Source organism: Dama dama, chromosome 13 (assembly GCF_033118175.1).
Source record: "Dama dama isolate Ldn47 chromosome 13, ASM3311817v1, whole genome shotgun sequence".
NCBI classification, from domain to species: domain Eukaryota; kingdom Metazoa; phylum Chordata; class Mammalia; order Artiodactyla; family Cervidae; genus Dama; species Dama dama.
In genome coordinates, this window is record NC_083693.1 from 64,181,782 (window position 1) to 64,758,497 (window position 576,716).

A 576,716-nucleotide genomic window follows, 5' to 3' on the forward strand; every position below is an offset into this window, starting at 1 on the left:
CTCCTCCAGGGGATCTTCCTGACCCAGGGATCGAACTGCCTCCTGCATCTCCTGCATTACAAGCGGATTCTGTAATGAACCACCTGGAAGCCCTATTTTAATTCCACATTTTAATACCTCTGACATTGGGAGGAGTCTTAAAATTGTTTGCATGTCAACATTTCCCTACTAGGGGGACTTCCCTGGTGGTCCAGTGGCAAAGGCTCTTTGCTCTCAATGCAGGGGGCCCGGTTTGATCCCTGGTTAGGGAACTAGATCCCACATAGCTGCAACTAAGAGTTGTCATGCCACAACTGAAGGTCTTGCATGCTGCAACTAAGATGTGGGGCAGCCCCCAAAATTTTCCTTAGTAGCATTTTCCCTTTCTCTCAGTGGTTTATAAGATAACGGTGTGGCTTAGAGTTGATGAAAAATGGTGTATTTACCTCCGTGGCCCATTGTGTGGGCTGGAAGTCACATGTCTGTGGCTGAAAAAGAATTAATCTGATATTCCAGCCCTCTGCTGCCAACCAGGAGGGAACCAGTAAAGGCCGTGATCTGCTTGAGGTCAATTTTTTTTTTTTTTTTTTTTTTGGTGGGGATCTGTAATGTTTTTTTTATTTTTTCATTTATTTTTATTAGTTGGAGGCTAATTACTTTACATTATTGTAGTGGTTTTTGTCATACATTGACATGAATCAGCCATGGATTTACATGTATTCCCCATCCCAATCCCCCCTCCCACTTCCCTCTCCACCTGATTCCTCTGGGTCTTCCCAGTGCACCAGGCCCGAGCACTTGTCTCATGCATCCAGCCTGGGCTGGTGATCTGTTTCACTATAGATAATATACATGTTTCGATGCTGTTCTCTCGAAACATCCCACCCTCGCCTTCTCCCACAGAGTCCAAAAGTCTGTTCTGTACATCTGTGTCTCTCTTTCTGTTTTGCACATAGGGTTATCATTACCATCTTTCTAAATTCCATATATATGTGTTAGTATGCTGTAATGTTCTTTATCTTTCTGGCTTACTTCACTCTGTATAATGGGCTCCAGTTTCATCCATCTCATTAGAACTGATTCAAATGAATTCTTTTTAATGGCTGAGTAATATTCCATGGTGTATATGCACCACAGCTTCCTTATCCATTCGTCTGCTGATGGGCATCTAGGTTGCTTCCATGTCCTGGCAATTATAAACAGTGCTGCGATGAACATTGGGGTGCACGTGTCTCTTTCAGATTTGGTTTCCTCGGTGTATGCCCAGAAGTGGGATTGCTGGGTCGTATGGCAGTTCTATTTCCAGTTTTTTAAGAAATCTCCACACTGTTCTCCATAGCGGCTGTACTAGTTTGCATTCCCGCCAACAGTGTAAGAGGGTTCCCTTTTCTCCACACCCTGCTTGAGGTCAGTTTTAAGCAGTGAAACTAGCCTGAGAACCTGAGCTCCCCACAAACTCTTTCCCAAACTTCTAGGCCCCTACATTGTACCGGATTTGGGGTCAATGCCATCATCTGGTAGGAAGTCTGGAACCTGTTCCTGGGTCTTCATCTTGAGGAAATGTTCTGCAGGAGGTGGCGTAAGGATCCTTGGTTAAGTCTAGGCCTGCGTGTGGCCCAGGCCAGGAAGGGTCGGGGAAGGGAGGGGGGAGGCCGCCCTGCCCCACAGCCCTGATCCGTTGGTGACTGGGAGGGAGCACCGTGGCCTGGGTTCCAGGCAGCGAGCAGTTGGATTACGAACCTGGTGCCTGGCAGAGCCGGTGCGGGACACGGGGGAACCCGAGGGTTTCTAACTAGACAAGCTGGGGAGTCCAAAGCTTAGCCCTTCTGTCCCACTCAGTGTGGAGAACTCTTGCCCCAGAAGGGGTGACTGGGGCGGGTCTCAGGTAAACAGTACATAGCTCAGGGGTGTGTGGCCAAGGCTTGCTTTGACCTCAAAGCCCTTCTGGCTGCTACGAGGTGAACCTGGGGAATGTTAGCCCATGCGCTCTGAAGCAAGACATCTGGGCTAGCCTTGGACATTTCTGTGCCTCAGTTTCCCCAGCTGTAAATTGGGGGGTTATGATATTATCTACTTTGTATTGTTGGGAGGATTAAATGAGGTTATAGTTGTAACACAGAGAGAGCAATGTCTGGTAATTGCTCACTAAAGGCTACTGTTCATATTTAGTATGTGAATAATTCTGATTGTATTTATTTTACGGGGATAATTGGCCTGCAGAAGCAAATTGAGTCATATCATTTCCACATCCTTCGGAGCAAACAGTTGCCCTTATAGTTGTCCTATATATTAATCACATTTACTGCTTCATTCATTCATCCCTTACTCATTCATTCCATATTGAATTCTGTCTCCCTGTCCGTGTCAGTTTCCCCTTCTCTGCTGTTGTTGCCTTCAAACCCACTGGGAACCCCTAGTTGATTTTTGCTCCTCAAACCTCCTCTCTTCCAATCTGAATGGTTTCTCAAACATTAGAGGCAGGTGGAGACCACCTGTATCAGTTCTGCAGAGGATGGGCAGGCGGCGGCTGAGGATAAGGACAGCTGAGTGGCTGTAGACGCTTCAGTGGTGGGTGACTCTGTGTGACCCCATGGACTGTAGCCCACCAGGCTCCTCCGTCCATGAGATTCTCCAGGCAAGAATAGTGGAGTGGATTGCCATGCCCTCCTCTAGGGGATCTTCCTGACCCAGGGATCGAACCTGCATCTCCTGCGGCTCCTGCATCACAGGCAGATTCTTTACCACTGAGCCAGTGGGGAAGCCCACTCTCATCTTACAGTTGAGGAAACAGAGGCCCAGAAAGGCAAGGTGGCTCACCTGGGTCGCACGCTGAGTGACAGGACAGGCATCTACTCAGTGTCCTTGTTCCCAGCCACCCGCTGCAGAACTGGTGCGGCGGGTCCCCTGTGAGGGGGAGCGGGAGGAGGGCAACACCCCCAAAGGCTGAGGTGCTTCCCCAAGCTGCTTCTCCAGCTCATAGGAGACCCTTCGCCCATCAGTGCCGGCTCTCAGCTAAAGGTGGCACCAGCCCATTGCAGATGGTGGCGATAGATGAGCCGTTGGTCAGAAGTGTGTCCTAATCCTGCTCTCTCCTGCTCTAATTCCCCCCAGATAATCTTCCCAGGCTGGCGTTAGCCTACTTAGCCCAGGCTGGAAAGCACACGAGGTAAGCCACCCGGCTTAACCACGGAGTCGCCGGCTTCAGGAACACAGCATGTCATGAGTCCTGGAAGGCAGGGGGTGCTGGTACCTCGGTTCACAAGCTGGGACGCTGAGGCCCATGAGTGTAGTAGGGGCCTGTCACAGGCCACACAGTGGCCATGGAGGACGAAGAGGACTAAGTGCATACTCAGAGGCCTTCCCAGCACTGAGCTAAGGAGTGAGAGAGCTGCCCCTGAGGGGAGCGTCTGCTTGGGTGTCCTGAAGTGCCAGGACCTCTCACCACCGCTACTGTGTGTGAACAAACACTGTGGAGCCTGGGCCTCTGCAGGTGGGCGAGTGGCTGAACCAGCTGCAGCAGAAGAGCAGCCTTAGAGGCCTGAGATGTCCATTCGTGCAACATATGCTGATAAAGCACCTACTATGTGCCACTGTTTTGCGAGGCTCTCAAGTGTTAGTCCTCACAGCAACTCTAGGAAGCAGGCTCCATTCCTGGCCCTGTTTCCTCAGTTTAGTGATGTGCATGACAGAGGACAGAGAAATTCAGTTATTTGCTGAGGCCACACAGTGAGAAAGTTGGTAGAGGTGAGAGCTGAACCCACAACACCCAGCTCCAAAGCCCCCACATTTTTAACCACCTGCTGCATAGTCACTTTTGAATGTTGCTCCACACACATCCCTCAGAGATGGTTAAGATGGAAACCCTTCACTGTAACAGTAACACCTAGAACCTCCCTGGTGACCCAGTGGCTAATGCTCCACATTCCCAACACAGGGGGCCTGGGTTTGATCCCTACTCAGGGAACTAAGATCCCACATGCCGCAACTAAAGAGTTCACGTGCTGCAGCTAAGACCTGGTGCAGTTGGTTAAACAAATAAATATTAAAAACAAAAGTAACACCTGAAACCCAAGGCACAAAGGCAAGTACAGGGAAAGAGCAAATTAGTCAAGATGGGGTGGTCAGGCTGTCTTGCCCCACGCCCTCTCACCCTCGCCTCAAGTTTTGTGAATAATGATTACATAACAGCTGAGAATATTCAGTTCTGAATATTCATTGGAAGGACTGATGCTGAAGTTGAAGCTCCAATACTTTGGCCACCTGATACGAAGAACTGACTCGTTAGAAAAGACCCTGATGCTGGGAAATATTGAAGGCAGGAGGAGAAGGGGATGACAGAGGATGAGATGGTTGGATGGCATCACTGACTCAATGGACATGAGTTTGACAAAGCTCCAGGAGTTGGTGATGGACAGGGAAGCCTGGCATGCTGCAGTCCATGGGGTTGCAGAGAGTAGGACACAATTGAGTGATGTAACAGCTGAGAATCACTAGCACTGTGTTTGTGTGTCACGAGGTACTTGCTTGGCCACGGGCTACTTTTGTTTTGTAAGCATATATAAACTCCACCTGGAAAGCCCTTGAGAGGAGGTTATGTTAGGTCAGGTCAGGTCAGGTCTGCTGTTGCACCAGCCAGGAGAGAATAAATGCATCTGCAGTTTCTATGGCTCTTTGAGTTTTCTCCCAGCCTCTTAGCTCATGCCTTGCCTACCATGGGTTCAGCGAACAGTATACGCAGTGAGGTGCAATGAGACAGCAAGTGTGCCCAAAGCAAAGGACTGATAAAACTCCTAAGACTTTAGAGAAAGAGGACTATCATTTACTGTATTGATGTAATTAATTTGAATATTTTTTGTTTAGCTTTATTTATTTGATGGCTTGTCTATTGTCTGTGTCCCCACACTAGAAAGTAAGTTTCAGAAGAACAAGAGCTTTGTCTCATCCCTTCTGTATCCCCAGTACTTACTGTAGCACTTGGCTGGAAGTAGGTGCTCAATATATATTTATTGTTTAATAAATGTGGTAAATTAAAAACGGTGGCCATAATTTCTTTGCTAATCCTCCCACTGAAATAGAGTGAGAGGGTCTATTTCTCCTCACTTTGAATCTGGGCTGTGTTTAATGATGTGCTAGAATATGGTAGAGTGATGCCCCGGGAACTTTGTAGCTCAGCTGTAAGAAGCTTTACAGGTTTAACCTGGGGTTTTGGAACTGCTCGTGGAGTGCTTTTTTCGGAGCCTGTTCTTGCTTTGAGAACTCCGAGGCACATGATGAAGCCACGTGTAGGTGCCCTAGTCAGTAGCCCCAGCTGAGCTCCTAGCTGACAGACCGCATCCACTGCAGGCCACAGTGGTGAGCCGGTGTGGACATCCAGCCCAGAGGACCATTCAGATGGCCTCAGCTCCAGTGACCAAATGTGTAATTGCAGCTAGACAAGAGGCCCTGTGAAAGGCGAGAACAGGCCAGCTGAGCCCCGTCAATCCAAGTACCACGAGAGATGGTGAAGAGAAGGGTGGTTCTGGTGGTCTGGAGCACACCCATGCCCATGATAAAATAGCATGTATGTTCTGGTCTTGTTTATGTAGTGTCATGAATAATGGTGGTTTTCTCAGAACAGTGACTTCCATGTCACCTTGATTCTGTATTTGAATGAGTTGCTCAGGTTCTTTACAATGAGTATATGTTATTTATATCACTTCATATAATAAGCAAGGTTATTGAGGGTGGAGTTAGAGAAAAACAATAACTTAATCTCAAGGTTTTTCTACAACACAATAGATAGCCTTGAAGATTATCATGGCTATTTTCTTTAGGAGGTAAAGTTAAAAAGACTTAAGTTTTCATCACCAGGATTTTATTAAAATTCTGGGTCAGATGATGTTAAGGAATTTGCCCAATGTTTCACGGCCAGTATATGTCAGGGCTCCTATTTGTAGCAGAAAGCAATGCAAGCTGATTTAAGCAGAAAAGAAATTTATTAAAAGGTCATTGGGCACCTGTTCTTGATAAAAACTTCAGCGAACTAGGAATAAATGGGACCTTTCTCACCTTAACAAAGAGCATCTACAAAAAACCTACAGCTAACATTATATTTTAATGGTGAGAGACTGAACACTTTCCCCCAAAGTCTAGGGGAAAAGTCAAGGATATCTGCTCTCATCACTCCTAGTCAACATCTTAGTCAGCACAACAAGGCCAGGAAAAGAAATAAAAGGCATAAGGGTAAAGAAGAAATAAAACTGTAGGCAGTATGGCCCACATGAAAAGCCCAAAGAATTTATAAAGACACTGTTAGATCTAGCAAGTGAGTTTAGCAAGAAAGCAGGCTACAAGGTCAATATACTATCAATTATTTGTTTATTTATTGCATCTTTGTATGATAGGAAGGCCCAAAGGGAAATGAAAATTAATTTTTTAAATACAGCAGCACCAAAACCATGAAATACTTAGGGATAAGTAACGTGTAAGGTTTCTAAGCTGAAAACTATAAAATGTTGATGAGAGAAATCTAAGAAAACTTAGACAAACGAGATATATTTTGTTGCTGGATCAAAAGACTCAACATTGTCAAGATTCCAGTTCTCCCTAAATTGATCTCCAGATTCAATGCAATCCCAATCAAGCTCCCAGCAGGCTCCTTTGAGAAACTGACAAGCTGATTCTAATATTTATATGGAAAAATAAAGGACTTAAATTGGTCAAAACAATTTTGATAAAGAATAATACTGTAGGGCTCATACTAACTGATTTCAAGCTTTATTATAGTAATCAATACAGTGTGCTATTGGTGAAAGGATGATAGATAAAGAGGACAGAAAACAGAATGCATATATAGGCCCATACATAAATCAATTGATTTTTTTATACAGATGCCATAGCAATTCATTGGAGAAAGAATTGTCTTTTAAACAAATAGGGTTATTGGATATATATATACAAAAAAAAAAAACCAACCCCCCAAAACCCTCAATCTGTAGCATATACAAAAAGTAATTTGACATGAGTTGTAGCCCTAAATGTAAAAGCTAATATAAAACTTCTAGAAGAAAACAGAAGAGTCTTGGCTACTTTGGGTTAGGCAAATATTTTATAGCACGCAAAAGTATGAATTGTAAAGAAAAAATGATAACATGAACTTCATCCAAGTTAAAAACTTCTGCTTTTTGAAAGACACTTAAGAAAATCAAAAGACAAGTCACAGACTGGGAGAAAATATTTGCAGAACATAAATCTAATAAAGGACAAGAAACCAGACTACATTTTAAAAACTCTCAAAACACCATAAGAAAATAAGCCAAGTTTAAAAATTAGCAAATTATTTGAACACAACACTTTACCAAAGAAATATATGAATGACAAATAATCACATGGAAAGATGTTTAACAGCAGTTATAATTGGCTTCCCAGTGATGCTGACAGTAAAGAACCTGCCTGCCAAGGTAGGAAACATAAGACACATGGATTTGATCCCTGGGTTGGAAAGATATCCCCTGGAGGAGGGCATGGCAACCCACTCCAGTATTCTTGACTGGAGAATCACATGAACAGAGGAGCCTGGCGGGCCATAGTCCATGGGTCACAAAGAGTCGGGCATGACTGAAGTGACTTAGCATGCACTTCAGTTCAGTTCAGCACTCAGTCATGTCTGACTCTTTGTGACCCATGGACTGCAGCACGCCAGGCTTCCCTGTCCATCACCAACTCCCAGAGCTTGCTCAAACTCATGTCCATCGAATCAGTGATGCCATCCAGCCATCTCATCCTCTGTCATCCCCTTCTCCTCCTACCTTCAATCTTCCCCAGAATCAGGGTGTTTTCCAAGGAGTCAGTTCTTTGCCTCAAGTGGCCAAAGTATTGGAGTTTCAGCTTCAGCTTCAATCCTTCCAATGAATATTCAGGACTGATTTCCTTGAGGATTGACTGGTTTGATCGCCTTGCAGTCCAAGGGACTTGCAAGAGTCTTCTCCAACACCATGGTTCAAGAGTATCAATTCTTCAGCGCTCAGCTTTCTTTATAGTCCAACTTTCACATCCATACATGACTACTGGAAAACCATAGCTTTGACTAGACAAACCTTTGTTGGCAAAGTAATGTCTCTGCTATTTAATATGCTGTCTAGGTTGGTCAGCTTTTCTTCCAAGGAGCAAGCGTCTTTTAATTTCATGGGTGCAGTCACCATCTGCAGTGATTTTGGAGACCCTGAAAAGAAAGCTTCTCACTGTTTCCATTGTTTCCCCATCTATGCCATGATCTTAGTTTTTTGAATGTTGAGTTTTAAGCCAAATTTTTCACTCTCCTCTTCACTTTTATCAAGAGGCTCTTTAGTTCTTTACTTTCTGCCAAAAGGGTGGTGTTATCTGCATATCTGAAGTTATTGGTATTTCTCCTGGCAATCTTGATTCCAGCTTGTGTTTCACCCAGCCTGGCACTTTGCATCATGTACTCTGCATATAAGTTAAATAAGCAGGGTGACAATATACAGCCTAGAAGTATTCCTTTCCCAACTTGGAACCGGTCTGTTGTTCCATGTCCAGTTCTAACTGCTGCTTCCTGACCTGCATACAGATTTCTCAGGAGGCAGGTCAGGTGGTCTGGTATTCCCATCTCTAAGTATTTTCCACAGTTCGTTGTGATCCACACAAAGTCTTTGGCATAGTCAATAACCAGAAGTAGGTGTTTTTCTGGAACTCTCTTGCTTTTTCAATGATCTAACAGATGTTGGCAATTTGATCTCTGGTTCCTCTGCCTTTCCTAAATCCAGCTTGAACATCTGGAAGTTCATGGTTCACCTCCTGCTGAAGTCTGGCTTGGAGAATTTTGAGCATTATTTTACTAGTGTGTGAGATGAGTGCAATTGTGCAGTAATTTGAACATTCTTTGGCATTGACCTTCTTTGGGATTGGAATGAAAACTGACCTTTTCCAGCCCTGTGGCCACTGCTGAGTTTTCCAAATTTGCTGGAATATTGAGTGCAGCACTTTCACAGCATTATCTTTTAGGATTTGAAATAGCTCAACTGGAATTCCATCACCTCCACTAGCTTTGTTTGTGGTGATGCTTCCTAAGGCTTACTTGACTCCACACTCCAGGATGTCTGGCTCTAGGTGAGTGATCACAGCATCGTGGTTGTCTGGGTCACTGAGATCTTTTTTGTGCAGTTCTTCTTTGTATTCTTGCCACCTGTTCTTAATATCTTCTGCTTCTGTTAGGTCCATACCATTTCTGTCCTTTATTGTGTCCATCTCTGCATGAAATATTCCCTTGGTATCTCTGATTTTCTTGAAGAGATCTCTAGTCTTTCCCACTCTATTGTTTTCCTCTATTTTTTTTTTTTTTTGCATTGATCATAGAGGAAGGCTTTCTTATCTCTCCTTGCTATTCTTTGGAACTCTGCATTCAGATGGGAATTTCTTTCATTTTCTCCTTTGCCTTTAGCCTCTCTTCTTTTCTCAGCTATTTGTCAGGCCTCCTCAGACAACCATTTTGCCTTTTTGCATTTCTTTTTCTTGGGGATGGCCTTGATCACTGCCTCCTGTGCAATGTCATGAACCTCTGTCCATAGTTCTTCAGGCACTCTATCAGATCTAATGCCTTGAATCTATTTGTCACTTCCACTGTATAATTGTAAGGGATTTAATTTAGATCATACCTGAATGGCCTAGTGGTTTTCCCTACTTTCTTCAATTTAAGTCTGGATTTGGCAATAAGGAGTTCATGATCTGAGCCTCAGTCAGCTCCCGGTCTTGTTTTTGCTGACTGTATGGAGCTTCTCCATCTTTGGCTGCAAAGAATATAATCAGTCTGATTTCAATACTGACCATCTGGTGATGTCCATGTGTATAGTCTTGTGTTGTTGGAAGAGGGTGTTTGCTATGACCAGTGCATTCTCTTGGCAAAACTCTATTAGCCTTTGTCCTGCCTCATTCTGTACTCCAAGGTCAAATTTGCCTGTTACTTCAGGTGTGTCTTGATTTCCTAATTTTGCACTCCAGTCCCCTATAATGAAAAGGACATCTTTTTTGGGTGTCAGTTCTAGAAGGTACTGTAGGTCTTCATAGAACTGTTCAGCTTCCTCAGCATTACTGGTTGGGGCATAGACTCGGATTACTGTGATATTGAGTGGTTTGCCTTGGAAACGAACAGAGATCATTCTGCAGTTTTTGCGATTGCATCCAAGTACTGCATTTCAGACTCTTTTGTTGACTATGATGGCCTCTCCATTTCTTCTAAGGGATTCTTGCCCACAGTAGTAGATATAATGGTCATCTGAGTTAAATTCACCCATTCCAGTCCATTTTAGTTCCCTGATTCCTAAAATGTCGATGGTCACTTTTGCCACCTCCTGTTTGACCACTTCTAATTTACCTTGATTCATGGACCTAACATACCAGATTCTTATGCAGTATTGCTCTTTACAGCATCAGACTTTACTTCTATCAGCAGTACATCCACAACAGGGCATTGTTTTCGCTTTGGCGCCATTTCTTCCTTCTTTCTGGAATTATTTCTCCACTCTTCTCCAGTAGCATACTGGGCACATACCAAACTGGAAAGTTCATCTTTCAGTGTCATATCTTTTTGCCTTTTCATACTGTTCATACTTTTCTTCCACTGGAGAAGGCAATGGTAAACCCCTTCAGTATTCTTGCCTTGAGAACCCCATGAACCGTATGAACAAGCACACACTTATAATTAAACAAATGGAAATTCAAACCACAACTAGATACCACTAAACACTGATTGAAATGTCTCAAGTTTGAAAACCCTGACAATATCAAATGCTGGTGAGGATGTGGAGCAACTAGAACTCTTATACATTGCTGGTGGAAGCTGCTGGTAATGCAAATCGGTACTGTCACTTTGTAGTTTTGGCAGTCTTTTATAAAATGAAACAAATAGGTACCATATGACTTGGCAATTCAGCTCCTCTGTGTTTATCCAAAGGAAATGAAGATATGTCCATACAAAAATCTTTGTGTGAAAGTTTATAGCAGCTTGAATCATAACCACCCCAAACAGAAAACAGCCCAAATGTCTGTTAACTGGTGAATCAGTTAGCAACTTCTGATGTATCCATAAAATAGAATATGATCCTTGTGGCTCAGATGGTAAAGAATCTGCCTGCAATGCAGGAAACCTGGGTTTAATCCCTGGGTCAGGAAGATCCGCTGGAGAAGGGAATGGCAACCCACTCTAGTATTCTTGTCTGGGGAATTTCATGGACAAAAGAGCCTGGCAGGCTAAAGTCCACGGGGTTGAAAGAGTCAGACATGACTGAGTGACTAACACTTTTTTTTTTTTTTTTCACAGCAATAGAAAGCAACAAACTCCTTTATATGCAGCAACATGGATGATTTATGCTCGGTAAAAGAAGCCAGATTTAAAAGGCAGCATACGCTAGGATTCCATTTATATGACATTCTAGAAATGGCCAAACAACAGGGAAAATAAATCAGGTCAGTCACTGCCAGGGTATGAAGGTAGGCAAGGGGACTGGCCAAACAGGGGAGCACATGTGAATTTTGGAGCAAAAAGGAAATATTCTCTATCTTGATTAAGGAAATGGTTATGCAAATGTATACTTTTGCCAAAATTCGTAGAACTGTACACTTAAAAAGGTGAATAAGGTATATGAAATACACCCCAATATAAACTGCCAACAAGCACATGAAAAGGTACAACATTACTAATCATTAAGGAAATGCAAACCAAAACCACAGTGAGATATCACCCCACACACGTTATAGTGGCTATTTTCAAAAAGGTGAGTGAGAACAAATGCTGGCAAGGATGTGGAGAAAAGAGAACCCTTGTACAGAGTTGGTGGGAAGGTAACTTGGTGCAACCACTGTGGAAAACAGTATGGAGGGTCCTCAGAAAATTAAAAATAGAACTACCATATGGTCCATGGTACCCAACCCTCTTCTGGGTATATATCTGAAGAAAATAAAATCACTATCTTCAAGAGAGATCTATACCCTCCTGTTCGCAGCAGCATTATTTATAATAATCAAGACCTGGGAACAACCTAAATGTCCACAGATGGATGACTAAATAAAGAACACACACACACACACACAGTGGTGTATTATTCAGCCATAAAAAGAAAGGAAATTCTGCTATTTATGACAACATGGATGGAACTTGCCTGCATTTTGCTAAGTGGAATTAGAGAAAGACAAATACTGTATGATCTCATTTATATGTGGAATTTTAAAACATCAGCCTATAGAAACAGAGACTAAGAAGGGGGTTGCTGGCCACTGAGGGGAAAATGAGGAGATGTAGGTCACAGGGTACAAACTTCCAGGTGTAAGATCAACAAATTCTGGGGATCTAAAGTGCAGTGTAGTGATTACGTTAATACTATACTGTGTACTTCAAAACTGCTATGAGAGTAAAGCTTTAATGTTCCCACCATAACAACAACAATGGCAAAAAATGGTAATTAAGTGAGGTGAAGGATTAATTAACCTTATTGTGGTAAATGTTTTGCAATATATTTGTGTGCATCAAATTATCACATTGTACACTTGAAGCTTATACACTGATAGACATCAATTGATGTCTCAATAAAGCTGCAAAAAATGTACTGCAATAAATCTGATAAAAGTGGGGGGGGGGGTCATTGGGAGGGCCAGAGGATCTAGTTTGGAGACTACATGCCACGAGGAGTGCCCAGATTCAGACTGGACTCTGAGCTTAGCCCCAGTGAGTGTCCAGTTAAAAAAAAAACAGAAAGCATCTTAGGCTTTCAAGAAAAACAAGGCTTAATCCATAAGCTAAATGGATGGAACACATGGGGCCCAGGTCATGTGCCTGTATCTTAGCAGCAAGGGAGGTGGGGGTGTGTGTCTGGGAATCTCTGGCACGTTCAACATTTCAGGTGACGGATTCACCATCAACTGAGGGAGTCCAGATGCTCGAGGCCAAAAAGAATGACAAATGTCCACTGTACCTAGTAAATATGAAAATAGGGTCTCGAGCCCTGATCAACCAGGGACAAAGTCTTTACCATGACATGGCAGCTCTTGAGGTGGTGCCTGAACGCTGCCCCCAGGATCCAGAGCCAGGCGGTCTGAGGTGGGTCAGTAACTGCACCCCACAACTGTGTTCTCTCCACCATGAGAGTGGGGAGCTCTGGGTCTCCCCTTGGCTCCAGCCATTCCTCTCAGTCCTGCCCACACTGAGATGCCATCTGGGTCCTCGGGCACCATGAGCGACTTCAGCCAGGAATGTCTCTTTTGGCTAAGGAGCAGCCAGGTCCCAGAGAACCGGAGGAGGGGCGTGGGGAACACCCCCGTCCTGGGCACACAGGTGGGAAGGCTGGAGTTTTGAGTAGCATCAGTGTCCTGACAGAACAGGAAGGAGGAGAGGGGGGTCAGGGTGGGTTGAGGAGGAAGAGTAGAGGTCAGGTTGAGGCTTTGAAATGTAAGCCCTTGCTTCTCCTCTCTCCTCTTGCCCTGTTTCCAGAGAAGGTCTGGCTCCAGGCAGCCCTGGCTCTCACCCACCTCTGGTCTCAGGCTTTGCTGACCCTCCCAGGCTGCTCAGCACCTCACCTTCTTCCCCCTTCCAGCGATTTCTGGATATCTTTCTATCTACCTCTTACTTACCCTCAGCACATCCTGGATCTCTGCCTCAAAACAGCCACTCACCTAGAAACACCACCTGCCGGCCATTCTTTTCAAACAGGGGGTAACACAGCTGAGAGAAAGGTATGGCCTCCCTAAATCAAAACCGCCCAAGCCTGGGAGGGCACCTTGGGAAAAGGAACCACCTGCAGAGCCGAGAGGAAAGAGAAGGGAGGGACAGGAGCTCTCTGGGGTGCACTCCAGCCCACTAACCGCTCTCCACCCCTGCCTCCTCTCCTCCCGCAGAGAGGCGGAGATGGCCAGACATGTGAGAGTGGGCAGGAAGTCTGCTCCAGTTCTGGCCAACAGGACCACCAAGAGGAGGAGTTTGTTGGTGTTTTCTAAGGTATTCTTTCCTAATGAAAGGAGATTCATGGATGGGAGTGCCCTTCTCCTCTAGCCAGGTGTTGTCACATTTACATGTGATGTTGGAAGCGTGGCAGCCATGTTGTGACCATAAGGCCAAGCCTAGGGCCAAGCTATATGCTGAGGGAAGATGAAAAAAGGGTCTGGATCCTTGATGACATCAGTGAGAACCAACACTGAACCTTCCCTCAAGTAGGTGAATTATGTGAGATAACGAAACCCCTACTGTTGACAGGCTTCCCCGGTGGCTCAGATGGTAAAGAATCTGCCTGCAGTTCAGGAGACCCGGGTTTGATCCCTGGGTTGGGAAGATCCTGTGGAGAAGGAAATGGCAGTATTCCACTTTCTAGGCAGTATTCTTGCCTGGAAAATCCCTTGGACAGAGGAGCTTTGTGGGCTACAATCCATGGGGTTGCAAAGAGTCAGGTACGACTGAGGGATTAACACTTTTCACTTTCCTTTCCTGCTGTTTACTCCTCTCGTAGTTGGAACTTTTGCTCTGTACCACTGAAAGCATTCTGGTGGAAACAAATATACCAGCATTTTCCAAATTCCCCAGGGTGTAAGCCTGTGTTAGGAGCCTTTTAAAGGTCATTACTATTTTATCTCCACCATACATTTGAGGAAACTGAAGCTTTTTGTTTTTGTTGGTGGTGGTGTTCAGTCACAAAGTCAGACACGACTTAGCATGGACTGCAGCATGCCAGGCTTCCCTGTCGTTCACTATCTCTCAGAGTTTGCTCAGCCTATGCAATATTGTTCTTTACAGCATCAGACTTTCACCACCAGACACATTCACAGCTGAGTGTCATTTCTGCTTTGGCCCAGGCACTTCATTCATTCTGGAGCTATTAGTAATTGCCCTCCCCTCTTCCCCAGTAGCATACCAGACACCTACCAACCTGGGGGCTTATCTTCTGGTGTCATATCTTTTTGCCTTTTCATACTGTTCTTGGGGTTCTCATGGCAAGAATACTGGAATGGTTTGCCATTCCCCACTCCAGCGGCCCATGTTCTGTCAGAACTCTTCACTATGACCCATCCATCTTGGGTGGCCCTGCACGGCATAGCTCATAGCTTCACTGAGTAATGCAAGCCCCTTTGCCATGACAAGGCTGTGATCTATAAAGAGGAACTGAGGCCTAGAAGGTTACGTAACCTGCACAAAGTCACATACTAAGTAGCAGAGGCAGAAGTCTAGTCTGTTGTGACTTCAAAAAATTTGTAGAACATTTGCTACATGTTAGGCTCTCTCCAGGGGCTGGGAAGGCAGTGCAGAGGAGACAGACAAATCTGGGCTTTCATGGAAGTTCCATTCCAGTAGGGGAGGCTGGCTTTAAAGAAGTGAATCAATAAACAAGGTTATTTTATTTTGTAATGTCTATTTCTTTTGTTCGTGGTGAGTCTTAGTTGTGCCTTGTGGGATCTTCACTGTGGCATGTGGACTTCAATGCAGCATTCAGACTCTTAGTTGTAGCACTGGGATCTAGTTCCCCAACCAGGGGTCGGACCCCAGGCTCCCTGCATTGGGAGCAGAGAGTCTTACCTACTGGACCATCAGGGAAGTCCCAAGGAATGTTATTTTGTACTAATGATGATTACTAAAAAGGTCATAAACAGGGTGAAATGGTAGAAAGTAATTGGGTTTTCAGTGTGTGGTGGAGAAGGAGTGAACATTTGAGATATGGTGACTAGGGAGGGCTTTGTAGAGGAGTCGTATTTGAACTAAACCTTGACAGGAAAGAGTTGCCATTGCCATGTGGGGACCCAGGGAAGGGCCTTCCAGGCAGAGGGAGCAACATGTGCAAAGGTCTTGAGGCAGCAAAGAGCTGGGGACATTTGAGAAGCTGAAAGGAGATCACTGTGACTGAAGCTCTGGAAGGAATGGAGGAGGCTAACTTTAGACAGAGGCAGGAGTCAGCTACTGTAGGGTCTTGTAGGGCCTTATAAAAAGTTTGGATATTATTGATTGAGATGGCAAGTCACTGAAAGAGTTTAAGCAAGGGAAAGCGTTAATTGATTTACATTAAAAAATTTTTTTTGGCCACACCCTGAGGCATGCGGGACCCTAGTTTCCTGACCAGCGATCGAACCCATGCCCCCTGTATTGGAAGGCAGAGTCTTAACCACTGGGGGTTCCCTTTGATTTACATTTTTGCTACATCTCTCTGGATGCTGTCTGAGAACTGGATAGTAAGCGGTAGCAGTGAAGGCAGCAAGACAAGTTGGGAGGCCATTGGTGCAGCCTTAGAGCGAGGTAACGGTGGCTTAGAATTAGGGGGTGGCCTGGAGAGGAGTGAACAGATTCCAACCAGGTTCCCAAGCCACAAGCAACAGGACTTACTAATGGATTATTTGTGCAGGGTGTGGAAAAGGGATAAATCAGGGTTGGCCTCAGGGCTGGGGCTTGGGCTACTGGGGGCGTGGTGACATTTGGAGTTCTATTCTGGAGTCCAGAGCTGGTATTCTTTCTATCCTACTCCACCGCCTCCTTAAAGTTAGTAAAATACAAACTTTACCTGAAGATTTATTACTGCCTGTGGGCACATCTGAGTGGTGAGTGATGGGAAGCAGGAAAGGACTCCAGGAGACAGCAGAAGCTCTTAGAGAGCATTTTCTTGCTTCCTCCAAAGTGCTTCTAAAGCACATTTGTTTCCTGGATTATTAACTTAGCACAGTGTCTCCTAAGGCTCCCGCAGAAGCAGATCCTGAGACAAGAATGTGAGGGCATGTAGTTAACTGGAAGGTGATCTCAGGCAGCACTGCACACAGAATTTGGATGGGGGAGAAGAGGGGGAAGGAGACAAGATGAGTTTGTAACCAGCAGGTTACCACCATGGACAACTGGAGTGTAGTCTGGTTGGGGACCTCCGAGAGTACCGGAGCCTGCCGGCAAACGAACTGGTCAAGAACGCAATTACCAGAGTACCTAGGAAAAGTAAGACTCAGAAAGAGAAAGATGGGGTTGAGAGGGATGGAGTCCGCTTGCGTCTGACTCCGCCAACTTTATTGAAGAATATCACGCCTATATATACGCTAACAGGAGTTACTAAGAATAGATCGAGGGTTTGCATACGTGCAGAGCTACAGATGTTTTAAATTCCCACACTTAGGATCAGTAAAGCATTAATTACCCTAGCGCCCAACATGATTAAGATCAATAGAACATTAGATAGAAAACAGGCTTCGAGCATGATGAGCTTATCAGCACCAGAAAAACAGGCAAAAAGGTTACCGGTGTGTTTTTTCCCTGAAGGAGACAAATGCCAGTCTATACTTTAACAAGAAGGGGTGGCAGGACAAAGAGAGACCCTTTGTTCTCTCTTAGGGCCGTAAGGGGCCTGTACATTCAGGCCGGCTCCCTGCACGAGAGTACAGAGCATGCAACAGAATTGTCCTATTCGAGGGACAGAAAGCTGGTTTCTTTTACTCCAAATCCCTTTCACTGACCCAGGGTCGCTCCCAGGGGCATCAGCTCTCAGCACCTGTCTTCCCCTCACACTTTTCCTCAGAGAAAGCCCTCAGGTGGAACATCACAAGTGCTCACAGGAAGGAATCGTCAGCATGGCTTCTGGAATGGCCCTGACGAGGGGATGGGGAGGGACACCCACAGCTCTGCCATCGCTAAACCAGCAGCGTGTTTTCACTGCTGCTTACCTTTTAGAGTGAGTCTTGAAACCACTAGACAGTCGTGTTCAAGGTGTAGCCAATGAATCAGTGTCACAAACCATTACCATTCACAATTAAGAATTTGTAAATCAACCCCCAGCTTCCTTCATTGAGAACGTCTTACTATAAAAAAAGTCAGCTGATCTAGGCAGTGTGCCTAATGATGAAAATCGATTTCCATTAGGGTACAAGCTCTCTCTCTTGCAGACTGGTAACCGTTTGCCATGCATCTTCTGCAGTGGCGTGCTAGACTGTGAGATCCTTGAGGACAGATGCTGTGACATGTTCATCTGTATCCCCAGGGCCCAGCACAATGCTCAGTGTGGAGGAGGACCCAGTGGACCTGCACCGTGCCATTTTACAGATGAGGAAACAGGAATGCAGCGAGGTCGCCTCCCAGTTCTACTCCTTGAACCCTCTAAACCCCAGCACTGCCTCCTGGCCTGACAGATCCACTTGGGATGACCTCTCTCCTAACAGGGTGACACCAAGTGGAATCAAGCCCAGTGTCGTCGTCCCCCTTTAAGAGTTGTGTATTGGCTGTGTCCAGCCCTAGGACCAGCATGCATGCAGCCAAAGCTCTTTCCATCCATGCTTCCGCCTGAACCAGGCTGCTCTCTATTCCTCGGACCATGAGTAACTAGGCGGCCACCACTGAATGCTGTCTTGATGAGGCTAATGGTGACTGTATGATTCCTTGATGAAGTGAGGGCTTTCCCTGGTGGCTCAGATGGTAAAGAATCTGCCTGCAATTCAGGAGACCCGGGTTCGATCCCTGGGTCAGGAAGATCCCCTGGAGAAGGGAATGGCTACCTACCCCAGTATTCTTGCCTGGAGAATCCCATGGACAGAGGTGCCTGGTGGGCAACATAGGCTATGGGGTCACAAAGAGTCAGACACGACTAAATGACTAACACTTTCACTTTCTCTTCAATGATGTGGGAAAACTCAGGCATGGGGAGTTGCTTTTTGGTGGTTCTTCTTTTAACTACATAAGGCTGGCAAAGGACTCAGAAATTCTTGGAATTCTGAGGGGAATTTCAAAATCCCCTTGCTGATGAGGGAGAACTCTTTGGTCATTACCACACCGATTCATGCACAGAAGTGTCTAATGGGTGGGCTAGGTTACGTTGCACTGGAGTAGCACCCCCCAAATCTGAGTGGTTTAACACAGATGAAGTTTATTTCTGCTCATTTGTCAGCAGAGGGTTCTGCTTATATGTCTACTCAGGGACTCAGGCTGGCAGAGGCACCGTCTTGACATGTGCTGACAGGACACTGCAGCCGTGAAGGGAAGAGGGTGGACTGAACAGCTCACCTGTTCTTAAAGCTTCCTCCTGGAAGGACACATGCTCTGTGTGTGGGTTTCATTGGCATGAGCAACCCACACGACTCTCCTGACTCCAGAGGAGGTGGGGACATGAAATCCTACCAAGTGCCTGGAAAGCAGGTCAGCACCAATGGAGAATAACTCTAAGGATGACCACAGATGTGCCCTCTACCCATAGTCATGATCTTCACCTGTCTATCCTCTAACATTTGCAGGTAGATTCTTTACCAGCTGAAGCACCAAGGAAGCCCAAGAATAATGGAGTGAGCAGCCTATCCCTTCTCCAGCAGATCTTCCCAACCCAGGAATCGAACCAGAGTCTCCTACATTGCAGGCAGATTCTTTACCAGCTGAGCTACCAGGGAAGCCCATGCATTTATGTTAATTATGTTCAGTTGCTAAGTTGTGTCTGACTCTTTGCAACCTCATGGACTGCAGCATGCCAGGGCTCCCTGTCCTTCACTATCTTCCAGAATTTGCTGAAACTCATGTCCATTGAGTCAGTGATGCCTAGTCTGTTTCAAAACGCTTTTAATTTTGCTGACCTTTGAGCAGGAGAACTTGAAGCATCCCATGCCCAACTTGGTGAATCCCATTGTGTGTGTGTTAGTCGCTCAGTCTGGTCCAGTTCTTTGTGGCTTCGTGGACTGTAACCCCCCTGGTTTCTCTGTCTATGGAATTCTCCAGGCAAGAATACTGGAGTGGGTTGCTGTTTCCCTCTCCAGGAAACCCACCATACCTTAACTCAATCTCAGCCTTTAGGTATGATCACCAGATTATACCACCCACCCTACCTGTTGGGTTGTTAGCTATTCCCTGCACCTGGATTTCCCCATTAACATCACACTGATCCTTCCACCCTCTCTTTATCTGGACTACTATTGACAGCTAATCACTGTTCCCATCAAGTATCATTGGCTTTGTTGAGTATAAGAGAGTTTTTTTTCTAATAACTCACTACAGAGTCCTTCCCCTAGCCTAGCCCCAGTCTTTGTTCTCACCATCCCACCATGGGCAGGTCTAGACCCAGCCCTTATCCCCGCCCAGTCCATTCATCCAATTAAACTGGACCATGAACATCTCTCCTGAGATGTTTGCATTCCAGAGTACATTAAAGCCTCCCTGTTGCTCAGATGGTAAAGAATCTGCCTGCGGTGTGAGAGACCTGGGTTTAATCCCTGGATTGGGAAGATCCCCTGGAGAAGGGAATGGCAACCCACTCCAGTACTCTTGCCTGGAGAATTCCACGGACAGAGGAGCCTGGCGGGCTACGGTTCATGTAATCGCAGAGTCAGACATGACTGAAGGACTAACACTTACTTACTTACTTATGAACATCTCTCCTGAGACGTTTGCATTCTAGATTACAATAAAGCTACATCCATATAAACCATGCATCCACCCATTTTATTTCCCCCTCCATACCTTTCTGCCCCAGGAGATGTAGCTAAGATTTACATAACACCTGCCTCAGTTCTTCCCCTTCTGCTGAGCCCAGGTTGCCAAGTTTAAGAACATTTTCTTTTCCTACTTGTGGTGCCCGGCCTGAGCACCACCCACAGCAAGTGAAGGGTGGAGGAATTAGAGCGTGTTGGGACCAAGGCTGAGCTGGGAGGGGCATCTGCTGAAGACAGCACACCCGCAGTGTGTTGGGTGGAAGCCAGAAAACCCTCAAGGGGAAGCCAAGGTCAAAGCCAGAAAGGCAGTGCCAAGGACAAGAGACAAAGAGGATGGGAACACAGGACACATACCCCAGGGCCATTAGCCAGGATCAGCAAGGGCAGGCCAGAGTGAGGGTGTAGGCGGACAGGACACAGCCCAAGGCCATGCATAGCCCGAGAGCTCTGGGCCACCTCTCTCACCTCTCAGCTCCCCACACCTTGCAAGCACTGCCAACCCAATGACAGAACGATTGACTTAAGAGACCAAGAAACAAACAGAAGCTGAAAATCTGTGTGCCTGTGGCTGTGGCTAAGCTACCTCTCAGCAAGAGCGGTGAACCAGTGGGCGGAATCAAGAATGACAAATACGAAGCTCTGCAGCTGGAGGAGTTTTTGCACGGGGCTCCTGAGCAGAAAAGGACACAGGGTTGGAGTCTCTCTGAGGGACTCCTTGGCCTCCCCCCACGGGGCTGAGAGCTAGAGGGACCCGCAGAGCGGTACTAGATAGATGCCCGCGTTGAGCCTAGAGGAGGGCGGCACGATGCCCCCTGCTGGTGGATCCCGGCAGGGCTCTGCTCCGCGAGGAAGCCCTGCACTCCTTCCTCCTGCCGTCAGAGGGCGCTGTGGGGCGGCACCCTCCCGCTGCGTGCCGATAAGAATGGTTTCACAGGCCCCAGAGGGAGCTCAGTTCAGTTCAGTTCAGTTCAGTCGCTCAGTCGTGTCCGAGTCTCTGTGACCCCATGGGCTGCAGCACGCCAGGCCTCCCTGTCCATCACCAACTCCCGGAACTTACTCAAACTCATGTCCATAGGGTCAGTGATGCCATCCAACCAACTCATCCTCTGTCGTCCCCTTCTCCTCCCGCCTTCAATCTTTCTCAGCATCAGGGTCTTTTCCAATGAGTCAGTTCTTCGCATCAGGTGGCCAAAGTATTGGAGTTTCAGTTTCAGCAGAGGGACCTGGGAGTGGCCAAACCCTAGAAGAGGGCTCATGAGAGGGCAGGTGCCTTTGAGTGGGGAGAGTGGGGGAGGGCCCTTACTTGAGCTGTATTCTATCTGGCTGAGGAAACCTCAGATACCATTAGTCTGAAGCCTGAAGTTTGCAGCTGACTCCAGACAGGCAAACCTCCACCTGTCAAGGGTCCTTCCACATCATATTTGTGGCAGTTAAAAGTGAGGGGCCTTGGAGAGATTTCTGTCACAAACTATCATGTCGACTGAAAAAAAGATGCACCACTTGAAAGTTGAGGGTTGAGTTTTATTTGGGGGCAAAATGAGGTCATTGGAAGGGCTGATGCTGAAGCTGACTCCAGTACTTTGGCCACCTGATGCGAAGAACTGACTCATTTGAAAAGACCCTGATTCTGGGAAAGATTGAAGGCAGGAGGAGAAGGGGATGACAGAGGATGAGATGGTTGGATGACATCACTGACTCGATGGACATGAGTTTGAGCAAGGTCCGGGAGTTGGTGATGGACAGGGAGGCCTGGTGTGCTGCAGTCCACGCGGTCGCAAAGAGTCGACACGACTGAGCAACTGAACTGTAGCCTGGGAGGCAGAATCTCAGATAACCCTGAGAGAGAGAGTGCTCCAAAGAGGCAGTGAGGGGAGGTCAATATACAAGAGTTTGGTGAAGGGGGAATTCAGTGCAATCAAGCCCTTACTTTACAAGAGATTCCCTCCTAGTCAGGAGGATCTGATGTCACCATGAAGGGATTTAGTGCTTTTCTAGATATGAGGAGATGCAAAGATTTGGATCATAAAATCTGTCCTCCAAAATATCCAACTAGCTCAAGAGCTGTCCCCCAGATTCCCTGGGGCACAACTCCACCCTGAACTCGCTCAGGGATTGTTGAAGGTCAATACCTGCAGCAGCGCGGGGTTTAATCTCCATAGAGACGGACGGCAAAATGCCCTTGTTGTTCAGTTGTTGGCAATGCTCTTGGCAAGTGCCAATTTGTAGTTGACAATAGCAACAGTTGCCTTGCACCCACCATTGGGGGCTGCACTCCCAGATCCCAGCAGCTCCCCCAGGCTCTGTCTCTTGCTCTCTGAGGTCCTATGGAGGACACATCATCAACACGGGGGTGCCTCAGGTGGGGGCCCTCTGTACTCCGAGGGCAGCGGGCGGCACCCCACACCCCCTCATTCTCTCCAGCCACACCTTTCCTTTCCTTTTGTCTTCTTGCCTCCTAACTAAGGAGAACCCCAAACCAGTATGTGCTAATTGAGGCAGTATCTTTCATCCACAGATGCAATGGAGCCTCCTAGAATACCCTGTGCCATTGTACTTCCCTCTGTGTCTTGGAAGCAGAGAAGAGTAAGGATATCATACCTTCGGGGTCTTGTCCCACCCAGAAAGGCACTAGAAATGCCCACAACTCATGATATTTTTAACACCTGTGCTGTACTGACCCACAGGTTTTCCAACTCACTTCAATAAAGCTTCAGATGAGACAAGGCCCAAAACCTATTATCTCAGTCCCCTTTGGGAGTGCTTGCTGCCTTCAGGGGTTTAGCAAACACAAGCCCCGCATCTCCACGAGCAGCTCCCCTGCTTTTAAAAAGTGACAGATGCAACATGCCTGCTAGAACCAGGGTAGTTTACATGCAGAGATTTTTTTTTTCTTTTTGGTTTATGTCCAGCTACATTTCCAGGAGCCCCGAGGGAAAGTTACAGGAGACTCTCTGGTCAACTCCATAACTCATTGTGCCTGAGAGATAATGCAGAGAAACTCTCTCGAAAGTCTGCTGTCATGGCCTCCGTCACGTTCTGATGAAGTGCGTCTCCAAGGTGAGATTTGCCTAAGTTCTTGCTGAACCGAAAGAGGTTGTTGGCTCAGAAGTCGATTTATCAGGGAGAGCTGGAAGGAAGCTGGCTGGAGTAGCTGCCCAGGGCCCCGTGCAGAAGTGCTGAATGTGTAAACCGTATTATTGTTTAAAAAATGTATTGTGTAAAAAAGCCAACCCGCAAACTCTGGCTTCAAAGAGCTCAGCCTCAAACAGCAGCGGGAAGCAGTCAGGAGAGGCTCCTCTGTGATTGTGCCACACGCAAGGGGTTCACCGGCCCTCATTGTCATTCCAGCCACAGTAAAGAGCAGAACTCCCGCCAGGGCTGGAAGGCTGGCACTCTGGGATGGCAGTGCAGGGCGCCCAGAGGCCAGAGGGCTTGGGCAGCTGTGGACCAGAGGCCAGGTAAGGGAGAGGGGAAAAAAGGCAAGGAGTGTGGATGAAGTGTGTGCTATGTCAGTGCCTGACAACATTGTAGACACACAGTACATTTTTGTCGAATGAATGAATGACTAACACTGGTCAGGAACTGTTCTAGGTATGGGGATATATTCATGTGTGTGCCTGCTGTATGCTCAGTCGTGTCTGACTCTTTGTGACCCTATGGACTGGAGCCTGCCAGCCTCCTCTGTCCATGGAATTTTCCAGGCAAGAATACTGGAGTGGGTTGCCACTTCCTACTCCAGGGGGATCTTCCTGACCCAGGGATTGAACCTGTGTCTCTTGCACCTCCTGCATTGGCAGGCGGATTGTTTATCACTGTACCACATGGGAAGCCCTGTATATCCATGAACAAAAAACAAAATAGTCAGACATTCCCTGTGGAATCTCCATTTTACAGGCAGGGGAAGCAGACAATAAAATACCAAATATAGACACCATAGAGCATCCTAGAAGAAGTTATGTACCTGAAAAAAAAAACAAAGCTAAGAGGTTTGGAAGTGCTGGGGGTGGGTGGGTGGGTGTTGGAACTATAAGGAGGAGGATTCAGGGTGGGTCTCCCTTACCATGTCATTGTTGAGCAAAGACTTGAAAAGAGATAAGAGAACCGGTTGAGTAGGTATCTGGGAAAGAGAACTCTAGGTTAAAGGGAAAAAGCCTGTGCATTGAAGACTTAAGTCCACACAAAACCTGTATTCAGAGATTTATGCAGCTTTGTTTATAGTTGCCAAAAGTTAGAAGCAACCAAGATGTCCTTCAGTAGGTAAATGGATGAATAAACTCTGGTACATCCAGACAATGGAATATTATTCAGTGCTGAAAAGAAATGATCTGTCAAGCCATGAAAAAACCTGGAGGATCCTTACATGCATAATTACTGAGTGAAGGAAGCCGACCTGCAAAGGCTACATGCTCTGTGATTCCTGTCATATAACATTCTGGAAAGGCAAAACTATGGAGACAGTAAAAAGTTCAGAGGTTGCCAGAGTCAGGGATAGGAAGGATGAATAGGTGGAGCACAGAGAATTTTTAGGGTAATGAAACTGCTCTGTCTAATACCGTAATGAAGAACAGATGTCATTATGCATTTGTCTAAACCCATAGAATGTACAACACCTAGAGGGGACCCCAGTGAAAACTGCGGACTTTGGGTGATGCATCAAAGATGAGGATGTATCACTGTGTTGTAGAATCTGGAGTCGCAAGACACTCCTCGAAGGACACTCAAGACAGTGGAGTTCAGTTTATTATGCTAGAGGGTCCAAGGGGTGTCAGTTCACAACAGGGACCCTAGTGATTTCTGAGGACTCAGTTTTATACCCCCTCAGGTTTATACATGACTGGTTACACATTAGTAATTAGTTTTACAACATGCAGGTGCGGAAGAATTAATAATTACAACAAGCAGGTGCAGGGGCTATCGTTAGTCTAACTGAGACACCTGACCTTTACTTCCAGTCTTTGTTTGCCATCTGTGAGGAGGGGGTTCCCTGGTTTTTCTTTAACAATGGATAACAGGGTTCAAGCCCAGTTCACATCCTGCCTTAAGGTAACTGACAGTCTTCAAGATGGATTCCCTCTTGCTCTTCTGCCAGCGGCCCCAACAAGAGTAGGTTCAGAACTGTAGCACAGACGCCACGCTGGCGAGAGCTGTTGATAGTAGGGTGAATGCGTGAGTGTGTGCTAAGTCGCTTCAGTCGTGTCCGACTCTTTGTGACCCCGCAGTCTGTAGCCCACCAGGCTTCTCTGTCCGTGGGATCCTCCAGGCAAGAATACTGGAGTGGGTTGCCATGCCCTCCTCCAGGGCATCTTCCGGGCTCAGGGATCGAACCCATGTCTCTTATGTCTCCTGCACTGGCAGATGGGTTCTTTACCTCTAATACCACCTGGGAAACCCCGTTGATAGTGGGGAGATTATGCCTGTTGAAGGGAGGAGATATATGAGAAATGTCCATACCTTCCACTCAATTTTGCTGTGAATCTAGAACTGCTCTAAAAGGATAAAGTAACAGTTTTTAAAAATGCAAAATAGAATTAGAAAGCCTGTGTAACGGTGAGCGTGAGCCTGGGGAGCCTGAGGCACAGTGCGGTGGCCAGCATGGCTCTGTGGGTGGAGCGAGGGGAGAAAGGCAGGCAGATGGGAAGGGGCACATCATCAAGGTCGTGCCTGGAAGCAGAGGGTCTGTGCACACTGGGTGATTGGAGGAGAGTTTAAAGAAAGGACTGCTTGCAGAGTAGACAGGATTCCGGGGCACCCCAAGGGATAGTTCAGTAACCCCTGGGTGCCATGACTAGTTCTGAAGCTGAAGGGGCAGGAAAAGAGAAGCTACTCGAACCTGGGCAGAGAGGAGATGGCTGCGTGCTGGGTGAGTGATACTGGGAGCCATGTAGAACCCTGCAGGGAGGAAGCGGGGGCAGGGGGGAACGAGCACCCCAGCTCTGCTCTCCGCCTTGGCTGCCTGCCCAGGGTCCCCTATTGTCTGAACCCTGCTGGAAGCCAAAGAACCACTGCAGTTTGGCCTTGGGCGCTGAGAGCAGGCTGAAGGGTGGAGAATGGGGGAACGTGGCGAAGGGTGGAGAACCGACGCCCAGGGCAGTCTGTGCAGGACCCTGGGAACACCTAAGGACTTTTTTTGGGAATAAAATTGCTTTACAATGTTGTATTAGTTTCTGCTATACAACAGTGTGAATCAGCCATGTGTCCACATATACCCCTTCCCTCTTAAGTCTCCCTCCCTCCCTCCCCCATCCCACCTCTCTAGGTCATCACAGGGCACCGAGCTGAGCTCCCTGCACCATGCAGCAGCTTCCCACTGGCTGTTTCACACATGGTCGTGTATGTTTGTAAGGACTTTTACTCTGAGCAAGAGGGACTTCCCTGGTGGTCTAGTGGTTAAGACTCCACGCTTCTACTGCAGGGGGCACGGTTTAGATCCCTGGACAGGAGCTAAGATCCTGAGCACCACCAAAAAAGAAAAAAAAAGGAATACTCTGATCGAGACAGAAGCCCTTTGGGCTGTTGGACAGAGGAGCGACATGATCTGTCTTCTGTTGTGAATGAATATATCAATGTCGTAAATAAACACCAAGTACAATCTTCGGTGCTGTCAGTAGTGACCAGGAGCTGACAGGAGAGCAGGAGCCTTGCGGGTCACTGGAGAGATGCACGAAATCAGTAACCATGGTTCGTACATCATCGTACACCGGAGGGAAGCAGGAGGGGAGGGGAGGGCATAAACGCTAGCACCTCCAGACCAGGCAGCCGGGACTTGCTGGGGCTGCTGTATCCTCCTGGCCCCCGAGAGCAGTGTTCCAGATCAGTGGTTCCCTCTAAGATATTCTCCCCGGCCTAGCAAGTGGGGCCCTGGAGGACTGCCTCAGAGACACCAGGCTTGTGGGTGTCGTCCCGAGCCATCCCAGGGGGCTTGATCAAGCCCCAGGTGCCAGCCTGCATTTGCTACACATAGCGCTTTGCTTTTAATTTCATGACTGCAGCCATGAAATTAAAATATGCCTGCTCCTTGGAAGGAAACTTATGATAAATCTAAATAGTGTATTAAAAAGCAGAGACATCCCTTTGCTGACAAAGGTCTGTATAGTCAGAGCTATGGTTTTTCCAGTAGTCATGTGTGAATGTGAGAGTTGGACCATAAAGAAGGCTGAGTTTTGAAGAATTGATGCTTTCGAATTGTGGTGCTGGAGAAGACTCTTGAGAGTCCCTTGGATTGAAGGGGATCAAACCAGTCCATCCTAAAGAAAATCAGTCCTGAATATTCACCAGAGGGACTGATGCTGAAGCTGAAGCTCTAATACTTTGGCCACCTGATATGAAGAGCTGATTCATTAGAGAAGATCCTGATGCTGGGAAAGATTGAAGGCAGGAGAAGGGGACAACAGAGGACAAGATGGTTGGATGGCACCACTGACTCAATGAACATGGGTTTGAGCAAACTCTGGAAGATAGTGAAGGACAGGGAAGCCTGGCATGCTACAGTCCATGGGGTCTCAAAGAGTCAGACACGACTTAGGACTTAACAAGAGCAGCAAATTTTGCTCACTGTTAATGGGCTGAATTGTGTCCCCTCAAAATATATGTCGAAGTCCTAACCCTAGGACCTCAGAATGTGACCTTTTTTTGGAAATAAGGTGGTTGCAGATGCAATTAAGATGAGGTGGTAACTAAGTCAGTCCAGTATGACAAGTGTGCTTATAAGAAGAGGAAGATGACGTGGGGACAGGCACACAAGGAGAAGGTCATGTGACCACAGAGGCAGAGACCAGAATGGTGCTGCTGGGACCTCAAGAATCACAACCAGAAACTAGGAAGAGACGGGAAGATTCTCCATGAGAACAAGAGGGAGCACACACTGCTGACATTCCGATTCCAGTCTTTTAGTCTCCAGAGCTGTGAAAGAATACAATTCTGTTTATTCTGGTTTTAAATACAATTCTAAATTCTGGCTTTAAACCATCCAGTTGGTGGCTGTCAGGGCAGCCCCAGCCAATGAATGCCCTTCAATAACAGATCAAAAGCCTATTTAGGTGCTTCCAGGATGCTGGGCCCACGATCAGTTCACAGCAAGGCTGAGCAGGAAAAAGGGACCCTTTGCTTGTCAGCCCGGGTCCTCCCTGGCTTGCTGGGGACAATGGCTGTCCGGCCAGGTGAAGACTGTGAGATGAGATTGGAAGAGTTCCCTGAGAAACTGCTGGACCACAGGTAGGGAGTGTTGTAAAGGAGACCCCGCTCCACAGAGCCTGGCGTGGAGCTGGCATTCAATAAATCCTTCAAGAGCAAACTTTTCAAGACTTTTAAATTAGTTGGTATAGGGCGTTCAATGGTGACCTTCAAAAAGATAGGTCCTGGGAGCCTGGGAAAGTGACCTTTCTGGGAAAAAGGTATTTGGATCTTAGAGATGACAGGTGAACCATCCTGGATTAACCCTGTGGGACTCCACTTTTAATGACACATGGCCTTACAAAGAAAGGAGAGGAGACACAGACACCCATAGCAGAGATGATGTGAAGATGGAAGTGGAAATTGGAGGGATGTGGCCATGAGCCAGGGAAGCCAGGGAATGCTGGCTTCCTGCTGAGGATGGGAAAGCAAAGGACAGAGCCTTCTCTGGAGCCATCAGAGGGAGCTGGCCCTGCCGACACCCTGTTTTCAGACTTCCAGCCTGTAGAACCGGGAGGTAATAAATTCCTGACATGCTCAGCACCCGGTTGGTGGTTATGGGTTGTGGCAGTCTCCGGAAACTAATAAAGCTGATAAGCTTAACTAAGGAAAAACTGACCCTGATGGGGACAGAAACCACTAACAACTAACGAAAGCCTCTGGGTGGCATCGAGTCATCCGCCAGACTTGGGAGGATTCAGTTCTAAGAAGGGCCAAGGTGAGTTAGATCTGCTGAACACAGAGACGGAACTCAGACGGAGGAGTTATCAGCCAAGGCTGGGTGTTTGCGTGCCTCTTGGTCTGACTTTCGTTTGTCCTCCTATTTTTTTTGTCCCATCCTAGTTAGCATCCCTGATGAAAACTTGCTCTCTTTAATAAATGGGTCCCCGTTGAGACAAATTGCCTAGTTAGATGCCTGCCTTGGGAGATGTTCTTGTTACAGACAATCCTTTATCTTCCTGGGGTCCTGTAGGCAGTGGTGCGGTCTCTCCAGCCCCCAGGAAGGTGGTTTACTTTGGTTTCCTGGACAGCTGGCATGGTGTGGGCGGCGGGAGCTGATTCCTCACCACTTTGCCCAGCGACTCTTCCTGGAGACAGCAGGGCGCAGCACCATCTGGCTTCTGAGATGAAGCCTCACTTGGAACGAGACGGTTCAGACCAAGGCCAGGCCTTCTGCCCCACGGCCACCTTGCCAGCCATCTAAACACTCAGGGCCCAAGTCAGAAGATGAGGATCGAGCTTCCTGCCCCTACCTTCCTCCCTCTCATCTGTTCTTTTGGACGGAGGGTTCTTCCGACCAGATGAAAATACAAGGATGCTAAGAAGAAAAGATGGAGAAATTGAGGGTGTTGATTTAGTCCAGAAAGGAGAAGAAACGAGGGCCTGTGAGCGTGGCCTTGGAAAGGTATGCCACAGAAGATTGACTGGCCCTGGTCTGGAAGGTTCCTGACTGGTAAGGGGCAGATTTAAGAGATGAGTCTTAGCCTCAAAGGAAAACACAAACATAATGAACTACCAGAATGTGGTGCTTGTGTGGGGGGTGTTTTTGCTCTGAGAATGACCCAGCTCAGTCAGCCAGCTGAAGCTGAAGGAGCCAGTCAGGATGCCTTCCCAGACCCTGACCACCCAGCCTTGGATGAGGGGAGGGAGGGCCACCATGTGACCCAATACCAACCAGCCCATTGGCTGGACAGTGACCAATCAGGTGCTCTCCCTTGAGAATTTGCACTGAGACACAGATTCCTCTGCAGGGGTGGGTGCATGCAGAGGAGATGCTTCCAGGCCACCGCCCCCACCCGCCTCAACTACATGTCCCCTCTACCCTCCTGTCTGCTCACCCAGGGCAGCTAGGAGCCACACCTGTGCTCTCCACCTGAGGACTTCTGTCTGGCAGTGGGAGAATGCATAGCACCAGGCCAGACAGAAATGCCAGAGAGTTAATGCCCTGAGAATCAGCCCTCATCCTGATGAGTAGATCCAGGGGATAAATAGCCAGCTTCCTCAGCCCCTAGTTGGGATGACTCTGTTTTCCAGGGTTTCCCAGCAGGACTGAGGTTCATTGCATGTCGTGATAATTTGCTCAGTGAAATCTTTTATATTGACTTCCTTCTTCTGTTACTTCCTCAGTCTCCACAGTGTTTGTGGGGTACCTGCCAGACAAACTTCATCCCTAGATTCCTTTCGCCAGGGTCTGCTCCTAGAACAACCCAAACGAAGATAGGGCTGGGTCTACTGGGTTGTGTAGACTGGAAGCACAAGGCCGTGTGGGGAGGGACATTAGGTGAAGGCAACAGAAATGTGGGTCTGAGAGAAGCAGACTGTGTGGGTCAACGAGGCCTCTTGGAGACAAGAAAATAAAAGTCCCACCCCCACAAAAAAAGAGAGAAAGAAAATAGAAGTCACCTGAGAAATGGAACAGCACTGTGCCCCACCCCCCCACCCCCCACAGTCCCCCTTCTCTGTGCTGAAATGTTTCCCTTGGCCCCAAAGCTTTAACAGCAGCAAAAGTATACACTACTGTGTGTAATACAAACAGCTGATGAGAACTTGCAGCACAAGAAAAAGGAAAAAGAAGGTAGAGTCTGTTTGTAGGACACATATTGTTGTTGTTTAGTCGCTAAGTTGTGTCGAACTCTCTGCAACTCCATGGGATCCTCTGTCCATGAGATTTCCCAGGCAGGAATACTGGAGTGGGTTGCCATGCCCTCCTCCAGGGGATCTTCCCCACCCAGGGATTGAACCCAGGTGTCCTGCATTGCTGGTGGATTCTTTACTGCTAAGCCACCAGGGAAGCCCAGGATATATATTAAGTTAACTTTAAAAATGCATTCCAAAAAAAAATGCATTCCAATATACATTGGACAAATACTGTTTGATTCTCTTTATATGAGATACCTAGAATACTCAAATTCACAGAGTCGGAAAATATCTTAGTAGATGCCAGGGGCCAGGAAGGGGGTGGTGGGTGGTGGGGAGGGAGGATGGGAAGTTAGTGTTTAATGGGGACAGAGTCTCAGCTTAGGGAGATGGATGATAAGAAATCAGTCCTGAATATTCATTGGAAGGACTGATGCTGAAGCTGAAACTAGAATACTTTGGCCACTTGATGCAAAGAACTGACTCCTTGGAGAAGACCCTGATGCTGGAAAGAGTGAAGGCAGGAGGAGAAGAGGATGACAGAGGATGAAATAGTTGGATGGCATCACCGACTCAATGGATGTGAGTTTGAGCAAGCTTCGGGAGTTGGTGAAGGACAGGGAAGCCTGGTGTGCTGCAGTCCATGGGGTTGCAAAGAGTCAGCTGTGACTGAGCGATTGAACTGAATTGAACTGATGGTGAGGGCTGCACAACAATGTGAATGTACTTAGTTCCACTGAAATGTACAGTTAAATATGGTTAAAAAATATATTTTATATCGTGACTTTTACCACAATAAAAACATTATAATAAAACAAAATTAAATAAAACAATAGCTAACTCTATGTAGCTTACTTTATGCCAGGCACTTTCCTAATGGCTACACCAATTCAGATTGTCAGATTTCAGCAATGAAAAATTCAGGCTGCCCTAATACATTTGGAACATACATTTCCAAAACATTTATTTGTTATCTGAAATTCAGAGTTAGTGGGGTATTGCCTTGAATCTGGCAATTCAATGTACCATAGGCGAGTACTCATGATTATTTCATAGATAAGGGACCAGAGTATTAACTGCTCCTGGTCTTTGCCATTAATTCGGGTTCACATAGCAGCCAAGCAGTAGGACCGGGATGTGTACCCGGATGATTTCAAAGCAGTGCATTCTCTGTTGCTTATTCTTTGTGGTCAAGTAGTTGGGGACATAGTGGGTTGGTGTTTGAGTCCTGCCTCAGTTCAGTTCAGTTGCTCAGTTGTGTCCAACTCTTTGCAACCCCATGGACTGCAGCACCCCAGGCCTCCCTGTCCATTACCAACTCTCGGAGTTTGCTCAAACTCATATCCATTGAGTCAGTGATGCCATCCAAACATCTCATCCTCTGTCTCCCCCTTCTCCTCCTGCCTTCAATCTTTCGCAGTATTCGGGTCTTTCAAATGAATCAGTTCTTCACATCAGGTGGCCAAAGTATTGGAGTTTCAGCTTTAGCATCAGTCCTTCCAATGAATATTCAGGACTGATTTCCTTTAGGATAGACTGGTCTCCTTGCAGTCCAGGAGTCTTCTCCAACACCACAGTTCAAAGGCATCAGTTCTTTGGTGCTCAGCTTTCTTTATAGTCCAACGCTCCCATCCATACAGGACTACTGGAAAAACCATAGCTTTGACTAGACTGACCTGTATTGGCAAAGTAATGTCTCTGCTTTTTAATATGCTGTCTAGTTTGGTCATAGCTTTTCTTCCAAGGAGCAAGTGTCTTTTAATTTCATGGCTGCAGTCACCATCTGCAGTGATTTTGGAGCCCCCAGAATAAAGTCTGTCACTGTTTCCATTGTTTCCCCATCTATTTGCCCTAAAGTGATGGGACTGGATGCCATGATCTTAGTTTTCTGAGTCCTGGCTAGGAAGTCTTTAAGACAAGAAAGATGAGCTTGTAAGTTACTTTGTTGGAGAAGCAAAGAGGGGTTGCTGCTGTGTGTGCATCAGAGCTTGTCCAGACAAGAATGTGTGAGGTTTTGCATGGACCTACTGGGGCCATCGATAAACAACCACCTGCCCTAATTTGTGGGGGCAGTTCTAGTTTAGATCAGTTGTCTTGGGGTCTCATTCTGTTCAGTGTGTTGCTCATAAACAAAGTCTGTTTTTTATATTTATTTGATTTGCTCTCCAGACTATGGGTTGCCCACCCAGCAGGTATGGGATTTGATTTTATCATGTTTGCACCCCTCTGACCATCTCGCTGCAGCTTCTTCTTTGTCTCTGGACATAGGGTATCTTTTTTTTTTTTTTGGATGGGTTCCAGTGTCCTCCTATCGATGGTTGTTCAACAGCTAGTTGCAATTTTGGTGCTCTCACAGGAGAAGATGAGCACACATCTTTCTACCAGAAGCCTATATTTATTTTATTTATTATTTATTTATTTGGCTGTGCTGTATCTTAATTGTAGCACATGGGATCTAGTTCCTTAACCAGGGATCGAACCCAAACCCCCTGCCACTGGACCACAGGGACATCCTCACCAAAGTCTGTTATTAATAGTTCCATTCAAATAGACTGCATGGGTTTGGTGGACCTCCCTTGACACTTGTAGCTGCCACTTTGACCTCTAGTTGTATGTGACATGTGTGGCGCAAGCCAGATGTTTCCTAGCAATGTCTGTCTTTTCCAGGTGTACAACTTAACCAACACCTTTCTTTGAAGGATAGCACGCAGGGTGCTCACAGAGCAATAAAGTGCACAGTGACATGGGTGACCAGGGAAAGCCAACTGCTGCCAGTCTCATCTGATAGTAGGAGAAAGTGTTTGATACGGATGATCTGGTGACCATTTGTTGGGCCAGCCAGTCATGCCAATGAGGCTGTGATGCTCAAAGCCACCAGGGTGCCCATTGACGGTGTCAATGGGAGATATGGAGGCTCTCGATCAGGTGTCCGGCACGTGTGTGGGATAGAAGCAGAGCAGTTCTGTCCTGCAGCACAGAGAAGAGTCCACGTGCTCTCAAGTTAGGGGTACCGTCCCTTACCCCGTGGTGGAGCTCTGTTTGTTCATTGCAGCGCTATGTAACACTGTTTGCACTTTCAATAAACCCTTCTGGTCATAATGAAGCTCAAAAACATCCATGTGCATATTTAATGAAAGCTTAAGTACTATTTTTCTGTTTCTCAAGAAAGTCGATGATGAGCATGTATCTAGCACAAAGCAATGTTTATGCAGACACCACAAGAGCTATAGTCACTGACCACAGTGAAACCAGAAGACATGAAGCTACTGAAGAAGCATCAGCATCCACTGCAAAAGGCAGTGATTATTTTTAGGATGTGATGCCCTGAGTGAATGACTTTAACATGAGCAGCTCCAGAAAAGTCCATTGACACATCTCTCTCTGAACCAGGACTTCTCATTCCTATCAAATGATTGCTCCTTAAAATTAATCTTTCTTATCTTGGGGCAAAGAACTTAAACAGACATGTCTCCAAAGAAGATATATAAATAGCTGAAAAGTATGAAAAGATGCTTGATGTCCCTAACCCTTAGAGAAATGGAAATTAACATCACAATGAGAGACCAACTCACTTCCATCAGAATGACTGTTACTAAAAAGCAGAAAATAGCAAGTGTTGCTGATGATGTGGGGAAAGTGGGTCTCATGTGTATTGCTGTTGGGAATGTAAAATGGAACAGTCTCAATGGAAAATGGGATACCAGTTACTCAAAATAGTAAACATAGAACTGCCATTTGATCTAGCAATTCTACTTCTAATAACAAGCCTGAAAAAGTTGAAACGAGGGACTTGAACAGGTCTTTATAGTTCCATGTTCATAGAAGCATTATTCGTGATAGCCAAGAGGTGGAAACAACCAAAATGTCCATCAACAGATGAGTGGATAAACAGAAGGTGATAGATACAGAAAATGGAATATTATTCAGCTTAAAAAAGGATATTTGAATACGTGCTACAATATGGATGAAGCTTGTGGACATTATGCTAAGTGAAATTGTGTGCATGCTAAGTCGCTTCAGTTGTGTCCAACTCTGTGAGACTCTGTGTGCCCCTATAGACTGCAGCTTGCCAGGTTCCTCTGACCATGGGATTCTCCAGGCAGGAATACTGGAGTGGATTGCCATGCCCTCCTCCAGGGGACCTTCCTGGGGACCCAGGGATCAAACCTGTGTCTCTTACGTCTAACCTGCATTGGCAGGTGGTTCTTTACCACTGGCGCCACCTAGATACAAAAAGATGAATATTCTATGCTTCTGCTTGAAGCGTTCAGAATAGTTTAATTCATAGGGAAAGAAAGTAGAATAGTGGTTGCAAGAAGCTAGAGGGAGAGAGAAATGAGCATAATTTTTTACCAGGTACAGAGTTTCAGTGTGGGATGATAAAAAGGTTCAGGGGCTAGTTGCACAACCATGTGAATGTACTAAATGCCACTGAACTATACCCTTAACATGGTAAATTTTGTTATGTATATTCTACTGCAATAAAAATCAATCATATTTACTTTTTATTCCCAATTTCCTTGTACATATACAAAGAGAAGTGATAACTGTTAGTGTGTGGGCTCCACTGGTAAAAAAAAACAACTTTGCAAACAGTTAAATGATGGCAATTTGATATCAGTGTCATCCAGTGTTTTAAGTATATCAGTTGACTCTAGTGAACTGAAGTGAACTGACTCTAGTGGGGATTTGATTTTTTCAATCAATTAGTGAAATCAAAATAAAGCTTTAAGCAGTTCATTCTGCCAAGGATAAAACTTCAGAAATTAATGTAAACATAATTGTAAATCTAGTTAAAATATCCAACACTGAAGATAAAATTGTTTATGTGGTCTCAATACATGTATATACTCTGGTGAATCACAGCTTCATGATAAAAGTGAAGTCTTTACTAAATCAACAATGACTTTGGTTATGATATACATGTAGTTTTTAATTCATTTAAACTAACTGTGATATTCACCAATGGAAATAAAAACTGCAGTTGTTAAACATTACGAATATTTTTATACATACTCAGAGTAACTGATATTGCTGAAGCAGCATTAAAAAATACTTTCTTTTTGTGCTGGCGAGTCATTAATCAAATGTTAGAAATGCTTGAGCTGTGGAAGAACTACTTTGTACATCAGCCTGAGAGTCTTACCCAGCTTTTTCTTTTCTGAAAGGGAGTTGCAACATTTTTGTCAAAAATTAGTTGGAAATATTTAATCAAAGTGCTCAATGAATGGAGCACTAAAATGAAACTTCAGCTTTTTAAGCTTTTTAGCAAAATGCAATGATTGAAGACAAAGCTTGCAAATAGGAAACCATGAAAATGAAAAAGAGGAACTGAAAAATTCTAGGATATGCTTTGGGAAATCTTAACTTGAGGGGAGAATCTTTGGATGGAACTTCTGTTTTTAAATGTATACATTTATATTCAATACCAGATGGAATAACATTAAGAAAGGCCTACAATCCAAGTCTGACAGAACATTCAAGAGTCATAGATGGAGATCTATTAGTTGATGCCTTTTTATCTTATAATGACACTTACTAAGGAAAAGTAATCTCAAAGGAGGCAAAAAAGCAATGTGTAAAAATACCTTGGTTGAGATGTTATACATTTTGATATGAAATAAATTAGAAATGAGAATCTCCTTCATCTAGCAAAATTTCCTTTGAGCTTACCAGGCACCTCAGCACCTGTAAAGAATATTTTCTCAATTAAAAATATCATGGTCTGCCTGTGGCTGCTGCAGGGGCAGGGGATGTGGGAGGGATGGATTGGGAGTTTGGGACTAGCAGATGCAAACTATTATATATAGAATGGATAAGCAACAAGGTCCAACTGTGTAGCATAGGGAACTATATTCAATAACCCGTGATAAACCATAATGGAAAAGAATATGAAAAACAATATATATATATATATATATGTTTAACTGAATTACTTTACTATAACAACATTGTAAATCAACTATACTTCAATAAAATAAATTAAAAAATGAAATAAAATAAATCATGGTCTGCAGAGGAGTCTTTTGAAGATCTCAGTAATTTCAAATTAAATGCAACTTTGAAGATAATTTCAGGTTATGTTATAAAAACCTAAAAATACTGAGCCCAAGTTGAAAAAACAAAACATATTTTTCAGAAGAGTATGTATGATACAATATTAGAATTAGATATAGCTATAAAACAAAGTACTTGATTGTGAATCTAATGATTCTTCTAGTTTTTTTTTAATGTTCATGCAATTAGTATAAATACCTTAAAAAATTTTGTTCAGGCATATACAGATATGTTATTTTTACTTTTAGAATTTTATTTTTAAATATAGTTTTTGAATAAAATTATTTTATGGGTTCACCAATGTCATAAAACCAGTTTGTTGATCAATATATAAATATATTTAATACAACTTTCCAAATGGCACATTCGGTAAAGAACCCACCTGCCAATGCAGCAGATGTAAGAGACACAGATTCAATCCTGGGCCAGAAAGATCCCCTGGAGGAGGGCATGGCAACCCACTCCAGTAGTCTTACCTGGAGGATCCCATGGACAGAGGAGCCTGGCCGGCTACAGTCTGTTGGGTCGCGAAGAGTCGGACACAACTGAAGCGACTTAGCGTAGCACACAATACAACTTAAATGGCTTTTAGTATCTTCTAACCTCATGGAAGAGAGACCAGTCCAAGACTTTAAAATCCTGCTCAGAAGACTATTTGGAAAGGCTGGGATGCCATAGTGACCATGCAAAGTGAGTGGGCCAGAGGAAAAGAAAAGAATGCATTGCCCATGTGAAGGTGTTACAACCGCAGTGCCCCAGCTGGAGCCCCGGAAAGATCCACAGTAATGTAAGCGAGGGGACTCGGGTGAGCCATTTACTGTCGAATCAGTCAGGTGGCAAATCTCGTGCCCCTTTTCCCTGCTTCCCTCCTCTACAGTCCAACCCACAGAAACCAGACCCAAACGAGAAACTGAAGTTAGCCAGAGAGGGAGGGAAAGGGAGCGAAGGACCACAGCCCAGTGCCGGAGCAGGAGGGCTGGAGGTGGGACAGGAGTCTTGGGTGTTGTCTCATCTGAGTCAAGACTTGGGTGTTGATTGGACTGGAGAGTTGAATTTCTGAATTGAGACGATGGTTGCAAAGAAAATTACCCAGAGGGCTTTTCATTTAAAAAAATATTTATTTATTTATTCATCTCTCTTGTTCACGACTGTGCCAGGTAGCAGGCGGGATCTTTGTACCCTGACCAAAGATCAAACCCCTGCATTGGAACCACGGAGCCTTAACCACAAAAGAAAAATTGAGGGGCTAATAAGGAGTGAAACACTGGCGTTACCATGTGGATGGACCTCAAGAACATTATCCACAGCAAAAGAAGTCAGACACAAAGGTCACATATTGTATGATTCCATTTATATGAAACCCCCAGAACAGGTAAATCCATGGAGGAAGAAAGTGGACTGACTCTAGAGGTAGCTGGGCTTGGGGTTTGGGGGCTGTGGGCATGGTTAGGGGGAGAAGGGAATAGGATTGGGAGTGGTACAAGGTCTCGTTTTAGGGGGGAGGAAGATATCTTGGAACTTGATAGAGTTGACAGTTGTACAGTTCTGTGGATGTATTAATACTAAAAGCCATTGCATTGTTCACTTTAAATGGTTAATTTAATGTTATGTGAATTTTATCCTCATTTAAGAAAAAATCAACGGGCTGGCCGGCCCAAATGTTCATCCAGGGACTGGAAAAGGATGCCCCCCACTGGGATGGTTTAAAGGTCAGTGTCAGGAAAAGAAAGTTTTTTGTAAGGACTCTTATCTCTCACATTCTGCACGTAATACTACTAAATAGGGCTGGATGCAACAAACCATGTCAACTGTACTCTGGGGGATTTAAGGAATTTTCGAGGACTTCCCTGGTGGTCCAGTGGTTAAGACTCCAAGCTTCCACTGCAAGGGCATGGGTTTGATCCTGGTCTTGGAGATTAGATCCCACGTGCTGTGTGATATGACCGAAAAAAAAAAAAAAAAGAATTTTTGAGGGTAAATTTGGTCTCTGATGGAATTTCACCTACTTCGCTGACTTTAAAGCATTACCTCCACATATTCTGAGCAGCAGTAAAGCATAAGACAAGTAAAGACAACAGGGATAAACAGCCTGACAGTCTCTCTGGGAGCTGAGTCTCATTAACAGGAACATTCCAGGCAGGGGTGAAATTCTACAACCTTTGCTGCCACCGACTCTGGGTCACCTCGTTCGGACCAGAACCAGCCATCCCCTCCTTGTCATTCTGAGGTTCAGCTCTTTGTCGTGTCCTAAATTCCCCTGCTTCTGGATTCTGACCATAAATCCCCCAATTCCTGAGAAAACAGTTCTGTGCCAAGCCACCAAGGAGCCCAGACAGCTTGGAGTCCAAGAAACCTGCTAATTCGGAAAAAGGCTCTTGCTCCAGAAGAGAAGTGACTGGCAGCTGGCAGGCATCCTGGGTGTTGGCTCTGGCTGTTTCGTGCCCCAGGGAAGGTGGGCAGACCGTTTAAAAAACTAGCAGAACACGACTGAGCTTTGAACTTATAAATGTGCATTAAAATGGGAAATTATTAACCAGAGAAGTAGGGAAGTAATTAAGGCCCAAACAACGTTATTAATTCAAGCAAGCAGATCAAATTGATCTCTCCACATTTCAGTCTTCTCTTCTGCAAAATGGAAATCATTCTGATTTAACCAGACAGTTGTGAGACTAGAATGGTATAGATGTATGTTGAAATGCTTTGAGAAGTACAAAATGTAACACAAAATTCACGGGTTTTACACATAGGAACTTAGTAAAAAACACACCTAGTGGCAAAACCAAGGACTTTCAGTATTTAGGGATGAGGTGGGCCAGTGGATGCATCTTTAGCCAGACTTTGCTGTCTCATGAAGGGTTGGAAGATCTGTTTGAGTTGTGTGCAGTCATCCTGTTCTCAAATTTGTTTTTTATTAGAAAGAAAAAACTGGCCAGAAGGGGTAAACCCAAATGAGAAAAATTAATCATCAACCTCTCATTATAATTGCCTTTGTTTTTCAACATTAATAAATCTTAGGTCATAAAAATAATACAAAGGTTTCAGAGTTTAAAATTGGGAGCATTAATTAGTATAAGGAACAAATTTCAAGTGTTTCTTCTTTGTTTACCTGGCTGGGAAGATGACGGAGATGAAGGATGTGTGTTTAAGTTGGCTTATTTGGAACTTAAAGAGTTTGATCTGGATGTTCCATTCTCTACCACAGAGGAAGACATTCAGTTCAACTCAATAGATATTTGCTGTTTCCATTTTGCTCCCAAGCTGGGGATACTGGGGTGAATAGGATAGCTTCTCCCTCTTTTAATTTGCACATGAGCCTTGGAGATGAGCCCCAGGCTTAGCCCTGGGTTTGAAGGAGACGAGGGGACAAAACCCGTAGACCCACACACTGGACACACTTCAAACTGTACTCTGGCCAGGGATTTCCATGGAGTGAGCACCAGCAGAGGGGGACAACTGGGTTAGAAACCATTCCTTTGAATAGCTACCAGACTCTCTGGTTCCTTAAGCACATCCTGAATTAAGAGTCTGATATTTAAACTGACAGCCACACATCACATTTGAAGGGCAGACATCTGAAATTAGAATGTCCAAAGGTCAGGAAAGTGGAAGATGGTATTTGGCGTGCTTTCACAAGGCGGTATGTTTTAAGATACTACAGTCATCTAATGGTGGTTGAAGGCTTTTTTGTTTGTTTGTTTTTAAGACCACCTCTAAAACTCCAGACCCATTTTCAGCCTGAGTACTTCCTGTAATTTTGCTCCAAATACTGAACAGATAGGCACTGAGTTAAGTTTTCCTGAATCTAAGCACCAGCAGTGTTGCTCAGCTCAGAAATACAATAAGTAAGACTTATCCCAAAGTACATTGATTTTTTTAAAAAAAAGAATTTCATCCTTCCAAGGATCACAAAATATTTACCCTGAGCTGCCTGCAAGTACAAATTTCTTCAGAGGCTTCCAATTTCCCCTCAGTTGTCTAGACCAGCCAAACCCAAAGACTCATCCAGTGTCTGTCTCCCAAACAGGTCTGGGAAGTGCTGAGAAAGGGGCTGAGGATTCGGTTTTGCCCTTTGGTGATGGAAAGGGGGAATCTCCTCTTATGCTCTGTTGGCACCAAGAGACTTAGAATTTCAGAGCTGATGACACCTTAGATTTGGTCCAATGACTGCTCTTCATTTTCCATCTCCAGAACTTTTTATCTTTCCCAAACTGAAACTCAGTACAGTAAGTCTCCTGCATGTGAACGAGTTCTGCTTTGAAAGCGTGTGTGTAAGTCCAACGAAGTCAGCCTAGGTACCCAGTAAACACAGTCGCTATACTGTACTTTACTGGAATAGGTTTATAATACTTTTTGCACAAATAACACATAAAAAACATGAAAAATAAAACAATCTTACAGTGCATGCATGCATGCTAAGTTGTTTCAGTCGTGTCCAGCTTTCTGATACCCTGTGGACTGTAGCCTGCCAGACTCCTCTGTCCATAGGTCTCTCCAGCAAGAATACTGGAGTAGGTAGCTATTTCCTCCTCCAGGAGATCTTCCCAACCCAGGGATCAAACCTGTGTCTCCTGCACTGGCAGGTGGGTTCTTTACCACTAGCACCCCCTGGTACAGGCTTGAAAAGTACAGTAGTACACTGCAAGAGTTGGCATACAGAGGCTGGCCTTGAGTGAACAGGCAAGAAGAGTTAATGACTCAGGAGGGAGAGGAGGAGGGAGATGGTAGAGCTGAAGGATCATCAGTAGTAAGAGATGGAGGGCAAGCTGCAATTTCACTCACGCCTGGCATTTGAATCCATGAAAGTTCGCTACTTGAAGGGTTGTATGTGGGGGATGTACTGTACTCTTTAAACAATAACAAACAATACATTAGACAATAACTTTCCAATCTCCCCTCCCCAAACCCCCAGCAACTACCATTCTACTTTTGTTCTCTATGATTTTGACTACTCTACTCTAGGAGCCTCAGATAAGTGGAATCACACAGTATTTGTCCTTTTATGACTGTTATTTCACTTAGCATAGTGTCTTCAAAGTCATCTATATTGCTGCATGTGATAGGATTTTCTTTCTTTTTAAGGCTATGTAATATTCATTTTTTCATTAATGCCACTTTTTATCCATTCGTCCATCAATGGTTGTTTCTACTTTTTAGCAAATGTTACTATGAACATTAGTGTACAAGTGTATGCTTGACTCTGCTTTCAGTTCTTTTGAGTATATACTCTGAGGCAGGATTGCTGGACCATGTGGTAATTCTATATTTACTTTTTTTGATGGATTATCATAATGTTTTCCACACCAGCTGCACTATTTTACATAACCACTAACAAGGGTTCTGATTTCTCTGTATCTTCACCAACATCTGTTATTGTCAGTTTTTGATTGTGGCCATCCTAATGGGTGTAAGGTGGTATTTCACTGTGGTTTTTTTTTAAGATTCATTTCTGTCTGTGCTGGGTCTTCATTGCCGTACACATGCTTTCTCTAGTTTTAGTGAGTGGGGGCTACTCTTTGTGGTGCGCGGCTTCTCATCGCGGTGGCTCCTCGTGTTGCGGAGCACAGGCACTGGGGCACGTGGGCTTCGGCAGTTGCAGATGTCAGCTCCATAGTTGTGGTACCCGGGCTTAGTTGCCCTGCAGCATGTGGGATCTTCCAGGGTCAGGGAACAAACTGGTGTCCCCTGTATTGGCAGGTGAATTTTTCTTTAAATCTATTTATTTATTTATTTTTGGCAGGTGAATTCTTAACAACTAGACCACCAGAGAAGCCCCTTGCTGTAATTTTAATCTGCATTTCTCTAATGATTAGTGATATTGAGCATCTTTTCATGTACTTGGCTTTCCCAATAGCTCAGTTGGTAAAGAGTCTGCCTGCAATGCAGGAGACCCCATGGTTGGGAAGATCTACTGGAGAAGGGATAGGCTACCCACTCCAGTATTCTTGGGCTTCCCTGGTGGCTCAGCTGGTAAAGAATCTGCCTGCAATGCAGGAGACCTGGGTTGGATTCTTGGGTTTGTAAGATCTGCTGGAGAAGGGAAAGACTACCCGCTCCAGTATTCTGGCCTGGGAAAGTCCATGGATTGTATAGTCTATGGGGTTGCAAAGAGTTGGACATGACTGAGTGACTTTCACTTCACTTCACTTCACTTTCATGTACTTATTGTCCATCAGCATATCTTCTTTGGAGAAATGTCTATTCAAGTCCTTTGCCCACTTTAAAATTGTTTTTTTTTGTGATTGTTGTTAACACCTCATATTATATATGTTATTAAATGGGTCACAGGAAGGTTGCACTCATCCAAAGACCCTCAGTCAGATGGTGGCAGAGCCAGAATCAGAATTTAGGGGTCCCAGTAACACAACAGGGCTTTGTCCCACTTCATTCCTTCAGTTCAGTTCAGTTTAGTTACTCAGTCATGTCTGACTCTTTGTGAACCCATGGATTGTAGCACACTAGGCCTCCCTGTCCACCACCAACTCCTGGAATTTACTCAAACTCATGTCCATTGAGTCAGTGATGTCATCCAAACATCTCATCCTGTGTCGTCCCCTTCTCCTCCTGCCTTCAATCTTTCCCAGCATCAGGGTATTTTCAAATGAGTCAGTTCTTCACATCAGGTGGCCAAAGTATAGGAGTTTCAGCTTCAACATCAGTCCTTCCAATGAACACTCAAGACTGGTCTCCTTTAGGATGGACTGGTTGGATTCATTCCTTATAGACGAGGAAACACTGGTGGAGAGGTGAGGACATGCTCTTCTACTATTTTGGGCTGTGGCCTCCAGGCTCCACTTGCTGCATCTTGCTGAGTGATTGGGGCTCAGATTCTCAACCCTGGTGCTATGGTCTCAATTGTGTCTCCTGTCCCCAAATCCACATGTTGAAGCTTCAAGTCCCAATGTGCCTGCATTTGGAGATAGGGCCTTGAAGGAGGTTCTTACAGTAAAATGAGTTCATGAGGATGGGGCCCTAATCCAATAGGCCTGGTGCACATATAGGAAGAGGAAGAGATGCCAGAGCTCTCTCTTTTTCCTCTCGCTGTATGCACAGAGGAAAGACCACTTGCGGACACGGTAAGAAGGTGACTGTCTGCAAGCCAGGCCACGAGGCCTCACCAGAAATCAACCCTGCCAGCACCTTGTTTTGGTCTTCTAGCCTCCAGAATTGTGAGAAAATGAAATTCTATTGTCGAACCCACCTAATCTATAATGGCAGCCTGAGCTTACTAAAACCCGTGGATTCAGAGTTACCGGTTGGAGAAGAACCTGGAGAGAAGTGCCAGGGTGGGTGTGGGAGTCAAGTTAGCCAACTGGGTCTCACAATGAGTGTGGCCATGTTAAGTTTTTCTGGAATCTTAGAGGCTTCAATCTGATACCCAGTAATCTTCTCCTGGCAGAACACAATTTCCTGATGTTGAAAATAGAGCTTAATAAAGCCTATTAAAGTAATTCCAAAGGCTTCCTGGATATCAAATAGCTCTCACCAGGAAGTATTCTGATGATTTAAAAAGTCTCAGACACGTGCATATTAGGTTTCCCTCAAAATATACATGGTTTCACCACCGGTACTGAATTTCTTCTGTTTTCTTCTCTGTGATCCCTGGTTTGGGTGGATTTTCCTGGCTATTTCTGATGTATTTGTTATCCTTCCTTCCCTCCCCATCCATCAGATTAACTGCCAAATCTCTCCTAGGCTCCTTATTTCTGTAAGATCTAGTTATACTTCAGGTGGTCTGGACTGTAAGGCAAAGAGGATCCAGCAAGCAAGGGCTGATGGGAAGAGGAGGAAGCTAAGAGCATCTGTGGGTGGGGCACTGGTGTGGTGGGAGATGTCAACATCACACAGCCTGCCCTGCATACTTCTTGGGGATGGAGAAGGAAACAGAGGTGCCTCCAAGTGCTACTTCTACCACTTCTGGGCCATGCTGGGAAAATAATTTCACTTTTAGTTAGTTCTTTGGAAATAATCTGCTCATTTGTAAAACAGGAAAAGTAATATCTGTCCTTAGAAACTGTCATTGTGAGTCTGGAATATCCGCTGGGTCCAGAAGCACTTTGGAAATTGTAAATTTGCAAATGCAAAGGATTATCTTAACAACAGAAAAGTTTAGGGCAAAAATTCCTGTGTCAACTTATGAAAAACTAATTTTACCTGGGTTGTGGCCATAGGTACAGTGGGTGAAGGCAGAGCACATGAAGGCAGTAAAATATTTTCCTGTTTTTCCTAACTTAATCCAAGTACAAGTCTTCCAAGCCTTTAGATTTTGACCAACTCCAAAGGAAGCCAATTGGGTATGACTGTTGTTGTTTAGTCGCTAAGTCATGTCTGACTCTGCAACCCCATGGACTGCAGCATGCCAGACTTCCCTGTCCTTCACTATCTCCCAGAGTTTGCTCAGATCCATGTCCAGTGAGTTGGTGATGCTATCTAACTATCTCACCCCACTTCCCCTTTTGCCTTCAATCCTTCCCAGCATCAGGGTCTTTTCCAGTGAGTTGGCGCTTTGCGTCAAGTAGCCAAAGTATTGGAGCCTCAGCTTCAGCGTCAGTCCTTCCAATGAGTATTCAGGGTTGATTTCCTTTAGGCTTGATTGGCTTGACTATCTCTCCATTAAAAGTTGTTTAAATTGTCAAGTGTACATTAGCACAAGCAACAGCTGGAGAGTAATACAAAATAGCACTGACCTCCATTTAGGAGTCAGTAGGGTTTCAAAAGCAAGTGAATTGTTTGGCACTGACTTTATTTCAACATAGCCAATGTTGTGAATATCATTTCTGAGTGAGCCCCAAACACATTAAGACCTCTCAACATAGCTAAAACTTAATAAAACTAGCAGCAATGATGTGTAAAGAGCATTATGATTTTGAAGTATTTGTATATTCACTAATTTTTACTTTCTTTCCCTTTTAAAGCTTTGAAAACCAAGGCCTGGAGAGATTAAGAGAGTAAAGATTATAGAATCAGTCCCAGGCTGAGAGCTTGAATCTGGTCTGCTGATGTCACATTTGTGGTCTTCTAGAGCCAGTCCCAGGGAACAGGGTTTGAAGCAATCTGTCTTGGATCATCCTGTACATACCTATTCCTGTAACCACATTCCTGGACATTCTCCTTCACCTGCCTAGTCTCCCACCTGCTGGTGGGGGATTCAGTAGGCCATGGCCAAAGGCAGAAGTATTAGTCAGGAGAGACAAATGACTTTAGTAGTTTTTGAGGGATATGTTTTGCCCCTTGGGCTCTCAGTTAGACTTTCTTTAATTTTAAGGGGTCTGTCTCATTTCTAATTGGAAGCAAAGTTACTGTCTCTGACTTTAGCAAGAAAATGGGTGCATTGCTTAGAATTTATTCTGGTTGCTAATGACCGAGACTTGAAATAATGTCAGCACATATAATCTGAAGAATTGTTTCTTTTCTCACCTCAAGTCTGAAGATAGGTAAGTATAGGGCTTCCCTCATAGCTCAGTCAATAAAGAATCTGCCTGCAGTGCAGGAGACGTGGGTTCGATTCCTGGGTCTGGAAGATCCCCTGGAGGAAGGCATGGCAACCCACTCCAGTATTCCTGCTTGGAGAATCCCATAGTCAGAGAAGCCTGGGGGGCTACAGTCCATAGGGTCACAAAGACTCAGACACAACTGGAGCAAATTAGCATGCACGCATGGTAGTTTCACAAATTCCTCAGGGACTCAGGCTCTTTCTGCCTTTCTTGTCACCATCCTTTGGGCTGGTTTCCATCCTCAAGTTCACTTTATGGCTGTGCTATATAGTCATTGTAACTCCAGCCATCAGGCTTCCCAGGTGGCGCAGGGTAAAGAATTGTCCTGGCAATGTAAGGAGATGTGGAGAGGCAGGTTCAGTCCCTGGGTGGGGAAGATCCCCTGGAGCAGGAAATGGCAATGTACTCCAGTACTCTTGCCTGGAAAATTCCAAGGACAGAAGAGCTTGCTGGGCTTCAGTCCATGGGGTTGCAAAGAGTTGGACATGACTGAGTAACTGAGCAGACACACAGCACAACTCTAGCCATCACACCAGCACTTCAGAGGAAGAAGGGATAAAAAAAGTGCATCTTCCAAATGAGTTAGTGCTTTTAAAGCTGGGTATATTTACATGCCCAATAAACTCCATGTTTTGTTTTTAGGGGAGAAGGAAGAATAGTTATTGGCACCTATCCTTTGGTCTTTTCTTTTTCTTTCTTCCTTCTTCTTTTTTTGGCCATGTTGTGCAGCTAACTGGATTTTTAGTTCTCTGACCAGGGACTGAACCTGAGCCCCTGTCAGGGACTCAAACATCTCAGGAACCCATGGAAAGTCTCTTTAGAAAGCTGTTGTGGGATTATTTTGCTCTGTTGCCTTCAGCCTCTGTGACCCTACTCAAGGAGAAAGAGAGTCTAAATTTAAGTTTGCCTGAGCTGCTAATTGGGGGATAGGGGAAGTGGACCTGCATAGGACCCCACACTATAAGGACTGGAACAAGATCCTTGCTCAAAAGAAGGGATTCTAGACAGAAAAATGTCACAGGTGTCTCCCAGGCTTCATGTGTTGTACCATCTCATTCTCTCTTCCAGCCCCAGACTCTTCTTAGCAGAGAGAAGGCGTGGTAGGGTGTGGAGTGGAAACAGGGCTTTTGAGATCCGCACACCTGGATTTACTTACGGTTCTGCCATGGCACAGGTGTATGACGGTGGACCCATGTTACTTTACTTCTCTGAGCCTCAGTTTCATCAGCTGTTGGAAAGGGGATAATCCTACATGCCTTAAAGTGGCTGTGAGGATTTCCTACTCATATGATTCCACTTTAAAACAGAAGAGAGACCCTCTTAAATTTGTCATGTTTTAAGGAATAAATAACTTCATTGCCTTAAAAAAGTTGGCTGTGAGGATTAATATAGTGGGATTGTCACAGTCTCACTGGTCTTGAGGATCAATAGTGTCACTTTGACAGTAGTAGCCCAAGTGTCACTGGTTCTCCATGACCTGTGAACCCTGCCTCCCCTGCTTCAAGTATTGGTGAGGACATTTAGAACATGCCCTACCGCTGTGCCAGCTTCCCAGGTGGCGCTAGTGGTGAAGAACTCACCTGCCCAATTCAGGTAGATGTAAGAGAAGCAGGTTCAACCCGTGGGTCAGGAAGATCCCCTGGATGGGGGCATGGCAACCCACTCCAGTATTTTTGTCGGGATAATCCTGTGGACAGAGGAACCCGGCAGGCTATCATACACAGGGTCACAAACAGTTGGACACGGCTGAAGTGACTTAGCACTCACACTACATATGTGCTCACCAACACATCAGATACCCCCATGCATGGGTGCTACCCCATCAGGTACCTTAACCTTTGTCCTTCACTCAGCCCAGGGGAACCTCTATCAAAGATGAGCTATGGTTTGGGAACACTGCTGGAAAAAACTCTTCTATCTTATTTGCTGTTACTCTGAGTGGGAGGGATCCCATTTAGCACTCCTTAGGCCCAAGTCTCAGTTTTCTTGCAGCCTGCCCCCTCTCTGAGACTCAGACTCGCAGCCATGCGGCTTCCTGTCTGGATTCCAATGAATGAAGTTTGTCATTGCCTATACAGAAATCCATCTTCTCCTTTCTCCTTAAGCTGTAAACACTGATTTCCAGCTAAGTCCCTTGCTACCTAAAGTAAAAGACAAGTTTTCTTTGCTTCCCTTGGAACTTATTATGTCCATTTGACTAAGTTCTGGCCAACAGGACATAAGCAGAAGTGTGGTATGTAAGCAAGGCTGATCACAGAATTTCTCAGCTGTCGTTCCATCCCTTTTTGCCCTCTTCCCTCTATCCTCCAGCTGACAGCCTGAGGTGTGATGACTGGAGCTCCAACAGCCATTTTGGAGCCTGAGGAGAGCTTGTAGATGGAAGCTGTGTCCTTAAACAGTGGAACAGAAAGAAAGATTGAAGTCTGTGTCCCTAATGAAACTGTGGAGTCTCCTGGACTATTGGTTCTGGACCTCTTTTCTATCAAAGAAAAATAAGCTCCAATCTTCGTTTTGAGATAGTTATTTTGAGGGTTTCCTTTTGAGGAAATAATCAGCTGAAATTATAAACAGCTGAAACTCATCGTAATGGATGATACCACACTCACTCACACTAGGTAATTTCCTTGGGGTGCATTCTTGCCAGGTGATCTCTCAGTTTTCATGAAAATAGATTTTTGAAGAGATCTTCTCCACTGGTATTCCAGATGTGCCCAGGCACACCAAAATCCCACTTAGAATCAAATGGCATCCCTCATAACCTATGCTAAGTACTTGGCACAGAGTCTGTATTCATCACATTGTAGCTGTTCTTTTATTTAAAAAAATGTTTTTGGAGTAGAGTTGCTCTATATTGTTGTGTTATTTTCTGCTATACAGCTAAGTGAATTAGTCATATGTACACATATATCCTCCCTGTTTTGGATTTCCTTCCCTGTTAGGTGATGGCAGAGTATTGAGTAGAGTTCCCTGGGCTGTACAGTAGATCCTCATTAGTTATCTATTTTATACATAGTCGTGTATATACATCAGCCCCAACCTCCCAATTCACCCCCTTCCTCCTTTCCGCCTTGGTGACCATATGTTTGTTCTCTATGTCTGAGTCTCGATTTCTGCTTTGCAAATTAATAATACATGGTCTGGCACAGTTCTGAGCACAAGGGTTCAATAAAAATTAGTTTGCATTCTCTCCATTCTTTATACATGTAGATGGTTGACTCCTTCCACCTCCTAGTTCTGGGCTGTAACACAGAGGGCTGCACCAGGTAGGGAATCCTACATAAGCAGCTAAAAACTGATTTTCCCCCAGAGGTCCCTTTCCACTTTCCACCCTTGCCTCCATTTCAGGACATTGCTGGGCAAGACCCTGAGCTCAGAGGGGCAGCCACCATCAGTCAATAACATTTCCCACTGAGCCATGGTTGTGGTGGGGGGGGTGGGGTGGTCCCAAAGGGAGAAGATGAAGCTTCTGTCCTCAGAGGTATCTCTACCCAACAGGAATTAATAATGCTGAATGATTTCAGTTGAGACCAGACTCAGGAACACCAGGCCAGCTTGACCCATCTTCTCCAACAATCCATTATGGCCCTCTGTGGTCTGCCTCATCCCAAATACCTGCTGGATTTCCTGGGTTACCTCTTCCCCTCCCCTACCTCACACTGACCTGAATCTAGGCTATTGTGGATGCAGAGATTCTCTTGATTATGAGAGACACAGGTGGTTGAATGACTTTTGTTATTTTTAATGATTTGTCTTGAAGCAGGAAATCAGATCTAAGCCAGTTCTAGAAATTCAGTTTGTTAAATGAATTGAGCTAAAGAAAAGGAGAGTGAAAAACATTCCTAAACAATGGAATGAACAGGCCAAGTCAAGAGACGGTTTCACTCCACATCTCTGTGAAATATGGGAAGCGTGCTTCTCTGGTCCAAGACTGTGGGGGCTGGAGTCATCATCCTCCTGTTCCCCTACCTCACTTTTCCTCCTCAGCCCAGCCTGGGATGAGGAGTCTGGGCTTTATTTTCCACCAAAGACACCCGAGGAATCCAGGGGTCAGGCTGAGTCTGATGACCCAGCGTGTGTCACAGTGTTCAAAACGTGCAGCCCTCCTTCCTTCCTGGAGTCTCCAGTTAAGATCTGGGAGGGTCTTCCCCCTGTGGAGACGCTGAGACAGCAGAAGACCAAGGCTGAGGTGTGGACAGTGAGACCCAGAGGAGGTTTAGGAAAGTTCCTCAAGCCAGCATTCCTAGGAAATTGCTCCTCAGAGTGGAGGTTCCTTCCCTTCACATGGTCCTCACTCAACCATGGATTCCCCTCTGCAGCTCAACAGAAGGAGACTCAGTTCCCCATGTTCTGTAAACCTAGGCTCCTTCCTTTGAGTATGTGGGAAGGAGTTCAAGGCCCTGAGGGAGCAAGTTTTCCTGCCAGTAATCCAAATTTTATGGAGTAAATCCACTCCTCCTCCCTTGGAAAATTCTAGCAAGCTATCATATTTTGCTCTATGCACACATTTTCTATAGAAGCAAAAATTAAATGGTGCTTCGGGAAAAAGGACCTTGGGGTGTCTTGCACAGTGGCCTAGAAGAGCTTAGAGGTTTCCTTTATTATGCCTAGTCCTCATCAAGCAAGATTTATTTTTACCGTGCCTAGCTCTCCACTCAACTGATCAGTACAAATCCAGTTACAAATGGCAATATTCTTTGAAACAGTGACAATGACAGAATCTTAAGTTTCTAGTATGCAAGGGGTGGCAAATGGAATATAATATAAGGTAGTCTTTTTTTTTTTAAACCAAATTATAATATGTAAATTTTGGCCACCAGATGAGAAGAGCCAACTCATTGGAAAAGACCCTGATGCTGGGAAAGACTGAAGTCAGGAGGAGAGGCAGGTGACGGAGGATGAGATGGTTGGATGGCATCATAGACTCAATGGACACGAGTTTGAGTAAAATCTGGGAGATAGTGAAGGAGAGGGAAGCCTGGCGTGCTGTGGTCCATGTGGTTGCAAAGAGTCAGACACGAGTGAGCAACTGAACAACAATGTGTAAACTGTCACTGACAGTCTAATTTGTGTCTTAGTTATCTATTGCTGTATAATACATTACCTGGAAACAGCAGCATAAAGCAGCTATTATCTCATAGCTCCTGTGGGTCAGAAATCAGGAGAGGCTTAGCTCAGGGTTTTGGGCTCAAGATCTCCCAGGAGGCTGCAGTCAAGCTGTCGGCCAGGGCTGCAGACTCATCTGAAGCCCCGACAGAGGTGGAGGATCAGCTTCTGAGCTCATGCCTCTGCTGTTGGCAGTCCTGGGTCCCTTGTCATTTGAGCTTCACCTCAGTGCTTGTGACATGATGAGGGGCTTCCCCAGAGTGAGTAATGTGAGAAAGCATGAAGCCCAAGACAGACACCACAGTCTTTTCATAGCTAATCTTGAAAGCAGGGTCCCATTACTTGTGCCACATTCTGCTTGTTAGAAGCAAGTCATTTGCTCCACCCATACTCAAGGAAAGGGATGAAACAAGGATGTGAAAATAGGAGGTAGTGATCATTGCGGGTGGGGAGGGAGCCCGCATCTCAAAAGCTGACTTCCACAGTTTCTGCCTTTTCTTACAGTCCATGGGGTCCCAAAGGGTTGGACGTGATTGAGCAACTAACACACAAGCATCACAAATACAGGGATTTCTGTGGCTTAATTATTATCCTGGTGTCCCTACTGTGTTTTTCTTTAAGGTTAGGCGTTCTTCAATCATGAACATTCCTGCAAAGGAGTTTTCAGGAATCTAGATCTTGGCACTGGAGAGGAAATTCTATCCTGGGGTTACAAAGTCTTTATCTTCTATGGTTTGAGCATAAATGTTCCACAAAGTGGATTTTCCAGACAACCAAGGTATTTTCCTTTGAACACCCAAGTTCTTTCCACACTGTACAGGAGACCTGTGTAATTCTGGAATCTAATTCCTGAGACCACTGAGAATACCTAGATTACAAAAGAAAAGTTGTGTATGTATGATTGGATTTCTCAGGAATCAAAATTCCATGATGCTTCCTTTCTTGTAAACACATATTATGTTAAATAAATAACTGTAAGTTTTCCTGAAATCTCTCACTTGATTAAAAGCTTTTGTGCAGGTTGAAGCAATTGCTAAAATAGCTTTGAGAATCAATTTTTCTTGTTTCTAGGGGACTTGATTATGTCCTATATATGAGACACCATTGAATTAAACCCTTCATTCTTTCTTTAAAAAATGAGTATTATCTTTTATTCCAAGCTGAGCTGTCATTCAAGTACATAGGAAACTAAGAATTCCTGTATTCTTGAATCACATGATCTATTAGAGGATAAACTTAGATCCCTTGAGAGATGACAGAAAAATCTTCAACAAAAGAACAGGCAGAGGGCATTGAATTTATACCACTGTAGACTAAGACAAAACACATGCAGTGACTATGAGGAAGAATAGAGTCTAAATGATCTAGAAATGATATAACCGACAAACATTCAGATGCAAAGGGCAAACAAAGGTATTTATGGTATAAACATTGTGGTATAGATGAGACACTTTGTTCTGTGTGTTACTCTAAACATCTATTTCCCGCAAAAGAAGCACCGATTTCTTGGTCCTCCTCACTTTCTCTTCACTTCTGTTACAGCTCTAAAATCTGTTTTCTTGTGCTCTTTACTATGCCCCAGCTTCCTCTTTGAGGCAGCGGGGCACCGTGGTTAGGATGGGATGCTCTGTAGCTACACAGTCTTGGCTCCACTGTTTACTGGATGTATGAATTTAGGCAAGTCACTTGACTTCTTTGGCTTTAGTTTACTCATCTGTAAAATGGTTCCTACATAATGGTTTCTACTTATTATGGTTCCTACACATAGGGATATTGTGAGGATCAAATAGGACAATCCACGTAAAGCTCTTAAGAAAGTGTCAGGGACATAGTAGGTGCTCAATAAATGTTAGAGGTGATGGCTGCTGGTCATGGGAATAATAGACAACATCAAGGTCTGAGGGCAGGTGCTGGTCATTGACAGGTGTACTTACATGCCCAAATTCTTGTCCTGTTTCAAGGCAAATCACATCTAACCTTCAGGGTTGCTGGTGAGTAGACCAGATGCCTACTCTACTGGGCCCTTCCCTGTTGCTGCAAAGAGAGACAGAATGCTGAAGTGACCCTTCTCCTCCTCAGCAGCCAGGGCTGATATGCCGGTGAGTCCTCCCATATCTCAAAGGTGTGTGTCTGGGCTATTAGCCCTTGAACAAAATGGCCCAGACACTAGTGTGTTCTAAATGTAAATGTCTGCATCTCACACTTCTCTGCCTCCTCTTTCACTGCCAGCTGCTGCTGTGGGCATTGCCAGTGTACCCACTTCCAGCATCTCCCTTCCTTCTCCTTCTAATTCTTACTTCCATGGGCTGGGAAACTTGAGAGTGAACTTTATTGCAATCTTCTGTGAAAGACTAGGCTTTGAGTGAGGGTCCGAGGACTGTACTGTGAACAAAGCTTGGAGACTATGCAGGCTGCGTACTCTGCTAGAGGCAGCGTGGGCAAGGAGTTGACCTGGTCTCAAATCACCAACTTTTTAAAGTTTTATTTAAAAAATGATCATCCAGTAAAACAATCTTTTTTTCCCTTTTCACTAAGTTTAACACATGTGTAAATGTATGTGACCACCACAACAATTGGGATATAAAATAGTTCTATGACCCCAAAAGACTCCTTTATAGCCATGTTCTCCCTGACCCAGAAACTCTGGCAAATTCTGATGTGCTCTGCATCATAATGGTTTTGTCCTTTCCGGAATATTATGTAGATGAAACCATATGTGATTCTGAGACTGGCCTCTCTCACTCAATGTAAAATCTCGGATATTCATCCAAGTTGTCACCTATCAATAGCTCATTTCTTTTTACGGCTGAGTGATATTCCATTGTATTGCTTATTCACCTCTGATGAGGGACACCTGGGGTTTCCCAGCTTTGGCTATCATAAGGAAAACTACTATTAACATTTGTGTACAGGTTTTGTGTGAATATAAGTTTTCATTTCTCTAAGGTAAATATTCAGGACTGCGACTGTTAGGTTATGTGGAAAGTATATATTTAACTTTATAAGAAGCCACTAAACCATTTCCAGAGTGACTGTACCATTTTTGCATTCCCACCAGAAGTGTTTCAGTAATTCTGTCTCCTTGTCAGCCCTTGGTATTGTCTGTCTTTTGTATTACAGTTATTCCAGTGGGGATGAAGTGATATTTCACTATAGTTTTGACTTGCATTTTCCTAATGGCTAATGATGATGAACATCTTTTCATATGTTTATTTGCTGGTCTTACATCCTCTTTGGTGAAGGTCTATTCAAGACCTTTGTCATTTTTAAAAGTGTGTTGCTGGTTTCCTTACCATTGAGTTTTAAGAGTTCTTTATGTATTTTGGATACAAGTCCTTTGTCAGATGGGAGACAAGATTTAAACAAATACTTAAGTACCTGGGCCTTCCCCTTCATTAAATGAGGATAATGTATGTAGTTTTCTCTGCCTATTTCCAAAGGTTGCTCTGAAGATCAAATGATAAAGGCAAGTAAAACATTGGTAGTTGGGAAGGAACCGCCATTGCTATTTGGGTTACCCAGATTCTTGTGTAAATGGTCTGTGACCAGCAGGTATTTCTTTATTTGCATAATATTATGTTCCTTCTAAGCAGGTACTTGACAAATAAAAAGTTTCAAGACAAAAGGAAATTGTGTGGAGAAATGACAACTGCTGACATCTATACCTCTGTGTCACCACTTGAGCACAATTTCCTCCCCAAGAGCCCAGGAGACTTGGCCAGGAGGGGGTTAGAGGTTGATGGTGGCTGAGTAGCTGATGTCAGGAGTTCCTCGGCACATCACCTGCCCCAGCTTCAGGATGCAACTCTTGCTGGCCCAGGCAGAGCCCAGTACTCTTATTGAGAGAGGATCACATGTCACAACTGAGGGCTGAAGAAAGACATGCTAGAGAGGATGTGTGCCAATCACAAGTGAAGGGAGGACAGTTGGACTCCATCTTCCAGCTCCCATTACTTTGCTGGGTTACATGTGAGTGAGCCAGACTTGAGGGTGGCTAAGAGGAGGCAGCAGTGGCAACATATAGAGGACATGTGTCCTTGTAGTGCTCAGCTGTGTCTTCGTAGTGCTCACCTGTAATCTAGTAGTGTGTGTGTGTGTGTGTGTGTGTGCGCACGCGTGTGTGTGTGTGCGCACGCGTGTGTGTGCATGCACTCAGTCGCTCAGTCATGTCCAACTTTTTGTGACCCCATGGACAGTAGACCACCAGGCTCCTCTGTCCATGCAATTTTCCAAGCAAAAATACTGGAGCAAGTTGCCATTTCCTACTACAGGGGATCTTCCTGACCCAGGGATCAAACCTGCATCTTTTGCATCTTCCGCATTGGCAGGCATATTCTTTACCACTGAGCCACCCAGGATGCCCAGTCTATTAGAGTTCACCTGTAAGCTAGTAGTGCTAACCTGTATTCTGGCAGTGCTCATAATAGTGGGTACAGTGGTGGCCTCCCCACTGTCCATTCCACCCCTCCCATTAAGCGCAGGAAAACTTCAGTTTGAAGAATTAACTTCAGCTCACGGGGTGACCCTGAGGCATTGGAGGACAATCCCATTCATCCTGCTTCTGACTGGTTCTGGAATGCACATAACCTGATTCTGTTAATGGGACAAAAGGAGTGGTTTGCTGAAGGTCTCTGAGAAGTAGTTCTGCCTTCTGTGGGGGGATGAGAAGCCAGATCCATTCGCTGTGTCTCACCCTGTTGGTCTGTGTGTCTCTCTGTCTCTGACTTTCTCCCCCTCTGCTGGGGTGCTGGCAGCTAAGACCACAGGGGCTCAGACTTGGAAGGAGCTGGTGCTGAGGCTGGTTGAGCAGAGATGTGAAAAAGGACCTGCATCCTTGGTTCCTCCCTGAGCCTGAAGTCCATCCGGCCTGGAAGTCTTTGCTGAAGCTGACCATTTTCTCTAGAGTTCAATTCGGCTTGAGTCCATTCTCTTTTTATTTGCAACCCGAACACAGCAGCTGTTATACGCTATCCCCTCATTAAGCTTAGCTCACCAATCGGACTTCAAAGGTACAGAGCGACTCTGGGAGTGAGGACAAAGGAAAAAGGAGGAAAAGACAATGACCTCTTCTCTCTTTAATGGTGCAACATCAAGACAGTTTCACGGGCCTAGTGTCATTTTTTTCTCTTTTATCATGAAAGCATTAAACATCACCTAAACCTTATTAACTTGGATTTAAAGGAGGGGAAGGTCTGAATTACAGCCTCTGTTCAAAGGAAGGCAGTTGGTTTTTACTCCAGTTTGAAGTGCACAGTAACTGGACCAACACAGGGTAGCGGTCCTGCCGGCCTGCTCCCGGGAAGACGCTATTAACATATTGTTGCTATGCCAACGCGAATCGCGTCTTTGGGGGAGTTTCTGCCTCCGGTCTACAGGCAAGGATGGCTGAGTCAGCAGTGTGCACGCCGGAACAGAGGCGGTGGAGGAGCGTTTAACCTATTTCAGGGAACAGACCGCTTGCGAGGAGCCTGTAGCCCCTGGCAGAACAACACGGTGCTAACTACGCATATATTACAGCAGGTACTGCCCAAATGCTCACGGTTTTAACCCGAGGAACCCTGACGAACGAGGCTCCAGGGCACATGCACCGGAAGCTATGCACACGCCTGGACTCACGTTCACAGGCCGTGACAACGCAACGCACACGAGATTGGGCGGAAGAAACTTGCTTGGGCCTCGTGTACTGGCAGAGGATTTCTTCTGGCAAAGTGGCTACGTTTGCGTTTTTTTTTAGTAACCGCTGGTTACCAAGGCAGCGTGTGCGTGCATGTATGTGTGTGTGTGTGTATGCGTGTGAGGGAGAGATTGAGCACCAACTGGCAAGTGCTTCACTTGAATTGTAGAGATTTTTCCACAAGCCCTCAGATCCCGGAGAGAGATGCAAGTCCTTGGTGGAGACCCCAGTTCAGTTCTCCTTGTTGGCCTCCCAGATTGTCACTGAAATCTTAAAGGCTAGAGAAAATCAGACTATTGTTTTCCTAAGCAGATAAAAACTCATTCATTTTAGGAAAAGCAGCCATCTAATACTGGTGTGTATTTGGGAGGCAGTTTGTGACCCTATGGACTGCAGTCCACCAGGCTCCTCTGTCCATGGAGACTCTCCAGGCAAGAATACTGGAGTGGGTTGCCATGCCCTCCTCCAGGGGATCTTCCCAACCCAGGGATTGAACTCAGGTCTCCAGCATTGCAGGCGGATTCTTTACCATCTGAGCCACCAGGAAAGCCACAGCTGGGGGGAAGGCCCCTTTTTAAAATAGGAAGCGCTCATGGACGAGAGGGCATCCCTCGGCACCTGCCAGGTGTTGAGCTACCTGGGAGCCAGGTCGCCCTCCTCCCTTCTCCATCAGGTGTGATTTGAGCACCTGAAAATGTCAGGCACTGTGTGGTGTGGATGCGGAGATGAGTGAAACACAGAACCTGACCTTGAGGGGCTCACAGTATAAGGGGAGGTGAGTGCGTGCACAGACACACAGACACACACACAGACACATAAGCAAACATGCAGCTCTAATGTGTGTGGAGATGTACGAGGAACACCGTGGAGTGTTTAGGCTGGAATTTGAGGTACAAGGAGGCTTTCCAAGTGCAGGAGGGAGAGTCAAAAGCACATGCAGAGGCAGCAGGGAGAGCGGAGAGGTGGCTTGTTGGGGGTCCTGGGTTTCCCCCAGCCTGGCCACATGGTGCAGGGCTGAAGAGTCTGGGCATGGTAGGCAGTTAGGTGGGATGCTATCAATACCACAGGATGAGGGGCCCTTCATCCACTCTCTCGAAGCTGTTCTCTTGTCTGTAAAAGGAGAGTAGTAATCAAGATTGTAGAGGGCGACTGTGATTAAATGAGCTGATGCAGGTAAAGTGCTTAGGACCCTCCAGGCAGGGTGTAAGCTTGTCACCCGTTCAGAGTGTTTCACAGGCATCGCTGTCAGAGGAGTTTGTGCGCTAGTCCTTTCTGAAGCCAGCACTCCCCCAGTTCTTCCAAGGCACTTTGGTCCTGCCAGGTAAGGGATGATCTTGAAAACTATATACTGTTTTCTAAAAGTGGGATTCCACAAGACATTATGTTGGATTGGAACTGTTGATATAAATCCATAGTCTCACAAAGAAATGTTTCCAACTGTGTCATTACCAAGAGTAAACTTCTTGTGGCCAGATTTTGGCTTTTAACATTTGTTCTCCACTAATGGAATCAGGTCTCCTGGGAAGGTAGGTGATCATGTCTTGAATGGGGGAGGGGAGAAGACAAATCAAGCTGGAAAGTTCTGGATCATCTTATTATTGTCAGAAAGGAAAGAATGCTATCAAGGAGGCCAAGGGCATCCTGAAGGTGCTCACATGGACAAGTTTGACAATTTGACCTTCTAAACATGTGGTATATTGAGAGAACTCGTGAAAGGCCATGGGTTTTTTATGACATGCAAATAAGAATGGTTAGTTTGACATCGAACAAAAGGGTAATTGAATGATTTGAGGTGGATGACTAGTAGGGTACAGTATTCACTTTTTATTCCAAGATTAAGGGATTGTTAATATGTGTGCATATTTTATTTCTTCTCTAAGTCATGTGACTGGTTGTAATAACTAGGGATGAGTGTGAGAGCCTTAGGTTCACTCCTGGCCTCTTTCCTCTGCTGCTTATCACATCGGCACTGGCTCCCACAGGCTGTGTTTCCCAGGCTTCTGGCTGGGCATGGTCAATTGGGAGGGAGGCTGGAGAGTGAGAAGGAAGGAGAAGCCAGGCTGTTTCTCCCCATGCTTCTGTCTCCAGCGTCGGCTGCCTCACCTCCCAGCACTGCTTTCCATAGCTCCGGCTGCTGTCCTGTTGGAGGCTCCACACTGCCAGGTTCTTTTGAGGGGCCCCCAGTCCCAGCCCCAGGGCTGTACTAGCACCTTCTCCTTTGTCCCACCAGCCCAAAGGTGCTAGCAATTTCCCTGAATCACTAATCTCACTGTCCTCTGTCTTCCCAGCTGTATAGTCAATTCTCTTCAATGAATCCCTTCCATGTAAATTACTGAAATGACCTGTTTCCCAGTTAGTGTCTAATAGAATATGTCATTATTTCTATCCACACAGGCAGGAAAGAGTAAACAGCAGGAACTGTGAGTAAACCAAATAATCCCAGAATAAACGGACACAGTGGCAAGGGTGAGAAGGGTCAGTGAGCACTTCCATTGGCATAAAATCCAGGCAGGGGACTCAAAGCCGAGAGGCAGTCCATGCAAAAATCGAGGCGGGAGAGGGTTCTGCAGGACGTTCCTGGTGACATATTCAGCACGTTTCCTAAGGAGGGGGCTCACTTTGCACATTCAATCCCAGGAGATGCAATTTTTAGATGGTCTTATATGAATTATAATAAAATGCAAATAAAAGAACAATAAATTTCAAATAATATTGTTGGACCAAGTCAGTACATCCTAATAAGATGATGGGTTAGATGCTCTCAGCCAAGAGACGTCTAAAAGTGAAATCAATTCTGGGAAAACTGCCAAGAGAGGCGGGTGTCATCTGTGTCCTGTCCGGCTCCCTTTGGTAACCATCCTTTCCTTACCTGACACTGGACAGCTTTGGACCACCAGCCCTGCCACTCTTTGCCTGAGGTCTGTCTCTGGCCACTGGAACCTACATGGTCCACATGAGCAGCCTAGAAGTGTCTATCTCCAGGGCAGCCCTCAACCAATATCTGAGGAGAAGGGTGAATAAATATTCCAGCACCCCTGCCTACCACTTGGGGTAACTGAGGTGCCGATCTACCCCATCTCCCATGTTTCTGGGCAGGACTGCCCCTGGTCACCCACAGTGGTCACCTGCTTGCTGACACAGCCTCTCTGGATTCCTCCTTTCCCGGTCTCACGTCCCTGAGTCCTGCTGGGTGATTCCAAGAATCGCCTTCTAAAAAAACAACTTCCACTTATATTCTTGTCTCAGTGTCTGCTTCTGGGGGAGAGGAGACTAAGGCACCATTTAAAAGATAAAACTCATTTGGAATAATTTTAGATTTGGAGAAAAGTTGCAAAGATAATACAGAGACTTCTCACTCAGTTCCAACTGCACTCAGCTGCAACTAAGAGATTGAATGCCACAACTAAAGATCACACATGCCTCACACACTCCAACTTTATTGAGGTGTAATCTATATACCAAGAACTGCACATATTTAACCTGTACAATTGGATGTGTTTGGAAATATGCACACATCAGAATACCATCACCTCAGTCAAGGTAATAGACATACTCAACACCTCCCAAAGTATCTTTGTATCCTGTTCCTTTTTTGGGGGGGGGGGGCGATAAGGACACTTAACATAAGATTTGCCCTCTTAACAAATTTTGAAGTTCACCATACATAGTGGTAATCATATGTACTATGTTATGCAGCAGATCTCTAGAACTTATCCATCTTGCATAACTGAAACTTCATACCCACACATTATCATTTGCCATTTGTTAAACCTAAGAGGTTAACCCTGAGCATTACTGTTGACTAAACTCCAGGATTTCATCAGATTTTATCAATTGCTAATGTCCTCTTCCTGGTCAGGATCCCATAGGATCTGTGAGAGTGTCTCAGTCTTTCCTTATTTTTCATGACCTTGACAGTTCTGAGGAGTACTGCTCAGGCATTTTGTAGAATGTCCTTTGATTTGGGTTGATATTTTTCTGATATTTTTCTCAAGGTTAGACAAAAATGATGGGTTTAGAGGAAAAGTATTTCACAACTTAAGTGCCCCTCTCAGTGGATCATCTCAGGGAAGACACCAAATTTAAAAACTTAAAAAAAAAAAATACTTAATAGAGACTTCCCTGGTGGTCCAGTGGCTAAGACTTTATGCTCCCAATGCAGCAGGCATGAGCCTGATCTCTGGTCAGAGAATTAGATGCTGCAACTAAGAGACTGAATGCCACAACTAAAGATCACACATGCCTCAACTAATAGCCGGCACAGCTAAATAATTTTTTTTTAAAAATCCATGATAAAAACCAGATGCTTAAAATTCTCAAGTCATCACAAGTAAAAAAAAATTTTTTTTATAAAACAGGATCCAGCTTGGAGTCCAGGGACTCATGTTTGCATCACCTTACATTGGACATCCCGGTCCTATGTCCCGGCCAAGAACCAATTAGCCAATTGCCCAATTCTATGTCCTCAGCTTGTTTGAGAAATTGTCCTCTGTCTTTTGGCTCTAGTAGGACTTCTCAGGAAGGAGTAAATATTACTGAAACCCTAGGATGATAGAAGAAATGCAGTAAAGAATAAATGTAGCAATAATCCTGGGAAGGTAATATATCAGGTGCAGAATAATGAATTAAGGCCATGGTGTGTATGTGTTCCAGGCTGGACATAAGTAGGTTCAGTAATAAGTTGTGTAACCATTGCATTTCTGAATGTTTTGTCTGCCATTTGAGATCTTTGAAAGAATTCTTTTGATCTTCAAAAGAATCAAATGGAGTGTTTGTAACTGCATTTCAAATTAAGAACGTATCATTCGTTATATTTGTAACTGAGAAAAATAGGCTGAGTTCTCTTAATTAAAGGTAATTGTAACAAATTAAGAATTAAGAAAAGCTTCTTTTCCTCCATAAAAAAGCCCCTTAGGCATTAAAAAATCTACCAGTGGGTTACAATAGGACTAATAGTCCCTCCCCATTACCATCTGTAAAGCTGTTAGATTTCAGGCCACTGAAATACTAAGCCTCTCATGGATGTTTTAGGCATTTTCTCATCTTTCATCTCATTTTATCCTCATAAGAACCCGGTGGTATTATCTTCATTTGAGAAATGAAGAAAACTAAATGTGTAATTTAGGATGCATTTGATCCTGAGAAACAGAACACTGGACCAAAATGACTTAGAAAGCAATAGGTTTATTATTTCCTTGAGAAGTAGTCCTGGTAGCCGCAGGGCTGGTTAATTCAGGGACGCGGTGACACCAATTCCCAGCTAGAGAAGCTAGCGTCTCTTGACAGCTCTTCATGGTCACAAGCCGGCTGCAGCAGTTCTAAGCACTCACACAGCCCTCGAGGAAAGCAGACTCTCCCAGGGCTCTTGTGCCCTTAAGGAGGGAATCCTCTCCCAGCGGTGCCTTGGTGACTTCTCCTCATTGGTCAGGATTGAGTCCGGTATTTAGGTCTAAGCCAATCACCAACTGAGGGGCGGAGTTATGACTGACTTGGACCAGTCAACCTTGATCCCCTGAGGCTGGGAGCGGAAATGGGCACCAGCACCAGCAGGGGAGATGGTAGGCATGGCTTGCCTCAGTTCACCCTTTCAAACCAGGACTGGGTTCTTCAGTTCCAACCTACAGTTTGGCCTTTCCTAGTAGTCCTTGGAATTCCCTCCAAGTCCTTGGAATGAGCTCATAACTTTAAATGGTCTTCAACTTGGAAGGAGCCTCCAGGGACTTTTGGCCAGTCTCTTTCTGACCAGTTGGCATAGATGGGTTTAAACTCTGCAGAACAGAGTTGTCTTGCTTCTTCCCAAAGACTGTCACAGCTTCTGAGGCTCAGGGTCCATGTAGTGCTTTTTATAGCACAAATAGGAGCACTGGGGTGGGTGTGGGGTGGGGAGAAGGGGCTTATGGTCACAACATGAAGGGACTGGAATCTGCGCCTTCAACTCCTCATTCTCTTTTTTTTCTTTAAATTCTTTTTTTTTTTTTTTTTTAGCTGTACTGTGCATCATGAGCTTTCCAGGTGGCTCAGTAGTAAAGAATACACCTGCCAATGCAGGAGCTGCAGGAGACATGAGTTTGATCGCTGGGTGGGGAAGATCCCCTAGAGGAGGAAATGGCAACCCACTCCAGTATTCTTGCCAGGATAGTCCCGTGGACAGAGGAACCTGGCAGTCTACCATCCGTGGGGTCACAAAGAGTCAGGCATGAGTGAGCATGCACTAGTGCACGTGCAGCATGTGGGACCTTAGTTTCTCAACCAGGGATCAAACTTGCACCCCCTGCATTGGAAGCATGGAGTCTTAACCACTGGACCAATAGGGAAGTCCCTCAGCTCCTGCTTCTTGCTGTGTTGCCCTTTCTTCTCCACCTGGCTGTTTTGTAGGTGAATACTAGTAAAAGTCAGCGGGTGTTGAAGCCACTTTAGAGCAGCATTTGAAATCATGGACAGTGGAGCTTGACTTCTGGCTTTGTATCCTTAGGTAAGTTTTATAATCTTTCTGTTCCTAAGTTTCCTCATCTGAAAAAGTGGGTATAATAACTGGACTGCTTCTTCCAGTTATTGTGAGGAATAAATGAGTGAAGACATGTAAGTTTAAAAGTAAGCTTTTACAATTATTATTTAAAAAGTAAAATTATTATAGTGCTCCTGCTATGTGCCCAGCACCATGCTCTGTGTTTGCACTTATCTAGTCCTTGTGTGCTGTGTACTAAGTCACTTTAGTCGTGTCCGACTCTGCGAACCTATGGACTGTAGCCCGCCAGGCTCCTCTGCCCAAGGGATTCTCCAGGCAAGAATACTGGGGTGGGTTGCCATGCCCTCCTTCAGGGGATCTTCCTGACCCGGGGATTGAACCCGAATCTCCTGCCCTGCAGGCGGGGTCTTTACTGCTGAGCCACCAGGGAAGCCCTCCGTAGTCCTTATACCACCTTTATTGTTAGCAGATTTGTCTTACAGATGAAGAAATTAAAGCCCAGAAGTGTCAGGTGACTCAGAGGGTCCCGTAGCTGAGGCCACACTGAATGTCAGACCACATCTGGCTCCTGTTAATCACTTTGCTCTCCTGCCTTCTTTCCCTGGTGTTTGGCCTCTTGGGTACTCTACTGCAGATAAAAGAACTGAGGCCAGTCAGGTGAAGCCCCCTCGTTCACGGTCACCTCGTTAGTCAATAAAAGAGCTAGGATACAGGGACCTTTCACCAGCCCACCCTCCCCTGTAGGGATAGAGGCTCCTCAGATTGTCAGCAAGATTTGTCTCAGCAGCTACTTCATCAGGCGTTCTTCCTCATGTCAGACCCAAATCTTTCCTGCTTTAATTTATGCTCATCTTTTGCTGCATCTCTACAGAGGCCTTTTTCTAGTCTATTTGGATTGTTAGTTTATGAGTCAGTGAGCCCTCCCACCTGCCACTCAGCCCTGCCGTGTGAGTCCCACGTCCACTTCAGCGCCTCTCCCTGAGGGTGTGGCCCAGGCCTTCTCATGCCACCTTCAGGGACAAGAGGACCAGGGGTCTCTAGGTAATGTCCACTCCTGCCGCGGTCTCAGCTCAGCCTCAGCGGGATCCTGTTTCTCCCCAGGCCTGGCAATGAACCATCTCTTTCTGAACATCTCATGTCCTTGTACTTCTCCTGACTTCCCACCTTCCGCCTGGTTAGGGAGTTATTATTTCTAATATGTGAAGTAGGGGTGGGAGACACTGTCCTCTAGACCTGCACTGTCAACTGCTTGTCACACCTGGATATTTAAATTGATGAAAAGTCAATAAAATTTAAAAATCCAGTTCCTCCACTGCACTAGCCATGTGTCAAATGCTTAACAGCCACACATGACTGGTGGCATCTATACTGGACAGGGCAGACATAAACACTTGCACCACTGCGGAATGTTTTATTGCATGGCAATAGAGCTGTGGTTCTCAAGCTCAGAATCATCTGGAGGAATTATTAAAACATCTAATACTGCCCATGCTCTCCCCCAGCCAACCCCAGAGTTTCTATCTCAGTGGGTCTGGGACAGGTTGGAGGATTTTCACCTCTGGTGATTTTCCTAGGTGATGCTATAGTGGTTCCTCCAGGGCCCCTAATTTGAGAACCGCTGCTCTGTTCACCAGCCACTGGAGAGCCTGGTTGGAAGGCCCTGTGTGCTGATCCTGAGTTGATGGTGCCAAAGAAGAACTGGTGGACACAGCTCCCTGAACCAAGCTTCCAGATGGAAACTGGGACCAGTTTTCTAAAAGCAAACATTGGTGGGACAGTGGGATGTGTTTTTGAATTTGCCCAAGAAACCCCCACCCCAACCCAACAGAACATTCCTGCACCCCATAGACTGGCTGGGCTTCATTTCCACTTGTCTGTATGTTCTCAGAAGGAGCCACTTCGTTCCAACCCTGATCACTGTTCTCCAAATTCATCAAAAAAAAAAAAAAAAAAAAAAATGAAGACCACAAAACAAGGACTCAGGGCTTCCCTGGTGGCTCAGTGGATAAGAATCAGCCTGCCAGTGCAGGAGTCATGGGTTAGATCCCTGATCTGGGAAGATCCCACATGCTGCGGAGGAACATGCACCACAACGCTTGAACCTGTGCTCGAGAGCCCAGGAGCCACGACTGCTGGAGTCCAAGCACCCTCGGCCTGTGCTCCACAACCAGAGAAACCACCACGATGAAAACACACTCATCACAACCAGAGAAAATCCAGTGCAGCAGCGCAGACCCAGGACAACCAAAAATAAATAAGTAAATAAAAATGTTAAAAGATTAACAACAAAAAACGAGGAGCCACTCCAATGTCCCCGAGGATACTGGCCTTGGTTGCAGTTTTCTTTTTACCTTGATCTTTTCAAGACTCACAGGTACTTGTTAGCTTCTCTTTCTGAGAGGCCATTGAGGGACAGGAAAGCACTGGATTTGGAGTTGAAAGGTTTGGATTCAAGTTGCTGTATTATCTTGGGCATTGCTCCTCTGAGTTCAATAATGGGGTAACATGGTCATGTTACTTACTTTGCAAAGCAGTTTTATGCTCAAGTGATACAGGATGTGATTTTAAGTCACAGAGTACTGTCCAGACCTCAGGTCCTATGGCTTGGTGTGTAACTATCAGAGCACAGACTCTATATGATTTAGAGTTATTTGTTTATATGCACATCTCTCGACAGCCTGAGAGCTCCTTGAGGCAGGGCTCTGTCTTAGTCATCTATTAATCTTTGAGCCCCCTAGTGCTTGACTTGAGGTCCAGTGAACAGTTATACTTCTAGTGATCATTATACTAAAACATACATCCATGTATCATGTGTCAGACTCCGAACTAATATATTAATTCATTTCAGTCTTCCTGCTTCCCAACCAGGTATGTGTTACTGTTATGAGATTATACATAATAGATGCCAAGTAAATATCTACTGAAGCATCTAGGGCCGCCCTTCTCCAACTTTAACACAAACAGGAATCATCTGGGGATCTTGATCTTGTTAAAGTACATCCTGATTCAGTGGGGCTGGGGTGGGGCCTGGGATCCTGAATTTCCAAGAGGCTCTCAGCTGCCAGGTGATGCTGCCAGTCCACAGGCCACACTGTGGGTTCAAAGATCTAGATCATTTAGCAAGTCATCAGCTAGAAAACATCCAGTTCCTTGCAGGGTGGATGCAGAGGTGGAAAACAGTCAGAAAAAAATAACTCATGTCTTACTTTGTTGGTAAGAGGATTACAGATCCTCAGGACAGACATTCTTTGAGGGGATGATGAAGTGAGTCAATCAAAGGCCACTTTTTAAAGTCTCATTGGAACAGTGTATTCTCACAGTTTCCAGGAAAGGTGCAGGGTAAATACTTTCCAACATTAGGAACAGAGCTTAGGTCTGGGGCTACATATCTGAACTTAGCAGGGAGCCCAGCACTTGCTGCCAAATTTCCTGGAGTCTACTCTCCAGGGAGGGCTGTGAGACCTTCTCATGGCAGCCATGGTACAGGTGGGACCCAGGCCAGTTCCCCCAGCAGGCGGAAGGATGTTCGAGGGCAGTGGGAGGAAGGGCGTGGCAGAGTCAGACAGAGCCAGATTCCAATCCATTGCCACTTGCAGGCTGTTCAACCCATGGCAAATACCTTATCCCTGTGGTTCTGTTTCTTCAGGATAGCATACAGATGATGCCAGGTTTGACCCAAAAAAAAAAAAAAAAAAAACTCCTGGAGGATTTAAAATAGAGTGATGTAATGTAGGGAATTGGTTACAGAGGAGAAGACAGACTTGGGAAGCCATGTGGGGGAATGAGTGGCAATCAGAGATTAGAAGGGAGACAGCTGTGGGCCGGAGGCCCGGGGAGGAGGCGGTGTTTCTGCAGCCCAGGGGTCAGGTCATGGAGGGGGAGCTGGAGCCACAGAGAACACAGCCTTGCCAGGATGCTACCTGAACCAGGACTAAGCAGGAGGAATATCCCTGTTTTCCCCTCCACCACCCTCCAGTCTCTGCCGTTGCTTCCCTTGGCTGAAAGGAGCTGGACGATGGGAAACATGGCCTGCTGGTGTCAGCCGTGCTGCAACCCCAGGGCAGAGCAAGAAAGGGGAGGACCGGCTCCAAGGATGAACGCGCTCAGGACCTGAATCACAGGGTCAATGACTGGGCGGGGAAGCCTGTGTAAACGTCCCGGCACAGTGCCAGCCACATCAATGAAGCGCATGTCCTTCCTGCCCCTGGCAACAGCCAGCCAGGTTAAACAGGGGTTAACCATGTCTTCTGGGATGCCATCTTGACTGTCAGTGGTTTCCCTTGTCACCCCTGTCTATGTGGGACTGCAGGCTCTGTAACTCAAGAGAATCCATCTCTACTGGCCTCTCCTGATCCTAGGACAGGTGGGGAAGGGTTCTTCAGACCAAAGGACCAGGGAAGTACCTAAGGATGGATGTGGGGACACTGGCCAGGGTGGGAGGGCCTGGGCAGGCCTGTCGTTGTGCTGTCTATTCATTCATTCATCTGTTCTTCTCTTGCTCTTGTTTAGTTGCTAAGAACTGTCTGACTCTTTGAGAACCCATGGACTATTGCCCACCAGGCTCCTCTGTCCATGGAATTTCCAGGCAAGAATACTAGAGTGGATAGCCATTTCCTTCTCCAAGGGGATCTTCCTGACCCAGGGACTGAACCCATGTCTCCTGAATTGGCAGGCGGATTCTTTACCACTGAGCCGCCAGGGATGCCCATTCTTCTTTTAACAGGCAGTTATTTAGTCAGAATCACATCAGGTGCTAGAAATGCAGACAGTGTCTGGTGGGCAGTACAGGCCTGCAAATTAATGTTTCAGTCAAGGCTGTCTTGCTTGTAAGAAACAGAAACCCATTAAAAAAAAACTCAAGGAGTCTTATTGAAAGGGATAAGGGAATGTGATGGAATCAAAGTTCAGGAAGTACAACTAGATCTCAGGGATCTGGCCTCATCTTGCTCTCTGCCTCTCTGAGCATCTGCAAACCACATCACATGTGGTTCCTGCTCCCCCAGAACATCTGCCTGTGGGGCAACGCTGGCTTCCCTGCAGTCCGCCGACTCAGGCCCTGACTTCCTGAGATTGTACAAGTCCAGCACAGTCTCACCAACCAAGATCACTGGTCTCTCTGATTACATTATGGAGAGTGAGCCTGGCCTTGCCCAGCTCTCTAGAGTCAGACCGCACGTCCCATCAGGATGGCCTGGACAGGACAGACAGTGGGGAGGCAGGAGAAGGGCTGTGTGGGCTGTTCTTGGGAGGGGCAGGTTCTGACAAGCGGGTTGAGGGTGGGCAATGAAACATGCTTCCTACAAGAAATAATTACAAATCTGGCTTAAGAAGTATACTAAATACAGAAGAGCATTTAAAGTGATAATAGTGACCATTTATCAATTTATCAAGCTTTTATGTGTCAGACATTATATAAGTGCTTTTTATACGTTCACCTCTTTTAAGTCTCACTGTCAGTCTCAGAAGTTGGCTTGATTACTTCCCCGCTTTGACATATGAGGAAACAGGCAAGAATACTAGAGTGGATAGCTATTCCCTTCTCCAGGGGATCTTCCCGACCCAGGGACTGAACCCATGGCTCCTGGATTGGCAGGTGGATTCTTTACCACTGAGCCACCAGGGATGCCCATTCTTGGGCATGTAGGAGGGATGTAGGAGGTTAAATACATTGCCTGAGATCAGGTGGTAACAGCAGACTTGTTCCATGTAGCTGGAGCCACATGCCTGCGTCTTGTGTTTCTCTGCTTCCACTGCGCACAATCTCCCAGAATGCTGCCTCTAAACCAAAACTTTCTTTTGTTAAGGAATTTCAGATGCACAGACTTGGGACATTAATGTCCCATTTTATGATTCACCATCACCATCCACCTGTGCCCAGATCCTCTTTTATCTTGATCATCTTTTCTTCTTCACAAAGGTGCCCATCCTAGGCCCTTCCCCCTAGAGCTGTCCACTCTGCAGTCAGTAAGATGATAAGTCACTTCAGTCGTGTCTGACTCTTTGCAGCCCTAGAGACAATAGCCCACCAGGTTCCTCTGTTCATGGAATTCTCCAGGCAAGAATACTGGAGTGGGTTGCCATGTCCTCCTCAGTGGATAACACATACATGCTTCCAATTTACCTCTTGTAGGTTTAATTGATATATGTTATCCTTTGAAAGTGTGTATGTGTTTGGGGGCTTATTTTTCAGGGAGTGTTTATTTTTTATTTCTTTTTAAAGATCATAATAAATAAATTTCCCTCTAAGCCCTGTTTTTGCTGCATTCCACAAATTTGTTGTGTTCTTATTTTCATGCAGTTCAAAATATTTTTAAATTTCTTTTGAGATTTATTCCTGGACCCATGTATTATTTAGAAATAGGTTGTTTAATCTCCAGATATGTGGGGATGGAAGTAGTCCATAGACGTCCTTTATATACAGCTGAATGATGGTGTTGATTTCATTCACGTCCTTACTGATTTTCTGCCTGCTGAATCTGTCAATTTCTGATAGAGGAGGACTGAAGTTTCTGATAGTGGATTCATGTATTTCTCCCTGCAGTTCTATCAGTTCTGTCCTATGTATTCTGTTGCTCTGTTGTTAGGCACATACACATTTAGAATAATTTTGTCTTCATGGAAATTGACCCCTTAACATTATGGAATGCCCTTATTCATCCTTGAGAGCTTTCCTTGCTCCGAAGTCTGCTCTAATATTATTATAGCTACTCCTCCTTTCTTTTGATGTCTTGGCAATGTATGTCTTTCTCTATCCATTTTCCTTTAATACATATGTGTCTTTATATTTAAATTACATTTCTTGTAGACAATATATCATCGTATTCTGTTTTTTGGATCTCTTCTGATAGCCTCTTTTAATTGGGTGTTTAGACCACTGATTTAGTCAAAGTGATCACTGATACAGTTTGTGATACCACACTTATTTTTTTCTGTAAGTTATCCTTGTTCTTTGCTTATATTTTTTTTCTTTTTCTTTTTTTGTGGTTTTAACTGAGCATTAAAAAAATTTTTTTTAGTGGTTTTCCCTCAGTGGTAAAAAAACCGCCTGCCAATGCAGGATCAGCCAGAGATGCAGGTTTGATCCCTGGGTCGGGAAAATCCTCTGGAGGAGGAAATGGCAACCCACTCCAGTATTCTTGCCAGGATAATCCCATGGACTGAGGAGCCTGGTGGGCTACAGCCCATGGGGTCACAAAGATTCGGACACAATTGAGCAACTTAGCATATACACACACACTAGAGTTTGCAATATACATTTACAACCAATCTAGGTCCACTTTCAAATAATACTATACTGCTTCACGGGTAGCGCAAGTACAAAACAATAACAATAATACTAATTTTGCCGGTTTGTCCCTCTTATCATTGCTGTCATTTATTTCATTTATACCTAAGCCATATATATAGGTAACAAATATATTGTTGCTGTTATTACTTTGCACATACCACTGTCTGTTAGATCAATTGAGTTTTTTAAAAAGTTTTTATTTTACTTTCAATTATTCTTTCTCCAGTGCTCTTTATTTCTTTATGTATATCTGAGTTTCTTTCCTATATAATTTTCTTTCTCTCTAAGGAACTTTTAACATTACTTCCATAGAAGCCTACTGGCAACAAATTCTCTTAATTTTTGTTTGTCTGAGAAAGTCTTTATTTCTCCTTTATTTCTGATAGATTATTTTGCAGAGTACAGAATTCTAGTTTGGTGCTTTTTTCTGTCAGCACTTTAAATATTTCACTTTACTCTCTTCTTGCTTGCACGGTTTCTGAGGAGCATTTGGATGTAATTTTTATCTTTGTTCCTCTGCAGGTAATATTTTTTCTCTCTCTTTTTTTCAGGATTTTTTCTTTACCTTTGATTTTCTTTCTTTTTATTTTTTTATTTTTTTATTAGTTGGAGGCTAATTACTTCACAACATTTCAGTGGGTTTTGTCATACATTGATATGAATCAGCCATAGAGTTACACGTATTCCCTATCCCGATCCCCCCTTCCACCTCCCTCTCCACCCGATTCCTCTGGGTCTTCCCAGTGCACCAGGCCGGAGCACTTGTCTCATGCATCCCACCTGGGCTGGTGATCTGTTTCACCATAGATAATATACATGCTGTTCTTTCGAAACATCCCACCCTCACCTTCTCCCACAGAGTGCAAAAGTCTGTTCTGTACTTCTGTGTCTCTTTTTCTGTTTTGCATATAGGGTTATTGTTACCATCTTTCTAAATTCCATATATATGTGTTAGTATGCTGTAATGTTCTTTATCTTTCTGGCTTACTTCACTCTGTATAATGGGCTCCAGTTTTGGCTTGAAAATGATATGCCTAAGTGTCAGGGTTTTTTTTTGTTTGTTTGTTTTCTATGTGTGTGTTTAATTTATCTGGCATGTTCTAAGAGCTTCCTGGATCTGTGGTTTGGTGTCTGGCATTAATGCAGGGGAAATTCTCAATCATTTTTTTATTCATTTCTTCTGTCCCTTTCATCTCTTTCCTCTCCTTCTGATATTCCCATGATGTGTATCTTACAACTTTTGTAGCTGTCTCACAATCTGGATATTCTGTTCTGATTCTCAGTCTTTGTTCTCTTTGCTTTTCAGTTTTGGAAGTTTCTATTGCTGTATCCTCAAGCTTAGAGATTCTTTCCTCAACTGAGTCTGGTCTACTAATAAGCCCATTACAGGCATTCTTCACTTCTGTTACTGTTTTTTATTTCCAGCATTTCTTTTGGTTCGTTCTTAGAATTTTCATTTCTCATCTGTTTCATTTCCCATCTGTTCTTGCTTACTGTCTACATTATCAGTTAGCACCCTTAGCATATTTGGAGAAGGCAATGGCAACCCACTCCACTGTTCTTGCCTGGAGAATCCCAGGGATGGAGAGGCCTGGTGGGCTGCTGTCTATGAGGTCGCACAGAGTCGGACACGACTGAAGGGACTTAGCAGCAGCAGCAGCAGCCCTTAGCATGTTAATACTAGTTGTTTTAAATTCCTGGTCTGATAATTCCAACATGACTGCCATATCTGAATCTGGTTTTGATGTTTGCTCTGTCTCTACAGACTATGGTTTTTTTTTTGTTTTTGTTATTGCCTTTTAGCATGTCTGATAATGTTTTCTTGATAACTGGACATGATATACTGGGTGAAATGAGCTGCTGTAGACAGACCTTTAGTGATGTAATGATGAAGTGTGTGTTTGTGGTTGGGGAAGCATTCTGTAGTCCTGTGACGAGGTATTGGCCTTTCCATGAGACTGTACCTCTGGATTGTGAACTTTACTATGCTTTTTAGTTTTTTTTCTTCCCCTTAGGTGATACAGGATGGCTGGAAGTTGAGCATTTCCCTTTTTCCATTTGGAAGGCTAGCGCTGCACAAAAGTCTAGGGGCCTCCTGATGATGGGGTCACCCTGGAGTGTTTTATTCCCAGACTTGATCACACTGAGCCTCCAGCCATTTGTTAATTACAGGTCATGTTTAGAGGTTTTAGCTTGTGGGTTTCTGCTCCAATAAGTTGTGATTCTCTACATTTATCTATTGGCCTCTACAATTTGGGGGGCAGTGGTTTGTTTGCTGCGTGACCTCACTTCTTTTATAGATCTAAGGAGAGGTGTTGATTTTCCTGTTTATTTGACATTTTGCTTGTTGTTAGGATACTTTGGTGACTTCCAAGAGCTTCTTATATGGTGAAACAGAAACCAGAAGTCTCCTATCTCTAGTTATAATTGAACATTTTCTATTATTTCATTTAATCTCTCCTCTTATCAATTATAACTCCTTTGTTTTGGTGGTAGCTTACAAAACACGTTTTTAACCGATGTTAGTCTACTTTTTTTTTTTTTTTTAAGTTTATTTATTTATTTGGCTGCTCTGGGTCTTAGTTGCAGCATCTGGGATCTTTGATCTTTTTATCTGAGGAATGCAAGATCTTTAGTTGTGGCATGTGAACTCTTAGTTTCAGCATGTGGGATATAGTTCCCTGACCAGGGATTGAATCCCACCCCCTGCATTGGGAGCATGGAATCTTAGCCACAGATCCACCGGGGAAGTCCCAACGTAGGTCTACTTTCAAATAACACTATACCACTTCACGTGTGGTGCAGGTACTTTCCCCCCAATTTCTCCTTCTATTCCTTTTGACATTGCTGTTATGCATTTCATTTACCATATGCTGTAATAATATATTTTATTCTTGTTGCTTTAAACAAATTTATTTTTTAGATCAATTAAGAATAAGAAAAGTAAAATATTTTCCCTCTCTGATGCTTTCCTTTTCTTTATATCATTTTCTTGCTGCCTACAGAACTTCTTATATCTTTTTTTTTTTGCAGGGCAGGTATGCTGGTGTTACATTCTCTCAATGTTTGTTTGCCTGATAATTTCTTTATATCTCCTTTACTGTGGAAGAGTAATTTCTATGGGTATAGAATTCTAGGTTAGTGGGCTTTTTCTTCCAACATTTAAAATATTCCATGCCATTCTCTTCTTGTTGGGAAGTCTACTGTAACTATTCTCTTTATTTCTCCTCTATAGATATGTCCCCCCTCCCCCCCAGCTTCTTTGAAGATTTTCTCTTCGACTTGGGTTTTCTGTCATTTAAATATGATGTGTCTAGGTGTAAAGTTATTTTGCTTGTTTGCTTGCTTGTTTGTTTTGGTGTTTATTCTGCATAGTGTTCTTTGATCTTCCTAGATCTGTGATTTGGAAAGGTTTTGGCCATTATTACTTCAAATGTTTCTTCTGCTCTATTTTCTCTTTCTTGTCCTTCCAGCATTCCAACTATGCATATGCTATACCTTTTGATAGTGTCCCACAATTTCTGGATTTTCTGTTTTTATTCATGTTTTTTTCTCTTTGTATTTCAGTTCAGGAAATTTCTATTGACCTGTCTCCCAGTTTCACTGATTCTTTCCTTGGCTGTGTTTAGTCTCCTGATGAGCTCATCCAAGGTATTCTTCATTCTCTCATGGTGTTTTTGACTTCCAGTATTTCTCTTTTGATTCTTTCTTAGAGCTTCCATCTTTCTGGTTATATTATTCATATGTTCTTCTATGTTGTCTACTCTTCCCACCAGAGCCCTCAACACATTAACCACATTTATTTCAGTACTCTCTGATATCCAACAGGTGTAGCATGTCTGAGTCTGGCTCTTATGACCGCTTTGTTTCTTTGGACTGTTCTCTCTTGCCTTTTGTCAGACTTTGTTATTTCTTCTTGAAAGCCAGGCATGCATTGGGCAATAAGGCATGGGGTAAATGGCCTTTAGTGTGAGAGTCTATGTTCATCTGTCTAGGAGGTGGACTGTGTTTAATGTTTGCTGCAGCCCTGTGTTCCAGAGGCTTCAACTTCCTCTAGTTTCCTTGTTTTTGTTCCTGTTTGAATCTGGGCATTCAGTAGAAGATATCAAGAAAAGATGGCAAGAATATACAGAAGAATTATACAAAAAAGATCTCAGTGACCCAGATAGCTGTGATGGTGTGATCATTCAGCTGGAGCCAGACATCCTGGAGTGCGAGGTCAGGTGGGCCTTGGGAAGCATCACTATGAACAAAGCTAGTGGAGGTGATGAAATTCCAGTTGAGCTATTTCAAATCCTAAAAGACAATGCTGTGAAAGTGCTGTACTCAATATGCCAGCAAATTTGGAAAACTCAGTAGTGGCCACAGGACTGGAAAAGGTCAGTTTTCATTCCAATCCCAAAGAAAGGCAATGTCAAAGAATGTTCAAACTACCACACAATTGCACTCATCTCACACGCTAGTAAAGTAATGCTCAAAATTCTCCAAGCTGGGCTTTGACAGTACGTGAACTGAGAACTTCCAGATGTTCAAGCTGGTTTTAGAAAAGGCAGAGGAACCAGAGATCAAATTGCCAACATCCGTTGGGTCATAGGAAAAGAAAGAGAATTCCAGAAAAACATCTACTTCTGCTTCATTGACTATGCTAAAGCCTTTGACTGTGTGGATCACAACAAACTATGGAAAATTCTTTAAGAGATGGGAATACCAGATCACCTTACCTGCCTCCTGATAAACTAGTATGCAGGTCAAGAAGCAATAGTTAAAACTGGACATGGAACAAAGGACTGGTTCCAAGTTGGAAAAGGAGTACATCAAGGCTGTATGTTGTCACCCTGCTTATTTAACTTTTATGCAGAGTGCTGCTGCTGCTAAGCCACTTCAGTCGTGCCCAACTCTGTGCGACCCCATAGACGGCAGCCCACCAGGCTCCTCTGTCCCTTGGATTCTCCAGGCAAGAATATTGGAGTGAGTTGCCCTTTCCTTCTCCAATACATGAAAGGGAAAGGTGAAAGTGAAGTCACGCTGTTGTGTCTGACTCTTTACGACCCCATGGACTGTAGCCTACCAGGCTCCTCCGTCCATGGGATTTTCCAGGCAAGAGTACTGGAGTGGGTTGCCTTTTCCTTCTCCTTCATGCAGAGTACATCATGCGAAATGCTGGGCTGGATGAAGCACAAGCTGGAATCAAGATTGTAGGGAGAAATATCAGTAACCTCAGATATGCAGATGACACCACTCTTATGGCAGAAAGCAAAGAGGAACTGAAGAGCCTCTTGATGAAAGTGAAAGAGGAGAGTGAAAAAGATGGTTTAAAACTCAACACGCGAAAAACGAAAATCATGGCATCTGGCCCCATCACTTCATGGCAAAATAGATGGGGAAACAGTGGAAACAGTGACAGATTTTATTTTATGAGGCTCCAAAATCACTGCAGATGGTGACTGCAACCATGATATTAAAAGACACTGCTCCTTGGAAGAAAAGCTATGACCAACCTAGACAGCATATTAAAAAGCAGAGACATTACTTTGCTGACAAAGGTCCATCTAGTCAAAGCTATGGTTTTTTCCAGTGGTCGTGTATGGATGTGAGAGTTGGACCATAAAGAAATCTGAGTGCTGAAGAATCGATGCTTTGAACAGTGGCGTTGAAGAAGACTCTTGAGAATCCCTTGGACAGCAAGGAGATCCAACCAGTCAATCTTAAAGGAAATCAGTCTTGAATTTCATTGAAAGAAATGATGCTGAAGTGACACTCCTATACTTGGCCACCTGATGTGAAGAACTTATTCACTGGAAAAGATCCTGATGCTGGGCAAGATTGAAGGCAAGAGGGGATGACAGAGGATGAGATGGTTGGATAGCATCACTGATTTGATGGAAATGAGTTTGAGCAAGCTCTGGGAATTGGTGAAGGACAGGGAAGCCTGGCATGCTGCAGTCCATGGGGTCAAAAAGAGTTGGACACAACCAAGCAACTGAACTGACTGAACTACTCTTCCTTAGAAAGAGTCTGTGTCTGGCATCCCTTTCAGCTATAATCCAGTATTATCATATTGGGGCACCATTGGTGTGGCTTTGTGATTCATTAACTTTGGGCATGTTTCTTCACTGAGCTCATGTCCTAACCTCTAAAATAAGAATAGTGATATACCAAGATATGGAAGCAACCTAAGTGTCTATCAACAGATGAATAGATAAAGAGGATGTGGTATATATACAATGGAATACTACTTGGAATACTACTCAGTCATAAAAAGAACAAAATTTTGCCATTTTCAGCAACATGGACTTGGAGAGCATTATGCTAAATGAAATAAGTCAGGCAGAGAAAGACAAATACTATATGATATCACTTCTATGTAGAATTTTAAAATTACAACAAACAAGCAAATATAACAAAAAAAAAAGTAGACTCACCGATATAGAGAACAAACTAGTAGTTACTAGTTGGGGAGTAGTTTAGGGGTAGGATGGTAGAAGGTACATACTATTGAGTATATGATGTATTTTCAGGGGTGTATTGTATAACATGGGGGACATAGCCAATATTTTGTAGTAACTGTAAAGGGAATGTAAACTCTAAAGATTGTATCAATATTTTTTTTTGGTCATGCCAAATGGCTTATGGGGTCTCAGTTCCCCAACCAGGGATTGAACCTGTGTCCTTGGCAGTGAAATCATGGAGTCTTCCACTGGACCACCAGGGAATTTCCTAAATTTTTTTAAGTGGAAAAAATTCAATGTGGAGTGTTCTTCCCTGAAAAAGAAGAAGAGCTCCTTGTAGGGTTGTGCTGAGGATCAAATGAATTTGTAAATGAAGCACTGAGCACCATAGCCAGTATAGATTTGATTCTTGGCTGAATCAATGGGCCTATTTAGTTTTACATCATTCATTGCTACTGGTTTAGTTGAATGGTAACCCCAGAGTATGGCTTTGCCTCCCTCAACTGCATAGTTAGAACCATCATCTGTCTCTCCTCATCCCAGTGGCTCAGCAGTATGAATGTTGCAATAGGTGAGTTTTTTAAAAATAAATGAAGGGTAACTTCCAGGTACCCCAGATGCTTTAAGCATCTAATGACATATTTAAGTACAGAAGCTGCCGGAACCACCTCTCTCTCCTGAGAAAATAATAGCCTCCTTAATTGCACACTGATCCAAGATACATTCTCCCAAGTAAATAGTACTCTGTTCAGAAGCATCCTAATTAGGTATTTATCTAAGAGATTGCAATGGCTTCACCTAACTCCCCAGGGAAGTATTAAGCATCATATCAGGGCTGAAAAACAAGCCAGCATCAAGAAAATAAACTCTGGCATTGATTTTCCATGAGAAGCCAGAGGGTTGGTGCTCTGGGAAGAGGAGTCATTGTCCAGCTGTGGGTGGGGCACCCTGCTGCATGAATGGCGGCAGCTCCCTTCAAAGATGGTCACAGGCCAGGCTGAGAGGCAGCCCCTTCTTGTGTTGCCTCCTCAGAACTAGCAGTTGAGTTTCTGCAGGGGAATGCCTTTGGTGCAACTGTTGATTGCTGAAACAACAGATGTGGGAGACGCTGAGACTCCACATTTGATGTGAAGGGGAGGGGACCTCTCTGTGTTCTCCTGGTGCTCATTGGCCTTGGGTCATGGAAGTTCCTGGAGAAGCCAGAGAGCCTTGGACGGCCTTCCCTGAAGGCAGAATTAACTGCTCACACCCACTCCCCTTTTCTTTTTTTTTTTTTTTTTTTCAGGAAATGAAAATGGCTTCATAATTTATTTATAATTTAAAACATATTTGTATGCATTCTACCAGTATACCTTCAATTATAAGGAAAACACTTTTAACTTATCTTCCTCATTAATAATTGGTTAATCCAAAGTTTTTTTTTTTTTTTTTTTTAGTTATCTCTGCAACATTTATTTATTTATTTATTTTTTTTTGGAGAAAATATTTTTTTTTTTTTTTAATTTTTATTATTATTATTTTTTTTTTTCCAGTGGGTTTTGTCATACATTGATATGAATCAGCCATGGATTTACATGTATTCCCAATCCCGATCCCCCCTCCCACCTCCCTCTCCACCCGATTCCTCTGGGTCTTCCCAGTGCACCAGGCCGGAGCACTTGTCTCGTGCATCCCACCTGGGCTGGTGATCTGTTTCACCATAGATAGTATACATGCTGTTCTTTTGAAATATCCCACCCTCACATTCTCCCACAAAGTTCAAAAGTCTGTTCTGTATTTCTGTGTCTCTTTTTCTGTTCTGCATATAGGGTTATCGTTATCACCTTTCTAAATTCCATATACATGTGTCAGTATGCTGTAATGTTCTTTATCTTTCTGGCTTACTTCACTCTGTATAAGGGGCTCCAGCTTCATCCATCTCATTAGGACTGGTTCAAATGAATTCTTTTTAATGGCTGAGTAATATTCCATGGTGTATATGTACCACAGCTTCCTTATCCATTCATCTGCTGATGGGCATCTAGGTTGCTTCCATGTCCTGGCTATTATAAACAGTGCTGTGATGAACATTGGGGTGCACGTCCCTTTTCTTTCTTCTCTTTCTTCCTCCATTTCTCTCCTGTCTCCCATGTCTAACTATCTCATTCTCCTTCCATCTCCTTTCTTTTACCTTCTTCCTTTCTGCTCAACAATCCCCTTCTCCTTTGTCTTCACCTTCTCTCCCTGCTGGGCTTCCTGCCCCTCTTCTCGGCCCCCAACTCTCTTCCTCTTTCTGGCTCCTTGTCATGAGCTCCAGGGTGTCCAGACCCATCCTCCCCATGCCCACAGCTCATGCCTCCTGGCTGGGTGTGGTACCCCTGTGGCAGGCCCTTGGTGCTGGGAAAGTGATGAAAGCTCAGGAAAAATGAACATCAGATTCTCACCAGGAACTGGCAGGTGATACTCCTCAAACCTCGCTCTTTTCCTGGCAGGCACCATCCACAGTGCCCTGGGATCAAGGTCATAAACCCACCTAGGCCAAAGATTTCTGCAGATACACTGTGAGGTGCACAGGGGCTGCCCTCAAGAGCTTGCAGATCGTGCACACTCTCAGAGGTGAGAGTATGTGGGTGGTGAGATTCCTAGCAAGCTGGGGACCACCAGCCATCACATTAAATGAAGGGGGCCTGGAGCATGTGGGAACCCTTCTCCTTCTGTCCTGTGACCTGAAGAACATGTCCTTTCACCTTCATTCTCAGAGCCCTTCTTTTACCACTTTGAGAGCTTTGTTAGCATGGGCAGAGTCAAAGAAACTTGGGGACTGTTCTGATCTGGAATTCTTTAAAAAAATTTTTTTTTAAAGTTCTATTGAAGTATAGTTGATTTACAATGTGTTAGTTCCTGGTGATTCAGTTATACATATATGTTCTTTTCCATTATGGTTTACTGTAGGATACTGAGTATATTTCCCTGTGCTATATAGTAGGTCCTTGTTGTTTGTGATCTGGAATTCTTCAACTGGGTCTATGGCTTGGAGGGTTATATCAGTCTGCTTGTGCTGCCATAACAAAGCACCACAGACTGGGCAGCTTAGACAACAGACGTTTATTCTCTCAGAGTTCTAGAAGCTGGAAGTCCAAGATCAAGGTGTCCGCAGGTTTGATTTCCCCCCGCGGCCTCTCTTGTTGACTTGCAGACGGCCGCCTTCTCCTGTGTCTTCACACACTCTTCCCACTGTGTGTGCCTGTCCTGATCTCCTCTTTTCATAAGGACCCCAGTCCTGTTGGATTAGAGCCCAGCCTAGTGATCTCATTTTAACGACCTCTTTAAGGACCATATTTCCAAATATAACCCCATTCTGAGGTCCTGGCAGTTAAGACTTCAACATAACCTATCTAAGGGTGAGGGACCACTCAGCTCCCAATAGGGTTTGTGGATAAAACTAGAGGAAAGTAGAAAGGAAAAAAAGTGACATTTTTATTTTCACAAACCTCTAACTGAAATGTGACATTTCCTTCCTACATTACAAATGTGGGCAATAAACCATGGTTGCACTGGCAGCACCTGTGACATTATTACCAATAAAAGTCACAAATATTTTCACATCAAATTATAGTTGTCGCAGATATCCTAAAATATTGTTTATATTTAAAACTACTTTGAAATTACAGTTGTTAAGCCCACTGCTGCTGCTTCTTCGTTGCATTTATTAGGAAGCCTATATGTTACTATATAACATGGTTTTCTCAGTATGTTGATAACTTTATGATAATTGGTTTCCCTTGCAAATTCAGTTTTATTTTTTGCACTTAAAAACATTATTCTTAGAAGGGGTCCAGAAGCCTCACCAAACTGCCAAAGGGATCCATGGCACATAAAAACCCTGGACCTAGTTGAAACCTTCATTTTTACAAGGAAGGAAAAGGGAGCCCAGAGAGGGAAATTGACTTATCTGTGGTCCCACAGCTTGGTTGGTGGAAGGGCTGGGCAAGAACTGAAATCTTCTGATTCCTAGCCCACTGCTGGGTCCACTCCATCACATTTGCTGGCTATTCTCCCCTGGTGAAAATTAGTATAAAATCATTAGCTATGATACAAATTTTGAAAATACCTTCAGATTATAGTGGTATATCCTGCATGTCCCCCCAGATGGGCAGCCTTCAAGGTTACCCATCCCTTTACTAGCCAACTAGCCCAGTCCCCTTTCTGAGAGATGGAAAGAAGGCCGGCTTTTAACTGCTCCTCCTCCTGACAGGTTAGGGAGATCTTGGAGGAGTGTTTACAGGTTTCATGGGCACTGGTTTTCTCTGATCACTCCATCTAGTTGGTTTCTCAACTTATCCTGGTTCGTCTGGAACTTCCCCAGTGTTTGCATTGAAAATCCTATCACCTGGGAAGCTCCTCCTTCCAGGGCAAGCAGGGGTAGTCAGCTATCCTCCGAAATCAACTTCTTACCTGAACAGCTGTTCCAGGCCCCTGGGGTCATCCCTTACTCTCTCATTACTCACCTATCCAAGCTGATCCTTCTTTGCCTACCTTTCGTGCTTCTCCAAAGCCCAGCCTAAACTAAGCTGTCTCTTGCTTTGCAATTTCTCCGAAGACCTGGGAATTATATTATGGGTAAGAGAACAGCCTAATATCTTATTGTAGATCTCAAGGCCCCTGGCCAGCCAGGACGCTTGCCCAGACTGGTTCTCTCTCCTTGGTCACCAGCCTGCTGCTGCTTGGTGTGGATCACTATGGCCTCTGCTGAGGGTGTTCAGCCCCAACTCTTCTGAAGAGAGGACCCTGACCTCTTGGGCCCCAGATTACTAATATTCATGTCCTTCTTCCCAATCACTATTCCAATCTTTCTTAGAGGTGCTTCTCTAGAGAACACTGGCTCTGACATTAATACCATAGCACAGTTCAACCTCTGATTTTCACGCCCCCAGCTTGGCTTCACTTCTGCCAGTGAGAAGATTCATAGATGTGGTTTTTTCAAAACAATCAGAGCTTCCTTCCCTCCAATGTGACTTCTTCAGTCATTCCTAGAGCAAGGCAATGTTAAATAGCAGCCTGCTCCTGACCCCTGGGACAGTAAAAAATAAATCATTGTTGCAGGCATTCATGTATGCACTCAAGACATTTACTGAGACCTACTGTGTACTGGGCACTGAGCTGGGATGTGTTTGTCAGAAGCATTTAAAGGTGAATGTTCTACTTGCAGCTACCTAAAGTAGGTAATGGGGTTTCCCAGTGGCTCAGATGGTAAAAAATATACCTGCCAATGCAGGAAACACAGGTTTGATCTCTGGGTCAAAGACCCCTAGAGAAGGAAATGGCAACCCACTCCAGTATCCTTGCATGGAAAATCCCAAGGACAGAGGAGCCTGGTGGGCTACATACAGTCCCTGGGGTCACAAAAGAGTTGGACACAACTTAGTGCCTAAACAACAAAAAACAAGGAAGATAGATCATCATATGAGGCAGCCGTGGTTGTATGGTGCAATCTACCAGGTATTGGGTGAAACAAGTGAGGCTGTGGTTATTTCCACTCTGGTGACAGAATAGAGAGAGGGGAAGGGAAGAGAAGGTGACTCTCAAAGAATGAATCTGGACCAGCTGCATCAGCATCACCTGGGAACTTGTTAGAAATGCAATTTTTCAGTCCAACCCAGACCTCCCGAATCAGAATCTCTAGGACTGGGGCCCAGTGGTCTGTGTGCTAAGAAGCCTTGCAGAGACTTTTACAGACACTCAGGTCTGAGACCCATCGGCACAGTGGATGTTGCTGGTGCCCCTCCCCCAGTGAACTTAACAGATTAGTGCAGGCATCGCCCAGCTACTGCAAGTGCTGGCTGCTAACCCCTCACTGATGCCCATTTCCCTGCAGCGGTGCCCTCTGGCAGGAAGGAGTTTCCCCTGGGAGGTTACCTCCATCTCTACCGTTACAGTTCATGGGCAAAGACGGACATGGGCTACAACCCAGCTGCTATCTTTGCCACAGTTCTGTGTGGGGGTAACTCTGGGGTACAGCTACGATTTAGAGCTCCCGTAAGCTCCAAATGAAGCTGGTCCCAGCTGAGTCCACATTCCTGCTTAGTTGGTTTCCCACCTCCATCCTGCTTCCCTCACACCTTTCTCCTGAGACCACCCTCAGAAGTCAACCTCATGCACCCCAACTTTAACTGACCTTCCAGAGCAGAGGGTGACAACACAGGGAAGCTTATACACAGACACACATATATAACACATCCCAAAATCTAGACTCCATACCTTGGGTGGGTATTAGCGGATTGATTTGCACATATCTGGACAGAAGGGTGATCATTTAATACAGCTGACGTTATTCAAACATGCATTTTTCACCGGTGAAAATGCAAGGATGCTGGCCGAGGCAGTTTTTGGCAACGCTTTAAAGCAAAGAACTAATCAATCACTTCTGATTCGCTGGCTGTTTATTGGCGCCATCAGTCATGCTGAACTCTCTTGGCATTAATGGCAGTGTCATCAGTGCTTTTACAGGATTCTCCCTGTGCCTCTGCTTTAAATAACAAGATTATTATTTTTGACATGTTATTCAAGCTGGGATTTCCTCCCCCACCATTGCTTCAAGTCTGGGAGACCCTCACCTTGGAAGTGCTTCTCCTTTTGGCCCATTGGAGGAAAGTCAATTTGCCTCGGATTTGAGGAAGAAACTAAGCCAAGATGCCCTCACACAGACTAGTCAGGGTTGACTTTTAATTACAGGTGTTCTAACATCTTTGCAAAGGCTGCCACATGACTCTCCTGATGTTGGATGCTTTTTCCCCGAGGCTGGGAGAGGCCACGTGCTTGGACTTCCCCAGGGGTCTGACAAGTCTCTGGGGCTCCTGGTGAACTTTATGTGGTTGTAGTGATGTAGTCTGGGCCCTGAGACCTGGGACCCTTTGCTACAGAGCTTGCACCTGGACAACCAACTCCTCGAGCAACAGGCTACCAAAAAACCCTAAGGGACTACGCATAATTGCACACATGCACAATTGGGGCTAATTATGAACAACACGATACAGAAAGGCCAAAACCTAACTGCCACTTCTGAGTGCCCGGAGCAAAAGCAAGGAACGGCACATGATTCCTACACACAGCATCACCAAGGGGGTGGGCAGAACACCGAAGCCACTGATCTGCCCCTGCCCCTCACCCCAATTAAGGAACCAGCTCACCTACCCCCCCCCCCACCTCAGGGAACAAACAAGGGTACCTGTTACTTGTTTTTGCTCCCCCATGTTGCAGCACTAACCCCAATAATGCCTTGCCTGAATTTCTCATCTGGCCTCTTCTCAATTGCTGCTGATTAAAAGGAGTCCAGGAACCCAGGTTGGTAACAGTGGTGATGGTAATCTTGGTGATCTGTGAAGTGGGCTTTCTTCAATCACAAAAGCTGATATAAAAATAGCACCCAGCTGTTACTTGTCTGTGATTATTCTCTTTGACCAAGAAAAATCTGTGAATCAGAAGAACAAATGCATGGATCCCCAAGCTAGTCCCCCAAAGTGAGCATTTCCTGGGGACTTGTGAGATTAAAGGACTCAACAGCTGGGTGAGGAACTGAGTGAGTAGAGGGGGGTTGAGGTGATCTGGGGTGGAGCAGAGAAGAGTAGGGGAGCATGCGAGGCCAGGGCTGGGGTGCAGAACTGAGGCCCGCTGAGCAGTGCAGAATGGGGTCTGGTTTCAGTCTCCACCATGGTTTTGTCTCATCAACCTTGACTCTGACCTTGGGTCCAAAAATGCCTCCTTGACAATCATCCTTGTCAGCCCTTGGTTATTGCTGTCCATCTGTCCAGTTCAGGGGTTACTGGACCCCTGTTATATTTCTACTTTTGGCTCCTTCTCTCCAGGAGTGGTTGGTGAAGCACAGCTGTGCTGGGCACAGGAAAAATGCAGCCCAGGTTTCACTCCCCAGGCAGTCTTGGAGAAGCCATGATGTGGACAAGATGGTTTGGAATGGCATTATCTGCTGAGGTTTTCCCATTTGCACCTTCTCCTACCCTCACTGCCATTTCCAAGGGAAGAGAGTATGGGTTGAGTGAGTGGATGAATGAATGAATCAAGTTGATCTGCACCTTGCTTATTCTCCCCACCAGACCCTCATACTCCTTCTTAGCTTGGAATATTCTTCACATACTCCATTTTCCAGCCCCTCCTATACCACCCTCGACTCAGCTCAAATATTGCTTGTACATGTCACTCTCTTGATCTTTCTGAAAGACAAACATGATGCTGTCACCTCTGTGTTTAAAACTTTTAAATGACTTCCCATTGTTATGAATTTATTCAACAAATACACGTGGAACTCCTTCTGCAAAGATTGCCTTGTGGCTCCCTATGCCTGGGATTGATGCTGGTTACAGGCAAAACTGCAGAGGAAGTCTGTCTTCTAGTGGGACTGAACAAGTGAAAACAAACCAGAACATTCCAGACTGTAGCCTTCAGAGCACGTAATCTTGGACAGACTGGCAGATGGAAGGCCCATATTTAGTGCTTCTTCGTGAACCGCACTCTCACCCCATTCACCTCTGTTGTCTGTGTTTCTATCTCTGAATCACTTTCCTTCTTTTTGACATACACAGCTCCAGTTTCCTCGAATGTCACAGGAAGCTAGAAGAAGCATCTGGATTGGCACCTTTTGCCAACATGAAATGGCCTTCCCAAGGGGGGCCTGCCAGAGATATTGGTTTAGGCATGAGGAAAGGCCTTGATCAAGTGACCTCAGAAAGGGACTATTTGTCTCGGGGGCCACACCCCTACCTTCCAGCCTCTGTCTTCCCCTCCACTCCTTTCAGACTAGGGTCTGTTCATGGATGGCAGTGGGTGAGCCATGGAGAAAATTCTGTTTTTGGTCCTAGGAGAGCTGGGATCCAATCCTGCCCCCGAGGTGACCTCAGGGAAACCTCCCGTGGGCCCCGGTTCTCGACCCTGAGAAGACAGGGCTGTATTAGATGACATCGGTGCTCCCTTTCAGATGTGGGTGAGACCCGCGTCTGGCCTTCCTTGAAGCTTGATGAGTCACTGTGCTTCAGCACCTCCTTGGGGACAGCTCTGCTTTGAGGGTTAGTTTCCTGATATGAAAAACACAGCGGCAGGAGCGTTCATTCAGTGACGACTTTCTGGTGATCTGTCACACCTTGCAACACCTGCCCTCTCCTTCCACTCTCTGCTACTGGAGATCAAGAGGAAAGTGGAATTCCAGAATAAGGAAAGCACTGGCAGAACAGAGGGACGGGTCTCTGCTGAGGTGGTCAACTGCTAGTGCCAGGGTGTTCCTGCTCTCTGCCTCCTGGATAAGCAGTAGGGTTGCACTTCCTAACCGCTATGTGTTTAGATGGGACCATGTGATTAATTCTGGCCATAAGTTGTGAGGGGAAGTTTGCACATGACTTCCCGGCCAGAGCATGGAGGTGAGAGTGGCCACCCTTCAGTGCTCTTCACAGTGTTTGAGAAGCAGTCTGGTCAGTCAGTCTGGGCCTCTGGGTGACTGGGTTAAGCAGGGCATCCAGCTGACCCTAGATAGACATGTAACAGAAGAGAGAAATACCCTTTTTCCCTTAGGTCCCTGAAACTTGGGGGCTATTTGTTACTGCAGCATAACCCAGTATGTCCTGACTATTACACAAACCTAGATTTTGTCAAGAGAAGTAGCGAACATGGCTAATTTCCTCTGAGCAACTTTCACTTAAACCTTCATTGGTGAGAGCAAAAAACACAATATGCCCATGTGGAAGCTTAACTGAGTCTTTCCTTCCCATATTCCAGGGTGCAATTTTGAAGGATAAAGAGGCCTCGGAAATCCTGCATGAAAGTGAAGATCTGTGCAAATTCCTGCTGCATCCGTTCAGACCTTAGGATGTGGGGTCTGCCTGTCCTCTGCCTCTTCTCCCCAGCCTGACTCTGTACCGCAACACAAGGAGTTTCCTTTTCCTCTGAAGCTCTCTCTGAGTCAGATGGATGAGAAAGCAGTTGAGGAGGGGAAAACAAGACAGTTTGATCTTTCAGGAATGAGTCTACTGACATTTCCTGACTTAGTACTTTACCTGTCAGGGGTAAAAAAAGAAAATATTCATTAGGAAATTATCTTTAAGAGTCATGTGATGGGTAAGAACTTTCCTCATTGTTTTCAGTAATGTTGGTAGATTACATGATTTACTACGAATAATATAGAGAGGGATTATTACTGCTGTCCATCTCACTGTTTGCCTCAGGCATTTATTACCAGGGAAAGCCGATTACATGTGGAAGAATTTTCATGTCTAACCAAATAGTAGTTGATTTCAGCAAAGCGAATGTATGGACTTAAGAAAGAAATTTTAGCAGAAAATTTCCTGTTGAGAAAATTCTACAAATATAAAGTTTTTAAGTCCTATCATATTGGTTCCTTATCCCTGAAGTAGAACTTAGTGTGTTTCTAGTATGGGACCAACTAATGGGATTCCCAGTGCGTCAGTGGTAAAGATTCCGCATGCAAATGCAGGAGATGCAGGTTTAATCCCCAGGAGAAGAAAATGGCAACCCACTCCAGTATTCTTACCTGGGAAATCCCATGGGCAGAGGAAGCTGGCAGGCTATAGTCTATGGAGTTGCAAAAGAGTCAGGCATGACTTAGCGACTAAACAACAACAAAATATTTTGTTTGACAAAGATGTCTGTGCCATCATGATTATCAATGATAGAATGTATATAAAACCCTTGGGCTTGCCCCAGGGTCCCTGACTGGCTCCCAGATTTGGTGTTCAAAGGCTCAGATTCAAGACCCACCTCAGCTACTGATTAGCTCAGAAACCTTAAATGAATCAGTTCATTTCTCCAAGACCTGATTTCCTCATCAACAAAGTGAAGATAAACACAGCCACTTCCTAAGGTAGTTTGGAGACTCTGCTGCTCCTACTGCCCAGTTCTGGTCAGGTTCTCTCACCGAAAACTTTCTATTCCCATTACTGTGTCGTCCAGTATGGCGGCTGCAAGCGGCTATTTCAATTTCAATTTATATTAATTAACATGAACTATAACTGGATATTGGGTTCCTCAGTTGCACTAGTTACATTTCAAATGTTTAACACCCACCTGGGGTGGGGAGTAGAGGTTACCGTATTGAACAGCACAGAAAGTTCTATCAGGCAGCACTCGATAAGCAGTACCAAATTCTTGGTTAAAAATGAAATCTTGTGAGAAGGTCCCCTGTGTTAAACAGATCAAAAGAGATATTCTGATTGAAACCAGGTGGGGAGCTCAGAGTCCTGCTCTGCCCTCCACCTCTCCTGTCCACCTTTTGAGAGGCTGTAAGGAAGTAACCCCACAGGGGCCCTTGGAAAAGAGTTTGAGGACCCCTAGACCGGGGAGCCTGGTGGGCTGCTGTCTCTGGGGTCGCACAGAGTCAGACATGACTGAAGCGACTTAGCAGCAGCAGCAGCCGCAGTTCATAGGTAAGGTTCAGACTGCTTTGCTTTACGACCTGGCCTTGGCCTATTGTGTTTTCCTCCTCCATCTCCAAGTCGCCACCCCATCCCCAGCTTGAGTTTCCCCTCCCTAACATGCCCAACCCCCTCCTCTGCTTGTATCATGTAAATCATCTTCCAGGATCCAGTTTGAATGCCCTGAAGTAGACCGCACTCAACTAGAAGGGTTAGTCACTGTCCGCATCCTTTCCTGGTGCCTTAACTGCCTTGGATTGGACCTGTCTCCCTAAATAGCCTGTGAGCTCCTGGAGGGCAGGGGCCATGCCCTTTATCTCTGTTTGCCTGGTACACGGGCAGCACTTAGGGAATGTTAGTGAGGGGCATGGATGGAAGTTGGGTGGGGCCTTGCGATGGGCCTGTCTCCCCAAGTATACTTATGGAACTGGGGTGCTGTTCTACTCTCTCAAGACAGCAAACTCACACTGGCCCCTGCATACACACAATCCAGCCCCGATTCTGGACTCCACGGCTGCCTGCAATTCTCCGGCCTGTCCCCAGTGCTGGCGGGAAAGGACTTTGTGGCCAGGCCAGGCCTGGAGCGCCCCGCTCCTCATTCTTCCCTCCCACAAACATTTGTCAGGCACCTACTGCAGGGATGGCAGTAACCGGGGGAAGGGGAGTGGCGCCCTGGCAAAGCAACACCATCCCCTGCCCTCAGGAAGTTCACATTCTAAGTAAACTAAACAATAAATAAGTAAAACATTTATTTTGTCAGATGGTACAATGGAGAAAATGAAGCCTGGAAGGGGGAGAGGGAGGGTGGTTGTGGGGTAGGAGAGCCAGGCTGAGGGGGTCACAGTGTGAAGAAGGGTGGGCAGGTGGGTTTCACGGAAGGTGAGTGATATCAAGGTCATGTGGATGTCTGGGCGAAGGATGGTCTGGACAGAGGGGACCACAAGGACAAAGGCCCTGCGGTGGAAGGGTGCTAGGTGTGCTTGAGGTCAGATCAGGCAAAGCCATGTAGGTCTCTTACTGTGGACTGAGCCGCGTCCCCTCCAAATTCCCATGTTGAAGGCCTAACGCTCAAGGTGGCTGTGTTTGGAGGTAGGACTTTAGAAGACAAAGTTAAATGACAGGGGGATGGGGGGTGTCCTAATCTGACAAGTGAAAGTCACTCAGTTGTGTCCAACTCTTTGTGACCCTGTGGACTGTATGTAGCCTGCCAGGCTCCTCTGTCCCTGGAATTCTTCAGGCCAGAATACTGGAGTGGGTAGCCATTCTCTTCTCCAGGGGATCTTCCCAACCCAGGGATCAAGCCCAGGTTGCCCACATTGCAGGCAGATTCTTTACCGTCTGAGCCACCAGGGAAGCCCCAAATCTGAGAAGATTCTATAAGCAAAGGGAGAGAGGTATCACATCAGTGAGCACACAGTGAAGCCAAGCAGAAGGTCTCACCAGTACCTGACCATGCTGGCCTCCTGATCTTGGCCTTCCAGCCCCAACTATTAGAAATAGATGTCTATTGTTTAAGCCCCCCAGTCTGTAGAATTTTTTGTGGCCACTGGAGCCAACTAAGCCACCTCTGTAGGGACTTTGGCTTTTACTCTGAGTTGGGAGCCCTGGGAGGGTTTGAATTTGAGTTGCATGTACTGACCTATGGTTAAAAAAACTTGTCTGGCTTCTTGCCCAGAACAGAGGGGACAAGGGGACAGGGAGACCCAAGAGAAGTCTGTTGCAAACATTAGTCAAAGTCCACACAAAGGGATATACTTCTCAGCAATAAAAAGGAACAAAGTGAAACCTGCTGCAACATGGAAGAACCTCAAGGACACACTGCTAAATGAAAGAAACCAGACACAAAGACCACAGACTGCATGATTCCACTTACATGAAATGTCCAGAAAAGACGTGATGGAATGTTCTAAAACGAGACAGCGGTGATGGTTACGTAACTATAAATTTACTCAAAATCACTGGGTTGAACCAGAGTGATAAGAGGGGAAGTGGTGAGAAACAGTCAGGCACTATTTTGTGGGGGCAACAAATAGGATTTGCTGACGGATTAGATGTGAGATGTGAGAGAAAGAAAGAAGAGGCAATTAGTGTGCTCATTCAATCAGTCATGTCCGTGCTCATACTAACAGAACTTACTATGCTGCAGACCCTGGTCTCAATCCTTCACAAACCCATTTAATCCTCATAAAAATTCTATGAGATAAAGAGTATGAACCCCATTTTACAAATGAGAAAACTGAGGCACCGCAAGGTGAAGCAACTTACTGATGGTCATGTATTTAGCCTGAGTCCAAAGAACTAGATGAGTGGAGTGGATGCGTATTGAGATGAGGCAAGCCTGTGACAGGAGCTGGTTTGTAGGGACAGAAGATCAGAAGTGCTGTGTGGACATGTCAAGTCTGAGAAGCCTGGTGGACACAAGTTTCAAGGAGGTTGCTTTGCTGTGGGACCCTCTTGCCTAAGTTTAAACCGAAGGTGTTTTTATTTGGAAATGCAACTTGGAGCTGTCCTAGCATGGTTAGATTGAGATGGGGGGGCCTGAGCCCTAAACAGCTGGGAATGGGATGTCAGAGGTAGTAGTGGATTGGATCAGGGGAATCTGGCCATCATGGGTGGGGCACTTGATTTTTTGCCCCACCCTCAGGACAAGCCAAATGTGAGGACAAAAATTCTGATTTCCAGACATGAGTCAGCATACCTGGTGATTCTAAGAACCTCAGGCACCGAGTAAGTTTCTCTTTAGCCGAGCAGACAGAGCCTCAACACAGAGATTTGGGTAATTAAAATCATTTGGGGAATTAATTGACCTGATTTGGTCTCATCTGGGTTATACAGGTCTCGTCAACATTTGCTTTAAATTAGAGGTTGTTCCCTGTTGACCCGCTGGTGGGAGACTCTTTCTGAGTTCACCTGGGGGGATGTGAATGACTTCACCTGGATACAGAATTAAGTGCAGCGTTTATACTTTCAGCCCTGTGGTGTGTGAACAGTAGGTGGGAACCCATCAGACTGGCTGCGGATAATCCACAGACCACTTACACAGAGGGCAGGCAGTCAGGCTAGGTGATCTTCAAATCCCACCTGTATTAATCAGCTAGGGCCACTGTAACAGAGAACCACAGACTGAGTGGCTTAAACTGAAATGTATTAGCTCACAGTTCTGGAGGCTAGAAGTCCAAGACCATGTTATTGACAGGTTTTATTGTTTCTGAGGTCTCTCCTCTTGGCTTGTAGATGGCCGCCTTCTCCCCGTGTCCTCACGTGGTCTCCTTTCCACGCCTGTGTCCTAATCGATTCTTATAAGAACACCAGTTATATTGGATTAGGGTCCATGCTAATAACTTCATTTTAACCTAATTACCTCTCTAAAGACCCTCTCTCCATATACATTTGCATTCTGAGCTACTAGGAATTAGGACTTCAACATATGGATTTGTAGGGACACAGTTCAGTCCCCAGCTCCATCCACGGTTCAGGAATTCAGGGTCTCCTCTCTGTTGCTAACTCCCCATGAACCTAGGTGTGACATCCTCCCTTGGGCCTCAGTTTCCCCATCTGCTCTGCCTCCCTCACCTGGGAGGCTCAAACTAGTTACTGTTCAAGAAAGTACTTGGTCATCTTCAAAGAGGTGGTCCTGGGAGGGACAGCAGCACCCCCCAGGGAATATTTTTAAAAATTTATTTATTTTTAGTTGAAGGGTAATTGCTTTGCATTATTGGGTTGGTTTCTGCCATACATCAACATGAATCAGCCGTAGGTACACACATGTCCCCTCCCTCCCATCTCCCAGCCCTCTAGGTTGTCACAGGGCCGCAGTTTGAGCTCGCCGAGTCATAACCGCAAGTTCCCACCGGCCATCTACTTTACACGTGGTGACGTCTTTGTTTTCATGTTGCTCTCTCCATTCCTCACACCCTCTCCTCCCGCCGTGTGTCCACAAGTCTGTTCTCTATGTCTTCGTCTTCATTGCTGCCCTGCAAATGGGAACATTTTTTTAAGTCTACAGCTTCATGCTTTGGGTTGTCACCATCGATGGAAGACCTCAGGACCTTCTGAGGGCAGGAGCCAGGAGCTGTCCTGCTTTGTGGGGGACATTTCCACACCAAGAAGGGTCCTCTGTCACTCACGACTTTCTAATATCCTCTGTGTGTCCATGGAGGTGAAAAAGACAACCGATAATCATCTGAACCGAGCACCTGATTCTATTTTACATGTAAACAAAAAGGATTTTGTTTTGCAAAGTTTAAATGTATACTTTTTATAGGGAGGCACTGCCAGGAAATCAGGGGAAGATAGTGCCTTGTTTTGTTTGGAACTATATCAAAAATTATTCATCACTTTAGAAAACGCACATTTTTAACAACATACGTTCAGAAAACCGCAGTGCTGTGCGTTGGTGCTTGCATCACTGTTAAGACATATTTGTACCAGGTTGCTTGTGTGGCTGCCTCGTCCATTCCAGCTAGAGATGCAGGTGTCTCCTCAGGCTGTCTCCTAGCCTAACTGTGAAATGAAAAGTGAAACTATTAGTTACTCTGCTGTGTCCAACAACCCTGTGGACTGGAGCCCGCTTGGCTTCTCTACCCATGGGATTTGCCAGGCAAGAATACTGGAGTGGGTTGCTATTTCCTCCTCCAGGGGATCTTCCCAGCCCAGGGATGGAACCCGAGTCTCCTGCATTGCAGGCAGATTCTTTATCTGTCTAAAGCCCTGTCTAAGCCACCAGGGATGTCTGTGAAATATATTGTCCTAATTTACTTTCCTTCCATCCCTTTTACTTTTTTTTTTCCCATCCCAGGGCATCATATATTTTCTTGAAATTATGATTTGGGTAGTTATATTATCTATGAATTTTACTTAAAGATTGTAAAGTGAAAGCTAAATATTTCTAAATGGTGCCTCTGATATAGGGGTTGAGAAATTCTGCTCAAAGGCACCACGTGGGTACCGACCTGTGCCTGGCTGGTCAGTGCAGCTCTCTGGGGATTTTGCATTTCTTCAGCGCCAGGGCACAGGTGCCCTGACATCCCGGTGATCTGGTTGCAATGGTGCTCCCTCAGAGAGGACGGAACTTCTTTGCTCTTGTCATTTCTCCTGCCTCTTACCCGGTGAGGTGCTGGCATCTGTGTTGGCCACTACTTATCACTTTAGATGATAGAGTCGGTCATGGCTGAGGTCTCTGGGCTTCTGTGGGTGAGGGCATGGCTGAAAGCACAGCTCCCCCGAGCCCGGCTACCTGTGCCAAGCAGCTGGCAACAGCCCGAGAAGCCGGGTCACCCAGAGGCTCGGCTGGGACAGAATCCTGGGGACAAGGTCGTCACCGCAACGTCACTGGGCAGGGCGGGGTGTGTGTGCAGCCTGCACCCTGGGGCCGGCCACCCTGCCGCCCTGACACTTGTTTGTGCTCCAGCCTCGCTCCCAGCCTGGGTGCCAGCCCCTCCCCAGCCCTGGGGCCTCAGGCTTCATTAGCTGCACAGCACAGAAATGAAGTCTGGCTCCCCTGGGACGGCCACCCTCCCTGGGGTGCTGCAGATCTTCCCCCAACCTCTCTCCCTGGCCCGGATTGGCCTTACTGCTCCAGGTGACAGAGAAGGTCCACCAAGGGAGGCCTCTTTGGCAGCAAGCCAGAGATGGCCCTGCAGTTTCCCTCGGGGCACCTGCTCTGCGTTTCCTGTCTCTCTGTGATGATCTCTCTCCACTGCCTCTTCCTCCAGGTTATTTTCTCTGAACTTCCAGTTGAGAATTCCCAAACACAATGCCCTGCCCCTTCCTTGAAACTCCACAGCAGTTCCTGGGCTTCTACGAGAGATTCTTCAACATGTGGATTGCCTGCCTCACTGCTTATCAACATGCAGATTCCCAGGTTGCCCCTTGGACCCGCAGAATCACAGTTTCTGGGGATGTGGCCCTGGAATCCACACTTTATCTATTATATGAGCTCCCTGGGTGATTCCGGTTTTTTGTCTAAATTTGGGGCATCCTGACCTACAGAATAAAGTCCAGTTGTCTTTGCGGCACTAGTATCTTTGACAGCTAGGCTCTGGTCTAATTATCCAGCCTTATTTGTCACAACAGGACTCACAGTGAACTTGTCATTCTTCCTTGCAAGTGTGGGCCCTACCCTTTCCACATTCCTCTGCACATATTCATCCTTCCGTCTGGAAGAACGGTCCCTCCATTCCCCCTTGCAAACTCCTACACACCTTTTAAGACAAGACCCAACAGCAGCTCCTCTGGAAGCCTTCCCTGATTGCCTCCTGATAAGTCCTTGTGGCTACAGTGCAAGGTCATACTGCTTATAACACTTTCTAGCCTGTTCTGTCCTCATCCTTCAACCCCACCTGGCAATGCCCCCGCTCCCTGTCAGCCCCAGGCGACAGGAGGACTGTCTTCTTTCTCTTTGAAACCCCAGCGACTAACATACTTTCTGGTATATCCTCGGTGCTTGGTAAATATTTGTGTAACTTTAAGGGGTCTCTTGGATATTAATTTCCCATCTCTTCTTAATTGGGATTCTGCCTTAGGGTGCTGGGCTTCATTTAAACCCTTGGTCATTAAAGAGCAGTTCCTTTGTTTCTTCTGCGTGGTTCATATTTAGCCAAAGAGATTTATTTCTCCAATAAACCCTGCTCTCCAGAGAGCCACATTCATCTGCTCCTCCTACTGAGAAATGGAGGGACAGGATGCACCTAGGTCTCTGGTGCTGGGGAATGCAGAAGAAAGGGACCAGGAAAACTTGGTTCAGTCTCACCCCCAGCCAGCTGCTGATCAAGGCTGCTTCCCTGGCATTTGTTTCCTGTGGTTGCAGGGTTAAATGAGATTCTTTATGGGGGAAAAAAAAAAATCTCAGAACTCTTTTCCTTGTTCTATTGACTGCTCTAATTTTTAATATGGAAAAAAGAGAATCTCAGATTCGAGTTCTGAGAGGGTGGCTAAGGTGTCGGGGAAAGCAGAGCTGACGGGTGTGTTGCTAGCAAACCCAACTGACTCCAAATACTAAGCTATAGAAGAAATGCAGGCTGGGGATATTTCATACCTCCTGGTGACCCAAGATTGCTGGAGAATTTCTGCCTGACATTGTGAATTCACGTACAAATTTGGTTTTAAGAGTTGGCCTTGGGACATCCCTGGTGGTCTCGTGATTGAGAATCTGCCTTCCAATGCAGGGGATGTGGGTTCAGTCCTCGGTTGGGGAACTAAGATCCCACATGCCTTGAAGCAACTAAACCTGCATGCCACAACTAGAGAGAAGCCCACTCACTGCAACTGAGACCTGATGCAGCCAAAAAATAAAAAATAAATATGTTTTGAAAAAAAGAGAAAGAAGAGTTGGGGTTGATACTCATCTGATTTCTTCTGCATGGATCTCTTCCTTTCTGTTTTTCCTGTGTGAGAATTTGATATCTTGAAGGCTTCCTGCTGCTAAACTGTTTTCATAGATGCAAACCAATTGTTCTGGTGGCGAGGCTATTGTATTCCCTGCTAACTTATCTCCAGGAGAATTAAGGGGTTTGGGGAAAGGGGAGGATGGCAAGCACTAAATGGACTGGCCAGGTTCTGAATTGGACACAAACAATACGGTCTTGCTCCTAGAATTCTGGAAGTTCAGGGTGAGAAGGAACTTTGGAGGTCACCTTGTCTAGCCCCTCTTTCCACGCTTGACCTCCCTTTGTGACATTCCCAGCAAATGTTGATTATCTAATCCCCATGCAATCACTTCCCATGCCAGAGAACTCATTACTCTCCTAGGCAGCCCGTTCCATTTTCTGATTGCTCTGCTTGCCAGTTTTCTTATAGGGTTCAATTCAGTTCAGTCACTCAGTCATGTCCGACTCTTTGTGACCCCATGGACTGCAGCACCCCAGCCTTCCCTGTCCATCACCAACTCCCAGAGTTTGCTCAAACTCATGTCCACTGAGTCAGTGATGCCATCCAACCATCCCATCCTCTGTTGTCCCTTTCTCCTCTCACCTTCCATCTTTCCCAGCATCAGGGTTTTTTCCAAGGAGTCAGTTCTTCACGTCAGGTGGCCAGAGGACTGGAGTTTCAACTTCAGCATCAGTCCTTCCAGTGAATATACAGGACTGATTTCTTTTAGGATTGACTGGTTTGATCTTACAGTCCAAGGGATTCCCAAGAGTCTTCTCCAACACCACAGTTGAAAAGCATCAATTCTCTGGTGCTCAGCTTTCTTTATAGCCCAACTCTCACATCCGTACATGACTACTGGAAAAAACCATGGCTTTGATTGGATGGACATTTGTTGGAAAAGTAATGTCTCTGCTTTTCAATATGCTGTCTAGGTTGGTCATAGCTTTTCTTCCAAGAAGCAAGCATCTTTTAATTTCATGGCTGCAGTCACCATCTGCAGTTATTTTGGAGCCCCAAAAAATAAAGTCTGCTACTGTTTCCATTGTTTCCCATCTATTTGCCACGAAGTGATGGGACCAGATGCCATGATTGGGTAAGCTGATACTTCTAGAGGAGGGCCTTGCTTGGCCTGCTTGTGTCATGTAGAGAGAAGCTTAAGGACTGGAGGTTTTCTCTTGCTCAAACTAACCATCCCTGGTTCTGTATACTACCTCTGTGGGGGCTGGGAACCCACATCATTGTTACAGTTTTCCCACTTAAAGAGGTGTTGTGACAGGAGCCCTTTGCGGAGAGCTCCCCACTGGCACAGTTCACTTACTTCCCAGGACAGGCATGTGAATTCCATCCACAATTTTTCACATCCAAGTGGCGGCTGTCACTACCTCAGTACTTAGTGCCTTAATGCTGGGCACATACAGGGTACTCAGTAAATATTTACCGGATGAATACAAGGTTAGACAGATGAACAGTTAGATGAACAGGTGACTGGTTGAATAAATAAATAGATTAATGGATGAGTAAATAAAATTATGACTGACTAAAGTGGAGAAGGCCAACCTGGATGTGTTTGGATCAATCAATAAATATCTATGGAACCTCTGCTATACCTATATCCTGCTGGGTAGAGGGAAGGAATGCTGGGGAGAAAAATGAGTGGTTTACAAAGAAGTATAGATATGATCTTTGTCCTAATGAAGGAAAGAAGCTGGACCCAAACCTGTGAAAACAGCTTCCTCCCTCTCTAGATCTGACTGCTGTTGTTGACATCTGTCTGTAGCAAGTTACCACCAATGTAACCTTGGCTCTTTGGAATTCCATCCTGTGATTTGGGATTAAAAGAAGTTAGAGCTGTAAGGGGCTTCCCAGGTGGTGCTAATGGTTAAGAACCTGCCTGCTAATGCAGGAGATGTAAGAAATGTGCGTTCAATCCCTAGGTTGGGAAGACTCCAAGGAGGAGTCCACTGGCATGACAATCCACTCCAATATTCTTGCCTGGAGAATCCTATGAACAGAGGAGTCTGGTGGACTGCAGTCCATAGTGTTGCAAAGAGTCTGACATGACTAAGCGGCTATAAGAACTAGAAGGGATATTAGTGATCAGTCAGTCACGCCTTCTCTTTACAGTGAGCATCTGGAGATGGGAGCCAGTTGCCCAAAGTCACGTAAGTCGTTAGTGACAGAGCTACTCCTAGAATTCCTGTTTCTCAACTCCCAGTATAGCACCTCTTTCCAGCATGCTTTCTTTGCTCAGAGAATATCTGTTTCAATCCACATTCATTGTGAACTTGCTCCAAAATGTCTGCTTTGCAATGACTTTGCAGACCTAGCTGGCTTTGGATTCCATAGATTTCATTCATTCGTTCATTCTCTATCCAGTCACACTTGGGGCAATATTTGTTATTTCACTTAGACCATTAGTATTAAGGATAAATGATGCTCTGTGTATTTATTTTAAATAACTTGGAAAATAGTCTCCTTGGTTTTTATGTAAGGTTTGCAACAATCTCCCTTGGAAGCTAGTGTGGAGATGAAGAAGGCTACATATGATTTAAATTTAAAGATGGGCCAGACATGACCTGTGATCAATTTTCAGTGGCTGTTGCGCACTTGGGTTGCAGAGACATTAAGGAAAGCTTGTAAAATACCTAACAGAGCACTTAAAAATCTAATAAATAAGAAATACAATGCCACTGTCAGAAGCCTTGATGGAGGTTGGAGGGAGCCAGGGAAGTAATTTGTGCAATAAATCCTGTGAATTCCTATTATTTTTTTCCTCTTCAGACAGGCTAAAAATAGAAGTCCCAAATAAATAAATATATATCAGAGGAAGAAAAGAGAAAATGGTGATTTGGAATGAATTGCTTGATGGTTTAAGCTGACAATCTAGAAACTGGAATGAGAGATTCTAAGTATGGGGTATGTATGATACCACCATGCTTTTTAGGGAGCCATATTTGATTTGGCAAAATACCTATTAATTAAGGGTTAGTTGGCGTGAAATGTTGCCATGTACCTTAGAAACAGATCAAGGCAAACAAGGTAAAGACCCAGGAAAGTCTGAATTTAGTCCTTACTTGGCTGATGTCTTCTGAACATTCCAGGGTCTGAGTTCTTCTTTACGGTCACTAATGACCATGATTGAAGATGTTTCAGCTCTGATGTCTCAAACCATCTGGCTTCCCTTCCTATCGGACAACTACTCTTCTGATGACCATCAGTGACCTCTTTTTCATTGAGGCCAATGGACGCTTATCATATTTTACCCCTTGCTTCCTGTGGCACTGATATTGACTCCCTGAAATGTGCCTTTCTTAGCTCTCATGATACCTGCATCTTGTGCTTTTCTTCCTATTTCTCATCCCTGTGTTCTTAGTATCCTTTGCCGGCTCCTTATTACCACTTGTATTTGAATATTAACATCCCAAGGGCTATCCTTCACTCTCCTCTCACCCCACACATTCTGAGCAGCTTTGAGACTCTCAACTTTCTGTCTTCACCCGTTATATGTCTTAGCTCCATGTTTTCAAATTCTTTCTTGGTCTGTGCTGTTTAATATAGTTGCTGCTAGTAACATGTGGCCTTTTAAATTAAAAATCTCAAAATAAAATAAAATTTAACAGTTGGATCTTCATTCGCATAAACCACATTTTAAAAATTGAAGTATAGCTGATTTACAATGCTGTATTAGTTTCAAGTGTACAGTAAAGAGCTTTAGTTATACATGTGTAACTAAAGCTCTTTCTATATAACTAAAGCTCATATATATATATATATATATATATATATATATATATATATATACACTCTTTTTCAGATTCTTTTCCATTATAGGTTATTACAAGATATTATATATAGTTCCCTGTGATATTCTGTAGGTCTTTGTTGTTTATCCACTTTATACATAATAGTATGCTTCTGTTAATCCCAAACTCCTAATTTATTCCTCTCTGCCCCTTCTGCCCATTTGGTAACCGTAAGTTTGTTTTCTATGTCTGTGAGTCTGTTTCTGCTTTGTAAATAAGCTCATTTGTAGCATTTTTTAAGATTCCACAGATAAAGGATATCATATGATATTGTCTTTGTCTGGCTTACTTCATTTAGTATAGTAATCTCTAGGTCCATCCATGTTGCTGCAAATGGCATCATTTCATTCTTTTTTTAATGGCTGAATAGTATTTCATTACATATACATGCACCACATCTTTGTGCATTTATCTATAGATGGACATTTAGGTTGTTTCCATGTCTTGGCTATTGTAAATGGTCACACAAACCACATTTTAAGGGCTTGATGGCTGTGTGTGGCTTTCATGTTGGACAGTGCAGCTACAGAACACTGCCATCACTGCAAAAAGTTGTCTTTTTTTGTCCATCCCTGTGGCCTGTGGGGTCTTAGCTCCCCAACCACAGATTGAACCCGGGCCCTTGGCAGTGAAAGCACAGAGTCCAAACCATTGGACCACCAGGGAATTCCCTGCAGAAAGTTCTGTTGGACATGCTGTTCTAGTTATTGCTGCCTGAATAGTTGGAGAAGACTCTTGAGAGTCCCTTGGACTGCAAGGAGATCCAACCAGTCCATCCTAAAGGAGATCAGTCCTGGGTGTTCATTGGAAGGACTGATGTTAAAGCTGAAACTCCAATTTTTTGGCCACCTGATGTGAAGAGCTGACTCATTTGAAAAGACCCTGATGCTGGGAAGGATGGATGGCAGGAGGAAAAGGGGACGACAGAGGATGAGATGATTGGATGGCATCACCAACTCAATGGACATGGGCTTGGGTGGACTCCGGGAGTTGGTGATGGACAGGGAGGCCTGACATGCTGCGGTTCATGGGGTCGCAAAGAGTCAGACACGACTGAGTGACTGAACTGAACTGTACTGAACTGAACTGAATATCCCACAAACACCTCAAATTCATCCTGAATCGAGTGTATTATCAGATTAACTTTGGTGTGCATGGAAAAGGCTGACAAAAAGACATAAGAGAGAGAGAAAAAAAAACCTTTCAGTTGTAAGTAATGTAAAACCCATCTCAATGGTCTTAAATCATAAGGGGAGTTTTTTGAGCCACATTACTAAATGGTCTAAAAGAAGGGCGAGTTCTAGCAATTCAGCAACTTTATCAAGGACTACTATCTCTCTACTGTATCTGTAGTGTTGACTTCATCCAAAGGCCAGCACCGATTATAGACACAAGGTGGCTTCCAGAAACTTCCAGAGCAACAAACTTCCTCACTCTTGTTCAAGGAGGACAGGGTTAGTTTCAGGTATAGAACAAAGTGGGGTTTTTTGTTCTTTTTGCAGATTATATTCCATTGTACCTTATTACAAGATATTGGTATAGTTTCCTGAGCTATACAATAGATCCTCAATGCTTATCTACTTTATGTATAATAGTTTGTATCTCTGGGCTTCCCTGATAGCTCAGATGATGAAGAATCTGCCTGCAATGTGGGAGACCAGGGTTCAATCCCTGAGTCAGGAAGATTCCCTGGAGTAGCGAATGGCAACCCACTCCAGTATTCTTCCCTGGAGAATCCCAGGGACAGAGGAACCTGGCAGGCTACAGCCCATGGGGTCACAAAGAGTCAGACATGACTAAGTGACTAACACTTTCACTTTCAGTTTGTATCTGTTAATTCCTTACTCTGAACTTGGCCCTTCCTCTCTCCCTTTCCCTTTTAGTAACCTTAAATTTGTGTCATATGTCTGTGAGTCTGTTTCTGTTTTGTATATAGATTCATTTGTATTAATATTATTTTTTAGATTCCACGTTAAGTGATATAGTATTTGTCTTTCCCTGACTTATTTCACTAAGCATTATAGTCTCTTAGATCCATCCATGTTGTTGCAAGTGGCAATATTTCATTTTTTATGGCTGAGTAATTTTCCATTGTATACATGTACTATATCTTCTTAAGCCAGCCATCTGTTGATCGGCACTTGGGTTGCTGCCATGTCATGGTTATTGTAAACAGTGCTTTTGTCTTGGCATTATCAATCAAAATCTTGAGATTCACTTTGGTTGGACCAGTGTATGCTGACTGCCTATGCCTGAACCAATCACTGTGGCCAGGGGCGTGGAAAGTATTGACTGGCTCAGTGCAATGGTCCATCCCCAGATCTGGAATCACTTGGAATGAGCTTTTCCTGATGCACGAGCGTTCTCAGACAGAAACTGGGGGCTGCAGGGAAGACATGACAGAAACATGAATCAGAGGTCTTACCCACAGATGTCTCATAGGAGGGGATAGCATGATTTTAAAAGGAGATTGATCAGTGGAGTTTATTTTGAGTCTGCTTTATTTTCTGGACAAGGCAATGGCAACCCACTCCAGTGCTCTTTCCTGGAGAATCCCAGGGACGGCGGAGCCTGGTGGGCTGCCATCTATGGGGTTGCACAGAGTCAGACACGACTGAAGCGACTTAGCAGCAGCAGCAGCAGCTTTATTTTCAAGCTTTAGAATCAGAACTTGGGTACTTTGGGTTGAACTTGAAGAAAGCCAAGCAGCAGCTGCTGCAGGACCATGCTTCTCTGTTGTAACCCACTGTTGACGCCAAGCAGGACTGGGCTCCTTCCATCCTGTGTGTTTCCTGAGAAAAGCTTTTGCTTCTCAGCCACAGAAATGATGGAGTTTTCTGTGGGATCCAGAGGACCAGCAAATAGGGTTACTTTTTTAAAACAAAAACAAAGTGGGGGAAAATGTGTATTGCCCGTTTACTGTGATATATTCTTCTGTTATTATCCATTTATGTGATCTATTCTTTCTCAGGGGCTTCCCAGGTGGGGCTAGTGGTAAAGAACCCACCTGCCAATGCAGGAGACATAAGAGTTGCAGGTTCGATCCCTGGGTTGGAAGATTCCCCTGGAGGAGAGCTTCACAACCCACTCTAGTATTCTAGCCTGGAGAATCCCCATGGACCAAGGATCCTGGCAGGCTACAGTCCATAGGATCACAAGTAGTTGGACAGGACTGAAGCAACTTAGCACGCACACACACATTCTTTCTCAAGTTGGGGAAATAAATGCAAAGAATCAGGAAAGGGAATGAAAGCAGATATAAATGAGCACAGTACCATACTTACTGGTTCAGACTGGCAAAAAGTAAAACTGCTTCTCCAATGGCACAACCAATTGTGATAGATGCCAAAATTAGAACAGAAAGCTACTCTATAATTTTTATACTGCTTTATTTGTTTGCCAATACTCCATATCATTAGTAAGAAAATCAAAAAGTCTTCTTAAAATTTCTGGCAAAAATTCACTTCATTGCATGGGACCAGAAGACAGTAAGTTCACGTCTTTTCAGCAAGTATTCAAGTGGATCAGACTGAAACTGCTTTCTTTTTGCATCAATGAGCATCTTAAATGCAGAGAGAGAGAGAGCAGCCTCACAAACTCCATTAACAAATAATACTTTATTTAGAGAGCCTTAAAAACGTCTTTTAGCTTTAAGTATTTGTCCCATCTAGAGGGTATCCAATGGAGGGGCTTCAGTTTTCTTTAAGTAATTTAGTGCTGGGGAAAATTGGCCAGAACTTGTTGAAATTCTCTTTTTTGCATAACTGCAGGTAAAGATTTTTCTCTGAAGTTGCTTAAGGTTATCTTTTTCAAAGTCAAAACTTCTGAAATGTGTTCACTGTGGCAAGCCATCTGGATAATTGTCTACGAAGCTCTGGAAAGTGGTGGAATAGAAGGCATTCAGTGTTCTGGGTTCAACTGTATTCTTCAGAAAGATATGCTGATGTGCAAACCTCCAGAACTTGTAAATAAGATTTTATTTGCAAATGAGGTCTTTGCAGATGTAATCAATTAAAGATGAGGTCACACCAAATTGGGGTGGGCCCCAATCCAAAGACTAGTGTCATCTGGATACAGAAATAGAAGCAGAGGCAAGAAGTGAGGAAAAAGGCAGAGGTGGGATTGGTACAGCTGCCGGCCAAAGAACAATGAACATTGTTCGAAGCCACCTGAAAGCTGGAAAGAGGCAACGTAGACTTTGTCCCTAGACCCTTCAGATGGTGTATGACCCTGCCAACACCTTGATCTTGGACTTCTGGGTCCAAAAGCATGAAAGAAAGAATTTCCGTTGTTTGAAGATCCCCTCTGTGTGGTAGTTTGTTATGGCAGCCTAAGCAAACTCTTACAGCCACTGTGGGTTCCCGGGTCCTCTCCCAGTTAGAACAAGACCCAGTCTCTGCCATCCCTGGCTCTTCAGAGAAATTCAGGTCCTAAACTGTCAGACTGACTCAGAGTGACCTTGCAAATACCCCATTCTACTGCTATGGCCGCCTGCTGGAGTTGCTGTGTCATTTTTTTGCTTCCCAATCTTTTTTTAAAAAATATTTATTTATTTACTTGGCTGTTCTGGGTCTTATTGCAGCATTCGTGACCTTTGTTGTGACATGTGGAATCTTTAGCCGCGGCATACAGGATCTAGTTCCCTGACGAATTATTGAACCTGGGCTCCCTGCATTGGGAGGGTGGAATCTCAGCCACTGGACACCATGGTAGTCCACTGTGTCCCAATTTTGAAGAATCCCTCGACCTTCTGAGTTAAGTCTCAACAGCCAGGTAACACTATTTAGTTACAACAGGGGAGATTTGGAGAGAGAAGCCATACATGATCCAGTTTTCGGGGTATGAATTCACTTCTGAGCCCAAGAAATTTTGCACCTTCTGGTAGAAGGCCATTGACTACAAGACCTACTTCTGAAATCTAATGACTGGAGCCTTGAATAAGATGCTTAAGATCTGTAAGCCTCCAGTTCCTCATCTGTAAACTGGATCTATAATTCCTGCCCTGCCAATTTCTTGGGGGTTTTTTGGGATCAAATGAGAGTGAATATGAGTGAACCAGTTTGAAATGGAAATTGCATACAAATCTAAGGTATTGATTTTATCAGGATGGCCACAAAACCCAATTTCTAAGGAGGGAGGGAGAAAGTGTTAGAGTGGGAGGCTGCGGGAATTTAATACCAGCATGTTTCTAAAGCGGAACTCAGAATGGAGATCCGCTCAAGGTCAACCAGCAGAACCAGAGATCTTTAACCAGAGTTTGGCTCTCTAAAATTCACCATTCTGCCCCATTCCTCACTCCAACAGCCTCTCAGTTCAGTTCAGTTCAGTTCAGTTGCTCAGTTGTGTCCAACTCTTTGGGACCCCATGGACTACAGCACACCAGGCTTCCCTGTCCATCACCAACTCAAGTTTGGAGCTTGCTCAAACTCATGTCCATCAAGTCAGTGATGCCATTCAACCACTTCATCCTCTGTTGAGCCCTTCTCCTCCCTCCTTCAACCTTTCCCAACATCAGGGTCTTTTCAAACGAGTCAGTTCTTCGCATCAAGTAGCCAAAGTATTGGAGTTTCAGCTTCAGCATCACTCCTTCCAATGAATATTCACGACTGATTTCCTTTAGGATTGACTTTAGGATTGACAACAGCCTCTACACATTTGTTTTTTGTTTGTTTTATTTATTTATTTACTTATAATTTTTATTTAGCAGGCAGGTCCCTGGTGACTCAGATCCCCTGGAGAAAGAAATGGCAACCCACACCAGTATTCTTGCCTGGAGAATCCCATGGACTGAGGAGCCTGGCAGGCTACAGTCCATGGGGTTGCAAAGGGTCGGACATGACTGAGTGACTTCACTTTCACTTTTTATTTTATATTGGGGTATAGTTTATTTATGATGTGTTAGTTTCAGGTGTTCAACAAGGTAGTTCAGTTATGCATATACATATATCCATTCTTTTTCAGATTCTTTTCCAGATTGTTGTTGTTCAGTTGCTCAGTTATGACTCTTTGCAACCCCATGGACTGCAGCAGGCCAGGCTTCTTTGTCCTTCACTATCTCCTGGCATTTGCTCAGATTCATGTCCGTTGAGTCGATGATGCCATTCAACCATCTCATCCTCTGTCTCCACCACCCGCTACCCTTTTCCTCCTGCCCTCAATCTTTCCCAGCATCAAGGTCTTTTCCAATGAGTCGGCTCTTTGAATCTAGGGAAATACTAGAATATTGAGTAGAGTTCCCTGTGCTATACAATGAGTCCTTGTTGTTTACCTGTTTTATATATAATAGTGTATCTATGTTAATCCCAAACTCCTAATTTATCACTTCCCTCCCGACCTTTCCCTTTTGGTGACCATAGGTTTGTTTTCAAAGTCTGTGAATCTGTTTCTATTTTGTAAATTCATTTGTATCTTTTTAGATCTCACATGTAAGTGTTATTATATGGTATTTGTCTTTTTCTACCTGTCTTACTTTGCTTAGTACAATAAAGACTATACTTTCAGGGATCATTTCTAAAAGTTCGTTACACGTTTTCTTCTTTAAATTATTTTTTATAATTTAGGAAATGTCTGCCTCTGCTTCTCCCCCTCTCAATTCCTATCCTCTCTCTGTCCTCTATTCCTCATCCTCTTTCTCTCCCTCTCAAACCTCATCTTTCTTCTGAAAGGTTTCAAGTAGAATGAATTCAGTGTTCTCAGCCAAGTCTCTGCATAAAGAGCTCACTATGTACTTTAACAGAAATTATCTTCTTTGAAGAATCCCTACTTTAATCTCTCCCAAGGCAGGTTTTTGTGGTGTTAGAACAAAATGACATAATTCTCTTCAAACTAAAAGCCTTATTAAGTAGCATTCAGAAAATCTTGCTGCTTCCTCTTCTTATCTTCCTTGTAATTGGAGACTTAATTAATTGGATGAGTTTCAATGATTTTTTAATAGCATGTGGTTATTAGGACTAATCAAATACTCCAGAATAATTGTCTCAACTTTTAGAGGGGGGTGATGAACATCTCTAACATTGTTAAGATTTAAGAAATACAGCTTGACTGAGTTAAAACTTTTTTCTGTATCATGCATGTCTCAGTGGGGCTGAAACCAACACACACCTGAGCCAACAGCCTTTCCTGGTAGATGTGGACCCAGCAGGTGACCCCGACCAGGAGAACATCTCTTTCATGTGAGGTCTCTTGTTGGGCAATGAAAAGCTTGGTTGTTTCAGGGAGACCTATTTGAAGATCTGATTACAGATATGCGGGAGAAACCTTTCGATTATATCATGTGGTGTCATCTCACCAGGGAGATAATAACCACCACCCCAGGCTGGAAACACCTCCATCCCTACTATGGGACTTCAGAAAAGTGTAGGGGTTATGAGGTTCTCAGCAGGGGAGTGGAGCTTAATGATTCCTGCCCTTACCTGCCCTATCCGCAGGAGATACTGAGTGTCAGCAACCTTGACATCAAACTGCAAAACTGTGTAAGTGGGAAGTGCTATCCTCCCTGTAGTAAATGATCTGAGCGACCACAGAGAGACCGGAATGGGGTTGGTAGATGTCCCCTGTACTATGACTTTCTTTGACTTAAACATCAAGTGAGCTTCCAGCCTAGCCCCTTCTCGGGAGTTGGCCTTGACACCCTGATTCAAAGAGGACGACTCTTCAGGATTCCCTGACATGTCCTTCCCCATTGATTTTGCACTACCCACAAAGAAAGTGTTGTACCCAGAGATCTCCCACAGCAAACTTAGTCCTTCCCCCGTGGTCCTGCGGCTCCCGTGGCTGCTCCCCTGTGGTTGCTGAAGGCAAAGCCTTAGAGCACCAGCGAGGGGGAGGCTGCCCTCAGCTTGGTACCTCCGGCCACCTACTGCCAGTCCAGCCAAGAGTGGAGATGCCCCTGCAGGTCCAGACACTGCCGCCTGCAGCTCTTAGGTTTCGGGGACAGTGGGCCACACCATGCCTCCATTTCCACCATTCATCAGAAAGATCAAAACAAAGCAAAGCCTGGCCCCAGGACACACACCTTACTCTTGTCAAATTTCCCCTCTTTTCCAAGGCCCGGGGCACAAGGTGGGGCTGGACCTGTTTCTGGCAGGGACGGTGCTCTGGGAGGTCTCAGAGAACTGGTCCCCAGCAACTGTGAGGTCCTTGGTTGGGGGCTTTGATGCAACCTTCCCTACCGGGGAAGGTGGTGGTGGTGGTGAGACCATTCCTCAAAGAGGCTCTGCCACTGGCTGGAGCTCACTCTCCTTCTTTGGCACCCTGATCTATGCAGTGGGTTGGCAGAGAAGCAGCAGGGACACAGTGGTCCTGGGAAACTTGGGGGTGGCCATTCTGCAGGCAGTCCTTCAGAAGGAGAATGAGGCTTCTTCACTCTTGTCAGCGCCTGCCTCACCGTACCCCTCAGTGCCACCTTCCAGCACAAAGGAGGATCCCTTCCCCTCCATGGGCAGCTCTGGGACTGCCTCCAGTGGCACATGAAGGTCATCTCTGGTTATCCCCTACTTCCCTGCAGTTCTAGACCATGTAGTTTAGTTCCATTACTAAATTCATAAAATTGAGACAAAGTTTAGCGGTCTGATTGGAACCTGTTTAAGGGGACGAGAACTGAACCTGGGCTTAAGAACCCAGGAAATGTAAGGTTTCCTGTGAACCTCTCTTCCGAGCCCATATCTGGTTCTTCCAGATTCCCAAGACAGGAGCCTGGAGTCATCCTCCCGACTCCTCCCCCCACCCCACTGATCTTCAATCAGTCAGCAACTGCAGTCCATTCATCTCCTAACTTTCTTCCAGGTCCTAACCCTGGTGTCTGCCCATTCACCCCGTCAGGCCTAGTCCACACTTGGCTTCCTCCATCTGATTTCCTTTGGTCCCTCTTCAAACCATCTTTTCTTACAGGCTGCATAGTGATTTCTTTCAAAGTCAAATCTGACCATGTCACTCACTCACTCGTGCAGAATCTCCAAGGAGCTGGTACTGTCTCCAGGACATTAACCCAGCCCTGTGGCCTGACACCCAAGGTCCTTGAGGCAGTGGCTATGGCTGTCTTCCCCAGGAATGCTTCAGCCACTGCCTGGCACATCCTCTTTCTCCCTGTTACTGTTGAGCCTCTATTCAGGGGTGTGCCTGATTTTTTTTTAAGTGTAATTTTTCTGAAATTCATACATGTCTAAAACCGACACACATACTTTCACCCCCCTCCCCACCCCTGCCCCTAGAAACTTAATAAATCAATGGTGCTTCACAGAATCAGAAGCGTTTTGGATCAGAGGAGACAGCGTGGTAAGTGGCAGAAGTGACCATCACTTTGGCAAGTGAGGCAGGAAATGGGGAGAGCTGTTGTATTCTGGACTTGATCTAGTGGAGCTGCCTGAAGGGGGATGGGAAGGGTCAAATTGGTCTTTTGACAAGATCTGTCTAGAAGTCCAGTGAAGAATGGATTGGGATAGGGGTTCCCAACCCCCTGGACCACGGATCAGTACCAGTCCATGACCTGTTAGGAACCCAGCCACACAGTAGGAGGTGAGTGGAAGGTGAGCTAGTGAAGCTTCATCTGTATTTACAGCTGCTCCCCATCTCTTATATCACCTCCTGAGCTCCACCTTCGGTCAGAGCAGCGGCAATAGATTCTCACAAGCGCTCGAAACTTACTGTGACCTGCACATGTGAGGGGTCGATGAGAGTCTCTCTAATCCTGATGAGAGTCAGGGGCAGCCAATATTTTTCCAAATGAATGAAGGAAAAAAGGCATTTATGTTGTAATGGAAAGAATACTGGAAATCTGGGTTTGAATCCTGGAATCTGAGTGTGAGCAAGCCAGTTTCTTTATCTATAAAAATGATTAAGTAGCTGAAGCTTTGATCCTAATAATATTGAATACCTATAATTCTACATCATGTCCCCGTATATCTTCCTGCATGGGAGAAACCAATCTAACAAAATACTGTAATCGTCATGGGTTCTAAAATGTCATCATCTACTCTCTGGGTCCCAGATAATATCAACTGATACTAAAAACAGGGGAAACCAAGGCTCCAAAAGAATAGAGAGAAAAATACAGAATGAGTAACTGCTGCTTTTCTTTGTCGGCATGGTGTTTAAGAGCCAGAGGAAGGACAGAAGCCCCACCCCAGATGTGAGGCGTGAGTTGATGAACTTTCTCTAGCCCCCTCGTTACACAATCAGCAAAGTGACGTGATCAGCAGAGAGCAGGGTGCTCCGCCCCCACTCCCCTCTGCTTTTTGGTCAAGTGAGTCGCGATGGTCAGCAAGCCCGCCCTTCCTGGGTAGTTATAACAGTTTGGATAATAGACCCACAGGCGTCAGCCCTGCATTTATCCTCTCACAATGGCTCAGTTCTGCACCGCAGCATTATTCCAAGCCCACTTTGAAACAAACGCGCCTTGAAACACACATAGATGCATCCCCCTGCCCCCACGTCTGCTGGAAACTTGAAAAGACACCTCAGCGAAACCAAGCTGGGCTATAATGAGAAGGGGCTGTTCCTGAGCACGAGCTCTGGGGCCGGCAGAACCTTAATCAATAAACTCAAATTCCAGGTGAGCTTGAGATGCAGGGGCAGAGTGAGATGCCAGAGCCTGCCTGGCTTGCAGAGTTCCAGCTGATATAGGGCTTCTCCCAGACTTGGTCACAAACAGATGCGGAGGACATGGGCGACCTAAGATGTTTCATGATGTCCTATTTAGATGAAAATGCCATCTTCTGCCTCTCTGACTATCTCCTTTCATGCCTGAAGTGTCCAATGGCAGGCCAGTCTTTTACATTATTGGAGGCACTGGGTCCCTAAAGCTTCTCTCTAAATAATGGAAGTAGGAGATGCACTTATCGTCACCACCATCCACATCACTGTCCCCATGGTCATAAGCTGTGCTCTGATTCGCGTTCACAGTTACAAGGGGCTCCTGTTGGTTTGCCATTTAACCCTCGCAATACTCCGATTGAGGTATGTGAGGCAGAGACTCCCACATTTATAGATGAAGAAATGAGACTCATATAGGTTCAGTGACTTACTCAGGGTCACCAGCAAATACACAGTAAAAACAAGGACTCTCATGTTTGGGATGGACTCAGAGCTCATCTAGTCCCAGGCATCTCTTCTCAGATGCCTCTTAGCCTCCTCGGCAGGCAGTCGCTTCACTTCCACTTGGATGCTTCAGGCAGTGAATTTACTTCTGCACAAGACAAGTGCTCGGTTCCACTGTTTCTCAAGCCTCCTCCTCATTCTGTTCTTCTTTATATTATGGAGCCCACATCTGTCTGCCTTTATTTGATAACCCTCTTCAGCTACATGGAGTAGGTTGAGCCCTTCTCCATGACAATCTTTTTTGTCTTTGAGGATACTTATGCCTTCCATTCCCAGGTGTTCTTTAAGCCAAACAATTCCCCAAAGTTTCAAGAAACCCTCACACTCATTGTCAACCTTTCTTGAATGTGTTAAATTGTCAATATTTCTTTAAAGATGGAACCTATCTGAAATTGACATGATAGTCTACCTGTGGCCTGAGAAACAGTTGAACTGTTACTATCCCCTTCTTGGATTAGGACCCTGGGCTTGTATTAATACCACCAGAGTCTGCATAGAATCTACCCTTCACCTAGAATAATGATATGTAGGGAAGGTAAGATTTGATAAATAAGTCATAGAATAATGAGACAAAGGTAAGGTAAGATTTACCAAAAGATCCTGGAACAGCAAGTGAGACACAGGAAAGGTGAAATTTGATAGGAAGAAAGCATGGAATGCAACAGTAGAGAGGTTACCCTGGGGAAAGGATGGTGGGGATCTTGTGGGTGCTGGAGCTGCTAGAGAGGACAGGCAAAAAGTCTAAGAAAAGGGGCCCTTGGGTCAGCCATACACCCACCTTCTCTGCCCTCCCCTGCAAGGTCCCAAGGGCTGCTTCCATCCCCCATCTTGTGATGGCCATGGTGACCGAAGACATGTACAGCAGAAATGGCTCATGGTCCACAAAGTCTGTGCTTTCCTGCCATTAGTTAGAGAACAATAGGATCAGAGCTGGAGAGGCGGCCACCAGTTGAGATGACATTTCCCAGCCCTCCTTACGGGTGGGCGTGGCCATGTAACATCCTCACCCATGGACTGTGAGCCGCTTGCTGGTCCAGGTCTGAGAAAAATTGGCAGAGCTTCTCTAGGACCTTCTCTCTCTCCCCCTACGTCCACCAGCTGGGATACAGGATGCGGCAGGGACCCAACTTCAACCATCCCCAAGAAGATAAAATCTGTGGCAGTGGTTCTCAAACCCAAGCTCGTCAGAATCACCCAGAAGGCTTGTTAAAACACAGATTGCTGGGCCCACCCCCAGCGTTTCTTGGGTGGGGTCTAATAATCAATTCTAACAAGTGATTTCTTTTTTTTAAATAATTGATTAATTTTAATTGGAGGCTAATTACTTTGCAATATTGTGGTGGCTTTTGCCATACCTCAACAAGAATCAGCCACAGGTGCACAAGTGTTCCCCATCCTGAACCCCCCTCCCACCTCCCACCTCCCTCCCCATCCCCCCGGCTTTGACTGCCCTTCTTCATGCATTGAACTTACACTGGTCATCTATTTTATGTATGGTAATATACATGTTTCAATACTATTCTCTCATATTGTCCCACCCTTGCCTTCTCCCACATAGTCCAAAAGTCTTTTCTTTACATCTGTGTCTCTTTTGCTGTCTTGCATATAGGGTGGTCGTTACCATTTTTCTAAATTCCATTTATATGCATTAATATACTGTATTGGTATTTCTCTTTCTGGCTTACTTCACTCTGTATAATGGGCTCCAGTTTCATCCACCTCATTAGAACTGACTCAAATGTGTTCTTTTTTATAGCTGAGTAATATTCCATCGTGTATATGTACTACAGCTTCCTTATCCACTCGTCTGCCAATGGCTATCTAGGTTGCTTCCATGTCCTAGCTATTGTAAACAGTGCCTCAATGAACATTGGGGTACATGTGTCTCTTTCAATTCTGGTTTCCTCAGTGTGTATGCCCAGTAGTGGGATTGCTGGGTCATATGTCAGTTCTATTTCCAGTTTTTTACGGGATCTCCACACCGTTCTCCATAGTGGCTGTACTAGTTTGCATTCCCACCAACAGTGTAAGCGGGTTCCCTTTTCTCTGCACCCTCTCCAGCATTTATTATTTGTAGACTTTTTGATGGTAGCCATTCTGACCAGTGTGAGATGGTACCTCACTGTAGTTTTGATTTGCATTTCTCTGATAATGAGTGATGCTGAACATCTTTTCATGTGTTTGTTAGCCATCTGTGTATCTTCTTTGGAGAAATGTCTGTTTAGTTCTAACAAGTGATTTCTAACAGGAGATACTGCTGCTGATAATGAGGGGGCAGTCTGCAAATGATACCTTAAGAATTTCTGCCTCAAGGGGTTGCCTGAGTTTAAGGACCCAGTGAAGATATCAGAGACTAGACCTCAGTGAACCTGGGTACACAGAGGCACCTCTGAGCGATTCCTGAACCATACTGGGTGGAGGGCCCAGGACCAAAGTCTGGGCGTCTCTGGTCAAGTTGGCATGCAGAAGGGTGAGCGATGCTCTGGCCTCTGCTGTGTGGTGATACAGTTTGCAGCTCTGAACCCACGAAGCAGGATGTACCAATGACTCAAGATTTTGTTCCTTTCAGTTCTCTGAAACTGGGCTCTACTCATCTGAAGAGATTTTAGGAAATGTCACCTTGGATGTGGGGTGCCAGCCCCACCCCCGGCCTGGGACAGGGAGACACTGTTCTCCTGCCATCCAGCAGACCCTCTGCTGTCAGCCACGACTGTCCTCCTGGGATGGGGGCTGTTTGGCTGCAGGTTCCCCATCCTGACCTGCTGGGGGACCTGTCAGGACCAGCCGGGAGCAGCCCTTTGAACGCCCCCTCTGCCCTCAGGCACTGTGCCAACTCTTCTCCATGCTTTCTCCCGTTTTGATCCACTCATCTGGTTTATTCATATCCTGAAGGCTGGATTCGCCTCAAAAGGATTTTAAGGTGAATTTGTTTTCTGGCCCTCACAAAAGCCTGTGAGGTAAGGATTATTATTTCCATGTTAAAGTCCTTGAACTGCTGCTTAGAGCGGGGACATAGCATAGCTAGTGGCCATAGCTAATGGCAGAACTGGGATTGGGACATTGATCTTTTTGACTCCAAATCATGTTCTCTCTTCTTCCCCAATAGGTTTGTTTGTTTGTTTGTTTTTAAAAAATATATGAAGAATTGATACATATAAAAGAATATACGTAAACTTATGTAGATTATGTTCTATGCTTAGTTGCCCAATTGTGTCCGACTCTGTGACCCCATGGACTGTAGCCCGCCAGGCTCCTCTGTCCATGGGGATTCTCTAGGCAAGAATACTGGAGTAGGTTGCCATGCCCTCCTCCAGGATGTAGGTTATAACCCATAACCAAAAAAAAAAAAAAAATGCCCCTTGTGAACCTGCCCTTGGGCTCTCCGTGGGACATGCTGCCTCCACACAGATATTGCCAAGGACCCTCCAGGAGCCAAGCTGAACCGAGGGCCTACTGGTTTTTTCCTTTGTTCTGTCACTCTCACCTCCCCTGGGAGTCAGGCAGGCCATGCTCAGCTTGGAGTCAGAGAAACCAAGGTGCTGAACCTCTCCCACCCAGACCAGGATCCCAGGCATGGTCCCAAGGTGACCTGAGGTTCACAGAGCCCAGGGCTTCCTCACCTGGCTGTTTGTCACAACCTCTGGGCCCATTTTTGAACATGTGGACCCCTGGTCTCTATCCCTGATCTCCAGGGCTGCGGTCCAGGGCAGTATGTTTTTAGAAGTCCATAGATGATGACCTTGGTGCAGCTGGCCCACAGTCCAGGTTGGGGGACAAGGTTCTTGGGCCCCAGGCTACACCGAGCTACCAGGGGAGCTGGGGATGGAGCTGCAGAGCCAAGGCAAACACACCTACTTGGCTTTGCCCCATCCCAGTTCTGTGACCTGCGGCCATGGGAGGGTGGGGGTGGGATGGGCTCCTGATTCAAACATGTAAACCTTTTCCTCAGCACTCCCCCCCCCCCCAAAGGCTGTCATTTCACATAAGACCAAGGTTAATGAACGAGTGTCAAGGGTTTCTAATATTTGTTGTTTATAAGGTAAAATGAGCCTATTGCAAGAGCTGACTGGGGACTCTTTAATTCAGTATTCTACTGAGAAGCCTGGCTGTCACCCAGCCCTTGGCATCAGAAATGGCTGGGAATCCTGCAACTTTGGGAAGGAATACACACTGCCAGAGTCCCACTGGTGCTGCCTTGCGCTGCCTGTGTTTCCAGCTTCACCAGTGGCGTTGGTGGCGAGCTGTTTGGTTAACCCTACAGTGTGCAGTGATGTCCATTTGCATCAGCCGTTTGGGGAGTCTATAATTTTCCAATAACTAGATGCTAATATTATATTTGGGCTTCCCTGGTGACTCAGTGGTAAAGAATTCACCTGCTCATGCAGGAGACATGGGTATGATCCCTGATTCACAAAGATCCCCTAGAGAAGGAAATGGCAACCTACTGCCATATTCTTGCCTGGAAATGCCCATGGACAGAAGAGCCAGGCAGGCTGCAGTCCATGGGGTCATAAAGAGTCGGACACAACTTAGTGACTGAACAACATCAATAACATTAAATTTACATGCAAACTATCCACATGTCTGCTGCAAAGGCAGATGTGAACATGCACTTTGGTACCCTCAAATTTGCTTGGATGGTGGCATTGCATGTTACCACACAGTTCCTTTTCTACTGAAAATTGGGACAGGTGGGGGCATCTTTTATCCAATCAGATTGCCAGGCGACAAAGTTTGAGATGCCTGAGCCTCTAGGCATCACCTCCTAGAGTTGGGAGGGACTTCTGCCCCGAAGTCAGGGAACCTCAGAATCTGCTATGGTTTCTTTCATAAACTAGACCCAAGAGGTAGTGTCTTCTAATTTCTAAGGCCAGGCATATGTACAGTGGCCGCCTGCCCAATAACGTGTGCTATTTCATTTACAGCAGCCCAAGAGCGTGGCTTGTGCGTGTTAATATTGGATTATTTCTCTTCCTAGTTAGCTGCCTCCTCACTTCTCTGTCTCCATGGCAACACTTCTCAAACACCACTTCATACTCTGAATACACAATGTAAACAATCTGCAGTTGAACATTTCCCAATTTAGGGGTTTGGAGCCACAGCCAGCAGGCCTGCCGTTAGAAATAAAGGCGAGACTCCAATCCTGGGAAGCCGCTCAGAAGCAGCGCGCTGTGGGAACACACGACAAAAGATGCCCGAGCCAGATTCTTGATGGACAAGGAGCCCAAAAGTCACTCTCCAATACTCTGTTCTTTCTTAGTATATGAGGGACTCAAGGTGACTCACTGAACTGGCAGGGACTCCTCTGTCATTTAGAGACAGAGGCTTGAGAGAGAGAGAGAGAGAAGGCAAGTGACTTTCCTATTGTCACACAGGTTGTGATGGAGCGAAGACCAGAACCAGGGGGAGTCCAGGGAACTGCACATGCTCACCTCACTTGCAGTCCCCCAGAACCCCTGTGCTCACGACAGACATTGTTGGTCCATCCTGGAATTCTTTCCTGTTGAGCCTAGACTTATGCTTCTCAATTCTAGCATTAACACTCTGGGAAGTCATTGCCAGTTGTTTGGAAATGGCGTGTGAGATGGTGATGGGTTGCCATCCAGCATGACCAGTACTAGATCCAGTACCACAAAGAGAATGGCATCAGTGTGGGTCACTCGTATGTTCCAGAAGCCTGGAGATCCAAGAAATAGGAAGAAAAGGCAGAAAGAAAGTAACTCAATTGAGCATTTTCTGGGAGCCAGATGCTGACCAAGGTTGGTGCTCCCCGATACATATAACCCAAAAGATGCCCATTCAAGGGGCATCAAGGGTTAGCTCAGTCCACGCAACAATCAACAGAGGGGCAGAGCCAGGTGGAGAATGTCAGAGAGGAACTAAGCGTGGACATAACAAGAAGTATAAGACAAAGCGAGTCCATGAATGGGCTCCAAGGAATAGATGGGGGAAGCCAAGATAGAAGAACAACTCCAAAGGAGGATGGTGGAGCCAAAAACAGGAGACCAAGCCCAGTGCTGGTGGGTGTGGGGCCTGGGGGGAAGCACAGCTGATAGGCAGAAGTGGGCAGGAGTGTGGCAGACTAGAGAAACCTTAGGCAGGAAACTGGTGAGGTTGCCCCCTTTCCTCCAGGGGCCTGGTACAGGGGAAATGCTGGTTGTCCAGAGCCGCCTGACTTGGGGCTTCCTCAGTAGCTAGGGGCCACTCCACCTGTGTCTCTTGTCTTGAGAATTGCCTCCTCTGGGCTTGCTGGCTGCAGGAATGTTCCCCGAGACAACCCAGATTGGCACCCCACCTGTGCTTCAGGGAAAGGCCTTGATCCATCCAGGCAGGGGCGCCTGGAGGAAAGTCGCATGTCCTTTTCCCCCCCAGCCCAGAAGAACACCCCTGGGTGCTAGGAGGGCCTCAGTGGGCTCCAGGTGCAGGCAGCTCCACTGTAAGAACTTCCTCCACTAAAGAAAATAGGTACTCAGCCTGCTAGGTGGGGAACAGCTTAGGACCCCAGTAAAGGGATTGTTTTTTTCTCTTCATCAAAGGAGATCTTTTTCTTTCTAGTCTCTACCCACGTATAGTAATGCACACATTTTCCACATAGTTATAAGCATTGCAAGGATGATTGTTGGGTTTTTTAAAATAGAAAAATCTCAGACCTTTTACTTTCAAAGTCTTAGCAACCCTTAGCATCCTTTGATTTCTGAGCAAATGATCACATGATTGCTGTATCTTTAGCAAAGAACCAAAGTACACCCCTAGACTTAGAAAGTTGAAGAGAGACTCAGACAGTGGGTCCAGGAAAATGCCACCAGTGGTGTCTTATGGGAGGAGGACCCTTTGCCATTCCAAAGGGTCAAGACTCTGGGAAGTGGATGAGGAGGGGGGATTCCCCCGTTTAGCTGCCAAACAGGCTTTGGAGCAGTGGGAGGATGGAGTCCAGGATTTCCAGGTTTTAAACAAGCAAACAGAAGGGGAGGCTCATCCCCAATATAGTTGATGCACAGTTTCTGCCTTGTCATCCACCTCCCGAGGGCCCTGATCCTGCCCCCTCAGCCATCAGAGTGCTGAAGACAAAGGAGTGCATGGCCAGTGGGGTTTTGCCAGTTGTCTGTACTCCCAGGGATGGCACATTGGGTTTCCCCGGTGAGACCAGGGGTGGGGGTCCCAGATCTATAAATGTCCCTGAGAGTCAGGCCTGGGCTTCAGGTCCCCATTCAGTAACCTGTTCTGGGCTGGTCTTGCCTGGCGCCCTCTTAATGAGGAAGCAACGTCCTCAGGGCATTGTCATGGAAGGAAATTCACATTCACATCAAGGTTCTAGGCTGTGATGACCTGGGGATCTCATCTGAGCATTAGACCTGGGACGCTGAGAATGCCCTCCGCCCTCAGTGCCTCGGATATTGTTTCTGCTTTCTGTTCATTCTCCTGCCTCCTCCCTGAGGAAAGACAAGGCTGATTACAGCATCCCCTGCCAGAGAAGACCTCTTTGCTGGGGCAGTTTGCTGAATGGAAAGAATTCCAAGCCAGGACACAATGGTCTGGCTTCAACTCTGACTCACTATGACCTTGGGAAAGTCTTGTCCCTTTTCTGGGCCCCAGTTTCCCCATCTGTAAAGTGCAGGGATTATATAGCAGAATTCCTCAAAACACCAGTTCTGTGGGATTATTAACTGGAGATAAGAGAAGAAAGGAAAGTGGGGCCAAATTAGTTTGGGAAATGTAGAATTCAGCAACATAAAAATGCCCCATTGCTGTGGATGTTCTCAGCGTCTTTAATACACTTTGCAGATTTCCCAAAGATTATAGCGTAAGGTATTTCCAAAATTTAGGCTTCCTTTGTGGCTCAGTGGTAAAGAATCCATCTGCCAATGCAGGAGACACAAGAGATGCAGGTTCTATCCCTGTGTCGGGAATCCCCTGAAGGAGGGCATGACAACTCACTCCAGTATTCTTGCCTGGAGAATCCCATGGACAGAGGAGCCTGGCAGGCTACAGTCCACGGGGTCACAAAAGAGTCAGACACAACTTAGTGATGACAGCACATTTGCAAAATTTATTTAAACACAGACCTTCTAAACTCTTTCAAGGTCAGTATTAGAATTCTTTTTCTCTCCTTGGAGAGTCTGCAAAGTCATTGATCTTCACTTCTTTGAGCGTCTCAGGCTGTTTGGTTTTTCAGTTTGTTTCTAAAATATAAATAGTCCTTGCGAGGTCTTGGGAGTGGGGTGAGGATTCATCTTAAACCAGAGGCTCTTGAAAGTCCTCAGAAGATGGTTTTGGTAGGGAAGGGTTTGGTAGGGAAGTTTCTGCCTCTCCGGCAGAAACTGTATTCCAAAGCAGGTGTGTCTACTTTGTACACTTTTCCAGGGGGACCAGAGTAAAGCATTTGTCAAATTTTCAAAGGCATTTATACCCCAAAGATGGTGAAGCATTGTGTTCCGGCTCTTGGCAGAAATGGTTTGATTCTGTTGGAATTTGAATGAGACTTTGAAACCTTTAAAAAGTATTTCTTTATTCATTTTTGGCTGTGTTGGGTCTTAGTTGCGGCACGCAAGATCTTTGTTGAAGTGCACAGGCTTCTTTCTAGTTGCGGCTCGTCGGCTCTCTAGTTGTGGCATGCGGGCTTAGCTGTCCCGCAGCACGTGGGGTCTTAGTTCTCTGACCAGGTATCAAACCCGAGTTTCCTGCATTGGAAGGCGGATTCTTAACCACTGGATCACCAGAGAAGTGTCAAGACTTTGATATCTTGATTGGAATCAGGGCAGTGAGGAACAGGGAGCAGAAGTGACTGCAAAGTGGACAGAGATGGGGAAAACAAGAGGGTCCAGCAGTGACTGCATATGGGGCAGTGCACAGCATTCCTGGGGTTCTTCCCTCTTTCCCCTGTGAGTGCCTCTAAAAATCATCATGTGATTCTTAGCGATGGAACTCAGCTACTGAATATTAATGCTCCAAGGCAGGGAGAAAATTACCACTGCCCCAGAAAGTCTACATCTCTTACAGGTCGCCAGGGCTCCATTTATTAAATTCTTGCTCAAGGGCACAAATGTCCAGAAAGTATCTGTCTCCTCAAGGCCAGATACTTTCTCTTCCTCAAAGACACTGGGGCCCCCACCTTGGATTCTGTACATGAAAACCAGTGAGGTTGCTGAAAAGCTGAGAAACGGTGGCAGCAAACTGCCCTGGTTCCATAGCAGAGTCCAAACAGACCAATGTGTCTGGAGGCACTGGGGCATTCACTGGGGTGGCTCAAAGCAGATTCTGGTGGAACCAAAATCAGAAGACCACATCCACAGAAGAAGACTTTGAAGTGTTAATTCAGCAGAGTTCTGAAGTTTACCACTCTGACCATCCTTTGATCACTGGCCTTTGCAACAGAATACTAATCATAAGTTTATCCATTATTATTTATCAGCAGCTCGGGGGATTAGAATTCTCTCTGCTTGAACGGCCTCATGACTGTTCACACACATGACCCCAGGAAGCATGGGGTTAGCAGCAGTCAGAGGGGAGAGCGTCACTTACTGTGTGTGCTCTCACAAAAGCTCTTTCTTTATATCTTCGGAAATATCTCCGCCCTGCAGGTAAGAATTGACGTTCAGAACCTGGGTCAAATGGGGGAAGACAGGAAGGTCAGACCCCAAAGCTGACTGACAGCATTCATCCAAAATCCTTTAAATTAATTTAAAATGATGAGTCATACCCACCCATCCACATTGCATAACAGTCATGAAAGTATTAGTGTTACTTTGGGGGGCTCTTTATTATGCAACCCAGTGATGAATCTCCTCTGGGCCTTCAATTCCCACAAAGAGTTGCAGTTTGCTAATTTACTTTCCAGTGGGTTGAGTCTGGGTTGATCCCAGCCTTCTATTTAGCTTTTTGTCTCAGCTTAAGAATCGTGGACCATGTGAAAGCTGGTGTCTGGCCTAAAAACCTTGCTTGATGTTTTAAAAAGACTTTAAATCATCTACCAAAGGAAAATCACCCATCCATTCACTTAGCAGGTATTTACCAATGGCTTAGACGTGCAGGTGTGGGGGGAAACACGGACTGAAACCACCCACCCTGGCCAGGCACCACAGTGACTATTTGCATGAGTTATTTTATGACGAGAGGTCCTGATAAGGAATATGGAACTGACAAGCCACCATCAACCAGAAGAATTCGGGGACAGGTCAAAAGGAGACACCAGTCCATAATGTCCTACAAACCTCCCAGAATCCTCCTTGCTGGAATCCACCTTGACTGAGCGATGTGTGCACCATCAGGAAGGAGGCTGAGTAAGAATGATCGTCCAGAGACAATCTGGAAACTAACTGTATCATCATCATGCTTCCCAGGTGGCGCTAGAGGTAAAGAACCTGCCTGAAATGCAGCACACATCAAGAGACATGGGTTCAATCCCTGGGTCAGAAAGATCCCCTGGAGAAGGGAATGGTAATCCATTCTAGTATTATTGCCTGGAGAATCCCATGGACAGAGGAGCCTGGCGGGCTGTAGCCCATAGGGTCGGAAAAAGTCGGACAACACTGAAGCACTACCACCATTAAAGATGAGTCTGGGAGCCGTGTGTCAGAGCAGTTTTGCTCTCCACCCGGGCACCCGATCCCAAAAAAGTCCCTTGCTTTGTCAGCGTGTGTGCCTCCTTGGACAATTCATTTCTGAGTGTTAGACAAGAACCTGCTCCTGGGCCCTGGAAGGGATTCCCCTCCGAGCAACACAAACGGGTGAGCTCTGAGCTTTCATCTTGCTCTGGCTTTTCTGGGTCTCAGTTTCCCTACCTGTCAAAGGAAGGCTTGGATAGGAAGCCACCTTCTTGGGGCAGGACAATGAAGAACAGAGATCCTGGATCCAGACTGCCTGGCTTTGAATCCCAGCTTTTTCATTTACCAGTTGGGTGACTTTAGGCAAATTACTTAACCACTCAGAGCCTTGGACTCCTTCATCTATAAACTGATGATTATAGCTACAATTATCAGTAAACTGCTGATCACAGAGTAGTTGGGAGGATGAAGAGGGTCGATAGATATAAAGTGCTTTGAACACTGCTTGGCCCCTGAGCAAGGATTGATAAATGGGCTATACTGTTATGATTGTTCTTGTTGAGGCCCTGGCGAGATGACTCCGTGTGCAGGGCACAGACCCCTCACCATATCCGGGGCTCCCCAGCTGTTCAGCTGGACTGCATTTCCAGCCTCCCTTGCAGCCCTGGCACGTGGCTGAGTTCTAACCTCCCAGTGTGGGTGGAAGTGAAATCGCCACGTCCAGGTCTGACTCATAAAAACCTCCCCTGGAGGTTGGATTTTTCCTGTTTCTCCCTCTCTCCTGCTTCAGTGAAGGTGAGCCTGGCACCCCTAGAAACCCAGTGCTGAAGATGGTGTGGCCACGAGAGGGAAGGGACTGGGAACTCCGTCTCACCACTTGGAGAACTGCTGCCTGCCTCGACATCCAGTTCAGACTAAGCCAGTGAGATCTGTGGCCAGGCACCAGGCTAGGGTGGACATTCATGGCAACTCAAACATCTTTCCGGAGGGGCCGGACCTGCTTGTGGGTGTTCAATGTCTTGTCTCCAAGTTTCTGATGTTATCTGGGTGACTGAGCCAAAGGACACGCAGTTCTCTGGCTGGGGACAAGAGCTTGTATGTCCAGCAAGCCCTGGACTTCTCTCTGGCAAGCTCCCTACAGACAACTGCCCGAGTCTGGCCACTTGGGCTGGCTGCCCTCACTTTCTGGACAATGGGGCTGTATTTCTGCCCAGATGCCACAAAAAGCTACTCAGGTTCCCCAGCAGCAGCCGATGTTCAAAGTATTCCATCTCAGTCATCAGGTCTTGGTCCTCGCTTGTCTTCCCCATGGTGGTCCCTTGAGTGGGAATTAGCAGGAGGGTCGTGGAGAAGCCTCCAAAGTGGGCAACGTGAAACTTTTCCTCATTAGAACTCAAACTGTAACACCCTCCCTGATGAAGCCAGGGCTAGAAGGATGCTCACCATGTGAAATTGGTTTCTGGTGGGGAGTGGTTTGCTGACAGTGCACCTGAGTTGGAGACACATGTGTCCCCATGGTCCAGAGGCACTTATTAATTCCCCTTGGAATTAATAAGAGAGTGGAGAGTCCCTCTCCCTTTGGTGAAAATCTCTTCCAACACTTCCACTGTCCCTCTCTCCCCACCCTTGTCATTTTCCTCTTGGCATGACTGACATTTCTCCCCGTGTATTCAGGCCCTTCTGGAGATGAAGAGAAGTCAGGGCTTTTGAGGTCTGAGCCATTAGAAAGAAAGAAAAGTGAAAACAAAATAGAGCACTTCCACAGAAAAACAAGAACCCAAGCTGCCCTAGCCTTTGGCTGAGCGGTACACCAATTATAAAGGAAAACCCAGCTTTTGTGCAATGTCCTGTTATATACTGAGGTGGAGAGGTCAATCCAAAAGCAGAAAATTAGCAAGGGTCTAAATTGGAGGGACCTTTAGCTGCGTCCCTTGCCAAAGAGCCCTTCCAACTGTCCCTTGGGGTCAGCCCTACCTGCCTCATTTCTACTCTCAGACTGACAAGCGCCAGGTGGTCAGAGAGGCAGTGGGCAGAGGGCACTTGGGAGTCTGCACCTTTGAATGGAGACTTGAACTGTGGCTGGTTACCCTGGGGATTTGGGCCAAGTCACTTAGTCTCCTTAAGTCACAATTGGACATCTGTGTGGAGGCTGATAGTTGCCCACCTAAATCCCTCCTCCTCTGTTTCCACAAGAACAGGATCCTCCTGGGCACAGGCTGCTCAGGTAGGCGTTTTCAGCCTTCCTTGGGGAGGCTGATCATGTGACTAAGTTTTCACCAGTGGACTGTGAGAAGTGACACAGACTGGGCTGGGACTTCTGACACCGGGTGTTTCTGTTTTGTGCTAGCCTCCTCTGTCCTGTGGATTGCAACCCAGGCATGCTGTTGAATCAGCTTTGACCTTGAAGATGCTGAGAATGCCCTGGAGGATGGCAGAACCACAGCGTGGCAGGAATCTGCGTCCCTGAGTGATGAGGAGGAGCAGAGCTACCCTACAAACCTGGATGGCCCTATGGGGACTCTTGCATAACAGACACTACTTGTTCTCAAAGACACTCTTGTTTAGTCACCAAGTCATGTCCGACTGTCTGTGACCCCATGGACTATAGCCTGCCAGGCTTCTCTGTCTGTAGGATTTCCTAGGCAAGGATATTGGAGGGGGTTGCCATTTTCTTCTCCAAGGGATCTTCCTGACCCATAGCTCCTGCAGCTCCTGCATCGTAGGCAGATTCTTTACCACTGAGCCACTAGCGACATTCTTCAGTTCAATTCAGTCGCTCAGTCGTGTCCGACTCTTTGCAACCCCATGGACTGCTGCATGCCAGGCTTCCCTGTCCATCACCAACTCCTGGAGCTTGCTCAAACTCATGTCCATCGAGTTGGTGATGCCATCCAATCACCTCATCCAGCTTTGACTAGGTGGACCTGTTTAAACATCTTTCCTCTCCTAGTTGGCCTTGACTGAGGTTTCCCATCATAGTCAGTAACCAGGAGCTGACCCAGGCAGTAAACAAAGACGTAATGTATAGCCTTCTAACTCTGCCCAGTGAACTAGTTAGCACACCTATGAGACCTATTAGAAGGAGGAGCTGTGGCATGGTGGGGTGGGTGACAGGTACGGCTAATGGGCAGAATATGTGTGTACTTAGTCACTCTGTGGTATCTGACTCTTTGTGACCCTACGGACTGTAACCCACTGGCTCCACTTCTCCTCCTGCCTTCAATCTTTCCCAGCCATCAGGGTCTTTTCCAGTGAGTCAGTTCTTCACATCAGGTGGCCAAAGTATTGGAGCTTCAGCTTCAGCATGTCTTTCCAATGAATATTCAGGACTGATCTCCTTTAGGATGGACTGGTTAGATCTCCTTGCAGTCCAAGGGACTCTCAAGAGTCTTCTCCAACACCACAGTTCAAAAGCATCAATTCTTCAGCGATAGACTTTCTTTGCGGTCCAACTCTCACATCCACACATGATGACTAGAAAAACCATAGCTTTGACTTGACAGATTTTGTCAGCAAACAATCTAGTGCTGGATTTCTTTGCCATGGTTTTTTGTTTACTATTTAAGCTTCTTTCCTCTACTAGTTGGCCTTGGCTAGGAGTTCCCATCATAGTTAGAAACCAGGAGCTGACCCAGGCAGTGAACAAGGACATTGTGCATGGCCTTCTATGTCTGCCCAGTGAAGCAGCTCGCACACCTATGAGACCTATCAGAAGGAGGAGCTGTGGCTTGGTGTAGTAGGTGACGGGTATGGCTGTGGGCAGAGTATGTGTATACTTAGTCACTCAGTGGTGTCTGACTCTTTGCAACCCTATGGACTGTAGCCCACCAGGCTCCTTTTACCATGGGATTTTCCAGCAAGAAACTGGAGTGGGTTGCCATTTCCTGCTCCAGGGGAACCTTCCAACTCAGGGATCAAACCCATTTCTCCTGCATTGGCAGGCAGATTCTTTACCACTGAGCCATCTGGGAATGGGCAGAAGACTGGCTTCAAATCCTAGTCGTACCTCTAACTCCTTCTGCAACCTTAAGCACGGCACTTAATTGTGAGGATCCTGAGCTTCCTGAAGCATCCATAAAATGGGGATCCTAATTCTGGCTATGCCTGTTCCCCAGGGCTATTATGGAGGTCAAAACACAAGATGGTGAAAATACCACATACGGCAGTTGCCAATGGGAGAAACAGATCAAGTCATATTTGCTGAATATGGAACATTGTCTCTTCCTTCCATCTGTATTTGCTGAGCATCTACCAAGTCTGGTGAATGTGCAGGGGAGATGTGGTTCCTGTCCTCACAAAGCTTGGAGTATGTTCCAAGGAACTGGCCAATTACAATACAGCATGATGAAATCTTTGACAGAAGTACAAGGCACCAGAAAAACATAGAAGAGGATGTTCTCAACTCAGACTTCAGTGGTCCTGGGAGGATTCTCAGAGGAAATGATATATCCTTTAAGATTGGAAGCAACAGAAAGAGTTAGCCAGGTGCCTTAGTCCAGGCTGCTTTAAGAGAAGTACACATAGCAAGTATAAATAACAGAAAGTTATTTCTCAGAGTTCTGAAGGCAGGAAAGTCCAACATCATGGTGCCAGCAGATTCAGGGACTGATGAGATCCACTTCTGATTCATAGATGGGTATCTTCTTGCTGTGTCCCTTCAAGGGGAGAGGGAGTCCTCAGGGGTGCTATTGTGTGTGTGTGTGTGTGTGTGTGTTAGTTGCTCAGTCATGTCTGACTCTTTGCAACCCCATGAACTGTATCCTGCCAGGCTCCTCTGTCCATGGAATTCTCAGGCAAGAATACTGGAGTGTGTTGCCATTTCCTTCTCCAGGGGTGCTATTATAAGGGCACTAATCCCATCTATCAAGACCCAACCTTCAAGACCTAATCACCTCCTAAAGGCCCCACCTCCTAACACCATCATATTTGACAATAGGTTTCAACATGTGGCTTTTGTAGGGACGCAAATATTCAGTCCATACCACCAGGAAACTTGAGCTTTGGAGGTGGCAAGGCATGGTCATGGAAAATGAAACAAGGGTCACCTTTGAAGAGCAAGAAAGAGCCTGAAAGAGGTTTGAACAGCTGAAGCCTGGAGTGAAAGTAAGGGAATAATGAAAGATTGAACTGGAGGGGCCAGGAGGTTCTGGAGCAGGTTGGGTAAAACAATCTTGTCTGCAGCTTGTATGAAATACCATTGCCCAGCTCCAACCCCCAGGTGGTTAAAAAAAAAAAAAACCCAGGTGAATTGAATGCAGCCAGTGTTGAAAGTACTGATTAGATCAAGCAGTATCTTATTTGTTTAGTTCAGGAGCTGGAGGTCTAGCTTGAAAGCAGCAGGGTGTCTCTGAGGATTCTGTGGGAGGAAAGGACATAACTGGATTTTTCCTTTACCCTAGCTGCTGGGTAGTCATTTCCAGTAGTCATGTGCAGATATGAGAGTTGGACCACAAAGAAGGCTGAACACTAAAGAATTGATGCTTTTGAATTGTGGTGCTGGAGAAGACTCTTGAGAGTCCCTTGGACTGTAAGGAGATCAAACCAGTCATTCCTAAAGGAAACCAACCCTGAATATTCATTGGAAGGACTAATATTAAAGTTGAAGCTCCAATACTTTGGCCACACAATAGGAAAAGTCAACTCACTGGAAAAGATCCTGATGCTGGGAAAGATTGAAGGCAAGAGGAGAAGGCGGTGGTAGAGGATGAGATGGTTAGATAACATCATTGACTCAATAGACATGAATCTGAGCAAACTCTGGGAGATACGAAAGGACAGAGGAGCCTGGTGTGCTATAGTCTATGGGGTCACAGTCACACATGATTTAGTGACTGAACAACAAGAATAGCTGCTGGATGGAGGAAGGAATGTGATATAAAGACTGGTTAAGAAGGCTGCTCTGGGGTGCAGGTGAGAAATGGAGCCAGAGCTGATATGGGGGTGACAAGAAGGGGACAAACCTGAGGCCTAAGTGACAACAGACTGGAGGGAAGTGGGGAAGAGGCAGGAAGACAAGATAAGAATGAGCCCCAGATTCCCGACACAGGGCTCAGAATTCCTGAAAAGACTCCAGATATAGACATATGAGTCAGGAGCAGAGAGTGAATAACTTCAGCCAGAGAATTGATGAGCTTTTCTGGGAAGAGGGGTGTAAAAGGAGAAGAGAAGAGAGCCTAGGACAGAGGCACAGAGGACCAAGGGAAGAGCTGGTTGGAGAAGGAAGAGAAAAACTATAAGCACACACTGTTAAGGTCTTAAGTTAAGGATGTGACTATTGTAAGAAGGGTGTGTTCGGAGTGTCCAGTTGTGTTGAGATGTATCCACAGGTCACTGGTGGCCTTGACAGTGAAGACAAATGGGAACTTGGGGTGGCATTGAAGTGATGGGGAGAGCGGGCTCCACCTAACAGAGGCAAGTATTCTTTATCTTTTTCACATTCTAACCAAGACATGTTCATTTATTCATTCCATAAATACTTCATTTATTAAGCACCTAATGTGCTGGGCGCTGTGTTCGGAGCTGTGGATAAGACTTCAGGTCCTTGAAGTCCTCACTGGCCAGGAGGAGACAGATAACTCTCATCCATTTCACGAAACCACGTGATGGAAGTGCTATACTGGAGATGCGCGCCAGGGGCTTTGGAACAAGCTGGACCAACTCTATCAGGGAGGGGGAAGGGGCAGGCAAGAAAGATTCCAGAAAGCAAGGAAGCCGATTGAGGTTTGCACTGGTACGGCTCTCATTGGGGTTGCCCACTGCAGAATGCAGAGCTCACCCAGCAGGGGAGGAAGGGCACTTCCGGCCCCTCCCACGATGCTGGGGCCATGTGACTAACTTTAGCCAATGAGTGGTGAGTAGTGGTGTGCGGAGCCCAGCGTCCTCGACTGCCCCCTGAAGTTCCTCTAGAGGGCTTTCTACCCTCGGGCATGACAAGCAGCCGTCTTTGAGATAGTGGCTGCTCCCAAGTACCCGAGTAACTGCCCTCAAGACACACACCTCTTTATAGACAAGAAACGCAGGGGAGTAAAAATTATTTTCCATCCACCTGTCTTAGGTTCATTGGCTGGGCCCTTGTAAATTAGACCAACAAAAGACAGACTAACAAGAGGAAAACAAACAAGTTTATTAACATGTGCATCATGCATACACATGGGATTACCCAGTAATGAGTAATTCAAAGGGGTGGTAAGAACTTGGGCTTACATAACATTTTAATGTACATTTCATACATACAATAGAATATAAATAAAGGTAATTTCATATACACAATAGAATATTACTCAGCCATTAAAAAGAATGAAAGAATGCCCTCTGCAGCAACATGGTGGCCCTAGAGAATGTCATGCTGAGTGAAGTAAGTCAGACAGAGAAGGAAAAATATGACATCCTTTAAATGTGGAATCTAAAAGGAAATGATACAAATGAGCATATTTATGAAACAGAAACAGATTTATATTGCCAGGGGGAAAAATAGGGGGAAGGGATAGTCAGGGATGTGCACACTGCTATGTTTTAAATGGATAAGTAACACGGTCCTACTGTATAGCAGAGGGAACTCTGCCCAGTGTTATATGGCAGCCTGGAAGGGAGGGGAGTTTGGGGGAGAATGGGTACATGTATACCTATGGCTGAGACCCTTTGCTGTCCACTTGAAACTCTCACAACATTCTTAATCAGCTGTACTCCAATATAAAATAAAAAGTTATAAAAGGTACATTTTCAGAGAAGTAAGAAGACAAAAGAAAAAGACTTTGTGTTTCTAGGGGTGGCAAATTGTGGGAAGGCAAATGTAAGGGCTTCCCTGGTGGCTCAGTGGTAAAGAATCTGCCTGCCAATGCAGGAGATGCAGGTTTGATCCCTGGGTTGGGACAATCTCCTGGAGTAGGAAATGGTAACCCACTCCAGTATTCTTGCCTGGGAAATCCCATGGACAAAGGAGCCTGGCGGATTATAGTCCATGGGCTCACGAAGAGCTGGACACGACTTAGTGACTGAACAACAACAACAACAAAAATATAAGGGGAGATCAATGGTGGATAAAGGTGAGTTTTAGCAAAGTTTGTAGCTAGATTCCTCTGGTGCTGTCCCTAGGTTGAAAAGAATCTAGAGTTGTTCCAGTGATTAACTTCTGTCCTTCCTGGTAGAAAGGAGGGGGGAACATCTCTACAAATATACTTCCTACATTTAGGCAAATAGGGGAAAGGCAGGTAGAGGAAGCTTTTCTTGTATTTGCTTCTTCTTATTTACCTTCAACTCAAAATAATCCTTATGCCAAAGTGGCATGTTTTGGGGTCAAATATCCTGCTATCCTGAAGCAAACTTTTGTTGTTTTACCGTTTGTTATGGTTATCAGGGTATAACCTAGCCCAGTGGTTCTCAAAATATGGTTTCTGGACTAGCAGCATCAGCTTCACCTGGGAACTTGTTAGAAATACAAATTCTCAAGCCCCACCCCAGACTTCAGTTCAGTTCAGTGGCTCAGTTATGTCCAACTCTTTGTGACCCCATGGACTGCAGCACACCAGGCTTCCCTGTCCATCATCAACTCCTGAAACTTGCTCAAACTCATGTCCATCAAGTCGGTAATGTCATTCAACCATCTTATCTTCTGTCGTCCCCTTCTCCTCCTGCCTTCAATCTTTCCCAGCATCAGGGTCTTTTCCAGTGAGTCAGTTCTTCACATCAGGTGGCCAAAGTATTGGAGCTTCAGCTTTAGCATCAGTCCTTCCAATGAATATTCAGGACCGATTTCATTTAGGATGGACTGGTTGGATCTCCTTGCAGTCCAAGGGACTCTCAAGAGTCTTCTCCAACACCACAGTTCAAAAGCATCAATTCTTTGGCACTCAGCTTTCTTTATAGTCCAACTCTAACATCCATACATGACTTACTGAAGCTGAAACCCTGGGGTGGGGCTCAGCAGTTGGATTCTGAAGCATGAAAACTGCTGTCCTAGGTGTTCCCAACTGATACTGCCATTTGGAAGACACAGCAGGAGGAGTTACAATTCATAGAAAAGTTATTCTGGTAAACTTGCAAAAACTAAGAAGAATTAAATGGTGAGGCTCTTCTTATCATAGGAATGAATTTTTAAGAAAAAATATATTTTACCTATCTCCACCAACTGAGCCTTCCTAACAGAATGGTGAAAACTGGTCACTTGGACTGTCTCCTACTGTGTCACATGACAGAAAACACTCTTGCAAAGGGAATACTCGGAATACAACGTCATTGAAGCCAGAACTAGGCTAACGAAGACAAACCCAGAAATGTGCTTTCCATTTGTCTCCATGGCCCTGCTTAGAGAATGCGCCTGGATGCTTTGAATTGAAAAGAACGTAAGACCCAATTCTCTCTTCTGCAGGGTGAGTCATTAGAACTGCAGCAAAGGCTATATGGTAATGGGCACTATTTAAATGAAGCAAAAAGTACAGTTTCAAACGAATTGCTTTTTAAACTGTCAAATAAAAGGAATCCATTTGTGCATGTGAAATTATTTCAAGGGTTCTATTAACTGAGAGCAGGTGAAAGATGTCAAAGAAACGTTCTATTAAAGAACAGGTTAAATGTTTAAAGGCAGACATTGATGACTCCTTTGGCCTGTTTTCTATTCAGAAATGTCTCTTTTCGCCAGCCCTACATGAGCTCCATGGACAACAGTTTTAAGAAAATATTGCATGCTCGGTGTCTAAGTCACATCCAACTCTATGCGAATCTGTGGACTATATAGCCTGCCAGCCTCCTCTATCCATGGGATTTTCCAGGCAAGAATACTGGAGCGAGTTGCCATTTTCTGCTTTAGGGAATCTTCCCAACCCAGGGATTGAACCCAAGTCTCTTTACCACTGAACCACCTGGGAATCCTAGTAATAAGATTCTGTTTTTAAAGCTTCAGTAAGTTTTTTAAAATTGAAATATAGTTGATTTACAATGTTGTATTAGTTTAAACTGTACAGCAAAATGATTCAATTATACGTATATATGTGTGTATATGTGTGTGTGTTTTCAGATTCTTTTCCCTTAAGGGTTGTTACAATATACTGAGTATATCTTCCCGTGCTATGCAGTAGGTCCTTATTGGTTATCTCTCTTACATACAGTAGTGTTATATGTTTATCCCAAACTCCTAATTTGTCCTCCCCATTCCCCCCCCACACACACTTTCTCCTTTGGTAACCATAATTTTATTTTCTATGTCTTCAGGTCTAATTCTATTTTCTAATACAAGTGAATAAGCTCACTTGTATTATTTTTTAGATTCTACAATAAGTGATATATAATATTTGTCTTTTGCTTATTTCACTTAGTAATCTATAGGTCCATCCATGTTGCTGCAAATCACATTATTTCATTCTTTTTAATGGCTAAGTAATATTCCATTGTGCAAAAATACCACATCTTCTTTACATGTTCATTTGTCAATGGGCATTTAGGTGGCTTCCATGTCTTGGCTATTGTATTATAAATGTGCTGCAATAAACACTGAGGTGCATGTATAATATGCCATTTTGTTCATTAGAGTTGCCTTAACCAATGTGACCTGAATGCTCTCTTGTGGATGGGATGAAAGCATATTATCACTTTAACTCTTTTTCCTTTGGCGAAAATAGGATGCCATCGGCTCTTTGATAGCTTTCCAAATGCCACATTTAACACTGTTTATGGCTTTTTATTTGCTATTGCTAAATAGCAATCTTTGTACAGCCTGGTCATTAAGAAAACTCTTCAAACATATGAAAAGTGGTTTTTTGGTCACCGGCAGGGATGCTTGGTAGAGGTCACCCATATAGAGGGAGGTCCTCAATGGTAAGGCTGCTCTACAGGCAAAACAGAACTCTGAGCTGTTCTATACAAGGCCTACCCAGCTGTTTCCATCTCATTTACTCTAGGGGTTTCCACTGCAATTAGTCTTGTGTTCATGCCTCCAGTATCCGTGGGTACTGAAAAGGGACATCGGAAAATAATTAGTGAAACTTCTCCCTCCCCTGGCCCTCCAGCTACCTCTCACTTGTGTCACTATGCCAGGCCAACACAAGCAAGGCTTAGTCGGAAAGGAACTGTGCAGAACCCTAGAATCAGTGGGACAGATTTGAAAGGGTCACGCTCCTGACACTTCAATGTGCACACAAACCTCTTAGGAGGTCTGGTTAAAAATTCACAATTCTCAATAGGTCTGGGCTGGAACCCTAGAGCCTGAATTTCTTGCAAGCTCCCAGGCAATGCTTATGCTGCTGCGGACCACATTTTGAGTAATGATAAATAAAATAACACACGTTCTGCTAAAACAGTGACTTTTGTAACTGACTCTGTTAAACCGGCATTTATCCAAGGGTCTGGCTCCCCTTTGATTTGGGGTTCCTTGAAAGCAGGAACTGGATCGTACACATATTTTGGTGGTTTTGTTCTCTGACTGGCACTTGGCACTGATCCTGCGCTCGGTGGGTGTGTATTTATTTAATTAAACAGACCTGGCCTTGTTCCAGAAAGAATTTTAAATGGACTTAACCCCTAGCACGCTCTAACTAGGTGCTCGATGGCCAGGGAAAGAAGTCATTCCCAGGGGTTGAGGCCCTCACGCTCAAGGTCCCCACCACCTGCGTGCACCTGGATTACAACTCAGCGGCAGCTCTTCTGAAATTCTGCCTCCTGCCCCATTTTTAAAGCGGTTTACACTACAGGGCCGATCAGAGAGAAGGAGGAAAAACAAAACCAAACCCAGAAAGCCCCGTGAAGCGGTACGGCTCCAGAACATCAAAAGCTCAACTCTCCGCAGCGGGGCGGCAGAACTCTCGGGTTTCTCTCCAGCGGGTCTCCTGCGTTTTGCAGGTCAGCGTTGCGCCCCCGCCGCCGGCTCCCCCGCCCGCCCCGAGAGCCCTGCAGGAGCCGGTCCCCGCGGGCGCGGGCGCCTGTTGGCTTGGTGCAAGCGTGTTTGTTAGCTCAGCTCGAGCAATTAATCTTCTCCTGCATCTCCCGCCCCGCGGGGGTGTGGGGGCCTCGGGTCGCCTCGGGGGTCGTGCAGAGCCCGGACTAGAGCGACTGCTCTACAGAAACCCTCGTTTCTGAGTCCCCGCGGTGCCATAACCTGTTCCTCTCTGCAGCAGCCCCGCAGGGTTAGAGAAGGGCTAGTTTCGGCTCTGTAGGGGCGGGGGGAGAGAAAAAGAGAAGGAGGGCGCTTGTGCGGGTCAGTAGTTGAGCCTCGCGGGGGAAGGGAGGAGCGCACCGGCGAGTGCGCCCTAGGGGAGGAGTACACGTGCTGGGGAGGAGGGGCGGGAGGGGAGGAGAAGGGAGGCGAGAGCTGCGGGCGGGAGGCGCCACGGCCTCGCAGACGCAGGCGCCGGCAGCCGGAGACAAAGTTCCCGGGGAGAGCTCGCCCCCGGAGGGCCGGCGTCTAGGCGGCTCGCGGCGAGGGTCGCAGGTCCCGCGCGTCCAGTCTGCTTCCCCACTTGAGCGCACTGGGCCGGCCCGGCTCGGCTCGCCGGGAAGCAGGGGAGCATCGCTGGCCGGCGACAGCCGCCAAACTTGGAGGGGGGAGGATGCTACGAGTGGGAGCGGCGGCGCGGCGCGTGGGGGCGCCCTGAGTGCTCCCGCGGGCGCCCCGGGGCACTCTCCCAGGGCTGCGGCCGGGCGAGGGCGCCGAGGCTGAGCGGGCAGGTAGCGGCATCAGCGCCGGGACTGCGCCAGCCCTGCGATCCAGGGCCGCCAGCGCCACCGTGCCGGCGTCGCCTCCTTGCCACCGAGCCATGGTGCGCGGAGCGCGCACACCGCGCGCGGGACTCTGAGCTCCGGCCGCGCCGCGCGCCCCCCACCTCCTCTCCCGGCTTCACTGCCGAGCTCGCCAGCGGGCCATGAACCTTTGGCCTGGAGCCCCTGGCCTCTGAGCCTCGCGTCGCCCGCTCCAGTCCACGCCGCTCGGCCCCAAATAGCACTCCAGCCGCTGGGGCTCCCCATCCTCTTGTCAGAGGCGGCATCCAGGCGCTGCGGGATGGCGCTCCGCGGGCCCCCCGGGCCGCGCAAAGTTCGTAGGAGGCGAGAGATGCTGCCGCAGCAAGTTGGCTTCGTGTGCGCGATTTTGGCCCTGGTGTGCTGTGCGTCTGGCCTCTTTGGCAGCTGGGGTAGGTAATGGTGCGGGCCTGCCCGGGGAGTTGGGGGGTCTGGGCTGGAAAACCGCGGGGCAGTTCTGGGAGGTCTTCCCTCTCTTCCCAGCCAGGTTAGCTCCAAGGGTTCATCCAGTCCCCTCCCCATCGGACTGGTAGAGCGCACCCAGGAGGGCTGATGGCTACGCTCTGAGCGCTGGTGCCTGTTCCCCTGAGCTGCGCGCGGCCCCTGGGGGCTCAAAACGCGGCTGCAGGTCTGTGTTACTAAGGCGAAAGCCTGAACCACTGGCTCCTCGGCGCCAGAGTTCTGTCCCTGGGGGTGCCCAGGGAGTGTGGGCAGCGCAGCGGCGAGGTCCATGTGTGGATTCTTTTGGCCTGGGGCGGGCGAGACTGAATGGACCGCCTTCCAGTTTTGCAGAGCAGGGAAGATTGTTCTACGCGTCCCTCAAAAACCCAGGTTTTGAGGCTGGGAACTGAGTCTCAGCTCTCGCCCCCGCCCCTGCCGAAGGGGCGCCCGGGATGTCCTGACGCGTCCTCTCCAAACCCTAAAAATGGTGGGGCAGTCTGTCCCCTGGGGAGGTTGCTGCTGTGCTTCAAAATCACTTTTCAACTCCTCTTAATCCCCGCGGAATTAGTGTTGGTGCCTGGAACCACTATCCACACGCCTTCCATCCGAGAAGAGACAAGGAAATTTGGAAGTTGCTTAGGATATCCAAATTTAAGATGGAGAGAAAAAGAAACTTACAAAAACTGTTAGGGATGGAGTAGGGGATGTGAGCCCAGGTGGAACCTTCAGAAGACAGTCAGGGTGGCTAACGTTCCCATTTTTATGGATGCTAGGGACCCTTTAGTATTGTTTTTAATATTCTATTTTAATTTTTAATGTTCTCTGGCAACTTTATTTCAACTTTTAAATTGAAGTATCCTTGATTGATAATGTGTTAGTTTCAGGTGTATAGCAAAGTGATTCGGTTATACATATATGTGCGTATGTATATATGTGTGTATTTTCAAACATTTAAGAAAATGGAAGAAATGCTGTGATTTATCAATCAGGATATGGGGAATAAAGCAGATGCTACCTTCTTGAGTAGTTAGGGAAAATTTAGAGAGGCTCATGTTGATTGATAAAAATCAGGAACTTCATTAGACTTTATTAAACTTCATTAAACTTTATACAGCCTTTCAAAACTCAAACTTTGTGATTTGAGGATGAAAGATTAAACAAAACTGGCCCTTTCCAAAAGTAATCCAGAAAGGTTATTTGAACACCATAGTACCTGGTGCTTTGCAATTGGGCAAGTTGGTGTGTTTTCTCCCTCAGTTACACACTAGAAATAACAAAATACCTAGAGGCTCTTAGATGTCAGCATTATAGAAGAGGTATTATTACCCAGCTGAAGCAGTGTGCACCTCAGGAGAGGTAAATGAATACTTTAAAGGTCTTAAAGTGAGAATTATTTTTTATTTGCTGGATCAGGAAGACCTTTAGGAGTTAAGCTGCACTTGGTCACCACCGTCCACACCAGTGATCTTCCTTGTTACTCAGTATGGCCCTTGGACCATCGAAATCAGTGTCACCTGGGAGCTTGTTAGTGCAGAATTCCAGGTCCTGGCCCAGACCTACTGAATCAGAATGTGCATTGTAATAAGGTTCCCAGGTGATCTGTATGCACATTCAAGGGTGCAAAGTCCCGGGCCAGACCCCATCACCTTTCTCCACCTGTTTGCTGACTTTATCCTTCAGGGCAGGGATACCTGAGCATGTTTACTGGCTAAGAACTTAATGGTCACCTGTCTAAACCTTGTATTGCACTTGTGAGGGGCTGAGACTGAAGCAATCTTGGCCAGGGTCGGAGCACATGCTGACCTATCTGGGACTAGAAACAATGAACTAGACCTAGGAAACAGATTACTGAAGGTGAGCAGGTGATAATGTGCTTCCAGTCACTGTATCACTCCCTGCAGATGGCTTTAAATAGTCAAACAGGGCTGTTGCTGACAGAGCTAGAGGTACGCTGTAAGGCCATTGTGAGGATATAGGTGCCATGTTGATCTCATGGTGTTTGTGATTTATTTTCCAATCCAGGGCACAGAACAGCTTCTGTGAGCAAATATGTTCTCCCAGATACATGGAGAAATAGAAGGCTGATGGCACCAGTGAATGGGACTGAAGCAGCTAAGAACTGCACAGATCCTGGTAAGAGATTCTTCCCAAGGCATTTGACTTGGCCTCAAGATGGTATGGATGTGGACAGTCATAACCAGAGCTGAGAAAAGATGGTTTTGTGACCCTGAATGGGAAAGGGTAGCAATAAGGAGTTGAAAGGTAACGTATAGGCATTAATCAGCTGTGCTGCTGAGCAACTCACATTCTTTATCCAACAACCAAAAAGGTCACATTTGAGAGTTTTCAATTTTCAATTTTTGTTCTCACAATGCTCCTAAAGGGCCAGGGTTCTGCCCCCGCCTCCCATTTTGTTTGTCTGGATGTCTTTGTTTTCTTTCTCTTTGGTTGCTGAGTCCATCTGATGGAACTCCAGGGGCAGCGCACCCAGCTGCTCTGGGAGAGGACACTTTGGGATGACCCACCATGTTATACCACCCAGGGTCGCTGCAGGGGTAGGACACGCTGGGGTGCTGGGGCCCCTTCTTTGGGAGAGGAATTCCAGGTATTATTGCAACCTGAGAGATGGTTCTGCTCACCCTGGGAGGTGGTTTGATGTTCCTCTTCTGACTTCTCCAGGGTGTCAGAGGCTGTAGGGACCCCTTCTTGTCTGTTCTCCTTGCCAGATTCAGGCTTTGCTTAAATGGGTGGAGATTTCTTCCTAGGCATTGTACTGGCCAGCGAATGGAAGCTCAGACAGGCCAGTCCTAGGTTTTAGCTTTGGCTTCCAAACTTGGGGCTCCTTGTGAGAAGGACTCAATGGGATGATGCATTTGAAAGCTCTTTGGGAACCATGAAGTTTTATCTTCTTACTTAAAAAAATTGATCTATAGTTCATTTCTAGTGTTGTGTTTGTTTCAAATGTACAGCAAGGTAATTCAGTTATATGTATATGCCTATTCTCTTTCAGATTCTTTTCCATTTAGGGTATTACAGAATGTTGAGTATAATTCCCCGTACTATACAGCACATCCTTGCTGTTTACCTGTTTTATGTATAGTAGTGTGTATATGTTAGTCCCAAGCACCTAAGTACCCCCACCTCCCCACTATCCTCTTTGGTAACTGTAAATTGTTTTCTAAGTCTGTGAGTCTATTTCTGTTTTATAAGTAAGTTCATTTGTATCATTTTTTTAAGCTTCCACATATAAGTGATATGATATTTGTCTTTGTTGCTTGATATGATAATCCCTAGGTCCATCCACATTGCTGCAAATGGCATTATTTCTTTCTTTCTTTTTTTTTATAGCCAAGCAATATTCCCTTGTTTGTATATCTTCTTTATCCATTTATCTGTTGATAACATTTAGGTTGCTTCTGTGTATGGGTTGTTGTAAATAGCACTGCTATGAACATTGGGGAACATGGGGTGCATATCTTTTCAAATTCTAGTTTTCTCTGAATATATGCCCAGCAGTGGGAGTGCAGGATCACGTGGTAACTCTATGTTTAGTTTTTTAAGGAACCTCCATACTGTTCTCCATGGTGGTTTCACCAATTTACATTCCCACCGAGGGTGTAGGAGGGTTCCTTTTTCTCCACACCCTATGGAGGTTTTATTTTAGATGGATACCACTCAGCTTTTCCACCAAGTTGCCAAGCAAGTCAGTCTTTTTAGGTGTCTGTTTTCTTACCTGTAAAATGGGAAGAATAGAACTTGGCCTCCTACTCTAGGGTTGTTGGAAGAACCGGGTGGGGCTCTGCATAGGGCTGTGTGAAAAAGGAACTGGAAACCCAGGCCAAAGGAGCGGGTTAGGAGGCCGTCTTCCCGTGACTTATTCTCATGGGAGTGCCAGCAAAGCAGTGCTGGGCTCAGTTACATCCAATACTTTGCGCCCCCATGGGCTATAGCCCACCAGGCCCCTCTGTCCATGGGATTCTCCAGGCAAGAATACTGGAGTGGGTAGCCTTTTCCTTCTCCAGGGGATCTTCCTGACCCAGGGACTGAACCCGCATCTCTTGTGTCTCCTGCATTGGCAGGCAGATTCTTTACCACTAATGCCACCTGGGAAGCCCTTATTTTCATAGGCAAGTCTTATTCACATTTTACAGGTGGGTAAATACCTAGGGAGGAAACTGGAGTCACTCAAAGTCATGAAACTTTTAAGTGGGGAAGCTGGTCGTGGAACCTAGGCCTGTGGGTCTGAAATGTTTGGCTAGTTCCATGCACTTATGAAGGTCAGGCCCTTCCCTCAAAGCCTATTTTTGACACCATCAACTTCCCTTCCCTCAAAATACTGTTTGAGGAATCCATTTGGAACACAGAGGTTTGGCTAAATCTCTAAATTGTTCACCTTCTGCTTGATGGGAATGGAACCGGGTGAACTTGCAGAGAAGCAGCTGGGATTCCCTTTGAACTCGCATCTGTCCTGGTGACCCAGTGGGCAGTGGTGCTGTCCTGTCATTTCACCTCCCTCAGCACATTCTTCCAGCAGCGGGAAGTGGCTGACGCATGTGTGGGACTAACCCGTGAACATGTGTACAGCCAGAAACTGTGGCGGGGGCCCATCCTCTCATTCCAGTCTCCTGAGATGCTAAAATCAGTACCATCCATGTGGGGAACGCTTTTTCACTCTGGGTAAAGAGGGGGAGTGGGTTTTGGACTGATTTCTAGCTCACCAAGTTCTCATCTTGGGCTGGCTATTCCTCCTGTAGTTCCTGTCACGTGTAGTCTGGATACATTGGCTTAGTCAGGACCCCATTTCTTAGGTTAGAGTCTCCTGTGCCCTTCTGTCGCTCCCATCTCTTCAGTGTACTGTCTGATCAAAAATTATCCCACTAACTATGAAGCAGTCAGCCCTATTTTGGGATGTCTGGTTTTGTCCCCCTTCAAAGAGGGAAGCAGGGAAACTGGCAAAATGTTTAGCAACAAGTCACTTGGATTGGGCTTCCCCAGTGGCACAAGTGGTGAAGAGCCCGCCTGCCAATGCAGGAGGCATAAGAGACACGGGTTCGATCCCTGGGTTGGGAAGACCCCCTGGAGAAGGAGATGGCAACCAACTCCAGTGTTCTTGCCTGGAGAATCCCATGAACAGAGGAGCCGGGTGGGGGGGCTACAGCCCATGGGGTTCCAAAGAGTTCACTTTGTATCAACTGTTTCTGGGATAGTGTCCTGCACATTAAAAAGGACTCAGTAAATATTGGTCAGGTGATGCAATGAAAGTGCCCTTTCCAATAATAAACACCTCAGTGTTTTTGCAAAGATGAGGAACACAGGCTCAAAAGTTTAGTGACTTCCCAGGATCTCTTGGCTGGCATGAGCATCCTGGGGTCACCTGGCTCTGCTTGCATGCCCTCCCCATTGCACTTGCCCCTGCTCTCTGCCCAGCCCAGAGGGGGTCGAAGCCTGAGTTCCCTTCCAGCCTCCTCATCTGAGGACCATGAGAATACCTAGCCCCTTTTCCATTTCACAAGTGGGCACTTGGTGGAGGTAGAAGCAAGTATAAGAGGCAGCCCATGTCATCAAGCAGATCATAATCGAGTAGAGAAGACAGAAACCCAACCCAGGGCACTCAGTGACATGGGAGGCCTGCAGAGGTCCTCCAGGCAGCAGCCTCACGGGACCGCATCAGGGGCTCAGAGAATGGTGAGTTGAGTCCAAGGCAGTTTTGCAGAGTCTGGGGGTCTAGGTGAAGCAGGCCTCTGCTGCAGTGACAGAAAACCTCCCCAAACTGGGTTTAGCTAAAAAGGGGATTTATTGGCTGAGATCAAAGGTGAACTGTGATGCTCGCTTTCTGCCTCTGAGCTCAGATATCATCCAGCGTGCGGTGACCCACACCTCTGGCTTTAGGTCCTCCCAGACCCCAAAGTGCTGGACAGAATGCTGCTGGCTGAGGTGTTTCTGCAGAAGCCCTGAGGTTCTGGTGGGTTGGTGTGACTTGAGTCACATGACTTCCTTAAGCCAGCTGCTTGGCCAGGGGAGTGTTGGGCCTGGACGCGCTTAGAGTTAGGTCACAGGCTCTGCCTCTGGAGGGATGGGACTGAAGCTTCCTCCTCCAACCTGAACTCCCCCTGGGAGCCAGCAGGGGTAGGCACTTTCAGGAGGTGGCTTTGTAACAGTCCTCTTCTGGGAATGCTGTGATGAAGGTAGACCAGAGCTTCCTACCAGTTAGTGTCAAGGTGCAGGGGGGAGTGATGACAAGGTGGCATTTGCTGGCTGCCTTCTTTTCTACACAGTTACAGGAGCTGCCCATAAAGAACCACAAGTTTCTTGCATCCTCTGAGACATCCACTGTGCATCCCTCTCCACCAGCTAGACTGCCCCTTTCATGATCTACCAGATGGGGTCTTTTAGGGATGTGGTCTCCCCATGCGGTCTCTCCACATGTTTCTTCACGTGGAGCTTGAAGAATGGCCTGCTATGTCAGTTCCCAGACCGGAAGCATTGCCCACAGTAGGTGTTCAGCAAACATTAGTTCATGTTTTCATAAGAACCTCCAGGAAGGAAATGTGTCTTATTTTCTCTCCCCTCGGAGTGCAACCTGTGCGCCTGTCAGAGAGACAGCGTTGTGTTCTAAAGACACAAATGGGACCCTGCTCTTGTGATCCCTTAAGACTTGAGGTGGAAAGTGGGCTCTTTTCTCAGCCTGGGGTCATTTCTTCAGATCTTGGTGGTGTTTCTGTCTTGTTATTTGTGCTTCAGTGTAATTCCCGCTTGCCCCCTTCCTCCGACCCCCCGCTGACCTCATCACCTTATCCCATGTTGTTTTTATGACATATGTCTCTGCTGTCTAAAATAATTTAGTTATTTCTCATCTGTCTCCCCCTGAGGGCTACCTAGCTCACTGCTCTGTGTTCAGAAGAGTGATTCTTAACCCTGGCCGCACGTTCAGATCACTGAGCACTTTATTTATTTTTGGTTGTACCGAGTCTTCATTGCTGCACGTGGGCTTTCTTTAGTTGTGGAGAGTGGGGACTACTCTGCGTTGTGGTGCCTGGACCTCTCTTGTGGGGCTCTAGTGTGCACGGGCTTTAGGAGTTGCAGCACGCAGGCTCAGTAGTTGAGGTCCATGGGCTTAGTGACTTCAAGGCATGTGGAATCTTCCTGGACCAGGTATCAAACCTGTGCTGCTTGCATTGGCATGTGGATTCTTATCCATTGTGCCACCAGGGAAGTCCCCACTGAGCACTTTTGAAATGCCTGGGCCCCACCCTGGAGTGTCTGATTGCCTTTGTCTAGAGTAGAGCCCAGAAATCAGGGCTTGTTCAGACCTCTCCAGCTTATTCCAAGTTGAAGCCAGAGTTGGTGCATTTGCTAGGCTGGAGTCCTGCTGCTCAGGGTGGTTGGCATCACCTGGGATTGTTAGGGATGCAGAGTTTCAGGCCCACCCCAGACCTACTGCAGGTTTGCATCCTAACGGAATCCCCCGGGGGGCTCCCATGCCCACTGAAGGCCGGGCAGCACTGAGTTAGAACACTGTCTGCCACATTTAGGCTTTCAGTAAGTGTCTGAATGTTAAATGAAGGTCAGACTTGGTCTGACATAGTGAAACACAGTTTGGTTTCTTTTTAAATGTAGGGAAGCTAAAAAAAAGCAAAATCAAAAAAACAAAACAAGCTTCGTTTTGACCACTGAAGTCTATGGAAAAGTCATTTATTTTGCTTCCCCCAGAGGCATTGGGTCCCTCCTTACAAAATGCATGAAATAGGAATGAAGGGCAGTGGCGCTGAATCCTGTGGGAACTGCCTTCATTTGGGCTGACAGAACAAAGCATTACAGGCTGGGTGGCAGACATTTATTTTTTCAAACTTTTTTTGGAGGAAAATTGCATTGCAATATTGTGCTGGTTTCTGCCATACATCAACATGAATCAGCCACAGGTATACATATGTCCTCTCCCTCTTGAAGCTCCCTCTTGTCTCCCACATCATCCCACCCCTCTAGGGTATCACAGAGCTCTGGGTTGAGCTCCCTGTGTCCCACAGCAAATTCCTACTAGCTCCGTATTTGACATATGGTGATGTATATGTTTCCACGCTACTCTCTCAGTTCATCCCACCCTCTCCTTCCCCACCGTGTCCATAAGTCTATTCTCTATGTCTGCATCTCCATCACTACCCTGCAAGTAGGTTTATCAGCAATATCTTTCTAGATTCCATATGCACGCATTAATGTATGATATTTGTTCTTTCTCTTTCAAGAGCAGACATTTATTTCTCACAGTTCTGGAGGCTGGGAAGTCCAAGATCAAGGTGTTGGCTAGTTCCATTCCTAGCTTGCAGATGGCTTTCTTCTTGCTGTGTGCCCATATGGTGGAGAGAGAACTGGAGGTCTGGCCTCCCTTCCCTTTCTTAGACAGGCACTAATCCTCTCATGGGGACTCCACCCTCATGACCTCAAATGAATCTAATCGTTTCCCAAAGGCTGCACCTCCAAACACCATCCCATTCGGGGGTTAGGGATTCAACATAAGAATTTCAGGGAGACAGAGACCTTCAGTCTGCATCAGGACCCAAAGGGTCTCCACACATCTCTCGGTGGTGACACCTGGAGTGTTTGAAGACAGTTGAGAGTGGGACCTGTGACTCTGGGAGGTTCTGAGAGCTACAGATGCCTGAGCCTGGCGCTGACCTGTGAGATCCAGAGATGGGCACATTCTGTAGCTGACTTTTGGAGCTTCTGGGGACCACTTACTCCTCTACCCCCAGTCTTCCAAGATGGGGTCTTTTGTGTGATTGCCAGCTCCCACTGGTCTTTCCTGATCACCCAACCCAAAGTAGTCTTCTATGTCATTGATTCTCTTGGTTGAGCTTTTAACAGACTCTATATCTATTGTTACATTATTTGCCTCTCTCAACTAGGATATAAAAGACAAGGCTCATTTGCTCTTTAAAACTGTAATAGGTACTTCAGTGTTTCCTTTTGTAAAATGATGGTGGTAAGGGGGTGATAATTGCATTCATTTCATAGGGCTGTTAGAATTAAATGAGTTAATACCCATCAAGCATTTATACACACATGTTCACACATCAGCTTCCATTTTCAAGATTATTTTTTTAATCTACTTACCCTGGAGATGACACAGTGCCTGTGTATTATAGGGGCTGGAAAACTATCTGTCAATTGAATTTTATGAGGACAAGTTAAGAAGTAAACATCTTACCACACACTGTTTATTTTCTCTTCTGGAAATACATTTATGTTTCTTATTTGTTTTTAACCTTTTGGAGGTTTGGGATGCTGGAGGATGGTGTACCTTGCAGAACTTGCCTCTGGATAGAGAAACTGGTTTTTTCTCTTGGCATTTAGGTGACGTTTTATCCTTTAGCTTCTCAGCTGGGGTGGGAATGCCTTCCCCCATTCTTATACTGCCTTTTTCTACACATTTGAGATGGAACCAGTGGCCCTGCCTCGGCGATGTCACTCCTGTTTATTTGGGCTCCCAACATCCTACGCCTTGTGCTTGAAAAGGAAGAGAGGAGCTTGGTTCCCACCATTGATGCTGGAGGAATTTTCTTCATCATGTTTGATTTTCCTGCTTTTCACATATGTCTTTTGAAAGGGCTCATGGTTCTGTGTCTTTGCTTGGGTGGCCATAACAAAAATACTGTAGATTGGGTGGCTTAAACAACAGAGATGTATTTCCTCACAATTCTGGAGGCTCGAAGTCCAAAATCAGGATACCAGCATGGTCAGGCTCCTGTAAGAACGCTCTTCCTGGCCTGTGTGTCTCCTCACGTGGCAGGAGAGAGCGAGTGAGAACAGCCCTGCTGGCTCTTCCTGTGAGGCCACTAATCCCATCAGGTCCAAAGCCATCCTTCATGACTTGTGTCACCCTGTGACCTCCCAGAGGCCCCATCTCTAACACCACTACCTTGGGAGGGGGGTGGTTAGTGCTTCAACAAAGGAATTTTGTGGAGACACCTTCAGTCCATATGGAGTAGGAAATGGCAACCCACTCCAATATTCTTGCTTGGAAAATTCCATGGACAGAGGCGTCTGGCGGGCTGCAGTTCACGGGGTCACAAAAAGTCAGACATGAGTGAGCATGCATGCATTCAGCCCATAAGAGTGTCCATAGAGGGAAGGCTGGGGGGAAGAGATGGCAGACAGGTTCTTGAGAGGCATGTGAAGATGAAGGGAGGCTCTAGATTTTCAGGAAAGCAGAGGCGTTGGATCACATTCTAGGTGGAGGATCTTTTGCGGTCAGCCTGCCTCTGATCTACTTTCCCTTTCTGTTCTGGGTCAGGGCTGATGTACAGACCAGGGGGACAGGAGAGGGGGTGGGTGGAGGGTGTGATGACCTGCACGCAGGAGCTGGCGTTGAGCTGGGTTAGGAGGACACGTGATCACGGAGCAGGAACCCACTGCTGTGGGTCCCTGTAGGCGCTCCCGGTGTAGGGAGCAGAGGTGCAGAAAGCACGAGAAGGCAAGAGTAGGAGGAGGGGACCCAGAGCTGCAAAAAGTACATCAGGCCGCGTGGGTGTGGAGGTGAGGTGGTACCGGAGACGAGATGAAGTGTCTGGATTCTGAACGAACGTCTGTTCAGAGGCTGCTCCAGCAGGCTTGGGAGACAAGTCACACATCCCAAGTTTGAAAGTTGTTATGTAAAAGCAAACGCTGCTTTGGAAAAGCAAGAATTGAACTTATCCCTGTGGGCAGGGAGATCACGGTTCAGTTACTGTCGCAGGCGGCAGAGCAGGCGGTTCAGCCTGGGCAGGGGCTTTCCTGCAAGGAGCAACCTCCAGAGGAGCCGGGTGACTTCTTGGGGCCGTTGTCACCGTCTGCCTTGGAACAGCGATAGGCTGGCAGAGCCACCACCCGGATCACAAGTGGAGGCCAAGGAAGAGAGCAGTCTGTCGTCACAGCCAAGGGTGATCAACCAAGGGTGATCACTCTTGGCTTTTCTGTGTGGGTGGAGTGGATATGTTAATGCAGCAGATCAAGTGGTTTGGGAGCCAAAGTCTGGGTTCTAGTACTGGCTCTGCCAAGATCCTACTTGGCCTTTGGAGTTGGTCTCTCCCCTTCTACCCCGCCTCCCTCTCAAACACCCCTGTCCCTCTCTCACAACCCCCACCCTCCAAAGCGAGATTACATAGGATAAGTGCAAAACCTCCCAGCAGCCAGACAGTGGCCCTGTCCAGGGAGCACCAGACCTTTCCTTCTTGGACATGGCAGCTTGTGATGGGGAAGGCAGTCGTGTGGGTTTGAGTCCCAGCTCACCCTCACTGACCAGCCATGTGACCCTCAGCGAGTTATATAATCTCTCTAAGCTTCAGGTTTTCTCTGTTGTAAAATGAGGATAGCAGCATTTCCTACCTGCCTCATAGGGCTGCTGCAAACCTTAAATCCCATGATGGATGATTGAAGTATCTCAGGATCACTGGCACACGGTGTCTGTGGCCATCATTGTAATCATGGCTAATACCAGCGTACTATGGGCAGGAGCTATTCCTTCTGTGTATTAACTTACTTACTCCTCATAAAAACCCTTTGGGTCAGCTCTATTAGCTTCTTCATTTTGAAGATAAGGAAAAGGCCACTCAGGTTAAGTGACCAGGTCAAGGTCCGCCAGCCAGCAAGAAGAGCCAGGTGTGTGCGTGAGAGAGAGAATCCACAGACTTTGTTTTAGAGTCATTTTAGGTTTTTAGAATATTCGAGAGGAAAATAGAGTTCCTCTATTATTCCTCTTTTTCCCAGCTTCCCCGTTAATCCTTGGCATTACTGCGGTACATTTGTTGCAATTGATGAGCCAATATTTGTACATTATTGTTAACCACATCCACAGTTTACATCAGGATTCACCCTTTGTGTGTGCATTCTCTGAGTTGTGATATAGACCTGTGATGACGTTGTATCCACCAGGACAATATCCTGCAGGACGCTTTCACTGCCCTAAACGTCCTCTGTGGGGCCAAGCTTTTTAATTTGGATGGTCTGAATTGTGTGCCTATATCCTTATCCATAATTATGAATAAACCAAGTGGAAAAAAGATAATTTAGAGATGAGGACTTGCGTTGCAATCCCAGCCTCCGTCACTGACTGGGTGCCCCCCCAAAGGAACAGGGAATGCCTGCCCATCGCAACAGCAAACATCTGTGTGGGCCTCTCTTCTTGGTATGCTTCTAATGCCAATTTGTTTGCAATCAAAAGTTTTTTTTTTCTTTTTGCCTTATCCAAACTATGGGGGCCATCTGCTAGCAATCTCGCCTCCTTGCTGGGCCATCTGCTCCCCCCGTTGACTTCCAGATTCTCCGCTCCTGACGCCATGCGGGCCTCCCGCAATCCAGAGCGCCCACTCGGCTTCCTCTTGAACTCTGAGGAACGTTCCTCCTTGAGTTAAAAATGGAAATCATTAAGCATTGCCATGTGTTGCCTTGGGTGGAAGAGATCCAGCCGTTCAACTCAATAGCAAAGTCAAATACTTGAAAAGGGTTTTTAAAAAAAAAAAAAAAAACAAGCAAACATCATCCATTATGAAGAGGCCATTGGAGCATAGCATTTGACCAAAAAAGAAGGAAGATAAATGTGCTGGAATAATTTACAGTTTCTTATGAAAGGGCAGTGCATGTCCCCTTTGGGAAAGGAACAGGAAGGTCACTATGTGGCTGAGAAGCAGAGAAGCTCGCTGCCCAGTGGCTTGTCCCCTTGCACATGGGAAGGTGCCCCCAGATTCTGAGTCCATGGCAACCTTTGCTAATCAGCACAGGAGGGGGCTGCAGCTCTGGGTCTCAAGACATTGCCTGAAGACATAATGGCAATGTGCATTTCTCAACTGTCTACAAAGCCTGAGATGTACTAGGCTGTGAAGCTGGGGGGATCTAGTCTCCGCTGTCAGGGAATAGGCTTTGCATGGAGGAGTCGGGGTCTTAAATAACAGAGTCACCTATGGCAAATACCTCTGGAGGAATGAGTATGGTGGATCAGGGCAGGGGTCCCCTCCTTGGAGAAAGTGATGCCTGATCGAGCACTGGAACGGTAGGAGGTGGCGGTTGAAGGGTGTTCTGAAGTGGAGGGCTTGGTCCATAGAAAGTGCTGCGCAAGAAATCACAGCTTTATCTCCTACCTGAGCAATGCTCACTAGCAACCACCACCTCATGCTCATTGGCTGTCCAAGGGGAGAGAGAAAACAAACACCTCCTAAGATTACCATGCACAATAGTTAAGTAATTAGGCTTTGGGGATTTAGCAGGGAGTCAGTGCTCAACCAGGGCTAGGCTGAATCAGATTACTTTGATTTTTTTTTTTTAAAGCAGAAGGAGGTAGGGTCGGACAATATGCTGGGGCTGCTCAGGATGAAGTTGGTAAGCGGTTTCACGTTGCCCCCACCCCAAGTCACAATTCAGGCAGTTCACCCCAGTTCACAGGTGGTGCTGGGCCCAGCACAGATGGTAAACTAATAAAAATATTTGCTAGTCTTCCCACACTAGCCTGGGAGCTTCTTAAGGGCACGGCTGTGTCCCCTGCATCCTTGGCTCTAGAACTGAGGCCAGAGTCAGGCATGAGCTCAGTTTGCGGCAAATAGTGATTGGACAACAGAGGTCCCCGTTCTGCCTGGCAGGGAGCTGCAGCCCACGAAAGCACTGTCCCCACTTGCCTGTTGATGCTTTGGGATGGATCAGGACACCCAGCCAAGAGGAATTAAGAGTTAAGAGCTCAGAGGTTAAGAACATGGACTCTGGAGTCAAAGTGCCTGGTTTCCAATCCTGCCGCTGCCCTTACTGCTTACCTGACCTTGAACTAGTTACTTTTATCTTCTAACCTCACAGAAGGGGCAGGGTTTGTTTTGTTCACTGATAGAGCCCAAACTCTAGAACAGCACTGTATGTGTATGTGTATGTGTGTGCATGTAGAAGCCCATACAGTACCTTCCTCATGGGGTTGCATGTGCTTAGCGTGTTAATCTATGTAACGTACTTACAGGAGAGCTTGGCACAGAACAAGTACTGAACAGATTTTTGCTGCTGAAATTTCCTCCAAAAGATAACTCAAATGGAACATAATTTTACAGGATGAATTTTTTAGAACCAAAGGAATAAGGGGGAATTTTGTAAAGGCAGCACTTGCTTCATTTCGAGTAGAAAGGTTAAGAAATCGATATCTGGGCCTATGTGTGCTGTTGGCCTTTTGCATGGTTGATGCTGAGATGGCCTGGATTGTGCAGGATGAAGGAGGCCGCGGAGTGTTCCACATCTGGTCCTTTCTGTTGGTGGAGGGGGACTTGATGAATGCGATCTGGAATTTGGAGATCAGAGTCTGCATTCTGGTCCTGATACAACCTGCACAAATGAGTCATTTTGGCTCTTACAGCCTTGGTTTTCTGCCTGTGAGATGGGCATCATGATGACACTGTTTATTCTAAGGCTTTTAAGGATCAAGTGCCAGGTGCTGCACAAGTATTATTACTACTCTTTGCATAGCTATGTTGTTGTTTAGTCCCCAAGGCATGTCCGACTCTTTTGTGACCCCGTGAACTGTGGTCCGTCAGGCTCCTCTGTCCCTGGAATTTTCCAGGCAAGAATACTGGAGTGGGTTGCCATTTCCTTCTGCAGGGGATCTTTCTGACCCAGAGATTGAACCAGTCTCTCCTGCTTGGAAGGTGGATTCTTTATCACTGAGCCACCAGGGAAGCCCTTTGTGTAACTATAATATATGCTTAACCTTTTGAAGAACATTCCTTCATTGTGAAATGGAGAAAATCAATTATTTGGGACTTTTCAGAACTGCCTCATTAAACCACAAGTAGGATTTGGTGCAAGTGCTGCACATGGCCCATATGCAGGAAAGGCTCCCTTTATGGAATATCTGGCTAGAAAAAAAAGATGCAGGAGGTCTTTTAGAACATCATTCCAAATACCAGCTTTTATGACCCCCCTCATTGGTTTATCTCATTTCACTTTATAAATGTCTGACTGTTGATTCCATTATACATGCCTAGTTCAGGGACTAGCCTTTTAGCTGGTTCAATCCCATACCAGCTGGTTCAACTCTGTACTTAAGATTTATGAAAGATTTAAGATTTATTAAAATAATCACATGGATGAAAAAATTTCTTAGAAGGCCTCCTGAGGGCAGTTTCTTTGAGCTCAGGTAGGAAACCATCTTTGAGTTTAGTACTTGGCAGCCAGATGAGTGTTGATCGAACAACACTATCTTCTAGGCCCGTGGGGAAGTGAAAACTGACCTAGATGTGACCCTGCCTCCAGGGAGCTCTCATTCCAGTTGAGAGGCTCAAATACAAAATCGAGTATAATACAAGTAGGAATATGAAGTGTTCCAATCCTGCAGGTTAGAACCCAAGAATGACAGGTAGGTCGTAAATATCAGGATCCAAGAGCATCCTGTCAAAAGAGGGCCCTGAATGTGGGCCTACACATTCCCTTGCTGAGCATTGTAGCAATTCTAGGAAGGTAGGTGGTAGGTGGGTATTACTATTGTTTTTATTATATTCAGTTTACAGAAGATACGAGGAAGACACAGAGAGCTTAAATAGTTGGCCCAGGTTCTCCTAACTTGGAATTGGCAGAGCAGGAATTGGAACTCAGGCCACCTGGTCCCAAAGCTTGTATTCTTTGGGGAAGATGAGGAAGGGTCCCCTGGGTGAGGGACAGTTAGGTCTTGGGGTAAGCTTGGAGCACAGTGTGTATGGGCGGGTGTGGGAGGCTAGTCATCGTGTAACAAGCATGTTGGACCAAGAGACTCAAACATCTGAAGGCCTTTTGACCCCTACCCTGTAAGCAGTGAGGGCCACAGATGGTTTCTGAGCAGCTGTGTGTTTTAGGAGGATGACTTGCTGACAACATGGGGGATAACTTTAAGGTAATAACTTTAGGGTAATAAGGTGAACATTCTTAGCATCATGCCTAGGAAAAAAAGTGAAGACAGGGAGAACAGTTATGAGCTATTGGAAAGAAATTAGGCAAAAGTGGTCATCTTGTGCCGGATGTGGAGGACTAGATGAAGAAAGGCATCTTCTGCAGGTCTCAGCAGATGTTGGAGGTAGGAGATGTCATTTCTGACCACAGTTGCAGATAAAGGGTCCAGACAAGCCACCATTTTCCAAGATGGGGGCCTGGGAAGCATCCCTTCCTTCTTTAGACTTGGACCCCTCTGCAGGGACCCTCGCCCCAAACCTTGTATTGAGCACCATGGCTGGTTTCTGTCCTCTGTTTTGTGTTCTGAAGTACACAGACACTCATTGGCCCTCCGTGTGTGAGGCCCTTGGTCAGTGCTGAGTGCTGAGGGTAGGGAGAGAAGGCCCTGTTCTCGGTGAGCCCATAGGTGTGACTGCCACGTGTGACCTGGAATGACACTCTAATGCCCGACGTGGCTGGAAGACATCGTGCACCATGCAGGGTTGAGATGTGCTTTGACATCTCATGTGGTATTTGCTGGACAGATGGAAGCGTGCAACATTCCTGGTGGTGAGTACAGTGGTTGCAGAAATAGGGTGGTAAGAGAGGACCCGGCTGGATCAGGGGCGAGCGTGGCTTTTTTCAGCTGGCTTTGCTCGGGTGGGCGTGGTGGGACCTGTGGCTGCATTGTGCTGAGCCCAAGGGGGCACTGCTCCTCCATCTGGCTCATACAGGGTGACAGATGCAGTTCTTAGCCTCGGGGAGCACAGCTGACAGTCAAGGGAGCACGGATCCTTCTGCACTCTGCCCCCCGTGTTGGGACGCCCGGGTTATGACACTTTCTCTATCAGCCAGGCTTAAGCCCCACGGGATTTTCCAGAGGCTTCAATTGCAGAGGTTTTTGCTGTAAGTGACACATAGGCGTTTAAACAAAACCAGATTTAGCAGAGAGAGAATTCTGTGGCCCTTATTCTGGGTGATAGCCAACACTCAGAGCCCCACAGAGTCCCGCTTCTGCAGCTCTTTGCCCACTCTGAGTATGCAGAGGGGCAGCTGAGTGCCTGTCCTGGAAGGATTTGTGTCATCACAAGGACCCCTGGCAGAGTGTCAGCACTCCAGCCTCCCTTTGTGGGCTGGTGGCCTTTTGGTCCTACCTTATTTGGAGGTGAACATCAGGACAGGGACCATTCACATGCCATGTGAAATGCTGTCTCTGCTGAATGGGCTGCCACAGAATGGCTGATGACCTTGCCTGACCCTCCCCTCCCCCAGGGTGTGGACGAGCATTGGGTGGGGGCTCCCGGGATGCAGGACTGGCCTTACAGGGCATGGATGAGAGCCAGAGATGGGAGTCCTGACGTTGAAAGGCTAGTCTGCAGTCTGGAGAAGCCCATTACCAGAGTGAAGTGGAACTTCCCTGGAGACCTGGAGGAGTGTCGATAGAGGTGATTAATGGAGTAGATAGAATGACTTAGAAGCAGAGATTAGAGCAGCTAAGTCACTCTGGTTTATTAAGCCTCTGTCAAAGCGGACTGTGTTGAGAAGGGGCACTTGACATGGTTTGGCAGTGATTGCACCAGGTTGCAGGAGGCTGTACCTGGGGAATCCTCAGACCAGGAGGGGAAGAGCCTCTTAAAGGAAACCTTGGCTTGTCAAACAGCCTCCCCAGGAAAATGGAAGCCCCATCACCTGGGCTTTTTAAATTAGATGGGCCAGCGTGCTGGAGGGTTTATAAGGGAACTGGTAGCAGAATGAACTGGCTGTGCTGTTGCATCTTTTCTCTAATTTCTGCGTAATTCTTCTATGGGCCTCAGAGGGGGCAAACTCTTGAAAGAATTGCTTTGAAATCTTTTTGGTCACTTAAAAACCTTGCTTGTTTTTCCTTCGCTGGCAAAAAATCCTAATGTAGAGTGGTATGACAAGTATCCAAATGACTTGAGGGCTTTGGGTGGCCCATATGTGTTTGGAGGAAGAAAGAAAGAAGTGGAGGAGATTGGTGTCTAATTTGCAGACCACAGGCACCGGGCAGACACTGCTGCTGCTTCCACAGCCTCCAAGCTCACAGTGAATATTTAGACGCACTCAATGAAGTCAGAAGGGCCCCAAGAGGTCACGGCGGTGCACGTGTTAGAGCACACAGCCATGCATCTCCATCGTTAATGTGCCCACAGTCAACTGGGGACTTGGTTAAAATGCAGACGCAGGAGGTCTGAGGGAGGCCTGAGGCTCTGCCTTTCTGACAAGCTCAGGGGAGATATCAGCGCTGCTGCTTTGGAGTACAGTAAGTCCCCTGCCTACGAAACTTCAAGTTGCGAACTTTCAAAGATGCAAACGTGCGTTCCATTAACATTAGGCACGAGTAACATTGCAGCTTGCCCTCTGTCTCCTATTGCTGACGTCCCTTCAGTTCTGCCATCTTCCACCTCCTCTCCCTCCTGCCGTCAGAACCTCTTCTTGCCTGTTCACTCGGTGCCAGCCCCTGTATGCTAGCTGTTGTACTCGTGTACTTTTCAAGGTACTGTGCTTTAAGATTAAAAATGTTTTCTTTATTTTTTTGTGGTGGTTTTGTATGTGCTTGCCTGAAAGGCATAAACCTATTCCAGTACAGTACTGTATAGCTGATCGTGTTAGTTGGGTACCTAGGCTAACTTTATTGGACTTAAAAAACACATTGGATTTACAAACGTGCTCTTAGATGGAGCTTGTTCAAATGGAGGGAACTTAACTGTAGTGGGAGTAGAGTCCACCTGTCCGAGATATGAGTCCCAGCCCTGCCAGGGAGCTGAGCAGCCTTGGGCCAGTTACTTGGCCTCTCTGAGCCTGTTTCCCCAGCAATGAAATGAGGGCTATATTGCTTACCCAGCAGGGGTCTTGGTAGAATTCAGTGAGATCCTTCGTTAGCCGCTTTGCTTAATGCTCCAGCAGCCACAGAGCCAGGGTTCGGATATGGAAAGCTGGTACCTAGTGCTTGGTTCAGCATTCTCCCAGTTGCTTCGAGGAGCACGGGTCCTGAAGGTGATCTGCCCCACTCCCCATTTCTTGTTCAAAACAACATTTGTGATCAGATAACTTTGGGGAAGACTTGTGAAGTCTGCCTCTCGTGGAAACAGATTGGGTCACAATAGCATGTTCAAGTTTCTGAAATATTCTGCAGTCAGAAAACATTTAAACTTAAAAATCAGTATCATGGAAAAAGACATGAAAGTTAGCATTTAAACCATTTTAAAGTACAAAGTGTAGTGGCATTAGGTGCAGTTCGCCTAAGTATGCAGCCCTTACCTCCATCCCTCTCCAGAACTTTCTGGTCATCCCCAACTGAAACTCTGGCTGAAACCAGAGCTGACTCCTTTCCCCTCCTCCAGCCTCTAGCGGCCCCCATTCTCCTTTCTGAGTTTGACTACTGTGGATACTTTGTATAAGTGGAATCATACAGTCTTTTCCTTTTTGTGACTGGCTTGTTTCACTTAGCATAATGTCCTCAAGGTTCATCCACACTGTAACATGTGTCAGAATTCCCTTCCTTTTTCAAGACTGAGTAATCTGTTGTTGTGTACAGACCACCTTTTGTTTATCTATTCATCCATCATTGGATATGTGGTTCTTTCTACCTTTTGACTGTGGTGAAAATGTTGCTGTGAATATAGGTCTACAAGTATCTGAGCTTTAAACTTTATTCAACTTACTATTTCCCAAATATTACGGGAGTTGGGGAGGAGTTTGGATGGAGAAATGCTGTACAGTCTAGCCCACTCTCTCCAACCCTGTATATTACAGGCCTGGTGGGACGCTCAAGTCTGTAAGCTGAAGTTCTTAACCTGCCTGTATTTTAGACTCACCCAGGGAGCTTTAGAAAAAATTATCCATGCCTGGGTTTCACCCTGGACCAATTAAATGAGGACCTTGAAGGTTGGGACCTGGAGAGAGGTACTCTTAAAGCTCCCAGGTGACATTAACAAGGAGCTGGGGGTGGGAGGACTTACAGAGGTTCACACACAGTGGCGGTGCAGGGCTGGGGTGAGAGCGGAGGCCCGTTGAGTCCCAGGATGTTGCGTGCTGCAGTCCCTGCATGAGTCTCCATCACCCAGATCGAGCTCCTGCCCTGGCATTCCTGCCATGGGTGCCCAAGAGCAAGAGGATGACCTTGTGCTTCGCAGCCCCTCGGGTTCCCATAAACCCAGGCCATATTGACAAGTGTATTTTGTCCCCCTCTGCTGGGGAGGTCCTGCCAGGGGCAGGCCTGCGCATGCATGAAGTCACGTTTGGTGCCCAGACGTGGACTTGCCTCAGCGTGGCATGCCTCAGAGCTGAATATAGAGGAGACAAAGCCTTCCTGGCTTGGGAGGCTTTTTGTTTACAGAGGGTCGTAGGAGCACCACAGTTCAAGTACTTCTCATCCAGGAAGATGGCCGTGGATTCTCCTTGTCACTTTGAGAGATTGAGTTTCTGGCTTTCATGCCGTCGGCCAGATGGCCTGGGCTGGTAAACGCTGCCCCTCCCTGAGACAGGGACTTACCTCAGCAGGATTTGACCTTGGGAGCCATTGTTTAGTGGTCTGATGTCCATGTTTAACTTCCAGGAACTGGTGATCTTGATTGCCCAATTACACTTTGGTCTGATGTGTCATAGTGTGGAGGAAAAACTTAAAGGCATTTAAATTGGTTTTTTTTTTTTTTTTGTCTTTTTTTTTTTAATAGCATGCCATGGGCCCAGGAAATATGCCAAAGGGCTGTTTTTCCTCCAAGTTAAGCCATCCAGCTTGGTCCTCTCTTCTTGAGAGTGCCTGGACCTGGGGTTTTCTGTAAGGAGACCTTCAACCCTGAAGAGATCATGGAACATTTGCTCTGTCCTGCTGGGTAATACACCGGAAGGCTGGGGTGAGATAAGCACCAGGGGGTCTGCTCCTTTCCTGGGCCCAGGAGCGCAATTTGCAGGAGCAGAGCTGGTGAACCCATGGAAACCAAGCCCACACATTCACTTCAAACTTGTAACCAGTCCCTTCAGTAGGCAAGCTGGCGAGCCCAGGGACAGGAAAGTCCCTTTCTGATTTGGTACCTCTGACCGTGGTGTAATGGTGGTGACCTTCCTCTTCACCCTTTCCAGTTGGAGAGAGTGGCACACGTGGTTTAAACAAACTGGCAGAAATATCTTCAAGCTGTTTTACTGCATAGAGGTATGTGATAGCAAAGGAATGATTTTTCAAAAACCCTCACGACCACAAGAAATGATTTCAGTTCTTCACCACATCGTTCTCGTAGGGAGTCTTTATGACTTTTTATACCCGGGTCTCTATCCATGGTGCAGAAGGAGAATAAGGGCTGTTTCTTCCTTTTTATGCATCAGGCTCCTCCATGCCCATCGTCTCCTCCTTGCCCAAAGTGGGTGCATCTCCTCCAAGCCCAAAGGAGCAGGCGCTCCTTTGAACTGGCTGTGAAAATCTATCACGAAGAGTAGACCATGAAGCCCATTTGCATTTTAGGTTTGAAGAGTCAGGCTAGGAGCCTGTGTGGGTGAGTCAGTCTGGAGCTTACTCTGAGCTGCAGGCATTCGACATTGATCATCTAGCAACCAGCTTTGCTGGCTGTTGAAGGCACATCACTACTCAGCTCATGCCATTCATGGTGTAGCTGCCTGTTCAGTTCACCTGTCTTAAAAGTCCACCATGTCCCTTTCTGCTGCGTTCCTGGTTTCATATAACCCAGTGTCAATATAGCAACAAGGGACAGAGGTGACCCTGAAACTATGTAGTAGACTCAGTCTCTCATGGTTTGTTTGCTATGGTTTGTTCTGGCTCGTCTGTTTGGTCACCTCTTTTCCTCTCCTGTAATTGCATCTTGTAGTTGTCTTTTGGACACAATCTGTGTCTTAAATGGTAGTACCCTGTTGTCTCTTTCTAGGAGTAGTTGGCAGAGTAAGATGCAGTTTGCAGACTTATCAGAAATTCACTGTCATTCTCCATTCAATTTGAATAATCATTATTTTGAGTTTAGCTAATCCTCGAAGCCAGATTTTTCCAGTTAGCTTCTCCCTGCCTCTCAGATTGACTGGGTCCCCCCCCCACCTCACACCTCTCCTGCTGCCTCTGGGGTTGAAGTCTGCTCAGACGATCTGCTCATTCATTTATTTACTCATTTGCTCATTTACCCAAGAAATTCAAGAGCCTCTGATGTGGGAAGCACTTTGCCAAGTATAGATGAATCGAACAGGGCTCACCCTAACATACAGTGTGGAAGGAAAGAGGAAACATGAATCCAGTTATTAGCACATCATGATGAAGAAAGCAACTGCTTTTGCAAAAAAAAAAAAAAAAAAAAAAAAAAAAAAAAATCCCAAAAGTCAAATGGAAATCTAACTCTTTATTCTGAAAACTCATTCTCACATGAAATAAACATTGCTTGAATGCCCACCCTGTGCAAATACCATAGGCAGAAAGACCAACTCCAATTTCAAGGATCCTAAATTATAATTTGGCATCCCTGGTGGCTCAGTGGTAAAGAATCCTGCAATGCAGGAGACATGGGTTCAATTCCTGGGTTGGGATGATCCCCAGAGAAGGAAATGGCAACCCACTCCAGTATTCTTGCCTGGGAAATCCCATGGACAGAGGACCCTGGTGGGCTACAGTCCATGGAGTCTCCAAAGAGTCTGACATGACTAAACAACAAAGTTAAAATCTGACAGGAAGGTGAACTGTGAAGGACCAACAACTGAAACACTCTCTGGGGATACAGGGGCTTTCAGATCTACATACCTTCAGAGGCAGATAAAGCTGTGTCAAGGCTCAGAGAAGTAAGAGATTTTCCTTTGTGGTTGATCATGGAGGAGCTGGCCTTAAAGATGGCATGTACAACTTAGACCCCACAGATGGAGGGAACTCCATGAACCTAGGCCCTAATCCACCTCTTTAAGACCCCATGGACTATTGCCTCTCAGGCTCCTCTTCCCATGGGATTCTCTAGGCAAGAATACTGGAGTGGGTTGCCATTCCCTTCTTCAGGGGATCTTCCCAACCCAGGGATCAAACCCAGCTCTCCAGGCCCTAAGGTAGAACTTTATGTGATTATTTGTTTCATGTCTGCACTTCCTTATCTCCAGCTCTCCCCATCTAGGTAGAAATGTGACTTGCATTATAGAATATTCAATCCATTGATGTTGGACAGGGACATGAAGCTTGCTTTGGCCAGGGGTACATGAGCAGATGTGACTTATACTGTGTCTGAACAGAAGCATTAAAAGCCGCTGTGTGTCTCTGCCAGCCCTTTCTCTTTCCCCTTTCCCATGAGGATGGCATGTCCTGGATGAGCCTTATCCTTCTGCCTGGATTCTAGAATGGGAAGACAAGAGAAACTAACTCATGATTGCCAGTATACAATGCAAATATGAAATAAATGTGTGTTGTATGCCCCTGATAATTGGGGCTTGTTTGTTACTACATCATAACAGTCATCTAGTGAAAGCTGACTGATGACAGTCTCAGAATGGTGTGTTTGGCTCACATGTAAAGTGAGGGGAGATTTGTGGAAGAGAGATTGCCTTAGAAGCAGATGGACAACAGGCTTCTGTGGTCCCGCTAAGGAGTTTGGATTTCTTACTGAGACAGTGGGAGTTGAGGGAGGCTTCTGAGGGTTGATGGGATGAGGATCATGCTTTAGGAAGATGATTCCAACCTCAGGACAGAGGATGGAACTGGTCCTAGGGAGATGTTTGAGGCTGTTTGGGTTCCAGGCAGAAGAAGAGGAAGGCAAGAACAGTGGAGTAGAGACAGGGTCCAATTTCAGAGACTAGGTCATGGTCAGATTGACATAGACCTGGCAGCTGCCTGAAGGTGGGGGAGAGAGAGGCACAGGGACCAGGTTCTTCCTGGGAGGGGGGACGCTTTGTCTTGTTAGACCCTCCATAAGCAGGGAGAGCTGGCACCATCTGGCCAGCTCACCACGTGCCTCAGTACCTCCTGTTTCCAAGATGCTTCATTTTGCTGTGTCAAGACGAGAGATCTGGGGAGACATGCCAGGCATGGGGTGGACTTCAAGTTCACTCCCAGCTTTGAAACTGACTAAAATTCTGCTGCTGCACAAACTGTTTTGCTAACAGGGTAAAAGTGTGTCAGGGCCTGACTGAGGAGGCAGATGGAATGCCCGGGGGATGGGGTCCAGTCGGGGTGCAGTGTACCCCAGAGCAGAATACAAGGGGACCCCATGAGGGACTTGGGATTTGACTTGCCCCCATTCATTGATCAGCGTGCAGTTGTCCCCTGTGTCCACGGGGGATTGCTTCCAGGGACACCTGCATCCCAGGATGCTCAAGTCCTTTATATAAAATGGAGCAGTAGAGTCAGCCCTCCTTGTCCACAGGCTGAGGTGTGAATTTTGATCAGTGGTTGGCTGAATCTGGGGATTCAGAGCCTGCAGAGATGGTGTACCAATTATAGTAGCATCACTCCTTCATTAATCATTCAGCAAAGTGGTTAAAGTACCAACTCTGAAGCTGGATTGCATAGGTTTGAATCCTGGCTCTGCCATTCACTAACAATGATGTTGGGCAGGTTATTCATTAACCCTTCTGTGCCTTAGTTTCCCCATGTGTAGGATGGTGATGACATCCCTGAGGTGAGTTGTCTTAGGGTTCAAAGCATTAACATGAGTGTAGCAGTTAGAATAGGACTTGATACACAGTAAGGACTGTGTATAGTGGCGGGGTGGGGGACAGGGCAGTATTTATTGAGCACCTACAAGGTGCCAAGTACTGTTCTAGGCACTGGGGATACAGCAGTGACCAGAGTCCCTGCCCTCATGAAGTTTATTTTAGTGAAGGGGGCAGCACATAAATTTGCAAATAAGTATATGTCTAAGATCAGATGGTAAATAGCACAAGGAGACATAAACTGGGATAAGGAGATAGTGACCAGGGTGGGTTTGTGGGCTTTCAGGGGGGTTTTGGTGGTCTAGTGGTGAAGATTTTGCTGTCCAATGCTGAGGGTGCAGGTTCGACTCCAGGTCAAGGAACTAAGATCCCACATGCCTTGGGGCCAAAAAAACCCAAAACAAAACAGAAGCAGTATTATAACAAATTCAGTAGACTTTAAAAATAGTCCACATCAAAAAAAATCTTTAAAAAATAGAGTTTTCAGAAAGGCTTCTTTGTGGATGGGCCCTCAGTATGGTGAGGGAGGGCTGTCTAGCTGTCTGCCAAAAGAAAGGGAAGTTGTGTTTTTGGCTAAGGAAATAGAAAGTGTAAAGGCCCTGAGGAGACTTTTTCCAGAACAGCAAGGCTATGTGGCTAGAACATAGTTTACTCATTGAAATACATCCACTTCTTTTTTAAGGAAATTAAAGTTTTCTGCTGCTTTTGCAGGGTCAGTTTGTATGGCAGATGGATACACAATGGTGCTGGAATATATTGTTCTCAAATCTAATGTTGTTTCTGGAGCCTCAGTAAAATGGGAATGGTCATCAACAAATGGTCCCATCAGCAAAACGGGAATGGTCTTCCTTACTCCCTTGGGATGGTTGTGGCGAATACATGAGGTCATGTGTCCTCAATCTCAGCCCCGAGGACGTGTTCAGTAAACATTAATTATTAGAAGCCTTGGGAGAGAGTGATCTGAGGGAAGGAATGGAAATGTCTCCCCAATATAACATGTTGGGTTCAAATCTGAGGTCATAAGGGAGTGATGGATCATTACTGTAACCATCTAATTAAAAAGGTCTTATATCCAAGCTGTTATCTATATTGCAGTAATAGCTATTTGTGGTGGTGATTTACTTGCAAAAGGGGGAAATGACCATGGCAACTGTGAAACGGCATTGAACAAGGGCTGTGGTTCTCAAGTTTGGTTGCTCATTAGACTCACCCGGGGGATTTAAAAAATCCTGATGCTGAGGCCACGTCTCAGACAAAGTAAGTCAGAATCCCTGGGTGTGGATCAGTCTGCAGTAGTTTTTAAAAGTTCTCCTGGTGATTCAGATGTGCAGCCATGATTAAAAACCACGGAGCTGGGTTGGGGGTGGGGTGTGACCTCTTGTTCTGGAAGATTCTACAAGGACACTTGGGGGCTTGTGTGCCAGACGCATGATCCTTCCCCCTGTGATACGGGACTGTGGCAGGGGGTGGTGCTGGGGTAAGAATGACCTCAAGAGTCAGGACTTCACTAAGCTACTTCCTCTATAGTGGTATAAGCTACTTCCATTGCCACTATGGTTCATTTATGCAGTGGGACATAGCTTGATTTTTAATCTTCTAAGAAAAGTGTCATAAGAATGAGGGCTTTACAGTGGCCTCCCTTTGTATCACAAAAAAGAGTGCAGGCTCTCCGGTAGGTTCTGATGTCGATCTCCTAGTTCTTCCTTCTGGGGAGTTGGTGATAACCCTTAGCCAGTGTGGTGATGGGAATTAATATGATAATTCTTGAACCCGTCCAACGTCCTACCACAGATTCATTCCACCTGGTTTGTGTTGGGATGCATCAAACCTTTCAAGGATCCAAAGACACCAGCTGCCTGGTATGTCTCTCTGTGGGTTAAGACCACACTAATGGCGCACACAGAGTCAGAAACACTGGAGCTTCAAGGTAAAGTAGCAGTCAGGAAAGGAAGAGGCGTCTCGTTAGGCAGTGAGCTTCCAGTTCTTTGTATTATTTCCCTTCTTGCTTGGGCTGCCAGGGAGCTCTTATGCTCATTTGCCTTAGACTCAATTGAAAAAAAAAACACTAATTCTCAAGTCCTTCTTTACCATTACTTCTCCACATAGCTACTCGGCTTTCACCTGTTTTCCAAGTATTTGGGCTATAAAAATACTTATAAAGAAAATTTAAAAAAATACTTATAAAGAAAATAAATGCTAGGTATTTTGGATATTATCCTGTGCCTCAGTAGTTGACTGCAAAAGAGCTGCTCTTATCATGTTCAAAGAAGTTGTTGGGATATTAGAGCTTCTTTTGTGACCCTGACACCCAGACCCAAGGAGCAGAAAGACTTACTCAAGAGATAAGATGATGCAATGGAGTGAGCCAGGCACTCCGTATCAGCTGGACAGGAGTCTGAATCCTGGCTTCTTCATTTACTAGACATGGGAACTCAGGCAGGTTTTAACCTCCTTATAAATTCCTTATTTATGAAATGGAGACCATCCTAGCTTTGCAGGTTTGTTGTGGGGATTGGATGAGTTAAGGCGTATAAAGCACTTGGCAGGGTGCCTGGCACTTGAAAACAGACACAGTAGCATTTTTATCATGATTATTGCCAAGTCTGGGGTCAGCAAAAATCTTTCTGTAACGGGCCAGATAGTAAATATTTTAGGTTTTTCAAGCTGTACGGTGTCTATGGCAATCGTTCAACTCTGCCATTGTACGACAAATTTGTGTGTATGGACGTGTTGCAATAAAACTTTATTAACTCTGAGCTGTAGTTGGTGACCTGCCCTGAGTCACACAACCAGTTAGCAGTTTCCTGATTCCCAAGTCTCTGGGAATCAGTTCCTCTGGACTCCCCACTGCACACCACCATAAACGGAGACTGCACAGTAATTAGTCTCCTGGTGTCCAAGCTATTAGTTTTCTGGGTTAATGTCTTTTTCCTAAGGTTCATATGAAGACAGAGTTTCATCTTGAGAAATTGGAAACAGGATCAGCATGCCCATGCACTTCTTCTGGGCTTCATCATCGTCTTCTTTTTTAAATTTATTTTTGGCTGCACTAGGTCTTTGTTGCTGCACACAGACTTTTTTTCTCTAGTTGCAGTGAGTGGAGGCTACTCTCTAGTTGCAGTGCTCAGGCTTTCCACTGCAGTGGCTTCTCTTGTGGAGCACAGGCTCTAGGGTGCTCGGGCTCAGTAGTTGTGGTACACAAGCTTAATTGCCCCGTGGCATGTGGAATCTTCCCAGACCAGGGATCGAACCCGTGTCCCCTGCAACTGGCAGGTGGATTCTTTACCACTCTACCACGAGGGAAGTCCTGGGATTCAGCTTCTGATGTGCGTGGGGAAATGTTTCTGAAGCACGTGGTTCTGAGTGCTCTCTTTGGGGAAGGCTTGTTGACACCCAGGGCTGCCAAGGGATGGAGCCAGGTTCTTATGAATATGGGAGCACCATCACTGAGAATGTTACACAGGAGTGAGAGTCTAAACTCAGGAAGGAAAGCAGGCTCTGCCTAAGGTTTAGCCACTGACCTTGGCTGATGATTTGAAGTTACCAGCTCGTAGGGGAGGCAGCAGTGCATGCAGTAACCTCAGGAAGGCTCATAACGAACCATCATGGAAGAGCAGGCAAAAATGGGGACACTCCCCATTCCAGGTAGGAAGGCTGATGTAAGGATTATTGTGAATCACAGCCCTTCCTGCCCACCTCCCAATTTTCAGTGTTCTAAATAATAAGTGACTGGATGATATTTCTTGAGCGTATAATGCATATTCTTTTTTTTTTTTTAAACATCAGCCCCCACCTTTTAGGGCTTCCCTAATAGCTAGCTGGTAAAGAATATGCCTGCAATGCAGGAAACCCTGGTTCAATTCCTGGGTCTGGAAGATCCTCTGGAGAAGGGATAGGCTACCCACTCCAGTATTCCTGGGCTTCCCTGATGACTCAATCCATCTGCAATGCAGGAGACCTGGGTTTGATCCCTGGAGAAGGGAGCAGCTACCCACTCCAGTATTCTGGCCTAGAGAATTCCATGAACTGTATAGCCCCATGGGTCGCAAAGAGTCGGACACAAGTGAGCCACTTCCACTTCACCCACCTTTTCAATGATTTATGTATTTGTTTACGATTTGTAAATACATTGGTTTATGTATTTATGTTTACGTTTATGACTGTGTTGGCCCTTGGTTGCTGTGTGCATGCTTTCCCTAGTTGCAGTGAGTGGGCTTCTCATTGTGATGGTTTCTTTTGTTGCAGAGCATGGGCTTTAGAGAGTGTCGGCTTCAGTTGTTGCAGCTCTTGGGCTTAGTTGTGCCACGGCATGTGGAATCTTCCTAGACCAGGGATTGAACCCCTGTCCTCTGCACTGGTGGGTGGATTCTTAATCACTGGACTACAAGGGAAGTCTCTTTCTAAGTTTTTTTTTTTTAATTAAACTTTTAATTTTGAGAGCTGTAGATTCACACATAGTTGCAAGAAATAGTACAGGGAGATTCCGTATACTTTTGTTTTCCCTAGTGGAAATATTTTGAAAAACTATTGTGCAGGATCACTGTCAGGATATTCCATGGATGCAGTCGAGATACAGAACATTCCCATCATCCCAGGGATCCCTCCTGTTGTCGTACAGCATTTTAAAATATAAGCTTTTATTGAATTTTGGGGCAGTCAAATAGGATAGCATGCCAGCAGAATGGTTCAATCATTTGAATGACTTTCTTTTTCAAATACTGTCTGTGGCTGAGAGTCTTGTTTCCAACAGCAGAATGTCTTTCTGAATTAAGAATAAAGGAGCTTTGTAATTGTCTTCCCAAGAGGCCGTTCTTGTGGGTTTGAGGATGCTCCGTGGCACTGATCCCACAGGACAGACACTTGCCACTCAACCTGGTGGACACTTGGTCACAAGGAATCCTTTTATGGATGATTGTAGAGGGGAAACTTGCCTGAGCTCAGAATAGTGCGTTTATAAATGATGGCTGCAGGCTTACAAATGTATTGCTCTTGCTATTTAGTTGCTCAGTCGTGTCCAACTCTTTGCAACTCATGGACTGTAGCCCACCAGGCTTCTCTGTCCATGGGATTCTCCAGGCAAGAATACTGGAGTGGACTGCCATTTCCTTCTCCAGGGGATCTTTCTGACCCAGGGATCGAACCCACGTCTCCTGTGTCTCCTGCATTGCAGGCGGATTCTTTACCACTGAGCCACCAGACCCTATTAAAGTCTCTATCTAGAAAGACGGTGGAGAGTATTAACTGGTGAAATGACTCTGCTATTTGATCATGGGCAACTAAGTACTTTGTGGGGAATTGCTAACACTGGAGGGTGGAGGAGCCTGAGGAGTCAGTTGCTCCTCAGCATAACCTTGCTGCCAGCTTATAAAGAGAGGAAGCCAACAGTCAGATTCCGCCACGTGTGAATGTACAACTGCTAGTAAGATAAATGAGGCTCTAACACACTATCCTTTTAGGTATGCTGAGCACAACTTGTAGGGAAGTTCAAGGTAGAATTGATCATATATTCATGTGTCAGGATTCAGTTAACCTTATAGTCGGGATCAGATAATCAGAACCCACCCTGAGCCAACAGTCAGGTTCAGACCATTTGGCGATGAGGCAGCATCCTTAACGATGCAAGTTTCACTTCCTAGTTGCCCTGGGTGGGGGTGACCTCCAAAATATCTCAGCCTGTCCACCCATCTCCAAGGTCACTGATTTAATCAACCAGAGTCCATTTCTAACACCCAGTATGTAGATCATCAAATTAGGATTCTGGTTACCAGTATACCCAAGTCATTATGCAGACTAGCAGAGTCCCTGAATTGATGGGGAATAGAGGCAGCTGAAGGACCTGGGGTTTGGCCATTCATCATGCTAACTCACTACCCCGGGGGTGGGAATTCTAGATTAGGGCACCGGCATCCTCTAGGGCAGGGGTCCCCAACTTCCGGGATCTAATGCCTGATGATCTGAGGTGGAGCTGATGTAATAATAACAGGAAAAAAAGTACACAATAAATGTAAGGCACTTGAATCATCCTAAAACCATCCCTGCCCCTCTTTCCTGGTCTGTGGAAAAATCGTCTTCCACAACACACACACACACACACACACACACACACACACACACACATGCACTCTCTATACTGAAAGCTCAGAGTAAATTACAGATATCTTTTAAAAGTGGTTGCAGGACAGACTGAAATACAGAATGCCACCTTTAACACTTATAGACTGTGGGACTCAGATTTTTTTAACTGCTGTTTCCCCATCCATGAAGTAAAGATAAGACCTATCTTAAGGGTTGCTGGTAGAGCTTAAGAAATGTTAGCTGCTGTTGTTAAGTGGAAAGAAATGCTTCTGAGCTTTTCTTCTGTCTCCACTGATATGAACAAGACACGTGCCCTTTAGAATCATTCTTTAGTGCTCCTTCTCTGATGGAAAAGCTACAGGCTTCATTATTGCTGGAGAGATGGGAACAAGACTGGCAGGGGCTGGGGGAGTAATAAGAGGAAAGGAAACGGCATTTCAGCACCTGCTCTTTGATCAGCACCATTGTGGATGACAGTGAACAAGAGTCCTGACCCCCAGGGAGAAGTGGGGGCTCTCCTGGGGAGGAAAGGCCTTGAACAAGAATTCAAGAGTGAGATAAACTGTGAACAGGTGCAAGAGGCAGTCAGAGCATAAAAGGGGCTTGATCTCATAAGAGAAAGCTCCCCCAAAGCAGGGATATTTGACTTGAGGTATCATAATAGACAAGGTAGGAGTTACCTCAGTGGAGAAAGATGGAAGATGAAAATGACAGGTGCAAAGGCCCTGGGGCAGGGAAGGATGTGGTATATGATAGCAATACAGCCAAGTCTGGAGTGTGTAGAGTGATAGAGGAAGAATGTAGGAGGTGAAGGTGTAAGGGTGTTGTTGTTGTTCTAAAGGTTCTAAAGGTCGCTCAGTCATGTCTGACTCTCTCTGATCCCATGGACTGCAGCACGCCAGGCTTCCCTGTCCTTTACCATCTCCCAGAGTTTGCTCAAATTCATGGCCATCGAGTCTCTGATGCCATCCAACCATTTCATCTTCTGTCATCCCTTTCTCCTTCTGCCTTCAGTCTTTCCCTGCATCAGAGTCTTTTCCAATAAGTCGGTTCTTCTTTGCATCAGGTGGCCAAAGTATTAGAGCTTCAGCATCAGTTCTTCCAATAAATATTCAGGACTGATTTCCTTTAGGATTGACTGGTCTCCTTGCAGTCCAAGGGACTCTCAAGAGTCTTCTCCAACACCATGCTTCAAGAGCATCAATTCTTCGGTGCTCAGCTTTCTTCACAGTCCAACTTTCACATCCATCCATGACCACTGGAAAAACCATAGCCTTGACTAGACGGGCCTTTGTTGACAAAGTAATGTCTCTGCTTTTCAGTATGCTGTTTAGGTTGGTCATAGCTTTTCTTCCAAGAAGCAAGCGTCTTTTAATTTCATGGCTACAGTCACCATCTGCAGTGATTCTGGAGCCTAAGAAAATAAAGTCTGTCACTGTTTCCATTGTTTCCCCATCTATTTGCCATGAAGTGATGAGACCGGATGCCATGATCTTAGTTTTCTGAATGTTGAGCTTTAAGCCCGCCTTTTCGCTCTCCTCTTTCACTTTCATCGAGAGGCTCTTTAGTTCTTCTTCACTTTCTGCCATAAGGGTGGTGTCATCTGCATATCTGAGGTTATTGATATTGACAATCTTGATTCCAGCTTGTGTTTCATCTACCCTGGCATTTAGCATGATGTACTCTGCATATAAGTTAAGTAAGCAAGGTGACAATATACAGCCTTGCCGTACTCCTTTTCCAATTTTAAATTAGTCTGTTGTTCCATGTCCAGTTCTAACTGTTGCTTCTTGACCTACATACAGATTTCTCAGGAGGCAGGTAAGGTGATCTGGTTGGTATTCCCATCTCTTTCAGAATTTTCCACAGTTTATTGTGATCCACACAGTCAAAGGCTTTGGCATAGTCAATAAAGCAGAAATAGATGTTTTTCTGGAACTCTCTTGCTTTTTCGATGATCCAGTGAATGTTGGCAATTTGATCTCTGGTTCGTCTGCCTTTCCTAAAACCAGTTTGAACATCTGAAAGTTCATGGTTCACATATTGCTGAAGCCTGGCTTGGAGAATTTTGAACATTACTTTACTAGCGTGTGCTGCTGCTGCTGAGTCGCTTCAGTCGTGTCCAACTCTGTGCGACCCCATAGACAGCAGCCCGCCAGGCTCCCCCATCCCTGGGATTCTCCAGGCAAGAACACTAGAGTGGGTTGCCATTTCCTTCTCCATTGCATGAAAGTGAAAAGTGAAAATGAAGTCACTCAGTCATGGCCAACTCATAGCGACCCCGTGGATTGCAGCCTACCAGGCTCCTCCGTCCATGGGATTTTCGAGGCAACACTGGAGTGGGTTGCCATTGCCTTCTCCGACTAGTGTATGAGATGAGTACAATTGTGCAGTAGTTTGAACGTTCTTTGGGATTGCCTTTCTTTGGGATTGGAATGAAAACTGACCTTTTCCAGTCCTGTGGCCACTGCTGAGTTTTCCAAATTTGATGGCGTATTGAGTGCAGCACTTTCACGGCATCATCTTTTAGGATTTGAAATAGCTTAACTGGAATTCCATCACCTCCACTAGCTTTGTTAGTAGCGATGCTTCCTAAGGCCCACTTGATTTCACATTCCAGGATGTCTGGCTCTAGGTAGTGGTCACACCATCATGATTATCTGGGTCATGAAGATCTTTTTGTATAGCTCTTCTGTGTATTCTTACCACCTCTTCTTAATATCTTCTGCTTCTGTTAGGTCATACCATTTCTGTCCTTTATTGAGCCCATCTTTGCATGAAATGTTCCCTTGGTATCTCTAATTTTCTTGAAGAGGTTGCTAGTCTTTCCTATTCTATTGTTTCCCTCTATCTCTTTGCATTGATCACTGAGGAAGGCTTTCTTATCTCTCCTTGCTATTCTTTGGAACTCTGCATTCAAATGGGTATATCTTTCCTTTTCTCCTTTACTTTTTGCTTCTCTTCGTTTCACAGCTATTTGTAAGGCCTCCTCAGTCAGCCATGTTGCTTTTTTGCATTTCTTTTCCATGGGGATGGTCTTGATCCCTGTCTCCTGTACAATGTCACGAACCTTTGTCCATAGTTCTATCATTCAGTACAGGGAATTTTTTAAAAATTTAGTCTTTGAGTAAGTAATGTATTCGTGTGATTCAAAATTTCAAGAGGACAAAAGGTAATACCTAGAAATTCTCCGCAGCCGTCACCCCCATCCCCCCTCAGTTGTGTCTGACATTTTGCAACCCAATGGACTGTAGCCCACCAGGCTCCTCTATCCATGGAATTCTCCAGGCAAGAATTCTGGAGTGGGTTGCCATTCCTTCCTCCAGGGGATCTTCCTGACACAGGGATCGAACCTAAGTCTCTTGAATTGCAGGCAGATTCCTTACCACTTGAGCCACCAGGGAAGTCCTGCGGTCTGGCAGTTACCCATATCCATTTCGCAAGGCAACCCTTCCCCAATTTTGGCATGCAGCTATACATAGAGCATGGGGCTGTGTGATGGTTCATATATTTCACACAGTTAGTATAGCAGACACATTGTTCTGAACCTTTCCTTGCTGTTGAAAGCTATCACAGATCATTAGTAAATTAAATGTGAGTTTCTTCCTCTTTAGCCTGCATAGTATTCTGTTGTAGGATAGGGCTGTGATCTATTGAGCCGGGTCCCTCCTGACCCACCTGTGTAGACAGGTAAAGCAAAAGAGAGCAAGGAACAGAGCATTCCCTGCTGATCCAGTGGTTGAGACTTTGCCTTCCAGAGCAGGGAGTGCAGGTTCAATCCCTGGTTGGGGAGCTAAGATCCCATATGCCTCATGGCCAAAAAAACTAATACATAAAACAGTCAGTGTTATAACAAATCCAATAAAGACTTAAAGGATCCACATCAAAAAAACTTAGAAAAAGAGAGAGCAGGAACAGTGTTGTGATGAGTAACTTAGAAGGGGGACTACTGGCCAGAGAGTATGTGAATTCGGGATTTTGACAGCTGGTACCAAATGACCCCCCCCATCGAGTTTGGATCAATTTCCAACCTCTGTCCCATGAAGCCAGGGATGAAGACCCCACGGTGTCATCAGACTTGTCGAGGCTGCCAATCTGGTGGCTGGTTTGGGGGTGGGTGGAGTTTTTGCTTCTCACTCATGAGCGAGGTTGAACATCTTTTCCTGTTTGAACCGTTTTGTGTCCCTTTCTGTTTACTATCATTTACATTCTTTTCTATGCGGACACTTAATCAATTGCACATGATGGCTGTCTTGTCAGAAAGGGGAATTGCCCCCCTTGAGGGATCCTGAAGATGAGTTTAGAGAGCCCTGATGTGGAGGGCCTGGCCCAGCAGGCTAGGGGAGGGGCAGGGGGTGCTCAGCTCCCGAGGCTGTTGTAACCCTCCAGGGGCTGGGGCTTCCACCCACTTGTGCTGCCTACATCTACTGCGGTCCTCTCCCCAGCTTCCGGCGTAGCTGGCCTGGACCTGCCTGCCTCTACTGCGGACTTCTCTCCAGCTCCCTGCATAGCTGGCCTGGACAGAGGGACAGGGACTGTCACCCACAGTCACAAATTATGAGAACTTGAACTGAATCACCTCCTGGTTTTCCAGGCTTTCCTAGTGAGCTAGGCAATAGGGCTCTCCTATTGGAACCCAAGGCCATATCTTAGACCCTCCCCTGCTCCCTGGTTGGGTGTCCTTAGCCCCTGGCCACTCCGGCCAGGGGATCGTGGCCCTCACTGTCCTGACCTTGACTGCTTTTCAGTTCATTCATTTGTTCATTATCTATTGGTCTGCCTACAATGTGGCCAGGACCTTTGTAGTTTGGGGGCCACAGTAGAGATGAAAATGGATGAAGGCCCAGAACTTACAGCCCAGGTGGGAGAGGAAACAGACAAGATACACAGGCAAAGTATATACCTGCTGTAATAGACCCTCTCTTGTACACACAGATGCCCTGGGGCACCTTGTGAAAATGCAGATTTTAATTCAGGCGAAGCCCGAGATTTTGCATTTCTAACAAGCTCCTAGGAGATGCTACTGATATTGGTCTCCAGACCAGACCACGCTCTCGGAAACAAGGCGCAAGAAGGTGTTAAAAGCAACAGGGAAGGTTAAGAATCCACCTTCCAACGCAGGCGACATGGGTTTGATCCCTGGTCAGCGAACTTAGATCACAGATAGTGCTGGGGCAGTTGGGGCCCAAGTACTGAGCCTGCACACCACAACTAGAGATGCTGGGTGCCACACCTAGAGAGATGCTTGAGTGCCGCAGTGAAGGCCCCATGCACCGCAACTAAAAAGCCGGATGCAGCCAAAACATTTTTTTTCTAAGTTAAAGGCGGGGAAAAACCAACAGGGGAAAACATAGAGCAGGGAAAAAGGGCCCTGGGTGTTCTTGGGGGTGGGCCAGCGGAAATATCTCATGGGCTCCCTACCCCAGGCCTCGCTGAGAAAGTGATGTGTGAACAGCAATAGGAAGGAGGTGAGGGACAGGTTTGCAGACACTGAGGGGCCAGCCAGTGCTCGGGCCTGATGGCAGCAGGAGAAGGCTGGGTCATCAGGGGGACAGCAAGGAGGTGCATGTGACTAGAGTCTTGTTTAGTCACCAAGTCGTGTCCAACTCTTTTGTGACCCTGTGGGCTGTAGCCCTCATGCTCCGCTGTCTATAAGATTTTGCAGGCAAGAACACTGGAGTGAGTTGCCATTTCCTTCTGCAGGGTATCTTCCCAACCCAGGGATCGAACCCGAGTTTCCTGCTCGGCAGATGGATTCTTTACCACTGAATCACCAGGGAAGCCTGGCTAGTCTGGTGGGGGTCATCAGGAGAGTAGATTGTAGATGTGGGGCAGAAGTTCTCGTAGGCTGTGGAAACACAAATGCTGCCTTCATTTAGATAATGACAATGGCCCAGTGGGTCTCACATTCAGGTCGAAGCCAAGGTCAGAGAAATTTGATGGTTTGTCTGAAGACAGCCCCTGAGCCCAAGTCCTCAGCCTGCAGATTTTTCTACTTGGAGATGCAAACCTGCAAAGTGTGGGACCTTTGTCAGTTCATGCAGAAATTGGCCTAGTGTTTCAAAATGCCTTTTTGCCCAAATATTGGAAGCAGGACTTGCTGGGGAAGGGCAGAGGGGAAGCTCAGGGCAGCTGGGCCTGGGAGTGCCATCTGCCCAGGCTGGGGGTGTCCACTGGGGCTGGGCCCCCAGGCTTTGGAGGATCCCTCTGTACTCTCAAGCTGGGGTCGCATGCAGTGGCCTTTAGTGATGCTGGCCCCATGAGCTGGTGGGTAAATGGCCCTGAGTGTGGTCTCGGCAGGAAAGTCTTTCCATGGGCGGGCACTCACCCTTCCTCATAGTCCCCTTGTTCCCTGAAAACTGGGTTCGCCTCTTGGTGGGTGTCAAACCAAAAGACCCAGCCATGCCAAAGAGCCAGAGGAGGAGGGACTTATTACTTGCAGCAATAAGTAGAACAGCAAGGATCTTTCCCAAAGGAGTGTGTCCCTGAACAGCACAATTGGGGGGCATTTTAAGTTAAGGGAGCACGCATCTTCATGAGGGCACTTGTACAGAGAGGAACTGAGCATAGACTTGAGACAAGAGTCACGCTAGGTTGGAGGAGTCCAGGTCCTAGTTGCTGGAAGTCATGAGAGGCAGCTGCGTGGTCAGCACCATCAGTTTTCTGGCACCATTTAGTCTGGAGGCCTATTGTCCGGGGGGGTCTGGACCCTGTAAAACAGCTTGAGAATGTGCGTCAGGCTATTCTTCACCTTTGAAACAGAACTGGGAGTCTTTGTGATTGATTTATTGTCTCCGTTATGGTTATTTCCCCCAGCCAGGCAATAGCTGCTTGTTCCCTCATTCTTTTGCTCCCTTAAAATCATTAACTACTAAGAGCTGTTGTTCTGCACAGGCAAGCATGGAGGCCAGGCTTAGACCACAGAATGGCCTCAGCCTACAATGGCTGCTCTTAAGTCAAGAAAGCCAGGCCTGGTTCTCTTCCCTGGGGACCCCAGCCTTACCTGCCTACAACCCTGACTGGCTGACGCATGTTTATTTCCTTGTGGGTATGTGCATGTTACAGAAAGTATGAGGTATACACTTGCCTCACGTACACCCAGTCTAAACAGGAAGCACAGAACTCTGATGACATTAATGTGACATTTGCCATGTTTTTCTCTCTTGCAAACCAGCATGAGCGTGCCACCCTGCGGACTGTTGCAGGTAGGAAAGCTGAGTCTCTGAAACCAGAACTCCTGAATTGGAACCCCAGATCCTCCACTCACTAGCTGTGTGAAACATTTGGCCTTTCGGTGCCTTAGTTTCTCTGACTGTAAAGTGGGGACAGCAATGGCAGTGCTTTGGTTGTCGTAAGGATTAGAGGAATTAGTGGATTTCATCGTATGGCATGGTGCCTGGCACATAGAACAAGCTTAGTGAACTGCACCATGTCCTCCTCGATGAAGCTTCAGTGGGTCCCGTGGATACAGGATGAAGTCCAGTCTCTGCAGTGGGATGCTGTTCAGTTCTCTCTGGCTCCTCTCATCTCATGCCCCTCGCTTACCTGATAACCCAGGTATACAGATAACCCACTGTCACACTACATTACAGCTTCATGTCCCCGAGCATCTAATGCTAAGCTGAAAATCTTTACAGCTCTCAGAGTACAGAAAAAGCACTTTAAATGCCAAAGGAATCTTACAGAGATGTTGGCTGCTGATATCCAGGTTTCCCAGGTAACTGGACATGGGACATTTGCATCTGTTGGGCCTGAGTGGAGTTGTTCTCTTTGTATTTTACTCAGTTGTATTTCTAGCTTTGATGAGTAGTCTTTGGATAATTACATCTCCTTTCAGTATTAGAACCACATTTTTCAGTTTCTTGAGACTTATACTTGGGCTATTTCATCAAAAAAGGTCAAGTCAATGCTACAGCCTTCCTTGAAAGGGTAAGATTAGGATCGTCTCTGCCGGAAGGACTTGGCACAATTAGGACCTAGGGAGAAGTTCTTCTAAAGTCAGTAAAGATCCAGACAGAAAGCTTGGTTGCAAAAAGGAATTGGATATCCTGGTGTAAAACCAGAAATTGGTCAGCTGAATTAAATTTCATTTAGGAAGCTTAGCTATGTAGAATACACGTTGCATTTTGGGACTTGAAGAGACATTTGTACACTCACATTCATAGCATTATTCATAGTTGTCAAAAGGTGGAAGCAGCCCAAGTATCCATCAATGGATGAATAGATAAAATGTGGTGTATACATACAGTGGAATGTTATCCAGCTTTAAAAAGGACCTCCCTAGTAGCTCAGCTGGTAAAGAATCCACTTGCAATGCAGGAGACCCTGGTTCGATTCCTGGGTCGGGAAGATCTGCTGGAGAAGGAATAGGCTACCCACTCCAGTATTCTTGGGCTTCCCTGGTGGCTCAGCTGATAAAGAATCCACCTGCAATGTGGGAGACCTGGGTTTGACCCCTGGGTTGGGAAGATCCCCTAGAGAAGGGAAAGGCTACCCACTCCAGTATTCTGGCCTGGAGAATTCCATGGACTGTATAATCTATGGGGTCACAAAGAGTTGGACACACACTTTAAAAAGGAAGGAGATTCTGATATGTGCTACAACCTGGATGAAACTTGAAGACATTGTGTTAAATGAAATAAGCCCCTCACAAAAATATAATCCTGTGTGATTCCACTTATATCAGTTACCTAGAGCAGTCAAGTGATACAGAAGTAAAATGGTAGTTACCAGGGGCTGGCGGGAGGAAGGAAAGTTATCGCTTAAAGGGTCCAGAGTTAGGTTTTTACAACATGAAAAGAATTCTAGAGATGGACGGTGATATGGTTGTATAACAATGTGGATGTACTTAATGCCACTGAACTGTGTACTTTAAAAATGATTAAGATGGTAGAGTTTATGTGTATTTTACCACAATTTAAAATTTTTAAAGAATATATGTTATGTTTCAGAAATGTGACAAGTAAAGGAAGATCGTCTCAACCTGTTTTGGGCTGTTTTTAGTGGAGTGAAATCAATGAAGTCTCTCAGATCTCCCTAAAACACAAAACTAAATGTGAACAAATGTTTGTTTTTGGTTAAGTTACCTTCTGAGGATGTTCCTGGAAGGCCTGCTATTTAAGGCTGCTTTGGCAGAGAGTGTGGAGTGGAGAGAGAAATTAAAGTTGGTTCTTTTCTCCTGAATTCTCCTCTTCCAAAAATTGCTTGTTTCAGTTCTGCCTAGAGGGGACATAAGGTAGAAATATTGGGTAGGAAACTGGAAAAGAAAAGGAGAGTATGCTCAGAGAGGCCATTTAAATGCATTCAACTGGTATAGGTCTTTCTTTTTCTCCATCTAAAGAGCAAACAGTGGTGACCCATTTTGAAACATGTTTATATTTAATTAAGTTGACCCTTAGAAATGATAGACTTCTCTGGTGTCTCAGATGGTAAAGAATCTGCCTGCAATGCAGGAGACCTTGGTTCGATCCCTCGGTCGGGAAGATTCCCCTAGAGAAGAGAATGGCTGCTGCTGCTGCTGCTAAGTCACTTCAGTCGTGTCCAGCTCTGTGCAACCCCATAGATGACAGCCCGCCAGGCTCCCCCATCCCTGGGATTCTCTAGGCAAGAACACTGGAGTGGGTTGCCATTTCCTTCTCCAATTCATGACAGTGAAAAGTGAAAGTGAAGTTGCTCAATCGCATCCAACTCTTAGTGACCGCATGGGCTGCAGCCTCCCAGGCTCCTCCATCCATGGGATTTTCCAGGCAAGAATACTGGAGTGGGTTGCCATTGCCGAGAATGGCTACCCACTCCAGTATTCTTGCCTGAAGAATCCCATGGACAGAGGAGCCTGGCGGGGCTACAGTCCGTGGGGTCACAAAGAGTCAGACACAACTGACTGACTTTCACTTCATTTAGCAATGATAATAATGCTTGTGGGTTCTGCTGTTTGCAAGCACAGGTTGAAATCCTATGACATAGGAGAAGATATTATTTGCTGATCTACCGGTGTTCTGTACGTGCCAGGAGTGGTGGGTGGCTTGACTGGGCTGCCCAGTGACCACTGCTCAGCAGTCTTCACTCATTCTACAACGGAGAGCTCCCATATCCAGTGGCCTCCTGGACACCTCCTCTGGGATGTCCACCAGACACCTCCAAGTTCACACGATCAGTGCAGATTCTTGATGTCCTCCTTCATCCCTCCCATGCTGGCCCCAGCTCCTCACCATCTCAGTGACATCACCTGTCCAGGTGCACGAGCTAGAAGCTATCAGATGTCCTTCCTTCTCACACCCCACTGACAGCCCCATCAGGCTCCAAAGCACACCCTGAATCTGTCATTTTCTTCCATCTGTGTTATTACCTCTCCAGTCCTGGTTCCTGTCCTCTCTAATGTAGCCTGGGGTGAGAATCTAACCCATGGGGCTTGTCCTATCTAGTCTAGCCTAGGGAGCTAGTCTCTTCTAGTCTAGCCTAGCCTAGGGAGCTGTCTACCCTTATCTCGCCAAGCCTCTGGGGGGAGCAGCTTACTGAGCCCCCGGCTGTCCCCCTCCCCCATAATCCACTTTTCAAACAGCCATGGTGATTGTTAAATCCTTTCTAAAATTATCAGATACTATACCACACGTGCAAATATATGCATAAAACACAAATAGAAGTATGAAAGTGAAAAAAGTGAAAGAGTCACTCAGTTGTGTCCAACTCTTTGTGACCTCATGGACTGTACTGTCTGCCAGGCTCCTCTGTCCATGGGGTTCTCCAAGCAAGAATACTGGAGTGGGTTGCCATGCCCTTCTCCAGAGGATCTTCCTGACCCAGGGATTGAACCCGGGTCTCCTGCATTGGCGGGTGGATTCTTTACCATCTAAGCCATCAGGGAACACAGCATTATAAAGTGAAAACTTATAGAAAGGTCACTCAGGTCAAGAAATGGAGCATTGTCACAAACCCCAGGGGCTCCCTAGCGTGTCCTCTGCCAACCACAGCCCTTTACTCCAGTAACCACCTTAGATGTAGTCTAAGATGTAGTCACTGCCTTGCGTCTCCTAAACTAGGTAACACTAGTTTTATTTTGCTTTAAAAGCCTTTATATTAATGGAGTTATATGATTATGTCTTTTTCTTTTATTCTGTTTTTGTCCATGGGTTCCTTGTAGTTCATTGCCATTGTGTTTATTTCAGACATTACTGTACATTATTTTATACACTACTATGCATTTTATTGAATACAATTTATTTATCCACTTGCAGTTGTTAGATGTTTAGTGCTAATACCAGTCATGATCCTATATCTATTCTTGTCCATGTCACCTGGTCCATGGGCTAACCCTACTTCTAGGGCAAGCCCTAGAAATGGAATTGCTTCCAAACAGCTTCCATGGTTTTTGTATCAATTTACATTCCCTCTAGTTGCATTTGTGAGTTCTAGGGCACCATACTGTCATCAACATATAGTATGGTGGCCTTTGTAACTATCACTCTCTGCATGGGGCTGTGTAAGTGATATCTTATTGGAATTGCACTTGCCCAGTGTCTTAAGAGCTGGAACACATTTTCATCAGTCTAATGGCCATCTTTTACTCATTTCATCTTTTACTCATTTTTCTATAAGTTGTCTTATTGACTTGTAAAAGTTGTTTGTGTTTTAGATATGGGTTCATTGGCTTTTGCTCCAATTACCTCCCAGTCTGTGACTTGCTTTTTTTTTTTTCTCTTAAGGGTGTCTTTTGATAAAGAGAGGTCTAACTTTAATAGAGTTAAATGCATCAGTCTTCCTAGTTAGTATGCCCTGTGTTTTGATATAGATTGATTTCCCTACCTTAAAGTCACTAGGATATCCTCTTGCCTTGTCTTCTGAGAACTCTGTTTTTAATTTTCACCTTCAATTCTGTAATTTGCCTGAGAATGTGTAAGAAAGAAGTCCAGTGACACTATTTCTGGTGGATAAGCCCAGTGTTCTATTAATGAAGGGTGACCTTTTAAAAATGCAAATCATGGAGTGTCACCTGCTCCTTTGAATCAGCTGTATTTAACCTCAAATAGCTTCTAAACCCCTTACCTCTTTTTTACCCTCCTGTTTAACCATTTTGGCTCTTGGTCTGTTTCTCAATTGGATAGTATAGCTGAGAGGTCTAAGGCGATGAAGTAAGGCTCCAGTCTCTTTGGAGTTGTGGGTTTGAATCCCACTGCTGCCAAGAAGCACTTTGGGCTTCCCTGGTGGCTCAGATGGTAAAGAATCTGCCTGCAGTACTGGAGACCTGGGTTTGATCCCTGGGTTGGGAAGATCCCCTGGAGAAGGGAATGGCTACCCACTCCAGTACTCTTGCCTGGAGAATTCCATGGACAGAGGAGCCTGGCAGGCTTCAGTCCATGGGATCATAAACAGTCAGACATGACTAAGCAACTTTCACTTTTGTTTCTCAAACAGACCAAGCTCATTTCTGCCTCAGGGCCTTTGCACTTGCTGGTCTCTTTCCCTGGAATATTCTTCTCTCAGAGTTTTGCCTGGATGTCTCTTGTATCTTTAATATCAGTACCCCCTCTCAGAGAACCTTCTCGGTTTACCCACTAGATCTCTCCCCTCATTGTTCTTTCTCCTCTATTAAAATGATTGGTCATGTCTTAAACTATTTTTCTTTCATTTCTCTCTCCCTGGTCAAAAATCACATCTTTGAAAGCAGAGATTATTTGGCTTGTCTTCTGCTGTGTTTCTGGTCCCCAAACATAGCCTAGTTAGTAGTAGAAGCTCATTCACTGTTGAATAAATCAATCACAGTTCTGTGAAATAAATTCTGTGAAAAATAGCCACCAGGTGCCATAAAGGACTTTTGAAAAAATTTGAAAGGTGGTTGATGTATGTTGTGATGATTTTCATTATTGAACTCTTATGTAGTGCTTACATGTACTTGGCACTGTTTTAAATTGCTTCCTCAGATGAGGAAAATGAGGAAGAGACACAATAAATACTTAAGGTCACCAAATTGGAATGTTGAAGAGCTGGGATTCAAACCTAGGCAGGATTCATGTGAGCTGTAAAATTCAATGAATGAGAAAGGGAAAAAGTGTGAGAGAGCGTCAGTGTCTCTCTGGAAATTTGCAGGTTTCCCCGGGGAGCAGCAGAGCTTACCGAAGCATCTCCCACTGTGTTGCATAGAGTTCTAAACCCTGAGAATGATCCATTGATAAAAGATGCTGGGAAATGTGTATTTTGTGTCCTTTGGAGAGTCCCAGCCCAAGTTCAACATGATAAAGGGAAATCCTTTATCATGCAGCAGGAACTCTGTCCTTGTGAGCCCAGCATTTCCCAGTTTGTGTGAGCACAGCCTCCTTTCAGTATAACTATCAATACTCCATCAGTTAGTGTTCTAGGAACACATTTTGAAGATACAAATAACAGTGTGCTGTAATAAATAAAACAGCATGTGTGTGTGTTAGTCACTCGTAGCCCAGTGTCCGACTCTCTGCGACCTCGTGGACTGTAGCCCACCAGGCTCCTCTGTCCATGGGGATTCTCCAGGCAAGAACACTGGAGTGGGTTGCCATGCCCTCTTCCAGGTAAAACAGCATATATATACACACACATATATGTATCTTGCTTCTATATCTTTACTCTGGGTTTTTTTGCTACAATAATTATTCATAGGTATATACTTATTTGCCATGTTATTGATTGTTTTCTGGTTATTTTTGTAGTTTTTTTCCTGCTCTTTTCCCCTTGTGATTGGATGACTGTCTCAGTGTTGTGTTGGAATTGCTTCCTCTTGTGTATGTGTATCTGTTGTAGGCTTTTGATTTGTGGTTATCATAAGGTTCATAGATAACAATGTCTCCATCTTTCTCTCTCTCCTGTGTGTGTTTGTGTGTGTGTATGAAATGTATACATATGTGTGTATATAGAATGTGTATATACACACATATTATTTTAAGATGAACTCTTAGGTTCAAACAGATTCTAACAATCTTGTGATTTTACCACTCCCCACACATTTAATGTCTTTGACATCATGTATTCTTCTTTATGTGTGCTCAGTCATGTCCAACTTTTTGTGACCCATGCACTGTAGCCCACCAGGCTCCTCTGTCCATGGAATTTCCCAGGCAAGAATACTAGAGTGGGTTGCCATCTCCTTCTCCAGGGGATCTTCCAGACCCAGGAATCGATCCCACATCTCTTGCGTCTCTTGCATTGGCAGGCAGATTCTTTACCACTGTTGCCACCTCAGAAGCATATTTTATTTTATTTTTTTGTTTTGAGTATTCCTTAACTGGGCCTTCCCAGGTAGCTCAGTAGTAAAGAATCCACCTGCAATCCAGGAGACGTGGTTTTTATATGAGTTAGCAATTAAATAACAACAACATTCCTTTACTACTAATTGTGGGTATAGATGATTTTATTCCTTTTGTCTTTTAATTTGCCTATGATCTTTGTAAGTGATTGATTTACTATATGTTTGCTTTTACCAATGGGGTATTTTCTTCGATAACTTTCAGATATCTAGTCACAGTCTTTTATTTTCCACTTGAAAAAGTCCCTTTAGCATTCCTTGTAAATCTGGTTTAATTGTGCTGAAATCTTTTGGCTTTTGCTTGTCTGTAAAACTCTTTATCTCTTCTTCAAATCTAAATGATATCTCTGCTGGGTAGAGTACTCCTGGTTATAGGTTTTTTCCATGTCACTTTGTATATATTGGGCCATGCTCTTCTGGTCTGCAAAGTTTTTGCTGAAAAGTCACTTGATACTCTTACTACGGTCCCTTTGCACACAACTCATTGCTTTTCACTTGTCGCTTTAATATTGTCTTTATGTTTAATTTTTGCCATTTTAATTATAGTGTTTCTCGGTTGGGACCTCTTTAGGTTCATGGGGTTTGGACTCTCTGTTTCTTGCATCTGGATGTCTGTTTCCTTTCCCAGGTTAGGGAAGTTTTTCAGCTATTATTTCTTCAAATAAGTTCTCTGCCCCTTTCCCTCTCTCTCCTCATTCTGGGACCCTGTAATGTGAATGTTAATGTGCTTGATGTTGTCCCAGAGGTCTCATAAACTCATTTTAAAAAATTCTTTTTCTTTTTTTCTGTTTGGATTGGGTGGTTTCCATTACCATCTTCCAGTTTGCAGATCTGTTCCTCTGTATCATTTAATCTATCTCATTTACTGTATTCTTCAGCTCTGTTTGGTTCTTCTTTATGTTTTCTAACTCTTTGTTAATCTTTTCGTTGTGTTCACCCATTCTTCTCCCATGTCTGAATATTTTCATGGTCATTATCTTGATCTCCACTGGGTAGTTCGCCTATCTCCACTTCACTTAGTTCTTCTGGGGTTTCCTGTTGTTCCTTTGCTTGGAACAGTTCCTCTGTCTCCTCATTTTGCCTAATTCTGTGTGTGTATTTTTGTGTATGAGGTAGGTCAGTTACGTTTCCTGATCTGGAGAAGTGACCTCATGTAGTAGACATCCTATGGAGCCTTGCAGCAGATGCCCCTCTGGTCACAGAGCTATATGCGCTAGTTGTTGTTGTTCAGCCACTAAGTCTTGTCTAACTCCATGTGACCCATGGATTGTAGCATGCCGGGATTCCTTGCTCTTCACTATCTCCCGGAGTTTGCTCAAACTCATGTCCATTGATCCGGTGATGTCATCTAACCGTCTCATCCTCTGTTGCCCCCTTCTCCTCCTGCCCTCCTATATGCTCTAGGGGTGCCCCCTATGTGGGCTCTATGGGGGTGGGGCTGACTACAGTGGGTGAGCTGGGAGGTGCAGCTGGCTCTGAGCCCAGTTGGCTGCCAGGCCCTGCCTTATGTGGTAACTCTGGCCCCACTATCAGACGGGGCTGGATCCCAGGGTGGGAAGCAGGAGTCCAGCTGCTGCTGGACCACTGGAGGACCCCAAAATAGCAGTCCCAGTTGCTCTTACCCCTCAGTGAGGCTCTCTAACACGGCCAATAGGTTTTCTCTACCCAGGCTCCTTTAAAATTACCACCTCTGTGCTGGGACTTAGCATCCAAGAGCTTTCGTGTGTGCTTTTTAAGAGCAAAGTCTGTTTCCTACAGCCTTCTGGCTCTCCATACACAAGCCCCACTGGTGTTTGAAGCCAAATGTTTCAGGGGCTCCTCTTCCTGTTGTAGGACTCCTGGGCTGGGAAGCCATTGTGGGACTTGGACCCCTCATTCCTGGGGAAGGACCTTTGCAATCGTAATTATCCTCTCATTTATGAGCTGCCTATCTGATGATGTTGGTCTTGACTATCCCTCCTCTCCATCCCTCCTCTCTTGTTCCTTCTTTATATCTTTGGGCTTCCCTGATGGCTCAGCGGGTAAAGAATCTGCCTGCAATGCAGGAGATGTAGGAAACGTGGGTTTGATCCCTGGGTTGGAAAGATCCTCTAGAGAAGGGCATGGCAACCCACTGCAGTATTCTTGCCTGGAGAATCCCGTGGACAGAGGAGCCTGGTGGGCTACAGTCCATAGGATCGCCAAGAGTCAGACACGGCTGAAGTGACTGAGCACACACACATATCTCCTCTCCATCCCTCCTGTCTTACTGTGGTTCCTTCTTTACATCTTTAGTTATGGAAAATCTTTTTTGCTAGTCCATAGGTTGTTCTCATAGATAGTGACTCTGCAAATGGTTATAATTTTTGATATGCTCAGGGAAGAGATGAGCTCAAGGTCTTCCTTCTCTGTCATCTCAGTCATACTTCTCTATGTATTCAGTTCAGTTATGCACAACTCTTATTAAAATCTTTGTCTATTTCCTTCCTGTAGTGTTGTTATGAGTTTTAAAACATATCTGACTATACTGAAATCTTTATAAAGATTTCGATAAAAGAAAACTTTCTATTAAATTTTTCTTCCATTTAACATTTGATTAATAAATATGATTTTATAATTTTTGAAAAGATTATTTAAAATTAAAACAATTTGATCCTCTCCTTTATGATTTTATGCCCCCTTCATCCAACCATTGATCTGTTCTTTGTATATATGAGCTTGTTTTGTTTTGCATTGATTTAATTTTTTTAATTCTGTATATAGGTGAGATCATATGGTATTTGTCTTTCTCTGACTTATTTCACTTAGCATAAATGTACTCAAGGTCCTTTCATACTGTGGTGAATGGTGAGCTTTCAATCTTTTTTATGTATGAATAATATTCCATTGTATATATACCACATCTTTCTTTATCCATTTATCTATGGATGGACACTTAGGTTGTATCGAGAGTTTGGCTATTGTGAATAATGCTATAGTGAACTTAGAGGTGAATATATCTTTTTGAATTACTGTTTTCATTTTCTTCAGATAAATATCCAAAAGTGAAACTGCTGGATCATATGGTAGTTCTGTTTTTACTGTTTAGGGGAGTCTCCATACTGTTTTCCATAGTGGTTGTACCAATGTACATTCCCACCAGTAGTAAGCCAGGGTTCATTTTTCTCCACATCCTTGCTGACACTTGCTATTTTGTTGTCTCAGATAATACCCATTCTGACAGGTATGAGATGATATCTCACTGTAATTTTGATTAGCATTTCCCTGATGACTAGTGATGTTTGGGCCTCTTTTCATGTGCCTGTTGGCCATCAGTAGGTCTTTGGAAAGGTCAGTTCAGATCCTGTCCTCAGGTTGTTTGGGCGGGGGTTTGCTTTTGAGTTTGTGTAAGTTTTTAAAATATATTTTTGGTATTAATCTCTTATCAGATACATGATTTGCAAATATTCTCTCCCATTCAGTAGGCAGCCTTTTCATTTTGTCGATGGTTTCCTTTGTTGTACAGAAGATTTTTATTTTGCTATAGTTCCACTTGTTTATTACTGTTTTTGTTGCCTTTGCTTTTGGAGTCGGATCCAAAAAATCAACACCCAGACTTGATTACCAGGAACTCTTCTAGGAGTTTTATGGTTTCAGATCTTAACATTGAAGTCTTTAATCCATTTTGAATTTTTGTATATGGTGTGAGATAGGAGTTGAGTTTCATTTTTTTGGATATGGCTGTCTGTTTTCCCCAACACCTTTTTTGCTTTTTAATGTATTTGGCTGCATCGGGTCTTCAGTTGCAGCACATGGGATCCTCATTGTATCACGCGCGTGCTCTTTAGTTGCAGTGGACAGACTCTCTAGTTATGGCATGTAGCTGCTCTACTTGTGGCATGTGGCTTAGTTACTCCAAGCATGTGGGATCTTAGTTCCCTGACCAAGGATTGAATCCATGTCGTGATCATTGTAGATTCTCAACCACTGGACCACCAGGCAAGTCCCCTCCAACACCTTTTATTGAAGAGACTGTCGTTCTCCCACTGTGTATTCTTGGCTCCTGTGCTATAACTTAATGAACTATATATATGTAGGTTAATTTCTGGGCTCTCTAATTTATTCCATTTAGCTATGTGTTTGTTTTTATGTCAAAGATTACTTGTTATAATTACATCCTGAGAAGTGGCTACACCATTAAATTTAAAAAAGACTTTAGTTGTTAGATTTCTAGGTGGTTTCTAACTTCTGCCATCATAAATAAATAATGTTGGGATAAATGCCTTCTGTGATAAAGCTTTTTAAAAGACACTTAAAATTGTTACCTTAAGATAATTTCCTGAAAATGGAATTACTTGGGCAGAGCATACACATTTTTAAGGCTTTGATCTATTAAACTGCTTTTTAAAAAAGAATCATGCAAGTTTGCTCTCTGCAGAGTATAAAATTCTTGGTTTTTTAAATAGATGCTGGTGACCTGTTTTTAATCAGAAAATTCTACTATGAGGTGGATAATGGGTGCCATGAATTTTTGTATTCTTACAATTAAACTTGTTTCCTATGTGTTGAAGTAAGACTGTTGTTCAGGAATCATTCTCCCACATTTCACGGTTTGTATCTTTTCTGTAAATAGCTAAAAAGTCTATTCCTTATCTGTCTGGGGATTTTGTGGCTTTACAACAAATGTGGATTTAAACAGACTAGAGGAAGGCCTGTGAAGATACTAAGATTCAGCATGGTTGCACAGGGCTTGGGGATAAATAAGAGCTGGGCCCTTGGTGTGGGGGTAATCCCTTCTAGGTCAAGCCCAGTCTAGCATTTGAGACCCTCAAAGGGTCTGTATGCGGTTCCTTTGGCTCACAGTGGAGCTAACAGAGAATATGAATTTACTTCTTCCAGGTTATTTACATTTTAACAGCGTCTTGAAAACACCCCTCTGTGCAAACCTTCGAAGTCTGTAAATGAATGGATTCCAGGTGCTTTAACTGGTTAGTGGAGAAGATGTTTTGGTCTGAGATGCCTGCCCAGTATTGACAATAATACAGCTTATATTCCTGTTTAATTCCCAACACCCCTGCATATTTCCTCCTCTCACTTGATCCTCACGGAGGTGCTGTGAGGGAGGGAAGATGCTCATTGTCTGTTTTTAGATAAAGTGATGCCCCCCTGGACAGGTACAGGAGCGGCTCCTGGAGGAGTCAGCGCTCACTTACTGGACCATCCATCACCACACTAGATCTGTAAACGTTTTGAGGACGAGTGTCCTTTTATCTGTGTTGGTGGTACCTGCACATTGCCTGTCCTCCAGAGTCATTTATCAGGGTGATGGATAACCTTGATCCTAGGACTCTAGTCTTCCTTCTGCATACTCGCCAGGCTTCCAGGTTACCATGAGGTCTGAGTTCCTACAGCACAAAGATCTCCAATGCCCAGCTTGGCTACACAATATCATCTTGTTATTTCAAAGGACAGGCCATTCTGTGTGTGTAAGTAATTAGAATAAAACTGTCCAGCCTCTTAAGTACACAATTGAAGTGAAACGGAACATTTTAATCTTATAAAAAGACATGGCGTTGCCATGCTCCCAGCAAGCTTTCAGGTAGGAGGCATCAGGATGGAAAAAGCCACAAGTGTTCACGGCCAAAATCTGCCCGTGGCTGGTGAATGTTTCAGGTTGGCCCACAGTTGGCATCGCTCCCCACACGTTTCTCATCTCGAGGATGTTGACGGATTATGTAATAGAACATTTTTTGCTGAAGATAGCATTTGAAACTGCAAAAATGTTCCCAGCACTAGCTAAAAAATATCTGGGGAGAAAAAAAGTCTTAGGCTTCAGGATTTCTTCTTGGAAAATGCCAACAGGGGTGGAGAAGAAGAGTAGTTAGGGAGAAAGGGGTCCTTGTGAAGGTATGAGGTGGGGCTCAACTGATTTCCCTAAAGCTAAGCTCTCAGCTGCTAGAGTTTCTGGTTGCTAAGTCGCTTTGTAAAGATAAAGCAAACGAAGGTTGAGATGGAAAGGAAGTGAGTGAATGGAGGACGTTTCAGAGGCAAGGGCAGCATGCCAGGAGTCGTTCAGTCAACACATTCAGTAAATCTGATGCTTGCTGGGTGCTGGGACAGCAATTAACTAAAAGTTCTTGTCCTCATGATGCTGTGGTCTAGTGTGTGGGCAAGGAGAAATAGTAAACAAACACTGTATTTGGTAGAAAAACCCAAGTGACAATTACAGAGACGAAAAGACTCTGCTTGAGTTGGGGGTATGTGGGGTGGGGGTGGGGTAAGACGATGAGCTTAGCTTTAGTGTTGTTGAATTTGTGGTCTCCGTGGGTCCTCAGCTTGGTGGTTGGAGTTGGAGCCTGGAGAGATGCAGGCTGGATATGGGATCTTCCAGGGTTGGGAGGGGCAAGGAGAGCCTTGCGAAGCATCCCATTCTGGGGCTGGGAGGAGAACCCGTGCTTTGCCTGGCTCGCGGTGCTCAGGGAGGCTCCATCATAGTGTTCCATGGCCTGGAACAACACGGGGAAGTTAGAGCAGACGTGGTCCCCGGACCAGGTAACTTGGGCATGCAGCCTAGGACTTTCCTATCTTTGCTTGGCTGGAGTGAAACAGAAACCCCAGGCCTTGGCCTCCCTGTGGGATTCCAGCCTGATTCAGGTGGCCCTGGGGGCTGACCTCAGGGGCCCTGGGGCCTGACTTCAGGGGCCTAGACCCTTGGCGGCTCAGGCCTAACCTTTTCTGTGTTGCTTCCCCCGGTCTCTGGAGAGAGAACTTCCTTTTCCAAGATGCCTGGATGGCAGCATCTTAGGACCGCATCCCTCCAGGCTGGAGGGCTGCCTGACTTCCGGCCCCTTCCTGTGCTCTTGGTCCCTATGTTTCTCCTCCTGGAACTTCCCTTCTTCCCCTCCTTCTAGTCCCTCCATTCTCAGCTCTCCTGTGTTTACCTCTTGTTGCTCAGAGAGGCCTGGGGGTTGGGTACCAGGTGGGCAGCTGTAGATTGGATTGACTCCACTGAAATTTACTATCAAGTCATTACATCAATTTATTCACACAGCCACTGACGCAAATGGGCATCCCTAAGAGGGATTTTGAGGGGCATGGTAGAGATGGCTTCTGGCTTAAGAGCTTCCAGGGAAATGGAAATGTGGGCTTAAAAATGAGGACTTTAAAAAACAGTTCCCTTTACCCCATCCCCACCCCATGTAGCACTGGCATCTGTGCTGGAGTGAACACGTTTTGCTCAACAAATTTTGCAGAATGAAGGTGCAAAGAGAGGAGACAGCTTGGGGCAGAAGCTGCAATGCTGTTGGTATTCAGTCAGCAAACACTGAATACCTACTATATGCCAGAGGGTGGCGGCTGGCAAGGAGCACGCACAATGAGGCCGTTTCTCTGGCTTTCTCTTAGCCAAGCCTTGTATGCCTCCTCAGTCGCTTCAGTCCTGTCCGACTCTTGGCGACCCCATGGACTCTCGCCCACCAGGCTCCTCTGTCCATGGGATTCTCCAGCAAGAATACTGGAGTGGGTTGCCATTCCTTTCTCCAGGGGATCTTCTTAATCCAGGGATCCAACCCGAGTCTCCTGCATTAGAGGTGAATTCTTTACCCACTGAGCCATCTGGGAAGCCTAGTTAAGGAAATTTGGAGTTTGTTGGAACAAAGAAAAAGAAGGGTCACCAAGGAGGGGAGAATTCCTTCCATTTCTCAATCCCTTGTCTCTCCTTGGGTGGCGGGTGCTGTAGCGGGATGTGAGGCGCCTAAGTCAGGCAGATGGCTCAGCTGGTGCCTGGAGGACAAGCCTGTCCCCCCCAGGGTCTCGGGTAACAGTTACAGGACGTGAAGCTGGAGTAGACCCTCTGGGTTCTAAGCGCCGCATCGGGATGCGGGGGAGTTGCGGCTGGGCAGCGGGTGTGGACGTCTGCAGTCCGGGAGAGATTCTGTTTCCGCACTCTGTCCGAAGGCCACCCTGTGTCCCGGGGTCAGGTGGCCACCAGCTCACGGCCAGTGGCTGCTGCTCGGCCAGCACCACTTAGAACACAAGGCCCTTGAGGACGCTATGCCGTGTGAAGGGTTCAGGTTAATGATGCTGAGGGTCTGTCCTCGGCTCTGTCGTCCACGTGGCCAGGAGACCGCCCTTGTGAAGGTGGTCACTGCCCAAGGCCCTGCTTTGGTAAAGTCTCCAGAATGCACCACTGAGCTCGGGATGAAGAAGAAACTTCTCAGCCGAGCGCCTGGCGCTCTGGGCCTAGCTGCCAGGGCCCCTTCCTGCGCACTTCTCGGCCGCGTTTCTCACCCTCGGAAGCTTCCTCGGTGCTCGCTCACCTGTCCCCTTCCTCTGCCCCACATCCTGTTATCTGGTGACTTCAGCTTCTTATTTCAACACCCAAATAAACAGCTGACGCCCTCAGACTGGGTTACCTGCTGTTTCTTTTTTTTTTTTCTTTTCCATTACTGCTTTTGTAACATAATTCAGTTCAGTTCAGTTCAGTTGTTCAGTTGTGTCCGACTCTTTGCGACCCCATGAATCGCAGCACGCCAGGCCTCCCTGTCCATCACCAACACCCGGAGTTTACTCAAACCCATGTCCATCGAGTCGGTGATGCCATCCAGCCATCTCATCCTCTGTCGTCCCCTTCTCCTCCTGCCCCCAATCCCTCCCAGCATCAGGGTCTTTTCCAATGAGTCAGCTCTTCACATCAGGTGGCCAAAGTATTGGAGTTTCAGCTTCAACATCAGTCCTTCCAATGAACACCCAGGACTGATCTCCTTTAGGACGGACTGGTTGGATCTCCTTGCAGTCCAAGGGACTCTCAAGAGTCTTCTCCAACACCGTAGTTCAAAAGCATCAATTTTTTGGCACTCAGCTTTCTTCACAGTCCAACTCTCACATCCATCCATGACCACTGGAAAAACCATAGCCTTGACTAGACAGACCTTTGTTGGCAAAGTAATGTCTCTGCTTTTTAATATGCTATCTAGGTTGGTCATAACTTTCTTTCCAAGGAGTAAGCGTCTTTTAATTTCATGGCTGCAGTCACCATCTGCAGTGATTTTGGAGCCCAAAAAAAGAAAGTCAGCCACTGTTTCCACTGTCTCCCCATCTATTTCCCATGAAGTAGATTATAGTAATTAATGTGTCACATTACTGTCTTTCCAGATGTGCTTAGAAGAGCTTCCCTGTAGCTCAAACTGGAAAGAAATCTGCCTGCGATGCAGGAGACCTGGGTTCGATCCCTGGTTTGGGAAGATCCCCTGGAGCAGGGAATGGCAACCCGCTCTAGTATTCTTGCCTGGAGAATCCCACGGACAGAGGAGCTTGGTGCTCTGTGTCCTTGGGGTCTCAAAGAGTCGGACACAACTGAGTGACTCGCACTACTGCTACTACCAGATGTGCTGTGAGCAACTCAGCTCACCATCCAGCACCCAGCCCGTGGTTGGCATGTGATGGTCCCAAGCCTTTAGCAGAATGGCCCGAATCTGTCATGGTTGTGGTCCCCTCCTTGGTGACCCCCTACTAGACTCTTGGGGGCTGGAGAAGGGTGGGAAGGACAAGAGGAAGTGACAGGAGGGAGCCCCGAAGTGAAGGGGATGGGATGGCTGCCTTTGAGGATGAAAGGGAGAGACAGGGAGCGCACAAATGTTTATCCGTAAACACAGGAGGAAACAAATGTGTACACAGACAGCAACACCTGTGCAGGCATAGGGGGCAGGCGGGGCGATGGTGGCTATAGGCATGAGGGGGTGTCATTGGAGCGCAAGGCCCTTCAGATAACAGCCTTCTGCTCAATTCCAGAGGCTCTGCCCTGTCACAGGAGGCCAGAAGCCGGGAAGGAAGGACTAAATGCACACTTGCTGTTCCCTTTGCACAGAGAGAGCTCCCCCCACCCAGGGGTCTCCTCCACCTCCATCGGGTGTTCCCTGGTGGTCCACGGGAAGTCAAAGCCCCTCCCCCTCCCCCTCCAATGACAGACTGCACTAGTGACCAGAACAACCTTGGCTCCCGCTTGAGTGTGTCCAGCAGAACCTCCCCCAGCATCCAGCACACACCCGGGGCCTAATAAGTGTTTGTTGAATGAAGCCCCTGCCCTGCTCCCTCCACTGGGGCCCAGCAGCCTGCTGACTTCCCGAGCCCACCCTGTGGGCCCCGTCTCCCTGCCTTGCTCCTGTCTTTGCCTGACTCTCCTCCCTCTCAGCCTTCCCAGCTTCCTTTGTGCGGTGCCTCCCTCGTGAAGCCCCCCTGGATATACCCCACAGTGTCAACCGGGCCCTTCTCTTTCTGTATGTCTGGGCCGCTTGGTGTGAACAGACTCACGTCTACCTACCACTTGTCTGTCGCCACCCCATCCTGGGGGCTCCCTGAGGACAAGAGCCATCTGCTCACCCTTTCACTGCCAGGACACAGAGTGTTGTCTGACACATCTGTGCCCACTGGGAAAAGTCTGAGTTAATCTTCATTCACCTCCCGGGGCTGTTGAAGCCTTGATGAGGCTGTCTTGATGAGACTGGGTCTACAGATCAGCCAGATACCTACAGTGATCTCAAGGCTTGCTATTGTCTTTTTTTCCCCTAAATACGTTTAAGAGTCAGTTCTAATGAGGCAGATGAACCTAGAACCTGTTATACAGAGTGAAGTGAGTCAGAAAGAGAAAGGTAAATACTGTATTTTAATGTGTATATATGCAATCTAGAAAAATGGTACTGAAGAGTTTATTTACAGGGCAGCAGTAGAGAAACAGACATAGAGAATAGACATATGGACATGGGGAGAGGAAAGGAGAGGGTGAGATGTATGGAAAGAATAACATGGAAACTTATATTACCATATGTAAAATAGATAGCCAACAGGAATTTGCTGTCTGGCTCAGGAAACTCAATCAGGGGTTCTGTAGCAACCTAGAGGGATGGGATGGGGAGGGAGATGGGAGGGAGCTTCAAAAGGGAGCGGATATATATATACCTATGGCTGATTCATGTTGAGGTTTGACAGAAAACAGCAGAATTCTGTAAAGCAATTACCCTTCAATTAAAAAAAAAGAATACAAACTTAAAACATTGAGTGAATGAGTGCTAGAAATCTAATGCATAGTGTAGTGAATATAGACAGAAGTTTTTTATTATGTTTTTGGTGCTACTTCACTTTTTTTTTTTTTCCCCGCTGCACTGGGCTGCGTGTGGTGTCTTCATTCCCTGACCAGGGAACCTGCACCCCTTGCATTGGAAGTGCTGAGTCTTAACCACTGGACCACCAGGGAAGTCCCAACAGTCTTGTATTATAATCATCAAGCTTGCTGTTGTCTTAACAATCCCTGTTTTGGAGCAGGTCTGAATGGGCTCATCGCTCACATGTCCAAAGGGCGAGAAAGCCTCCTGGTCTGGCTGGACTGACCTCTGAGCCCTAGCATTCGTGCTGGGGAACCAGGCTGGAGCTTCTGGGTGCTGGTTTGTGCTTCTCCCTTCCTCCAAGGCCCTCCCCTCGTGCTCCCTCCTTTAGCACGTCTTAGCTGTGACATGTTGTTGGCTTCCTTCTCACCATGAAGGCAGGACTGTAGCTACTCACCCCGCTGTCCCCAGGGCCTGAAGCTCAGAGAGGGAGCACAGTTAGGGAACGAGCCAGCCTCGGGTCCTAACATCCCTGGGGTGGTGTGTGCTGTGACAGGGAGGTCCCCAAACAGGTGGAAGATGATTATAATAGCAGCTCATATTCACTGATGACTTCCTATGTGTCTGCCACTGTTCTTGGAATTTTATGCATAGAATATAACTATTCTTTTTATTGGTTTTTAATTTTTTCTTTATTTTGTTATAGTATAATTGATGTGCAGTTCTAAAATTCACTTTTTTAAAAGTCTTTATTGAATTTGTTATAGTATTGCTTCTGTTTTATGCATTTTGGGTGGTTTTTTGGGGGGCCATGATGTATGTGGGATCATAGCTCCCTGACAAGGGATCAAATCTACACCCCCTGCATTGAAAGGCAAAGTTTTAACCACAGGACCACCAAGGAAGTCCCAAATTTCACCCATTTTAAAGTGTACATTTTGAGAATTTTGTTCATTGTGTGAGATTCTGTAACCATACTACAGTCAAGATGCAGAAATTTCCTTCACCCCCCAAAACTTCTTCATGCCCACTTGTGTCCTTGACACCTCGTTGCAGGCAATGATTGATTTGATTTTTTGTCACTACAGTTTTGCCTTTTCTATAGTTTCATACAAATTAGATCATACAGTGTGTAGCCTTCCTCTTTGGCTTCTTTCATTCAGCATGAGTTTCTTAGGATCCACCCATGGTAATGCATGTCTAGATACTGTAGTCCTTTTTGTTGCTCTGTAATATTCCACACAGCATGCTGGGACTAGACCCCAGTCTCTTGTTCTTAGTTCAGTGTCTTCTTGGCCACTCTGTAAAGCCCCCTTCCTAGCTTTGGTTGAGGAATCCGAGCTTTCCATCTGGCTTTGAGTCTCAGGAGTGGAGTGAGGGAGCAGGTGGCTGTCCCACGTATCATCCAGGAATTGTTGGGTCCTTGTTGTCACTTTAATGCCTTCTGGTGCAGCAGGCATAAAGGAAAAGGCTCACCTGAGGTCTTGCTCATTCGGAGGTTGGGAGATCAGTCCTTTGACACTAATCACGTGAAAGCAGGAGTGCAATCACTGCTTCTGCCCAAGCTCTGTGCTGTTTTGGCGAGAGGCGGAGACACACTTCCAGGAGCTATTGAGCACTTGTTACGTGAGGTCAGGGGTTGCTATTTTTTTTAGTTAATTAATTTTTTAATTGAAGGATAATTGCTTTACAGAAGTTTGTTGTTTTCTGTCAAACCTTGACATGAATCAGCCATCAGTATACATATATCCCCTCTCTCTCGAACCTCCCTCCAGGGGCTTCTATTCTAACAGTGTTGTACTGAGTCACTGAATCCTCACCACAAGGCAGAGGGAAGTCAAGGTTATTCTGCCAAGTTACTCAGCTGCAGAGCTGGGGCTCCAACCTCAACCCCCAGACGTGCTCTTTATCCCACATGGTTTGTGGAGCACTGGAATGGAATTTAGTTTTCCCCAAGGTTGGCCCTGGCCTGGTTTGGAAGATGATGAGGTTTGAGGCAGTAAACTGAAATGCTCTGCCTAAGAAATGAACAAGAATAAAGGGATGCCAGCAGGTAGAAGGTAGCTCTCTATAAGAGAAAAAGAGGGTCGCAGGCTGCTCGGGGAGAGACTCCCCAAAGAGGGTCGTGGTTCAGAGTGGCTCCATAAGGCTCCGTTTCAGGTGGTGTTTGCACTGTTACACCAGACCTTCAATCGCTGTGATGCTTTTTCTGGTCTGGGGTGCTTTGGGGAATGAAAAAGCAGGAGGTGACATCAGAGCGTGGGGCAGGGTGCAGAAAGGCCAGTGTTTGATGCCTCTGAATCTCAGGGTGGAGAATGGGCATTTGAGAGAAGCAGAAACTCAGAAGCAGGAGTACTTGGAGAGTTGTCAGAGTATAGTTTTGAAAAAGGTAAACGTAGTTCTCATACAAATGGAGAGCAAACACTTGTCAAAGGCTTACTTAACTCGTTAATGACAACCAGCAGGATGACAAAGGTGGTTCTAGGAAAGATACAGATGGAAGACATCCCCATGACTGAAAGGATGCCGGAATCTGATTCTGAAGGGAGCTACCAAATCAAAGGGCATCCTTTAGGAAATGAAGCTACCACCTTTGGGATCATCTTTTATCCCGCTAGACAGAAACAGATGGCTGTTTACCAGTTCTCAGTGAGTTATCCTCTACGTTTACTAAGTCTGAGCCACAGTGTTGTGTTTGTTCAATTGCAGAGTCGTGTCTGACTCTTTGTGACCCCACGGACTGCAGCACACCAGGCCTCCCTGTCCTTCACTATCTTCCGGAGCTTGCTCAAACTGATGTCCATTGAGTTGGTGATGCCATCCAACAGTCTCATTCTCTGTTGCCCCTTTCTTCTCTTGCCCTCAATCTTTCCCAGCTTTGGGGTCTTTTCCAATGAGTCAACTCTTCTCATCAGGTGACCAAAGTATTGGAGCTTCAGCATCAGTCCTTCCAATGAATATTCAGGGTTGATTTCCTTTAGAGTTGGCTATTTTGATCTACTTGCTGTCCAGAGGACTCTCAAGAGTCTTCTCCAGCACCACAATTCAAAAGCATCAGGAGAAAATTATCAAAATGACATTCCCAGGAGGACCAGATGACCTTTTGCTGGACAGGTTAGATGCTGCTCCAGTGTGATGTTGAAGGGACAGCAGACATCCATCTGTCTTATTTCAGAGTTGGATAATTTTTCCTTAAGTTTTTAGTGACATCTGGGGAGAGGTTCCTTTGAATTTCCTGTCATGGATGGGTTTGGGACTCTCACTGCTATTTAAATATTAAAGGACACAGGCTCACTGTCAAAGGTGGTAGATTGAAAATACACATCACCTTCACTTCTTCCCAAAATCCCATTGGAAGACCAGGAAAATGGTTTTTCTTAAGAACTGGAATCCAGAAAGATAAGAAAAAGGAAATATTAAGAATTTTGGAAGCTGGGGGGTAGAAATATGAATAGAGTCATCTTGCAAGTGGAGGGGACAGCGTAAGTTGTGGGGGGAGAGTGCAAGCACCTTTATAAGTGTTGGGGAGGAGGTGGTGGCTGAAGACACAAGGGCCGGTGGGAGGTCAGGGAAGCAGTTTGATGCCCTCTCCTCACTCCTCCTCCGCTTAGGACAACCAGACGACCCTCCCGCTTTCTACTATGGCCAAAAAAAAAAAAAAAAAGAGGGATTACTTTTTGGAGAGAGCAGAGCCAAGAAAAGGGATTAGGAGAAGGTTTAGGGAGCTGGCTGGAGACTCAGAGCTGTCTTCCCCACTCAGCTTTCAACAAGCTGGCAGCCAATTCTGTACCCACTCAGAACTGGGAAGTTCTCTGGCAACTGATCAGCCTGAGAATAAGGATCTGAAGACCTAACCTCCAGAGGTCCCCACCTAAACACCCTGATTGTGCTACGATGAGATGTTCAGCCACCAGCTTCACGCATGTGCCCTGCGTGTCCAGGCAGCGCTTCATACCTCTGTCTTGAGTCCAGATGACCAAGGGTCACCTGGTATCCAAGAAGAGCATTGACTTTGTAAGACAAATAGAAGAGAAGCAATTTAGAGTCAACCCAACTATGCATGGGTGGGGGCAGATGAAATCTGGGGCCCGGCATATATTCCTAGGATGAAGGTAGATTTTGCAGTACTCTGGCTCAGTGGTAATGAATCTGCCTACAATGCAGGAACTCCTAAAGACACAGGTTGGATCCCTGGGTTGGGAAGTTCCCCTAGAGAAGAAAATGGCAACTCACTGCAGTATTCTTGCCTGGGAAATCCCATGGACAGAGGAACCTGGTGAGATACAGTCCTTAGAGATGCAAAGAGTCAGACACGACTGAGCCACTGAACATGCACACATGTAGTATTCTTGCCAAAATCTTTAGTGTGGATCTAATCCTGGGGACACAAGACAAATTCTTGTATGGATCAGTCTGCAGGAAACTGATGTGGAGACCTCAAAGACAGCAATGAGAAGGAAAGTTGACCTAACTCTAGAACAAAGGAGATGAAGATGGTGTGTCTACCAAATACCATGGTTGGATCCTGAACTGGAAAAAGTTTATATTTGCAAAACATATTTCGGGGATAGTTGGAGAAATCTAAATGTGAGCTCTATGTGAGTAGTATATGAAGATTAAATTGCTTGACAGTCACGGTAGTGATGTGGGTAGAAACAGGGTCTCTAAATTTTGATACTATTGATATTTTTGGTCAGATCATTCTTTGTGGGGGACAGGGGTGCCACCCTGTACATTGTAGGATGTTTAGTAGAATTCCTGGTCTCCACCCCCCAGATTCTAGTAATACCCTCTCAACTCTTGACAATAGAAACTATCTCCAGACACTGTGAAATTTCTCCTGGGAAAGAAGGTGAGGAGAGGGTAAAATCGCCCTTGGTTGAGACCCCTTGGCATGAAGGAGAGACTTCTTTTTCTAAGGAGAAAGGTATTAAAGTATTGGGTTGGCCAAAAAGTTCATTTCTGTTTTTCATAAGGTGTTATGGAAAAAACCCGAATGAACTTTTTGGCCGACCCAGTACTTAGGGCTGAATTTCACTTCAGCAGTTGATCTTCGAATGGTTTAACAAAACAAATGTATGGTACAGAAAAAGGGTGACAAATATTAACTGGTTAGTCTAGGTGAAGGGTACATGGGCGTTACATAATTTTTTCTTTAAATTTTCCTTTAGGTTTGAAAATTCCCACAGTAAGATAATATAACAAATTGGCAAAGGAGAAGTCATAGAACTCAAAAAAATGGCTAACAGGTAGAAGTGAGAGTCTCCTAGGTATGGAGCAGAAATTAAACACAGGAGCTGCCTGAACCTGCCACATATTAACCATCTGACTTTGGGCAACTGTGTGACCTCTACAGATTTCAATTTCTTTGTTGGGAGAATGAAGCTCATCATTTCTGTCCTGCCTCCCTCACGAATGGAGAAGGTGGTTGCTGTCTTTAATATGGAACACATTTCTCTGACCCTTAGACTTTGTGTGAATGGGGTTTATATATATTCATTCATTCATTTGTGAAATATTCTTTGACAGTAGTTCTATAAGAGAGGATAAGAGAAATGGAGGGGCAAGTTATTAAAAATAATTCAAGAACAGTTTTTGGAACCAAATTTCCCAATGAAAGCCCACGAATCTTTGGCAATGTGGATAAAAGTGGGCCTTGCTAAGGCTTCTCACTGTGAAATTGTCCCCAATGTTTAGTAAAGTGTCTGAAAGTTTCCAAACAAGGAGAAAGAGGTCACATCAGATGTCTTGAAAGACCAGGGAGTGACACCTTGGAAATCCTGGAAAAAAACCACTCCAGCCTAGATTCTCTGTCCTGATGAGCCTCTGATGGAGGTTGAGTGCAGAATAAAGGCATTTTCAGACATGCAGGGTCTCAAATGTATCTTGATATCAGCCACTTTGCAAACACACACTCATGTCACACACACTCTTGGGTCTGCTCCTCAGGTGGCCTTTGGGGCCTGGCTCAGTGTCCCCAACTGGCGCTGGGCCTTCCTCGGCCACCAAGGTAGGGGATGCCCATCCTCTCTCCCGTGGGCTCTCGTGTCTGTGCTGTTGGCCAGACACTGACCATCACACCGGGCTGGGCTCCTGGTCCACTGGGGAGAAGATGCCCAGTGGCATTGGGTATTTCTTCCAGTCCAACACTGGCTCTGAACTTGGCCTGTGTCTCAGGAAGTGTAGACTTCAGAGGTCGTGACCCTGATTCTCTCTCAGACTGTCACAGTCGCGAGTATGTGAATCAAGAACAGAGAGATTTGTTCAAGAATCCGAGGATCTGGGATGTAAGGGTGGCTTGGAAAGAAACAGGCAATGATGAGTTTATATAAGTAAAATACATCGTAAAAGGAAGACTCCAACCTGTGGACGCCAGGAAGGGCTCTCAGGATTCTGAGCTGCATTTTGAAGTTGGACGGTGGGGGTGGGCAGGGCTTAGGCCAGCAGAGGGGGTGGGGGGTCTCTGTGAATATGTGCAGACATGAATCAGTACTGGGGAGAGGGCTTACAGGTAGAGGGGTCCCCTGTGAGTTTGAGGTTCCTTGCAGCCCTTGGGGACCAGTCAGAGCACATGAGTCTCAGAGGATGGACCCACCTTCCACACCGCCTCCCCCTGAGTGAAAGCAGCAAGGTGTACGGGGAACCCACAGCCAGGCTGGCTCTGACCTTGAGTAGCCACTGCCCACAGGTATTTGCCACTGAGGGCCTGAGTCTGACCCAGGAGAGAGGCGTATAGGGGCTCCACTGTGCTCTGCCCCAGGGGGTGTCTCAGAGGTAGGCAGGGTATGGGTGGAGGCTTCTCTCATAAGTTCTACTGCATAGAACCGCGAGCTCTGTTTGACCACATGGATTGTGAGCTGGGATGTCTCAGCAGTGCATCATAAGGGATTTTTAGGCAGTGTTTTTCAGCGAAGTGTGCCCCAGAATCTGGAAGGAGATTCACTTCCTTGGACCATCATCAGGCTCTGAGCCTTTCTGATCTCACTTCTCTTGTCCATAGAGTGGGGATGATTTCAGCCTCTGGGTTTCACAGATGTGGGTGGAACATTGCCCGTTGCATTGCATTTGTAATTCCATCAAGCCTAAGAGAACAGGGTTGGGTGGCAGGCGGTGGGGGGGCATTACTGGAGTTCTTAAGAAAATTGTATATTTGGAAACAGAGGCTCTGGGAGGAGAATGCCTTGCCCAGGGTCCATAGGGAGCCAGGGTTAACTGAGATGGGTACCCAGGGTGCCCAGTATCCAGGGGTGTGTGTCCCCTACATGGTGGCTACAGCCCCACTTTGCCTCATTGATTGTTTTGTTCTATGGTCACTTATCAGACATCCTGAGTGACAGTGTTGTTAAGTTTTGCAATAGTTATTCCCTTTCCAAGTCTTTCAGATATCAGAGAAACTCACCAAGTAGAATAAGGTTGGGGAAGAGATCTGTCTCCACCCCTAATGAACGTCTTTTTTTTTTTTTTTTTTGGCCATGTTGGGTCTCTGTTGCTGCATGTGGGCTTTCTCTGGTTGCGGCAAACGGGGGCTGCTCTTTATTGTGGTGCTCAGGCTTCTCATTATGATGTCTTCTCGGTGTTTTGGAGCACCAGCCCTAGGTGTGTGGGCTTCAGTAGTTACGGCATGAGTGCACAGTGGTTGTGGCTTGTGGGCTCTAGAGCACGGTCTCGATAACTGTGGGACATGGGCTTAGCTGCTCTGCAGCATATGGAATCTTCCTGGACCAGGGATCTAACCCCTGGTTAGATCTAATCCCCTGCTTTGGCAGGTGGATTCTTAACCACCGGACCACCAGGAAAAGTCCCCCCAGCTGGACTTTTAAGATGAGGACTATGAACTCCATGGATTTGGACAGCCACACAGCACTTTTCTAATGAGAAAAAACACCCTTCACTTAGCTATGTGTGGGTATGTGTTTAATCATGGCCAATCTTATTTAAAACAAACAAAAAAAAGGAAATTTCAAACAAGTATAAAATTTGAGATAATAGTATAATGAGCCCCCCACACACACATATCCATCATCCAGATTTGTGGCCCATCCCATTTTATGGCTATCCCCCTACTTGCCCCTTCCCATTACTATTTTGAGGCAAACTCCACATATACAGGATATCATTCATCAGCTATTCAGCATGTATCTCTAAAAGGCTTTTTAATGACATCACCACTATTGCCTGCCATTCTTGCATCTGAGAAATGAACTGTTTTTATACTTTTTTCAAACTAGACCTGGGTCTCTACTGCCTCCTTGGGAAAAGAGGGCCCCAGCCCAAAGGCAGAGGGGAACTCAGAAGTTCTTTGCTTTCGTTCTTCCCTGGACATGGCTCCTGGAGACAGAAGAGTGGGTTCATGGGCTGTCAGGAATGATTTAGATCCTGGGTGATTTTTACCCTACCTCTCCTGAGCCCTCGTGGCTCAAGCGGTAAAGAATCCGCCAGGTGGCGCTAGTGGTAAAGAACCTGCCTGCCAATGCCGGAGACCTACGAGACTCCTTCGATCCCTGGGTGGGGAAGATTCCCTGGAGGAGGGCATGGCAACCCATTCCAGTATATTCCAGTATTCTTGCCTGGAGATTCCCATGGACAGAGGAGCCTGGCAGGCTGTAGTTGATAGGGTCGCAAAGAGTCAGATGTGACTGAAGTGACTTAGCACTCAATGCAGGAGACGCAGGTTCAATCCCTAGGACAGGAAGATGCCCTGGAGTAGGAAATGGCAACCTACTCCAGTATTCTTGTGTCTGGAGAATCCCAAGGACAGAGGAGCCTGATGGGCTACAGTCCATAGGGTCGCCAAGAGTCGGACACAAGAGTTGGGTCCCTCTTGTGAGATTAAATTGGATCATCTTGAAGGACGTGAGTCTCTGGTCATGGTTTTATAAGCCATTGGTCTCTTGGAAGGTGGCATCAAGTCACAAAGCTGAACTCCGTGAACAGAGGATGGGTGTTCTCCCACAGCCAGTGGTACTCCCATAGGTAGGTGCCTGGCAGGTGGACACCAAGCCTGTTGTATCTTTTACGGAAGGCTTGGGCATTCTGGAAAGAAGAGTCCCTGGCAACAATCCCCTGCATCCACCTTCTCTTCCTTAACTCTCAGCATCACCGGCTCTCGCCACATTTTCTTATTATGCTCAGTGTTTGAGATTTCAGCCTGAATTTTAAATTCATGTTCTCAATATACTGAGCCTTAAAAAACAGGACATTTTAACACTGTATTACACAAAGTTAGGGGACCTTTAAGCATTGGGTCCAATGTTTTGCAATTTGCTTGCTTGCCCTATTTTTGTTAATAGACCTTTAATTCTCCTTAAACATTTGCTCCTATCTTTTGCTTTTATTAAATTTTGAAATGCACGTGTGTTTTTGAGTCCTCTGGGTAACAAAATGTCAACAGATTATAGAGTACATTTTTTTCCATGCCTGCCCTCCTGCAGAATTACAACAGTAATCTAAATCTGATTAGAAATTAGGTCATGACCCCCCAACACTCACCCCAGAACCTCTGATAATAAGACCAGGGAAACGTGAGAAATTAAACCAGTGATTAGGTTCCCTTCAAAACAGTTACAACTTTGTGCCAGATTTGTTTCTAGGGCTTAGTAGGATGTATCATTCAGTCCTTTATGCCCACCAGTGATCTGAGTGCCTGTAGAGTAAGGTTCATGAAGCATGTGATCGAGAGAGAGTTTGGGAGATGCTGTTTGACTCCCACTGGGGATGGCTGTAATTAAAAGAAAGAAAGAAGGGCTGGTAAGAATGTGGAGAAATTGAAACTCTCCTATACTGCTTGTGAGGATGTAAAATGGTGCAGCTGCCAAGGGAAATAGCTCGGAGGTCCCTAAGTAAGTTAAACACAGAAGGTGTCTGTTTTCACCCCCTCTGTGGTCCATCTGCTGCATGCTGCATGCAAGACTCTGGGCTGGAGCTGAAAAGCCCCAGAAGCCCCTTTGCCAGGTGCTGGGCGGGCCCATACCTGTCCAGCTCCTGCTGAGGGGTGATGCGTGTGCCCTCGTCCCCAGCTGGGACCTGCAGGTTTTTCCAGGCATGGATTAGCCCAGCACCAGGATCAGCTGCTTAATGCAGCTTTAGTTCGGGTGCCAGCAGAGTTTGGGAGTTCTGGGACCAAAACCAAAGTCAGTGGTTCTCGACCGCCTCCTAGGGGGACATGTGTCAAGGTCTGGAGACATTCTTGGCTGTCACAACCCTCAGGGGAAGGGATTTTTAAGGGCATCCAGTGAGCAGAGGCCAGAGATGGTACCAAACACTGTGCGATGCTCAGGACAGCTGTGAGGACAGATGACTTTCTGGTGCAGAATGTCCGTGGTGCTGGGGCTCAGATCCCTGTGCTAAACACATCTGTCAGGAGGGCGGGTTTGTTTGTTCATGACTCTGCTTGGTCTGGTTGCAGTGCCCGGGCTCTTCATTGCTACACTCGGGCTTTCTCCAGTTGCAGCAAGCAGGGGCTTTTCTTCGTTGAGGCGCCCTGGCTTTTCTTCGTGTTGTCTCTTTTGTTGCAGAGCGTGGCACGTGGGCTTAGTTTCCCTGTGGCATGTGGCTTCTTAGTTCTTTGACCAAGAACTAAGGATCGAATATGTATCCCCTGCATTGGCAGGCAGATTCTCAACCAATGGACCACCGGGGAAATCCCAGGAGGGCGGGTTTATAATGCCAGGGGAGCACCCCAGAGGGGACCGTTCCTGCCTGCCGCATGTGTCCCATTTGTTATCTCAACATCTGCGTAGGCACCTCCCTACTTCATGGAGGAAGACAAGTGAGACCCAGGAGGGATCATTGTTCAGGGACCATTAGAAAAGACCCTGATGCTGGGAAAGATTGAAGGCAGGAGGAGAAGGGAACGACAGAGGATGAGATGGTTGGATGGCATCACTGACTCACTGGACATGAGTTGGAGCAAGCTCCGGGAGATGGTGGACAGGGAAGCCTGGCGTGCTGCAGTCCATGGGGTCGCAAAGAGTCAGACACGACTGAGCAGCTCAACAACCACAGCAACAGGGAACACACCTGCCACGTGGCCAGGCTGGGATTGGAACTGAGGTCTGCCTCCCTCCAGGACCTGACTCTTCCAACTGTTCATCAGTAAAACAGGGAAAATAACACATGTCTAGGACACTTTATGGAGACCAAATGGGTCAAGTGTGTTTTATTTAGAAAAACCAACATTACTCACTGCTTCTTGCCTGGGAGCCCTGGGGTATGGTCCTTGCTCACAAGGCACCTAGAAATGTGGTGGGTTGAGGGCGGGGGGCAGACCTTAAAACAAATTAAATCTATCACACTAAGGATGAAGAGCTTCAGGGAGAAGGGTGCACCCACACTGAGGAGGTGCTGCCCGAGCTGAGTAGTCGGCCTGAAGAAGAAAAGCAGAGGAAGGTGTTTAAAGTAGGTGGAACAGCACGTCCAAAGGCATGAACCGGCGTGGAGCTGTGGCAGGAGCCGAACACCAAACTGGCTCTGGAGGCCCAGGTGATGGGAGAGAAGCGTGCTGCAGTAAGGGAAACTGGATGCTCTGCAGAAGGGCTCAGACTTCATCCTGAGAGTGAGAGGGGAGCGACAGGTACATTCTCAGTCAGGCATCCTGGCTGCTGTGTGGAAGAGCGACCTGGGCAGGTGATGGGTCAGGATGTCAGGTTGCTTTAGGCCGTGAAGTTGGGCTGAATCAGTGGGGATGGAGGTGGGGTGGGGAGGAGAGGACAGATTAGAGGCAGGAGGTGAACCAGGCAGAGCTCCGTGATTGGATTGCGCTTGGAGGAGAGGTGGGAGGGGGCTCAGGAGAGTTCTGGGTTTCTAGCTTGGTGAAGGGGAGTGCTAGGATCCTACCTAAAAAGGAGGATGCAGGAGATTTGGGGGCGGGAGGTCTGAGTGAGTCATGGTGGGACCAGTAGTGGGGTTTGTCCAACACGTGGTTGAGTCTGACCTTGGGGCGGTGGGTGTGTGTGCAGCCTGACTGATCTCACTCATTTTATCTGTGAGACTCCTCCAAGTTGTGGGAACAACAGCTCGCTCTTTTTCACTGCTCTAATTCTGTGATATGACTATATAAGGGATTGGTTGGTCCACCCAGCTCTTGGCAAACATTTAGTTTGTTTGGAGCCATTAGGAATAATGCTGCAGCGAGCATCCTTCTGTTACCAACTCCAGTCCTTGGATTCTTTCATCAACAAAAGTGGGTGAGAGGCCAGAGGAGGAATTCAGGGAAGGCTTTCCCTGGGCGCCTACAGCCCAGGGGCGTGAAAACAAGTAGCAGGTGCCCTTGCTTGTTCCCTGAGTGGGGGTCCAGCTGATTCCTTAAATGGGGTGAGGGTCAGGGTCGGATAAGAGGGTGAGGCGGGGGAGGAAGGTAGCCTTAGGTAATCTGCCCACCTTCTTGCTGATGCTGTGTGCAGGGATCATGCCCAGTTTGCTGCTTTTGTTCCTGGAGCCTCAGAAATAGCAGTTGATTTGTGGAATTTTTTTGTACCTTTTTTTAAAAACAGGTTTTATTTATTATTTGTTTGTTTTTAAAATTATTTGGCCACGCCGCATGGCATGTGGGCTCTTAGTTCCCCGACCAGGGATTGAACTCATGCCCCCTGCATTAAAAGTGCAGAGTCTTAACCACTGGACCACCGTGGAAGTCCTATATCTTTTTGTTTATAATTGTCCCAACCATGCATGTATGCAATTATTATATTTTTATGTTATAGTTTCTATGTGTTCTGTTGCTTGAGGAAATGTGTTCAGGTACAAGAGCAAACTCGGGTTAAGGATGCCAGGTCCCAGCCTGTCTCACTTATATGTGCTTTTTGGGAGCCATGGTCTCTCATTTTTGTTGCGTGTTTAGGAATAGAACTGCTGGGTCATGGGGATGTGCTTGGACATCTTTCACAGACTCGGCCAGACAGTTTTCCCAAGTGTACCTCTCTTCGCTTCCACCAGGGCATATGGGGGGCTGGTTCCTTTATGTCTTGGCCAACATTTCTCTTCCAGTGCCTTGTTGTAATTTTGAGCTTCCCTGGAGGCTCAGACAGTAAAGCGTCTGCCTACAATGATGAGTGGTTCTGGGCATCTTCACCTGTGCTTATTGGCTATTCAGTTATCTTTTCTTCCCCCTGTGATGTGTCTGAGTCTTTGTCCAGTTTTCCATGCCTGCTAGGTCACTTCAGTTGTGTCTGACTTTGTGCGACATTATGGACTATAGTCTGCCAGGCTCCCCTGTCCATGGGATTCTCCAGGCAAGAATACTGGAGTGAATTGCCGTGCCCTCCTGCAGGGGAATCTTCTTGAGCCAGGGGTCGAACCCACATCTCTTACATCTCCTGCATTGGCAGACAGGTTCTTTACCACTAGTGCCACCTGGGAAGCCCCCAAGGTTTCCATTATATTGTCTTTTTCTGATTAATTTGTGTCCAAGTCTCTTGATTGTCAGATTTGTGCGTTGTGAGTATCTTCTTCCTTTGTGGCTCAGCTGGTAAAGAATCCGCCTGCAATGCAGGAGACCTGGGTTTGATCCCTGGGTGGGGAAGATCCCCTGGAGACGGGAAAGGCTACCCACTCCAGTATCTTCTTAGATCTTCTAAGAGTATCTTCTTACTCCCATGTGTTTCATTTGCACTCTTACTGTTGCTTTTGAATGAAGGTTTTAAATTTTAATACATTCAAGTTAATAATGACAGCAATGAACATCTTTATTAAAACCAAAGCAAACTGGTAGTTTAGAACAGCAATTCCCAACCTTTTTGAAATCAGGGACCAGTTTCATGGAAGACAACTTTTCCATGGACTGGTCGGTTGGGATGATTTCAGGATGATTCAAGTGCTGTAGGGTCCGCGCTCCTATGAGAATCTGATGCCACCACTGATCAGACAGAAGGTGGAGCTCAGGCAGTAATGCTAGCAATGGGGAGTGGCTGTAAATATAGAAGAAGCTTTGCTCACTGGCCGGCCGCTCACCACCTGCTGTGTGGCCCAGTTCCTAACAGGCCACTGACCAATACTGGTCCATGGCCCAAGGGTTAGGGACCGCTGGCTTAGAAGACAGAGGAAGCCTACTACTCTGACTAGTGTGCCTTTTTTTTTTTTTTGGCCATTCATTGTGGCTTGTGGGATCTTAATTCCCCGATCAGGGGTTGAACCTGCACCCTCAGTGGTGAAAGTGCAGAGCCCTAACCTCTGGGCCACCCGGGAATTCCTGTTAGTGTGATTTAAAATGTCTGGTGTCTTGAGAGGAGAAGGGAGGCCTCAGAGTGGATCTTGAGTCTTGGATCGTTATTATTTAGGTGGGTCCCCAGGTCTCTGGCTATAAAGGGGATGCCATCTGCCTGGCTTCCTGGGGTGTGCAGAGAATCCAGGGAGTTCACACGGATGAGTCGTATGTTCTTAGAGATTCTGCTCTTAACCCAAAGGCAAAAGCGAGGCCCCAAACCACCTCCTCTCTGGCTACAGGGGCAGCCTCGTCCCCCACAACCGCAGCAGGGGCTGCTGGAATAACTAGGAGGAAGTGGATCAGGCTCAGGCCTGAGGTGGGATGGGGGGAAGCTGGGTACCCCTATCCTCTCTGCCTCCCCAGGGTCTCCAAGACCTAGGAGCCCTGGAGAAAAGAGGCTTCAGGAGGCTGGCTGGTCTGAATCCCTAGCACCAGGGATTGTGCCACCCTGGCAGGTGCCTGGTTTGAAGGGGCTGAGGCTCATTCCCACAAGGACCAGCACTCCTGCTGGAAACCCAGATCCCTACCACTCAGCACAGCCTCCCTCCCCATCACTTATGCTCCAGCCACTTGACCTTCCCATTCCTCGATCACATCACCACTTCCTGCCCTTGCCTAAACCATGCCCTGAACTCAAGCTAAAGATTCTCTCCTCGCCCGCCCACCAGCACCACCCCACCCTGTTTTCCTGTCGTCCAGGTCTCTGCTCCCTGTCTCCCCGCTTTGGTGGCCCTTCCTACTCTCACCCTCGCCTGCCCTGGTCTCTTCTGGAGCTCGGAGCTCGCCTGAAGCTCCCTGAAGCTGGGCTGCATGCACGACTGGGTAGGTTCCCCCTCCCTCCAGCACGGACCTCACCCGGTTTGCTGCAGCCCCGTGGCCTGTACGTGTGCCTGGCACGTCGTAGGAAGTCACAAACCCTGAAGATGACAAGGAGTCGGTCCTCCGCCACGGAAGACGGAACAGGGTGGCTGAACCAATTCCACGACCAGAGGTGAGAGGACCCCGCCTTCCATCTGTGCCCTCTGATTTCAAGAGGACTAGGAGCAGAGCTGGAAGCTCCAAAGGCCAGGTTGAATTTTCTAAGAGGCGGCCAGCCACGCTCTCTCGTAACCCTTGGCCCCGTCGGTCTGAAGGGGGGGCCAGCAGGTGGCCACGTTTCCCAGCCTCAGGGAGGGCTCTGCCCTGAGAAGCCTGCTTCCTGCCCCTTGAAGTCACGCGTTGCCATGACAACCGCAGCCCCATGCTGGGCTTGGAGCAGTGCCAGGTTGCCCTTTGCTGGGGCAGGCAGGTGTAGGTGCGAGGGTGGCTTTCAGGTGTCTGGGCAGACTCGGTCAGTGTGAGATCCTGCTAGCCTGGGGTTAGGTTTTCAGCACCCCACCCCTCACCAGTGGGGCTCCTCTGACCGTTAGAGCAGAACACGCTGCTTTTAACAACAACTGTGGAATATCAGCCTTTGCAGAATTCCACTTCTGAGACAGGTGAGGTTTATCAGCCCCGGAAGGAACTTGTGGGTCCTATCCAGGGTCCCTCAGCACCCAGGACTCTCAGCCTGCGGGCAAGGCTGTTCCCCCTGCCCCGTACAGGTGCCAGGGTTAGGGTTAGGGTTAGGGTTAGGGTTACTGAACCACAAAATGCAGCCTGATAGTCACTTGAAAAATCTGAATTGCATTTGTATAACAGTACTTTGAAGTTCTTCAATTAAGTGATATTGTTTTGCTTTGCTTTTTATTCTCCTAGGCTCAGGATTTTCAACCATGCCTGAATAGTGGAATCACCTGGAGAACTTTAAAAAATTTAAAAAAATTGTTTTTTTTTAATTAAAATTTGAGGTTCCCCATCCTCTCCCAGCATTATGATGTCACCACAGGGGCATAACCTGGGCCCCAGGATTTTTCCAAGCTCCCCAAGTGATTCCAAGGCTGAGAAGCCCCTGTTTTAGGACACGTGTCTATATTATTTTTTTTAAGAAATATAATTTATTTGTTTATTTTTTTGGCTGCACAGTGCAGCATGCAGAGTTTTAGTTTCCTGACCAGGGATCAAACCCTCACCCCCTGCAGTGGAAGCCTGGAGTCTTAACCCCTGAACTGCCAGGGAAGTTCCACATGTATTCTTTGATTCACTGCCTTTTGGAAATCTGTAGGACACACAAGACAGGTAATTTTAAAAATCATGGAGGTTCTTAAAAGAAACGTAGCCTTATTGTGTCAATTTGTATCTATCATCTTGTCTGTTATTTGAAGTGTGTGGGTCAGCTCCCTAACTGAAAATCTCCACTGATTTTTTTTTTTACCTCGAGTCCTCTAAACCCCTTCCTGCCTCACGGCTTTTGCACTCCCTGTTCCCTCTTTCTCAACACTCTTCCCAGATCTTGATAAGGTGGGATCCTTGAAATCTATTCCCAGCTAGCTTAAATGTCACCTCCTCAGAGAAGCCCTCTCAGACTTTCCAGTCTCAAGCCACTCTCTCCCTAGTCACACCCTATCACATTACCCTTCATGGCCGGAACTGCTATAATTACTGTGTTTATTTCCTTACTTATTGCTGGCTGCTCTGTTCTGCAGCGTGAACCCTTGAGAGCCTCACTCTCCGTTCACTGCTGGATCTCCAGGCCTGGCACATGGGAAGTGCCCAGTGAGGCCTGCTTGAATGTGCATCTCTGGCATTTGTGAGACCCTTGAGCACAGGCCCAAGGATTGTGTCCCTGTAAGGCCTTTTGCAGAAGTAGAGGCACAAATGGTGCTGATACATAAACAACACATTAACCAACTTGTTATAGGATGAGGCGTCTAAACTAGAAAGACGGTCTGTTTTAGGATTTTCTCTAGACTATTACAGGGAGAGGGGGAAATGAAGAAGGTACAAAATTGTAGTAGAGAGTTCTCCCTGAGGTCATGTGGATATTCCTATCAGTTCAGTTTAGTCACTTGGTCGTGTGCGACTCCTTGCAACCCCATGGACTGCAGCACTCCAGGCCTCCCTGTCCATCACCAGCTCCTGGAGGAGTTGGTGAGGCCATCCAACCATCTCATCCTCTGTTGTCCTCTTCTCCTGCCTTCAGTCTTTCTCAGCATCAGGGTCTTTTCCAAGGAGTCAGTTCCCTGGATCAGGTGGCCAAAGTATTGGAGCTTTAGCTTCAGCATCAGTCCTCCAATGAATATTCAGGGTTGATTTCCTTTAGGATGGACTGGTTTGATCTCCTTGCAGTCCAAGGGACTCTCAAGAGTCTTCTCCAACACCACAGTTCAAAAGCATCAATTCTTCAGTGCTCAGCTTTCTTTATGGTCCAACTCTCACATCCATCCATGACCACTGGAAAAACCATAGCTTTGACTAGACAGACCTTTGTCGTCAAAGTAATGTCTCTGCTTTTTAATATGCTGTCTAGGTTGGTCATAACTTTTCTTCCAAGGATATTCCTATGGATATACTGTAATGCTGCTGCTGCTGCTGCTGCTACTGCTGCTGCTAAGTCGCTTCAGTCGTGTCCGACTCTGCGCGACCCCACAGACAGCAGCCCACCAGGCTCCCCCATCCCTGGGATTCTCCAGGCAAGAGTACTGGAGTGGGTTGCCATTTCCTTCTCCAGTGCATGAAAGTGAAAAGTGAAAGTGAAGTCGTTCAATCTTAGTGACCCCATGGACTGCAGCCCACCAGGCTCCTCTGTCCATGGGATTTTTCAGGCAAGAGTACTGGAGTGGGTTGCTGTTGCCTTCTCTGTTACTGTAATGATAGAGGCCAAAACTATTATGCTATAACCATGAAGATGCCAAAAGTCAAATAGTAATCTCTGGGTTGAAGGATAGCCAGGAATTTCATTTTATGATTATTTCATAGTTTTAAAATTTTCTCTGGACACATTTCCTATAACTAGATATATTAAATTTTATATGGGGAGATTTATAGTTTTTGATGCTTCTGGTACAGTGGTTTAAACACTCTGACTTGCAAGTATATACATATAAATAATATATATACTATATGTATACATACATATATATATATACTATATATACATATATAGTATACACACACACACACACACACACACATATATATATATAAGTAAAAGTAATACCTCTGGCTCTGAAGCCAGATGAACCTGGCTCTACAGCTTGCTATCTCTACCTTAGGCCAATTAACCTCTCTAAGCCTCAGTACATCATGAGAAATGCTGGACTGGATGAAGCACAAGCTGGAATCAAGATTTCTGGGAGAAATATCAATAACCTCAGATATGCAGATGACACCACCCTTATGGCAGAAAGCAAAGAAGAACTAAAGAGTCTCTTGATGAAACTGAAAGAGGAGAGTGAAAAAGTTGGCTTAAAACTCAACATTCAGAAAACTAAGATCATGGCATCTGGTCCCATCACTTCATGGCAAATAGATAGGGAAACAATGGAATCAGTGACAGACTTTATTTTCTTAGGCTCCAAAATCACTGCAGATGGTGACTGTAGCCATGAAATTAAAAGATGCTTGCTTCTTGGAAGAAAAGCTATGACCAACCTAAACAGCATATTTAAAAGCAGAGACATTACTTTGCCAACAAAGGTCTGTCTAGTCAAGGCTATGGTTTTTCCAGTGGTCATGGATGGATGTGAAAGTTGGACTGTGAAGAAAGCTGAGTGCCGAAAAATTGATGCTTTTGAACTGTGGTGTTGGAGAAGACTCTTGAGAGTCCCTTGGACTGCAAGGAGATCCAACCAGTCCATCCTAAAGGAGATCAGTCCTGGGTGTTCATTGGAAGGACTGATGCTAAAGCTGAAGCTCCAATACTTTGGCCACCTGATGGGAAAGATTGAAGGTGGGAGAAGAGGATGACAGAGGATGAGATGATTAGCTGGCATCTCCAACTCGATGGACATGAGTTTGAGCGAACTCTAGGAGTTGGTGATGGACAGGGAGGCCTGTTGTGCTGCAGTTCATGGGGTCGCAAAGAGTTGGACACGACCGAGTGACTGAACTGAAGCCTCAGTATTCCCAGCTGTTAAATGGGGATAATTAGTCTGCCTCAGAGTTGTGGTGAGGGTTAAATACATTAATATACATAAACTTTGGTTAGCACATAGTGCTCAGTATGTATTAGCTAGTAGTTTTACTATTACTGGGGTATTAGTATATTTTAGGTATACCATCTCATATAATCATTTAATCCCCCAAACAAACCTGTGAGGTAGCTGTAGAAGCAGAAACTGAGGAAAATGAAGCAAAACTTGCCTTTGGTTGTTGTCAGAGCCCAAATGGGGGCACAGGTTTGAGCTATCTTCTCATGCGCTGACCACCTGACACTTCTGGGACACAAAAGAATGGGTCAGTTCTATAAACGGGTCCTAGAGCAATTCTTAGAGAATCTTGTGCCCCTAGAAGTGGCCCTGTGTAAGGATTGTGGTGAGCGGTGATGGGGGAGGGGGGACGTGGGGTGGGAGAGGAGACTTACCCGTGATTCAGTTGCTAAAACTCCGAGCTCCCAATGCATGGGGCCCAGGTTTGATCCCTAGTCAGGGAACTAGATCCCACATGCTGCAACTAAAGAGTTCTCATGCCACAGCTGAAAGATCCTGCAACTACGACCTGGTGAAGCCCAATAAGTACATGCATACACACTTAAAAAAAACAAGTGGCCCCGGAACTCAGAGGGTCCTGCCTTGGGCACTGTGCCCCCCCAGTGGCAGATACGGGAAGTGCGTCCGATCTAGGCCACAGAGCCTCTTGGCCTGGTATGAAGAGTCAATCTGCATCACCAGCTGTGTCTTCGCTCTTTAACAATGAAGTCATTGGCTAATCTCTCTCATCCACTCCGCCTTCGCCCTGCCTCCCCGCCCCCAGCGTTTTCTGGACAACCACAGTGGTCTGCCTGTCTGCCTCGCTCCATGAGCCTTCATTCATAGCACCTACTAGTCCTCTCTATAACCAGCAGATATGTTCTAGTCACTGTCATATGTTGAGGCCCTCTCCCTGGCCCTGACCCTGTTCATTAGCCTCATTTTGTGCCCACCTCTCCTGCACACCCCTGCGTAGACCACAGACCAGGGAAAGGAAACGGGGATGTGGAATTGACGGACTGGGGCAGGCAGACCCAGGGGGCACAGGTGTGACACAAAACGCCCCGCCTGCCGCCTGCTCCCTCCCGGGTGCCCTTCCCCCTCTGCCCCCAGGCCCCACCCCCGTGGCCTGTAAGGCACAGCTCCCACTCAGCTGGTAAAGAATCTGCCTGCAATGCGGGAGACAGGGGTTCGATCCCTGGGTTGGGAAGATCCCCTGGAGAAGAGAAAGGCCACCCACTCCAGTATTCTGGCCTGGAGAATTCCATGGACCGTATAGTCCATGGGGTTGCAAAGAGTCAGACACGACTGAGTGACTTTCACTTTCCCTTTCCAGCTCCCCTCTTATGAAATATTTCCTGTTGACACTCCAGGTAGCCAAGGACTGCTTTCTGCTCTCTTCTGTTCCCACCGTGCCTCCCAACACAGCCCCACGCCCCACCCGCCTCCCCCAGCCCTGCCCGGCCTCACAGTTGAGCCTGTGACACTGTTTCCCACTTGGTGTTCCCAGCAGCACTGGCTGCTTCCCCAGGGCAAAGGTTGAATCAGCTGTCAGGGTTGCTTCGCCTGTCAACAAGGTGCCCCTCGTGGAATGGGCTCCGGTGTTTATAAATGACTGAAGGTGAAGGCCACTTCCCAGACACCCAGTCCCTGTGCCCTGGGGGCCTCCTCCTGCAGAAACTCCTCCTTTTAAAAATTTTTTTTTCATTTTCTTTTTCTTTGGCTGTCTGTGCAGCATGGAGGATCTTAGTTCCCTGATCAGGGATTGAACCTGCATCCCCTGCTGTGGAAGTGCAGAGTCTTAACCACTGGACAGCCAAGAAAGTCCCAGAGGCACCTTCTTTATCTACTCCCTCGAGGAGATCAGCTTGGCCCAGAGCCATGCCTGGCTGGACCCCCCTCCCAGGTGCTAGAGATCGTGCTTTTGGCTGAGAGCCCAGTGACTCTGAAAGATAATCAAATTAGTCTTGACCAAACCGTTGCTTAGTTGGTAAAGAATCTGCCTACAATGCAGGAGACCCTGGTTCTATCCCTGGGTCAGGAAGATCCCCTGGAAAAGGGATAGGCTACCCGCTCCAGTATTCTTGGTCTTCCCTTGTGGCTCAGCTGGTAAAGAACCTGCTTGCAATGTGGGGGATCTGGGTTCAATCCCTGGGTTGGGAAGATTCCCTGGAGAAGGGAAAGGCTACCCACTCCAGTGTTCTGACCTGGAGAATTCCATGGACCGTATAGTCCACGGGGTCGCAAAGAGTCAGACTCGACTGAGTGACTTTCACTTCCATACTTTCACTTTCAAACCATTGCAGGACTTCAGCTTGACTCACATGCAATAGGAACAGAATAAACACTGAGTGAAATGAATTTTTGATTACCACGTGAGCATTGTGAATCTTTGCGTCTTCCTCGTCCTGTGTTTCTCTCCCCCAGCTCAAGCCTGAATGTGTACTCCATAGCTCCTCTGGAGAGAGCCTGGTGGGCAAGGCCTTTGGGGTAAAGTAATGCTGGAAGTAGCATAAGAAAAGAAAATGACAGGCCTCTTTAGGCAGAGGTTTTAGCCTCTGCTGTAATTAAAATTTGCTTTAAATATCAGGACTGCATTTATCAAGACTAAAGGGCGGGCTGTACAGTGTAATGTGGTCATATTTTAGAGCTGATTTTTTTTTTTTTTCAGGGATGTTTAATGGAGGTTTTTAGGTCAGTTCTGATTTCTCAAAACATTATCTGCGTGTGCATCCAGAGCCTGCTCTTGACTGTGCTGCAGAGGAAATGGGGTGATAGAAAGGTGAACTGGGGAAGAAACCTGTCCTCAGCAGACAGCTGTAAATAATGTAGGACAGGTAGAAAGGTCTCAGGGTGCTAGGGAAAGGCAGCAAGTTCGGAACCCTAACACGTCCATCCTGGGGGGCTTCATGGAGGAGGTGGCCATCTAGGCAGGCCTTGGAAGACACTGAGGCTCTCAATATGTGTTAACTGCATCTGGGGAAAGTCAGCCCAGGTGGAGGGAGCAAGATAAAGGCCCAGAAAAGCAGCTGGCTCAGAAGCCAGGAGGCTGCCAGATGGGCCCAAGTGGGAACCAGGAACAGGAAAGGGACAAGCTTGAGAAGGGAAGTTGGGGTCAAGTAGTGGAGGGTGTTTGAGAGTCACAGCTCTGGCAGTGGCTGCCCGTGGCATGCAAGAGCTCTTGTCACTGGGGGCATTTTCCACTGTTGGGACTATGGGGATAACAGTAGACACGAACCTGCCAGCTGGTGAATGGTGGGTGAATGTTCCCACTCCTTGAGCTCAGAGGGCAGCTTGTAGGGGCTGGTTACTAAGTGACCCATCCGCACGATGCAGAGAAAGGATCTGGCTTCTCTCTGCCTCCACCCCCACTCCCATCTGTTCTTTGAAGCCTGACTCAGGTTGACCAGTGCTAAGAGGAGAGTAATATTTAAGAGACTGAACTGGGGGGTGGTGGGGTGGTTTGGGGAGCACCCACTGCCGGGGCTGGAATCTTGGCTCTTGCTTGTGCTAACTGTGTGATTTCAGGCAAGTGATTTAACTTCTCTGAACCATCATTCCCCATCTGCAATCGACAAAGTAATTAGGATAGCACCTAAGAGGTAAAGTAGTTCTGAACAGTAAAGGAAGCCATTAGTGAGACTTAGAAACCATGCCTGATGAATAGCAAGTGCTTAATAAGTGTGGGCTGCTGCTGCTTTGCTTGACTTACTGTCTTACTACCCAGTTTGGGTCATGCCTTACCTCTTAGCATCTCTGCTAAGACACAGTGCCTCCCAGTTCTCAGATGTCCTGAGAGGGATCTGGAGGTAGTTCCCATCAGCACAGAGCAGCAGCAAGCTCAGCTGGAGGTCAAGGTTGCATAGCTCCATTTAGATGTGCATACAGGGTTTCCAGGGCTTCCCTGGTGGCTCAGATAGTGAAGAATCTGGGCTTCCTAGGTGGCTCAGTGGTAAAGAATCTGTCTGCAATGCAGGAAATGTGACTTTGATCCCTGGGTTGGGAAGATACCCTGGAGGAGGAAATGGCAACCCACTCTGCTAATCTTGCCTGGGAAATCCAAGGGACAGAGGAGCCTGGTGGGCTGCAATCCATTGGGTCGCAAAAAGTTGGACACGACTGAGTACGCACACGTGCATGACAGGGCTTCCAAATAGTGACTTGGCTCCCACAGCTTGCTCAGGAACAGGACTGGGTGTTTGTCACAGATTCTAGGTGAGCTGGCACCTGTGTGGCCTCGGTGCACACCTGTCTCCAGGTTAGGCTGAGCTGGGATGTCTCAAGGACTGTGTCTGCCTATCCCGTGTGCCTCCCTTCAGCCCTCCACGTGCTTCCTGAACTTGATGTCTCACCTCCCAGGATATGTGGGGAGAGGTGAGAGGGCAGCAGAGGCGAACGCTTATGGAAGAGGAGGGGCTTCTAGGTGGCAGGACTCTGGATGCTCAGAACTTGTGTCCCTTCAAGGCAGCTACTGCTCTGGTGAGGGTTCCAGGCCCTGCCCTGATTTGGGGAGGTAGGGAGGGGGTATCTAGAAGATCCGTGAGATCCCTCAGAAGGGGAATTTTCAGACTCCAAATCTCCATTCCTGGGAGCGTGTTTCCCATGATGGTTTCATCTTTCTGTGCTCTAGATGCTCAGTGGGAGCAAAGTGGCCCTCTGGGGAGCAGGCGGCACGGAATGTCATATGACAAGCACTAAAATGGAGTAAACTCCGGGAGTCGGTGATGGACAGGGAGGCCTGGCGTGCCTCCCTAGGGGTCCATGGGGTCGCAAAAAGTCGGACACGACTGAGCAACTGAACTGACTGAAAACGGTGTTGGAAAGAGAGGGGCCTGGGTTTCACTCATGAGGACCTTGGAAAAAGTCACTAAAACCCTCTGCGCCTCGATCTTCTCAACTGTAAAATGGGATCGGACATACTTCTGAGGTCACTATGCAGATTGACTGAATGCACGTAAAGCACTTAGACATGTTTCCCTCTACAATTCCCTGGGAGAGCCTGAAATCAGCAGGGCACCCTGGATCCCACTGTGAGCAAGACCCTGCCCGGGGGGTCTGCTTTTTGGGGGAGGATGGGATAGGTAGCCTTTAGCACAGTGCCTGATACATGATAAACCCTCTAAATGATGCGTGGTACCTGCTGTTAACCAGAATTGATGTTATTTAAAGCCAGCTTCTTTCTCCCCTCCAAAGGCAGTCAAATCAGGGAAAGTCAGAGAAGAACGTTGTCCACAGCAGGAGCCAGAGCGGCAGAAAGGGGTTTGTTTGGCGTTTCCTTTAATCTGTGTTTAATGTGTAAGCAGATTATCTGAGCAGAACTGGGACTTCTGTGCAGGATGATTTGCCCGTCTCTGGCCTGGGCAGCTGGTGGTGGAGTGACACCACCGTTGAGGCTGGGTTCACCGTTTGGGTTGAAATTCCAAATGGTCCTCGGTGGAGAGATGTGGGCGAGAGGAGGAGGGAGCAGTCTTTCCCTTTGCTGTAAAAATGTGTCCTCACGGCTGCCCATGAAGCAAATCCCCTTTGCCCTTGCCACTGCAGAGGCTCCTGCTCTCACTCCCACCCTCCCGAGTCTGTCTCCAGTCCCGCCTCCACCAGCCTCCTATTGCGCTGTGGGATCTGAGGGAGAAAATGAATGAAACAGCAGGAGCTGAGGGGGTCTGGGGGTGACAGGCAGGGATGAGGGGGAGCCGTCTGCCTCTGGAGAGGAGTGTTTGTATCACTGGCGTTTAAAGTTATATCAAGTTTTTTTTTAATCATGGGACATATACATAAATTTTGTAATTTATTTTTTTATTTTTTTATCATGGGAAATATACATAACATGAATTGTATCATTTTAACCATGTTTAAGTGTGCAGTCCACTGGCATTTAGTGCCTTCACTTTGCTGTGCAACCGTCACCACCATCCGTCTCCAGAACTTTCCAGACTAGAACTGCACACCCATTCAACATTAACTCCTCATCCTCCATCCTTGGCGCCCACCAGCCTACCTTCTGTCTATACACATTCGACTGCTCTGTCTGTGTTACTCAGTTGTGTCTGTCTGAGCCACGAAGGAAGCCCCTTTGACTACTCTAGATGCCTCTAAATGAGATTATGTAGTATTTAGCTTTTTTTTTTTGGCTGGCTTATTTCATTTGGTATAATATGTGCAAGGTTCATCTGTGTTGTAGGTGTATCAGTCCTGCATTCCTTTTCAAGGGTGAAAAACATTCCATGGTATGTGTTTACCACGTGGTGCTTCTCCATTGAGTCATAGATGGAATGTGGGTTGCTTCTGCCTCTTGGCTGTTGCAGATAATGCGGCAATGAACATGGAACTACAATATCTGTTTGAGTCCCTGCTTTCAATTCTTTTTCTTTTTCCCTTAAAAAAAATTTTTTTTTTTGGCCATGCTGTGGGGTAAGTGGGATCTTAGGTCCCTGACCAGAGATTGAACCCCAGCTCCCTGCACTGGAAGCTCGGAGTCTTAACCACTAGATGGCCAGGGAAGCCCTTTTGCTTTCAGTTCTTTCAGGTGCATACCTAGAAAAGAAGTTTCTAGATCATCTGGTAATTTCATGTTTAATTTTTTGAGAAACTGCCATACTTTTTAAGCTCTTCATGCACAGTGTACCCCTTTATTGCCTGCATCTGGGGTTGACACACCTAGTCCTCCTTCGGTACCCATTCCTATACTGTTTTCCTCTGTTTTATATAATAAAGCCTTGAGAGAGACCTTAGGACTTGTGTGAGAGAGAGTTAGGTCTGAAGCGTGAGGAAGACCTGAGGTTGTGTCCTTGTCATGGGAGATGGGCTGCCCAGGACTCAGTATTGAGACCTGCAGCTGCTACCATCCAGCCTGGCTTCCCAGCCACATACTCTTTGGTTCTTGGAAGCTTCCGATGGCTGGACTTCCAACCTTGTTGGTTGAAGAAGGACCACAGGCACTGACTGGGGACACTTATCCTCTGGGCTTGACTTTAGCCAATGGCCTGGGTTGCTCCCTCCCTCGTGGCTCCCAAGTCATTTAATGTCTACACTTCTGCAGTTGCAGATGTAGAGATGAGATTTAGAGTAGAGATGCCACCCTTCCCCTTTCTCCTCTGGGTACCAAGGAGGAGGAGAGGGAACATCAGAGGTATCCTTGATCATCTGGGGTGGTCGATATCAGTTCCAGCTGATGGTTCTGGAACTCATGTTGTCGACCCCGAATGATGTCAAGGCTACTGGTGTTCAGGTAATTGGGACAAGGACTTCAGGCTCTGGTGCAAACCCCCAAAGACCAAGGCTGGTGCCCAGGAGATGTCTTATGCTCACTTCTGGTCAGCCTGCATAGTGAGTGGAGAACACCTCTAGAGCACTTATCCTGATTTTGTGTTGCATTTCTTCAAAAGACAGAAAGACCCACTTCCATTTAGATATGTGCACTAGAACATTTATGGTAGAAATACCATAATAACTGGGATTTTCTTCAGAATAAATGGGATGAGGAGACAGCGGGAGCCAGCAAACTGGCAGGGATATGAGATGAAACCAGATAGACCCTGAGTTGATAGTGGTTGAAGCTGGGTGGCAGACGCATGAGCGCTGATTACACTATTCTCTCTGTTCCTATGTCTGACCTTTTCCATATTGAAAATTAAGAAAAATATAGCCTTTTCCTCCACCCCATTCTTGGAAGGAAACTAACCTGCGCCAAGCACTTCTTAAGTTTGGACGCTTCTCTAAGCTATTAAATGCTCACAACATACGAGCAGTGGGTGCTGTTATCCCCATTTTACAGGTGGGTAAATGGAGTCACCTTAACCTTTCAGCAGCTGAGTGGCTTAGCTGGGATCTGAACCAGGTCTGGTTCCCTTACTGCTGCTCTACCCCCCGTGGAGCTGCTGCCCCTGGATGGAGAGTGTCAGCCCCGGGTCTGTGCAGCCCCTGGAAAACCGTGTCCTGGGCGACCCCTGACCCTGTCGCTGTGGCTTTGCCTTCCCCAGGAAGCCCTGCCTGCAGGACCTAGAGATCGTTACAGGAAGAGGTAATGACTCAACCCCGGTCGCTCAACTCCACCGGGGCAGAGCGACTCCCTTGCATCGGCCGGAGCTCCTGGCCCAGGCCCCGGGTACTGTGTGCCTCATTAGCACAGTCTCATTTCCTGTGTTCTCCCTGGGCTCCTGAACTTCCCTGTTCAAATCTCCCCTCACCCTGGGGCTCCTGCCTTCCCGGTCGAGTCTCAGTCCCAGACATCCTCTTGTACTTCTTTTCCTCCCAGTCTTTTTGGTTTCTTAACTTGCCTCCTCTGCAGATGCCAGCTGGCCACTCTGCACAGGTGGCTTCACCCATCCTTTGCAAAATCCATGTATCCCTGCCCCATCTCTCCCCCCTCATCCCAGGTTGTTCCCGCTTCCCTCTGGCCTCTGTCTCCCAGCTCAGCCCACACCCGGCTCCCGCCCAGCTGCCCCCATGGCCCAGGCCGATGCCTTCCTTCCACCCTCACAGAGGGAAGTGCGTTTCTCTCCACTCACGCCAAGGCATGCCCACACCATCTCACCTTCCCCTGAGCGGAGGGCACAGCTGCTGCCAAACAGGACCTGAATTCCCAGCCTCCTACTCGATTTCATCAGCCTGTCAGCCTTTATTCCATTTAAGATATTTTTAAACCCTCTTAACACTTTTGCCTTAGTTTTAATTCTCTCCCCCCCGCCCAGTTAAAACATAACTCTCCTTCCAGTGGATTTTCCCCTGAAGATGTGACAATATATTTTCTTAAAATGGCTTCTGGAACTTGATTCCTTCGCAACACATTTGAAATGAGAACCGCCACAAAAATGATAAAGCCTTCTCCTTGGCTGTACTGTGTACCTGCACCAGACTAGGTGGGGGAGGGGGCTCCTCTGTGAACCCCATCAGCCTTCCTGGGGACCCATCTGTATCATTGAACTTACTTGTCACCAGATGAGCCTGGCAGCACTGTTTTTTTTTTTTTTTTTTAAACAAAAGGCACCAGGTTTACCAGGGAAAACTGCAGTTCCTATTTTAGGAAACTTGAGTTGACTGTGACCAGGAGGTGGTATGGTATTAGATCGAGATGCCAGCTAGGGTAACAGACCCTCATAATTTCAGTGTCTTAGCACAATAAAGGTTTTCTTCTCACTACATAACACTCCAGGGTGTGTTCTTGGCATGTGGAGCTTCTTCCACATGGTCACTCAGGGACCTGGGTGCCTTCCATCTTTGGCTTTCTCTCTCTAGGGTTCTGGGGAAAGAAAATGGTGAAATAAACACACCTGCTGCTTGATGTCCTTGGTCTGAAAGGATGTATCGCTTCCACCACTTCCACTTATGCCCCACCCAAGTGCAAGTAACATTGGAGGTGTTCCCAATGGGCTGGCAGCCCCAGCTGGGTTCCTAGCAGAGTTCCAGCATCACCTGCCAGCCAGGTACATGCATCATTTAGGATGTGAAGCCCAGTCGAGCCTTCAGATGACAGCAACTTCAGTCAGCGTCGGGCTTAGCTGCCTGAGAGACCCCAAGTGAGAACAACTCTTCTGACCCTAGTTCCACGTACTCTGTCCTGCCCACTCTTCCCACGGGGCCCCCACCCAGGCTAGGACCATCACCACCAGCTCTGACTGCATGGCCACCCTCCTTGAAAGCACCTTTTTCAAACTTTTCTTTCCTTCCCCCCAGTCCCTTATGGATTTTACAGATTCTTCTCTTTCAACAGTATCAGAAACTTTTTGTAGTATAATTTTCTAGAGATCAAGCAGGATTTCTGCATTTAAAGATGAGTGTATAAAAAACTAATATCTTGATCTGAAAAATACATTGAGTTGTCATCTCCTCACTTTTAATTTTAGGATCGCTGAAAGAAGAGACGATCACAAAAGATTTTCTTTTCCTTTTCTTCCAAGTTGCATCAGCATTGCTTGATTTCGTCCTGAGATCCCATCTGCCTGCCACTTGTCTTCTGAATGTCTGGGCCCTGATGACTCCCATTTGAATCCTGGGCCAATTTTCCATCCTTCACATACAACACTGTTTCTTTTTAATTTTTATTTTTAATTGGATAATTACTTCACAGTATTGTGATGGTTTCTGTCATACATCAGCATGAATTAGCCTTAGGTATACATGTGTCCCCTCCCTCCCCATCCCACCCCTCTAGGTTGTCCCAGAGTTTCAGCTTTGGGTTCTCTGTATCATATAGTAAATTCCCACTGGCTGTCTGTTTTACCTATGGTTTGACTTATGTGTTGGGGCAACAGCTTCTCGTCTCTGGCTTGTGGCCAGAAGCAGCCTTGTCTCCAGTGACTGCTCCAGCAGAGGGACATGCAGGCTTTGTTGATTGCATTTCATGCCCTTCTGGGTACCCCGTGTTCACTTTTAGGACCACTCCCTAAAGCAGGCCTTGGAATGGGAGATGGGCACCCAGGCACCACAGTGGTGGAATCACAAAGCCCTCTGAGTTGGTGGTAAAGGGTAAGAGGGAGAAACAGTTAGGATTGACTTTTCTTTTCCATCATTCAAAGAATCCAAGCTGCTGATGAGCATCGCCCCTTCTGGAAGTTTCTATGGAATGATTTCTGCTTGGAGGCTCCAAGAGTTCCTACCGTTGTCCTTCAGGTGGTTACCGTGTCTCCTGCAGTGTGGTGGGTACAAGGGACTTGGCCCACATGGATACTGGCCATCCGAAATAAGAGGCCAATCAGGTGCCGAGGGAGATGGTCACGGTTTCTACATAGTTCATACAAGACAAGATTTTAAGAACAAAGCCATGAGTCCTAATTTTCCCTTATTATTAATTCTCACACTTTGGATTTCACCATTTGCTCTTTTTATAAATTAGAATGTTTTACTTGATTTGAGCAAGTCACATCTATAGGCAACATTGTTAAAATGGATAAGAAATGCAGACTTCTGCAAATAGTTAACAAGGATCATCAGATGAGAACTTACTGCACTTGTAACACTGCTTTTATCATCATACATAATCCTACACAAAGTTTAGTTCAAAATAATCATAGAAGAGACTAGGATCATATGCTTTTTCTGTAGAAATTCAGGTTATTCTTCCTATAACTTTGGACACTCCTCTGAACTATAAATAGCTGCTTAATATGCAGTCATGTACGATGTCAGCAATACCATTTACACATCCTCTCTGAATGTGGTTTAATTTTAAATGATGAGGTAGAGTTGAAAACTGGGTACTAACTTGAAAACTGTCATTCCAGGCTCTTCTGCTTCAGGGTCAGTTTCCTGGCTCCTTCCACCCAAAGAAAGCAAGGTGCCAATTAAGAGCTGCTTTGATACTAGAGCTGAAGGGTAACTTCCCCACTCAAAAGCCAAACATCATGTGATAAGAAGGGAGGGCAGAAAAAACAAAAGGATTCAGTAGGAGAGGGGCTGAGTGGCCTCGCATGTGGATAATGTCACCCAACAGTTCTGAACTTGACCCCAGGTAGATTTATAAACTGTCCTTCTATTTTTCTTCAGAAATTATACACCCATCTTTTGGCCTGATTTTTTTTTTAAATTGAAAATAGTTGTTTTACAATGTGTTAATTTCTGCTGCATAGCTAAGTTGATTCAGTTATGTATACATTATGTATACATTATGGTACATGTATACATTATGGTTTATCACAGGATATTGAATATAATTCCCTATGTCTATCTATAGTTCCCTTGTTGTTTATTTTATATATATTAGTTTATACCTGCTAACCTCAAATTCCCACTGTATCCCTCCCCTCTCCGGTCCTCCTTGGTAACCACAGGCTGTTCTCTACGTCTGTGAGTCTATTTCTGTTTCATAGATAAGTTCATTTGTGTCATATTTTAGATTCCACATGTAAGCAATATGATATTTGTCTTTCTCTGTCTGAGTTACTTTATTTAATATGATAATCTCTCAGTCCATTCATGTTGCTGCAAATGGCATTATTTCATTCTTTTTAATGGCTGAGTAGTATTCCATTGTATATATGTATCATATCTTCTTTAACCAATCCTCTGTTGATGGGCATTAAGATTTTTTCCTTGACTTGACTATCGTGAATAGTCCTGCAGTGAACATAGGGGTGCAGATATCCTTTTGAATTATGGTTTTATTCTGATATTAATATATGTCCAGGAGTAGGATTCTTGGATTGTATTGACCTGACTTTTACAGCCAGTTATTTCTGTCTGACTGAGGAGCTCAGATATCTTGGTTAAGGGTTAATCTTGGCTGTACTACTTTTTAAATATTTATTTATTTATTTGTGCTGGGTCTTAGTTGAGGCATGAGAACTCTTAGTTGTGGCTTGTGGGATCTTGTTCCCTAATTAGGCATCAAACCATGGCCCCTTGCACTGAGAGAGCAGAGTCTTAACCACTGGACCACCAGGGAAGTCCTTTGACTGCATGATTTTTATCTTGCTCTGAGTTGCCACGAGTGGAAGCCAGGCTTCCCAACCCCACTGCCTCTAACAAGGCAGTGATGCACAAGTGCTCTTAAGACCAGTGGTTCTCAGAGCAAAGTCCTCGGCTTAACCAGAAGACTTAGGGGGACTCCTGACAGGCCAGAGCTGATGTTAAAAAAAAAAAAATTTCCTCCGGTTCTTATGGACAAATGGCATGTGTGTGTATGTGCTAAGCTGCTTCAGTCATGTCTGACTCTTTGCAACCCCATGGACTATAGCCCGCCAGGCTCCTCTGTCCATGGGATTCTCCAGGCAAGAATACTAGAGTGGGTTGCCATGCCCTCCTCCAGGGGAATCTTCCCAATGCAGGGACTGAATTCATGTCTCTTACATCTCTTTCATTGGTAGGTGGGTTCTTTACCACTAGCACCACCTGGAAAGCCTGGACAAATGATATACCTAGGATTAACTCCAAAAACTTCATTTACGGGAATTGTGAAGGTTAACTATTACCCGACCTAGCTGTTAAGGACTGCTTTGCTAACGCTTTTTATTTGTGAACTAAAATTTCATGAGTGTCTAGCATTTGAGGGCCCTACGTCAGGATTCTGTAAGAAGTCTGGATCCCACTCAACAGTTGGTGATACTGCCCAGCTCTGACTACACATGTATCCAAATAGAGTTGGAATCTCCTTGACTTGGAGGAAGTTTGCTTTACGAGTGCCCCTTCTGCTTATTGTCTTGAGATGCTCATAGTTTTTAATTGCTTCTGTTCTTGCTTTTCATTTACAAGCAAATCCCTATTAGTTTGGCTTCATTGCCAGTGTAGTTTGGTGTGGGTTGTTTGCATCACAGGACAAAGTTTGCCACACCTTCATATTTTGGCTTGTTATCTGCCAGTAGTTAGACTGAGATTTGCATATATTTTCATTTGACTAAATCACACCCCACTTCTCCCATCATGCCCCCCCTTAAATTGACTAAGGAGTGATGCTTTGTATTCATCATGAAATTCTTTGTCCCCTGAGAAGTGGGGACAGATGTGGTTGGGTGAACCCCATATGCTCTTATTCCTCCTTCATGGGCCATAATGTAAAAAGATAAACAATGAAAGGTGAGAGAGTGTAGAGAAAAAAGAGCCTTCCTACACTGTTGGTGGGAATGTAAACTAGTGCAACCAATGTGGAGAAAAAAAACTTAAACTAGAGTTAGCAGAAGATCCTGTAATCCCACACCTGAGCATATATCCAGATGAAACTATAATTTGAAAAGATACATGTATCCTAACATCCATAGCAGCACTGTCTACAATAGCCAAGACATGGAAGCAGCCTAAACGTCCATTGACAGATGAGCTGGATAAAGAAGATGTGGCATATATACACATGGAATATTAGCCATAAAAAAGAATGAAGTCATGCCATTTGCAGCAACGTGGGCGGACCTGGAGATTATCATACTAAGTGAAGTAAGTCAGAAAGAGACAAATACCATATACTATCACTTATATGTGGAATCTAAAATATGATACAAATGAACTTATTTACAAAACAGAAATTAAAAACGAACTTATGGTTACCAAAGGGGATAGCAGGTGTGGGGGAGAGAGAGAAACTAGGAGTTGGGGATTAACATATACACACACACATACTGCCATATGTTAATATAAAATAGGTAAACAACAAGGTTCTATTGTATAGCACAGGGAACTATACTCAGTATCTTGTAGTAGTGAAAGTACTGTATGAAATGTAAATAAGTTCATTTGTATCATTTTTTAGATTCCACATATAAGTGATATTATATGATATATGGTATTATGGTATTTGCCTCTTTCTGACTGACTTCATTTAATATGATAATCTCTAGGTCCATCCATGTTGCTGCACATGGCATTATTTCATTCTTTTTTATGGCTAATATTCCATGTATAATAACCTATATTATATTCTGAAACATATATATTTCAGAAAGAATCTGAAAATGACTATATGTATAATTGAATCACTTTGCTGAACACTTGAAACTAATACAACATTATAAATTAACTGTCCTTCAGTTTTAAAAAGTGAAAGATGTGGGAACTCATGCTCAAAGAAAGACTAGGGTGCAGGAATCCTAAGGAGGGAATGGAGACCAAACCTAGGGAGGATGTAGGGTGACTTCCTGCATCACCATACAGCTTAACGTCGTATTTACAAGTGTACCCACAGCTTCTTTGTCTTAAGAGTCAGTTTATACCTAGCGCTGCTGCTGCTGCTAAGTCACTTCAGTCGTGTCCGACTCTGCGCGACCCCATAGACGGCAGCCCACCAGGCTCCCCTGTCCCTGGGATTCTCGAGGCAAGAATACTGGAGTGGGTTGCCATTTCCTTCTCCAAATACATCTAGCGCATCTGTAGCTGTTTCTCTGCAACGGGACAAGATTTATACACAGTGTGTTTGACTTAGTGTTCTGCGTCTTCATCTGTCTTCTCTGTTCTTGACTGTGTCTCTCTCTGAGGGTCGGAATTCTGTTTCTTATGTGTACAGCAGTCTGCTGAGCTGTGATGTTAACAGATCTAATAGGGGCATTTGAAGGGCTTCCTGAATCTATGTCAGAGCCTCTGCTCACGATGGCCCACCTCCCCGCCACCCATACATCCTATTTCTACCAACATATAGATAAGAATTGGCGTCTTTCTGTAGCATGGAGGGTTATAGGGCACCATCTCCATGCTGGGCTCTGTGCTGCCCCAGGGATTTTTAACAGAGACAAGCCACTGGCTCCTGCCTTCAAGATGTTAATAGCATTTTCTCATTGTCTGGTAGGTAGAAAGTATAATTTTCTTATCGCTCTAAGTTTTGACTGCTTATAAGGTTTATATAGAGAGGCATCAGGGGAAAGGAGAAGTTCTCTGCCATTTTTGCTATAGTAATACACACCAGAGGTTCCCTGGTTGTTGCCCTGAGGTTGGAGGATGGTGTGAAACATATCACAGTGGATAATCTGAAATTTGCATTCAGAATGCAGAGGTGTCTGTTCTCAGAGTCCCCCGGAAAATTAGCCTCCCTCTGTGCCTCGCTCTTTCTGCTCCCGCCTGGTTCTCCCGGCTGTGATATTGGAAGGAGTCCCTGAGTCACCATGTGGAGTGACCATCTGTGACTGACGAGGGGTCACAGCTTGGAGATATGTGGGTGTCTGTCTGCGATGAGCAGAGTACCGTTCTGTTTCCTTAACTCTCAGTCCAGGGCTGTTTCCCCCATTGTTAATGAAGGAAAAAAGACCTTTTGCCTGAGAATATTTGCTTTGTCGTCTTGTGGGGGTTATCTGTGCTCAAGAGGGATTTAAACTAGCAAAGGAAGGGGCGTGCATGAGTAAAGCTGTAGAAGCCAGCTTGGCCAGACGTTGTGTGTGGGACAGTGATCAGGCTACAGGACTGGGGTCCCCCACCCCCGGAGGGAATGACTGGCAAGATTGGAATTGTTATGCTGTTCTTTAGTCACTAAATCATGTCTAGCTCTTTTGTGAGCCATGGAATGTAGCCTGTCATGCTCCTCTGTCCGTGGGATTTCCCAGACAAGAATACTGGAGTGGATTGCCATTTCCTTGTGCAGGGGGTCTTCCCGACCCAGGGATTGAACCCGCGTCTCCTGCCTTTTCAGGCCAGTTCTTTACCACTGAGCCACCAGGGAAGCCCTGGAATTGTTATCCAGGGCAACAGATTTTGGAAGGAATGAGAAGTGTTTCTGAAAGTTCTGTTTGTGATTATCTAAGTTGCAAATTGGGATTTGAAAAACCTAAAGAGCAAGCCCACTTGGTAGTGAAGCTTTTCTGACCTATGTTTTTCCTCAGCCTAAAAATAAAAGCAAATGACTTATGGCTATTTAGGATTCATAATGTTACTGGACTTAGGTTCGGCCACTTCACACTGAAAAGCCAATAGTTCAAGAGGCAGGTGTCAATAGAAGGGAAAGTTACTTTAATCAGAAAAACCAACAGTCTGGGGAGAAGGTCCTGAGACAAGCTCCCAAGATTCTGCTCAGCTGTGACAGTTTTTCAAGGGAAAATGGAGGGAAAAAATCTCATGGAATTGTTGAGGCAGGAGGTTGGGTTCTGGATCATTCTCCACTGAGTGCAGGCTGGCTGGCTCTGTCTTCAGATGTTACTTTTCCTGCGTGATCTGCCTGCAAGATTGTTTATGGGGCTGATGGAGGTAGAGAGCTAGTCATTCTCTTACTACTTCACTCTTCTATCCTCTTTTTATCCTCTTTTTGCAGGTTAGGCAAAGCGTGGTGTGCATTCAGGAAAACATTAAGTAAGGAGTTCATTCCAATTGCTTAGTGATCTCATTCCTATAATTAGGTTTTTAAGGTTGAAGGGGACAGAAATGGGTCAACAGGAAAGGGGCAAAAGAGCGACTTTCAATTTTCCACTGTCAGACATCATTCCATTTCTATGGGATTGGAGGCAAAGGTCCGTCTTCTATAACTCCTTCATGCTGACATAGGGCGTCATATTCTCAGAGTGGCATATGTCAACGTGGGTGGCATCTCTTTGCTGACACTTTTAGTTGCCTGCTTGCATATATGGGCAGAGCAAGCTACAATTATTTCTGATGCCCATAAAAATGCAGTATTATTATGAGCAATGATGTTAATCCTATTCTCTTGGGTCCAGTTCTTAGAACTGAGCTAGCCATAGACATGGGGTCGCAAAGAGTTGGACACAAGGGAGCAACTAACACTATAGGCTCAGTACAGCTCCAGGTGGAATACCTTACATCATGGCTGCGGTCTGGTCTTCGTGCAGTTAGCTTTTTCCCTCTGGTGACAGTTACAGTGTCTGTACAGCAACCCAGGAATGTGTATTAGAGACTGAAAGAGAATGTGGCTCTCTTGTCCTAATCATTAGCTGCTCGAGCCTGCTCTTTCGTGACTGTGGGAGTCCTGGGAGGCTTCAGCTTTTCTGCAAACAAGAGGCAGGGGACTTAGGTTTTTGTACTTGACATCGGGGAAAGGTACTACAAGGTTCTGCTCAGTTTCAATAGAATACGTAGGATTCGATATATACACTATTGATACTGTGTATAAATAGATAACTAATGAGAATCTAGCTCAGGAAACTCTGCTCAATGCTCTGTGGTGACTTACATGGGAAGGAAATCGAAAAAAAGAGGGGAGGTACATATACCTGATTCACTTTGTTGTATAGTAGATACTAACATAGCATGGTTAAGCAACTATACTCCAATAAAAATTAATTTTGAAGAATTTAAAAAATAGAATATGTAGGACTTGGCTCCAGAGTGGTCTGGAACAGAAAACTTAATGGAGGCCACAGGGAATCCAACCTGACTTCTCCTTTTCGAGAACAAGCCAAGCACCCAAAATAAGGGCCCAGCAGGGCTGAAGCCTGAGCTCGGGGCTGTGAGCACAGATGTTACAGCGCCTCCCCCCGGGCCTGGCTCAGGGCTGAGCCTGAGAAGGATGGGCTCCTGCTGTCACCCCTTCGGTCCACACCCCCCAGCATAGGCCTCGATTCTGTTTTCTAACCATCCTCGCTGTTTGTGTGCTTAATTTAAGTTGGCAGAAACTTGCAAGTGGGCCACCTGGGGGGGAGGGGTAAGTTGTCATCAGAAACCACTGAGCAATAGAAAGGCGGGTCAGTGCCACCCTGGGCGTGCGGGGGCCACTGAGGGCCTCCGAGAAACAGCCTGGCACAACCACGGCAGGGCTGAGAAGAGAGGCGGGCCTGGCAGGGGGCATCCTCTAGAGTGTCAGGGAGGTGGGCGTGTGAGAGCCGTTTTGGAGGAAGAACTGGTGGGCTTGTTGGAGATAGGAGGGGAGGGATGGGAAAGCACATGAAAGGGGTGAGCCCCCAAAGCCTGGTTTTACTGACATCTCCTCGTCTTCCTTGAAGCTTTCCATGCCCTAAGAAAAAGCCTGGGGACTTTCCTGGTGGTCCAGTGGCCAAGACTCCCTGCTCGCAATGCAGGGGGCATGGGTTCAATCCCTGGTCAGGGAATTAGATCTCACATGCTGTAACTAAGATTTCACATTCAGTTCAGTTCAGTCACTCTGTCAAGTCTGACCAGTTGCGACCCCATGGACACCAGGCTTCCCTATCCATCACCAACTCCCAGAGCTTGCTCAAACTCATGTCCATCGAGTCAGTGATGCCATCCAACTAACTTGTCCTCTGCCATCCCCTTCTCCTCCTGCCTTCAATCTTTCCCAGCATCAGGGTCTTTTCTAATGAGTCAGTTCTTCTCATCAGGTGGCCAAAGTATTAGAGCTTCAGCATCAGTCCTTCCAATAAATAGTCAGGACTGATTTCCTTTAGGATGGACTGGTTGGATCTCCTTGCAGTCCAAGGGACTCTCAAGAGCCTTCTCCAACATCACAGTTCAAAAGCATCAATTCTTTGGCGCACAGCTTTCTTTATGGTCCAAATCTCACATCCATATATATTGTAACTAAAGATCTCACATGCCACAATGAAGACCCAGAGCAGCTAAATGAGTAAATAAATATTTTCGAAAAAGAAAGAAAAAGTGCCTTGCTTCTTCCCAGGACCCTGACCGGCCAGGGGCTTCTCATCTAGGTTCCTCACATTTGTCCCACCTAATGGGCCCAAACAGAGCCTTTCTGACCCTCATGATGTGGGGAGGGGAATTTCTATGGCTGTTTGGGCATAAATTACCATCAAGAGGGTGGGCTACACTGGATGGAGTTACCACATGAGGGACCCTTGTCTTCCTGTGGGGTGGCCCATCCCTGCCCAACTCCTGCTGCTGTCCCACCCTAGGATCTGCCCAAGCCAGGGCCAGGCAGTCCACGGAAACCTGGCTGCAGACTTGGTAACCATCCAGCATTTGAGGATGATCAGCGAGCTCCTGGAGGGGGATTCCAGCAAGATTTAGGATCTTAATTAACGACTGTAACAACCTAATTCTACTCAGCCTGGTTAGATGACATTTAAATGCCAGTACTCTCCTAAACTGCCTGCTGAGAGCCCTGCTAATTTGTTCAGGCCTCAATTGATGGTAAAATGCATTCTCAGTAAGATACAGTTATCTAGACCTGGGTTCTCAAAAGATAACATGTTGTTAATTTCATGTACACTGAATTAAAAATGTCACTCCATGGGTTCTAAATTACGATAAACTTGCTTAGGCAGTTGAATCTCACTTCATCTTTGGCACCTACTAGATAGGGATAGCTGGAGAAGGAAATGGCAACCCACTCCAGTGTTCTTGCCTGGAGAATCCCAGGGATGGGGGAGCCTGGTGGGCTGCCGTCTGTGGGGTCGCCCAGAGTTGGACACGACTGAGGCGACTTAGCAGCAGCAGCAGCAGATAGGGATAGGTGGCTCAGAGGTTAAAGTGCCTGCCTGCAATTCGGGAGACCCGGGTTCGATCCCTGTGTTGGGAAGATCCCCTGGAGACAGAAATGGCAACCCACTCCAGTATTCTTGCCTGGAGAATCCCATGGACGGAGGAGCCTGGTAGCCTACCGTCCAGGGTGTCGCTAAGAGTCGGACGTGACTTCTCTCACTCACTCACTCACTCAGATAGGGATAAAGCTTTCCCATTTGGCCAGATGAATCTAAACAGTTCATCTGACTAATACACTCACATCCCTCCCCACAAAATGCTCCTGCCTTTTCCTAGGGTATAGGCCCAACAAAAGCCAAATTCACTCAGTAACAACAAAACTCATTCTGTTTTTCCTCTAAACACCAATATTCACAAAAGTAAGAGAAATATGGGTTAAACACATCCAAATCTTCAAGGTCCATTGCCCAATTTCCTTGATGATGGGCTACATTAGTTCCATAACATTTAAGCACTTGATAGTTGCTGATTATGGTCCTCAGATAATGTTTATCAACTTATACTCTTGTTTCAAGGTACAAGGGCAAAGCTGAACAAGATTAATGTTCTCTGGAATAAGTAAACCTTATGTCAAAAGCAAGACATAAAACTGGTTACCCTGGCTTCTAAAAATATCTCTGTGAGGCAGGCAGGATTATTGAATGCTAAGTGTGCTCACAACTTAATTTAGTATGTCTGCTTAGTGCTCTGTTGTGTCTGACTCCTTGCAACCCTTTGGACTAGAGCCCACCAGGTTCCTCTGTCCATGGGATTTTTCAGGCAAGAAATACTGAAGTGGGTTGCTATTTCCTTCTCCAGGGGATCTTCCCAACCCAGAGATCAAACCCACGTCTCTTGTATCTCCTGCATTGCAGGCAGGTTCTTTACCCTTTGAGTCACTGAGGAAGTATTTAGTATGGCTACCCACTAAATTGGGATGGCCCTGAAGTTACATTTTGGTAGTAGGAACTTCCTGGGTATATCTCCTTGAGAACAGCCATGAAGGGCATCCCAGCTCCTTCACATCACCTAAGTGTGATCCCCAGACCATGAACAAAACCCCCAACTCTAGATCATAGAGGTGGTTGCTTCAAGACTGAGAGCATATGTTAGGAAAATCAGAAAATATTATTCCTTTGAATATTAAGATAACAACCACAACAGTAACCAAGAAATCCCCAAATCTCAGTAGCTTTACCCAGTAGTACTTAATTTTTCATTTGTTCAGCAATTCAGTGTGAGTACTTGGCAGGGAACCTTCCAGGGATTGACACAGGGATCTGGGCTCTTCCTGCCTCCAGGGCCATCTTCAGGTGGCCTCCAGGACCCCCGTGGAAGGAGAGAGAGCGTTGAGAAGAAGCAGCGTTGGCTTCTGAGGGACTTTGGAACAGAAGTGACGCATGGCACTCACTGGTGGTTTGGCTGATGAAGTCCCCTGGGCGGACAGCAGTTTGTACCAGCAGCAAGCCTGTACTGTGGAAGGGAGCATGGCTCTTTAGGAAACGTTCCCCTCATGCAGTCATGAATAATAGTATCCCCCCCCAACACACACACACACAGACACATACAGACACACAGAGACACAGAGACACACACAGACACATACAGACACACAGACACATACAGACACACAGAGACACATAGACACACACAGATACACACAGACACACACACACACACACACAAACAGCAGATTATCTAAAGCTCAGAGAGTACTGGCTGGAGTTTAAGGTCCTGGAAACAGGTCTTCAAAAATCAGGGAGAATTATCCTCATCTCTTCTGGATACAATTAGGGCCAGCCTTTTGTCAAAATTTGAAGTAGGCATCGTCTCGCCTCCATTTCTTCTTTCTTTTACATCCTTCTAATGCCTTCCTCTGCAGACGCTGCTAAAAACCTCCGTTTGGGCACCGCATCCCCACCCGCTCCATTCTGAATTATATCCCTGTTCCTGTATTATATCCCTCCCTTCTCTTAAGTACCACTGATGCCCAGTATTAAGAGGTGAAGCTGATAGGAGTCATTTATACTAATATGTAGTTGACTGACAGCTCTTTTTCTCTGGGAAATAATTGCATTTTTAAAAGAACATGTTTGAAAAAGCTTTGCTTTGGGCTTGTCAGACACTCAGTTCAGTGACTGCATTAGAAAGAAGTGAGCTGTGAAATTTAAACACAGATGTAAAAAAAATGGGAAAAAAATGAACACTGGCCTTGGTGCCTGGATTCTACGCACGTCCATCTCCCTGTGCAGAGAGGAATGCAGTGTAGTGATGACGTGCTAATCACCTCGGTACAGACCCCTATTTTGCCACTTGCTGTGTGACTATAGACAGGTTACCTAACCTCTCTGTGCCCTATGCTCGGTTATTGCAGAAATTTCTGCCGTACCTCAGGGATTGTGTGTTCCCAGCCAGCCAGATCAGGTAGATCAGTTCGCCCTTCAGCAGGGAGTCAGATCACTTCCAGAGAAATGACATGATTTAAGAACAGGGCGTAGTAGTTGTTTGTGTTTGTAACGAAGCGGTAAATATGAACATTGAAGTGGGAGATTTTCTATCAGCCCTGAGTGGTCAAGATGGTGCCTGGAATCAAAACATTTAGCATAGGCCTCAACCGCTTCAGTGGTTTCCAGCATTAAGGATTGATTTCAGCATTAGAATCAGTTTGCAGGGTGACCTGATACAGTGAAGGCAGAGGGAGATATATATATATACACACACACATATACATATTTACATACATACTCATAATATATAATATACATATACACATATGTATGCTCAGTCACTTCAGTCGTGTCCAACTCTCTGCGACCCCATGAACCACAGCCCGCCAGGTATATGTATTTTGGGGAGGGGGGGCTATGTTTGTTTCTAGTATGGTTTCAGACAGAAATGATTTCCAGTGAACCAAAGTGCTAACTTATAATGGGATGCTCATACTGTACATGTGTGCTTGTCCTTGCTGCAAGAGTGTGTATCTCTTTTGTTTTGCATCCACAAGGCGGGGTGAGTCAGGATGGAAGAAAAAATGGGGGGTGACTAAATTGACCTGGGATTAGAATCTATTATTGTACTTGTGGTTAAATAGAGTCTTCTGGGTTTATTTGTTTAAGGAAGTGGCTTTCTTCATTATTTGCTTGGTTGTCCCAGAATAGCAAGAGTCAGTGCCTATGTGTTGGAAAGTGCAGCTAAAGCTTTTCTACCTCTGCAAGCATGTGAGTTTATGTTACCTTGGAAGCCTTCTAGGTGGGCTAATTATACTGGGGGTGGATCACTGTTTGTTTTACCTCTTCCTTTGTTTTAGAGCAGGTTAGTCTATTCCTGTTCTGCCAACAGGGAGGTTCCCTGTGGGAAGACTTCAGGCGGATGTATTACTGTATGCCTTTTCCTCACGTGGGGATCTTAGATGCCAGTATGTGTGGATTACAAGGCATTATTGTCAGGACTAAATAGAACATCCTGGGGGCTGGAGTTTTCTGAGAGAGAGAAGAAGCTATAGGAAATCTGGCCTGAGACCATCTGGCTGAGTCTTTGGGGCTGACTGGGGGTGTGAGTCGGAAAAGGCAATGGCACCCCACTCCAGTACTCTTGCCTGGAAAATCCCATGGATGGAGGAGCCTGGTAGGCTGCAGTCCATGGGGTCGCTAAGAGGCATGACTGAGCAACTTCACTTACACTTTTCACTTTCATGCATTGGAGAAGGAAATGGCAACCCACTCCAGTATTCTTGCCTGGAGAATCCCAGGGACGGAGGAGCCTAGTGAGCTGCCATCTATGGGGTCACATAGATTCGAACACAACTGAAGCGACTTAGCAGCAGTAGCAGCAGCAGGGGGTGTGAGTGGAACTTTGGATGGACTTTCTGCAGACAGAGGTGGGGCTGGGTCAGGACAGCCTATGGGAAACAGAGCCCCAGTCAGTTCTGATAAAGTTCAGCCTCCTCAGGCCTTTCCCATCTCAGTCACTGAGACACGAAGGGGTCCAGCAGGCTGACATCAGCAACTCCAGGTTGTAAGAGGAGGCACTGCTCAGCACCTGGATGGAGGAATGGACCTGGGGGTCGGGGGTTGCTGGCGCTGTTTCCCAGGGAGCCTGTTTCTGCAGGGCTGGATGAAGATGGAGGCCGTTTGAGGCTGTGAGGTGCAGAGCAGGTAGAGGAGCTGCTCAGGAACAAGGAATAGGGAATGCAAATGCATTAAATACTTTCATTATTGGGAGCTTTGCAGCTGCTGCTGACCTTCTGTCTTTTTGTTCAAGAGTAGGTTGGGTTTTAGAACTTTTTACTGACAGATAACATACCTGAAAGTGGACTTAACACATTTTCCCACACCATGCATACCCGGTTCACCAGCACAAGATCAAGCGACAAAATATTGCTGGCCCCAGAAGGCTGCCTGCACCCCCTTCTGGTTGCCCCAGCTTCCCTGGCTGTACTGAGCCCTTGCTGTATACTGGGCCCTCTTCCACATGTTTACATAGACTGTCTTGCTCCATTTTCTGAACAAGCCTCAGAGGTAGCGACTAATATTGTGCCCGTATCACATGTATAACACATAGACACAGCAAGTTAAGAACCTCACCCAAGGCCACACCACTAGCAAGTGGTAGACCTGAATTTAGAGGTGGTGAGAGGTCCACCTTGCCCGTGGGGCCTCTGGGTGGAGATGGAGGACCCTTGGAGGTACTGTAGTTTGCATACCAAGAAAAGAGAATGAGCAAGTGTAATTGTTCATTTAGTACTCTGATGAATAAACTATAAATGCATCTGCAGATGGAGGTCTAGACATTTCTGATGCTTGCACACGTAGGGGTGTGTTCACCCCATGTTCATTCAATACACTTGGGTGTGAGCACCTCTTCACCAACTCTGAGCCCTTCTCTCAGTTGGGGAAACACTTCTCTGGTTCAGCCCTCTCATTTACAGATGAGGAAGAGGGTCCAGCCCTCTCATTACAGAGAGGAGAAGTGACTCATGGAAGGTCACACATTCAGTGAGGGTCAGAACTGGGACTCAGACGTGAGGGTGTGGACTCCTTGTATAGATCTCTTTCCTTTCTGCCCTGCAACACCCCTGCTCATCAGCTTCTCCGTGAACACATTTCACAGACACTCAGAGTTGAGCTGAATAGTGCAGAGCCTCTCTTGGGTCACAGGCCGGGGTCCCCAGCTGCCTGCCCACATCCCCCCTCCAGCCTTGGAATCAAGGCTGAACACTTAATAGACTCTGCTGTCCACCTACTCTCTGTGCCCAGTGAGCTGCTGCTGAGAGCCAGCATCTTCTGTGCCCAGTGGGAGGCCCACCCCTTTTCTGACCATCTCTGAGACCAAGTAATTCCCTTCTCTCATTTAGGCTCTCACCTGACACGCAGTGAGAACTGGCAACCCTCCATCTCTCCCAGCCGGAGCATCTCTCAGTTGTTTGTATGATGCAGAACCAGGTCCCTGAAGCTCATGCGTTCTCTGAACCCTTAGTTGGCGGGGGAAGACAAGAAATCCATACTGCCTGCTCTCTTCCGAGAGCTTCCTCCAGCTCAATGTGTTGGTGCCCTGGGATTATATGCCTTCCTTCTTGCCCCAGTGTTATTGGGCACCTGCTGTGTATAAGGGGCAATGTCCAGAGATAAATAAGACAGATGTATATGCTTTAGATGAGGCCATTTATCAAATAATCCTCTTGGATGCACACTTTATCACATGCAGTTCCAAGAGCAAGGCCTCTGCCTTCCTGGGTTTCAGTCTAATAGCAGCTGGCTGATTTAAGACTTTGGTTGAAAGTGACCAAGACCCAGCCTGGACTGGCATGAGCGAGTGATGGGAAGTGATTGGCTCCTGATCTGGGAGGTCTGGGGCCAGCTGTAGGCATGGCTGGATCCAGGGGTCAGTGGGCAGCAACAGGATAGGCCCAGCTCTTTTCCATGCTGGTTCCCTTCCCAGCCAGTTTTGCTCTACACAGGAATCCCGGAAAGTCACGGCCTGCATCTTTCATACTTTTAGGTTCAGCAGGAAGAAAGCTTCCCCTCAAATTCCTGGGACTGAGTCTCATTGGATCATTTACTTGTCTTTGAACCAACCATGTAGCCCTAGGGAGGGACCAGCCTCACGCTCATCACATGGCCAAGAACAGGGAAAAGGTGCCCGCTGGAGGAGAACAAGGGTTGCAGGATGCTAAGCAGGCCAAAACAAGGACATCAACCCCATTGTCCACCCCAGGACTCTGAGTCCCCAACTCTGATATAATCTAGCTCTCTCTGAGTCAAGCACACCTGCGTTTGGGCCAGGCACGTCTGTCCTCTTGATCACAGGATGAGTGGCCCCAAGCCTTCCTGACCCGTGCCACCTCCATATCATCACCTGCCTATACTCATGGCATCTCACAGCCCTCTCATCATTCTAGCCAGAAACCAAAGGTGCGTCCTTCCTGCCCACCCTTGGTCCTCCATCCTGCTGCTTAGGCGGCCACAGTATTTGTGCACCTGTCCCTTCCTCTCCATCCTCAAGTTACTCCAGTAGCTTCTGCCTGAGGTCCCTGCTCCTCACCCCCATCTCCCCACCACTCCAAATGATGTTTCTAAAACAGGCATCAGCAAACTATGGTCCAAGAGCCAAATCTAGTTCCCACCTGTTTGTAGATGAGAAGGCTAAAACTGGTTCCCACATTTTGAAATGGTTGAGAGAAATGTGTAAGAGTAATTGTTTGTGATACTCAAACATTATGTGAGATTCAAATTGCACTGAGCATCAAGTTTTATCGACACATGTGTGTGTATATGGCCGCTTTCATTGCTACCAAAGCAGAGATGAGTTATTTGTGAGACTACATGGCCCCCAAAGCCTGAAATACTATCTGGCCCTTTACAGAATTAAGTTTCCAATTGTTGGGGTAAAATATCCTAATCCTGTCATCCCTGTGCTCTGAAGCCTTCTAGTGCTCGCTGGTGTCACGGGGACGCAGCTGATTGCCACCCTGGCACTCAGAGCTTCTCCTGATGGTCACCTCCCTTACTTCCTGGGTCCTGACTGCATGGAATTCCATGACTCAGAGGCTCCCTCCTTCCTGCCTCAGCATCCAGTTCATTCCTTTGCCTAGAAAGCTCGTCTCTCCTTCCTGGGAGAATCCAGGAAATCTTTGGAGCCCAGCTCTCTCATCTGCCTCTTTTCCCCTGAGTCATCTTTTCTGAGTTGGAGGTAATTGTTCCCTCTTCTGCATCCCACTAAAGCTCAGTCCCTGAGGCGTTTGTCTTGTTACAGTCGCCATCCAAACTGCACATGTTGCTCCTCCCCGCTAGATTGCAGACACTGCTGGGTTTATCTGTCCTCCCTTGCAGCCCCTGGCACAAACCCTCCCAGTAGATGGTACCCACTCAGTACTTGTCGGAAGGCGTGGAAGTCAGAGTCTGGTCTGGAAGCAGCTTCTGTCTGAGGGACAGACCTGCTGGTTGTATAGGAACACATGCGTTGGAATGTGCATCTTGCCAAAGAAAAATATGAAACTATTATAAGACAGAATGAATAGGAATTGGTTAACTTAATGAGATGTTAAGCAGGGGAAATGGGGGAAGCAGAGGTTTCTGGCATGTTCCTAGGCACCCAGTTTGGGTAGAGAGGGTCCCGTGAGGGAGGAAGACCTGTGCTTAACAACATCTGAACTGGTAAACCCACTATGCGTGAGAGGCAGAGAGTGGGCATGTCTTAGTTACAGGAGGCAGAGAGAGGCAGCCATCAGTGTTCAGTGGACAAAGACAGCGGCCACCATTTTAATGTGTTTCCTTCCCTAGACACACATCTCTCAACTATTGGCATTTGGGACTGTATGATTTTTTTTTCTGAGATTTTTTTTTCTGATGTGGATGATTTTTAAAGTCTTTATTGAGCTTGTTACAGTATTGCTTCTGTTTAATGTTTTGGTTTTTTGGACGAGAGTCATATGGGATCTTGGCTCCCCAACCAAGGATCGAACCCACACCCCCTATACTGGAAGGTGAAGTCTTAACCATTGGATCACCAGGGAAGTTCCAGGGCTGCACAGTGCTTCGTTATGGGGGCTGTTCTGTGCATTGTGGGATGTCTAGCAGCATGCCTGGCCTCTATACTCTAGATGCCTGTAGCACCCCTGCCCCCAGCATGCCAACAAAAGGCATCTCCAGAGCTTGCCTGGGCAGAGGGACACAACCATTCCCAGTTGAGAAACACTTTCCCAGGGACCGCTTCTCACGTTTTCTGTGGTGAAAGACTTGTTTCTTTATTTTTACCAATACTCTTGAATATGCTACAAAAGTGTGCTTATAAAATACTGGAAAAATGAATCACTCAGTAAATGATCACATATTTGTTTGTCACAACATCAAATCTCTTGCAGGTGATTCATTGGTTTCTTTGCTTCTTCGCACTCTTGTTCTCCTCCTGTAGTGGACTGCTAACAAAGAGTTTGCAGACCACACTTTAGCACAGCTCTAGACCTGGGAGAAGGTTTAAGAACCTTCACTCTCTGCTCGAGTAGAAGTGAAGGATGGTTGCCGCTGAATGGGTATCACTTTCACACTGTGGCAAAGTGAAAGAGTCATGCATGGAGTCATCGTTAGGTCGGGAATGGTCTGTGGAGTGCCCTTGGGGAGGAGTGTGCAGTGCTGGGCGGGCATGTAGAGGGAGGCGATGGAGGCTGGTCGGAAAGTGAGACTCCTTTCCCCGCCTTAGTGATCAGCGTCTCTCCTGCCACATGCAGCGTGTCCCACATGGAGGGGACGAGACACGGAGGAACTGCGCTGAGGAGCGGTTGGGTCAGGCATCTCATTAGGGACCTCTTACTCTCCTCTTCCTCAGGGGGAAACCGAAGCCGCTCTGTCAAAATGACATTTAGTGGCAGAACTGAGGCCAGAGCTGAGCTTTCTGGACTCAGTCCAGTGACCGCTGTCGATTCCGTTTTGAAAATTGATTAGTTTTTGGCCACGCTGGGTCTCCGTTGCTGCACGGGCGTCCTCTAGTTGTGACAAGCGGGGATTATGCTATAGTTGTGGTGTGCAGACTTCTCATCACGGTGGCTTCTCTTGTCGCCGAGCACAGGCTCCGGACACATGGGCTCAGTAGTTGTGACTCACAAGCTTAGTTGCTCTGTGGCACGTGAGATCTTCCCGGACCAGGGATCGAACCCGTGTCCCCTGCATTGGCAGGTGGATTCTTTACCGCCGGACCACCAGGGAAGTCCCTGATTATCTGATTCTTAACTGTCTCACAAATCTTAATTTTGTTGATATTTGTGAAGGGGGAGCACGGGCCTGGATTTCAGTGAACTCATGTGGTTTATTTTATAGTTTGTTCTGTGCTCCGATGACTCTCCTGTTCATAACAGGCTAATAACCTCCTCAAACCTCACAGTGCTTCATGGAAACTAAGGAGCCGAGTAATTTTCCACAAGCTCACAAAGGAAGGCCAAGAATAAAATTCAGACCCTAGTGACTCTTCATCGGAAATGTTTTTGACAGAACCTAAGGATGAGAGCAAGCATAGAACTTAGAAAGAATTAGGCAGACTTTTCTGATCTTCTGAGATTTTAGGAAAGAGATGTTGTGTGTCTAAATTACAACCGTCTGTCAGCGACTGTTTAGTTAAGCACCTACGATATGCTGGGAATCCATCAATCTGCCAGCCTCCTCCTTTCTGCTTGTCACCTTGCTTCACCCTATTAGTTGAGCTCCAGTGGCTCAATGGTCTCATTAGAGCTGTAAATGTTGACAAGGCCACCGAGGGACTGCCTGGGATTAGTACAAAAGGAGAAGCTGTTGTGTCCTTTTCAAGGGGGTCTCAGTGGGCCTTGCTGAATGTAACTGATGACCTCAGCCTCTGTTCGTACTCAGTCCTGACCGGAGGCTTCTTGCCTTGAGGCTGCTCGGGGGACCAGCATGGATTAAGTCTGGGAAGAGAGGCAGTTTTATAAGCCAAGGAAAAGGATGGCCAAACAGGGAGCCTCTCGAGTGAGGGCTGGAGAGACAGGGCGGGGCCTCGGAGTGCTGAAGCGGGGTGACTCTGCCCCACAGCTGTGGGTTATCAAGCCAGTGGTGATAGCAGCCTTCAGGTCCCTCTGCCAGGCTGGCCCCTTGGTGTCCTGGATTGGCCTCATAGAGGGCAGGAACGGCTCCTCATTCTCTATCTCTCAGCCCCAATTTGCCAAGGTCCAGTGTGTCAGTCAAGATTCACCAGAGAAGAAAAGTCAATAGGAGATACACACCCTCTATATCTGTATGCATTATGCTAAGTCTCTTTAGTCATGTCTGACTCTTGGAGACCCCATGGACTGTAGCCCGCCAGGCTCCTCTGTCCATGGGCTTTTCCAGGCAAGAATATTTCCCAGGGACTTCAGCTGGAGTGGGTTACCATTTCCTACTCCAGGGGATCTTCCCGACCCAGGGATCAAACCCGTACCTCTTTCATCTCCTGCGTTGGCAGATGGGTTCTTTACCACTAGTGCCACCTGGAAGCCCCTATATCTGTATATGTGTGTACATATCCATAAAGAGATTTTTTTCAAGGAATTAGTTCATATGATTATAGGGCCTGGCAAGTCTGGAAACTGAGGGGCAGGCTGGCAGGCTGAAAAAAACTCTCAGGAGCTGATGCTGCAGTCTTTTTCTTTTAAATTAATTTTTACTGGAGTCCAGTTGCTTTACAGTGTTGCCTTAGTTTGTTGTTGATCAGTCACTCAGCTGTGTCTGACTCTTTACGACCTCGTGGACTGTAGCCTGCCAGGCTCCTCTGTCCATGGGGTTCTCCCGGCAAGAATAGTGGAGTGGGTTGCCGTTTCCTTCTCCAGGGGATCTTCCTGGATCAGGGGTCGAATCTGCATCTCCCACATTGGCAGGCAGATTCTTTACCACTGGGCCACCAGTGGTTAAGCTTCTACTATACAGCAAAGTGAGTCAGTGACATATACATATATCCCCTCATTTTTTAATTTCCTTCCCATTTAGGTCACAACAGAGCATCAAATAGAGTTTCCTCTACTTGATTTCTCCTTTTTCTCTACAGAATTTCTCCTTTTTCTCTTCCAGGAAACTTCAGTTTTTGCTCTTAAGGCCTTCAACTGATTGCACAAGGCCCACCTACATTATTAACGGTGATCTCCTTTACTTAAAGTCAACCAATGGTATTTGTTAATGCACATCTACAAAACAGCAAATAGATGGAGAAACAGTGGAAAGAGTGGCAGACTTTATCTTTTGGGTTTCCAAAATCTCTTTAGATGGTGACTGCAGCCATGAAATTAAAAGATGCTTACTCCTTGGGAGAAAAGTTATGACAAACCTAGACAGCATATTAAAAAACAGACGTTACTTTGCCAACAAAGGTCCTTCTAGTCAAGGCTATGGTTTTTCCAGTAGTCATGTATGGATGTGAGAGTTGGACTATAAAGAAAGCTGAGTGCCAAAGAAATGATGCTTTTGAACTGTGGTGTTGGAGAAGACTCTTGAGAGTCCCTTGGACTGCAAGGAGATCCAACCAGTCCATCCTAAAGGAAATAAGTACTGAATATTCATTGGAAGGACTGATGTTGAAGCTGAAAGTCCAATACTTTGGCGACCTGATGGGAAGAAATGACTCATTTGAAAAGACCCTGATGCTGGGAAAGATTGAAGGCAGGAGGAGAAAGGGACAACAGAGGATGAGATGGTTGGATGGCATCACTGACTCAGTGGGCATGAGTTTGAGTAAACTCCAGGAGTTGGTGATGGACAGGGAGGCCTGGCCTGCTGCAGTCCTTGGGGTCACAAGGAGTCAGACACGACTGAGCGACTGAACTGAACTGAACTGATCTACAAAATACCTCCACAGCAACCCCTAAGATTTATGCTTAATTAAATGATTAGATATATTGCCTAGCCAGGTTGGCACATAAAATTAACCATCACCTCTATCATATAGCCTGGCCCTGATCTCAGGACCGGAGTGTGTCAGAGGTGAAAGGAGAGGCCATTCCAACCTTCCTCCAAGTCCTGTCCTGGCTCGGGGGTAGCCTGAACTGCTCGCTCTTGGCAAATCGTTCACCCTCCCTTAGCTTTGTCCTTGGGAGAGGAGGCAGTCCTGAGCCCAGGCACCTGCTTCGGCATCTGTCTTTCCCCAGGGATTTGCTTGAGCCTGTCCAGATGACCCTAGTGATAAAGAACCCACCTACCAATGCAGGAGATATAAGAGATTTGGGTTTGATCCCTGGGTTGGGAAGATCCCCTGGAGAAGGGAATGGCAACCCACTCCATTGGAGAAACCCAAGGACAGAGGAGCCTGGCTGGCTATAGTCCATAGGGTTGCAAAGAGTCAGACATGACTGAAGTGATTTAGCACTTCTAGGAAGGGGACGTACTGAATGTCTATGTCGGAAATGGTGGAAGTCTTTCCTGGCACATAGGCAGGGGTTAACTTGAGCTCTCTTGACTAGTTGATAATGAGTTTTTACTAAAGGGCACTTAACTTCTAATGAACAGAGTAGCCATAAAATTTATCATCAAACTGGTACACTTGGGAGAGTGAAGGGGACATATTAATCATTTTGGGCAGCAGATGTGAATAAGATGGTTTGGGAACATATAAAAGACTGAATAACAACCATTATTATATTGTTCTTAAGAACCCATTAATGCAGAGTGGACTTCTGTGTTCTGTAGATAAAGGTTAATCAAGTCAACAAATAAACACAATTATAGTGTTGAGCTGTGTCCCCCTAAAGAGGTATCAAAGTCCTAGCCCCTGGCATCTGTGAAAGTGTTGGTCACTCAGTCGTGTCCTACTCTTTGAGATCCCGTGAACTGTAGCCTGCCAGGCTCCTCTGTCCATGGGATTTCCCAGGCAAGAATACTAGAGTGGGTAGCCATTCCCTTCTCCAGGGGATCTTCCCGACCCAGGGATCAAACTCTAGTCTCCTGCATTGCAGGTGAATTCTTTACCATCTGAGCCACCAGGGAAGCCCAGCATTGTGACTGGGATCTTATTAGGAAATAGGGCCTTTTACAGATGCAGTTAGTCAAGATGAGGTCATCCTGGAATAGGGGGCAGGCCCTAAATCCAATGACTGGTCCCTGACAAGAAGGCCATGTGAAAACACAGAAACACCCAGAGGAGAAGCTATATGATGACGAAGCAGAGACTGGAGTGATGTGTCTGTAAGTCAAGGAACTCCGGGGGTTGCTGGCTGTCACTGGAAGCCAGAAGAGAGTCAGAAACACATTCTCCCTGAGTCTCTGGAAGGAACCAACCCATCCACACCTTGGTTTTTCCCATTTCCAGCCTTCAGAAACACAGAGGTATAAATTGCTGCCATTTTAGGTCACCTGACATGTGGTACTTTGATGCATCAACCCTAGGAAACAAATCTGGGTACCTCCTATGTGCCAGGATCTTGTGGAAGTGCCAGGGGTATATCATCAGAGACCTCCAGCCAATGTGGCCCAATCCCATGAGGGCTCACGATATAGAGCCTTGTCCTTGGGACTTGCGCAGACTGCTGGTTTCTGTATATACAGCCAGACAATAATTGTTTCTGCATATTGATCAGACAACATGCTATTTTTGTTTTATACATGAAAGAAGTCTTGCTTAGAAAAGTTATGCCTATGAAAAAGTTGTCTTTTTCATAAACTTAATAGCACTAATGTGGTGCCTGCTGGTGAACGGTTCAGAGTTGCATTGCTGTGTAATGGATAGGAGTCTTGATGACTGATCCCCTTCAGATATTTTATTGGCCTTTCTGTAAAATGCTCTTGTTGGATTCAGTTGGATTGAGTTGGAAATCAGGACAAGCAGTAGAGAGGCTGGCCCTCGCTGATCATGTCTTGACCATCTGGATCATTACTATGGCTGGTGGGCCAATTACTGTGGCTTATGGTTGGGCTTCTTGGACTAGCTATTGCAGAGGACATGAGTCAAAGTTCTGTTGTCCTGTATGGCTTGGCCAGTATCTGTTTGTATGTTCAGGCTCTTGTCCTGCTGCTGCTAACCAGCAGTGATGCTGAGGAAAGCTCTTGACCTGTCTGGAATTCCATGTTCTCTCTTCCCTTGAAAGTGGGAGGTTAAGCCATTGTTAATGGGCAGGACAAGGATGCTCAGCATCATGGCAGGGAGAGAGGTGGAGATGGCAAGGATGGCTTAGAAAATGTTTCTTGGGTGATTTTGGTAAGCCCAGGTCCCCTCCTGAGTGGAGAACAGCTGGGTCACATGGCATCTGGAACTTCTTCCAGCCATAAAATTCCACAGTGGTTTCTCCTGGAGAGAACAATACTTCCACTGGACCTTCCAATCATATTTTTAGTTTTCATGGTGCTTAATCTCTTTCAGAATGTACTGAAATGAGAGAGCGGATTTTAGACTCATTTTCATGCTGGTTAAGCCAATGATTTAATCTAATTATTTTTACTCCTGTTTGGGACATGGGAGTGATGCTATAAAACCTATACATTTCAACGTTGTCCTTGAAAAATATGCAATTCTTTGCAACTTTATTTTAAAGCATAGAATTGGGGGGAATCGTGACTTTTGGTTTTTTTTTTTTTTTTGCTTTTGGTTTCTGGCACATGGGTGATTTCTAAAACACAGAAGTTGGAATGATAGAAATTTGAAGCTCTTTCAGTTACTCCCCAGACCGCCCGTCTAGCTTTCATAGTTTCAGAATAAACGTCAGGGCTTAGAATATGGGGTTATTTTTAACCAGGATAGAAAACGAAGAGAGAATGGCATGTTTTGAGGCAATTTTTTTCCTTTTGAAAAATTCAATTCACAGTTTCTATTCCCTAAAGGGAATACGCTAATTAGGAGGTTTAAGAAAGATCAACATCTAATGGAAGCACATCTTTGTCCAACACGCTCCATCAGGGAAGGATCATAGCTCAGCATCCAGGCAGCAGTTTGGAAAGCCAGGAACTGGGGAAGGAGACGAGCTAGTCACACCATCTTCTGGTCATCCTTCCAGGCCGAGCCCATCCTAGCAGCTCCTGGGTTCATGTCAGGAGAGAAGTGGAAGGCCAAATATTCATGACTCAGCAGGCATTTCCTGAATACCTTACCTTGTGCATGGCAATCCACTCCAGTCTTCTTGCCTGGAGAATCCCATGGACAGAGGAGCCTGGCGGGCTATGGTTTCCATGGGGTCACAAAAAGTTGGATGTCACTGAAGTGACTTTGCACACACGCACACACACATCCCTTGTGCCAGGACCTGGCCGTTCACAGATGCAACCAGTGCAGCCGGAGCGGAGCAGAGTGATGAAACTGTCAGGGCTATGCCACACAGGGCCTTGAAGACCTTGAGAGGGTTCTGGGCATTCATTCACAGAGGAGTGGAAAACCACTGAAGAGTTCTAAGTCATAGATGCCTGTGAAAAGGCTTGTCTGACTGCCGTGTAGAAATCCTAAAGGAGCACATTGGGAATGGATGTGGGGAGATCAGGCAGGAGGCAGGTTTGGTGATCCAGCCAGAGAGGATGCAGATGATGGAGATGAGGAAGCTGATGGACTCAAGAGCTGTTTTGGAGGTACGATTGTGGAGAATTGGCCCAAAGAAGGCAGAATTAGCTTTTAGGGCAGGAAATAGAAACCATTCTCAAGATTTTCAACAGAAAGGAATTTAATTCAGGGAATTAGGTTCTTACAAATTGCAAGAAGGGCCAAAGAAGCAGGAATTGGAAATGGAATATTCAAATTCATGAATATCTTATGTTCAAATAGGGAAGTATAGGTATTATTGTCAGGAAAGCCATTCAACACTTGGGTCTCCAAAACTTTGGTTACCAGAGGAAGTGTTTCTGCTTCTTTTCTGTCCTCTGAATCTGGCAGAACGTACTTCTTAATCAGAACCCTAGCTGCAAGCCTGTCCAGGCTCCACAGAATGTGAAGTAGGACTAGTATGTGTAACTTGCAGTGCATGGCTTGCACCCCCATACTTAGTGTCCTGGATGGGAAGGCTCATGGAAGGAAGTCAAAACGGATGCTGAGTGCCAACTGGCCTGTCCACCCATCACAGGGCATGAGGGAGGAGGAGGTCATCAAAGATGGCACCAGACCAGTGTGAAGGGTGGGCCATTCACTGGGGACGGGTTTAATGTATTTATAAGGTGACCAGGGAGGGATGTGCAGTTGCCAGCTGGATGTGTTAGGTCTTGAGCTCAGGAAAGACTGAGATCTGGAAGAAGTCTGCAGAGATCAGAAAGTCAAAGCCAGGCCACCTGGCGAGAAGAGGGCTCAGGGCAAAGCCCCTAGAACCCCAGCATTTGGGGTCCCATAGAGGAACGGACCCTCTAAATGATTGTGGGCATGTGAAGACAGTGTGGGTCAAAGAAACTAAGTGAGGATGTTGCAGGAAGGTGGAGTCATACAACTGTTGGTTGACTCTGAGTGCATTTTGTCAAATGAAAGAAGCCAGACCCCAGAGACTGTATATTCCTTGATTCCATTGACATGACATTTCAGAAAAGGCAACACATCAGAAGTTGGGGCTTGGGGAGGGTTTGACTATAAAAATGCCATACAAAGGAATTTGAGGGTGATGGAACTCTTCTGTCTCAGAGACCTGAGGATGCATAGAAGTGCACATCCCAATGAATGAATTTTACTGGATGTAAGATAGATGGATGGATGGGTATTTAGATAACACATATATTCTTTCATACCTTCATATATATGTTCATTCACACATATAGGAAGTGATCAGTTTTATTAAACATTTCAAGGAAGTCAAGGAAGATGAGTGATAGGTTTCCCCTGGATCCATGGAGTAATGGGCTAGACCTTGGTATGGGTGGGCCCTGGGCTCTAAGTAGAATTGACCTAAGACAGGCTGTGTGCCTTTCTCTTTTCAAGAGAGTGACTTCTTTCTTTTTTACCTTTTTATTTTATACTGGAGTGTAGTCAATGAACAATGTTGTGATAGTTTCAGCTGCACAGCAAAGGGACTCAACCATACATATACATGCATCCATTTTCCCTCACACTCCCCTCCCATCCAGGCTGCCCTAACTCTGAACAGAGTTCGCTGAGAGCATGATTTTTTCCCATGGCCCACGGAGCTTCCGGAAGTATGGAGTCTGCTCCTTGGTTAAAGGAGACCTCAGTTCTGAGATGTGGGTAAAATGCTTAGGTGAAAATAACCTGGCATTGGTTGGGCTCCCAGCCTGGGGTTTTCTCTCTCCTGTGTCAAACAGTGGTTTTATGACTGCAGGTGACTCCTGTAGCTTCTCAGAGCCTCAATCTCCTCATCAACAAAACAGAAATAATGATCTTCTCAGGACTTGACATGGCAGATTAAAGAACTTTGGAGGTCAGTAACACAGCCTTCAAAATTTGACTCCGGAGAAAACCATACTTCAGAAAGACACCAGTGGTCATTGCGGCACTTTTTACAGTAGCCAGGACATGGAAGTAACCTAAATGTCCACCGACAGATGAAATTGTGGTACATATATATGATGGAATATTACTCAGGGATAAAAGGAAGGAAGCTGAGTCAGCTATGGTGATGTGGATGAATCTAGAATCGGTCATAGAGTGAAGTAAGTCAGAAAAACAAATATCGTATATTAATGCATATATGTGGAATCTAGAAAAATGGTACTGATGAACCTATTGGCAGGGCAGGAGTAGAGAGGCAGATGTAGAGAACAGACTTGTGGACACAGCGGGGGAAGGAGAGGGTGGGATGAACTGAGAGGGTGGCGCTGACATATGCACGACCATGTGTAAAATAGCCAGCTAGTGGGAAGCTGCCGTGTATCCCAGGGGGCCCAGCTCGGTGCTCTGTGATGACCTAGAGGGATGCGATGGGGAGGGGATGGGGGAAGGCTCAAGAGGGAGGGGATACCATATCCATAGAGCTGGTTCACTTCATCACACGGCAGAAACCAACACAACATTCTCAAGCAATTATCCTCTGGTCAAAAAAAGAGAAACGTGACATGAGCATCGCTCTCTCCACAGGCTTGCTGCCCTTCCCACCTCCCCCAGGTCAGTAACCCCTGGCTTCCTCATGCCTCACCATCACAGCAAGCTTTACTGTCTCTCAATCATATGTTGACTTGTCCAATTCCCACCAGCCCCTTAAGAGCCCATCCTCAAGGCTCAGCGCCTAGCCTGTGCCTGACGCGTAGTCAACTGTTAAGAACCCTGTATTGACTTGTACTCGTTCAGGATCAGGGTGTCTGCCATCCTGCTAACCAGTTACTTTCTGAGTAGCTTTGGCTTTCTCCAGAAGACCCATCGCCCTCCAAGGTAAGGCGCTGCCAGGCCTGAGGATGCTCGTAGAGGCATCAGGACCTCATCCACCTGCTCCCAGAGAGTCCAGCGCCTGCCAGGTGGGGGCTCAGTAAATACTTGTTAAACAAATTCATACATTTTGCAGCTAGCAGCAATGTCAGCCAAAGTACAGAGCTTTGAAAGGGCAACATGAATTCAGGGTTTCTGAAATATAATGGCATCACCCATCTAACTGTGTGTGTCAACAAAAAAGGCCAGCTGTGCCCTAGGGTCTGGTTTATGTTAAAGAACTTGGTAGCTTTTGGTGGGGAGGGGATGACAGATGTCCCCTGTGGCCTTATGGTTTTCCCTCCAATGTTTGCAGGCATGCTAAGTTGCTTCAGTTCAGTTCAGTCACTCAGTCGTGTCCGACTCTTTGTGACCCCACGAATCGCAGCACACCAGGCCTCCCTGTCCATCACCAACTTCCAGAGTTCACTCAAACTCATGTCCATTGAGTCGGTGATGCCATCCAGCCATCTCATCCTCTGTCGTCCCCTTCTCCTCCTGCCCCCAGTCCCCCCCATTGCTTCAGTAATGTCCAGTTCTTTGCGACCCTGTGAACTGTAGCCTGCCAGCCTCCTCTATCCATGGGATTCTCCAGACAAGAATACTGGAGTGGGTTGCCATGCCCTCCTCCAGGGGCTCTTCCTGACCCGGGGATTGAACCTGAGCCTCTTATGTCTCCTGAATTGTCAGGCAGGTGCCACCTGGGAAGCCTGGGTAAAGCCCTAGTGTTTATGAAGGCAACTGACAGGAAAGACCTCTTGCCCTAGTCCCCCGCCCCCACCCCCTGCACACAGTGGTGGTGGGAGAGGGGGGTGTCCCAAACCAAGAGTGATGGAAAAACCAATGATGGGCACTGAGGTTCACGGGAAAGAATTCTAAGAGAAGGGTTGGGAGTGGCTGCTGAGTCGCTGGCAGCTCCTCCACCCCCACCCTGCAGTGTGGACAGTGCTGGAATCATCTTTGGTGTTCTGAGCTCTGCTCCACCTGCAGACACATCTCTTCCCCCTCCCCACACCCACCACCCCCAGATTTCTGCGGCTTAAAGGCTTAGGCGTGACCTCAAAAGCCGCTTGTGTGCGCCCTGTTGATTCCTCCCTTCTCCCTGGTGCGGATTTGATCAGGTAAGGCAGGCGCAGCCCCTCTCGACATGCAGACGTCCTGCCCTTGAATGTGGTCAGGGGCTCATGATCCCAGCAAGCCCGAGAGAGAAGAAGAAGGTTTTCTCAGGAAGCTGGGATTAAACTGCACCTGCATTCAGATCCTACTGTGGCCGATCTAATCATGCTCACCCTTTGCCCCACTAAGCTGGCTTCGTCTTCTCTTTGGTTTTCACAAGCCAAGGCTCGTCCTCTGGATCAGCGGGGACTGACCTGGTGTGGAGGGAGGAGTCTGTCCATCAGTGACCCTCAGAGTGATGGCCGCCTAGCTGGGCTAAGTGCCGTGCATACATTATCTGTATCACTCAGTCCTTACTGCAGCCTGGCAGGCAGGGTCTGTAGCATCCTCATTAGAGATGAGGTCACAGCCAGGAGGTGTTCAACAACTCCCCAAGGTCATACAGGTAACAAAGGACAGAGGCACTTCCTGAAACCTGCAAGTTATCTGCTTCTGGAGACAGAGCCCTGAGCAGCTGCATAGGCTGCCTGCAGTTGAAAACTGTTGCTGTTGATGACAAAGGTGGGAGGGCTGGAGTTCCTGCTATTAATGCGTTGGCTCTGTGGCCTCTACACTTCCCCCCTCCGCCGTATGCTGGTTTCTAGAGGATTTGATTCTTGAATTGGAGAGTGGACGGGTCCCAGTTACCAGCTGCTAACGGGGGAGGGCAGGGTGACCATTTCCCTGCTTGTAGCCTTTGATATCCATGCCAGGGCATGCCGCACACAGTAACAATGACTATTTCACCCCGTTGTGTAGTAGCAGATTGCCACAGAAGAAACGGAAAGGACAGAGAGGTTAAATGACCCACCCAGGGTCCCTCAAGCTGATGGGTAGTTGAATCAGGACCCGAGTCAAGTCCCGGTACTGCGTGATTTCCATCCGTGTTAGAGGGAGCCCTTAACCCTGCATGAGGGTCTCCATGCTAAGTCCGGGCTTATGTGGTCCCTGAACAGATCATTCCCCTGCTGAGTCTTATTTGGAAAACAGGGACATTTGTGGCTGTGGCACCTGCCTCGTGGGCTCAGGGTGTGTCCAGAAGACTTGGGTGGGTACAGAGGGCAATGGGTCATGAGCAGCTCTGCTCTGCCGGTTACTCTGTCTCTGCTGGCAGAACTCAGTCCATGATGGCATTTGCTCCCCTCCACAGCCCTCCAGCATATGCATGGGGTCACAGAGCAAGGTGCTGCAGCTGAACCAGTAGAAGCCATTTCCTACCAAGGACAAAGTCATTTATAACCCACATCCCCCTTCCCCCTGGAGCCCAGATGATATGTCCTTACAGCAGAAAGGCAGCCTTACTTGTTTCTAATTCTCAAAGAGTGCCTAGGATTGGATAAATCACCAGCTCACAAATCATTGGTTTGGAGAATCAAAAACGGACTCAAATTTTCATGGCAGAAATGTCTGTTTGATCTGCCCTTATATCCCAGACAGTTCCATTTCTCCTGGAAACAAGATCCTGGATGCAAGAATGCCAAGTTATTCCCTCTATAATTCTCCATCTCTGAGCCGAGCCTTGAAGCAGACTCCTGCCCTTGAACTGACAGCAGCAATTCTATTAAAGAAGTTTGATTACAGGGGGGAAAAGTGAAAGAATCTATATTTCATTAAATGCTGCTTGTTTTAAAGTGGGAACATTTTCTGAATGTCTGGGGGAGCTAATAATGTTTTCTAGGTCTTATTGGGAGACTTAAAAAGCAGAATTTTTAAATCTGTTTTAAAGGAAAACCCATCACTTTTAGAGCCAAATTATATTCACAGAGTAGGGACTTTTATCCTGGAAGTTTATAATAAGCATTTGGGGCTTCCTAGGTAGCTCAGTGGGTAAAGAATCCACCTGCAATGCAGGAGACACAGGTTCGATCCCTGGGTTGGGAAGGTCCCCTGGAGAAGGAAATGGCAACACACTCTAGTATTCTTGTCTGGAGAATTCCATGGACAGAGGAACCTGGTGGGCTATAGTCCATGGGGTCACAAAGAGTCGGACATGACTGAGCAACTGAGCACGCCCTTATAAGTGTTTATTGAGTGCCCACTCAGAACCAGAAGAGGTGTCATTCTAGGTATTTAAGAGTTTTGTAAGAGTAATGAAAGCATTCTAACAGGATGAGATGATGTACATTGTTGTTTTTGTTAATATGTGAAAGTCGCTCAGTTGTGTCTGACTCTTTGCGACCCCGTGGATTACATAGTCCATGAAATTCTCCAGGCCAGAATACTGAAATGGGTAACCTATCCCTTCTCCAGCAGATCTTCCCAACCCAGGAATTGAACCAGGGTCTCCTGCATTACAGGCGAATTCTTTACCAACTGAACTTTGAGGGAAGCCCTTTTTGTTAACATAGGGTTGGCCCAAAAGTTCATTTGGGTTTTTCCAGAAACCCAAACATACCAGAAACATGGTATGGACACACCTGAATGAACTTTTTGGCCAACCAAATATTACAGCATTGTTTTTTCAGTTGACTGTTAAGGTCTATTGACAACCTACTGTGTGCCAGGACAGTGTGGATCAACGCCCTCCAGAAGCTTCCAGGATAGCTGAATCAATGAGGACCAGTGATGAGGATATGGGGATGTGGCAGTGTCTGAAGGAGAACCTGTAGAAATGACATAGACAGCATACTCACCTGTTGGTCACCCACTGGGGGCAGTTGTTTTTCAGTCGCTAAGTCATGTCCAGCTCTTTGTGATCCCACAGACTGAAGCATGCCAGGCTTCCCTGTCCTTCACTATCTCCTGGAGTTTGCTCAAACTCATGTCCATTGAGTTGGTGATGCCATCCAACCATCTCATTCTCTGTTGTCCCCTTCTCCTCCTGCCTTCAATCTTCCCCAGCATCAGGGTCTTTTCCAATGAGTCAACTCTTTGCATCAGGTGGCCAAAGTATTGGAACTTTAGCTTCTACATCAGTCCTCCCAATGAACATTCAGGGTTGATTTCTTTTAGGATGGACTGGATGGTGAGAAACAGTTATTCCTCCATTACAGGTGAACATTTTGAGGCCAAGAAGCAGATGAGTTGTTCAGACTACTTGGGCATGTCGGGAACAGTACCTGCATCCCGAGTGTTTGGTTCCCAAAGCAGAGGGTTCTCCACCTTTCGGGGCTCCCCCCACAGTCCAGAATGCTGCAAGCCCAGAACGCATGGTGGTACCCACCCCGCAGGGGCATTCTTGGGGCCAAAGAAAGGTGCATGAGGTGGTGCTCAGTGACCTGAGATGCTGCCTATCCTAGTGGAAGCGTACCTGGCCTTGGGGTGGAGACGAGGGTGCTCCTAGCCCTCCCTCCTCCCTTGTTCCAGCTTGGCTTCAGCTCCCCTTCCAAGGCTGACCTGGAGCCTCGCCTCCCATGGACCGTTTTCCCTGCTCTGTGAGGTTCTGCTGAACGAGTGCTCAGCACAGGGCAGAGTTTCCTGGTGCCCACAGTGCCACCCCCCTCCCTGACAATGTCACTTGACCTCCCTGGGATCTCCGCTTCCCCACCTGGAGTGACAGATGCGTTGTGGGCAGGAGGAGAAGGCAGGAGAAGGGACTGATGGGTCCAGACCGGAAGGTCTTTGCAAGATGCTGCCTGTCCCCGAGTTCTGAAGCAACTCCAGCCTCTTCTCTTCGTGGAGCTGCTTCTCAGCTCTGACTTGACAGTGGTGAGGGAAGAGGATTCTAGAATCCTGGGGTGAGGGTGCTGGTTTGAAGCTCACCATGAGCTTGAAACACTTTAAGGCATGTTTTTAAAGTTAAGCTCACCATTTTACTGATGAAGAAACCGAGGCCCAAGGAAGTTAAGAAATGTATCCCTGTTGATCCAGCCTGTAAATATTAGAACTAAGAACTGAAATTGGCCGTGTGAACTCAGAGCCCGCTCACAGCAGGACAACTGACTCCAGCCTCAGCAAGACTGTTGGTGGGGACTGTGTTTGTAACAGATCTGAGTGTGCGTTGAAGCCAGTTGGAAAGCTCTCTGCTAAGAATGTGATCAGAATCCTTTGACAGAATGAGGAACCATCCCCTGATTTTCCTTTTTGGCATCTTTCGATTTTTTAATGTTTTTTTTTGGTAACAACTCTGTGCCAAGTCGCTTCAGTTGTGTCCAACTCTTTGCGACCCCATGGACTGTAACCTGCCAGGCTCCTCTGTCCATGGGATTCTCCAGGTGAGATTATTGAAATAGGTTGTGATTTCCTTCAGGGGATCTTCCTGACCCAGGGATTGAACCTGTGTTTCTTCTGTCTCCTGCGTTGGCAGGCGGGTTCTTTACCACTAATGCCAACTGGGGTCACAACTTTATTGAGATATAATTCACATACTATATAGGTCATCTGTTTAAAACATAGAATTCAGTGACTCTTCATATTTAGAATTGTGCAAGCATTGCTGCAAACAATTTTAGAAGATTTTCATCACCCCAGAAACACTGTGCCTCTTAGTTGTCATCCCCCAAACACCATACCCTCCAGCCTTAGGCAACCATTAATCTATCTCCATCTTTATAGATTGGCCTCTTCTGGATATTTTACATTAATGGAATCATACAATAAGTAGTCTTGTGATTGACTTCTTACAACTCTTTCACTTAGCAAAATGTTTTTAAGCATCCTCCATGTTATAAGATGTATCGTACTTCTTTTTATCACCAAATAATATTCCATTTGTATGGATGTATCACGCTTTATCCTCTCATCAGTTGGTAGATGTCTGGGTTGTTTCTGCATTTTGGTTATTACGAGTAATACCACTATGAACATACATGTACAGGTTTTGTGTGAATGTATGTTTCCGTTTCTCCTGGGAAGATATTTGGGAGTAAAATTGCTGGGTCAAACTCTCTGTTTAATCTTTTGAGGAACTGCTAGACTATTTTCCAAAGTGACTGCACCGTTTTGCATTCCTACTACTAATGTATGAGGGTTCCAGCATCCTTGCCAACACTTGTTTTTATCTGTCTTTTTGTTTATAGCCATCCTAGTGGTTGTGATGTGTTTCATGCTCTCTTTTTTTAACTGCAAGGGATATACAAACCATGGTCAACTCTAAGGTAGTAGAATATCTAGATAATCCATATCCAGCAATGTTTTCCTAAGAGCTCAGATCTGCCACAGACAGAGGAGAAATAGCCAGCCTCTCCCCAGGTCCAACACCAGGGGCCTCCACAGTTCCATGGCCAAACCCCAGGGACACTCCTTGAGAACTAACACCTTACCCTGTCCTCTTGTCTTCCAGCGATTCACGAGTTCCCCGCAGACCTGTTCTCCAACAACGAGCGACAGCACGGGGCCGTTCTGCTGCATATTCTCGGGGTAAGTGGCCCTGTTGGGGTGGGACATCCCTCAACTTCCGGCGGGGAAGCCTGTCTGCAGAGCACAATGTGTCAGAGATCTCACCATGTTCTTCTGAGAGCCCTCTGAAAACAGGTCCTGGACGTTTCAACCGCAAAGAAATGAAGTCTTAAGGATGTGAAGTGACTAGCTCGGTGTCACGCAGCGAGTGACCCCAGAGCCAGGACAAAGATTCACGTCTTCTTGTGCCTCCTTTTCTGCTTTTTATAAAACAGGAGTGACAGCATTTCTTCCCCAGATGTGTAAATACAGGCGAACATGGGTCACATCCTTCAGACATAGCAGGGAATGGGATAATGCTCTCCAGGACCCCCCCACATTTTACCGTCCTGACATAACTGCGGTTTGAGACTTTGGTGCCCTTCTTCTCAAACTTCCTCTGTGTTAAATGAGCCTGGTGAGCAGCGGCAGAGTTTGAGTAGCAGTTCAAAAAGGCATAGAGGGCTCAAGCCTATATGATAGGTAATAGTTGCTCTTCTCTGCATGCAAACTACAGCCCACAGCCATTGCCCATACTTATCAATAAAGTTTTATTAGAACACAGCCATTCTCATTCATTTCTATATCATCTGTGGCTGCTTTTCTGCTTCACTGGCCGACCTGAGTAGTTGTGACTACTCAGGGATCCACAAAGCCAAAAAAGATTTTCTGTCTGTCTCTTTGTAGAAAAAGTTTGCCAGCCTCGTTTTCTGATGCAGGGAAATGAAAGCACTCAGGGTTTAATTTTCTACTTTGGATCAACCACAGCAAATGTTCCTCCTGATGTGGTTCCCTGACCACTCAGCACCATCTGCTTCTGTATTTAAACTCAACCAAGTATTCATCTTTGCAAGAGATAATTAAGCAAGGGAAAGCTGGGATTCTCACATACATAGTAGCCACCTGAGAATAAGGGGTGAGTGAAGTTTTAATTAACAGAATAAACCATTAATGAAAATGAAGATTGTAGGCAAATTTCAAGTGACAGCCTTGTGTATTATTTCTCAAATTGAGTTATTATCTTTCTAGTTTCTCTGGCTTTCCCCTGCCCTCCCCATTCACTGTTGGGATGTAGGTTTGACCGGTTAGTCCCACAGTCTGTCCCTCTGCCTCACCAATGTCTTGTCAAAGCCTTTTTTCCTGAACTCAAGAGGTCCTCGGGAATTTTGCAGGAACCCTTTTAGAGCAAGCACTACCCAACTACATCTGGAGAACAAAATCCAGCCCACTTCCTGTTTTTATAAATAAAGTTTTATTGGTAGGCAACCACCCTCATGTCCATGGCTGCTCTTCTTCTGTAGCAGCAGAGTTATGGCAGGCTGTATGGTCTGTAAAGACTCATCAGACACTTTTAAGAAAAAGTTTGCCGAGCCCTTCTTTAGAGCAGGAAAAAACTTGAGCTTTGGAGCCAGGTTTTGTCTGTAGCACTAAGAAGCTTCTCAGAACTTCCTGCCCAAGTGAAGGAAATAGTGGTGTCATCGTGGCCCCCTTTTCTCTCCAGTGTTTCTGAGATGTCAGGGGAGCCAGAGGCTCTTTGCCTGGGAAATGCTGCAGAAGGGAATTTCTGAGGGTATGAATTTAAGTTGGGATCCTGAGATTTGTAGCAGTGTCTCCTCTCTCTCTCTCTCCTTCCTATACCCCCAGTATTTGTTTCTTTTTGCTTCCCCCCAAAAGATAATCAAATTCAGGGATAGCCACACCTGGACTCCAGTACACATTTGCCTTGGATGCTGTGGTCACAATTGATACATCTTCCACTTTATCTGTGGGCTTCCCTGATAGCTCAGTTGGTAAAGAATTTGCCTGCCAATGCAGGAGACACAAGAGACATGGGTTTGATCCTTGGGTCAGGAAGATCCCCTGGAGTAAGGAATGGCAACCTACTCTAGTATTCTTGCCTGGAAAATTCCATGGACAGAGGAGCCTGGAGGGCTACAGTCCATGGGGTCGCAAGGAGTCGGACACAACTGACCGACTGAGCATGCATGCATGCAATTAATTGTAAAGTTGTTGGGATATCACACCATCTAAGCTGAAGCAGCCCAGCCTTTCCCTTTTTTGTGAATAGGGCCTTCATGTCACTTTTTCTTTGAATTAAAAAATGGCTTCCACCAGTGTTCAACATAAAATCCCCTCTCCTTTCCACAGATTCTGGTCCTTGCCTCTCTCTCCAACTTCACATTAGTCATTTTCCACTTTACTTTCTATATGTTCTGCCTGCACCAATGTCCTTGCTGTTTCTCAAATGCATCAAACACATTCCTGCCTCAGGATGTTTGCATGTGTTGTTTCCCGGCCAATATAGATACTTTATTTGCCTATGTGTCCCCCACAAAGAGGCAGAGGCTTTTCCTGGCATCCTTGTCACCTACCCCTAATGGCTAGAATAGTACCTGTCATATAAGCTGAGCTCAGTAAAGTCATGTTGGGTGGACAGGTCAGAGAGGAGTTCTGTAGATAACACCATCTAAAAACTACTGATTGTCTTGCTCTGTCATCAAACAGAAGAAACTGCGACCTGGAGACATGATTTATCCTCAATCACAAGGCAAAAAATTCCCAGGATCAGCCCTATAATCTGGACTCTGTTCCATGAGCCTCCCAATGTTCAGTGGCTCAGGTATTTTAACCTGGACCTACATCAAGCAGCATCCTGGGAAACGCTGGGTCTCAAGTTGTCTGTTTTGGCAGGAGGCAGGCAATTGGTGACAGGAAATGATGCCTTCGCTAAAACTCGAAGAGGGGAAATCAGGATGATGATTAATTTAAATTCTTAAGATAGTGGTTTTAAATGCTTTCCTTCTTGGCCCTTGAGGTTTGGATCTTGCCTGTTGAGGGCCTACTTGTGTGTTGGGGAAAGAGGGTTGCTTGTTTAAGAAGAGAGGAAGGGACACAGGACCCTGTGGACTGACTTTTAGTACCCTCTGATGCTCAGCAGGTTATTTCTCCTGTCTGGGCCCCATCTGCCAGTGAGAGGATTCTCTCACCATTCCAGTGGTGCTGGAATTTTCCTAAACCAAGCAGGCTGGTTTGGAGCGTGATGGATTCCTGGCCATGCCCATTGCTGGCGGGAGTCCTGGCTGATGCTGTCTCCCTGTTTCCTTTGCAGGCTCTGTACATGTTCTACGCCTTGGCCATAGTATGTGATGACTTCTTTGTTCCATCTCTAGAGAAGATCTGCGAGGTGCGTGGGAAGGACTTAGGACCTTTGGCAAAGCCTGGGTGGGGGGCTGGGGGTGACTGACACTTGGTGTGTTAGTACCAGGCCAAGATGTGGGGAGCACTAGGACGATGAAAGTTGTCAGGCCAAGTACTTGGCGTTGCTAGTGCAGAGCCTCGCTCTGAAGCTCCAGGTTAAAATTAGGGGGTGGTGTCCTTCCCCAGAGCTTGGCAGAAGAAAATGCTCCCCCAGTGAAATTATTACCCAGGACCTCTGGCTTCACAGCAGGTGCTGGTAGTTAAGCCAAAGCTGGTTAGTTAGGAAGCATTTGCCAAGAACAGCTGCAGGTGGCAGGTACCAGGTGGGGCTCTGTGTCCCCAGGGAAGATGCTGAGCTGCAATGGCAGGGAATGCCCTTGGTCCTAACCTTTGCAGCCTGACATTTTCTCCTTTTAATTCTTTTGTTACGTTTTCCCAGTCTTACCCCCTCCTCCCTCAGCTTCTAGCCAAGGAAGGAAAACTATCTCTGTTTTTAGCAACTACTGTATTCAGACTGGGGGCTTCCCAGGTGGCGCTAGTGGTAAAGAACCTGCCTGCCAATGCAGAAGACACAAGAGATGTGGGTTCAATCCCTGGGCTGGGAAAATCCCCTGGAGAGAGAGCACGGCAACCCACTCCAGTATCCTTGCCTGGAGAATCCCATGGGCAGAGGAACCTGGCAGGCTGCCGTCCATAGAGTCGCACAGAGTCGGGCAAGACTGAAGCGACTTAGCCCACATGCACAAGTGCAGACTGATCTGGGTGTCACTGCACTTTATCCACATGAAGTCTCCAGTTATTTGAGGTCATACTGTCGTTGGCAGATTTGCAGGTTGGACATGGATTGTTAGGGGTGGGCACGTCCCCATTACTTTACCCTCTGTTGAGCTCACAGCAGGACTGGCTGCTTTTGACCTAGTTCACTAAGTGGTGAGTGACCTGGCAAAAGTGTGCAAAGGCCCTGCCTTCCCTTTGCTCCACACTTGACCCTTTACCCCACTCAGATAAAACCATATGCTCTTTTCCAAGACACTTGTCAGTGACAGAATTGAGCCAGAGGGGGAACAGAATCAGGAAATGGCTACTGGGATGTCAGGGTTGAATGCTCAACCTAGAGGCAGCCCACAGGTGGTGGGCTATCACTTCTTCACAGGAGGCCCTCAGGAAAAATAGTCAACTGGTCTTTCCAGAATACACACCCCAGAATATGTTGTGGGTCACAGCAACAAGGTTGGGTCCCCTGCCCTCTTTGGGGTGACAGAAGCCCATGGACACAGGACCACATTCAGTGGAGATGCTAGACGAGTTTACCCATCTCCCTAAAAACACAGAGGTGAGCAAGGGTGATGGTCCTGGCCTCATAGGGAAGACTGATGGAAGAGACCTAGTGAGAGCCATCAAAGGTACTGAGGATTCAAAAGGAGGGAGGGATCATCTCTGGGGAGAAACCAAGGAAAGCTTCATGGAGGAGGTGGCATTTGGTCCAGGCTTTGGAATTGAGAAGTTCCACTAGCTGAGTGGAAGGAGAAGGTCATTTCAGAGGGAAGGAGTGACCCAGGCAGAGGCGGGAAGGCAGCAGGACAGGATATAGCATGGTTTGGATTCTGCTAAAAGCTATCATAGGTGCTTTGATGGCCGAACCTCTGTGACACCTCCTCTTTGGCAGAGCTAGGGTGGGTGGGCTTCTGTCTGGGGGGGTCAATGCTATGCCCCCATCCCACTTTCCAGGAAGCCCACAGCTCCAACCCTTCTGAGGACTCCTTCTGTAGCAAGCTTACTGAGGAGGTTGTACTGGCCCAGGGAATGGATTCCTCAGTGGCTTCAGAGCCCAGGCTCCCCAGGAATGCTTTGAGAGGTGGGAGCTGGAGGAGACCAAGTCCTGGTCTGAGCCAGTCTTCCCAGAGGCCTTCTAAGGACCATAGCTGGGCACCCTCAAGTTGGCATTCAGGGGGACTCAGAATTTTCATGGTTTTCCCAAGCACCCAAAGCCCCCAGCCCCAAATTCCAGATCAGAGGATGGGCCTCTGTGTCCAGAACATGGCCCAAGCAGAGTGGGCCTAGATAGCTCTAGCCCTGTCCCAGGGCTTGGCAGAAGAAAATGCTCCCCCAGTGAAATTATTACCCAGGACCGACTCAACTCTGAGGACAAGAGGTAAGGTCTATTCCAGTGGGCAGCCAGATGTCCGGCCTCCCATTGAGAAGGCCTTCTGGGATTCAGGGGCCAGGCTATGCACCTGAGTTTTCCACATCCCACAACCTGATGTATGGATGTTCGCATGGTACCCAAGGTCTGCGTGAGCACCAGAAGTGACAGACGCTAGACTAGCAGGCTCCCCAATGATCTCCAGCTCCTGTTCCAGGCATCCAAAGGTGAAAAAAACCCATCTTGTCATCCAGTGGGGAAGCACGCACGTGGACCTCAGATCCTCACTGCATGAGTCATGTTTCAGCTTCTCTTCCCTGGGGGAGTGGCTGACTCATGGTGGCCCTTTTAAAAAGCCTTCATCAAAGAGAGACTATTTAAGCATTCAGACAATGAACAAAAATTGACCAGTGGGGGTAGGGAAGAGGGGACTCGGGGGTGAGCATCAGGCAGAGTGGAGGAGGGCGTGTGCTCAGGATGAGTGAAGAGAGGCCACCAGCCCTGAAGCTTGACTCTGGCTGCGGGTCTATGCCCCGCGCTCTCTGTAAGTGTCCAGTAGGCGTGTTTACTGCTCCCGCAGTACAGCCTGAGGGTCTGCGGTCGCTTCTGTTTCAGAAACTCCATCTGAGCGAAGATGTGGCTGGAGCCACCTTCATGGCTGCGGGAAGCTCAACACCAGAGCTGTTTGCCTCTGTTATTGGTAAGAAATCCTATCAGCTTGAGACACGGGATATAGGAAGAACCCAGGTTGGATGCCCAGACTCTTGTGGGCATGTTTTTTCAGCTCTGAGTGTCAGTTTTCTCATCTGTAAAATGGGAGACGTGGAGACAAAGTGAATTAGTGGTTCCCTGGGGTGTGGAGTGGAGTAGGGTACTCACAGGTATGGGATTTCTTCTTGAGGTGATGAAAATGTTCTAAAATTAGATTGTGGTGATGACTGTATAATTCTGACTATACTAGAAAACACTAACTTGATATTTTAAATGGGTGAATTTTACAGCATGTGAATTTTCAATAAAGCTGCTCCCCAAAATGGGAGGATTGGTGTAGCGGGTCCCTAAGGACTCTTCCATGTCTGGTTTTGTCATTCTTACCAGCATCTTGGGTGTTCCCTGGTAGTAAGAACAAGTCCTGTCCGTTCATGGGATGGGGGACACGGAACCGGCCAGGGTCTGAGGAAGGAGTAGGCCTGGGCTTGCACATGAGGTTTGTGCCTCTTTCTTCCCAGGCGTGTTCATCACCCACGGAGACGTCGGGGTTGGGACCATCGTGGGCTCTGCTGTGTTCAACATCCTGTGTATAATTGGAGTTTGTGGATTATTCGCAGGGCAGGTCAGTGGTGTCTCTCTTCTCATGAAATGACATAAGGATAGCGTGGGAGAGACCCAAGGCCCAGCCTTAGCCATGCCTGTAACTCCCCATGGCTTTGAGCGGGGTGTCCCCTCCAAGTCCATTTCCTCATGTGTAACAGGGGTGTCCTATGTTCCTTCCACAAGTGGGTCTGAGAGCAGAAAGAGTGCCAGCTGCCCCCTTGGCTGGTCTGGGGGTGGGATGTGGGGCATTTGTTTGACAGCAGTAAATATTTAAGAAGCATTTCCTGTAATGTAACCCTGACCATGAGCTAGACTCTGGACTTACTTGGGGCCTGTCTTCGGCCTCCCTATGGGTACATGAAGCTGGCTTTTCAATTCCCTATCATATCTTCCTGATCCTTGGAGCCACAGGGGGACATTAGACTTGACCTCAGAGAGTTGGGCTCATGGAAGGCTGTGTTTGGCCAAGGGAGATAGAGGCAGGCAGCCAGTCACCCCCAGAAAGTTCTAGCACTAAGAGAAGAGTGAGTATCTCTGGCCTCCCATGGCCACATGGCTTCTCCTGGGATACGTGCCATTTGGTCATCGTGAAGGAGCAGGGGGCAGCTTTCCCATTACTTATGAATGTGAACATGCTGTCCTTCTGTCCCCAAATATGACCAAGAGCGCAAGGTGGCCTTGAGCAGCCAGACATGCTGTGGTCCTGGTGGACAGTTAAGATGAGCTCCGAGGGCATGTGTCTGCAGCGGCAGGGGACTGGGGATCATGGGACCCCCAGCTGTGACCCCCCACACCCCATCTCCCCAGCCGGTAATGCTAACGGCCCTTTGCTCAGCAGGTGGTCCGTCTGACATGGTGGGCCGTGTGCCGAGACTCCGTGTACTACACCCTGTCTGTCATCGTGCTCATTGCCGTGAGTTAACGCGCCCTCCCCCTGCCCCACTGTCCTGTCCCTGGCATTATGACCAGAGAACCCACGGCACCCCAGGCTGGCCACTCACTGTGGTCATGTTGACCTACTCCCCACCACGGTGCTTCCCTGTCCCGAAAACCTCATACCTGATGCCTTGGTTATCAAGCACATCCAGGTACCACCTTGAGGGCAGAAAGGCCTTGAAAAAGCTAAAGCAGGCATCATATGGTTGATGCAGGTAAGCTTAAGAATGTGCTTATCAGAGGCCTTCAGATCCTCACTTAGAGCCGGTTTCCTAAGGAGCAGAGTTTCTGGTCTCCCAGCTCACTGCAGAGCTGGGAAGAGAGAGACCAGCTGGGAGCCCTCAGGGTAGGCAGCTGGGAGCAAGGATATGGGCAGAAAAGGCAGAGAGCCTGAAACAGGGACCCCTGAGGGCTGGGGTGACATCATACATAGCATGAGACATTGACACAGCAGTGAAGCCCAGGACACGGTTTATTGCCGAGGACCATCCACAGGGGAGCAGTTTCCATACAAAAGCAGATTTCAAGTGAGTGCATGAGGGCAGGTCGTATCAAGAGGGCAGATGCATGTGGCATGCCCAGATCTCAGAGTATGAAATGTGTTCTAGAATAGTTCTCCGCCTAAGGACATCTAGAGCCAACTGGATTTGATAACCATGATCTTTGTATTAGTTAGCTTTTGCCATGTAACAAATTTCCCTCAACTCTCAGCAGCTTAAGCCAGCAAACATTTATTGCCCCCTTTTTCTATGGATCAGATCTGGGAGTGGCTTAGCCAAGCCCTCTGGCTGAGGATCTCTCACCGGTGTACCCACCGGCCAGAATACAGTTATGGCAAGGCTCCCCTGGGCAACAATCTGCTTTCAGGATCCCTCGTGAGGCAATGGGCAGGCCTCAGGCTTGTCCACAGAACAACGCACATCACTGGGGACTGCTTCCCCTCCCAGCAAGGGCGAGGAGGGGCCGAGATGGAAGCCACAGTCTGTCTGTAACCGAATCTCGGACGTGACAGCCATCGCTTTTGCCACATTCTGTTAGGAGCAGATCCCTAAGATCAGGCCACATACACAAGGGGAGCTTGAATGTCAGGTATCTGAGAGACTGCCCACCACACCCCCAAAAATGAAAGTTAGAGGTAAAACAATTTACCTATATATTATTTTACCAAATCAGCATAATGCCCAAACTATATCATAAAAGACAAAAGTAATTCATAATAAAAGAATACATCTAGTGTATCACTGTTTGGGCAGGAAGATGGTAGAACGCTGAGTGATGTAATCTGTTGCCCTCATACAGGAAGTCTCCAGGCCCTATGGCTCCCAGTGCAGGCTGATATGCTGGACTGGCCTCCCCGTGAGTGGTGTTGACATTGATGATGGAATTTTCTGAAATTATGAATGACTCCTGATAAAATCCTAAACTGAGCCAAGTACAGTCATCCCTCTCCACTTGCATGATAGCTAACTCACTAGAAAATTAAGTATTTATTAAAACTGTGTAAAAATACTTTGATTTATAAAATGGAGTTAAGTTCAAGGCTCAGGTCATTTTTTTTTTTCTTTTTGCTGCTGGCTTAAATATCTAGCGGGACATTTAAGATGTATGTCAAATATGGATAACTCCTCTGGGAGAAACATTTTACATGTTCGAGACTGACTGGTGTCCCTGGTCTTCATCCTCTAAATGCCAGTAGCCTTCCACTGGGTAATAAAAAGCTGACACTGTCCCCATAAGTGTCCCCCAGGTTCCCCAGGTGGTGATACCAGGCTCCGCTCTGCCTCTTCCTCAGAGCCTTGAGTCTGGGGAGCCTCAGAGCCGTGCTCAGCCAGGATGACCCTGTCCGGGTGGCCTCCCAAAGCAGATCCTGTGTGTGCTGCCCTCCTGACAACCAGCAGAGGGTGCAGTGGGCCCAAATCAGACTGCAACCCGTGGCCTGTCCTGGCATTGTGTGTAGGGACCCCAGTGTCTCCAAGATCTGATTGGTGGACACAGCCCCGACCTGTGTGCACTGGGCCTGGCCGGGGCAGTTACAGGATGCCTCCCAGGACCACAAAGGCATCATTTGTCTGCATCCCACATAGGGGATGCTGGGTGGAGATGTTGGGCAATGTTAATGCCCTCTTACGAAGCTGTGGCAACCTCGCCATCAACCCCAGCCTCCCTTCAAGTGGTACAAGTGGGTCCTTTGTCCTCAGAGCTTCCAAAAGGGTTATTCTTTATTTTTAAGACAATGACACACTTTCCTCCCCACCCACCCCACCCCACCCTATCCCATCCCACCCCACACAGAAGTACCAAAGATGGAGGGAGGGATAGATAGATAGATAGAGAGATAGAGAGATAGATAGATAGATGGATATGCAGGCACAAACATACATACAGAGATACCTTTTCAGTTTTTAAGATTCTTGATTTCAGCAACCCTGTTCCATTAATGAGGGCAGACCCCTGCAGATGGGCCCCCATGGCTACTTGCATTATCAGAAGGCCAGACCAGTTCTCTTTGGAGACCCATACTAGGCCTCATCTTGCAGCATCTGCAGACCAAGGTTTCCACTAAGGAAGGGTCACTTCTACATTTGAGAAACCCAGACCCAAAGAGAGGTGCCAGCTTTCTGTGAAAATCAGAACAAGCTGGTGTGCGTCTCCTCACGGTACTTAGGGGTCTGTGTATGTTTTTCTTTTGGAGTAAATCTGTCCCCCACTCTTGTTTCTTTTGCCTTCCCAGTTCATATATGATGAAGAAATTGTATGGTAAGTTTTAAACATTTGTTTCTTTTTCACTTTTCGTTAGTATCCTTGTTTGTTGGGTGCACTGAATCTTTTTAAAAATTATTTTTACAAATATAAGAACTTGTGAAAGTAAAAAAGGCTATCATTCTTTTGTACTATTTATTTATTCTTGACTGTATAGAGCCTTAGTTGCGGTATACGGAATCTTCATTGCAGTGCGCGGGCTTCTACTTGTGGTGTGGCCCCAGAGGGCATGGGCTCTCTATTTGTGGTGCACGGGCTGAATTACCTGTGATATGTGGGATCTTAGTTCCCCAACTATGGATGGAACCTACATCCCCTGCATTGGAAGGTGACTTCTTAACCACTGGACCACCAGGGACGTCCCCAAAAGGGTATCATTCTAAGCAGTCATACCTTTATCTATCCTTTCAAAGTGACAAAGATTGTTTTCCTTAATATTACCACCCTGCCAGATAGCAAGATATTTTATAAAGCTAAAATAATGAAAGCAGTATGATGTTTTGCACAGGAATAAACATGAGCTAATGCAGAATATGGAACCGAGAACGCAGTAATGGGCAGTTCTGAGTTGGGGCATCATTACAAGGCAGAGAGTTGGGGATGGGGAGGAGGGCAGCCTCAGATTCTGCAAAAACGAAGAATTCATGTAGATCCCTCACACCTTATAAAGAATAAATCCCAGATGAATTCAAGATTTTGCTGCAAAAAGCAAAATTAAAGCATTTCAGAGTAGAATATAAAACTCGTCTTTATGACACCGAGGTTGGAAATGATTTCTTAATTAAGATACAAAAGGCACAAACTTCTAAAGAGAAGGTTGATATTTCCACTCTAACCTTTAAGGCATGAATGTATTGGGTTGGCCAAAAAGTTCATTCAGATTTTCACCATGATGTTGCTGTTCAGTCACTAAGTCTTGTCCGCGTCTTTGCGACCCCATGGACTGCAGCATGCGGGCTTATCTGTCCATCACTATCTCCCTGAGTTTCCTCACTCATGTCCATTGAGTCAGTGATGCCATCCAACCATTTCATCCTGCATCCCCCTTCCCCTCTTGCCCTCAATTTTTCCCAGCATCAGCGTCTTTTCCAATGAGTTAGCTCTTCGCATCAGGTAGCCAAAGTATTAGAGCTTCAGCATCACATCGTATTTTCCATAATATGTTATGGTAAAAACCCGAGCAAACTTTTTGACCAACCCAATATCTTCCACAAGCCATAAAGACATTCTGTTCGTTGACAGTGATTGAGATCTGTATCCTATATGTGATCATTTGTGGGAATGTATTCATGAGGCCTGAAGTGAGCAGCTGCATGCTATGGGAGCAGAGCATGCTGGTTCTGGGTCTGCCTCACCCTGTGAGCCAGAAAGTCTCTTTCTTCTGGGTCTCCTCTTCCTCACCTGTAGACGGAGTTCTGAGCGGGTGGTCAAATTGTTTGCAAACCCCTTTATCGCTCTGCTGAGCTCTGGGCTCTGTCAGCAGAGGAAGAGCTCCCCAAAATGAGTATAGCTCATGCTGGGCACTTAGTAGGTCTTCAGGACACGTTACTCAGATGACCCAACAAGTTAAGCCATGGGACTGCCCAGAGGCTTCTGTTCGGAGCTACAGAAATCCCTACCACATGTGGGGTTGGATGCTGCTTCTGCAGGACAACAGGGAGAGTGCACCCCAGGAAGACCCCCACCCCACCGGCTCCCAACCCGTGTTCTACCCAAGAGGCTACTGTGCCCGGCCTGTCTCTTCAGGCAGTTCTTAGAGTTCCTTGCCACCCGACCCCAGCTCCTCTGGTAGCTGGCCGGAATCTCGCTTGACCATAGGTCCCTTTAGGGTCAAGTCTGCATGACCCCTGGCCACTCCCCTCCCTTCCCTGGGAAGAGGTGCTCTGCTTAGTCACTCAATCGTTTCCAATTCTTTGCGATCCCATGGACTGTAGCCTCCAGGCTCCTCTGTCCATACGGATTCTCCAGGCAAGAATACTGGAGTGGGTTGCCACTGCCTTCTCCAGGGGATCTTCCAACCCAGGGATCGAATCCATGTCTCCCACATTGCAGGTGGATTCTTTACCACCTGGGCCACCAGGGAAGCCCAAGAATACTGGAGTGGGTAGCCTATCCCTTTCCCAGAGGATCTTCCTGACCCAGGAATCGAACCAGCGTCTCCTGCATTGCAGGTGTATTCTTTACTGGCTGAGCTCCCAGGGAAGGCCTGGGATGAGGTGGTTCCTCCCTTTTCTAGGTAGCTAGAGGAGCTCCTCCTGAGTCTCGCTGAGCCCCTGTAGTTGAGAAGACCCCACCCCAGCCTTCTCTGTTACCGCGCGAGTGCCAGATTGCCGGACAGATGGGGGCTGGGCGGCTCGTCCACCGGGCTGGGTCCTGGGTCAGGGAAGGTGACGGGACACCCCGCCCTGCTCCACCTGCCGTGCCGGGCACTCCCAGCCGCGGGCTTCCCTGGTTCTAACCAGTCTCCTTTCTCTCTCTGAGGTGGGAAGGCCTGGTGCTCATCATCTTGTACGTGTTTTACATCCTGATCATGAAGTAAGTGCCCTTTCTCCTCTCCTGTGCTGTCTCACCCCTGGCTCCATACCTGCTGCAGCCTTTCGTCAGAGTCAGAAGAAAACCTCTGTTAGCCCTTTCAGTCATTTTTGGCCACCCCTTTCTCCAGGGGACACCCTGCTGGGGCAGCCAAGGTGGGAAAGAGATATTCAGACTCTGTTTTGGGGTACTGTCCACATTTGGGCCAGGGCGGGCAGCTGGTGGCCGGAGACTGAGGCCGCTCCCCGAACCAATAACAATCAAGGACCTCTCTCTCACCGAATTCCACACCCTTGGCCCCAGGGTGACTGCTCTTGTTTGCTGTCTCTATAAATCGCCTGATAATTTAATGCCACTCTTTCGAAAGAGCCAGGCAGCTCCAATCTCTCCAGACTCATAAAATGCCACCTCTGGAGGCTGTCACCTTGCATAGCTGCAGCGGGTACCGCAGGCGGTTCTAAAGGTGCAGACACTGGGTGGGGGTGTGCACCCTTGAGGCCCTCTGGAAGCTTCCCCGGGTCAGAATCATCTCGTAACTACCCATGATGAGTAGCAGTCAGTCATGAAAAGGAAAGTGTGACTCATGCCATGATGTGGGTGAACCTTGAGGGCATTATACTGAGTGAAAGGAGTCAGATCACAAAAGGACAAACACTGGGCCATTCCACTTCTGTGAGGTGCTGAGGAGACTCAGATTCCTAGAGGCAGGCAGCAGATGAGAGCTTGATTACCGAGTGCCTGGGGGAGGGCGTCATTAATGATCCCTTGACGAATGAGACCCGAGTTCTGTTTGAGATACTAATAATTTGAGGACTCGATAGTGGCGACTGGTTGCACCACCTTAGAGATGTAATTATGGCCACCGAACCGTGAGCCTGAAAATGGAAAATAGTTAAAATAGAAAATTTTATGTCAGATGTATTTTTCCACAATCGAAAAAAAAAAGCTACCCGTGAGCTAAGCCACATTCAGATTTTTAATTTTCTCCTCACACCTCCGCAGATAATTAAAAAAGAAAACACCACTGAGGTTTATGAGACTATGAATCCCCACGTTAACATAAAATACGTATCGTGTTTTCTAAAAATGGATGGTAAGCTGTCAAAACTGCAGGAGAATTGTCTTTAAAGGTCTCCTCTCTGAGTGCCTTTGGGTGAGGCCGCCAGCCTGCGGTCTAGGATGGAGTCTCCTCTCTGTGGGGACAGTGGTGCTTGCGGGGCGGTGTGGGGACAGGGCCTCCGGGCACCCACGGGAGCAAGGCCAGGCCTGGGAGCGCCAGCTTCGAGCCTCTCCCGAGGCTGGGCTGAGCTGCTTTCGTGAGGACAGGCTTATGGTGCGCATAAGTAGGCGTCAGTCATTTTCTTGAGCTAAAAGGCCTCTTATGACCCCAGGAAGCCCACTCAAAAGGGGCAGGCCCCATTGTTCCAGGGTTCCTGTCAGGAAACTCTGTCAGCTCAGCTGAAAAGATTAGGACTAACATAAATACACTATTGACACTATGTATAAAACAGATAATGGGAAACCTACTGTATAGCACAGGGAACCGTACTCATTGCTCTGGGATAAGTTTAATTGAAAGGAAGTCGCAAAAAAAGAGGGGATATCTCTGTGTATGGAGCTGATTCACTTGCTATACGGTAGAAGCTCACACAACATTGTAAAGCAACTATTAATATAATTGAATAAAAATTAAAAAAAAAAAACCCTTAGCTCCCCACCCCCTCACCCAAGGCCAAGCTCACTGCAGGTGCGCAGGGGAGGGGGGTGGGGAGGAGGCCCCTGCCCACTCCCCTGCCCAGTCTCTCCCGCAGCTCTGACCTCCCGCCTTAACTCACTTGCAGGTACAATGTGAAGATGCAGGCCTTTTTCACAATCAAACAAAAGACTGTTGCAAATGGCAACACGGTCAACAGTGAGCTGGAGGATGGTAATGATTACTGTGATAGTAGCTCTGATGACCCTTCCCTGCCATTGCTGGGGCAAGGTAAGGCTGAGCAGACAGGAGTGGGCGAACATGCCATTAAAACCACACAAACACACACACCATAAGCTGTCACTGTCTCCCTTGGTCACAGGACCCTACATGAGGAGGGAAGTGATGTAGGAGCTATGGCTCAGATGGGACAAGAATGAGCCCAGCGTCCACAGTCATGTCCCCAGGGGTCACCCCAGGCCTCCTGAGGAAGACTCAAGGCCTGCCTGGCTTTCCTGAAACACAGTGAACCATATATCTGACCCGGGTCAAAGGCCAATGGCAGGAAGCTGAGGACTTGGGAAGGCAGAGCAGGTGGTTTCTCAGATGCCAGGCCCAGATCTGGAGAGCTCTGTTCTAGAGAGACCACTGACTCATTGCCCAGAGGAACAGCAAGGCTGGGAAGAATGCCATGGAGCTGGTGAGGAATTCCAGACCTGCTCCCAAGAGCCCCACTGGAAGCCCCTTCTCCTGGGGGCTGCGGTCTGGTCTCCTCAGCTTCTCTCTGGACCCTTGTCTGGGGGTTCTGGGCCTCTGAAGCCAGCCCGGGTCTGTCAAGTACCCCCAAATGTCTGGGCCTGACCAGCTCCTGCCTTGGGAACCTTGTCCTCAATTCTTTTTATTTTTTGGCTGAACCTTGCTGCATGCAGGATCTTAGTTTGCTAACTAGAAATCGAACTCATGTCCCCTGCAGTGGAAGCTCAGAGTCTTAACCACTGGACCACCAGGGAATTCCATATTCTCAGTTCTTAACCCAGCCAGTTATCGGGTAACTGGTTACCTGGTAACTCCATCCAGCGGGGCAGTTCTGCCAGGGAGCCAACAGCATTGAGGCCCTCTCCCACCCAAGACTTAGGCTAAGGTCTGAATAGGTTCTTAGAGTCAGGATCTGGGGGAAAAAACAGCTTTAACTGGCATTGCCAACAAGTTCCACCCACAGTGTTGGTAAAGGTCTCCTTTAACCAGGAAAAAGCACCATGGACCAGCCTCCTGGGCGGGTATTTCTCTTTTATTCCTCACGGCCTTGGGCAAGTCACTGTCTCTTTTAGGTCACTTTAATTCCTAATTCCTATAGGCTCAGAGGGGACTGTTTGCCCATGTCTGGGACCCATAGGGGCCAAAATCTATACTCCTAGGCACTTCACCAGCCCTCACCCTGGGGTGGATCAGGGTAGGAGATTCCTCACATGTGCACTCTGAGCAAGTGCTGGGTTGGCCAAAAAATTCGTTTGGATTTTTCCGTGAGATGGTATGGTGAACCCGAACAAACTTTTTGGCCCACCCAATATGTTCTGTCCTGTCTCAGGTAACCCCCAGGAGGAGGGCAGCTGTCGTGGGTGCTGAGTGAGAGATCCTTCCACGTGGATCTCTCCACGTGGAAGGAGGAAGGCAGCTGGGAAGAGGGTATGGGTGCAGCCAGAGTCACAGGCCCACCCCGGGGGCCCCAGGAAGGAGGCCAGCAGAGCACGGGCCTGTGCCGTGTGCATGTATCTTAGATGTGAGCAGGCTGCCCCAGAGGAGAGCCGTTTCCAGAACAGCCTTGTCGGGCGGGGGAGGGAACAGTGTGGACGCTGTCTGGGATTTTTAGCTCCACAGACACGGTGGCTCCAAGGCGGGTCCCCACCCCTCACATTTTCTTAAAACAGAGGCTCTTCCTGGCCATCTCTGTACATTGAGATCAGGGTTCCTGGGGTCCTCCGGACCTTCGTGGTGAGAGGAGCGATTCCATGCGCTGAGTCATTCGGGCCAGTGGGAGATGCCCGCATCCTCAGGTGCCAGCCCCAGGAGCTACCTGCTGCCCGTGTGGCTGATGGAGGAGGCTGGTCCCCAGTGCCACGTGTCAGGGACGTGAGCACTTCCTCTTCCAGGCAAATCCAGGCTGCCCTGAGGCCACGTGGGGCCTTTCCAGGTGCTCTCTGATAGCCCTCACTTTTGTATCCATGTCAGTAGGATTTCCCACAAGTTTATTGCTTTCCCCCAGACCTCGGAGTCCAGGACAATTTCTGGAAAATTGGAATATTAGACACAAGACTGTCCCCTAAGGCCAAGGAAAGGAGGGGACATAGGTCTCCCTCCAGCTCTTATCAGGGTGAACGCACTTAGATAAAAGCCAAGGAGGAAACGGGCTGGGGCAGGGTTGGGGGACATAGGCCTGGAATCGGAGAGGTTGGAGCCCGGAGACGCAGGCCCGGATGGTGGCTGCTCCTTTCAGGCCCGTGCTCTTCAGGCCTCCTTCCTGGGTCTCCTTCGGTGGGCGCCTCTCCCCAGCAGCCTTCCTCCTTCCACGTGGGGAGATCCACCCCTCACTTAGCACCCACAGCAGGCGCCTTCCTCCTGGGGGTTACCTGAGACAGGACAGAACAGATTGGATTGGCCAAAAAGTTCGTTCAGACCCTCCATCCCATGTTAAGGAAAATTCCACACGAACTTTTTGGCCGACCCAATCCTTGCTCAACATGCACACAGGGTGGGGGGTGGGGGGGCAAGCGGGGCAAGTGTTTGTGACTCACTGAAGGGCACTGTCCCCTAGAAGCAGACTGACTGGGGCAGGAGATTACACCCCACTGGGGGCTGGGAGTGGCCTGAGGAGAACAGGGCTTCGTGATTTTACCTTTTCTGACAGTGTTGCCACAGAATCTTTCAAACTCAGAGCTCATCTGCCCTGGTCCTCCAGGCAGGTCACATAAACCACCCCATTCAGGGTTGTCAAAGATTGCTGGCTTAGAGATGCTTTCAGGAAGACACACACACACAAAACCCTGATTTTGCTATTTTGCAGTTTGGGTATTTCCCATAGATGTAAAATCAAACTTTTTTTTAACCCAATGTCTTGACAGGAAAGGAGACGTTGTCTTTTTACCCCGCACTCCTATAAAATGCCATTATGTACTTGAATGCTTTTAAAGATCATGCAGTTCAGCTCACCAGATCAGCACAAGCTGGTGTTCTCTTTTAGGGGGAATAGCACCCTCCAGTTTTGTTCTGCATGCAGTTTTTTTTTGTCCCCAAAAGTTTTACACATTTTTTATACCACACTTCAATTCTGCTCAAGGAAGCAGAGCACAATACACCAAGAAAAGTGTCCAGGATGGAGGTAGGCAGGCACCCCATTTCCTGTCATGGCTGGGGGGTCTGGCCTCTCCTTTCTAGCTGTCAGGGGACCTTGCACATGACCCTGATAGCCAGGACCATTTTGACCACCAGCTGGGCTCACTGTAGGATGTTTCCAAGCTTCCCTGGCCCTGGATACAACTCTGTCTTGGAACGGGGAGGGAGCGGGTGATACCTGGCCTTAGATTGAACTTCTGGGGCAACATGGTGACATTGGCTGGGTTACCTTCTAAGCAGGCAGTGGGTGGTGCCAGGATGAGATGCCCAAGAAGCCAAGTATCATGGTCTTTCCCTCCTCCTAAGCCCAATTGTTCCCCAAGGCGATGCCTGTGACAGGGCTGGCTTTGCCTATGGAGTGTGTGGATATATTCCTGGTTTCTCCTCCCTCGGAGGTGGGGGCTCCAGAGGACGGGGGTGTCAACTAAAAAAGATGCACAGGCACCAGTTTGTAGTTGACAGAGAGATTCCAGTTTTCCTGCCGCAGGGCGGGGCCTCGGGCATGAAGGTTCCTGCTCCTCAGGGTAGAACCGAGCTGTGGAGTTCAGCCAGGAGAGGGGCCGTCCCCAAGGCCAGAGGTCCCGAGCACTGAAGTCCCCCTACTAACACCCTCCTTCACATAACCCCCGGCATCTTGGCCACCATCAAGAATGCTGCCCCAGACTCCTGGCGTCCACCGCACGCTAATCATCTCTGCAATCTCTGTTGGCCTTTGTCTCCTTAACACTTCTCTTCTAAATTGTAAGTAAGCTGCTTTGACCCAAGCAATAACACATGCATTTAAGAAACAGAACCCACGACTCTAATGCACACCTCATTGGCGGTTAATATTTGCCTCCCACAAATGCATGGTCCTCCCGGCTTTGGTTCTAACCACATGCCTCCTGTCTGCTGAGCCTTGCTGCCTGTTGGGTGAGGGGGTGTGTGTCTAGTGTGCATTTGTTTGTGTTTGTGCTATTAACTCTCATGCAGGTTTGCTCTGACTGCTCCTAGTTACCCTGATATCCAGGAAGGACACTCCTCTGGAGCTGGTGACCAGTGGAGAGGGACGGGCATACCTGCTTTGGCAGCCCCTCGGAGGGGAAAGTCTCCCCTGCTTCTGTGTGCTGTGTTCAGGAGTGTTTCTATTTCTGGACCCTCCTGGGCTCTGGAGTTAACTGTCAAGCCCCCCAGGGACTCCAGCCCAGAGCATGTTCCTGAAGGTGGCGGGGAAGGTCCAGGGACCAAGGAGATTTGGTCTTCAGCCTCATGAGTGGAAGCAAAGGGTCAGAGAGAGTGGCCTCCCTGCTGGAGGGTGCTGGTGTCACTGGAGACACCGGTCTTGGCCAGCAGCTCATTGTGCACCCCTCACAAGCAGGCTCCTCTCCTCGGTCTCAGTTGCCTCGTCAGGGCCTGTGAGCCATATCTTTGACCTCGCTGCCTACCGCCTCATGGAGAACAAATTTGGAAGCATACTGTGTGCAAGGTGGAGATTGTTCCTCTAAAACAGAGCAGGTAGCTTCACAGGAAGCTTAGAACCAGTGCTCTCTGTTACCTCCCAGCATTTTCCCTTTAGGGGACCCTTGTCCGTTTGTTAAGTTTTGTGTGAGCCTCTGTAAATGGTGGAGAAGCAAGGTCCCCCTCAGAGTCATTGGTGAGAGGTGGCAGGGATCCAGCGCACTTTGTAGGTGGGCTGCCCCACGAGGCTTAGGTGAGGAGCTGAAAGACCCTTGCATTTAGCCAAGACTGGGCCCCAGAAGAGAGGGTCATCAGTCAGCAGAGGGACTAGCCCTGAAGATGTGCGAGTGATCCTGTAAAAGGGGGACCCGGGGATCTGTTCAATACTTGTGGGTGGTTCAGACCCAGGTAGTTTGCTCTACTAATGGGAGGATCTGCAGCCAGGCTCCCATGTGGCTACCAGCTGCTGAGACCACAGCTCAAGAAGTCTGCACCTTGGGGGGATGTCAGTCACCCAAGCCCTGGGGTTTTGCCCTGGGGGTTCTCAGCCCTAATCATGGCTTTGTGCTCAATATAGTGAAGGAGGAGCCACAGTACAACAAAAACCCAGTGGTGATGGTGGACGAGGTCATGAGCTCCAGCCCACCCAAGTTCACCTTCCCAGAGGCAGGCTTACGCGTCATGATCACCAATAAATTTGGGCCCAGGACTCGTCTGCGGATGGCCAGCAGGATCATAATTAATGAGGTAAGTTTCCTTCAAGGCCCATGAGACCACGCGAGCCCAAGGCCTTGGATGGATTCCAGCACTGCAGGAAGCCCTGGCTTGTCAGGACACTTCCTGGCGTTGGGCCCGAAGTGTCCTCTGCCAGGCTGGTGTTTATCACAGCACCTGTTGAAGCAAGGAAGCCCAGACAGCACCCACAGGCAGCAAATGATCCTATCGGGAAGGAGTTTAAGGCAGATAGCAATCGAATACCATGTCTGCCACGTTCCGCTAGGTATTTTGTCAAGTACTAGAGAAAGACTAATTGGAGAAAGACTGGTCTGAAGTACAAATTTTTTTTTTTTATGTTGCTCAGGGCTAAAAAAAAAAAAGAATGCACACCTATTCTCTATGTTTAGAGCAACTCTAGAAGAAAACTGAAAAACTATAGAAGCCTTCTGGTTTGTCCCTCTCAGCATGTGGATCCATCACCTCCTTTGTTATAACAAGAAAGTGAAGTGAAAGTGAAAGTCGCTCAGTCATGTCCAACTCTTTGCAACCCCATGGACTATATAGTTCATGGAATTCTCCAGGCCAGAATACCGGAGTGGGTAGCTGCTCCCTTCTCCAAGGGATCTTCCCAACCCAGGGATTGAACCCAGGGCTCCCACGTTGCAGGCAGATTCCTTACCAGCTGAGACACCAGGGAAGCCAAAGAATACTGGAGTGGGTAGCCTATCCCTTCTCCAGTGGATCTTCGCAACCCAGGACTCGAACCAGGGTCTCCTGCATTGCAGGCGGGTTCTTTACCAGCTGAGCTACCAGTGTTATAACTTATGTCTTTTTTTAATGCAACCTCAAGATAGCTGCAGATTTTCTTTTTCCAAGGATAATTCTCTCTTGATTCCTATAAAGCTAGAGTCATGACCCCCTTCCCATTGCTACCATTCATACTCCTACTGAGTCATGCCCCACCTCCTTACAATTCTGTCCTTGCACAGCTGTTGCTGAGTCCAAACTTAGTCTGTCGCCACAGGACAGGCCAATTAACTGAGAGATTAGGTGCTGAAGCAATGACTAAGACATTATTTGGAAAGCGACTGATTGAGAAGATGGCAGACTAATGTCTCAATAGGACAGAGGTGGGGAGGTGGGTAGTTGAGTAAATAAAGACCTTTATCTTGCAGAAATCTTCTGGAATGGCCAACCTGGGAGAAGAGGGGTGATGTGTTAATCAGCGGGGCAGGCTCCCCCAAGGCAGGCCTTTAGGGAGGGAATGTGTTAATGTCTTCAGGAAGAGGGTCAGGGTTCCCTGAAAAGTATTAGTCATTCAGTCATGTCCAACTCTTTGCAACCCCATGGATTGTAGCCTGCCAAACTCCTCTGCCCATGGAATTCTCCAGGCAAGAATACTGGAGCTGGTGGCCAGTCCCTTCTCCAGGCGGGATCTTCCTGGCCCACGGTTCCCTGAAGCAGGTTATTATGTTTGATTATAATAACAAAAGGTGACATTAGTGGTATAGAACCCACCTGCTAATACTGGAGACAAAAGAAACTCTGCTTGGAAGATCCCCTTGGGTGGGAGGCATGGCAACCCTCTCCAGTATTCTTGCCTACAGAATCCCGTGGACTGAGGAACCTGGTGGGCTCCAGGTGAAAAATGTAATTTTTCAAAGGTTAAAGTCAAACAGACCCATCATGGAGTCAGAATTGGTTCTTCCCTGCAACACAGCTATTTGCAGGGTTTTTTGTTTGTTTTGTTTTATTTTGACTGTAAGGAAGACCTTTCATTTACTCCTTCTTGGGTAGTAAAATATTATGCCTGGGCGTGCATCTCAGATGTAGATCACTTTTCTCTTTTAGGTGGCTAAATGTTGTGGACATGTTTGTAGGAAAAAAAGTTTTAGATTTTCCACCCAATTCTAGACTTCATGATGTAGGAGTCCCTGCCTAAAACCAATATGAAGCCAGTTAATGGTCAATTCCTCTTTCTTTTGGAAAAATAACATGTTTCCATTTTAAGTAATAATGACTTTTTTGCCTATCTTTTTGCTTCCAGTAATCACAAGGATAAGTGTTAGGCACACAGTTATGGAGTATTGCCTTGGGGGCCTGTGTACTGACTCTTGGTTTCCTGCTGATGTAACTACAAAGGAGCTTTGTGTCCATGTGTGATGATTATTACCCACAGGGCTTTAATCCAAAAGCATAAATATTTTTAATGAGAGCCAGATAAAGATGAGCTGTGCAAAGGCAAACATTTTCAGAAACATGGAAACCTGTTAATTTCTTGGTATGTGGTTTCTGCCCTTCTCCAGTTTAGTAGAAACCCACTCTGACTTGGCTTCTGCTTGGGTGGAAAGAAGGCAAACTTGGTCAACAGCTATAAGGAAATAGGGGAGGGAAGAGGTTTGATTGGTTCAGAGGACACCCATTACACATAGCGAAAGATCTGGACAGCAGAAGCCTTTCAGATGGCTACTAACCCTGTAAGATGCTCAAATTAAAAGGGAAATGCAAATTAAAACCACAATTAGATTCCACCACACATCCACCAGAATAACTAAAATGGGAAAAATTGACAATATCAAGCATGGACAGGGTCTGATACAAGTGTGAAATGGTTCAACTTGCACCTACCTTACGATCTCACAATCCCACTTCTAGATAAATACCCCAGAGAAATGAGTTCATATGTCCACAAAAAGGCATGGTCATGGCATTCTTCCTGATAACCAAAAAGAGGAAATAACCCAAATGCCCATCAAGTGGCAAAGGACATACTGTGGGTTATTCACACAGTGGAGTACTATAAACCCCTGGAAAATAACGAACTACTGATTCATGCAACAAGGTGGATGAACCTCACAGATATTAGGTTGAGTGAGAGAAGCCAAATATAAAATAATATGTCCTCTCTGAATCCATTTATAGGAAATTCAAGTTCAGGAAAAACTTAATTGATGTGTATAAAAGTCAGAATGGGGTTACCTTAATTACTTCTGGAGAGAGGGGACCCTTAGCGAGTTGTCTGAGAGGCTGGAAATGTTCTACGTCTTAATATGAACCATCACTGGACCATCGTACACAATGTAAATGCAATTTTTGCATGATATACCTGAAATAAGATTTTTTAACTATGCAAAGCCTCTCCTGTGAATGTCTTCTGGTGGTTTATGACCATCCACTGGGAAAGTCAGAATGTGCTTTTATCCAGTGTCATGGGCTAGTTTGTCAGATTGGCACTAAGAGGAAACCCTGGGCTCTGACCAGTACCTTCGCTGATACTGGTCCGAGTGGAAATGAGCAAACTTGGCTGGATTCTAAGGTCCTGGAGCCATGTCTCAGGCAAACCCGAAGCTGGGGGTGTTGTTCTAGAAACCCTTAAGGGCCACCTGCCTGTGAGGAACCAAGCAGCAGGGTGCAGCTTTGTCACATGCCTGGGTGTCTGTCTTGCCTACTGTCCACACAGAGGCAGAGGCTGATCAACTCAGCCAATGGCGTGAGCAGCAAGCCGCTTCAGAACGGGAGACACGAGAGCATCGAGAACGGGAATGTGCCCGTGGAAAACCTGGAAGAGCCACAGCGGGACCAGGAGCCCCCGCCGCAGCCCCCACCGCCTCCCCAGGAGCCAGAGCCCGTGGAGGCCGCTTTCCTGTCCCCCTTCTCCATGCCTGGTGAGTCCTGGGGGCCAGGGCTCTCAGGCCACACTGCTGGGGGCTCTGAGGGTCCAAGTCCGGGTCTTCAGGATGGAGAGCTGGACCCAGGAGGGCGGGGGAGGCTGGTGTGAGGGTCCGACGTTAAGTCATTCAATGAACACCTCCTTGGTGCTGAACTGTGGGTTAGAGCCACCATAGGAGGCAGGCACTGCCCAGGGCTGGGGAGCCTGGGGTGCCAGACAGCTGGCCAAGTGGAGGCCTGGGAAGTGCCCCAGTAACCCCTCGTAAATGCACACAAGTGCCCAGGGCAGCAGGGCTTCCTCATGCAGTAAGAAAAAGCAAGCACATATGTTATTTTTATGGACATGCTCAGAATCCCAGCCCTTCCAGCGTGGGCAGGCCATTTTGCCCATGTGTTGCATAGTTGCTGGGGCAGGATATGCTAAAGCCACACATGATCTTTAGACAGTTACACCTTATGTGTTTGGTGATAACTCCTACCTATAAATAAGTTAGAGCAGATGTGGCTCTGCCCCAGGCCTGAGTGTCCTCCCATCTCATTGGATGGGCCGTGTCATCTGATTGCCAGCTCCTCGCTGACCTCACCTGTGCTCCGGCCACACTGGCCTCCTCACTGTCCTCAGAAAGCAGCAGGTGTGCTCCTGCCCAGGACCTTTGCACTTGCCCTTTGCTGAAATGTGCTTTGTTCTGCTACCTGTATCACTCACTTCCTTACCTTCCTTGGGTCTCTGCTTAAATGTCACCTTCTTGGTGTGGCCTTCTCTGACCACCCTAATTTAAGTATTTTGTATATTTTTGTTATCTTGTGTGTCTCCACGGCCAAAATATCAGCTCCATGCCAGCAAGTATCTTTGTCCGTTTCATTTACTGTTGTATCCCCAGTGCCCAAGCCTGACACATAGTAGGTGTTTAGTAGATGTCCATCAAGTGAATGATTTCAGGAATTTGTGTGTGAGAGCATCCCCAGACACACCCAATCTGTCTTCATCTTTAGCCAAACTCCTCTGCAGTCCATGATGGGAAATGAAGGCCTGAACTCTTTGGCCCCATCTCGGAGGTTTTTTCTTGGTGTCCTGCCATCCTGAGAGGGAGCAGAATTCCAAGATTTTCAAGTCCAAAACTTGACGTTTTTCCAAAAAGATTCCTGTGTTTAACAACAGGCTCACAGATGGCAGCTGATTTGGGAAATGCCTTGGGGTGGGGAGAGGAGAGGAGAAGCAGTATGGTCCCAGGGAGGAAGATGCAGACATGGTCCAGGAAACAGCCTACCTTGCTGGGGGTTCAGATTGAGAAGAAGCTACCCGTCGGGGGTTCTGTTCTCCAGCCCCAGGAGGTGGATGGAATCCCCTTCTTACAGATGTGGGGCCTGATGGGGTCATCACTACCACCACCCCCTACTGCCACTTCATCTGGATGCTGTTCCTGACCCCGCTTATTGTCCAGGGCTCTGCAGGAAACCAGGGAAGGGACCTGCCCTTTGGGGCAGCTGTCGTTCTGTAAAGGGAGGCAGCCTCATGTTAAGGGCAACTCATCTTTCCATTTCCTTAAAGCTTTGAGTTTGGCAGGACTGCACTGGGTGGTCCCCGGGGCCTCTCGTCCTGGTGCCAGGATCTGATGCCTCTTAGAGAAGTGGCTTGTGGGGAACTGGGTCCAGCTCCCTGCAGGGACTCTGGGCAGGTCACCTCCTGAGGTGAGGAGCTCAGAATGCTGTTCTCTTCAGGGCTGGGACCAGATCGCTCCCAGGTTCTCTGCACCCACGAACCCGTTCCCAGGGAGCTCCGCCTTTCCTGGCGGGTGGGAACTTCCTGTTGAAGTTGGTTCCACATTCCTCTGCAAGCCAGAGGTTCCGGGACATTCCCCTGGGCTGGCCCTCAGCAGAGCTTCCGCCCAGGGCTCGCCTCTGGAATGGGCCGGGGCTTCCTGTGTCCCTGCGGAAGCTCCCTTTGTGTCCCTGCGGAAGTGTTTCCAGGTGGCGCCCTGAGAAACCGCAGGTACTTCCTCTCCATCTCCTCTAACTTCAATGTGAGAAGCGGGGGCGAGGGAACGGGGTTGTGTGGCTGCTGCCTGTTTAGGTGTGTCCAGTGGCCAGGGGAAATTGAGGCCAGTGTGGACAGGGGTTCACAGGAATGTGGAGCCAGGCAGCGTGACACAGCGCCTGTGAGAAATTCTGCAGAGCCAGCTGCAGGTCCTCCGTCCACCCACTCATCCTCGTCATCTTTTCAGCTTGTCTCTTGTGGCTCAGTGGTAAAGACTCTGCCTGCAGTGCAAGAGACTTGCAGGAGACATGGGTTCGATCCCTAGGTTGGGAAGATCCCCTGGAGACGGAAATGGCAACCCACTCCAGTATTCTTGCCTGGGAAATCCCATGGACAAAGGAGCCTGGTGGGCAACAGTCCATGGGGTCGCAAGGAGTTGGACACGACTGAGCGACTAAACAACTGGTTGTGGCATCACAACCATCTGAGACCGTGGGGAGGCCCTGAGGGGCTTTAGGGGTGGGTGGAGCTAGTGTTCCCCTAAACTGGGGCTCAGGAAGGAAGCTGGGGCCAGGGGAGGGATAAGGGGCGGGGTGCTGGGAAGAGGGGAGGATATGTTCCACTCAGAACTAACGTGGCTGCAGATATCAAGGAATGAGCCCAGGCTGTCTGATGTGCAGCTCTTCTGTGTGGTTGGGGACAGGCTGGGAGGCAGGCACTGGAGGCTAGAAGTCCTGGGTTGGAATCTTGGTTTTACTACTCACCAGCTCTGTGACTCTGGGCAAGCTGTTTCATCTCCTAAACTCCAGCTCCTCATCCACAAAATGGGATGAAGGCATCCTCTGTAAGCAGTACGTAGGTCGTTATTCACCCCTTCTGTGCACCGTGTGACACACGGGTGCTCAGTAAGTGTTCGTTTGCCTGACATGTCGTGTCCATCTCTTTGCGACCCTATGGATTATAGCCCACCAAGCTTCTCCATCCATGGGATTCTCCAAGCAAGAATACTGGAGTCGGTTGTCATTTCCTACTGCAAGGGATTTTCCCAACCCAGAGATCAAACCTGGGTCCATTATGTCTGCTGCATTGGTAGGTAGGTTCTTTATCACTAGGGCTACCAGGGATGACAACATGCTTTAATCACATAGTTTCTGTTACACTCAGCTTTTCACGCTCTCTCCTTCTTGGACCATAAACGATGTTCTAGAAAGTTCACGGGAGTCAGAATCCCTGGAGGTCTGGCACTGTGGCCATTCCCAGAGTCAGGAAGAGGGAAGTGGTATCTACTATGCTATCCACCTATTTTGTGCCGGGCACTGGGCTTCAGGTACTTTGCAGACAAGATGATTATTTCAGCCAGTAAATATTTGGGTACCAGACTCTTGTGGGCCTTGGTGATCCAGGTAGAAACAGGACACCCATGGATTCTGGGAGCTTCCAGGCATGCGGGTCAAATCTGAGCAGATGACCGCACGATACATTTTATGTATCATCTCCTGCCCTCACCACACAGCTGAAGAATGGGGGTGGTGGAAATGCCAGCCAGTGGCCCCTGGGCTCTGCCCACCCACATAATGCGTCACTGGACTTGTAGACCAGTGCCCGAGGGCACGCAGCCGTAGCCTGGCTCCCGTGCCCACCCAGTCTGATGCTGGATTTATATCTACACATGGTGCAGCTGTGCTCTCCCCACTTCAGGCCACGGAGGGTGGTGATTGGGCCTCCTGGGCCAGCTGTTGGCTGGGGGAGAGGAAAAGCAGAAGCAGCTCTTTCTCCTATGGGAACTGTGGTCTGCAGCGCGGGCATTGCCCTGCAATGGCCAGCCAGTGGCCCTGAGCCCCAGTCTGACTGGGGAAAACCCTTAATACATGCTGTTTGTGGTTGATGTACTGCCTGGGATATTCTCCTGCCCCATGGACCACACCCCTTGCCCTCCAACTGAACTCTTCCTGCTCCCGTAAGGGTAAGGAAATCATATCTTGTGTCCGGGATGCTGGCCCTCATGTCCACCATTATTATAAGTGGCCACATATACTGGGGACTTGCTGTGTGTTGGGCACTGAACAAAAAATAGGGAATTCTTACAGGGCTTTTCTGGGGCTTCTGTGTGCCATGTCCTTTTCTAAGAGCTTTACATGTATTCCCTCATTTAATCCTCATGACAATACATAAGGTGAGGACGATGATCATCTCCAGTTTACGGAGAAGGAAACGGAAGCACAGAGAGCTTATGTGACTTGCCCACAGTCACCCAGCTACTAAGTGGAAAACAAGGGTTTCCAACCTGGGTGGCCCAGACTAACCACTGTCTCCTTGTACTGTACATTTTCATTCCATCCTTGCAGCTATCATGAGAAGGAGGCATTACCATTACCCCCATTTTACAGAGAGGGAAACTGAGGCTCCAAGAGGCTATGGGACTTCCCGAGTCACACAGCTATTATGTGGGGAGCCACCGTTTCACCCTGAGCCTCCTGATCGACAAATGCCACCCCGGGCCGGTCCAGTCAGGAGCAGAAATCTAGGCCCTTGGAGGTTCTTGAACCGTGTGTGTGTTAGTCACTCAGTCATGCCCGACCCTTTCTGACCCCATGGACTGTAACCTACCAGGCTCCTCTGTCCATGGAATTTTCCAGTCAATACTGGAGTAGATATTTCCTTCTCCAGGGGATCTTCCTGACCCAGGGGTCGAACCCAGGTCTCCTGCATTGCAGGCAGATTCTTACCATTTGAGCCACCGGGAAAGCCCTTGAATGGTAACAGAAGATAAAGTTTACTGAGCACTTCCTATGGATCGGGCAGGGTGGTTCACACAGACACACTCATTCAGTCCTCAGAACAGCCCTGGAGGGTGGGTGCTGTTACTATCCCCATTGCCCAGGTGAAGAAGCTGAGGCTCAGAGAGGTTTATTTGCCCACGATCACACAGGAAGAAGGGACAGCACCCCACACTGGCATTTTCACCCCAGACGTTCGTAAGGGACAGTACTGTGGCCAACCAGTGGATTCTTCTGCATTCTTCCTGTGGAATCCTTAAGAAAATGCTTGTCTCTGTCCATGGTGTCTTCTAGCTGGTACATAGGTGCCAAGGAACTTGTCTGTGTTAAGAAACCATGTTAAATTGAGTTGAATTATAGGCCTTTGGGGACCTGGCACGCTCTCTTCAGTCCTCGGATGACACAGCTAAACGTTTTCTTCATCAGAAAACTCAGCACAAGCCATCTGAAGATTTCGGGAAGTTTCTAGGAGGTCTTCTCCCCACCCCACCCCCATCTTTCTCTGTCCTACAGGGAACTAGAGAGCTGTGCTGGCTGGGAGAGGAGGGGTCTGCTTAGTCTCTCTGAGCCCAGTACGGGTGACTGCAGAAATGGAGCTCTAGAAAACCCTGGGCCCAGCTGTTTCCTCTTAGCCACTGGGCATGGCTGGGAACACGGAGGAGAAGCTGCTGGTGCCATGGGCTCACGTACATGTGAAATTCCACACCCAATTTCTGTCTGCTCCAGGCCCCCAGAGGCACACAGCACTTCACAGTGAAAATGCTTTGTTCTTGCCTGGGTCGTGGGAGCCGCCAGAGAAATCATACAGTCGGTAGACTGTCTCGTAAGTCAAGGTCAGGATTTCAAAGAAGTGGCCTTGTCAGTCACTGTGGAGCCCAGAGGTGTCAACTCACACCTAATTAGAACAAACACTGGCTGAGCACTGTAATTTCTTAATATAGCAGCTTTATTGAAGTGTAATTTACTTACCGTAATAGTCACACCTTTGAAGTACACAGTTGAGTGGTTTTTCGTCTACTCACAAAGTTGTGCAACCATTACCACAATCGGTTTTCTTTAGCACCCCCAAAGGAGCCCCCTACCTGCTAGCAATTATTCTTCGTCCTCCCCCCCCCATCTCCTGGCAACTGCTACTCTACTTTGTCTCTTTGGGTTTATCTATTCTGGATATTTTATATAAATGGAATCATTTAATAAGTGGCCTTTTGTGTCTGCCTTCTTTGTTTTTGTTGTTCAGCTGCTAAGTCATGTCTGACTCTTTGTGACCCCTTGGACCGCAGAATGCCAGTCTTCCCTGTCCTTCACTATCTCCCAGAGTCTGCCTTCTTAGCATGATGTTTTCAAGTTTCATCCACATTGTGTCGGTCTTTCATTCCTTTTTCATGACTGAATAATATTCTATTGTATGGATGTACCACATCTCTCCATCAGTGGATGGACATTTGGATTATTTTCACTTTCTGGCGATAAATGGTTTATAAAAACAGCTGCTAAAGCATAATAGAGAAAGGGGGTTTTTTGGGGGGGAGTTGTTTTTAATCTAAATGAAAGCAATATTCCTTTGAATTCTCTGTGGTTAACAACAGATGATCTCTGAATGGTCTCTGAATACTCCGGTTAAAAGCGATCTGGGGGATTTTAGATCAGCCTTCTTGTATTCCAAAGCAGAAAACTGAGGGGCCGGGGCTTGCCCAGGGGTCAGTATTGACCAGATGGAGCCAGACATCTGGGCCCCCTGCCCTGGAATCTGCTCTGTGATCACCCCACAGCCAGACCAGCACAGCCCAAACTGGGAGGTGGGAGGTGAAGGGGCTCAGGATGTGTTGTAGGCTGGGCATGTGCTGGGGCCTGAAGTGTCTATGGGTGCTGGCAACAGAAGCCCACATGGGCTTCCTTGAGATAAAAGGGGGCCTTTGTTATCATAAGGATTTAGGGGTGTGTTCTGGATCCCACAAACGGTTGGACTCACCCAGAGGCTGGACTCAGAACCTCCATGCGTGTTGAGGCTCTTCCTGGCTCTTGTCTTCCTTTCACGTGCCTGCCTGTCTCATTCTGCTCCTTGCCTGTAGACTAGCTTTTCTCAAATCCACTGTCAGTGCCCATGGCAGACCGTGGCCTCCCGCTGACCCCAGACTGGCTTTTGCTATTTCCTGCCTCCCTCACTTGGTGTTGCATCTGAATTCCAGAGTCCTAAGAGGGAGAATGCTATCAGTCCAGATGGCAGGGGTCCACCCCTGGTCAGTAGCCATGCTGGCCAGCATGGCTTTGGTGGCCCCTGGGAGGGAGGGTTGTTTGGAGAGAAGAGATGCTGAGCACACACGCCTGCACCCCTTGTGGGTCTGTGACAGGTGCCTCGGGCATTATCAGATGATGGATACTGATTGTTGATGTGGGAGAAATAGAAATTGATAGACTTAGTGGGTGGGTCCCTTACGCAGTGGTGGGAAGGACACTCCAGGCTGGGTATCAGCAATGACTCCCGCTGAACTGGCTGCCACCACCTCTCCCAGAATCAAGGAGGTGGGGGTCTGGGGAGTGCTGAAATATACAAGAACTCACTGTCAGAGTCACGACCCAGGGACCAGGAGGCCACTGCCACAGCTCTGCTGCCACCAGCAGCTGCCACCGGGCTGCTAGTCAGGCCTGAGAAGGCATCCCTGGTGCCCACTCAGCTAGCTCCTGGGCAGCAATGCGCCACTGTAGCCGAAACAGCATCCCCAGAGGCCTGCTTCACAGCCGTGCATGGAAAGCAGCAGAAAGGTGGCCCAGCTCCTCCTCAGTCTGTTTTTCAAAGTAAGGAGCCCAATTTGAGTCTAGAACTTCAACTGCAAGGGAGTCTGGGAAGTGCCTCTATGGACACCCTAGGAGGGGGTTGGCATGGGGGCTGCTGAGGGTTGGCTCAGCATATCCACTCCCATGGGAGCTGCAGGGATGCCTGTAAAATAACCGTGAAACTGCTCTTTGCTGATGACTTAGACCAGAGCAGACCTGGTGAGGGGCTCATGTGGCTTCCAGTCACATGGTGAGGCAGAGGAGGGGGCTGGGCCCTGACCTATAGCTTGGCAGACACATTCTTCATGGAGCTTGGGCCATACACACCTTATACTTGGTGCTTAGAGTCTGCACACAGCCCTGCTGCGGGTCTGGTGTGGTCCACATTTCCCAGGTAGCTGCACACAGGGTAATAAGGGCCTCAGGCAGAGCTGGTACCCCAGGTCTGCCTGAGCCCTGAGGGCTGTCCTCGGCCTGGTCCCAGTGTTGACTGTGGCCAGGAGGGCCCTCTGCCAGGCTGGAGTGTGTGCTTTGGAATACAGGGGCAGCAGGAAGGAAGGGGAAGAGGCAGCTAGCTGCTGTGTCTGCGGGGTTCGTCAGCACTGGGAACTCACAGCCCTGCCCTGGATGTTTGCTGGATGTTTAAGGCGAGAGGGCCTGCCGTTGGGAGGAGGATCAGAAAGCATTCCTGGCTCTTATTTCACTCCCCAGGGCCTCCAGACTCAAGGTGCAACCTTCAGAAGCAGGATGGTCAGCTTCGTACTTCTTGCCTTTCTTTTGTTTCCCCGTAGATCCTTGGGGTGGGTGAGATGGGGGAAGTTATCATGTCACAGCTGAGGATGGGGTAGCTCAGAGAGGTTGAATGTCCACCTACTGCCACAAAGTCACAAGTGACAGAGGACAGACAGCTCTTTGGCCCCAAGCTTTGAGGTTCCTGCAGTGGAGTGCAGAGCTGGTCATAGCTTGGGGTCATCTTTAGAACAAGAGAGGTGACTCACCGACCTCAGCTCTGGGACCCACTTACATCTAGTCCAGAAGCTGGTCTGCGCCCGCTGAGGGAGCTCTGGGCCTGGCTTCTGTGTTGGCTGGGGGATCCTGGTCTGCATGTCTGGTCTTTCCCCCTTTTCCCAGGGGGAGAACACTTCTTGGGAAAGCATGAACAGGGTCCCAGAGGCTGAACCATGGTACCTGACTGTGGTAAGAGGGGGAGACCAAGCCAAGGCCGCCTCCCTGGGGACGGCCCTTCACAGCCCCCCACAAGCTCTCCAGTCTCTACCCTGGGCTGCCAGGGCATCTCTTCCTGGGCCTCTGGTCCCTGAGCACTCAGGCCTGCCTGCCCACGTCTCCATGTCAGCCCCCCGCAGGTCCTGCCTCCGACCTCGCCGAAGCCTCTTGTTTTCTCTCACATGCTCCCCTTCTGTCTTCCCCTTCCTCCCAAACCTCAACCTGGCAGCTCAGCTTAATCACAGCCCTGATCCTATCTACTTCCCACAGAGTACCCCCCTGGTCTCTCTGGTGCCCTTAGGCTCAAAACCCACACTTCAGGGTTCAAGATGGTGTCATTAAGATGGCTTTGGTATTGGACTTCTGGGTCTGCCACTTCCTAGCTATGTGACCTTGGGCTAGACAGCTTACTTCTTGAAACCTGTTTTCAGTTCAGTTCAGTCGCTCAATTGTGCCTGACTCTTTGCAACCCCATGGACTACAGCATGTCAGGCCTCCCTGTCCATCACCAATTCCTGGAGTGTACTCAAACTCATGCCCACTGAGTGAGTGATGCCATCCAACCATCTCATCCTCTGTCGTCCCCTTCTCCTCCTGCCTTCAATCTTTCCCAGCATCAGGATCTTAAACCTGTTTTAGTTTCCAGAAAAGCACCCAACTCAGTGCTTGACAGTGGTAGGTACTCAGTAAGTGGAACTTAATTGACCATTACTATCAACAAAAGCTAAAATTTAGTGCGTACTCTTCACCAAGTGTGCTAAATGCATCTCGTATGTTGGTTCGTTTTAGTTTCACAATAGTACTGCAAGGTAAGAACTGTTGTTATCCCCATTTCACAGTTTAGGAAACTGAGATGCCCAGAGGCTAAATACTTTTCCAAGGTCACAGAGGTAGAATATGCCGGAGCTGGGGTTTGAACCTGGCAATCTAGCTGTCATTAACCATGAAGTTTCTGTGCCCTTCAGAGAGCAATCAGTTTAATGGTAAGTCTAAGGATAAAACAAAAATGTATTAGAAGTAACTAAAAATTGATGGTAAGATTCATTCACCCCCAAGGAATAAGAAAACTTTAATGGTTCCGCTACTTAAGAGGATTATTCTGTTTCGATCACAGCCATGAGCTAAAAGTATAAGACTCTAATCTGACAGTTGATGACGCTGCCCACCAGTGGGCAGCAAAAGGACTTTCACAGGCTTTGAAATCATGGGACTCAGAGAGCAGGCAAGTAGTATGGTACAGAGGACTCAAGATTTAGGCTCTAATGACCTGCATTCAAGTCCTGGTACTGTCTCTGAGCTTGTGATGTTTAAGTCACTGAACTTCACCAAACCTTACCTGTGAAATGGGGAGAATATCTACCCCAAGTTGATATGAAAAATAGTGTTTGTGAAAACCACCTCTAAAATGTGTGAGGCACAACAAAAGTGTTGAATAATGGTGACAAGACAGTTCTTTAACCCATCCCTGACAATGTTCCAACCTCAACTGCATCCCCTTACCTCCCCATAAGGACCAGCTCGGAGGTCACTGGCTGGGCATTCAGGGTCTGTTTGTGGCTCTGCCACTAATTTTCTGTGAGATTTGGACAATTCATTAACCTTCATGGGCCTTGGTTTTCCTCTTTAACCAAGTGAGATTTATCTCGGGAATGCAAGGTTGGTTCAACACATGAAAAACAATAAGACATGCTGTATTATTAGAATAAAGCCCCAAAATTGCACAATCATCTAAACAGACAGAGAAAAAAGATTGGTCAAAATCCAACATCCTTCCTTAATGGGGGAAAAAAACACTCAAACTAGGAATAGAGTGAATTCCTCAATCTGATAAAGGGCATCTACAGAAACCCCCAAATGAGTGTCATACTCAGTGGTGAAAGATAGAAAACATTCCCCCTGAGATTAGAAACAAGACACCTCTCACCTCTTCTATTCAGCTTTGTGCTGGAGGTTCTATCTAGGGTAAATAGGCAAGAAAAAAATAAAAAGCATTCAATTTGGAAAGGAGGAAGTAAAACTGTGTTCATAGATGACACAATCTTATATATAGAAAATCCTAGGGAATCTACCAAAACACAAAAAACAACCATTAGAATTAATAACCTTGCAGGCTCCAAAGTCAATATACAAAATTCAACTCTATTTCTATACATTAACAATATGAAAAATGAATGTAAGAAACTTCATTTATAATGCAATCAAAAAGCAATAAAGTACTTAGGGATAAATTTAACAAAAATAGAACAAGACTTGTACACTGAAAACTATAAAACATTGTTGAAAGAAGATCTAAATAAATGAAAAAACATCCTAAGTTTATGGTTGAAAGATTTAAAATTTTTAAAGTGGCAATAGTCCTCATATTGATCTATAGATTTCATGCAATCATTGTGAAAATCCATGCTAGGTTTTTTTTTGGGGGGGGGGGTGGTTTGGGGTTTTTTTGTTTGTTTGTTTGTTTTTTGCAGAAATTGACAAGCTGATCCTAAAATTCACATGGAAATACAGGGGATCCAGAATAGCCAAAACAATCTTGAACAAAATTGAAAGACTTACTGACTTCAAAACTTATTACAAAGAAATAGTCATCAAGACTGCCTGATCGTGGCATGGGATAGAAATATAGCTCGATGAAATAGAACTGAGAGTCCAGAAATATGCCCAGACATTGCAGGAGATGCAGGAGACATGTGTTCAAACCCTGAGTCGGGAAGATCCCCTGGAGGAGGAAATGGCAATCCACTCTGGTATTCTTGCTTAAAATATCCCATGGACAGAGGAGCCTGGTAGGTTACACTCATGGGGTCACAAAGAGTTGGACTGAAGCATGAAGAAAGTAGGAAAAACCACTAGACCATTCAGGTATGACCTAAATCAAATCCCTTATGATTATACAGTGGAAGTGAGAAATATATTTAAGGGACTAGATCTGATAGACAGAGTGCCTGATGAACTATGGACGGAGGTTCATGACATTGTACAGGAGACAGGGATCAAGACCATCCCCATGGAAAAGAAATGCAAAAAAGCAAAATGGCTGTCTGAGGAGGCCTTACAAATAGCTGTGAAAAGAAGAGAAGTGAAAAGTAAAGGAGAAAAGGAAAGACATTCCCATTTGAATGCAGAGTTCCAAAGAATAGCAAAGAGAGATAAGAAAGCCTTCCTTAGTGATCAATGCAAAGAAATAGAGGAAAACAACAGGATGGGAAAGACTAGAGATCTCTTCAAGAAAATTAGAGATACCAAGGGAACATTTCATGCAAAGATGGACTCGATAAAGGACAGAAATGGTATGGACCTAACAGAAGCAGAAGATATTAAGAAGAGGTAGCAAAAATACACAGAAGAATTGTACAAAAAAGATCTTCACGACCCAGATAATCATGATGGTGTGACCACTCACCTAGAGCCAGACATCCTGGAATGTGAAGTCAACTGGGCCTTAGAAAGCATCACTACAAACAAAGCTAGTAGAGGTGATGGAATTCCAGTTGAGCTATTTCAAATCCTGAAAGATGATCCTGTGAAAGTGCTGCACTCAATATGCCAGCAAATTTGGAAAACTCAGCAGTGGCCACAGGACTGGAAAAGGTCAGTTTTCATTCCAATCTCAAAGAAAGGCAATCCCAAAGAATGCTCAAACAACTGCACAATTGCACTCATCTCACACGCTAGTAAAGTAATGCTCAAAATTCTCCAAGCCAGGCTTCAGCAATACATGAACCATGAACTTCCAGATGTTCAAGCTGGTTTTAGAAAAGGCAGAGGAACCAGAGATCAAATTGCCAACATCTGCTGGATCATCGAAAAAGCAAGAGAGTTCCAGAAAAACATCTATTTCTGTTTTATTGACTATGCGAAAGCCTTTGACTGTGTGGATCACAATAAGCTGTGGAAAAATCTGAAAGAGATGGGAATACCAGACTACCTGACCTGCCTCTTGAGAAACCTATATGCAGGTCAGGAAGCAACAGTTAGAATTGGACATGAAACAACAGACTGGTTCCAAATAGGAAAAGGAGTATGTCAAGGCTGTATATTGTCACCCTGCTTATTTAACTTATATGCAGAATACATCATGAGAAACGCTGGGCTGGAAGAAGCACAAGCTGGAATCAAGATTGCCGGGAGAAATATCAGTAACCTCAGATATGCAGATAACACCACCCTTGTGGCAGAAACTGAAGAGGAACTAAAAAGCCTCTTGATGAAAGTGAAAGAGGAGAGTGAAAAAGTTGGCTTAAACCTCAACATTCAGAAAACTAAGATCATGGCATCTGGTCTACAGATTTTTCTGGACTCCAAAATCACTGTGGATGGTGATTGCAGCCATGAAATTAAAAGATACTTACTCCTTGGAAGGACAGTTTTGACCCACCTAGATAACATATTAAAAAGCAGAGACATTACTTTGCCAACAAAGGTCTGTCTAGTCAAGGCTATGGTTTTTCCAGTGGTCATGTATGATTTTGAGAGTTGGACTGTAAAGAAAGCTGAGCACCGAAAAATTGATGATTTTGAGCGGTGGTTTTGGAGAAGACTCTTGAGAGTCCCTTGGGCTGCAGGGAGATCCAACCAGTCCATCCTAAAGGAGACCAGTCCTGGGTGTTCATTGGAAGGACTGATGATGAAGCTGAAACTCCAATGCTTTGGCCACCTCAGGCAAAGAGTTGACTCATTGGAAAAGACCCTGATGCTGGGAGGGATTGGGGGCAGGAGGAGTAGGGATGACAGAGGATAAGATGGCTGGATGGCATCACCGACTCGATGCACATGAGTTTGTGTAAACTCTGGGAGTTGGTGATGGACAGGGAGGCCTGGCATGCTGCAATTCATGGGGTTGCAAAGAGTCGGACACGACTGAGTGACTGAACTGAACTGAACTGAGTATTAAAAGAGAGCTTTAAAGTCAAAAATTCTTGGTAAGGGTGCCAAAACAATAGGGGAAGGAATAGTCTTTTCAACAAATGGTGCTAGGAAAACTAGATAGCTTTTAAAAAAAAGAAGTTGGACCCTTAATTAACACCACATATGAAACTTGAGATAGACTTAAATGTAGTAGCTGACAATATGAAACTCTTAGAAAACATACATGTACATATTTGTGACCGTAGTTTCTTATATATATCAAAAGCAGAAGTAGCCAAAAAATGAAAATTAAAAAACAAACTTCATCAAAGTTAAAACTTTATGGGATTTATGGGATCTATGAAGTAAGTGGAAAAACTCCTGGAATGGGAGAAAATATTTGTAAATTATATTTCTGATAGGGACCTAGTATCTGGAATATATAGTTCTATATAGAGAACTATAGAACTCTTAGAACTCAACAGTAAAAAGACAACCCAGCCTTTAAAATGGGCAAAGGATTTGAGTCAGCAGTTCTCCCAAGATTTATAAATAGCCGATAGATCCATGAAAGATGCTCACCATTATTAGTCATCAGGGGAATGCAAATCAAAACCACGGTGTGATTACCACTCATCACTCAGTAGAATGGCTATAATTAAGAGAGACAACACTAATGTGTTGGCAAGGATGTGGGTATATTGGAAACCTCATATACTGTTGATGGGAATGTAAGATGGTGCAGCATCTTGGAAACCAGGCTGGTAGGCTTTCAGAAGGTTAAATGTAAAGTCACTGTTGTTGTTCAGTCACTCAGTTGTGTCCTAACTCTTCGCGACCCAGTGGACTGCAGCGTGCCAGGCTTCCCTGTCCTTCACTATCTCCCCATTTCTCCCCAAACTCATGTCCCTACTGAATCATACTGTATGGTGCATCAATTCTAGTTATAACTCCTCGTTATATATGCAAGAGAAATGAAAACATATGTCCACAGAAAAACTTGTACATGCATATTCATAAGAGCATTATTCATAGTAACTTAAAAGTAGAAATAATCCCAGTATCCAAGTGATGATCAGGTTAAACAAAATATAATATATTCATATAATGGAATATTATTTGGCCATAAAAGGGAATGAGATACTGTTCATGCTACAAGATGGATGAACTTTGAAAATATTCTGCTAAGCAAAAGAAGCCAGGCATGAAAGGCCACATATTATGATTCCAGGTATATAGAATGTCCAGAGTAGGCAGATCTGCAGAGACGGGGTAGATCATTCATAGAGCTTGAGAGGAGGAGAAATGGGGAATATTGGTAACAGGGAGGGGGTTTCTTTTCAGGGTCCTGAAAATCTTCTGGAATTATATAGCTTTCTAATATACTAAAACCACCTAATCATACACTTTAAAAGTAGTGAATTTTATGATATCTTTTTTTTTTCTTTTGTGGAGAACTCAGGTTTATTATGCCGGTGAGCCCAGAGAACTTAACACTCCAAGCTCTGAGCCCCAAACAAAGGGGTTACAGAGTTTTTATACATGTACAGGCATGATTAAGAGAGTTTGCAGGTTTGCAGGGGCTTGGGCAATTGCAAAGAGGAGGACAAGGGTGAGTGAGATAAATCCTAGTTCCTAGTACTGTGAGTCCCTACATTTTGAGACCTACGTGATCAAGACTTTGCAAAGAGCAAGCTGAATTACAGAGGCAGAAGTGAAGAAGGAATTCATAGGACCTGGACTCCATCTGAGGCCTGTCCGTGCTGATCGTGCCCGGCCACCTCTCCAGTGTATGATATCTTTATTATCTCACTTTTTAAATGGAGTCAATCTAGAATGGTGTTTCTCAAGCCAGGTAAGCAGCTTCAGTAGCACCAGGGAACTTGTTAACAAATGCAAATTCTCGAACCTCCTCCCCCCGAAACTTCAAAGCTGCCCAATCATTAGCTCCAGGGGATTCTGATTTATATTCCAGTTTGAGAACCACTGGTCTTAGACCTATGCTCTCGTGTAAACACTCCTAGTTTAGGGCCCACAAATATCTACTTCATCTAGTAGCACACACCCCCTCATACCACAAGTTAACCACTCTAGGTAGTTAATTGTCCACATTATTTTGTTTGAAGTTTATCATTAGCATCTGCATCTGTTCTTAATTTTTTGCACCAGTATGATTAGCCATCTGTTTTGATAGAGTTCATTTGTAAAGATTTTTTTCACATAATTAAATTGTGATTCCCTGCTTCAAAAAAGAAATCTAAGAGGGAAAGAAACACCAGCAGCTCTTCTTTCTCTTGCTTACGTTTGCACATCAGAGTCCACAGTGAGCATCTCTCAGATGTCCTTGACATTGCACTTGAAGGATGGCAGTTGGTGATGGGTGGGAGGGGCTCATTGTATGTCAGAGGAGTGTCCCTCAGGATAAACACTGTCATCCCCGTAGCCCCCCAACCTCTTATCACTTTGCCCCATAAATTAGTCTAGGCTTGATGTTAGAGAAATCCAACTCCGGTTGGTTTAAGCCAAAGGACCCACAGTGGCAGATTCACCAGGAGAATCTACCTTCAGGCAAAGCTTGACATTGGGCTCAAGTGGTTACAAGACCCTGTCCATCTCAGCAAGGCTTTCCCCTGCACTGGCTTCATCCTCAGGTAGCTGGCAAAGATGACCACCAGTTGTCAACGCTTATATCCCATTGGGTTAACCCAGTGTACCTACAAGTGGTGCCTCTGGCTGACTAAGGATTGCATTGGGCTGCATGTAACAGAAAATTTAAGTGACAAAGCCTTCACCTCAAGGGATTTATTTTTAATCACATACTAAGTCCTGAGATTAGGAAGTCTTGTAGCTCTGTTATACCATGGGTGTTCCATTTCTGTTCCTCCGTCCTTAGCAGGTGACTTTTGCCTTCAATTTGCCAAGTGGCTCCTGTGGCTTGTATGTTCATGTTCCAGGCAGGAACAAGGAGGAAGAACAAAGGACAAGAGGTGTGTCAACAAACCATCTCTTCTTATCAGGAAGATAGTCACATTTCTGGAAACCCCACCATATAGACATCTACTTACATCTCATTGTCCAGAACTGTCTGTGGCCACTCCTTCCTGCCAGGAAGCCTAGGAAATTAAGGTTTTTAGCTGGGAACCTACTGTCCAAAGCAAAATAAGATTCTGTTAATAAGGAGGAAGGGATAATGGGTTTTATAGACAGTGATTCTCAGCAAAACCCACACATAGGTCTCTAAATGGGTTATCCACTCAAGCCCAAACCTATGTAAGCCACTCAAAGGCAAGGGTTGTTGACTTGTCTGCTAGTAGATTCTCAGAACCTAGAATAGTGCCTAGCACAGAGAATGAACACACTAAGTATTTATGGAATGCATGATTAGCCAAGCTTGACTCGCACATCCCACCCACAGAACTAGAAAGTAGAGTCAGCCCTCCAAATCACAGTGATGTGGCATGAAGGGTCAGTTCCCTAAAAAAAAATTAGCTTGCTGTTACCAGTAAGGGGGAATGGATGCTGGGCAGAGAAGAACAATAAATGCCCAGCACAACCGAGTATCGCTCAAGCTAGCCAGTTCTTAGAGATAGCAAACTACCCATCCAGAACTACACTTTTCATATGCAGACTAACCAAGCCTGAGCCCCGTATTCTGAATCACCGGCCTCCATCTGGCTCTCACACGCCAGCAGGCTCTGTTCCCTGGTGCTGATCAACCAGGGTCCCATCTGGCTCTCTCACTGCACGAGGCTCTATTCCCTTGCCCTGATCACCCAGGGTCAAGTACCAGATGACTGGAGACAGCCCTGTGCTCAAGAACCTCCTGAGATTGTTCAAATGAGCCAATCCTAAGCCTGCTCACCCTGCCTTGCATTTGCTCCTGGAAAACACAGTAATCCTTTCCCTGTCTGGTGTCTTACAATGCCTGATTAAACAATAGAGAAGACTGGTGGAAGGTGGGGGTAGGGGGTGGAGGGAAGGGGCACAGCATCACTGTGAATGTTTTCCACACTTGGACCATGACCCACAGTAACAAATATCTTGTGCATGCACGCATACACACACACACACACACACACACACACACACGGATATCTATAAAAAGGAAACAGAAGTCTTAAGAGTAATATTTAACTCACTATATACCATACCTATGATATTTTTTTCTTTTTAGGGGAATACTAGATGCCAGCCACTTAATTGATTTCACAATCCCATCCACTAATGGGTCTCATCCAACAGTTGAAAAATAGCCATGGAACAGGTCTAATGGAGCATTGTCTCTTAGTAAACAATTGTGGGCCTTGAGGCTTGCTAGCTGTGTGGGGCCAGATCAGATGTCCAAACCAGAAGTGAAATCCATACTAGGCAAACTGACATCAGATGTAGTTTGGTGTCTGTGAAAATAAGAAATTATCCTTCTGCTGTGGCATGTATATGTGCCTGCAAAGACACTCCTAAGCCTGTAAGTGTCCGGGTCTACAGTTCCCCAAAGTGAATCCTTCCCTCATATGCAGGGTTTTAGGTCATTTATGGGGATTCCCTCCTTCTCTGGAAGCCTGGATGAGTTGGGATGTGGGTTGAAATTTTGAACAAACTAATCAGGAAAGCTTTCTTCTGTTTGTGCAAGGATTACAAGATACAGAAAGGTGTATGTAGAGGAAGATCTCGGAAGACAGATGTTTTTCTAGGTGTAGCATCTAGAATGAATTTGCTGATTTCTAGCTAACCGTATTTTCCTGATTCATAAGCAGGCTGGGTGTTTTTTCTTCGCAAATACGTTTTTAGTGCCTTAGGAAGATTCAAGCACAGGTGTTCAGAGCTAAAACTGCTATTGCCAGCCTACTTTGCAATTTCTTTTATATCGAGCTATAATTTATCAACCATAAAATTCATACTTACAAAGTATACAAGTCAATGTTTTTTTAGTATGTTCACAAAGTTGTGCAACCTCACCATCATATAATTTTTTAATTATTTATTTTTGGCTATACTGGGTCTTCCCTGCTGCACAGGCCCTGCATTGACAGACAGATTCCTATCCACTGTACCACCAAGGAAGTCCTGGCTTCTTTCATTTCATACCGTGTCTTATAGGTTCATCCATGCAATGTAGTATCAATGCTTCATTTCTTCTTATGCTTGAAAAACATTCCATTGATTTATATGCTGCATTTTGTTTCTCCATTTATAACTTCATGGTTATTTGGGTTGTTTCCTCTTCGGGGCTGTTATGAAAAGTGCTGTTATATATATTTGAGTACAGATTTTTGTGGGACGTATTGAGGAATTGCCTATAGTTCCTGACTCAAACTTCCAAAATAGTGTTGAATAGAAGTTCTAAGAGCAGAGATCCTCATCTTGTTGAAGGTTTTCAGCCTTTCACCATTAAATACGATGTTAAGTGTCAGGTGTCTGTAAGTGCCCTTTATCAAGCTAAGGAAATGGCTTTTCTATTCCTAGTTTGCTAAGTGTTTTATCATGAAAGAGTGTTGAATTTTGTATCAATTGAGAGGATTGTGCTTTTTCATCCTTTATTCTGTTAATGTACTGTATGATTGAATTTCATATGTCAAACCAACCTTACATTCCTGGGGTAAATTCCACTTGGTTCAGTTCAGTTCAGTTCAGTCGCTCAGTCGTGTCTGACTCTTTGCGATCCCATGAATCGCAGCACGCCAGGCCTTCCTATCCATCACCAACTCCCGGAGTTTACTCAAACTCATGTCCATCAAGCCAGTGATGCCATCCAGCCATCTCATCCTCTGTCATCCCCTTCTCCTCCTGCCCCCAATCCCTCCCAGCATCAGGGTCTTTTCCAATGAGTCAACTCATCGCATGAGGTGGCCAAAGCTTTGGAGTTTCAGCTTCAGCATCAGTCTTTCCAATGAACACCCAGGACTGATCTCCTTTAGGATGGACTGGTTGGATCTCCTTGCAGTCCAAGGGACTCTCAAGAGTCTTCTCCAACACCACAGTTCAAAAGCATCAATTCTTGGGCACTCAGCTTTCTCCACAGTCCAACTCTCACAACCATTCATGACCACTGGAAAAACCATAGCCTTGGGTATAATTCTTTTTATGTGTTGCAGGATTCAGTTTGCCAGAATTTTAAGAATTTTTGCATCTATATTCCTAAGGGACATTGGTCTGTAGTTTTGTTTTCTCGGTGTCTGGCTTTGGTATCAGGGTACTACTGGCTTCATAGAGCAAACTGGGACGTGTTCTCTCCTTCTTTGTCTTTTGGAAGACTTTGCAAAGGACTCTTCTTTAAACACTTGGTGGAAATACCCATGAAACCATCTGGTCCTGGCTTTACCTTAAGGGAAGTTTTCTGATTACTGTTTCAGTTTCTTGTTATGTGTCTATTCAGGTTTTCTGTTTCTTTTTGAGTCAGTTTGTTTCTGTCTTTGTGGAATGTTTTTTCTGTTTCACCGAGGTTACCTAATTTTTTGGCACATAGTTGTTCATAGTGTTCCTTAATAATCCTTTTTATTTCTGTAAGATTAATAGTGGAATCCCTCTTTAGTTCCTGATTTAAGTAATTTGAGTCTTCTCTTTTTTTCTTGGTCACTCTATCTAAAGATTTGTCAATTTTGTTATCTTTTTAAGAACCAATTTTTCATTTAATTGATTCTGGAATTTTTTTTTTTCCTATTTCACATACTTCTGCTTCAATCTTGATTTTTTCCTTTCTTCTTTTTTTGGACTTAATTGGCTTTTTTTTTGTTTCTTAAAGTGTAAAGATAGGTCATTGATTTAAATCCTTTCCTCCTTTTTAATATAGGAACTTATAGCTATAAATCTTTCTCTAAGCACTGATTTCACTTCATTCCATATGTTTTGGTGTGTTCTCTTTTCATTTTCATTCATCTCAAAGTATTTTCTAATTTCCCTTATTATTTCTTCTTTGAACCATTTGTTGTTTAGGAGTATGTTGTTTAATATCTACATATCTGTAAATGTTCCAGTTTTCCTTCTGTTATTAATTTCTAATTTCTTTCCAATGTGGAAAGGTTGTAGAATAAACTACATGATTTAAATACTTAAATGGCAACCCACTCCAGTATTCTTGCCTGGAGAATTCCATGGATAGAGGAGCCTGGCAGGCTACAGTCCATGGGGTCGCAAGAGTCTGACACAACTTAGTGACTAAATCAAATCAAAGGTATTGTTGCTTGTTTTATGACCTAACATATGATCTATCCTATAGAATGTTCCATGTGAACTTGAGAAGGTGTCTTCTTCTTGAATGTATTTATTAATGTTTTTCATCAGATATGCAAAATTTTTGAGCATGAGTTCAAGTATTCTTCCTGCCCCCTTTTCTCTCTCCTGTTTTTTTTATATTCTCATTATGCATACATTGGCATATTTGATAGTGTGCCACAGGTCTCTGAGACACAGTTCATTTTTCTTTACTCTTTTTGTTCCTGAGACTAGATCTCAGTTCACCTATCTCTAAGGTCATTGATATTTTTCTTCTTCCCGCACAGATTTGCTGTTGAGCCCCTCTAGTGAAATTTTCACTTAAGTTATTTTACCTCTCAACCCCTCTCAACTTTCTGTTGGCTCTTTGTATAGTTTTTACTTCTCTAATGATATTCTCTGATGAGAAATCATTCCTATACTTCTCATTTATTTTTGAGACATATTTAAAACTTCTTTGTGCACATTTTAAATCAGCTATTTTAAAATACAGCTGATTTGAAGCCTTTGTCTAGTAAATCCAATGTGTAGAATTCCTCAGGGATGGTTTCTATTAGCTGCTGTTTTCATGTGTATGGGCTGTGTTATCTTGTTTCTTTGCATGTCTCATAATTTGTTGTTGATGAAATGGGCATTTAAAATAATATAACGTGAAGTAATAATAAGAAATCAGATTCTTTCCCATTCCCATGGCTGTTTGTTGTTGCTTTACTATTGTTGTTGTTTGGTGACTTTTCTAATTCTGTAAAATCTATATTGTTTGTTGTGTGACCCCTGAAATATCTGCTAATGATTACACAGAGATTTCTTTAGATGCCTGGCTCAAAACAAGTCTCTTTCTCTTTGCTGGGTTCTGTGTGTGTTTGGGGGCACGCCTTTAACACTCAGGCAGTTTACAACTCCACCTTAGCCTTTACTTCTTGTTTTCTCGGAGTCTCAATGTTAGGCAGAAGTGAAAGCTTAAGGTCTTCTCAAGTCTTTCCTGCATGCTTAGTTGCCCAGTCCTGTCTAACTCTTTATGACCACATGGACTGGGGCCCACAAGACTCCTCTGACCATGGGATTATCCTGGCAAGAATACTGGAGTGGATTTCCTCCTCCAAAGGTTCTTCCCGACCCAGGATCAAATCCACATCTCCTGTGGCTCCTACATTGGCAGGCAGAATCTTTACCACTGAGCCACCCGGGAAGCCAAGTCTTTCCTAAGAATGCAAATAACCCTGGGAACAGCCCTATGCCTGTCATGAAATTTCATATTCCTAGAACTACCTGGGAGCTTTTCCAAGTCCTCTAGGGATATCTCATTCCCAGCTTTTCCTTTTAAGCTTTTTCATTAACCTATTGTTTGTCCAGCTGTTTTCCACCACTGCAGGCAGCACAGTTTTCAACAATTGTCTCTGATAGTTTTCAACAAATGCCCTCAAGGAAAAGGCTATTCATACTGGGTGAGCTTTGATTCAGTTAAAATAAAGACATCTTAAAAGTAGGGTCTTCCAGGAAACCAGCAGACAGGTCAGAAAATGCCAGTCCTCTGGGAACAGACTTGGAAGGAGCTCTAATCCTGTCCTTCCCCCTCTGGTGGATGCCAGGCTACTGGTTTTTCAAGACTGTTCCAAAGCTGATGAAAGAAAATGAAAACAAGGCAAATTAAAACTCTATAAAGTTCACTGTTGTTACTTTTACCCAGATTATTTTCTTAAATAAACACTCCCTGGATGGCTACAAGGCTTTGGTTAATTTCCAGAGTTCTAAACAAGTTGACTCAGACCATTTTTGCTAATGTTTTCATTGCTTTTATGGAGGAGAGAATTTTCAGAGGTCCTTCCTCCACCAAATCATTGGCATTACCCACAAGCCTGTTTTGAGGGTGCGTGTGCTCAAAATACCCAGTGGCTTATTAAGGATAAGCCACTAATTAAGGATAATTACACTATGCTTGTACTTAGTGGCCACTTTTCCTCAGTTAAATTGTTTGTGGGTTCCCTTGGTAGGGGTCAGTGAGGTCATACCTGTCAGCAGAACACCACATTTTAGTCTTGCATCTGCCACTGGTTGAGTATATGACCTTGGAGCAAATGAGCTGAGATTTCTTAGAGCACCTTCTTTGCCAAGTTCCTTTGTGCTGAGTGTTTTACATACATTGCATCATGTCATTTTTGCAACAACCAAGAAAGGGGTAATGTTCCCTTTTAGCAGAGGAAACTACTAAAATGCAAAATGCTTAGCATTATGCCTGCTTCACATAGCAAATATTCCCGGCATCAACTATTGTGTTGTCACTTGCATCTGTTATTGTCAGAGGAGGAAGTGGAGTTGAGGGAATTGCTCAAGGTCATTTGAATTCCAACTGCAAGTTTGACTCCAAAGCCTGTTCATATTCAACATCCCATTTCAGCTGCCCTGCACAAATTTGTTCCAGCTCTGGGTCTCATTTTCCTCATCCTGTCAAATGAAGGATTTGGACTGACAGTGGTTTTTCAGTTAACAAACACTCAACTGTTTTACTGAGGTCACTTCCAGGTCGACAGTACATAGGTGTGTCATTCTGTGAAGTCCGTTGCTGGGAGTCCTATTCGTAGCATTTTCTTGTTTGGCGTGAAAAAGTGAACCTACAGGTAGACTGGAAGGTGTGTAACCTAGTGTGTATTTCTCCCCCTTCTGGCTCCACCCCATCCCTCTGCAGAGGCAAGAGGGGACAAAGTCAAGTGGGTGTTCACCTGGCCGCTCATCTTCCTCCTGTGCGTCACCATCCCCAACTGCAGCAAGCCCCGCTGGGAGAAGTTCTTCATGCTTACCTTCGTCATAGCCACGTTGTGGATCGCTGTCTTCTCCTACCTGATGGTGTGGCTGGTGAGTGGCGGGAGAGGGGGTGGACTGTACGGACAGCCCCTGCCCGGCATCTGCCAGAGGTGGGAGAGCTAGGATCAAGAGTGACCACAGGCCCTGCTGGATCACCTTCAGCAACTCACCTACCCTAACAGACCTTGGCTTATTTCTCAGTAGGAAGGGGTTTCAGCAGAGTCTTATGAAGCTTCGCTGTGTATCATGGACACCCAGAGAGACACAGCATGGTCCATGGTGTCCATGGGAGGGAGGGTTACCTTCACATGGACAGCCTGGGACATGTCACCGTGGAGTGATGGGAAGGGGAATGTGGCAGGGATGGCAGACACTCTCTAGAAAGAGCTCTGGAGGGCTAATCATTAGGCCCCCTTCCTTTTCAGCATCTGTAGAGGAATGTGATGGAGACTGGAGTTGAAGGGAGACAAACATGGCCCCTTTCCATGGCCCCTGCCCAGTGATGTTCTGCTCCCCTTCCTATGTACAGGCACAGATATAAACTTTAGGTAAACTGTTCTGGTCCTCACAATAACCCAATGGGGTAAGCAGTTTTACTGTGCCCATTTTACAGATGAGGAACCTGAGGCCTAGAGGTTGAGTCATTTGTCCAGTTAGTTATACAGTTAGCAACTATTGAACAACTGGTTACACAGCTAGTGAATTCTAGAGTTGGGATTAGAACCTGGGTGTTGAGCTCCAGAGTCTAAGATCTCAGCCACTCACCTGAATGGCCTCTCAGTTTGCTCTTAGAATCTTCAGGCAGAGAGGCTTTGGCATAGCCCCTCTGGCCCCACATGACTGCTCCCTGGGCAAACTTTCACTGGCGGGGTGGGGCCAAACAGGAGCCCCCTTTTTCTCACTCTTTATGTCATCTTGTGGGGTTCCCCCTCTTCCTTTCACCCACCTGGGGAGCCTGTGAACAGCGAGAAAAGCGGGTACAGAACCTCTGCATTTCTACTGTGAAGTTCACCTGCAAGCCACTCACACCTCAGTAGTATCCATGCAGCCATTTCACTCTCCTCCTAACACCTGATGCCGCCTAACACACAGGGCAAAGGTGTGTGTTGGCCTCAGAGGCACAAGAGCAACATTCTCTTAACCCAAGAGGAACAGTTTGGTGGGAGAAGAAGAGCTGTGGGGTCCCATGGAACTGGCTGTGAATCCTGGTTCTCCCCACTGGAGCCATGAAACCTGGACAGGTGACTCAGCTTCCATGAGCCACAGTTGTCCCCTCTGCGAAATGGACATGATCACCACTGTCTGCAGGTTACTGGGAGATGAAAGGGTTCTGTTCAGGCATCAGGTGTGAGCTAGCAACATAGCAAATTGATCATAACTGTAAATATCAGCCATGTTCACCATGAGATGCAGCCGACACTGCTTCCAAGCTTATTCAGATAGAGGTTTAAATCCCCATAGATGCCAAGGTGTGTGTTTTTATGTAGAAAAGAAGTTGGAAATAGCTACTAACAGACCCCCGCCCCCGCCAGAAAAGGATGACAGTCAAAGATGTTGTTGTTGTTCAGTCACTGCATTGTGTCCAACTCTTTGTGACCCCATGGATTTTAGCACTCCAGACTTCCCTGTCCTTCACTATCTCCCGGAGTTTGCTCAAATTCATATCCGTTGTGTTGGTGGTGCTATCTAACCATCTCATCCTCTGCCGCCCTCCTCTCCTTTTGCCTTCAGTCTTTCCCAGCATCAGGGTCTTTTCCAGTGAGTCAGCTCTTGGCATTAAGTGGCCAAAGTATTGGAGCTTCAGCATCAGCTCTTCCAATGAATATTCAGGGTTGATGTCCTTTAGGACTGATTGGTTTGATCTCCCTCCAGTCCAAGAGACTCTCAAGAGTCTTCTCCAACACCACAATTGGAAAGCATCAATTCTTCAGCACTCAGCCTGCTTTAGGGTCCAACTCTCACATCTGTACATGACTACTGAGTAGGGTTAAAGGCCAGCCCATGCTTACATTTTGATAAAAGGATCCACCAATTTCTTTTACTAAAGTGCATTCCACAAGCAATATTGCAAGTGAAAAAAGTATTTCATGACATTTGAGTGGGTGTGAGAGTTAGGGAAAATCAAATTAATGAATATGTGAAATTTTTTCTTCTTTTTAATTAATGAAAACAACAGTATTATGAAATAAGTTCTACTAATTAGCTGTGAGGTAGGACATTGAATAACATTCCCATCCCCCTCACCTTGTCTTATAAACCCCATTCCTGCTTCTTAAAAGAGAGTCTTGGCAGTGGCTTGGCCAGAGTCATAGGAACCACCTTGCTGCGGCACTCTTACCTGTGATTTGGAACTTCAGCTGGCCTCAGTTTCGGGTAATTGAGTGGTTTCCACAGTAGAAAGTGGTAAAGACAACAGTGCCAGGTTAGCCTGATTTCTGTGAAAGCAAGATGTGCCAGGGGCCAGGCACTTACATTCCTCATGTCCTCATGGGGGCGCCAGAGAGCACTGACGTCTCACCTGCCCGCTGTCCTTCACATCTCTCAACCCTGGCTTTGGGGAAAACGATTCTTGACTGTCAGCATCCAAAGGGAGGGAATCTCAAAAATGAGTCATCCAATCCAGGACCTTTGCCCAACTGGGGAGACTGAGGACCAAAGAGCAGGTGTGACTTCAACAAAGTCAGGCAGATCAGCCCAGCTCTGGACTTGGCTCTGCTTGCCTTTCTGAAACCCCAACATCAGGAGTTCGGAGGGCCCCAGGCTGGAGTCCAAGGCAAAGCCACACTCAGGTAGCATCTCTGGTCCTGAATGCTTGGAGTGTGTTAAAGTGGTAGTCGCTCAGCCATGTCCAACTCTTTGTGACCCCATGGACTGTAGCCTGCCAGGCTCCTCTGTCCATGGGATGCTCCAAGCAAGAATACTGGAGCGGGTTGCCACTGTGTGTACACACACAGAACCTTCCACCCTCCAGCTTCTTAGCCAGGTAGTCCAGTGATATAAGGAAAGGAAAGCAAAGGAAGCATCCTCATTATTGCCAGAATAACCCAGGCTCCTATACGTATGACATCTGGTATCACCCATTAAGCACATGTCAGCCACAGCCAGGCTGTGCTTGTGGAGACCTGCCTCATGGTCAGTGTGGGTTAAGCGCCGATGCATCAGCTGTGTGGCTTTGGTGTCCTCAGTCTTTCTCCTTGCACAGCCCAGAGCAGGTCAGTCAGGGCACGCACTGCCCAGTTCCTGGTGATGCCGAACTGAGCACTGTCTTTTAGGGTCGAGCATCTCCAAACCCATCTGCAAGCTTTGTCCTAGGAGGGATATCGTTTTAGTCCACAAGCTCTGGCTTCATTCCAGGGCTGAGCTCTGCCTTGCCTCAAAGCACACTTCATCTGGGCTAATCACTCACATTTTCTGTGCCCCCATAGATTGCAAGATGAGTGATTGGAAGTGAAGGGAAACATACATCTATGAATGTCTTACACAGCCCGTGCACTGTCCCCTCATCTTTTCTCTTAATCCTCATTTAAAAGCCCATTTCACAGATGAGGAAACTGAGGCTCTAAGAAGTAAACTAGCTTACCCAAACATTTGCTGGGACTGGAGCCATCAGCTGAGATGTGAACAACCCTGAAAGATCCTGCTGTTCACATTTTCTAGATGGGGAGGTGAGCCATCTAAGGGATGTTTTGAGTGAGGTTGTCCAAGTGCTTCTAGGGCTTTCCATTCAGCTGCTGCTCACCATTTCCCGAGTGTCAGGCATTTATTAGAGGAGTTATGTGACCATGTTTCAAGATCCTTAAAAGCCTGTGTATCCTTCAATCCAGTGATTCTATTTCTTGGAACATTTCCTAAGGATATAATAGTAAGATGAGAACCCAGAGATGTTCACACAAGACAACATGATGCTCAAGAGCAAGGATATATATATATATATATATACACTTATATATGTATGTATGTATATATATAATATATATAAAACACACACATTCATACACTCACTGCTGATCTGCATTGTTGAGTGACAGAAACCAATGCAACTTTGTAGAGCAGTTACCATCCAAATAAAAAAGCGTGATGGCAAGGTTGGAGTGCAGACTTTAGAGTCAGAAAGACTTGGCCTGGAATCCCTGCTCTGCTGCTCACCGACTTGATGCCCACCTGCATTGTAACTTCTCCCCCTCTGACCCTCGTTTCCTTGGGCATAATAACAGTGGCTCCCTCACCAGTGGGTGGTGCGTAGAGCAGATGAGACTGTGAAAGTAAAACACTTGGAAAGAACCTGGTACATAGTAGGTGCTCAGTAAATGCTACATGTTACAATACAGTGATATTTTAAGAACGAAAACAAGCCATTTCCTATCCACCAGTGATGGATGGACAGGAACTTTACAGCTATGCAGTGGAATCCACGCACCAGTGTAAAATAAGATTGTAGGTGAGTATTTGTGATGGCAAGATACTCACAATGTATCATTGCATGAAACATACAGTCACAAAATATGCTTTGATAGTATAATCTGATTTCATATTTTTCTAATACATACACCAAAAAGAAGGTCAAGGATATATTCTAAAGCCCAGGGATCAAACCCAGGTCTCCCACATTGTAGGCAGATTCTTTACCAGCTGAGCCACAAGGGAAGCCCAAGAATACTGGAGTGGGTAGCCTATCCCTTCTCCAGTGGATCTTCCCGACCCAGGAATTGAACCAGGGTCTCCTATACTGCAGGAGGATTCTTTACCAGCTGAGCTGTCAGGGAAGCCCATATTCTAAAGCAGGGGTTTTCAAATGTGGTTCCCGGGTCAGCAGCCTCAGGGTCTCAACCAACTAGGAACTTGTTAGGAATGCAGATCCCTGGACTTTACCCCAGATCTCCTGAATCAGAAACTGGGGGTGGGGCCTGGCAGGTCTTATTTTAACAGCTCACTACAGGATTTCCTACATTTTCAAGTCTAAGACTCACTGGCTCGTAAAAAGTGTTAATAGTGGTTGTCTGAGGGTCTTGAGAAATGGTAGGTGATTTTTACTAATACTTTCATTTGACTTTTTTCCTTAACTTTTTAAAACAGTAAACCCAGATTACTCATGTAATCTGGAAAAAAGAATACTCAAAAGACAGTTTTTAAAAAATGAAACCATATTCCAGATTTTTCTGTTGGATACAGGAGTACTATGTTTAAGTTAAAAACACTGCGTTGTAAGCAGGGTTTTCACGGGTGCGCCTCTGTGAGTTGATGTTTCCCCTGTCTTCTGCAGGTGACCATTATTGGATACACCCTTGGGATCCCCGATGTCATCATGGGCATTACTTTCCTTGCAGCAGGCACAAGCGTTCCCGACTGCATGGCCAGCTTGATTGTGGCGAGACAAGGTACGGATAGTGTCTCGGGCCCCCAGCCATCAGCATCACCAAGTGGGCCCTCCCCCCTGCCTGAGTTACAGTTCATAGCTCTCAGAACTGATAGTCATTAAGTCCTGCTGTGGAGGAAACAGTGATGACTGGAAAGCATCATGTAGATTCCATCCATGGAGAGAATTACTACCAAGATCACCTCCTCTAGACCTCTTGAAGCATCTGTGTGGAGGTGAATAAAAATGGACTTGTTCTGGGAGCTCCCTGGTGCCCTAGTGGTTAAAATTCCAGGTTTTCACTGCCAGAACTGAGATCCCACTAGCTGTGTTGCCAAAAAAAATGAACTTGTTCTGACATCACCAATGTGAGATTGAAAAGAGTGGGAGCCCAGAATTTTTAGAGCAAATGCACTAATGTTCTGATCCCAGGCAGGCCAGGTGGGGATATCCTATGTCTCCAGCTATTTTCTGATTCCTCTTCCAAATTCTAGAACTTATATAATGTTATGGTTTGCTTGGTGGATTTTCTTTGGAGCTAAGTGCCTTGGGGGTGAGCAGGCTAAGGAACATCGGTATACTCCTCCATGGCAGAACAGAAGGTCTATGAAGAGCCAGCCTTCCTCTGCTGCTCCTTTGCTAGCAGTGAGATAGCATCCACGCCTGGACTTCACTGACCTTCCTCCCTAGACAGTAGTGTGAAAGGATGGGAGGCAGGAAGGGCAAATAGTGGAGTGAAATCTCAGAGGAGACAGGAGAGGAGAGAAGTGTCCAAACAGAAAGTGGGTTCAGAAAGGAGGAAAATGTTTCCTTTCTTCAAGATGAAAGAAAGTTTGGTTAGTTGGCTGATCGGTCCTGAGAAAAGATGAAATGAGGGGAAGGGAAGGGTGGGAGTATATTTGGCAGGAGGCTGGAGCCTCGAGGAGAATGGCGACAGCTGGGGACGGCAGCTGAGGGGGATGGAATTGAACTGAGTGACCTTCAAGGTGAGTGTATTCATTTCCCAGGGCTGTCAAAACCAAAGGACCCCAACTGGGTGACTTAAAACAACAGAAATGGATTCTCTGGTCCTGGAGGCTGTAAGTCCAAGGTCAAGTGTTGGCAGGACTGTACTTACCTGGAGGCTCTGGGAAGGAATCCTTCCTTGTTCTCTGCCAGCTTTGGGGGGGTGGGGGGGGGGGTGCCAGGAATCCTTGGCTTGTGGCTGCCTCCCTCCTGTGTCTGCCTGTGTCTTCACATGGTGTTCTTCCCTCTGTGTGTGTCTGTGTCCACAGACACACCAGTCATTGAATTAGGGCCCACCTTAATTCAGGATGATCTCATTTTAATTGGATCACATCTGCAAAGATTCTATTGGCCAGTTAGGTCACGTTCACAGGTTTTGGGTGGACATGAGCACGGGCCGCTATTCAACGCGGTCCAGGGAGGAAACGGAACAATAAGCCCCGAGGGCCTGGCTGACGTTCGGGGTTGTGAATTTGGGTGGGGTTCCAGCATGAATTTGGAGTTGTACCAGCTCCCACGACACACAGATGAATTCATCCAGAGCTGGGGGTGGCTGGGTGGACACAGTGGAAGGTCAAGGGGCCAAGAGAATGTGCCATTTAAACAACTGGCCTTGGAGTCCAGGCTAGTGGGTCAGGGAAGATACGAGAAGATTAAGAAGGGGAGGGGAGCGTCCCAGCGTGGTCCAAAGGGGCTCTGTAGGAACAAGAACAAGTGGGGATATCATCTCAGAGTGGCTCCAGTGAAATGTAGAAAGACACGAAGGAAGGCTGAAGTGGGGGTGAGAGTGTATAGCTGTCCTAAGGGTGATGCTGATGTGAGTGACAGAGGATCCAGCAGACAATATTAAACATAGATTCTTTATGGTGGAGGATGCAGAAACCTCTGCCCAGAGCCCCCTGCATGAGGCAGGAGCTGTGCAGTAAGCTCTAACATGCAGAGACTGCATCCTGGGCTCCCTAAAGTCTCACCGCCCACAGCGTGGTCCAGGCTGGCAGCATTGGCTTGAGAGAAATGCAGAGTCTCAGGCCCCATCCCAGCCCCACTGAACCAGAGTCTGCTTTTCAGCAAGACCCCAGTGAGTTGTTTGCTCTTTTTTGTTAATTAAAAAATATTTTATTGGCGTATAATCACTTTACAGTGTTGTGCTAGTTCATTCAACAAAATGAATCAACTGCATGTATACGTATGTCCCCTCCCTCTTGGACCCCCCTCCCACCCCATCCCACCCAGCTAGGCCATCACAGAGCACTGAGCCGAGCTCCCTGTGCTTTATAGCAGGTTCCCACCAGCTGTCTACTTTATACGTGGTAGCGGATACGTGGGCTTCCCAGGTGGCTCAGTGGTAAAGAATCCACCTGCCAATGCAGAAGACACAAGAGACATGGGTTTGATCCCTGGGTTGGGATGATCCCCAGAGAAGGAAATGGCAACCCACTCCAATATTCTTGCCTGGGAAATCCCATGGACAGAGGAGTCTGATGGGCTACAGTCCCCGAGGTCACAGAGTCGGACACGACGGAGCGACTGAGCAAACACACAGTATACATGTGTCAGTCCTAATCCTAAATACACATCTCTCCAAAGAAGACACACAGATAGCCAAAGAGGCACATGAAAAGATGCTCAACATCACTAATTATTAGAGAAATGCAAATCAAAACTGCAATGAGGTATCACCTCACACTGGTCAGAATGGCCATCTTCAAAAAATCAAGCAATACATGGGTGTGGAGAAAAGGGAACCTCTCTTGGGCTGTGGTTGGTGGAAATGGAAATTTGAGTCATGTGCTCTCAAAGTCTGAGAATTGCTGCTCTAATGTTCCTTAGGGGGCTGCACCCACACAGAGCCCGGCAGTCCAACCTGAGAACACACTCGCTCTTCTTTCCCAGACCCGGGCGGGCATTTGGTTCCTCCTGACCCATCCGGCTAGTGCCTGCCTCCCCACCAGGGATGACTAGCTGGCCCAAAATAGGAGCTGCACGTTCCTGTTTCACAAGGTCCTGGGAGACTGGAAGGCAGGTTTCCCAGAGATACTGCCCCCAGTAGGACTAAGCTGCCAGGATTTCGAAGGCACTCAGATAGGTGCCCAGGCCCCAGAGGGATCTGTGAGGCCCTCAGGGAGACATTGTGCTCTGGAGGTCAGTGGATGACAGCAACAGGGTGGGAGGAGGTAGCCTGGCTAACACCCAGGGGCAGGTGGTCGAACAGAGGTGAGGCAGTCGTCTGGTTGCTGGTCTGAGTCTCTGCCAGCTGCTCAGTGACCAAGATGGCTTTATGGTTATAGGCACATGCATTTCAGGCTTCTTCTTTCCACGGATGTTTGTGGCCAGATTATGACAGTCTGTCATACGTTGTTCTTATGTTGAATTTGGGCTAGGGAGCCAGGTTAGAAGAGATTTCAGCCAGCATTAAAACTTTGTTTTCTAACTTTTGAAGTCTCTCAAGTTATTAAGTTCCTAAGACTGTTTGGCTGGTAGGAGACTGGACAGTGGGGCAGGAAGGGGGAAGGTAATGACATAGCCCCTCACCTCTAAGATGCTTCTAGTCTGTTTGGGAGCAAAGAGTCCACTCTTGGGAGACCAACCAGGCCTAAGACCAGCTGCTCTGTCATCCAGGTCAAGTTCATGGTGCCATCGCCTGGGTCACAAGTATGCCTCAAGGACAAGGCCCCCTCCCTCCCAGAGAAGGCGGGCATCTCAAATAAGGAGAAGCATGTCGTGGGTCATCCCAGAACATAGGCTGACAATGAAATAATGCAGGGCTCTGGGTGAGTTTCCTAGGGCAGCATAATTACCGCACACTGGGAGACAGGAAGATGGAAACTGATGGTCCCACAGTCCTGGAGGCTAGAGGTCAAGGTGTCGGAAAGTTTGGTTCTTTCTGTCTGCTCCAGGCCTCTCTCCTTGGCTCGTAGGTGGTGGTCTTCATGTTCGGATGGAGTTCTCCCTGTGTGCAAGCCTGTGCACAAATTTCCCCTTTTAATGAAAACACCAATCATACTGAATTAGGATTCATCCTCATGTTAACCTGATTGCCCCTGTCCGATTCTTTGTGACCCCATGGATGGTTAGCCCTCCAGGCTCCTCTGTCCGTGGAATTCTCTAGGCAAGAATGCTACAGTGGGTAGCCATTCCTTTTCCAAGGGATTTTCCCAACCCAGGAATCGAAACCGGGTCTCCTGCATTATAGGCAGATTCTTTACCATCTGAGCCACCAGGCAAGCCCTGTAGAGACCCTATCTCTGAATAAAATCACATTCTGAGGTACTGGGGGTTAGGAATAACCTGTCGGTTGTCCCCCGCAGGCCTTGGTGACATGGCGGTCTCTAACACCATAGGAAGCAACGTGTTCGACATCCTCGTGGGACTCGGCATACCGTGGGGGCTGCAGACCATGGTTGTTAATTATGGGTCCACGGTAAGTTCGTCTCACTTCCTTAGAGAGATGACACCCGACGCTTGTGCTTTACAGGGAGCGAGTGTGTGTTGGCCCTGCAGCTAAGAGCTGCAGGGGAGGCACTGCCCCCATCTCTGCAGGCTGGCCGCCGCTTTGTGCAGAGGCGTCCAGAGCAGCCTGGGGGTGCCTGCAAGAGGCAGCTCATGTTTGCCTGGAACTCACAGGTGCTTTAGCTGTGAACACCCACCTGTGGCTTCCAGAGGAGGGAAAGGATAAGCCAAGCGCAGTGGGCTCCCAGAACAGATGGGCCCCTGAGCAGCCCAGAGGTTCAGGGCATGTGTGTTTGTTTTTCCAGGTGAAGATCAACAGTCGGGGTCTGGTCTACTCCGTAGCATTGCTGCTGGGCTCCGTCGCTCTCACCGTGAGTTTTTACAATTCCAGCATGGCAGTTTGACACACGCGTGGTTTTCCTCCGATTCTGCACAGTCTCTGAATTCTTCCCCTTGGCCGTGAGGGATTAAGCTGAAAAAACATAAATTCACAGATACCCCAGACACAATTTTTGCCAAGAATGTTGGCATCCACCACTACACTTTTCCCTGAGCTGGTGAGAAGTCCCCAGAGGGAGGGACTTAGATTTCCTGTCTTCTTGCTGCCCCGTCTGTCTCCCCTCAATGATGCAAGTAGGAGACATGTTCCCCCCGCCCCCAGCCCATCTGAGCTGCCATGGGGACGTGATGGTCAGGTCTCCGGGCTGGTACATGGTGACACGGAGGTCTCCTTACTTCACAGGCCCCAAAATGTGGTAAACAATGCCTCAGCTTACTTTAGTCCATCCTTACAAGCACCTGATGGTTTTCTTCTTTGCAGAAGAAATCAAGGCTCGGGAATTAAGTAACTTGTCCCAGGTCACAGGGGTAGGAAATGGCTGTTTCCCATAATTGTTCTTTCCCATAACTGTCCCATTAGTGCTATTGCTTATAAAGGAATCCCTTCTTCATGGACCCCTCATTTCTAAAACCTTTTAATGAGGACTAAGATCCACTCCCTTCGTGAAGTCTACAGGGATAGGAAAAGCTGGGATTTGAACCCCTATTGGTCTGTCTCTAAGGACCCACAGCATTGGAGGTAACTATGATTCAACCCTTGGGGAGCCTTGATTCATGGATAAGAAAGAAAGTAGTTTCAGGATGGAGGGGACATGTGTACACCCATGGCTGATTCATGTCGGTGTATGGCAAAAACCACCACAGTATTGTAAAGTAATTAGCCTCCAGTTAAAATAAATTAATTAATTTTAAAAAAGAAAGATGGTAGTAAAAGGAGGTAGGCAAGCATGAAACGAATGTAGAAAGAGAAAGCATTCCAACCCTGTCTCCCAAACACACACACGCAGTCCAAACTGAAGGTGTCTAGACAGTGGGCCAATGGGAGCCTTGAAGGTTTTGCTAAAGAGGGTTGAGGATGGCAAGTTCTAAAGCAAAGGAAGGAGCCAGTGGCAGACCCCAGTTGTCACTAAAGAAGGCTTGGAAGGCCTATGCATCCCCAGAAAGGGGTGTGCCTGCCCGGGGAGGGCCGGTGCCCTGAGGACAGCTGCTGTGCGTGCCTGGAGCCAGCATCCTCTCATCAGATAAGTCTAAAGCCTACAAGGCTATTCTGATCAAACCAATGATACACCCGGCAGCACCCCTCTGTTCTTGTCCACATTTTGGAGGAAGTGCTGGGGTTCATCGTTAGTGTGTGATTTTCCAGTAAAGGCGCCTTTTGTATTTCTCTGCTCCCCGAGCCCAACACTCTCCCTGTCCCCTTCCAGGTCCTCGGCATCCATTTGAACAAGTGGAAGCTGGACCGGAAGCTGGGGGTGTATGTGCTGGTCCTCTACGCCGTCTTCTTGTGCTTCTCCATAATGATAGAGTTCAACGTCTTTACCTTTGTCAACCTGCCAATGTGCCGAGAAGACGATTAAAACAGCCACTGCCCCCTGCCTGGGAGCTGTTCTGGACACTCCGGCGCTGGCGTCCTTTTTCCCTGCCCCTCCCCGCCACGGATCTCTCCTGCATCGGCCGCCACCGTCTGTTCTTTCATCCATGGGAAGAAAGCGCCATCGTGGTCCTTGTCTGGTCACGGGCCAGGCTGCCAGGCGTCATCCTCCTCCTCGGAGTTCTGCCCCCACAAAAAGGCAAGATTCAGGGGCCGCTGTTGGAGCAGCTTCTCAGAGCTCCGAGCCGCCGGCCATAGGGACGTGGCATGTATCTCCTCTCGGATGCTTGGATCAGGAGGACTTCTGTATGTGGGTTGTCTTTCTGTCGCACGGCAGCCTCGGAAATGAGGCGGTCAGTGAACGCAAGGTCTCCTGGGGCAAGTGCAAAATAGGAGCGTTGTTCTCAAGGGGCCCCTCTGGACCAGAGGGTGTGGGTTCCTTGAGCAGCATGTGTTCCTTAGAGCTTCTTAATCCTGCTGGAAGCACTCAAGGTTTGGAGAGAGCGAGGCTCAACCTGTCGGGAGTTTGGGGCCATGACAACAAACACTCCACCCCTTTTCCTGGACAAATTTGGAAGAATAGAAACAGTTGTTCACAGCGGAAGAGAGAAAACAAGTGCATCCTCTTCTCACTTTCATTGATGCATTCAGAGAATGAGCAATGACACAGTCAAAATAAAATGTCAGCTATAGATCATCATACTTGAAAAATACCATCGCATACAAAGGACCTTGATGGGGACCAAAAAGGTAATACTTATGGGAAACAGATCCTATGTGTATCATGTTGCGTTGACACTAAGACGTTTGGTTTGGAACACAGAGAGAGTAGAAGACTAACATCTAAATGGGTGCTAACTCAGAGACACAGTGGAGATAGTACTTTACAGCCACTCATTCCAGACCTCCTGTGGCATGGGACACGCTGTCAGTTTCGGTTTTGTCATTTCTTTGTTAATGCCCTGCCCTCAACATCACCCTGTTCAAAGACCCAATTGTTTATATGCCCAACAAATTTCATAGCCTGCTGAACTGGAATGCGTGTGCCAGAAGTAACGGTTAATGACTAGAAGAGAGATTTCCTGCAGAACCACCAATTGCTCTCTGGTGAGCTGGAGGCAAGTATGGAAACCGTAACTTGGAAATTTTTAGAGCTAAGGTTCTTGAATCTCATCGTTTGCTATGCATGAAAGGCCAAAGATGGGAGGTTAATTCAAAAATAGATAGAAACATATTAAACAATTCTGACTGCTTCGTAGCTCTCAAATATATATTAAAAAGATTTACGAACACAAACCATTTGTGGTTTCTGAAAAGAAAGCACAATTCATTTTATAGAGAGGTGTCCTTTTTTATTTTTTTAATGTTTCTATTGCAAAGAGTCTATCAGATTTGATGCACTTTTAATACTGGGCTATTTTGCACAGATGACTGTATGGGGAACGCCCCAATGATGGTATGAGGAAAGGAGGGTTTTAATGATTCACTGATAATTAGTCATGGGTGATGAGTGTAGATCCAATAGCTGATTCTTTCCTGAGACACAATGGTTGTAACCCGCAGTGGAATCTGTGGCTGTGCTCTCTGTGGCCTCCTGAATTTCAGAAGGAGGGCATGTTTAAGCTTGTGTTCCTAAAATTTCCTTAGCATGAGCCTCAGACATGACAACTCCATCACCAGGTTTCTATTCTGGATCCTCATCAGTGTTAGTAGCTACACCAAGTCAAGACTTCTTTTGTTTCTCTTCTTAGATACTCAGTGGTCTTCCAGTTGAGGACAAGGGTCATTTTCCTGAGAAATTAGCTAAATGGGCGGCCAGGGAGCCCCAAGCTTCATCAGCATAAACGTTTAGACGCAGAGGGTTTCAGAGTTGTCGGAACCACTCTGTGCCCACAGAGAATAGCCACCTCGTCTCCTTTGTCTTACAGCCTCATCCAGGTTTCAGAGCATATCTGTCTCCGTTTTTGAATCTCAAAACTGCCCTGTGATGTAAGTAGGGATTATTTTCCCCATTTAACAAGAAGTTCAGTCTTGGAGAGGTCAGGTGACTCTAGGTCAATGGCTAGTAAGTTGCAAACAGGAGCCGAGCCCCAGGTCACCACCCGGCTCAGCCAGTCCAGTGTGTGGTCATCCTTGATCATGCAGGCGTGGTTGTGTCCTTTTTTTGTCCTTGAGGTTGGCCCTTATTGTTTGAGTCAAAACTTCATCACATTTCTAACTGACATCTGGATGCTCTGTCTCCCATCCTAATATGTATCCCCATCCTATGTCCCTATTATTTTCTGATAAAGATCAAAAAATATTTTTAGCTAGGCCGCATGGGCCCTGCTGAGAGCCCTGCTGGTGTTCCGTCTTTGAATGCTTGTGTAGCTTTCAGAGAACACACCCTCATCACCCACCTCTTCCTCAGCAGAACCCATCTGAGATGATAACTATGCTGCAGTTCCAGTTTGAGACAAAAACTAATGTTTCTAGTATGTAGAACAGCCCTCCTGGCTAATCCTCTCATGACTTTAATGTGCCAATGTAACTTCCTTAAAGGATCTATGCATTTATTGTATCCAGGAAACTATATACACGGTAGGTGAAGAAGTCTCTTTTGTAACTCAATATTTTTTCCATTTCAAGTTTAAAGAATTACTTGATTAATTAGGCCTTCATTTGAAAAATAATGCTTTCGTCACTGCACAGGGTTACTTCCTTTATTTTATTCCCAAAGCTAATTAGCACAGGGTAATTACTCTGCTATGAAAATAAGCGATCTGAAAAATAAACTTGGCTCTTTGAATTGGGGGCAGAAAAATGAACCCATTGTACTCAGATAGAAAATGTCTATAGAAGCAGGAACAGGAGGTTCCTGGCATCTCTGGTTTGGATTTGTCTTTGCCAGCCGAGCGTAGTCGAGGGGAAGGTGTGCGGTGTCCTGAGAGCCTGGCCCTGGAGGAGGGCTCTGGATCAGCTGCAGTGAGAGACTGATGTTAAAGGCAGATCAGAATGGCCTCATTCCCATCCTTCCTGTAACCCATGGTCTCCCGACCTCTGTGTTCACCTTCCGTGTGCACCGACCTTGTGAGTTTTGCTCTGTTCATTACCTGCTGCTCCTCCCCTCGCCCCACCTATTAGGGCTCGTTCTTGCTTCTCCAGATGGCGCCTCGTTGTAAAGAACCAGCCTGCCAATGCAGAAGACAAGAGACACCAGTTCAATCCCTGGGTCAGGAAGATCCCCTGGAGAAGGAAATGGCAGCCCACTCCAGTATTCTTGCCTGGAGAATTCCCTATGGACAGAGGAGCCTGGCAGGCTACAGTCCATGGGGTTGCAAAGAGTCAGACACAACTGAAGTGACTGAGCACATTACTTTTCCTTGTCAATCTTTTGCTTTTACACACCCAAGCAGCTGAAAAGAATAACCCTTCAGGAGCCAGATGGGCATGCCCATCCCTCCAGGGGGAGAGCCGCCTGCAGACCCCGACCAAAGACCCCCTCCTGGGTTTCCCAGGGTCTGGGTTCTAAGCAAAGAAACTACCCCACCTTTCCTTTTTTAAATTTTTTCTAAAGATTTTTTTGATGTGGACCATTTTTAAAGTCTTTATTTAGTTTGTTACAATATTGCTTCTATTTTATGTTTTGGATTTTTGACCAGGAGGTTATGTTGGCTCTTGGCTCCCCGACCAGGGATTGAACCTGCACCCCCTGCACTGGAAGGGCTTTGAAGTCCTAACCACTGGACCACTGGGGAAGTCCCCCTCTTCCTTTCTGGGGAGGATTTGCATGCCTTGTAGCATCAGTGGGCACTCAGCCCTCAGGAAACACCGGGCTCCACACACAGGCTGGGAATCCAGGAAGAGTGTGGGCCTTCTGGCCTGATGCCCTCCTTTCCTCCTGGCATGTCCCCTCCCTGAGCTCTAGGGCCCCTCCCTGTCCTTAAGGTGGGGGTGGACAGAGGCAAGATGAACTGGAAGAGGGTCCATCCCCCCCCTTCCCCAGGTGTGAAATGCGCTAGCGGAGTCAAGGTCTGGAACAGGACAGAGAAGCAGACACTCTTCGGCTCGGGCTGGCACTGCCCAGTGAGCTCGTGGCCCCCCCATCCGCCCTGACACTGAGTGGGTCCTTAGGGGTTGGGCTTGGCCTGTCTCTCAGCCTCACCTTTCCTTCCCTGGTGGGAAAAGATGGTTATGCAGCATATATGACAGGCTCTCAGCAAATGCTTGTTGCTTGAATAAACAAAGAACTTGCTGGTTAGGGTGAAAATCTTTCAGAAATTTGGGTGTTTTAAGGGCTCCCCTTGTGGCTCAGCTGGTAAAGAATCTGCCTGCAATGCGGGAGACCTGGGTCCCTGGGTTGGGAAGATCCCCTGGAGAAGGGAAAAGCTACCCACTCCAGTATTCTGGCCTGGAAAATTCCATGGACTGTATAGTCCATGGGGTTACAAAGAGTCGGACACGACTGAGCAACTTTCAATTCACTTTCACTGTGTTTTATATGGGCTTCTTAGGTGGCGCTAGTGCTAAAGAACCCGCCTGCCAAATGCAGGAGACGTAAGAGACACGGGTTCGATCCCTGGGTTAGGAAGATCCCCTGGAGCAGGGCATGGCAACCCACTCCAGTATTCTTACCTGGAGAATCCCATGGCGCGCTGCAGTCCATATTTCCGGGTCCCTCTAATGCCCTCTGAACATCATTTCTGTGAGTCTTCCTCCCCTTGGGGCAGTTAGCAGATGCATTCAGGATCCCTGAGTTGGGTCACGTCTCAGCAGCTTCGTCACCACGTGGTGCTCATTCCAGACATTTTTGAAAACACTCTCTGGGCAGCTCTTGTGTGGCAGGAAGAGCGTCATCCCCCATTTATCCCTGGACCCAATGTGCTGCCTCTCGCCCCTGCTCTCTATGTGGATTCACCCCAAGTGTCTGGGCACCCCTCCAGCTATGAGCCTTTCTCTCTGCAGCTGGTCGCAGGAGCCCCTCAAGTGCAAAGATGCTCTCAGGACCTTCTGGAGGCATATAGAAGGGGCCTATCCTGTACTGTGTCAGTCATGTGGGTGGTAGAACAAGAGCACCTTGGCATAGGCCCATCCTCCAAGGCCAAGGACATGGGTGGGAGGCAGATTTTTGTGACCTGACTCTTGTGGAGCCCCTTCGCCTTGCCGCAGAGAACTGTTCTCCCAAGGGCACAGTCCGTTTAGGCTGTTCCATTTGCTTCTTAATAGGGAAAGCCAAATTGGGACACTAGCTTAGTATGCGCTTAATTCCAGACCTCATAGCTGATGGGTCAGTATCCAAAGTCACGTGCTGCCCGACCTCAAGGAAATGGTACCTGCATGAAATCGGGAGAAGAGGTGTTTTCTCCCATCTTGCCACCCAGGAGGAGCTGTTTCTTCCATTACAACAGGGAAGCCAGCTAGGTTGTATTAGAGCTTTGATTATTCTATGAGGTTTTAAAAAAAATTCTAACTTTTCACTTGACCAATAGTTCCCAGGTTCCTTTGGTCTCTGCTAAATCCTCATGCATTGCAGGGGGGCATGCTCGTGTCATCTTTTACCTGCACAAGCTTCCAGGCTTTCCATCACCTCTTATGGTGTTGGCATCCAGTTGTCAAGGTCGTGTGTCCTCCACACAGTTCATAAAAGGGGCTGAGAACTTACTGTCTTCTAATCTAGGAAAACGTCTGCTGCCCGGACACCCTGGTACAGACCCAGGGTCATGGCAGGTGGCTCTGACAGTTAGAAACGCTCCCTGAACCCATGTGAAAGTCAAGCCCTTGCTGGTGTGGTGTTTCCACTGTTAGATTTATGCGTCTGGGATGGGCTGCTGCTTCATTCAAAGCCCTATGACACATGCAGACCTATCCACACCTATTCCCTCCATTGCCAGAATTCAGACAGTTGCTTTTTATGCAGCACGTTGGTTGGGACTTATCCACAGTAGCAGCCAATAAAGCCCTTAATCCTGGAGAAAGTGTGTACCCTCCCCATCCCACCACTGAAAAATGTAGTTTTTTTAACTATTGAAAGTATGCTCAGCTTTTGGTCTCTGGGTGTGTGGCTTGGTCTGGTCAACCTTTGTGCATAAAGCGGCGTCCCAGACAACAGAGCCCCACACCCCCACTCCAGAAAGTCCCAGACACCTGGGAGTATCCTGACAAACGTGAAGTCCCCTTTCAACAGGAGCGAGGCCTTTCTTCCCACCGAAAAGGGCTGGGATGTGAGCCAGACAGCTCTGTTTTTCCAAATCAGATGTTCTGGTGGGTTTTTTCACTGGCCGCCAGGGCATCCCTGCTCTCACCTCCAGAGGTGCCCTTCTGAACCCACGGGACACTTCCTGGCACTTTCTCCACCTGCCTGGACCAAGAATATCTGGAGGCCCAGGGAGAGAACTGTGGCTAATCCTCTGTGGTCAAGTCTAAGGGAGCCTCCTCGGGGGGGCTGCTAGTCTGGGAGGCTGGGTGTCCAGTTCGGAGCACACGCTCCCTGGTAGGGTGCCTGCCCTATGTGGGTGTCTCCTATCCAGCTGCTGCCAGCCCAGAGCAGTTGCTGGGTGTCTGAATACAAAGAGAGCCTTGATTACCTAGAGAGGAAACAGGGATGCCAGCCAGATGGGGCCGGGCTCATGGACAGATGCAGGAGCTGCCAGAGAACGGGCAGGGAAGGCCTGACCCAGCCCAGGGCCCCACAGGGCCACGGGATCTTCCTGGGGCTCAGGTGTTACCTAGCAAATAGCAGGTAGATAGAACCGGAGCTCTCATGCCCAGAAGGAACCCTCCCTTAGAAACAACCAAAACCCAAAACTTCTGAGGCTGTTACATGTCACCTGAGTAAGACATTTCTGGCATGCTGCCATCTTTGTTCATCATCTTTAACGGGCAAAGCAGGAGCCATGAGCTGAAAAGTTGTAAATAATAAATATATTTATCCCACTATTTATTTTTTCAATAACTGTGACCTCCTGCACTGTGAATGCTCTGTGATATGAGATTCTTAGTTTAATAAAATTGTCATTAAATTTGAATGAATTGCTACTATTGATTTCTAAACACTGGCATGAGCTTATTCTTATTGTGAAGACAAATCTAGAGTAAATACGAACTAAACCTTTATAAGACATCTAGCAGTCAGTATTGTAATGCACTCTATGAAAATCTGTACACTGTCAATAAAGTAAATGAACACAAGTTGTCTTTCCCTATAGAGAGCTTCCAGTCATGTTTTAATAGACACATACATATTTGTATTTTTGGAAAGAATTCTTTACACTGGAATAAAAGCCATTTATGGAAATCATTTCTATTTGCATATTAAGAAAAATAAACTTTGAAAAGGATGTGGGTTGGTGCTTTTTAATTATGATTGATAATAAAACAAAGCAGGAAACTCATAACTTACCTTGAAAAATGAAAGTGTTAGTCACTCAGTCATGTCAAACTTTTTACAACCCCATGACTATAGCCTACCAGGCTCTTCTGTCCATGGAATTCTCCAGGCAAGAATACTGGAGAGGGTAGCCATTCCTTTCTCCAGGGGATCTTCCCGACTCAGGGATTGACCCTGGGTCTCTGACATTGCAGACAGATTCTTTACCGTCTGAGCCACCCAGGAGGTCCACATAACTTACCTTAGCAAAGCACAAGTAAATCCAGAATGATCCAGCCTTCTCTTGTCTCATCAGTAAGGCCAGCTTTATGGGCAGGGCACCCATGGGGTCAGCCATACAGGGCCTCACACTCAGAAAGCCCCCAGGCTCGGTTGTCACCATCTTGAAATCTTAAATGATTATTTTAAGGGGACCTCACCTTTTCTTTTTTTAAAATTATAGATGTTCAATATATATTATAGATGTACAATATAATTCACAATTTTTAAAGGTTATACTCCATTTATACTTTTAAAATAATGTTTTAATTCCCTGATTGTACAATATGTCCTTGTAGCATGTGTTTTCATTTTGCCCTGAGCCCTAAAAATTATGAATCTGGTCCTGCTCATTAAGAACAAGGTTATGCTATACATAACAGAGAAGAGATTGGTATCCTTAGGCAAAGAACTCTTGCAAGCTAATAAGAAAATGGCAAAAACATTTCAATAGAAAAATGATAAAGAAAAAGCAATTCTCAAAAGAAGCAGCATAAATGGCTAATTAACAGAGGAAATTCAATCTCACTGACCACTGCAGGGAATACATATTAAATACAGTAAAATATGCAGGGACATAGGTCTATAAGGCTTGAAGCAAAGAAGTTGGGAGCCGAGTCTTCAGTGTGCTTCCCTAGTGGCTCAGATGGTAAAGAATCTGCCTGCAATGGGTCTTCAAACCTATGAATGCAAAACTGAATGTGAATGTAAGTATTTTTTAGAACGAGAAAAGGAATCACAACAAAGTACATGTTTTTAAAAGAAAGTCTCACAAATGTAAAAAAGCCAGTAAAAATACAATAGCATTTTTATTAATCATCTAACACTCCTTGATAATATTTTTTCTACATTTTCTGGCTGTGTATTTTTCATCATCTCTTCATTTGACAGTGATTTTGTGTTCCCATTTCCTATGAGGATAGAAATATAATTCAGTATTTATCCTGGCATGGTTGACTGAAAGGTTTATTTCCAGTTGGAATTAATAAAGTGGATAACTTCACACAGATTTACTTGCTAAAAATTTTTAGAAAAGAATGTTATGCCATCAGCTGTTGTGTCATGAGAAATTGCAGTGGAGGGAGAGGTTCTGGTTAATTCCTTCATTTGAAATGTTCCTGAGTCCCAGCTGTCTCAGTGCCACCATAAACTTTAACATGCATGTGAATCACGTGGGTGTCTTGTTAAAAAGCAGATTCTGATTCAGCAGGATCAGATGGGGCCAAAGATGCTATAGTTCCAGCAAGTTCCCAGGTGTTGGCAGTGCTGCTCGTCCATGCAGAATAGTGAGAAGATAGATCAATACCAGGGCTTCCCAGGTAGTGTTAGTGGTAAAGAATCCACCTGCCAATGCAAGAGATGCAGGTATGATCCTTGGGTCGGGAAGATCCCCTGGAGGTGGTAACTCATTCCAGTATTCTTGCCTAGAAAATCCCATGGACAGAGGAGCCTAGAGGGCTACAGTCCACAGGGTCACAGAGAGTCAGACACGACTGAGCACAAACGGATTAGTCCCACTCAGAGTGTGAGCTGGGCATCTGTGTAGCCTCTTAGACTGTTGTCCATCTGCCACAAGACATGTACAGAAAGTGAGAGTATAAACATTTATGGCAATATGATGAGTAATTTGTGTCTGAACATGTTTTTTTCATTGCATTTTTCTAGCAACTTTTGTTGTACTCATGGAAACATCTGTCCACATGAATTAAAAATTTTTAAATGTTTTTAAAAAGTCTTCCCCACAGGTTCTACTTCAGATGAGAAGTTATACTTCAGATGAGTGTTTAGATGGGTTTGACCCTTTTCTGTGTAAAAGTCAATCCACAAGGTATGAAGGCCTTTGACTTGGTAATTCCAGTTCAATCAGTTCTGAGGATCCTGCAGCCTCAAGTTCTTAATTCTCAGTAGCTCATTGTCCCTCAGTCCATCTGGCGCTGCATGGCTTACAAAAACCAGTGGAATACAGGAGAGTAACAGAAAATATCTCCATTTCACAGATGTAGGAAATGAGGTTCAGAGAGCATGTGTGCTGTGTGCAGGGTCTCTCGTCCACTCACCATGAGAGCCAGCCTGAAGAGCCAGGCCTGGGACTGCCCAGACCAGAGAAAGGAGAGAGTGGTTGGTGGAATCTTGGAGCTCATCTCCTAGTTGATTTCACAACTCAGGCTCTATCAGCTTGTTTTTGATGTTTTCTCAAACTTGCCCCAGGCACTTCCAAGTTCACCATGGTGCTGGTGCAGGCAGTCCGATGGTCCCCTGGTGCGAGAAGCAGGCCTTCTCCTGGGCTTTTGTTTTGCCCATTCCCTGGTGACTCAGACGGTAAAGAATCTGCCTACAATGTGGGAGATTCAGATTTGATCCCCGGGTGAGAAAGATCCCCTGGGGAAGGGAACCAACTCCAGCATTCTTGCCTGGAGAATTCCATGGACAGAGGAACCTGGCAGGCTGCAGTCCATGGGGTCATAGAGAGTTAGACACGACTGAACAACTTGCCCTTTTCACTTTGCTAGCTGATGTCCTCCAGCCAGGCAAAGGGCAGGAGTAGATTCTGACCCCTGCCCATCCCCACCAGTGAGCTCTCTACTGAGATTCAGCCTACACCCACTGCCTTTGAGGTCTCCCATCCCACTCTCTGCCCTGAATGCGTCTTCAAGACCATGCTACCCCTAGGCTCTGGTTCCTCTCAGTCACTCTGCAGTTTTTAATACTGCAGATTACGTCCTTTCTAATAAACAGACTCACTCTGGTTCTCCACTTCTTTATATCTCCCTCTCTTCTCCTGGCATCTCCTCCACCTGCTCCTTAAATGAAAGTGTTTACCTGCATTCCACCCTGGAGTGTTTCTTCTACCTGGCGGACCACTGGAGTCATCCTGGGAGCTTTAAAACACAGGACTGTCCAATCAAGCTGGCCTGGGCATTAGGGTTTTAAAAGATCCTGTGCTGTGCTCGCTTCGGCAGCACATATACTAAAATTGGAACGATACAGAGAAGATTAGCATGGCCCCTGCGCAAGGATGACATGCAAACTCGTGAAGCGTTCCATATTTTTGAGGTTTTGGTATTCAAAAGACGATGAAGTTTCTAAATATTATGCAGAGTCATATATAATTATGAATGACTATCAAAATAAAATGAATTCTCTAAAAAAAAAAAAAAAAGATCCTGTGCTGTGCTTAGTCACTCAGTCATGTCCAACTCTGTGACCTCATGGACTGCAGCCCGCCAGGCTGCAGGGGATCTTCCCGACCCAGGGATCAAAATTCAGGTCTCCTGCATTGCATGCAGATTCTTTATCATCTGAGCCACCAGAGAAGCCCCTAATTTGCAGATAAAAATTCCAGGTAATTGTAATGTGCAACCAAGATTCCATTGATCCAACTCAACCTTCTGAGACACAGCAATGATTAACAGCTTCACTGCTGTCCCTCAAGATAGATACTGCCAGCCACAAGTTTCTCTGTCCCTCCAGACCCCCTCACAGACAATTTTCACCCCCTGATGTACTATTTAGCTTCCCAAGTCCCTCACAGTCAGTATGATCAAAAATAATCCAATTTTTAAAAACTTTATTTTTGACTGTGCTAGGTCTTCATGGTTGCACATGGGCTTTCTCTAGTTGCAGTTAGCCAGGGCTACTCTTCGTTGCGGTGCACAGGCTTCTCACTGCAGTGGCTTTTCTAGTTACGGAGCATGGGCTCTAGGCACATGGGCTTCAGTAGTTGCAGCTCTTAGCCTCTAGACCACTGGCTCAGTAGCTGTGGTACACAGGCTTAGTTGCTCTGCAGCATGTGGGATCTTCCCGGACCAGGGATCAAACCCATGTCCCCTGCAATGGCAGGTGGATCCATCACCACTGGACCACTAAGGAAGTCCAAAAATAATCCAGGTTTTTAAAGAGATAAATGTGCATAATTTTTTCATAATACCCCAAAACTTGAAATAGCTCAAATGTCCATCAGCAGGTGGATAGAGTAAAAGAGAATATTTAATAACTTATAGAGATATTGAGGTTATCAATAGGGGGAAATCTTAAATATTGAACTCCAGGTAGTGATATCCTGGCTCAAGTGTTTAGGGGTGAAGGATACTGATGTCTGCAACTTACTAAGATACCTGGGTGGGTCATTGACAGACACGTGATACAGCGAGTTTGGTAGTGTTAGTGGTTGATTGTAGATGGTGGGTGTATGAATGTTCACAGTACAGGGTGTCTTTTTCTATATGTTTAAAATCTTTCATAATAAAAAGTTGGGGAAAATCACCAAACTCTCCTCCCACCCCCAGTCACCTTTTGCTCTTTCCCAGTACCTCACCAGTCACCAGCAAAATGTCAACTCCTCCCACTGCCCCTAGTGCTATCTTCTTGTTTTCTCCCTTGCGGTCATTTTTGCAACCTCTCACTCCCTTTCCGCTCCAGCCTTCAGGGCCCCACTGGCACTGTTTATATGATCCAGGGCAGAGGCTCTGAGCTGGTCTCCCTGCCTCCACCCTCATTCCCTTCCCAGTCTAGCCTCCATTCAGCAACTAGAGGGATCTTCTAATGCAGAAATCTGATTCATCTGTCTTCTAGAACTTAGAAGCATTTTGTTGCTGTTCAGTTGCTAAGTCATGTCCAACTCTTTGTGACCCAATGGACTGCAGCACCCCAGGCTTCCCTGTCTTTCAAAATCTCCCAGAGTCTGCTCAAATTCAAGTCCATTGTATCGAAGATGCCGTCCAACCATCTGGTCTTCTGTCATCCTCTTCTCCTCCTGCCCTCAGTCTTTTCCAGCATCAGGGTCTTTTCCAATGAATCAGATCTTCTCATCAGTTCAGTTCAGTCACTCAGTCGTGTCCGACTCTTTGTGACCCCATGAACTGCAGCCCACCAGGCTTCCCTGTCCATCACCAACTCCTGGAGCTTACTCAAACTCATGTTCATCAAGTCGGTGATACCATCCAACCATCTCATCCTCTGTCATCCCCTTCTCCTCCAGCCTTCAGTCTTTCCCAGCATCAGGGTCTTTTCCAATGAGTCAGTTCTTCGCATCAGGTGGTCAAAGTATTGGAGCTTCAACTTCAGCATCAGTTCTTCCAATGAATATTCAGGGTTGATTTCCTTTAGGATTGATTGGTTTGATCTCCTTTCAGTCCAAGGTACTCTCAAGAGTCTTCTCCAGCTCCATAATTCAAAAGCATCAATTCTTCAGTGCTCAGCCTTCTTTATGGTTCAGCTCTCACATCCGTACATGACTACTGGAAAAACCATGGCTCCCAGTTACCTCAGACCTGCCATAACCTTAATACATTATCTTCCTCTTTTTCCTGCATGACTCTGCCTAGTCTCAGAGACTCGACTATTTCCTCTGCTTGAAATGGTTTCCCCACCCCTTGTCCTGCAGAGGAGGGCCCGCACTTCTTCTTTCAAGGCCTACCTAGGCCTCCAGGCCAGAATGAATCACTTGCTTCTGTTTGTTTTTTTAATTTTTTTTAGAGAGAGCTTGGAAACAGGCTATTTTTTCTTTTGACCTATCCCATGGCATGTGGGATCTTAGTTCCCCCACCAAGGATAGAACGCTCTCCCCTTGCAGTGGAAGCGCAGAGTCTTAACCACTGGACTGCTAGGGAAGTCCTCTGTTTTGTTTTTAATTATCTTTATCTTTTTAATCTGTAAGCGTGCTTCAGTTATTGATACTTTTTGACAATTATGCATTTGGAATTTTCTAGAACAGTCTCATATACTTGCCCACAGCCTCCACCAACTATTGAAGGTCACCAATTTTGGGGTTTCTGTACTACCCATCTTTTAGACCAGCCCTTAAAGCTAGAAAGAGCACAAAGTTTTTGGTCACTCCCTGATTTAGTCCGTAAACATGTATTGAAGGCCTGCTCTGCAGCAAGCCAACTGCTGGTTGGAGAGATGGGAGGCCTACTGCCTGTCACTTCAAGGGACCCCCATGTTCTCGGAGGGAGTGAGCCCAGAAGGCAAGAGCACAGAGAAGCCCAGTCATCCTCGCAGTCAGGGAGATGTTGACTCAAGCTGAGCCTTCAGGGATAAGGACAGTCAGGAATCAGGCTGGGAAATATCATACCCACACATGAGCCACGCAGAAGGGGACACATTCTAATCATAGCAAGCATTTCATGGTTTAAAAAGAATCAATGAATAACCAGGAGAAAATATGACAGAGATGTTCAAATATTTTGTGGATGAAAACAATGCTGTCTGCCATTTCAGTAAACCACGAATGTTGCCCACACCAATCCAGCCAGCCCAGTGCTGCTCCAGAAGGGGAATTCAGGATGGAGAAAAACAGGAATACTGGCCCCAGGTAGTTAAGATGCATATCTAAGGAGTAATTTCAATGAGCCCAGATTCTGGCATCTTCTGATATGTCAGAAAGCATTAAAATCATTAACTTGAGTTTGTGTGTGTGTGAGAGAGAGAGAGAGAGATTAGCTGTAATCATTCGATGTTCAGCTAGATGGGTTTTTGAGTTTGTTTTCAGCAAACACTTCTATACATTCTGATTCCTCTCTTACCACTTTGGAACCATCCTCAGAGCAACCTAAGACTGATTTTCTGGCTACAGTCCTCAGTGCTGCGCTGTGCTTAGTCGCTCAGTCGTGTCGGACTCTTTGCGACCCCGTGGACTGCAGCCCACCAGGCTCCTCTGTCCATGGGATTCTCCAGGCAAGAGTACTGGAGGAGAAGATTCCCTTCTCCAGGGGATCTTTCCGACCCAGGGATCGAACTCGGGTCTCCTGCATTGCAGGCAGATTCTTTACTGTCTGAGCTGCCAGAGAAGCCCCATAGTCCTCAGTAAGTTCCCCAAATAAGATGTAACTCAACTTGTAGGTAGTGTTTATTCTTTCAGTCAACACTATCTCATATCGTACACAAAAATCAACTCAAAGTGGAATGTAAGGCCTGAAACCATAAAACTCCTAGAAGGAAGTAGGCAGTATGCTCTGTGACATTAGTTTTAGCAGAATCATTCTACATATGTCTCTTCAGGCAAGGGAAACAAAAGCAACACTAAAGAAGAAGACTGTGTATGGGTTCGCTCAGTCATGTCCAACCCTTTGCTGCCCCATGAACTGTAGCCTGCTAGGCTCTTCTGTCCATGGAATTTTCCAGGCAAGAATACTGGAGTGGGTTGCCATTTCCTTCTCCAGAGGATCTTCTCAACCCAGGGAACACACCCACATCTCTTGTGTCTCCTGCCTTGGCAGATGGATTCTTTAGCAATATGCCATCTGGGCGCCTCAAGCAAAGAGGACTACATTAAGCTAAAAAGTTTTTGCATACCAAAGGAGACCATCAATAAAATGAAAAGGCAACCTTCCAAATGCGAGAAGACATTTGCAAATCTTGTATCCAATAAGGGATTAATATCCAAAATATATAAAGAATTTAGCAACTCAACAGCAAAAAACCTATATTTTAATAGGACAGAAGACCCAAGTAGACATGTTTCCAAGGAAGACATACAGACAGCCAGCAGGCACATGAAAAAATGTTCAATCACTGTCAGAAATACAATCAAAACCACAATAAGATATCACCTCACACCTATTAGAGTGGCTATTATCAAAAAGGCAAGAAATAACAGGTGTTGGCAAGGATGTGGAGAAAAGGGAACCCTCATACACTATTGGTAAGAATATAAATTGGTGCAGTCACTATGGAAAACAGTATGGTGGCTCCTCAAAAAATTAAGACTAGAACTACCATATTCCAACCCAACTATCCCATTTCTGGGTATTTATTCAAAGAATACAAAGACACTAATTCAAAAAGATGTCTATGGACTTCCCTGGTGGTCCAGTGGTTAATAATAATGCCTGGCAATGCGTGGAACGTTGGTTCGATCCCTGGTCTGGGAAGCTTCCACCTGCTGCTGGGCAACAAAGCCTGTGTACCACAACTACTGAAGTTTATGTGCTCTAGAGCCTGAGGGCTGCCAACTACCGAAGTTTGAGCGCCTACAGCCAGTACTGCACAAGAGAAGCCACCACAATGAGAAGTCCATGCCCCACAGCTAGAGCGGCCCCTGCTTGCCCAAACGAGAGAAAGCCCATGCACGCCAACCAGGACCCAGGGCAGCCAAAAATAATAAATGAATTTTAAAAAGATATATACACCCTTATGTTCATCACAACATTTTTTACAGTAGCCAAGATATGGAAGCAACTGCACATTAAATGAGGAGAGATAAATATATATATAGGAAAGTGAAAGTCGCTCAGTTGTATCCAACTCTTTGTGACCCCATGGACTAAGTCTCCAGGCTAGAATACTGGAGTGGGTAGCCGTTCCCTTCTCCAGGGGATCTTCCCAACCCAGGGATCGAACCCAGGTCTCCCGCATTGAGGCAGATTCTTTACCAGCTGAGCTACAAGGGAAACCCTATATATATATATATATATATATATGTGTATATCAGTTCAGTTCAGTCGCTCAGTCGTGTCCAACTCTTTGCGACCCCATGAATCGCAGTACACCAGGCCTCCCTGTTCATCATATGAATACTATAAATATATAATAAGAATATATATATATAATGAAATACTATATATATATAAATATAATGGAAGACCAAGTATGTATAATGGAAAACTATGTATATAAAACTATATATAATGGAGTACTATGCATACATATAATTTAGGGTATATATATGGAATACTACTCAGGCATTAAAAAAAAGATGGACTCTTGCCATTTGTGACAACATGAATGGACCTTGAGTGTATTATGTTAAGTGAAAGGAGTCAAGCAGAAGAAAGCAAATACCATATGATTTCATTCATATGCCAAATATTTTTTAAAAAGCAAAATAAAGAACAAACAAAGCCAAATAAAACATGTAGATGCATTGCCAAGTTTTAGCAAGAATCCTGCTAAGTCAGTTTATCCAGATCACCCATCCTCCATACTGATAACTCTCGATATCTGATCCAGTTTTTCATCCTCCCCTGACTCCAGGTGATGTTTGACTGCACTGCCTGCCTTCAATAGGAATCTTGTTAGGTCAGCTTAGTCAGAATCCCTCTGACTCTTGATATTTCCTCTTAGCAGTATCCCATCCACTGACTCCCACCCTGCTCCCACTTGCCTTTGTTCTATTTGGATCGGACAGATTCAAGACCCTATGGCGGTGGTCCCTGTGCCCACGGCGACGGCCCTCCTTGAATAAGGCCTCCCTGTTCTTTAATGAGGATCGTGAAGACTGTTTACTTTACCACTGCCACATGCTGCCTTGGGGCCTCTGGGAGGAGGCACAGTGCCTGGTGGCCAGAGCCCGCTATCTGGGCAACAGAGTCCAGGGGTGGGTAGCAAGGCCAGGCACAGAGAGAGGACGCGTCCTAGATTCAGGAGCCAGATTACTTCCTGTGGGGCTCCTGACCCACGAACCACCGCTGACGTGGGCCTCAGGGCCACAGAGCTGGATGGGGTAGGGGCTGAGGGGCCCGCACGGCCAGCGAGGCTCCCAGGGGCTGAGCAGGGTAGAGGTGCTACGAGCAAGCTGGCACCTTCCCCTGTCCTGGGAAACCCCTCAGGCCGGGACCAGGCCAGGGCCAGGCTCAAGGGTGTGTGGCCTGTGCATTCACAGAGCCCACACTTAGAAGATCCTACACTTGGACGGTCTTGTGCTTAATATTCTACTGCCATTGTCTTGAAATCTGTATCACTTTTTGAGCCAAGGGGTCACACATTTTCATTTTGCGCCAAGTCCTGCAAATCGTGTAGCCAGCCCTGCTCGAGGCCCACACCCCTGTGAGTATCACACACTACAATGCCAGTAGCCAAGGCTTCTGCGGACGACACAGAAAGGCAGGGACCCCATGCCTTCCTTTCTGGTCCTCAGCATCACCTTGTCTAAGGAGGCAGCATTAATTAATAGCAGCTGAATTGAACTCAAACTTCCTTAAATACACATCTTGGCACCCCTGTCAGGGGAAGAGCATGGGGTGGAAGGCACTGCAGAGTCCATGGAGCTGGGCATCCATTCTTCAATTATAAAAATCAGTAAGTGGGGAAGGGGTTCCCTGGTGGTCCAGTGGTTAAGAATCTGCCTTACAATGCAGAGGACACCAGTTCAGTCCCTGGTCTGGGAAGATCACACGTGCTGCAGGGCAACAAAACCCATGCACCACCAACTACTGAGCCTGCATGACCCAGAGCTCATGCTCCGCAACAAGAGAGTAGCCCCCACTTGCCGCAACTAGAGAAAGCCCAAGCTCAACAACAAAGACTCAGGGCAGCCAAAAATAAACATAATTTTTTTTTTTTAATCAATAAGGGAAAAAAATAAAAGGGCTTCCCTGGTGGCTCAGAGGGTAAAAAATTTGCCTGCAATGTGGGAGTCCTGGGTTTGATCCCAGGGTTGGGAAGATTCCCCTGGAGGAGGGCATGGCAACCCACTCCAGTATTCTTGCCTGGAGCATCCCCATGGCTAGAGGAGCCTGGTGGGTACGGTCCATGGGGTCACAAAGAGTCAGACACGACCGAAGTGACTAAGCACAGCACTGCACAAGGGAAAAAACAAAAAATAAGTCAGAGAAGGGAAACTGACATTTGTCACAAACCTGCTACTCAACACACAGGGAGCCACCTCCCATACAATCTTCACAAGCAGCTGTGAGGTAGGCGTCCACCCATCCTCCAGAAAAAGAAACTTGGGCCCCAGAGAGGCTAAGAAACTTCTCCAAGGTCACACAGAGGGCAAGAGTGTCACTGAAAGGGAACTGCATTGTGCGGTTTTGAAACGGCCAGAGCACGCATCATCTCAGCACCCACCCCACCGCCCAGCACCTCCTGAAGGCAGGGAGTCCACGGTGGGGAGTGTTCTTAACTTGAGGTCCCAGGAGCCTCCCGCAGGGTGCACACCCCTCTGGGGACTCTCCCCTGGGACGGCAGCAGAGGCCCAGATTAGGACTGTGGTCAAGAAGACCAGTGCTGGGTCAGGCTTCCTCTCACTCTGACCGACTTGTTGCTGACCCATGATTCTAAAGGACCCACCCTGGGTTTTCTCATGAGGAAGATGCCTTGAGGACACCACACTTGATTTTCAGAGGAAGTAAATAGTCCCAAAGGGAGAAGTGAAACAGAAATAAATCATGGCCTCTCTCCCACATCGTGATAGAACATCTTTTTTTGCCGAGCACGCTGTACAGAGGTTTAAGATATGATCCTTGGGGCTTCCCTGGGGGCTCAATGGTAAAGAATCCGCCTACCAATGCAGGAGGGGCTTCCCTGATAGCTCAGTTGGAAAAGAATCTGCCTGAAATGCAGGAGACCCTGGTTCGATTCCTGGGTCAGGAAGATCCCGTGGAGAAGGGATAGGCTACCCACTCCAGTATTCTGGCCTGGAGAATTCCATGGACTGTATAGTCCACGGGGTCGCAAAGAGTCAGACACGACTGAGTGACTTTCACTTTCACCAATGCAGGAGACACTGGTTCTACCCCTGGTCTGAGAAGATCCCATAGGCCTCGGAGCAACTAAGTCAGTGTACCACCACTATTGAGTCTGGGCTCTAGATCCCAGGAGCCAGAACTATGGAAACCCCCACTTCCTAGAGACTGCGCTCTGCAACAAGAGAGGCCACCGCAACGTTCGCACCGCGCCACAGATAGAGTACCCACCACTCGCAGCATCTAGAGAAAAGCCTACACGCAACAAAGACCCAGCACAGCACAAATAAATAAATAATAAAATACATTTTTTAAAAAAGATACACTCCGTGCCCTCAAGGCAAAAAACAAATGAGGAGGATGAGCTATGGTGAGCGTTTCCTGCTCCTCTCAGTGGTGGGCACTTAAGCTTTCTTAGGCAGTAACTCATTTTTCCCTCATTACTATCTTGACAGCTAAGTAAGGTCCTACCTCCAGGCTTCTCTTCATACTGCTTTCACCTCCCCCTAGGATGCCCTTCCCTTATTTCTGCCTGTTGGAACCTTCCTCCAGAAAACCACCAAAGACCAGTGGCTTAAATAGGATAGGATTTTATTTCTGTCTCGTGTAGAAGAAGACAAGGGTGCTCATTCCAACTTGTTGGGGCACTCCATGGTGCCAGGGAGTCAGCTTCTTTATCTGTGGTGGCTCTGTCTTCCTTAGGATATAGATTCTGCCTCACAGCACAAAACAGCTGCTTAACTTCATCTTGACTGTAACCTCATGAGAGATCCCAAGTTAGATCCAAGCAGTTAAGCTGCTTCTGAATTCCTGACCCAAGGAAACTGGGTATGATTCTAAAAAAAAATTTATTGTTGTTTAAAGCTGTTAAATCTGAGGGTAATTTGTTACACATCAATGAATAACTATTATACTGTATATACAGGTTTAGTCTGTTTACTTGACTGTTCTGAGCCCCCAGTCTGGACACCCATGGATGAATCAGACAAAGTTAAAGACTATCACTTGGAACATGAGGAATTACAGGGGAGAGGGTGGAAATCAAGTCCTTTGTGTCCTCACCCTTGGAGCCCTTTCTCCACCTTGACACACAGTAGGGTCACAGGACCTGGCACACAGTAGGAGCTCTGCTTTCCAGAGAAAATCTTCTACCTCCTGGCTTGCCTTCTAGTGAGATGAGCCAGCTGAAGAGATGATGAGCTGTTAGTGCTCAATGGTCTGGCCTCCGGTCAAAAATGTGGATTCGTTTCTCAGAGGTCACCGTTTCAAAGCCTCTTTCCATTCCCTCACTCCCCATGCTGCCAAGAGGAAGGACATGCAAACCAGGCAAGTGAGAGCCTTTCCTGAGCCAGCTGCCTGCAGCTGGAGAGGAGGCTGCATCCTTCAAGGCTCTCCAAGGCCTGCCTCCTCCTTCAGGGCTCCCAGGTCATCCTTCACTCAGACAGAGGGGCAGCAAAGAAAGAAAATGATCTTGAGAAATGATTCCCCACACTGAATCTTTATGAACCATACTGTCAGAGCAACTTGAATTATACATATAACTCGTGGCTTTGTTTTCTTAAATACTACATAGGCAACACTCTACTATACACTCTACTATGAATTCCACAGAGCCTATTGACTCTCACAGAATGCTTTCACCACTTTTCACCACAACTCTTGAATCTGTAACCAACCCTATGGTTGCAACTGATGAATGACAGGAATGTTGTAAATAACACAATTTACACTAATGGATATAACCAAAGCAAAACAGTAAATACATAGTCAGAATTGTACTCATTCATTGATGACGTGAGGACTTCTCTACACAATTAGGCAATAGTTTTTGAAGGCTGGAAGAATGTTTGCTTAATTTCTTTGTGCTTTTCATAGCATAGTGACTAAAGAAAATACATACTTTCAGAAGTAGCTTTTTTGAAGTAAAATTGACATACAAGAATTGTACATGTTAAAGGTGTATATTTGATGTCAATATATGTAAATACCAATGAAGCCATCACTACAATCAAGATAATATAATATAACAATCAGCTACAAGTATCTCCTCACATATGACCTTGTTTTTCTGGTCATCTCTATACAGATGCAGTTGACATTGTTGGCTATCTACCCTACATCCATTCTCTTCTTCCTTCTCATAATTTTGCTAGGGTTTCAACCACCCCCCAGCATGATCTGAAGGAAGGTCATCTCCAAGCCCAGGACCAAGTGTGGATCTTAATCAACCTAAGCCAACTGGTGTGTAACATTCTCCTGGTGACTAGGCTAGACATGTGACCTAAGATGGCCAATCACACTGGAGGACTTCGGTTGCATGCTTCGGAAACAGACTTTTCCCCTCTCTTGCAGGATGGCCTCATAGAGCATGATGTCAATTGCATTTGGAAGCTGTCTTAGAACCGTAGAAGAACCAGCCTGAGGTTGAAGTCAATGCTGAGGAGGCCAGAGCAGAAAGAGGGACCAAACCTAAGTGACTAATGGTAACATTGAGTCTTTTTACTAGGCAGCATCCAAGATGGCTCCAAATAGTCCTTGCTTGGTCTTCATACCTTTGTTTAAGCCTCTCCTGCTGAGTGTAGGCAGGACCTATGACTTGTTTCTAAAAGAATAGGGCAATGATGATGATTAGGTGGTACGAGACTGAGACTTTCGTCTTTCTGGCAGATTTTCTCCATGACCTTCTAAGCGTGCACACTTTGATGAAACAAGTGGCCATGTTAGACATTTCCACATGTCCAGGAATGGACATGAAGATGGCCTCCAGCCAACAGCAGGCAAGGAGCAGAGGCCCCTCAAGGAACTGAGTCCTACCAACAGCCAAGTGAGTTTGGAAGCAGACCCTTCCCAAGCTGAGCCTTCAGCTGAGACCCCAGCCCTGGCTGATACCTTGACAGCAGCCTCATGAGAGACCCTTAAGCAGAGGCAACCATCAAAATTGTGCTAAGAATCCCAAGTCACAGAGATTGTGAGATAATAAATATGTTGTGTTAAGCCACTAAGTTTGAGGTCTTTTTTTTTACATAGCCGTAGATAACAAGGCTGTATATTGTCACCGTGCTTATTTAACTTATATGCAGAATTCAGTTTAGTTCAGTTCAGTCACTCAGTTGTGCCTGACTCTTTGCAACCCCATGGACTGCAGCACGCCAGGCCTCCCTGTCCATCACCAACTCCTGGAGTTTACTCAAACTCATGTCCATTGAGTCGGTGATGCCATCCAACCGTCTCATCCTCTGTTGTCCCCTTCTCCTCCCACCTTTAATCTTTCCCAGCATCAGGGTCCTTTCAAATGAGTCAGTTCTTTGCATCAGGTAGCCAAAGTATTGGAGTTTCAGCTTCAACATCAGTCCTTCCAATGAACACCCAGGTCTAATCTCCTTTAGGATGGACTGGTTGGATCTCCTTGCAGTCCAAAGAACTCTCAAGAGTCTTCTCCAACACCACAGTTCAAAAGTATCAATTCTTCAGTGCTCAGCTTTCTTTATATGCAGAGAACATCATGAGAAATGCTGGACTGGATGAAGCACAAGCTGGAATCAAGATTGCTGGGAGAAACATCAATAATCTCAGATATACAGATGACACCATCCTTATGGCAGAAAGCAAAGAAGAACTAAAGAGCCTCTTGATGAAAGTGAAAGAGGAGAGTAAAAAAGTTGGCTTAAAACTCAACATTCAGAAAACTAAGATCATGGCATCTGGTCCCATTACTTCATGGCAAATAGATGCGGAAACAATGGAAGCAGTGACAGGCTTTATTTTGGGGGGCTCCAAAATCACTGCAGATGGTGACTGCAGCCATGAAATTAAAAGACACTTGCTCCTTGAAAGAAAAGTTATGACCAATCTAGACAGCATATTAAAAAGCAGAGACATTACTTTGCCAACAAAGGTCCCTCTGGTCAAAGCTTTGGTTTTTCCAGTAATCATGTATGAATGTGAGAGTTGGACTATAAAGAAAGCTGAGCAGTGAAGAATTGATACTTTTGAACTGTGGTGTTGGAGAAGACTCTTGAGAGTCCTTTGGACTGCAAGAAGATCCAACCAGTCCATCCTAAAGGAAATCAGTCCTGAATATTCATTGGAAGGACTGATGCTGAAGCTGAAACTCCAATACTTTGGCCACCTGATGCAAAGAACTGACTCATTTGAAAAGACCCTGATCCTGGGAAAGATTGAAGGTAGGAGGAGAAGGGGACTACAGAGCATGAGATGGTTGGATGGCATCACCAACTCAATGGACATGAGTTTGAGTAAGCTCTGGGAGTTCGTGATGGACAGGGAAGCCTGGTGGGCTGCAGTCTATGAGGTCGCAAAGAGTTAGACATGACTGAGCAACTGAACTGAACTGAGATAACAGATGCATTTCCCTAATCTGGGCTGTGAGTTATATGAGACAAGACATTTCCTTCAGTCCTCAAGGTTTCCTGTCACTCAAACCCAAAAGCATCTTCCTATGGCATATCTCATTCCACCAGTTTGAAATCTCCTCAAGGACAGGCCTTCCATGTCCTCCCAGAGCCTCACTGGTGTCATAATTAGTAGACTGTATGAATTAAAGACATTCTTTTTTTTCCCCTAATATTTATTTAGCTGCATAGGGTCTTAGCTGAGGCATGAGGGATCTCTTGTTGCAGCATGAAGATTCTAGTTTCCTGACCAGGGATCGAACCTGGGCCCCCCACATTGGGAATGCAGAGTCTTATCCACTGGACCACCAGGGACATCCCAATTAAGGATGTTCTTGACCCTAATTTTAGCTCATCTTCTGACAGCACAAAGCAGGGACAAATCAAACGATGAAACAGGACTCAGAAATGGAGCAGGCTTTCTCCTTGGTTACAAGTCTTTTTATTTAAACAATAAGAGATTATTAAGTGCCTGCTATTTGCAAATCCCTCCTTTGATTGATGAGGGGATAGAAAAAATTTTTTTAAAGAGGGCATATTCCCTGCTCCTAGGGAGCTGGCATTCTCATGCTAAGGATAACAGAGGGATGAGGAACATCATAGTGTCTAGAACTATGTAACGAGTGTGGGTTAAGAGGGCACTTCAGTAGGGAGCATGCAGGCTTCAGAGAGGAACCTGGAGTCAGATGAACCAATGCAGTGACTGGGCAGGAGAAAGTTTCTCTAAGAAAGATCTTGAAAGCTTTCAGTTTCTGCCACAGTGAAGAGTGGGGCTGGCCAAGGGCAAGTGGGACACCAGACAAGAAGCTTCCCCAATAATCCAGATTGGAGGTTGCTTTAAAAGTTTCTTGGGGTGTGTCCTCACGAGCACCCTTGCTCTCTGAGATTGCCAACCCCTCGCAGCCAAGACGATAATCAGATGATTTCTCCAGAGAACTGGGAATTGGGACTGTGGGATGCTGGTCAGTCTCTATACAGAGGTGACTGAGACTAGGAAACTTGGGGGTTGTGGGGTTGTCTGTCTACAGAGAGGAGGGAAGAAAGACAGGGACCTGCAGCTAGAGGACAATGAGGCAGAATGCCAGAGACTGGGATTAAAGATACCCTGCTTGGTTCTAGGGGACAGAAAAGCGTGTTAGGCGCTCAGTTGTGTCCGACTTTTTGCAACCCCATGGACTGAAGCCCACCAGGTTCCTCTGTCCATGGGATTCTCCAGGCAAGAATACTGGAGTGGACCAGGATCTCCTGCATTGAAGGCATATTCTTTAACAGCTGAGATATCAGGGATGCCCTTATAAAAAAAAAAAAAAAAAGAATACTGGAGTGGGTAGCCATTCCCTTCTCGAAGGGATCTTCCTGACCCAGGGATCGAACCTGGGTCTCTTACATGGCAGGCAGATTCTTTACCATCTGAGCCACCTGGGCCAAACATTATCTATCAGGATCCCATCCCTTCTGGATCCATGGAATCCCTGTACACCTGTGGGTTCCACCAGGCACAGCTTCACACGAGTCAAATTCACCTTCCTGCCACATGGAGTCTCAGAGTGGCTGAAGGTACAGAAGGTCTGGTCAGATCCTAAGCCAGCATCCATAGGATAACTGGGCTTTTAGAAATGCTTCTTTAGTCAGGGTCATGTTCCAGAAATCTGATATAGTCCTATAAAAATCCAGAGTCCCAGTTTTTACTCTTTTTTTAAATTGTAAGGCCCTTTATGCACAGGCCCTCATTCCTGCTGGGCGTCTGTCGGGCAGAACTGAGAAAAGGCTGCCACTTCCTCCAGAGCTGGATTCTCAGGTCACCCCAGGCCCCACCCAGTCGGGGCAGACACTGTGTTCCTGGCTGACCCAAAGTATACTGATGGATTTTGCAATAATAAAGTTTTTCTCCACCACTTTCAACATATTTCACCAAAGTAACAGGGAACAGAGATGTCGGAGCTCTGGTGGGGGAAGGAGGTCAGAAGATGGAAAAGCCTCAGGAAGAGAGCTGTTTTCTGTGTCTATCTTTGCAAAACAAAATTGTCCCAAACATTTTTATTATATTTCATGATTTTCCCAGTCAAGAATTCAGGTAGGACTTGTCCAGTGATTCTCCTGGTCCATGTGACATTGACAGAGGTCACTGCATGATATTTGGCTAGCAGATGGGCTGGTTTGGAGGATCCAAGATGGTTTCACTCATCTGTCTGGTCCCTTGGCTGATTTGCCCAAGATTGCCTGCCAAAGTCCAGTAGGATTTGAGCTCATTTTGTTTGATTCCACAGTTTTGCCCTCCTGTCCTCCCTGACCCCAGTCCTTCCCCACACCCCAGGAGGCTGACCCACAGGGACTCCACACCTATAGGGACTGACCAATAGGCTCCCAAACCCTCTGGCTTCCAGCTGGCTTTGGCGACTGAAGGGCCCACTGCTTGCTGGAGGTTGGAGGGAGGGAAATGATTCAGATTATTTATTTTCCTAGCTGCATCTCTGGACTGAGGGTCCTTGGTCCACTCCCTAGGTGATCACTCTACAGGACAGGACTCTCTGCTTCTGGGTCTGGTAACCACTCCTTCTTGTCTTCAGTCTGAGGAAGATAATAGACCTAAGAGTGATAGCACAGTCCCTTTTACTTCCCACTACACATTTATTAAATCCTCCTCATGCACATGCAACGGTAGCCCACCAGGCACCTTTGTCCAGGGGATTCTCCAGGCAAGAATACTGGAGTGGGTTGCCATGCCCTCCTCCAGGGGATCTTCCCAACCCAGGGATTGAACCCAGGTCTCCCGCATTGCAGGCGGATTCTTTACCGTCTGAGCCACCAGGGAAACCCAAGAATACTGGAGTGGGTAGCCTATCCCTTTTCCAGGGGATCTTCCCAATCCAAGGACTAAACCCGTTTCTTCTGCCTCTCCTGGATTGCAGGCGAATTCTTTACTACTTAAGTCATCAGGGAAGCCCTATTCAATTTATCCTTATCAGAAGTACCTGTGAGAGCTGACTAATTCATTTGTGCTTAGTCATAGCACAAATAATTGTTAATACTTATTGAGTACTTACTACATGCCAGGGTCTGTTCTAAGTCCCTTACGTACATTAGTTCATGCAACAGTCACAGAATCCCTATGAGGTAGGTGTTATTACTATCCCATCTCACAGATGAAGAAATTGAGTCACACAGAGGTGAAGTAGTTTGCCTAAGACTACACAGCCACTGGAGAAGGCAATGGCAACCCACTCCAGTACTCCTGCCTGGAAAATCCCATGGACAGAGAAGCCTGGTAGGCTACAGTCCATGGGGTCTCGAAGAGTCAGACACAACTGAGTGACTTCACTTTCACTTTTCACTTTCATGCATTGGAGAAGGAAACGGCAACTCACTCCAGTATTCTTGCCTGGAGAATCCTGAGGACAGAGGAGCCTAGTGGGCTGCCGTCTATGGGGTTGCACAGAGTCGGACACGACTGACGTGACTTAGCAGCAGCAGCAGCACAGCTGCTAAGTGGCAGAGCTAGGATTTGAACCCTGGCCGCCTGACTCCAACCCCTACTCGTGACTTAACTACTCCATATACTAGGAAAGAGTAGTTACTAACTTTTAACTACTCCATAAACTAGGAAAAGTTCTGTTGAACAAATACCCTCTGTTTCCTCAATATCTGTAATTCAACTCAGAGCAAGATTTTGGCAAGTTTTGAAAAATAAGACTGTGCTGTGAAATGTCTTTCTTTGCTAATCGTCCCCAGAAACTCCAGCAAGGTTTGGAGTTAACCTCCTGAAGGTGACTTTCCCCTGCAAATTCACACATTCCACCTCTGGATCAAGCCTCACCTGAGTGGAGGGAGGGGAAGGTGGAGGAGCTTGTGGAGGTGAGAGCTACCCCAGGAGGACCCAGAGAGGCAAAGCAGCCTTTTCTATCTGGGGGCAATAAGTTGAAGTTTTACCTCTGCTTTCCTACAGCCCTGCCACAACTGGACATCCTCCAGACCCAGCAGGGAGTGGAAGGTGGAAGGTGGGGCTGCAGTCACGGACAGCTTGGAGTCTTTGCCTGATGGTTAACAGAAACCTGACTGAGATTTGGCTTGAGTTTTTAGAAACGGAAAGAAAATATAAAGGACTATATTGGTTCTTATACATGAGATGTCTAATGGTGCTTTAAGCATCTCAGAATCAAGACCTCAAAAGATGTCATTAGGGCATAGTCTCTCTCTGCATTGCTTTCCTTTCTTGACTGTCTTTTGAGCACAATTTTACCACATGGTGGCTCAAGTAATCACTGGGCTGCCCCAAGCTTACGCTCTCCCAGGATAAGGCCAACTTGTGGTTGGGGGAAGACTGCTGGTATTTCCTGATAGCGCCAACATAAAGTCCCAGTGAGGGATCTTATTGGCCCAGCTTAGGTCATGTGCTCATCCATGAGCCAATCACTGGGCCTGGTATGTATAGGGCTCTGATTGGTCAGATTAGATTGGTGTATGTCCTCTACAGTGGGGGTAGAATCTGGTTATCTCTGCATGACCATAACTGAGGAGGGTTGATTCCTTAAACGGAAACCAGGTCCTGGGGTACTGTTAACCAGAAAAGGTGAGGGTAGAGGAAGAAGCTTGTAGGCGTAAACAGCTGGAGATTTTCACTTCCCACAGGAGTCCTCAGATTCATTCCAGGGAGAGAAGTGGGGAGTGTGAGGATTTGAGAGGAAAGGGGGACCCAGGAAGGAATCTAAGGGCTAGCTTGGCAGAGGCCATGACTAAAGGGGGCTGCTCAGATTCCAATCTTGCAACATCCTCCTCCACAGTTACCAGCAACAAGGTCAGTGTGGGGCCTTATCTGGTGTCCACTGGAGGAGTTCTATCTTCACAGAGGAGGTGAGGAGCAGGCCTTGTGGAGGCCTCTGGGGGCCATGGTTAGAGCCCTGGAGATGGTTTCATGGAACCCAGGCTTTGAAGAGCTTGTCCTGAGTTTCTCATACATGGTCCAGGGAGCGGAGTGAGTGCAAGTCGCTGTCATGTTCAACTTTTTGCGACCTCATTGACTGTAGCCCGCCAGGCTCCTCTGTCCATGGGATTTCCCAGGCAAGAATACTGGAGTGGGTTGCCATTTCCTTCTCCTGGGGATCTTTTGGACCCAGGGATCGAACTCGGGTCTCCTGCCTTGGAGGCAGATTCTTTACCATCTGAGTCACCAGGGAAGCCCACCAGGGTGCTGAGGGAAACCTTTATTTGTGGAGGCCACGGAAGAGTGCAGTTACTCGCAATCCAGATCAGCCTAGAAGGACCTGGAAGACTATTCTAGGTGTGAGAGTTGGATGGACCCTGGGGCCCAGGGAGCCCTGGGAGTGGCCTACAGGCTTGTTTTAGCAACAGCAGAGGACTAATAATAATGGCACCCTGGAGTGCCCCCCTCACCCGCTCCCCTTTATACATATCACTTCTACAGATGAGCAAGCAGGGGTAGGGAGGGCAAAGAGGCCTCGCCTCCGAATGCTTTCCCCAGAGCCCTGGGCCTCAGCCCTGTGGCACCTTACCTTGCCGTGTGCCTCCCGCAAGTCACCTCCTTTGTCTCAGTTTCCTTATCTGTGAAATAAAGATGTTAGACCAGAGGGTCTCAACGGGGATGCCTGTGGCCACCAGGGATATTTGACAATGTCTGGAGACGTTCTGGGGTTGTTACAAGGAGAGTGTGATGCTACAAGCAGAGTGGGCAGAGGCCGTCCTACAAGATACAAGACGGCTCCAACAACCAAGCATTATCTGGCCCCAAATATCAATCGTGCGGAGGCTGAGGAACCCTGCATTAGACTGAAGTCGCTCTGCAGGGTTCAGTGCTGACCAGTCACTGTGAGATGTTCTGAGGGCAGCCCAGGCTCAGGAGGCATTTTTGAGTGCCCAGGCGTTTCGAAGAGAGGCCTCCTGGTCCCACTAGAGTAGCTGTAGTTGTATTTGTGTAAACTGACTGGCTTTCTCCCTCTGCTTGGGTCTAGGCTTAGTACCTAGAACAGGTGAATTAGATGCCTGGCTTGACGGAGGAATAGACTGCCTTGTGAGTAGTGAGTTCACCGTCAGTGGAGGCATTCAAGAAAAGGGAGCGTGGCCACCTGTCAGAGACGTGGAGGAGGCGCCCTGCCTCTGGTCTGGAGCTGTCCTATGGCATTTTGAGCCTCCTTCGGGCAGGAGGTAAAGCGCGAGAGTGCTCTGCTTAGAGCTCTCCGCTTCCCCACCTGCCGGTCCGGAGCGGAAACGCCTTGCTTCCCACGGGACTCTCCACCAAGCTGCAAACTTTTCTCCAAGTTTTTCTCCCGGGTCTCCGGGAGCCGCCAGAGCGGCGCAGGCAGCACCCAGCGGCTGGGCGCTCCGACACGCCACCGCCCGCCGCCAGGCCCGGCCCAGCCCAGGGGGCGCGGCTGCGGGGGCTTCCGAGGGCCCCTGGGGGTGGGTGTGGGGGGCTCCGGGCCGCGAGCCGCTGCCGAAAAGCTTTTGACAAAAAAAACCCTTGACCACCAAGGCCAGCCTCTTCCTGAAAGCCCCGCTCGCTCCGATACAGGAAGTGGAGGGAGCGAGGGCCCCAGAGCGCGGCGGCGGCGGCGGCGGCGGCGGCGGCGGTGGCTTCCCTACTCCGCGCGGGGCTGGCGGCGGTGCCCGCCCGGGCCCTTCCCCAGGGCAGCAGCGCCAGGGGCATGCGGGCGCCCGGGTCCTCGCGGCCCGCGCCGCCCGGCGCCTGAGCCCCTGCCTTCACCGTCCCGGAGCTACCGGCGGCATGATCCGACGAGCCGGGGCGCCCGAGCGCGCGGACCCCGTGGGGTAAGTGCGGAGCCGCGGCGCCCCTTTCTCCCTCGGTGTCCCCGGGCCCTTCTCGTTCCGCGTCCCTCCCGCCCCCGAGAGCGCTCGAAACTCCGGAGTAGCCCGGCCGCAGGACTTCGGGGTGCTGGACTGAGACCGAACCCCTGGCCGCGACTCGGGCCGGTCCCCCCGGTACTGCGCGGAAGGGGGCGGCCCTAGTGCCTCTGCAGGACCCAAGACTTGGCGAAACTTTAAAACCCAGATGTCGCTCGCCGGAAAACCGGCCGGCACGTCCGGGGCTAGGTTGGTGGGTATCTGAGGGTCGTCTCTATCTGTCAGAGCCGAAGAGGAGGGGCTTTGTGAACGCGGCCCCCTCCCCGGGTTCTGGTCCCGCCTGAACTTCAGATGCGATCATTCGCGGGCCGGGCCCCTCCAGCCTCCCGCGCCCGCCGCTTCGCCTGTGTCCCGCCCGCGTCCTCGGATGCTGGCCGCGCGTGGGGCCGAGGACCCGGGTCCCCGTAAGTTTGGACACGCCCGCGGCCTAATAGCCCACCCGCCCGCCTAGACCGAGGACCCACCGGGATCCCCTCCCCCACCCCTCTTGCGGATTCCAGGACGGTGACCTTCGGACCGGCCTTTGCGAAGCCTGGGGCTTGGGGAGGGTCCAGGGCGCGCGAAGTGCGCGTGGCCTTAGGGATCCCCTACGGAAGGGAGGAGGCGCTGCTTGGAATGCGTGAAGCCAAACCGGTTTGGGAACCGGCTTTCGGGAGGGGTCTCCAGCGTCTCGTTTCATGTCCCCCACCCCCATCTCGCACCCTCGGACTTCTGGACATTGCTCAGGGCTGCGCTCCGAAGTAGATTCTCTCGAAAGGCCCAGCCCAGCTGGCGCCCAGGGAAAGCTTCAGTGGGTTGAAGAGGTTCCCGTTCAGAGGCGGATTATTGGGCAAACCTCTTAGAACCTTTCTGAGGATTAAGGATGGTGGACGCCCTGGGGGAAGCCAGGCTCGAGCTACTTCTGTGCTGGACACCCAGTTGCTGCCTGGCTTAGCTCTGTGACCTCAGCTCCGCCGGCCTCAGTTGTCCCCAGTGTTAAAACAGAGTGACCGGCTGTTCTCCGGCAGCCCCGAATTGGGGAGCAGTTGGAGGTGACTGGCCCTAGGCTAGTGGGAGGGGTGTCTCAGAGGGACCTGGGAGCACTAGATCCTAATGCCTCCCCTCCTCCCCCTCCCCCATTTCCGTCCCAGCCTGGATCCTTTCCCTTGGAAGTGGAAAGACGAATGTCATCCGCTGGAGGAACTGGAAATTCTGTTGGGGAGGGCGCCCCCACCCCCAGAACCAAATATCTACCGCACCCAATATTGATGGGTGGACCTAGGAGGAGATTCCCAGGGAGGAAGAGGAGGTGAGGGGCCCGGGTCCCGACCTCTGTGACTTCCCATATTTTCCCCAGGTTGACCTCTCTTTAGCCACTTCCTCTTGCCTTTCTCTGTTTATTACTGGGTCAGTTATTAACACTTAACCCCTCTGTGCCTCATTACTTACCTAGAAAATGGCGATAAGTAATAATTACCCTTCAGAGTTGTTTTGAGGATTAAATGAGATAATGCATAAGAAGTTTTGCACCTGTGGCGGAGGGCAGACTTTTAATAGTTATTATTATTACTGCTATTATCATTTGTTGATAATCTGTTTGCCGACTGCTTAACTGGGATGGGACCGGCCTTGGCCTCATTTGTAAAATGGGGGTAATAATAATACCTGCTTCTTAAGAGTGTTATGAGGATTGGATGAGTTACTATTTAAGTAGCTATCCACAGGCAGCCAAGGATTAACACACCAGTACAAGCTTACTTGGAGCTGTGTGGGGCCCATCCATCACAAATATTAATTGAATATTGGTTTGTTGCTAAAAAAAAAAAAAAAAAGTTGCTTTATTTAAGAGGATCTTTGAGGTCGGAAGAGTTCCGAGATAGTATTTCATTTAACCTTGTGCTCAGTACAGGAATCCTATTGACAATATTCTTGAAAGGTACTTGCATACCTCCAGTGATGGGGAACTTAACCACCACTATGGTAGTCTTTCCAATAAATATCAGAGAAAGTCTGCCTTCTTTAACTTGTACCATTATAAACCCTGTTCAGAGGGGCCCAATCCTTCTTCACTCTCAAATACTAGAAGGCAATTCTTAGTCTCACTCCTGCATCCTCTGTCAGCCCCTGAGCTGCATATCTGCCTGTGTTACAGTACCCAAAGATGATGAGGGGCAATAATCTATGACCCCCTCACCCCCAGGCCTCCCCCAGAGCCTGCAGACCACTCAGGGCTGGCTTCCAAGTCTTCAGCTGATCTCAGCTTTCCACCCAGCTCCCAAAGCCCCCTGCTCCTCGCTGGCAGGAGATGGATGTCCAGACAGCTAGGGGAATGCCTCCCACCCCACACCCAGGGGCTCGGAGAGGGTGGCTTGGATGTCAGCCCCCTGGAACAGGAGTATGAGGATCTTGGCAAGCAAGCTCCGTCTGCTGCTTATTGGAAACACCGGCTGGGGAGAAGGAAAATGCAGACAGGCTGCCCAGTACTCTGGATGCAGACACTTCTCTTCCTCTATGCATTCAGTGTTCGTTCCACAAGTAGTATCTGCATTAGATGGAGGGGGGGGCCCAGCCTTAAACCAAGCCCCTGCCGCTTGCAGCAGACCTTCCCAGAAGGAAAGACAGAAAGTCAGGGTTAGGGGTATGGGAGCCCAGGGGGGCTGTTCTGGAGCAGGTGGTTAGGGAAGGCCACTCCAAGAAGACCGTGTTTAGCCGAGATCTGAAGGAAGTGGGGAGAGTGAGTCAAGCCCCTGGGGGGGTGGGGCAGGGGGGTGGTTGGTATGTCTGATACGGGGAGACCAGGGAGGCTGGAGTGGAGTCGGGGAGAAGAGGACAGAAAAAGGCTAGCTGGTGGGGTACAGGCTTTGGAGGGTGCTCTAGGTGAGAGGGGGCCTTGGGTGGGGTTCACAGAGGGGTGGATTTGGTGGATTTGGTGGATTTTGTATTTGGATTGTATTGAGGACAGATTGTGGGGGGAATAGGGGCAAGAAGCAGGGGGAGCCCTGTGGTGGCCGGGAGAGAGGGCTGGAGCCGGGGCAGAGGACAGTGGAGACATGAGAAGCTGGAGGCCCAGGCTTCGCTGGTGGATTGGAGGTGCGGTGAGGCTGCAGAAGCTGTGACTGCCAGGCGACCAGACGCCGAACTGAGTGTCGGGGTCACTGGGGATGTGTGTGCTCAGAGCCCATCCACTTCCCCCTGTTTGATAAATTAAGGGTCTGTTTAAGATTTTGTTTGAAAAAAGAGCCTACTCTTGGAAAAAATGTGGCCATCACAGACCTCATCCAGTCCCTTCTTATGACCAGGAAACGGAGACACAGAAAGAGGAAGTGACTTACCCAAGATCAGGGGAGCTGGGCCCAGAACGCGGGACTCCTGAACCTTGGGCCTGCAAGGGGTTGCCCGGGCAAGGCCCCAGGCTTGAGAGAGCCCTGGCTGTCTCCCTTATACCTGATCCATAGTAGGGGTCCTGCCAAATGCCTCAAGGAGCCCCTCAACCACTTCCAGCGCTAGGATGGGGGCTCTTCCTGGGTGAGGCCCACCCAGAAGAGGATCCAGTGATGAATTCAGGGTCCCAGCTACCTCTCTGCTCACTGACCCCGGTTTCCTTGCCATCAGGGGCTAATGCTCCCAGATGGTCCTGGCTGGCACTCAACTGGGATACCCACCCCCTTCCAGACCCTAAAAGAGACTCTGACCCACAGGAAGCAAATGATACCTCACCAGCTTAAGCAAAAGGTACCTTCCTTCACTTCAGACCCTGAGAAACCCCAGTGCACCCCTGGGAAGTGAAAAGACACCCCTGGGAAGTGAAAAGACACTGCTGGGAAGCACATAGGAGGGCAGGGAGTAGGGGTGCAGGGGCTGCTTAGGATGGGAGAGTCTCAGCACGTTTACCCCTGGCTCCCTGCCCATCATCCCCCCCACTTGACAGGCCTTATCCTGGGCCCGGGTCCCGATTTTGTCATCTCTACTGAGGCAGCAAGTGTTAAAATACAATGAGATCACCTGCATTTTAATCCAAGAGATCAGGAAATCAAGTCAGAAACCAACCAGGAACGGGCTTGATATTTGAAGGGAGCACGCACCCCGGACCCCCAGTCTGCTGTCTCAGGTCTCCCGGGAGCTCCTTTTTACAGACAAGCGTCTGGGCTGGCCTGCGGCGAACTCAGTGGGCCTCCCAGCCATGGGCCAGAGCAGAGGGAAGGGAAGAACAGGTCCCAGACAACCACAAACCCCGTCCTTCAGACCCGCTCACAGATTCCATCTGTCACGGCGAGATTCTGTCCTGAGAGGCGTCCCCTCGGTTGTGTCATCCAGGCAGTGACACATAAGCGGAAGTGGGTGGGCAGCCGGGGAGAGGGTGGGGGGCAGGTTCGGGGGAGAGAAGTGCCCGAGCAAAGGCTTTGAGGTGGGAAGTGTAGAGTGGGCCCGGGAGGGAAGGAATCTGCCCCCCAAGTTATCAGGCAGTGGGGTCGAAGGGAGCAGGGAAGGCCAGCTTTGGCCAGGGAGAGATTGGCAGGAGCATGAAGAGGACTGCTCATGGGGCCCCATTCATTGCCCAGGTTACTCCAGGGGTTCAGGGCACCTGTGTGCCCAGAAAGAGCCCAGTTATGGGGGAGGTGACCCAGAAAAGACCTAGGCCAGCTCTGGATCACACATAGACATGCATCTTCGCCGAAAGAATGGGGTCAGCTGCGTGTACAGGATCTGGGGGGACCCTGGCTGGTCAGGAAGGTTTGTGGTCCTTCCCATGAGAAGCTGGGAAAATGATGTATTGTGGGGGTGTGTGTGTGTGTGTGTGTGTGCCTGTGCATGTGTGTATGCCTATCAGTCAAGGTTGCAAACTATCTTTTCCTGGGCAGCACTGTTCCTTATTCTGAGATTAGGTCTTCTTCCTGTATTAAGCCTCCTTTCTTTTATGAAATGATTGGGCACATTGACAGTAGCTGTTAGTTTTTAATGTCTTTTTGTCAAAATAAGAAGTTGCCGGAGGAAAGTCTAAGAAGCACTGCTCGAGCTGCTTCAGTGGAATTTATCCATTTTGTCTACCCTTCACGTGAGAGAGTCAGCCTGGTGATACGGTCCTTTGCTGATTTTGAAGATGCTTCAGGACTTGTGTGCTAAGAACATCAGTAGGGCTGGAGGATATCCTAGGGTCCCACGCTGTTCTGGGGTTTGGGGTTTTCTCTAGGGAGCAAGTCCCTTACTCTCCCTGGGCCTCAGTTTCTCTACTGAAAAATGAACTCAGTGATCTCTAAGACCCTGCTCCATCTTACTCAGTGATTCCCTGAATTACTGGCCAACAGGCAGCAGAAGCTGGTATCCTGGAGTGATATGGGAGTGCCAGTTGGAGATGAGACAGCTCTCCTTTCCCCCGATATTCCTTCTAGAACCATTTAGAACATACTTTCATGAGAGACAAAGACCCGGAAAGGAGACTTCTGGGTTGTCACCCTGATCAAGTGCCTGGAAGAAAGTGTCTTTTCACTGGTGTGGGGTGATTTTTGAAAAACTCATTTTGAAAAAAAAGAAGTGTACTGGTTTGGGGAGCCCGCTTTGGGGAGAGGCCCCTGGCTTCCTGGTAGCACTGGCCGCCTGGTCGGTGAATTGGGAAGGCTCCTTGGAGGGGCTTCTCTGAGTGTGAGTGGCTATGCATGAGTGGGCCCTGCTCTGGCCCGCTGGTGTGGGAGCCGTGGGGGCGCGGACGAGGGGGCAGGTGGCCTGGTGTCAGGCACGGGGTTCCTGGCTGGGAAGGCTGCTCCTGACAGGGTTTGAGAGGGGCACGGTCTGAGGAAAGGCCCAGGACGGGGGGCTGGACAGGCCCTTCAGCTGAGGGAAGGGGTTCCCTGCTAGGCAGGCCCAGCCTCCCCACAGCACCCCCACTGTTGCCCCGACAGAGCCAGGCCGTCCGTATGCAGGAGGGAGGGGGGCCCGAGGACACAGTGTACCTGCTATACACACACACACACACACACACACACACACACACACACACACACACACACACACACACACACACACACACACACACACACACACACACACACACACACACACACACACACACACACACACACACACACACACACACACACACACACACCCTCCTGCCGGGGTGGCCTTAAAAGAGAAGAAAGGAGGTGGGTAGGTACAGAGGAGGCCTTCCCTTAGCTGGGGTGTCTACAGGGTAGTGGGAGGGCCTTACTGACCCCACACCCGTGTGGCCGTCAGCCTCAGGCCTCGGAGAGAAGGATCTGGAAGCCGCCATCATGACTGCTGCCTCTGTCTCTCCCCACCTGCCCGTGAGGCCCCCGAGCAGCCGCACACGGGTCCCGAGGCTGGAACAGCCCTGGGGGGCAGGCGCTCCGAGAGGGGCGGCAGGGCCCCTTGCCCCCTCTTGCCCGTAGCTCCTGGGGGTGCCCCTAGCTCAGTCTGTATGTGTTTGAAGACCTACCCAGCCTGCTGTGAACTGTCGGTTCCCTTTTAGAAGAAACGGCCTCTGGAGCGGTTGTGGTCAAGGCCTGTTGTTGCCGTCTGTGCATAGCATCAGCGCTCGCTCAGGCCACATCCTATGGGGAAACGGCACCCGCCCGAGGTCAAGGCCTGCTGCCTACCCGACCTGGGACCAGGCAGTGTGAGATTCCTCTAGAACCGGGCTCCACCCGCCAGCCTGGAGCCCTGGGAGGCCCAGGATCCCAGGAGAGGGAGCCTGGAGTGGTGAGGGGCTGCCCTGGAGGGACTCTCCTAGGGAACACTTACCCCCATGAACGTGGCCCCCACTTCATCACTGACTCTGGGATCTTTATCAAAGCCAAGAAATTTTTATTCCCTAGTTAAGAAATGGGACTTCAAATGCCAGACACCATCCCAACTCTGTGACTAACATTCAATACGAGGTGTCAGGGCCTGATGAAAGGGCCTGTTTCCTCAAGGCAGAAAGAGAAGAAAGGGGAATGGAGAGGGACAGCCCAGCAGAAGAAGAGGAGACCCCAGGGGTAGCAGAAATGCATTCCCCTCCTGCACGGATTTTCCCAGGGCTGGGTTCCCTCCCTGGGTTAATAAATGTGCATCTTCACCCACCTCCAGGCACCAAAGAAGTAAAGGACTTTGCGTCTGAAATTCACAATCTGACGATCTCTGGCTAAAGGAGAAAGCTCTCAAGAAGGAATACACTGGGGATCTCTTTCCCCACCCACCGTAGCCCCAGCCCCCTTAATCTCAATCACTGACAGAGATGGATACTGTACATTCCCCTGGGGGTGATGCAGTCCCAGGGCTTCTCAGGTGGCGCTCGTGTTAAAGAACCCCCCAATGCAGGAGACATCAGAGATGTGGGTTTGATCCCTGGGTCAGGAAGAGCCCCTGGAGGAGGGACTGGCAGCCCACTCTAGTATTCTTGCCTGGAGAATCCCCAGGGGCAGAGGAGCCTGGCATCCTGGTGGACTACAGTGCATAGAGTCGCAAAGAGTCAGACCATGACTGATGCGACTTAGCATGCACGCATTGCGGTTCAAAGCAAAGACTTACCTCTCTATCAGTGGCACCTGATGACAGCATTTATGATGCTTGCTTCTTTCTGTTCATGTCATTTTGACAGAGCAACTGTCTAAAGTATATTCAGGGTTTCTTTCCCCAAAGAAACCATTGGGGAAACCAGTGAAATCTCAGCCATTCTCACCTATCCACCCATGCACCCAGCTCTCCGTCTCTCCATCCCTTTTTCCCTCCATCTGTTCCCCCACTACACCCGTCCGTTCAGCAAATATTGGTTGGACATCTAGGAGTTTTCAGTTCATCTCCTAGGGGAAGTGAAATATGCACCTAAGTATAGGGCACTGTGTACAAAGGGGCTGAGGCTCTGTTACACTTGGCTGTGGTGAGCTGGAAGGACGCCCTGGCAGAGATGGTGTCTGGATTAGGTCTTGAAGGATAAGTAGGATTTTTTAAAAATTTGTATTTATTTATGTATTTATTTTCAGCTGTGCTGGGTCTTCATTGCTTTGTGCAGGCTTTCTCCAGCTGTGATGAGCTGGGGCTGCTCTTCGTTTTGGAGCACGGGCTCTAGGGCATGTGAACTCCGTGGCTGCAGCTCCCGGACTCTAGAGCACAGGCTCAGTAGTTGTGTGCATGGGCTTAGCTGCTCCACCGCACGTAGGACCCTCCCGGACCAGGGATCGAACCCGTGTCTCCTGTACTGGCAGGCAGATTTCTTTACCACCAAGCCACCAGGGAAGCCCTGGGTGAGTGGGATTTTAACTGAAATCGGGAAGAAAAGCATGAAGAGGGAAAGTAGAAAGGACAGGCTGTGTGGGGGAACTCTGAAGAGCCTGGTTTGGGGACAGGGAAGAAGGGTTCTTTGTGCCATGGGCCTGGAGAGGGAGTTGGGGCCATGTGGCTACAGGTGAAGGAGCTGAATTTGACCACAGGTCTGCTCTGCCTCTTAGAGCTGGGCAACCCCGGGCAAGTCACTGACCTGTACCTGCCAGGACACCTTCCTCTTCCTCCTCTGCCAAGCAGGGCGATGATCCCTGCCTTGCAGGGTTCTTACATGAGAGGATATTCTTAGTTATTTGGGCTGTGAGACCAGGTAAGGGCTGCTGCCTGTCTGTGTATGGTATGTGTATGTGTGTGTGTGAGCCCGTGTGCACACACATGCTGTTGATTTTCAAAGCAATATTTTATATCTGAAAAAGTTCACACATAGACATAAAAAATAGTAAAATGTAAAGCATCAAGCACGTCATCTTTTTGAGGCTACGCCCAGTCCAAGTACATGTTTGTTTAACTTCCATCTCTGGTACACGGTTTTGAGCTATGTGTATTTGTTAGTTTGTGTTCCTCCTTTTTTACTGAGTGTTATTTCCTATATGTATTTCTGCATGCTGTACTGTGGAGGTATGTTGCCTACCTATCATCTTTGAAGACCTCATCATATTATGATCATATTAATGGTTGGAATTGGCATAGACATATGTCAACTTTTTTTCCAAGTTCCCTCTGTTTTAAATGAAGCTCCTGAAAACTTTTGTGGGTCTAGGGTTTGGGGACCATTTCCTTGTCAACTGCCATCATCTTGGAGTATTTGAGTTCAGGGGTGACGCAGAGTCTGTTGATTGGCCCCCTGAATTTTAGTTGAGTGTAAATTTTAGCTAAACACATCCCAATTTCCTCTCAGCTAGATGTGGCTGTGCGATTGGGTTTGGACAGGAAAATATATGGGGAGTAAAATTTGCTTGGTGATGTCCTTAAAGAGAAGGGTCATGCCTTTCTATTTTCCTCTTTCCTCTTGGCTGGAAAATAGACGTAATGGCTGGACTTGAAGCACCCATTTTGGACTCTGGGGTGAATTTGAGAATGGATGTTATGCAGAGTAGAGCAACAGTATAATATATAAATATAGTAAGGCTCTCAGACATGTTGGTGTATCATCCCAGCCCTGTATTACTTACTCAGATTTATGTATGAGAGAGGAATGCATATCTACCTTACTTAAATCACTATTGTTTAAAATTTTCTATCACAGACAAACTTAATCCTGACACACACACAAATTATTTATCCCTCATCACATAGCACCAGAGTATATACCAGAAACACTAAAGCTGCTTTTTAGGCTACCCGCAAGCCTTTATTTCCTAGTGGAGATGAGAAGGAGGAAAAGGGGGAGAGGGGAGAGATGTTTTGCATCAACTAAGCCGCTTATTTCAAAGACTATGTTGCAAACTTGTTTTTCCCATTGGGTGTTTGTGAGTTTTAGATTTCACCAGAAGCTTCAGACTAGTTATTCTGGTTTAAATTCTGACTCTCCAACTTTGTGCTTTGACAAGGCTAAATGCTGCTGAACAAGGTAGCCATGTCTCTTCCCTCAGCCACAGTTTCCTCATCTATGCTTTACTTTTTTCCAAATATGTTGGCTTTTAAAACATATTTATTTATTGGCTGTGCTGGGTCTTAGTTGCAGCTCACAGATCTTTGGTCTTTGTTGCGACATGCAGGATCTCTAGTTGAGGCATGTGGGGTCCTGTTCCCTGACCAGGGACCAACCCCTGGGGCCCCTGCATTGGGAGCGTGGAGTCTTAGTCACTGGACCACCAGGGAAGCCCATTTCATCTGCGCTTTAGATGGAGAAACTTCCTGTCTGTGCCAACATTCTGAGATTTGGTTCTCTGACCAAACCAGCACGAGAAAGGCTGGGGCCTGCTCCGAACAGTGCTTGCTTGTATCCTTGATGGCTGCCACCATTCATTCATTCTTTCATTGCTTCTTTATTGATCACTTACGGGTGCCAGGCTGGGTTTGTGCTGACCACTGGCCACTAGAGGTCTTGAGTGGTCAGTTTACCACTCTGCTCAGCCTTGGGAAAGGTTTGCCCTGGGGAGGCCTTGAGGGCCTTTGTCTAAAAGGCCACAGGTATCCTGGGATTGAGCAGGGTGGGCTGTCTTGAAAGACTAGGCAATTGCCTTTGAAATAGTTTGAAAGACAGGCTGGGGGCTTCTTTTCATGAGCCAAAGTGGCCCCCATCCTTGGCCCTAGCATTGTCAGGCATCAGAGCTCAGTGTGGGTCTGGTGACCCCATAATCCAGCCCCTGCTCACAGATAAGGCTCAGAGAGGGGATGTGGTTGCCCCAAATTCTCACAGCTGGACCCAGGCTGTTTCCACAGCTCCGTGCAGGTGCCGAGGCTGCTCCTTCACGTGAGGCTCTAGAGGTGGGGGGACAGTCACATCGGCCTTCACTGGCTGCTTCTCCCTCAAGCCTCTGGGTAGTGCTGAGCACTTTCCTGCCTCAGGGACTAAGCATACACACCCCACCTCCAGCCTCCTGCAAAAAGCTTTCCAGGCTGTCTAGCCTCTAAGCCTGTTGCGTACAGTTGTGCAGGCTGTTCACTGCACAAAGGCACCTGCTGAGAGAGGAACAAGGGGCCCCTGAAGTTTCACTCTCTTGCCAAGCCCTGTGTGATGTTAGGTGTGTGTGCGGGGTGGAGGAGGGGTTGTCTGCATCCATGGGAAGCAAGAAGCATCTTTTCCTAATTTACACAGAGGTACCAGGACGCCAGTCAGCGAAGTCCCATCAGCCCTGTCGGAGCCTCACTTCTCAAGCTGTCACGGTGTATTCTTTGTCTGTGGCCCCGCTAAACTGTAAGCTTTCAGGGCAGAGAGAGTGACTCCTCCTGACAGGTGTGGTTGCCAGATCCACACTGTCCTGGGCATAGAGTGCTTGACTCAGAGAACTCTCAAGCTAAGCAAGAGTAGGGGCTGGAGAGGAGCGTCCCACACAAGGCTTTGTTGAATGAATATATGGCAGGTTAATGCCCAGGAGAGAGGTGGGGAGGGATTGACCAGGATAGAGGGCCTCTGGGAGATGGGAAGGGGCCTGCCGGGAGCTTGCAGAGGAGGCTGTGGGCTATGCAAGGCTGAGCAGCAGCGTGAGGTGCGTGACTGGGCAGGCCTTCAAGCTCAGCTCTGGGTGGGAGGCCTTGAGAGTAGAGACTGTGGCAGGAGAAACCTGAGGCACGCCAGGCCTGGCCCTGGCTCCACTCTGCAGGGCCAGGGCCGAGCGGATGCAGTGTGGGTATTTACCAAAGCCCCAGCTCCTCCCCAGCCCTCAGGCCCCCACGCAGCCGAGTCCTGGAGCCCCTCTCTAGCCCGCATGGTGCTGGTCTGCCAGTTACCTGACAGCTCACCCTTGTCCCAGGATCCCCAGTCTTGTGGGGCTGCAGGAGCGGCAGGCAATGCAATGCCTGAACGACGCAGGATGGTCCCCTGGAGTGCTGGGGTCTCCGGCTGGCTCAGGGGTGTCCCGCTCAGACTAGAGCACATCTTGGGGAGCTTTACCGGGGAGGTGAGAGCTGAGCTGAGCTGAGTGACATCTCGGAGTTTCCCGGGTAGCTGTGGGGGGTGGGGGAACCAGCATGGCCCAGTTGCGGGTACCACGGCCCAGTGTGCCTGGTGTTTGCACTGTGCGTGGACCGGAGGTGACCCGTGCAGGAGAGGGGACAAGACACCTGAGGCTCTTAGGCTGGGACCTGAAGACGCTGGAGACTGAGACAGTCTCGCCCCCCATTTTTAAAGTTGGGCTGTGTATTGGTTTCCTAGGGCGGCTGTGATAAAGCAGCACAAGCTGCGTGACTTACAACAATCAGAGTTTGTTCTCGCCATTCTGGAGGCTGGTGTTCTGATCAAGGTGACGGCATTGCCGTGCCCCCTCTGAGACTCTGGGTAGAATCTTCCTGCCTCTTCTTAGCTTCTGGTGGCCCCAGCAGTCTTTGGGGTCCCTTCGCTTGCAGTTGCATCATTCCAGTCTCTGCCTGGTCACTGGGCCATGTCCTCCCTGTGTGTCTTCTTGTCGATCCTCTTCTTCTAAGGACACCAGTCATATCAGCTTAGGGTTCCTCCTGCCCCCATTCTAAAATGACCTCATCTTAACTTACAGTGGGGCTTCCCAGGTGGCACTAGTGGTAAAGAACCTATCTGCCACTGCAGGGCACCACAAGAGAGGCGGGTTTGATCTCTGGGTTAGGAAGATCCCCTGGAGAAGGGCATGGCAACCCCCTCCAGTATTCTTGCCTGGAGAACCCCATGGACAGAGGAGCTTGGCGGGACATAGTCCATGGGGTCACAAAGAGTTGGACACGACTGAAGCGACTTAGCATGCACATCTTAACTTACTACGCTGGCAATGACCCTATTTCCAAATAAGGTCACATTCTGAGGTCCTGAGGTGCTGGGAATTAGGACCTCAACATGTCTTTCTAGGGATACAGTTTGATCCATAACAAGGTAAAATTTTTATGGAGTAAGCTTCACTCTCTTCTGGGAACTTTTCTATACATTCTGGTAAACGTTGACTTTCTGGTAACCACTACCGCAATCAAGATATAGAGCAGTTCCATCATCTTCCAAAATTCCCCTGTGCCCTTTGTAGGCAGCCCCTCCCCTGCCCAAACCCTGGCATCATCACTCATCTCCATCCTTGAGTTTTGGTGTTTCGAGAACTTCATATGAATGCTGCCTTGTGAGTCTGGCTTCTTTCACCTGCCTGAAGGCGTTGGAGACCCGTCTGTGTTGTGTTTCAGTATTATGTTCTTTTTATTACTGACCATATTTCATTGTATGATGTATTACAGTTTGTTTATCCATTTGCCCACTGTGCCACATTTGGGTTGTTTCCAGTCTGGGGCAATTGCGAATAAAGCTGCTGCAAACATTTGTCTATAAGGTACAGGTTTTGCACAGGAATCACATGAATTGCTTGCATCAGGCTGCTGTGTGAAGAAGGGCCTGGGGTTTGGGGGAGTAGCGCATGGGGCAGAAGCTACTATAGGGGTCGGGGTAAGCCGAGATGGAGGCCTGGCCCAGGATCTTGGCAGTGGGGATGGAGAGATAGGGCGCCCCCAGAGTGTACCTAGGAAGGAGCCTGGTGGTTGGTTGGGTATGCATCATGGAGGCAAGGAGGCCACCTTTATTACCTCCTGCCAGCCCGCCCTCCACCTGCCCAGGAGAAGGTGCTGTTGTGGCCCAGCGTAGCTGTCTGGATATGAGAACATTGAGAGGCGAACAGTACAGCATATCGGTTAGACGTGCAGGCCATGGAGCAAACTGTCAAGGTTCCAATTCTATACTCTGCCTCAGTTTCCTCATCTGTAAAATGGGGTACTAATAGTTCCATACTCTTAGATCTGCTATGGTGTTACATGAGTTAATGCGTGTAAGGAGCTTGGACAGAGTTTGACACGTAGTAGGTATTCAAGAAATGTGAGCCACGTCCCGTGGTCTCTGGAAAGGCCTCGGTGCCTACCTTCTTGTCCACTCCACTCGTCCCCGGGTCTGCTCGGACTTGCTGTGAGACCTTTAGCTGGCTCCCTGCCCTCTCTGACCATTGCTTCCTGCATTCATGTGACGTGGAAGCCAGAGCCCCCACTGTGTGCCGGGCTCTGGGCGAAGCAGCACGCGACCCAGCAGCCCCCCACAGTAGGCACTTCATGAAGACATGGCCGTGGGTCCTGCTCACGATCCTGTTGGGGCAGGCTGGTGAGAGGCTCTCAGGACACAGGTTTGGGGACTGCCAGAGGCTCCCCTGCAGCTGCCACAAATACCGTCCTCCCCTTTGCCCCCAAATCTGTCCTCTGCCCCTGACAGGAACTGCCCATGGTGGCAGCTGGAAGCCTCAACAGCTACAGGGTGGGTGCCAGGTGGGGGCCTGGCCTGGGCTCCAGGGCGAGAGGTGTGCTGGGTCCCAGTTCGGACGACACAGCAGCTTGCTCCCAGGCTTTGACAGATGCTGTGTTGTGAGCAGGGTTCATGTCCAGGTGAGCCACAGTTGGGGCCAGCCTAACGAAGGGACGTTTGCAGCCGATCCCCATTACTCACAGATTCTGCATTTGCAAATTGGCCTGCTTGCTGAGGTTTATTCATAACCCCCAAATCGTAGTGCTTTGGAGGTCATTTGCAGCCCTGCACAGTGATGAAAAATCTGAACCATCTGAGAACAAGGTGCCTTCTTGTTTCCGTCCTTGTCGTGGTCTGTTATGTTTTTCAAGTTCTCCTGCTTTGGGTTGATGATTTCACTGTTTAAAATGTCCCCAAGTACAGTGCTTCTCTGCTGTCTAGGGTTCCTGAGGGTGAGAAGGCTGAGACGGGCCCCGTGGAGAAAATATGGGTGTTAGAAGAGCTTCGCTCAGGCATGAGTTACTCTGTTGGCCGTGAGTTCAATGTTAATGAATCAATGATACGTATTAAATAAGGTATCTTTAAATAGAAACACACATAAAACAAGATGTGTCTTGATCAGTGGGTGGAAATGTTGTGACCAGCAGTTCATGGGAACCTACCCCTGTGTTTTCCCCAAAAGCAGTGGTTTTGTTTCCACTAACTCAGTGTCCGTGGCAAAGTTTGTGGAATGTACCAACCACAGATGCTGAGAGTGGACTGTATGCATCAAGTAGGTAAGTCAGTCTCAGCCTCTCCACTGTGCTGTCTGAATGTCTCTATCAGCAGTTCATTCCTCCGGATTAAGAAGTGCCCGACTCATGCATGGTCTATCTTTAAAATGCATGAGTCCTTGGGGGTAGGTGCCATCCCTCTGTCCCTGGGCCTTGGTCCTCTCTCCCTCCAGTGAAATTCAAGGCTTGGAAAGGACAGTTTTCAAAGAGGGGAGCAGTCAGTGCTAATATGTCACATTCTGTGATTCTCACAGAAGCGTCCTTTTAAGGAGCAGAGTTTTGATCAGGGCATAAAAATCAGGGACCTGTGGTATTTATAGATGACACTAATAGTCACAGCAGTTATGTCAGGCCCCTTGGCTTGTTTGTTCTAGATTTTTTTGGCCACACCACGGGGCATGTGGGATCTTAGTTCCCTGACCAGGGATCAAATCTGCACCTCCTGCAGTGGAAGCATGGAGCCCTAACCATTGGACTTCCAGGAAATTCCCCAGGCCCCTTTGCTAAGAGTTGTTTCTCAGTTAATCGTCACAGCCCCGTGAGACTGGGGTTGCAGTGCCCAATTTACAGGCAGGGAAACTGAGGCACAGCAAGTGATTCAGTGGAAGCCCTCAGCGCTCCGTGGCAGACTCGGAGCCTGAATCCAGGTTTATCCAAGTCCAGAGCCACAGCCTTCGCTCGTGAATTCTCTGCGTCCCTGTGTTGCCTTCCAAGATTCCAGGACCTGCTGCCTGCCTTAGATCCAGGTGTGCCTGGTTGTAGAGGGAGGGATGCTGCTGGACCCTCCTGGGGCCTGCTGAGCCCCATGGAGGGGATGACCGCCTAGCCCCTGCCCAAGTTAGCCATATATGATGGACCACGCGAAGAACCTCAGAGGTGCAGAAATGGGGGCCTGGCCCCACCTTCCAATCTCTCCCTTGTCATCCACTGACAAAGTCACATCCTGTAACCCCCGCCCTCAGAGTCACTGTTGTTCCATCACTCAGTTGTGTCCGACTCTTTGCAACCCCTTGGACTGCAGCACGCCAGGCTTCCCTGTCCTTCACCATCTTCTGGAGTTTGCTCAGACTCATGTCCATTGAATCGGTGATGCCATCCAACCATCTCATCCTCTGCTGCCCTCTTCTCCTGGAGTTGCTGGGAGACACTTTAACCTGGGAGGGGTGGAGTGTGTTTCCTCTCTCCCCACCCCAGTGCCTCCCGAAGGCTCCCAAAGGTAATGAGCCAGGGACCTCGGCCTCCTTGGCTCTTGAAAACTCACTGCGGCTGACTTCCCTTATGCTCGGGTGTCAGGGACCGTGCACCCTGTAAAGTCTGACAGGGGAGGGGCAAGCCCTAAAAGGACGCGGCCCTGGAGGTGGGATTTCGGGGGCAGGGGGTGGGATGCCCATCTTGTTTTGGGAGGTGGGCCTGGGCCCAGGAGACGTGCTGCCAGACAGCGTCGGGACTGCCGAGCTCGGGCGTGCATAGGACCCTGCAGAGGAAATGCGGTCACAACAGCTGTGAGGTGGGTCGCAGGCTGACTCAGTGTTGCCAGGGGCTGGAGGAACGTGACGCCGCAGCAGCTTCCTGCAAGGTGCAGATGTCCAGAGCCTGCCGCCTCTGGGTGCAGGCTGAGCCCTGGCCAGGGATCGGGTCAGCATTCGGCCCTGAACCCTGGACAGGCCCTGGGCGTGACCCCACTTCTGATTTAGAAATGGGGGTTCATTTTGTCAAAGCACACCCCTCTGACTGCGTGCTCATGTCTCATCCTTCCTTCAAGCCTCTGAAAGAGGGAGGGGTGAGTATCCTTTCGCTTATCTCACTAGTGAGAGAACCGAGGCCCAGAGAGGGAGGGAGGCTTGCCCGAGGACACACAGCCAGCCTGTAGCTGAGGCTGGAACAGAGCCCGGCTGCCTTTCTGGGGCAGAGCATTTCGCGCCGCTCAGAGCTGTCCAGCATCAGTCGTGTCCGCAGTGACCACAGACAGAGCTACCGTGAAGCTCCAGATGCAGTCGGCATTTTGTCCTCACCACGGCCTTTTGGGGTCTGTTCTCAGTCTCATTTTACAGACTTTGAAAGGCCGGTCTCAGAGGGGAATTCAGTCAGGCCCCAGACACGAAGGGTGAGGGAAAGAGAAACTTAAGCAGAGGTCCAGCGGGAAGGCCTGGGTGAGGACGTGGAGAGCCCGCTTCTCCCCTTCTGGGCTGAGACCTGTCCACTGTGGGGCCCCTGCTCCCTCCTCCTGCCTCCCCCTCCTAAACCCCGGGTCAGGCCTAGGAGGGGAGGGTTGTGATCACCTTTCCATTTCCCCCAGATGATGGGGGAACCGCTGAGTAAGCAGCAGCAGGGCCAGAGGCCAAGGTCACGGTGGGACTTGTGGGCTGCCACGTGGCGGGGGCGATTCCGGAGGGAGGGAGGCCGGCAGGGGCCAAGGACGGGCCTTCCCAGAGCTGACGGGCCTCCTGTTGTCCAAACCTGGTCCACATGGGGAGGGGAAGACAGCAGAAGGGAGGTGGGTGAGGACCTCGGGAGCTCTGTAGGGACGAGCCTGGGGAGGCCTGGGCTGGGATCCATGTGCAAAAGGACCTTGACCTACAGCCAGCCATGGGGGCATGGGCAACTCCTGAGAGAATGGGGCCTTAAACACTGGAACAGATGACCGAAGACATGGTCTTCCTGAAGAACTTTCCAAATTGGCTAATGGTCATAACATTGACATGTGTTGCGTTGTCTTTTTTTTTTTTTAATCTTCTTTCTTTCTAATTAAAAACAAATCCCACACATAGTATATGAATTCACACACACTGGAAAGATTTAAACAGTAGAAAAGTCTAGGCCCACATTGTCCAGTACATTAGCCACCAGCCTCATGTATCTGTTTTACAAATTAAATTAATTAAAGTGAAGTAACAGTTGCACTGGCCATAGAGCAAATGCTCCAAAGCCATGGGCAGCTGATGGCAACTGCACTGAACGGTGCAGACATGGGACGTTTCCATCACTGCATTCAGTTCTTTCAGGCAGCACTGGCTGGACCATGAACAGGGGAAATCCTGCCAGCTGAAAAATAAGTTCTGGAATCAATTTGGTTCCTTTGGACCTGTTTTATGTATTTAACTATGTCTGGGTATCCACCTTTCCCAGACGCAAGTCTGTCTGGCCTGCCTGGATCCTTGGCCCTATAAGTATGACTGTAGCCTTCCAGGCTCCTGTATCCATGGAGTTCTCCAGGCAAGAATAGTGGAGTGGGTTGCTGTTTCCTGCTCCAAGGGATCTTCCTCGCCCAGGGATCAAACCCAGGTCTCCTGCATTGCAGGCGGATTCTTTACCATTCGAGCTACCTGTTGAACTCAAGAGAATGATATTTTGCATATTTTTCCAAAAGAGGAAACTGAGACTCAGAGAGGTAAGGGACAGATTGGAACACGTTGGTTTTCTAGGCACAGAGGCCCTTTTCTTCCCTCGGTGGGTCCGGGGTAGCTGAGGGGCAACCAGGCCAGGTCTCTGATGATCTTTTCAAATCCCTGCCCATTTCACTCAGTTGTATGTGAAGGAGAGACCCCGCTGGGCACATCGATCTTCCAGGAAGTCTTTCCCCTGGCCATCTTTTCTTCCATTTTAATTGTTTCCTCTGAAATGTTGGTCCATTGTTTTCTGATTTTCATAGTAATACACACTCAGTGTAAAAATTGGGAATGTGCAAAAAGAGTGTCAAGAAGGAAACAGAAATCAGTCAATCCCAGGATTAAGAACCACTCATGGACCAGTTTATATTCCCAGAGGCAGAGCAGGAGCATTCCTCCACGTCCCCGGTCCTTGATCATGTAGGTCTGCCTCATGACAGCTGTTCTCACAGGCTCCTGAGGTTTTAATTCCAGATTCTCTGATTCCTCTGCTCTTGAGAAGCTTTTCAGATGCTCACTGGCCATTTGGATGGCCTCTGTGTTAAGTGCCAGCTCAAGCCTCTTGCCCATTTTTTTATTTGTCTTGTTTTTTCCTTATCAATGTGTAGAAGTTCTATGTATAATCTAGTTCTGAGCACTTGGTGTTACAAGTATCTTCTCCCACACAGGGCATAAATTTCACTCTCTTAATGGTGTCTTGATAAACAGAAAGTCTTCATTTTTATTTTATTTTTTTTTAAAGTCTTCATTTTAATGCAGTCAAATTTAAATTTTTATTTAAGGTTGAGCGGTGTGTGTGAGTGTGTGTTTGTGTGTGCTCTGTTTAAGAAGTCTCTCTTCCATCAGATTATGAAAGTATTCTTTATTTTCTTCTAGGGGCTTTTTTTGGTTTGTTTTGCTTTTTACATTTAATCAGAACAGAGTCTTCTGGAACGGATTTTTGTATAAGCTGTGAAGAATGGATCATGTTTATTTTTTTCCCATGCAGATAGCTGCTTGTCTCAGCACATTTTGTTGCGAAGTTTGTCCTTTCCTCGGTGTTCTACTGTGACCATATGTACCTCAAGTGACTGTGTTGGGGATCTGTTTCTGGACTTGTCTAGTCCACTGACCTATGTGCCTGTCCCTGCCCCAGTACCATACCTTCTTCATCACTGTAGCTCTATCATAAGTCTTGATTTCCAGCAGCCCAAATTCTACCCCCTTCTTCAAGTGTGTCTTGGATGTTCTTGGCACTTTTCACAGAACACTTTCAGGGTTCTAATTGGAATTGCAGCGATTCGTTCAATCAGTTTGCATAGGATTCATACCTTGAGAGTGTTAAGTCTTCAGCTCTGTTGATGAGATCTGCCCTCCATCTCCTCCTTGTATTGTATGTTTATAACGTTTAATAATCTTACATTGTGAATAGGAGTCTAGAGGGATTTCGCAGAGTGGTTAAGAATACAGACTCTGAGATGGCCAGAGTTCCAATCTCAGCGCTGCCACTTTCCGTAGCTTCAGTGAGTTGCTTAACTTCTCTATGTCTCAGTTTCCCCCTCTGTAAAATGGGAGCAATACCCAGAGTTATCTTGTAGGGTTGTTTGAAAAAGTCAACTTAGTTAATATATGCGAAGCAGTTAGAGCAATGCCTGGCACAGAAATCTCTGGAAACATTATTATTATTATTATTTTTTAAATTGTATTTACTTAGAAGCATTCAGAATGTCAACAAAACAGCTGCAACTTTTTTTCTTTTTCTTTTGCAATTACAGAGTGGTATTCAGTTAACAGAACAACAATTATTCCTATAAGCTGCATCAGAGACAACTGAAGATGAAAAAACTACCATCCCCAAATATAACTAATTTGTGCTGTGCACCAACAAGAACCTGCTTTAAATTTCCATGCCAATTTACAACCCCCATACTGTACCAGGCAAGGTTAGTGGCTATTGAAAATACCACCAGGACAGGGCTATCTAAAGACACATTCGGTAGTATGTTAACTATACAAAAAAAGACACTGTACAGTTTAAAAACAAATCTTACACAGCCTTACATTTCAATTTTTTTTCTTTAAAAGGAGTGAGTTGTGTACAGGGGGGTTAAATGCTTTATAGACAAGAAAAAAAAAAAACTGCGCTAGAACCAACTTATTCATCATCATCATCTTCTTCCTCCTCCTCATCCTCTTCATCTTCTTCCTCCTCCTCATCCTCTTCATCTTCCTCCTCTTCCTTCTTTTTCTTGCTTTTTTCGGCCTTAACAACTCCCTTTTTTGCTGCATCAGGCTTCCCTTTAGCTTGGTATGCAGCAATATCCTTTTCATACTTTTCCTTCAGCTTAGCAGCCTTCTTCTCATAAGGCTGCTTGTCATCCGCAGCAGTGTTATTCCACATCTCTCCCAGTTTCTTTGCAACATCACCAATGGACAGGCCAGGATGTTCGCCTTTGATTTTTGGACGATACTCAGAACAAAACAAGAAAAAGGCCGAAGGAGGCCTCTTGGGTGCATTGGGATCCTTGAACTTCTTTTTTGTTTCCCCTTTAGGAGGGATATAAGTTTTCATTTCTCTTTCATAACGGGCCTTGTCCGCCTTTGCCATGTCTTCAAATTTTCCTTTCTCTTTAGCAGACATGGTCTTCCACCTCTCTGAGCACTTCTTAGAAAACTCTGAGAAGTTGACTGAAGCATCCGGGTGCTTCTTCTTGTGCTCCTCCCGGCAAGTTTGCACAAAGAATGCATATGATGACGTTTTGCCTCTCAGCTTCTTAGGATCTCCTTTGCCCATGTTTAATTATTTATCCTCCGCGAGGCACAGAGTCGCCCAGTGCCCGTCCGGCTCTCACTTGCCCCGGCGCTGTCTCTATGGAGCTCAATGTACTGCAATCTGGAAACATTATTAATTTATGTTTGAGTAGGTAAAACATTTGCAGGATTCAAAATAAAAATACATTTTTAAAAAGTCATGATTTTTTTAAGTGGTTTAGGATTTAACTGGTTTAAGATTGAAAGGATATCTTTATAGAGGTTAATGCCACAGGCTGCATCAAGGCTCTTTCTGCACTATTTCAGTATTTTCATGTTTCTTGATTGAAAAAAAAAAATTCAGTGAAATAGACTTCCCACCTTTTCCCCCATGTGCCTGTTCCCACCCCTGCCCCACCAGTTATTAGTTTCTGGTGTGTTCCTTCAGAGTGACTTTTTGCAAATACAAATAAGCTTTTTTTTTTTTTTCCAACAAGAGAGCACAGTCTAGACACTCTTCTGTACTTTGCTTTTATCACTTAACCACATATCCTGAAAACCTTTCCATGCCAGTATGCAGAGAGCTTCCTTTTTCTTTTTCTTTTTTTTTTAAGTTGCATAGTATTTACAGAGGCCTTGTGTTCATTGATTTGTTGCTGTTGCTTAGTCACTAGGTCCTGTGTCCAACTCTTGAGACCCCATGGACTGTAGGCCACCAGCTCCTCTGTCCATCGGATTTTCCAGGCAAGAATACTGGAGTGGGTTGCCATTTCCTTCTCCAGGGGATCTTCCTGACCCAGGGATTGAACCCGCATCTCCTGCATTGGCAGGCAGATTCTTTACCACTGAGCCACCCCAAGAAGGCACAGTTCTCTAGATCTGCATGTACGGAACTCAGCTCAGTTTCACATCTGAAACCCCGTTAATTAGAACTTTTTTTTTTCAAAGTTCCAAACTGCTTTGATCATTTTTCAGATGGGTGATATAGTCCCATGGTTGAAATCCAAAAGCTGCAAAAAGATGTACGGTAGGTGAAGTGCCTGCCCCTTGAGAGACAGCATCAGAGCATCTTTTGAAAAAACTAATTTTATTTATTTATTTTTGATTGTGCTGGGTCTTTGTTGATGCATGGCTTTTCTCTAGTTGTGGCAAGTGGGGGCTGCTCTCTAGCTGCAGCGTGCAGGTTTCTCATTGCAGTGGCTTCTCCTGTTTCGGAGCACGAGCTCTAGGTATTCGGTCTTCAGTAGTTGTGGCTCCCAGGCTCCAGAGCACAGGCTCAGTAGTGGTGGTGCACAGGCTCCGAGACCTGTGAGATCTTCCTGGACCAGGGATGGAGCCCATCTCTTGCATTGGCAGGTGGACTCTTTACCACTGAGCCACGAGGAAAGTCTGGCATCAGAGCACCTTAACGTGCCCGTATCACAGAGGTACACGGGGCCTGTCCATTGCCCTTGGTGACCTGGGTTCTTGTACCCACTGCTTCCAGCTTCAATCTCAGCCAGGAAGTTGGTACCCCAAATTCTGTCTTCTCCAGTAACCACTTCCATGTTCAGTGAAATTTCCCAGGGATTTTTAAGGGGGCGGGGGAAGGGAGGGACTGTCAGTGCGCTTTCCCTGTGTGTGGCTGTTATTGTAAGTCTTATTGTGATAAGTCTTCTAGACTTCTATGGTGTTGGTCCATAGTAGATGCTCAGTAAATTACTGAATGAATGAATGTATGATAATAACCTCAATGAATGTTTGCTGTATGCCAGGCACTATTCTCAACACTGTCCTCAACAATTCCGTAAGTAATGCTTATGTTTCCCATTTTTTTAATTTTTATTTTTTTTATGGTTCCCATTTTAATTGTGAGGAAATTGAGACAGAATTGTTTGGTCATGTGCCGAGGCCACCATGCTGGGATTCCAACCCAGGCTGTCTGGTTCCCAAACCCATGCTTAAACTGCTAGTGGACATACCCCTCAAGGCCTAATCGCACATAGCACTGGGGTCAGAATGGGTACCATCACCTATAAGCCGGGTTCTGACGGCAGTGGGCAGTCCTAGCCTAGGCTGGGATGGGGGGAGGGGAGGTCAGCAGGATGAGCAGGCTGAGTCATGTCAGGCTGGGTTCAAGGAAAGGGGCCGGGACCCGTGAGCCAAAGGTTACAGAGAGAGGATGGAGGAGCTCTCCCCCAGCTCTGGGAAGGCTGTGGGCATCAGGCAGGCAGCCCGGGAGGCAGGGCTGGGAGCCAGGTGGTGCCTGATACATACCGGGCGGCAGAGGCCTGCAGCGCACAGGTGTGGAAAGTTTGAAGGCCGTGGACCCGCTCGACCCCTTGATGTGGGCTGTGACGTGCGAGCTGAGACAGCCAGACCTGTTCTCAGCACTTCCGGGGCCCGGAAGACTTGCTTGAGCTGACTTCCCCTCGGCGAGGCTGTGGGCAGGGGCCCTCCAAGTCCGGTCCCAGCTTCCCGGGGGGCGCCCACTGAGGGTCGGGGGCTTAAGCTCTCTGACAACCCCACGCCCCACCTCATCTCAGAAGGCCTTTTGGTCCCGGTGAGGAGACACCTAGGGAGCTGTCTCACAACAGGATCCCAGGCACCATTCTTGGAGCCTCAGTGACTGTGGGAATCCACCGGGGCCTCATGCAGTTATCTGGCCCATGGAACCAGGCTGGAAGCATTGGTTGAGCATTTGCAGATTATATACATGTGAGCGATGCTGATTCTGCGACTGGCTGCCTCTCTTTCTTCTCCATGTGACTCCAAAGGCTGGGCCAGAGGTGGAGCCAGGCGGCAGCTGTGGCTCAGCTTCCACAGGTCCAGGAAAAAGCATTTGGTGGAGTGGAAGCCACGGAGAAGCTGGCCTGGCTGCCTACCTTCTCTCAGACTGTCTGCTGGGCCGGAGCCAGCCTGGCTTGGCAGAGAGACTTCAGATGGTATGAGCTAGGGGTCGGGTGAGTCGCAGAATCACGGAATGCATAGTGCTGGAAGGAACCGCAGACTTTGGTCTCGTCCACACTCAGACAGTGCATAGCCCAGTACCCAGCCCATGGCTGACAACACTAGGCGATCCCAGCAGACTTTGTCTGCCGAGACTTTAGCATAACAGTCTGGGCAGCTGCTGCCCATCAACTGGAGTTCACAGGGAAATTCAACCTACTTGCCATTCCAAATCTACAGCAGTCTTCTCATTTTACTGAAGAAGCCGCTGAGCCTGGAGACGGGAAGTGAGTGGCCAAAGGTCTCGGGGTGAACAACACAACCAGACCATCATCTCTTGAGTCTGAGCTGTGTCATTTCCTTTGAGTTGTACCCATTATCCTGATGAAAACAGTATCTGCATGAAATTACTCATCTCCTAAGCTCTTTATTTCCCTTTATCTCCACATTGTGATCCCAAGCTCAGAATTCAAAAAATTTGCCCATAGTTCCCCAAGAATGTTGTATACGTAGCTTCAGAAAAGCTGAGCTGTCTTAGGTCATGTTAACAGGAGTAGACTGTCTAGATTGAGAGAGGTGATGGTCACGCTCCTTTATGAGCTGCTCAGGACACACCTGGGAAGTTATTTCCTAGCTTGAGACTCTACATTTCAGAGGTAGAAAGACAGAAGGATACGCAGCACGCTCAGGGGGATAAAAACAGTACAATGAAGGGGTTCAAAACCACTCCATAATTTGTGGTCAATTGATTTTCAACATGGTTGCAAAGAAAATTCGATGGGGAAAGAATAGTCTTTACAATAGATGCTGCTGGGACAACAGGATATCCAAATGCAAAAGGAGGAGGTTGGACCCTGTCTCACATCATATTCAAAAATTAATTCAAAATGAAACAAATACCTAAGTGTAAAAGGTCTCAGAAGAAGACAGGGGTAAATCTTCATGATCTTGAATTAGGTGTTGGTTTCTTAGCTATGACACCAAAAGTACAAGCAACCAAATAGAAAATAGGTAAATTGGATCTCACCAAAATTAAAAACTTTCGTGTTTCAAAGGACACCTTCATCTTTTCATCAGGAAAGTTAAAAAAGACAACCCACAGAATGGGAGAAAATATTTGCAAATCGAACACCTTATAAGGCACTTAAATATAGGATATATAAAGAACTTACAACTCAATAATAAAAAGATAATCTAATTCTAGAACAGGCAAAGAATCTGAAAAAAACATTTTTCTAGAGAATATCTACAAATCATCAATAATTAAGATTCTCAGCATAGTTTTACATCAGAGAAATGTAAATCAAAATCACAATGAGACATTCATTCTGAACTTTTGTGACGATCGTCTCATGATCTAAGTTAGCCAGATCATTATCCTGTATACCTTACACTTATACAATGATGTATGTCAGTTATACTGCAGTAAAACTGGAAGAAAGAAACACAATGAAATACAACTTTAAACCCACTAGGATGGCTATAACAAAAAAGATAGCTAATAATGGGACTTCCCTAGTGGTCCAGTGCCTGACTCTGCGCTTCCAATTCAGGGGCCCTGGGTTCAATCACTGGTCAGGAAACCAGATCCCGTATGCCACAACTAAGAGTTCTCACACTGCACTAAAGATCCTACATGCCTCAACGAAGAGCGAAGATTCCACATGCCACAATGAAGATCCAATGCAGCCAAATAAATAAATAATAAATATTTCAAAATGATAATAACAAGTGTTGATAAGAATGTGGAGAAATTGGGACCCCACCCCCCCCCCCCCACATTGTCAGTGGATTGTAAATTCTTTAGCCATTTTGGAAAAACAGTCTGGCAGTTCTTCACATGCTAAATACAGAGTTACCATGAAAGTCGAGTGACTCTTTGTGGCCCCATGGACTATATAGTCCATGGAATTCTCCAGGCCAGAATACTGGAGTGGGTAGCTGTTCCTTTCTCCAGGGATCTTCCCAACCCAGGGATCAAACCCAGGTCTCCCACATTGCAGGCGGATCCTTTACCAACTGAGCCACCAGGGAAGCCCAAGCCAACAGCACCCAGTATTCCCAGGAGTTCTCCCATCCAAGTACTAACCAGACCTGACCCTGCTTAGCTTCCGAGATCAAATGAGATCCAGCGCATTCAGGGTGGTATGGCCGTAGACAGAGTTACCATATGACCCAGCAATTCGAATCTTAGGTATATACCCAAGAGAATTGAAAACAATGTCTATACAAAAACTCATATGTGAATATCAGCAGCGTTATTCATAATGGCCAAAAAGTGGAAGAACCCAAATATCCGTCAATTAATAGGGCAAGTACAATGTGCTATGTCCATACAGTGCAATACTATTTGGCACTAAAAAGAAATGAAGCACTGGAGTTTCCCTGGTAGCTCAGTGGTAAAGAATCCACCTGCCAATCCAAGAGACGTGGGTTTGATCCTTGGGCCGAGAAGATCCCACATGCCATGGAGCAACTAAGCCTGTGTGCCGCAATTACTGAGCCTGTGCTCTAGAGCCCAGGAGCTGCAACTACGGAGCCCACGTGCCCTAGAACCCATGCTCCACAACAGAAGAAGCCCTCACACCACAACAAGAGAGTAGCCCCCACTAGCTGCAACAAGGGTCCACACAGCAGTGACGACTCAGTGTAGCCAAAAATAAATATTTTTTTAAAAAGAAAGAAATGAAGCGCTGATGCATTATGTAAGTTGTGACAGTGTGAAAGTGAAAGTGCTAGTGACTCTTTGCTACCCCATGGACTGTAGCCCACCAGGCTCTTCTGTCCATGGAATTCTCCAGGCAAGAATACTGGAGTGGGTTGCCATGACTTTCTCCAGGGCATCTTCCCCATCAGGGATCGAACCTGGGTTTCTGGCATTGCAGGCAGATTCTTTACTGTCTGAGCCACTAGGGGAGCCTGGGTGAACTTTAAAAACATTATGTCAAGTGAAAGAAACTAAATATAAAAGACCACACACTGTATGATTCCGTATGGGAAATATCAGAAGGCAAGCCTATAAAGACAGAAAATGGTTTAGTGGTTGACACTGGCTGGGGCATTAGGAGGAAATGGGGAATGACAGTTAATGAGGACGGATTCCTTTTTGGGATGGTGAAAATGTCCTAAAATGAATTGCATGATTGCATGCAATTGCAATTGCATGATTCTGTGATTGTATTAAAAACTATTTCAGTGTACACCTTAAAATATTACTAGAAAACAAAACACTTCATATGCAAATTCACGGAGACAGTGTGTGTAAACCAATGTGTGGCTCAGTGTCAGACACAGGGGAAAAGCTGGTAAATGTTACCTGTGGATACCATAAGGAGAGGGGGTGCTGATCAACCTGTAGAAGAGCTGACCCTAGAGAATCAGGGGAGGAGTTGTGCTGGCCTTCTCTGCATAGTTGAAGGGCTGCATGGGGATGAGGCGTGTTGTCCCTGTGGCCTTATAAGGGGTAGAAAAAGAAGAGGAAGGATTCAGAGGAACAGATTTCATCCCAACAGAAATTGAGGACTGCTTCTCAGAATGACTTGCCCAGTGAAGTAGTGAGCTCCCTGTCATTAGAGGTCTTCAAACAGATACAGCTACATATTGGGATGGTACAGAGGACTCCAGTGTGAGGGGAACCTCTGAGATAGAGGACAGCTGATAGGCTTACAAAGTCTTGTTCAATATTCAGAAATTTTAAGCTAGTTGTTAAATTATCAATAACTTCTTATTAGCAGTGGTGGGAATACTTACAGCCATGGCAATCCTCATTTACTACACACCAGGACTTTTTTTTTTTGTCACGGACAGGTGCTTAGCAGCACATCACTGATCCAAGCCAACTGCTCCAACAGGTCTTTTGGAGTGCTTGTTACTCCGCAGAACGTGGGTCCACTCCCCCACGTGCAGCAAGGCCAATCTACTGACCCCAGGTTTTAGTGAAGGAAAGTCCAACATTTACTTCAGGTGGCAAGCAAACTGCATGAGCAGCTAATGCTCAAAAGGACGACCCAAAGTTCCCAGTGGCTTTCAGGGAGAGGTTTTTAAGGCAATATTTGTGTTGAGAACAGCAGCTCAGGGACTTTCTTCTGATTGGCTGGTGGTGAGGCAACAGGGTGATGTTTTGGGAATGAATCTCCGTCATCAACCTGGTTCCTGCCAGTCTGGAGTCTCCGTGCTTATGATCAGCATGTAGTGACCATCCTTTACCTGGGTGGCTGATCTTAGTTTCCGCAGAACAACTCAAAGATATGCATCAGATTGTTCTGTGTATCCCTTAAGGAGGGACTAGGACACTTTTTTTTTTTATCACTGAACTGTTAAGTTGTCATTGCGTTTCTTGATTGACTGCTTTCCCTTTGTTTCTGCATTCCCTCACTTCCCTAAGTCCTGACTGCTTAAGTCTGCTCTTTGAAACTCAGGGAAGGCTAGGAGATCAAAGCCTTTTTCTACAAACAAGAAACTGGGGACAACGAGGGGCTTTTGTACCCAGGAAGGCCCCAAAGTGTCCTTCTCAGTTTCACTTCCCCCTTTTCTCAATCCTGAGGGGAACAGGGGCGGACAAGAAAAGGGGAACAGGGGCGGACAAGAAAAGGAATAAAGTTTTGGATAGAGAGGTTAATCATAAACTCATCAGGGAAGCTCAGTTCCCAGGGGCCTTCGTTTCATGCTCATCCGTCCACAAACTTCCCAGATTCTCCTCCTTCACCAGCGGGTTCGCCTTCCCTGCCCCAGGATTTGATGAGCCTTGGCTTCTTCCATGAACTGTCTTCAGCTCTTCATCTCATCTAGGAGTTACCACTTAAGTGTCCCCTGTGGCTGGGTTCTTCCATACCCTGTCCCATGACCTTTGAGGCAAGTGGTGTAGATGAAAGAATTAATCAATAATTGATTTCGGGGCTTCCCTGGTGGCTCAGCAGTAGAGAATCCGCCTGCCAGTGCAGGGGGCTCGGGTTCAATCCCTGGTCCACATGCTGCAGGACAACTAAGCCCGTGGACCACAACTCCTGAGCCCACATGCCTAGAGACTGTGCTCTGCAATGAGAGAAACCTCTGCAGTGAGAAGCCTGAACACTGCAACAAAGAGTAGAGCCAGTGCAGCCAGAAATAAATACATCTTTTAAAAAAATAGTTGATCTAGAAAGAAATGAAAATTTTTATTTGAGCTAACCTGAGCATTGTAATCCAGGAGACCATCTTTCAGAAAGCTCTGAGAATTGTTCCACCCTTTTAGAGGTCAGAGCCCAGCTATGTAAGTTTTTGAGACGAAGGGCCATACCTAAGTTATTGACAGGTTACACAGTCCAGATCTACACTACAAAGTGTGTAGTGGGTCATGGGTCATCGTGGCCCCTTACAAGATGAAAGAAGGAATGTTATCACCTAGGGAGGTCTGCTTAATGCGGTTGCACAACACACCCTAAAGGGGAGGAAGGAGGCACAAACTGGCAAGGAAAGATTTTATGTTTAAATTTTCTCATCTCAGGCTTCCCTGGTGTCTCACTGGTAAAGAATCTGCCTGCCAATGCTGGGGACACGGCTTTGATCCCTGGTCTGGGAAGATCCCACATGCCTCAGAGCAACTAAGCCCATTTGCCACAACTGCTGAGCTAACGTGCCACAACTCCAGAGCATAATGAGAAACCCCTGCATCCCAACTATTAATAGAGAGTAGCCCCCACTCACCGCAACTAGAGAAAACTCCGTGCAGCAACGAAGACCCAACACAGCCAAAAATAAATAGATCGGGTTATTTTCAATTTTCTCATCTTGCCCTAAAAGATGAATTTTAATTTCATCAGTGGCCTAGTCTCCCTGTTTACAGTGGGGGACACTGAGCCCTGGGTGGGTGTTTGTTCATAGCACCGGGGCCTCGGAAGGAGCTCTCCTAGCTCCAGATACCTGCCGCCCGTCTTGCATGTTCCTGTTGGCATCTTCACCTGTAGTCAGAACTCCAAGCTGTCACTCTCTCTGGCATCAGCTGCTGCTCCTTGGCCCAAGGCTTGTGGCCGCCACAGTGCGGAGACACAGCCCCAGTGACCTTCTCTGGCTTCTGCTCTGCTGACGTAGCTGTGAGAAGATTTTCCTTAAAGTCCCCCAGGGCCTGATTCTTTGGATGGACTCATCTCGATTACCTTTCAACACAGGCCCTCAGGCTCCAGAACTTTCTGAAAAATGCCAAGAAAAACAAACAATGGGAGTCATCCCAGAGGAACTGGCCTGGCAGAAGGGACAGGCCTTAGGTGTTTTTGTTGCAGAGAAGAACCAGTTCTGACTCCATGTTGGAACTGTTTCTTTGACTTGCTTTTCATTGCTGTTGTTATGTGCATGCTCAGTCACTTGAGTCGTGTCCGACTTTTTATGACCCCATAGACTGTAGCCCACCAGGCTCCTCTGTCCATGGGATTCTCCAGGCAGGAATACTGGAGTGGGTTGCCACGCCCTCCTTGAGGGAATCTTCCCAACCCAGGGATCAAACCCGAGTCTCTTACGTCTTCTGCATTGGCACACGGGGTCTTTACCCCAGCACCACCATTATAACTATACATAATGGCCTGCCTCAGAGGACCCTGCCCCTCTGCCTGACTGTTGGACTGTATGTGTGTAAGTCACTCAGTTGTGTCTGACTCTTTGTGACTCCATGGACTGTAGCCTGCCAGGCTCCTCTGCCCGTGGAATTTTCCAGGCAAGAATACTGGAGTGGGCTGCCATTCCCTTCTCCAGGGGATCTTCCTGACTCAGGGATGGAACCCCAGTCTCCTGCATTGCAGGTGGATTCTTTACTATCTGAGTCACCAAGCAATTGTGGGAATAATTGTTAGCCTTTGTTCAGCTATTAGGAAGATAATCTCACCCTACCCATCTGTGAATGGCTGTAGGAAAGATTAACACACCCCTTCCACAGGCTAGCCATTCCCTGAGATGATTTGTAAGACTGATGGCCCTTTGTATTATTACTTCACTTCCTCATTGCTTCTCCCTCTCTATTCTGCCTTTTGACTTACTTCCTCACCAGTTCTCTCTGGTTCTGTAAAAGAAGCTGGCATCTAGACCCTGACAAATGGTTATTTTAAGACGTTAGTCTGCCATCTTCTTGGTCAGCCGGCTTTCTGATTAAAGGCATATTCCTTGTCTCAACACCTCGATTCATCGGCCTGTTGTGCAGCCAGCAGAGTGAGTTTGGACTCAGTAACATCCTAAGACCCCCACTCTACAATGCCTGGGCTTGTGGCATGTTCTGGAGGACCTTGGGAGAAAGTGCATGTTTCTGACATTTTAAAAATAAATAAATCATTACAGAACTGGCCAAAGCCTCCTTCACACAGTTCCCAGATCCCATTTTCTTCCAGCTCCTCAGAGGTCACCATTGTCCTGGATTTGGTGTGCCTGTGTATTTACAAAAAACATAGAACTGTTGTGTACACTTTTACACTTTATATAAGTATTTTCATTCCTTCTGTAATTTGCTTATTTCATTCAACATTGCGATTTTGGTTTGTTTGATTTTAAAACTTCTTAACTTTTTCTTTTAAAATAACTTCAGACTCCCAGAAAAGTTACTGGAGTAGTACAGTGAATTCCTGTATTACAGTCTTCAGTCAGATTTATCAGTTATGAACATTTTATCAAAACTGTTGGTTTTCTCTTCTTCGCTTTTTCTGAACGGTGTGAGAGTAAGTTACAGGCATTGTGCTTCTTTACTTGCATATATGTCTGTGAATGTTTCCCAAACATGGCCATTCTCTTACATAACCTCAGCACAAGTATCAATATCAGGAAATTAACATCAATGCAACTGACATTGAGATTTCACCCAATAGCAATTGGTTCCTAAATTTTAGCAGCTGTGTGATAGTCCAGGGTGGAAGAATCACAACTTATTTATCATTTTCTCATGGATGGACATTGGTTGGTCCCATTTCCTCTCACTCTAAGTGCTTCCTTTATCAATTGCCTCCTTATCCCTGTGTGTGTCCTGGGAGTGGGGCTGCTGGGGCCTGGCTACAGCACCCCTCTTTTGGATTTTGACAGTCTTTCAGAGCAGGCGCAGCTGTTTTTGTTCTCGTGGGGTGCTTCTCCTCCTTGGTGTGCTGGTGGCATTCGGGGGGCTGAGCACTGGGTTCTCACCTATCCCAGGTCATTTCTCATGTTGGTGTGTGTAGGAGAAACAGGGCAGGACCACATGTGTGGTTAGGCCAGTGAGAATAATGACGTATTCGAGGTGTTCTTGTGTGTCTGATGCTGCTTCATGCACATTACATGTGGCAGGGATTACCAGCTCCACTGCACAGATGAGAAGACTGAGGCCCACAGAGGTTAAAAACCTCACCCTGGGTCACATGGCCAGATGTGGCAGGGCTGGGCCCAAGACTGCGTGAGTCCTAGTTTTTCATCTTTGGGCTACGTGGGATGTGAAGTGACCACCAAGTCTCTAATTGTAGGGAGAAGGTGGCTGGGGACAGCCATGAGTGACTGCCCCCCACTCCCGCCCCGGAGTATCAAGGGTCAGCTGGTTCTCCAGAATCAGACATGAGGAAAACACCCCTGGAGCCTCTGGACAGTTTTGCCCCAGCTCGAGAAATAGCTGCCACTTCAAAAGGAGGGAGGCTTTGGGCTTCTGGAAGCTCAGCTTGCGCATGGGAGCCCCACCGGGCAATTCAGTTATGGCTCTTAGAGGTTTACTGTCAATCACTCCCAAGATAATAGCACACAGTGTGCGCATCTCATCTCCTCTACTCCCGAGGGAAACCCTCTCTGCCTGTTATACTTACTCCCCATTTCACGGAAGAGGAGACTGGGGGTGAGTGTGGTTAGACAGGCAAATATCCTCTGAGTGAGTCAGTGCGGAACTGGCTTTGCAGTGTGTGAAATGACCACCAAGCCGGCCCAGGAGACCCCAAAGCCACCAGCTCTCCACACGTTTATGTGACAAACCAGTGTATTTCCACACAGTGATTTAAGATGATTTTAATCATATAAGTAATGCATCATTGGCATAAAAATTTGAAACAACCCCCCTGCATGCACTTCTCAGAAATAACAGTTCTTAATGATATCATTGGTCCCATCACTTCATGGGAAATAGATGGGGAAACAGTGGAAACAGTGTCAGACTTTATTTTTCTGGGCTTCAAAATCACTGCAGATGGTGATTGCAGCCATGAAATTAAAAGACGCTTACTCCTTGGAAGGAAAGTTATGACCAACCTAGATAGCATATTAAAAAGCAGAGACATTACTTTGCCGACAAAGGTCCATCTAGTCAAGGCTATGGTTTTTCCAGTGGTCATGTATGGATGTGAGAGTTGGACTGTGAAGAAAGCTGAGTGCTGAAAAATTGATGCTTTTGAACTGTGGTGTTGGAGAAGACTCTTGAGAGTCCCTTGGACTGCAAGGAGATCCAACCAGTCCATCCTAAAGGAGATCAGTCCTGGGTGTTCATTGGAAGGACTGGTGCTGAGCTGAAACTCCAATACTTTGGCCACCTCATGCGAAGAGTTGACTCATTGGAAAAGACCCTGATGCTGGGAGGGGTTGGGGGCAGAGGAGAAGGGGACAACAGAGGATGAGATGGCTGGATGGCATCACTGACTCGATGGACATGAGTTTGAGTGGACTCTGGGAGTTGGAGTTGGTGATGGACAGGGAGGCCTGGTGTGCTGCGATTCATGGGGTCGCAAAGAGTCGGACACGACTGAGTGACTGAACTGAACTGAATGATGTCATACAGAGCTTTCAGGACATTATTTCTGTGTATGTTTATATTTCTCTGTCTCTGTGTTTATATAAATTGCAAATGGGTCAACAAACTTTAATGAGCACTTTCTTTGCCAAGTACTATAAGGATACATATGCATGGGAAATTTTTAAAGTTTCTTCAAGAACCAGAATAGTGTAGAGGTTATTAGCCCAGACTCTGGATCCAGATTATCCAGATTTGAAGCCCAGCTCTGCCACTTAGAGGCTGTGTGAACTTGGGCTTCCCTGATAGCTTAGCGGGCAAAGAATCCACCTGCAATGCAGGAGCCTCAGGAGCCCCAGGAACTGAGGGTTTGATACCTGGGTGGGGAAGATCCCCTGGAGAGGAAATGGCAACCCACTCCAGTATTCTTGCCTGAAAAATCCCCATGGACAGAGGAGTCTGGTGGGCTATAGTCCAAAGTGTTGCAAAGAGTCAGACATGACTGAGCGCACACGCACGGCCTTGGATGAGCTGTTCAATCTTTCTGTGCTTCAGTGTCCTCATCTTTACATGGACTATCAGGTAGATATGTTAGTTTCCAAGAGCTGCAGCGGCAAGTCATCACGAACCTTGCAGCTATTAACAATAGAAATGTATTTTGTCATGGTTCTGGAGACCAGAAGTTCAAGACCAAGGGGTCAGCAGGGTTGGTTCTGTCTGGCAGCTCTGAGAGAAAAATAGGAGCCATGCCTCTCTCCGGCCTCTGGTGGTGGCCATCAGTCCTCTACTTTCTTCCCTGCCTTCATGTGATTTTCTTGTATCTCTGTGTCTGTTTTGGGGGCTGCTGCATGCAGGATCTTAGTTCCCTATACTGAGAACCCCTGCCTCCTGCAGTGGAAGCTCAGAGCCCTAACCACTGAAGCCAGAGAATTCCTCTATGTCTTTCTATGAGAACACCTCTCACTGAATTTAGGGTCCACCCTAAATCCAGAGAGCTTCTCTGGTTGCTCAGACAGTAAAGAATCTGCCTGCAATGCAGGACAGCTGGGTTTGATCCCTGGGTTGGGAAGATCCCCTGGAGAAGGGAACAGCAACCCACTCCAATATTCTTGCCTAAAGAATCCTGTGGACAGAGGAGCCTGGCAGGGTACAGTCTATGAGGTCACAAGGAGTCAAACACAACTGAGCAACTAACACGAAATCCAGAATGATGTCATCCTTAATTACATCTACAAAGATCCTTTTTCCAAGTGAGGTCATATTCACGGGGGCTGGGTGCTAGAATTTGGATTTGTCTCTCTGGGGGACACGATGCTAGCCACTCCAGTAGGTGTGAGGATGACTGTGTGCCCTGGGCTATTGGGGATGAACAGGCACGTTGCTGCCCTGACTGGCATTTCCAGGGCCCCGCCCCTCCCACCCTGGCCCCTCCATGTCGTCTGTGTACTGACCCCCTTGTACAGAGTGATCGGGCCATCCCGTGACACTGACTGCTGGGACCAGGTCTCTTTCTCTCAATAGACCCACTTGGTCCTGGAGCGGGGGCCCGATCAGGACTGCGGGTGAGACGGAGCTGGCCTTTTCCCAGTCCTCCCCTTCCATCCCACACTCCCCTTCCACCCCCGAGTTCCGGCCAAGTCTGCACAAGGGGGCCTTAGTTCTCCTTCCAGTGATGTGTCATTGGAACTTTCTGAGCTGCTTCCCCCGGGCCCACACAGGCAGCCTGAGGCCAGCGCCCTCGTGAGCTGGGAACTAAGGGGCCTTCTCCCAGACTGACAGCATCCAGCCAGCGCCCCACACCCTTAGCTGACTCCACACCCAGGTGGCCCCTCGGGTGGCCTCTCCACCCCAGAGCAGGGCTTTCCTCTCTCCTTACCAAGGTTTAATAGGCCCATGACTTGATGCAGGCAGCATGCCAGGGTGGACACACCATGCCAAGTCCCTCCTTCCTCTGGGAGCTGGTAAGAAGGTCCCCAAATAAGCCAGGATGCTGAGCCCAGGCCTGGTCCCTGTGGCCCAGGGCGAGGGACTTCCTGGTGTCTGGCCACCCTGCACCTGGGTGGGGCAGCCTGGGTGTCCTCGGACAGCCCACCCCTTGAATTGAAAGGCTGTTAGGACTGCTAATTAGAGCTGATCTCTCTATTACCCCCATGCAAGCAGAAGGGAAACAAGTCATGGAATGATTTCTGTGTCCAGTGGAATTGCCCTGAAGTTTCTGGGCTCATTATTTTGTGCTAACAATGCCATTCATTACTCGGGGTTCCTGTGGCTGCCTTCGCAGGACCCTCAGCTGGAGCTTGGCTAGTGAGGAGGAGGGTGTGGGTGCTGGAGTGGTTGACTGTGCCAGCAGATGACGTATCGGCTGTTGCGTGGGCTCAGTGATGGTCCCTCAAAGTTCGAGCTGGTGTGGCCAAGCTGTTTAATGACGGTGATCGTGGCAGTGCAACAGCCCGCGTGGTGCCGGCTCAGGGCGTTCGCACCTCTGCCGGCCTGCTTGAGCCCGACAGTCCCGCCTGGAGCTCCAGCGTCAGCTCCAGCATTTAATGGTCACACGTGGGCATCCAGAAAGCTCAAGTGACCTGAGGCTCAAGGTCATCAGGGACTTGGGTTAGGGGGGCATCTTCCTGGCCCCATTACCCTTCCTTGGCCTGGTCAGCGCAGGTGTCCCTGCCACTCTGTCCCTCCAGGGCTCTGCTGCTCCTGTGACCTGGTGCAAGGCTCAAACCTCCCGCAGACTCAGCTGCTCGTTCGCTAACTTACAGTCCTTGCTGCAGCCTTTGAAACTTACTTCCACTCCAGCCTCTGATCCTGCCAAGCCACCACTTTACAGGGCCCCGAGCAAACCCTTGTTACTTCCACCCTCGCCCACCCAGAGGGGAAGAACCCTGAACAACTTGGACAATTCCTGGAAAGCAGCATCTTAAGAGCCTTTGGCCTCTTGAGTGGTTTAGTCTGAGTGGCCACATGTAGCCCCTTCAGTGCTCATCTCTGGAAGGTTTCTGCAGTAACCCCAGGTCTTATTTGTCTTTCCACCGGCACTAGCTGAGCTCAAGTTATAAAAGGGATCCTCCAAGTTATTTGTTTCTGTGCCCCAAAATTGGCTTTTTTGTTCATGTCAAGCCATGGTTCCCCGGCACTTGAACTTGAGCTGGGCTCAGATGTTGACTTGGGTACAAGATGAGTGCAACACACAAAGGTGTACCCCAGTCTAAACGTGCTGAGTCCTAAATCAAGGCTGCAATTTGGGAGAACTCTAGGGAGAGGCAGAAAATAAGAATTCCAATTAGCGAGTTGAAAAGAGAAACAGTAGCTAGCATTTCCTGAATTGTGTGCACTCTGCCAAGTTCTTGACAGATGTCCCATCAAATTTTCACAATTATCCTATGTGGTAAGGAGTATTATTATTTTTATACAGTGAATAAATGGAAGTCCAGAGAAGTAAAGGATCTGGCCAGAGATCACACAGCCTGGATCCAAGCCTAGGGCTTGTAGTGCATCCAGCAGCCTTCTTCTGAATGAGCCCTGAAGGATGGGAAAACTTTATCCCCAACAGTTTGTTATAAAAAAAAAATACTAGACATACAGACGAGTCAAAATAATTTTGGAGTAAGCACATACCCTTGATGTTTTTCTTTATCTGCTTTCTAAAGATACTTATTCCTGTTTCTCCGTGAGTCCACCTTATTTTTTCTGCTGCATTTTAAAGAAAGTTCTGGACACCCCAGAATATTTAGCACATGTATCATTAACTAGAGTTCAGTATTTCTTTATGGTTCTTTTTTATTATTTTGGTGTAAAATTTACATATGATAAAATGTAAATATACCTAGCTAAGTGTACCAGCTGAACTTCGTATAAATGGATACATATCATTTGTATTTTTTGGCATCTGGCTCCTTTCTCTCGCAGTGCTTTTGAGGTTTATACATGGGATGGTGTGTATCAGTGGTTCCAGTTTGTTGTTGAATATTTTTCCGCTATGTGAGGTACCACTGTCTGTTCATTCTCTGATTGATGGATGCCTGGACCAGTTTGGGGCTATTATGAGTAAATCTGATATGAACACTCAAGGAGAGGTCTTTTCATGGGCATACTTTTGCCTTTATTTTGGGTACATAACTATGAGTGGAATGGCTCAGCCATGGGGCAGGTGTATATGAAAGTTGACTTGAAAAGACTGCCTTTTTTCGAAGTGGTCATACCAATCTACACCAATAAAGCGTGAGCGTTCTGTTTACTTCCCGTCCTTGCCAACATGTGATGTTATCAGTCTTTTTAATTTTAGCCATCCTAGTGGTTGTGTCGTGGTATCTTATTGTGGTTTTAATTTGCATTTCCTTAATGACTAATGATGTCGAGCACTTTTTACCTGCTTCCTGGCCATGTCTTCTTCTTTGAAGCATCCTCAAAGCCCCTTTAAAAAATTAATTTGTGTGATCTCTATTAGATACATGCTTTGCAAATATTTGCTCCCAGCCTGTAGTTTGAGTGATCAGTTTTATGTTTTGTTTTTGTTTTTTTTGAGTCTTCATTTTCTTCATGAGGTGTTTTCATGGGCACAAGTTTCAGTGTTTATATGACTAACTTATCCACCTTTTCCTTTATGGTTCTTGCTTTCTGTGTCTCGTCTAATAAATGTTTGCCTACCTGTTGAGAGGAGGTCACAGAGAATCTGAAGGTACTGCAGGTGGACAGAATAGCTGGAGCCAGAGTGTCAAGTGGGGATGTGCAGGTTTTGCAGGGGTGGTGGACAGCAGCCTCCTTCTGTGGGTGGGGGCTCCAAATGGGAATGCCTTCAGTATCAGGGACTGGATTGGACTCTTCCGGCAGTGGGGGCCTTTGAGGGTTTTAGAGCAGGGCAGGGACATGACCACAAAAGGAGAGATGACACAGTCCCTTTGGTGCTAGAGCCTGGGGCAGAGTTTCTACTTGCTCACCCTGAAAGCAGCAGCCTGTACCTCAAGGAGCAGGTGGGACTGCTGGGGGCTGGGGATAGGGGATTGGGTTCATCTCTGTGGGCCCAGAGGCCAGTCAGTCCCCACCACATCTTAACCAGTCCATTTCTTCTTGCCAAGAAAGCCCAGGGGCTGGTGAGAGCAAGTTGCTAGCTGGAAGCCCAGGGAAGGTGCTTACATATGTTGATTTAGAGCCAACCCTCCCAGTAGATCCAGAATCCTTAGAGGGACCCTCCCCCCCAACCCTGGTCCCTGACCTCACCTTCTCCCACCCTCACCCTTCTACCTCCTGCCACCCCCAGGCTTCCTGGTGGTTCCTTCTGGACCAGGCAGCTCAAGCCTGGTGCTCGAGGCCTTTGCTGCCCCTGAGTCTGGAATCTTTTCCCCAGCTGTCTGCATCCAGATGTTACTCAGTCTTTTCAATGAGGTCTCCCCTGACCCCAGCCCTTTGCTTGCCGGGCTGGTGCTCAGCACCATCTAACACCCCAGGGTACCCCTTCACCGTGTCTGTGGCCTGACTCCTCTCCCAAAGGTGAGGGGTTTTTCTCCTTTTTAAGCTGTTTTGTTCTCTGCTCTAACCCCATGCCTGGAACAATATCTGGTGCTTTCAGGCCCTCAGACAATATTCATAGTATAAATGAATTCAGGGTGAACTTTCTCATTTTTTTCAAAGCTTGTTTAATCTTGGTTCCACAAGAGAAAGTGGAGACCCTTGTCCCAAAAGTCCAGGTCCTACCTAGGCCACCTGGCAAACAGAGGAGTCTTCCAGGCTACTTCTCCTCATTGTACAGATGCAGATACTAAGGCCCTAAGAGGGAATGGATGTGCTCACAGACTTCACTAAGCAACCTAAGCCTAGTTAGTGGCAGAGAGGAAATGGGAGCCAATTGCTCTCTCTCCAGTGGCTGTTAGAGTCCTAATTGGCCTCTGAGGGGAAGCCTGGGGCCAAGCAAGAAGATTTTAGGATGACTATAAAGCCTTTTGGTGCCAGAAGATATTTTTGTGCTTCTAAGGAAGGCTAGAAGAACCTAGAAGACCAAGAGTGTGTATTTCTGGGTGATTCTGGCCTCCGCTGTCTTTACTGCGTTCCCAGAGGAGATGTGGGCCATACTTCAGGGCCTGGGAAGAGGTCATGTTTGTATGAGCTGGGCTGCCCTGCCCTCAAACTCGAAATGAGACCCAATTCCACAGCCTATAGATGCCCCCCAGCTGCCCCTCCCAGCCTCATGACGCCTGCAGCTGCCTGGACACTCCTGTTGGCCTGGTGACCTGGCACACTCTTGTGTGGACCCAGAGGAGAAATTCATAAGAACCCCCGACACACGCAACTTCCAGGGAGGGAGGGCTTCTAGAAGGATTTAGGAGTGAGGAGCCTCAGAAGAGGGAATTTTTAGCACACTAATGTTGCTGGATCTCTCACTGTATATATCTTTCTAGTCTGGTCTCTGCAAAACCCAACACAGCTGGACCTGTTTAACCCCACCTTCCCAGCCTCCCCACCACCCAGAGAACTGCCAGGACCCCCGCCCTCCCCTCTAGGGAATGCTGTTCCCTCATCAGGACTCCTGGGTCCCCCATGTCCTCTGACCTCAGCAAATGGTTCCACTTTTCTGTGCCTCTAGCAGGGCTCATTCTGGCTTCATCCTGCCCCACCCTCAGGCAGCTCCTTAATAGCAAATGCCAACCTGATCTCTGGTGCAGCATCTCAGGGATACAGGATGAAGGAGGGGCACCAGCTGCATCTTCCTGGTTTTATAACTGCCCCTTTCTATCTGATGAAGGTTTTCACCCATGGGAAGTCCCTGGTGGTCTGGTGGTTAGGATCCGTGCTTCTGCTGAAGGAAGCACAGGTTTGATCCCTGGTCAGGGCGCAGCTAGAAAACAAACAAAACCCACAACCACAGTGAAAAAGGTCTTCACCCCTGCAGATACCCGGAGAGATTTTGTTTCTCCGGTAGCAGGCAAACAGACCACGCAGCCCCCACCCCACCCCCGACTCAGAATTTGAGGCACCAAGATGTTATTTCTCAGGCCCGTGATACTCCTCCTTTGCCGGGGACCCTGAACTGTTACATCCTCATCCTGGGGATTGACTGGGAGAGACACAAGGAAACCTGGAAATGTCTGTATCAGCGCATCTAACCGAAATACAATGCAAGCCCCTTGTGTAGTTTTACGTTTTCTGGTAGTTACACTAAAAAAGGAAAAATAAATAGGGTGAAATTAATTTTAATAATGTTCTATCTCAGTATGTCCAAAAAGGTCAGTTCAATACACAATCAGTGTAAAATATTATTAATGAACTATTTTCTGGTCTTTTTCTTTTCATAGCATGTCTTTGAAATCCTGTGTGTATTTTACACTTACAGTGGGTCTCAGTTCAGACAACTCACTCTTAAGAGTTTACATGACCAGTGGCTATCATATTGGACAGCACAACTCTCTGTCTTGATCTGGGTGATGGTTACGTGGGTGCAGACATATGTAAAAGTTTGTCTAACTGTATATTAAAGACTAGTGCATTTTACTGTGTGTAAATTACACTTCAGTTAAGAAGTTGTGTTTTTTTTTTTTTAATTCTCTTCAGGTCTCTGCTCAAATACCATTGTTTTCCTGAACCCCTCCCCTTCCCCCGGGGTTGGAATTAGCTCCTTCCATTGCACTCTCCTCCTGCTATATTTATTCTGACCTTACAGCTGGTTGTTTCTGTGTATGTCTTACTCATTTTAAGTGCCTTAAGGTGAAGATCAAGCCTTAAGGCTTGTCCATTTTTTAATTCCCCAAAAGGCCCTGGCTATGCAGATGCTGAATAAGCAAGCATGATTTATTCAGTCCAATAAGAATTGAATCCCCATTTGTTGTCAAGTCCTCTCTGGACCTGCGTCAGGATGCGCTGATCATTCTATTCTGTTCTCAGTCCTATTCCAGATGTTGGCAAAGGAGAGAGACAGGAAAAGGAGGAGGAAGATGGCACGGGGCCCGGCTTGCCAGGCACTCCCAAGAACTGCATCCCTCGCAGGGACATCAGCGTCCTGGAGAAGCTCGTCAAGACCTGCCCGGTGTGGTTGCAGCTGGGTCTGGGCCGGGCGGAGGCGGCCAGGATCCTACATCGGGAGGCGGCCGGGGTGAGTGGGGTGGTCTCTGCACCTCGTGGCCGATGGGCGGGTACAGCTGTAAGGAGCTGCTTGGGCTCCCACGGAAAAGGAGCTGCCCTCTAGACAGCCGCCCGTTTGCTCCCTTCTCAGGTTTGTCAGCGTTCCCACCAGAACTCAGGACTGAGGGACTGTTGGGCCGTCTGGTTTCTGCCTTGGAGAGCAGGTGTCCCGCTGCGGAGCCTCGGGCAGCATGGCTAGCGGGGTGTGTCTGGGTACTTGGGAGTCCCAAGCAGGACTGGCACTTCGAGAACTCAGCCAGGCATCCAGGGACTAGAGAATATCAGAGTCCAAGGGACCCGAGAAATCACTTTACATCCTCCTTATTTTACATGAGAGGACGAGGGGCTGTGTGATAGAATCGAAAGGTTTCTCTTACTTGAGTTTTTTTTTTTTTTTTTGGTTTTGAGTCAGGCTCCGTGAGTTGGGAAATGGCTTAAATTTTCTGAACCTCACTTTTCTCTTTGAAATGGGGCCATTAATAGTATTTTCCTCCCCATGGTACAAACATTACAGAGGAAGATAGATAGGTACATAATAAAATATGAGTCAGAGCTCATCAAATCCCACTCACCTTCCACCACCCCCATACATGCTACTTCCTTTAAATTTTTTTAATTTGTTTAATTTAAAAAGTGATACATATATGTATTTATTGTAAAAAAAAAATATCAAGCTGGACAGAAATGATAAAGTAAGAAGTAAAGTGTCTGATAAAGGTCTTTGCCACCTACTCTTTTTCCACTTATCTACTACCCAGAAGTCTTTTTTTGTTCGGGGCTTTTTAAAATTAAGGTGAAATTCACATAACATAAAATTAGCTATTTTCAAGTGAGCAACTTAGTATGTTCACAGGGTTGTGCAAGCATCACTTCTATCTAGTTCCAAAATATTTCATCGCCCCAAGATAAAGCCCCATATCCATTAAGCAGTTACTCCCTGTCCCTTCTTCCCCTGGCCCCCGACAGCCACTGGTCTGCATCCAAGTCATTTTTGCTGAACATGTATGTCCTGTTCATCTTGCGTTCAGACCCCCACATCTGTAATAGCTAGCATTCTCCAGAGGGTGAAAGTGTTAGTTGTTCAGTCATGTCCAGCTCTTTGCGACACCATGGACTATAACCCACCAGGCTCCTCTGTCCATGGGATTATCCAGGCAAGAATACTGGAGTGGGTTGCCATGCCCTTCTCCAGGAGATCGTCCCAACCCAGGGATTGAACTCAGATCTCCTGCATTGCAGGCAGATTCTTTACCATCTGAGCCTCCAAGAAAGCCATTCACCAAGCACTTGCTATATTCTGGGCACAGTCCAAGTTCTTCAGTGCAGTTTATCCTCACAGCAGCCCTCTGAGATAGATATTACTGTTATGCCCATTTTACAGATAAAGTAACTGAGACAGCATGCAGCTGAGTGTCCCACAGGCTCACACAGTTAGCCAGGGCCCGAGCTGGCATTTGAACCCAGGTGGCTGGGGAGTGCCCATGTACAGGTTTTATTTGACACGGATAGAATCATATCTTTTAGCCACTTGTGTTGCTCTCACTGTCAAGTGTGGTATGTATCGCTAAGCTCTGGGGAATAGTCCAAGCTTCTAAACACAGGAGACTCAGGTGGATAGTGGACTCATTTACCATGGACTGGATAAAATCCATCAAGTTGGCAATTGTACCTGAACTTTGGAATTACTGGAACTTATGGAGAAGATGGTGGCAGAGGATAAGATGGTTAGATGGCATCACCGACTCAATGGACGTGAAATTGAGCAAAGTCCAGGAGATAGTGAAGGACAGGGGAGCCTGGCATGCTGCAGTCCATGAGTCACAAAGAGTTGGACACGACTTAATGACGGAACAACAACAGCAGCAACGACATGGGGCCTCTAGCAAAGTCCCACAGAGGCCCCTGCCATAGTGAGTGGGGACCAGAGACACCTGAAGACCAAGCAGAATCCCGAGGGAGCAAAGGGAGGCCACTCCCAGCTATGAGGTAGGTGCCCTGTGGACCTTCCCAGCCCCACCTGATCACCAAGTCAGCCTGGGAGAGAGTTAGAGGGGTCAGGCAGGGAGACTGTAGTCCTCAGGAAACTAGATCTGTTATTTCGTTCCTCCCCCACCTAAAAGGCTTTCCGTTTTGAACTGACTGAAGGCTTCAGAGCAGATGATGAAACTGCACAGAAAATAAAATTGGAGACTCACACCAGCAGGTGTTCTGGTCAGCGTTCCCAGGCTGCAGGCCTGGTTGGTTGTCCACTCCCCTGTTAGGATCTGAGGGGAGGCTGCAGCTGAAAAACAGGCCCACGTGCAAGGTTGCGATGCTGAGGGTGACCGTTTTCTGGACCTTTCTGGGTCATCAGGAGAGGTGTGTCCAGGCCTGTGTGTAGATGGAGGTGGAATAGTGAGGACCTGTCCCAAGGCAAACTGCATTGGGTGTAAGTCATGTCCACTTCATCAAATGGTTCAGTCCTCAAAAAGTTTGGGATAAGCCTTACTCAAAACAATAGTAGTGGTCTATGTGGAGCATGCTTATTAATGTCAGTATACCAAGTACAGTATAGTATGATTGTCATCTCATTGAATCCTCGCATAAATCCTGTGAGGTGGACTCTGCCATGATCCTCATTTTACACATAATGAAACTGAGGCTGGAGGGAGAGCACCCTTGTTTGTGCTTCCCAAACGCAAAAACTCAAAGGCTTCCCAAGCTGAGGATTTGATTGCAAGTGGTTTATTTGGGAGGTGACCCTAGTGACCACAAGTGGGGGAAATAAGACAAGAAAGTGGAGACAGCTAATAAAATCAACCCTAACCCTAATAAAGGGCTTCCCTTGTGGCTCAGCTGGTAAAGAATCCACCTGCAATGTGGGAGACCTGGGTTTGATCCCTGGGTTGGGAAGATCCCCTGGAGAAGGGAAAGGCTACCCACTCCAGTATTCTGGCCTGGAGAATTCCATGGACTGTATAGTCCATGGAGTTGCAAAGAGTTGGACATAACTGAGCAACTTTCACTTTCACGTTCATGCAGGTTACCCCGGGGGCACATGGAGCTGACTTCTCCTGGGGAACTTTGGGAGTCAGGGTAGAACACACATCTCAAGGTCATTCTACCCAGAGGGCTGAGGGAGCTGGTGTTATTGACCAACTCCTGAGAGCCGCTGGTTCCGGGCAGTGGGGGATGACGGTTCATGTTCTAGCACCTCCCTTCTGCTGTCAGTATGAGAAGCTCTGACTCTGGCCAGAAATAGCTGATGGGCAAAGAGATGCCAAGCTGGCTGCTGGAAGCAGGCCTGGGGTCCACTAAAAAGAGTGGGCGGGACCCAGCAGCATCTGCCACTGGGAGTGAAGTCACCTGTCCAAGGTCACACGGGTAGTGAGTTACAGGGCTGAGATTTGACCCCAGTCCTAGCTAAGCCAGAGCACACCCCTCACAAGGGTGAAAGTTAGTAGCAGGAAAGAAAAAGAAGTGACTTTCTGAGGTCAACCAATACCAGATGGGTGTGAGTATGAGACATGTACAAAGATGGGTAAACTATGGTCTTAAACACGTATGAAGATGGGTAAACTATTATCTTACCACTGTTTTCTCAGAGTGTCTGGGAGGGTGGGTCCTATGCATAGATATGAATGAGATGGCACGGGGAGGAGATGTCTAAGTGCTATGTGAAAGGCAGGACAGCGAGGGATCTGGAAGAGGGAGGGAACGTGTCCAGGTGGGCTGATCCAGGCAAACTTCCTGGAGGAGGCAGATGCTGAGTCCTGTGTCCAGAGCCTTGAATCTGATCCCAGGAGTGAGACCACAGGCTACTGTTAAGACCACAGGTTGGGAGCTGGAGGAGGTCAGCTGGGCCCTTCCCACTGCTGCCCCCTTACTGCCCCCTCCATGGCCACAGGGATTGGGGCAGCCCCGAGGACCATAGAACTGGAGGAGACACCTTCTGTTCACTTCTCTGCCCTCACCTCTACTCCTCCCCATGAGCTTCTGTATTTTCAAGCAGAAAGCAAAGCCCTAAGGCTTGTGCTCTGATACAAACTTGTCTCGCTTTTACCCAAAGTTGTTCTTTGCGTGATCTTATTTGATTCTCACAGTGACTTCTTTCTGGTTGGTGTTATTGGCATTTCCATTTCCAGGTAAGAAAATGGAGGCACAGAGAAGTTAAGTCACTTGCCTGAGGTCACACCGCTAGAAAGTGCAGAGTCTGCACGGTGTGATCTGCAGGGATGCTGGGAAGGCCCTTTGCTGTATATTATCACTCTCAGGGAACTGTCTGAATTTCCATCAGTGCAATGGCTTCATAGTTTTTAAAGATACAGACACTGAATAGCCCCCAGGCTGTGAGAGTTCAGAGGGTCCTCAGAGATCACAGGGCCCCACGCCCTCATGATGCTGATGAGGGACAGTGCTTCATCGTGTCTGGGGCCAGTGGTCAGGAGACTGGAGATCCCGCCCCTTTGTCTCAGCTATCTGTATGACCTTGACCACATTCCCCCACCCCCACCCCTGCCCAGTCCCTCCCCATCTCCTGCAGCCTGCTTCTCTGATAAGGTGCTGGGAACATATTGGCCTATTTTTGATTTGCATGGACCCAGAGCAAGGCAGTCAAAAGCCACCTTTATTCATTCTACACCCAAAGGGTGGGGTGTTTTTTCTTTTAGTTTTATTTCAGAAGTCTTCCGTTTACAAAGAAGTTACCAAGATAGTTCAGAGAGTTTCCTTATGTACTTCTCACGCAGTTTCTCCCACTGTTAAGGTCTAACAATAGTCTGGTACATTTGTCACAGTTACTGAACCAATATTGCTACGTTTTTACCTAATGTCATTTTGTGTTTCGGGATCCCCTCCAGGGCACCACATCACATATACTCACAAGTCTCCTTAGGCTCCTCTTGGCTCAGACTTTCTTTGTTTTTGACGATCTTGACAGCTTTGAGGAGTACTGGTCATGCGTTTTGTAGAATGTCCCCTGATTTGTCAGATGGTTAGACAGGGGTACAGGTTTGAGGGAGGAAGATCCCAGAGCCAAAGTGCCATTCTCATCCCACTGTGACTAAGGTAAGTATTATCAACATGACATCACTGTGGTTGTTGACCTTGATCACCTGTCAGGGTCCACTGTAAAGTTACTCCTTCCCCTCCTGCTTCCATATCATCCTCTTTGGAAGGAAGAGTGGGGACTTGTGCTCCTCCTCCCTGAGGGTAGAGCATCTGTGTAAATTATTTGAAATTCTTCTGCACAAAGGATCTGTCTCTTCTCCATTTATTTAGTTATTCAATCACTTACTTTATCAGTATTGACTCACAGATATTTATTTTATGCTTTGAGTTATAATTCAGTGTTGTCATTGTTGTTTAGTTGCTAAGTCATGTCCATCTCTTTTGCAACCCCATGGACTGTAGCCCACCAGGCTCCTCTGTCCATGGGATTTCCAAGCAGGAATACTGGAGTGGGTTGCTATTTCCTTCACCAGGGCTCCAGCAGATCTTCCCAACCCAGATCAAACCTGCATCTCCTGCATTGGCAGGTGGATTCTTTACCACTGAGCCACAGGGAGGCCCAATATAGCCCAATACTACTATAATTATTTTGTTGCTCAAATTGTTTCAACTTGGGCCACCGGGAGCTCTTTCTATTTGTTTCTGTGTCCCTTTGATGAACTCCCATCATTCTGTGTGTGTTTTACTTATTTGTTTGTTTGGAGTACTTCCTCACTTTCTTACACTAAAAGATGCTCTAAACTGTCTTATATATTTCTTGCCCTAGTCCTAGGCTCAGCCATTTCTCACTGGGAAATAATATTAGAAACTAAGATCTGGCACTCAGTGTTGCTACTGGGGTGTCATTGCTTTTAGACCTCAAGGTGGTCTTTTAATGAATGAAACCTCTTGTAAGATTGCTTTTTGTAGTGAGGGGTTAGCAAGAGCTGCAGTAACCTGAGTTGTGATATGGACCAACCACATTCAAGGCATCTTCCTCTACTGTGAGCCCAAGGATGCCAATTCCATTCAGTATTAGTTTGGCAAAAGCATCAGTGAAGCTGCTTTTCTTGCCTTCAGGGTGCTAGGACCAGGGTAGAAATCACAGCCAGCAGGTCTGCTGTGTTGCCAAGCGCTATCTCTCATCTTTCCAACAGCCCTGCAGAACAAGGGGCGGGCTCTTTATTTTATTTACTTATTTTTAATTTTTATATTTTGGTCACACTGTGTGGCTTGCAGGATCTTAGTTCCCTAACCAGGGATCAAACCCGGGCCCCTGCAGTGAAAGCACCAAGTCCTAACCACTGGACCACCAGGGAATTCCCGGGGGCTCTCTATTTTATAAGTGAGGAAACTCACTTCTGACGGTAAGGAACCTACCCTGAGTAATATGGCTACTAAGTGATAGAGTGTGATTTGCACTAACTGCCTTCAAAGACTTAAAAAACAAACAAAAAAAAATACACAAAAAAACCCCATGATGTCTCAGCCTTATCCCCCAAAATGCATATTTCTTTGGTTTAGAGTGGGGCTCAGCCATCAGCAAGGTTTTCAAGCTCCCTCAGTGATTCTGATGTGCAGCCAGGATTGAGAAACCCCACTCCTTGCCAGACTACAATCTCATTGTACGTCACAAAGATGGGCTGCATATCCAAACTGGGCTTCAGCCACCAGACCCCCGACCTCCACGGGCACCGATGCCCCTGCACGTGTGAACTCCATAAAGAACTAGCCACTTCTGTTCCAGCCCTAAAAAGCATGATTGGAAAATTTCCCCAAGCAACTGGAAAATAGTCCTAAAATAACAAAAGTGGAAAAGCAGACAGCTCTGGATTGACCAGGCCAAAAAGGGATAGTAAAAACAAAACCATTTATACTGTATTTAGCTTTGAGTTTTTATGTATTTATTTGGAGAGAAGGACGGGCACGCAGTAGCTGCATTCTCTCCCTAAGCATATTCTGTCCCAGCTGTTACTGAAATCAGCTGGTCTTCCCAAAATTCATCATGCTGTCTGAAGGTGGACAGGGAGGGGCTCGCATGCCAGCCAGGGGCTCAGCCCTCCTGGACTGCAGTGATTTACCTATAAAACTAACCCTGAGGTTTGGGAAAGATCCCAGGCCACTGATGCTGGGAGAGAATCTTCTAGATGGAGAGTCCTGGACCCTTTTGTCCCTCTCCCGGACTAGACTGGAAAAGCCAGCTCAGAGAGGGGAAGTGACTTGCCGAAGGGCACAGCAAGCCAGGGTCAGTACTAGGAGGGACACCGTGTCTGGCCTCACGGCCCAGGGCTCTGGCCATGACCTCGCTGTGGCTTCAGGAGGTGGGGATGGGCGAATCCTAGCTCTTCAAAGAAAACTGGATCCTCAGAGCATGGGGTGGGCATGTCACCCATTGGTTTATACAGTTGGGGGAAGAGGATTCTTCTGCTTTTTGCAAGTTCCTAATCTAGTGTATTGGGGGAGCTGACAAAAGGGGAATAAATAAAGAGGGAACAGAAGGAGTGGGCTGACTCAAATGTCGGCTCAACAAGGCACCAGATGACACTTCTACCCATAGAGGAGAGAGGTTGAGTGAGGACGCTGGGGCACAGCAAGCTTTGGCCCCGCTTAATCAGGGAAGGCTTTCGGGAGCACTCGCTCAGGGAGGGTCCCAGTGTGGGCATGAGTGTGACCTGCTCCGTCCTAATGACCCCGGGCAGCCCACATACAGGGATCTTGGCAGTGGACAGAGAAGGCTCCGGGGCCTGGACCTGTCACCTCGTGTTCCCTCTCTGCTCACCTTGAGCTCATCCTTTCACTCGGGGCTGAGACATGAAGTCTGGAGCTGCTAGTGAGGATGGCTTTGCATGTCCAAGGTGCCTGGTGCTCAGTATGTTACCTTTCTGACTATAGAACCATCTAAGAATGAGAAGATGGGAATGCCACCTCCACACCGCAGGGGACTCTGAGGCAGGTAGAGACACCATACATTGTGTGCATGCTAAGTCGCTTCAGTTGTGTCCAACTCTTTATGACCCTATGGATTGTAGCCCACCAGGCTCCTCTGTCTATGGGATTCTCCAGGCAAGATTACTGGAATGCATTGCCATGCTGTCCTCCAAGAGATCTTCTCAACCCAAGGATCAAATGCAAGTCTTATGTCTCCTGTGTTGGCAGGCAGGTTCTTTACCACTAGTGCCATCTGGAAAGCCCCATACCATATATTGGGTGCTTATTATATAGCAGGCACTCTACTGAAGTCACCTGGGCACTTTCAATATCCTTTGAGGCACTGGGTCAGCTGGGAATGCTTTCAGTTCAAGTAATACCTAGCCTATGGTAGCTTCAACCATAAGGTGACTATTGCTTACCTAATGAGAAATCTGGAGGTTTGGCGTCTAGGGCTAGTTTAGTGGTTAAGTGATGACAGTGAGAGACTTTATTTTTTTTGGGCTACAAAATCACTGCAGATGGTGACTGCAGCCATGAAATTAAAAGATGCTTACTCCTTGGAAGAAAAGCTATAACCAACCTAGACATCATATTAAAAAAGCAGAGACATTACTTTGCCAACAAAGGTTCATCTAGTCAAAGCTATGGTTTTTCCAATAGTCATGTATGGATGTAAGAGTTGGACTATAAAGCAAGCTGAGTGCTGAAAAATCAATGCTTTTGAACTGTGGTGATGGAAAAGACTCTTGAGAGTCCCTTGAACTGCAAAGAGATCAAACCAGTCCATCCTAAAGGAGATCAGTCTTGAATACTCGTTGGAAGGACTGATGCTAAAGCTGAAGCTCCAATACTTTGGCCAGCTGATGTGAAGAACTGACTCATGGGTGAAGACATTGATGCTGGGAAAGATTGAAGGTAGGAGGAGAAGGGGATGACAGAGGATGAGATGGTTGGATGGCATCACCTACATGATGGCATGAGTCTGAGCAAGCTCTGGGAGTTGGTGATGGACAGGGAAGCCTGGTGTGCTGCAGTCCATGGGGTCACAAAGAGTCAGACATGACTGAGCAACTGAACTGGCTAATGTCTTCAAGACCCAAGTTCTTTCCACATTTCTGTTCCCTCATTTTCAAGGCTGGCTTTTAAGGCTCTCGGGTTTGTCACTTCATGGTTACAAAATAGTGGCTGCAGCTCCAGCCATCTCATCCATTCAAAAGAAGGAGGTCATGGGCAAAAGGCTTTCTTCTCTTAGGATCAGTCTTTTTGTCAGGGAACAGATGTTTTTGCAGATACCTTACTGACCACTCCTGACTGTGAGGATAGCTGGGGAAGGGAGTGAGTGGCAGAGGTCAGTTAGCAAGGAGAGGGAGGGGACTGGTTCTCAGGGAGCTAACTCATAGTGACCATCACAGACAGGAACTATCATGATCCCATTTTGCAGAGCAAGGAGCAGCCCCAGAGCAGTCACACAGCTCAGAGTGGCCAACTAAGAACCGAACTCTACAGAGTCTGGCTCCAGAGCCCATTGACTGAAGTCTTACACAGAAGGGCCCCAAGGCCCACCACTCTGAACCTTCCCCTTTCTCTCTCTCTCTTTGCCAGTCCTCTCCTGCACAGTTTTCTCATCTGTACAAGGGGTAAAATATTCTAAACCCCAGGGAAGGAGTTCCTGCAAGGTATTTAAAACCTCCAGCCAGGTGTCTGACATGCTCAGAAACATGCTCAGCTGACACTTGGTGGGTTGACTGGGTTGGAGGACATGTAGGAGATTACAACCCCAGCCTGAAGGTCATAGGCTTTGCATTCTTGTCCTGGCTCTGCCAACAACAAATAATGTGACCTCAGGATGTCTTTTTGCATCTCTGGGTCTTGGTTTCTTTAGCTGTAGAGTGAGGAGCTGGATACATCTGTAGCTTTTAAATTTCCCCACTGAGATCTGGGGGCCCCTCAGCAGCACCTAATAGAAGGAAAGTGGGAGATACCCAAAGGATGAGACCCTATCTCCTCATACCCCACAGCTATACCATTATCTACTGTGGTATATGAACCACTCCAAGGTCCAGTGGCTTGAAACAGTCACCATTTGATTTTCTCAGGATTCTGTAGATCAGCAGTTTGGGCTGGGTTCTGCTGAGTGGTTCTTCTGCTGGTCTCTCCTGGGATCAACCACACAGCTGTAATCATCTGGCAGCTTGACTAGGTTTGGATGTCCTGAGATGGCCTTGACTACCTGTCTGGCAGGCTGTGCCCACTGTGGGCTGGGCCTCATGACTCCAGCAGAGCTGCTCAGCCTTCTGCATGTGACAGTTATGGTTCAAAAGGGTGAACATGGAAGCTGACATGCCTCCTAAGGCCTAGACTTAGAACTCAACACTACCACTCTGCTGCATTCTTTTGGTCAAAAGCAAGTCCCAGGCCAGCCTTCCAGGTTCAGGGAAATAGATTCTACCTCTTGAAGGAAGGAGCTGCAAAGAATTTCTGGCCATTTTTAATCTGCTGCATAGATAATCTTTGATTCTGTCTTCCTAGCTCTTTGTTTGGAAAAAAAGATATGTAGTAATAATTTTATTAATAAGTATCATTTATTTGTCAAATGAGATTGAAAGTGAAAGTGTTAGTCATTCAATGTGTCCAACTCTTTGTGACCCTGTGGACTATAACCTGCTAGGCTCCTCTGTCCCTGGAATTCTCCAGGCAAGAATACTGGAGTAGGTTGCCATTTCCTTCTCCAGGGGAAGGTACGGTTGCTACTATTTGCAAATAAAAATCTTAGCATGTGGTTTAGTGTTCAGTAAGTGGTAGCAGTCTATAATAATAGTGATAAATATCTTTAAGTGCATACTCTGTGCCAAGCATTCATACATGTGGTCAACAATTCTCATGGAAACCCTGAGAGATGGATATTATTATACTCAGGCTCAGATGAGGAAATTGAGGCCAAAGAAGTAAAAGTAACTTGCCTACGGACACACAGCTGATAAAGATCAGAGCTGGGATTCAAGTCCTCCTGGGGCTCAAAAAGTGGGCTGCCAGGAGATGGGCAGGTAGAAAGAGAAATAAGATGGGCTTGGGAAGTTTGCATATGGACCCCCCGAGGGTGCTGGAGTGGGAGCTCTGGGTGGCACACCCAGCCCATTAGCCTTCTGGGTGCTCACCTGCAACAACCACTGTGGGCAGCATCTCTGTAGAGGATAAGCAGTGGACACCCAGAGAGGATGAGGGGCAAGGGGAACATGGGCAATTTACTCAGATGCTCTTCTCCTGGTACCAGCTTTGGCTGAACTGCTGGGTTTAAGCACAGGAGTTGCACCCTAATCTAGAACACTCTGCATATGTTCTTGCAGTGAGTCGTACAATGACACTGTTTTTGAGGTGCTATCTTTGAATACTTCCTAGAAGGGACCCTGTGACTAGCTGAGCAGCTAAACCTCCCCAAAGAGGAATGCAGAACAGACCACCTTATTCCAATGGATAATGACCAGTGCAGAGCACTGACTGGGGTTCTGCCTATAGCAGGCCCCTGTGAGTGCCCTCTCCCTCACTGCCGTCTGGGCAGGGAGGGTCAGAGGACTCCTTGAGCCTCCCTCCCTTCTCTCCCCCTAACATATTCACCTCCCCAAACCCCTCACCCAGTGCATTATCTTAGTTTTTCAGATAAGAGCCCCAGGACTTGGCCATGGCAAAAGGAAGTGCTATAGAAGGCTCTGTGGTCACGCCCAAAAGGGTGGGTGTTGGGCACTCAGAATTGGGAACCTGAGCCCAGCCTGGGGTACTTTCCACCCCAGTCTGCACCCCTGCCCTGCATAGACTAGTTAACACAGACTCGATGGCAAGAGATAAGTGAGATGTTCTCGGTGACGCCCAGGTCTGCATCTAGCTTCTGCATTTCCTGTTTGCATGTTCTTGGGTTTCTTTAACCTCTCTGTGCCCTGAGTCTTCACCCATCAGAAGGAATGGTAATAGTGCCTACCTCACCCAGCCGTGAGGGAGCTGGATGATGCAAGATGTAAGTAAGGTGCTTGGTCCAGAGCACAGACGTCAGCTGCCGTTTACATTTCTGCTCCTTACTTGCAGCTGAACCCCTTCTCAAGGAAATCCGTTCTGAGTCTTTTTCACAAGAAACACATGTGGTAGGCTGAGCCCCAGTTCTAGATGGAGCCCGAGACTGGGAGGTTGAGGAATGTAAACCAGCCATGGTCAAGGATGGCAGAAGCAGATGGAAAATAAATTCTTAGTGAGTATGGGTAGAAACCCTTTTATCCCACTGGGTGGCTTCCTACATAACATCTCAGTTACCCCTTCCAACACAGAAGGGCAGGGCTTTGGTTTCATTTCTTGTTTCTGCTAGGTGGTCGTGGGTGTTATTCCAATTTACAGATAGAAACACTGAGGCTCAGAGAAGCTACAGAATGACCCAAGGCCACAGAGCTCATAGCAGGCTGCACAGGGCCCTCTGGGAGCTCAGGAAGAAATGCAGATGGTGACAGATCTTGACTGTCAAATGCGGATTTGACTCTTCCTGCAGCTGGAGGAGTTTCTGTCGGAGGGCTCTTATCTCCCTTCTTTCTCTCTGTGGAACAGGAGGGTGGAGAACAGGGTCAATGTCTCAGCAGAGTAAGGAAATCTAGAAATGGTTACATGCTGGGTGTGAAAGAGCCAGTTAGGTTGCAGGGTGGCATTGCAGGAGGCCCCAGTTGACGCTGCCAATGGTGATTTGTCATTGCAGTCACCCTAGGGTGGGGTCGGTGGGGGTCAAATAGTCCAGGAAGAAGGAAGCCATCAGTAAAGTAAGATATCTACGTTGGAGACTTCCCTGACAGTCCAGTGGTTAAGATTTTGCCTTCCAATGCAGGGAGTTATGGGCTCAATCCCTGGTTGGGGAGCTGAGATCCCATATGCCTCGTGGCCAAACTAATCATAAAACAAACAATACTGTAACAAATTCAATAAGGACTTTAAAAATAACCCACATCAAAAAAATAAAAAATAAAAGATATGTTGTACGTGTGGCCCTGGCCCTCCATCCATCTGTATCTCTCTTGCTCCAATAAAAAATAATCCATCCTTCTGATAGGTATCCTTATTATCTTGTTTTGTTCTCATGTATTTTCTTTTGTGGAAAAAAACAAAACAAAAACTGATTGGTGGCATTTTCCCCAATGGGTCATGTTTGAAATCACTTCCTTCCCTCCTGGGCCAGATGGCAAGGGGCAGCTCTGCCATGCACATATGCTTCTGAACAATGACCTGGGCTTTTGTCTTCTCCCACCCCCATCCCAACACACATATGTACGCCACCCTTGTAAAGAGAGTTCTTGTCCTCCAGAGACAGAATTTATGCTAGTTTGGTTTTAGTTCCGGAGGGCGCCAGCCTCAGCTCCTGCCTGGGCTCAGGGTCGAGGATCCAGCTTTGCTGTCTGCCTTCCCGGGGCACCCCTGGCACCTGCTGGGCTCCCTCCGCATGCCCTGCCCCTCACAGCTCCAGGAGGGGAGCCCTGAGTTCAGCCCAGAGTCCCCTCGTTCCTCACTTACCCCCCCACACACAGACATTCATTTACACATTCATGCACTGTGCACACTCACACACATTCACTCTCCTCTTGAACAGTTAGTTCTCTGATATCAACTGTCCTACAGTTGTAGGATATCCTACAATTCAATTCTGACACTACCCAAAGTGAACACAGATCCCATAAGATAAAGGGAAGGTTCCTCCAAAGACCACTCTTCCTGCAGATGCCAGACACAAGTGGGGTCCCCAGGATCCCCACACTTCTGACTTGACTACAAACATGACCTCCTCTTTAGATCTGATAATTTGCTAGAAAGATCCAGAGGACTCACTGAAAGCATTATGCTTATGTGGACAGTTTGATTATAAAACTCAAGAGCAGCTGAGCGAGAGACACACAGGGCTGAGGTCTGGGTGGGGAGCGCCCCACGGAGCCCCTATACCCTCGCCCCATGGAATCTGGGCACAGAACCCTCCCCACATTATCAGTGTGTTGCCAACGAGGAGATTAAATCATTGCCCCGGGCTTGACCTCTCTGCAGTCCCTCTTCCCTCCCCAGAGGTAGAAGTGGGTCTGTGGGTTCCAGTCCTCTAATTATGTGACCGTCTCTCTGGAGCAGCCCCTTCTTTAAGGTCCTATCTGAGCCACCTGTTAACATAAACTCACATGTGGTCCAAAGGGGCTCTTTATGAACTGTGAAAGCACCCATCACACAGGAAATTCCAAGGGCTTCGGAAGCTCTGTGCCAGGAACCGGGGACAAAGACCAGATGTATTTTTTTATAGCACCCACAGGGTTATTCTCACACACACACACACACACACACATACTCATTCTCTCTCTCTCTCACACACACATACACACTCATTCTCTCTCTCTATCACACACACACACACACACATACTCGCTCACTCCCACATTCCCTCACACATGCTGATTCCCATGGGCCTGATAGGTATGAGGTACCTGGATCTTGATGAAAGTGAAAGAGGCGAGTGAAAAAGCTGGCTTAAAGCTCAACATTCAAAAAACGAAGATCTTGGCATCTGGTCCCATTACTTCATGGCAAATAGATGGGGAAACAATGGAAACGGTGACAGACTTTATTTTCTTGGGCTCCAAAATCACTGCAGATGGTGACTGCAGCCATGAAATTAAAAGATGCTTGTTCCTTGGAAGAAAAGCTATGACCGATCTAGACAGCATATTAAAAAACAGAGACATTACCTTGCTGACAAAGATCCATCTAGTCAAAGCTATGGTTTTTCCAGTAGTCATGTATGGATGTGAGAGTTGGAACATAAAGAAGGCTGAGCACTAAAGAATTGATGCTTTTGAACTGTGGTGTTGGGAGAAGACTCTTGAGAATCCCTTGGACTATAAGGAGATCAAACCAGTCAATCCTAAAGGAAATCCGTCCTGAATATTCATTGGAAGGATTGATGCTGAAGCTGAAACTCCTATACTTTGGCCACCTGATGTGAAGAACTGACTCCTTGGAAAAGACCCTGATGCTGGGAAAGATTGAAGGCAGGAAGAGAAGGGGATGACAGAGAATGAGATGGTTGGATGTCATCACCAACTGGATGGACATGAGTTTGAGCAAGCTCTAGGGGTTGGTGATGGACAGGGAAGCCTGGCGTACTGCAGTCCATGGGGTTGCAAAGAATCAGACACAACTGAGCGACTGGACTGAACTAATGCTTACCTGTATCTCTGAAGAGAAGCCAAAGTGACCTCTTTTCTTTGAAAGGTGCATTTGTAGGGGCAGTTCAGGTCCAGGTGAATGTATCAGCTCAGAGATGTTGCTGCTCATAGCAGTCAAGGTTGTGCCAGGAGTGCAGAGAGGCACCTAGAGGTGAGCCCGCCTCCTGCTAGGTCCCCGAGGAGGTGCCTTCTAGGTGGGGTGCCGGCACCCCCACCCACGGCCCATTTCTGCCCCAGAAGCCTCTCTATTGCCTTCCTCCACTCACTGGGTTCGCAGATTGTCTCCAGCCCTGTGCGAGGAGAGGCTGGTAACCTCATTTCTGACCTCAGTTCAAGGACTAATGGATGCCTTGTATCTCTGCTCCCAGAGGCACTCTCCCAGAGAGCAGACGCTTAAACCAGGAGACCACCCCCTGTGGGCCGGGTACGGGGCTCAGGATCTCGCGCTAAAGGGCCTGAGCTCAGATCCCAGGCCCAGCCCTAAAGAGCCTGGCGGGCTATGGTCCACTAGAAGAAAGTGTTAGTTGCTCAGTCATGTCTGACTCTTTGCGACCCCATGGACTGTAGCCCACTAGGCTGCTCTGTCCATGGAATTCCCCAGGCAAGAATACTGGAGTGAGTTGTCATTTCCTCCTCCAGGGGATCTTCCCAACCCAGGGATTGAACCTGGGTCTCCTGAATTGCAGATAGATTCTTTATCATCAGAGCCACCAGGGAAGCCGCAAGGGGCTATGGTCCATAGGGTTACAAAGAATCGGACGTGAATGAAGCAACTTAGCATGCATCTACAATTTAATGACATTGAATTAGCAATTCTAATACTATAGCATTATCATCATAAATTTGTCGTTGTTGTTCAGTCTAAGTCAAGTCCGACTCTTTGCAACCCAATGGACTGCAGCACGCCAGGCTTCCCTGTCCTTCACTGTCTTCCAGAGTTCAGTCACTTTCATGTCTGTTGAGTCAGTGATGCCATCTAACCATCTCTTCTGCCTCCCTCTTCTCCTTTTACCTTCAGTCTTTCCCAGCATCAGGGTCTTTTCCAGTGAGTCAGTTCTTCGCATCAACTGGCCAAAGTATTGGAGCTTCAGCTTCAACATCAGTCGAGTAGTAATCAGTTGGAATGACAGAGAATTTGGAGCATTGCCCAAGAGGTGGTGGGACAGTGCCTTGGAGGGAGAAGGGAAGAAGCACCATCTCCATGTTGCTCCAGAGCCTCTTATGCTTGGGGCCATGTGCTCTGGAGGTCCCAGTGGCCCTGCTCCCCAAATTTTTCTCAGCATCTTTGACCAGGCTCCTGGTCTTCAAAACTCTAGCCTGGGCTCTTGGGAGGGGCCTAGACCCCTTGTTGGGGATTAGGGGGAAGGAGGGGGGGACACAGTGACCAAGTCCTTTCTCAGGAAAGGAAGGACCGACCCTACCCTGGCGAGAAGACCACTCCTCTCCCTCTTCCCCAGGTGGACGCCATGCCCTGGGAGGCTGGGGAGATTCCAGAAGGTGTCTGTTATCACCTGGAATGAGGGATGAGCCTGAGTGGGGCCAATGGAGACTAAAAAGAACATTTTTAAAATGACAGAGTCTGTGAAAGGAAGCAGGGGCTCCCTCCCCATGATGGCCTTCTGGGGTTGGAGGGCACAGTCCCAGGGAGGCTGTGGCTATGACAAGGGAAAACTTCAGAGTCTCAGTCCCTTTAGCTGAGCACAGTGGTCATCTGGAGCAGGAGAAGTAAAGGTGAAGCATCTATAAACTTGCTGGCTCTGGTTTAGACTTCAGGCTCTGGTTTAGACTTCAGGTAATGCTTGGTTACTACAGCACAGATAGGTCCTCAGGGCTCAGAAGCATCATTTTCGACTAGAGTAAATCCACAGGAGAAGAAAGGACAAGTTCCCCCCAGGCGGGATGTGGGGAACAGAGAACGGCTGCAGGGCCTGGGGTCCAGAGCGTGGATACCAGTGACCTGGGCTGAATCCCAGCTCTACCCCATCAGCTGTGAGGCTTTGGCCAAGAACAGCCTTCAGGGTGTGTCCTGGGGCCCAAGCCCATACAGGTATTTCCTCAGTCAGTCTTCACATCAGCCTGAAGAGCCAGGTCCTATTAGAGTCAGGGAGCATCTCAGTTCCTTCATCTGTGAAGCAGGGATAACAGCAAAACTCAACGTCACAGGGTTATTGGTAGGATTAAGCAAGTAAACATATGCAAAGCATTCCTAACAGTTGCTGTCACAGCACCAGCTGTATATTAGTTATTTGCTATTTTTGTTTCCATGGGGAAAAAAATAGTGTGACTTGACTAATATCTATGATTATTTCCAGCCTCCCCCAGAGCATATGTGGTAGGGTGTGAGTTGAAATTCAGCCGTTACGTCTGTGCTTTTCTAAAAGTAGTCCCCAGACCTCTACCTGTACCAGATTCAGCTGATTCCAGACCCACCCCCGCCCCCAACAAACCAGCATCTCAGAGGGTGGGGACACAGGAATCTGCCTTGATTTAGCTGACCTTCACTTCCAAACACAGATGAGAAACTGAGGCTCAAGGATCCACGGCACATGGGCCAGGTGACACACGGCTCTTGGGACAGAACCCCTACTTGTCCTTGGGAATGCTTAACTCCACCCCCACCCCGCCTCTTGGTTTCTGGAACCTTCCAGATGACTCCCATCTCACAGTTGTCCTTCCAACCTCCTGCCACATCTTTGACTCACGGAGCGCCCTCTTTCTCCATTGCAGACGTTCCTGGTCCGCCGAGACAGCAGCTTGAAGCACCTGGTGCTCTGTGTCCACTTCCCTTCCCTGAAAGAGAGCTCATCCGAGGTGCTCGAATACACCATTAAAGAAGAAAAATCGAGTGAGTACCATCTTCCCGTTCTGCCTCCAACCATACAGCAGCAGCAGATGCTACACCCTGTAACCACAGACACTCCTCTCAGGCCAGAAAGCTCTAAAATTAGAAGAAGGGGGGCAGCTTTCATCTGCTGAAGTTGTTTGGCCCAGTGTGTTCTGAACTCAGGTTTATCACTCAAAGTCAATGTATTTCCGCTCACCCATGTCACAGTTCGATGGCTTTGCTTCCTCAAGGCCCCTGTGAAGTTTCCTTTTGTTTAGGTCATGCTGAAGAAAGGGAAGGAAAAGAGGGGAAATGTCTGGGGCCCTGGATCCTAGTGACAGATCAGCACACAGTGATCTTGGACAAGTCACTGAACCTCTCTGAGACTCAATTTTCATATCTTTCAAACAGACAGAACAGTCTCTTCCTGTGTGTATCACACAGCCTTTGTGAGGGTCAAATGGGCAAGCACTTTCAAAGACAAAAATCCTGTGGGTGCCCAGGGGTGCCAGGGGGCAGGCTTGGGTCTCTGTGGAAAAATATTTGGGGACCCCAATAAAGGGTTGGTTTGTGTGCAACTGAAATGTTTGGGCTTCCCCCTCCTCTCATGTGCCAAGTATTAAGATCCAAAAAGCTTAATAGAAGAAATCTGTAGACTATTCTGAGCACCAGCTCAGGTCCTCTTATAAATGGATCCAAGAGTGTGGGAAGCTTTTTATTCTTGGTTAGCAGCAGAGTAACAACAGTTGAAAAAAGATAAAATATTTAAGTGTTTAGGATAGAAATACATAAGGTAATCAAATGTTTGCATAACTGAATGTTACATGTTGTTTTTGTTTAGTTGCTAAGTCGTGTCTGACTCTTCTGCAACCCCATGGACTGTAGCCCGCCAGGCTCCTCTGTCCATGGGATTTCCCAGGCAGGAATACTGGAGTGGGTGGCCATTTCCTTCTCCACGGGATCTTCTCAACCCAAGGATCGAACCCACATCTCTTATGTCTCTTGCATGGACAGGCGAGTTCTTTAGCATTGAGCCACCTGGGAAGCCCAAATATTATGTACATACAGTAAATATTTTTACAAATATTTATTCAATATTTTAGGGTGCTTGTTTCTTAAGAGACACTTGTGCCCAACACTGGGAAGATGCAAAGATTTTGAAAAAGACAGAGTTCTGGCCTCAAGGCTCTCCCAGTCCAGCTGGAGGATGGGGGACATGGTGGGTGCAGAGACAGACCTCTGCACTTGCTTTGCAGCGTGACAGTTGTAACTGCACTGGGAATCCAGCTCAGGGGCGCAGAGGCTGCAGACCATTGTGGGAAGGACTCTGGGAGGATGTGAACGAGAAGGGAATACAGGCAGGATCCAGAAGAGTGAGGATGTTAATTGAATTATATGCTAATTTTCCAGCTCAGAGAGGGGCGGAGGAGAAAGCAAAAGCAGGGGCAGATTCCTCTTCTTGCCAAACACTGAATGGGTGAAACATCATCTGCTCATTTGTGTATTTAACAATTGGTTATTAAGTGCCTCTGCATGGTGTCGGGAGCTGCTGTAGCACTGGGACACAGCAGGGAGCAAAACACAGGCCCTGCTCTGAGAGAGGAGACAATAAATGAGTGAGTGATGTAAGGTGATCATCCGATGGAGAGTCATGCTATGGAGAACATGTAAGCGGGAAGATTAGCCAGCTGCTGCAATAACAACAAAAGTTGGAACAGCTTGAGTTCGATCCCTGGGTCGGGGAGATCTCTTCGAGAAGGAAATGGCAACCCACTCCAGTATTCTTGCTTGGAGAATTCCATGGACAGAGGAGCTTGGTGGGCTACAGTCCCCAGAGTTGCAAAGAGTCAGACACCACTGGGTAACCGACACTTTCACTTTCAAACTCAAAAGGGGCTAGTTCTTTATCATGTGCAAGATTCCTGGTTAGTGGAGAAAGCTCATTCAGGGACCCCATCTTGAGCATGCAGCCTCCAATTTCCTGAGGTTGCCCGTGCATGCATGCTAAGTCACTTCAGTCTTATCTGACTCTTTGCAACCCTATGAACTGTAGCCTGCCAGGCTCCTCTGTCCATGGACTTCTCCAGGCAGGAATCCTGGAGTGGGTTGCCATGCCCTTCTCCAGGGGATCTCCCCGACCCTGGGATCAAACCCTTGGCTCTTATGTTTCCTGCATTGGCAGGCAGGTTCTTTTACCACGAGTGCCACCTGAGAAGGCCTCCTGTGGTTGACTCCATGCCAACCACATGGCAAGGGGAAAGGGGAGTCTTGTGGATGGGTCTTACCTCAGTGCCTGTAAGTCAATGTGACACTTGTGCTCACGTTCCATTGGTTAGAACTTCCTCACATGGCCATGCCCAACTGCAGGGGGCACTGGGATATGTAGTCCAGACATATGTGTCTGGGAAGGCACAAAGAGCCAGGATCTTGGTGAACTGCTCGGAGTCTGCTCCCTGGGTAAAGGGTAAGGAGTGTGTGGGGTTGTTAATTTATAGAGCAACCCTTAATGACTCCTGTCCTACAGCATCCAGCAGGAAAGAAAATGTAGGGATCTCAGAGAGGAAGGAGAGTGTTACAGTTTCCCCAGACCAAACATATGGTGACTACAGAAGGAGTGAGGTTGTTTGGGGCACCTGGTGGCTACACAGACCCTGGGTGCACTTTTGATCTTGGAAAAAGACAGCCATCAGCCTTCCTGCTTATGGACTCATTTCGTCCTGCTTCTTATGGAGAGTAAGTAACCAGGCTTTTGGGGACTTGGCTGCCCAGAGTACCTACAATTGTAGGAATCAAGTATCTACCATCCTTTAGAAACCCAGGAGTCAGTTGTGCTCTTGAATTTCAACACCAACATTGGGAAAGTAGCTGAAAGTGGGGGTGTTGTGCTGAGCCAGTTACATGTCAGCCCATGTGCAGGAAGTGGAAGGAGGGAGCATGGTTTTAAGGGCAGGCTGATCAGGGAGCCTTCGTGGAGGAAAAGGGGGTTGGGCTGGATGGATGGAATGTCTAGAAGCTCTGCCTTCCGAAATCCTTGGCCCCGGAGCTTCTTTTCCCACCTCCCTGCCCCATCTCCAGGGTAATCACTTCTCAGTCTTCCCACCCCAGTGATAGTCTGGCTGCCCCAGGCTTTCGGAGCTTGGTTGGGAAGCACGCACAAGGTCTAATCCATGGAACCAGATGTCACATCTGGTTGTGTGTCTCATTCTTGAGTAGGAGCCCAAGGAATACGCCAAGGCATTCGGGATGAAGGAAGCTTCCTTCTCTGATTTCATGTCTTCCTCCCGGGGCCACGTGGTAGAATCCCATTTTCCATTTTTAAACCTTTAAAAATGTATGCTCAGCTTAGCTGAAAAAAGAGCATCAAAACCCAAACCAAACATCCTTCGTGAAACATAACTCTTCTAAATCACTCTTCGTATCCATTCCCCAGATGTCGTCTATAGGTTTGTATGTGTTTCATTTTGCTCTTTTTTTTTTTATTTGACTCCTCTGCTTCCCAAGCCTCAGCCCTGAGATCTGCCCTGAGAGAAACCAGACAACAGCAAGAAATCAGCAGGTGGTGTGTTTCTTTGCCATGTTGCTTCAGCGTTCCACCTTTGTGCTGTCTCCTGTGTGGTACCTGCTCCTTAAGATGATGGTCAAGCACAGACCAGGGAAGCCACACAGCCTATGTTGGAATCAGAGCTCTGCCTTTAACCACCTGTGTGACCTTGGGCCCCTTGCCTAACCTCTCCAGGCCTCTAAGATGGGGATGATAATGGTGCCGCCCCCATAGCGGGCTGGAAGGAGGAGTTAGTATATCTGAAGTGCTTAGGGTAGGGCTTCCCTTGTGGCTCAGTTGGTAAAGAATCCGCCTGCAATGCAGGAGACCTGGGTTTGATCCCTGGGTTGGGAAGATCCCCTGGAGAAGGGAAAGGCTACCCACTCCAGTATTCTGGCCCGGAGACTATACGGTCCACGGGGTCACAAAGATTCGGACACAACTGAAGTGCTTAGGGTAGTACCCAGAGCACCCCAGAGGGTAATAACTGTGTTTGCTATTATCACTGTGTTGTTATTGCTGTTATTATTAAGGCTCCTTCAGGATTCAGGCAAAAGGAGGGGTGGATTAAGCCTACACACTGGGTTCCAAGGTTCTGGGTATCTTCCCTCCCAGTTTGTGGGGCCTGGCCGTGGTCCTTTGTGGGAGGAAGGAGCCACCAACCTCTTGCATCCTCCTGTGGCCATGGTGGCTGCGGTGGGGGGTGGCCTGAGGAGGAAGTGGGCAAGGGAAAGGCCCAGAGCTGGACCTGGGACCTTTTGTTGGGATTCCCCACACAGAGCTGAGGCTAAGGAAGGAGACAAGGGGATCCCCCAGAAAGTGGCCTCATCTGTGGCTTTCCTCTGTCGGCCTTGAATGGGAGAGACCTTTGCAGACCCCCTCTGTGCTTCTGTGCGCTTGGGTCATCCTCTAGTTCCTTGTTAAGAGTTTTTTGGCAATATCCTGAACCAGTCCGCTCAGGCTGGTTACGCTGTGGTGACAAACGGCCCTGCACTGCAGTGGCTTGTATACCCACAGGACTGCGCACACAGTAAGGCGAGTATGTTGCTCACTCACATCACATGTCAGCCGAGACTCTTTACAAAAACATTTCACTCTGCAATCTGGGCTGAAAAAGCAGCACCCATGTGGGAACAGAGAGGAGGAAGAGAGATGGCAGATTTATTCAGAGGTGGCAGAAGTCACTTCCCATCACATCTCACTGGCCAAAAGAGGTCGAATGGCCAGACCAGACTCAGTGGGATGGGAAGTATGATTCTCCCGCCAGTGTGTGACTAGCACGGAGGGGTAGCGACTATTTTGAACAACTGTTGTCACCTATTGCATTCCTGATTCCCCTCTGTGCTGCTCCAAGGTGACAAGTGCATCACCACTTAGCTTCATCAGGGACACTCAGAGGCCAGACGTGTATGTGTGGCGGATAGCGGCTGAGAACTGGCAGAAAAGACATTGGCTCAGGGGATATAGTAGGTGAAGGGGCAGGACACAGGATGGATGGAGTTCTGACCAGCCTTCAGGTGCAGCCTTGCCCCTTTATGGCTGAAATTAACTAGCTGGCTGGGGGACATGAGCTATCTTTTTCATTAATCTGCACCCTTGAGGATGGCAGCAATGACACCTTCATGTGATGGCATTTTCTTCTGGCTGATATATAACAGAAAGTCAGGTGGCCCTGTCTGCAGAAGAGGAATCCTGAGACAGCAGCGGATGGTGTGGTCTGGCCCCTACAGGAAGTGACTGCCCAGTACTCAGTCTGAGCCACTTGGCCTAGTTTTGGGGCAGCCCCACTTCCCTTCTTGCCTATCCCCTATTCCACACTGACCTCTGGCATTAGAAAGGCTGGCCTGTTGAACTCAGTTTGGATTTCTTCTTGTTCTGTGCAGATCTCCCTCCCTTGGGCCTGTGATTTGGGGCCAAGTAGTTGAATGCGATAAATACACTTGCACTTGGGAACAGAGCCCACCTCTGCAGTGAATGTTGTGCTAATTGGTGCTGATGATTACCACCACTGGACTGGGGGACCTTTCAAACCAAGGAGGGGAGAAATTCTAGATGAGTCCTCCCCAGCAGTAGAGATCTGTATGTATGGGAGGGCAGAGTGTCACACAAATTGCCTTTGAGGTCCACACTGGAGATTTGCTTTGATGCTCTTGGGTTTGACCCTTTCACCAACTGACCCATTATCCTCAAATGAGATTTCACCTGTATTTGGACCAAAATATATAAAGTCCATAAAAAGGTGAGGAATGATTATGTTAAAGTCAGGTTTGGTGTGAAGAAGGCAAGCTCTTAATATTTTATCAGGCAGGAGGCATTGTATCATGGTTAGTCTTGTCCTGTTATCAAGGCAAACCTGTTTTGAGATCATGAGCTTTGGAAAGACTGACAGTTCTAGGTTTTTATTCCATCCCTGGCATCTTCTGACATTAGACAATTATCTTAATATCTCTTTGCTTCAATTTTCTCATCTGCAAAATGGGAACATCTGCAGCATGGCTGTTGGAGGATTGATGAGTGATCACAGGAGGGATGCGAGGCAGTGCTGCCTGGCACACAGGAAGTACTCAGCCTTGGACCTGTGCTATTGTGATCTACAATCAGAAATATACACGGTCTTCATTCCCATTCCTGGCACAGAGCTCCCTCGGAATTTTCTAAGTAAAAAGAGCTGTAACTGTGTCTTGAGACACGTAACAAACCCTTTCAACCACACCTGAGTTTATGTCAATGTGGTGACTTTGGGAAAGTACCTAAGGATTGGGGTTGGTTGCCAGGAAACCAATCATTCGATTGGAATGTTGGAAATTTCAGTTCCACTCCCAGCCTCTGGGAAAGGGAGAGGAGCTGGAGGTTGAGTATCACTGATGGCCAATGATTTGATCAGTCATGTCTGTGAAATGGAGCCTTCATAAAAACCCAAAGGGACCGGGTTCAGAGAGCTTCCTGGTTTGTGAACACAGTGGAGATTGGGGAGAGCAGAGAAGCTCTGATCCCTTCCTGCATACGTTGTCCTGTGTGTCTCTTCCATTTGGTTGTTCCTGAGTTTTATCTTTTAATACAAACTAGTGATGTTGTGAGTAAATGGGTTTCCTGAATTCTGCAACACACTAGCAGATTAATTGAACCCAAGTCATCAGAACCTCTGGTCCCATAGGTGATTGGTCACAAGCACAGGTGACGACCTAGACTTGTGATTAGTGTCTGAAGTGGGGGTGGGGGTGGTGGGGGAAGTTTTGTGGGATCTGACGCTCTCTAGGTGTATCGTGTCAGCATTGAGTTAGACTGGAGACTTCCCTGGAGGTCCAGTGATTAAGACTCTGCACTTCCAATGCAGGAGGGTGTGAGTTCGAATCCTGGTCAGGGAAACTAAGATTTCACATGCTGCATGGCTCAGCCAAAAAAAAGAATATGTTTTTACATTTTTAGAAATAAAGAATTGAGTTACATTGTAGGACACCCAGTGGGTGCTGGAGAATAGCTTGGTGGTTTGGAAAGCACAGGCACTGGGATTGGTGTCAGAACAGAGGTAACTATAATATCCTAGTGTTGTCTCCTGGACAAAATGCAGTCATGTATGGGGGAAAGCTGTCACAGTGTCTGAGTGTAGTAAGCACTCAATACATTCTAGCAGTTATAATTAGCTGTGGGGTTGAGTAACATGCAGCTCAGACCTCAAAACCATCACTTCCTGCAGCGCCCTGCTCCTGTAGGACTCCTCTAAGAAGTTAATTCATTCTTCTTATCTCATATTGGTTATTACCCATGCAGGTTTTGGCAAAAAAAACGTAACCGCAGTTTGTATTTTTCTATTTTCAGTAATTCCCTTTTCAGCTTCCAGAATTGAGGTTGGCCCAGGAAAAAACGCATCATCAGATAATTTAACTCCAAGAACCTTACTGTAAATCTTTGGTGACTTTGGCTCTTTCTTTCTTTCATCGATTTTTGAATCATAGTGGTGCATATTTTTTAGCCTTCTTTTTTCACGTAAACATTTTATTACGCGCTTTCTCTGTGTTATTAAACATTTCAAAGACTTTGCATCCAATGAACTGTGTGCTGAATGACAGTTAGCAAGGCCCTGTAAGACACGGCGTGTGACATTGGCCGACGCTGAGCAGACCGACGTGCACTTAACCAGAAATGGAAGTCAGACGGTCATAAGAGCTAGAATGTCAGTGTGCACTTTGAGGGCACCAGGAGTTTGTCTGGCTCTGTGGAAATGGAACACCAGGGGAGGTTTTGACAGAGAGAGGAGAAAGATCCAGGACACGTGGCCTCGGAGGCAAGAGAAGAGGGAAGTGGGTTGTGGGGGGAGGGGAAGTGTCACACCGTCACCAGGCCCCAGCGAGTGGCCTCAGCCTGTGTGTACCGTGACTGCCACCTTCAGGGGCTTTGCAGCTTCAGAAGATGTGTCTGGGGGAAGACAGTCCAACTCAGCGGCTTCAGAGAGCCGGGGGTCTCTGCATAGCTACTGCCCCTCTTTTAGGGGTGACTCCAGAGGGATCGGGCCCCAGTGCCTCCTGGGCTTCCTGTCACAGGAAAACTCTGGGTTTGGATTATCAATGTTTGTGTCTGGGGCTCCTACCTTCCTTTCCAGCTGTTTCTGCCTCCCTCTGCCACCTTCCATGAAAAACTGCTCTCTGGAAAGTCTCTAGCCAGTAAACAGATTCATACTAACATGTGAAAGACTAACACCACCATAAAGTAGTGCTCCCAGCCAGAAGGGCGTGCATCTCAGTAGGAATAACGTTATTGTACTGATATTACAGGGGTGGAGCGCCAGGCAAAGAGCGGGAGTTGGTTTGTCCTGGCCGTCCTGAAATAGCAGAGGAGGGGGGCACCTGCATCTGACCTCCAGCAATCTCCCCACGCCCACCACCCGCCCAGGCCGGCAGACTTCCTGATGAGACTACTTAGGCAGACAGTGAAGTTCTTATGTGTCTGTTGCCTGATGGAGGCAGTTTCTCCCAGGCTATCTCCACGACGAGGCCGGTGGGAGACAACTAATGCTTGCATCCCCATCTGACGCCACCCTCCTCTGCACTCAGCATGTCACCCCGCCTCTGTGCTGTGCTCGGGGGGCTCGAAGCCCTCTCCTCTCAGCCAATCAGCTGTACTCATCTCCAGAAGGGTAGAGCTTCTGTCTGATACATCTGTGGTCCCCATAGCCTAGCAAAGGGTAGGACCACTGCTCAACCGTTAGTCATACCCCACACTTGTGCAGAGAGTCTCTAGGACCCAGAGAGTGTGCTTTGGAACCCGATGGATCCAAACTCAAATGCCACCCCTTTGCATTCATCAGCTGTGAGGTCTTGGCCATGCTACTCCAGCATCCACCTCAATAAGCCTCGGTTTTCTCGACCGTGAAATGACCTCATAATCAGATGACTAACTGAAACTACATAGAGTCGGTACTCATGAAAAGTTAATTGCCTCTTCCCCTTCTCTGCTCACCTTCACCCTTGACAGAGAGGTCTTGGAGTCAGAAAACCTGGATTTGCATTCAGTTCTCCTGCTTAATTGGCTCTGGGAACTCAAGCAAGGTGTAACTCCTGGGCCTCGCTTTCATCAACCATAAACAGGGTTAAAGATGCCCCCAAGGAAATTGCTGTGGGGAGTAAACAAGAAAACATTCGGACATACCTGAAACCTGACAGAGATTCTAGAGCAAGCTGCATGCATCCATCCATCCATCCATTCATTCCCATGTATACATAACTAGCATCTATTGAGCCCTGGGCTCAGAGGAGACCAAATTCTACTCTCAGAAGGATCACTTGGGTAGCTGAGTGGGTTAGAAGAAACAAGACAAAGTGCTTTTTACAAGTGGCTTTGCAGTTCTCACGGTGTCCCTGCATGGAGCTTTGCTCTGGAAGGAGTGCCCCCAATATTCAGGACTTCTTAGGGATTGTTCCAGGGGAACTCGGATTTGAGGGGTTTTTTCCAAAAGGGAAAGCTGATTGTTACCTCTGGACACTTTAAAAAAATTTTATTTGCTGTGCTGGACCTTAGTTGCAGTCCGCGGGGTCTCAGTTGTGGCTTGTGGGCTCCAGATTCCTGACCAGGGATCAGAATCTGGCCCCCTGCATTGGAAGCGCGGAGTCTTAGCTACTGGACCATCAGGGAAGTCCACCTCTGAGTACTTCTGAAGTGCCTCACAGATTTGCCTGGCTCTGGAAGCTTCCAGGCAGCTTTCCAACCAGAAAGAGGAACAGCATCAGTGTGAGTTTATGCAAAACCATGGCGGGTATCAGTGAATGGGGTCCTAATCTGGCCCCACCAGTAACCTGCTGTGTTACCTTAAGCATGTCACTCAATGTCTCTGGCCACCTGACCTCACCAGGCAAGAAATAGATATAAAATGCCTTAGAAAGATGAAGCCCCATACAGAGAGAAGGTGCTATTCTTGGTTTGCCTGGCCCCAGACATCCCAAGCACTAGGATATGAAGCCTCACCACAGGTGAGGAAAATACATGTTGTTCAGTGTCCCAGGCAACCCAGCTGGCCACTTGGGAAGCCACAATATTATACCTGTCCCATCAACTTCTCCTTTCTGCCCAAACTATTTAAGGAAGCAGTCAGAGATGAAGCCTTCTGGAAAGTTCTGTAGAAATGGACTGGTGACTTCCATGATTTTTTTTGTGTGTGTGTCCATCTCCCTGGATATCAAGTATCTGCCTGTGATGCAGGAGACACAGGATATGCAGGTTCAGTCCTTGGGTCAGGAAGATGCCCTGGAGAAGGAAATGGCAACCCACTCCAGTATTCTTGCCTGGACGGAAGTCTGCGGGTCTACAGACCATGGGGTTGCAAAGAATCAGACACGACTGAGCAGTTAAACCACCACCATTTCCCTAGCTCTGTTAAGAATCAGTGAATAGTTTGCATTGTTTTATTGGCAGTCCTGAGTATGTTACATACATTCTTTGTTATGCTTTTTGCTGTCTCGGCCTTGGTTTACACAGTGGAAACTTTCAGGGAACTTGCCACAGTGGAACTTCCCCTCTTGAGATGTTTCTTTAATGTAGTCATTCTTTGCAGTTCAAGACTGCCCTGGGCAGCCCCTAGGTGAGACTCAGTTCGCAATACTAGACCCTACCCTTGAAATCTTATATAGCCTTTGGCCCCAGCTACTGGGGAAACTCCCCATGTACCACACTGTGTACCAGACTCCCTGTGTACCAGGCATGAGGTGGTCTTCATGGAAGTCGTTCCTCTTGTCTTCACCACAGCCCTACGAAGCAGGTGCTAGACCCCCATTTTGCAGCGGAGGGAATTGTGCCCAAAGATGAAACTGGGACTGAAGCCAGGCTCTCAACTCCACGTTCAAAGCACCTTCATCTGAGCCAGGTTGTTTCTTGTCTTGCCTCCCGTGGTCCTCATGTGCATGGGTCTCCCAAGTTAGGGGGTGGTGGGGGGCACAGAGAGTGGGGGGTCGAGCAGACCGTCAAGGAATATACATGAGAACTTTGAAATTACCCTCCAAGTATGTGAAAGTTGTTCAGTCATGTCCAAGTCTTTGCGACCCCCATGGACTATACAGTCCATGGAATTCTCCAGGCCAGAATATTGGAGTGGGTAGCCTTTCCCTTCTCCAGGGGATGTTCCCAACCCAGGGATCAAACCTAGGTGTCCTGCATTGCAGGCAGATCCTTTACCAGCTGAGCCACAAGGGAAGCCCAAGAATACTGGAATGGGTAGCCTATCCCTTCTCCAGCGGATCTTCCCGACCCAGGAATCGAACCAGGGTCTCCTGCATTGCAGGCAGATTCTTTACCAACTGAGACTGAGCTATCAGAGAAGCCCACCCTCAGAGCATGAGGCCTGAGCTAAGAGTATAGCCAGGTGCTAGTGCTTTATTTTCATTGCACAGAGCCAGAGCTGGAAAGAAAGGAGCAGACAGGGGCTGGGTGGCTTCAATAAGGACAGCTATGGAGAGGAGCTAGTGGGATCACCTGAGTTCATGGCCTCTTAATGGTTCTCCCTCTTGATGACTGTCTGCAGGTGGGCTTGTCTCTGAGCCTCGATTTTGGTGGGGTCCTAGAGCCAGGTCTTTCCAGCCCACGAGAGTTCACAGTGCACATCTCCTCCCAACTCAGTGCTTGAAATCAATGCAGTGGGAGCATTTACATCATGGAAATTGGAAGATGTCATAAAACTGGGGCTTTCTTTCCCTGGAAAGCTGGTTGTTAAACATTACCAGCACACCACCATTCAGTTTCCTTGTCTATGAAATGGGGACGGTGCTGCCAACCTCATGGAACCATTGGGAGGGGATGTATGTGTGAGCATTTTGCAGACTAAAGCATGATGTGTTTTGTGTGTGTGTGTGTGTGTGTGTGTGTGTGTAGATATGCTGCGTATATTTATATGTAGTTTGTTATAATTCTCACATGATAATCTGTATCTTTAAAAGGGGTTGGGGGCTCTTTCTTTGCAGAAACAGGAAATGGAATCAGGGAGTGGAACAGCAGGTGTGGCAGAGATTCCCAGAGAAATTGGGTGGATTGTTTGAGATCGTGAAGTCCTTTCTGGTGGAAGCCTGAGGGCTGGGACCAAAGCCCTGTGAGTCATTGAGAAGATGTGATGGAGCATGTTCTGCGGTTTTCTCTGTGGCAGTGGCTGTAGTAGAAAGAACCGACACTCGGGCAGACTCCCATGTGAAGTCTGCTTTGTCACTTACTAGCTGGTTGAACCTGGGCAAGCTCCCTTTTTGAACTTGGTTTCCTCATCTGTGACTTACATGTTTGGGGAAACCCATGGAGGGGAGTCCGTGGGTTTTGGCATCTGTGGACTGTGTGCTGAGTTTGTGTTGGTTCTGTTCTCTCCTGGGCTCCCTCAGAACTCTGTTTTCAGCATCTTGGGATTCCAAGTGAACCCCTGGTTTGCAGAGTATAGGTCAGGGGTTGGTCTCAGAAGCTCCCTCTATGCAGCCCAACCTAGAATCTCTCTGCCTCCTCCTCTACTGTGTTATGACATGGAATATTTCCTGAGAACTTGGTTAGGAACAGTGAGAGAATGCTAAGGAACTAGGACATTGAGAGCAATCATTATTCCCTAAGCATTTTATATGTTTTAATTCATTTAATCTGCACATTAGCTCTAGAATATAAACACTATCACGTGGCAGGTTGAAGGTGGCTGTGCTTTTTTTGACACTCTTCCCATCAAGAAGTGGAAGCTAGGTCCTTGGCTAAGAGGAGACTCTGCCTTGGGCCCGCCAGTGTAATAAACTGCACTCCACTATCTGCATTGTCCTTCTGAGTGAGTTTGTTTCCTGGAAAGCATGGCTATAACAATGGTATATTTCAGTTCAGTTCAGTTCAGTTCAGTCGCTCAGCCTTGTCTGACTCTTTGCGACCCCATGGACTGCAGCATGCCAGGCCTCCCTGTCCATCACCAACTCCCAGAGTTTGCTCAAACTCATCCATTGAGTCGGTAATGCCATCCAACCATCCCATCCTCTGTCATCCCCTTCTTCTCCTGCCTTCACTCTTTCCCAGCATCAGGGTCTTTTCAAATGATATTGGTAGTCAGCTATTCTCACTCTGATGGCTTCAAGGAACATAATGATAGTGGGGGGAGGGGGAGAAATGTTCTTTTTTCTTCCAGGATAATATGGAAAACTCATGTTTTCTCAACTATACAATCCAAAAATAATTGCTGCTTAAGTTACTAAGTATTTATTTGCATCACTTCATTAATTAGCAATTTGCATTGTACCAAGTGGTTTTAGCTCCTTTAATAGATTCCAAGCAGGCCATTAGGCTATTCAGTTCTGGTTAGTTTTATACTTATTCGTGTGAAGAAAATGCAATAGAAAGATTTCCTGAAGAAGTCTTGTTTGGAATTCAGTGTTTAAACAATAAAAAGAAAAAAAAGTGATCAACATTGCTAACTGTGAGAGATGTAGGAGTGGTTTACCCTGAAGACCTAGATCCTTAATAGGTCAGTTCCTGTCACTATTGTCTCACAAAATTGTTTTCAAACAGAGCAGAGGCAAAGCTGAGAGGTCTGCTTATTACCATAGTTAAAAACCCCCGAACCCCCCAATGATAAAAAAAAAAAAAAAAAAGAAGTGGAAGCTATGCCCTCTCCCCATGAATCTGAGTCAACTCAGACTGCTTTGGGCAATAGAATAAGGCCAAAGTGATACTATGCCAGTTCCGTGTGTAGCACTTTCGAGAACTGGCAGCTTCTGCCTGGAGTCTGGGAGCCCTGAGTTGCCATGTAAGAAGTCTGATGACCCTGAGGCCACTGTCCTGGAGAAGCCTGGAGATTATATGGACATAGAGAGAGGCCCAAGGGGGCCTGGCTGAGTCTAGCCTTCCAGTTGTGCCTGCCAAGGCCGAGGCATGAGTAAAGGCTTCTTAGCCCTTCTGGACCAGACTGATCCCCAGCTAGTATCACCAAGTAACCTAGTCAGTGCTAGAAGGAGCAGAAAAATCTTCCAGCAGAGCCCTGCCCAAATTCCCAAGCAACAAAATCATGAGCTACAATAAGATGGTGGTTGCTTTATGCCACTAAATTTTGTAAGTAGTTTGTCACACAGCAATAGATACAGAACAAGTATGATCCCTGTTTCATAGATGAAGATACTGAGGCATAAGGAGGCTAAGTATCTTGCTCAAGACCACACACTAGTAAGTGGTGAGGTCAGGACTTAAATCCAGGCAGCCTGGCTCCCCAGCACATTCTTGACACACTGCTGTGCTGCTCTTGAGTTGAAAATAGGGCTCTGCTCTCAGGGAAACTTCTATCTACTTCGGGGTGCAGGGATCACATACACTATATGATTAAAGAATCACCTGAGACATTCAATTATTCATTTACTCAAGGACATTACTTAAGGACATTAGGCCCTAGGGATACAGAGATGATGATATTAAGAAAATGTTAGGATTTTACTGTACTCAGAGGAAGGACCCCCGACACTGGAAGGTGAGTGAGACCCCACAGCTCACCTCTGGGGAGTGAAAACATGTGAGTTGTGTCTTGAAGGATGACTAGAAGTGTCCTGTTTGAATGAGGGAGGAAGATCACACGACGTGGTAGGACAGGACATGCAAGGACATGGAGTTACAGGATATTGGGATGTGTCCAAGGGATGTGGTGTCTGCTGGAACATAGGGTGTGGGGAGGGAGGGACAGGCAGAGATGAGACCATTGACCAGAGCGGATCACAGAGGGGCATGTACCCATGTCCTGCAGCCCAACCTTTATCCGAAAGGCCACGGGGAACCCCGGCAGAAGGGCATTCGGGGTGGGTGCTGGGTGGGGTGAGGCATGATCTGATGCACCTATTAAACAGAAGTCCCTTACCACTGGGGGCAGTGTGGAGGCGGCAACACAGGGAGACCCCAGGGGATAAACACTGGAGGGAGCTCAGCTAGGAGGCAGCATGTGGGGCCTGGACCTGACAGTGATGGTCAGTGTGGGGAGGAGGGGACACGGCCCAGAGATAGCCAGGAGGAAGAACTGGCTGAGGAAGGAAGAGGAGTCTGTGGCTCCTGGGGCCCCTGGTGTTGGGGACTGTGGCAGTGTCAGCCCAGGTCCAGGGGAAGACTGGCATCACGGGGAGCCACCACGCCAGGGGGAAAGAAGCCCACCACCGTCCCCCCGGCGCCTGGAGCAGTGCCTGACACATAGCAGGTGCTCGGAAGGTATTGATGATGCAAGGAAGGTATTTCATTGATGAATGAAAATGAATGAAGCCTTGGGTCCAGGCCTCTGGAGGGAGGGTGGAGCCCGAGGTAAAGCTCTGAGAGTCTCTGAGGGGTGAGATGCTAAGCCCACATCATCTCTCTATGGTGGTCACCTCCTGTGGGGTCCAGAGGCCCGTTTCCACCTCTGGGCCTAGAGATCAATCCACTCTTCTTACTGGGCAGTAAAAAATGCCACGTGGTAGCCAAAGGGGCCCTTCAATTAGATGACAGCCCAGAGGAAGCCAAGGCTCTGTGAGTCTGCTTGCCTGAGGACATTGAACCCTGACCCTGACCCCCGGCAGGTCACGGGAATGTCCCTGAGCCCACAGAGATGCTCCTCTGGCAGCAGCGCTGGTGTCCCTTCCCTGCTCAGGGGAGCACTCAGCCCTAGGCCTGCGGAGGATTTGGGAAATGGGGGCGGTTCTATAAATACCATTCCCTTTCTTCCACTCCGGCGTTCAGAACCAGCAAGGGAATAAAAGATCATAACCTCAGCTTTCCTACTATGGACTGATTGGAAGGATGCAGTTTGACCTACAGCCGAAATCAAGTGCCCTAGCATCACACCTCTCATTGAATTTGTTCCTTGGAACCGAAGACCTCCTCCTGGCAAGGGCCAAGCCTGCTCCAGGACGCTCACACCAGGGCCGGCGAGAAGAAGGCTGTGTCCTGAGCCCAGATGGCTGAGTGTTTACCAGCAGGTGTTTCAGTAGCATCTCCAAGCAAGAGAAATGTCAGTTGACTCAAGACTGGTCCCTTGTGTATTTTTATAATTTATTTTCGGTTGTACTGGGTCTTCATTGCTACATGGACTTTTTCTCTAGTTGCAGTGAGCAGAGACTACTCTCTCGTTGTGGTGCATGGGCTTCTCATTGCAATGGCTTCTCTTGCTGCGTCCCCCAGACTCTACAGCACAGGCCCAGTAGTTGTGGCACCCAGCATGTGGGATCTTCCCAGATCAGGGATTGAACCTGTGTCTCCTGCATTGGCAGGCAGATTCTTTACCACTGAGCCACCAGGGAAGCCCTGATCCCTTGTTCTTGATTCCATACTCTGTGACTCAGCTGGTACAGAGGACGGGAATATGATTCCTGTGAGGCTGAGGTCCTGGGTTCTGAGTCTTGGTGGACCCTCCAGTCTTGCATTCACTTTGGTTCCAGCACTGATGTCAGGCATCCTCTGCGTGCAGGCAACTCTAGGTGTGGCACCCACAGGGCTCCTGGCTCTTGCCGGTTGTCCCGGGAAGACAAGCAGGTTCACCCTCTGGTGCTGGTTTTCTGAAACTCAGTACTCTTGATGTTTGGAGCTGGATCATTCTTTGCTCAGGTGGAGGGGCTGTCCTGTGCACTAAATTAGTAGGTTTAGCAACATCCTTGGAAAATCCCATGAACAGAGGAGCCTGGTGGGCTACAATCCATGGGGTTGGCAAGAGTCAGACATGACTTAGCAACTGAGCAAGCACGGGCCTCTGCCCACTAGAGGTCAGTGATATCCCTCACCTCACCCCGCCTTGGATTCCCCCCAACAACCTGAGATGTGTCCACGCCCTGCCACACGTGTCCTGGGTGACAGATTTGCTCCTGGCCAAGCACACTGCTTAAGGCTGTGCCATCTAGTTCAGCAACCTCGAGCTGCATAAGGCTACTGAACACTACAGATGTGGAGTCTGAATAGAGATGCTGCTGCTGCTGCTAAGTCGCTTCAGTCATGTCTGACTCTGTGCGACCCCATAGACGGCAGCCCACCAGGCTCCCTCGTCCATGGGATTTTCCAGGCAAGAGTACCGGAGTGGATTGCCATTGCCTTCTCCAATGCATGAAAGTGAAAAGTGAAAGTGAAGTCACTCAGTCATATCCGACTCTTCCTGACCCCATGGACTGCAGCCCACCAGGCTCCTCTGTCCATGGGATTTTCCAGGCAAGAGTACTGGAGTTGCTTGCCATTGCCTTCTCTGGAATAAAGATGAGCTGTAAGTATAAAATACACACCAGATTTTGAACACTGCATATGAATAAAAGGACTGTGATGCATCTCAGTAATTTTTTTATATTTATAGCTTGTTGAAATGATGTTGTTTTGAATATGTTGGGTTAAATAGGCCATTACTGAAATTAATTTCACTTGTTTCTGTTTACTATTACTAACATGAGTATGGGAAAAATTTAAATTGCACACATGACTTGAATTATATTTCTATGGGACAGCAGGGTCTCAAGAGCCAGTGGCCCAGTGTGCAGGTTGGGAGCCTGGGCTGAGTCAGTCTTGCTTCTGGTCACGTCCTGGTACCACTTCCCAGCTCTGTGACCTTTGGTGAACCACTTAACCTCTCTGAGTGTCACAGTTCTAATAAGTGGCAGCCACTTTCTCCTAGACCACAGATAAGAGTTCTGAAACTCTGAGGTGGGATGAACTTTATAAGCCTCTGAAGCTGAAGGTGGGTTGTTTTCTGGGCACAGTGGTTTCTTGCTGGATCTTCCTGTGGCCCTTGGGGCTGTCCTACCACCAGGGTGGTGCCCAGGGCACCTCCTTTTCCTCCTATTTTTTCTGTTCCCAGAGACAGCAGCATCTTTTCATAATGGGTGCAAAGACGCCTCCCCGCCCCTATAGTCTGAGCAAAGGAGCAGGCGGATTGCTTTCCCAGCCTTGCAGCTCCTTCCCCATAGATAACTCAAGCCCCAGGATGGTCAGCCTCTGCTCAGCATCTCCCCCCACCCCTCCCCATTCCTTCTCCCCCAACGCCTCCCTGTGGCTTTACTCTTTATTTAGTCTTCCCTGACACTTGACGGTTCGCACATCTGTCCACCGTCTCCCCTTCTGTTTTGGCGTCTGAACCTATAAATAGTTCCCCGGCAAAGTCCCATCTGCACTGTGACAGCTCCTTCTGTGTTCCTTTTCCCACACTTAAATCCTCATCGACGCGGTTGTTAAAAACGGAAGTGCACTGTCCAAGAAAAAAGCAGTTTTTATTACAGCTTGGACGGTGTGGTGGCAGTGGATGCAGAGTTGGCTGCCAACGTGGATTCAGAGGAAATGCTTTTAATAACGGCAGGACCCGTCAAGCATGTGGTGTGATCCAGGCAAAGCCCTGGACCTGGGGAAGAAGGAAGGCCCGTCCCCTGCTTTCCAGGAGCTCTGGGCCAGCGTCAGACCCGTGAACACATCGTGGTGTGGGGAAATCACGCTCTCAAGTGGAGTGTGTGTCCAGTGCTGGGCCAGAGGGAGAGGAACTCGTCCTGCCCAGGAAGCCATCTCCTAGGGGAACCCGGGGCCTGCCGAGTAACAGGTGGGGATGTGTGGTCCATGGGAAGGTGTCCCTGCTAGCTGACAGGTGAAGTAGGCACACTGAGTGTAGGTATGAAGCCCTGGGATGCCCCACCACCCCGCCCCGTCACTTCTGCTGAGCAAAAAGTGTCTCCTACGCCAGGCTCCCCAGGCTGGTGACACCTGGCCATGACTGGGGCTATGCCCTCAGTCTGGCTACTTAAACTCTCTGAGCCTTGGCTTAATTTGCTCATAATATGAAAATAGTGGAGTTGTCATGATAGTTAGAAATACAGAGGCTAGCACATAATAGGCATGTGGTAAATGGTAGATGATGATGTTGTTAAAACTTTGAAAATGATAACCCTGTATTACTAAATCAGGAAGCTCAAATCTGGACAAAATCCACACTGTGAAGTTGGGAGAAGGAGGCAGAATAGCAGTAGTCCAGGCTTAGAATCTAGAGTCCAGAGAGTGCCCGGATCAAACTCTAGAAAACACCCAGGCTAACCCTCTTTCATTAGATGATGATGCGCCTTCTCTGGACTTCTGTTTCCCTCTCTGTGCAATGAGGGAGGTTGGACAAGAGCTGTCTCTAAGAGTCCTTCTGTTCTGGCCTTCAGTGGTTCCCCATCCATTGAGAGGCAAACTTACAGGTACTTGGATCTCGTCTGAGCAAACTAGGGGTATGGTAGAGAACTCAGTGAGAAGGCATTGCTGCCTTTTTCATCCTAAAATTCTTAAGATGAAATCAAGAGGAGATGGCTCCTTATGCCAAGAACAACCAGCAAAGATGGCTGTGACTCATACCCAGGGCTGTCGTGGACAGTTGCCCAGCTTGTGCACTGCCCAAAAGTGCCTGGTAGGATTAAATCCAGCTGGTGTTCTGCTTGTCAGGTGGTGCAGTTTTGTGCAGGGCTGCAGCCACCTGAAGAAAGAGGCCCTTCTTTGCTCCCTAGTCAAACCCTGTAATGGGGCACTGGGAGCATGTGGAAATGGCCCCTGCTTGGACCCCTGACCATGGCTGCCGGGTCCTCCCCTGTCCCTTTCCTACTGGCCTCTAGTCAAAGGTGCGTTGGGCAAAGGCTTGCTGTGCCCCACATCTAGTCTTGCCCTGGGGGCCCATATTTGATGGGGGAGACTGGGGGCTCAGGAATGATGATCTTACACTGAGAGGCTTCAGGGTTGCTTGGGACTTTACAGAGGGCAGGCCGGTGAATAGATGAGTGAAAGGACTCCAGGGCCAGCCAGTGAGCCAGGATGCCCACCCTGGACCATCAGTAACAGCCAGGGAGACAGAAAGGGAACTATTTTTGGCACATTTGCTGATCAGCATCCTCTCCCAGGTCCCTGAGCCTTAACTTGCCCCCCCACCTACTCCTCCCTAGACCTTCCAGACCTCTGTGTCGCCTTTGGGGGAGAGGCTGCTAGTCTTCACTCAAGGTCTGTCTGCAGAGTACCACCACTCAGCCTCTCCACAGCAGGTGCAGGGCCTGGGAGGGCTTTGGTTACTCAAATCCTCCCTTGGCTGTTAGAGAAAGCAAGTTTCAGAGACTCGAAGGCTTTGTCTCCAGGCCCGTGGCGGGTAGAGCCAGGAGCCCAGGCCTGGTCAGTACCGTAGGGGTTTGGGCTTTGCCTGCAGTGGGAACAGGCATTTACCCCCTTCTGTGCTCCCGTCCTTGTACGGTCGGGCAGCCAGTCTGCTCTGAGACCACAGGCTGCCCAGCACGGGACTGTCTGTTCTCGCTTCTCCTGACAGCTCTGCCCTCTGCTGGAGCCAGAGCTTCTGGCAGCCCTAGTCCAGCAGCCCCTTCCTTCTGGAGGGGACAGAGCCAATTCTCTCACTTCACGGGTGACCCAGATGCACTGTGGCAGCATCTGGAAGCAAGTGGTGCTGAAGGCGGGCCTGGAACCACTAGGTCCTCTGAACGCCAGAGAAATTGCCACTCTCCCCAGTTCCACGCCTGGAAACAGGGCAAGGAGTTCTCAGATAACACAGAAAAGTGGGCCTGATGATAGTATGAAATAGTGTTTTTCCTCCTCTGTCACGTACTGTCTAGGTCATGGTTCCCATGGCAACCATGGTGTTGCTGGACAGCAGAGGTCCCTCCAGCCAGAAGGCAACTGTGTGAACTTCCAGCTGAGGATGGAGCTGACGGGGGTGGGAGGGACACCTGAAAGAATGGGCGTGGTCACCGCAGGTGACCCCACACCCCCCACCTCACCCCCACCCTCACCCCCACACACCCCCCACCCCCCCACCACTCCCCAGCCTCTGGTGATGTTGGCTTTTTATTCTCAGGCTCTGCACTCCTGACCGTTCCTATCAGGGACCCAGCTTGGCAGGATCCCTTTCAGGAAGCAGGTTCAGAATCTATTAGAATCTGTCTGGCAACCCATTCAGGGTGTTATGTTTCAGGGAAGGTAGGCTCTGCAGTGTCACAGAAGTCTTTGGGGTGGGGCCACTTCCTGGGCCCACCCAGATTCCCCCAGCCACTTGTGATGCCCTTTTCTGAGAGGTCCGAGACCCCCACCTCTCCTGCCAGGAGCGATCCTTCCTTCATCCCTCTGGGGACACTCTTATGAGGCAGTTCTCATCCATCCGAGACCCCCACCTCTCCTGCCAGGAGCAATCCTTCCTTCATCCCTCTGGGGACACTCTTATGAGGCAGTTCTCATCCATCCAGGGCCCCATTCTGTAAACGTACACGCTGAGACCTTGATACCTGCTGGGCTTTTTCTTAGATAAAAATCAATGAACATCCCTCCCACCCTTACCCAACCACATTTTCAATCCTCAAAAAAGAATGAGCTGGTTGTATTGAATCTCTCCCCGCAGGAGGGAGTTTCAGATAAGTCCTGTGGCCAAAACTGTTGGCAAATTCCCCATCACTCTGCTCACTGCCAGGCTTCCTCTCAATTTCTAAATCTGTTTCCCCTGATTTCTACAGAGCTCGACCATGATAAATATTTGTCAGTGGTTGAATATATAATGTCCTAGCTGAAGAGTAGCTCTGACCCAGTCGTTCCAATGAGGGTCATACCTGGAAATTAATGAACAATTCCCGTTGTCAAAAGGAATGTGTTTGAACAGAGATCTCTTAGGTTGACAGGGCTGTCTGCCAACAGGGAAGACAGTTTATATTTCCTGAGCAATCTGTACATTTCACAATGTTAAACTGTGGCAAGGTGTATATTCATTCTTTTTGTGATGATCTATTCCTCAGCAGAGCCCAGAGCTTAAGTGAACAGATGCTCACCTTCACTTGCCAGGAAAGACAAATCAGACCCTAAAGAAGGCACCTGCCAAGAGCCGTCTCTTTTTAAAAAGAACGTGCTGGAGAAGGGGTTCTCACTGGTCAGGTTCACTCACCTCAGTCACTGGGAGTGTGTGGTAGAATTAAGCCGGGTGTGGCTGAAGTTTACCTCTGGACCAGCTATGAAGAAAATGTCTGCCCAGGAACTTAAGAGTAAGGTGGCACAGGGGACTTTGGTCTAGAGAAGAACAATAGCTGGTTAAAGACCCCCTCATACCTTAGTTATCACAATTTGTTGTGGTTGTGGTTTAATTGCTAACTTGTGTCTGATTCTTTGTGACTTTATGGACTATAGCCTATCAGGCTCCTCTGTTCATGGGATTTCCCTGGCAAGAATACTGAAGCGAGTTGCCACTTCTCCAGGGAATCTTTCTAACCCAGGGATTTGAACCCACATCTCCTGCATTGGCAGGTGGATTCTTTACCACCAAGCCACCAGGGAAGCCCCTAATTATAATGGTAGATACTACCAAATGCAAAGACGAGTTGAGAGTTCATTAAAGCAGGTTGGACATATAACTATTGAATTATTTATGTGACACCATATAAATGCTTACTATTTCACAAATTTGGACAGTATTCTTTTTTTTTTTTTTCCACTCTTCAAATAAATATTTGAAAGACCCTGTTCAAGGATGAAAAGACAAGTTACAACTGGGAGAAAATATTTGCAAATCACACATCTGACAAATGCTTTGTATCTAGATCAGATAAAGAACTCTCAAAACTCAATAATAAAAAACAAGTAACCCAAATGAAAATGAGCAAAGGATCTGAATAGACATTTTTCCAAAGTATATATGCAAATAGCCAATAAATCCATGAAAATATGCTTGACGTCATTAATCCTTGCAGAAATGCAAATCAAAACCACAGTGAGGGATACATGGGATATATGGCTGAGTCCCCTTCTCTGTTCATCTGAAACTACCCCATTGTTAATCAGCTATATACCCCAATGCAAAATAAGTTAAAAACACAGTGAGATACCATTTCACACCTGCTAAGATGATTCTAATCAGTAACAGACAAAGTACTAGCAAAGGTGTGGAGAAACATTTTTTTTTATTTTATTTGTGTGTTTATTTTTGTCTGCACTGAGTCTTCATTACTGCTCACAGGCCTTCTATGGTTGCAACAAGTGGGGGCTACTCTCTAGTTGTGCTGCATGGGCTTCTCATTGCAATGGCTTCTCTTGTGGAGCACAGACTCCAGGGCACATGGGCTTTAGTAGTTGTGGCTCGGGGGCTCCATAGTTGTGGCACACAGGCTTAGTTGCCCTGAGGCATGTGGAATCTTCCTGGACCACGGATAGAACCTATGTCCCCTGCATTGGCGGGTGGATTCTTAACCACTGGACCACCAGGGAATGAACGCCTGTGGAGAAACTTAAACATTTTGTGAGTGGAAATGTTAAATGGTGCAGTTGCTTTGAAAAACACGCCACCAGTTTCTTAAATATGCAGAGTTACCATGCGTGCTGTGTGTGTGCTCAGTCAGTCAGGTGTGTCTGGCTCTTTACAAACACATGGACTGTAGCCTGCCAGGCTTCTCTGTCCATGGACTTTTCTAGGCAAGAATACTGGAGTGGGTTGCCATTTCCTCCTCCAGGGGATCTTCCCGACTCAGGGATGGAACCCACGTCTCCTGCGGCTCCGGCATTGCAGGCAGATTCTTTACCACTGAGCCATTGGGGAAGCCCGTAGAGTTAACTGTAGGATCTAGCAATTCCACTTCTAGGCATACGCTCAAGATATGCAAACATATGTCCACATGAAAATTTGTACACAGATGTCAAGAGCAGTATTATTTGTAATAACCAAGGAGTGGAAACAACCCAAATATCTATCAGTGATGAATGGATAAACAGAATGTGGTACATCCATCTAACAGAATACCATTCAGACATAAAGAAGAGTGAATGCCACCTTTAGCACAGGGAGTGCTCCTCAATACTCTGTAGTGACCTCTGTGGGAAAGAATCCAAAAGAGAGTGGGCTTAGGTATTTACAGACAGCAGAAACTAACACAACATTGTAAATCAGCTACAGGTGCTCAATCGCTCAGTCATGTCCCAACTCTTTGTGGCCCCATGAACTGTAGCCCGTCAGGTTTTTCTGCCCATGGAATTTTCCAGGCAAGAATACTGGAGTGGGTTGCCATTTCCTACTCCAGGGGATCTTCCCCAACCAGGGATTGAACCCCAATCTCTTGCATCTCCTGTGTTGGCATGTGGATTCTTTACCACTAGCGCCACCTGAGAACCAGCTATACTCCAGAAAAGTGAAAGTGAAGTCGCTCAGTCGCGTCTGACTCTTGGCGACCCCGTGGACTCTAGCCTACCAGGCTCCTCCATCCATGGGATTTTCCAGGCAAGAATACTGGACTGGATTGCCATTTCCTTCTCCAGGGGATCTTCCCGCCCCAGGGATCGAACCTGGGTCTCCCGCATTGCAGGCAGACACTTTAACCTCTGAGCTACCAGGGAAGCCCATACTCCAGTAAAAGTTAACTTTAAAAAAAAAAAAAAAAAGAGTAGTAAAGTGCTATCGCTGACTCCTGCTACAACATGGACATGGACAAACATTGAAATCATGATGCTAAATGAAAGAAGCCAGACCCACAGGACCACATATTGTATGATTCCGTTTATACAAAGTCCAAAATAGGCAAATCCATAGGAACAGGAAGTAGATTAGTGGTTTCCAGAAGCTAGGAGGAGGGAGGAATGGAAAGTGACTGCTGATGGGTATTGCATTTCCTTGGGGGGATAATGAAAATGTTCTAAAATTGATTGTGGTAATGTTTGCACAACTCTGTGAATCTACTGAGACCATCGTGCACCTTAAATTGCTGAGTTGTGTGGTGTGTGAATGATATCTTAATAAAATGGTTTTTTAAAAATCCAACATTTGAAAAACTGTCCAATTAGAAAACAGGAAAAGACATGAATAGACACTTGAGCAAAGAGGATGTACACATGAAAGGTTATTCAGCATCTTTTTGAAATGCAAATTAAAGCCACAATGAAATAACACTCTATACATAGTGGAATGGCCAAAATAAAAAATAGTGACCACACCCAGCTGACAAGGATGGGGGAAGAAACTGCACAGCTGCTACATAGCTGGTAGGAATGTAAAATGGTACAGCCACTCTGGAGAGCAGTTCGGCCCTTCCTTTGAAAAACAAAGGATGGACTTAACCTTGTGACCCAGCAAATGCACTTTGGGGCATATATCCCAGAGAAAGGAAAGTATATTTTCACGCAGAAACATGTACCTAAAAGTTCCACAGCAGCTTTGTGCATAATCACTAAAAACCAGAAATTCCCAGATGTCCTTCAATGGGTGAATGACCAAGGAACACCCAGACCATAGGTTACTACTCAGCACTAAAAAAGAACGGCGTATTGATTCACTCAATAACTTGGATGACCCTTGAGGAAATGAACCAGAATGGGAAAAGCCAGTCGCAAAGAATATGTCCTGTATGACTCCATTTATATGACATTCAATCATGTAATCACAGATTGAAAACAGATTAGTGGTTGCCAAGTGTTGGGGTGGATGTGATATGAAACACCTTGATTGAGGTGGTGATTACAGGCAGCTGGGATTTACACATGGGATAAAATTGCATAGTTCTCTACAAACACACACTTATATGCACGAGAGCTAGTATAAACCTGGTAAGATCTGAATGCGCTCTGTGGATTGCACGAAGGATGGCTTCCTGGTTCAGATATTGTCCTCTAATTATGCGCCCTGATATTGCCATTGAGGGAAACTGGATGAAAAGTGAAGAGGGCCTCTCTGTTCATCTCTGCAACTTCCTGTGGACCTGTATTTCCAAAGAAAACAATTGCTAGAGAAATAGTTACATAAATATTGGAGAGCCAGCAATGTGCTCAGCACCATGCTTGATGCTGAGGGCACCATGGAGAACGAAAGATACCTACACCATTCCTGCCTTGGCAGTTCATTCGTATTACTGAGTGATAAAATGGAATTTCCTAAAAAATGAATCTTCCAACAGCTTTTGGTTCTTTGCGGATTACTCATTTTGGTGTTGAGATTTTAAAGGCCAGAAGCCAGGCTGGTGTGCATGGACCCAGAATCTCCACCTTGTCTTGACTCAGCCTTGATGGTGAGTCATGAGGTGAAAGGTTTCTTTTTCTCTAGGCAGGGGCAAGTCCCATTGTTGTCACCTGGGGATATAGCAGATGGGACTAGCTGGTGCTGTTTTTTCTCCTCACTGTTTGAAAGAGAGATGGTTTAGACGGGGGTCTGGTGTGTTCCCACTGCTCTTTCCACTGAGGAGGCTGGAGGCTGTACACAGTGGAGGAGTCACCACTGCTTAGGTTTTCAGAGGGGAGCAGAGGGAGCCAGCATCCTTGTTGGTTGACCCGGGGTGGGTGACCTGGGGAGCTTGTCAGCCCTCACAGGGCTTGGAGGGGAACCAAAGTAGCATGAGCCAAGAGGACTCTAGAGACCAGTCAGCCCCTGAGAAACATTTACAGAGAAATTTAGAACATTCGAGAAAAATTTAGAGAATCTTCATAGTTTCTCTGCTTACAAACGTCAGATATGCTCATTATAAAAGTGCCAGAAAAACATAATACAGGAAGTGAAACTCAGTCCACTGTGTGTGTGTGCATTTTCTTTTTTTTCTTAATCATGACTTTATTGAGATGTATTTACTTCATGTATTCAGCATCATACAATTCACCCATTTAAAGTGTACACTTTATTGGCTTTATATTCAGTTGTCCAGCCCTTACCAGGATCAATTTGAGAACATTTTCAACACATCAAAAAAGAAGCCTCGTGTTGTACAGTGTGAATGTACTTAAGCCACTGAATTGTGTTCTTAAAAATTATTAAAATGCTGAATTGTATGTTTTTTATAGTGTGTGTGTGCACAGTCACTCAGCCGTGTCCAACTCTGTGATCCTGTGGACTGCAGCCCGCCAAGTTCCTCTGTCCTTGGAATTTTCCAGGCAGGAATACTGGAGTGGGTTGCCATTTCCTTCTCCAGGGGATCTTCCCAACCCAGAGATCAAACCTGCATCTCTTATGTCTCCTGTGTTGGCAGGCAGATTCTTTGCCACTGCTCCATCTGGGAAGCCATATCATGATAGAATACCCTTTTTGCCAAGCATGCTATACAGAGAAGTTTAAGATACAGTCCTTGCCTTCAAGGCAAAAGACAAATGAGGAGGATTAGCAAGGAAGGGCGAAGCTGGAGCCTCCTTGCCTGGGGAGAGAGCAGTAGCAAAGGCCCGGAGGCCAGCAATCACAAGTCGAGGTGTGGCAGGGTTGGTTCTTCCTGGAGACCAGGGAGAATCTGTTCAGACCTCTCTCCTGGCTTCTGGTGACAGCCGGCAACCCTTGGCTTGTGGCTGCATCCCTCCAATCTCTGCCTCCATTTACACATGGCTTCTCTTCTCTGTGTCTGTGACCCAGCTCTTTACATGTTTTCTTACAAGGACACCCATCATTGGATTTAGGGCCCACCCCAATCCAGTCTGACCTCATGTGAACTTTATTCCGTCCGCCAAGACCCTGTTTCCAAATAAAGTCGCACTCAGAGGTACCAGGGGTTAGGATCACAATGTGTCTTTCTGGGAGACACAGTTCAACCCACAATAGACAGGTGCTTTATTAACTCTGTTATGCAGCTGAAGGGGATTCCAGGTGATGCTAGTGGTAAAGAACATGCCTGTCAATGAAGGAGACATAAGAGGCGCAGGTTTGATCCCTGAGTTCAAGTGATCCCCTGGAGAAGGAACTGGCAACCCACTCGAGTATTTTTGCCTGGGAAATCCCGTGGACAGAGGAGCCTGGAGGGCTGCAGTCCATGAGGTCACAAAGAGTCAGACACGAATGAAGTGACTGAGCATGCAGACACGCATACAGCTGAAGAAACTGAGGCTCAGGGGGGGGTAAGCAATCGTGATGGAGATACGTTTACACTCAGGCCATTTGGTCGGGGCACTGCACACACACTCCGGCCAGTGCAGGACACAGGGCTGTCCTGGAACTTGAGCGCCACCCCCACCCTCTGGAACAAAGGCTTGTCTAACTCTCAATGGTTTGCATTCACCTCTGCTCCAGAACAGCGTGAGGCTGCCTGTCGGGGCTTCCTCACGTGCCAGGTGTCCCTTTGGACCCCTGGAGGGAGGGCATGAGCCACGTGGTGGGAGGCCTGAGACTCCTGCCAAGGCACCACGTCCCCCCTCACCCCTCCGAGGCCTCTGCTCCTCTGGGGTAGACTTTTATATTTTGAACTGTTTATTTCTTTATTTTTATTCGTTTTTGGGTGCGATGAGTCTTCATTGCCACACATGGGCTTTCTCTAGTTGTGGTGAGTGGGGGCTACTCTCTAGTTGTGGGGCACAGGCTTCTCGTTGCGTAGCTTTTCTTGTTGCAGAGCTTTGGCCCTAGAGCATGTGGGCTTCGGTAGTTGTGGTGCATGGACTTAGCTGCTCCACAGGATGTTCCTGGACCAGAGATTCAACCCATATCCCCTGCACTGGCAGGTGGATTCTTAACCACTAGACGAGCAGGGAAGCCTCAGTCAGACTTTTAGCAGACATTTATTATCTCCCAAACTGCATGTCGGCTTCCTTGGTGGCTCAGACGGTAAAGCGTCTGCCTGCAGTGCGGGAGACCTGGGTTCAATCCCTGCGTCGGGAAGATTCCCTGGAGAAGGAAATGGCAACCCACTCCAGTACCTTTGGCTGGAAAATCCCATGGATGGAGGAGCCTGGTAGGCTACAGTCCATGGGGTTGCAAAGAGTCGGACACGACCAAGCAACTTCGCTCACTTTTTAAACTGCCACACAATGTGCTAGGCCCCGAGGAGGGCTCAAGGGTGGGCAAAGCCCTGGCCCTGGCAGGCAGGAGCTCCCCCGGGTGTGGCCTTGCTGCGCTGTTCCCACGAGCAGGATGGGGAAGTATGAACCGGGGGCTGGGGGTGGGGCAGAAGAGGCCTGGTTAACAAAGAAACAAACATGACCTTGATCCTCGCTTGTGCGAGGATCCTCCTGTTTTCACAGGAGGAGGATCCTCCTGTTTTCACAGTAGGAGGAGGATCCTCCTGTTCACAGGATCCTCCTGTTCACAGGAGGAGGATCCTCCTGTTTTCACAGTAAAAAGGGGACTGGGCCACTATATCTAGAACTGTGTATGGCCCCAGCCACAAAAATGGATGAGCCCTGGTCCTTGCTCCTGAGGAGGGGACTAGAGTGGGGGTAAACTAAGTCTAAAGGAACTGAGGCCTTTCCAGAAAGTGCCAGGGGCACAGGAGAGGAAGGGACTGCCTGTCTTAAAAGTTTCATCTGTGTCTGCAAAGGTCAGACCGTGTCTCCGTGGTGAAGGAAAACTGCTCATTGTTGAGCAGGCCCGGTACAAAGAGGCTAGGCTTTTTGCATGCATCACCACTAATCCCTCTTGAAGGATCCATGAGAAAGTTCTTGACTCCAGTTTACAGATGGAGCATCCTCTCTACCTCTCCCAGCTACCAGAGATCTTTTGACCCCAGCCTATAAATGGCAACCCACTCTGCTACTCTTGCCTGGAAAATTCCACAGACAGAGGAGCCTGGTGGGCTACAGTCCAAGGGGTCGCAAAGAGTCCAACACTGAGCGACTTCACTTTCACTTTCCCTTGGCCTGTTGGTGCTGCTAAGGTCGGTGATGCACTTATGTGCCACCAGGTGGCATTGTGGACCGAGTCATGTCCATTAACTCACAGAGGGTGGTAATTCTATGCACTGATGTTTCTCAGACTTGTTTTTTATGGACGTCTTCTCAGTACCTCCAAGAACTGTAACCTACTCAATGTTTTGATTTAAACTCCCTTGTAAAATTTTTATATATATCCTAATGAGAAACTGTAATCTCTTTGCCATAAATAAATGATGAATGTAATTCCCTGGTGGCTCAAACAGTGAAGAACCTGCCTGCAGTGCAAACCCAGGGAGATCTGGGTTCGATCCCTGAGTCACGAAGATCACATGGAGGAGGGCATGGCAACCCACTCTAGTATTCTTGCCTGGAGAATCCCCAGGGACAGAGGAGCCTGGCGGGCCACAGTCCATGGGGTTGCAAAGAGTCGGGCAGGACTGAGTGACTAAGCACAATCTTTTAGAAAAATCATGTTAACTGTTTAGAACACTGCAGTAGCATATAGAAAGAAGGAAAGTATTAAAACTATTAGAACAAAACATGTTAGTTTGCGTATCCCTATACCCATCTCGTAGATCACCAGTGCAGCGGAATGCTGACCTAGGCTTTGGAAGCAGGCTGCGGTCACCTAGATGCATGAGTGCTTAGGGTTGGAAGGGCTCTTCCCTTTGCAGGTAGAGGAACAGGGGCATTGAGAGGGGAAGGGACACACCCAGAGTCACACTGTCCACCCCAGGGTTGGAGCCAGGCCTGGGACCCAGCTCCGGCCTTATACCTCCACCCCACGGATGCTCAGAAGAACCTCAGGAAGTTGGAAATGAAGTGTGAGGCACACATGTTTCTTGGCCCTCTGAGGCCCGAGAAAGTTCACTGTGGGTTCCACATGCAGAGAGCATCACTTGTCGGGAGCATGGAGCCCTGGGATGAGAGTCAGGTGGCGTGGGGGCGGGCAGCTGCCAAGACCCCTGGTGAGCAACGCAGCGTCTCTGGGCCCCTGACCCTGGTGCTCTGCTGCAGGGCATGATGTGGTACCACGCTCTCCTCTGGGCAGTCCACGCCGGCTTTGGGCCCTGACTGCCACATCCTGGCACCCTGCCCCTCCAGGGAGCCACATCCACCCAGGATGGGCTCTCTCTCCCTTGATCCCTCTTCCTTGTCAGAGCTGGAAAATATGGGCATCACCCTCCCTCTTGAGTTACTTGTGCAGCCAAATCAAGTGAGGTTCTGACAGGCCCAGGGGTTCTAACAGGCCACACTGGACCAAGGAATCTCCTGGAAGCTAAAAGCAGAACAGGAACAAGCCATCCTCTGCTGGCCCCCACAGTCCTCAGAATTGTCAAGTGGAGATGACCTTGAGTGTTTAATTCGGGACATTTTCAAGTTCTGCTTTTACAATCTAGAGTCTTCGGTGTTATTTCGCTCAAAATGGTGCATGTGTTATTAGTTAACGCCAGTTGCTGTAATAAAGAGGCCCCTGAAATCTTGGGCTTCCCTGGTGGATCAGGTGGTAAGGAATCCGCCTGCAGTGTGGGAGACCTGGGTCCTATCCCTGGGTTGGAAAGATCCCCTGGAGAAGGGAAAGGCTACCCACTCTAGTTTCTGGCCTGGAGAACTCCATGGACTGTACAGTCCATGGGGTCACAAAGAGTCGGACACAACTGAGCGACTTTCACAAAAATCTCAGGATTAGCACCACAGAAGTTCACTTCTCTCCTCCTCTCCCTACGGTCCAATGGGCTGCTGATGTGTTTGTGACTGCAGCAGGCCGGGCCCTGCAGCAGGTGCCAGAACCCACAAATGAACACAGGGCAGACCCGCACTGACACTCATCCAAGCCTCTGTCCTCTCTCCCCAGTACTGTACCTGGAAGGCTCCGTTCTTGTGTTTGAGGACATCTTCAGACTGATCGCATTCTACTGTGTCAGTAGGTGAGTATTCCTGGCCCCACAGGAGGGCATCTCACTGGCAACAGATGTTCATGCATCCTGGGTGGGGGTGGGGGAGTCACAGGGGAGCCCCCGAGGGAAGGGTGCAGCCCACAGTATGCAGAGAGAGGGGGCAGTCCCCTGGCTTCACCCTGGTACCCATGAAAGGGAGGGGGGTGCCTGCTCTCCTGCTTTCTTTCTTTAAAGGTCCCTCCCTCACCTCCACCTGCCCCCTTGGCTCACTGCCCATTACCTTCCTGTCTTCTGGCTTTCGGGACAGCTTGGGGCCGGTCCTGTGAGGAACCTGACCCGCCCCCCTTGGAAGAGTTCTAGAAGGAACTTCCTGTAGGGGCAACAGGAAGGGCTGATCCTCTTCGTGGGAGACAGCGTGTGATTTTTGAAGCAGCTGCTGGGTGGAGTGGGTGTCTGTAACCACCCTCAGAGCTGCTCTGTTCATTCAGAACTGGTTGCAGGTCAACAGGAATTTAAAAACACATTTTGGTGCCAAGAAGCCAACGGCTTAAGCTACAGGGATTTGACCAGGGCTGGGCAGGATGTCTTTGGGCCCAGGGCCCCAGGCTCACCTCTCTCTGCTTCAAAGAGACCATTCATGCTGCCTTCACTCAACCCAGGACAGCCCTCCCACCTACCAGGACCCTGCTGGGCCCAGTGGACACAATCCTGATGCTGATAATAAGGTGCTAACAGCTCCTGCCTGTAGGGGGCTCTCCAGGTACACAATGAGGTGCTAGGGTTTCATATCCATTATTTTCTTAAATCTTGCTGAAAGTTCCGCCCCGTGAACTGCTCTTTTAGTCTCCCACCTCCCCGGGGTTTTTTGGCTGCTCTATGCAGGGCATGGGATCTTTGATCCCCAACCTGGGATCCAACCTGTGCCCCCTGCCGTGGAAGTGTGGAGTCTTAACCACTGGGGTGCTCTTGTTAGTCCCACGTTACAGATGAGGAAGCTGAGACTAGAGAAGTGAGTTGTTCAGGGTCATGCACCTGGTAAATGGCAGGGTGGAGGTTCAAAGCAGAGTGCCAAGGTCCGTGGTGTTTGTACAGCCGTCCCACTGTGTTCATTCTACAGTGATTCTGATGACCTAGCATATCCTTCTAGGCCCACAAAGCATCAGGGCTCCCTGGCCCTTTGTACATTGTGACAGGTCAGGTTCTCAGAGTCAGGCCCTTTCCTGTTCTGAGAAGTTCTACCTTAGTGTAAGATGATAGCCTAGAGTTTGGCCCAAGATAGATGCTTCCAGTGAGTGAATGAATGAATGGTGACATAATTGCAGAGCTCAGAATTTGAGCTAATCTTTCTCTCTCAACTTTCTCCTCTGTAAAATGAGAACGCCACCCATGCTGTAGATGCTGGAGAAAGAAATAAGATAAAGGGACAGCACACTGCCCGACACCCAGGAGGTGCTCTGGTTCTAATTCCACGGGTTGGGCCACGGGAGGGTGTGCTCGGGTGGTGACGTCATCTGTGTGAAGCGAGACCCAGAGCCGTGATCACCAAACACTGCTGTCTCCTCCCACCCGCTCCTCCTCTGGCTGCTGTTTCTCCACGTTCCAGAAAAGCAGGTGCTTGTTCACCTGCCCTCAGACACTCAGGGGACCCACTGGGAGGTCACAAGGCTCAGAGCCTGGAGCTCCTGTGTTTGAGGGGAGGGGGCATCAGCTCCAAGGCCACCTCTCGGGACTGAAATGCCGCCAAGGAAGGGCCCTTGACTGGCAGTGGAGAGCCCGTTCCCGGCTGTGTGACCTTGGGCAAGTCCCCCGACTTCTGCCGGCCCCAGTCACCTCACCTGTCAAGGGGAGCCAAGATGGAACCCCAGAGCGCTAGAGCTGTGTTCCTTTGTGCGATCTGAACGAGCAGCCATCTTCAGAACCAAGTGGCCCGGAGGTCATGGGCAGTGAACCAGAGATGCACATTTTAGGTGCCTTTGTCGCCGGAAAGGCCTTGCACAGAGGGGCGTTTTGAGATCTGCTAAACACCCAGGTGATACAGGCCAGTCCTGGCTTGGGCCCTCGGGGCCCCTGTGGCCTCGGCGCCTGTCCACTGAGCACAGTCCCTGCAAGAGCATGGACCAGCCCTCATTCGGTCACACGGGATCATGAGGGCCGGTCCTTCTCCAGCGCTCTCAGGAGCACGTGCTCCTCTGCCCTTGGGGTGGGAGGGCGTAGATTCGGCTTCACGGTGCCCACCCCAGACCTCACTGGAACCCTGATGCTCTGGGCTGGATGGTGGATGGTGTGAGAGTTCTAGAGAGTCTGAGTCCCATAGTCACCCAGGGAGCTGGTTAACACTTCCAGGGCCCACTCTAGGGATTCTGAGTAGCAGGCCTAGAGTGGGGCACAGGAATCTGCATTTATAACAACACACACAATCTGTATTTATAACACACACACACACAATCTGCATTTATAACAACACACACAATCTGTATTTATAACACACACACACAATCTGTATTTATAACACACACATACAATCCGTATTTATAACACACACACAGTTCGCATTTATAACACACACACACAATCTGTATTTATAACACACATATACAGTCCGCATTTATAACACACACACAGTCCACATTTATAACACACACACAATCTGCATTTATAACACACACACACACTGCATTTATAACACACACACACTGCATTTATAACACACACACTCTGCATTGATAACACACACACACTCTGCATTTATAACACACACACATACAATCTGCATTTATAACACACACACATACAATCTGCATTTATAACAAGCCTGTCTGCAAACCAAGGTTTGGGAACTGCTCCTAAGAAAAGGATACTAACAGCTTAGCCGAGGGCCTCCCGGGGGCATACTTGGAAAGGAGAATCCATGTGCAGGGGGCACTCGAGGGCCTCCCCCGAAGGAGGAAGCAGCAGGGGAGTGGGGTGCAGGATGGGGACAGGAGAGAAGCCCCGCCAGGGTCCAGTGCCAGGGTGCCTGGCCTCAGTAGATCCCTCTCTCCGGCAGCTTCAGAGCACAGAGCAGACCTTGGGGTCCACTGTAAGCCATGGGGCTGACTTCTGTGCCCCCAAGCCATAGACACTCAGGCACGTGTGGCTCTCTGTAGGGCCACTGGGGCAGGCGCTGAGGCTCCAGTATGCCAGGACAAGCCTCTGGGGGTCATGGGTGCCGGCCCTCAGGAGCAAACTCCGCAGAGGCTGGACGATGGGTACAGAGCTGGTAAAAAACACTGAAGTGTCTGGAGGGGCAGCAGCAGTGACTGCTCCAGTCAGCTCCGTGGACCAGGCGTTTGCTGAGTCGGGCTCACACTGTGTGCTGCCCACAGAGCTCTTTCTAACCTGAATGGTGCTGCAGGGTGGGGCAGGGGGTGTTATCACTGCAGACCCACTTCATGAGGCTCGTGACCCCTGTCCCATGCTGTGCCGAGGATCAGACCTTTGCAAGGAGCTTAGCAGAGCCCCTGGTCTGGAATGAATCCTCCAGGAGGCATCAAGCCTGTTCTTCTTGCTGGTGTAAATGAAGATGCTGCAGCTGGAGTTGACCTGCCTCAGGTCACCCAGCTCGGTTCTGAGCCAGGTCTGAACCCCAGGTTGTCTGATTCCCGAGCCCAGCTGCCTCTGCCCGGCATACAGGGCCAGGCCCATGGTCCAGAGGACGCAGGTCTGCTTTCCCTCCAGCAGCAGCTTCTCTCCTTCCATGTGTGGGGAGTCTAGGCCCTCTTGGTGGGAAGGGTGACACTGGCGGCCAGGCAAGAAGGGCAGGAAGAGAGTTCAGGTAGAGGACACAGCATGGTCAGAGGCCTGGTAGCTGGTCAGCTGCAGGTTGCTTGGCAGCGGCCTCCTGGGGAGAGCTGGACACGTGGGTGGGAGTTAAGGTGCCTGGAAGGCCTGGAACGCCGAGCCCAGGAGCTGCATGCAGGGCTTCCTTCCTTGGTGCTGGGTGTTGCTACAGCTCACAGATGGATTGCGTTTGAGCAGAACCACGTGGCTGCAGAGGCTGGGGCTGTTGAAGCAAGAGGAGTGTAGACACCAGCTGGGCTCTGCAGCCACCCAGGCCCCAGGCAGGGGATGGGGAACCAGGCGGGCTGGGGGCGGTCATTGCAGGGAGGAGTGGGGAGGCAGGGGGAGCCTAGGGAACCGTCGGGGCTCTTATCGTGGGCACAGGAGTATGAGCAGGCGTGATGGTTCCCGCTAGGTGCCCCCCTGCTGTGCTGTGTGGTTTCCATAGTAACCCCATAAGCGAGCATCACGTCCCCTGTCCAGCCAGGAGATGGAATGACACCCACCAGGAATGACAGAGCTAGATTTTACCAGGCTCCTCCATCCCAGAACTCATGCTGGTTTTTTCTTTCTCCCTCTCACTTAAATTCTTTTAATGGAAGGGAATTCATGCTTCTCCCTCGACTTTCCTTTTGAAAGTGGTTGACTTTCAAAACCACAGAAGTTACCCGGGATGTGTGAGGAGATGGAGCCATGAGGCATGGAGGGGGTGCAGACATGGTCTCATAGCCTTCCATTCTGGAAGCGCTCCCCAAATTGCCCCAAAATTTATAGGACCTGGACAGGATGGGGGTGAGTGCCAAACCCTATGGGAAAGAGAAAGCTAGCCTGTGTGAGCTAATACGATATTAATAATATACATGGTGACTGGTACTTTTAATCCATGGCCCACAACCCACTAGGAGGTAACAGTAGAAGAAGAAAATGTATTTGGCCTTAGTCTAGGTTCTGGACACAGAACCCTTAAATTCTTGGAATTTCCTGAGTTGACAGGGGCATCTCTTATTATTCATAATGAGCCCCTTTCCGTCACACCTGCATTTATGCAAACCCATAAACAGGAGAGGCTCCTAGACAGCCTCAGGATGGGGCTGGTCACCAGGAAGACCAGTGATCAAGGCAAGGAACTTCCAGCCCCACCCACCCACCTCCTAGCTGATGGACACTTTGAGGCGCTGGGAGGTGCCGCGTCCAGAGAGGCGTGGAGGGGAGCCCCTTGCCCTGACCTTGCCTGTGTGCCTCTTCCATCTGGCTGTTCCCGGGCTGCATCCTTTACAATGAGTCAGGAAATGTAAGTGTTGTCCTGAGTCCTGTGAGCTGTTCCCAGCAAACTATCAAGCCTGAGGAAGGGGTCATGAGAACCCCTGACTTACAGCCTGTCGCTTAGAAGTACAGGTGACCTGGGACTGGGATCTGAAATGGTGGGACTTAGTCCTTAGCCTATATTAAGGACTAATAGTTAATTAGTGCCAACTCCAGGCAGTTAGTGTTAGAATTAACTTGTAGGACATCCCTTTGTTGTCCGGAGAATTGGAGGATTGTTTTAGAAAACATCCCAGAGGGGATCATAAAGGCCCTCTCTGACCTGTTTCCCCATCTGTACAATAAAGGTGGGGGGCTGTATAGGCCTCTTCAGGGGGGTCTCTGGAGCGATCCCTGAATGGGCTGCCATTCAGACCAAAGGCAGCAGATTGAGCTGGCGGACTGTGTTGTCGGGAGTTCCTGTGTGCAAGCTCGCCGGAGGATGTGCATGAGTGGTTTCGGGGGGAAGCGGGAGGTAGGGTCTGGCTGTACGTCTGCTGCACACCTTAGTGTGGAATGGCAAGGCTCGGAGGGCCGGAGGGGGTGGGTCCCTTGCCTTCCCCAGAATAGCTCCTTTAGAGGAAGCTGCATGGGCTTCCCTTCCATGCACCACCCCTCACCATGCCCAAGGAGGGTCTCAGCATCTCTGAGTCCAGTGGAGACACAGGACCGGAATCTGACCGGTTGCTCCCTCAGCCTCCTGACTCCACCCTTCGGCCCCAGGGAAGTTTCCAGTCTGTGTGGTGATTCCAGCAGCCAGCAGGGTTGCCGGGTTCCTCCTCTCCGGGCTGTGGATTGGGAGGTGGCAGGGCTGAGATTGGACACACGGAGCCCTCCCCAGACTTGACCTCTGACCCCTCGTGTCTCCGCAGAGATTTATTGCCCTTCACGCTGAGGCTGCCCCGGGCCATCCTCGAGGCCAGCAGCTCCACAGACCTCGAGATCATCTCCAACCTAGGCCTGGGTAAGTCCCCTCCGGGGTCAGAGCAGGAGACCGGGCTGTTAGGACCAGGGTTCCCGGGAGGCCTCTCAGGCTGAGCCCAAGCTGGATCCTGAGTCCCAGCTCCCACGGGACCACCCGCTCCCCTGCCCCAGGTGCCAAGCCCCCCCAGCAGGGAGATGCTCCCTCTTTTCAGAGTGGCCTGTCAGGGGGTCTCACGCACAGCCTTGCTGGGTCTGAGGGAGCAGTGGCTGGTCAGGGCCCACACAGGCTGACCTGGCGTCAGAGCGTGGCCTGCGAGAAGCCAAACCAAACACCAGGGTCCATCTCAGCATGACCGTGATCATTAACTGAAGTGTGCCCCCCCACCCCTTGGCCTGCTCCCTACCCAACCACATGCTCAGCACACCCACCCTGCCTCTTACCCTTCTGACATTTTGAGGGATTTGGGGGTGGGGGGAGTAAAAGACAAGAGTGTTTCTGATCCCAGCCCTTCTACGTAATAGTGAGAAAAGCTCACACTTCTTGGGCCCTTTCCACGGCTTCACTGAGCCAGCACCCACCTCTGACATGGCCTCACCATGGTGGCCCTTCTCTGGAAGCCCATGCTTCCCAAATCTGGGGCCACCAGGAAGCCAGGCCGGCCACCCCTGCAGGCCCCCATCCTAGGCAGAGGCCAGGTCACATTATGAACAAAGCAGTTAATGGGCCCTTATCAAGACTAAGCCACACAGGGAATATAGTCAATATTTTATAACAACTTTAATGGAGTATTATTGTCTATAAAATTTTGAATCACGATATTGTGCACCTGAAACTAATATAATATTGTAAATCAACTAAAAAAAGAAAAGTTAGACGTCCCTGCTGTTCCGGTGGTTGAGAATCCACCCGCCAATGCAGAAGACACGGGTTCAATCCCTGGTCTGGGAAGATGCCACGAGCTGGGAGGCAGCTAAGTCTATGAAACCACAACTACTGAGCCCATACTCCACAAGAGAAGCCACTGCAATGAGAAGCCCGCACACTGAAACTAGAGAAAACCCACACATAGCAACAAAGACCCAGCACCGCCAAAAATAAATTAATTAAAATTTTTTTTTAAGTCTAAACCATACCCAGGAACCTGCACTACACATGGCTGAGCCCACTGGTACGTTTTTACCGCTGCTGGTCAGATGGAAGAAAGGTCGGTGCAGCAGGCAGGACCAAGGCATAGATGAAGCCAGAGGCAGACCTGGGATCGGAGGAGACTCCCCTTGGTTCTCAGGCCAGTCACTGTCCACCACCTGGGGGGCCTCTGGACAACAGAGAAAGAGCTGCCACAAGGCAGCTCACGGTCAAAGGCCAGGAAGTAGGAGGAGTCCAGGCCCTCGGATTTCATGAGCGATAACCGTGCTCTAACCTCTTCACCTGCATTGACTCATCAGATCCCCAGACAGCCCAGTACGGCAGGTTGTAATATTGTGATGTCCGCTTTATGGCAGAGAAAACAGCCACGAGGAGCTGAGTGACACGTTGTGTCACAGGGTCCACGGAGGGCTGGGCTGTTAGGCTCCAGCCCCCACCCACTAGCTCCTGCTGCCCCGTCACTCTGTATCCAGGCTCTCCTGGGCCTGGTTGACCCAGTTTGTAAACTTCGGGGCTGGTTTGCAGTTGATGTTGGGAATAAACAGTAAGCTTGGGCCCCAGATGTTACAGTTGCTGGGCTCTTACTCTTCCAGAAGCTTGGGTGTGGGACAGGTGTGTGTGTGTGTATATGCTCAGTTGTGTCTATTTGTAACTCCGCGGCCTGTAGCCCTCCAGGCTCCTCTGTCCATGGGATTTCCCGGGCAAGAATACTGAAGTGGGTTGCCGTTTTCTTCTCCAGGGGATCTGCCCAGCCCAGGGATCGAACCCACATCTCCTGCATTGGCAGGTAGACGCTTTACTCCTGAGCCATCTGGGATGGGTGAGCGTCTGGAAACTCATACAGTCCCAGCGACACCCCTCCCGAGGGCTGAAATGGCAGAGGTGACACTCTCATTGCACTCTCTGGGTGCTGTCTTGTGTAATCCTTGCATTCCCATTTTAAAGATAGAAAATCAAGTCTTAGCACGGCCAGGGAACGTGTCCAGGATGCTCCAGGCGGCTAGGAGCATAGCTGGGAAGCGCACCGAGAGCTTTCTGACTCCCAGCACAGCGGCACTGCTGCCCCTTGGCCGTACCTTACAAACGTCTCAGTTGTTTGTGCAACGAGCAGTTGCTGGCTGACTTTGAGTTCAAGTTCAAGGGCAAGTGAGATGCATGCACTCCCTCTGGGAGGCTCACCACCTAAAGGAGGGTCGGTTTGCAGCCTCACTGCAGGTGGGTTGAGGCAGGTACCCCTGGGTTTCACTGTCCCAGGGACCCCCAGGTTTCTCTCACCTGGGGATGGGGTGTCCCTGAACCCTAGGAACAACTATGCTCCTCTAGGGAGAACCATATTCCTTTCTGGAATCGACAAGCCCTTCTATCCGGGCAAGCTTGACCTCTTGGGCAGGTTGAGGACATGAGAGGGGAGGGGCCCTCTGAGAAGCAGGTGGCAGTTCAGGTTGTGTGTCAGCGTCCGCTTCCTTGAGAAGTGGATTTAAATGAAACCCGAGGACACTGCAGCTTAGGAACCAGAGAGTTCTGATCAGGCCTGATGTCCCCAAGGGCTGAAGCATGGAAGTGAGGCTCACCAGGAGAAGTTTTTCCTGGAGCTGAGGAAGGGTTAATTTTTCTGTTCATCCCCAGAAAGGATAGAGACCCAGAGCTGAAAGGGCACGTCCCATCAGAGACCAGAAGCCTTGGCTCTGAGATGTGTGGACCGCCCCGGCCTTCACCTGCAGTAGCAATGACAAATAAGCAAAGATAAGGGCCGGACGCCCCAGGCACAGTGCCCAGCGTTTCACACATTCTAAGGAAGGCACTCTGTGGCAAAGAAGTGAAACCAACTCAAAATAGCTTAGATAAAAGGGGATTTAGTGAAAGGAGGCCAGGGAATATCCGTGATAGGAGCAGAGGGTCCGCCCAGCTTTGCAGGCAGCAGATGCTCTTCTCTGCACACAGCTCAGCCTCCTTAACCCCTGGTTCCCGCTCCCAACTCCTCCATCCTTGGGGCTCTGATGCCCATCCCCGCATACCGATCTGCTGACCTTGTCGCTGGAATAAGTTTATGAGGCATTTGTGTTTTCTGTCACTAGTGTCAGCAATGTTTCTTATTCTGGCACTCTACTCACTTTTTACAAAATGAATAGAGTGTCATAAATATCCAGATCATTGCACAAGCCTGCTGTTCAGACAGAGATGATGGTGCTGAAATGGGGTTATTGACCCACAAGCTCAGCACCATGTGATTGCCCAGAACATTTGCTCCTGAGCTGATGTAAGAAAGTCTGAACTTGGCCTTGGAAAAGCCAGCCTTTGAAAGGGTTCTGTAGGTAGAAGCTTGAGACCACAGAATTAACACAGGGAGCAGTTGACTAAACTGCATGCAGTTAATTCTTCTCAGTGCAAAAGGAATCTAGAGAAAGCAAGTTAGACTTGCAGAGGTTCTCAGACATGTTTGCAGTGTGTATATGTTTAATATTTCTAAAATATGTTTAAAAAGAGAATATGTGCTATAACTCTTTGAAGTTGGCCTGTAACTTGCTTTTGCCTTTACGCTATACAATGAGAACTTTCCTAGTTGTCAAACATTCATTGGAAAGTCTATTTTGAATGACTGTCTTCACAGCCCACCTTTGGGATGTCACAGAAACATTCACCCACTGATCTCATCAGACTTTCTAGCAGTTTCCATGGCATCTGGAACACTTGGCTGCCTTTACTCATGCCCTCTTTGTTCCGCTGGTAGCCTGGGGTTCCTCAATTGTGAAACCTCTGTTGCGTTTGTCCTCAAGGTCTACAACCCAGCACCTGGCCTGGCCAAGGTCCTCTGAGGACTGTAGGCATGGACAGCTGGCAGGGGGCATCTCCAGGTGAGATACAGGAGGCCACAGGGCCGGCAGAACGTCACACAGTCTGAGGGTGGCACACAGGCAGAGAGGGCACAGGCCCTTAGGGGAACTGCGGCCGCTGAGCGGAGGTTGGCCCGGTGCCGCTAGGCGCAGACGCCCACAGCCGCACCAACCACTATGATTGCATGACAGCGTTCCACTTCTCCCCTGGCCTTGGCATTCTGCAGAAAAAGTTACCTACTTCCTTTTTTCAAAAAAAAAAAAAGCATGAAGACCTGAGTTCCCTAATAGGCCCCCAGACCCCAGGGCGCCGCTCCTTGGGTCCCAGCTTCCCCCACCTTTCAGAGTGGCCTTGACTTTGAGGCCTCTGCCCTGCGGGGTATAACCACCAGGCCTATCTTAGGGGCAGGGGAGCAGTTCCTAGTCACCCAGCCTCTGGACCTATTTCCCTGAACCCTGCTGTCTCTTCCACTCTTGTAAGAATGCAGATCTGAGTGGTGGAAAATGTGTTCTTTTTTTCTATGTGATGCCCCCCACCCCTGCTGTCCTGAGGTGAGCAGTCTGACGTAGTCCATCACTTACAGAGCTCTTTGCCCTCCTTTTTGCCTTTCACCTCTCATGTTCTCACTTCTTTACTTCTTGTCTTTAGACACCCTCCCAGGCCCAGGATGAAACCAGAGGACAGGCCTAGGGTTGGTCTGTCTCATCAGTGTGCACCAGGGCTGGGGAGCCAGGGGAGTGTAGATATGGCCTGAAAGTATCAGGAAAAGCTCCACCAAACTGGTGACATTTGACCTGGGTCTTGAAGGTTGAGTAGGAATTTGCCAGGTGGAGAGGGTGGGAAAAACATTCCAAGCAGAGGGAACATTAGCCAAGACCCAAAGGTGGGGCGGTCCATGGCCTGTTCAGGAAGGAGTGAGCAGCAGGGAGGCTGGGGAGGAGACTCAGTAGGTGATGCTGGAAAGGTGTAGAGGGTCAGATCCCACAGGGGATAAATGCCAGGCTAAAAGTTCAAAAGTGATTCTGAACAAATAGCAATCAAGGGTCTACGATATGCCCAGCATAGAGCCACCAGGAGCAGAATGGATTGGAGGCAGAGTGGGGACACGGAGGCAGGCTATGGCCGTGATCTGGGTGAGCAGTAATGGGAGTGTCCAGGCACAGGCGGGCAGTTCTGTTGACTGCCTGCCCCGTGACTTGCACTTTCTCCCAAAGGAAGGGTCTTTCGGGAACTTGGAGGCGAGCCTTGGGAGCCTCAGCTCACCTATGGGGCTGCTGCCCAGTCCCTTCATCAGTCTGGCTGCCTGCTTGCTCCTTGCTAGGAAACAAAGTACCCAGGAGAATGGACAGGTCATGGAGGGGTCAGTAGCTGCCCAAGAAAGCAAAGCCCAAGGCACAGGCGGCCTTGAGAAACAGCCCTCCCCCGCCTCCCCCAGAGATGGTGGAAGAGCCTGAAGACACACCCTCCCATGCAGGGCCCCCCACGTCCTCAGGGAGTGACTGGCAGGGGTGCACATTGGAAAGTCACATGAAAGTTTGTCATCTTTGATACAGTGGAGACAGCTGGCCGCAGCACTTCCAGACCTGGGGTCTCTGCCCACGAAGGGGCTGTACCATGAGCCCCGCTCTGCTCTTCTGCAATGGCCCCACCCCAGAGGGATGCACACGGCACTGTCTCAGCTTCTCAGCAGCCCTGCTGTCCTGGAATTACACACTGCTCACCTTGATCGGGTTTCTGACCTCCTTGGCCAGCAAGCTGGTGAACACCCACACCCCTGAGCGTGCCCATCCCTTGGGATGAACACACACGCACCCACGGCTGCCCTCGGCCATCTTGCAATGTCTCCTTTATTCCAGTGTCAAGAACCTGTTGTGTTTGTACCCTGACCCCACCCCTCACTCAGGCCAGGAGAGCAACAGGGATGGGAAGTGTCGCAAGTTCCTATGAAGGGCGGCCACGCATGTAACACATCGGCCAGCACCCGGCCTTCAGAACTAGTGCGACCTAGTTCAAACCCCAGCTCCTTCATTCCCCAACCTGGTGACCTTTCGTCTCTCTGGGTCTCTTATCTTCATTTGTCGCATGGGGACAACCTGAGGACTTACACCCGAGGCCTGTGGTCAGAAACCCTGAGACAGTCCCTGTAGAGCAAGCAGCCCACACACCCAGGACCCAGCACATGTTTGTTCCTGGTACTGTCTTTGATGCTATTTTTGGTAATTTACTTACTGATGACTCCTTCCCGGAGGTAAACAGCCTTGGGTGAGAGACTGGAGACCTGGCCTCATTAACAAGGAAATGGCACTATCAATCTCTAAAATTAACAGCTTGGACAAGACGTGGGTTCCCTATTCCTCTCCAGTTAGAAGGGACTGCTTGAATGAGTTCGCAGTGACCTGCCAGCCCTCTGACCTTGTTCTCAAAATGTGCTCCTGGGGCCCTTCTTGGAGCATCCTGAGCTTTCACCTGGTTCTCCAGAGGGCTTGATACCGAAAGGTCGGGACCTCCTGTGATCTCGTCAACCCCCGACTTGGAAATCCCGTACCCCTTACCCAGAACAAGCCTGGCTCTGACCATCAGTACCTGGAGAGGGAAAGGCCTGCTCTGGTGGCCTCAGCCATGGGCTAAGTCAGGAGAAAGGCGTGTGCTGGGCCTCAGCAGTGTGGGAGCTCAAGCTTTCCGAGCTGAGGGCAAGAGGGCATTTTCCTGCTTTAGCCCTGAGATCGACCAGAGGCGGAATCATTTTGCAGCGGGCAGGCGATCCCCCTCTTGGAGGGTCAGGTCTGAGCTCACTGGCCACCATCCATAGTTCATTCTTCCTGCTGTGACAACTGCAGTGGCCAAGAACAGGCCCAGAGTCCCTTCTCTGTCGGGACCCCATTCTAGATTGAGGCCTAGAAAGGTCTGGAGACTTGCCTCAGAGCCCCCGACTGGTCAGCAACGGGAGCTCTGGGCTTCGTCCACTCCATGCCCACACGAGCCGGCACCCCAGATCATGGGTGCCCCTCTGGCGGCTCTCACATGCCAGGGGACAGGACCCAGGCGCGGAGCCTGTCACCGGCGCGGTCCTGGCCCCACCCCGGCACCGCAGGGGAGGACAGCGTGGGGCTTCCCCCTCCCAAGGCAGGAAGTGGTGGGAGAGGTTTAAAACAGTCCAGGAGGGGAAAACAACCTTTGAGCTGGTGAAGCAAACACCTCGCCACCGGGCCCTCCCTCGGCCCTGCCCCCACGCAGCCCGCAAACACCACCCGGTCCGGTCCACGCAGGGGCCCGGCTTCAGGGACTGACCGCCTCTCCCTCTCTCCTCTCGGACAGGCTTCTGGGACTCCTCGCTGAACCCCCGGCGAGGAGGTGGGAGTCCAGCAGAAGCCCCAAGAGACCCAGCCCCCGGAGCGCCCCCTGCCTCCAGCCTCAAGTCCACCGCCCATCCCGAAAACTGCTCGTGTGAAATCGAGCTGTCCATAGGAAACGGCCGCCTGTGGTTTGTGAATCCGATTTTCATCGAGGACTGTGGCCGTGCCCCGCCGGCCGACCAGCCCCCCGCTGGAAGCTGCCCCTCGCGCCCGGTGCCCCCCACCTCTGACGCTACCTCACCCACCTCCCGGTGGGCCCCCCGCCGTCCGGCGCCCCCTCCCCCGCCACTCCCCCTGCACCCTCCGGGCTTCAGCCGGCCTCCTCCCGCTGCTCCTCCCGCCCCGGCCAGTCCTTTGCCCAGTTCTCCCCCGGCGGCGGCTCTCCAGCCTCCAGAGGCTCTTCCGCCCTCACCCCCAGCATCCGCCCCCCACTTGGCACCCCATGCCCCAGGCCCCCCAGAGCTTCCAAGCCAGCCACCCATGACAGCCTGTGAGAGGCTCCCACGCCCCCTCGCAGGCCTGGACCCTCTCAGGGAGGAAGAGATGAAGCCGGGGGCAGCCGCCAGCCCCTTGCAAGCCCCCGCCCCCCCAGTGCCCACGAAGAAGAGCCTCCCCACGGTTCCCCCCAGGCGCCGCATCTCCGAGAAGGTCTCCCTGGAGGACCAGAGCGCAGGGAAGCCGGACAGGGGGGCAGCCGCAGAGGGGGGCCCGGGGGGTCCTTCCAGGGCATCACCACTCCGCCTTCCTCCCCAGCGGACCTCAGACAGCCCCGGGGACAGGCCTCCGAGAACCACAGAGCCAGGCCAGGAAACATCAGCCCAAGCCAGTAACCCAGGCAGCGCGCCAGAGCCTCTGAGGAAGATCCGACAAGCCCCAGTCCCGCCTCCCAGGAAGAAACGGGTCTCCCGGCAGCTGGCCTCGGTCCTCCCAACTCCCCTGGAGACCGCTGAGCTCTCCGCAGCAGGGGAGGCCGCGGAGAAGCCCACGCCTGGTCCCCCCGGAGAGATCCAAGGTCCTGCCTCCCCCGCTGGGGGTAATCAGAGCCCGCGTGCCCGGGCAGGGGCCCGACCCCAGAGCGCTCCAGAGTTCAAGGGCTCCCTGGCCTCCCTCTCGGACAGCTTGGGTGTGCCCGCCTCGGCTGCTGACCAGGACTCGTACTCGACCAGCAGCACGGAGGAGGAGCTGGAGCAGTTCAGCAGCCCCGGCATGAAGAAGAAGCCGTCCATGATCCTGGGCAAGGCACGTCACCGCCTGAGCTTCGCAAGCTTCAGCAGTGTCTTCAATGCCTTCCTGTCCAACAACCGCAAGCTGTACAAGAAGGTGGTGGAGCTGGCCCAGGACAAGGGCTCCTACTTCGGCAGCCTGGTTCAGGACTACAAAGTGTACAGCCTGGAGATGATGTCCCACCAGACCTCCAGCACCGAGATGCTGCAGGAGATCCGCACCATGATGACCCAGCTCAAGAGCTACCTGCTGCAGAGCACCGAGCTGAAGGCCTTGGTGGACCCCACCCTGCACTCCGAGGAGGAGCTAGGTCGGTCCGCGTCCAGGGCAGGGGCCGGGAGCGGGCGGGAGCCAGGGACGACCCCAGACAGGCTGCCCTTTCCTTGAATAACCCCTCTGCTGTTCTGCCTCTTCCTTCGGAATTCAGCCCATGGGCCCAGTTAGACGGCAGAACCTCAACCACCTGAGAGTGGGCCGGCCCCCTCCTTTAGGATGCTCCTGGTTTCATTAGGGAGACAAATCGCTAGGAGCGATTAGCGGCATAAGCAGCAGTAATATGTGTGGCTACTGAGGGCCAGAGGCAGTCTCTGCAGGAGACCTGGTGGCTTCAGAGATGAGGACACCTGAGAGGGCATGGACCCTCTTGTTTTATAGATTAAGGGGAAGGCCCTGGAAAGGGAAAGCACTTGGCTGAGGTCACACAGGAGCCAGGAGCAGTGGGGAAGCTGACCACAGGTCCCTGCCTCTGAGTCACCACACCTCCAGCTGCAGAGGCTCTGAGGACTTGGAAGGACAGACAGGAGAGGGGTGAGGGAGGCTAGGGGAGTCGTGTGTTCTCCTGTGGGAGAGGCTGGAGAAGCAAAGGGGAAGAGGGAGGCTGTAGGATGAGGACCGAGACAGCCAGGACCCGCCCCAGGCCCAGACGTGGGCCAGCTTTAGGCGTGCATGGCAGGGTTACCTGGCCTCTGCTGAAACTCAGCTGTGGGGACATGGGCTCCTCCCTCACTCCCAGAGATAAGGCAGCCCAGGTGTCTCTCTACAGGGATAGGACTTGGGACCTCTGCTACCAGGGCCAATAGCCGAGACCCTCCCCTCCACCCACCCCAGGAATTGAGTAGAGCCAAAAAGACTTCCCAAGAATATTTCACTACTGTCAATCAAAGCTGAGCATTGCCTTGGTATCAAGTTGACCTGGGTTCAAATCCTTGCTCAGCCCCCAACTAACTGTGACCTGCATCAGCAGAGCCTAAGTTGATCCATCTGTTGAGTGAAAATTATGACATGTATGTTGCAGAGTGCTGTGAGATCAGAGATGACTAATTCTCACTCTGCTAGCTGATCAGGATGCCTCTTAGATAAGATAGCATTTGAACAGAGAAGGAATAAGCCATGCAAATAGCTATGTGTGTTCCTCCAGGCAAAGGGAATAGCAGGTGCAAAGGCCCTGAGGTAGGAGCAAACCTGGCAGGTTGGCAGAATAGCAGGAGGGCCAGGCTGGCTGGAGCAGCATGAACACGGGGAGCAGACAAGGTCATGAGTGAGTGGGGTCACAGGGTCAGATCACAGAGGGGCTTGTGGGCCATGGGAAAGGCTTTGGCTTCTTTTGTGCATGAAAGAAAGAAAGAAAGAAAGTGAAGTCGTGTCCAACTCTTTGCAGCCCATGGACTGTAGCCTACCAGGCTCCTCCGTCCATGGGTTTCTCCAGACAAGAATACTAGAGTGGGTTGCCATTTCCTTCTCCAGGGGATCTTCCCAACCCAGGGATCGAACCCGGGTTTCCCGCATTGCAGGCAGATGCTTTAACCTCTGAGCCACCAGGGAGTGGGGCACAGGAATATCATGATCAAACACAGCAGAGCACGATTATGCTGGTTGCTATGTTGCTGCTGCTGCTGCTGCTAAGTCGCGTCAGTCGTGTCCGACTCTGTGCGACCCCATAGACGGCAGCCTTCCAGGCTCCGCCATCCCTGGGATTTTCCAGGCAAGAACACTGGAGTGGGTTGCCATTGCCTTCTCCGTTGCTATGTCGAGTAAAGGACTAAAAGAAGCCAGGGCAGGAGGCTATTGACATGTCAGGTAAGAGATGATGACGGCCCAGGTCCAGGTGGTAGCCACGCAAATGATGAGGAATCAGGTTTTGGCTATACTGTATTTTTAAGACTAGAGGCAAATGGATCTGGTAATTGAAAAATACATATTAAGAATAACTCTACTGGGACTTCTTTGGCAGTCCAGGGGTTAAGACTCCACACTTCCACTGCAAGGGGCACAGGTTTGATTTGTGGTTGGAAAATAAAGATCCCAACTTTGTGGTACAACCAAATAATAATAATAATTGTGTGTATATATATATATATATAATATATTTAATTTTAAAAAAAGAGTAACTCTTTTTTTAAATGTTAAACATTTACTACATTTGACATTTTTTATTTTTTTTATTTATTTTTTTTTACATTTGATATTTTTTAAATGTCAAACATTTACTGGGCCCTTAGGCCCTCCAGGTACAGTTGCACAGGTTGTAGACTGCACAACTCCCATGTGAATAGGACCCTTTCAGATTATATACTAATAGGCAGCCCTTTCAGAGTTAAATCTGTGCCAGGCCCTGTGAAAAGCATTAGGATACCACGTATGGGTCCCAGAGGGCTCCTATGCCCTTAGCATTGTGCCTTTCTGTACTATACAGTCTCACCTGGCAGAACTGTGAGCCAAACCTGCCAGGGCGGTGAGTATGCCCTTCCAGGGACCAGGGATGGGGAAGCCACGCTGTTGGGCAACAAGACCTGGGGGCGGGATCCCTGCCGCTGGTTTCCTCATCCCACCCTCTGGCTCTCACCCACCTATAGAAGCCATTGTGGAGTCTGCCTTGTACAAGTGTGTCCTGAAGCCCCTGAAGGAAGCCATCTACTCATGCCTGCATGAGATCCACAGCAAGGACGGCTCGCTGCAGCAGCTCAAGGATAACCAGCTGGTTATCCTGGCCACCACTACCACTGACCTGGGCGTGACCACCAGCGTGCCGGAGGTGCCCGTCATGGAGAAGATCCTACAGAAGTTCTCCAGCATGCACAAGGCCTACTCGCCCGAGAAGAAGATCTCCATCCTGCTCAAGACCTGTAAGCTCATCTACGACTCCATGGCCCTCGGCAACCCAGGTAGGTGGGCAGCCGGGAGGGGCCCCGGGCTGCATGTTCTCTCTGGGTCCCTGGACCAGCAATGCTGTGTGAGGCTGTGACCCCTTCCCCTCAAGAACTCCAGAGCCATTGAGAGGCATGGGAGAAGCCTTCCCAGATTCAGAGATCTGTTAGGGTGGGAGTAGGCATGGCAGGCGTGGAACTTCTTGGCACCTCTTGTGCTCCCTGGGGTCTGGGAGGAGGACCGTGATTGGCAGCCACACTGGAAGCAGGCAAGGAAGCCAGCCCACACTGTGCCTCCGTATGGATTAGGGAAAGGCACTACCTTTGTTTCCTAGGGCTGCCGTGACACAGTTCCACACACTAGTAACTTAAACAACAGAAGTGTGTTGGCCCACAGTTCTGGCGACTGGCATTTTGAGATCAAGGTATCAGCAGGGCCCTACTCCCTCTAAAGGCTGTGGGAAGGACATGTTCCAAGCCTCTCCTCTAGCTTCTGGGAGTTCTTGGCTTGTGGCAGCATCACTCCAGCCTTTGCATGGTATGCTGTCTGTGTGTGTGTCTGTGTCCAAATTTCCCCTTTTTATAAAGATGTCAGTCATGCTGGATTAGGGGCCCACCCTCCTCCAGGATGACCTCATCTTAACTAATTAGATCTGCAAAGACCTAATATCCAAATAAGGTCCCCTACACTGAGGCCTAGGTCTGCAACATACGGATTTTGAAAGAATACAGTTCAGCTCTTAATGGCCACAGAAATCAGTTACAGAAGTCAGCTGGGCATTTACGCTGATCTGGTCAGGTGCACTTGAGCTTGGTTGGGCTGGCTTGAGGGTCCGTGTGAGGGGTCACTTGAAGGCTGGGTGGGCTAAGATGGTCCTGCTTATAGGTTGGGTGGTTGATTGGTTGTTGACCGGTCTGGAAAGGGGGTGACTGGGCCACGTGTTTCTAATTCTGCAGCAGGTTAGCCCAAGCTTGTGCCCACGGTGGTAGCTGGGATCCAAGTGGGCAAGTGCAGCCTGCAAAGTCTCTCGGCCTGGACTTGAACAAGCACAGTGCCACGGTGAACCATTTCACTGACTCACTGAGTCACAAGACTAGCCCAGATTTAAAGGGTGAGGAACTAGACTTCGCTTCATGCTGAGAAGACCTGCAAAGGAACAAAGCAAGGGGTCCATATGTAGAGAAGGGAATCACTGGGATCACTTTTAATCAATTTACCACAGCACTGCTCCAGGAAGACAAGGACAGGCATCACTGCACCGTGGTGCATACCTTAGTGAACAGAATGTTGGCTGCATTTCATCCCCTGATTACCCCTTCAGCTGGATGTCCTTGTACAGTATGCAACTTGTGTAACTGTACATGACAGCCATGGAAAGGGAGAATGGAAGGATTGTTACCTCTATAGCCATACAGATGGGTTCAAATTCCTGATCTGTCACTTACTACCCGTGTGACCTTGAATGATTTACTTAACTCCTTTATAGGACCCAGTTCCCTCTTCTCTGGAAGCTGTTTTACAAAGAGGTGAAACTCAGACCCTGACATTTCAGAAGCCACACTTGGTCACTTGTAAATATTAGAAATAATAGCATGTGTAAAATGTCAGCCTGCCACACATGATGCCTAGCGGTCTTGCCCAATGATGGCTGTTTGAAGGGAGGGGTTATGCATCTGTCTTGGAGAAGGGCAGGCCAGTTTGGCCACAGACCAAATGAAAGTGTGTGTGTGAGATTGGGGTATGGTGCAAGGTTATGTCAGTGCTCTGAGCCTCAGCTTCCCCCGTGTTAAATGGGCCCAACTACACCCACCTTATGGGGGTGTTGTGGGAGTTAGATGAGCCTGCAGTTTGCATGCAGCCCAGTGGCTGGCACTTGCCAAGGACAATTCCCTATCTCCCCACCTCCACTCCCCCACCCTCCGCCCCATCTGAGCTTCTCGTTTGGGCAGCCATTCTCCCTGCCGTGCGGGGGCTTGGGGCAAAGTCAGGGCCAAGGGCTCTAGAGACCCTGGGATGTTATCAAGGAGGCAGCTTTGGGCCTGTAAAGGGCAGCTGCATCCTCAGCAAGTCCCCCATTGACTCAGAAACCTTTAGCTTGAACACCCAGTGTCTTGGCAGTGACTTCAAACACCATGAGTTTTGCTGAGAGTGAATTTACTTACTGAAAACTTAGCAGCGAGCAGGGAATGGGGGAGGGAAAAGCTAAATGTGAGGAAGAAGAAGAAGGTCCTTGTCCTTGGCCCTTGCTGGCAGGGGTGGAGCTGGGGTTGCAGGGAGACAGGAATATCCCTGCTGATTGAGAAGCCAGCTCCAGGCAGAAATTCAGGGCGGGTTCATGGCTCCGTGTGAAGATTTCCCACCAGAAACAGCTCCACCGGGAGCAGATGGCTTTCTGTTCAGGTAGCCATTGCTGCCTGAGCACTGGCCATTGAACCAGTGGACTTCCTGTCTCCCCTGTGCCCGGAGCAGGCCTGGGCTGCCCCACTCGGGGCCTCAGCCTCTTCACCTGGGAGGATGCAGGTGAAGAGAAGAGCAGGGATGTGGGGGTTCATTCAAGGACACGCATTTGAACCCAGCTTCGGTGCTGTAGCCTTGGACTTGAATCTCATGGAGCGTCTGCTTGTGTATAAAATGTAGATGATACACCAGCCTCTCAGGTTGCCATGCAGGGCATTGGGAGAGGACCTGGAAAACAAATACCTGTATGGCTCGGGCCCCAAGGAGGTACTAATCTTCCAGAGCCTCCATTTTCTCACTTACAAGGGGGCTGGGAACACCTCTCTTGGGACTGTTTTGAGGCTCAGATGCGACCCGATGTGTGCATGAGCGTCCAGTGGATGAGAGGTTGCAGGAATGACTACCTTCTCACCATGTTCCCCCAAAACATGGAGGCTGAGCCCACTCAGTGGTTTCCAAAGTGGGCATCCCAGGGCCCACCAAAGGGACATGAGGCTGGGCTTGCCCCGGGCAGCCCTGCTGGTCCCTGTTTTATACACAGGATTCCATCTGGGATTCTGTTTGAAATAACCCGTTCTGCTGCTAAACTTTTTAGTTTTTTTTTTTTTTTAAATCTTTCATTTGGAAATAATTCCAGACTTCAAAAACTTCAAGAGCAGGAATAGGACATTAAAATAGAAACATCTACATGCCCTTTGTGGACTGCTAATATCTTAAACATTGTTTGCTTTATCATTTTTACCCTCTGTGCATATGTAATTTTTTCCTGAATCATATGAGGGCAGGTGTACATACAGCTTGGCCCTTTACCCCAAGTACTTCTAAAAATAGGGGTATTCCCTCACATAACCACATTAAACTCGTCCGCTTCGTAATTTTACATCAATACGGTGTTTTTCTCCACAGCACCTTCTGTACTCCAAGCAGTCAGTGATCTGACAGGGCTTTCTTTAGCACTTCCTCCTCCAGCTCAGGATCCAGTGGGAGGGCAGGGATCACATTTCACTGGCTCCTTTTATCTGGAACTTCACAGCCTTTCTTTGTCTTCTATGACATTGACGTTTTTAAGGAATACAGCTTTTTCCTCCCCACCCCCCACCTCATTGTTTCTTTGTCATGAAAGTTCTGCATTTTGTGTTTGTCAGATGTTTCCTCTTGATGAGACATTTTCAGCCAGATCTCTTAAATTCTCTTCTGACTTGGACCTTCAATGATCTTAGGACCAGGCCCTCTACCTCGGGCCTTCTGGTCAAATCCACCCCAGCTCCCCACTCCCTACCCCACTCTGACTCCCCTGATCCCCATCCCCATTCAGCCTGGAGGCTTCCAGCACCTTGCTACTCAGAGTGTGGTCCACAGACCCACAGTGCCCCATGGAAGCCCTGGGAGGCATCAGCGACCCCGTGGAGGGCACAAGTCTAGCTTGAGTGCTACTGGCCTTCACCACTGACCTGCTCTTAGCAGAAAAAAGCCCTTCTCCCCACCAGCCCACATCCCCTACCCCACACCCTGCCCCAGCCCCTCAAGTCCAGGGAGGAAGCTCCACCCACCTGTTTTTCCCATTACACAATGCTGGCAGTAGTAACTGGTACCCGCCAGGCATGGCTGCTGGCAATGTGCTAGGACAGGGGGAAAAGATGGAACTTGGAGACTTGAGATCCTGGGATCATGGGCCAGGCCTTCTTTTCCAGAATGTAGTTGCTGTTAATGCCTGTGATATGGATGGGCCTGGATTCCAGGCTGGGATTTCCTCACTCCAGAGCCTGTGCCTCCAGCACTGTACTGGGCAGCCATCGTGGGAACAGATCCCAGAACTCATAAATCCCGATCAAGTACTTCTTCCAGTGAAGCTGGTTTAGGGCCCGTGTCAGGCAGAGTGGAGAGTTCATGGAGATAAATGGCTTTGGATCGACCTGGCCCTCCTTTCTGCAGCCAGGAGCAGACTGCACGAGGCCTGGTGAGAGCAGTTAGAAATTCTAGAATCATCCCTCCCATTACTTTGATAAACAAGCAGTCGCCACCTCTTCGGTATCTAAGATCAGACATTCAAGACTGACCTTGCTGTTGGGGAGAAATAGCTTCAAGTCCGAGAACTCCTCCACAAGAGGAGGGGGAAGGAAAAGAGGAATACAGTGTATGCAAATATGGGGACTATTTTTAAAAGAATACAAGGAACCTTCTCCTAATATAGGTAAAGAGCAGGCAGCATCCCAGAGGGCAGTGAAGGCCAAGCCGCTGCTTTTTCCTCCTCCTGCAATAGTCTGTGTAGCTGGTTTAGGGAGACCCCGGGCGTGTGGAACAACAGGCCTGTGACATCTACCGAGGGTAGAAAAGACAGAGAGGAAAGGGCAGGCTGTGGGTTTTTAAAAATCTATGTTAAAAAATTCTAAACTGATTTCTGATGACAAACGTCACTAATGTTTATTGTAGAAAAAGATGATTAGTATTGTGGTAGATTTCTATCTGGTCTCTTTGAAATAGTTATAGACAGGTAGGTAAATAGATAATTAGTTAAGGAAATACTTTCTGCTGTAACAAATAAACGCTGCAATCTCTAACTCAATACAAATTTATTTCTCACACATGTAGTTCCAGTTGGATAGAGGAGCGGGGCATGGGCTTCATGCCACATAGTCGTTCAGGGATCCAGGCTGGGGGAGGCTTTCTAAGTCCCCTAGGCATTGACATGCAGGTAACAGAAGAGAGACACGTAGGCAGACAGAGAACCTATGTGCCTGGCCTGGAAGCAAAGAACAACCTTGTTTTTATGCCCCACACCAGAAATGGGGCTCAGGACCTCTAAGATGTCACATTCTGAGGACCCCGTGCTAAGTCTGTTCAGTTGTGTCTGACTCTCTGCGACCCTGTGGACCATAGCCAGCCAGGCTCCCCTGTCCATGGGATTCTCCAGGCAAGAATACTGGAATGGGTTGCCATGCCCTCCTCCAGGGGATCTTCCCGACCCAGGAATCGAACCCATGTCTCTTATGGTCTCCTGCATTGGCAGGCGAGTTCTTTATCACTAGTGCCACTGAGGATTAGAAGCCACATTACCCTCCTGTCTTGTATAATAACCATGTCTAACATTTCTCACTGTCCAGTAACCCAGCAGGTACCATGTTAATCACTTTCTGTCTTATTTGGGCTTCCCAGGTGGCCCAGTGGTAAAGAATCCACCTCCCAATGCAGGAGATGTGGGTTCAATCCTTGGGTAGGGAAGATCCCCTAGAGAAGGAAATGGCAACCCACTCCACTATTCTTGGCTGGGAAATCCCATGGACAGAGGAGCCTGGAGGGCTACAGTCCATGGGGTTTTAGACAGTTGGACAGGACTGAGTGACTAAACGGCAGCAATAACAACATTCTGTCTTATTCCTGAAACATCACAACCACCCACATGAGGCACGGATGCTGTTGTTATCCCCATTTTATAGTCAGGGAAGTTGAGGCGTGGCAAGGTTGAACTTGAGCTCACTTGAGGGTCACAAGTGAGCGAGTGAGTGCTGACCCTGGGACTTGGATCCAGGTCCTGTGCTAAACTGCCGTGTTCCCCTGCCTCTCCAGGGCACCCTCAGGTCAGAGATGACCTCAGATAGGCCACAACCAATTACAGTAGCCTCATAACGTTTTCCAGCCAGGCTGGGACTTTCAGCTTCGGGTCTCTACACCCACAGCCTGTGTGGTCGACTGCCTTGTGGGCTGAGCTCCCTAAAGAGGAACTCAGGAGGCCAGAGCAATTTCCTCAAGGATGTGGTGTTGCTCAAAGCAGAACTGAGACGTAAGCAGCGTCTGCAGAAAGCACAAACAGCCTAGCAGGGTCGCTTTGGGAAGCTCAGCGGGAGAGAGGCTGGCTTCTCGTCTCACGTCAGCCACAGGCCATAGGGTACCTCCCTGCCTGGGGCTCTAGCTCTGCCATCTGTGCAGCTGGGAGTTCAGACTGGACTGGTGGTTTTCAGACTGGTCCCAGAACTCTCGAAGTGCTGGGGACATCTTGCAGGGGAGAGGAAAGGAAGTAGGAGGCCAGCACTGCTGTCTGTCTCTGATCAACCAGAGAAGCCAAGTTCTGTATAAAACACCCCTTAACCAAAGGCTTCCACAGCAAAAGTTAGTTTAAAACCTCCTGTTCTAGATGCTCTCTACTTCCTGCCATCCTGTGTTTTTATCAGATAAATTCATTCATTCAACAGTTCAACAGACACTTACTGGCAATATGAATGTTAACAGGAAAACCCAGCGCCTGTTTTTAGGATGGTCACAACTCAAGTGGAAGACACGGAGCATTCAACAAGTGACAACCGTGCAGTGAGATAAATGATGTTCATTCAGTGAATGTTTTTATTAAATATCCACTGCTGTTGAGGGGGCTTCCCAGATGGCGCAGTGGTAAAGAATCCACCTACCAATTCAGGAGACGCAAGAGACCCGGGTCCGATCTCTGGGTCGGGAAGGTCCCCTGGAGTAGGAAGTGGCAACCCACTCCAGTATTATTGCCTGGGAAACTAACATGGACAGAGGAGGCTGGCGGGCTACAGTCCATGGGGTTGCAGAGAGTCAGACACGACTGAGTGCACACACACACACACTATTGAGGTGCTGGATATACATAGTGAGCACAGTATGTCCCTGCCCTCATAAAGCTTCCATTCTAGTGGGAAGAAACAGATGATAAGCAAGGAACCAGCACTTCCTGTTTCCTTGGAAGTAGACCATCAGTGCTGAAACAGGCTATTCGAATGAATAAAACTGGCTCAGGGGTCTGGGGAGTGTGAAGGAGTTCGCCCTTCTGGGTTGGGACATCAGGGGAGGCCTCTCTGAGTTTGCACGTCTTTGTTTTCCCATATTCTGCAACGACAGGGCCAGCAAACCCGTTATAAGGGCACTGAACCTAATGGGAGGGGAGTGAGGGTCTTGGGTTAAAGCCTCCTGGAGGAAGGAAGTGGCTTCAAGTGGGAATGGTGCTGGCGGGTCAGGGCCAAAGCAGGTCACAGTCTTGAGCGGCCCCAGGATTGTTGCATAGTCACCCGCTTTCCGTAAGAGCCCAGTCAGCACACTTCGAGGGGCAGTTATGACAAGGTGATGTATTCTTTCCTCTTGATCGGGGTCTGCAGGCCAACTCTGGCCCACCACCTGGTTTTATAAATAAATTTGTGTTGAAGCAGCCACGTCCATTCAGTTACATAGCATCTCTGGCTGCTTTTTATACAATGGCTGAGTTGAATAGTCGGGACAGAGAGCACATGGTTATCGTTGTTCAGTTGCTCAGTTGTGTCCGACTCTTGGCAACCCCATGGACTGCAGCACGCCAGGCTTCCTTGTCCTTCACTATCTCCTGGTGAAGAATATCTCCTTTGCTCAAATTCATGCCCACTGTGTCAGTGTTGCTATCTAACCATCTCATCCTCTGCCACCATGTGGCCCACAGAACTAGAATATCTACTATCCAGCCCTATACAGGGCTTCCCAGGCGGCACTAGTGGTAAAGAACCTGCCCACCAATGCAGGTGATATAAGGGACTCAGGTTTAATCCCTGGATGGGGAGCATCCCCTGGAGAAAGAAATAGCAACCTGCTCCAGTATTTTTTTTTTTTTTAATTAGTTGGAGGCTAATTACTTCATAACATTTCAGTGGGTTTTGTCATACATTGATATGAATCAGCCATAGATTTACACGTATTCCCCATCCCGATCCCCCCTCCCACCTCCCTCTCCACCTGATTCCTCTGGGTCTTCCCAGTGCACCAGGCCCGAGCACTTGTCTCATGCATCCCACCTGGGCTGGTGATCTGTTTCACCATAGATAGTATACATGCTGTTCTTTTGAAATATCCCACCCTCACATTCTCCCACAGAGTTCAAAAGTCTGTTCTGTATTTCTGTGTCTCTTTCTGTTTTGCATATAGGGTTATCGTTACCATCTTTCTAAATTCCATATATATGTGTTAGTATGCTGTAATGTTCTTTATCTTTCTGGCTTACTTCACTCTGTATAAGGGGCTCCAGTTTCATCCATCTCATTAGGACTGGTTCAAATGAATTCTTTTTAATGGCTGAGTAATATTCCATGGTGTATATGTACCACAGCTTCCTTATCCATTCATCTGCTGATGGGCATCTAGGTTGCTTCCATGTCCTGGCTATTATAAACAGTGCTGCGATGAACATTGGGGTGCACGTGTCTCTTTCAGATCTGGTTTCCTCAGTGTGTATGCCCAGAAGTGGGATTGCTGGGTCATATGGCAGTTCTATTTCCAGTTTTTTAAGAAATCTCCACACTGTTTTCCATAGCGGCTGTACTAGTTTGCATTCCCACCAACAGTGTAAGAGGGTTCCCTTTTCTCCACACCCTCTCCAGCATTTATTGCTTGTAGACTTTTGGATAACAGCCATCCTGACTGGCGTGTAATGGTACCTCATTGTGGTTTTGATTTGCATTTCTCTAATAATGAGTGATGTTGAGCATCTTTTCATGTGTTTGTTAGCCATCTGTATGTCTTCTTTGGAGAAATGTCTGTTTAGTTCTTTGGCCCATTTTTTGATTGGGTCATTTATTTTTCTGGAATTGCCGCTCCAGTATTCTTGCCTGGAGAATCCCATGGGCAGAGGAGCCTGGCGGGCTACAGTCCAGAGGGTCACAAAGAGTTGGACGTGACTGAAGCGACTTAGCATGCACAGCCCTTTACAGAAAAAAAATTTGCCAACCTCTCTTTTAGAAAATGCTTCCTAGAAGACAGAACTTTGTTTTTAATCCAGCCACTCATTCGCTGTCACCAGGGCTCTGAGTCACAGACTACGTTTTGTTATTACTAATATCTCTGGTTTGCAGATAAGAAAAGTGAGGCTCAGAGGGCGTGACCCCAGAAAGCACAGCTGGTTCAGTGGCTGAGACAGGGGCCTTCTAGTCCTCGTGGTTTGTGTGACCCAGGCGTGCAGCTTCAGCGTGTTTTTGTCAGAACTCTTCTCTAAAACCTCCCAGCTGATGAAAACATGCATAAGACCCCCAGCCAGCTCTTCAAAATGTAATCAGCTCCCTGCAACATCTACAGATGGAAAACAGATGTGACTTTGGCAAAAAAGAAAGCCAGAATCAGCAGGAAATGCAGGCTGCAGCCCAGCGGGCCTCTCAGAGGCACAGCTTGATGGACTGATCTGTGATCCACCCAAGACAGATGTTCTCATCACAGACCAGTTGTTTTACAACTGTGCCCCCAGCATCTCAGTCCTATCACTTGAGGCCCCGCTGTGTGCAGGGCTGAGCCCCGAGCCCTACGCCTTGGGCTCCAGGCTTTTAAGAAGGAGAATGCAGCACTAACTAGCTCCAGGATATTGGCTGGAAGCCAGTGCCTTTAAATGATGCTTAAAAGTTGTGTTTGTCCACAAGGAGCTCTCAGGTCAGGGAGCCTGTGTGGTTATTTCTCACCACATCAGAGAAGAGAGACCCAGATTCTACTAACCAACCATGGGACTTGGAGCAAATTTCTATATCCCTGAGCCTCAGTTTCCTCATGGTGAGATTGGACGTGATGAATCCAAAGCCACTGGTGTGCTAAGTCAGTGATGGTACGAACCATCTCACTGAAGCTAGTCATCTGCCTCTCTTCCCTGCTCCACGTTTATGTTGGTAGCTTGAAGTTGGCCATGGGGGAAATATTTATGCCATGAAAATTGACAAATCCTGCAAAGCAGAGCTTTTTTCCTTCGGAGAGCCCGTTGTTGAGCATTCCCAGCACACCACTGTCTAAGGCCCATAATGGATCCTAGTAACCTCCACCATGACCCCAACTGTGGGAGGACATGTGGGGCCAGCTCATTGTTGGTGTCCTAGACCCCAAGCCCTGTGCTGGAGGCTGGAAATGCTGTGATGGGGCAGAGGCTCAGAGAGGTTAAGTGATTTTCCTAAGCTCACACAGCCTCCATCCCTGCCTTCAGGGAGCTCACAGCTCACAAGAAGGGCAGGCTCTGAAACAGTCAAAGGCCTGGACACTAGAGCAGGAACCATCTATTGAGGATGTGGGAAGACAAGGAGAAGTTAGTAAGGAAAAGGAAGGAAGGGAGGGCGGCTCAGGCAGAGGGAACCGTGTGTGAAGGCGCAGAATAGTGAAAGCGCCCGTGGCGTTCAGCTGCGATTCAGCACAGTAGGATGTTCTTCAGAGTGTGGCAGTGGGTGGCAGAATGCCATCCTGAGTTGGAAGTTGTCCTTCTGAGTTCCCCCTGGGGTGGGAAGGACTCCTGGAGCCTGTGCAGAGGCCCGTCTGAGTCAGCGCCAGGCTCGGGCTCTGAGGTCCTGGTGGGAGCTCAGCATTCATTCATTCACACTTAGCCAGCACCATCTCCTCCACACACCCTGCCTCCCGTTCTCTGTGCATTGCGGAGACAGAGGGGAAGTTGCTCATGGGTAGGTGGAGGGACAAAGAGATATGAGGTCTAAAGAGACCCCTGCATGGGGCTGCTGAACACAAAACCGTGGGAACCAAGGAGATGGGCCCCAGAGCCCTTCCTGAGGGGCAGCCGAGATTCTCAAGAAGAGCGTGGGGACAAGGAGAAAAGGGCAAAGCCTGAGGCCGCAGTCTGGAGGGTCCCTTCCCCTTCTCTCTTAAGTCCTCAGACCTCGGGCCAGAGCTGGACAGTCCTTCTGGCTGAATGTCGCTGTCCCCTCAAGCAGGTTTTCTCACCTTGGCGCTGTAGACCTTTGGGGACTGAGTAATTCCTTCCTATGAGGGCTGTAGGTTTTTAGCAGCATCCCAGGAGGCCAGTACTGTATGCCAGTAGCAAAAACAACGCCAGACATTGCCAAGTGGCCCCAAAGGGCAGAATCTCCCTGGTTGAGAACCACTGCTCAACGAAATAAACTTTCCTGATTATTGTGTTTGGCGAGTTATCATTGGGTTGGCCAATAAGTTCGTTCAGGTGTTTCCACACCGTCTTGTGGCCAACCCAATAATACAGTACCAAGAAAAAAAAATGATATTCTTGGAGGCAGAGTAAAATTTCAATCAGCATGAGTTATAGGTGAATTCCAAAGGGCACCAGACTGTTTCACATCCGTGTTGCCAGACACACCTTGTTCCCTAATTCATAAATCAAACAAGAAAAGAATCTCCCATGTTCCAAGAATTCTAAGTTATCAACGTGAAAAACAAACTCCTGGCACAAAGTATTATGTCCCCTGGAAATCTTCAGTTGTCTCAGGCTCAGAAAGGTTATGAAAGACTTTGTCCGAAACTGACTGATCCTGCGCACAGAGACACAGGAAACTTGAAAGAAGTGACCAGAGAGCCTCCGAACACAGACCTGGAAAAAGAGGAACAGTGTTCTTCCTTAGTGGGCATCTCCGTGGAGGCAGTGTCGGAGCATCCCGCTGTAATTCATTTCACAGAATTCTCACCAAAACCTCATAGGGCATCATGCTATCTGTGTCCGTTCACACTTGACCAGAAATGCAGGCTCAGAGAGGTAGAGCAGTTAGCTCAAGGTCACACAGCTGGTAAGGAGTGAGATTCATGCCCTGGGTCTGACTCTTATTTTTCAACGCTGGGTGTTACCAGCTCCACCAACCAATTCATTTTACGGGTGGAAAAACTGAGGCCACCTCAGAAAGCAGAAGAGAGATGTCAGTAATAGCTCACTTTTCCACTGCACCCTGTGGGCACTGAAGCACTTTTGTATTCTCTTTCTCATTTCGGTCTCTCAAAAACCATGACAGGCTCTCAGGGCATCTTTGAGGCCCACCTCCACCTGGCTGCTTCCCCAAGGCATGTCAGGAGCTCTGAGCCCAGGAACACTTTCCACAAAGAGTGTGTGTGTGTGTGTGTGTGTGTGTGTGTGTCTATGTGAGTAGCTCCAAGAAAGCACCTTTCAAGGCCACCACACCCTGACCGCTCAGTCGTGTCCGACTCTTTGCGACCCCATGGACTATAGCCCTCCGGACTCCTCTGTCCATGGGATTTCCCAGGCAACAATACTGAGTGGGTTGCCATTCCCTTCTCCAGGGGATCTTCCTGACCCAGGGATCAAACCTGGGTCTCCTGCATTGCAGGCAGATTCTTTACCATCTAAGCCACCAGGGAAGCCCCCCAACCCCGCCCCACCCACACAAAGCAGTAGCGATGGATTATTCCTTTCAGAGGTATTTATGTTTTAGAAGAAACCCTCAGGAAAGGGCACTGCTTAACCCAAAAGACGGGCTTCCCACTGAGGTGGCTAAGCAGTAAAAGAATCCACCTGCCAATGCAGGAACTGCCAGAGAGACTCAGGTTCGATCCCTGAGTCAGGATGATTCCTTGGAGGAGGAAATGGCAACCCATTCCAGATATTCTTGCCTGGAAAATCCCTGGGACAGAAGAGCCTGGCAGGCTACAGTCCATGAAAGAGTCGGACATGACTGACCCCACAGCCCAAAGAATGCAGTTTGGAGGGGGAGCTTCAGGCCTTGTGGCATCTGGTCGAGGGAGGGCTTCGCTTTTGCAGGTGGGCAGGGAGACGTGGTCACAGAGACAGGGAGCCTTCCCAGAAGACATCCATCTGAGACAGACAGCTGCTCCTGGGTGGGTCCTTGAAATGTGACCTGATCTTGACTGAAGAGGGTGGAGGGGAAGAGCTGGGAAAAGGGAAGGGGCTGGTCTTGCCCACCCAGCAGAGGGCACCTTTCTCGGTTCCTTCTTCCAAAACCCAGGCTGTGTCTCAGGCCTTCTGATGAGGCTGATCTTAGGCTCGCCCCATGTCCTGAGAGTCAGGAGAAAACAGGAAGCTTCCTCTTCTGGGGTGACCACCGCCCACCCACCCAGCAAACCACTGATCCTTGCCCTGGGCAGGGAGCAGCTCCCAAGGAGAGCCTGGCACTCACCACCTTCCACCTCCTTCCTCTCCCAGGGAAGCCCTACGGGGCAGACGACTTCCTGCCGGTGCTCATGTATGTCCTGGCCCGCAGCAACCTCACAGAGATGCTTCTCAACGTGGAATACATGATGGAGCTCATGGATCCCGCCCTGCAGCTGGGGGAGGGTGAGTGACTGTGCCAGACCCATCTCCGGACTCCCGGGGCCCATCACCCACCCCTGACCCAGCCTCACCAGGGGCTCGCTGGGCAGCTCAACCCAAACTTCCTGGATACCAGATTCCTGGGGCACGACACGGTACCTAACACAGTCCCTATCCCGGGGGAGCTCACAGACTAGCAGGGGAGCTGGGCCAGTAAAGAGACCTCGTCACCAAGGCTTGTCAAGGGAGGCCCTGAGGGCACCAGAGCACAGTACTAAGTCTGTGCAATCAGAGAAGGCTTCCTGGAGGAGGTGATGTCTGAGCTGAGCACTGAAGGATAAACAGCGACCAGTCAGATAAAGAAGGACAAAAGGCTGTCTTCGCAGAGGGAACAACCATTGCTGGCAGTATAAACGATAAGGGAAAGATGGTCAAGTTCTTAGACAGGGCTGGCCCTGGGGACTCTCAGGCTGCCACTCATCCAGTGCTGATAGGAAGAGAGCAATGCTGTGGACAAGAGGCCATGCACTCTCCTGGATGAGGAGGGTGGGAGTGTAATTCGTCACACCCTCACTTTCCCTTCCCTTTCCTCCTTCCCATCACTTCCTTCCACCCACTTAGCCTCGGCCACCCCTCCACCAAGAATCCCTGAGGGCAGCCAGCCCAGATAGCAGCTCTGAGGGAGCCCTGAGCCGCCCTCTGAGACATCACCCCCAAAGGATGGAGAGAGACTCTCAGGCCCCCGGTGGCCCCTTTGGGCTTTGTGGTTCTTGAGATAAGCTGGCCCTCTTTGCATCTGTTTGCCTTTTTAGCCCGTGTTGGTCTCTGGGGTGACAGTATGACGTGTCTAGTCCTGTGAGTTTTTGGCAGCTCAGGGGAGCATGTAAAGCCACAGAGGACTGGCCCAGCCCTGTGGACTGTTGTGGGGGTCTTAGAGACAGTGTCAGGGAAAGCCCTTTGCGGAGTGGAAGGATGGAGCGAGGCTGTGGGGCTCTGCACTGGGTCTGAGCCCTGGCCGGCCAGTTCCAGGGCAGTGGTCAGCCATGCCCTGGCCACAGTGACTCCTGCTCCATCCATAGCCTCAATCTTTGCTGCCAAGTAGGGCTATACTCCAGGCATGGTGGCATAGAGCGGGGACAGGCCAGGGACATCCTTGGCCCAACTACCCTCTACTTATGGACATGAACCGCCCCCCACTCAATCCTGCCATAACTTCCTGAGATCCTTCTTCTTCCTGAAACCCACAGAGGGGGTTCAGGTGGGAAAGCTGGAATCCTGTGGGCAGGAGAGCTAGTCTGTTTTAGGGCTTCAGTAAGCACTGTTTTTTTAACTGCAGTATAGTTGATTTACAATGTTGTGTTAGTTTCAGGTATTCAGCAAAGTCGTTCAGTTTTATGTATTTTTTTTTTCAGATTATTTTCCAGTATAGGCTATTACAGGATATTGACTAAAGTTCCCTGTGATATACAGTAAATCCTTGTTGCCTACCTATTTTATGTACATGGCGATATGAAGTATTTTTGAGACAAGCCAAATACAAATAAATACATAAAGATCTTAAACTTGGGTCACTGTTTCTGACCCAAAACACTGCCTGGATACCCTGCCCACTACCCCTTTACAGACTTAAGAGTCAGGGCCCCCTGCCCCACCTCTGGCACCATGGGGAAATTTCTAAGGAATTCTGTGGGGTGTTTGCTGGAAGGAAAAATGGCAGGAGGTGGACTGGGTGGCATGCATGCCCTCTTGCTCCTCTCTCTGTTCCTACTCCCAGAGCCAGAGTGGGAGGTCACAGTACCCAGGACAGCCCAGCCTCACAGGCGTTGGACTCTGGCAGGACAATTTGGGGGTCTCCAGAATGGGTAAAGTCTGCCAATCAACAGACTTCCATCTAGACGTATCTGGGCTCAAGAGCAGGCGACAGAGCCCTGGGGGGCCAGGGGGTGGGGTTGTTCTTGGGTCTCCCCCGCTTTACTCTCCTGTCTTCACCGGGTGGTGGCCCAAAGGGTGCTCCACATCACCGAAGGCTTGGAAGTACAGTAGAAAGAGGGGCTTGCCTGGGAATTTCCTAGTGGTCCAGTGGTTAAGACAACACGCTCTCACTGCCGAGGGCCTGGGTTCAGTCCCTGCTGGCAGGTCCCCACCCCTGGTGCTCTGCAGAGTCAGACATGCCCGAACTAGGGGCAGGCTCCAGGAAGTCCCTACTCTTGAGAACTTCAATTACTCCATATGGCTCAGGGGTAAAGAATCTACCTGTAATGCAGGAGACATAGGAGACCTGGATTGGATCCCTAGGTTGGGAAGATCCCCTGGAGGAGGGCATGGCAACCCACTCCAGTACTCTTGCCTGGAAAATCCAATGGACAGCGGAGCCTGGCGGGCTACAGTCCAAAGGGTTGCAAAGAGTTGGACACGACTGAGGGACTAAGCGCGCGCGCACACACACACACACACACACACACACGAGGAAAACTAACGCAGAGTATAGAAAATAGAGCAGTTTGGAGGCTGGATTTTGGTCCCAGTTCTGCCTCTGACTGGCTGGAGACCTCAGGCAAGCTACTTAACTTCTGTGGCTTGGGAAAGGGAAGACGTGGGAATACATTTGGGTTTTCAGACCATCTGGGCACTCCAGCCTTCTGAAGAAGCAGCTGGAGGCAGGAGGAGAGTTGCAACAGGCTTCCACCTTCCTGTGTTTCACAGGCTGGACAGATCTGAACTCGCCTGAAGCCTTATAAGACCTCCATGTTCTTCCAACTGGTTTCACATGCTGTAATTTGACAAAAACCAGGGAGAGAGTCCCAGTTTCTTGTAGCAGGGTTTTAGAGAGTGAGAGATCAGGGACTTCCTGCACCAAGCAGAGAGTACTTGGACACTGGGCCGATGGGACCCTGGCGCCTTTCTCCCCTCCCACCTTCTGCAGCGTCCATCACTCTGGGCAGTTACAGGACTGATGGGAGACCCAGGCAGCTGCTGGGCACCTGGCTGGAGCCAGCTCAAAATACAAACTCTCCCAGAAGCACCCTCATAGATTCCTTTACCCACATCCCCTCTGCACACTGGCTGACAGCTGGCCATGCTGAGCTAATAATATCTTAAGAGAGGCAATGAGCTTTTTCCATCAGGAGCACACTCTCCCCAAAGAGAACTGCCCAGCTTCAAAACTCACGTGCAGAGTCACCTGCCACCTAGTGGTCATGATGGGAACTGCAGAGGACCCCAAGTCCAAGATTAGTGGTCCAGGAGAGCCAGGAGGCTGTGGAAAAAGCAGGTCGTGAGCAAGCAGGTGTGTGCTGGCAGGGCTAGACTTCCTCCCTTTGCCCAAAAAGGTGGGGAACCTCTGGAGCACCTCCCTTGGGTCACCTAACCACCATGCGTTACTGAGCACTGCACGTTACATGTGTTCATCTCTTTTCACTACATTTGATGGGATCTGTGGATGAGGAAATGGAAGGGCAGAGGACACTAATTCACCTGAAACACAGGGCTGCCTGCTGAAGGCTGAGACCTGGACCCTGCTCTGTGACTCCAAATCTGAACATTCGCGGTCAGCGCACTGCAGTCAGTACCCCCCCTACCAGCCAGGGGGACGTGATCACCATGGGAAACACGACCATGGGGGATGCCAGCTAGAGGACAGGGACTCTCGGCCAGCAAGGGCTGGAGGCAGCAGGGCTTCGTGGAACACACAGGCTTTGAGCTGGGCTGGAATAGGAGAGCCATGGGAGGTCTGCCGGCCCTTCTCTGATAAGGGGCACTAAGCCAAGCTCCGTGTTGGCCTTGATATTGTTTTTGTTGCTGTTTAGTCGCTAAGTTGTGTTCGACTCTTTACGACCCCATGGACTGTAGCCCTCCAGGCTCCTCTGTCCATGGGATTTCCCAGGCAAGAATACTAGAAGGGGTTGCCATTTCTTCTCCACGGACTCTTCCCCACCCAGGGATCGAACCCACATCTCCTGCATTGGCAGGCAGATTCTTTACTGCTGAGCCACCATGGAAGCCCTGGCCTTGACATCCCTATTTCAAAAACTGTCTCCTTCCTGCACTGCCATGAAAGGACGAGTAATCCTGTGGCCACAAACCCCTTTATCTCATCCCCTACTCACCCCAGGCAGGCTGTGAACTTTTCCCATATTGGCTGTGGAATTTGTAGCAATATGTAGGCAGCTTCATCCAGTGTAGCAGTTAGGAATGCTATGGGCTACAAATAACTCACTACATAACTAATAATGGTTTAAATCAGAGTAAGGGACTGGTTTGTCTCTTGGATCAAGAAGTCCTGGGTTGTTGTTGTTTTTTTTTTTTCCATTTTGTAACTGCCTTATTGAAAAGCAAGAGCCCTTCCATTCCGGGCCTCCTCATATTGTAGGTGTTTCCTGCCAAATTGGGGAGATTATTTGTATTTTAATTTTGTAATCTGTGACTCTGTACAGATTGTTGAAGGTTTCTCAATTCTGTGGGGTCTCCTTAGAATTATGTGACTTTGCATGTTGCAATGTCTCATCACATAGATGAGACAGCCCAAATTTCACAGCTCTTAATAAATTATCTGAATGAGAAAAAGAAGTCTTGGGGTAAGCAACTGATAATGATGGCGGTTTTTATCCCTGCCATCAAGAAATTGTAGACCCAGCTCTTTCCATTGTTCTTTAGGATGTGAACCTTTGTCTTTGTGCCTATCACCTCTGATCACAAAACAGCTGCTGTGCCTCCAGGCTCACCTCTGTGTTCCAAACAGGAGGAAGGGAGGCAAACCAAAACCTGACAAGATATATCAACTAAGTTTGTCCCTTACTAAAGGCTTTCCTGGAAGCCCCACCCAGGGACTTCCACTTATATCTATGTAGCAGCCAGAATGGGGTCTCCTGACCTGTACCTCAAACTCAAAGAGATTCTGGGAAGTGAGCATTTTCAGTTGTGTTACTTACCCCACACAAGTAGAGTTCAATTAATTAGGAAGAAAAAGATGGGATATGGGGGGCTCACTGGCAGATGACCCTCATGGCAAAAATCACTGCTCTGCTCTGTGATGACCTACAGGGGTAGGATTAGGCAGAGGGTGGAAGAGAGGCTCAAGAGGGAGGGGAAATATGTATAAATATATAGTTGACACACTTTGTTCTACAGCAGAAATTAACACAACATTGTAAAGCAATTATACTCCAATTTAAAAATTAATTTTAAAAAATTTTAACTAAGAATAAATAAAACATTGCCCTGGTACCCAAAGCACTGAGGAGCGGCCTGGTGAGTGGGAGGGAAGCCCGGGAAGCTCAGCAAGACCTTGGCCAAGTCACCCCACCCCCTCTAGAGTGAGGGGCGCTACAAGGCCAGTGCTCCTCACGCATTTTAACCAAAGCCTCCAACAAGCCAAGGAGGGTAAATTTATAAGTATGTGTGCAAATTATTATCTTTAATCATAAAACTTCATGCAGATTTTTCAGTCTGAAGGTGGCACTGCTAGTAAAGAAACTGCCTGCCAATGCAGGAGACATAAGAGACACAGGTTCAATCCTTGGGTCTGGAAGAAGAGGAGGGAATGGCCACCTACTCCAGCATTCTTGTCTGGAGAATTCTATGGGCAGAGGAGCCTGGCGGGCTACAGTCCATAGGGTCGCAAAATGTCGGACACAACTAAAGCAACTTAGCACACATGCACGACATATTTCAAAAATTAAATTACCTTAGGAAACATTAGGTATTAGGAATATGTATGAATTAAGATAAAAAGAAATGGAGAAACAAAGGATGCAAATTTTTTACTTTCTTGAAATTATTAAAAGTGTGTAATCATATGAACATGATTAACATTTCTCCACATATTTTTAAGTTTTTTATTTTTTAAATAAAATGTATATGACACCTAGAGAGAGGTCTCCTGCCCGCCCATGTCTTGAAGGCACTGCTTTCCCCACCCTAAAGACATCCATGGCCGTCAGTTTCTTGTGTATCTTTACATTTTAAAACTAAAAACTCACTTTAACGCATCAGTTTAAAAATAAGCAAGAGTTGCGTCCCAAAGGGGAGCCAGCGACAAGCTTTGAGCAGAGCCTTACGGCTCAGTGCTTTTGATTCTGCGGTGGACACGGGTCTGAATCTCAGCAAGTGACCAACCTCCAGGCAGCACGTGCCTCGGGCCGGCGGCGGTGGGTGGGGCTTGGAGAGGTGGGCGGGGCGGGCCGAGGCTGGACCGGCTCCCGGCCTTTGCGGGTGGGTGGAGGCGGTGGTCCGGGCTCAGCCTCCACACCCGTGCCTCCTGCAGGTTCCTACTATCTGACCACCACCTACGGGGCCCTGGAGCACATCAAGAACTACGACAAGATCACGGTGACCCGGCAGCTGAGCGTGGAGGTGCAGGACTCGATCCACCGCTGGGAGCGCCGGCGCACGCTCAACAAGGCTCGGGCCTCCCGCTCCTCCGTGCAGGTGGGGCCTGGGACCGAGAGGGTGGGAGGGGGCCGGGGACCGAGAGGGTGGGAGGGGGCCGGGGAACCTTACTCCCGGACCGTCCCTACTGCCTGCCAGTTCTGGAGCCTGCCTCCGCCGACTGGCTGCTCTGGCCGGCCTGCCCAGCCCCCAGGGAGCTGGAAGGCGTCCACGTGGGGAGCAGTGGCCCTGAGCTCCCGGGCCTGCCAGTGTGTGCCGGGTTAGGGGCTGGGGATGACAAGTTGAGGGCTGGAGACTAGAGAAGTATCAGCGAGCATCGGCGTTTCAGTTGGGCACACAAGACAAGTCTAGGAAGAAGGAGATCTTCACTCACCGTTCCTCAGCGTCTGTGATGTCTGAGCAGGCTGCTAGGGCTGGAGATGGGAACAGTGGTTTGTCCCAGTTAAAAAGCCCAGGAGCTGATCTACAGTCTTGCCACTGGGTGCCCAGACAAATGCAGCAGCTGCCAAGGGTCCCCCTGCCCCTAGCCTGCCCCTCTCCAACCCACCCACCCATCCTTCCCCACTTCTGTCTGTACAGACTCAGGGTTCAAAAGCCACTGGTGGGCAGACTCCTGCCCCGACCCATCCCATTATCCCACACCCCCGAGGCTGCATCAGATCAATTCATTTCAGCTCAGTCGCTCAGTTGTGTCTGACCGTTTGCAACCCCATGGACTGCAGCATGCCAGGCTTCCCTGTCTCTCACCAACTCCTGGAGCCTCCTCAAACTCATGCATCAGAACAGCTATGAACACGCTGAGCTCAACTCCCTAGGGCTTAGCTTCTCTGCCCATGCTGGTCCATTTCCCCTTCCTCACTGGCTACCACTGCCCATCCTCAGTTTCTCCAACAACCCCTCCTCTGAGAAGCCTTCCCTGACACCCCCCATCTGCCCCCCATTCCCTATGGCATGGGTTAGAAGTGCTTCCTGCTGCTGCTACTTCTATTGCAGCACATATACCCTGTACTGTAACCATCTATGTATAAAGCTGTAACCCTGAGAGAGCAGACCCTATTGCTGACATGTCTCAGGGGGTCCAAGCCCAGGGCCTGGGACAGAGTGGGACTGGGGAGTATGCACAGTGGCAGGAGTTAGGACAGTGAACCAAGCTGCAGTCCAGAGCTGTGAATAGGTCTACAGACTCACTTCCCTGGCACCCAGAGCACACTGGACCTGAAGCCCATGCCTGGCTGCTTTCCAAATGGCCTTTCTGTAACTGGGAGAGTCCAGGCCTGGGTGGCAAGAGGCTCACGGTATGGACCCAGCTCTGTACTAGCTTGCTGTGTGACCCCAAGCCGTGTCTAACTCTCTCTGGGACGCGGATTTCCTGTCAGCACAGGGGGACTCTGGACCATTTGAGCTCTGCCTCCCCAGTACATGTTCTAACATCAGCCAAGCTGATGTCCCTCCTCCTCTAATCAGTGGTGTCTTGATAATGTTTAGTAACTGGTTCTCTGGGGAGAAAGAAAAAAAAAAAGGGCTCTGATCTTTGCTTCTGTCAATTTCCATGGTATTACTATAAATACTGCCACCATGGCTGATTTCAGGCTACTAACTTGGCATCACAGAACTTGGAGTTGGGAAGAGATGCACATAGTTGGCTTTCTCAAGCTGGTATGAGCCAGCATAAGTTGGCGATTACAGCTGCAGCACACCAGCATTCCCTCCTGCCTTCTGGGGCAGCTGCCCCTCCACCAACTCTTGGAATATGAGCGCTCTTGGTCCAAGGGTGACCCTCCCATTTCTTCCTTCTTGCTTCTGCCTCGTGGATTCCCAATGCTGAGCGTCAGTGCATCCCACTAAGGAGGCAGAGCTCAGGAAGAGGCTTGGGATGAGACTTATCAGCACTGTTTCTGGGGTCTGAGGAGGGCACCACTGCCTGCCCCCTTCCCAGTGCCTCCTCTGCACCACACACCCTTACCCGTGGAGCCAAAGCCCACAGCCTGAGAATCATCGGATGTCAAGGGCCCTGGGGAGGCCTGATGGTGGCTGAGGACAGCACAGGAGCCACTGAGACCCAGGGAAGCGGGCTGGGCCTTCCCCTCCCAGGAAGAAAAAAGAAGTGATCCCAGGGACTCTTGACCCAGAGCCTGGCACTGCTCTGTAGTCATTAATTATCTCCTTTCTGAACTGGGCGGCGTCATCAGGAGCGCGCTGTGCTCTCACCGTCCTTCCACCAGGGGGCAGCCCTGCACACACACTTCCTGCCCGCCCTCTGGGCCCTTGGGGGAAAAGGGGGTCTTCCAGGCTCTGAGCTAGTTTTCTGTGCTCCACCCCCAGGCACAGAGTAAGGACTACTGCTTTTATCTCCAGTTTACAGTTTTGGAAATGGAAACTCAGAGAGGTCAAGGGCACACAGTAAGTGGGAGCAGATTCAAAGCCAGGCAGGGACTCCTTCCACGGTCTCTGGTGGACCCAGGTGTGAGTGTGCTGTGTTGTGCAAGCACTCCCGATCTCTTTCCCCCAAGTCTTCTCCCCCGCCCTTCCCTGCCAGCCTGCTCCTGGGAACACCACCCCTCCCCATCCCCAGGCCCCTCCAGCCCTAGGGCCTGAACTGTTCAGCCTGCCTTAGCTGCTTCAGCTGAGCCATGGAATGCTGGGGGCGGGTCTGAATCTTTGATTTTATTTATGCTGCCCCGTGTGCCCAGCAGAGTGCCTGGCATGCAGGGGGACTCCGGGAAGAAGAGAAAGTGAAAAATAAGATTTTTTTCAATGACGGCAAGCCCACGGACTGGCCACCAGGGGGCGCGCTCACTCCTTGTCCAGACTCCAGGCCAAGCGACTGACCCAGTGAGAGCTGAGGCTCAGAGAGGGAGGGTCTTTGCCTGAGGTCACACAGCAGGGTCAGCCGCAGGTGCCCCGACGGCCAGCCTCACGACGCCTCCTGCCATCCATCCGCTGTCTATGGAGAGGAATCGGGGGGGCCCAAAGAGGACAAGGCCACGCAGCTTCTGTCCAAGCTCCCAGCATCAGGGCGAGGGTGAGACAGGCCGTGGGCTTGGCCCCGCCGGTAACCGTGACGCGGTAGGACTTCATCTCCGTCTCGCCCCGCAGGACTTCATCTGCGTGTCGTACCTGGAGCCGGAGCAGCAGTCGCGGACGCTGGCGTCGCGGGCGGACACGCTGGCCGAGGCGCTGTGCGCCCAGTGCGCGGAGAAGTTCGAGGTGGTGCAGCCCCAGGACTACCGGCTCTTCGTGCTGGTGGACGGCCGCTGCTTCCAGCTGGCCGACGAGGCGCTGCCGCACCGCATCAAGGGCTACCTGCTGCGGAGCGAGCCCAAGCGCGACTTCCACTTCGTGTACCGGCCCCTGGACGGCGGCGGGGGCAGCGGGGGCCCGCCCTGCCTCGTGGTGCGGGAGCCCAACTTCCTGTGAGCCCGGGGCCGCGGCCCCTCCGACGGCAGTGTCCACCCAGGCGGGGACGCCGGCCGACCGGCCTGCACCCTCGACCCCCCAGACTCACACGCCCCCACTCACACATGCACACGCACAGACACGCGCGCGCGCGCGCGCACACATCCACACTTCCAACAGGGATGCCCACACGTTGCCCCGTGCTTGCAGCCTACTGAGCGCGCCTGGGCCACCGTGGCAGGACCATTGTGTAAACAACGTGATCCGTGGCCCCGGCGTGCTCCCAATAGGAGGGCGGGAGCCGGGAGAGGCCACGTCCTTCATTAGGCAGAAAGGGAAACGGAAACTCAGAGAGAAAGGACCCTCCAGCCCCCTGCAGCACCCAGAGCCCAAGCTCGGCCCCTGTTCACACACAGCCCCTCAGGCCAGTCCGTCTGTCCCGCGCCCCCCGCCCTTACCCCATGCCCACGCGATCCCCAGCCTTTCCCCGGGAGGGCTCAGGTTTCCCCAGGACCGTCCTCAGGAGGAGTGGCCTGGCCACAGCGGCCCCGCCCCCATGGAGCTGGATTGGTTTGGACCGGCCCAGCATCTCAGGAGCATCTCAGGGTGCCTAAGGAGACAGGCCCCTCACCCCTGCGTCAGAGCCAGCCCTCAGCCATCCGCACTCTGCGTGCTACCCGTAGCTCCCCAGCCCTTCCGGAAGCAGCCAGACGTACAGTGGGACCTCCGAGCGAGGCCAGCTTCACAGCTACGTGGACGAGCCCATCCTTGGCCACAGAGGACATTATTCAGGGCCCTCTCCTTGGTGGGCACCCCAGGACTGTGGCGTTTGTGGCAAGAGACACTGTGTGGGGAGTGTTTTAATAAAAGCCCTTTTGAAAATGGCATCTTCTTTTCTCAAAGGGATAGATCTGCTCAGGCAGCCAGGCCCCCCATTTAACAGCCTAATCCCCCTCCAAGGTGGGGTTCAGAAAAGCACCTCCTTTCCACTGAGCGCACTATTTTTTTTGACAGAATCTATAGGTTTCTCAGTTGGCACTAGTGGTAAAAAAAAATGCCTACCTGCCAGTGCAGGAGACAAACAAGAGTTCAACCCCTGGACTGAACTGGAGGAGGGCGTGGCAACCCACTCCAGTATCCTTGCCTGGAGAATCCGCATGGACAGAGGAGCCTGGCGGGCTACGGTCCATAGGGTCACAACGTGTTGGACACGACTTAAGCGACCTAGCACACACGCATAGCACACTCTCAGCTTTCAGGGCCCTGGGCTCTGTCTGCCCCTCAGCCTGGTCATTTCCTTTCTTCCTCACACCCACACTTCCGTCATTCCTGCCTCTGCTGCCTATCCCAGGAATACCATTCCATACCATCTTTGCCTGGTCAAACTCCTATTTATCCTTCAAAGCCCATCTCCTCCAGAAAGCCTTCTCTGACTTTCTAGGGTGCCGGCCAGATAGTCCTTGTCCATGTCCTCCAGCCCTATGGGCTCATCTCTGTCACAAGAGATAGCTCATTGAATTGCATCTGTCTGTTGATACTTCTTTCTCCACCAGATTTGGACCCTTCATGTCTGGGTCCGTCCTCAGCATTGATTAAAAATATATGTTTGCTGAGTGCCTGTTCAATCTCAGCACCCTTCTAGGCCCTGGGAGTCAGTAGAGAACAAAACAACGGGCAGCCCTAGCGTTCAGGGCAGCGAGCCGTGCCCACGGGCAGGGCAGCTGGACTTCCCTGAATTATATTCCTGGGAGGCAACCTGCTCATTCAGCTGATCAACAAACATTTCTCTCACTGTGGCTCCAGGCCAGCCCTATGTCAGATGCCGGGATTGCTCCAGGATGCAGCCAGCCAGCCCTGGTCTTTCCAGGCTGGGGATCTTTGTAACAGACATGAGGAAACAGGCAAATACCCAGAAGCTGAGGGTGGCCAGCCATGATCCCAGGTTGCCCTTCCCTCCGCCACCCCCAGGAGCGGACCTTGTCCCCTTCCTGATCTTCCGATACCCCCTGCAGCCCGAAGCTGAGCTGGCTGTGCTGCCTCGGGTCCCCAGCCATAAGGCAGGGTGCCCACTGCCTCCCATTAGGCCTGAGACTGGTGGGGATGGGTCAGACAGAGGTCCATTTACCCAAGCACCCTCCTGCCAAGTGGGGCCCAAACTTGGGGTGGGGTTGGAATTCAGACGGTGGATTGGGCATCAGTCCAACCCTGGCGGCGGGCAGGGGGGTTCTTCCGTCCTGCTCCCAGGGAGCGGGCAGAGCCAGTCAGTGACCTGGACCAGGGCACCACTGTAAGAACCCCACGTGTGCATGTGCACGTGTGTGCTCGTGTGTGGGGCCCTCCCATCAGGAGAGGCCAGAGAACAGGACAGGTGGGGCTACCTGGATCCTGTGGTCTGGAGGCCTCTGTCCCCAGTGGGGTGTGCGGGCCTCATCCAGGGTCGAGAAACAGGGCCTTGCAAGAGCTGAGTCCTCATGGGTGGCTCGCGCTGGTCCATGACTCCTCTTGTGGGAGGTATTTTTGGATGAGGATGTGAAGGCTCAAAGAAACAGGGAGAATTAGTCTGCTCTGGTGACCTGAACAAAATACCACACATGGGCCAGCTTCAACAGCAGACATTTATTTTCTCCCCGTTCTGGAGCCTGAAGTTCCAAATCAGGGCTGGTTTCTCCTTGGCTTGCAGACAGCTGCGTGCCCACACAGCCTTCTTTCTGGGCCTGAGCACCCCTAATCTCTTCCTATAAGAACACAGGTCCTATTGGAGCAGGGCGCAGCTGTGTGACCTCACGTTACCTTTAGTAACCCTTTAAGGCCCTGTCTCCAAACGCAGGCACATTCTGGGATGCTAGGGCTTAGGGCTTCAACGCATGAACTTGGAGGGGACACAATTCAGCCCATAACAATGGGGTGACTTGCCCAAGGTCACACAGCTGGTTAGAGGCCAGAATGAGGTTTGAACTCAGAGCTGACCTACCCCCAAATTCAGGGCTCTCTTTACCCCACACGGCACCCCCAAGTGACCTGTTCGTAGAAAACCAGTCAGATGAGCCTCACCGACCAGATCCATTCCTGGGCTTGCCTGAGGCCATGGTGAGCATCACAGGGCCGACTTGACCCAGAGGTCCAAGATGCAAGTGAAGCGACCTGGCTTCTCCACGGGCCCCGAGCAAGGAATCAGCATGTCCGAGGGTGACGGGGTCACAGGCCGTGACGTAGAACCGGGACTGGGCCTGTCTCAACCCTCGCGTTTGTCCCCTGTGCTCTCGGCCGACTGACTCCCTCCCTCTGCTTTTTTTTTTTAGTTCTACCACTTTATTGCTACCAACCCATTTCCCTCCACCCTCGTGCACACATGCTCAGTCACGTAATCCCATGGACTTCAGCCCGCCAGACTCCTCTGTCCATGGACTTTTCCAGGCAAGAATACTGGAGTGGGTTGCCATTTCCTTCTCCCCTCCCTCTGCTTTTACTGGCCTCTCCCCATCACCCACCAGTCTGAGGCTGGGCTAGGGCCAGCGGTGCTAAGAGAAGCTACGAGAACATCTGCAGAGACCAGGACATGGCCAGGCCCTACAGCTCCTCCGTCCCCAGGTCCTAGCAGTGACAGCTGGGTGCCAAGCCCTGCCGGTCATGAGCAGTCCCAAACCCGCCCTGCAGACACCCGGCCCATCATGGCCTCACAAGACCTTAACGTGTTGTATCTCATTCTCCCTAGTTAGGAGCAGGCTTCCGCTGCAGAACAAGGGACCAGACTGCAAAGGAAGTGGGCAGAGAGGAGCGGGGGGCCGTGGGTGAGAGGAGGGGCAGAAAGAGGTGGAGAGGGTCTTGTGGGTGCAGAGGAGACGTGCCCCCCCTTCCCCCCACAGGCCATTTCGCCGGTTTGCAGATGTGGGCACTCTGCAAGCACTCAGCTGGCCTAAATCCAAGAACCAGCCACCCACTGTTCTGCAGGCTCATCTGGCCTGGAAAGCAGGAAATAGCTGGACAGGAACCAGGCCCTCCCTTTGCAGGAAGGTCATATGGAGCCTGGTTCTGGGGAAGAAAGCTCTGACTCACAGTGGCCATGGCTTTGCCTCACCCCCAGTTGTCACGCTATTTGCTGGAAGACAGCGGTTTCCTAGGAATGCCCTTCCAAGAATCATCTCTTTGCAGCTGACACAGCCCTAGGCCAAAAGGGAACTCAGATCCGGCTTCAAAGTCGGAAAATCTGTTCAGCTGGAAGGTGGGAGGAACCTCCGCTGGTTGTCAGGAGACCTGAGTCCCAGGCCAGCTCTGAGCCCTCAGCAAGCTGCTTCACACCTTTGGGCCTCAGTATCCCCATTCTTAAAATAAGAATGATTCTTTCCCCATCTCCCAGGCTTGTCTCAGGGATCACACCAGCTCTCAGGTGGGGGCAGGCAGGCAAAGCCTCAGATCTTTTGATAAAAGGAAACAAATTCAGAGTTAGACATAAGGGCAGGGAAGTTGTTGATAGCCAAGGCTCCATGGCTGAGGGGACCTGGGAGATGAACCCCAGGCTGGGCTCCAGTTGTCACCTCGCACAGGACCGTGTCCACTGGAGAAAGGGACACCTTTTCCACATTGTCATATGGTCTACAGCAGGGGTCCTCAACCTCCGGGCTGTGGACCGGTACCTGCTGTCAGATTAATGGTGGCATTAGGTTTAAAATAAAGCGCACAATAAATGTAGTGCACTTGAATCATCCCCAAACCATCCCAACCATCCTCCCCATCCCCACTCCATGGAAAAATTGTCTCCCATGAAACTGGTTCCTGGTACCAAAAAGGCTGGGGAACCGCTGGTCTACAGGGAGTCCAGGTGAACTCACTCCTGGGGGCAGCTGTGCATATTTTTGGTTTAATGAGAGCAGTCAGCACAGGATGTGCCTGGGCGAGTGGAGGGCATGTAACCCACCTGGAGGAAGCAGATGGCTTCCTGCCAGTGAGGATGGCTGAGGTGGGTCTTGAAGAATGAAGAGCTGGCCTGGAGCAGAAGGGAATCGAAGAACCCCTGAAGATTGCAGGAACTCTCCACGGTGCTCTTGTGTGTCTGGTGAAGACTCATTGACAGCTTCTATTCCAGACTATCTTCTTAACAGTGTTTGACTAGGGACTCCCCGGTGGTCGAGTGACTAAGCCTCTGAGCAACCAATGCAGGGGTTCGAGCCCTGGTCAGGGAACTGGATTGCACATGCTGCAAGTGAAGATCTTGCATGGCACAATAAAGATCAACCATCTGGCCTGCTGCAACTAAACAGTGCAACAACAACAACAAAATAGTATTTTTTAAAAAGAGTATTTGACTAGCCTTGGAAGATATAGTTGCTTTCTCCTGGGAAGAGGGCAATTTTTTTTCCCTGACCAAAATAATTAACTAATGTCTCTCACTTTGAAAGAACATATCTCCTCTGACAGGGCCAAAGTGGGACAGGTCTGCTCACAGCCTTATTCCTAAGCCGGACGTTTCTCAGCCTGATCCAGATGCACTGTGTGGACAGCATCTATCAGGGCCCACCTCCGCATGCCCCTCAGGGCACTCGGAAGGCCAGGGGAGGCAGCAAATATGAAGCACATGCACCTGGGTGCTGAGGGTGATGAAGTCCCTTGTGATGGTCCCAGGAGTTTCACATCTCCTGCCAGCACGTATGACATTGTGGCAGGTGACCTTGTTATCATGTAGGTGGGGTAAAATCTCTGACTCTTGACAGTTTTTGATAAGGAAGATGGAAGAAAGTGAAAAATCACAGAAAATGAAATAGGAGTGTGCTGTATGCAGGGTCACCGGTTATTTCCAGATCGGGTGTACATAAAGCCTGAAGCAAAGAGCAGTGGGAGGTGAGGCCAAAGGGGTGGCCGGTCAGGTCCTTGAATGGCCCTGGTTGGCAGCACAGCAAGTCTGGAAATTCTGCACCCACATAGAACAGAACTGGAGGGCCCGGGCTGGAGGCAGCAGCAGTGAGCACTCCTAGCATTTAGACTGTTGTCTTAAAAGACAATGTCTCATGAAGACGCCAGAGTTTCCTGGAGAAATAGCTGATTCCAACTTTGGGACAGGAAATGTAGAATGAAACATTCTGATACACTAGATAGGAAGGAAGCGGTGGAAGTTTCTTAGCGTCATGTCAAAAGGGCTTGGGTTGTCAGTCACGAACTCATGACTGCATTCTCCTCTGCCTATCCCCCTGAAACCACTAATCTACTTTGATGTTGTTCAATTGCTCAGTCATGTCTGACTCTTTATGACCCCATGAACTGCAGCACGCCAGGCTGCTCTGTCCTTCATTATCTCCTGGAGTTTGCTCAAAGTCATGTCCATTGAGTTGATGATGCTGTCTAACCATCTCATCCTCTGCCACCTGATTTGCTTTTTGCCTTCAATCTTTCCCAGCATCATGGTCTTTTCCGATGAGTCGGCTCTTCACATCAGGTGGCCAGTGTATTGGAGCTTCAACTTCAGCATCAGTTCTTCCAGTGAATATTTAGGGTTGATTTCCTTTAGGATTGACCTCTGAAAGGGCTTGGGAGTCCACCCTGGGAGTCCACCAGGACTTCCCTGGTGGCTCAGCTGGTAAAGACTCCGCCTGCAACGCGGGAGACCTGGGTTCAATCCCTGGGTTGGGAAGATCCCCTGGAGAAGGGAAAGGCTACCCACTCCAGTATTCTGGCCTGGAGAATTCCATAGACCATATAGTCCATGGGGTTGCAAAGAGCTGGACACAACTGAGCGACTTTCATTCATTCAGCCAAAAATGGACAACTTGAGCTTCCGTAGAGAAGTGAATAGAAATATGTAAATCCTCTGGATCCGGCTGCTAATTTGTAAGAGACCTGGGCATCATAAAGACATGCTGAGCAGCAGCTTATGTATGCAATCAGTGAAGTCCAGACTTAGAAACTCCACTGATCTCCAGCCTAGACTCTTCAACGGAAATTGGAAAGGGAGAAAAAAAAAAAAGATGAGAGAATCTATAGAATAAAAACTATAAAAGTGTCCAGGGGTGCACACTTGTACTAAAACCACAGAACACAAGGAGAGTGGCAACTTTGGGAGGGAGGAGTGATGACTGGGATGGAGCACAAGAAGGGCTTCCAGGGCGGCCAGTGTGATGGTTAATTTTATGTGTCAGTTTGACGGGGCCATGGTGCCCACATATTTAGTCAAACATTCTTCTGGATGCTGTAGTGAAGGATTTTTTTTGGATGATGTCAACATTTAAATGAGTAGACTTCGAGCAAAGCAGATGACCTTCTGTAATATGGGTGGTGGTGGTGATTTAGTCGCTAAGTCGTGTCCTACGCTTATGACCCCATGGACCGTAGCCCGCCAGGCTCCTCTGCCCATGGAATTCTCCAGGCAAGAATACTGGAATGGGTTGCCATTTCCTTCTCCACGGGATCTTCCCAACCCAGGAATCCAACCTGGGTCTCCTGTATTGCAGGCATATTCTTTACCAACTGTGGTATGAGGGAAGTCCATAGTAACGTGGGTGGGTCCTGTCCAAACAGGTGACGGTCTTAGGAGTGCAAAGACTGACCTTCCCTGAGCAAGAAGGGATCCTGCCAGCAGGGGGCCTTTGGCCTGGACTGCAGTTCCTCCTCTGGGTCTCCAGCTTACAATTTTCTATTTACTAAGCCTCCACAGTCATTGATTCCTTCAGGTAATGTCTCTATATGTGTATAGAATGTCTCTGTATGTATACACATCCATTGCTTCTATTTCTCAGGAGAATCTTGATTCATGCATCTGGTAAAGTTCTGTTTCTTGACTTGGATGGTAATTACAAGGGTATTTCATCTTATCATTCATTAAGCATTGTACTTGTTTTCTGGATCTGCTTTTACAGTGAAAAAGTTAAGTATCCTTTGTATACAGCTATGTAAATATGTAGAAAGTGGATTCTAATGATGAATACAAACTGTTATTTGGGATTTGGCGGGGGGAAAGGGAGTGGCCATGTTTTGCTTTTAAAGTTTCTGTACCTCTTATGATAGAACATGTTTTGGATATAACTAGGGAAGCAAAATGCTGGTCCTAGTTGTGACACACATAAAAAGGTCACCTTTATCAGAAATCGAATAGAAAATGGCTTAACCTGAGGGATGGAGAGTTCCTTCCGCTGGGGACCTAAGAAGCACAGGAGGAGAAAAAAAAAGTCAAGGCAGTGTGACTTAGGAAACTGTCATTTATTTGAGAAAATGAACAAGCCTCTTTTAACCTCTAGAGCCATGAACATTCAAGTTTCTGCACTTGTTAAATAGTTAAATATATTTTTGTTCTACAGGGAGGACAAAGAAAAAGAGGGAAGCAGGGTTACAAGCGTAGGTAACAGTTCTAGAAAAGAGAACAGAGTTTTCCCTACCTGAATCTTGTGTTTTAAGAGACTCCTTTTAAAAATTCTACTTTTTGAACATCAGTCAGCCCTTAGGGCTGCCCATTCTTGAGCTTTAGTGATAAACATTTAAACACCATATGCTTCTTGTACTTGTTAAAACACTAAAGCTCCCCTAGATTCGCAGGACAGTAAAAGTTCTTTATCCTGGTCACACTGTATTAACTGATCGACTGTATTAAGACAGCCTCAGAGAAAGGATAACCTGATTAAAAACAGGCCCATTAGAAACAGAAGTATCACCCTGGAATTAACCCTGTTTGACACTATCTCTACTTTCAATCTCTACCTCCAAAGTTTAAAGGCATCTATCACTGCTAAAGAAGACACTACACAAACATAGGTGGTCACAAGTGTCCTGATTCAGTGTTCCTTTTTTCTTTGTTTTCTATTTAAAACAGCCATCTAGCTAATATGGCTTAGTTTTAAAAACAACGTTACTGAAACATAATTAGCAAACCATATCATTCCATTTGATGTGTACAGGTCACTGGGTCTTAGCACATTCAGAGTTGTATAACCAACTATCACGATCAGCTTCCAAACATTTTTCTTCACCCCCAAAATAATCCACATCCCCATTAGCATTGATTATTTCCACATTTCCTCTCCCCAGTTCCCAGCATCATGCATCCACTTTCCGTTTCAGTAGACTTGTTTATTTTGGACCTTAGATACAAATGGAATCATGTAATACAGGGGTCTTAGGTAACTGGCTGCTTTCCCTAAGCTAAATGCTGGAGCTGTATCAGAGCTTCAGCCTTTTTTGTTGCCGCTTAATATTCTACTGCCTGGGGAAGAGTTAGTGTTCCTTTTAAATGTCTTTCACAAAGCTACGGTGGGTATCACCCCTTGTGGGACACCAGGCCAAGAGAAACAAGGGTAACGCAGGCACCCTCTGCCCTCAAAGATAACCTCCCAGACCCCATGTGCGGTGTATGGCAGACCCCAACACGTGCTGGAAAGGATCCAAGGGAAATGCAATACCAACAGACAGAGGAGAGCAGGAAGTTGAGGAAGACAGGGCACTTTCAGATACACCTTGAGGATGGGCCAGGCGGGGGGGGGCAGGCACTCCAGGGCACAGGCACAGCAAGGAACAAAGGCACAAGAGGCTGAAAAGTACAGCAAGTGGGGGGACGGGGGTGCTGGCAGGAAGAGCCAACCAGTGCGGTGGGGAAGGGGATAGGAGACAGATGGATGGGGGAGGGCTCCACTAGGAGGGGCCCGGAACATAAACTAAGACGTCGGGGACCTGAAATTCATACTCAGATTCAGTGATAAATCTTTATTTTTTAGACTTGTCCATTACTGCCAAATAAAATATAAAAGCAATCCAAAATTACGCTATTTTCGAAAAATAGTTTTCCATTTGGGGTTTGTGTCCCTCTTCCAGAAAATCATGTGAAGACTTAAGAGGTTCTGACGTCAGATTCCGCAGAACAAAGACTCTTTCATTGGCTACAGAAGTCCCAGTGAACTTCTCACTCCTTAAGCGTCATGGGCAAAACACCCTCTTAAAAAGCAAATACACCCTTCTCAACACAGAGCTTGAGCTTCCCAAGTCTCTGGACTTTTCAGAGGATCACACAGGACCTGTAGGTGCTGGGGGAAGTAGGTAAAGGTGGGCAAGCCATCCTGGGAGAGGCCTGGAGCGGGCTCCGGTGGCCTGACCGCATCCCTGGGAGGACCTACAGCCACTGGGGCTAGGGGAGGGGGGCCTCGCTCAGGCTCCAGCTCTCCAGTCTCTGATCAGCACACATTCTAAGGGACGGTGATCACATTCGGTAAAGCTTCAAGGAGGCAGTGTTTCAGCAGTAACCAAGGCACACCTTGTTCATGGACAGTTTTATTCTGTAAGAAACCGGAAAAAGGAGGTGGTGAGCTGGAAGTCGTTCAACTCGGAAGAAATGAAGACCCACCAGAGAGAACCCACCAGGGAACAGAGAGTTGTGTATGACAGACCCACCCAGTCCAGCACCCCTGGGGATGCATCTGTCTTGAATTCCTCCACAGTGAGAGGTAGAAGCCAGCAGAAGCAAACTACCCACATGTAGAAGAGGATAGCAAAGCTGCATACACCCTTCTACTTTCAGAAGGACCCACCTCCTCACCTTCCCACCCCCACTGACCCTTTAAATGCCAGGTGCTGGCTTACCTGTCAATCGGATAAGGGTTTTCACAAAGGTTGACCAGCACGTACAAATGTCTCAAAGCATACTCATACTAGAGGAAAACAAACCAAAATGACACGATCAGACATCATCACTTTATAACACAATCAACTCCTAACTTGGGAATACATACAGCATCTAGACCAGTGGTTCTTGGGACTTCCCTAGAGGTCCAGGGGTTAGGATTCTTTCACTGATGAGGGCCCAGGGTTTGATCCCTGGTGGGGGAGCTAAGATCCCATGAGCCACCTGGTACACCCAAAGAAAAAAAAAAAAATTGGGCCAGTGGTTCTTGACCTTTACTGAGTCAGGGATCCCCCCTCCCCAACTTTGGATAATCTGGTGTGATTTATAGACCACTTCCCAGGAAAAATGCACGTGCACAGGAGATTTGCAGCACTTTACAGCAATCCTATAGCTCCTTCAAGTCCAGATAAGGACTCCTGGATGAGAAACTCCTGGCCCTGCTGCCCTCTGTCAGCTCAAACCTCCTCTGGCAGCCTGACTTTTGGTCTGGAACAACTGACGAGGTATGGTTAAGTGAATGCTAAACCAGATGGCAGCGAAGATCGAAATAACTGGGGATGTTATTCTTAAAAAGCACTTCAAGAGAATCTATGACCTCACAAAAAGAAGAGGAGATTCGCTTTCTGTGAGCCCAAAGAGCAAAAAAGTAACATCCGATGATAAAGTATTCTTTGAAAATGGAAAATTTAAAGTTATTAAAGAGACTGCTTTGTTGAAAAATGAAAAATAAAACTGAGATTCTCTTAATAATAGAGAACCATCTCCTGAATATAATATTTCCAGGTGGCTCAATCTGGAAAAAAAATCTGCCAGCCAATGCAGGTAATGTGGGAAATGCCGGTTCAATCCCTGAGTGGGTAAGATCCCCTGGAGAAGGGAATGGCAACCCACTCCAGTATTCTTGCCTGGAGAATGCCATGGACAGAGGAGCCTACTGGACTACAGTCTATGGGGTTGCAAAGAGTCAGAAGTACTGGAGGGTGATCATGGTCTGCATATCACAGCCCAGACAGAACTTTCTGCAATGATGAAAATATTCTATAACATTCTCAATTCAGTAGCTGCTAACCACATGTGGCTCCTGAACACTTGAAATGTGGGTACTGTGGCTAAGGCACTGAGTTTTCCATTTTGTTTCATTTTACTGAATGTACATTCATGTGTAAGTAGCCACCCACAGTGAGGCTAGAGACTACTGTATCAAAGAGCATAAGTCTAAAGCGGGATTTGGCAAACTTTTCTGTCCTGGGCTGGATAGTCTATATTTGAGGCTTTGTGGGCTGTCTGAACTACTCAACTCAGCCGCACCATGAAAGCAGTCAGAGATGCCGTGTGACTGAGTACAGCTGTGGCTGTGTTTCAGTAAATCTTTATTTATAAAAAACACAGCTATGGCTATGTTTCAACAAAACTATTTATAAAAGCAGGCTGTGGAGAAAAAAAGCTCAACAGTCTGTGGGCAGGAATGGGCCGGTAGGTCACAGTTTGCGAATAACCCCTTCCTTGAAGGATCCAAGCATCATCTAAGTAGTGACCAAAAAAAGAGGGGTACCTTCCAACCCTGACATTCTACAATCTGCAGAAACCAGGTACTTTCTTCTCCATGCACCAGGGACTGACTTCAGCAACAAATCTTGGGAAGAGGTCAGAACAAACCCAAAAGGGAGAAAACCTGTGTGGCTGGCGTGAGGGCAGGGGTAAGGGGTGGAGCTTGCCAAGGAAAGCCCAGTGTGAAGACAAGGAAGTCCCCTTCAAAGGCCAACAGAAATGGGAGATGAATCGTCTATAACTGGTTAAACTCTCCCAGCCACGGGGACAGTTAAGACTGTCTGGGACCAAGACTGGGGGGGAAGGTCAGTGAATTTGGACGACGTTCCCCCTCTCACATCCCACCAAAGACCACAGAATGGGTCTGCTGCTGTTTCCTTCTACACCACGGAACTTTCGACAAGGCAATGCACCTGGTGTGTGGACCATACTAACTTGGGTGTGCAGTTGAAGGTGCAGAGGAAGGCCAAGCTAGTTGGCCACGGAAACTGGGGAGCAGAGGCTGGCGGCCCCGGGGTCTGGGCTTACCGTGGGGTTGTGCCAGTTGAAGCAGTGTGAGCGGAAGTGCGACACGGCCGTCTGGTAGCATGCGTGCTCTGTGAGCGGGGCTCTCTGGGACAGGAGCCTGTCCACCTCGGCGGCGGACCCCGAGACCAAGGTGACGATCTTCCGCACTGACTTCTCAATGATGTTCCTGGCCTGTGAAGCGACAGTTTTTTTTTTTTTTTTTACTTAACACAGTCTCTCTTAGAACCCTGGACTGGTTAGATGCTTCTCTCACACCGCCCCCACTCCACTATGTTCAGAGATGCCAACAGATGCTTTCTGCGGCAAAAGATGTGCACACAAGGCTTCTTTACAGATAGAAACCTCCAGAAATACCTTGCCTCTTAGAGATCTTCTGGCATGATGGGAGTATTTAAATTTAAATACCTGAAGAGCAGATATGGCCCAGACTGAGGAGGCAGGGGTGGTGGTGGGGGGGGGGTGCTGCATAGAAATTGTGTCCCAAAGTAGACTGTGGTCCCATAAACGGTGCTGTGTGTTCACAGGCACCTCTGTCTGTTCTAGAAACCAGCAGATGCTTACACAGAATGACACAAAGAGGGAGGGCATCATTTTTTTCCCGGATGATGAAAACCAGCATCGCAAAGGGGCAGCTGCTTCCACATCATCCAAAATATATAATCGAGTTCCCTGACCCTCCCACTCCCCAGCCAGGGTTTGTTCCATTTATGCCCAAACATTCCCTGCCCTCTGTGTTTTAGACCAGCAGCTTTCGACTTGTCGTCTAGGACCACGGAAGTCCCCCAGATTTTTGGGGGGCTCCATATGTCCTCCCTTTCTCAGCTATGTATCTGTGTGAGGCTACACTTTCTTTATATATTTCAGCAGAACTACAGAGCCCAACAGAGTGAATGCAGACACAGGAACGGGGATCAAGCTATTGTCTATTATGCTGGGCACAAAACAGACTTGCAAAAAAATGTTGTGATGCCACTCTTCTCACTCATATTCTTTTGATCTTAGAAAATAATTCTTTTTTATAAAAAGTATATTAACACAAAATGGGTTTATTATTATTTCAAAATGAGTTAATATTTTACAAATCTCAGTGTTCATTTCTAAAGCAGTAAATACTGATATAACCCACAAAAACAAAAGCTCTTTGGGATCAATACTTTTAAGCGTGTAAAAAGGTCTAAGAGGAAAAAATACGAGAACTGTTATTACACTGTGACAGCAACAAAAGAAACCATCCTGGGATAGCTAATTGTCAGAATCATGAGATACATGCATTTAAGACAGTTTACATATTTTTCTTTTTTCTTTCTTAGAAAATTCAGGCCGTGTCCCAGCACATCAGTTCCTGGGCTGTGCTTATTGCGGGGTGGTGGGGGGGGAGGGGAAAATGGGGGAATGGGTGGGGTGGGCAGAGTCAGCACAGCTGGCTTTGTTGGAAGGACAGTCAGTCTCTGCCAGGTGACTCAAGAGTAAACTCCTAGTGGTTCTACTCACACAGCTTGAATTTGAAAAGAAATTCAACCAGTTCCAAACAAACCCAGTTATCGTAAGATTGCTCAAGCATTTTAGGAAGAATTTGGGGCAGTGACTATGATTTCCTAAGCCAGCAGAAATTTTTTGTGGACTGGACCTTTTTTTTTTTTTTAATATGATTAGCTACTCACTCACCAAGCAGCAAAGTGAAAAATGTCTCCTAAGCAACTAGGGGTAAATAAAGAAACACCCATGTGCCTTGGCTTCTTGGCAGAAAACAGGTCCCCTCCTTTTGCTTCCTGCTTCAAAGAGGTCAAGGCCAGTTCATCAAGGAAGAATAAAGCTGGCCCCTCTCCTGCTCATGTGTGTCCACTTCACAGCGAGTAAAGGAAGGTTTTGTTTCCCATATATTCCCATGTGGTAGGAGGAGGGTGACCCCAGAGCTCCGTCCCCTGGTTCCTACCAACACGGAACTACGGTCAGGAGGCAGATGGGGCTCACACATGCTTCCCGGCAAGGCTGGGGCCTGCGACTTAGCCACCACTCACCTCCAGATGCCTGTCGATCTTCTGGACAAGACGCCTGGACTCCTGCAGATCGTTGCTGCTCATCAGCTTCCTTTTCATGATGGTGAGTGGCACCTCGGGGCTTGGAGTGAGGTCAAGGCGACTGACGGGGGGCAGCGAGATGGGAGAGCTAGCTTTGTGTTTCATACCCTGAAACTGCATCAACTTCATGGCAGAGATGGACTGGGGAGGGAGAGAGAGTTGGTTTGAGTGGGAGGAGCAGAGGTGCCAAACGTACCCTGGGTCCTGGAGTCCAAGTTCGCCCCACGTGGTTTCGGGACCACAGAAGGGTCACAGTCACAGCCTGAAAGCACAAGTTCAGTCCTCAGCAGTGGGCGAGGTGATGCATTTGAGCACCTGAAATCCACCGATGATGAACTTTGAAGATGCCTGGCACCCTTTGCAGCAGAACTGCCCCAGTTCCGCCGAGCTTGGACCAGAGTCATTTCAGCCACGGATGATGCTGGGTTGTGTCACCACCACCCCCATGCTCACCTGCCTGCCCCTAGTGACAGAAGGAAGATGCAGAGCATCTGGCGGGTTAGAGCTGAGGTCTGAGTCCACTGACATGGGAGAGCCAAAGCCACAGGGGCGCAGGGTGGGGGGTGTGGGTTGGGGGTTGCGGGGCTGACTTGGCATCAGGGTCTAACAAGCAGGCCCGGCTGCCTGGCTCTGTCTGCCCACAGAGGTCACTGCAGACTGGATCCCAATTAAGAGGAAAAGAAATGTTGCAAGCAATCATGTTCCTAAACCAAGTAACACTAATCACTAATTACCAAAACACTAATTTAGAAACAGCTCTAAAACAAAAAATAAAATACGTGTGCATGCTAAGATACTTCAGTTGTATCTGACTCTTTGCAACCCCCTGGACTATAGCCTGCCAGCCTCCTCTGTCAGTGGGATTCTCCAGGCAAAGATACTGGAGTGGGTTGCCATGCCCTCCTCCAGGGGATCTTCCTGACCCAGGGATCAAATGTATGTCTCTTTTGTCTCCTGCAATGGCAGGCAGGTTTTTTACTACTAGCGCCACCTGGGAAACACAGGCATACATATATAGACATATAATGCTTAGAAAAGATCCTTCAGGGGACCTCCATGGTGGTCTAATGGTTAAGACTTCGCACTTCAATGCAGGGGGCATGGGTTCCATCCCTGGTCAGTGAACCAAGATCCTGCATGCCAAGTGGCACAGCCAAAAAATCAAAATCCTTCGTACCTCCTCAACCAAGAGCAGACCTGGCCAATGCTGAGAAAACTACAGAGAACAGAAAGCCTAGGGCAGAAGAGCTGCTGGTGGTACCTTCCCCTCCATCCAATCCCTCAACGAAGCCAGGGTGGTGCCATCTTTGACCCTGCCTCCCCCAAGTCACCCTTCCCTGGCTTCTCTCCACTCCTCCACTCCACGACCCACCTCTCAAAAGCCTGACCAGGCCCACAGCCTCCTGAGTGCATGTCTCATGGCCTGTGACTGGCTCCAGGGCCCTCCCATCCACATGCTGCCCAAGAAGTGCTAAAGGACTTCTGGACTGACTGGCTCATCAGTTCTTCTAGAAGGCCAACGCTTATATCGAAGAAATTCAGCTGGTCAGCTCTCAGATGGTGGTAGGCCACTGGAGGAGGGCATCTGGTCATACAGGCTGCTAGGATCACCTCCCCCCCCAATCACCTCCTCTGCACATCCCAAGGGCTGGCCCCACAAGTGGGACTTGAGGCCCAAGCCTTCAGCAGCCACCTAATGTGACTCTGTCAGGACAGCCCTGATGGACTTACCTATTGGACCACCTAGGCACCTAGGTCCTTTCACAGCTGGAGGTGATAAATGTCTCTAATTTAGAGCCTATGGGTCAAGATAACATCCTGCAAGTGCAGGAAGGCTGGACACATCCAGCATGTGGGGTTCCAGGGGGCAAAGCCACAACACTCACAGGATGAGATTATCCGCTAACCTCTCACCAGGCGCTAAGTCTGTGTTTAGCGTTGGGGATGTGCTGCCTACTTGTGCCTCCCAATCACCTTGTGAGCTAGGGCTCTGACCAAGGAGGAGACGGAGACCCAGAGAGGATAGGTAGGTGGCCCAAGCCTCAGAAATTTGTGAGTTTGAACCTGAGTCTGATTCCAAAGCCTGAGCAGATTCTCCAGGACAGAGTGGCCGTGAGAGGCAGAGCCAGCCCTGCCTCGGCCATTCCTCACCTGCCTGGATCCCGGTTCTCTTCACCGGGGGACGAACGTTCCCGGCGAGTCAGCCTAAGACTTGGGTGCTGTCAGGCCTGTGAGGCCCCTACTCACCTTGTTCCCATACTGCATGACGTGGCTGGTGTTGGTGTGGGATTTCACCAGCTGGTACTGCTTGTGGAGGGTCTCTTTGGTCAAATCCTCCTGCAAAAGTGAAAACGTTTCAAGCCCTCTGACCATCGCAGCTGACACCTAAGCCTCCACTGAGCAGCCGGCCCCCGACGGCTCACCACGTCTGAATCTTCCATCCAGTTGACACTGTACCAGTCCCCCAGGTACGTGGACCGCTGCTCATCGTAGTAACAGGCATAGGATGACTCCCTGGGGTTGGCAGCCGTAGTTGCATAAACTGCAAGGAATTAAAGATACCTTTCAGGCGTGTTTTATCCTCAGCTATCTGAGGATTCCCCTGGAAACTTGAGTTCTTGCTCCTTTCCTGGTGCAATCAAAGCACATCACCTGTGATCAGCTCAGGGAGGACAGGAAGACCTCCCTACATCCAGCCCTGTTCACTCAGTTACAGTAACTCATCTAAAATTAAAGGTAGAAGAAAGGGAAGACAACTGATAGACGCTGTCTGCTATAATGAGTGAGCAGGCATGCTTATTGGGACATCAAGCTGTTTTGGAAAAGTGCTAAAAGATCAGAATCTTGAAGGATGTGGACCTCATTTCATTTCCAGAGAAACAGAACATTTACTAATATTAGAGAAACACTTAGGCTGACTGAATCTATGAGCTACCACTTACTATCTAGCTACCATGGACTCAGAGCGATGCTGGATAAATGTCATCACTTAAAATGCAACTCTCCAAAAAAAAAAAAAAAGTGTAACTCTCCCAACAGACACTATCTTTATCCCCATTTTACAGATGGGGATAACTGAGAGTAAAAGAAGATAAGTCATCTGTCCAAGATTAGACAGCCAGCAAACAACACATTACAAAGGACAGAGAGGCCAGTCCAAAGACTATAATTTTGGACTTAGGTAGCCCTACGAGAACCTGGCAGAGCACCACAGAGCAACATCACGTCACCCCTGACCACTAATCCTCCAGAAGTAGAAGCCCAGAGCTGCCCACAGGTATCCCCCTACTTCTAGGCACCAGGCTGCCCCAGGCCCCTGCTTCTATAAGACACTTGGTTCTTCCCATAGGCAGAATCAGCGAAATGTCCAATTGCACCGCAGAGCACAGTGCTCACCCAGCCCAGCTCAGAGGTCAGTGTGCCCACCACCTACCATTGATGTCGGGTGGCAGGTGGTTCATCATGGACCCAGACTCGCAGGCTTCAATGTAGAACACCATCTAGGAGGCAAATCAGACAAGTGAACGCCCCCTGGCCAGGCACAGACCTCTCACCAAGGCCACTTTGGTTCTGCCCACTCTCTTGACCCATTTCTCAAGAGACTTTCACTTTTAGGAGACATCTGTGCTATAAGAAGCTGCTGCCAGAGGCTACAGATGCTGTTGTCATACAAACCAGAAGGACTCAAATTTGTGTAAGGCTAGTAGTAGTAGTCGTCGCTCAGTCGTGTCTGACTCTCTGCAACCCCACAGACTGTAGCCCACCAGACTCCTCTGTCCATGGAATTCTCCAAGCAAGAATACTGGAGTGGATTGCCATTCCCTTCTCCAGAGGAGCTTCCTGACCCAGGGATCAAACATGGGTCTCCTGCATTGCAGGCAGATTCTTCATCATCTGAGTTACAGGGAAGATCCTCGTGTATGGCTAATAAAATAAGATGATCTATTAGCTGAAATAATGCAGGAAAAATGGAGCCATACATGATGCTAAGGAAAACTGATTTTCCATCCAATGCAGGGTATACTTTTCAGGAGCAAAACACGTTACTCACACAAACATGCCAGAGCTATGCAGATTCCATACAGGGTGCAAAAGGGGCTAGAGAGGGCCAAAGGGAGAATAAGGTGGTATCTTCCTCCCCAACCACCCCAGACTGGTGACAATCTTAGAAAGAGCAATCTCCAAAGTGTGGTCCCTGGACTAGGAACATTGTTGGAAAGGCAGACCCTGGGGCTTCCCCCCAGAAACACTGAGCCAAATGCTGGGGGTGGGGTCCATACTGTGCTTTTTGTTTTTTTAATTTATTTGCATTTTTGACTGCACTGGGTCTTTGTTGCTGTGTGCGGGCTTTCCCTAGTTAAGGTGGGAGGGCTTCTCATTGCAGTGGCCTCTCTTGTTATGTAGCACGGGCTCCAGAGCGCAGGCTCAGCAGTTGTGGCACATACATTTAGTTTCTCCCAGGCAAGTGGGATTGTCCTGGCCCAGGGGTCACACCCACGTCCCGGCAGTGGCAGTCAGATTCTCAACCACTGGACCACTAGGAAAGTTCCCACACTGTGTTTTAACAAGATTGCCAGTGATTCTGACCTAACAGCTGAAGCTTGAGAATCACAAAAAAGTTATTCCTGAGAGACCAGAGGTCAAGATTGACGGAAAGGACACCTTTTCAAAAAAAAAAAAACACAGCCAATCCAGAGTTAGAAGGCCCATCACAGCACCGTGGGCTCTGCTCCCACTGCCTCCCTCATACCCTTTCCCCAAGGCCGCCCCAAGCACTGACATTACCTTTTGGTACATCTTGTGTTCATACATGTAACGGATGGTCTCATTCAGGTCCTTTACATGAAGCTGAAAGGTAAGAATATGGACACTCAGACCAAACACGTCAAGAGAAACCATGTGCTGGATAACCCACTAATCAAGTCCCAGTGATGCCTTATAAATTCTTATTTAGAAATCCTTAGAGATAATTATGGTGTACAGCATCCCAGAACGTCGTCAAGGGCTTTGTTCACATATTAAAGAGAGGAAGCAGATGTGCTTCCTCTTCACTTTGTCCAGAGCACTCAGGGCTGTGTTCTATGACTGCATCTCGTGCAGGCACCCAAGTTGAGGGACAGTGACTGATACTGTGATGTCAGTAGACATGCAGGGAAAACTTGCCACAAGAGCCGCCTCTGGATAGATTTCAAACTGCTAAATGCAGCCCCATACCAGCTGCACAGAAACCACCCCATGTAATGAAATGTAAACCATGTAATGTACGACATTACAGACACACATCACAGGTGTACCGCCGACACTGAGGTTTTGTTTCCTGTTCTCCCTGCTTGCCTTTTTTTTGGGGGGGTGGGGAGGGGCTACCCTTCTCAGCTTGTAGGATCTTATTTCCCTGACCAGGGATTGAACCCGAGCCCTTGGCAGGGAGAGTGCAGAGGTCCTAACTATTGGAACCTCTGGGAGTTCCCCACGGCTTGTTTCTAAAACATTAAGAAACTCACATCTTCGTTAGGAAACACCAGTATTCCAGTGGCTCCGTGATCCGTGAAGTAAACGAACACGTGGTCCCGGGGGCCACTGCCAACAGACACACAGACAAGCATGAGAGTTGAGGTGGGCCATTTCCTATTCCTGCCTCCGTGTCTCTGAGAAGTCACTCCAGTCAAAAAACTCAAGAAGCCTGAGGATTACAGTCTCCCAACCATGTAGGAGGAGGAGCACAAGAGACCTGTCTCCGGCTTGTTCCCTTTGATCCGGCTTGTTCCCTTTGATCCTGCTGAGTGCTACTCTGAACCACGAGGCACATCCCAGAGCCTGGAAGGCCAGGACGGAGCTCAGCAGACAGCCCAGGGAGATCGGGAGAGTGGGGGCCTTTGGCCATTGGGCCTCATCCCAGGCGGCCACACTCTCCTACCAGATATCCCCCAAACGAGTAAGGGAGCCAGGACATGCCACAAAACGTGGTCCTTCAGTTCCGACTGCCCTCCATGGCCCTCGGCCTGCACACAGCCTGGGACGGCCACCGGTGCTCCCTCACCGGAGGGCCCTGTTCCAAGATGGCAGAGATGTAACAACTCACTTGGAGGCAATCTGGTTTATCCCGCTCGAGATGTCCCTCTCTGCTCTAACTCATAGGAGCTACCTGAGCACAGGTCTCCCCTCAGATACGAGAGGAACAGCACCAGCTGCCTAGTACCTGAGACTCTGAGGCCATGCTCCCGAGCTCCCTGACATCATGTCAAAATGCGGCATAAAGAGATGCTGCATGGGACATCTCTCACTCACAGCCAGCAGGGCAAGCGCTGGGATGAATTTTCTTCAACACGGAGGTTTGCTCTGAACTTATCAATGTCCTCCTCCCACTGGGCTGACCTGCCATCAGAGCACAAGGTCAGCGGGAGGCTGGGTGGGGGTCCTACAACCTGACTGGCCGCAGAGCTTCACGCAAGTCTCAGGGTGTTCCAACAGACTAGTAGCAGGTTTAAGCAATGGGGAACATTTCATTAAGAATAACGAGGGACACTGGATCATAGGGTTAATTTGTTACAGAAACGGCTGCCAAGAGAAGCCACAGGTTCTGTGCAGGCTGTCAGGACAAAGGTCCCCACGCTGCCATCTCTCACCAGTAAACAGGCCGGAAGCAAGAACGAGGCCTAAATGAATTCTCGATTCTGGAGTACCAGGTCATTCAGAACAAAGGGACAGCCATAAAACAGATGTTACCTCTTTAAGACCTTTCCAGATCCTACGCCCTTCACTGCTTCTGCATCACCTCTCAACACAGCAAGGAAATTCTTCGGGGTGACATCCTACGAAAAATCGGGAGTTGAAATCAGATGCAGCAGTCACTTCAAATCAGTGTGTGTGCTGAGTCTGTAGCAGAGGGCCCAGGCCATGCCCACACACCTCCAAGGCTTAGGGATGAAGGGCAAACACTCTGTCACCAAGAAGACCCAAAGCAAGGTCAGGGTTCCCAGGACATGTGCGTGACCTTGTCTCAAGCATTGTCTGGTCTTTGGCTGATGCCATTCAGCAAGCCTGCCATTTCTTCTTGATCATTATAAAGTACAGGTGGAGAAACCCAAAGATGTCAGTAGGAAGGGACAAATAGCAGAGGAAGAGCATGTGGCCTCAGAGAAACAACAAAGATGGAGACGGAAACTTCTGTGCCGACCTTTGCAACTGGCCTGCCTCCTCGAAGGCTGAATCCCAAAAACATCCTTTAAAGGGGACTTTGTAAAATGGATATCTGATTATTTAAAACAAAAAAAGAAATTACCAAATACACAGAGGAAAGAATATAAATCACCAGAAATTCCACCACCTAAATTTTGGACATTTCCTTAAATAAATCTATGGAAACAATTTCAGAAAAATGGGATCATCTATGTTATATGAATGATGTATCCGATTTAATTGTTCTTGAATTTAAAAGAGAAAAATAAAACTGGAAGAACCGCTAAACTTCATAGAAATGTTTCTCTCTCATGAGAAATATTGGTTCCTAAAAGATTCCACTGAAATTAAGAAAAAGAGGGTATGAAATCCAGAAGGATAATAAAATTATGGTGTTTTTAAAAATGTGCCAATGTACTGGGTTGGCCAAAAAGTTTGTTTGGTTAATGAATATGCTCTTCAATAAAGTTCATTGTGAAAATGAAAAATGTCTTTTATTTTTACCTAAAACCAAACAAAATTTTTGGCCAACCCAATATATACCCTCAATCAATTGGGAAGAATACTTTGGAAGTGATATACTATTATAATAATGGTGGAAAACTATCTCAGCAAAATTCAGAGATACTACTTTGCACCAGGGCTGGCATTTGAGAAAGCTGATTTTCAGAAAAGGACACAAATAGTTTATAATCAGATTAATGACAGTATCTTAAGAAAATCAGGTATTATAGAAAGAAAACTACTGAGATTTAAAGTATAATAAAACTAGAAATAAAAGATTGGTAGACTACCACTAATACTTTTTTCTTCTTTCTGCTTTCTTTCAAAATTCACAGAAATTATGCCTCAGGCACAAATCTCAATATAAACACAAAATGCTGGCCAGAAATCTGTCTAATGAGATCCTGATTCCAGAAGTACAAGGAAGAGGGGAAAACCATCATTGAAATGAAGCAGACCCCGCTGGCTCCAACCCCGCGCTCCGCCTCACCTCGCCTGTGTAGTCCTTCGGCACACCCTGGTACACGTCTGAGCCGTTGGGCCTGTTGATCACAATTCCCGGGGTGGGATTGCTGAAAATCAAAGGATGCAATGAGGCACACAATTTGATGTATCTCTGAAATCTGCATCTTCATAAATATGTTCCGGTTATGCATAAAAGGACTAAACAGTCATGACTGTCACAGACACTTCTCATCACCCACCCAGGTCCCCAACATGGTAGTGGTTTTAGTAGCCCGAGGGTCTTGGGGCCCCATAAGTCCTGAGCTCCTAGCCGGAGCAGTGAAGGGCTAAGCTCTTCAAACTGAGGACAGGAACCCAGGCCCCCATGTGCCTGGCCTCCCGATGGACACCAGCTTGCATCTTGGAGGGGAGATCTCATCAAGAGATCTCTCAGAGAAAAACTACTTTCAGAGAGAGAACAAAAAACAAGGCTTTCATGCAAGAGCTTAGGCATTAAAGCTCAGAATGGATTAGGAACCATCATGTGATCACTGGAAAGGGCACAGTTGGGAACTGAGGAGCTGGGAGACTAGAGCGGGTTAGAGTCATACCCATACCTGCTGCTGCTTTTTTTTTGGCAGTGGAGGAGGAAAGGGTGAGCCACTTGGCACGTGGGATCTAGTTCCCTGACCAGGGATTGAGCCCCTTGCCCAGAAGCTCGACATGTTAACCAGTGCACCACCAGGGAAGTCCCTGATATCTGCTGTTTCTGATCTCCTCAAGAAATCAGATAAGCAGGCATGAGAGAACGGTTTGTAAAATTAAATTCAGCAATTTTTTAAAGAAGGAAATACGTATAGAAAGAAGGGTGTGAGGATCTAAGCTACAAAGGAGCCTCCTGTGTACAGGCCTCCGAGGCGCCCCGGCGCAGAGGTCAGGAACAAACACCACAGAACCTAGTGATGAGTTGGTTCTCCAAGCCGAGAGGGAACTCATGCTTTAAAGCTTGCAAAGCCCGAACCTCAGCACCTTCACTAGCATTTGCTATGTCCTTGTCATTGCTGGGTTCCACCAAGTTATGGTCAAAGCTCTACATGAAGTAGGTGGGTGGAATTTCAGCTGGGAGTCAGCTTACATTCTAATGTTAGGCTGCCCATCTAAGAATTCCTGAGAATCTGTATTTTTTTAAAACGCCCTGAAGTTCCTCACCATCAAGTTCAAAGGCCTCCATACTCACTCTTCAGAGTTGGCGATGTCGTCATACATCATCACGATGATCTGCTCATCAGGGATCCCATTTCGGTGAACAATCTGGTATGCATGGCACGCATCCGCCTAGGAGAAGGGGTTTTGTCAAGTGTTAGATTTTGCCCAGAAGAAGCCAATTTGGGAGTTTTCATGAGCAACGTGTTCTTTCTCATGGAAGAGGTGCTGTGTCCCAGTCCCTACTGGTCAGGTATTTAAATCAGTTTAAAACACATTCATTTACCTTTTTCAGTTCAATTTTTAAAAATCCACCCTTCACCATGAAACTCTCATCAGGCAGTTAGTGTAATATGTGGACTACACTCACTCACACACACACACACACACCTACCACCACCACATCTACAGGAAACAAGGGCTTTTGAAAGTCCTGAATAAGTTATTTTCATTTTCCACACCATAGAAAAGGCTCCTGAAAGCACTGATTTAGGGCTGAAGAACAGAATGACAGAATGATAAACCAAGAGATTAAAAGCTTAGCGGTTAGTTCTGTATCACACAGGATTCTTCTGGTTCCAGTAACCCTAACCGCCACAGTTGCTGTTCAGAGAACTGAGTGAAAAACTCAAAAATTCAGCTCAGGAACTAAAATGAGGAATGTGTTCTTTAGTTTAAAAAAAAAATAACAAGGGTGACCATAGTAAAGGTAAAAGAAAAACTTTGCTAATGAGATTCCTTGTCCATAAAAAGGTCAAGACAATTTTTGCTTCCTTTTTCAGATGATACAGACTACACTCCATGACATGGAAATCATTTGAGGACAAAAGGGGAAAATGTTACCTACCTTTCTGCTTTTACTTAATTATGTCTTTCCTAGGGCAGAGCATGAAAGAAATACTGTGCCCAGTTACTTACCTCTCTAAAGAAGAGGGCTTCAGAAACTGAATGTCCACAGATCATGTTCTAAACAGCTCTTAGCAGAGCAACTGAAATAAAGCTCACACACCACCAAACCCAGCATTCTGCCTGTAGATGTCCCAAACAAATGGACTTTATAGCAAAAATGGGTGCTCAAAATACAGTTGCTAAATGTTGTGTGGGTGAGTCCAAGACCTGGCATTCAAGAGCTATTAGATGAATAGATAACTGAATATGAAAACATACATTTATGGACTTGCTCTACTTGCCAGGCACTATGCTCAGACTTTCTATGTACCATCTCATTTAATTCTCATCACACCCCTCTGTGACAGTGATTCCCATTTCACAGTGAGGTCGTCAAAGCTTAGGGACGGGAGGTGACCTGTCCCAGTCACACAGCTCAAAGTGAAAGATCCCAGGTATTCTGACTCCAGAACCTGATCTTGCTTTCAGACAATACAGAAAAATAAACTGTCTGATGTTCATATAATGGGAGTACCATAAAGCTCACACAAATGGAATAACTAAAAATGAATGAAATACAAACCATGCTTCAAGATACATGAATCTCAGGAACATAATGAGAAAAAGAACAAATGCTAGAAAAAAAAAAAAATTCACTATGATTACATTCATATAAAGGTCAAAACAGGCTATAGGAAACATGTTGTTGTTTAGTTAAATACCCAGATGGTAAACTCTAAAGTAAGTAAAAGAAATCTAAGGAACTTGCCCTTTGGCAGGGTCAAGATTAGACCAGATAGGGGACAACGTACTAGCAATTTTCTTTTTCTTCAGTTGGGTACTGAGAGAGTCAATTCTTAGGTGGGTTGATAAGCAGTCCAGGGGTCCCCAAGGAGAGAGGGGTCTGGAATTCTCAAGGAGGAGAAAAGGACAAAGGTTTTTTTCCTCTACATTCCTTAGTCTTAGCCTCAAGTTTTCATCTTTAAGCCTGGAACTGATGATTACACAACAAACAACTCAGTTTAAACTCTGTACTAAGGATTGTACAACAACAATGTATCCTTCTTGAGGACAGTTTCTCCTTCCTGAAAACCTGGCTAATCCTGTTATCTTAAAATGTAAATTATGAAAAAAAATGTAAATTATGGGAGTGGGTCCAGTAAGATCTTTACAACCTCCAGACATTCTTTTGATTCATTGTAATAACTAATTAAAAGGTATTTAACTCCATTGCTAACACTAGCCAGGAGGTACTCTTTCTGCCCCCTTCTGATGTCTCTGTCAGAAGCTTTCTCTCTTTTATACTTTAATAAAACTTTATTACACAAAAGCTCTGAGCGATCAAGCCTCATCTCTGGCCCCAGATTGAATTCTCCTCTGGAGGCCAAGAATCCCGGAGTCTTTCGTGGCTCAGCAGCAAACCTTTCAGTACAAAGTACATAGGTATTCATTTTCTTATTATTCTTTACATTGCAGGCACATTATATAGATATTTGTCTTCTATTTCATAAGAAAAAAAATCAAACAAATATTATGTCAGATTTAACCTTTTCAATGAAACTGGAGTGAGCAGGCACACCCACCCACTCACCTCAGTGCAAACCAGCCTATTATTTATCTCTCCTGTTAGACACCATAAAGCAGGTTCACCAAAAAACAAAAACAACTTAGGAATAAACTTAGCAAAAGACGTGTAAGACTTATACACTGAAAATTATAAAACTGCTGAGGAAAATTAAAGAAGATCTAAATACACAGAGAGATATCTCATGCTCATGGATCAAAAGACATTACCACCCTTAAACTTTTTAAAAAACTAGCTCAGTTGGTAAAGAGTCTGCCTGCAGTGAAGGAGACCTGGATTCAATCCCTGGGTCAGGAAGATCCCCTGAAGAAGGAAATGGCAACCCATTCCAGTATGCTTGCCTGGAAAATCCCATGGACAGAGGAGCCTGGTGGGCTGCAGTTCATGGGGTCGCAGAGTTGGGCATGACTGAGCAACTAACAACACCAGTGGATAAGACTCCACACTCCCAGTGTCTCCACTGCAGGGGGCATGGGTTCGATCCCTGGTTGGGGGACTAAGATCCCGCATGCTGTGCAGTACAGACAAAAGATAAAAAAAATAAAAATAAAATACCTCTCCTCTCCCCCTCAAAAATTTTTTTAAAAAACTGATCAGCAGGGATTTCCTCAGAAATTGACAAGATAATGCTAAAATTTATATGTAACTACAACAGTAAAAATATATACATATACTGAAAAAGACAAGAAAGCTGGAGAACTTTAACTTCCTGTTTTCAGAACTACCCTGGGAAAGGAGAATCTTATCAACAAGTGGTGCTGGGAAATTCTGGATATCTACATGCCAAAAGACGATCTTAGACTCTCACCTCACACCATATATGAAAATTAACTCAAAATGAATCATACTTAAATGTAAGTGCTAAAACAAAATTTTCTAAGATAACACAGGAGAAAATCTTTGAAATCTTGAACTGTAATTGCACAGATGTCATAGATATGACACCAAAAACGTGGTCTATAAAAGAAAAAAAATGATAAACTGGACAACAACAAAACATAAAATTTTAGTGCTTCAAAAGACACCAGTCATAAAGTGAAAAGATAAGTAACAGAGAGGAAAATGTTTGCAAAACACATATCTGAGAGAGGACTTGTATGTAGAGTATGCAGAGAACTCTTGTACCTCAGTAAAACTGGTTCAATTAAAAACAGATAAAAGATTTATATAAACATTTCACCTAACCAGATATACTGATAAGCACATAAAAAGATGTTCAGAATCTTTACTTGTTAGGGAAATGCAAACTCAAACCACAATGAGCTACCACTTCACAGCAGACAGACAATAACAAGAACTGGTGAGGATACACCAGAAGCTTCATCCACTGCTTGCGTGAATGTAAAATGATGCAGCCATTTTGGAAAATAGTTTAAGTTTCTTTAAAAGTTAAGTATAAATTTACCCTATGACCTGGGAATTCTACTCTTAGGTATCTGGCAGGAGAAACAAAAACGTTTATCCACACCAAGATCTATACTCAAATGTTCTTAGCAGAATGCTTCAAATAGGCAAAAAAAAAAAAAAAGGAAACAACCCAAATATCCATTGAGTGGTAAACAGACAAAATGTGATTTAACCATACAATGGAATGCTACTTGGCAATAAAAGGAATGAAGTACTGATATGTGTTACACAGATAAAGTTTAAAAACATGACCTTAAGAGAAGCCAGACACAAAAGATCACATTTATACTCCATTATACAATATGTTCAGAAAAGGCAAACTCACAGAATTACAAAGTATACTAGTAGTTGCCTCCAGCTGGGGACTGGAAATTGGCTCAAGGGATCTTACTGGGGAGATGGAAATGTTCTAAAACTGATTTATGGTGATGTTTGCGCAACTTGCTAAATGCACTAAAACATCACTAAACACTTAAAATGGGTGAATTATATACGATCTGTAAAATACACTTTAATAAGACCACACATTTTAGAAAATATATTCAGCCTATCCTGTTAGTGCTCCCCTATGCTCCTGGGCTCCTCACCACCACCCTGACAGGCAGACTCTTTTTGACCGGGTCAGGTAAGGGCTCAGGGCTTCCACCACCACGCCTCATGCTCTGCCTCCACACACAGAGGTCTCAAGCCAAGCAGTGATCCTCTCCTGGGTCCTTGGAATTACTTGCTTTCCTCCCAACTTACTCGACTCAAAAGGGCTTTCAGTCAGAGCCAAGCACTCACACCCAAAAGAAATAAAAAAGTAAGGCTAAGCCAAGTCAAGTGACTTGGAGACAGTGCTAAAGGTTACTTCAATGACTTTCCTGCAGCATAGCTTATCTCTGTGCATTTTTTCCCTTAAAAACAGAAATGCCATAGGAGAAATGCCACGTGAGAGGAAGGTATTGAGCAAGACTTGACGTAAAGGGCCGAGCTCTCTGGGCCACTGAACAGAGACTGCTGACTCAACTCTTAGCGTAAGGAGCTCCGATGGGATTGCTGATTTCCTAGTGGAGGACTGTCCGGGCCACTGATGATGCCGCCCCACCTCAGGCACTGTAAGCTAACTAAGGGCAACCAGCCCGCGGCAAAGGTGTGTTCTCGTCACTGCCAAGGGGTCCACCTTCAAGCCAGGCAGGGGCTGGGAAGAGTTCTCATGGGCTGCTCTTTGAGAGGAATATGTATAGTACCCCTTCCTGGCACATGCTCTGAGCTCTGCTGAGGCTAAACCCTGAGTCTGGGCATTGGGCGGGGGCCAGGGGGCTGCTAACTCAGCTGGTAAAGAATCCACCTGCAATGCAGGAGACCCCAGTTCAATTCCTGGGTCAGGAAGATCCACTGGACCCACTCCAGTGTTCTTGGGTTTCCCAGCTAGCTCAGCTGGTAAAGAATCTGCCTGCAATGCGAGAGACCTGAGTTCGATCCCTGGGTTGGGAAGATCCCCTGGAGAAGGGAACGACCACTCACTCCAGTATTCTGGCCTGGAGAATTCCATGGACTGTATAGTCCAATGGGTCACAAAGAGTCAAACACGACTGAGCGACTTTCACTCCCTGAGCCCATCACCACCTCAGATTTTCCAGAGGAGAATCAAGAGGTTTGGAGTGAGATTACATCATTTGTTCAAACCAATACAGCAGATGACGGAAGAACAGCAACTACACCTGGGGGTCTATGCAAGTCCCGACCGCCCTGCCCAGCACCTGGCTTGTACAAGGACAGCCCTCCTAGGCTATTCAGTCCTGCTCAACTCTGCTCTCCATCTGTTTCTTTTCCTAAAATATAAAAGTGATACTTTGTAACAAGATGGATTAACTATAAAAACATTATGGGGAGTAAAAGAAGCCAGACACCGAAGTGTGTACATTGTATGACTCCATTTATGAAGTTTCTGGAGAGAGCAAGACAATAAAGACGGAAGACAAATCCTTGGGTGCAGGAGGCTGGGACGAGTACAGGCACGGGGGAAGGTTCTAGAATGATGGGTGTGTCCTAAAACTGAACTGTGGTAACATTTGCACAACTGTCTGAATTTACTAAAAATCACTGAACTATGAGATAGGTGAATTGTATGGCATGGAAACATACCTCTTCAATAAAGCTGTTTCTAAAAAGTGGTAATTACATACACCCTTAAATATATAAAGTGAAAGGTGGTCATTCAGAAGTATAATGACTCCCACTAGACCCTCCATCACCATATCTTTTCCTCCCAACTTCAACATCTACAAGTTTTGGACTTCTCCCTCTCCCTTCCTGCCTCCTCTTGGACCCATGGATGCTCTTAAGGAGGCTCCTGAAGCCTTCCCAGGAAATGGTAGCACTCCCTTCCTCTCTACCACAGCCCCCAGCTCGAGACCAGCAGAGGTGAGGGGGCATCAGCATTCTCCCAGCTCCTCCCTCACCTCTTCTGTTGCCAACACTCCAGACCTTCTCCTTCAGATCCCCACTGCCCAGTGGTGACCTCAAAGCTCTCCTCAAGTCCCCTGCTCCCAGTGACTCCTGGCTCACATCTCCTCTCCTCCCAACACCCCCCCATATCCCAACATCCTCCTGATGGCTTGTGCAAGGGTGAACTTCACCTTCAATCCACTCAGTTTTCCTTCTCAATGCACTCTGATCTCTATACTGAAAGAAACCTTCCTCTAGTCCCATTCCTCCCCTGGTGACCTATGTTCTTCTTTCTCCCCCTCACAAGCCTGTGGGAAGAACAGCCAGTACAGCATCCCTTGTGTGGTTTGCACCAAAGGACCTCTTCCTCTGTCATCCATGCATCAGAGTCTGGCTTCTGCTTCCGCCACCGCAAGAACCTGTCCTCCAAGACCTTCCTGGCCCATACTCAAGATGCAACATATCCCACTAGCATCACCCCAGACCCACCAATTCCCTCACTGCCATCCATTCATCCCAGCCACAAATGGAAAACAGAGAAATCCAATTCAATATAACCAACACGTGTTAAATAACCATCATAAAGCATAGAAGAGCGCTCTGCCACGATCTAATTGTGCCCAGTATACTAATCTTCCCTAAACAAATTTGTGATAACGAGTGCTATGTTCACTCAAGGAAAATGTAAACCTCAATAAAAATGTAAGTTTAAAAGTCTGTGCAGGAAAAAAAAAAGTCTGTGTAGGTTCTACGGGAAAAGTTCTTTCAAATGCTCTTTTTGTTTCCCCCCACACTTAGAATTTTTTATTTTGTATTGGGGTGTTAACTGGCTACACCTCAAATGCTCTTTTAAATGCTCAGTCTCCAAAGTCAAGACAGCAAGTGTTGACAATTAGTCAAGGAGAGAACTCAGCCGGCAGGGATATGGGCCAAGGCCAACCATGATTCAGCAGCTACGCTTCCTCTGCCCAGCTTTAGCACCAGCATCTGCCCTTCTTTAGGGACAGAAATTTCAGTCTGTGGCCACTTCTTTTTGCTTTACTGGCTTCATTCCATTTTGATATGAAGTAGTTTACCCAGGGAAACTAGCAACACTTTAAAAAAATTTCCTGGGAGCAAAGGGTAATCGGATACCTATACTGAATAATGTTTAACCAATACATGCTTTTTAAAGTTAGTTGTATAAAAACCAGGGGGTCTGATGAAGCAGCCAGTCTGCTATCAGTGACCCGTATTTAACGCCCCATCGTTCTGACGCGTGGTGAGAGGCAGAGGAGAAGATCGAGATGGGTGGTTACTACTCGGATTGCTCCTCTTTAGCTGGGTCAGGTCTGTGTGCTGCGCTTAGTCGCTCGGTCGTGTCCAACTCTTTGTGACCCCAGGGACTGCAGCCCGCCAGGCTCCTCTGTCCATGGGATTCTCTAGGCAACAATACTGGAGTGGGTTGCCATGCCCTCCTCCAGGGGATCTTCCCCACCCAGAGACTGAACCTGGGTCTCCCGCATTACAGGCGGATTCTTTACCATCTGAGCCACCATGGAAGCCGGGGTCAGGTCTGGGTTAAGTATTAAAAAGGTATCATGCTGCCAATGAAAATAACTTTTTAATCAAGCCAAATTTCCTATTCAGCTAGCATATAAAAAGCATTCAAGAACTAAGTCATTCAATAATCATCAAATTACAGAGCTGGTAGAGAGTTCACCTAAACCAACCCCCATTTAACAGATTATGAAACTGATATCCCGGGAGGGAAACACACATGAGGCAGCCCTGTTAAGCAATCACAAGCACAGACGCTAGGTCTAATCTGGCAGCCACTGGCCACACTTGGTGACTGAGCATTTCAAAGGTGACCAGTTGAAACTGAATGAGTGAGTGAAGTCACTTTTTGCGACTCTTTGCGACCCCATGGACTGTAGCCTACTAGGCTCCTCCATCCATGGGATTCTCCAGGCAAGAATATTGGAGTGGATTGCCATTTCCTTCCCCAGAAAGTAAACATAAATAGGGAAAAAGAACTGGGCCGACTGCACATAACCCCACAGTGGGGGTCAAATGAGTTCACTTGTGATTGCCTGTGCATCTCGTCTCTGAGAACTGAAAGATCCAATGAGTTTTTTTTTTTTTTTTTCACGTCAGACAGGTAATGTGCCGACGTCGTAACAAGGTTTAGGAAGGAGGCACATATCACGCAGCAGCGTGAACACCCAATCATCATGCTCATGAACTACAAAAGGATCTCCAATGAGTTTTTTAATAACAACTTTATTAAGGTATATAATTCACATATCATACAAGTGAACCTTTTAAATATACAATTCAGTGGTTTCTAGTATCTTCACCAAGTCACACAACCATCACCATTCTCTAATTCCAGAACCTTTTCATCATCCCTAAGAGAGACTCCATACTCATTAACGGTCATTCTCTGTTCCCTCCTCTGCCTACACCTTGTCAACTACTAATCTACATTCTGTTTTCACAGAGTTTCCTATGCTAGACTTCCATATATAAATGGAATCCTGTGGTCCTTTGTGACTGGCTTCTCTCACTTAGGATAATGTTTTTAAGGTTCAGCCACGTTGAAGCATGTATCCGAACCTTGTTCTCTTTTATGGCCAAATAATAATACCTTGTGTGGATAGACTATACTTTTTGTTTATTCATTTATTGGACACTTGATTTGAGTACAAGTTTTTTGGGGGGACATACATATTCTTTTTTTTTCTGAATATATACCTAAGAGTGGAATTGCTGGGGTCACAGTTATTAACCTTTTGGGGAACTGCCTGACTGTCTTCCAAAGCAGTTACACCATTTTACATTTGCACCTGGAGGCTGCACTTTTAATGTATTTACAAATGTAGATTCTTTCCTCTCTAATTTCTGCCAGGCTGATTTGCTGAGAGTGCCAGGAAAGATGAGTAGGAAGGGGTGAGGGCAGAGCAGCAGGGTAGGGGTGTGGCGGGCAAGGAGACTCATGATGCTGCTTCCAGATTCCTGTCTGCAGCTATGCGGCCTCACGCGAGTCACCTCCGGTCTTCAAGTCTCGGTTTCCTTCTTTATTAAAATGAAGGCACTAGGCCAGTAGGTCTCAACTAAGGACATGTAGCAAAGTCTGGAGACAATTTTGGTTGTTACAGTGGCTGGGTGATGCTCCTGGTACCTAGAGGGCAGAGGTAGGGATGCTGCTAAACATCTTACATGTGTAGGACAGCCCCCCAACAGTAAAGAATTACTTGGATGGACCCAAGCGTCTACAGTGCCAAGGTTGAGAAACCCTGCATTAGACTGAGGTGACCACATACGGGCCATTTTGAGGAACAGCCAAAATGGTTTCAGAAATGGCTGTACCACTTTATAATCCACTAAGCAATGGGGGCGGGGGTGGAGTGGTGAGTTCCATTCTCCACATCCTCATCAACACACTTATTTCTGCCAACCTAAGAGGAACATCTGTTCTACTTCTGGTTGCTGGGGGGAAGGGATAGTTAGAGAGTTTGGGATGGACATGCACACATGGCCGCATTTAAAATGGACACCCAGCAAGCACCTGCTGTCTAGCACAGGGAACTCGGCTCAATGTCACGCGGCAGCCTGGATGGGAGCGGGGTTTAGGGGACAACGGATACCTGTACATGTACGGCTGAGTCCCTTTGCTGTTCATCTGAAATTATCACAATACTGTTAATCAGCTATACCCCAATACAAAATTAGAAGTTTAAAATAAATAAAATCTTGATAGCTTCAACTCCATCCCAAAGCAAAACCAAACCAAAAAACAATAAATAAAAAGCCTGTTCTAATAACAATGTCCAGGATTGTTAACAGACCGCCAGTGTCATACAGGAGAAGATGAGTCATGTTCTTACCTGGTGCCTATAATTATACCAGCCATTTGATCCTGCGACAATCACCACCCAGTGCTTGCCTCCATCCTCAGGGTCATCCAGGGGAACAGCACCAAGTCCCAGGACCAAGCTGAGCAACACGGTGACTTCCCAAATCATCCTGCCCCGTTGGAGTTCCACTGCAGAAATCTAGGAAGAAAAAGGCAGAGTCAAGCGAAAAAGGAATGACAAAACCAGAAGAACACTACTGGACCCTAAGACAAGATCACAGAAAATGGGTCAAACTTCCCTGGAGTGGAGCAGGGGGTTGCCCATAGCGCCCCACCTTCACTACGGGTTGAAGTTAGGAGAATAAACCAAAGAATATTGAGGAAGCTCTTGGGGCAACTTTTTAAAGTTTTTGTCACAACTTGGAATACAGAAAACAAAATTCACTAACAAACTTCACTGTGTTGGAAAAATATCTACCACATACTATGAACTGTTTTAAGAAAAGAACAGACATATAATGTGTGCATAGCAAAATGTGGAAGGCAGACAAAATCTAACAGTAGTTATTCTTGAGTGGTAGATAGGTAGAATTAAGAATGATCTTTCTTTTTGTCTCTCTTTACTACAAATAATATATATTACTTATACAACAAAGTTTGTAAAAATTCAACATACACTTGATGTAAATACTGAGGGGCAATTTATGCATGTGAGCTATCTGGGTAAACTATAGTCTAACACTGGCAGCCCAAATGAATGTCTTTGTATAATGCTTACAACCCATTTACATTATTCTATACAAGAGGCTGGGCAAACATTTTAATCCTTGTTTTACTGGATGGGGAGGTTGAAGCAAGAGAGAAGTGACTTACCCAATATTCATGGACAGTCAGCACTGGCCACAGACCAGAACCCCTGCCTTCTGAATTCCTGGTCCACCCTTTCTGCTACATGGTTCTGCATCTCAACACTTTATTCTTTTTTTTTTTTTTTTTTCAACACTTTATTCTTAATGAGCTACATGCCCAATTTTACACTTCACGGCCAAAACTTTAAAGAGAGTTTTAAAGCACAAAAGGCAGAGCTAAGGCCGAGTCCTGGCCACCCTGTATTACTCAGACAAGTATGCTGTTTTAATGGCCTGTGTCCTGACTATGTTATTTTTAAAAAAGCCTTCCTATGGCAGAAGCCAGGCCTGTCATTCTGAGATAAGAGGAAAAACAGTCGTTGAGACGTAGGGACTCAGAACAGAATAGTCTCCAAGGCTAACCTCTGCCTCTGATGCTTTTTGACAAAACAGTGCTCATTTACTCATTCATTAATGCATTCACTCATTCATTCACCCACTCAGTCAGAGTCTCCTGAACTCTGACCCTGCCAGAAAAAGCACTGGGGGGGTGGGAACGCAGTAGGGACAAGACGAAGCCTCTATCCTCATGGACTGCAGAGCCAGCTAAGGCATGAAAGAAGTCTAGGAAACCATCCTCAGCATCTGTGCCTAAGACTGTGCTAAACCTCACAATGATGGGATTTCCCCCCAAGTGAAAAAACAGGAAGCCCTGAGTCTGGTAAAAGTTTTAAAGAGTAAAGGCACTTTACTTTTTTTTTTTTTTTAAAGTAAAGGCCAGCACTTCTCCAAGTTGACTATACGCCCAGATTGCCTGGGGGGCCTGTTAGAAGGCGGAGTCTGACTCAGTAGGCATGGGCAGGGCCTGAGACTCTGCATTTCTGACAAGCTCTGGGTGATGTCCAGGACTACACCTGGCCGCAGTAGGCCTCTTACTTGACCCTGGTAGGCTCTAGTCAGCTCTGCCCAGAAGCCCAGCTTCCTAGTCAAAGAAACTGTACTAAAAAACAAACAAAAAAAAGAAACTGTACTACTCTATCCCCGGATGACTTCTCCCAGGAACTCAATTCTTCACGTGTAAGAACTAAGAATCTGAGGTGGGGGGACTTCCCTGGCAGTCCAGTGTTTGAGACTCTGAGCTTCCAATACAGGGGGCAGGGGTTCAATCCCTGGTCAGGGAACTAGGATTCTGCATGCCACACAGCATGGCCAGACAACAGAAAAGAATCTGAGTTGGTGCTAGATCCAGGTTTCTTTAGCTCCACTACAAAGTCATGGATGCACAGCTAGCTAGCTAGTTAAGTAGCTCAGTCGTGTCCGACTCTTTGCGACCCCGTGGACTGTAGCCTGCCAGGCTCCTCCCTCCATGGGATTCTCCAGGCAAGAATACTGGAGTGGGTTGCCATTTCCTTCTCCAGGGGATCTTCCCGACCCAGGGATCGAACGGGTAACTACAATAACGTGCCCCAGATTTGTTTCAAGATTGTCTTGAAATGGTCAAGGTGAGTAACAGATGAGGGCAGTGGACTTCCCAGGCCACCCAGCCCCAGAACCCACTGGTTTATTAATATGTCACTGTGTATGAGAGGATGTTTTCTCATGTCCACTTGACCTTCCCAGGGCTCACCAAGGGATAATAAAAGGGGAAGTGATACAAAGGTATGAAGCAGCAGCAGTGAGGTCAGGCAAGAGACAGTCAAGCTCCCACCCTCAGAGCTCTGCAGGGGCCCCCACACTGGCTGGGGAGGTGTGCCAGTGATAGGGGAGGTCATGCAACCAGCAGCCTCCCAGGAAGCCTTCTCTTGGGGCAGGGGTCAGCAAACTCTCTGTAAAGGGCTGGAAAGTAGGTATTTTCAGCTCTGCAGGTCACGTCATCCCCATCACAACTCTTCAGCTCTCCCACTGTATCACAAAGCAGCCACAGACATACAGAAACCAGTGAACATGGCTACAATCCAATCAGACTGAAACAGGCAGTCTCTGTGGCCTGCCCTCAGGAGCCAGAATGTGTTCTCAGCCCACATGGCAGGTACAGTCTGGGGTTTTTATCATCTTTCATCATCAGTCATAAAATAGGCTCTCTGGTTTGCATACCACTCTTTCTGAGTGTCTATCATGTGACTCAATCCTGAAGAGGCTGATCTGTCCGGAGGCACTAGTGCGTGACTTCTTCCTTTCTTTTTTGTCTTTTTGTGTGTGTGTGTGCCTCAGGGCATGTGGGATCTTAGTTTCCCCTGACCAGGGGTGAAATCTGTGCCCCAAACAGTGGAGGCTCAGAGCTTTAGTCACTGGACTGCCAGGGAATTCCCCCTTTCATATTTAAATAAAATATACTAGAGTCAATGGTTGGTCTGCCTGAGCCACAGAATAGACACCACCAGCTCAACTGCCTAAATCAGCAAACAAAAAACACCACCAGGTTGTTTTTACAAATTCCAGTTTACCTTCCATTCTTCTACTAAAACACTAGCAAGTTACTCCTCGGTGAGGGAAAGTACCTTATTCATATACAAGGGACATTTTCAGAGTTAACATTTGGCGATTTTCTTGTCTTTTTTTTTTATTATTAACACAGAGTTGTGGTTCCTTGAATACAATGCCAAGTTACAAGCCTCACCATGTGACAGCGATTGGGAAATGCCACTTAAAAAACCCAAACACTAATATGTTGGGAAACATATGGGGCCTGGGGTGAAGGAAAGATGTGAAGTAATACAATCTTTCCATCACCCTGAGCAATGAACATGTCTCAAAATTGCAGGTTTCAGATGGAAATTTCATGGTCAGCACTATTCTTGACAAAGTCAAGAGCAGGAAAACAAAGTCACAAATAATCTTGCAGCATACCTATGATTCTTGTTTCAGCAGAGTAAAAAGTTCATGAATAAAAAGTAAACAATGATCCCTGGGACTTCCCTGATAGCTCAGTGGTTAAGAATCTGCCTTCCAATGCAAGGGACGCAAATTTGATCCCTGGTTGGGGAACGAGGATACCACACGCTGCAAGGTAACTTAGTCCACAGGCTGCAACTAGAGAAGCACCACAATGAAGACCCAGCGCAGCCAAAAAAAAAAAAGTAAATGATCTCTGCCAAACTGGCCCAGGAAGACTGCTATTTCTTGCCCGTCGCGCTCCACGGCCCCAGTCACACAGGCGTCGTCTTCTACTTCTTCCTATCATCTACTCATCCATCCAACACACAGGGCCTGAGCACCCACCAGGTGCTCACAGGGACTGAACAGGGAGCCAAACTGGCGAAACCCTTTGCAGAGCTGACATTCTAGCAGGAAGAGACAGGTTGTCCGGTGGTCATGAGTGCTGGGGAAGAAATACAGGCAGAAGAGGAAGTCCCGGTGGGAGTGTCAGGTATCATTTTTCAAAAAGGGAAGATTTTAAGAAGGTGAGGGAGCTCGCCCATTTGTAGCAACAAAACCCCGGAGGCAACATAAATGGTCATTTATGGGGGTTGTCTGTTGTTGCTATCCAGTTGCTATGTCCATTTCTTTGCAACCCCATGGACTAGAGCACACCAGGCTCCTCTGTCCTCCACTATCTCCCAGAATTTGCTCAAATTCATGTCTATTGAGTTGATAATCCTATCTAGCCATCTCATCCTCTCTCTGCCACCCCCTTCTCCTTTGGCCTTCAATCTTTTCCAACATCAGGGGCTTTTCCATCCACAGGGTACTATTTATCAAATCAATTATCTGTGTGTGTATGTGTGTTAGTAGCTCAGTCATATCCAACTCTTTGCGACCCCATGGACTGTAGCCCACCAGGCTCCTCCATCCATGGGATTTTTCAGGCAAGAATACTGGAGTGGGTTCCCAATCCAGGAATCGAACCTGGGTCTCCTGCATTGCAGGCAGACTCTTTACCGTCTGAGCCACCAGGGAAGCCCTAAATCAAATGTGATACATCCTTATGATGGGATACAGTGACAACTTTAAAAGAAAAAGGTAGTTCTTAAAAGCGCCGAAAAAAAGAAAAACAAAAAGTGCCCAGAGTGGGAAGGCCTCTGAGAAGATGCTCAGGGGTATGTGTTTAGTCTGCTAACCATTTGTAGGGAGAAAATGACCCAGGGGAGCTGTTGCTGTAACCAGGGGAGAGAGGAAAGTCTCCCCCAGAGTGCTCTGAGTTGCTTGCTGCACAGGGAGGGAGGGCGGGATATGCGTGGGTATCTATGAACCAAGGAGTGTGCAAGGCACTTTCCCACCCTCACAACAGCCTGTGAGCAGTCTCATTACTCCCTCCAGCTGAGACAGACTAGCAGAGGTAGAGAAACTTGGTGGAAAGTGGCCCTGCTGGGTGACACACAGATCTGCTTCCAAAGACTGCTTCTTCCACTACACCACCTCGCTTGTCACACCACAAAAGCATTGCTTTTGTGAATATCTCAGAAGCCCCGTAACCACAGGTGGGAGGGCTACACCCCACATTCCGGGGCCTCCAAGTTTCCTCCAGCAGCAGGATACCCAACGGGCCTGCTCTTCATCACCCCACTATTTTAAGGCACTTGTGGGTAATCGGTTATAAAAAGGTCTTATAGAGAAGAGCCCATCAAAAGAGAACTTGAACTACACAAAGTCAAAGTCAATGGACAAGCCTTTACATATGAATTTTACCAGCCTCCAACGCCAGGTCCTCGCTGCTCCCACTGGGCCAGCGACCCTCTCAGGTTAGAGGGCTACAGGAAGGCACTGATTCAGCTGAAGGACTCTACTTCAGGCACTACTATCAAGTGGGGTCTGATCCAATAGGGGAGGTTTGGGACAGACTCGAGTGCACATGCTGGATCAACTGTCACCAGCAATAGAAGTAACAAGGCTACAGTTAGAGGACCATCTAAATAGCAGGACCAAATTCAAATCCAGGTCTGACACCAAAGCCCAGACCTGAACCACCCCTGTGACCTCCCACATCAGCCCTACACTTGCTACTTGCTCTGGGTTAGAGACAGCGAACCATTAAAGCCAAGCAAAGCAGCTGGGCAGACAATGACATCTGTAAAGAGCCTTCCAAACCTACAGGTTTTAGATCTTGCTCTCTGTTCTTTGGGGGCTTGCAACAAAATCATCATGCAAGTGGTCCCCGGCTGATAACATGCAAAAGAGACAAGGACAGGAGACGAGCCCTCCTTCACCAAACTGAAGTCAAATCCCTCTGAGCCCCACGAGACTTTGGCCCGCTGAGCACAGGTTTAGCAGTCTCCCATCTTTGGCATCTAATCAAGCTTCTCTTAGCAATTTTTCAGCCACTGACCCTCCCACTCTACCTTCTGGCAATAAATCTCAGTTGTCCTTGATGTATTTGGAGTTGAGCTCAGTTCTACATGGAACTTTCTCCTCTAAGACAATAGCTAGAATAAAATCCATCTTGTCATTTAAAAAAAAAAAATTGCCTAGGTTACATGGCATGTGGGATTTTAGTTCTCCAACCAGGGAGCAAACCTGTGCCCCATGCACTGGAAAGACAAAGTCCTAACTACTGGACCACCAAGGAAGCCCCCATCTTGTGATTTTTAACAAATGTCTGGTGAAATTTCTCTTTAATACAGGACAGTTACTAAGTTACTATAGTTCCTAAGTCCAGGGAGACCCTGCCTCACCTTAATTGTTCATCTGTCAAATGGGATGATAGAACTAAATTATTAAGGGCCCATTCAGTTCCCATATCCTTTGATTTTCTGTTTCAAGGGTAAAATGGGAAAGGAAAAAAAAAGAAAAAAAAGAAAATCCAAGTAGTCTTATCTCAAATCTCAAAAAAAATGGATTTTGTTCAAGTGAGTGAATCAATGTTTTTTCATAGGGAACATTTATGATTCAGTAGCAAAGCACATTCTAGATTAGAGCATGTCCTTCAAAATTACCTAATACTGATTCTGTGGAGGACTTCCCTGGTGGCTCAGTTGGTAAAGAATCTACCTGCAATGATTCTATGGAATTTTTTTTCCCCACAACTCTGTAAACTGTAGATACTAGAAATGAAAATAATTATTGTCTAAAAACATGCAAATGAATTCTATTAAGTGGAGGTGCAAGTGACTCCCCCATTGAAAGAAAGAAGCCAGGTTTCCCATTGCACATTTCAGTATTTCTAATCTACAAATGTACTTTGTACTTTGGAATCTCCTTTCAACTGACTGTAATATGTATAGAGTGATGTTGTTGTTCAGTCACTAAGTCACATCCGACTCTGCAACCCCATGGATTGCAGCTCACCAGGCTTCCCTGTCCTTCACTCTCTCTCAGAGTTTGCTCAAATTCTTCTCCACTGAGTCAGGGAAGCCATCCAGCCAGCTCATCCTCTGTCACCCACTTCACTTTTCAAAAATTATCCATTGAAACTCCAATACTCTGGCCACCTCATGCGAAGAGTTGACTCTTTGGAAAAGACCCTGATGCTGGGAGGGATTGGGGGCAGGAGGAGAAGGGGACAGAGGATGAAATGGCTGGATGGCATCACCGACTCGATGGACATGAGTTTGAGTATGCTCTGGGAGTTGGTGATGGACAAGGAGGACTGGCATGCTGCGATTCATGGGGTTGCAAAGAGTCAGACACGACTGAGCAACTGAACTGAACTGAACATTTCAAAATGTACAAGCAGCTAAAACATATTTCAAAATACAGAGTCAAGTAAGATTTTTAAATGTACTAATGACTAGAAGAATTTGACTTTTGGCTAATGATTTTTCTACATTTTTATTTTCACTGCTTATTTGGCATTTGGATTTCTTTAAGTTTCTCCCAAATTACTATTTTTTGAAATCTAGGATTAATAATAGTTTGTAGTCTTTCCCCAAATGAATGAGCATGACTTTTATAACTAGATGTAAATTCTTAAGTTTAATTTTGCTACAACTTATATTTTAAGAAATTGAAGGATACACGTTAAACTACAGAAATGTACAAATGTAATATAAAATACCTGTTACCATCATACAGATCAACTGTTAATATTCTGTAAATCTGTTAACCCTCCTTTCCCATAAACAAATAAAACATTACAGATAAAACAGTCCCCCATTGTCCAGTCCTGTTCTCTGCATAGCACAAGGTAACCACTAATGTAAATTATTTCATTCCAATCAATTTATTATACTTTAAAAAATATATATCCACTTTATAAACATTCTCCTACTAACAAGCATGTAGGTTGTTACCTTTTTTTTTTTAATTCTTAAAATGTTGCAAAAGCATTCTTATACTCATCTCCTTGTATACAAATGTCTCTCTGGTACTTATTTTGCTAGCAGCTGTACTGTCCTAAGATATACTTCCAAATATCTGATATCTTTCAAACAATTGATACTCTTGAGAGTAACAAACTTCAGAATTTCTAATCTGATAGGTATAAAGTGATCTAATTATGGGTTTAATTTGTATCTTCTGGATTACAAGATAATTTGAGTCATATGTCTAACCATCCAGATTTCAACATCCTTAACATATGTGATGATTTCCCCTTCATAAAATGGGACTCAAATTTTGGCCTAAAGCAATGTCTGCTGTTTAAGGAAAGAAAAAATAGGCTGGTCATTTCTTTAAAAAAGATAGTCATAGGTGGAAAACCCAAGAGACAGCATTCACCTCAATATATTTTCACTGAATAATACTAGGTATGGTGTTCACTTACTTAAGAGTTCACAACCTTTTTCTCATCTCTCCTCTCTTTCAAATGCAATTGTCTTTAAAAAAGCCTCAGCAATTCTCCTGGGAATTACTGCAGTGAACTCCCTGGTGTGGCCTCTTTCCAACACTTTTCCACATTAGAGAGTATCTAAGGTACACACTGGGCTTCCCTCGTGGCTCATTGGTAAAGAACCTGCCGGCTAATGCAGGAGACTCGGGTTCTATCCCTGGGTTGGAATGATTCCCTGGAGAAGGAAATGGCAACCCACTCCAGTATTCTCCCTTGGGAAATCCCATGGACAGAGGAGCCTGGCTACAGGCCATGGGGTCACAAAAGAGTCCAACACAACTTAGTCGCTAAACAATAGCAGCAACAAAGATACACATCTACTAAATTCGGTTTCTAGGGCTTTCAGGGCAAAATCAAAGTCTCTAACAGCAGCACAGGAGGCTTGCAAGATGCGCTTCTCTGTTTTCCACTATCCACATGAAATCCCTTGCTCCAATCAGGCTCAGGACTCCGGGACCAAAATCAGTGCTCTTTTCCCGCCTTTATCATGCTATTTTCCAGGCGAAATGCTCTTCTCTTTCATCTCACTAGCTCCTGCCCATCCCTCAAACTCCATTCAATTATTCCCTTCTCTGCAAAGTCCTACCTCTTCCCACAAGCAGGGTTAGATACTGCCCCTGGAACACTGTAATGGTTCACGATAAACTGACTCTCCCCTTTATGAAATAATCCCTGCTTAAAAAATTTAGTAAGGCTCAACCAATGTTTGCAAACTAATGCAGTAAAGACATTACTGTCTGGAGCAAAGACAGCTGGGCCACACCACTCACTACATACCACAGGGCAAGTCTCAAACCATGGACATTTATTTTCACAAAATCTCCTTCTCCCAGCCCCTAGATTCTTGGCACTGAATACCACGTGGGTAAAACCTCAACTCTAATAGAAGTAGGGGACCAAATTCTGCTAACTTTCACTTCCATGGTTCATGTGAATCATCCTGTTAACTCCCACCACTCAAGTCTGTGAGAAGTGGAGCTTTTGATTTCTCAGAAGGGATGTTTTTATACCTTTGGGTATATTTGCTGCTGTGGTTAACATAACCTCTTTCCCCTTAGGCTACCAAGAACTAACTGGAAACAGATGCAACCTCAGCATTACAAACCTCAACAACCTGAATTGTCTCTAGATTGTTAGGACACAAGAGACCCCTCCTGGCATTCCCTGGTTACAGGATCTTAGCAAATGTGCTCTCAGCTCGCGCCTGTTTCTCTCTGCTCTCGGAGGAGCCTGGGCTTCCAGCCAGGGTTCGCGCAACAAAAGGAGCCCCAACCCACCAACCCCACGGGATGCAAGGCTGAGAGAGGTCGCAGGGTTTCCCTCGGAAGTCATCGTTTGCCGAAAACTCCCTTTCGCCCGATGAGAAATGGATTTACTCAACAACAACAACAAAAAAAGGCCGGGGAAACTGAAAATCCCAGCCATGAAGCCAAGATCTGCGGCAGATGGGCGACCTTGGTCCGGGGCGTTGGGCCGGGCCCCAGTCCCCCTGCCAGGGATATTGCTTACCTGCTGCGGGACCGTGGGAACTCCTCGCGGTGCGCAGCCTCAGAGCAGCCGGCTGCCGACGTCCTCTCTGCAGAGATTGCTGAGCTGGGTCCTAGCTCCTTGCTTTGAGGGTTGGCTGAGCCGCGGCGATTGGCCGAGCTTCGGGGAGGAGCGTCTTCGAAAGCCAATGGGAGGCGAGAACGAGGCCGGAGAGTCGCAGGAACTACAAGTCCCAGCGAGCCGCCGCGGGGCTTTCTGATCCCAGAGGGCAAAGGAGCCCAGGGAGGACGGTATCCAGTGAATGAGGGCGGGATGGGGTGAGGGTGGGAGGGTGGTTCTGAAATATGTGGAACCAGGGGCGCAGTATTCCCCGGAAGGACCGATCCCCAGCGCGCTAAACCGTTTAACACTCTGCTTCTAAACCTGTGCACAAATTAGAACCCTGTAGGGTAGTAGCTTCGTAGGTACTGATGCCTCCGCCTCTCCCTAAAGAATTTGAGTTCTTTGGTTGTGTCTGCCTGTGGCCTGGGTTTTGGAATCTTTAAAGAGCCCCAGGTGATGGGATGTGCAGATCCGTTTCATCCTAGTTAACAACCCTAGGAGAGGGAGCCACTGTTAATGTCATCCTAGCTTTACACACGGGGCAACTAAGGAAAGTTATGTCAGGGAGGTTAATTTTCGGAAGATCACAGACCTCTGAAGTGGCAGAGCCGTAATTCGGACCCAGGCAGTCTAGTTCCAGAATCCGGTGCTTTTAATCGGTATGCAGTGCTACTTCTCAAACGTTTGGTATTATCTCACAGGGAGAGAAAAGTAAAATACTATACATACAAGTACCATGGTGTGGAGCTCAGAAAGTTGAGTTGACTGGAGTTATTATGAGGGAATAAGTCCAGTCCTACCCAAGGACATCAAACACAAGATATATAGGACTTACATTCATGAGTTGTCTTGTTTCATCTTTTTTGTTTTGGCTGTGTTGGCTTGTGTCAAATTAGTTCCCCCACTGTTGCAGGAAAGGGGACCCCTTCCAGGGCCCGAAACTGGGCTCTTGTCTAACACTCAGAAATGAATTGTCTGAGGAAACACATCTGCTGAAAAAGCAAGAGATTTTACTGGGAAAGGGCACCCATGTGGAGAGCAGAAGGGTCAGGGAACCCAGGAGAACTGCTCTGCCACATGGCTTGCAGTCTTGGGTTTTATGGTGATGGGATTAGTTGTCTTTAGCCAATCATTCTGACTCAGAGTCCTTCCTGGTGGTGCCTTGTTCAGCCAAGATGGATGCCAGAGAGGATGATTCTGGGAGGTGGTCGGACATGTGGTGTCTCCTTTTGACCTTTCCTGAACTCTTCTGGTTGGTGGAGGCTTATTAGTTCCATGTTCCTTACCAGGACCTCCTGTCCTAAAACAACTCATGCAAATGGTTACTGTGGTGCCTGGCCAGGGTGGGCGGTTTCAACCAGTGTGCTTCCCCTAACACCACCAGGATTAAACTCGGGCCCTTAGCAGTGAAAGCACAGAGTCCTAACCACTGGACCACCAAGGAACTCCCTGATGTCCTCTTATAATTTTTTTTTTAAACTGCAAATCTTGGGTCTGTGTACTACCCTGGGCCTACTACCTGTTTTGTGAATAAAAGTCTAGAGGAACACAGCCGCACCCATTGGTTTAGGTATGACTGTTCGGGAGAACAAGGCAGAGATGAGCTATTGTAGGAGAGACCATGTGGCCCACAAAAGAATGTGTATACTGTGTGACTATTTACAGAAAAAGCTTACCCACCCTGAGTTAAGTACTTGGCCCAAGATCATAGCTTGGAAGTGACCAGGGGCTTCAAGTTCAGGTCCGTCCAACCCCAAAGTCAGTTCTCATGACCACTGTGCTTTCACAGTCTTCCTCAATGGGGAGCATAAATGTTATGTGCCACGTGTGTGGGCTTTAGAAACATTCACAACCTAAAAGTTGAGGATTATGCTTTATTCAGTGGGAATTTTTAAGACTTCAAGTCCAGGGGATAGCATCTCAAGTAACCCTGAGAGAACTGCTCCAAGGAAGAGCCAGGTTATATAGAAGTTTTGCAACAAAGGACAAGTAGTCTGAACATCAAAAGGTTATTGTTAAAGAAAACCAGATAACCCAAGTTAAGGAATTTAGCACTTTTCTAGGTATGGGAAGATGCAAGAGTCTGGACTCACTGAAATCAGTCCTTTGATGTTGCACCTCACTCAGCACAGTATACTGTTTGCACATCCTGAGCTTCCTTGGGGCTCACCATAGGGAGTGGCTGCTGTCGATGTCTGCTAGATGGCAGGTACTTTTTTCCGTCCTGGGTTCCCTCGGGGCTCACCAGCTCACCATCTGTGATTGCAGCTCACAATCTGCAATTGCTGGTGATGTAACATCCATGTTTACTGATGTGTTGTGGCAGGTCATATCCCATTTATCAGATGTAAACGAGCATGGAGAGAAATAGGAATCTGTTCCTTACACTTGAGAACTTACTGTCTAGTAAGAGAGGCAGAGCATCCTTAACCACTCCCTCTGTTCACCCAGAATAAATGGCGACCTCTGGCTGGTTAGGCTTTCACACTTGAAATGGAATGAATGTGGTGGCTAGGTGCCAGGCATGTTTAGGCAAACAAAGGGCCCAGGGTAGTCCCCCCAGTCTCCCTCAGCAGCAGTGTGGGCTCAGAGCTGAAACAAGAGAAGGTGACTGAGAATTGAGGGGCCCCTGGTGATGGTCAGATGAGCCTTAGAAGATGCTGTAAGGTGGCTAGCCTAGGCCAGCTCTGGGGAGGAGGCTGAGATGCAAGAGGCTTGGAATGGGTACTTGTACATGGCGGGTTCTGTCATCAAGTTATCTGGATTCAAATTCCAGTTTTACCACTTATAAGCTATGTGACCTAGGCAAGCCACTTAGCTACTCAGCGCCTGGGTTTCTTCAACTGTCAAATGGGAAAAAAAAAAAAAAAAAAAAAAGCACCCAGACTTCCCTGGTGGTCCAGGGGCTAAGATTTCACACTCCCAATCTCCCAATGCAGGGGGCCCAGGTTCCATCCCTGGTCAGGAAACTGAATCCCACGTGATGCAACTAAGACCTGGTGCAGCCAAGTAAATAAATAAAAGAATTTTAAAAAAAAAAAGAAAGAAAAAACAGTACCTACTTCACAGGGCCTCTCTGGGAATTAAATTTATTAATCCAGTACTTAGCACCAAGTAAATGCCCTATGAGGGCTTCCCTGGTGGTTCAGAGGTTAAAGTGTCTGCCTACAATGCAGGAGACCCGGGTTCGATCCCTGGGTCAGGAAGATCCCCTGGAGAAGGAAATGGTAACCCACTCCGGTATTCTTGCCTGGAGAATCCTATGGATGGAGGAGTCTGGTAGGCTACAGTCCACAGGGTCGCAAAGAGTTGGACACGACTGAGCGACTTCACACACACACAAATGCCCTATAAATATTAGCTACTCACTGTGTTAATAAGATGCCTGTGGCTGCTGAGCTATAAATTAAAATTCCAAGTGAGGAAAAGAAGATGGGGATCTGAATTTCAGCACTGCGTGGGCTCCTGTACCCCCTCACAGAATGTCACCCAGGTAGGGGGTGTGCTCTGCCAATGGGAAGCACCAGGAGCAGAGGTCAGCACCTAAACAGCACACAGGCGGCAGGAAGGTGGCAGGCCCCCTGTGGACACAAGCGCATGGGGATCTCCCCATCAAATGCCCCTGGCCGAATTCTCATGGAAAAAAGTCACCATCTGGGGACTCTTGCCACCACACCACATAAGCAGAGGTTAATGAGGCTCAGCCGGATAGGGATGTGGTGGATAACTGTCACCACAGATAAGAACCCTGAGGAACCATGGCATGTTCAAAGTCTTTTCTTATCTAATGGTGGGAGATTAAGTGAGAGATTATGATTATAAAGCAACAAGAGTTGAGGAGAGTGTGAAAGTAATTGGCTAGGTCTAGAGCAAGTTTATCAATGCAGCATTAACATATTTGAGACCCAGTTATTTTTTTTGTTGGTGGGAAGGTGGGGTTGTCCTGAGCATTTTAGGATGTTTAGCAGCATCACTGGCTACTACCTCCCCAATGCTAGAAGCGCTCCTCTCTCAAGTTGTGGCAGCCAAAAACATCTCCAGACTTTGCCCAAAGCTTCCCCCATGGTGAGAACCTCTAGTTTAGAGAGAGAGCGAGCTGAATATATCATTCACTCATTCCATTTGATGTGACGGTTAAAGGCCTAGATGGTGAATCCAGACCACCTGAGTTTCCATTCCATCTCCATCACTTCCTGACTGTGTGATCCTGGACAATTGCTTCACTTCTTTATGCTTCGTAGAGCTGTTGTAAAGATCAAATGAAATAACATGTGCTGTATGCTCAGCCTCTTCCGTCGTGACTCTTTGCGACCCTATGGACTGTAGCCCACCAGGCTCCTCTGTCCATGGGATTCTCCAAGCAAGAATATTGGAATGGGTTGCCATGCCCTCCTCCAGGGAATCTTCCTGGCCCAGGGATTCAACCTTCACCTTTTATGTCTCCTCCATTGTCAGGCGGGTTCTTTACCACTAGTGCCACCTAATGAAAAAACTTAGTTCAGAGTCCAGCCAAGTGTCAGCTATTCAGAGTGCATGATAAGTGCTGGACCCTAGCCTGAGCCCCGAGGGTCCCTACATTCAATTCCTCCCACCACAAACAGACTGGACTTGTTTTAAACTTAAATATTTCAATGGAAGTATAACATGCATAGAGGAAAATGCACAAATTATAAATGTACAGCTCCGTACATTTTCACAGAGCAAATACATCCAGGTAACCAGCCCCTGGATGAAAACCTGAGCTTGGCCAACACCCTAGAAGACACCCTTAGGCCTTCTCCAGATGGTCTTTTTTTTTTTTTTAATGGTCCATACCCTCCCTTCCCCTAAGCATTTTTTTTGGTAACAACCTAATTTTATTTGTTTGTTTGTTTTTATTTTTTGACTGTGCTGCATAGCATGTAGAGGTCTAGTTCCCTGACAAGAGATCAAACCTGCGCCCCCTGCATTGGAAGCTCTGAGTCTTAACCACTGGACCGTTAGGGAAGTACCTCCCCTAAGCAGTTAATTATGCTGTTCCCTCTGGCTCCTGACTCCCTTTGTTTTTACTCTGACCAAATACTGCTTATTCTTTTTTTTCTTCCCATTTTTTTTATTGTAGTAAAACATATATAACATGTGGTGGTTTTCTCCCTAAGTCATACCTGACTCTTTGCGACCCCATGGACTATAGCCTGCCAGGCTCCTCTGTTCATGGGATTCTCCAGGCAAGAATACTGGAGTGGGTTGCCATTTCCTTCTCCAGATATATAACATAAAATGTGCTTATTTTAACCATTTTCATATGTGCAGTTCAGTGGCATTAACTACTTTCACATTGCATGCAACCCTCACTACTCTCTGTTTCCAAAACTTTTCATCATGATTTTCAGCTCAAAAACCATCCCATCCTTCCAGAACAAAATTCCACTGGCTCGCATGGCCTCACTCCTATCCCCATGACCTCATTTCCTGCCACATCAGTTACTCCTCTCCGGCCTGTTGGCTTTCTTACCTTTGTGTGTGCCGCTCCCTCTTCCGGGAATGCCCTTCCCTTTCCAGGCACATAGCTCACTTCTGCTCAAATGGCACCGCCTCCTCAGAGATGCCATTCTGGGCCTGCAGACCTAAAATAGTCACACAAACCTCCACCATTCCCTAGCCTTTTACCTTGCTTTACAATCTCACTTTATACATTTGTTAATTTCCTGGGACTCCAGTAAAATTTAAACTGCTTGAGGGACTTCCCTAGTGGTCCAGTGGCTAGGCTTCCATGCTCCCAATTCAGGGGGCCCGGGTTCAATCCCTGGTCAGGAAACTAGACCCCACGTGTGTGCCACAGCTAAGACCTGGCACAACCAAAGAAATAAATATTTTAAAATAAATACACAAACTTCTTGAGAGCAAGACCCACTCTATCTTATTTATTTCTATATCCACAGTGCCTAAAAGCATAAGCTGTCATCTTATAGATACTCATTAAATAAATTTATCAATTGAATTAAATGATATGATACAGGTAAGTGCTGTTTGCTGTGCTCCTTTACTCAAGGGAGGCACTATCTCTTCTTGGTTGTTTTTATAAAGAATTTCCACTCAAGCAGTAAGCATTTATTTACCTGTATGGTAGGCAGTAGTCTAAGAATGACCCTCATTCAAGTCTAATCTGCTCCTCCTTAAGTATGTGTGAAACCTCTGAATATGATGTGATATTATTCCTGTGATTATGTTATATGGCAAAAGGGAGATTATCTGGGCAAGTGAGCATACTCTAATTGTAGGAGCCTTTTAAAAGCAGAATTTGGTCTGGCTAGTGCTAGAGAAAGTTGTCGGCTTGAAGATGGAAGGGCCACCAACATGCAGGCAGGTCGAGGAGCTGAGAGTGGTCTCCAGCTGACAGCCAGCAAAGGCGTGAGGACACCATTCCTGCAACCACAGGAAAGTAATTCTGTCAACGAACTGAAGAGACTTGGACGTGGACTCTTCCCCAGAGCATCCAGGGAGGCATTCAGACTGACCGTCCTCTTGATTTCAGCCTGTGAGACTCTAAGTGGAGAACCACATGGAGTTCACTGCTGATGGTCACGAGGCTACGTAAGTCTGCCCTTTCTCCAGACACTGTTTGAGAAAGAGAGGAGGGAATAAAAAGTATGTTCATTGGAATGCAGAGTCAGCTCCTATGACAAAGTCCCAAATGACAGTGACACAAACGAGATAGGTTTCTCTTGTGAAACACAAGTGTTGGAAGTCCAGGGCTGACAGATTGCCTGGTGTTAGGGACCCAATTTCCTTCTGTCTTGGGCATTTCCATTCCTAGATTGTTGACTTTATCTGGTCCCAAGTGGCTCCACACCATGTCACATTCCAGGCACCTGGCTGGAAAATGTACATGCACATTGGCCAGAACTGAGGCACGTGGTCATACCTGGCTTCAAGGGAGGCTTGGAAATGCAGTCTCTAGTTGGGCAGCCATGAACCTGGCTAAAATTCAAGAGTTCTATTGCAGGAAGTAAGAGGGAATGGGTATTTGGGGATATCCAGCCATTTCTGCCAAGAAGACAGCCTGAAAAACTAATCAGTTTCCCCCCCAAATCTGAAGGAAAGTGACTTACACCAGAAGAATCTGAGAAGCCTCTAACTGGCAACTTTAAGCCATCCCTTGCCCTTTCCTCTGACAAAGATTCAGTTAGAGGAAGTAGAGATGTGGTTTCGATCCCTGGGTGGGGAAGATTCCCTGGAAAAGGAAACGACAACCCACTCTAGTATTCTTGCCTGAGAAATCCCATGGACAGAGGAGCCTGGTGGGTTACGTCCATGGGGTCACAAAAGAGTTGGACATGATTTAGCGACTAACAGCAACAACAGGACCTGTTAACAGAGTTTATCATTTAGTCGCCTTTAAAGGATTAATTAACTAACAAAATCTATGGAGTAGAGGCTATAACTATTTCCATTTTACAAATGAAAAAGTGAAGGCTCAGAAAAATTAAATAAATGGCCCAAAGTCTATAAGGGAGTTTAGCCTGGAGAGCAGGGGTCAGGAATCAAGCTGGTCTGGGGCTTTTCTCCTCCAAGGATGTATCAAGGTTATCTTCATTACCTGGTGGGGTATGCTTTTCAGAAGGACCAAGGTAGGAATGCCTCTTGATGAAGGTGAAAGAGGAGAATGAAAAAGCTGGCTTAAAACTCAACATTCAGAAAACTAAGATCATAGCATCCAGTCCCATCACTTCATGACAAATAGATGGGGAAAAAATGAAAATGGTGACAGACTTTATTTTCTGGGGTTCCAAAATCTCTGTGGACAGTGACTGCAGCCATGAAATTAAAAGACATTTGCTTCTTGGAAGAAAAGCTATGACAAACCTAGACAGCATATTAAAAAGCAGAGAGGTCACTTTGCCAACAGAGGTTTGTATAGTCAAAGCTATGGTTTTTCCAGTAGTCATGTAGGGACGTGAAAGTTGGACCACAAAGAAGGCTGAGCTCCGAAGAATTGATGCTTTTGAACTATGGTGTTGGAGAAAGACTCTTGAGAGTCCCTTGGACTGCAAGGAGATCAAGCCAGTCAATCCTAAAGGAAATCAATATTCATTGACTGATCATTGATCATTGATCGATTCATTGATCAATATTCATCCCTGAATATTCATTGGAAGGACTGATGCTGAAGCTGAAACTCCAGTACTTTGGCCACCTGATGGGAAGAGCCAACCCATTGGAAAAGACCCTGATGCTGGGAAAGATTGAAGGTAGGAGGAGAAGGGGGCAACAGAGGATGAAATGATTAGATGGCATCACCAACTTGATGGACATAAACTCTGGGAGATAGTGAAGGACAGGGAAGCCTGGCATGCTGCAGTCCATGGGGTTGCAAACAGTCGGACATGACTGAGAGACTGAACCACAGCAATGAGGTAGGAATTCTGACTACTTTTCTTTTCTTTCTTTTTTTTTTTTTGGCCGCCTTAGGTCTTAGTTGTGTCCGTGGGCTGGTAGTTGCGGTGTGCAGGCTTAAATACTGACAAGTGGGATCTTAGTTCACCCAGCAGAGATTGAACTCGCATTTCATGCATTGGCAGAGGGATTCTTAACCACTGGACCACCAGGGAAGTCCCCTGACTGATTTTAATACAGTGGGTTCTTTAAGGGGAAATACTGAACTGTAGAAATGAACATGTGTGTGTATGTGAGCTAGTAAACACAAGGCTTATTGTGAAATCTGTGACCCACCCAAGAGAAACCCACAGTTTTTCAGACTCATTTCTGGCCACATTGTATGTCAGCACCATAGTCCTTTTTTTTTTAACTTCCACTTTTTTTCTTTCTCTAAAATCACTCTTTTAATGTAAAAACATGTGCATGGGAAAAAAAGTCTTGGTTTTGTGGAGTCAGATTCAGGAGCAATGCCACATGTCTCAGACCACCAGTGCAGAAAAAAATATGTAAAGGTCCTTTGTATCAAAGCAATGCTGTGGACACTGAATCACCTGACCCTTTTTAGATGACTTTCCATATAATATTTTGCAAAAGAAATCAGGATATACTTCAAAGACAGGGACAGTCCATAGGAACTGTTATAGATCAGTTCCCTAGAGCAAAACCTGAGAGGTGATCCCTGTGCAAGTGCATTGTTGAAGACGTGTTCTCAGGAGGAACCCGGGGGGGAGTTGGGGAAAGGGACAGGGCAGAGGAAGGAACTCTGCAGAGATGTGGGTTCACGAAGAGGTGATCTTCAGCCTGATCCCATGGGGATCTCTGAACCACACCTGGTACCATAAAGGTTGTTCCACCCAGAGGCAAGAAGGCTGAGCTGTTGTATACCCACATTGGCCAGTTGTCAGGCATGAAGAGGAGTATAAACTCCTGGGCATCTCCTGATGGGGGACAGCTTCCCTTCACCAAAGGCAGAGTGGGAACCAACCTAAGAAAGATGCAGAGTTAGTTCTCAGCAGCCAACACCTGGTAGTTCACTGGCTGAGTGAGGGATTCTGGGCAGGGCAACAAGAGCCCTACACTTGGAACCGTCACAACTTATGCATAATACTCAAGTCAAGTATATATGATAGTCTCTTGGTGTGCTATTCTGTTTCCTTATTTATTTAGGTTATTTTTTTATTTGTTGTATCTTTTTAAAAATAATATTACTTATTTATCTACTTACTTGTATTTGGCTGTGCTGGGTCTTCCTTGCGGCACAGGATTTTTCTCTACTTGTGACAAGTGAGGTTACTCTCTAGTTGCGTTACACGACATTCTCATAGCTGTGGCTTCATTTTTTGTGGAACACAGGCTTCAGTAGTTGTGGCACATGGGTTTAGTTGCTCCATGGCATGTGGGATCTTCCCTGTTAAGAGATCGAACCCATGTCTCCTGCATTGGCAGGTGGATTCTTTACCACTGAACCACCAGGGAAGCCCCTATTTTGGTTATTTTTGGTAAACTTTATTTTTTAGAGTAGTGTTAGGTTCACAGCAAAATTGAGAAGAAAGTACAGAAAATTCCGTATACCCCAACAATCAACATCTTGCACCAGAGTGGTGCTTTTATGACAACCAATGATCCTATATTGACACGTCATTATCACCCAAAGTCCATAATTTTCATTAGGGTTTACTCTTGGTGTTGTGCCGTCTATGGATTTTGACATATGTATGATGATATCAATCCACCATGACAGTATCATACTGAAACCATACACAATGGTTTCACTGCCCTAAAAATTCTCTGTGCTCTGCCTGTTCATCTCTCCCTCCCCTCAACCCTTGGCGACCACTGAACTTTTTACAGTCTCCATTGTTTTGACTTTTCTAGAATGTCATTTAGTTGGATTCCTATACTATGTAGCCTTCTTTCACTATGTAGTGAAAGAAGCATTGGTTTCTTTTGCTTAGTAATATGCATTTTCTTCCATATCATTCCATGCCTTGAGAGTTCACTTCATTTTGGCACTGGATAATACAACATCATCTGAATGTACCACAGTTTATTTATCTGTTCACCTACTGGAGGACATTTTAGTTGTTTCCAAATTTTGGCAATTGTAAATAAAACTACTGTAGACATCCATGTGCAGACTTTGTGTGGACATAAGTTTTCACTCACTTGGATAAATATGAAGGAGTGCAACTGCAGCACCACATGGAACAAATATGTTTACTTCTGTGAAAAACTGCCAAACTGTCTTGCAAAGTAGCTATGCCTGTACCATTTTGCATTCTCCCCAGTGATGAACAAGAGTCCTTATTCTACATTCTCACCAGCTTTTGGTGTCTTCAGTGTTTGGGATGTTGGCCATTCCAATAGGTGAGTAGTCATATCTCATTGTTGTTTTAATTTGCAATTCCTTAGTGATAGACAATGTTGAGCATCTATTCCTATATTTACATGTCATCTTTATATCCTCTTTGATGAGGTCTCTATTCAGGTCTTTTGCCCATTTTAAAACTAGGTTGTTAGTTTTCTATTGTTAAGCTTTAAGAGTTATATCTATATATATATACTAATAAAGAGTTATATAGATATCCAATAAAGACTATTATCCTCTTTATCAGATGTCTTTTGCAAATATTTTCTCCCAGCCAGGGAATGGAATAGAATGGGGAGTGACTGCTAACAGGTATAGAGTTTTCTCTTTGGAGTGACAAAAATGCTCTTAAATTAGATATTGGTGATAGGTGTACAACTGTGAATATATTAAAAACCACTGAGGGAATTCCCTACTGGTCCAGTGGTTAGGATTCCACCCTTCCATTGCAGGGGGCATGGAGTCAATCCCTGGTTGAGTACTAAAACCCACAAGCCATGAGGCATGGCCAAAAAAAAAAAAAAGAGGGACTTCCCAGGTGGTCCAGTGGATGAAACGCCAAGTTCCCAGTGCAGGGGGCCAGGGTTCAAGCCCTGGTCAGGGAACTAGATCCCACATGCAGCAACTAAGAGTTTGAATGACACAAGATCCCGTGTGCCACAACTAAGACCCTGTGTGTTCAAATAAATAAATTTTAAATTACCAGATATCTAATTTTGGGAATTCTCTGGCAGTCCAGTGGTTAGGACTCATCCCCTTCATTGATGAGGACAAGGATTCGATCCCTGGTTGGGGAGCTAGGATCCCCCTAGCCGCACTGCACAACCAAAAACAAGAACAAAACAAAACAAAAAAAACCCCTGAATTGTACAGTTTAAAAGAGTAAATTTTATAATATGTGATACATATCACAATAAAGTTTTTAAAAATTTGTGTTTTAGACCTAAGAGGTATAACAATTTTAATTGAATATTTTTATAGTCATTTGTAACAAAATGTTGGGTTTCAGGTCAGAACATGACTTCCATATTTACCTAACTTTAGTGTTCCCCTCCCTCTGTTTAAACTTTTTAAAACTTGAGGTATAGTTGCTGTACAAGATTATATAAGTGACAGGTGTACACTATAAAATGAGTGTTAGTCACTCAGTCATGTCCAACTCTCTGCGACCCCATGAACTGGAGTCCACCAGGCTCCTCTGTCCCTGGGGCTTCCAGGCAAGAACATACAATATTATATAAGCTATAGGTGTACACTATAGTGAGTCACAATTTTTGAAGGTTATACTCCATTTATAGTTATTATAAAATATTGGCTCGATTCCCTGTACTGTACAGTAGATCCTTAGAGCTTATTTTATGCAAAATAGTTTGTACCTTTTAATCCTCTTTCCTTATACTGCCCCTCCCACTTTCCTTCTTTCCACTGGCAACCACTAGTTTGTTCTCTATATCTGTGAGTCTCATGCTTTTTTGTTATATTCACTAGTTTGTTGTATTTTTTAGATTTCACATGTAAGTGATATCGTACAGAATTTGTCCTCTCTGACTTATTTCACTTAGCATAATACCCTCTGAGTCCATCTGTGTTACTGCAAATGACAAAATTTCATTCTTTTTAAGGTTGAGTAGTATTTCATATATATATATATATATATGTTTTTGTTATATATATTGTGTGTGTGTGTGTGTGTGTGTGTGTGTTGTTATTCGGTTGTTTAGTTGTGTCTGACTCTGTGACCCCAGGGACTGCAGCACACCAGGCTTCCTGTCACTCACCATCTTCTGGAGGTTGCTCAAACTCATGTCCATCAGGTTGGTGATGCCATCTAACCATCTCATCCTCTGTCGCCCCCTTATCCTCCTGCCTTCAATCTTTCCCAGTGTCAGGGTCTTTTCCAATGACTCGGCTTCTTGCATCAGGTGGCCAGAGTATTGGAGCTTCAGCTTCAGCATCAGTCCTTCCAATGAATATTCAGGATTGATTTCCTTTAAGATTGACTGGTTGGGTCTCATTGCAGTCCAAGGGACTCTCAATAGTCTTCTCCAACACCACAGTTCAAAAGCATCAATTCTTCGGCGCTCAGCTTTCTTTATAGTCCAACTCTTACATCCATACATGACTACTGGAAAAACCATAGCTTTGACTAGTAATGTCTCTGCTATTTAATATGCTGTCTAGGTTGGTCATAGCTTTTCTTCCAAGGAGTAAGCATCTTTTAATTTCATGGCTGCAGTCACCATCTGCAGTGATTTTGGAGCAGAAGAAAATAAAGTCTGTCACTGTTTTCATTGTTTCCACATCTATTTGCCATGATATGATGGAACTGATGCCATGATCTTCGTTTCTGCAATGTTGAGTATTAAGCCAGCTTTTTCATTCTCCTCTTTCACCTTCATCAAGGGCCTCTTTAATTCCTCTTTGCTTCCTGCCATATGGGAGGTGTCATTTGCATATCTGAGATTATTGATATTTCTTCCAGCAATCTTGATTCAAGCTTGTACTTCATCCAGCCCAGCATTTTGCATGATGTACTCTGCATATAAGTTAAATAAGCAAGGTGACAATATACAGCGTTGACGTACTGCTTTCCCAATTTTGAACCAGTCTGTTGTTTCATGTCTGGTTTTAACTGTTGCTTCTTGACCTGCATATGGGTTTCTCAGGAGAGAGGTAAGGTGCTCTGGTATTCCTATCTCTTTAAGAATTCTCCACAGTTTGTTGTGATCCACACAGTCAAAGACTTTAGCATTCATTGACTAATGAAGCAGAAGTAGATGCTTCTTTTTGGAATTCTCTTGGTTTTTCTATGATTCAGAAGATGTTCGCAATTTTATCTCTGGATCCTCTGCCTTTTCTAAATTCAACTTGAATGTCTGGAAGTTCTCAGCTCACATAGCATTGAAGACTCACCCAGAGAATTTTGAGCATTACTTTGCTAGCATGTGAAATAAGTGCAACTGTGTGGTACTTTGAACATTCTTTGGCATTGCCCTTCTTTGGGATTGGAATGAAAACTGACCTTTTCCAGTCCTGTGGCCACTGCTGAGTTTTCCAATTTTGCTGGCATACTGAGTGCAGCATTTTAACAGCATCATCTTTTAGGATTTGAAATAGCTCAGCTGGAATTCCATCACCTCTACTAGCTTTGTTTGTAGTGATGCTTCCTAAGGCCCACTTGACTTCATATTCCAAGATGTCTGGCTCTAGGTGAGTAATCACACCATCGTGGTTATCTGAGTCATTAAGATCTTTTTTGTATAGTTCTTCTGTGTATTCTTGCCACCTCTTCTTAATATCTTCTGCTTCTGTTAGGTCCATACCATTTCTGTCCTTTCTTGAGCCCATCTTTGCATGAAATGTTCCCTTTGTATCTCTGATTTTCTTGAAGAGATCTCTAGTCTTTCCCATTCTATTGTTTTCCACTATTTCTTTGCATTGTTCACTTAAGAAGGCTTTCTTATCTCTCTTTGCTATTCTTTGAAACTGCATTCAAATGAGTATAGCTTTCCTTTTCTCTTTCCCTTTCACTTCTCTTCTTTTCACAGCTATTTGTAAGGCCTCCTCAGACAACCATTTTGCCTTTTTGCATTTCTTTTTCTTGGGGATAATTTTGATCACTGCCTCCTGTAAAATGTTGCAAATATACATCCATAGTTCTTCAGGCACTCTGTCTATCAGATCAAATCCCTTGAATCCATTTGCTCACTTCCACTGTATGATTCTAAGGGATTTGATTCTGGTTATACCTGGGCTTCCCTGGTGGCTCAGATGGTAAAAAATCCACCTGCAATGCTGGAGACCTGGGTTCGATCCCTGGGTTGGGAAGATCCCCTGGAGGAGGGCATGGCAACCCTCTCCAGTGTTCTTACCTGGAAAATCTCCATGGACAGGGGAGCCTGGTGGGCTACACTCCATGTAGTCACAGAGAGTCGGACACAACTGAGTGATTACGCACAGCATACAGCATACCTGAATGTCCTATTTAAGTCTGAATTTTGCAATAAGGAGTTCATGATCTGAGCCATAGTCAGCTCCTGGTCCTGTTTTTGCCAACTCTATGGAGCTTTTCCATCTTCAGCCGCAAAGATGTGTGTGCATACATATATATATGTACATATATATATGTATATATATATGTATATATACACACACTGCATCTTTCTCCATTCATCTGTTGATGGACACTTCAGTTTCTTCTGTACCACTTTCTCTTTTAATTTACATTCTCTGATTTTATGCATCCTTAAAACCTACCTTCAATCTTTTCTGGAATTAAGACTAGATGTAAGTAAAGAAGGACAATGCCTGATTCATCTTTGCATTCCCCAAGTGCTTGATCTTTGAGGGTCTGGACATTTTCACAAGTGCCTTTGCAGTATATTTTCAGCAGCAAGAGTAAAACTGAGACTGTGGTGCTGAGGTCCAGCCCCAGGGGTTGCAAGTCACAGGTTCATTCTGCTGAGTCTTGGGGGAAGTACCCTCATTTACCAGCACAAATGGTCAACATCTCCTTTGGCCAGTACGCCCTTCTTGGTCACTTGACAGATGCACTTCACTGACTTTGACTGTCATGTGATGTGTGGGCTGATCTGGGTCAGGTCACTGATCAGACTAATTGAGCTCAGTGGAGCCAGGCATTTCGCCTAGAACCATGTCCTGGTTGAAACCTCTTTATGTTTTAACCTGCCTAGAATGTCATACATTTTTTTGCACTGATGGGCAGATAGATAAATTCTTCACTTCCTAGAATCAGAAGGTGCCTTGGAGGAGATAGTGAGAGTAGAAACAAAATGAACTACCCAGAGACTGGCTCAGTTCAGTTCAGTTCAGTTCAGTCACTCAGTCGTGTCCTACTCTTTGCGACACCATGAACTGCAGCATGCCAGGCCTCTCTGTCCATCACCAACTCCTGGAGTTTACCCAAACTCATGTCCATTGAGTCAGTGATGCCATCCAGCCATCTCATCCTTTGTCATCCTCTTCTCCTCCCGCCCTCAATCTTTCCCAGCATCAGGGTCTTTTCAAATGAGTCAGCTCTTCGCATCAGGTGGCCAAAGTATTGGGGTTTCAACTTCAACATCAGTCCTGCCAATGAACACCCAGGACTGATCTCCTTTAGGATGGACTGGTTGGATCTCCTTGTAGTCCAAGGGACTCTAGCTAGGCAATCTTAAATGACAGTTCCAGTGCCATAGGCCTCTAGCCCCTTTTCATCATGAAAATGAAAGGGCCGGACTCAGGGATCCCTAAGACTTCTTGCAGCTGTACTGATTAGCTGGTATACAGCTTCTAAACTCTTGGATCTCACAGATCATTACATTTCCCACAGACTTTCCAGAAATGACACAGAATGTTTACTTATTGCTTACCAAGGAAGGACAATAAAAAAACAAACAACTATTACTGCCATTTTCTATCACATCACTTCCAGAAAGAAAGGATACATTAACTTAAAAAAAAATAGTGAGAAGGAAATAATCTCAGGATAAAAGAGTTTTTGTTAAGAAAGGGGATGGACAACTTTACCTCAACATGTGCACTGTGTACTCATTACGTCTTTCTCGTTTTAAAAAAACAGCTTTATTGACATATCTACATGTCATACAATTCATTCATTTTAAATGGACAACTCAGTAACTTACAGTAAATGTATAGATCTGTGCAGCCATCCCCACAATCTAATTTTAGAACATTTCCATCATCCCCCAAAGACCCCTTATGCCTATTTGCAGTCATTCTCTGTTCACAGGACCAGGGCATAGCAACCACAAACATACTTTCTGTCTCTATAGATTTGCCTTTTCTGGATATTTCTGGCTTCTTTCATTCAACATAATATTTTAACAGTCCTTCATGTTGCAGTATATCCTAGTACTCCATTGTTTTTTTGTGGCTTAATATTATTATATTCCTTTATAATATAATACAATATGTGTTGTAAGGGTATATACACATTTTGTTTGTCCATTTATCAGTTTTGGACATTGGGTTGTTTCTACTTGTTGGTTATTATAAATAATTCTGCTATGACCATTCGTATATGAGTTTTTGTGTGAACATATGTTTTCAGTTCTCTTGGGGATAAACAAACCTACAAGTGGAATTACTAGATGTGATAAGCAGAATGCATGTGTATGTGCTAAGTCGCTCAGTCGTGTCCAATTCTTTATGACCCCATGGACTGTAGCCTGCCAGGCTTCTCTGTCCATGGGATTCTCCAGGCAAGAATACTGGAATGGGTTTCCATGCCCTCCTCCAGGGGATTTTTCCAAACCCAGGGAATGAACCCGTGTCTCTTACATCTCCTGCATTGGCAGGTGGGTTCTTTACCACTAGCACCACCTGGGAAGCTCCAATAGGCAGAATCAGTTCTGTGGCTCAGTCGTGTCTGACTCTTTGTGACCCTATGGACTGCAGCTCACCAGGCCTCCCTGTCCATCACCAACTCCCAGAGTTTACTCAAACTGATGTCCATTGAGTTGGTCATGCCATCCAACCATCTTATCCTCTGCCATCGCCTTCTCCTCTGGCCTTCAATCTTTCCCAGCATCATGGTCTTTTCAAATGAGTCAGTTCTTCATGTCAGGTGGCCAAAGTATTGGAGTTTCAGCTTTAATAGGCAGAATAGTGGCCCTCCAAAGATGCCTATGTTCTAATCCCTGGAACCGGTGAACATGTTTCCTTATGTGGCAGAATAGAATTTACAGAGGCGATGAAGGATCTTGAGATGGGGAAATTATCTTGGATTATCAAAGTGGGCCCAATATAATCACAAGAGTCATTATAAAGGAAAGAGGGAGGTAAAAGAGACAGTGTCAGAGTGATGTAGCGTATGAAAGACTCATCTGACCATTGCTAACTTTGAAGATGGAAGAGTCCACAACCCAAGGAAGGCAGGCAGCCTCTGAAAAATCAAGGAAACAGATCACCCCTAGAGCCTCCAGAAACCCTGGAAACACCTTGATTTTAGAGAAGTGAGACCAGTTTTGGACTTCTGACCACCAGGACTATAAGAGAATACATTTGTCTTGTTTTAAGCTACAAAATTAGTCGTAATTTGTTACAGCAGCCCCAGGAAACTAATACAGTAGGTCATAAGCTAATCCTAGCTCTGGTTTTGGGCTTTCCTGATGGCTCAGATGGTAAAGAATCCACCTGCAATGCGGGAGACCTGGGTTCAATCTCTGGGTTGGGAAGCTGCCCTGGAGGAGGGTATGGCTACCCATTCCAGTGTTCTTGCCTGGAGAATCCCCATGGGCAGAGGAGCCTGTCGGGCTGCAGTCCATGGGGTTGCAAAGAGTCGGACACAATGGAATGACTAAGCCTAGCACAGCTCTAGTTTTACGTCACTAACAGATCAATTTAGGGAGATATTTGTGGTTGGAATTAAGAGCGCAATTTGCCAGATGTATGGGTTCGGATTCCAACTCGACTACTTACTTGCTATGATCTTTTTTAAAAATAATGAACTTTTATTTATTTATTTTTGGCTGTGCGGAGTCTTGTTGCTTCACAGGCTTTTTCTCTAGTTGCGGAGAGCAGGGGCTGCTCTCTGGTTGTGATGCGCGGGTTTCTCATTGCGGTGGCTTTTCTTGTGGAGCACGGGCTCTAGGGCGAGCTGGCTTCAGTAGTTGCCGCACGTGCGCTCGGGAGCTGTGGCTCCCGGGTTTTAGAGCACCGGCTCAGTAGTTGCGGGGCACAGGCTTAGCTCCTGTGCAGCATGCGGGGTCGTCCTAGATCAGGGATCAAACCCCTGCCTCCTGTATTGGCAGATGGATTCTTTACCACTGAGCCACTAGGGAAGCCCACTGTATGTGATCTTGAGTAAGTTTTCTTAACTTTCCTGTTCCTCAGTCTCCCCATCTATAAAGTGGAGTTACTAACAACACCTTTCTTACAGTCTGTTATGAGGATTAAATGACTGGGACTTAGTACAATACCTGGTATATGGTATATACAGAATTATTTACTATTATCATTATTTATATTGTCTTCCCAGAACAAAAGTCGAACTATAGCCTGTCCCAGAAATGAAACCAAACATTTGCTTAAACCTTTCAAATAAACTGTCTCCCCTGCATCAAAACCTCAAAGTTCTTAAGACCAGGTTTCCCCTAGAGTGAAGATAATAGTTTCAAGAAAGTCCCCTCCCCGGAGAATTATTTTTGAGACAACTTTGTCCAGCTTCCTAACTGAAGAAGACAATGATGTCCTGCCAAGATGTTCTTGGCAGAGCTAATTTCCTCCACCACATCTTGCTCAGACATCCCTGCTTGGTCCATGGACAACTAGCTGTTATGTGTTTTTATCCAGTCCCTCAAAACATTGTAAACAGTTTGCAAATTTTGGCTGACTACCAAATGAATGCATGAGAGTTGACCAGAAGAACACTATGGTTTCTACTTCTGGTGAAATTCTTTCTAGAATAAATGAAATCCCTTTTGGACTTTTGGATGTAGAGTAACTTTGGAGGTGATAAAGCCCAGCGCCCTGATTTTACCAATGAAGAGACTGAGATACTGAAGGAAACATCACAGCTAAGATCATGCAGCAGGTTAGCTACAAAGCAGTCTTGAACAGAGCTCTTCTGGTTTCTAGCCCAGATGCCTCTCCAGATGTTATACATCAAAAAGTATAAGATTTGGATCTGAATCTGGGCTGATCTCCAGCCAGCCCTGAAAACCACTTGTTAAATCAAGTTCCTGGTATCATAGCATCTCATTTTCTTATACTTTCTTTCCCAAATAAAAATTCTTCTCCAATTTCGGTGTTCAGTATATAAAAGAAATGCTATCAATATTTTCTCTCCTTACATCTTCTTTATACAGTCCCAATGAGTGTGAAAAGACATTGGCAAAAGTCACTGTTATCTTTGGCCTGTATCCTAGAACTCATGATTTCCCCAAACTAAGGATTGCATAAACAATGAGACCTGCTTGTGATGTTCAGCAAAGCACACAGATGATTTCAAAAGTAAAAATAGTTAACTAGAGTTCCTCTTTTTCTTCTTTCTCTATAACAAAGCACTTGGTTAAAAGTGAGATTGCTGAGTGAGGAAATAAAAAAAAAAAAGAAGCAGTAAATGGCTAACAAAGTTTTGCGCTCAACTAAAGACTGCCAAACAAGTTCATGCTTTCATAAATGAGTGAACAGACCCTGAGTCGATGAAAAGTTTTGCAGAGTGTGTGAGTAGATCCAACACTCATCTGCTCAGGGATGATTTATGTTCATAAACTCCCAGGACTTCTGCTTGTTTAGTTGCTAAGTCGTGTCTAATTCTTTGAGACACCATGGACTATAGCCTCTCTGTCTATGGGATTTCCCAGGCAAGAATACTGGAGTGAATTGCCATTTCCTTCCTCAGAGGATCTTCCTGACCCAGGGATCGAACCCACATAACCTGCTTGGCAGGTGGATTCTTTACCACTGAGCCACCAGGGAAGCCCTTCCTTTATCCATTCAGAGAAAGACCTCTGGTGTCTTCATGCCAGTCCTACTCCTGAACAAATGCTCTTTTGTTACAAAAAAAAAAATTCTTTACCTAAGTCCTCTCAAAGATCTCTCTATTTCTATATTTGGATCTTATTTCATTACACTGACTAGGAATTTTAATACAATATTAAATAGCAGTGAGTATCCTGGCTTTTTAAAAACATAATTCACTTTGTTATTTTGAAATATTTCCAATGAAGACAAGACCATACAATAACAAATGCCCATATATCCACATTCCAGCCTTAACAAATGATAACATCATGCCATATTTGTTCTGACTCTTAAAAAATCTTGTATCTGATGGCCACTCTGTCCCTGCTTCCTCAGCCCAGAAGAAACTACTGTTATAACTTAGTTTATTATTCCTGTAAATTTTTGTACTCTTGATAGGCATGTATATATCCATAAAAAGTACAATTAAAAGAATGGACAAAATAAATGCATATTATTAAGTGAAAGCAGCCAAACTGAAAGGTTTACATACTATATGATTTTAACTATAAGACATTCTGTGGTTTAGTCGCTAAGTTGTGTCCGACTCTTGCAATCCCATGGACTGTAGCCTGTTAGGCTCCTCTGTCCATGGGATTTTCCAGGCAAGAATACTGGAGTGGTTTGCCATTTCCTTCTCCCGGGGATCTTCCCAACCCAGGGATCGAACCTGGGTCTCCTGCACTGCAGGCAAGTTCTTTACCGACTGAGCTATCAGAAGTCATTCTGGAAAAAAACAAAGATAAGGAGACAATAAAAAGATCAATGGTTGCCAGGGCAGGGTTGGGGGAGGTGAAAATGCAGAGCATAAAGGATTTTTTAAGGCAGAAAAATACTCTGTATGATATTGTATGATGGTTTTATGTCATTATACTTTTGTTCAAATCCATAGAATATACAACACCAAAAGTGAATCCTATGGTGAATTATAGATTTTCAGTGATTATAATGTGTCAGTGTAGGTTTGTTCTTGATAAATATTTACTGTTCTGGTGACTGATACTGATAACAGGGGAAGTTATGCATGTGTGGGGACTGGGGTATTTGGGAAATTTCTGTGCCTTCCTCTCAATGTTGTTGCAAACCTAAAACTGCTCTAAAAAGATAAGTCTTTTTACAAATGACTCAAATTCATTCCTTTTGATGGTTGAGTGATATTCCATTGTATATATGTATCATATTGCAAGGGACTCAGCTTGGTGCTCTGTGGTGACCTTGATGGAGGCAGTGGTGGTGGGGTGGGAACGAGGCTCAGGAGGGAGGGGATTGTTGTTGTCCAGTTGCTCAGTCACGTCCGACTCTTTGCAACCCTAGGACTGCAGCATGCCAGGCTTCCTCTATCAGTCCTCTACCATCTCCTGGAGCTTGCTCAAACTCATGTCCATTGAGTCGATGATGCCATCCAACCATCTCTTCCTCTGTGGTCCCCTTCTCCTCCTGCAATCATTCCCAGCATCAGGGTCTTTTCTAATGAGTCAGCACTTCACATCAGGTGGCCAAAGTATTGCAGTTTCAGCTTTAGCATCAGTCCTTCCAATGAACATTCAGGGTTGATTTCCTTTAGGATTGGCTAGTTTGATCTCCTTGCAGTCCAAGGGACTCTCAAGAGTCTTCTCCAACACCATAGTTCAAAAGCATCAATTCCTCAGAGCTAAGCCTTCTTTATGGTCCAACTCTTACATCCATACACAACAAAACCATAGCTTTGACCTTTGTCAGCAGAGTAATGTCATCTGGTCAAGGCTATGGTTTTTCCAGTGGTCATGTATGATCTCCATCCTAAAGGAGATCAGTCCTGGGTCTTCATTAGAAGGACTGATGCTGAAGCTGAAACTCCAGTACCTTGGCCACCTCATTCAAAGAGTTGACTCATTGGAAAAGACCCTGATGCTAGGAGGGATTGGGGGCAGGAGAAGGGGACGACAGAGGATGAGACGGCTGGATGGCATCACTGACTCGATGGGCATGAGTTTGAGTAAACTCCAGGAGTTGGTGATGGACAGGGAGGCCTGGCATGCTGTGATTCATGGGGTCGCAAAGAGTCAGACACGACTGAGCAACTGAACTGACTTGACTGCATGGATATGCCACATTTTAAAATCCCTTCAATGGTTGATGGACGTTTTGGTTGTTTTCACTTGTCTCTTATAGGTAATGCTGTGATGAACATTCATGTACAAGTTTGTTTGTGGACACACATTTTCATTACTCTTACTTATACACTGAGGAGTGGAATTTCTGGGTTATTATTGAAACCCATTATTATAACTCTTTTTTTTTTTTTCTTTCCTAACTGCGCTATATGGCTTGTGTAATCTTAGTTCCCCAACCAGGGAATGAACTTGGGCCATGGGTAGTGAGAATGTGGAGTTCTAACCACTGGACCTACAAGGAATTCCCTCTTGTAGCTCTTTTTGCTCTTGGTGTATATGTCTGTGGGAATGTGCTGTCAAATCACTTTGCATTAAAGTGACTTGAAATAGTTTCTGCTTGTGTGCTTATGCCACAATTCAATGTACAGATGTATTTTTTTTTTCTTTTGATATGGGGGATTTATTTTTAAACAATTTTGTTTTATATTTATGTGAAATATTCATATGGTCTTCCTGCCTACCTTCTTTGCTTCTTTACTTAAGAGCCCAGCTGAGAAGTGACTGAACAGGTCCAAGTGAGGAAGGCAGCCAAGTCTGGAGGTGCCCCAATAGTGATCAGGGTTCATACAAGACTATAGGTCCAGGACTTCCCTGGTAGTCCAGTGGTTAAAAATCTGTCTTGCAATGCAGGGGACGTGGGTTGGATCCCTGGTTGGATAACTGAGACTGCGTATGCCTCGGGGCACCTAAGCCCACACACCACAACTACTGAGTCTGCACGCTCCAGAGGCCACGCAACACAAGTAGAGAATCCATGCGTTGCAACGAAAAATCACGTGATGCAACAAAGGTCCCTCGTGCTGCAACCAAGACCTCATGCAGCAAATGAATGAATAAATATATTTTAAAAGATTATGGGCCCAGCAGGTCAGTGCCCAGGCAGTGGAGTCTTTGGCTAAGAAAGTGGCCGAACTGGGCAGTGACAAAGCAGGGTTGGGAGATTACGTATATAAAGTGGGATTGAGCAAATACATAAGTATGTTGAGGATAATAGAGAGTGGAAGGCAGGTTTCTCATTGTCAGAGGGGAGAATTAGAAATATGAAAATGGGAAGTTTAGAATGAACCTTATGCTGATGGATTGGAATTGGAGGTATTGGTGTGAACTGATGGTTCTCAAACTACGAAGATGTAGAAGTAAATAGCAAGTAACAATGAACACACCTAATCCCCAGATCTTGGTTTCTAAATCCTATTTTTTTCCTAGCAAAATGAAAAATGACTGATTTAGAAGGGCACAGAGAGTATAAGAAGAGCCTGAAATATTTTGTGGCTCCAGAAAGAAAAGAGATGCTCTAAAACTTATAAAGAGATTGTAAAAGACAAAAAAGTCAGATTCTTGGCCAATTTGAACATCAATACAGTTAATAAGAGTAGCAGATTATATTATATTGAATAAAACAGGAATCTATGCCTCTACATTGATATCAATAAAAGAATGAAGTGAAAAGAAAGCACTTACTTGCAGTAGAATGCTAACTAATAAATGTAGAAGGAATAATGGAATAATCAGAAAATCATTATTTGGCAATCATCATAGCAATAATTGGGGTTTCCCAGGTGGTTCAATGATAAAGAATCCGCCTGCCAAGGAGGAGACGCAGTTGGGAAGATCCTCTGGAGAAGGAAATTGCTACCCACTCCCGTATTCTTGCCTGAGAGATCCCATGGACAGAGGAGCCTGGCAGACTATGGTCCATGGGGTTGCAAAAGAGTTGGACACAGCTTAGTGACTAAATAACAGCAATAGCAATAATCAATTTAGGTAAGACACATCAATGAATGTTAAATCTAGCAGATGAACATAGGTTGAGAAATTTACATAGGATATTTACATAGTCTTGAAGTACCTCCCCACAAAATAATTATTTCTTCTAAAGGAAAAACAAGTAACTTCATGATGGAGAATCTTAGCAGAGAACATTGTCTTTCACTATGAGGATGGAGCACAACTTTCTCAGCTACCCAGCTGATGGCCCTTTGGGTGGTTTACAGTCTTTTCCTATCATAAATAATTTGCAATGAATTTTCTTGTATATGTCTCCTTTTGTGTTTTTCTCTGGACATTGTTTTTGCGAGGTAATTTGACTTCAGGACCCCACCCAGATAACTTTGCTTAGGATTAAGATGATTCATTTATTTTTTTTTAAATTTACTGAGCATTGCTCTAAGTGCTTTTGAGTTTGGAAATGAATAATAAAGCAAATTTCTTGCTGCCATGAGGCTTGCCTTCTAGTGTTGACACGGAAATAGCAGAATAAGGGAATGATGAATGATTGGTGATTGGGCCGTCAGGATAGGGAGGCTGAATGAATTCAGCAGATTCTGTGAACATCTCCACGCAGAGGGAACAAGTGCAAAGGCCCTGAGGTGGGGGTGAACTTTGTACTTCACTCCTCCTCTACAGAAGAGGCAATGAAATCAGCCGAGGCTCTGCTATTGGTGGAGGTTGCTTGCAGCCTGTGGATCTAGTACATTTTTCCCTGAAGAGCTGCCTTCACCAAGGGCATTTTCATGGGATTTCACAAACCATCCAGGGGTGAAACCAGACCCTTCATAAGGTGAACAAGATGCTTCTTGTCTGCTCAATGCCTGTTCTGTGGCTCCTCAGCCAAGATTATGATTCCACCAGCATGCTCAGAATTCTTTCCTAGAACTGACTCACTCACCCCTCCAACAAGCCTGGGAATGCAGGAGGCCCAAGAAATAAGAGACAGAGCTGGGTCTGCACTGGGATTTCAACCAGGGTTTGGATGAGATTTCTACTCTACAACTCGGCTTTAGAGCCTTTGTGTTCTGCCTCATGTCCTCCCTAACAACATCCATCACTGAGTCAACAACCACCATCTCTCCCCATTACGGTCTTTACTGACATCAGAACCAAACTCCTCGCTCCTGACTCATTGTCAGTTTCTCCTGCACAATGCCTGTCATGATTCTCAATAATTCTAGTATACCCATTGGAAGTCCTTCCAACATCCTGAACCCATATTTCTATGTCATATCCTAAAGTAGATCGTGTCATTACCAGCATGTCAGTCTGCTCAAGCTGCTATAACAAAATACCGTACACAGAGTAGTTTAAGCAATAAAAATTTATTTTCTCATAGTTCTGAAGGCTAGAAGTTCGAGATCAAGGTACCAGTTGATTTGTTTTCTGGTGAAAGTGTTCCTTCTGGTTTGCAACCGTCTCACCATGTCCTCACTGGGTGGTGATGTGAGGATGGGAAGGAAGAAAGAGCGCTCTCTGGTTTCTTTTCTTATAAGGATACTAATCCTTTATCATCAGGGCCCACCTGTATGACCTCATTTAACCCGAATTAACTCCTTACAGGCCCTATCTCCAAATATAATCACATTGTGGATAAGGGCTTCAATACATGAGCTGGGGTTGGGGGGTGGGGGGGGCACAATTCATAGCAACCAGGAACTCCCAATCCTACATAATCTCAATGTCAAGCATCCCTTTCTCCACCACTTCTTCCTGCCTTCCACTTCATCCTCTCCAGGACCTCCGCTGTCACCATCGTTGTAACCCTCCAGACTACAATCCATTTCACCCACCATGTTCCCTGTCTGCCACTTACCTTGTGCCCTCACACCCATTAACCCACTTTAAATTCCATGACCACTTTCATAGGCTTTCTCACTTCCTCGCATTTGCTTAGCTGAACCTGGCTAACCCATTGTTTCCCCTGCTTGGCCTAGGGCTTATGAGGCAGAATGTCACGGCAGGGCATTGTGTAAATAGGCTGCTATAAATTCATGACCTCCAATTGCAAGTGGGCCCTGGAGATTGTCCAGAAATCACCCAAATTCTATTATTTAAGTTTCCAGTCTGCCAAGTCGTGTTTTCACATTCTCTCACTCCTAAAACCCCATGACCTCCTCTGCAATCATCTTCAGTTGGTAATCTCATTTTCTGTTTTTCTGAGAAAAGTGAATCCATGTGAAAAGAACCTCTTACAAGCAGCCCCAGCACATCCACCCTGCTACCTACATCTATGATTGCATAGTCTGCTTTGCTTCCTGTTAGGATGTGCAAACAAAGCAAGAACAAATAGCATCTCACCCTTCATTTAAATTTACTGAGATTAACCCACAGCAGCTGCTAACTAACAGGGCACCTGTACTTCAGACAAAGAGATGACGGCAATAACAGGATGAAGCACTCTGTGCTGCAGACAGAGGAAATTAAAGATGATAACAGGCTGCTCTGTGCTTTGGACAAACAGGTCCTTAGATAGTCTAATGCATTTCAGGGAGAATTCTTATGAACACTGCCTCTTACACCTGTTGTACATAGAAAAGCCCATAACCATTAACTTGAGATACCTGTTCTTTTTGACTAGCGGTAACATTTTGCCAAGATGTATGCTGACTGAGTGTATTCCCTCACCACAAAAATCACATAAAAACTAGCTTCCCCTCGCTTCTGTTAAAAATTACTTATTTATTTATTTGTCTGTACTGGGTCTTAGTTGTGGCTCCTGAGATCTTTGATCTTTGTTGCAACATGGGGAATCTTTAGGTGCAGCATGCAAACTCTTTGTTGCAGCATGTGGGATCTAGTTTCCTGACCAGGGATCAAACCTGAGCCCCCGGCATTGAGATTGAATAGTCTTAGCCACCGAGCCACCAGGGAAGTCCCCTCCCTGCCTCTTTGGAACAGTTACTCAGAGCTATCCGAGAGGCTATCTCCCAGGCTACAATCCTTAGTAAAACCTGGATAAAAATTGACTCACAGCTTTCAAACTGTGCATTTTTCTTTCAGTTGACAGGTGGACAGATTGTTCATGGACCTAGCTAAGGCATCCCCCTGACGCATGCCCTACGTGTACTATCCCCTCTCAGCAACTCAAGGGCATGGTTTCAACTTCCCTCTCGCTTTTACATTATCATTTTTTCTTTCTCCTTTGGAGTTTTCTTGGAAGAGAGAAAGATCTGTATTTTCTCCAATCTTTAAAAAAAGAAAAGCAGGGAAAGAAAAAAATCATCTTTTGACCCCACTATCCCCTCTAGAAGCTGCCCATTTTTCTTTTCCTTGACAACAAATTCCTTAGAAGAATGATCAGACTCACTCTTTCCAATTTCCCATGACACCCCCACCCCCAACACTTTCTCTCTAGATAGATAGATAACAGATAGGTACAATGGAATACCACAAAATAATGAAATTTCCTCATTTAACAATGTGGCTAAATATTGCACCTTATATTGTCAAAATGAGCCAGACACAGGAGAAAACAGACACAAAGTCTCTGTGTATGTAAAGTTCATAAACACACAAAATTAAACTAGATGGTATAGCAATGAAAATTTAAGGGTGCCAACTAAAAAAAAAGCACAGTGTGCAAGTTATGAATTAAGTTTTACTTGGGGCAAAATGATGACTATGGCCTGTGAGACAGCATTTCAGATAGCTCTGAGAAACTTCTCCAAAGAGGAACAGGGGAAGGTCAATATACATGTGATTTGGGTGAAGGGGAAGTACATGCAATCAAGCACATATTTTTTTGCAGAAGGTTACTGCTAGTCACAAGGAGAGACATCACCATGAAGGATTTCAGTGCTTTTCTAGATATGAGGAGATACAAGAATCAGGCTCATATTAATAAAATTGCCCCATATTTGAGAAAATTTTGAGAAAATTTGGCTCATATTAATTAATAAAATTGAAATATCTGAAAATATCTTTCTGAAGGCCTGCTCTGCTAGTTTTTTCTATAAGACAGAGTGCCTCATTTTTGCTCTGTACCCTGAACTCATTTCAGGAGGTTCTGAAAGTCAGCAGCAGCAGAGGCTCATAATTTTAGTCCTTGTAAGGGTAGATGGCCGGTGCCAATTTTAGGTGACAGGGGATAGACCTTTCTTTGGTGTTCTGAGACCCAATTTCCAGTGCCTATGGAAAACACACACACACACACACACACACACACACACTCACAACCTAAGAGCTGTGATCTGGGTTTTATTCAGGGTTTCACTGAGGATGGTAGCCTGAGAAACGCCCTCTTGATATCTCTGAAGATCTGCTCTAAAAAGATAGGGGAGAAGCCAGTGTATATATGAATTTTCTTGTCTAGGAAAAACATGAAGTCAAGTAAACATCTTGGTGAAGGATTACTGCTCATCACAAAGAGCAGGAATTTCAAGTTAATGATTTTAGCACTTTTCTATGTATGAGAAGATGCAAGAATCTGGGGTCACTGAAATTTTTCCTGAGGTATGTGTCTTGACTACGCAGGGGCCTGTTCTTAACTATCTGGAACCTCATCCTGTTTATCCAAAGCATTGGATGCCTCACCTGCTTTTTCACTCTGATTCCCCTCAGGGTGCACAGTCAGTGAGCACCTGCAGTGGACTGTGAATTAACTCTTTGTATAACTGGAGGATGGGTGACAATCTCTGTTCCTTTTTATACACCAACATGGGAGCGGGTATTCCCCATGTAACAGACGGTTCTCAGACACTCGCTGGGTGTCCGGGAATTCAATTCAATTCTGGCACTGTCTACTTGAAGATAGCATCAGACTCCGCAGGTCAAGAGTTCAGTCCTACAAGACTGCCCTTCACTCACCTCAGCCCCCGACTTCAGAGACCAGTCACAAGTCCAAGTTCTTATCTGTGTTAGCTTCTTCTGACCAACCAGCTAAAGACTGGAGCTTCCAACACCCTTCCGTGGATTTCAGATGCTAGTTGCAAGTCCAGGTTGTTAACTGGACTTCTTAACAAACTGACAATAAATCAGAGGTCTTCAAAATGGCCTCCTTGATAAACTTGCTAGAATTGTAGCAGGAAGGGGAACCCCTTCCAGGGCCCAAAAGTGGGCTCTTGTCTAACACTGAGAAATGAATTATTCGAGGAGACACCCATGCTGACAAAGAGACTTTATTGGGAAGGGGCACCTGGGCAGAGAGCAGCAGGGTATGGGGACCCAGGAGAACTGGTCTGCCTTGGGGCTCACGGTCTCGGGTTTTATGTGATGGGATTATTTTCTGTGTTGTCTCTGGCCAATCATTCTGACTCAGGGTCCTTCCTGGTTGGGTACGCATTGCTCAACCAAGATGGATTCCAGCAAGAATAATTCTGGGATGTTGGTAGGACATGTGGACTGGTGTCTTCTTTTGAAGGAAAGAAAGTGAAAGTAAAGTCACTCAGTTGTGTCTGACTCTTTGAGACCCCATGGACTGTAGCCTGCTAGGCTCCTCCCTCCATGGGATTTTCCAGGCAAGAGTACTAGAGTGGGTTGCTCTTTCCTTCTCCAGGGGATCTTCCTGTCCCAGAGATCAAACCTGGGTCTCCCGCACTGTGGGCAGACTCTTTACCGTCTGAGCCACCAGGGAAGCCCTGTGTCTTTTTTTGACCTTTCCCAAGTTCTTCTGGTTGGTGGTGGCTTGGTCATTCTATGTTCCTTACCAGGACCTCCTGTCACAAAATAATTTATGCAAACGGTTACTATGGTGCCTGGCCAGGGTGGGCAACTTCAGTCAGTGTTTCCCCTAACAGAATGGCCCACAGAGAGATATGTTACTTACTAGATCACTAGTTTATTGTGAAAGGATGCAACTCAGGAAAAGCCAGATGGAGAACTGCATAAGGTATTACCAAACCTAACCTGGATCTGCTCGCTCACTATGCAGCATGGCTGATGAACTGACATCAGGTTATGGTGAAGGAAAGTCAGCATTTATGGCAGGGCCCAGGGCCAAGCTCATGCTCGAAAGACCCAAACTCCTCCGTGGCTTCCAGGGAAGGGGTTTTAAAGGCAACTTTTGGGGTGAGGGCTGCAGGGTGTATGATGTTTTTCTGATTGGTGGTGGTGAGGGTGGTGTTGCAAGAATCTTAATCATCCACCTCCTGGTTCAAACAAGTCTGGGGTCAACATGCTGTGGTCAGCATGTGGTCACCATCAGTATGTTGAACAGGGGAAGAGGGGGTGGGGGTATGGTGAGGTGGGCTCTTCATTTCTGCAGAACAACTCAAAGATATATGTCAGGTTGTTTTATATATGTATCCCTTGAGGAGGAACTAACACGTCTCACTGCTATTGCTGAAATATTGTTTCTTGATTGTTTTCCCTTTGTTTCTGCATCCCTTCACTTCCCTAATTAGTAACTGCTTAAGTCTGCTCTTTGGAACTCAAGAAAGGCCTAGGAGACCACACCCTTTTTATACAAACAAGAAAGAGGGGACACAGAGGGGCTTTTATATCTAGGAATTTCCCACAGGGCCTTCTTGTGTAAGTTCCTGCTAGTTACAAGGCGTGGACATCACCATGAAGGATTTCAGTGTTTTTCTAGATATGGAGAGATACAAGAATGGGGCTCATAAAATCTTCCCCTGAAAATATCTCTATGAAGATCTGTCCCCCTAGTTTTTTTCCCTGAGCACAGAATGCCTCATTTCTGGCCTGAACTCTTTTCAGCGGGTATTGAAAGTCAGCATCTGCAGCAGCATATGATTTAATCCTTATGGAAGTAGACGGCGAGTGCCCATGGCAAGTGCCAACTTGTAATTGACAGTATCAAGATGTATGCATACAATACATGTTCACATATTAAAAACCACAGGGAGGCACCATTAGACACCTGCCAAATTGACAAAATTTGTGAGGTTGGACAAAACCATCATTTTAAATGCAAAAAAGAGTTAGAAAGAAAGTAAAAAAAAGTCTAAGAAATCTGCTGATGGCAAGGTCAAAACCAGATTCCAGAGGTGAATGAGCCTTGAGGTTAATGACTAAAACTGACAGAAAGAAAACATGCTCTGGGTGGAGAGGTAAAAAGCTCCCGGGAGAACTGTAGCCTGTAGCAGCCCTCACAGGCCATTCTCATGTGAATTTACTCTCCTTAAAGTTTTTGCTCTATGAGCCCCCGCCCAAAGCAACTTATGTCCAGATCACCAGAGACCTCCACACTTCTAAATCTACTAGTCATTTCCAAGATCTCTCATGCTTGATTGCTTATCTTATCATGCTTATCATGCTTGATTGCTCACAGAAATTTTTTTGATGTGAAATTCACATAACATAAAACTAATAATTTTAAAGTAAAATTCATGGCATTTAATACACATAATGTTGTGCAACCACATCTCTGTCAAGTTTCAAGACAGTTTCACCACCCCAAAAGAAAACCCTCTACCCAAATCAGTGCTCACTCCCCGCTCCCCACCCATCTGCTCTTTGTCTTTATTTACCTACTCTGCGTATTTTGTATTATGCCATCATGCCCTTTCTCTGCAATTTGATGCAGCTGATCACGTCCGCTTCCTTTAAACATTTTCTTCATGAGGCTACCAGGATCCCCACGCTTCCCGGTTTTCCTTACCCTGATCTCTGAACATTGGAGGTCCAGGGCCCATCCTATACGTCTCCTTGTCTCTGTCCCCACTTAGTCCCTGACTGACTCATCATGGTTTTAAGTTCCATCCATGTGCTGATGACCCCAAGCTTTTCTCTCCAGCCAGGACTCTCCGCAGAACTCCAGACTCACACCTCCTATTGTCTACCTGACACTTCTCCACTTGGCCTGTCATACTTGTCCATATCAAGTCTGAGCCCCTGATCTCCCCACCAAGCCTGCTCTTCCTGATTTATGTCAAGTCCTCCTTCGAAGTCCTCCAGCAGAAAACCTTACAGCCTTTATCCTTGACACTTCTCTTTCCTTCCTTAAAAAATGTATATTATTTATTTATTTAGGCCATGCTGGGTCTTCGATGCTGCACATGGGCTTTCCCTAGTTGCAGCGAGCAGGGGCTACTCTTTGTTTGGTGCATGGGCTTCTCACTGCAGTGGCTTCTCTTGTTGCTGACCACTGGTTCTAGGCACATGTGCTTAGTTGCTCCGTGGCATGTGGGATCTTCCCGGACCAGGGATCGAACCTGTGTCCCCTGCATTAGCATGTGGATTGTTTACCACTGGACCCCCAAAAAGAGAAGTCCCTTCTCTTTCTTTTATTCCCTACATGATCTGTCAGCAAAATCCTACTGATACTCTTCAGAACAGCTCTAGAATCTGACCACTTCTTGTCACCCCACAGCCATCATTCTGGGGTGGGCACTCTCCTTTCTTACCAGGGTTATTCCAGTAACCCAGAAACTGTTGTTCTGCTCCTGTCCTTGGTCCATGTCAATCCATTCTCAACACATCATCCAGAGGGACCCTGGTTGTATTGGTCAGGGTTCTCCAGAGAAACAGTATATATGTATCTATGATGAAGATATGGAATTAATTCATGCAGTTATGAAGGCTTGAAGTGCATGCTTCAAGTTGAGACCCAGGAAAGTCGGTTAGCTTTTCAAATGCTAATTGCATTTGGAAACACCCTCCCAGACACACTCAGACATAGTGTTGGGCCAGGTATCTGGGCGTGCCCTGACCCAGTCATGTGGACACAAAAAATTCACACTGAATTGCTAAACAAGTTACAGCATTTCTCTGCTCAAGGTTCTCTAAAGGCTTCCTAACACTTTTAAGATAAAATGCAGAATTCTCACATGGCCTAGAAGGACCTGTATTATCTGAGCCCTGCCTGCCTCTCCACCCTCTCCTCCAGTCTTTCTGCCCCTTATGCTCTGGCAGTTCTGGCTCCCTTTGCCTCTGACCCACGTGTCGACACTCATTTTCCCTTCTGGCTGCAACACTCTTCTTTTTCCCACCCCATGTCCTCTGGGCTCACTTCTTTACCTCCTTCAGGTCTTTACAGAGCTGTCACCTCATTCAACCTTCCCTGACCATCCTATTCAAAATTGCAACTTCCGTTCCAAACACCATCCCTCCTTCCCTGCTCTGTATTCCTCCATAGAACTTACCGCTGTCTCAGATGCCAGAATTTGACTTTTCTGTCTTCTCTCATTAGAATATAACCTTGGTTCCTTTGGTTCCTATCCCCAGCAACTAGATTTGTACTAAGCGCATGTGAGAGTGTTAGTCGCTTCAGCCGTGTCTGACTCTTTGCAACCCTACGGACTGCAGCATGCTAGGCCTTCCTGTCCCTCACCATCTCCCGGAGTTTGCCCAAGTTCATGTTCGTTGCATAGGTGACGCTGTCCAGCCATCTCATCCTCTGATGCCTTTTTTGCCTCTGCCCTCGATATTTCCCAGCATCAGAGACTTTTGCAATGAGTTGTCTGTGTGCATTAGATGACCAAAATACTGGAGCTTCAGCTTCAGCATCAGACCTTCCAGTGAAATTCAGGGTTGACCTCCCTTAATGCTCAATAAATATTTGTTGAATCAGTCAGTGAATGAATTTTTCAAAAGCTAGTTTCAAGAAAGAAAAGGAGTTTGTACTGACCAAGAGAAAAATTTCTTATTGTTCATAGAAAGGAGAAACTTTTAAGAATTCCACTTCTAAGTCTCTGCCTTAGAAATCCCACATGTATTCTTGTAAGAGAGTGGCACGATCTTATGAATTCAGTCCCAGACCTGTGTGTGCTCCTACCCACTGATAAGATGGACATAAGACTGGTCACACTGTTGCAGGAAGGGAGACCTCTCCTAGGGCCCAAGAGTGGACTCTAGTCTAACACTCAGGAATGAACTGTCCATGGAGACACATGTGCTGACAAGAGACTTTACTGGGAGGCGGCGCCTCGGGAGGAAAACAGAAGGGTAAGGGAAGCCGGGAGAACTGCTCTGCCATGTGGCTTGCAGTCTTGGGTTTTACGGTGATGGGATTCGTTTCCAGGTTGTCTTTGGCCAATCATTCTGACTCAGGGTCCTTCCTGGTGGCGCGAGCATTTCTCAGCCAAGATGGATTCTAGCACAGAGGATTCTGGGAGGTTGGTAGGACATATCAACTGGTGTCTGTGTCTCCTTTCTCCCTGGGACCCTTCCCAAATTCTGCTGGTTTTTAGATCCGCATTCCTTACCCAAGACCTCCTGTTGTAAGATAACTCATGCAAGTGGTTACTATCATGCCTGGCCAGGGCGCGTGGTTTCAGTCAGTTGTTCTCCTAACAACACAGTGCAGGGGGGGCCACAGGAGTGAGTAGATTGAGGTGTGTTCACACACCCAGACTTACACATTAATTCACCAATTTATTCATTCCTCAGGTCTCCCTGTTTATAACGGTCAGTTTCCTTATCTATCCACACAGTCTTTGAGCTCCTCAAGAGCAGATGTCATGTCTCCTGAATGCCTCGCTGTGGGATGGGTGGGTGAATGAACGACAGTGGGTGGGCAGAGTGAAAGAAGGCCAGCAGCTGGGGAGTTCACAAGGCTTGTCTTCAGAATGGTGGGGACACCTGTCTGGACAGAGCAGAGGGTATGTATTGGGGAAATAACATTGGGTGAGTGAAGCTGGGCACTGAGTCCCTGCTAGGCTGCTGCATTCCCTAATTGTGGGAGAATAAGCCAGTTGAGAGGGACGTGAGCTGAAACGAGCACACATTTACTTGGCTACCCCACTTGCGTTCAGATGGCAAATCCACAAATTGTGATTAACAGTCAGTTTACAAGAGAATGATATCAAGGACCGGCCATGCCCCCTTCCTGGGCACTGTCATGAGGCTCGGGCATCCTTCTGTCTTCCTCTGCCCTCTGTGACCAGGGAGCCCCACTCACTATCCCTCCATCCTCAGGCCGTCACCTCCTTCTCAGCCTCCTGGCTCCTGAGGCAAGGGGGCTACGCTGGCCCTGCCCCTTGGTCACGCCACCCAATTCACATGCAACTGCAAAGGTGATGTCTCCCCTGCAAAGTGGTGAAGACCTCTCCTCTCAGACCTGGGGAACTCCACCAGGCTTTTCTATACTTGCATGTCAGGAATGCCTCCAGCATTGCAGCAGAAGGTACCACCTCCATGTCCCTGGGGTCCTTGAAAACCAAGTAGGGTAGCTACTTGAGATGAGTTTGGGGAGGAAGGAGGCAGATAGGCCTTGTGGTTTAGGCAGGCTTGCATGGAGGGGTACAGGGAGACAGTGGCAAGGCCCACATCTTCATTCTGGAAGGAACTAGGACTTTAGATGCGGACTGTGGGTGGAGAAGAATAAGTAGAAGGTCATGCGGGGGAAAACTCAGAGGGACATAAAAATCATACTTACCATTTATTAAGCTCCTGTTTTGTGCCAGGTATTATGCTGGAAGCTTACAAATGCAATAGATTCTTTCTGAGATACCTGCCTATCTCATGGAACCAGCTCCTCTAATCCACAGGGTGGGACCACTGCATTCATTCATTTAACAAGTATGTAAGCACCTACCAAGGGCTTCCTAGGTGGCGCAGTGGTAGAGAATCCTCCTGCCAATGCTCTTCCTGCTTGAGACGCAAGACTCAGGTTCGATCCATGGGTCAGGAGGATTCCCTGGAGAAGGAGATGGCAGCCCACTCCAGTATTCTTGCCTAAGAAATCCCATGGACAGAGGAGCCTGGTGGGCTACAGTCCATGGGGTCGCAAAGAGTTGGACAAGACTGAGCGTGCACACGCAGAGCAGACAGAGAAGCAGAGAGAGAAGTAGAAAGCCCTGTCCCAGGTGTTAGGTACACAGAGAAAGACAGGTGTGGTCTACGCTTTCATGGAGGGGAGATGGACACTAAGTAAATAAACAACTAAGCATATATACACACTATACAATTATAATAAATTTGCTTAATTATAAGTGTACAAATTATACAAAATGAAACTAGTGTAAATATTATAAATGGAAAGAATGAGGTACCATGTGGAGAAGGACAGGAGCTAATTGACTCTGGGTGGCCAGGGAAGCTTCCAGATGGGGAGAATTTTATACCAAGACCTGAAGGATGGGAGGGAACCGGTGATATGAAGTGGGAACTGTGGGTAGTGGGAGAACAGGGGACATGTGGAGAGGAAATTTCCAGGCAGTGGGAACATCAAGGCCAGTGTTCTTGAGGGTGGGATGGCCGGACGCTGTGAGTCTAAGGAAGAGCAGTTCCAGATGGAGCTGGCGAGGGCAGCTTGGGCCAGATCCTGCAAGGCCTTTGCTGCAGCAAAAATAGAAATGAGACTTTTCTCACAAATAAGGGAAATAAGAGAACAATGAACAGGCTGGAGAAACAGCATAAACAGGACCAAAAGAGTTAAGCAACCTTGGTTACTCTTTAGAGGTTACTACTTTATCAAGCTAATCACTCTCCGAGTCTATGTGAATTCTATCCTGCACTTGGCATTCTTTTCCCCCACACCCTCCTTTGTAACACTACCTTGAAACATTCTTCATTTCAGAAGGAATGACAGAGGACCAACCCCAGTTATACCTGACGCCATCTCTGGCTGTGACTGTTTTGAAATTTTGCAAAAGAAAGAAGAATGCAAGCCTGTCACTGCCTTGAGCCGTATTTCCTTCTCCAGACTGCAAGCCCTGATTATAAAATTTCTCACTAACTCCTCCAGGGCAGGCATGGTTTTGGACCCACTAGCCTTCTGTGCTGCCTCTTTGCCTGGCAAAGAAATAAAGCTATGCCTTCTCTTTCCTCCAAACCCCTGTCTCCATATTTCTATTTGGCATGGGTGCCTAGAAAGCAGAGATTTCCAGCAACAACTTGTGGGCCAGAGTAGGGAGGCTGGGTTTCATTTTACACACTGTTATTTGATGTGTTGATTTTAAAAGTACATAGATTATTGAATCACATAATCTAAAAATATTTTGATAACTGTATTTCAATTATTTCCAACCTAGTTTCTTTTATCATCCTGTGCATATTATTTTATGTATCTAAAAATGCAATTCTGCCTCAGGATTCCAGTGGGGAGAGAAAGAGGATGCAGGGAATGAGGTGGCAGGAGGGGACCCACTATGGCTTCTGCTAGCACCTCCACCACCACCACCATTACCAGCAGTAAGACCACCACCTCTGTGCCCCTGGCTGTGGGAAAGGAGGTGTAAATCCCCAGGTGTGAGCCCACGCCTGCAGGAGGGTCAACTGTGAGTAGGTGATGGCAGGTACAGATAAACGCAACATCAACAGCCTCAACCAATGGCTGCTGCAAATGAGAGGGTCTAAGCTGCGCAAGGATGTCTGGCTACAGGAGAATGAAAAAAAAGAACTGTGGTTAAAGTTCCACCAGATCTTTCTCAGTCAGCCCATCCTACTAGAACTTGAAGCATTGCTCAAAATAGTGGTGTATACCACAGGTAATACTTGGATTTGCTTCAACTTTTGGAGTATGGCGGTTTCCCACTAGAAAGCAAACTATAGTTGGGGACGAGGACTTTGTAGACTATCTGCCTTTTATTGGCTAAAGAAAAAAATCGATTATCCAGAGACTTTTTTTCTTCTCACAAGAAACCACAAATGTGCCCCTATCAATAGAATGTATGGATTTTGTGATGAATGTAAAAGATACAATGTTACACTATGGAAAACCTGTTTCACAGACTGCTTTATCTGTTTACCAGTAGCAGCCTTCGCCTTTGTGGACAAGAAAATACTCTGCTGTCCTGGAGGTTTGTCACCAGATCTTCAATCAGTGGAGCAGATTTGGAAAACTATGTGACCCTCTGATGTACCAGATCAAGGTCTTCTTTGTGACCTTTTGTGGTGTGACCTAGTAAAGTTGTCTTAGGCTGGAATAAAAATGACAGAGGAGTGTTCTTCACACTTGGTGGAGAAGTGGTTGTCAAATTTATCCATAAGTATGATTTGGATCTTATATGTAGAGCCTATAAGGTGGTAGAAGATTGGGTATGAATTTTTTGCCAAGAAGCATTTGATCACTCTGTTGTCTGCACCCGATTATTGTGGAGAGTTTGACAATGGAGATACCACACTAAGTGTGGACAACGTCTTTTTCAGATTTAAAAACTTGCAGAGAAAAAGAAGCCGAATGCCAGGAGATCCATTAACATCTCCAAGGGGTATGATCACAGAGAAAGTAAAGAAATAGGTGTCATTTTGACACTGCTTAATTGGGACTCGTGATATAGAGTATATGACCTTCATTTTTAAAATTACGTGGATTGTTCAGCTGTTCAAATAGTGTTGGTGAGCCTGCTCCTTCCATTTTTGACTTAATGAATGATATTTGCTTGTTATAACAGCAAATAAAAAACTCCACACCCAGGAAAAAAATATTTTGTTTTTTTAAAGTTTTGTTTTGTTTTTTAATCCTCTGTTCCTTTTGCAAACAACTTTAATGATGGTATTAAAGCTGAAAGCCTCGGGACAGTTTATCCTGTCTAGGAGGTAAGTATACAATTGATCTGTTTTAAATTCACTACAACCCATGAATAATGTGAATGTTCGTTTTCTTTAGGATTTAAAGAGAGCCCTAGGGTGCTCAATCTGTACAAGTTATCATCATAAAATGCATACTGTTGATACAAACCTCTGTGAACAAAATATTTTTAAAACTTTATTTCAAAAGGATTGCTTTTTAATCTTACTGTCTTATCATATACACACATTTTTATAGCTGTCCAAGTTGGGAGTAACTTTCAACCTTGCCAGCATCACTGGTATGATATGTATTTAATTAAAGCACATTTTCCCTTTGTTGTTGTTGATTAGTTGCTAAGCCATGTCCAGCTCTTTTGCTACCCCAAAACTATAGCCCACCAGGTTCCTCTGTCCATGGGATTTGCCAGGCAAGAATACTGAACTGGGTTGCCATTTCCTTCTCGAGGGAATCTTCCCAACCCAGGAATCAAACCCGCATGTCCTGCATGCGAATTCTGCAGGCGAATTCTTTACCACTGAGCTACCAGGGAAACCCTATCATATACTTAAAATGATGATTAAAGTCATTATTTTAAATGTTTCTGTCTTCCCTAAAGCCAAAGTTCTTGTTAAACGCTGAGTGTCTACATATTGACACTCCTCTGAGTGTAAGGTGACTTAACTGTATACACAAGCTATTTCCTGAGAATTCAAGGTTTTTGAATTGGAATAGCAATTAGTAACATAGCGCTTCTTAAGCTATTAATTATTAAAGTTAATAACCTTTTGTACAATTTCAATATAGCCTATTTATTAAGTAATCCTGTAGAGTTACATCAGGTCTGAACCTGTCCATTTAGAAAGCTTCAAATTACAGCTTGTTCTAAACAAGTGACCAATTATGCTTTCTTTGCTTTACTTTCTTTATTCTACAGTGAAGTTGAGGCTTATAAATCAAAACAAAGGAACCAACATACTATCCACTAGTTTATACAGAACTTACAATATCTATGACTTTTTAAAACTGTGATCTGTTAAAAAGAATTGTTTCAGCAGATGACTGTCTCTGATATCATGGGATGAAAATGAATTCAGACTTCTTAAATGACGAACTTGTTAAAAATAAAACAGTGAAGACTTCCCTGGTGGTCCAGCAGTTGAAAATCCTCCTGCCAATGCAGGGGACACGGGTTCAATCCCTGGTCTGGGAAGACTCCACATGCCGCGGGGCAACTAAACCTGTGTGCCACAACTACTGAATCCCACGCGCCCCAGATTCTGTGCCGCAAGAGACATCACCTCAAGGAGAAGCCTGCGCACTGCAACTAGAGAGGATGCCCCACTTGCCACAACTAGAGAAAGCCCTCTTGTGAGCAGCAACAAAGACTCAGCACAGCCATTGTTGTTGTCTAGTCGCTAAGTCGTGTCCGACTCTTTGCAACCCCATGGACTGCAGCACGCCAGGCTTCCCTGTCCTTCACCGTCTCCCCGAGTTTCCTCAAACTCATGTTCATTCAGTTGGTGAGGCTATCCAACCATCTCATCCTCTGTTGCCCTCTTCTCCTCTTGCCCTCAGTTATAAATAAAAAAAAATTAAAAATAGAAAAAATTATTAAAAAAAAAAAAAGATAGCCACACAATTCTGCAAAAGGGTTCATGGCACAAAGAAGATAAGATGTAGGTCCCTTCCTTGCACCCAAGCAGGACTGGTCTTCCACAGAACCCCAGGACCTCAAAGTAAGACTCAAACAACAACCCCTTAGTGGTCCAGTGGTTGAGACTTGACACCCTCACTGCCAGAATGGGTTCAATCCCTGGTCAGGGAACTAAGATTCCACAAGCCTTACAGCATGCCCCCCTCCCCCAAAAAAAACCCAAACAAAAAACACCCAGTACAGGTGCAAAGACATTTTGAACTCCCTAGGAGCTACATCAGGAGCTTCTAGATGGGACACAGGGAAACACTGGAAGCAGATCTTCATACCCTCTGCCCCATCTTCACCCTCTTCATCTACAGTCTTTAATCAGGAGCGCTTAGCTTCTATGTACTTTATGTATGAGGCATAGACATAAGATTTCCTTTAAAGAAAGAAGACCATGGTATAAAAATCACTCACATACACCTTCAAAACCACTAACCACCCATTTTACAGATGAGGAAACTGAGGCCCTAAGAGAGAAAGGGAGTTGTTAATGACACTAAAGCAAGGCACAGCATGCTGTTTGTTGACTCTCAGGCATGTGTTGTTTCCAGGAAAATTCAAAGCCTCTTCTCCACCCAGCCCTGATGCCCACATGGGTTCGAATGGGGGTGGGAGGCCTCTGAGCAGAAAGTGCTCACGACACGCTGAGAGTGCGGGGTAAATGGGGGCCTAGGAGGTTTCATCAGGAGTGCCATGGCAGAGGGACTCATCTCCAGGAGCATCTTAGCATTCCAGATGACGTAGAAATCACCAGAAATGGCCCATCAAGCTGGAGGAACTCCCAAACAGGTACAGGAATATGAAATTCCTTGGTGTCATCTAGGACAGATTCATGGAATCTGTGCTCTATAAACAAAACAGTCCAGCAATCCTCATTTTACCTGTTAATCCAAATATAATATGTATGTACATATTTTTAAGTATTAAGTGCCTCCTGCTGCTGGAAGATAGAAATGCATAAGGAGGTTCACAATTTCGTCCTTCAGAGCTACTTAACAAGGAGTAGAATCATAAAAACCTGGAGCTGAAGGAATATAGGAACCTTCTAATGAGGGTCACAAAATCTCTGGAGAAAGCCTGCAGGGCTGGGCATGAGACATAAATGAAGGGTGTCAAGTGGTACTGAGAGGCAGGGCTATGAAGACATGGGGAGTGCATTAGGCCTCCAGGGATGTTCAAAGTTAAGAATTGTTTTAATATTTAAAAAATAGATTCTTATTGTACAGCGTTCAAAGGGGGCATACCAAAGAGGATTCGTTGAAGAAAAAACCACCCTCTCCCATATGTTGCCCAGCCAAGTTTTCCAAGGAGGCAAAGAAACAGATTTTACTCATAAAAGATATTTGTACACAAATGATGGCATACAAACACCATTTTTTTTAATGTTTTTTTTTTTTAAGTTTTTTAAAAAAAACTTCTGTTTTTTTTTTAAGCATCATGTGTTTGTAAGATCCTGGAGCTCTTTCTATATCCTTCAGTTAAATTCAGTTCAGTTGCTCAGTCGTGTCCAACTCTTTGCGACCCCATGGACTGCAGCACACCAGGCCTCCCTGTCCATCACCAACTCCTGGAGTTCACTCAAACTCATGTCCATGAGTCAGTGATGCCATCCAAGTATCTCACCCTTTGTCAACCCCTTCTCCTCCCACCTTCAATCTTTCCCAGCATCAGGGTCTTTTCAAATGAGTCAGTTCTTCATGTCAGGTGACCAAAGTATTGCAGTTTCAGCTTCAGCATTTAGTCCTTCCAATGAATATTCAGGACTGATCTCCTTTAGGATGGACTGGTTGGATCTCCTTGCAGTCCAAGGGACTCGCAAGAGTTTTCTCCAACACCACATTTCAAAAGCATCAATTCTTCAGTGCTCAGCTTTCTTTATAGTCCAACTCTCACATCCATACATGACTACTGGAAAAACCATAGCTTTGACTAGACAGACCTCTGTTGGCAAAGTAATGTCTCTGCTTTTTAATATGCTGTCTAGGTTGGTCATAACTTTCCTTTCAAGAAGCAAGCATCTTTCAATTTCATGGCTGCAGTCACCATCTGCAGTGATTTTGGAGCCCAAATAAATAAAGTCTGTCACTGTTTCCACCGTTTCCCCATCTATTTGCCATGAAGTGATGGGACCAGATGCCATGATCTTAGTTTTCTGAATGTTGAGTTTTAAGCCAACTTTTTCACTCTCCTCTTTCACTTTGATTAAGAGGCTGTTTAGTTCTTCGTTTTCTGCCATAGGGTGGTGTCTGCTACATAACTGAGGTTATTGATATTTCTCTCAGCAATCTTGACTCCAACTTGTTCTTTGTCCAGCCCAGTGTTTCTCATGCATGAGAAACATGTTATATGTTTCTTATATGTTTCTGCATATAAGTTAAATAAGCAGGGTGACAATATACAGCCTTGACGTACTACTTTCCCTATGTGGAACCAGTCTGTTGTTCCATGTCCAGTTCTAACTGTTGCTTCCTGACCTGCATACAGATTTCTCAAAAGGCAGATCAGGTGGTCTGGTATTCCCATCTCTTTCAGAATTTTCCACAGTTTGTTGTGATCCACACAGTCAAAGGCTTTGGCATAGTCAATAAAGCTGAAAATAGATGTTTTCCTGGAACTCTCTTGCTTTTTCGATGATCCAATGGATGTTGGCAATTTGATCTCTGGTTCCTCTGCCTTTTCTAAATCCAGCTTAAACATCTGGAAGTTCATGGTTCACGTATTGCTGAAGCCTGGCTTGGAGAATTTTGAGCATTACTTTACTAGCGTGTGAGATGAGTGCAATTATGCAGTTGTTTGAGCATTCTTTGGGATTGCCTCTCTTTGGAATTGGAATGAAAACTGACCTTTTCCAGTCCTGTGGCCGCTGCTGAGTTTTCCAAATTTGCTGGCATAGAGTGCAGCACATTCACAGCATCATCTTTTAGGATTTGAAATAGCTCAACTGAAATTCCATCACCTCCACTAGCTTTGTTCTTAGTGATGCTTCCTAAAGCCCACTTGACTTTGCATTCCAGGATGTCTGGCTCTAGGTAAGTGATCATACCATCATGATTATCTGGGTCATGAAGATCTTTTTTGTATAGTTCTTCTGTGTATTCTTGCCACCTCTTCTTAATATTTTCTGCTTCTGTTAGGTCCATATCATTTCTGTCCTTTCTTGAGCCCATCTTTGCATGAAATGTTCCCTTTGTATCTCTAATTTTCTTGAAGAGATCTCTGGTCTTTTCCATTCTATTGTTTTCCACTATTTCTTTGCATTGATCACTGAGGAAGGCTTTCTTATTTCTCCTTGCAATTCTTTGGAACTCTGCATTCAAATGGGAATATCTTTCCTTTTCTCCTTTGTTTTTTTGCTTCTCTTCTTTTCACAGCTATTTGTAAGGCCTCCTCAGACAGCCATTTTGCTTTTGAATTTCTTTTTCTTGGGGATGGTCTTGATTCCTGTCTCCTGTACAATGTCACAAACCTCCGTCCATAGTTCTTCAGGCACTCTATCAGATCTAATCCCTTGAATCTATTTGTCACTTCCACTGTATAATCATAAGGGATTTGATTTAGGTCATACCTAAATGGTCTAGTGGTTTTCCCTACTTTCTTCGATTTAACTCTGAATTTGGCAATAAGGAGTTCATGATCTGAGCCACAGTCAGCTCCCGGTCTTATTTTAGCTGACTGTATAGAGCTTCTCCATCTTTGGCTGCAAAGAATATAATCAATCTGATATCGGTATTTATTGACCATCTGGTGATGTCCATGTGTAGAGTCTTTTCTTGGTTGTTGGAAGAGGGTGTTTGCTCTGACCAGTGCATTCTCTTGGCAAATGTCTGGTAGCCTTTTCCCTGATTCATTCTATACTGCAAAGCCAAATCTGCCTGTTACTCCAAATGTTTCTTGATTTCTTACTTTTGCATTCCAGTCCCCTATGATGAAAAGGACATCTTTTTTGGGTGTTAGTTCTAGAAGGTCTTATAGGTCTTCATAGAACCGTTCAACTTCAGCTTCTTTAGCATTACTGGTCGGGGCATAGACTCTATATCCCTACATAAGAACTTTTGTTTTTCTTTTCTTAAGAAAACATCTGCATAGTATTCCAGTGCATGAATATACCAAGTTTTATCTTTTTCAAATAAAAAAATTTTTTATTTATTTGGCTGTGCCAGGCCTTAGTTGCAGCACACAGGATCTTAGTTGCAGCACGTGGAATCAAATTCCTTGAGCAGAGATCAAACCTGGGCCCCCCTGCATTGGAAGTGCAGACTCTTAGCCACTGGACCATCAGGGAAGTCCCCCCAAGATTTTAAATCAATGTACATTTAACTCATTTCCAATACTGGCTATTATAAGTAATGCTATAGTTAATAATTTTGTATATGTGTGTATACTCACACATATACAAAATTATTAAGTAGGATAATTTCCTAAAAGTTGAAATTGAGAAATCACTTTCTCGAAGAGTATGTGTATTTTTTAAATTGCTTTAATTGATGGATAACGTACTGGCAATAAACTTAACAGTTGTTAAGTACAGAGCTTAATCAGTTCTTACATACAATGTACATTGTCAGCATCCTAGAAGCCTCCATCTTGACCCCTCCTAGTCAATGTCTGGCCCCCCAAGGGTAACTACCATTATAACTTCTATAATCATATATTAATTTCACCTGTTCTTGACCTTCATATTAATAAAATTATATGGTATGAGGTCTTTTGTGACTGCCTTCTTTTAACTCAACACTATTTAACTCAAGTATGTCTGATTCATCCATGTTGTGGCATGTATAGTTTCTTGTTTTTCATTGTACATGTCTTTTGATGGAACTTGTCCCCATTTGTCTTGAGTGGAACTTCTGACTCATAGGGTAGCCCTATGCCTGGTCAAAGAGAAGGCCTATATTTAGGTTCAGTGGATACAGTCCGAGTTTTCCAAAGTGGTTCTATCACTTAGAGTTCTGTTGAAAATGCATGAGTGTTCTAGCAGCTCCATAACTCACCAGTACTTGGTAATTTCCATCTTTTTACATTTTAGCACTTATGGTGGATGTGAGAAAGTATTTCTTTATTGCATGGCTCTAATATCATTTACTTCTGTTCCCATCCAGGGAAAAAGAAATATAACGAATCTAGGGAACCAAACACCTGCATGAATGAATCGGTGATTAAAGAATTGTTTATTGAATTTACATCTCCAAAAACCTTATTGATTAAATTCAAACGCACAGACAGAATTTGGAGTTTTAAAGGGATAGTGCTAAGCCTTTTGTTATTAAGACAGTATACATCTTTCATAATATTTTGATGTTAAATGTATTATTTTTTAAATCTAGTGTAAAGATGGTGGATATTTTTCGATGGTTATGAGGATTCCATTTTGGTGAAAAAATATAAGAAAAGTTTATCAGCTATTTTTTATATACCTCTGTGTTTGAAACTTAGTTATTTAAAACATATGTCTGTAAAGTCTATGCTCAGCTAAAAAAAAAAACAGTATTTTTTTCTGATTTTAATTTTGCATTTCTCTGATGATTCATAAATAGTGTTGACCACTTTTCCCTGTGCTTTGACCAATTGGATATTTTCTCTTGTGAAGTACTTATTTAAGATATTGGTCCATTTTGGTTGGGTTGATTGGTCTTTCTTATTGATTTGTCAGAGAGCTTTATATATTCTGAATACAAATCCTTTGTCAGATATATGTATTATAAACATGTTCTACCAATCTTTGACTTGCCTTTCATTCTGTTAATGTTTTCTTGGTTTTTGTTGTTGTTGCTTTTGCTTTTTTTTTGATGGAAAGAAATCATTAATTTTAACAAAGTCCAAATTTCAGTCTGTTCTTCTGTGGTTAGTGTTTTTTGCATGTGTCTTGTAAAGACAAAGTTGTAACCTCTTTCTGTTGGTTGTGCTGTTTCTCTAGCTAACGTAGCCCAGTCCCAATGACTTCTGGGTGGTAGGTCTGTATACGCTGACTCTTAGGAAGTATGGGTGGGAATTCTTGAAACAGTGGGGTAGCCTGCCCACTGCCAATTTTTTCATATAGGAGATCTGACTTGAATTTCATTTGAATCATCCTTATCCCTTCAATGATTAACAATATTGTTTCTGGAGTCACACTGATACAGGTTTGAATTCCAGATTATTACCAACTCCTTGCATGACTTCAGGAAAATTACTAAACCTCTCTGAATCTCAGGGTCACCATCTGTTAAATGGGGTATGTGTTCATCAGATTTCATTAGGTAAGGCTGTGTAAGAAACCATTTCATACAGTATACTAACACATATATATGGAATTTAGAAAGATGGTAATGATAACCCTATATGCAAAACAGAAAAAGAGACACAGATGTACAGAGCAGACTTTTGGACTCTGTGGGAGAAGGCGAGGGTGGGATGTTTCAAGAGAACAGCATCGAAACAGGTATATTATCTAGGGTGAAACAGATCAACAGCCTAGGTTGGATGCATGAGACAAATGCTCAGGCCTGGTGCACTGGGAAGACCCAGAGGGATCGGGTAGAGAGGGAGGTGGGAGGGGGGATCGGGATGGGGAATACATGTAAATCCATGGCTGATTCATGTCAATGTATGACAAAAACCACTACAATACTGTAAAGTAATTAGCCTCCAACTAATAAAAATAAATGAAAAAAAAAAAGATGTATCTTAGAAAAGATCAGCAAGAAAATATGATAATCTCAAATGAAGAGTCAGAAGTTTTAGATACACAGAAATAACTGAATTTAGAGCTGATAACTAATCAAGAAGGCATTTGGTGAATGCTTTTTGTATAAACTTTATATATACGGAAGGTCATGTGTATGTAAACAATAAATTGTGAATAACTGCTAAAAAAATAAAAAATAAATAAATAAAATATGAAGTGTCCAAAAAAAAAAAAAAACCATTTCAAATCTTTAAAAGCCAAGTTTTCTTTTTTTGCTCATGTGACTCATTGGGCTTCACATGTCTTTCCTTCCAGAACCCAGGCTGAGGGAGCAGCTCCATCTGGGACAGGGCGTACTCATGAGAGAAGAAAAAGATCAAGAGTATTAGCAGAAATACATAATGGCTCCTAACACAACTGCTCGGAAGTGGTGAAAGATACTTTTAGTCACATTCTATTGGCCAAAGCAAGTCACATGATCAAGCCTGACATTAGTAAGGCCGGAAAGGACATTCTTCCTAAGGATGCATTGAAGCCACATAGCAACAGGTGATGATGTATAATCCTTGTTGACCTGAAACTAGACTACCAGGTATTTCTCCAGCAAAGATGGGTTTATTTGGGATCCATAGAGGATTACAATGTGGGGTCTACAACCATGGTGAGCCACTTGCAAGTCCCCAAGGGAAGGAGAATACTTTTGTAGAAAAGGAAAGAAAAGTTGGAGGGCTATAGTAAACAAACACCTTTTCATTGGCTGACTTGTTGTCAGGACAGAAAAGGGATCTTTCTATTTGTTGTTAGGCTGTGCTAGGTCATGGTTTGGGAGAGCTCCCCCTCTGGTCTCCCAACTCTATTTAATTCAGGTTTCTGTTTCTCTTAATTTTTTACATCCTTAACAAGCTTTTGTTTCTTAATTTTTTACATCCTTAACACCCACTTAAAAGCTGGGAAAAACAATGCCACCTCAGTTCAGTTCAGTCGCTCAGTTGTGTTCGACTCTTTGCAACCCCATGGACTGCAGCACTCCAGGTTTCCCTGTCCATCACCAACTCCTTGAGCTTTCTCAGACTCATGTCCATCGAGTCGGTGATGCCATCCAAACATCTCATTCTCTGTCAACCCCTTCTCCTCATTCATTCAGCCTTCCCAGCATCAGGGTCTTCTCCAATGAGCCGGCTCTTTGCATCAGGTAGCTTTGACTAGACGGACCTTTGTCAGTAAAGTAATGTCCCTGCTTTTTAATATGCTGTCTAAGCTTGTCATAGCTTTACTTCCAAGGAGCAAGCTTCTTTTAATTTCATGGTTGAAGTCACCTACCACAGAATAATAACAATTCCTTTCTTATGGCAGCTGTGAAAATGAAACGAGGTGAAGCACGTCCAATGCTTAACAGAGTACACTGTTATGAGGGCACGATAACTTAATGAGGTCATGCTCAGTCACTCAGCATGTCCGACTCTTTGCAACCCTATGGACCCTATGTAGCCTGTTGGGTTACTGTGTCCATGGGGCTTTCCCAGCAAGAATACTGAAGTGGGTAAAAATACATTTTTGTTTAGTTGCTAAGTTGTGTCCAACTCTTCCAGATCCCACAAACTGTAGCCTGCCAGGCTCCTCTTTCCATGGGATTTCCCAGATAAGTATACTGAAGTGGGTTGCCGTTTCCTTCTCCAGGGGATCTTGACAACCCAGGGATTGAACCCAAGTACTTTGCTGGCAACAATATAGTCAAACTATGGTTTTGTCAGCCCTCATGTACAGATGTGAGAATTGGACCATAAAGAAGACTGAACACTGAAAACTGATGCTTTCAAATTGTGGTGCTGGAGAAGACTCTTGAGAGTCCCTCGGACTGCAAGGAGATCAAACCAGTCAGCCCGAAAGGAAATAAACCCTGAATATTCATTGGAAAGACTGATGCTGAAGCTCCACTATTTTGGCCAGTTGATGCAAAGTGTGAACTCACTGGAAAAGACCCTGATGCTGGGAGAGACTGAAGGCAAATGGAGAAGGCAGCAGCAGAGGATGAGATGGGTAGACAGCATCACCAACTCAATAGATATGAATTTGAGCGAACTCCAGGAGACAGAGAGGGACAGAGGAGCCAGGGATGCTGCAGTCCATGGGGTTGCAAAGAGTCAGGCACAACTTAGCGAATGAACAACAATAAGCTTAATAAGGGCACAATTACAGACTATTATTATTATTTCCTTATGCTGAAAATTTTCTGTTTACTGGACTGGACTAATCCTGACTTGACAAGAAGAAAAGAAGGAGCTATAATTACTCCCAATATTTAATTCGGAGACAATAAAACACTGAGTCTAAGGGCACAGGCTTTGTAATAATGTGGGCTCCATAATACCGGGCACATGATCTTAGACAAGTTATTTAACCTCTAGGGTCCTTTGGACTATGTTACAGACTTGTCATTAGGGCCAAATTAGCCAAATCCTAAATGGCAACCTGCGGGGAGCCGGCCTGACTGCTCAGGCCCCTTCTCGGCCCTGAGAGAGATCAAAAGGTCCCTCTCTGTCCCGCCACCCCTGATTTGTTAAAGTGCAAATTGGCCTTTCTCACCTCCCTCAAGGAAATCGCTGCAGCCACCATTTGCCCATTTTCCTGACTCTGATAAGATTATCGGGCTCCTGTGAATGGCTTATGTCTAGGTAGTCTTTACCTGATTGTAAGAACCTGGTGCTTGCGTCCTCGACCTGTTCATCTAGCCGGCAGGCCCGGCAGCAACCCACTCCAGTATTCTTGCCTGGAAAATCCTATGGACGGAGAAGCCTGATAGGCTACAGTCCATGGGGTCGCAAAGAGTCGGACAAGACTGAGCGAATTCACTTCACTTCATGTACAAAGTGACTTCCCTGGTGGTTCAGACGGTAAAACGTCTGCTTACAATGCGGGAGACCAACGTTCGATCCCTGGGTCGGGAAGATCCCCTGGAGAAGGAAATGGCAACCCACTCCAGTATTCTTGCCTGGAAAATCCCATAGACGGAGGAGCCGGAGAGGCTACATACAGTCCACGGGGTGGCAAAGAGTCGGACACGACTGAGCGACTTCACTTTCTTTATGTACAAAGTAAGTGTTGAGTATTTGTTGAATTACTAAATGTGGATTTTAGACTTAATTCAAATATTCAGTGAACAGCTTGCATAAGATAACTACAATACACCTGTATAAAAAGTCCTTTACTGGCCATTTCTATCTTTTGGGTCTCAGCTCAAATGTTTCCTCCTCAGAGAAAGACCGTTCCTGACCACATCATTTAAAGTGCTTCTCCCACCTCCAGTCACTTATCATCTTGTCTTTACAGCTCTGATAAAGCTCTGAAACTGTCTTATCCATCGGCTGGTTTACCTAATAAGTCTCTGCCACTAGAAAGTAAACTGCCTAAAAACAGAGATATTTTCTTTACTCCCACCTCCTGCCGCAGGTCTCAACACTGTCTTTCGTAAATCTAGGCGGACCGAGGAAGAACCGGTAAAAGTAAACGGCAGCAGACACCGGCGTCTCAGTCCTCTTAACTCCTTCCAGGCGGAGGAGGACCGCCCCTGCCATCAAAGAGGCCCGCAGAAGGGACCGCCCCCTTATGGGCGTGGCCTCCAATGTTGTGTCGGCCGCGTGCGGGCCGTGTTCCCAGGGAGGCTAGCAACGTCACACGCACGCAGGCCCTGCCCCTTTCCTTTCTCGCCACAGGCGGAGAAAGGGCGTGGCCAGGCGCGAGGACCCCGCAGACGGCGGCGCTGCCGCCTGAGTCGCCTCCAGGTGGCTGCTCTAGGTTCCTGGCCGCTCAGGCAGCTCGGAAGGCACTCTGTTTTGGGGTCCTCGCTGCTCTTCCACGTCTCCCGGAAGAGTAGCTGGGCCGTGGCAGGTCGGGGACCGGGTCTGCTGAGCCTGAGCCCTCTCCCGGCCCGCTGCTGAGGAGGGGCGGCCCGGGAGGGTGATCAGGCTGCGGCTCAGCCGCTGCAGAGCCCTCAGGTGAGGCGGCCGCGGGGGCCGTACGGCCCGATGGGTTCCTTTGGGGCGTTAACGGCCTTAGAGGCGGGGGCGGCAGCCCCTTGACGGAGACCCTGGTCTCTCCGTCCAGCTAGGGGTTCGAGAAGAGGGAAGGGGAGCCCCCCTGGATCTCCGCGGACGTTGCTTGGTGCCCCTCCCTTTCCTGCCTCCGCGACCTCAGCCTGGTTTGGCCTGTCTTCCCCCTCCGGAGGCTCAACGAAGTGGGTGGGAAGCAAAGTTGGGGGTTCCGACAGCAGACTCAAGGGGACCGACCAGCTGACCCCCAGCCTCCCTTCCTCTGTGTTGACACCTGGCGGGCGGGCAGGCCCTGACCCCGCCGTCGGCCGACCGGTCCCCGTTCCACGCCCTCTCGCCCTGCTTCTTCACCTCGGTGTGGGCCATTTTATTTTCTGGGCAGAATGACTTCAGAATTCCACCTCGGAAGTCTCCTAGAGTTTTTCTCTTGTCCATGGAGGAACTGCCCGGGGCCCGTCTTAACATTTAATTGGGTACTCAGTCCTAAGGCACAGCCTTTTGTTTAAAAGTCCTTTAAAACTTTAAAATGGGAGGCAAGATGTAAGAACTTATTAAGTGTGTTTTGATCGCCTTATTAGGAGAGATTATTTGCCCCCTAGTTACCACCAGTGTTTACTTGGGAATAATACATACTTTATAGGGAGTTTTATATGTTCGGGAGCATGTCCCTTCCATTTTCATTTGATTTACATAAACTCTGTGAAATACATGGGCATATAATCATCCCGTTTTGTAAGAAACAGGTTTAGGGGGTGAGTTTCTTCTTCAGGTTATTCAGGTGCTGGGAGGCTAGATTGAGAAGGCAGGGGTTAAAAGTGGGTTTGGCTGACTTAGATTTGCCTGTCTGAGCTGCTGTCTAAACTCTGGAATCTTTATCTTCCGCTCCCCCCCCCCCCACCTTTTTTTTGTGGGAAAAAAAGGGGGGGGAGGATATTGCTACTTAACACAGAATGTGGTTGTGAAAGTTATGTGTGCTAAAGATAATGTTTGCAGGGCATCTAACAAAAATTAATTCCATTCAGCAGTATTTATGGTGCCTACGGTATGCTGAGAATTCACTGGTGAGCAAAAGACATGGCCTTTATCTACCCACTCTCTTCTTCTCCTTCCCCAAGAGGGAGAGACAGAGGGGGAAATACATATAAAACATGAAGGGCTGTTAGGGAAGAGAATGGTGTGTGTACAGACAATCATAGAACCTAATTTAGATGGGAAGAAAGAGCTGGTTTTGAAGCAGGTGACATTTGGGTGAAGACCAAGAACGAAAGAGTTAATTGTGAAAGAATGCCAGCACCTCAGGCGAAAGAAACAGTGTGCACATTCAAGAGGTGGTTGTTGACTTTTGTTATTTACTACTCTCCTATGTCATGGAAACTAGTTATTTCATTATTTTGATTGATTGCGGCACTGGATAAGTACCCAAGTATATATATCAAAATGAATGGCTATGCAACCATCTTGTTTTATTTGGAACTTAGCCTAATGTGCATATGGTAGGTACAGAAAATCCAAGTTATTGGAGGTGTGTTTTAAATGTGTATATGCACACCTAAATTATACATGATAGTGTTGTAATTTAACATTGAAGTAGCTTTTCTATTAATCAGAAGTTTCTTCAAGTTTTAGCACTTTACAACAAACTTCAGAAAATTATTTTTATTTAGTTGTCCTGGAATTTTGCCATATTATTTGACATTCAGTGGCTTTTTTACATTAAGATTTACACATTGTTGAAATAGGAATGATGGTAGTAGTGGTAGTTGTAATTATGGTAACAACAATTACTAAAATGAGTGCCTACTATGTGCTCGGCATTTTCAAAATGTTTTTTAGTGTATTGTTTCATCTGAAAACCAGCCAATAGTATAAAGTACACTTATCTCCCTCATTTTCTAGGTGAAGTGTTTCAGTTAAATAGTTTGCTCAAAGTTACGTAGTAAGAAGCAGGTTAGGCTTTCCAACCCAGGACGTTCTTGACTCCAGAGGCTGGTCTTAACCACTGTGCTCAGATGCTCAGCCGCACTGATCCTTTTACGTCCTTTTTACAGGTTCACCAACAGGATTATTCTGCTCCCATCATGTCCTGGTTTGCTGATCTAGCTGGAAAGGCAGAAGATCTTTTGAACAGAGTTGATCAAGGGGCTGCAACAGCTCTCAGTAGAAAAGAGAATACCAGCAACATCATTTATAGCAAAAATACTGACTATTCTGAACTTCACCAGCAAGATACGGACTTGACTTACCAGACGGGATCTAAAACTACTTACATTTCCTCAGCAGCTGATAACATTAGAAATCAAAAAGCCACCATCTTAGCTGGGACTGCAAATGTAAAAGTAGGATCTAGGACTTTGGGTGAGACCTCCCATCCTGTTGAAAATGCATCTGCTCCTAGGCCTTCATCCCAATTTGTTCGAAGAAAAAAGTCAGAACCTGATGATGAGCTGCTGTTCGATTTTCTTAATAGTTCCCAGAAGGAGCCTACCGGGAAAGTGGAGATCAAAAAAGAAAGGGCCAAAACCCCTGTCTTGCAGAGTTCTCGGACAACCAGCGTCAGTTCTGTGAACACCAGTGTAACCACCGTCAAAACTGTTGAAGAAAATCCTTCTGGGAGCCAAAGCCACGGTAGTTAATTAGGCCTCTGTTTGTTTTAGAGTTAACCAAACTGGATGTGTTATTATAGCCTAACATGTTCTGGTGGCATTTGTCATCATCTGGGAGGATGACAGGGGAGACACTTGTTACCCCCCTGTTGGTAGAAGGGCAGGCTCTCTGAAATGTGTGGCATGAACACGGGAGACAGCATGGAACACTGTTAGTCAATGTACGGTTATAGTAGGGACTTCTGAATGTTGTCTGTGGGTAACTTGACCCAGAAAATTTTGAAATCTGGAAGAAAACATAATTTTGGATTTGGAAATGTCTCCAATTCATTTCTCTTTGTCATTTGTGTTATGAAAATGACAGGAGGCTGTACTTCATTTACATTCTGGATTATGAGGGTTTTGGTGTGTTTTTCCCCCTGCCTTCCCTGAAAGTAAAGCATAAGAAACAGAACTTTGATCCAAGTTGGAGAGTTGAAGGCATTAACCTAGTAGTCAACTAAAAACTTAGAATTCTGGTTTTCAGTTGTTTCATCTGCTATGAAATTACCTCAAAATGTACACCTTCTCACCTGCAAAAATGATATTTACATGATGATTTGGCTAATTTGTATACCTAGAAGACATTTTAAAACAACAATGAACATGATAAATTCTTGTAGGGATTCTTTATGGAGCTGATAATTCATGGTAGCTTCTTGTGTTCTTAAATGTTAAAGCCTCTTACACAGTCTTGGGCTTCCCTTGTAGCTCAGTTGGTAAAGAACCTGCCTGCAATGCAGGAAATCTGGGTTTGATTCCTGGGTCGGGAAGATCTCTTGGAGAAGGAAATGGCAACCCACTCCAGTATTCTTGCCTGGAGAATCCCATGGACCGAGGAGCCTGGCAGTCTGCAGTCCATGGGGTCGCAAGAGTTGGATACAACTTTGTGCCTAAACCACCACCACACAGTCTTGGCTCTTAGTGAACAAAATTTTCTTGTATTTCAAGACAAAAAAGTGGTAAAGAGATGGGTTTTGGGCTTTCAAGACAGACACATGCACTGGCAGTTGGTTTAAGTACAAGCAGTCCTAAATTTCTTCTCAACTATTTTTTGATTAATTTTACAAATGCTTATTGAGACTCTAATGGGCCAGGATACAGAATTGAATGGGTTATAGTTTATTAGATGAGATACACATGTACACAGATAATCTACATGTAGTGTAGTAAATGCAGCAGTTGAGATATGGTCAGAGTATTGTGGAAGCATTGTCTTTTTTCTTATTGCTTCATAGACACTCTTTATATATGAAGGTATACGACAGTTCTTTCTTCTCCTCCAGTTTTATCATATGTTTTTCCTCTTTCTATGTCTCGGTGAATAGAAGTTCTTGATATAGGCTATTCTTGGGACTTCTGTACTTCCATATGCGTCTTACAACTTGCCAAGTGCCACAGAAATTCTGTGGTCTTTTTATTGAGAGTCCATTGCTTCTATATAGATAGTTTGGTAAGAATCAGCATTTTTACAATGTAGAATCTTCTAACTTACTAACATGGTATAATTATTTTTTAGATGTCTTTGATTAAGGTTTTGTTTCTTCCATAAAGGTCTTGCATACTTTTTGTTAGTTTTATTCCTGAGTAGTTTATATTTTTTTGAAACTCTTATAAATAGTATGCTTTAAAATTTTTTACTTTCTGTTGGTTGCTATATATCGGTTTATGTAAATATGCACACATGCATGCACACATACACAGCAACCTAGACACCTCTTAGGCTTCATATTTTTCTGTACATTCATTTAAATTTTCAGCAACACAATAATATCTGTGGATAATGACTGTTTTCTGCTTAACCGTTTTATCTTTTTAAAAAATCTTTTTCTTGCCTTGTTACATTGATGAGTACTTGAAAACCAATTGTGTGTCTTGTTCCTTGTCTTAAAAAGAATGCTTTGACTGTTTCAGTTTGTGTTAGGTTTTTCTTAGGTACTTTTTATCAGGTTAAGGATGTCTCTGTATTTCTAGTTTGAGTTTTTATGTTGAATTTTAGCAGTTTTCCTATAAGTATTGAGATATCACGATCTTTTGCCTTAATACTGATACATGGTATACAAATCAGTTGATTTATTTTATTTAAACCTAAAACCAAACTTAACTTTCAGCAAATGTTTTGCTGAAACTCACTAGTGAAACCATTAGGGTCTGGGGTGTTCTTAGTGAAAGATTCAATTATTGATTCAAGTGATTTTCCATTTCTTTTTAAATCTGTTTTTGGTAAGTTACATTATTTTCCCCTAAGAATTTGTCTATTTCATATACTTTGTGGAGGATTATGTTTATTTAATTTTAGGAAAATAATGTGGTCACAGCTAAAATTTTAACACAGACACTAATCATTTATAGTAACCTTGCAGAAATCAAAGCTTGATCATAAATACTACCTGAAGAATACCAATATCTGGCACTGTGCTAAATGCTTATTTTTTTAAACAGTGCTAATGAAGTATAACTGATATACAATAAATAACACATTTTTAAAGT

At 47.1% G+C, this 576,716-nt stretch overlaps 5 protein-coding genes, 3 non-coding genes and 2 pseudogenes across 10 annotated transcripts in view; 5 read left to right on the plus strand and 5 right to left on the minus strand.

Annotated features, from left to right (window-relative positions):
* The first annotated feature begins 134,834 nt into the window (after positions 1-134,834).
* SLC24A4 (solute carrier family 24 member 4) lies at positions 134,835-315,946 on the plus strand. The gene is made up of 17 exons (XM_061159687.1): positions 134,835-135,036; positions 137,108-137,218; positions 254,652-254,728; positions 257,856-257,930; positions 260,703-260,787; positions 261,317-261,420; positions 262,240-262,314; positions 265,069-265,094; positions 267,579-267,632; positions 269,471-269,556; positions 274,724-274,893; positions 278,324-278,528; positions 302,021-302,187; positions 307,397-307,511; positions 311,803-311,915; positions 312,250-312,315; positions 313,708-315,946. Exons 1-17 carry the CDS (start codon positions 134,907-134,909, stop codon positions 313,858-313,860), a joined length of 1,812 nt encoding a protein of 603 aa, XP_061015670.1. The 5' UTR covers positions 134,835-134,906; the 3' UTR covers positions 313,861-315,946.
* An 8,496-nt stretch (positions 315,947-324,442) lies between these two features.
* On the plus strand, positions 324,443-324,549 carry LOC133068752 (U6 spliceosomal RNA). The gene has a single exon (XR_009695699.1). It is a non-coding gene; the product is annotated as a U6 spliceosomal RNA (small nuclear RNA).
* Positions 324,550-337,557: 13,008 nt separating this feature from the next.
* On the minus strand, positions 337,558-337,630 carry TRNAG-CCC (transfer RNA glycine (anticodon CCC)). Its single transcript has one exon. It is a non-coding gene; the product is annotated as a tRNA-Gly (tRNA).
* A 6,153-nt stretch (positions 337,631-343,783) lies between these two features.
* RIN3 (Ras and Rab interactor 3) lies at positions 343,784-477,137 on the plus strand. 2 transcript variants are annotated; one of them, XM_061159320.1, is made up of 10 exons: positions 343,784-344,095; positions 385,700-385,907; positions 403,783-403,900; positions 435,253-435,325; positions 441,289-441,380; positions 448,635-450,206; positions 452,749-453,057; positions 466,365-466,496; positions 472,735-472,898; positions 475,956-477,137. In XM_061159320.1, exons 1-10 carry the CDS (start codon positions 344,052-344,054, stop codon positions 476,274-476,276), a joined length of 3,033 nt encoding a protein of 1,010 aa, XP_061015303.1. In that variant the 5' UTR covers positions 343,784-344,051; the 3' UTR covers positions 476,277-477,137. The 2 variants fall into 2 exon arrangements, with proteins under 2 accessions (XP_061015303.1, XP_061015302.1); XM_061159319.1 differs by lacking the exon at positions 343,784-344,095 and adding an exon at positions 344,465-344,592.
* LOC133068186 (high mobility group protein B1-like) lies at positions 364,527-365,356 on the minus strand. Its single transcript, XM_061159318.1, has one exon. The coding sequence runs from the start codon at positions 365,261-365,263 to the stop codon at positions 364,625-364,627; it is 639 nt and encodes a 212-aa protein (XP_061015301.1). The 5' UTR covers positions 365,264-365,356; the 3' UTR covers positions 364,527-364,624.
* LOC133068541 (5S ribosomal RNA) lies at positions 370,189-370,307 on the minus strand (annotated as a pseudogene).
* Positions 477,138-485,915: 8,778 nt separating the features above from the next.
* LGMN (legumain) lies at positions 485,916-520,683 on the minus strand. Its single transcript, XM_061159321.1, has 14 exons — positions 520,538-520,683; positions 510,507-510,674; positions 500,359-500,456; positions 499,168-499,249; positions 497,721-497,806; positions 496,499-496,574; positions 495,783-495,845; positions 494,431-494,497; positions 493,421-493,539; positions 493,245-493,334; positions 490,938-491,138; positions 488,920-489,090; positions 486,801-486,868; positions 485,916-486,496 (listed from the first exon to the last, which is right to left on the minus strand). The coding sequence occupies exons 2-14, from the start codon at positions 510,642-510,644 to the stop codon at positions 486,454-486,456; spliced, it is 1,302 nt and encodes a 433-aa protein (XP_061015304.1). The 5' UTR covers positions 510,645-510,674; positions 520,538-520,683; the 3' UTR covers positions 485,916-486,453.
* On the minus strand, positions 508,768-508,873 carry LOC133068738 (small nucleolar RNA U13). The gene has a single exon (XR_009695689.1). It is a non-coding gene; the product is annotated as a small nucleolar RNA U13 (small nucleolar RNA).
* A 37,265-nt stretch (positions 520,684-557,948) lies between the features above and the next one.
* On the plus strand, positions 557,949-558,899 carry LOC133068472 (serine/threonine-protein phosphatase PP1-gamma catalytic subunit A-like; annotated as a pseudogene).
* A 12,462-nt stretch (positions 558,900-571,361) lies between these two features.
* The window catches only part of GOLGA5 (golgin A5), a 27,055-nt gene continuing 21,700 nt past the window's right edge, over positions 571,362-576,716 (plus strand). The window contains exons 1-2 of one of the 2 annotated variants that reach the window (XM_061159322.1): positions 571,362-571,530; positions 573,633-574,209. In XM_061159322.1, coding sequence (XP_061015305.1) covers positions 573,663-574,209 — 547 coding nt within the window. In that variant the 5' untranslated portion in view covers positions 571,362-571,530; positions 573,633-573,662. The remainder of the gene's footprint in view (positions 571,531-573,632; positions 574,210-576,716) is intronic. The other variant, XM_061159323.1, reaches the window with a different exon arrangement.

Excerpts from the sequence above, each read along its gene's own strand:
- RIN3 (XM_061159319.1), top strand. The coding sequence starts at position 344,480 with ATGCGATCATTCGCGGGCCGGGCCCCTCCAGCCTCCCGCGCCCGCCGC. Across the intron at positions 403,901-435,252 it reads CATTAAAGAAGAAAAATCGA|TACTGTACCTGGAAGGCTCC; the intron begins GTGAGTACCATC and ends CTCTCTCCCCAG. Across the intron at positions 466,497-472,734 it reads CGCCCTGCAGCTGGGGGAGG|GTTCCTACTATCTGACCACC; the intron begins GTGAGTGACTGT and ends TGCCTCCTGCAG.
- SLC24A4 (XM_061159687.1), top strand. The coding sequence starts at position 134,907 with ATGGCGCTCCGCGGGCCCCCCGGGCCGCGCAAAGTTCGTAGGAGGCGA. Across the intron at positions 135,037-137,107 it reads TGGCCTCTTTGGCAGCTGGG|GGCACAGAACAGCTTCTGTG; the intron begins GTAGGTAATGGT and ends TTTCCAATCCAG. Across the intron at positions 269,557-274,723 it reads CAACAGTGAGCTGGAGGATG|TGAAGGAGGAGCCACAGTAC; the intron begins GTAATGATTACT and ends TGCTCAATATAG.
- LOC133068186 (XM_061159318.1), bottom strand. The coding sequence starts at position 365,263 with ATGGGCAAAGGAGATCCTAAGAAGCTGAGAGGCAAAACGTCATCATAT.
- LGMN (XM_061159321.1), bottom strand. The coding sequence starts at position 510,644 with ATGATTTGGGAAGTCACCGTGTTGCTCAGCTTGGTCCTGGGACTTGGT. Across the intron at positions 499,250-500,358 it reads GACATCGCCAACTCTGAAGA|CAATCCCACCCCGGGAATTG; the intron begins GTGAGTATGGAG and ends TTTGATTTTCAG. Across the intron at positions 486,497-486,800 it reads AACCCTTATCCGATTGACAG|AATAAAACTGTCCATGAACA; the intron begins GTAAGCCAGCAC and ends GGTTTCTTACAG.